The following is a 523,762-nucleotide window of genomic DNA, read 5'->3' on the forward strand; positions in this document are numbered from 1 at the left end:
TTTGCCATCCTCGTTTCCTCGTTTCCTGTCATGTTTTGCTGACGTGAGCGGCCCTTTTAGACCTGCGCGTTCTAATACCCATACTACCATACTACTCAGTACCTCAGAAACAAAACTAATTGTAAGTTCTATGTCAAATGCAGTATGCAAAAAACAAACAGGATCTTCTACTGCACCCAGTTGCATTTTAGCCAGCACAGTTTTCTGACTAATCTGACCCACATACAGTATATCCCTGCGCAGCCAACGTGTGAGCAAGAGGGTCAAACTTCAGGGCGCAATATGATGACGAAGTAGCATGTCCCAATCTAATGCAAGCCGGGCGCAGCAGAACATACTAGTCAGAGGATCACCAAAGTTCTGACGATGAGAGAAAGTCCTGAGGGGAGCATGAACGTCTCAACCACATTTCACTGAAATTCATCAAATGTCACTAAAACGCACAAACGTCAACCTCGTTTGTGGCGACGCTAGAGGAGAAGTCTAGGATGCATCCTCTGGAGAGCATGAATGTCCGTAGCAAATTCCGTGGCATTCTATTAAATGGTTGCTGAAGAAAGTTCATAAGTTTCCATAATAATGGTGAAAATGAAGATAAAATCTTTCTGACGAACACCGAAAACTACCTCCATTCTAAACTTCCTCAAGCCCCGATCCACACTCTCTAACGTCATCAACATACACGGCCGCCATTTTTGCTTCTGCTACAACACATTGCTGAGCTGCAGCTCCATGCGTCCTTTCTATCCGCTGCAGCTCTAAGCGGGAAAGTGCCGGGCCCATCCGCGGAGTGTCAGTTTGACCTTAAGGGTAGGTGATCGGTGTCTGGAGCTCCGCCATCACACCACTCACTCCCAGTCGGCCCTCAGAGCAGCCTCCAACCGCAGCTCCATGCTTACACTCCACAGACCTTGACATTTCAATTGCCTCTCAGTAATAAACTCTTTTCCTGGATCTATGATAAATAGCCTCGAGATAACCATGACAGTTCTTAGCACGCTTTATTATATCCATAGAACTTTCTATGTGAGCATCATCAGACTTGAGTGCAGCATTTGATACAATTGAAGATACAAATCTTAATCAAAAGGCTTGAGGAATGAGTGGGTCTCTCTGCTTCTTATCTGACGAAATCTCTAATATCAAATGAAACAATAGGCATAATGATATGATTTAAAGCTATATAACATAAATAAGATGTGCACAGGAAACTGCTCCCTCCACTGAGTGAACAGTAACGCAGCATGGATGAACTTTATTTCGACTTTACCAGAGTTCAAAACGTTTAAAAATCAAACACATAAAAATATCTTTTATCAAAAAATACATGAAAAGGAAATATTCAAAAGTTTAAGATGATTTAAAAAAATTTAAAATATATTTCATTAGAAAATGTTATATGTTTCTTTTAGCGTACACTAGCTTCTATATATAATAACCTATACTATAAATATATCAACATTTACAAGTCTAACATTGGATATTTTTTAAATATTTTTCATACACTTTAATTTTGATGGTGTACTTATTGAATTATTCATAGTTTGGGGATTTTTTTAATCCTCCTGGGGAAAGGATGGTTACAGCTGAGTCAGTGTGAAAAGAAAGTCCATGCTTTCATATGTCACTTTTGTAACTCCGTGCTCTCTGCTCCCCCCCTGTCCCTTCACAACACTGTGTCGAGCTTGTTAGCACTGGGTGCGTGTGGCCACGCGGACGAGCACAGTTAAAGTTTGCTTTAAGAGGGAAATAATGACCGGAGGACCAAGCTGCAGAGCTAAATCTAAACTGCTGACCCATGACAAGCTGTCCTCGGACCGTGAGAAACGGGCCTCTTTCCATGCCAAGAATGTGGGTGGCCCGGCGCTTCTATCTGAGGAGCCTGTTGCAGCACTGGAGCGCAACAGCAGGTTTTTAGTTTTTATTCTTTTTAATGTCTGATTTGTCTGCTGCACGATGTCATTCTTGCAATCTTGTGTCTATGTGCGGCATGCACACGGGGGAAATGTCCACTTCCACTTGTTGGGCATCTTGTGAAATGACAGCAAAAACTGGAGAAATGCAAAAACATTCACGAGGTTCAGTCACTGGAAATTCTTGAGAATTTTGATTCCTGGCTTTTTTGTTTTTTTTTGCTGATTCACAGGCCTGACACATAATCCCCCCTCCCCCCACACACACCCCTAGCACAGCACAAAGTGTGTAAGGCATTGTGCAAAGCGATGAATACTCTGGTCACAGAGCATAAGAGGCTGCACTGTGCCACTGTGTCAGTTCGCCGCTCGCACTGAAGGGGATTTCAGCTCCCTCCGGGGCTTCAAACCCAGAGGGCCATAGGGTTCAGGGTCTGTGCGAGATAGCAGGGGGGCCACGGTTCTGTGTGTGAGTCACTGCATTACGCCGACACACGAGACGCCATATGTTTTCCCACCCAGGTCAGTGAAGAACAAATGCACCGTCCCTTTTTTTTTTCAGAAGAGTTCCCACAAGTGTGTGTTTTCTCACTGCGGAGCAAGAAGCAGGTCAATTATGTCCTAAAAGGAAAAAAAGAAATGGGTCCCCTGTTGATGATTAAAACAGTTTGTGTCGAATATTAAAAACTGGGTGCAACGTTGCAAGAGGAAACTGGACGGTTCTTCTTGGACGACATGGTGATTCCTTGGTAGGCAGAAAAAGTCTCGACCTTTTTTGATGTGACAGCAAAACCCCTCAACCGATACCAACCCCAGAACTCTGGAGGCACAGCAATTTATTACCAAAAACATACTTTTATGGTCCAACAAACATTTCACCGTTGTGGGGCTTTTAGTCTTATAACAATGATGGCGCTTCAACTCTAATTCTGATCTCATTCCCACTTTAAATTTGTTGCCGAACTGCTACAAAGTGTATTTTAATTGTAATATGTGAGAAACATTAAAACATAAATCAAATTCCAGATGGATTTTGAAAGTTAATGCTTGATTTTGGGATATTTTACAAGAAAAAAATCCAACAACTCAAAGTCCTCAAAGTTGCCATCAGTAGATCGCTAATATTTTTGGTCTGGTCTCCATATGAGGACAATTTGTTGTACAATTCTGGAAATTCTGAAATTTATTTTGTCCATATTTTGGTAGCTGTGGTCAACGGCGATTGGCTGCACCCACAAAGGTCGGCGCAGCTCGGGTTCAAAGTTCAAACTAATTTGAACTTTCGGCGCAGCCTCGCCTGCGCTTGACCCACCACTGTCACTGAGGACCCGCCCCCCAAAAAAACCCCACTTTAGGGTTAAGATTCATCCTCTGGGAAACATGAATGTCTGTGCAAAATTTCATGGCAACTCATCCAACAGCTGTTGTAGCAAAGTGTTGGACTGAGAGACATCGCTATGCTAATAGAGCCACGCTGCTAATTATACAAGTGAATACTAAAAACAGAAAAAAAAAACATATAATGATGGAATTGTAGAAACACACTCTGCGCTGATGCACTTTCAATTGCTACCTGACAGCCCTTCCTCTGCCTAAGTGGTCGAGCAAAGTGTGTTTACGCTTCTCTGATGAGGGAACACATGGTGATTGGTCTTCGCTTGCCAGATTTCGAACACTCACCCTTTTAGTCTCGCCTTCCAACACTTGGACTACAGCACTCGTGCACTGCAGAAAGCACCGCAGCAAGTACTATCCGGTTAAATAGTTTCAATGCAGACGAGGAGGACATGCAGTCATGCACACAGTTAGTTTAAGTCTTGTTTGAGCATGATGTGTTTTCAGGCCTCTGGAGGCCGCAGCGTCGTCTCTTAACTGCCTCATTGCAGTCGAGTCAGAGAACACCACAGACTGAACTTTAGAGACCACATTTCATGTTCATGCTTTACCGACCGATCTCCTTTGTCAGCATCCTACAGAGAAAAAGGACAGCAAAGGCAGGAGCTCTGTGACGGTTGGTCAAAATGTCCCACGGACGGAGCGCCAATAGGCTGCTGTAAATGAGACAACTTTGTATTTCACACTCGAGTATGAAATGCGTTGCTTCCTTTTGGGTGGGGAAGTGTTCATACCCCGACACTCGAATTGCATTTGGTCAAAATGTAGCTTATCTGCGAGGTGTCAATAAGTGACAACAGGAAGCTGCTTTCTTACAGGTATTTCAGGGAGGGAGACACATTTTCTCGTTAATTTCCTGCCTACACTCAGCATTTGAATGCATGTCAATGTGAACAACAGTTCCAGCTATAAGAATGTAATAAGGTGGTAATTTATTGATTCAGGTGGGGAATCCTCTTTTTGCTCACATGTCATACCACTGGATCAGCCCTTCAGCTGGATCAATAAAGAAGCAGACAGCTATCACACCTCTTGCATCGTTTTTCATTCCAGAAACCTTAAAAAATGATCTGAGTCTTGTTTAGTTTCTCATTTTCTAGCATCTTCTGCAGCTGCAGGGTGCTCAGCTCATTTCATGCAATCTCAACTCTCTCCTCCCTCTGCACAACTTTGTGAAACTTAAAAAAGAAAAAAGAAGAAGAAGGAGAAGAAGAAAAAAACCCAGCTCTTCCTCTCGCGATAGTAGCTTCCATATGCAGCCGCCATATTCTGTGACAGTATTTTGATTCGTATCTGCTGGAAGTGAGGAAAAAGAGAAAAGTGAAGGGCTGTCGAGGGGAGGGGGGGGCTGAAGAAGAGGAGCTGTCAAAAAGTTGTTCCCGAGTCTCTGTCAAACGGCGGAGAGCTGAGGCTCGGTATCCCTCCCCTAAACGCTATTGCGAGGACACTCAAGGCCCGGGGCCTCGGTGCAGTTGGCTCTTCGTATCCCTGGTAGTAGCTGGACTCCTCTCGGCTCATCCTCTCCCAGCTCCGCGGCCCTCCGGAGGTCCGGCGGCGGTCTCGGGTGTTAGAAGGCGGCCCAGGGAGCGGAGACGGAAAGGTACGTTCCAGTAAGTTAACGACACTTTGGCCAGTTAGCAAACAGCCGGAAGAATGCCGTTATTACTTGCGGTGCTGTGAAATAAAAATGAACAAGAAGCATTTGAGCAGCTCGTGCGGTACGCGCTTTTATACGCCGTCACATTCAGTTTGAAAGAAAACTGAGTGGAAAAAAAGTTTTCAGATGTGGAAAAAGTTTTTTGTCTACAGCCAGCAGCTAGCTAGGTTAGCGTTAGCTCACTTGGAAGTGTTTGGAGGCTGTTTGCCGTCTCGGCGGAGTTGTTAAATCACTGTCTTCAGTTTAAAACACGTTGGGTAACTTTCCTCCGAAGTCCGCTTTAACGTGAATATCTGTAAATGGAGTGTATAGGTGTTTTTGTGCTTTACCATTACGCTGGCTGACGCTACATGTTTTGTAGCCCATGTTAGCCTCTTTTTTTCCATTGAGCTACCCTCTGAAACGTTGTGGATGGAAACGTTAAATCAGAAAACTGTTGCTTCACTTAACCTCAGATACGGATACTTTTGTATCTCCAACAAGCCTCAAAATGAAGCCGTTACACCTCAATTATTATCTCTTACCCCTATGCTATAACACTATTTTTTTGCGTAACGTGGAAACGTTCTCATAACTTCAGCAACGTTGAGCTAACGTTGCCAGTTCTGTAAAGTTGTGCGTCACTGAATGTATCGTACATGTCGGCTACGTTCAGCCCATGTGTGCTTCACTGTAGGCTTCCTGTCGTTTTCATAATAAGACGATGCAAGCAGAGCTCACTGGTTGCACAACTGTGGCCGAGTGCAACTAATGGAGACACACGGAACTCACCACTGTGTGTGTCTGGTTGTTTTTTAGTGAGTCACCTCACCTGTCTCAATAACTTTATCACATTGTACCTCCTGGATCAGATGTTCCTGGTAGTTGTGATGGAAACTTCTAAGGGGGGGTGGGGGGTCCTGAGCCTTTGACAGCCAAAATGACAGCTCAGTTGTTGTTGTTTGTGTATGTATGCTTGTTAAAGTTAACCAGTCATGATTTAGACTTTTCTTTCCTGTTCGATGTATTCTGGTGAAGCCACCCAGATGGACAGGGAAACACACATTTATAAGTGTTTGTTTGTAAGGCAAGAGACGGGTAATCTTTGAGATATTTTTCCTGGCTTTGCATCTACTTTTCAGTTATTTTCATGCAGTCTAAATTCTATTTAGCCATGCTGATTGCAACCAAACGTAACACAAATACTACCGTATGGTGACAGGATTTTTTTTAATTTTTTTTGTAATCACATTGTGTTATAATAAAATCTATCTTTCAATTCATGGTAGCGTTTGGGCCATTCTGGTGGTCTCCTTGGAGAGAACCCCCTTTGGGTGTGTTGAGAATCTGTTTCTCCACGCTGTGTCATCAAGGTCTTCATGTTTACATCAGCCACCAGTCAAAAGATGCAACGTGTTGTTTTGGCAGGTGATCGACCTCTGTCCAATTACTGTTTTTATTCTAAACCTGGCAGCTAAGGAATGTGAATTGCACCTCGAAACACCATTTGCGATACTGGTAACGAACAACTCTATACCTGACTGTGCTTTTTAAAAATAATCCAGGCTTTCTCACTTTAATCCCCATTCTCAGCGCACGTTGTTTGGCTTCTCCGTTACGCTTCGAGTTTATTCGCAAACGCTAAAGAGCTCCGAATCGCTTCTCCGTCGGCCTCTAAACGCCTCCAATCTAAGCCGTGCTGTCGTCGCAGCCAGAGCGTTTGGAGTGTATATCGTTCATTAGCAGCTTGTGCCTGTCTTGACTTGCAGTCAACATTGCACTTCCTGACCAATAAGCTGCCGTGGCCAACTGTTTATAGGTGCAGACCCCTAACTGAAACCATGTGTGCCTGTAGCAGGGCAAATATGTTGCTAGGAGGCCTCGCTGCTTTGCCACTCTTTGGAGACTACGCAGCGAATGCTCGCAGCCTGTATGATAAGTGCTAAATCAGGATTTTTGGTGAGGATCCGTCACACGTACAGGCTCGTTAATTGCTTTGTTTGGATGTCATTCGGCATATGCTAATTGGCTAAATCAACACGACTAAAAGCGAGGGCAAACAGATCATAGATCTAAACTCACTAGAGCGTGTTGCCTAAGTTGCCTCGATGCTTGTTGACAGTCGGAGATCGAATTGGGCTCCCTCGATGTGCTTGCTTTTGTACAACAAACAAGCAGTACTAACACTTGTGTTTAAAGAACTTTTACAACAAGCCGGGGTTGTGGCATGTCGTTCGCGAGGTCCGTGCCAATACTCGAATCTTCTTTCTTGAGAAACTTGTTTCCTGATTTATCATTTGCGGTTTGCGCAACAATTTATCACCAATCAGAGCAAAGGGGTGGGGGTGTGTAGTTTTCTCTCTTTTTTCCTTTTTCCCAAGGGGAAGGATAATTACTACATGTGAGTGTGTTTGGATGGAGCACAAATGCTTGTTGTTTGAGTCAGTTTAGCCCAGGAAACGATATTGGCTTACCTTTGTGTGTCGGAACACATTCTCTTTCTCAGAGAGGCTGCAGAGCAGTGTCGAGGTAAGACGGACCTACAATGCCAAATGGGAATGAAGTAGGTGGTTAGGGAAGGATCCATCACATTATGCCCATTGCTGCAGACTCAGGAAGAGGTTTTGGTGTTTTTAACCCTCCCCCACTCTAGTGTGTGTGTGTGTGTGTGTGTGTGGCTGTCAGGAAGAGAGGCTCTTATTGAAGCCCCCTCCCCCTGTCGAGCTCTCCCGACTTCTCCGCTTTAAATGGAGTCCTCCATTACACATGCTGCTCGTGGTCCTCTCCGGTTCAGGGGTTAAACTGCATGCATCGGGGCTGACGCTGCACAGTCCACTGCACCTCTAGCTGTCGCCTGCTCGGCGCTCGGTCATTTTGCGGAGTGCATTTCTTTTCGTCCGCAACCATGATAACTCATCATTTGAAGTTTGCTTATCTGTTGCACTGTGTAGTTGTGCATGATTAGGAATTTATTTTTGTTCTTTGTTTTTGGCCACTTGAAGGCAGAAGAAGCCCTCAGCGAGCTGACAATTCCACAGCCTTGACAAGTTGTGACTTCATAATTGCCTGTTTGCACATCCACAGGACGCTGCATAAGCTTTGTTGAAGAAAATCATCATCATTCAGAGTTGTGTTTCTGGCCACCTTTTATAGTCCAGGCTTACCTCACCTTTGAGCTTTAGTTGTTACATGCTAGGCCTTCTTGACCAGCTGGTCTCTAACTTAGTCTGTGCATGCTCGTCTGTGCTGGGCAGGTAGTCTACGTTTGGTTTATTACAGCTTGTTGACTGAAAACATCAGCCTGCTGCTGCTGCTGCTGTGACAACAGGGTTGAGGAGGTGAGGGGTGAAACTGAACCATACGGTGCATTTGTGGGCCGCGAAATCGAAACACTGTGGCTGAATGAGGCTAAAAAGCTCCATAAAGATAAAGTAGTTTGGTGATGATTCTCCAATTTGAACCTGAGCTGCCCCTTTTTGATTAGTGGATCTTTTTAATGTGGCTGTTATGTTACTTAACACTTTACTTATACGAAGTAAAGGATCAATCGATAAAATTGATCTCAATCAGGCAAAGAATGAGTAGTCCCATAACTCAGAACACAACCAATGATTCTGTGTCCGTTTGCATTAAAAAAAAAAAGTGTCAGACAATGAAGATGTATTAAATGGAGCCTTGGACAATGTTCCTATTGTCCCAGGCCATTTCTAAGTGCCGCTGAAAGTTTCCACCTGAGTTGCTGGACACATTAGTGTTTCTCCTGAGCTCTTAGTGCCTCTTGTTTGTTGTCACTGATGGCATTTCTTAAGTTGTTTATACTCGTGCGAGCATGAACGGAGGCGTTTATACTCGATGCGCTGTGCGTTGCAGCATTCTCCCAAACGTGAGAGGACGTACAAACTAAAATGTGAAGAATCAGAAAGACGAGTGTAACGCCGAGATATGCCCACAGACTGTAGGTGTAACTGGCAAAAAGCCCCAAACCAACCGTAACAATGCAGAGGAGGGATTATTATCTGTAAACTCATATCTCATATTCATGCACTACTTTATTGCCTTTGTTCAAGCCCTGTAAAGAAGGAAGTCATGTATTAAACCCATCATAAGGAAACAAAGGTTGAATATCCTGTGGACAGTTTGATTTGGCTGCAAAATATTTACTGAAATGAAGATTTTTATGACCTCCTGTTCCTAAAGCATTTAAAAGTGACCTTCTTTGTATAATCCCTAGATGTGTAAATAGTGCTTTTATGAGTGAACTATTTGTGACAGTCCCGCTTTAGACATTCTGGTGTATTTAGATCTAGAGGCTCTTCTTATTATACGACCGTTTGAGATGCTCCAACAACTGAAAGGATGTAAATGACACTGATGTGGTCATTTTAATCCCAGTTTGCATAACAAAAACCCACCCCGGTCCTTTTGAAGGGCTGTGGCCCTGGACCGCGCTCAACTTTCAAGATACTTGGGTGATAATGTGCGTGCACTCTCACTGCCGTTGCCCGATTTGTCGGGGCCTTTGTAGCCTACAATGTACAGATCCCAAGTAGTAACTCTAGCTTCACTGTGTAAAATGCTCACATTTTGGTTTTAGGCTTTTAAACTCCTTGAACTTTGCCACGCAGCACCATTCTGCCGCCGCAGGCTGCTTTACCCATGCGATGCTGTCGGGCAGTTGGTTATTTCAACGCTGTGTGCGTGGAATTTGGTTTCCCACTCTGTTGGTCTTCTGTCGTCGGGCCTCACACACTGATTGAAGCTTGTTGGCAAGAACTGTTAGTTTCAGTGATGAATACAAGAAAAAGAGATCAACAAGTGCAGAAAGTCTTCCATGTCAACGGTGTTTAGAAATGAAGAATTACTGAGTTGAATTGCTAATATCTTTATTAATTTGCTTAAGTTTTGGAGACATTAACCCTCGCATCACCGAGGTGCACAGATGGGCGAATTGTTCGGCCAAATAAGTGAACTCAAAATAGACATCTTGTGTAGTTGGCACTTGTAAATCAAGCTCCAACGCGGCGGAATAATTAAAGAGCAGCTTTTCATGCTAATGAAGTGCTTTTCGAGTTCTCCTTTGCAGAAACTCGGCTATGAAATAGGATAGTAGTGCAACCGTCAATTAAAGGAGTGTAGTGGAGCTCCGCCGCCGGTTTCTAATTGGAACCAGAGCCGCTGGTGTGTTAAACGGGCATGTTTGGAAAGACAGCGGTGCAGCTCTGGAGACACTCGGGCATTGTTAGTGGGATCAGTGTTGTGCTTCAAGCGTTCATTTCCACCCTTTGTTTCCTGATTTGTTGGTCAATAGAAGCAGCAGACCAGTAGGACTACTTTGTCCTTTATTCACAGCAGCTTTACATTAGCATGCACAAAACCTGTTTACTTCCTGTACGTTTTCACGTCATTTTTTTGCTTTACAATTACCATTTTTTACCTTTTTGATTAGTTTATTATTCAATAACTTTAAAATATAGAGGTTTTAAAGTCCCTAATCTGAGTTTTGGTCAGCTCTTTTTTTACATTTTGAATATTTCTTCTTATTCTCGGTGAACGGTCAAACGGTTAATTATTAACATCCCCGCTACTAAAAGTTAATGTTCACTCCTCATCATAGTTTATCACTAAAAGGTCAAGCTGCCAGCGGTGTCACATTGTTCCACATCAGTTAAAGTCACAGTGAGATGGAAGTTTGAGTGGCGTACTGAGGATTAAAATAAAATAAAAAATCCTTCGCATTTGACTGGACCCCTGGAAAAAGTGGGCGGGCTTATAAAGAGCTACAGAGGACTGTTGGCTCCACTCACCTCCTTCACCTGTGGTTGGATCAGTAGGAGGACGAGGTGGAGATGAAAGGGAAACAATCGGCAAAGTTTCCCTTATGACACCTCTTTTCTTTTCAGTCCACATCGCTCTGTTAGCTAATACGATCCACAAGCGGTGTTTTATACGACCGGTGTGTCTAACTAGTCGTCCCAAAGTCTCATTTGATTGGATCATTTTGCCGGATGAGTCATCCAACATTTGAAACCTTAATAGATTCTAAAGGCGCGCTAACTTTCGTTTCACTGGGACTTGAAAGGCTGTTTTTAATTGGCCGTCCGTGACTTTTCCTAGACCGTTCAAACAAACAAGCAATCAAATATTAAGTGTAATTACAAGCATCCCCTCCGATGGCTTGTTGGCTTTCTCTTACATCTACAAATCTACCGGCCTTTTTACTACTGCAACGTGTCAGCAGTGTAACCCCATGAGTGACGGCGAAGGAAGTCACAGGAAGACGATTCAGCGGTTATCTTCGGCCGCCCTGCTCCACGGAGTCGTGCACGCCGTAGCCTCTGCAGCAGGATATGTGTGTGCGACACAAACACTTCCTCCCATAGTGCATTGCCCTGAGAAGCACCTCAGTTTGCATTTTCACATTTGACCTCCCATGCTTCAATTTACTTTTTTTTGGGAGCGCAGAGGCCAACTGCCTTGTGCCATAATAAAAATAAAAATGCAGGAAGTAAAGCAGCGCACTCCATAGTTTGCAAGTTTCTTTGAAAGATACAATCTGACCTTGTTAAGCAGTTCACACTTAACAGGACCCTTTGTTGGTGGTGAGACATGCAGAAGAGCAGCAACTGGTCAACACATTTCTTTTCTCGTGTCTCCTTTCCGTGCCATGTGACAGGATGTGCATTTTGAATTGACAGCCTGATAAGATGAGGGAAGATGTCTTAAACCTCATTGGTGTACCTGTCACTGCACGGGCTTTGGCCTGGTTTGGTGTGGTCCCCTTATTGCCTCCCTTTAATCTTTATTACAGTCTCTCTGTCTTTTCTCCGCTCTGAAATAAATACTTGACTAGACACTGGCTGCACTGATCTCCACCGGAGCGTTTCCAGACCGTACATGACATCCTGAACCTGCATATTGGTTTGGGGGAGGTTGCGGAGGAGGTTAGCGTCCCTGGTTTTTGTGCAGCTTGTCTTTTGAAACACTCCAGCCTGCTAAAATGAAAGCTTCCTATAGGGGCGGACACATGATTTTAGTTTTTTGAGAAGCAGTTACTGCTTTCTGAATGAGAATCCGGTTTTATTTTCACATACAAGGAAATGAGCTAGGCAGAAATGGGCAAGGATATATTCTATGGGGTGTGCAAGGGTTTGTAGTATTAAGAACATAACGAATATGCAGTGTACTGAGATACTAGTCCAGGAGGATGTGTAATATTGTTAACAACATTAGCCACAGTGAGCTGATCAGAATGCTGAGTAAATCAACGTGGACGAGCGTTTACTAGAATAGTTTTGCGATGCATCCTTGGTGTCGGATGTCATGTGAGTAAGCAGATTGTCAGCTGACCTGCTTGTTTTCCGTACGATGGACGTTGCAGGCTGCCGTCTTATCTCTTCCCCTGCTTATCCTGCAGGTTCTGCCCCCCCCTTCCTACAACTTCTCCCTCGCAGCAGACATGAGGACAGAGAGCTCGTCTCATTCTGTGCCATCTGTAAATGCCATACAGGGACTGCTCTGTCCTTCATCATTTCTCCTACAGTCTGCTGACGGTCTTTCATCTCCCCTCAGGTTTTTTTTGTGTTTTTGTTTTGTACTCTCAAACGATGGGCAGAGGGCTTTGATCCGGTGTCCTATCAGTAACGGCGTGGGCCTCAGGCTCTCGTACTCCCTCGCTGTCTCACTCTGAAAACATATTGTCAGGGCGTGGTGGACAGCGCGGTCCACCCCAGCTGAAAAGCCTTTGTTTGTTGTGGTTCAGTGTAGCTTTGCCAATGGCAACTGCCTGTGTGTGGGTCTCCAATGAAATTCTTGCATCAGCAGCGGTCCGTTAAATGAAGACCCTGTATTCGCCGTGTGTTTTGCAACTGTTCGCATCTCGGATATAACCACCTGAGCTCCGGGGGGAAGAAAACAAACCTTACCTCCCATAACACCCCCCCCACCCCCCTCCACTGTAGATTGCACAACGGCACACTGAAAACATATGCACAAGTACAGCTTGTGGGGCCTTCATCCTCACATCCGCAGTGTGCAAAGATTAGAAAAACAAATGTATGCAGAGACTGGTTTATGGAACTAACCAGATCCAATGCGAAGAGAGGTGCATGTTGGGTAAGAGCTTGTAAAAGTGGAATCGACTAAAGAGGACGGGGGCTTTTGCACTTCCTCCCAGTCGCCCAAAGTCTCCCTTTGTCTGAAATGTTTCTGATAGTTTCCCTGTTCTCAGTCACTGATCCATGGAGACTTCTCTTCAATTTAAAGAGGGAAGCGGAGAGCTTAGTTCAGGGATATCCCTGGGTTAGCTAAGTCCACGCCGCTCCCCCTCGCCCTTTTCCTCTCTCCCTCTCTTCCATGGCGCCCTTTGGCCTCGCAAACCCAGCGGCCTGCCTCCGCTCCTGGTTAGAGATGTCATAACAGAGCTGTTCTGCTGTGGTATTCCTGAGGGGCATGTGCTGCCTTTGGTCCTGTTGTGTGTGTGTGTGTGTGTGTAGTTTGGCTGCTGTCTGCACAGCGTATCGGGCCAGTCCGGCGCTGGCACCCTCCAAGGCACACCTGTCGGTGCCAGTCTACGGAAAACCAGCTCTGTGTTGTCGTTGTCCCCCCCCGTCCCCCGTCCTCTGAAGGCTGCATTAGCATGGCCGATCACTGCCTGCACACACACACACACACACACACCCACGGCACCTCCAGGCATGGGGCAACAGTGGGTGTGTTGGAAAAGAGGGCCACGCATGCAGCCATAAAACGTGCCCATCCTGCCCGATAGAACACGGATGATTGATTGATTGAGCATCAAGTTTACTGATATTGGCAACAAGTATATCTTCCACTGCTATATTGTGCAAACTGGGGTTGTTGATCAGTGCCAGTGACTCAACAAGTTCTCAGGCAGGTGCTGACATATCTGGCCTCCAGATCTCACTGTGCAGGCCATACTTGGTTTTAGGAGACAAATTCCACAGCCCTTGTAATCTCCTCTAGCGTTTGCATTGTTTGGACCACAACACATTTCAGATACAAACTATTACAACCTTATTCAAGACGAAGGGAATTAAAGCATTTTGATACATTTATTAAACGTTTAACTAAGAACAACACTAGAAGGGTTGCAGAGTAGAAATGCTTTCAGAGCCACATTTACTGTCTTCGTTAGCACAAGGCCCAGACAACTTGTGATGATATTAAACAGAGTTGCATGACGAGTCAATTACCCCGATGTAGGTGAAAAGGGCCTGCACACACCGAGGGAGACCAGCGTGGCTCGAATGTTTTGAGAGGGCTGGAATAAGACCGCATGGCATCTCAGCCAGCAGAGGAGTCACGTGACTTGGCTGCTATTTGTCTTTTGGTTGGCCTCAAGGTGGAGAATGATACTCCTAACAGCTGCGGGAAGCATTTCCGGCGCAGGGTTTTTGCTCCTCGGCCGAGCACACGGGACGTCCAGTGAACACACACTGCAGCGGGGGATGCATCGATGGCTGCTTCTCCACCACCGATGCGTGTGTTCTCAGCACAACATGGTGTGGATTTGTGCTGGTTGTGAGGCCTTAATCTGAGTGAACCATGTCATGTTAGGACCCACTCTGCAGAAATCTGGAAGCGTTGTTTTCAATAAAAGCAGAAATTCCTTCAGATAGATTAGAAAAGCCTGTTCACCTTAATATCTGACCTTTTTATAGATTTGTTTATCAGATTTAAGTACTCATTGCCCTATTTTAGCCTAAACCCAAACCTGATGCAGCTTCTGTAATAAGGACTTGTCGGAGGTTGTGGTTAAACTGCTTCATAGAGGCCTCTTTTTATTTTTTTGTTCCTGTGTGTAATACCCCCGATAACGCCCTGAGCGGTGGAGTGAACTGATGGAATGAGCTGACCAAAGACAGAAGTGCTGTTAATGTCCTGCTGTCTGTGCTCTTCAAAGAGCATGATGACATACAGTAAGTGCATTTCGTAAGGCAATAAAGGGTGAAGATTTGGCCGTTGCATACTTGGCGTGTCATCGCTAAGCGCCTGAGTGCAGGCGCGCTCTCTGTGTGTTCAATCGCCTCGCGGTGAGTGCTGAGAGACGCCGCTGCCGCACAAAAAGCTCCGGCTGTAGCGGGCCGGAAGGTCACCGGTTTGAATCCCGGGGGCCAGCTGAGTCTGAGGAGTTGGAAGTGGATGAGAAATGCTTTTTAGTTGAAGTGGAGGGGCCTTTGAGCAAGGCACTTGGAGCTACTTGAACAGTAGAAAGCTGTATAAATCGAAATGGGGAAATAAGTCACGTGAATGAAGATTTTACCTTTTATAAACCATCGCAAAAGTGATTTAGTATCAAACTAGATGGTTGATTTAATCATTTAGAAAATGTATAACGTTTCCAAAGTATACATATAAGGGTTGCAACAAATGTTTTTTTTATAGATTATCAGCTGATTATTTCCGAGATTAATCATTCATTAACCGTCTATATAACATTAGAAGAGTGAAGAATGTTCATCACGATGTCCTAGAACCCGACTTCATCAAATCTCTTGTTTTGTCCAACAAATCGAAACCCAATCAGCTTCACTTTACTCTAATGCAAGCAGCCAATTCTCACACTTGAGAGCCTGGAAATATCATCTATTTTTGGCATTTTTGCTTCATAAATTACACTTGACTAAATGTCAATTGTTGCAGATGAATACAGGTTAAAAATCAATTATAAATCTCTTCTAAAAAAAAATCTGTTTTGTTTTGCAGGAAATATTGGGTGTGATCTTTGAGGCAGATGGCATGCTCTGTTTGCGTGGCTGCATTGTTGCACCACGGAGAAATAAGTGCGTGTGTGTGTGTGAGTGTGAGTCTTCCTCTTGAAGGTGGGGCTGTACAATGGGATTGACATGGGAGTTATGTCTGGTATTCATGGGGTTTTCTATGCAGCTTTGTTATCTCAAGGTATAGAAGGCTTTTTGAGACACCAGGCTACAAACCAGGTAATGGTCGACCTTTAGTGTACGGGGGGGGGGGGGGGGGGGGGTGTCCATACGAATCGACATGCATGTGAATCGCGGATTAATGACACAGTTTAACCATCGTAGTGTGAAATGAAGTACACGGATCACATTTAGAACTTTTGATGGTTTACACTGACTTCAAATGATTTTTGGGACAAAAAAATATAATATACCAGCTGCTATAACAAAACAAATCATCATCTTTCAATAGTCAATATGCTGAACCATTTCCCCCTGAATCTGACAGATTATAGCCTTTAATTGGATTAAATAATATGAGACATAATTATAATTATAACCACAACAAACTCTCTCTTTATCAAGATGACTGCTCAATTCCTCCAACTTCATTGGTGCATAACTGCTGACGTGATTTAAATACTTACTACCGTGCTAAAGCTTCAACTGATGACTTCTGTCAGATCCTGATTTGGACGGGTTCGATGCCAAGCTAAAGATAACCCAAATGAATCCCCGAGCTTAAGCAGCCCTTAATGAAGCTGCAGAAGTGGTACGCGGGGCTGTAACCGTGGCTCCGAAAGCGACAAATACATCTGCTGTTAGTGAATCATGAAGCGGAGGAATCCGGTGCCGCGCAGCTGGCCAGCGCCGCTGAGCGGCCCACAGAAACTCCTGGCGGAAAATCTGTTTCTGAACCTTTTTTTAGCCCACTGCCCCGCTGCAGCCCATGTGTTCCCGACCCTCACTGGTATCAGATTGGTTTTCACATAACAAAAAAAAACAACAACGAGCAGTTGCGTTGTTCTAAGCGGGGCAGTGACCAGGCGCTCGGTTTAGTAAACCTGAAACGGGCTCGGAGGGTTTTGTATCCGGTGAGCGTAGCTCACGGGCTGCTCGCACAGCGCTCTCTTCCACTTAAAAAATCAGCTGGTATTCGGTTGTTTTTAGTAGCAGCCAGCAGGTTCACTGCGCCACATGTCAATGAGTCACCGTATGACTCGTTGTTGTGGACAGACTCGGGAGCTCGTCCCGCACAAGTGCAGCGTCGCTGTGATCAATGAAAGCAGAGCTCCTCGGTGCGATCGATGTGCACATTTAAGTAGCTTTACCACCGGCCTGGCTGCATCTCAATATGCATTATTAAACCACCATTTTAACTGAAGCACCCTGCTCCCACGCCCCACTGGAAACACTTTAAATGCAAGTTGACGCTGTAGAAGTTGAACGTGAATGTTCCTTTTTAAGTCGTACACACAAGTTTCTGAATCGTGCTTTATCGATCTGAAAACGTACATCAACAGAACGCTGGTTCAAAGTGAGCAAAGGGCTCTGCTGCCATTCAAGAGCTGCTGCTTCCTCTTGACCTGCTGCGTGTCTGTGACTCAGAGGCCCAACACAGTGGCTTCATGATTGCTACTTGACAGCTGGTAAATGGGAGCCTTGGACACACACATGAAGGCAGCGTTGGTCCTTCCAGTGATTGGCGGCTAACTGCCCAAAACCTCTGGCAGAGTCAACAAACAGACCAGCCGTAACCTAAATTGACCAACAGTTGGGTTAAATCTGGTCAGCTTTTCTCACTTGAGGCAGCCCTGGGGGAAAAGAAATGTATTTCTGAAACGGCATACAAGACCATTTGGTTCACCAGATGTTCTTAATTTGGAATGATGATGATGACGATGCTTGTACAGGCCTTGTTTTAAGTAATACCTCTGGAATCCTTAACTGCTGATCATTAACATATTTCAGTTTTTAATTTCTCATTGTGGTGGTATATCTAGGACTACAGAATGAAATATCTACCAGTTATCTCAGTGTCAATAGCCACATAGAGTGGAAATAGGGGATTTAGCTTTGAGTTGAAATGATGAGTTGATTATTGATTAGTTAAACAATAGAAAACTATAATAAGCCAAAAACAGCAAACATTCTCTGGTTCCAGCTTCTGCAATGTGAGAATCTCTTTCTCTGTTTTACATCATTGGAATTTGACATCTCTGGGTTGTGGTTTGGACTTTTGGTGGTGGTTTTTAAATGGACAGCGGTGCATTTTTAAGATTCACTAGAATATGGCTTCTAATAAATTGCACTGTATGTACGTTGAACATCCTAGTTTAAAAACCAACTCGGCTAAACTTATAGATTTAAGAGCATTAGATGCAGAAATACTTTTTATAATATGTGAGCACCCAAACTACAGTAATGTCAAACGTTAAACTCGTAAGTGGTATTGTGTAGTTATTTTGATAGAATAAGAACATGTTCTTGCAGTGTAACTATTGTTTGGCTTGTGTACTTTTATTTTTCTTGTATAGGCATCACAATCCAAAAGGTTTGGCCACATCTGCCTTGGACCATAGATAACTGTAATACACATGTTTCACTGTTGTCAGACGTGTTTATCAATTAATAAATAACAATATCAGAGTAATGAACAATGCTGATATTTGTCAGTTGTGGCCTATTATAACTCTAATTCAATTAACTCTAACTCTATCTTGGGAAATACACTAACTTTTTTGTAAATACACAAAAGTACAAACCATGACTTATTTACATAAAAAAAAAAAAATACAAAAATTGCAAACTGTGACATTTTCATGAGTTATATTTGTTCATATTTAGATTTGAAAAAGATGAGTGAGTTGGCAGTTTTCACTTTCAGTGAAGCGGTATGCTGACTGTGCTTGTTTTAAAGAAATAGGAAGAGCGGGGGCTCTTTGTGGCTTGGGGCCGCATCACTGAATCTGTCAGGAAAGACAGGAAAATGTGTTTATCTGTCTGGTCATCACCCCCCCCCCCCCCCTCCCTCCTCATTCCTGGTGCTCGCCAACAAAATCCGTCTCATCCGCATCCTGCATTCTGCGTTTCCCATCATTTGCCGGTCCACACCTCGTCGTTGGAGCGTGTTGCTTTGGATGGAGATCTGAAGGCGTGTTTTCCGGACAGAACGAGAAGCGGTCCCAGAGGCCGTCCAAGCACAACAGGGTCCACCCAGACGTGCAGAGACGGGAATAATAAATAACAATATGTGGAGCAGAAAGCCAACAGCGGTGGGGTGTTTGGTCAGGCCAGAGTCCTGCTGCTGACTCTGTGCTGCCCTGCGATATAAAGTGCTCAGACATGCATACAACTGCTTTACATTCCCATTTTCAAAGGTTTGCATTGCCTTTCTCCCATTTTCTTGACTTGGATTGGTTGGGTAAAAAAAATGTCCACCCTCCTCTTGGCCCGTGGCAGTATTTGGAATAATAATGCACCAGTCTCAATGAATGCCAACAGTTTGTAAAGTTGTTGCCTGCTTCCACGCACGCTACCCCAATAAGGTGTGAAAGTACGGTCACATGCTTTAAATCCTGCTGCGTTTGCTGAATGTTTTATGGCTGGAAGAAAATACCTTCTATCATGTAAAAGAAAAGAAAAGCTTATAGATTGTGCTATACCTGCTCAGTGAGTCTGTGTTGGGGCTTGTCAGCTGGGAATTAATGTTTCCACAACGTAAGGAGAAAATGCTGTCCGCCATTGTTCACGCTCTTTCTTTTCACTTAATAATTTTTGCTTTGTAGATCGGTCCCAACCTTTTTTTATTCAAATTTTCTTTTAAGAAACCATAGAGAGCGATTAGTGGTTTACGATAGGTCTTTTCATGTGTCTATGGTTTCTATTTTAAGCCCAGGCTGTGGTCCTGACATATAATGCCCTGAGGAAAGTAAAGCAGGGAGGCGGGCCCTCAGAAACAACTGTTGTGCAGAAGTGGAAGATTCTTAGACAGCCTCTCACGAAACAGCTGCAACTTTTGGCTGAATTCATACCTTCTCTTTTGTTTTAGTTTTTGAATCCATGTGGTGAATATTCAAAGTAGTGGTGTAACGGACCATTGTTGATCCGTATGGATCCCCCCCCCCCCTAACCGCGGATTAATTACACAGTTTAACGTTAACGATCACAGTGTGTAATAAAGTTTTAATGACGATCGTTATACAGTCATTCAGGACATCGGTATTTATGCTTTTCTAGTCACCGATCCATGATAATGATAATGATCATGTGGCAACCTTCGGTTCTGCCGAGTGAAGCCAACGCGGAAGTGTCTTAAAACCTGCATTCTCTCTACTGACCATCAGGGGGCGACTCCTCTGATTGTATAGAAGTCTATGAGAAAATGACTCTACTTCTCTCTTGATTTATTACCTCAGTAAACATTGTAAACATGAGTTTATGGTCTCAATCTCTAGTTTCAAGTCTTCTTCAACACAGCATGATGTTCATTTAGTAAATTATCGGGTAAATACTCCTATAGTACATCATTTTTGTTAGAAAACTCATGAAATTATTCATGATTAAAGTATTTAACAAAGCAAAGTACTTATCATCACATCCCTGCTTGCTTCAACCAGCACGAACTGACGGCGAGCAGTGTGTTTTATTTACGATCAGCCTGCTTGGGAATCACTTTCATGGTGTTGCAATGTTAATGTTCATTTTCAGCACTCCGTTAATCTAGACCAGACACGTTGTTGACTTTGCATCTGCATCTTTACTGCAGTGTGTTTTACTTAAACTGTGAGTGCTTTAGCTCTGCTTTAGCTCTTTGGTACCACAGAGGCGACGCAGCTCTGTGAAGATAAGCTCCTTTATGTGGTTATGGATAGTTGACCCGCTGGTCATCTGTTCCCATGTGGACATGGAGTTGGAAGATTGTTCATGTCATGAATCCATAATAAGAAGGAAGAGAAAAGTTCTCTCTGAGGATGGCTAGACTAACCACACTTTTTTTTTAAAATAATGTATTGTCTGGAAGCATTTTTCATATTATGCATTCTCCAGTTAACAAGTCAGCAGATGTCCATCTCCTGAAGGCTGTGATGATCAAACAAGCAGGATTTCAGCTGTCTCAAACTTTTCAGATAGAATAATGATTGTTCATTCATCACTGTAGTTATTCAAAAGTGAAATACATATTTCATGAGTGCTTGTAACAGCCAGTTCTGTGTTTGCAATGCAAATCAGAGCGGCTGTCTGAGAAATCCTTGCATGGTGTTTAAGATGAGAGGATTATATGCAGTAATGCAAGAAAAGCTAAATAATGTAGGTTTGAAAACATTCTAAGACTGTAAGATACACAACACAGTATGTGCTGGTGAGAGAGTATAAAGTATGTATGATTACAGTGAGATCTCCACAGGGTTTATTCACCGTGCCTGTTCTTCTGAAACAACCTTTATTCCCCGGTGGCGACCTGTAGAGGAAGAGGAAATGCAGACAATGTCCAGGCAAGGGAGCAAGTCTTTGATACTATAGACGGATGTTGCAGACGATGCGTTCAATTGACTCACCCTGGATAAATAAAAGTAAAATACAGGTTAAAAACAATGTGCTGCCAGACCATAAGTAATGCAGTGCAACAGTGGTAACTTCATCTTTTCTTTTGAAGGACCATAATCATTATTATGGTCTTTATGGTTTCCAAGTGGTTCTTGGAAACTTTTTTTTAAGTGAAGCGATGTCTACACATGAGTCACGATGACCCCTGTTGTCTGAGTTGTTATCAGTTCAACCAAAGAGTGATGTTCCCTTCTCATTTACATAGTAGAAGCCCGAAGAAGTAAAACAATCCAATAACTCACAACATGAAAGCAAATATTTGAGAATATACTTTCCTTTATTGTTAATTATTTCGTCTTTATTGTGAGCCCCTTGACCGCTATTCTGGGCCAACAGCGCTGCCTCAGTTGACAGAAGGCCCCCAGAAACATTTAGCTTGCGGTCCAGGTGACTGCAGGTGAGAAGCGGCTTCAGGACCTACGACGGAACGCACACATTTGTACTTTAAGGAGCTGCTGCTGGGTGAGCTCAGCAGTATGTTTGCCCACAATATCTTGTGTTGAAGAGGTGGGAGGAGGAAGGGAGGACTGAAAAGTGGGAGGGAGGTCGGAGTCGACTGGTGTCTGAGCCCAAGAACACACACACATTCTGACACACACACACACACACACAGAAAAGCAAGCTGCAGCAAGCGCCCAACAGCTTCACCTTCTTGCCACTTCTAAATCCCCCCCCCCCCTCCTTTCCTCCTCCTCTTACCTTATACGGCCAAGACAGACACAACCGGCCGGGCAGCTTTTTTTTAACAGATACATTTACAGTGTTTACAGGGGGAAACAAAAAAAGAGGTTGGACTGGTCGGTCCACTGACTGCGCGGCGCTCCTCCACGTTTCTGAGACCTCCCAGTTTCCCACAGTGCCTGGGGAGGGGTTGGTCGACCTGGGGAGCTGGTGCCCTCGCCTGCTTCCAATAAACCACCAGCTGCAGGCTGCGGCGCTGAAGAATTTTTGATTTCCTGCACACACACTCACTCACTCCCCCCCCACCCCCACCCCCACCCATCATCACCAACGCACAAATACACACACACGCTTGCACACAAAGAACTCCCGAAAACCCCGTTTTCAAAAGTGGGCAACTAAAAGCGGAGCAGGCCCGTCCTGCAGAGCTGATCCCAGCTCTGCGTGCACCGTGAGGCCTAGGCTTCATGGCACAGTTGAATGCAATTTGTGTTCTGCACATAAAGTGTGGTTTTGTTTCTGTTCTCGGGTCGTTGGCTGGAACAAAAGAACCGCTTCATGTGTGGGGCTCGTGTGCGCTTCACAGTAAATGTGTTGTCTTCTAGTGTCGTCGTTATTATGATGAATTTAAATGAATACAAACGTACTTTAAACTTTATTGCAATCCTCGTATACATACGGGTACATGCATGACATTTAACCTCTGCCCCTAGGAGGTTTAAGGGAAACGGTTATTGTCTGAAATGTATTTTATCTCGGTAATGTGGAGAATTTGTCATTTTGAGCACATTAACTGGTAATAAGATTCCAGATTTACGCCCTCCGCCTGGCCTGACCTTTTCAGAGATGAAGTTTCAGGATGTTTTAAGGCAATCTTGTTGAAGACTCACAATCGTTTCAAGTTTCCATTGATGACACAATCGCAGTTTATCTTGGAGGTTTATTTTAGTTGGACGCGTGACATTAATACGGTGGGAAATCACTTTGATTCAGCGGGTCACAGCTTTATTTGTGATGACTCGAAAAGCTCTACCGTTAAGACCGCTCTCCTCGGCAAAGTTTCCATGCAGGCCAGCGCGTTCTTACGCTCCGGGGGAGGCAAGGTATGGCCTGTGGTTCTTCACAGTCATTGAATCAGAATGAAATGAAAAAGCAATACAATCGTAGGAATCAAGTCGCATTCTTTAAGAATGTTGTGCGTATATGAGTAGCTCACAGGAGAATGAAGAAGGAATGGCATGAGAGGAAGTGCAGCACACACACTTGGGACTGCTGCTGTTTGGCTGTTTCCATCAGGGCTGCAGTCTGAGGCGAACCACACTGCGAGTGCATTACGACAAATCCAACCCCCGTCCCAGTGCATTCTTTGCATCCTCGGGCGTAAATTGCCGTCTGATATTTGACTTATTGACGGCTCTGTTTTGCAACGTTACTCACTCGGATGTTAGCTTTGTTGCAACAGCAAGATCGTGACTCATGCACGTGACTGGATGTTGGTCCTTTTCGAGTACTTTCAGCAGTTTGTGTGCCGCTCTGTTGTGCGGTATCTTGTGAATGTGTGTGCGTGTCAGTGTATGCACTACACGTGCACACACGCCCGCGTGCATGTCCGTAGCTTCTCTGGAAGACTGGGGCGCCTGCCAGCGGCCCTCAACAGCGTCCACTGCCAATTAGTCCCTTTTTTTATTTGTTTAAGTTCTGCTGGACCAAGACGCAGCAGTTAGACATTCCATGCAGTGCCTCTGGGCCGCTCCTTAAAGCTGCAGAGGATGTTCCTGATTGAAGTTCACATGAGATCCCTACTGTTTCCACTGTGTTCAGTGTTTACCACATTTGAACCACCGATTCGTCGGAGGAGTCGGTCTGACGACGATCAGCGCAGCCGCACACGATCTCGATCGGAGCATCATCCAGTCTCTGCACGCCGAAGAGAGAATGGCATGACATTTTGTACGTGTGTGTGTGTGTGTGTCCAGTAATGTGTAGCCCCTTTGTTTACACCAGCTTGTTTTGTGTGGGCTATCGCAGCGACCCCAGCGCCAGGTGCTGGGGCCGCTGTTTCTGCCAAAAAGGCTCCCGTTGATTATTTGTACATTTTTATTTAGGCTTTAATGAATTTGGACGTTTTTAAGGTGCATTTGCTCTGGCGGAGTGAATGAGCCCATTGATGGAGCATGGCAGGCCTGCTACTTGCAGAAATGAGTGTGGGACTGTGGGTCAATGCTTTGGCACGGCGAATAACAGCCTCAGCAATAGAAGCTTTGTCTCTATCTCTGCTGGCAGCGCTGCGCTGCCCCGGGCCCTGTTCCACCAGCTCCTCCAGGGACCGCAAGGGCTAATCTGCCCCCCTCGGAGCCCCCCCCCCACACACACACACACACGGGCCGGCCAAAGGTCTATAATTCCGTACAGTGAAGAGGTGTGGACCTTTTTGTTTTAGAAGCCAGGAAACAATATAACCACACTGTTGACCTGCAACTGGGTCAGCAGCCAAGTAGTGAATTTCCTTTCCCACAAAGGTTGAGCGGCCCGAGCAGAGCCTGAATGATGGACTGTTGTTCTCTGGCTCTGGTGCAGTGACGTCTCATCCCGGGTCTGTAGTTTTTAAACACGTAGATGTATTTAGCTCCAAAAAGTGGTGCGTGAAGTTGAGCACTTTAAAGGCCTCGTTTGTAGACTTGATCTGTTGGAGGGAGATGGAAAAAGCTTTACTGGAGGCAGCAAGATTTGCTCTAAACATGTAATCTGAGATGTAACAAACTGTCCTCTGGTTCACATTTAGAGGCTCTCCATGCTGCCTTTTGTGCTTCTTATTTTTAAACGAAATTCATCCCACAGAATTGCTTGTATTGTAAAAGACCCCCCAAAACAGCATCTACTGATCCACAATAGGTTTGTAACAGTATAGCGACATCACCGTATTCTATCGTATTAAAATTGAAGGTTATAATACCATGTACATGTGCATATTGAAAAGAAGCTGTGTGTGAGAGTTAAAAGTACAGACAGGACCAGTCTAGCTGGGCTGTCACACACATACAGTATTATAGTTAATTTAACATGCTACAGTGGCGCTAACATGTTTTTGTTATATCACATGTTATAGTTACATGCTATTTTTATGAGGTTTATAATTCTTTCCTTTAAAGGGTCATTTTAACTCAATAATGATATTGATAATAATAATAAGTGTGATACTGTTGGTTATCGTACCGCAGAGGACCAACCAGCAGGATCCTATTGACCCAGAGCTGCGTCTGTCTGAGGTCAATTGTGGAATAGCCTCCACTACTGTAAGCTATTTTAAAAAAATGTTCCTTTTAGCGAGATTCCCCGAGTGAATTTGTTTCTGCTAAACAGTTACGCAGTGTATATGTCTAGGGCTTTTATTGTGAAAGGTAAGAACGGAAGGAGTGGATCTGGTCTGCGCTGCCTTTTGTCAAGGTTGAAAAGACTAATAAAGTTTGTCGTCTTGGTTCTCGGACTATGAGCCTCCCTATTGTTGTGCGCTATAGTGAATGTTTTGAATACGTCCGTGATTGGTTGATGCCTTTTTTCGCGGTGCGGGAGCTTGTTCTGGAAAAACAAGTAATTCTGATGCACGAAAAAGACGACCCCCGGTGTTTAAAGGCCTCAATCCACATCCAGATGTTGACGAGTTCTCTCTTTCACATAGGGGCTTGATAGTAGCTCAGACATAAAAAATACATCTCCTTCTTTCTATGGTCGACCTCTGAGTTCTGCCTGGCTTTACCTTCCTACTGCCCGCTGAGGGCCGCTCAGGTTGGCTCGGTGGCTCAGGTCTCTCTGCGTTCAGGCTCCTCCTTTGCAGCTGACGCCCTGCTATAGACAGTAGCCGAGTGGCTCCTCCTCCTGTTATCAGCCACAGCTTCATACAGATGCTCTGCAGAGCCGATTTACGACTCTTCAGTTATGCCATTACACATCCTCACAGCTTAGATAAGACAGAAGCGCAGCTGCTCGGATAAATACTTTGTCTTCCTGGTAGAAATCTCGGCCGGTGGGATTTGAAGCTCACTTCCCTCATCATTAAACTGTTCTTTCAGGTATTTCAGACATCAAAATGTACTTCCTCTAATGCGACGCAATTGATCAAGGCAGTGTTGTCACACTGCCTTGATCCCCACAGAGCAGAACACAGGGCGTGTGCTTTGTGTGTCACAATGTTTTGAATGGCGGATCTGAACCTCCCACAGGAAGATGTTTCCAAAGAGTGCGGTCAGAAGAAAAGTGTGGGATAACACAAAGGCATGGCTGTCATGCACTTAGGCTTTCAAGTTCTCATGGCCGCTCTGTTCTGCGACACTTTTGTCTCTGTATTTCCTAGGCCCTTAACGTAGTCGGGTAACGGTTGGAGAAGGGAGCTTGTACCTGGAGGCGTGCCGGATGGAGACTAACTTCTTTTAAAATCCCTGGGTCAGAGCCTCGGCTGCTGCAGTGAAGTTGCGCGGTGGCTAGTAGTGTAATAGTGCAGTTGCCTTGGCCAGCTCCGAGGTGTGAGTATAGGTTATGTGTAGAATGTGGAGAGGAAACAGTCGAGCGCAACTGTCAGTGAACACTTGCCTTTCACTCATTTATTCTCACCAGGCAGCGTTTGAAACCGACATTTTGACAGTTTATTAGGTACAACTTGGTAAAAATGAAAGCCGTGTAATACAACAGCCCTGCGATAATACTACCGTGTTCTAATATTTTTGTCCATCCAGTCAATTTCAAGGAGGCTAGACTAAATATTAGAAATGCATCCCAGCATAAATCATAAGATTATTAATCATCACACTTCAAGCTTGTAGATTGTGGTGCATGTTGGAGCAGCGGGTCACAGCAGCACATCACAGGAAGGGAGGTTTTGGTGGTTGGCAGTTGAACAGACAAAGTTCAAATCGGGTTAAATATAACCCGGTTTCATTTCAGTGGTTATAGAACACTCCTGTAATTGTTTCTGGATTTTCTGATGACTACGTCGATGATTATTTGCTCATTTCTGGTCAAAAAAAGATTGGAAAACCAGTGTTAAGCCATTCACATCACTGGTGAGCACTGGGTTTATCTGAATGCAGATGTGGGGCCAGTTAGACATGACAAAAAGGACTCGGGTCACTTAACAGTCCTGTCATAGCTCAAACACATCCACAAAGAATGTTGTAGAGCTCGAACAGGAAATGTTTTCTCGAATTAAAAGTCCTCAGCGCCCCACTTTTGTCTTGCTTCTAAACATGAACTCAATCTGTTGACGGGTTCCACTGTGTGTGCAGAAAGTTTGCTGGTCGGCCCTTTGGAAAAGCCTTTCCTCTGGTTGATTCAGGGTTAAGGGATAAACATCGTCCCACATTCCTGTGTGAGACTGGGGCAAACACAGTTTACAGCCCTGCGGCTCTATCTCCGTGCAGTGTCAGAAATCATCACAGATTCTCAAGGATCAACTGTTCTGCAGATCTGCCTTACGCTGGAGCTCAACAGATCTTTACACTGAGATGTTCCTCCAGAGCACACTACTGTTCGCCCCCCCGCTGTCCTTAATACGCGAGTGTTGATGTTGAGATCGATTGGAAAGGCTGGTTTCCAGTCGTCAGTCAGAGGTGGTTTCCTCCCTCTGCTACTCTTTTATTAGGGAGCGCTGTGTGGAGGAGGGCTTCTCAAATGAATGCCATGTATTCTCGTTGAGGATCCGTGAACTTTTGTTTTGAAAGCTCCCCAACCATAATGAAATCGACAACCCTCAAATGTCTGACGGATGTCTTGTAGAGTGGACTTGCAGTAGACCACATTGGCTCCTTCTCTGCCACTTGGACATTTTTTAGTAGTAACAGAACGCAGACTTCTCCAGCTCATGTTACTTTGGGAAGATTCCCTTCCGACTACACGGAAAAATTACACTCTGCGTATGTTTTTTTTCTTTTACAAAAGTCATATGCAGGGAACTTTCTCATCGGATGCTTTCCTTTGCTTTTAGAAGATGTTCAAGATGAAGGCGGTTTGCTGCCACGACTGACGCCCCAGCGCGCTGAACAGAACGAGCAGTCCTGACCTGGCAACATACGAATGGCCCAGGGAAGCCACCAGATTGACATTCAGGTTTTGCATGACCTGCGCCAGAAGTTCCCTGAAGTCCCCGAGGGTGTTGTCTCCCAGTGTGTTCTGCAGGTGGGCGAGTTCAAACATCTTGACCCCAGAGGTGTATATGTGTTGATAGTACTAGTAAGAAAACCACGATATGGATTATTGACATATTATTATTAATATCCCGCACTGTACACATCTTGGTCACAACATTACCAAGATGTTGGTATCATCATTTTTGATAAGATCTGTTAAATATTATGGGTTTATGTATTTAAAAAAAGAGAAATATAGAAGATATATTCTCATCAAATTTAGTAATTTTTCAATATTAACGTCAATATCAGACTGGGCTCAGCTGGGCTCTACTGCTAAGTGGTGGTGTAACGGACCACTGTCGATCCGTACGGATCCCCCCTCACGGTTCAGCACACGTGTGAACTGCGGATTAATTACACAGTTTAATGTTAACCATCACAGTGTGCAATAAAGTTTTACTGACATCGTTATCCGCCAATATGTAGTAAAATATGCCATCAGGACGTCGGCATTTATGCTTTTCTAGTCGCTGATCTCTGATGATGTTACATGTAAACAACTAATCCGAGTTTAGATTGACACGAGGAGAACGAAGGTCCGTTCAGGCGCTGATAACAAGCCAGTTTGGAATGCTTTTTATTTTATGGTGGATCGGCAATGATTAAAAACAGGTATGAATCTTTAGGATTCTCATCTGAAACACTGATATTGCATAATAAACTGATTTCCTCTCTGTCTCTCCTACAGAACAACAACAATTTAGACGCCTGCTGTGAATACTTGTCCCAGGTCAGTCCGGGCTACCTGTACAGCGAAGAAGGAAACCTCGGCTTCTCCGACGACCCCGGCTTCATCAGGCTTCGTAATCGCATGACCCAGCTGAACCTGGGCCTGCAGTCTCAGAATGTGCACGCGGCCCCGGTCCGGGACGGCCTGAGAATGAACGGCAGTCGAACTCTGGCCCACAGCCTGAGCGAGGGGCCCCTCCAGAAAGGCCAGGCCCCCAACAGTGACTTCTTTCAGCCGGAGCCCCAGTCAGCCCCAGTGCAGGTGCCCTCCAGCATCAATGTGTTCGGTGGGATGGAGCCCACACGGAAACCGCAGCCTCCACAGCACCTCGGACTCTACCCTCTGGGTGTCAAAGGGTCCGCTATGGGTGTCCAGCAAGCCCCGCGCTTCAACCCCATCACCGTGACGCTAGCGCCCCATATCCAGACGGGCCGCAACACACCCACTTCTTTGCACATACACGGCGGTCCGCAGCAGGGCCTCGGCAGTCCACAGGGTAACTCTATCTACATCAGGCCCTATGTCAGCCAGTCTGGTACGACCCGGCAGAACCATCAGCAGGGAGGCAGGGCCCAGTACAGCCCCACCTCCCAGCACCAGCAGCAGATCTACCAGATCTCACACCCCTCCTCCCTGTCCGGCTCCTGGTCCAGCCCTCAGCACGCCGCCTCCTCGCTTACCTCACAGCACCTGACACAGGGCCACCAGACCTCTCACGTCTACATGCCGATCAGCTCCCCCACGAATCCCCAGGCACCCTCCATCCTCCCCGCTGGCAGCCTGGCCTCTTCCTCCGGCATCTCCTCGTGCTCCTCTTCCTCCTCCTCCTCTGTCATGCCCACCTCCCTGTCTACCATCAGCCAGTACAACATCCAGAACATCTCCACTGGCCCGCGGAAGAATCAGATAGAGATCAAACTTGAATCTCCCCAGAGGAGCAACTCCACAACCACGACTGCCGTGCTGCGGACAGGCGGCGGGCCCCGGTCCTCCTCCACGTCGTCCTCCTCCTGCCCTTCCCCTTCCCCCTGTTCAACCGGGGTGGCCACTGTCCCCAGCACCCCTCTCTCCATCGGAGGCCCAGGTCTGAGCCGCAGCCAGCCCACTGTTTACATCTCTGCCAGCCCGCCCACTGCTGCTCCCGCTCCCTCAGAAGATGCCGTCGTGGCCTCAGCCGGCTCCCGCTCTCAACCCAAGTTTTACATTTCTGCCAATGCCTCCAGCGACGACAGTGGGGGTAGGAACCCCCCCACAGTCTACATCTCAGCCAACCCTCCCTTGCAGGGGCCCTCAGGGGCCAGGAACATGGGGGGCCAAGTGAGCATGGGCCCCGCGTACATCCACCACCATCCACCGAAGTCCCGCGCCTCTTTAGGAGGGGGAGGCACGGCTTCTTCCCCGCGCGTGGTGGTGACACAGCCCAACACCAAATACACTTTTAAAATCACCGTGTCCCCCAATAAGCCCCCGGCTGTGTCCCCCGGAGTCGTGTCCCCTACGTTTGAGCCCAACAACCTCCTCAGCCTACCCTCAGACCACCACTTCGTGGAGCCAGACCCCCTCCACCTCTCAGACCCGCTGTCGCCACACAGGGAGAGGCCGAGCGAGCCGCGCAGACTCAGCATGGGCTCCGACGATGCAGCGTACACACAAGGTGAGCAATGCCGAGTCATCACTCTCATCCCTACCCCAGTCTTTATGCCCTGAGAGAGACAGATGACCAAAAATAAATAAATAGAAATAAAAACACCACTTTGCAAAAATACATTGCAAAGTTTGCGGATACATTTCTGTCTTGTTAGAGCGGTTTGTTTCACCGTTTATTGGTTGTTTAGCAAATGTCAAGTGTGTTAAGAGTGCACAGTGCTGAGGGGAAAAGACCAGTTCTAAGACCTGGTAGTATGCAGTTTTTTGTTTTTTTGTTTTTTTGCTACCAGCAGTGGGTCAAATGCTTTTTCCATCGCTTCCTGCCAAGAAAGTAATTTTACTACAAAGTGTACTGTGTGATTTACAAAGTCTCTTTCCACAACACTGACTCTAATGTGCTTCTTGAGCCAAGCTGTGTGTACAAATGTTCAGTCGCTGTAGAAAACACCGCTCCGCATGTCCGTCTCTGTGAAGTAGTCTAAAAGTTACGGTGACTCGCTCGCTGAGGGCCGGTGCGATGACGTCGGTGTGAGTCCTCCACGCTACACGCAGCGTTTGCTCCGACGACCCCGGAAACTGGTGGATTCTGTGGTGTGAGTCAAACGTGTCGGAGCACACTGCTGTTTCCTTTTTTGGGCTTTCGACTGGATCACGTGTGAGTCACCGGCTGTGGCTCCTGCTCGGTGGTGACTACCCCCAAGAGGGGCTTCACACCGTCCACCACTTCCCCCCCCCCCCCCGCCCTGACTTTACCTGCTCTGGCTTGGAAAAATACACATCGACACCCAAAACTGTACCTGGTGGAGACGCACCTGTCACCACTTAACTGTTAATTTCATATGAATTGCTGATGTTAACCTACACCAAGCCACCGTTCACACCAGGTCTGTAGCTGTTACTGTTTGGCAGCAGAATAACGTTATTGTAATTACATAATGTTGAGGACCCGGCTCTGGTTGGCAGGCGAAGGCATTTGTTGGAGCAAAGGTTAAAGAAAAAGGTTTTATTTCTCTGTAGAGTCCTATCCATAATGTTGCCAGACATTTAGAACAACAATCTGAGCCCGTTAGTGGACACACATTGACGGTGAGGAGCTGCCCCGAGCGATTTCATGACAGCATGTTTAGCGGCTGCCGTCCGCAGCGTTCTCCCTCAATAATGAACCAAAATCCAAAATTGTTGTTGTCCCCATTAGTCACTAAGACACAAAAACATGGGAAAATAGAGTCCAGGTTGAAAAATACTGAAGTTACCCTTCAAGCCAATTTGATGAATCAAATAAAACTGAATGTGTATTTGTTATTGTGGGTTCGTAACCTCACGGACCGTTGGATGATAATGTGACTTGGTGCCTCCTCAAATTCCTAAATCTCAAAAAACAACAATAAAAGTAGGACTTGCTGATATAAATTTATTTGTTCTCTAACTGCTTCACCTATTTGTCTGCCTCATTTTGTGGCTAGTTTAGGAGAAATTCGACCGGTTGATCTACTCTGGTAAAAATAAAGAAGAGAAACAGTCCGTCACCTATTTGTACGGCTTACTTGAAATAACAGAAGAATATTGGGATGGGTTTGCCAAGAAGGAGGAGAAGCTCAAAACGGTATCGTTATCGCATAATAAACACAACAATATGTCCCAAGAAACTAAACGATTCGACCCCAGCGCCTGTGTTTGATCAACAGAACACGATCTTCCCGTGAGTGGAGAGGTGGCCTGTGTTTGTGTGTAGCAGGACAGAGAGCGCTGTTCGTCATCGAGCGTCTGCGTGGGAGGAGTTACCACCTGTCAAACGCATGCAGGAACTCTAATGAATTATGGGAAACGTGCTGTAGAGACTTGATCAGAGCATGTGTGGAAGGTTCTGTATTAAACACCGCTTGCCTGCAGCATTCCTCTAAACCGGGATACGTCTGATCTCTTCACGTTCCCACAACGCAGGCCAATAGACGACAGAGAGGAGTCTGATGTAGTTCCCCCGTCTCTCCTTACACAGCGTTGTTGTTATGCTCCAAACTGGTTTGACTGGTGATTCTGAAGATGTGTCAGTAATGTATGTCCTCAGCAATCCTCCTCAAAGGGATTTTCTCCATATCGTATTCTTTGAATTTCTTTAGCCTCTTGTGATTACGTGTCACACTAAATTATGTGTACGTATTTTCAGTAGCTGTTTGCCACTGAATGAATGAATGAATGTAGCGCAGAGGAGACAGCTGATGTCAGTGTGTGTGTGTGTGTGTGTGTGTGTGTGTGTGTGTGTGTTCTGCAGCGTTGTTGGTCCATCAGAAGGCCCGCATGGACAGGCTGTGGCACGAGCTGGAGCTGAAGAAGAAGAAGCTGGAGAAGCTAAAAGAGGAGGTCAACGAGATGGAGAACGACCTGACCAGGAGACGGCTGGAGAGATCCAACTCGGCCTCCCAAATTCCTTCTGTAAGCTTCATTCAGTGATCTTTAAAGATGTTCCTGTGATTATCTTTTGCTTTCATTTGGTAATGACGGTTACATACAGACAGGAAGTGGTATTACATCTCCCCCCCCCCCCCCAATTTCAAACTGATATTTATTGTTGAAAACAGTAATCATCAGCTTTAGAGTTGGTAGTCATATTTCCCAGCTATCACCAGCCAGAATGTAGAAAGGTTCGGACATTTGGAAGGGAAAGGAATTCTAACCAACATCTTTCATTGGCAGCTCAATCATAAAACAACAACAATATGATTTTATTAGCAGTCATTACAGATGTTTTTCATAACTGCACACAGATGCTTCACTGGTTATTACTGACAGATAAAAGCTGAGCAGACAAAACAACACGATCCGGGTCACATTTCTCAGTCCCTGCTCACGGCTCATCAACACACCCCGACACTATGTTGATTACAGGGTCTGGTTATGATTTTGGGCTGATATAGTTCAGTTTTCAGACTTGGCTTCACAGTTCACTCTGGAGCTGCACAGCGAGTCCTGCACAGCTGAAACGGCGGCGGGGAGAGTTCAAAAGGAAACCGTTAAAAGTGAACACGCCTCCATATTTATCGCCGGCGCAACGTCAACGTTTATGTTGAGATTTGCGGCTGTGAGTTTGTCGAAAACCTCTCTGGTTCAGATCAAGCGCCGCTCTGAGCTTTTTGCCGAGTCGGCTGTTTTTGTCGGCTGTTAAAGATTGAGTCAACAGAGGGAGGTGGAGGGGGGAGGGGGGGGGGGGAGTGGCTGCGGAAGGTCATTTGGCTGGTGTTGCTGAGCTCAGTAGCTCCTTGGTTCTGTGTTGTTTACTGAGGCCAGCCAGCTCCCCTCCTGACACAGATCTGCTCCACTCACTCTGAGAACTGTGTGTGTATGTGTGTGTGTGTGTGTGTGTGTGTGTGTGAGAGAGAGAGAGAGAGAGAGTGTGATGGTTAGCCGGCTGATCCCCTCCTGTCTCATTCCTTTTCAGATCGAGGAAATGAAGCAGCTGCGATGCAAAAACAGGTTACTGCAGATCGACATCGACTGCCTCACCAAAGAAATTGATCTCCTTCAAACCAGAGGTATGATTCTCTCTGATACATAATCACAGATATGTTCTCTTACACTCAGCGCTCGGCTCATATCTCGTACATGTCTGGGTTGAATGATAATAACAGTAAGTCACTGAGTGAGGGAGACCAGATTCTGATCCAGGGTCCGCAGCTGCTCACATCCTCTCCGCACACACACACACACACTCACTCAAGGTGCTGCCATTGTGCTGTTAACTACCAGCTCTTCCTGAATTGCGTCCGGTCGCTGGTCGGTAACGAGGGATTTATTGGCCCCCTGGCAGCACTCCACCGCTGACAGAACCCGAGCCGCTGACCAGCAGCTTCACACAGGTGAAGGAAAGCCAAGAGGCGGCTCACGGGAATGAATGGCAGCCGTCACACGCCTGCTGGTTCCTGCGGTTTAATGTCAGACATAAACTGTGGCCAGCTAGGATGTCAAGTCACAGTCAAAAGGCATTTTCAGCTAAAAACAACCAACCTAGTTTGGCGCACGCCTCGTTTTGGCCTTTGTCATAGCTCAAAAACTGACATTCATAGAAAAGTTTGGTCTCCTTTTGTAACCGAGCACGTGCAGAAGTCCCAAAATAGCCAAAATGATGCACTATCTGAGATGAATAAATCCCACCATCTTGACTGTAAGTGAGCCGGGGGGGGACAACTGGGTGAGATTCAACTCCTCATAGAGACACACCTAGCGCACCTCGCCATGTTTAAGACGCGACCGCTTTATATTCTCACTTTAATATCATTACAGTACAGACGATCATCGGTTGTTTCACATCTTCTATGTCGAGTTGTTGGCGTGTTAATCCGACCACGTGTGTTGAGTTAGAGTTGGAGTGTGTGTGTGTGTGTGTGTGTGTGTGTGTGCTGACTGCATAGCTGCGTAGCTCAAATGTCAACCCACTTTTCTTTTCCTTCTCCTTCTGTGTTACAGGACCACACTTTAATCTTGGTGCAATCCATAATTTTTACGACAACATGGGATTCCTTGGTCCTCTCCCCCCCAAACCCAAAGGTACTTTATCTATTGGTAAGTTTAGAGGAGGGTGCGTGGTCCTGTCTGGACATTCCTTCTTCCATTGGACACGTTCCTTACATTTACTGCATCAGTATTGGCCACTGTTATAATCCTATTTATAGGCTATATATTTATGTATTTCTTCCATTTGTTACCCTATGTGCTGAAGGCCAGGCACACGGTTGTCATTTGTAATATCCACTCTTCATTCTTTTATTAATCTATTTATTGCATGTTGTCTTGTCATTTTTTCAGACCGACTTAAATGACAGTGGTTGCATGTTTCAATAATCGACAGATTCTTTAAAAATGACATTAGCATTGTTGTGTGACCAGTGTTGTGAAGTTCTGACGTTTTAGTTCTTTAGCAGCCGGTCCCAGACCACCAGGCTCAGGCACCGCTTCACACCGCAGGCCGTAGTTATTGTGCATATTATAATAAAGAACCCGAAACTAGAGTATCGTGAGACAACATTCCTATCAGCTGTTGAATGCAGAGTGAACAACACACCTTATCAGCTGTGAGAACAGCTGGATACACATCTGCACAATGAGGGATGCCTATGAACGGATCAAATTGATTATTTTCCTTCTTTACATATTGTCAATCAAAGCCTGACGATCAGCTCAAGATGTTGGTTTAACCCTTCTGACTGGCTGACGACTCATTTCTTCTCTTCCCCCCTCCCCCTCCTACCTGCTCCGTGATCTTTTTTTTGTTTTCCACCCATCCATCCGCCTACCCCCTCATCCGTTCATCCCTTCCTCTGTCTCTGCTCGGCTCCATCACTACCTGGGCCAGACGGGAGAGGATGTAGATATAATGTGACCTCTGAGCTCATGATGGAGCCCTCCTCTGCTCCTTCCCCTCCTCTCCCACTTGGTTGGTATCTCTGTCCTCTCTCCTCTTGTTTCATTCTTCCACCCTTCATCGTCAGCCATGTACCTTCAACGAGCTCTGCGTGCTTATTTATGAGTATAATGAGGACGTTAGGAACTGTTATCCTTTAATGCCCAGTGACTGATAATCAGATGGCTGCAGTGCATGTTAACACATTTTTGGTGGATAAACTTGGTGAATTGCACTTCTTCTTCTTCTGTGTCCTGACCTCCTCCTCCTCCTCTTCACAGACCCGGGCAGTAAGATTGTGAAGCCCATCGCAGACCAGGAGGAGGACGAGGGGCTGCAGTGGAACTGCACCGCCTGCACCTTCCTCAACCACCCCGCCCTCAACCGCTGTGAACAGTGCGACTTCCCGCGGCACTTCTGAGCCAACGAGGCCTCGACGCGCCGCCGCCGCCGCCCGGCCAGACCAGAATAGAAAAAAAAAGGGCCTCTCTGTTTCTTCTGTTTCGCTCGTCGCATGAAAACTCGAGACGCCGTCGGGCATCATCCGTCCCGTTCTGTTCCTTTCTTCCCTCCTCTCTAAGGTTTGTAGAATGCTGTCCACTGAAGGCTTGACCGGACGGTGTTTACGGCACGTGTTTTTCCACAAAGGCCGGCAGAGTCGGATGATACCTCGCCTTAGAGACTCGGATGCCGCGGGGTCGAGTCTGCTCGACGGGTGACACTTTTCCCCCGGGGATACCTCGCTGCTGCCACTTCCAGTATTACGAGTGTGGCCCTGCAGTGTGACGGCACACATACACGCGCACACACACACACACACACACACACACACACACACACACACACACACAACACAGGTGCAAATGTGCCTTTTTGCTGATTACATTTTTGTTGTCGTTTTTTTTTTTCTTCCTCTGTGGTGGCATGATCGGGGAATTGGGAACTGTGTTCAGCCACTGCGCTCCACCTGAAGGGAAAACTAACAGACGAATCGTGGAACTTTTAAAGTTTGTTTGCTGTTTCTAGAGGATGTCAAAAAGAGGGAACCAGCAGTGTCGCTGCCACTCAAACGTGCCTCTTGCCCCCCCCCCACCCCCTTCAGTGTCTCCTTTCCTGTCTCCTCAGTCATGAGTTAAGAAAAAGAAACTAAGTTGCATGCTTTGTGTACAGTACACGGAGGCAGAAACTCCCCTCGAGCTTTTTACTGTACATAAGTTTAGAATGTGCCTTGAAAGCCTTCTTCCTCACACTATGAATCACGTGTATTTCCTGTAAGTATAGCTTTATAGACTTTATTAACTTTTTCTTTTCTTTTTTTTTTTTTTTGTCTTGTTTTGTTTCCTTCTTTCAAACCAATAAGCACCGTGCTCCCCTGTTTTATTTTTTAAGCGTTTTGACCTGATTTCTGTGAGAGTTGAAGCCTTGCAGAAGGAGAGGAGCGGAGCAGTTTAAAAAGCCCTTTGCAGTCATCATGAAGCTACGTCTGACCCCGCCCCTTCATCGCTCCTGTGACTGCGGAGTTGTACGATCAGAAGATGCAGCAAAAAGGAAGGCGATGGAGGAGTCTTTTTTTTTTTTTCAGGACATCAAAAATATGTCGGGACTGTCGGGGGGGGGGGGGGGGTGTGTGTCATAAAACAAAATTACAAACTGCCATCTTATCATCTTATCTGACAACTGGAATGTAGGTTTAATGTTTTGGGGAGAGCTACACCTCGGTGCAAAGAGACACTCTGTTTCCAGTTCACTCAGGATGTCACTGCAGCTGGAGCGTCTGATTGGGTTAAAGGTCTCCATGTCGCTGTGCACTCCTGAATCGGGTTGTTTTTTGTAGGTAACAAAGATCAAAGTGAGCACGTTTTAGTTTAAAGTGTACCTATGATGTAGAAATATTCATATGAGTCCCGTGCCTTTCCATACAACCGGTCACAATAGTCACAACACCATGGAAGCAGACAACATGACGGTCCACTTTGTATACTCTTATTTGTATTTGGCTCGTTTCATCCTTCTAAGCTTTTATTGATGAGGGTGTTTCTAAAGTTTACTTATTGTCATTACCTTACCTTAACTGTGGAGTAGTTACTTTTTCCTTTATTTCTTTTCTTCCACACTTGTGAAACGTTGCCTTGCGTCAGTGCCTTAGAACTATTGAATTTGTATCTATTCTGTCACATCCGAGTGCCATTTTTAAAACCGAAATTTTAGTAATGTTTAAACCCATTTAAAAGTAGAAGATGGATTCTTGTCTCTTAAGCACTTACGCCATACTTTTTTCCTCTTTTTCTTTTTTTTTTTTTCAATCCAAAGAATCCAGTTTTCATCTTTTATCTGCACCTTGGTGTGAAGAGGCAGTTTATTCATGTTTTAGTAAATGGAAAAAAATAATTTGGATATCTAAAGTGTTTCTTTGATTTTAGCTGGGAAAACTGTCTTTGTAACAGATAAGTTATTTGTAAAAATAATTAAAAAAATCTATTCTGAGTTTTTTGTCTTTGTGATACTGATGTTTTTATCCACTAGATGGCAGAAGAGACCAACATAGGTTTGAGTAGGGGCAGCTTGTCTGACATGTAGACATATATACTGTATATGATGTGTATATATATATACATACTGTATACTGTATATGTATATATATATATATATACATACCACCAGCTTAATGTTCCCAAATCTTTACAATACCATAGTGTGTATTAATTAAACTAAACAAACACAATTCTATTAAGTGTCCCAATAAGACAGCATGCACAATACTAGAGCCCTGCAATTTAATAAAACCTAAATGGAATGCAGCCATTGTTAACTATTAGTTCCAGCTGCAGTTTTTCTGCTGTGACGTAGCAAAATGTTTACTCAATTGGTTTCAATTACTGTGAGGGCCTTTAACTGTTATGCCAAATAAATGAACTTTGCCCACATGGAAACAGCGCAGGTTCAGGCCCCCAGTATCCTTCCCAGTGCCCCTGCCCTCTCATGCTGTCATTCAATCCGATGCAAACAGCCAGCAGCTCAGGAGAAATGTGTGTTATATCCATGTTGATTATGTTAAAGCTACTACAAGGAATTTTCATTTTGTGTTGATTTTGGCGGTCCCTGTGGACAAAAGCGGTAGTGTTTCCTAGCACCAGAATCCCTTCAGAAAACTTCTCTCTTTCCTGCAGCAGGGTCTGACAGTCTGTCCGGCCTGGTTCTGGTTCTCCCGTGCCTCTCTTCCCTCTAGAGGGCCCAGCGATACGTCCTGGACCTCCAGCAGCGTGGTGTTGGCTAATCATGGAGGTGAAGCTGTGCTCGCGGCTGAAGGAGGGGCCGCTGCTGCAGAGCTCTCCTCTTACCTTCTGACTCCAGGTCCAAAGCGACGCTGAAGCCGGATCTGGGTCTGTCTGTGGAGGGCTGGGTGCTGCTGGATGTTTCTCCTATAATATTGTTATTTGGCTAATCATGTGCATACGAGACAGTGTCTGTGAATATAAAGGGTGTCAACATGTTGCAGGGTTCCTACACTTTGGTCATTCAGATTTCCTCAGACCAGATGCCACACGTCACATCCATGTCTCTCCAATCACATGAAGACAATAGGATCAGCGAGGTGGACCAATCCGTGTCTTACTTTTCTGAAAAAGTCTCATATCACGTGACTCATTTCGGCTTTGACCTGAGGAATACCACCTGTGGTTGAAACATATCTGTCATGTCCACATGGAAATCTAAGTAGTTTGTCTTTGTGTGCATAATTTGGTCTCTATACCTTTCTCTCTTCATCAGGTTACACAAAGCCTGACTTGTTGACCGCAGCTTGAATCTTTAGATTAATAAAGCAGAAAGCTGAAGTAGTAGTCTTGAAGCATGCTATACTGTATTTATATGATATTAAACTTGCATTGACACAACAGCGCGGTTGCCGTAGGATATCCAAGCGCCAGCAGACCTGTGGACCAACTGGCCACCTCCCTCTTAAAGGATCATGAATGCATTAAATAATCAATAAAGTAGCGCAATGAATGTATCAAAATGTAAGGGTGTACAAGTATAGCCTTTTCTCTATAAATCTACTCAAGTAAGACCAAAACGTATGTCGCATACTTTGACAAGTACCAATTACTTAAAAAAAGTGACTTGAATACATGTGACAGAGTAAATGTAATACGTTATCTGTGTGAGTTAGTGTACAGAACATGTTCATACATGATTCTGTTTCTATATTTTCTCTTGCTTGAATATAGTTTAAGGTAATCCATCTCTGTGTGTGTAACATGTTCAGCAGCAGTTATAATAGGATTGGCGCAATTTTAATTTACGTCACAAAATGCTCCTGTTTCTGACATTTCCTCACATAACCAGCTGCTTAAATACTGTAACGTTGCTCTTGTAAGCAGAATAAATATGCTAGTAATGGCAAATCAGTTTACTCAATGATGTTAATATTTGTGAATGTATATTGATGGCTTCTACGGTGGATAATTGACACCCGTTTGATCTGTAACCCTTTTCATTATAGCATTGTGATTACTGGAATAATTCTGGACAGTTTTACACACATAGTCAAATATATATTATATATATTATTATATATACTGTATATATTAAAGTGTCTCATAAAGAGTCATAGTATGTTGAAATAATGCATTCAAACCAACCTTGGTGTATTAGATGAAGTATGGATATTTGCACTGATAAATCATCTTCAATTTCATTTAATTTCCATCTATTTTGCTGTTAATTAATTAGTGATTCTAATATAACAAAGCTTGTATGAAAGTGTGTTTTAAGGAAACTCTAAATGAACTATCACTTGAGGGTGATTTGATCGATCGTTATCAGGCAACATTTGTTCTAAGGAAACAAAAGCTGTCGAGCGTTCATGACGACTTCATTCTTTATATAGCCGGCATATCAATAGTTTGTTAAGCTCAATAAACACAGATACTATTTGACCGGAATTCAGGGCAGATTTTAGGGCACTATTGCAAATTTGAACTGCAACCAAGCAATACAAAGACAAATTTAGATTAAGTACACAACATACACGATTGGTAGCAGGGCGGTGAATGAATGAATGTGGATTTGTCAGTCGGCCCGGACAACCTCAACAACCATCCAATATCGGGGACTAAAAGTCAAAATATCTGCTGCTTTGAATTAATAAAACTCATGCAAGTCCAACACATTTATGGAAATGCAACAATAAATCACTGGACCGCCTCTTTAAATGTTGCTGGCCCAAAGATGTCAGCATGCTGATGGGAAACACCTGCTGTAGCAACCCTTGAGAGGTCTAACCAGCAGAGAGCAGTGCAGCAGCAGCAGCAGCTCTCAGTTTGAATCAGTGTTCATTTAAAGACACGAGAGCGATTTGAGTGCTTTTATTTCACAGGGACAGCAAAAACACAGAATTCATAGAAAAACAAGTCAACGGCATTTCTTTACACAGAATAGTATAATAGAGTTCCTCACTTTGAGGCAACATGAGAAAACAACACATGCTGCTTTAATAAACGATTTCTGCTGCTACAATAAGCAGCATGTATGGAGCGTAGTGCATTGCACTTTTATATTAAAGAGATAGCATTCGGTCTGCTACGTTTTCAAGGCACTTTTAATGCTGAAAATAAAGGGTGAGTTTGGAATGTGTTCACGAGTACATTACTTTCACGTAATAATCAAGAGAACTAAAAACGTTCTCTCTTTTTTATTTTGTTGCAGTTTTCACTTTGCTTCTGGGATGAGAACTCCGGTGTGGACTCAGTTTGAGTCACAAAAACCTAATAAAAAAACGCCTTTCTACTCTAGAAGGAGATGTGGCTGGTCCTGTAGCTTTGGATGAGAGAAATCAGTTCGGTCATGTCTGAGATGTGTGGGTAAGCGTTCATGACTTGCTCCACCTTGCTCTGGGGGAAGAGGGTGCTCAGCTGGCTCCTCAGGCCCTTCCTCTGATCGCTGGACGGGTTCTTGGTGCCGCCCTGCGTCCACGGGTCCCTTGGTAAGCTGTGGCTCTGTCTGTAAGAGGGCTGTCTCAAGTACTCCTCTGAATAGTGGCCGGGATGCTCCCCGTTATGTGGAGGCAGAGCAGGGCAGGAGCCCCATGCTGGGTGTTGGCGGTGGCCCATCCTCGTCTCCTGGTGGCCGCACCTGCACTGGCTGCACACGGGGCGTTCGCAGGGCACCGAACCATTCTGATGAGGGTAGTAACCTCCCCCGCACAGGCAGGGCCTCTGGGCGGTTCCGCCGAAGGACCCTGAGAATGAGTAGTCGTCGTGGCTGTAGCTGGCCACTCCGCTGCTGTAGCTGTGCAGAGGACTGGTGTAGGGAGCGTCCTGGATGTAGATCCTGGACATGGAGCCCTCCATGGAGCTGAAGGCCTCGTCCACGTCCGGGCTCGGGCAGAGGCGGAGGCTCGTGTTGGCTTGGCTTCTCGGGCTGCCGGCGTCTCTGTGGTAGACGAACTGCTCGCTGGGCGAAGCTCTGTGGGATTGATCCTCGAAGCTCAGAGGCGGAGGGGTGGACGAGGTGTATCTGAGCTCCGGCTGATACGCAGCCGGGCGGCAGTGCGCGTCCTGCAGGCTCGGTTTGGGCGAGAAGTTCTTGGCTCTGTCTCTCAGCGCCCTCAGCTCATCGGCCACAGACAGCTGCGATTGGTTGGCCCGCTCCGGGTGGTAGAACTTGCATTTGACTCCATAAGTGCACTTCTTTCCTGATAGAAAGAAAGAAAGAAGAGGTTATTTATGGGCGCCCACACAGCCGTAAACAACAAAAACTGCAACCCCCTACTGACTCTACTTTACTCTGAGAGCTTTTGCGTTGAAATCATAGTTTCAATGAAGGCAGATGAAAACTTTGTCAGGAGTCTGCAAAGAAGTAACACAAGGACACAGATTTTTACACAGCTGGGAGCACAGCTTCTACTTCTTGAAATCTCAAAACTGTCGGTACTTTAATACTTCCTCAATGGGATGGGAAAACATTCCGGTCTTGTGAAATCTTTTCTAAACCAGTTGGATAATAAAAAATCAAAAAATCCACTGTGGCCAATCAGAGTGGCAAAAGTCTGCACACTAGATTTAGGTTGACTCCTCATAACTTTGACCGAAAGGGTCAGTGTTCACTTGGCCAATGAATAATATCCTGGAACGGCACACAATATTGTTCATTTGTTTGTTCCCAGACGATGCGTCCTCATGACTTTTCATATTATTACGTCTTATATGTTTGGTTTACTTTATGACCAACATACCGGCAGATATAGTGACATTCCCATCAGCCTCAGCTGTACTCGCGCGCTAAACTAAGACGATCATGTCAAACATTATACCTGCTAAACACCCGGATGTTCATCGGGAGCATGTTAGCATGCCAACATTAGCATTTAGCTAAAGGCAGAGCTGTGCCTTTAAGTGCAGCCTCGCAGTGGACTCTTGTTTCCAGATGAACCACAGGTTGATTCAGTGGAATGTAAAATGCATTGCTGGTTGTCATGGTGTTGGTTTTAATCCCCCAGGAGAGTACGAGGAAGTCTAACCTCAGCGCTAGTGTCGGGTGAAACAGAAGAGTAAAACTAACCGTAAGGACAGTGCTGCATCTTGTTGTCCGGGGTCCACGACTTCTTCCGCAGGAAATCATCGATGTTGGGACCATTTCTACCCAAGGGATCGTCTGGAGGCATAAACCTGCACCAGCACGGACACACAGTCAGGATCAGGTGACATCAGTTACAATGCATGATGTTATTTTGGTGCGAAAGGGGAACCCTCTCTTAGAATATGTTAGCAGAAGAGCAGCCCCTGCTTGTGCACAGAGGCCTTAAAGCCGCCATCAGGCTTACTTGTCATTAGCGAAGGTGTACATCAACAGCCTTTCCTCGATGAACTTCTTCCACTGGGGATTCTCCGTCTGCAGGTCGCGGTAGTTGTCGTTGGACACGATGATGCCGTCCGAGTCGAAGGCCAGCTTGATGATGTAGCGGTCGTCGTAGCACACCACCCTCTTGCCGTTCACGCAGCGAGACGGCGTGTACACCAGGATCTTCCTCCTCTCCAGCTCGTGGAGCACATGTTGATCTAGGAAACACATGAATACAATTTTTTAGAAAGTCAGTCCGAAGAAATGCCCAAAAAAACCCTACTACAAGGTTGACATATGAATGAGTCCCCAGCATGCAGCACTGCTCCATAAGCAGAAGATAACAGCCAACATAACGGTGCTGGCTGAACGGTTTCCGTGGATAAACGACGAAGGCGCACCTGTACCTATCGAGGTTGGCGCTACATTTCAAATGAGCAGCCAACATGCTCGCTGATAATATACTGAGGCAGGTGACATGCACGTGGCAGCCCACATGAGCTTTCATCCTTATCTGTAGTATTGTTGTTGTGATAGTGAGCATAGAAGGGTTGGAACTGCACTGGGCCCGGAGGATGCTTCCTTGTAGTCGAATAATGATCGCTTTCAGTCAAGAACTGAAAGCGATCTGCTCAGACATGAACAAAATGCTCAGACATGAACAAAATACTGGATTTCAATTTTGGTAGTTCCACTTCCTTATTGTTTGATAAGTAAACCATGAACAGTTAGAAACTTGTGCAATCCACTGGATGGACTTCAATGAAGGTTCAGGCTGCCAAACAGGATGAAAGATAGCAGCATATATGCCAGATACATGCCAGAACAGAAATGAATATGATATCTTTTCTCATTTCCTTGACTTTGGTGATGAGTAATCCTAGCTGGGAAATTTCCGGCTCATGTCAGTACCGCCTCAATATTGTGAAAGATACTCTTCTTCTTTTACATCCGTGTATTCAAATGAATCAGATTGTTTTGCTGCTGCGAGTTAGTAGTACCATGGGCTAATAGTATTCATGCCCAGCACAACATACATACACATACATGCATACACATAGGTGTGTGCTCTCGAGGCACCTTGTAAGTGCATAATGGATTCTGGGTTATGACACCCACATTAGGAATTTGTCTCTTCGCAGAAGAACTGAGCCTGTAACGCTCTGTAACGAAGCTTGAAAGCTGCATTAAAAGCCGTTATAATCAAATCTGGCACCGCTACAAAGACAGTGAACAGAGTGGCTGACCACATGAGACTGTAGTGTCAGTTGCCGCAACCATAACTGAGGCTTCAATTCTGGTCGGTCCTGATTGGCAGTGCTGAAATACAACGGTTATTATGTTTGTCTTTCGGCACAACTTCCTCAACCAGAGTCTCATGGCACCACATGACAGGGCCACGCGCAATCCATTGTCTACAAACCACCTGCAGCTGTTTCAATACAACATGACATGCAGACTGGGTGAGGTCAGCCTTAACGCAAAGGATGTGCACACAACCCTGACGAAACTGAGCAATCGCAACATGGGAGTTGTCACAGGTTTGTGGCGTCTCCCCTTTTAACTGCCCTCACCACCGTATCAGAGAGAGAGCGGGCGGCGGCGACCTCACCTGTGATGGGCGCCTCCGGCCGCGGCTGCTCCTTCCTCCACAGGGGAACGAACACGGTGATGTCTCGCAGCCCTTTGTCCCAGAACCAGCTCACCGCCAGCTGGAGGCCCTGGCACGAAAACACCTTCTTGTCGCCATGGCTACAAAGACACAGAATCCAGAGTCAACAAAAAAAGCAAAAAAACAACAACTTCTTCTTTTGTGTTTCCGTGCACGCAACTGTATGCACACACACACACACACACACACACACACACACACACACACACACATATATATCTCCCCCTTTTCAGGAAGTAGATGTGTCACAAGGCATGCGCTCTCAGTTCTCTAAAACACAATTGCAATAGTAAGTTGATGCAGAACAGACTGTTCACCTGCACTTTTTCAAGGCACTTTCTCTCGTATTAAAAATTAAATTCAAATGTAAGTTTTATTTTGAATTATAGTGCCTTACAAAACAGGGGCTACTTTTTTTGTATTGAATAAATACATTAAAAAAAACAGGCAGCATAACTTGTCATCAAATCTAAACCCTGACTCATCTCGGAAACATAACAGCTGTTACATCCCGAGGGAGGAGGTACAAGTGAGAGATTATGAGTGAGAAACAAAGCCTTTGTTTGTTTTATCGCTGAAACATGCCGTTTCCCCGAAACTAGACCATAAAAAAGTTATTGAATTTCCTTCAATTCAATGAATAAAAGAGCACGAGTAACTTGAAAATCATCACCAGCAGTTCAGTGAAGCCTGGCGTGCTTTCAGATCTGGTACAGTAGTTGGATCGCCTTACAAATGTCTGTTCTCTGAAATCCAAATCTCACTGTAACACAAGGACATTCTAGCTACTGATGGAGTAAACAGGGTTGTTTTGCCCGCCAGTAAAAGTAAAACGTGTGTGCGCGTCCATGCGACTGTGGTTCCCCTTCTCCCTGTCAGCAGGAAGTGGTGAGGCACTTTGAATACAACAGGTACCGCTTCTTTTCTTTCTTTTTTTAGATCTGCCTAATCTTAGATAAGAGCATGCCTCTACTTCAAATTCACTTTCAGTTCTGGCTCAAACAAAAGCAGCAACCTATTTTATATTCATTTCATTTTTTTGTATTAAATTAAATTTTTTTGATTTTGGTTTGTTTGTTTGATACATCTCTGTTTTTTTTATTTTAGAAAATGCCTTTTGAGATTGCTTCTTGTTAACCCAATAATAATTTGGTAGCCAGGCTTGGCGTGAGTGTCTGGAGTCTGAATGCAGGTATATCTTGCATAACTTTATTGGCGCGTCGTAAAGATGACGTTTCCTTGATCCTTTATACTTGCAGCCTGAAGCACTTTCCTTGAGTTAAACTATAAAACCACAGGAGACGCATGTCAGGAGCAGCGCCGTTAATGGAAACAAGCAATCACTGCCTGCTCGTTCATCTTGAATATGTTTTAGTCCAATTTAGTTGAAGATTAAAGTTAAACTACTTTAACGAGCTGCTTTCTACTGCAAAGTATTCTCCTGTTTTTGGTGGCATACAGTATAGTATAAAACAGCAATTTCATTTCTTCTTTCTTTTTTTTATTTTAACCAGCTGGGGGCAACGCAACAAGTTGTAAACACTGATATATTGAGTGGCATTATGGGAAATGTAGGAGCCAGTTTTATGGAGGGGGGGGTTGAGCCATAAGAGGGGCTTAAAGCCATGCACCATCTCAACCTTTCTTAAATCGGTCTCTCAATTCAGTCCAAATATAAAACTAAAGGGAACCGTCGAGGTGACTCAGCGAACGCCAGTTCTTACAGCAGAACCGGATCACCGGGTAACTTCTGAAGAGGCGCGGACAGGGAAGTGGAGCCCGATGAGAGACTCCCTGCCTGAGGCCAACCACAGTTACACGCCCGCCTCTCCTGGGAATGAAGGTGTTACAGTAAACCCTCGAACCCGTGTCCTTACACGAATATGTGGTGAAAACATTGCCCTTTTGTTTCCCCCTTTTGAATTTACAGCATGCCGTCTCGCCCATTGAGCAAATTTCGACTCAGAACTTCCTCATTACCAACAGGTACAAGTTGAGATTAGATGACGCGGCAATTTCACGCCAGTGTAGTGTTATATTCATACTGCAGAGTATCATCTCAAACGGCTTGAGTCTGACTTTTTATTGCATTGAAGAGGACAGAGAGGAGAATAAAAAGGAGCACATCGTGTTTTCACTTCCCACATCTTTAAAGAGGAAGTGTACCGCGATCGATTCTGCGAAGTGAAACAAGATTTGACACAAATAAAGGACCCTGTCATGTGAACGGAAATTCATTTTTAACATTCAAATAGTGCAGTTGTAATGTTCTTTTTTTTAAAATTTGATTACGCACATGAACATCTGTGCTATTTGTAAAAGCGTCACACCTAAAGAAAGTATTTTTTCCAGGAAGTAAAGAAAGAGAATGTTTTTTTTTCTCATGTAAAATTTTCTTACAGTTTATTTTGGCCCAAGAATGAAATTCCAGCGAGACAGTGTCTGAAAGAAACGACCTGCATTCACTCAAGTACCGTCCAGCACAACTTTGAGATACCACCATTTTTACTTTATACATGTACTTTTACTCCACAACATTTCAGAGGCATATTTGTTTTACAACTACAGTTGCAGATTCAGATTTTTGCAAATCTCGATAAACCTCTTAAATATGTATCATGTATCAATATAGATTAAATTACATATAAAGTAATTAGGTAGAGCTCCCTGACTAGAATTGAAATCTTGCAAATATATAAAGGCACTGGTAATAATAATAATAATCATAATCAGATAATGAGGAAATAATACAACGCTCTGCCCAACAACTACTTTTGATACTTTAAGTACATTTTGCTGATAATACTTCTGTACTTTTACTAAAACTACTGTACTAGTAAAATGACAGCAGAGGTTTTTACTGAAGTAAAAGATATGACTACTTCCTCCACCGCTGCAGCTGAAGATATACATACAAAATATATAAGACAAGTATCCTTAAGTTGTGAGTGGACTCACCTCATGGCCACGTTGCTTCCATCTATAACCACTGGTCTGAAGCCAGCGACGGGCTCTCTGTCTGATCCGGGTCTGGGTAGACCGGGACAGGGGCTGCAGCCTCTGGACACCAGCTTGGGACTGTTCGGGACGCTTCCGTTGCCGCCGCGAGTGTGGCAGGTCTTTATCAGCTCCTCCAGGATGTCGTTGGTCTGGGCGTCGTGGCGGAGGCTCTCCAGCACCCTCAGGATGTCACTGTGCGAGTACCCCAACTTGAGGAACCGCTCCACATTGGCGTGCTGCTGCATCTGGTGGTCCATGACGGACGTGTGCTTCCTCTCCTCGGCCCTTCACTCGGGTTCTGTCCGGACGGGGACTCCTCCTTACTTGTCAACGTCTCCGTGGCAACGGGCCTGTGTTTTTTTTTTGACAGGTGAGAGGATGGAGGCAGAGTCAAACCTCAGTCACTGTAAACACAGGAAGCACGAGGAGGGAGGGGGGTTTACCACATCCTCATGACAGTCAACGCAAGCACAAACACCGGCTGACGTCACGCTGGTTAAGAAAGCCCCCTGTCTGTCTCTCACACATGCACACACACGCGCACAAGAGACGTACCTGAAGGGTCTGCACTGGTCGCCGGGCTAATTTGACCCGAGGTCCCGTGCCAAAACACACATGAATGACGATCACTCCATTCACACTTATTGCTCGTTCTGGAAACCCCCCCCCCCCCCCCTTGGACTTCATGACTAAAGAGAAACATCACATTGTTCTCGCTCTCTCTCTCGCTCTCTCTCTCCCACCAGCAGAGCTATTCTGAGTACAGAACTTGGAACAAACTTCTCACTCGGTATCACACCTGACCCGATGAAAGCGCCACCGGTACCGGGCGAGAGAGAGAAAGAGAGCGAGAGAGAGAGAGAGAGAGAGAGAGGAAGAGAGAGAGAGAGAGAGAGAGAGAGACTTTGGAGCATTTCTTCTTTGTACAGTCTTTTAGATCCTCGCTACGCAAGATGGCTCGATTAGCTTTTGCTGCAGTTTCGTGTGTCAACTTGACATTTGAAGTATGAGGAAAACATACGTTTGTTTTCTATTTATTTTGTTAAACCCGAGGCGTCCTCTCTCTCTGCATGGGGCTTCGCTTTGCACAGCTTTGCTACAAACCACATCCTTTTAATGTTTCCCCCTTCCTGCGAGAAAAACATCTCGGCTTCATTGCCTCTCAAACTTCAGCAACCTTTGCTCTTTGCAACGCCGCACTCAAGTCAGCAACACGCAACCTGCACCCCCCCCCCCCCACCACCACCACCACCACCAACTATACCTGTCTCTCACAATCTATAACACAACAAGTCTGAACAAGGCAAAGACCGCCGGCTTCTGCCTGAGAAATTCATACGGTTATCACAAACACTAGAGCTAGACATTGTCACGTGGCTCCAGTTGTCTGGTTCTGTACTTACACATTAAACAGGTGCTGGATCGGAGCCCGGAGTATCTCCCCGCTGTCTCTCTCTCTCTCTCTCTGTGAGTGAGTGAGTGAGTGAGTGTGTCAGTCAGTCAGTCAGTCAGTGGCTCTGACAAGCAGCCGGTCTGTGTGAGCTGCCCTTATTACTCATTGGAGGAAGTGACTGCTCGCTGCTGAGAAAAAAAAAGAGCAAGGAAGAGAACGCTGTGAATTAGTGACTACTTCCTCATCGGGGCTGGTCTGGGAGCCATGGGGGGTAGGAGGATATGGATACCACTCTCATATTTGTGATTTATAAATAATATGTCATGTCAGCTAGCCCGTCTGTGAGCAAAGGGGAAGCTCCTGTACGAACACAACCCAAAACATCAGCGGTGACGTTCACAAAACCACAAGGAGACGCAGAGTGACATTTTTATCTTCACAGCAACTGAACAACAACAACGTGAGAGACATGTGTCCCATCTCAAGACCTTCAGCTGTCCGTCACACCAACGAAGACAACTGTCTTGTTTGCTTCAACAACACCTCAGGGTTTTCCCAGAAAGGCACTTGAGTTAAGATTCACTTTTGATAATATTTATGATAAGGATGTTTATTGTCATCGTACGAACATACAAGGAAATTGAGTTGGCGACTCATCAGTACAGCAGCAACAGTTAAAAAGTGTATAAAAACATTAAGACAAGACGATTTTAAAAAACAAGACATTAAATAAATATATACAAGATAAAACAAGATAAAGCACAGGCATCAATGGCTTCAAAGTGAAAAATGTGCTTGGTTCCAACCTTGTATGTATGTAACCTTGGTTACATACATAGTATGATTACTTTCTAATGATTTTTAAGTCTTTTATGTTATTGACATTATTATTAAGGGTAAACTCAAAACTAAGAACTGGGGCGGAGTTCACCACTGCCTCTAATTCTGAGAACTGTTCTGAGTGTTCGTGCTCACACAAAGCAACCGAGGAGCTCCCTACACACCCATTCACTATACGACACCCTTTGGATAAAACTAACATATATTTACCTACAAAGACAGAAACAGGGGTGACATCATGACAACAGGAAAGGAAAATATGAGTAAGACTGGACACCATATAGTGATGGGATCACACGGGGGGGGGGGGGGGGGGGAATTGGGCCCCTTGCTCGGACCACGCCTCATCTTCAAACTCAGCCTTCATTATGATCTCACTTACACAACTGGAAAGTTTTGTGACAATATCACGTTGACTAACTTTGTCCAGACAGACATACCTGGCAAAGTACTCAACCGCCTCACACACACACACACACACACACACACACACATTACACAACACACACATGAGTTGAAAAAAATACCAGCTAATACACACTAACTACGAACAAAGGAAAATAATTACTCACAATGAAACATAATTTTGATGCTGCGTCTATTACTGATGTTTGCCAAACCAGGATGTTGGACAACACTAAACAATGTGCTATCAGTGTGTGTGTGTGTGTGAGTGCGTGTGTGTGTGTGTGTGTGTGTGTGTGTGTGAGAGAGAGAGAGAGGCACATGGGAGGGGAAAGAAAGGAATCTGTGATGAAATTGCAGAATGGAATTAATAGGCTACACCATGAGTAGACAATTAAAGACGGTACAGTCAGTCCAACGTCATTGAGGAAGGACAAGGAACAGTTTGATATGAAAGAACAAGGAAGTAATGTGCTGTGCATGATGACAGTGGAAAATCTAATCCTGGAGATGACATATAAATAAACAATAAACATATTGCTGCCATGGAAAAAGAAGAAATATTTTACAAAATATAATAACACAGCAAATTACTTAGTTGTAACATAACTTGTTATTAAACAGCATATCACTTTATCTTGTTAAATCACAAAGATTTCTTTCTCTTTATCAAAAACTACCGACGTAACCTATCAAAATAAAATAAAAACGTTTGTTTTTATAATGATAAACCAACTTAGCACATGACAAGAAACTTTTCTCGTTATAACATAAGTTGTTATATTGTTATAACATCAAAGCTGTGCTCTTCCATCCCGGCGAGAAAAGAATCCAGTCAATGGAAGAAGACAAGACACTGTAGCCTTTAAAAACAATGACAATGACTGGTTTACATGGTTTTTAAAACTGCATCATTTGGGAAGTAATAATAACGAAAAAAAAAATATATAACACGGAAATATCTTGATAGGACTGTAAGAGTATTTCTTTTATCCACACCAGTGCTGTGGAGAGGATCCCAATGTTGATGGATTGCCATGAAGCTTGTCAGACATTCATGGTTCCGAGAGGATGAATACATTTTGGTGATCCGCTGACCTTTCTTCTAGCGCCACCAGCTGGTCAAAGTTTTCACTTATCAATTGAAACATCTCAACACCTACTCCTTGAGCCGGACATCTTATACAAACGTTCATGCTCCGACTACATTTGGTGACATTTCCCTTTAGCCTCTGCTCTACCTTGTGTTCAGTGCTAAATTAGCAATTGGTGCGAAAAAAAGAAGAAGCATGCTAACAGGCTATACTGACACGGTGAACCTGGTAAACAGTATACCTGCTAAGAATGTTAGCATCACCATTGTGCGCATGTTAGCGTGCTGACATTAGCATTTGGTTGACGCTGTGCTAGCAGTGAGTACAGCCTCAAAGAGCTTGTTAGCATGGCTGTAGACTCTTTGCGGTCCAATAGTCCAACAACTTACGTCCTATATCTTTTCTGAGACATTTCTCCTTGACCTCATGACGTTCTTCATCGAGGTCAAGGAAAAATGTCTCGGAAAATATATAGGACGTAAGTTTTTTGTGAAGGAGAATTCATTAGGATTTAGGAATAGACTGCACTTCTGCTACAGCAGATGCAACTTTATTTAACACTCATAGAAAATGTGTACAGTGACAAACTCGATGCTTTATGATTCAATTAAAGATTCCTGTCCAGGACAGAATCACACCTAATGGAGCATCGCTTTAAACGTTGCTGCCGCAGAGAATTGTGGGACTGCATTGTCTTTCCTTCCTTTCATAAAGGGTGGCACAGTGTATCCTAAAGGAGATAAGAAAGGAAGCATTCTTTCCTTAGCATTTAGAGAATTCGACCAGCTCTTAGAACTTATAGATACTTTACTCAGTTAGGAAGCTAAGTATAGTAGCGAGTATTTGACCGCAGCCTGAGTATTGTGTTGGCATGGTGGCTGCAATATGCTGCTGTGGAAATCAGCTTCCTTTGCCTGGTGTCAGACAGAACCCGTTGTGGAGTGGGCGGATCCAAAGGTCTGCACCCGGGTGAAGCATTAGTCGGATTGTGCAGTGATTTTGCTTCCAGTCAAATTAATCGTTTTAAAGATAAGTTGCAACACTTTTCTGCCTGCAGCTCCACTCTCCACTCAGCTTATTGTTTCATAAAGCGTTAGCTGTCAGTCAACCAACACAGCTATCGCCATTCTAAATCAGGAGCGCCTACAACATGTACAGTTTCAGTGCTATCAGCACACACCTCCCACTATAAGAAGTTTAGGCATTTAACTGATACTAAAAGTAGACTACAACCCGCACAACAGCTGATACTCTACTATATAAATAGTACTTAAGTACTAGAAAGTAACTAAGGTACAGTTACTAAAATACTGTTTGTGCAATTTTGAGGTTACATTCTTAATCAGTCACAATAATCCAATGGTAAAATAAAATAAATAATGGACCATTCCTTCTAATGAGCACTTTTACAATTTGACTTTAGTGAAATATAAAATGTTTTTTTACTTAACAGAGACACTTTTGTAGTGTGCTGTCCCATTGCAAATACTGTTGCTTTTATTACGTTTGTATGTTAAAGGGAAGAACAGCAGCGTATGACTGCATCATGTACAACATTCCCACGAGTATCTTGGTGGGAGGATAGAGTCATGAGAACCTTAGAAGGTCATATCATTTCATCACACGTACAACTGGTTTGTCAGGTGAAAAGGAGAACATCAATTGATCTTTATTAGTTTATTAATACATCACTATGCTTTCAATGTTTGTTAACATTGTGTTCATATGTGCAGTAATCAAACATTCTGTGAACAAAATGTCAACAGAAGCCAGGATACAGTATCACATATACAACCAAATATGTGGTGTAAATATGACTGCATGGAATGATCATACATGATTTTCTCATACTGTGCGCATTAAACATAAATGTTCAATGACACTCAAATGCTTTTAGCGCTCACACTTTAACTGTATTTAACTCTTTATAGCTCTTACGGACACTCACCCGTCTACAGCGCACCTGAACCTGAGACCTGGAAATGCTTTCGCTGATCAGCTTCAACTGATTTCCAAGTGTTCACTTTTTATTGCAACTGAAACGTTCGGCCCCTTTCGGTGCTTACGATTTAAAGTGACACGCCAAGTGCTTCCATTATTGACATTTCAATAGCCACTTCAAGTGCTTTACGCTCAACTAACACCTCAACTCCTTTGAACTTTGGCCGTAACTCGCATTCATTTCAGTATATGATTAACCTTTCATGAACCTATTTAGATATTTACAGCCATTTTCAGCATACTTTTTCTTTTGGCCTTTCCTAGCTTTCTATTTTATTATAGCTTTTAGTGTAAACTGAAATTGATTAAAATACAATGTATGCTCTTATCCTACAGTAAAGCATTTATTCTTTCTCTCCATCCTTCTCTCAGAGCCCAGAGTCAAATCAGACACGATCAATGTGAGTACTACTGCCCCTCCAGGAGACATAACTGATCCAAGACTCCTACAGTAAAACACACACACACACACACACACACACACACACACACACAGTGTGTTTGCATGAGTGAATGTAAGTAATAAGGTGTGTGTGAACCCGTCTTTGACAGGAGTGTGTGACAACATGCCAGACAAACCTACCATTTAGCAACAACAGTTCATTTCACCTCCTTGCATTCTTTAGGTTGACATACTGATGGCATGACTAAGTGAGCAAAGCAGCAGAGAACAACGGCGACACAAGTCAGGCGTTGAGGGAACAAGCCGTAACACACACACCCAAGTGACTCAAATACCACTTTGCTCTTTTTGTGTTTGGTTTGACTTCACGGGTCTAAAGTTGCAGGAAAAGAACTGTCAAAAACAGCGCAGCGTGTGCTCTGTGATTTTGCAGGTTGTGTGCAGCGTGGGCGACTGGGGAAGTCTCTGTTCCACTTTGGGGGAGTGAAGCTGTGCAACCCCTTTCTTTTCCACGCTGCCCGGTGCTGTCACCTTTCAGAAGTTGTTTAGCTTCACTCCAGAATACTTCTTTCCATTTCTGCCTCACACCGCACACCCACCAAACCACCATGTATTTTCAGAAAGATCAAAACATTGTGTGGCGACTCTTTTCTAGAGAATGACATATTCGATCAACAGTGACTGTGTGCTTTGTGGTTGGGTATACTGGTATACCGGTGATCACAGACAGAATTCAAGTTCATTCTTGCAGCCGCAGTCCGATATCGCCTAACACAGACTTCTTTAAAGCTTACTCATCGTGGATAAGTTCTTGGTATGTCTTGTGCTTCATGTTACAGACGCTTTCCTGTAACTGAGCCTGACATGTTTGCATCTGTGGTATCACAGTTATTATCTAGTTTAGTTTATGAGATTACTTTTGTTGTATTTTAACTTATCTCACACCTAAACATTCTTCTAACCATTTGCCTTGAACTTTCAGCCAGAGACACATTAGCTTTGAGTTAGTGGAATGAGAGGTTAGGGTGTTGCATCACCGCAGCTCTACCAGGTGGGTGGAGGGAGACACCAGTGAATTCCCTCAGTGTTTTGGAGACAGACATTTTCCATAACCACATTTTATGAATGCAAAAACACACAAAAAACAACACCTACTTGTTAGAAACTAAAGTCAAAAGGTGGGGTATTAGTCATCTGCCACATTTGAGCAGTGTGTACGGGGAAAGTGGAAGTAACTAACAAGAGGGGGAAGTCTGTTGTGGAATTCAAATGACATTGACAGAGGTGGAAAAAATGACTCGATGATTTTCAGTAAAGGTTTTATTACCACAGTGCAGGAATACTGTTACAAGTCCTGGACTCATAATACTTTAAGGTTAACTTTAGTACTTTTCAATCTGGACCCTAATCTCCAGGTTGAAAATGTCTTTGTATGTTGAAGTGACGAATGGGGGACATTTTTTTATTTGGTTCAGCATTGAGGGAGAACACTGCAGACGGCAGGCGCTTAACGGGTTGCAGTGTAACTCCTCACCGTCAACGTACGACCAATAAAAGTGCTTCACTTCGATCTATCTGGAGCCACCAACATACTCTCTACCTAAACTGATGCAGCCATTCGAACAGTAAGGTAAACCATCAGGGTACAAGACCAACGTAGGTAAAACCCAGTTACTCTCATAGAACTATAGCCCACCAAGAGAAATAAATACCCCTTTGCATGGCAAACATCCTTCAAACATCTGGGCATCAATATTACAAAATATCTTACAAAACCTGCAGAATATACAGTTGTGTGAAAAAGTGTTTGCCCCCTTCCTGATTTCTTATTTTTTTGCATGTTTGTCACACTTAAATGTTTCAGATCATCAAACAAATTTAAATATTAGACAAAGATAACACAAGTAAACACAAAATGCAGTTTTTAAATGAAGGTTTATCTTTGTCTAATATTTAAATTTGTTTGATGATCTGAAACATTTAAGTGTGACAAACATGCAAAAAAATAAGAAATCAGGAAGGGGGCAAACACTTTTTCACACAACTGTAACTAGGTGCCAATAATTTAAAAAAAATGAAGACAGACATGAATCCATTAAAATGAATATATTGCCCAGACTACTTTGAATACTGAATGGGACAAGATGTTATCTAGCTTCCACCCCCCATACAGACAATCCTAGCTGATAACAATCTACCAGGTCACATGAACACTGATAACCCATGGGTGAAGTGGACTCTTGAAGTATGGAGAACCATTATAAGAGAACATAAACTAGAGGGAGATATGGTAACACTTAATGGTGTGCATATGATTCTGACAGCCATATGCAACATAATGAAAGACTGCTCAGTTTAGAAACTCTTAAAGAGAAACAGACTTCTATCGATACTTACAGATGCAACATTATGTTAATATGAAGATGACAAACATGACAAAGACAAGTAGATATCTGATAGAACTGTTTAGAAAAGCATATAACTCAGATATAGGCAGTAAAATCATCTCATGTATATATAAATGTCTGTCAAATTAAAAACACATTCAACCTCTTATGTTAAAACTAAATGGGAGGAGGGAGGGAGGAATAAGTATATCTGAGGAAGAATGGACAGCAATATGGAAAGTTCAATGGAAGTGTACCAGCTCGCAGAGTTCGGGTGGAGAAATGTGATTTTATTACCTCTCAGAAACGCCACTATGATACAAACCCTGGAGAGGATGTGGAAACCAAAATGCAAAGCGTTACCATATGTTTGGGGATTGCCCTGTTATCAAAGAATATTGGAGAAGGATACACACTGCCCTACAAAACATGTTAAAGGTGAAATACCCCTACAAACCATGTATTCTGGATATTTACCTAAAACAAAATGGAAATGGTTGTCACGAGAGTCCCACTCTTAATACATGGATGGACATTTACAACATTAAGATAACAGCTTCTGTCCACTACAAATTGGAACAATTTTTGTTATATTGGAAATAATGGGTTACATATGCAACACCCCATAGACCTGACTTTATTTTCATAAATAGTTGAATGTACCGTAGAGAATAGAACACTCCCTACTTATATACAGTTCTTGTTTTTTTTCCACTCCTTGTTCTATGTGTAGAACTAAAATGGGCATCATCTGAAGGTCTGTATATAGAGTGTACAATAATGACAACAAAAAAGACAACTTTCACATTTTGGGGAATTTTCTTTTAATAAAGAGTTAAAAAAGCATTTCGCAAACATGTTTTCTTCTTCAAGACAAAGGACTTAAACATCATCCAATTTTTTTTCTAAACTCAAAGTGATGTTAAAGGAAGCCAGTAGTTAGGGCGGCCCGTGAATATTTAGACACCATATAATTCATGCTGAATACAGTCGACCCCTCTGTGGCCTCACCTGTACCTACTCCTCTCTTTCTCATTGGACCTCTTGGAGGAGCCGCTGCGGCTCAGGTCCTTGTGGCTGTGGCCTTTGTCGCGGCCCTCTTTCCCGTGTTGGTGCTGGGATTTGCCGTGTTTGTGGTCCCGGTCTCTGGAGCGGGACCGTGAGCGGGATTGAGAGCGCTGGCGTCCCGTCTTTCTGTCTCGCCGGCTGTCCCGGTCGTCCTGGAAGTGTCACAGCAGATGTGAGACGGTCAGTGGTGGAATGTAACGGAGTACATTTACTCAAGTACCCACACTTAAGAACAAGGTCAAGGTACTTGTACTTCAGTGTTTTCCATTTTATGCTACTTTATACTTCTACTCCACTACATCTCAAATATTTGGCACTAAATTTGTCTGACAGCTTTACTTACTTTGCAGATTACATTATTTTCATTCCATTCCCGTGATAACCGCGTATCTCCAGATGTCTCGATGGAGAATGTTTGCCACAAACTGAAGGATGAACTTTTCCTTTATGTGTTGAGAAAACTCTCCTTAAGCTAAATAAACCTTAAGATCAGCTGGAAAATGCATCGTCACAATGAGGCTGTTTTTCTGAGCTCATGAAAAGTTGACTTTTTAGAAATGCCTGGTTCTCACAGGACAGTGACCAACATATGGTCTCGAGTAGGAAACTTTGAAGAAAGCAGCAAGAGTACACTACATTTTTAAAGTATTCAACCGGAAACAATCCCAGCGCGCTGCCCGACTACTGCTGGAGGACGAGTCCACGATGGAGAGAGGAGCGCATCGTCGTCATTGCCAACTGTATCCAATCACCTCAGGTCCAGTCACATGTAAGCTTTAGCAATACGTCTGCCTAGTGGAAGACTATGGTCCTGCACAATGAGTGCACAGTACCTGTAGGTAGACGGGGAGACCATCCCATTAGTTCACGCGGGTCAAATTAAATGATCGAAGCTTTGATTGGTCAGCCCATAGCATGTTCAGCTGATATTCCAATAGTGCTGACCCCGAGACTAACCTTCCATTTCTATTGTAACGTTTGAAGAAGTGCTTTGCTAAAGCAACACGTCGCCAGCTTGTTGGCTGCATTATTGTGCACTTGACACTTAAAACCGGAACCGGTTCCTATCCCGAGTCTGCACACATTTTCATGCTAAGCTTCCAGGTTGTGTTACCGATGACCGGTGATGTTATTCTATTCTTATTGAACTGTGGCGCTGAGGAATCTTTGTCTCTTCTTGCCCGGTCACTTGTCAGTCTGGTTGAACCATCTGCAGCGTTGTGTTCTCCTTGCACAAAACAAACCACAAAATCTATTTGTAAAGAGAACAATCTACAACTTCAAAGCATGACGGACCATTCAAACATATTGTGCATATATTCACCGGCTGCGGCTTAAGTTAGTTCTGTCATGTGGGATTTTGTGCTGCTCAGCCGCTTACTGAGCCGATGAGCTTTATTCAAATACAGATCCGACTCCTACATCTGATGAGACGGTACCTCAGAATTATGAAATGATAAGATACCATCTGATAATTAGAAGTCAGTGCTTCATCTAACAGCACTCAAAGAAGTGCATCTTCTCTGATGCTCACAAAGCTCAGTCACGTCTTTAACAGACGTGTCCTGAACAACAATACGACAGATGAAGCGTCATGAAGAGCAGATTAATCAAGTATATTTGAGAAGTTAAGCTTTTGAATTCAACACAGTGTTTACCTGCTCACTGGTGTGATGATTACATACAATGAAGTGTTTTGGAAGCATGACATGTTTTGTTTGGCATCTGCGAGCATTTGACACCATGGAGCCTGCCTGACTTGTCCAACAGGCACTCTGATTTTAAAAGAACAAGATTGATATTTTCCTGGACAGAATAAGGAAATAACGAGTTCTGGAGCTATGACCCGGTTACTGTAAAATGTCATATTCAGTTACATGCGTCTTTCAAACCCGGGGGTTACACTCGTGATTCACGTGAAAACTAAATTTATATTGTGAAGCAATAAGAAGAAGAACATACGTACATAATGCGGCATTGACAAACATGTGTAACATCCATGGGACTCTGTCGTCGGGCTGCTGGTTACAGCTTCCTACAGGTCTGCATTATTTTACATAGATATGTTGTTAGCATGACAAACTGACAAAGTCCGTACAGCTCGACAACATATCCACAGCCTGTTGTTTCTTTGCTGCATTGCAGATGGAATGCTGATAAGGGAACTGCGTTCCACTGCTTATTGCATTGTTCAGGGATCAGAGCATTTTGGAAAGATGTACTTGACACACTATCACAAATATCTGCAAACAAAATATACCAGAATATCAAAAAACATGTGTTCTTGGTTTGTTTTGAGATTCCAAGGCTTTAGAATAACACCGAGGAATGTAGTCTTGTTCTCTCTCTGGTTGAACAGACTGGATTTGTCTTATTGGAGAACAACAGGAAAGCCCTCCACCAGTCAGTGGCTGGTAAACCTTTGCTACTAACAGAAAGCCTGGTACCGTTTATAAAATATATACAGTCAGGGCCATAAGTATTTGTATAAATGGCTGTAATTCCTAAACGGTTAATATGATATTTTAGTTTTATCCATTGAGTTAAAACTGAAAGTTACACTTCAACCACATATTGACTGCTTCCTTTCAAATCCACTGGACTCGTGTAAAGAGGCAAAATTAGAAAAATTGTGTCACCGTCCAAATACTTATGGCCCCGACTGTGTATGTGGGAACCTGCTGACAATAGGCTCTAGACTCCTCCCATCGATAGCAGACTGGGATGCCTTTTAGCTTTTTCCCTGGTGTGACACATTCAACATGACGAAACCACCGGGAGACAGAGTTAAAGAGGAGGTAGAAAGCAGCAAGGGGAGGCCAGTGACGTGTTAGCGTGGTGACTGGTTTGTGTAGGTCACTTATTCAGCCTCTCCTTCAAACGCGGTACCGACTGATATGGAACGACATTCGAGTGCTGCTTCGAAAATCCGCACCATTAACAATGCATATATGTAATGCATACAATCAAAACGCCCCTCCCAGGCTGGTATCTGGACTTGTGTTTATTAAAAGTCAGAATAAACTGTTTTTTTGTGCAGCTTGATTGCACATATTCTCATGTACACATTCAGAAACAACCTAATTATAGATCAGGTTCCCTCTAAGATAAAACCACTTCCCTGCAGTAAAAGCAGAAACTGCACTGCAATTTAACTAATACAACCAAAGAGAGAGTTTAACACAATACTACAATATTGTTGTGTTGGCTTGAAGGTACCTTGTGTTTCTTGGACTTCCTGCTGTCCTCATCATCTGAATGATGATGGTGCCTCTTCTCCTTGTGCTTCTTCTCAGAGGGCCGGTGGCTCGCCGCCTCCTCTTCCTCCTCAATTATCAGGTCGTACTTGGAACTTTGGGGAAAGTTATGGAAATCTCTAGGAAGAGGCTGTACGGTTAGAACACCGCAGACTGATACGTTACGACATGAAGTGGAGAACCACAAATATGAAATGAAACCCCTGCCTCTTTACACACAAGGATACTCTTGTTTGGGCTTCACTTGGTCCTTGAGGGCCAGTTTGGATCGGGTCTCCACATCCTTCTCGTAGGCGTTGAAGTCATCTTTAGTGTACTTCCCACCTAGGAAACAGAGACGGCTATGATCCGCGCTTATGAAACACTGTGTCAGATTCTCAAAGCTGCATATGGAAACTAGGTTTAGATTGGCGTCAACATGTTCACGCTTCAGAACAAAAAGAGAAATATTCATAACTTGCAAACTATAGAGGCGTCAGTCCGAGTACCTTTGCCTTTCCATTTGATCTTTGAGACCGACTGGCTGAAGTCTACGTGAATGCGTCGATCGTCGATGAGCACGTTGTCCATTTTGAAATAGGCCTTTTCACAATCTTCTTGCTTTGGAGACAGAAAGCATAAAGAAAAGCGGTAAGAGAGGAAGAGTAATACAAGTAAAAGTCATGTTCTTTAGCAACAGATGATGGAATGTGATTAACAAATGGCATACTATGAATAGGCAGGAAGAGCAATAAAACCATCTTAGGTAATAACTTAAATGAATATATGATGTTCTGACTGGTAGTTATCTTTATCTCTGTTATCAGAGACTATTTCCATTCTCGATCAATCTGCAGATTGTTTTCTTAAGAACGGTTTAGAACAGTGTTTCAGAAACTTTCCTAAACGGAGACAAATTAGACCACGGACCCCCATTTGATACGATTTTGTCCGAGCTTCCCGTATCTGCTTTTACATGGTTAATTACAGAAAGTGTATGAAACTCATGACCAAAGCAGTTATGTCATAAGTGTTACTTATGGATGGAAATATAGTGAAAATAAATGACTCCACTTTTGCTGCGAAGCCCCTGGAAACCACTGGTTTAGTCTTTAAAATATTTAAAAAAAACGACAAATTTCAGTCACAATTTCCAAGGAGACGTCTTCATGAATAAAAAAAAACACTAAAAAAAAATGTCACTTGTTATCTGCAATCAGATATCTAAGAACAAGGCGTTCTTTGACTGTGTTGATAGGGTACATGATTGATGCGATTTCTCTATTAACATAACATACTATTTAACTTTCACTTTCATAATGACAGCTTTTTTGGCTATTTTACAAGGACAATTCATTCTATTTCATTGTATAATTTCACTATATTACAGGATGTCATGTCACAGGTAGAAGTCCGTTTATCTCCAACAACTTGGCCAGCGCCCTCTAGTGGTTAAATGTTCACTTCCCGTCCAGCACTATCATTCATGATGCTGGTGCCTCATATAAAGGGTCTCCTTTGATTCTACAGTCCGCGGGTTGAAGGCGTTCAGAGAACTGAAGGCCGGTGGCAAAAACCTGCCTGACCGAGTTCACATCTTTACTTCCACAGTGGACAGCGAGGGAAACAAGGTCCCATGTTCTAGGTAAATATAGTATACTCAACTTTTACATCTCTATAATATTACTTCTCTATCATAATGACTCCAGCAGCCCATGTGATGGTTATTAACACATCATAACAGGAACAAACAATGGAGGGGGTTTTCTCCTTCTGTCACTTTCCCTACATGATGTACTGCTCCTGTCCTCATGAATGTTACCGTGTCATGAACACCATTAACCAGTGACTTAAAAGGGGACCTTCCCTAAAACTAAAAACACGTCTCTATGTATTTTTAACAATACATCACGACAGGAAGGGTGACATATTGTAAGTCTATGCAATAGACACCAATAGTTCATTAGTGTCTCGTTAAGCCGCCCTCAATGCACACGTACTCCCGTAGTTCAACAGTTTGGGGAATACGCTTGCTCCCTTTTCTTTCAGAGTGAAATAAGGAGATTCAACGTCAATCTAGTGGCATCATACAGTCGGTGAGTTCAGGCACAAGCTTCTGTATAGTGTCACAATGGTGCAAAACCTGGCAACCCGTGACAACAAAACTCATTAACTGTGCCTGGTAGTTATCCGTCAAGTAATTGTTCCAGTGCGTAACATAAAACCACAAACGGTTGCTGTTATGCGTTATCTTTGTACAGTTCAAACAAACGAGATACATGTTGCCAAGCATTTCACTTCACTTTGGACAAGCTAGGGTAAAGTTCAGACTCCAGGTGCATACTCAACACTCAGTAAATGTGATTAATATTTAATCTTTTCTGAAAAAAACATATTTGAGCCACCTAAAAAAAAAAAAAGGCCAAATCAGTTTAAATGTCCGCTTTATTTGGAATACCTTCACCACTTGACCTTCAGGTCAGACAGACCTTTTCGATGGGGAATCTGTGCTCCAGTCCAAGCCACAAGACTTCATTAACAAAAACAGGAATTTGACCCGGCTGAACACCGCTCCATCGATCGTTTACTTCGTTTGTGTTATTGTGTGACTTTCGGATCTAAACTAACGTGGCGTCCACAGCAGTACACTGCTTAGCTACTGTAATGGTTCCCTTGTCTGCTTCTCTAAACTTGAATACATATAGGGAGCACTGGGAAGCTACAGAACGATCTAAAAACATCAGCTGTTCAACTGTAAACACATCCACACACTATGGAGACTACACTAAAGTGCAGTTCTCATTAGATATTGTGCCTCACGTAGAAACACAAGATGCTCACCTTATCAAACTCAATGAAGGCGTAACACAGGGAATCTCCACTTTTCCAGTCTCTGATGATCTCACAGCTACACACAACAGAGAAACACCAGAAACGTTTCAGACACACACGCATTTCCACATGTACAAATCCAATAGAAACATTTTGAAGACAAAAACTAGCATGATGTAGAACATGGATGTTTGCAGTGTCACGTTTTTATGGCCCCAAAGCGAGAAAAGATGATTTCCAGGTCCTCGTCGGTGGTCACCGGATTCAGTTTGCACACAAACAGCACGTTCTCTGGAGGCCTCATGTCTGCATCAGGGAGGTCACCCACCTGGAGGAATGTAGGACAACAGAGAGTGTATAAACGTCTCAGACGGCACCTCCGGTACATCTTCAGTCATCTCTTCTTCTCACCATCTCCAGCAGGATGGCCTGAGTCTTGGCTTCTTTCTCCTTCAGCCTCTCCTCCAACTCCTCTGCTGCCTTCCCATCCGTATCGTCGATCACTTCGTCCGCTCCGATTCGCCCGCTCTGCACAGAAACAGCTGTAGTTATAGAGCCAGTAAATGTTTGTACATTTATTGTATACATTTTGTCATGTTTATGCATCCAGATAAGGTTTCTGGTTTCAGGTGTGAAAATCTGTTTGTGGGTTAAGTCAAAAAAATGTGAGAACTCTCAAGAGTTTAATGACTCAACAGCATCAGTGCACTCACATCCAGCTGCTCTTTGGTGGGCTCAGGCGATCCATCAGGCACTGGCAAATCAGGAGGGTCATCAATAGGGTCTTCCAGGACCACCGTGTGGTTTATCCTGCAGCAAAATGACATTCTCATCTCATGACTGGAAAAATGTACGCCCTGAGGTTTTTTCCCCTGAGAAATAATACATGCATTTTTGGACTCATGGGATATTGCTACATGGACTGCATAGGCGGTTTATCTTAGTTCATCTCGGGCTGTAACTGTTTGTGGTGAACCGTCACGGTACGGGGGGAAACGGTGCAGAATACACGGTATGTAGAATGATGAGCGTAACCACAGGCGAGTTCCGCCCAGAAACTTTTAGCCGTGCGTCGTAAGCAACATTTGCTGAGGTAAGAACAACGAGCCGATTGGCCCGCGAGTCAGTCACACTATGGCGAGAGAGCAGTGTTTAAGAGGGGCCGTGTGTCGGCGTTGCTCCACCGTTGTAGGGGATGTGACTAAAAACACATCCTGCACGCTGACGTGCAGGATTGATCGTCTTTGATCGTCTTTGACACTTGCTCTACTGTCTGTTCAAAATAGACGACAATAAACTGAACCGCGACTCTTAAACTGGGATATGAACCAGACTGTGACTTCTGTGTACCGTTACAACTCCAGTTCACCTGATATCCTGAAATGGGACAAAGTCCTTGTCCACGAAGGTCTCATTGATTTTGTCCAAGATTTCCATGCCCTCTGTCACCTCCCCAAACACAGTGTGGACTCCATTCAGGTAGTCCAAGTTCTCACCCATGGTGATAAGGAACTGAGAACAAGAAGAACAGATGACGCACATCATGTAGCACACCCAGCAGGGAGCATTTGATCCGTAAATTTAATCTGATTTGTGCTGAAAAAGCAAAATCACTATGTACAGCTAGCCATAAGATCTATCACTCCAGGAATTGGTAAGGCCAGACAGGGTTCACTATAACATATTACATTCAATAGTAGACGTGATCATTTCTGTCGGAAATTATAGTTGGGGCATTCTTCAACTAATCAGCTGATTTATATGATAAATTATACACAAGTTATTTTTAACTTTGCTGATCAACCGAAACAATCAAACTAGTAAAAGTCATTTTAATGTTGCTTTTGCTCTGGAAGAAGTTTGCAACTTGCAGGGCAAAGGACAGCGTGACTGCACATGGTATTCACCTGGGATCCGTGCTGACCGTTTCCATTGTTCACCATGGACACCGTCCCCTTCTTCCTGTGTTTGATGCGCGGCGCTTTCTCTGCATCAAAAAAGCGGGCCTGGTCCCCATAGATTTTGCTAATAATCACACGCAGAAGAGAACAAATTGTCAGTGTTCAACTCCTGGTGTCAAAAAAAAAAAAAAAAAAAAAAAGGGCCAACCGCGGCGGTGAGGATGACTGACCTGTAGATAGACTCTCCACCACGTCCCGTCCCAGTGGGATCTCCGGTCTGCACAATGAAGCCTCTCTGAAGAGGAGACAAATACAGCGTTACAGCATCCAACACAGTGTCTTCACCAGAGCCTGATCATTAACAGAAGATACACTTCAAGTCACTTTTGAGACAAAACTTTTGTTTGCACCAGGGGTCCTCGAGCCCAGTTTATGTTCTAACCTCATGTTACCTGCATGGGCAAATGTTTGGACTGAAATGAAAGTGTTGCAAAATGATCTACATGAGAAGCTGTTGCTTTTTTTGGCGCTAGGGTCGGTAATGTGGGCAATGAATTAACAGTGGTCTGAACATTTCAAATGGCACTATATCGCCCTCCTCAGGCGAGTTTGCGCCATGGTCCACCTGATATTGATCCACACCGTTGTTACAGAAGTTTGCAAGGAACCATTTCGTTTTACCTGAACATTGTGGATGAGGCAGTAGTTGTAGTACTTTATCTTGCATAGTTTCAGGAAGTTTAGGCAAGCTGCGAAATAAAAAGAGCACAGAGGTTAAACCGACAGTCATTTCAACGACAGTCAAACATGGCCAAACTGTTACTGACACTTCGCGTCTATTTAGCGTAAATGAATGAAGGACACATACGGGGTTTACTCCGGCTGTGTTGTTCATGCTGGTTTTCTGTTTGCTAGTGTTAAATAAGCAAATGAATAGACGGAAGCAAGCTAACAGCCTTAGCTAGCAGCCACGTTCACTGTGCATCAGCTTGTCAATGTCTGACGTGAACTCAACCAGCAATATCTTCACTAAATGAACTCCCGTTACGTGCAAATCACTTCATTTTCTTACTTTTGGGTCTTTCTTCTGTGAACAAATCAATAACAATATCGCCTAACGTCGTTTCAAGGAGCACCGCCATGCCGACGTTCCTGGTCTCGCGAGAAGAGTGTTTCGAATTTCCCCGCGCGTGCGCAGCTCACACGTCTTGGTCAATGTTTTTGTTTTAACTAACGCTGTCGTCTGGCTGTTATCACAAAATGGAAACGGCACGTCTAACGATAGCAGTTGGCGTTATCTCGCTTCTCTTTGCCTCGGTAACGTGCTCAGAGTCGTCGCCCAGGCAATTGAATACGGTAAAGTGTCAACAGCAGCAAATTGAGCTAACCTGATGATGTTGATGTTAGCATAGCGTTAGCTTAGCGCCCCCCATCGTCCATTGTGCTGCTAACCTCGCGTCTGTTTATCTTTTCTTTTTCATTATTGATATCTAGGAGAATATCCTGATCAACGTGACGGCGGGGACGATTGCGGATACACAGCTGCAGGACTCCAACAACTTACAGGTATATATATATGTATATATATATATATATATATATATATATACAGTGACGTTATAAGACAACGTTTCTAACGTAAACGAAGCTACAGAGGTGGGTCCACCAATCAGCCTTCACGACGTTATTTCTTTTTTCTAGATCAATTTAAACATATCGGTGGGTGAAGAGCAGGTGCTGGTCAATGACATCCCAGTGGAGCTGTCAGGGGTCACCAGGTTCAACTGTCAAGCACTTCTCTGTGAGTTTTCCTCACATCACACGTGAACAATCCAAGTACTAAACCACGATGACAGAAACCAGAAGAAAGTACTAATGCAACCCTCCAGATAGCACATTGGCAGCCTGTTAGAAATTAATTGGTCTGTGGGGGTTGCTGTTAAAATGTAAATTGTTGGCAGAATGTCATAAGCGTATACAATGAATCATATTTTTCCAGTAGACGGCATCAATGGAACCAGTGACTTTGAGTCTGGGGACCTGGTGTCCACTGTCATGCGGGTGATGGTGAGCCAGAACCGGCTATACAGCGACTCAGAGGAGGTGGTGGCTCTGCAGGTGTTCAGTGAAGTGATAGAGATGGAGGGCAAAGAGGTAAATATCTCTTGACCACAATAACACTATACAGAACCTTGTTTGTTCTTTTACCTCAAAACGTACAACTTTACAAATGATATCAAATCTTTTCAGAACTGATGAATCAAAGTAATACCCTGAATTGGATATGACTTCACATCCTTTGGGTTTGTGTCCTGTAGGTCCAGCAGCCTGACATGTGTGAGGTGAAAATCCTGATGAGCCCAGATTTCCAGAAGCTGGCTCAGTTTACCAACATCTACCCCATCGGACACAGCGAGATCTTCAGGGTTCCCAGGGAGAACGACGTGGTTGTCACAGATCCACCAAATCCCAGAAAAGGTATGAAACCACGGCGCTTTTTCTGGGCCTCATTATTATTGTAATGCGGATACTCTATAGCAGTCCAGTTAAGTGTGGCTCTAAAACTTTCCCTGCACAAATCAGACGAAGAACAGCTGATGTCCCAGACCACCAGCCAGTACCCCCTGAAGCACACGGAGACCACGCAGGAGGAGATCGCAGCACCGGGAAAGCTCCCGGAGACTCCGCTTCGCATGGACCCCGACCTGCTGTACGACGTCAGATACGATGATGATTTCGATGTCCAAGAGCCGAGCCAGCCGGACCAGATTCAGATGGAAACTCCGCCCAAAGAATCTATATCCTCTTACTCTGTAAGCCAAGTCTGATGCCAGACCTCGTTGATGACGTACAGTGTGTACTGCCTCAGAGGGGTCTAGCCATTTCAAGTCAGTAGTGGGTGTTGTTTGTTATGTAGGAGGTAGAGGATGACAGGCTGTTTGGGACTCTCTTGAGACAAATCGGGAATAGAAAGTCAGTTTATTAAAACATCCAATATTTATCCTCTCGCACTAACTAGTATGGGCACTCATTGTAAAACTCTGCGACGGTAGGAGCCGAGGTAAGTTTGCCAGAGCTCACAGTAGTGGCCCTTAGTTTCCTCCCGCGATCGGTGCTGATATCTTTGAACTGTACGAACCGTTTCCAAAAGTTTGGCAAGCTTTAGGAGCATTTCGGGAACTATAAGTTCAACAATTAGCCAAATATTGAGAACTACAATTGAGGATGCACATGCAGCAGAACACTCTTGTTAACCTATATGAGGTGATGAAGCCGAATGCAGCTTTATGACAGACAAGCTCCCCATGAACTCTCAGTCATTCTGGTTTGTTTCCTAGCCTTCGCTTGGAAAAGTATTTTATAATATGCAGTACTGGTCGAGTCCTTGTAGCAGCAGGAGACGCTCACGACTCCGTGTCCGTCCTCTCCTCAGGCCATGTGTCAGTGGGTGGAGGGAGTGAGGGAGCGTCTGAGGCGCTTCAGCTCCGAGTCGCTGCCTCTTTTCTTCCTGGTGATGTGGGTGGTGGTGATCGGCGTCGTCGGGTCAGCGGTCATCGTCAAGATCTTGGACATGTTCTTCCCGACTTGTGAACACAAGTGAGTTTGTGTCGGGGGGGGGGGGGGTTATGAGTGAGCAAATAATCTGCTGGAAGGTGTACTTAACCGTGTCATCAGTGACCAGCTGACCTTTCTTACTCGATCATTTCTAAATGCTTAACTTTTTGACTTTTTGTGCCCCTCTTCTTCTTCTTCTTCTTCTTCTTCTTCTTCTTTTTTCTTTCACAGGCACATTTTTCACGTAAACCCTGTCACTCTCATGCCGGAGGACGAGAAGCACATTCTGCTGGAGAGCATAGAATTAGAGGAAGAAGAAGAGAATAAGCCTTGAATGCGGATTGACTTGGCCGGCTCCTTTAGCTTCAGTTTGTTCTTATTTGTTCTTTAACCTTGGTTACTGTCTTACATTATCAGCATTTGTCGCTAGCTTGTATTGACATTTGTGAAGCGGTCGGTTTTGTTTTCGCCTCGGTTAACCCCTTTAAGCACAACAGCCACGGAGCAGTGAGCAGGCCACCAAACAGACGGCTGCTTTCCTGCTAGTCCACCTCAAATTTAGTCCCATGATCAAAATGGCAAAGAAAGTGAGCGATTCATAGCGCTGATGTTGTGATGTCAGCCGTGGAGCGTGGCTGAGGCGGCGACATTGCCGGTCACCAAAGTTGCACTCCATGCGGTGATGTGAATGTCGCCCGTGTGTGATTGGTCAGATTGCCACAAATGACTCTACTTCGTTATTTCACTTTAAAGTAACAAGTTACTTTTTACTAGAAATGACCTAATTCAGTACGTGTGCTTCACCCACTTCCGAAACATGCCGTAGCAACGTGGCTCACTCCAAATCTGTCTTCATTATCGTATAAAATGTAACGCAAGAAGCCGGTTTCATAGATGTCGCTGAAGGCTTTGAACTTAAACAATTTAGAGAGACATCCTAAAAAGTGCTCAGAAACAACAATGGCAGCCTTAGAGGACACCGAAGACATACACGGGTATGAGAACTGTAGGTTCAACAAATGAATACGAACAAACTGGACATTTCAGGGGCTGCACCCAACCATTTCAAGTCTTTGTGTTCACTGAAAAGACGTTCTAGATGTAGCAGCTCTGTACAGGTCACACTTTATTCTCACACTAGGCTTTTTCTCCAAAAAATACACCCCACTGCTGAATGTGAAGAAAACTAAGGCAGCAGATGCACTAGGATGAGTTTCCTCAATATATTATTTAATAGGAGGCAGGCGATGCCTCCTGTCTGTCGTCCTTTTTAAGTGAAGCTAAAGAAGACTATACATTACATTTGAATCTGTTGTTGCAGATGGCTCAGATGAAGTAAAGTAATATTTGACCTCGAAGGAAAAAGATGCAGCTTACTGTCTGGTTACAAATCTCGTGTCTGCACATTCAGTGAGGCCTCTTTTAAACCCCGAATGTCACTACTGAAAAAAACACCTCCCTTTAAGGCCTGTTTTCCACTATTGAGGCTCATATATTGATTGTGTTTCTTCACAGTGCCTCTGTGACAATCAGTTAAAGGGGGGGGGGGGGGGGTGCAATTGATTGATTTGATGTGTGGTTTCTCGTTAGTAATAATGGAGAGGGGAGCTGAGGTTATTCAGATTGTCTATGCACTCTAAGTGCAGAAACCGATGTAAAACACAGTGTGTGCACAAGACATCACTGCAAATTCAGTGTGTAAATTATTGTTAAAGGATTTGAATCTGCACTTAGTTTTGACTTTTGGAGTGAAAACTGGAATTGACTCTGCATGGATGGTTTTTATTTTTGTATTTTTGTTGGAGATTATGGGCAAAAATGACGTGTGAGGGACCATGGAGGCACAAGGCTGATTATTGGTTGAAAAAGTGGGTTTAATTAATCCAAAACTCCAAGTGTTTCAACATGGTTTTTGTTATTTTATTTTTAAATTTATTTTTGTCATTATTTTCTTTATAAACACCTGTAAAACATCAGCTAGTACAGTAAAGTATTAGGGCAAAGCATTAAGGGAAAGAATATTTTTGTTATTTCCAGAATAAAGTTACTATTTCGATTTATTCTCAAAAGTTCCATTTCTATGCTTGATATTTCAACCTAATCATCAAAATGGTATTTAGACTTTATTTTCAATATTCCAACTTTATTCTTAACATTTAGACTTTATTCGCAAAATGCAAAAAAGACAAAAGTCCCCCCCCCCCCCCCGTTATACCTGGCCCTAATACTCCTCCGTAGCTTGTGTACCTCCCTAAGGTTGTGATATTGTCTCCCCGGAGCAGAATGCATGATGTACTGCGTTAGCAAAAAGGTGCATGTGTAGTCTAGCTAGTGAATGCAGTTTGCTGTTCTATCAGCAAGTTCGACAGCAAAGCTAAGAAGCTGCATGACGACTCAAAACAGCTCGACCCGTCTTTGGGTTCAGCCTCAAATTCCAAATAGATTAACTCAAGACAAACAAGTGCTGTAGGTGACGCTAAATTAGCCTTCAAGGCAAACGATGTCAGGCATGAATAACAAAAATACAGTTTGATTTGCTCTTTGTTTAAATGGGGGTAGACCCCAATGTGTTACTATTTTGAGACATTTGTGTGCATACATTGTATGAATTACAGCTGGACTGTGTATTTGGGTCTATAATCCTGCTGATTAAATGCTTTCCTTATGACCATCAAAAGCCTTCGTCTTGTGTGATTATTGTGGTTGCGCACACTGTGAACACTCGCTGCATTGTTCTGTCCCAGAATTGTGAGTATATTAGATGAGGACTCAAACTATTTGTTAAGTTTGAGTGAGCTGCCGGATTTCCTCTTCCAGTTGTGGATCTACAAAGTTGCATGCTCTCCGTTTTGGCAATTTTCACATTGCAGACATACTGAGAAACTTGTATGTATTAGATTTGACATAAAGGTACTGCTATTAAAAACTATGCATCTGTGTCCATTTCCCTAGAATAAAAAAAAGCTCAATGGCAAAATAGGTTTTCAGCGTCCGGGCCTTTAAATCCCACTTTAGGGATTCCAGTGTGGTCTATTGGCTCTCTTGTTCACCGAAGAGCATGATGTGTTTAACTCTAAAACGTTGGACAAGAAGAAGTAAGTGCCCTCTCACATTTTCAAATACTGTGAATCTACCAGAGCAGGTGGAGGGAACTGAGACGGCACATTTTAAACTGGGCATAAATTAAATTATAGCGAAAGCATTGTGCGCTCAAAATTTGCTTTGCAAATGTGTGTACCTCTTTGTTGGACAGGATACAGAAGAGATCTGACAGAGAGAGGGAAGGGAAGGATGTCATGCAATAAAGATCGAGCGGCCGGTCACCGTGATGCCTCACAATACTTTTATTCTAATGACTATCTGCAAATATAATTGCCACCAGAAGTCCTGTAAACCATCATTAATATTTATAGATGCTCTATATTGCACATCGGCAACATCTTAAAACTAATGGCCCATGTATGATTGTAAGGTTTTGACTTTAGTTTGAAAACTGACCTACAAATTAGGCCCATGTTGACTCAAATGCAGTCATAAACAAATTACAATGCAACTACTGTAAGCAACACAAACAAAGATAGACAGACAGGCTCAGTTGTCTCACTAATGTTAAGCTGCAGCTGGTTCAGTCTGCACGGCCCAACAAAGTCCCCCACCAGGCCTCAGTAGTCCTCCTCCTGTTGTCCACTGATATGCCGGTCCGGTGATCTGTAATCCAGGACACAAGTGGAGAAGTTCACCTGCTTGGCCCTGAGCTTTATCTCCCAACGGCAGAGGCTGTATGGTGTTAAAAGCACTGGAGAAACCAAAGAGCATGATCCTCACTGTGCTCCTGAGCCTCGTCCAGGTGGGAATAAGACCGGATTGCGTCGTCCACTCCAACGTCTTCCTGGAAGTCAAACTGCAGGGTCCTGAGGTGGGAGGCTAGTATCAGTCTCTCAAGGGTTTTCATCACACGGGACATGGTTTTAGGGTTCGGGTTGCCTTTTCTTGGTTACCGGGATCCAGCACGTCTACCACAGTGTGGTAATCTTTTCCAGTCTCAAGTCGAAGATGTGCTGTCAGCCCATTGTTGGGGAAACAAGTTACAGTCCAGGTTGAGCCCCTCGTTGTCCTCTAAATATAGCTTTCAGCACTTCCTCATTTTTGGTCTCAAAGCAGCCCCTCAAAGACATTAACATGAATTCAGTGTGTAAATTATTATTAGGAAAGAATCTGGACCTAGCATGGATGGTTTTTCTTTTTTTTGTTTGATGAAGATCTCATCGTGATTTATAGGCAAGATTGACTTTGATGATAAACCTTTCGGGTATCACTCCCAATGTTTTCATGCAGGTGGGCACAAGGGCAATTACTGGTCAAAAAAGTGGGTTTAATGTATCTGAAACTTCTCCAGTGCAAGAGTTTCAACATGTATTTCTGTGTACTTTTTAAAATGTACTTGTCAGTCTGGCCTTTCAAAAACACCCTTAAAACATCAGGTATTTTTTGGGCTCAAAACAGCCCCTTTATCTCTTGCATGCTTCCATACTAAAGGTTTGATGCCCGGGCTGCAGACACGTTCCTTGATAGTAATATGTCCAGGGTTGCATCATCTTTTGTTAATGAGAACAGCAACTGCAAGCCTCCCTCCTCTCCTCTCACTCAGGTTAGACACCTGTCTCCTCGGTATCTACGGTTCAACAGTAGTTCAGCCAGTTATAATTGAAGGTGAATGTTTCAGCATGTTCTCGGAGTTCTTTTTTCCTCCCGCCAACAATAAACTTACACGCAAGACAATGGTAATATCCATAAACAATAACTTTATTCATAGAAATATCTTTGCTAGTGTTACAGTTCACACACGTAAAATTAAGTGTGTTTGATAAAAATACAAAACAGGAATAACATTTGATGCGATTAAATATAATGGTACTAAACAAATATGACACTTGGGAGAGCAAAGTAGCAGGAAAACATCTCTGGAAATGAAATCAACTGCTAGTGTGCTGCAAGAAAAATGACGTACTCACAAATGTCAGTTTTTCTTCAAAGCTACAGTTGACTTTGTCTTGTTGATGATTTCAGGATCAATAAAATAAATGTAATTTGTGAGAAATAACCATTTTCAGACATCAAGTTGAGTCTTGAGTCCCTGTTTTGCATAACATTAACATAATGTACAATATGAAGAGGTGCCACTTTTAAATATAAACCTACTCTTCAACCTGAATGATTCAGAAAACTCCACCACCACAACCTGCCACACACACACTCATCATCCTACAACAATAGCTACACATTTCGGATACTGGTGTTTTTCAGCAGGACCCAAACTCTTCGATCCACTTCTCATACTTCTCCAGGTCAGTGGCAGACACGGACTTGGACACTTTCTTCATAGCGGACTCAAAGTCCTCCATGGTGGTGGGCATGTGCATCTCGTCCCGGGAGATGTTACGGATCTCCTCTGGCGTGAGGCCCTCGATTCTCCGCCTCATGGCCATCAGAGAGGCGTCTCTGTAGCAAAGCAACGGCGGTTTTCATTTGAACACTTTCAGCAAAGGTTTCAATAGAGGCACAAATGACTTAAGTTCCTACAATAATCCTTTCAGCCTTTGCTTTTATTGTGCTCTAAAATGCAATCTTAAATCAATTTACCATCTTGAATTACCAATCCAATCCATCCATATTCCTATAAATACCCGCCTAACCGTCTTCTCTTCCTCTATCACTTCCTGTGCCCCTCCCTCCCTGTTTCTCCCTCCCTGTTTCTCTCTTCCTGTTTCTCTCGTCAGTCTTGAGGGGGGTCCGTCGTGCCCAATCATTATTAAATCGGTTACATGCATCATGTCGACAGTGTCGTCCTTGCTAGTGAATAAGGAAATGTAAATACTACAAATCTCCAATTGTGTTCTAAAATGTTGCTGCAAATGACCTTCTAATTTTACCAAAAAGCTACTGAATTTTATTTCTTAGATTTCCTTGATGTCATTTTTGCTGTTATTTGACAGTGAATCTGATACAGAGAGGATCCACGGGGAGAGAAAGGCGTATGACATGCAACTGTGTTTATATGGTATGATCCAGTACGTCACTGGCAGACACCCAGCTCTTAGTGTGTTTTATCTATCGTAGCAATGACACATATTGTAGCAACGATCATATTCTGTGAATACATTTGTTGTTTCATCTCTGTTAAAAAACAGAAACTACTGTAAAGATCAACATTAGAACTGTGAAGGATGGGAAACAGTGGCGGTGGCTGACCTGCACACATTGGTAATGTCGGCTCCTGAGTAACCCTCCAACTGCTCTGCAATCTTGTCCAAGTCCACATTGCTGGCCAGCTCCAGCTCCGTCAGGTTGATCTTGAGCAGCTGCACTCGCCCGTCGGCTGCAAACAGTAATGCAACAGTGAGTGGAGCAGGCAGGAAGCCCGCAGCCTACCAACATATACACCAACCAGGTAACATGAGTAAAGAGCCCACTCGGACTGCCGACCGGGCAACACAGACAACTGCTCTGGGGCTCTGGTAGCGACCTGTCAATCACAAGGTAGCCCCGCCCTAAAGCATACCCTACTTTATGGTCTACATGACTCTAAATGGAGCATCATTTACTAAATGAACATCATGCTGTATTGAAGAATAGTTGAAACTACAGATTGAGACCATAAACTCATGTTTACTGAGGGAATAAATTAATTTACAAGTAGAGTTATTTTCTCATAGACTTCTATACAATCAGACTTCTTTTTGCAACCAGGAGTCGCCCCCTGATGGATATTAGAGAGAATGCAAGTTGAAGACACTTCTGCATTGGTTGCACCCTGGGAATATGCACCACTGAAGCACAACATTAACAATGATGATAAGGACATGTGGTCCTGCATTACAATCTGATCTTGAGGCACTGTTTTGTAGAGGGGCCCTTTGTCAAAATCTAGTTTTAAGACTCTATTTTATGGTTATATTGTGCTCACATGTTGCACTTTCCTAAATGATTTTTAGTTAAAATACCAGAAATTGGCATACAACAAACTTCGAATAGCATTTCAGCATAAGGTTATTGGTGCTCAAAACTAAATATAATGAAGCTGTGTGCACTGTACCTGAAGGTGACAGGATACAGAATGCAAGGAATGCGGGGGTCAGTGGGGGCTCATTTTGGCCCCAGGGCCTCCTAAGCAGGTTAATCTGGTATAAACCCACATTGTGCAGTTAATAAGGCTGCAATAACCGACATGATGAGAGGCCTTTCTGTTTGAACCCGTGTAGACTGTCTGGTCACTAGTCGTTGAACAGTCAAAGCTCACAGGTCACATAAGTCTGCAGGAACTTTGGTCACGCTATCTGTTTTTAAATCGTGAGACTTAGACCGCACTGTCAAAAAGTATATATATATATATATATATATATATATATATATATATATATATATATATATTTAAAAGAAAAGAGTGTACTTGAAGGCAGGGGGATGTAGATCCTCTTCTCCAGCCGTCTTCTCAGAGCCTCATCGATGTCCCACGGGAAGTTGGTGGCAGCCAGCACCATCACCATCTTTGATGGATCATCGTTTTCTGACGCTCCACCAACACCTACACAAAAGCCACAATAATGGAAAAGGAATGCTTCAATTGTGTGTGTGTTTTTTTGCAGTTAAAACAGTTTATACACAGTATATCTCAAATGCTAAGAAACAGGCAAAACTGCAGAAAACTAATGTTAGCTTCTTTCCACCATTTTAGACTTTAAAGCATTTCTAAGAGCGACTATATGTACGTAAGTGATGCAATTATGGTTGTGTTTTGTGTCATAGTCATTATACCGTCCATCTGCACCAGGAGCTCTGCCTTGACTCTCCGGCTGGCCTCGTGTTCCTCTGAAGTCCCTCGACGGCTGCACATGGAGTCAATCTCATCGATGAAGATCGTAGTGGGAGCGTAAAAACGAGCCTGACCGAGACCACAACATGTCAATGTACAAATGTCAAATGAAGTTGAACAGAATGTGAGAACAGATGCCTAATTCAGATTAGGTCTGCAGCATCCTAATCATAATACAGAAATATACATCCAAATTGAAAGGTGTATTAGGCGACTTTGGACCACCAGAGGCAGAAAGATTCGCAGAAAACATTACTTATTAAGTTATGGCTACAGGGTAGGACATCACATTTGCCACCCAACTAGTGCAATACTTTTCTCTCCGGAACCTTAACGATGCCCTGGATACCACAAATGCCCAAAACATTTGATAATCCCAGAAAAACATGACTTGGTTATTATCGGGGCCAAGCCCATACGGAAAGTCTCACCATTTCAAAGAGAAGGCGAACTAGCTTTTCAGACTCCCCTCTGTACTTGGAGGTGAGAGTGGACGAGGAGACGTTGAAGAATGTGGTTCTGCACTCGGTGGCAACTGCTTTGGCCAAAAGTGTTTTCCCCGTGCCAGGAGGTCCCACCATAAGCACTCCCTAAAGTAAGAAAAACAAGGTTCAGTGATATATATAAATATATACGTATATATATATATATATATATTTCAAAACAAATACAACCTAGATCTTTTTAAATTCGCACCTTCCACGGTCTTCGTATGCCTTTGAAAAATGCTGGCATCCACATCGGCAACACGACGGCTTCTTTCAGGAGCTTTTTTGCATCTACCAGGTCTGCAATGCTGTCCCTAAGAAACAGTGCACAGTGATTAGAGCTAGTGGGACACAAGAAGGCTGGTGACCACCCCAACCAAGCTGCTCGATGAACAACACAACAACTACGGTTCTTGTTACGTTTGCGTTTAACGTAATGATGTGCTTTTCTGTCAGCCATGAAAGGACAGTGAAATCTAAACAGCTGTCCAAACAGCAGTCCTTACTCTATATTACCGACGATGAAACGCTGGACGATTTGAGGAAAATATCGAACTGCGATTTGTAAAGCCTGCTGAGTTTTGAAATCTTAACTGATGTTGAAATCATCATCACACACATACAGGAGAAACTTCACAGATGCCCCTCTCTCTCTCTCTCTCTCTCTCTCTAATCTCAAACACGCACACACGACAGTGTTAAGATTATCGTACCAGAGGGAGCAACGCACTCATGGGGAAGCAGATGTAAACAAAACGCAGAGACTGACGTGGTACCACTTGCGGTAATAATTCATGTTTGAAATGATGGTATAATGAGCTTAAAGAAGATTCTGACTTTTGTTCAATATCCTCCAATGGTCATTTATTTGATAATTACCAAACTGCTAGATAAAAAAATAACACGATGCGACCAGCTGATGCTACATTGTTTTGCAAAACGATGCAGGGTGGAGTTAATGTTAATTAGCTACAGTCGAGTGAATTTTGCCAATGACAGATGTCATTGTAAGCTCAAAAAGCAACAGCTGCTTAGTATTACTTTCATCTCTATTCGCTTACGGTATCAATAATTACAAAGTAAAGTCTAATTAAACTTGCAGCTGTCAGAATTCAAAAATTGCAGTTGTTGAATTTGCAATTCCAATTTCAAAATAACGTTCAAGTGCTCGGCCAGTGACTTTTGTTAAATCTGTTACAGATGTGGCAGGACATTTTTAGCTTTGTGTCTTTTCCCAAGATCACTTGTAGGCGTTGGTTCAGTTTAAGGTAGCTTCGTATTAAGTGGTTATAAAATAACAAATATTTCTTAAAAAGGTATGAATCTTATTTTTTTTCTTGAAAAAAAGAAATAAAACAAACGATAAAAGGATCCACCATCTTTGGAAATTGCTTTGTTTGCTCTCACACATAAGAAGACTAATATGATTTCATCGTCTCTCAGCGTCCAGTACAGAGGCACAGCTGGGACATATTTAGCCTGGCTTACAAAGACTGGAAGCAGGAGTTAACTGCTAACAAGTACGTTACCCAAATACCCACAACTCTAATGAACACGTACCATTTGACATTTGGATTCTGAGATATAATATCTCTCTCCAAAGCTTCCACGAGGTCTTTATCACATCCTGCGCCATCAAACTTCTTCACTTCTTTCTCCTGGACATCTGCTTTGTTCTGGAAGGCAGAAAAAAAACAACATTATTGCTCTTCCAGACAAAAAACTGGAATTACAGGCTAGGGCATGGCTGTAGGGAAGCAGACTGTTTTATCAACAATGCAAATAGATGTTCCTAAATATATGTTATGCAATATAATGAGGGCGAAGGTGGTGTGTCGAATCCACCGTCACGTTGCTCACCTTGTCATCCTTTACTTTGCCAGCGGCCTCCTTCTTCTCTTTGCCTTTGGACGGTTTGCCTCTGTCCCCGTTGGCCCCACGGGGCGAGTTCCTCTGCTGGGCCCTCACAGCCACGCTCAGCCTGTTGTTGGGAGGTTTGCTGTCTTTATAGGGGTTGGCTGGCCGCCTGACGGGACAAGGAGAATGTCTGCGGAAAAGAGAAGCCGACAACCATCAGCACTTCAAGTCAATTTCTCGTTCATTCCAAACAATTATATGATTCATACTATGTTTTTATTCTTTAGTTTATTCATGCTAGGGGCACTTAAACGTGATGTAATTAGCTTTGGACTGGACTAAGGCTAAAAAACACTAGAAAGACCAAGGCAATAAAAAGCATTGTCAGTCTAAAATCCAAATAATAAAAACATGTTTGAAGCAGAAAAAAAGGAAAAGAAAAGAAGAACAAAGAGGCTTTATGAGGTTTAGAGGCCACCTTTGTAGGGGGCAGAGCAGGAACAAAACAGGCTCACATCAGGGACTCACATTCACTAATCTCAATCATATGACTACATCAGAGCTATTGTTAACAGACAAACAGCTTACTCAACCCCCGATCACAAAGGTGAACGGTTAAGTAGCCCTGCACAGCCCAAATTGGTATCACAGCGAAGAAAGAAAACAGACTTAGGCAAAGAATGAGAAAGCTTAAAAAAAACTAAAAACGAATCAATACCGCTGCTCAACGGGCACAGGCCTGATTTCGCAATCGTCGTGGATACTGGGTTTAGCGGGCGTCGTGTGCAGTTGAAAGTTCTCCAGAGTCGACATTATGTCCTGAACTTGGCGATTCTCTTCGCTGATTTCCTGCCACAGCTGAGAAGCAAACACAAGATTAAGGATCTGTTTTTATATCTGTTAAGTCAGAATGTAATTGATTGGCCAAGCATGGATCAATCAGCTTTTGCATCTCTCTCTCTCTCTCAATGTCCTTACACTTGATGAATGAAATAACAGCTAAGGACAACAAAGCTGGACAGATAAAGATAAAGAATGGAAAGGAATGCTAGGTAGTATTAAAGTGTAAATATATATATATATATATATATATATAATAAAAGCACCAATGACGAACAATTAAATAAGAAATCAAATGTATATACACAAGTCACATGCTCTGCAAGTTGTAAACAGTGCAAAGAAATACATATAAATACAATACAATACTGAATGGATGTATATGGACTGAATGATTACGTACAGTATGTACATGTTAAGATATACACGTATATTGTTCATACAGTGTGTACGATTTATATTGAAACTGACAGATGACATGTACATATTAAAAAAAACTAACTATGCATTGTAAAGATGATAATCTATAATTGGAGCAGTTGATATTTTGGTGTTGGAAGGTTATTGACAGTGTATGAGTGACGTAGTGTGAATCAGACTGACGGCCTGCGGGAGGAAACTGTTCTAGTGTCTGGTTGTGTTGGCGTACAGTGTTCGGTAGCGACACAGAAACATGTCGAGTCCAGGGTGTGAAGGGTTTGCATTGACTCTGGAGGCTGCCATCCGCGGCGCCATCTGGCAATCAACACGTGCTCTCAAGTTTTGTCTGATGCGTTATTTTTACGTCGTATTTACCTGCTGCCATCTCTGCTGAAAACTGCTGTCCCGCACAGTGTACACGTACTTCTTGATTTGTTCCAGCAAGCCGTGGTAAAGAACGCTGGCCGAGCTGTAGTTTCCCAGCAAGGCGTATTCGCGGGCCAGCTTCACGTTCTCGTTGATCTCTCGAAGACTCATGGTGCTGCAGGAGGACAGACAGCAAATCCATGCACAAAGGTTATTGCAGCTGCAACATTGGCAAGATATTGGCAAACATTTTATTGTATTTTTATGATCACATCAGGACACAGAGGGTGTTTCATACAAATAGCTTAGAAATTCTAAGTTTATTCTGAAAAATTCCGACAAGACTAACAAACTGAACCAGCATGATGCCGTCTCATAAAGCCAACATGGAGCTAATGTGATCAGGCAGAGATTTTGTCCCCAAATCACAACGGAAATCACCCCAGAAAGGGATCACTTTGAGGCCTGCATGGACAGCAGGAATGATAAGTGACCAATATCACTTTAAAATGCACACATGAGCATGTCAGTGTTGCTTTAAGACGGACTTTACTAACTTTTTAATACATTATGTGTTTTCTCTCAGCATTTTAATACACCAGATCAATATTGGAGCGATACTGATCTCATAAAGCGGAATCTCACGGGCCAGATAAGACATTAAATATAGTGTTTTTAACACTGTCAATACAAAACTCTGTGTTTTTTATGAAAATGCGAGGGTGTATTGTTTTAAAATGAACGACAACAACGTATATTTATCTATATCTAGTATCATCTGATTATAAATAGAGATCATTTGTAACTAATTCCTCTCCAGCCAAAGAAAAACACATCAAAACTCGCAGTGTTATCCGGATAAACGTGATGCAATATTTACCGGCTAACTTATGTACAGTTGTACGGGATTTCCCACCGCATTCAGTGAAATAGTAACCAACAGGATGGCTATTGTGCCTCTGTTTAATACTTGCTGTATGGATTAGCCGGAGCCGTTACGCCCAACAGATACACAACTGTTTGTGTGGAAAAACGTGACACGAAAGTCTGACGTACAAGAAGTTAGCAGTTCAGATAAGTGATCTGTTTACGTTGCAGGAACACATAACAGCTGTCGGGCACGTTAACTACAACCGATTAGTTCAGTTATCTGTTAACGTTACAAGCAACAGCCTTCACTTTGAATTTCAAGCCCCGGTTGGTTGGTTTCCCTTCTCTCGTACCAGAGCACTGCTAAAGTTTGTATTTACAAAACTTGACGTGTCCATATCCATCGCCGGGGATTGTTATGAGCCAGAAATCGTACACAAACTGGTTTGTAGTGGGTTTATACTCAACTTTTCAGATGTACACACGCAGTCCTCGCAGTGGCAGGAGGTCAAAGTGAGTCTACGTAAATGAAGACAACCAACCGACACGCAGCTAAACGCCCTGTCGACGTTTGTAGTTCAGTTCACATCACGGAAGTGATCAGCGCACGTTCTGCATGCAATAAAACCAACCAGGGCAGTAAAGGTTACAACTTCCGCTCATGAACTTCAAAATAAAACCGAGTTACTTTCAAATGTTAGACACATATGACAAATCGATAATAACTTGCAGGACAGGAGTAACGTTCAAGAAGTTAAAGCACAGTCCACTCTGGTGAGATGTTGAGGGCTATCAAGACCAAAATCTTACGCCACAAAACAACCCAACAGTGACACTCTGCTCATACAGTTGACACAACACACACTCTATATAAACACTTGTGTGTAGACACAACACCCACACACACTATACTGCAATATGTAGCAGCCCCATATATATTTTTAGCTGCTACATTCTATACTCTATCTGCACATTTAAACATGTATATATTTTTATCTAAAGCTCTTTGTAAATATCCATATCTGTACAGTTATTTTATTGCACTCCAGAGTACCTACTCTATTACTTTACCGTTATTCCACCCTATCTTGTACCTATTTCAGCTTATTTTTCTATCTTATCATACACTTATCTCAACTACTTCTTATTGTTTGAAAAAAATCTCAAATATTGTTCTTGGCATACCACAAGGACGCAAATTCCTTGTATGTTTCTTAAGCTGCTTACAACTGAAGGTAGGCTGATGAGACTGGGGCAGCGGGCAGTGCGGTTGGGCGTTTTTTCTTTCCTTTGGGTTTTCGTGCTGCTCCTTGTCACCTTCACTGTCAGAGACACATCTTTTTGTGGTTCTGTTGAACAGAATAACTATTGTAAGGAATGTGACGACTAACAAGTAGCTTTATATGATTTTAGTGTTTATCTAACCAAGTTGTAAGTATTAAAGATGAGCAAATTGATGAAATCACCATATACATATTGAGTAATCATTTTCTTTTCATGACCAGTAGATGGTGCTAAACTCACTTAAACAAGTGTACCACAACACACACACACACACACACACACACAACAGAGTTGGCGGTGATTGGTTTGGTACACAGTAGGAGTGGAAAAAAAAAGAAATAATTTCTGAGATACATCGTGATTCTCTTGACTGCAGAAAACATAATAATCGGAAATTTAAGACTCAATTCTCACGTGATGATTCTGTGACACCGGGCTGTCCCTTCCTTACCACTGTCCCTGAACACAACAGACGTAATACACGTGTGTCTTGTTTATGTTCTAAGCTAGGCTAAATACTAGCGAGCAGCCTAAATGGATACAATCCAACCGGTGTATGGAAGCATTTCGCTTCTTCTTCCGCCCAACTTGGGAACGATGAAGCAAATCACGAACTAGACTGCAGTTGTGGGCCGTCAGGGCCTGCAAAGCCTTCTCTGCTGGTCTAAACAGAATCACAAAGTTAGAGCTATTTTATAATTTAATAATTTTTCTTAAATACACACATGTATTATAATTTATAATTTTTTATAAATACAATTTTCTCATTGCACAGCTGTCTTCCTCAGTTGCTCTGCTTCCAGTGCAGCTTGTTTTAAGTAGAGCTTTTATCCAATCAGATTTCACCTCTGTGTCTCTAGGTAAGAAGAGAGGCCCGAGGCCTGCAGACTCACAAGTGAATCCCTTTGCAGTTTAAGTGAATGGGGACGATATTGTTGAAAGAGGAATATAAAATAAAGTGAAATATTAAATAAAGTGCACAAACGAACAGATAACAGGACTATAAACAAGTGAGATGTAAGTGTAGTGTAAAAGTGTCGAGTGTAATAGAAGGGATGTGCAGGGGAGTGACCGGTAGGAAATTGTCCCGGGGATGACAGAGCCAGTGGGGGTCCCGGGCTCTGTTAATGAGCCCGACTGCCGACGGGAAGAAACTGTTCATGTGTCGTGAGGTCTTGGTCCTGATGGACCTCAGCCTCCTACCAGATGGAAGGGGCACAAACAGTTTTTGTCCAGGGTGAGAGGGGTCGGCTACAATCCTTCTTGCTCGCTTCAGGGTTCTTAAAGCGAACAAGTCCTGGAGGGACGGCAGATTGCAGCCAATCACCCTCTCAGCAGAGCGAATGATGCGCTGCAGCCTGCCCTTGTCCTTGGCAGTGGCTGCAGCGTACCAGACTGTGATGGAGGAGCAGAGGATGGACTCAATGATGGCTGTGTAGAAATGCACCATCATTGTCTTTGGCAGGTTGAATTTCTTCAGCTGCCTCAGGAAGTACATCCTCTGCTGGGCCTTCTTTGTGATGGAGCTGATGTTAAGCTCCCACTTGAGGACTTGGGATATGATGGAGCCCAGGAAGCGGAAGGACTCCACCGCGTTGACGGGGGAGTCACACAGAGTGATAGTCATAGTGTTCAACCAATCAGATCTTTAGTTTGACATGTTGGGCGTATTCTTTGACATGTCAGAGCCTTTTAACTGGCCTACAAGTACGTGATTGGTCAGTGGGCTAGCGTGACATGTTGGGCGGTGACAATCCCAATATCTGCTGCCTCTGCCGAGCGGACATTTTCAGCCTCAAACGCATTAAAACGTATTCAAGAAATACAACTGGGGAGGCTCGACTGTCTTCACTAACGTCCATGAATCGAGAAGGACTTCTTACTGGAACTAAAACGCACGGATGTACTGAACAACCGTGAGATTAAACTCTTTGTTAACAAAGAAAGGAGGAAGAACTTTGTCTTTAAATAGTGAACAGCAGCTCTGGTAAGTTAAATGCGTTTGTTTTTACATCTGCAGTAGCTATAATATGCTTGTTTATATATTATTATTTGTACATTTTGTTTGGTTTAATATGTGATAGGAATCTTTGTTACGTCCAATGTTGCTCTGGGGACACATTTAGCGGTGCCAGTGTTGCCAACTTGGCGACTCTCTCGCTAAATCTGGCGACTTTCCAAACCCTCATGGCCACTTTTTTGTCAAAAGCTACTAGTGACAAATCTAGCGACTTGTTCTGGTGTTGTTGGAGACTTTTGTGGTGTTTTGACTGTTAAAGCAGGTACGTTCTGCACTGTCGTGAATGAGCAGCGGGTGCTGCCGTGAGCCCCCCCTCCGCCCCAAAGCACACACAGGCGCATCGCGCTGCAGTCAGAGCAGAGAGGAGACACACTCTATCTATAGGTGTTGGCTTCATTTTGACACGAAACAGATAATAACCGTAGCTGTGTTTCAGCTGCAGGACAGCAGTGAAGGCCCAGGTATAAAATGCACGGCCCGCCACTGCTAGACTGTATTGTGGATAAGATCAGCTTGTTATGTCAAATGACTCAGAACATGCTGAATTCTGTGTTTTCACTACGAGGATGCTGCTACAGGGCAAATTTGATTTATTTTCTTGTTGGTTCTCTTTGCAAAGCTTGGTCAAAAAAGCCATCTGAAATCTGTGTGAAATTTGTGAGTGAAAATATGTCTCTCAAGCACCGCCTACGAGTTGGACAGGCGACGCCCCTCGGCCAGTATCTCCGATTTACTTGAAATTTGACACACATGTCCAGCTCTGCCAGCTCTACAAAAAAGCCTCTTGGACCCCTGAACTCTGGCTAACGTTACACTGGGCTTGCAATACAATGGCGGAATCCTAGACAACGTAGTCTATATCAGGCAGACACATAGCTGACAACCTTGCAGCAAAACTAAGTGACGCGGTGGAGACTTAATGTAAAAGTAGCTGCATATATCCACGACAATGTACGTCAAAGCGTGGCTGATAAGAAGTACAACTGCCCCAGGGTTGGCTTTTCCTCCACACAATCAAAGTGTTCTGACTAGTGTTCCGACTAGTGTTCCCAGCAAACTGGATGAAAAGAAGCAAAATTTTCCATTCTGATGTGCAACCTTTCATGCATGCAGAGGTAGAGGATCATATCGTCAATGTGAAGCGATCTCTGACAGCAGGAACATGCTCGATATGTATCGTCTCTGTGTTAATGGCTGTTGTCTTATTAGCAATTGGTAGAAAACTCCCCGTCAGGGAATCGAACCCTGTTCTTCCGCGTGACAAGCGGAGATACTATCCACTATACTAACGAGGACTGTGCTAATAGCATTTTTGGCTAAATAAAAAAAAGTGCCGCTGTTCCGGCCTATGAAGGGAATTCTTGGAGCTATACAGGGGAGGCTTTAAGTGTAGTAGACATTTACTGTCACTCAATGACACAGCAGCTGTGACTGAATCCATTCGGAAATCATGTTGTCTGGCATCTGAAATGGTTGCAGTCAAGTGTGAATGGTGCATTGAGCCTGGGCACGTGCACAATAGTCATCTTCAGCAGTTTCCGTAGTGTAGTGGTTATCACGTTCGCCTAACACGCGAAAGGTCCCCCGTTCGAAACTGGGCGGAAACAGTATTCTTTGTTCCTGCTTACTCCACACAATAAAACTCTACTTAGTGGAATTGTCCGAAACTGGATAAGAAGTACAACTGCCCCAGGGTTGGCTTTTCCTCCACACAATCAAAGTGTTCTGACTAGCGTTCCCAGCAAACTGGATGAAAAGAAGCAGAATTTTCCATTCTGATGTGCATGCATGCCGAGGTAGAGGATCATATCGTCAATGTGAAGCTGTCTCTGACAGCAGAAACATGCTCAATATGTATCGTCTCTGTGTTAAATGGCTGTTGTCTTACTAACAACTGGTAGAAAACTCCCCGTCAGGGAATCGAACCCTGGTCTTCCGCGTGACAAGCGGAGATACTATCCACTATACTAACGAGGACTGTGCTAATAGCATTTTTGGCTAAATAAAAAAAAGTGCCGCTGTTCCGGCCTATGAAGGGAATTCTTGGAGCTATACAGGGGAGGCTTTAAGTGTAGTAGACATTTACTGTCACTCAATGACACAGCAGCTGTGACTGAATCCATTCGGAAATCATGTTGTCTGGCATCTGAAATGTTTGCAGTCAAGTGTGAATGGTGCATTGAGCCTGGGCACGTGCATAAAAGTCATCTTCAGCAGTTTCCGTAGTGTAGTGGTTATCACGTTTGCTTCACACGCGAAAGGTCCTCAGTTCGAAACTGGGCGGAAACAGTATTCTTTGTTCCTGCTTACTCCACAAAATAAAACTCTACTTAGTGGAATTGTCCGAAACTGGATAAGAAGTACAACTGCCCCAGGGTTGGCTTTTCCTCCACACAATCAAAGTGTTCTGACTAGCGTTCCCAGCAAACTGGATGAAAAGAAGCAGAATTTTCCATTCTGACGTGCAACCTTTCATGCATGCCGAGGTAGAGGATCATATCGTCAATGTGAAGCTGTCTCTGACAGCAGAAACATGCTCAATATGTATCGTCTCTGTGTTAAATGGCTGTTGTCTTACTAACAACTGGTAGAAAACTCCCCGTCAGGGAATCGAACCCTGGTCTTCCGCGTGACAAGCGGAGATACTATCCACTATACTAACGAGGACTGTGCTAATAGCATTTTTGGCTAAATAAAAAAAAGTGCCGCTGTTCCGGCCTATGAAGGGAATTCTTGGAGCTATACAGGGGAGGCTTTAAGTGTAGTAGACATTTACTGTCACTCAATGACACAGCAGCTGTGACTGAATCCATTCGGAAATCATGTTGTCTGGCATCTGAAATGTTTGCAGTCAAGTGTGAATGGTGCATTGAGCCTGGGCACGTGCATAAAGGTTATCTTCAGCAGTTTCCGTAGTGTAGTGGTTATCACGTTTGCTTCACACGCGAAAGGTCCTCAGTTCGAAACTGGGCGGAAACAGTATTCTTTGTTCCTGCTTACTCCACAAAATAAAACTCTACTTAGTGGAATTGTCGGAAACTGGATAAGAAGTACAACTGCCCCAGGGTTGGATTTTCCTCCACACAATCAAAGTGTTCTGACCAGCGTTCCCAGCAAACTGGATGAAAAGAAGCAGAATTTTCCATTCTGACGTGCAACCTTTCATGCATGCCGAGGTAGAGGATCATATCGTCAATGTGAAGCTGTCTCTGAGAGCAGGAACATGCTCGATATGTATCGTTTCTGTGTTAAATGGCTGTTGTCTTACTAACAACTGGTAGAAAACTCCCCGTTAGGGAATCGAACCCTGGTCTTCCGCATGACAAGCGGAGATACTATCCACTATACTAACGAGGACTGTGCTAATAGCATTTTTGGCTAAATAAAAAAAAGTGCCGCTGTTCCGGCCTATGAAGGGAATTCTTGGAGCTATACAGGGGAGGCTTTAAGTGAAGTAGACATTTACTGTCACTCAATGACAAAGCAGCTGTGACTGAATCCATTCGGAAATCATGTTGTCTGGCATCTGAAATGTTTGCAGTCAAGTGTGAATGGTGCATTGAGCCTGGGCACGTGCATAAAGGTTATCTTCAGCAGTTTCCGTAGTGTAGTGGTTATCACGTTTGCTTCACACGCGAAAGGTCCTCAGTTCGAAACTGGGCGGAAACAGTATTCTTTGTTCCTGCTTACTCCACAAAATAAAACTCTACTTAGTGGAATTGTCCGAAACTGGATAAGAAGTACAACTGCCCCAGGGTTGGATTTTCCTCCACACAATCAAAGTGTTCTGACTAGCGTTCCCAGCAAACTGGATGAAAAGAAGCAGAATTTTCCATTCTGATGTGCATGCATGCCGAGGTAGAGGATCATATCGTCAATGTGAAGCTGTCTCTGAGAGCAGGAACATGCTCGATATGTATCGTCTCTGTGTTAAATGGCTGTTGTCTTATTAGCAATTGGTAGAAAACTCCCCATCAGGGAATCGAACCCTGTTTTTCCGCGTGACAAGCGGAGATACTATCCACTATACTAACGAGGACTGTGCTAATAGCATTTTTGGCTAAATAAAAAAAAGTGCCGCTGTTCCGGCCTATGAAGGGAATTCTTGGAGCTATACAGGGGAGGCTTTAAGTGAAGTAGACATTTACTGTCACTCAATGACACAGCAGCTGTGACTGAATCCATTCGGAAATCATGTTGTCTGGCATCTGAAATGTTTGCAGTCAAGTGTGAATGGTGCATTGAGCCTGGGCACGTGCATAAAAGTCATCTTCAGCAGTTTCCGTAGTGTAGTGGTTATCATGTTCGCTTCACACGCGAAAGGTCCTCAGTTTGAAACTGGGCGGAAACAGTATTCTTTGTTCCTGCTTACTCCACAAAATAAAACTCTACTTAGTGGAATTGTCCGAAACTGGATAAGAAGTACAACTGCCCCAGGGTTGGCTTTTCCTCCACACAATCAAAGTGTTCTGACTAGCGTTCCCAGCAAACTGGATGAAAAGAAGCAGAATTTTCCATTCTGATGTGCAACCTTTCATGCATGCCGAGGTAGAGGATCATATCGTCAATGTGAAGCTGTCTCTGACAGCAGAAACATGCTCAATATGTATCGTCTCTGTGTTAAATGGCTGTTGTCTTACTAGCAACTGGTAGAAAACTCCCCGTCAGGGAATCGAACCCTGGTCTTCCGCGTGACAAGCGGAGATACTATCCACTATACTAACGCGGACTGTGCTAATAGCATTTTTGGCTAAATAAAAAAAAGTGCCGCTGTTCCGGCCTATGAAGGGAATTCTTGGAGCTATACAGGGGAGGCTTTAAGTGAAGTAGACATTTACTGTCACTCAATGACACAGCAGCTGTGACTGAATCCATTCGGAAATCATGTTGTCTGGCATCTGAAATGTTTGCAGTCAAGTGTGAATGGTGCATTGAGCCTGGGCACGTGCATAAAAGTCATCTTCAGCAGTTTCCGTAGTGTAGTGGTTATCATGTTCGCTTCACACGCGAAAGGTCCTCAGTTTGAAACTGGGCGGAAACAGTATTCTTTGTTCCTGCTTACTCCACAAAATAAAACTCTACTTAGTGGAATTGTCCGAAACTGGATAAGAAGTACAACTGCCCCAGGGTTGGCTTTTCCTCCACACAATCAAAGTGTTCTGACTAGCGTTCCCAGCAAACTGGATGAAAAGAAGCAGAATTTTCCATTCTGATGTGCAACCTTTCATGCATGCCGAGGTAGAGGATCATATCGTCAATGTGAAGCTGTCTCTGACAGCAGAAACATGCTCGATATGTATCGTTTCTGTGTTAAATGGCTGTTGTCTTACTAACAACTGGTAGAAAACTCCCCGTTAGGGAATCGAACCCTGGTCTTCCGCGTGACAAGCGGAGATACTATCCACTATACTAACGAGGACTGTGCTAATAGCATTTTTGGCTAAATAAAAAAAAGTGCCGCTGTTCCGGCCTATGAAGGGAATTCTTGGAGCTATACAGGGGAGGCTTTAAGTGAAGTAGACATTTACTGTCACTCAATGACACAGCAGCTGTGACTGAATCCATTCGGAAATCATGTTGTCTGGCATCTGAAATGTTTGCAGTCAAGTGTGAATGGTGCATTGAGCCTGGGCACGTGCATAAAAGTCATCTTCAGCAGTTTCCGTAGTGTAGTGGTTATCATGTTCGCTTCACACGCGAAAGGTCCTCAGTTTGAAACTGGGCGGAAACAGTATTCTTTGTTCCTGCTTACTCCACAAAATAAAACTCTACTTAGTGGAATTGTCCGAAACTGGATAAGAAGTACAACTGCCCCAGGGTTGGCTTTTCCTCCACACAATCAAAGTGTTCTGACTAGCGTTCCCAGCAAACTGGATGAAAAGAAGCAGAATTTTCCATTCTGATGTGCAACCTTTCATGCATGCCGAGGTAGAGGATCATATCGTCAATGTGAAGCTGTCTCTGAGAGCAGAAACATGCTCAATATGTATCGTCTCTGTGTTAAATGGCTGTTGTCTTACTAGCAACTGGTAGAAAACTCCCCGTCAGGGAATCGAACCCTGTTTTTCCGCGTGACTAGCGGAGATACTATCCACTATACTAACGAGGACTGTGCTAATAGCATTTTTGGCTAAATAAAAAAAAGTGCCGCTGTTCCGGCCTATGAAGGGAATTCTTGGAGCTATACAGGGGAGGCTTTAAGTGTAGTAGACATTTACTGTCACTCAATGACACAGCAGCTGTGACTGAATCCATTCGGAAATCATGTTGTCTGGCATCTGAAATGTTTGCAGTCAAGTGTGAATGGTGCATTGAGCCTGGGCACGTGCATAAAAGTCATCTTCAGCAGTTTCCGTAGTGTAGTGGTTATCACGTTTGCTTCACACGCGAAAGGTCCTCAGTTCGAAACTGGGCGGAAACAGTATTCTTTGTTCCTGCTTACTCCACAAAATAAAACTCTACTTAGTGGAATTGTCCGAAACTGGATAAGAAGTACAACTGCCCCAGGGTTGGCTTTTCCTCCACACAATCAAAGTGTTCTGACTAGCGTTCCCAGCAAACTGGATGAAAAGAAGCAGAATTTTCCATTCTGACGTGCAACCTTTCATGCATGCCGAGGTAGAGGATCATATCGTCAATGTGAAGCTGTCTCTGACAGCAGAAACATGCTCAATATGTATCGTCTCTGTGTTAAATGGCTGTTGTCTTACTAACAACTGGTAGAAAACTCCCCGTCAGGGAATCGAACCCTGGTCTTCCGCGTGACAAGCGGAGATACTATCCACTATACTAACGAGGACTGTGCTAATAGCATTTTTGGCTAAATAAAAAAAAGTGCCGCTGTTCCGGCCTATGAAGGGAATTCTTGGAGCTATACAGGGGAGGCTTTAAGTGAAGTAGACATTTACTGTCACTCAATGACACAGCAGCTGTGACTGAATCCATTCGGAAATCATGTTGTCTGGCATCTGAAATGTTTGCAGTCAAGTGTGAATGGTGCATTGAGCCTGGGCACGTGCATAAAGGTTATCTTCAGCAGTTTCCGTAGTGTAGTGGTTATCACGTTTGCTTCACACGCGAAAGGTCCTCAGTTCGAAACTGGGCGGAAACAGTATTCTTTGTTCCTGCTTACTCCACAAAATAAAACTCTACTTAGTGGAATTGTCGGAAACTGGATAAGAAGTACAACTGCCCCAGGGTTGGATTTTCCTCCACACAATCAAAGTGTTCTGACCAGCGTTCCCAGCAAACTGGATGAAAAGAAGCAGAATTTTCCATTCTGACGTGCAACCTTTCATGCATGCCGAGGTAGAGGATCATATCGTCAATGTGAAGCTGTCTCTGAGAGCAGGAACATGCTCGATATGTATCGTTTCTGTGTTAAATGGCTGTTGTCTTACTAACAACTGGTAGAAAACTCCCCGTTAGGGAATCGAACCCTGGTCTTCCGCGTGACAAGCGGAGATACTATCCACTATACTAACGAGGACTGTGCTAATAGCATTTTTGGCTAAATAAAAAAAAGTGCCGCTGTTCCGGCCTATGAAGGGAATTCTTGGAGCTATACAGGGGAGGCTTTAAGTGAAGTAGACATTTACTGTCACTCAATGACACAGCAGCTGTGACTGAATCCATTCGGAAATCATGTTGTCTGGCATCTGAAATGTTTGCAGTCAAGTGTGAATGGTGCATTGAGCCTGGGCACGTGCATAAAAGTCATCTTCAGCAGTTTCCGTAGTGTAGTGGTTATCATGTTCGCTTCACACGCGAAAGGTCCTCAGTTTGAAACTGGGCGGAAACAGTATTCTTTGTTCCTGCTTACTCCACAAAATAAAACTCTACTTAGTGGAATTGTCCGAAACTGGATAAGAAGTACAACTGCCCCAGGGTTGGCTTTTCCTCCACACAATCAAAGTGTTCTGACTAGCGTTCCCAGCAAACTGGATGAAAAGAAGCAGAATTTTCCATTCTGATGTGCAACCTTTCATGCATGCCGAGGTAGAGGATCATATCGTCAATGTGAAGCTGTCTCTGACAGCAGAAACATGCTCGATATGTATCGTTTCTGTGTTAAATGGCTGTTGTCTTACTAACAACTGGTAGAAAACTCCCCGTTAGGGAATCGAACCCTGGTCTTCCGCGTGACAAGCGGAGATACTATCCACTATACTAACGAGGACTGTGCTAATAGCATTTTTGGCTAAATAAAAAAAAGTGCCGCTGTTCCGGCCTATGAAGGGAATTCTTGGAGCTATACAGGGGAGGCTTTAAGTGAAGTAGACATTTACTGTCACTCAATGACACAGCAGCTGTGACTGAATCCATTCGGAAATCATGTTGTCTGGCATCTGAAATGTTTGCAGTCAAGTGTGAATGGTGCATTGAGCCTGGGCACGTGCATAAAAGTCATCTTCAGCAGTTTCCGTAGTGTAGTGGTTATCATGTTCGCTTCACACGCGAAAGGTCCTCAGTTTGAAACTGGGCGGAAACAGTATTCTTTGTTCCTGCTTACTCCATAAAATAAAACTCTACTTAGTGGAATTGTCCGAAACTGGATAAGAAGTACAACTGCCCCAGGGTTGGCTTTTCCTCCACACAATCAAAGTGTTCTGACTAGCGTTCCCAGCAAACTGGATGAAAAGAAGCAGAATTTTCCATTCTGATGTGCAACCTTTCATGCATGCCGAGGTAGAGGATCATATCGTCAATGTGAAGCTGTCTCTGAGAGCAGGAACATGCTCGATATGTATCGTTTCTGTGTTAAATGGCTGTTGTCTTACTAACAACTGGTAGAAAACTCCCCGTTAGGGAATCGAACCCTGGTCTTCCGCGTGACAAGCGGAGATACTATCCACTATACTAACGAGGACTGTGCTAATAGCATTTTTGGCTAAATAAAAAAAAGTGCCGCTGTTCCGGCCTATGAAGGGAATTCTTGGAGCTATACAGGGGAGGCTTTAAGTGAAGTAGACATTTACTGTCACTCAATGACACAGCAGCTGTGACTGAATCCATTCGGAAATCATGTTGTCTGGCATCTGAAATGTTTGCAGTCAAGTGTGAATGGTGCATTGAGCCTGGGCACGTGCATAAAAGTCATCTTCAGCAGTTTCCGTAGTGTAGTGGTTATCATGTTCGCTTCACACGCGAAAGGTCCTCAGTTTGAAACTGGGCGGAAACAGTATTCTTTGTTCCTGCTTACTCCACAAAATAAAACTCTACTTAGTGGAATTGTCCGAAACTGGATAAGAAGTACAACTGCCCCAGGGTTGGCTTTTCCTCCACACAATCAAAGTGTTCTGACTAGCGTTCCCAGCAAACTGGATGAAAAGAAGCAGAATTTTCCATTCTGATGTGCAACCTTTCATGCATGCCGAGGTAGAGGATCATATCGTCAATGTGAAGCTGTCTCTGACAGCAGAAACATGCTCAATATGTATCGTCTCTGTGTTAAATGGCTGTTGTCTTACTAGCAACTGGTAGAAAACTCCCCGTCAGGGAATCGAACCCTGGTCTTCCGCGTGACAAGCGGAGATACTATCCACTATACTAACGAGGACTGTGCTAATAGCATTTTTGGCTAAATAAAAAAAAGTGCCGCTGTTCCGGCCTATGAAGGGAATTCTTGGAGCTATACAGGGGAGGCTTTAAGTGAAGTAGACATTTACTGTCACTCAATGACACAGCAGCTGTGACTGAATCCATTCGGAAATCATGTTGTCTGGCATCTGAAATGTTTGCAGTCAAGTGTGAATGGTGCATTGAGCCTGGGCACGTGCATAAAAGTCATCTTCAGCAGTTTCCGTAGTGTAGTGGTTATCACGTTTGCTTCACACGCGAAAGGTCCTCAGTTCGAAACTGGGCGGAAACAGTATTCTTTGTTCCTGCTTACTCCACAAAATAAAACTCTACTTAGTGGAATTGTCCGAAACTGGATAAGAAGTACAACTGCCCCAGGGTTGGCTTTTCCTCCACACAATCAAAGTGTTCTGACTAGCGTTCCCAGCAAACTGGATGAAAAGAAGCAGAATTTTCCATTCTGATGTGCAACCTTTCATGCATGCCGAGGTAGAGGATCATATCGTCAATGTGAAGCTGTCTCTGACAGCAGAAACATGCTCGATATGTATCGTTTCTGTGTTAAATGGCTGTTGTCTTACTAACAACTGGTAGAAAACTCCCCGTTAGGGAATCGAACCCTGGTCTTCCGCGTGACAAGCGGAGATACTATCCACTATACTAACGAGGACTGTGCTAATAGCATTTTTGGCTAAATAAAAAAAAGTGCCGCTGTTCCGGCCTATGAAGGGAATTCTTGGAGCTATACAGGGGAGGCTTTAAGTGAAGTAGACATTTACTGTCACTCAATGACACAGCAGCTGTGACTGAATCCATTCGGAAATCATGTTGTCTGGCATCTGAAATGTTTGCAGTCAAGTGTGAATGGTGCATTGAGCCTGGGCACGTGCATAAAAGTCATCTTCAGCAGTTTCCGTAGTGTAGTGGTTATCATGTTCGCTTCACACGCGAAAGGTCCTCAGTTTGAAACTGGGCGGAAACAGTATTCTTTGTTCCTGCTTACTCCACAAAATAAAACTCTACTTAGTGGAATTGTCCGAAACTGGATAAGAAGTACAACTGCCCCAGGGTTGGCTTTTCCTCCACACAATCAAAGTGTTCTGACTAGTGTTCCCAGCAAACTGGATGAAAAGAAGCAGAATTTTCCATTCTGATGTGCAACCTTTCATGCATGCCGAGGTAGAGGATCATATCGTCAATGTGAAGCTGTCTCTGAGAGCAGGAACATGCTCGATATGTATCGTCTCTGTGTTAAATGGCTGTTGTCTTATTAGTAATTTGTAGAAAACTCCCCATCAGGGAATCGAACCCTGTTCTTCCACGTGACAAGCGGAGATACTATCCACTATACTAACGAGGACTGTGCTAATAGCATTTTTGGCTAAATAAAAAAAAGCGCCGCTGTTCCGGCCTATGAAGGGAATTCTTGGAGCTATACAGGGGAGGCTTTAAGTGTCGTAGACATTTACTGTCACTCAATGACACAGCAGCTGTGACTGAATCCATTCGGAAATCATGTTGTCTGGCATCTGAAATGTTTGCAGTCAAGTGTGAATGGTGCATTGAGCCTGGGCACGTGCATAAAAGTCATCTTCAGCAGTTTCCGTAGTGTAGTGGTTATCACGTTTGCTTCACACGCGAAAGGTCCTCAGTTCGAAACTGGGCGGAAACAGTATTCTTTGTTCCTGCTTACTCCACAAAATAAAACTCTACTTAGTGGAATTGTCCGAAACTGGATAAGAAGTACAACTGCCCCAGGGTTGGCTTTTCCTCCACACAATCAAAGTGTTCTGACTAGCGTTCCCAGCAAACTGGATGAAAAGAAGCAGAATTTTCCATTCTGATGTGCATGCATGCCGAGGTAGAGGATCATATCGTCAATGTGAAGCTGTCTCTGAGAGCAGGAACATGCTCGATATGTATCGTTTCTGTGTTAAATGGCTGTTGTCTTACTAACAACTGGTAGAAAACTCCCCGTCAGGAAATCGAACCCTGGTCTTCCGCGTGACAAGCGGAGATACTATCCACTATACTAACGAGGACTGTGCTAATAGCATTTTTGGCTAAATAAAAAAAAGTGCCGCTGTTCCGGCCTATGAAGGGAATTCTTGGAGCTATACAGGGGAGGCTTTAAGTGTAGTAGACATTTACTGTCACTCAATGACACAGCAGCTGTGACTGAATCCATTCGGAAATCATGTTGTCTGGCATCTGAAATGTTTGCAGTCAAGTGTGAATGGTGCATTGAGCCTGGGCACGTGCATAAAAGTCATCTTCAGCAGTTTCTGTAGTGTAGTGGTTATCACGTTTGCTTCACACGCGAAAGGTCCCCTGTTCGAAACTGGGCGGAAACAGTATTCTTTGTTCCTGCTTACTCCACAAAATAAAACTCTACTTAGTGGAATTGTCCGAAACTGGATAAGAAGTACAACTGCCCCAGGGTTGGCTTTTCCTCCACACAATCAAAGTGTTCTGACTAGCGTTCCCAGCAAACTGGATGAAAAGAAGCAGAATTTTCCATTCTGATGTGCAACCTTTCATGCATGCCGAGGTAGAGGATCATATCGTCAATGTGAAGCTGTCTCTGAGAGCAGGAACATGCTCGATATGTATCGTCTCTGTGTTAAATGGCTGTTGTCTTATTAGCAATTGGTAGAAAACTCCCCATCAGGGAATCGAACCCTGTTTTTCCGCGTGACAAGCGGAGATACTATCCACTATACTAACGAGGACTGTGCTAATAGCATTTTTGGCTAAATAAAAAAAAGTGCCGCTGTTCCGGCCTATGAAGGGAATTCTTGGAGCTATACAGGGGAGGCTTTAAGTGTAGTAGACATTTACTGTCACTCAATGACACAGCAGCTGTGACTGAATCCATTCGGAAATCATGTTGTCTGGCATCTGAAATGTTTGCAGTCAAGTGTGAATGGTGCATTGAGCCTGGGCACGTGCATAAAAGTCATCTTCAGCAGTTTCCGTAGTGTAGTGGTTATCACGTTTGCTTCACACGCGAAAGGTCCTCAGTTCGAAACTGGGCGGAAACAGTATTCTTTGTTCCTGCTTACTCCACAAAATAAAACTCTACTTAGTGGAATTGTCCGAAACTGGATAAGAAGTACAACTGCCCCAGGGTTGGCTTTTCCTCCACACAATCAAAGTGTTCTGACCAGCGTTCCCAGCAAACTGGATGAAAAGAAGCAGAATTTTCCATTCTGATGTGCAACCTTTCATGCATGCCGAGGTAGAGGATCATATCGTCAATGTGAAGCTGTCTCTGACAGCAGAAACATGCTCAATATGTATCGTCTCTGTGTTAAATGGCTGTTGTCTTACTAACAACTGGTAGAAAACTCCCCGTCAGGGAATCGAACCCTGGTCTTCCGCGTGACAAGCGGAGATACTATCCACTATAATAACGAGGACTGTGCTAATAGCATTTTTGGCTAAATAAAAAAAAGTGCCGCTGTTCCGGCCTATGAAGGGAATTCTTGGAGCTATACAGGGGAGGCTTTAAGTGTAGTAGACATTTACTGTCACTCAATGACACAGCAGCTGTGACTGAATCCATTCGGAAATCATGTTGTCTGGCATCTGAAATGTTTGCAGTCAAGTGTGAATGGTGCATTGAGCCTGGGCACGTGCATAAAGGTTATCTTCAGCAGTTTCCGTAGTGTAGTGGTTATCACGTTTGCTTCACACGCGAAAGGTCCTCAGTTCGAAACTGGGCGGAAACAGTATTCTTTGTTCCTGCTTACTCCACAAAATAAAACTCTACTTAGTGGAATTGTCCGAAACTGGATAAGAAGTACAACTGCCCCAGGGTTGGCTTTTCCTCCACACAATCAAAGTGTTCTGACTAGCGTTCCCAGCAAACTGGATGAAAAGAAGCAGAATTTTCCATTCTGATGTGCAACCTTTCATGCATGCCGAGGTAGAGGATCATATCGTCAATGTGAAGCTGTCTCTGACAGCAGAAACATGCTCAATATGTATCGTCTCTGTGTTAAATGGCTGTTGTCTTACTAACAACTGGTAGAAAACTCCCCGTTAGGGAATCGAACCCTGGTCTTCCGCGTGACAAGCGGAGATACTATCCACTATACTAACGAGGACTGTGCTAATAGCATTTTTGGCTAAATAAAAAAAAGTGCCGCTGTTCCGGCCTATGAAGGGAATTCTTGGAGCTATACAGGGGAGGCTTTAAGTGAAGTAGACATTTACTGTCACTCAATGACACAGCAGCTGTGACTGAATCCATTCGGAAATCATGTTGTCTGGCATCTGAAATGTTTGCAGTCAAGTGTGAATGGTGCATTGAGCCTGGGCACGTGCATAAAGGTTATCTTCAGCAGTTTCCGTAGTGTAGTGGTTATCACGTTTGCTTCACACGCGAAAGGTCCTCAGTTCGAAACTGGGCGGAAACAGTATTCTTTGTTCCTGCTTACTCCACAAAATAAAACTCTACTTAGTGGAATTGTCGGAAACTGGATAAGAAGTACAACTGCCCCAGGGTTGGATTTTCCTCCACACAATCAAAGTGTTCTGACCAGCGTTCCCAGCAAACTGGATGAAAAGAAGCAGAATTTTCCATTCTGACGTGCAACCTTTCATGCATGCCGAGGTAGAGGATCATATCGTCAATGTGAAGCTGTCTCTGAGAGCAGGAACATGCTCGATATGTATCGTTTCTGTGTTAAATGGCTGTTGTCTTACTAACAACTGGTAGAAAACTCCCCGTTAGGGAATCGAACCCTGGTCTTCCGCGTGACAAGCGGAGATACTATCCACTATACTAACGAGGACTGTGCTAATAGCATTTTTGGCTAAATAAAAAAAAGTGCCGCTGTTCCGGCCTATGAAGGGAATTCTTGGAGCTATACAGGGGAGGCTTTAAGTGAAGTAGACATTTACTGTCACTCAATGACACAGCAGCTGTGACTGAATCCATTCGGAAATCATGTTGTCTGGCATCTGAAATGTTTGCAGTCAAGTGTGAATGGTGCATTGAGCCTGGGCACGTGCATAAAAGTCATCTTCAGCAGTTTCCGTAGTGTAGTGGTTATCATGTTCGCTTCACACGCGAAAGGTCCTCAGTTTGAAACTGGGCGGAAACAGTATTCTTTGTTCCTGCTTACTCCACAAAATAAAACTCTACTTAGTGGAATTGTCCGAAACTGGATAAGAAGTACAACTGCCCCAGGGTTGGCTTTTCCTCCACACAATCAAAGTGTTCTGACTAGCGTTCCCAGCAAACTGGATGAAAAGAAGCAGAATTTTCCATTCTGATGTGCAACCTTTCATGCATGCCGAGGTAGAGGATCATATCGTCAATGTGAAGCTGTCTCTGAGAGCAGGAACATGCTCGATATGTATCGTCTCTGTGTTAAATGGCTGTTGTCTTATTAGCAATTGGTAGAAAACTCCCCATCAGGGAATCGAACCCTGTTTTTCCGCGTGACAAGCGGAGATACTATCCACTATACTAACGAGGACTGTGCTAATAGCATTTTTGGCTAAATAAAAAAAAGTGCCGCTGTTCCGGCCTATGAAGGGAATTCTTGGAGCTATACAGGGGAGGCTTTAAGTGTAGTAGACATTTACTGTCACTCAATGACACAGCAGCTGTGACTGAATCCATTCGGAAATCATGTTGTCTGGCATCTGAAATGTTTGCAGTCAAGTGTGAATGGTGCATTGAGCCTGGGCACGTGCATAAAAGTCATCTTCAGCAGTTTCCGTAGTGTAGTGGTTATCACGTTTGCCTAACACGCGAAAGGTCCTCAGTTCGAAACTGGGCGGAAACAGTATTCTTTGTTCCTGCTTACTCCATAAAATAAAACTCTACTTAGTGGAATTGTCAGAAACTGGATAAGTACAACTGCCCCAGGGTTGGCTTTTCCTCCACACAATCAAAGTGTTCTGACTAGCGTTCCCAGCAAACTGGATGAAAAGAAGCAGAATTTTCCATTCTGATGTGCAACCTTTCATGCATGCCGAGGTAGAGGATCATATCGTCAATGTGAAGCTGTCTCTGACAGCAGAAACATGCTCAATATGTATCGTCTCTGTGTTAAATGGCTGTTGTCTTACTAGCAACTGGTAGAAAACTCCCCGTCAGGGAATCGAACCCTGGTCTTCCGCGTGACAAGCGGAGATACTATCCACTATACTAACGAGGACTGTGCTAATAGCATTTTTGGCTAAATAAAAAAAAGTGCCGCTGTTCCGGCCTATGAAGGGAATTCTTGGAGCTATACAGGGGAGGCTTTAAGTGTAGAAGACATTTACTGTCACTCAATGACACAGCAGCTGTGACTGAATCCATTCGGAAATCATGTTGTCTGGCATCTGAAATGTTTGCAGTCAAGTGTGAATGGTGCATTGAGCCTGGGCACGTGCATAAAAGTCATCTTCAGCAGTTTCCGTAGTGTAGTGGTTATCACGTTTGCTTCACACGCGAAAGGTCCTCAGTTCGAAACTGGGCGGAAACAGTATTCTTTGTTCCTGCTTACTCCACAAAATAAAACTCTACTTAGTGGAATTGTCGGAAAGTGGATAAGAAGTACAACTGCCCCAGGGTTGGATTTTCCTCCACACAATCAAAGTGTTCTGACCAGCGTTCCCAGCAAACTGGATGAAAAGAAGCAGAATTTTCCATTCTGACGTGCAACCTTTCATGCATGCCGAGGTAGAGGATCATATCGTCAATGTGAAGCTGTCTCTGACAGCAGAAACATGCTCAATATGTATCGTCTCTGTGTTAAATGGCTGTTGTCTTACTAGCAACTGGTAGAAAACTCCCCATCAGGGAATCGAACCCTGGTCTTCCGCGTGACAAGCGGAGATACTATCCACTATACTAACGAGGACTGTGCTAATAGCATTTTTGGCTAAATAAAAAAAAGTGCCGCTGTTCCGGCCTATGAAGGGAATTCTTGGAGCTATACAGGGGAGGCTTTAAGTGAAGTAGACATTTACTGTCACTCAATGACACAGCAGCTGTGACTGAATCCATTCGGAAATCATGTTGTCTGGCATCTGAAATGTTTGCAGTCAAGTGTGAATGGTGCATTGAGCCTGGGCACGTGCATAAAAGTTATCTTCAGCAGTTTCCGTAGTGTAGTGGTTATCACGTTCGCTTCACACGCGAAAGGTCCTCAGTTCGAAACTGGGCGGAAGCAGTATTCTTTGTTCCTGCTTACTCCACAAAATAAAACTCTACTTAGTGGAATTGTCGGAAACTGGATAAGAAGTACAACTGCCCCAGGGTTGGATTTTCCTCCACACAATCAAAGTGTTCTGACCAGCGTTCCCAGCAAACTGGATGAAAAGAAGCAGAATTTTCCATTCTGATGTGCATGCATGCCGAGGTAGAGGATCATATCGTCAATGTGAAGCTGTCTCTGACAGCAGAAACATGCTCAATATGTATCGTCTCTGTGTTAAATGGCTGTTGTCTTACTAGCAACTGGTAGAAAACTCCCCGTCAGGGAATCGAACCCTGGTCTTCCGCGTGACAAGCAGAGATACTATCCACTATACTAACGAGGACTGTGCTAATAGCATTTTTGGCTAAATAAAAAAAAGTGCCGCTGTTCCGGCCTATGAAGGGAATTCTTGGAGCTATACAGGGGAGGCTTTAAGTGAAGTAGACATTTACTGTCACTCAATGACACAGCAGCTGTGACTGAATCCATTCGGAAATCATGTTGTCTGGCATCTGAAATGTTTGCAGTCAAGTGTGAATGGTGCATTGAGCCTGGGCACGTGCATAAAAGTTATCTTCAGCAGTTTCCGTAGTGTAGTGGTTATCACGTTCGCTTCACACGCGAAAGGTCCTCAGTTCGAAACTGGGCGGAAGCAGTATTCTTTGTTCCTGCTTACTCCACAAAATAAAACTCTACTTAGTGGAATTGTCGGAAACTGGATAAGAAGTACAACTGCCCCAGGGTTGGATTTTCCTCCACACAATCAAAGTGTTCTGACCAGCGTTCCCAGCAAACTGGATGAAAAGAAGCAGAATTTTCCATTCTGATGTGCATGCATGCCGAGGTAGAGGATCATATCGTCAATGTGAAGCTGTCTCTGACAGCAGAAACATGCTCAATATGTATCGTCTCTGTGTTAAATGGCTGTTGTCTTACTAGCAACTGGTAGAAAACTCCCCGTCAGGGAATCGAACCCTGGTCTTCCGCGTGACAAGCGGAGATACTATCCACTATACTAACGTGGACTGTGCTAATAGCATTTTTGGCTAAATAAAAAAAAGTGCCGCTGTTCCGGCCTATGAAGGGAATTCTTGGAGCTATACAGGGGAGGCTTTAAGTGAAGTAGACATTTACTGTCACTCAATGACACAGCAGCTGTGACTGAATCCATTCGGAAATCATGTTGTCTGGCATCTGAAATGTTTGCAGTCAAGTGTGAATGGTGCATTGAGCCTGGGCACGTGCATAAAAGTTATCTTCAGCAGTTTCCGTAGTGTAGTGGTTATCACGTTCGCTTCACACGCGAAAGGTCCTCAGTTCGAAACTGGGCGGAAGCAGTATTCTTTGTTCCTGCTTACTCCACAAAATAAAACTCTACTTAGTGGAATTGTCGGAAACTGGATAAGAAGTACAACTGCCCCAGGGTTGGATTTTCCTCCACACAATCAAAGTGTTCTGACCAGCGTTCCCAGCAAACTGGATGAAAAGAAGCAGAATTTTCCATTCTGATGTGCATGCATGCCGAGGTAGAGGATCATATCGTCAATGTGAAGCTGTCTCTGACAGCAGAAACATGCTCAATATGTATCGTCTCTGTGTTAAATGGCTGTTGTCTTACTAGCAACTGGTAGAAAACTCCCCGTCAGGGAATCGAACCCTGGTCTTCCGCGTGACAAGCGGAGATACTATCCACTATACTAACGTGGACTGTGCTAATAGCATTTTTGGCTAAATAAAAAAAAGTGCCGCTGTTCCGGCCTATGAAGGGAATTCTTGGAGCTATACAGGGGAGGCTTTAAGTGAAGTAGACATTTACTGTCACTCAATGACACAGCAGCTGTGACTGAATCCATTCGGAAATCATGTTGTCTGGCATCTGAAATGTTTGCAGTCAAGTGTGAATGGTGCATTGAGCCTGGGCACGTGCATAAAAGTTATCTTCAGCAGTTTCCGTAGTGTAGTGGTTATCACGTTCGCTTCACACGCGAAAGGTCCTCAGTTCGAAACTGGGCGGAAGCAGTATTCTTTGTTCCTGCTTACTCCACAAAATAAAACTCTACTTAGTGGAATTGTCGGAAACTGGATAAGAAGTACAACTGCCCCAGGGTTGGATTTTCCTCCACACAATCAAAGTGTTCTGACCAGCGTTCCCAGCAAACTGGATGAAAAGAAGCAGAATTTTCCATTCTGATGTGCATGCATGCCGAGGTAGAGGATCATATCGTCAATGTGAAGCTGTCTCTGACAGCAGAAACATGCTCAATATGTATCGTCTCTGTGTTAAATGGCTGTTGTCTTACTAGCAACTGGTAGAAAACTCCCCGTCAGGGAATCGAACCCTGGTCTTCCGCGTGACAAGCAGAGATACTATCCACTATACTAACGAGGACTGTGCTAATAGCATTTTTGGCTAAATAAAAAAAAGTGCCGCTGTTCCGGCCTATGAAGGGAATTCTTGGAGCTATACAGGGGAGGCTTTAAGTGAAGTAGACATTTACTGTCACTCAATGACACAGCAGCTGTGACTGAATCCATTCGGAAATCATGTTGTCTGGCATCTGAAATGTTTGCAGTCAAGTGTGAATGGTGCATTGAGCCTGGGCACGTGCATAAAAGTTATCTTCAGCAGTTTCCGTAGTGTAGTGGTTATCACGTTCGCTTCACACGCGAAAGGTCCTCAGTTCGAAACTGGGCGGAAGCAGTATTCTTTGTTCCTGCTTACTCCACAAAATAAAACTCTACTTAGTGGAATTGTCGGAAACTGGATAAGAAGTACAACTGCCCCAGGGTTGGATTTTCCTCCACACAATCAAAGTGTTCTGACCAGCGTTCCCAGCAAACTGGATGAAAAGAAGCAGAATTTTCCATTCTGATGTGCATGCATGCCGAGGTAGAGGATCATATCGTCAATGTGAAGCTGTCTCTGACAGCAGAAACATGCTCAATATGTATCGTCTCTGTGTTAAATGGCTGTTGTCTTACTAGCAACTGGTAGAAAACTCCCCGTCAGGGAATCGAACCCTGGTCTTCCGCGTGACAAGCGGAGATACTATCCACTATACTAACGTGGACTGTGCTAATAGCATTTTTGGCTAAATAAAAAAAAGTGCCGCTGTTCCGGCCTATGAAGGGAATTCTTGGAGCTATACAGGGGAGGCTTTAAGTGAAGTAGACATTTACTGTCACTCAATGACACAGCAGCTGTGACTGAATCCATTCGGAAATCATGTTGTCTGGCATCTGAAATGTTTGCAGTCAAGTGTGAATGGTGCATTGAGCCTGGGCACGTGCATAAAAGTTATCTTCAGCAGTTTCCGTAGTGTAGTGGTTATCACGTTTGCTTCACACGCGAAAGGTCCTCAGTTCGAAACTGGGCGGAAACAGTATTCTTTGTTCCTGCTTACTCCACAAAATAAAACTCTACTTAGTGGAATTGTCGGAAACTGGATAAGAAGTACAACTGCCCCAGGGTTGGATTTTCCTCCACACAATCAAAGTGTTCTGACCAGCGTTCCCAGCAAACTGGATGAAAAGAAGCAGAATTTTCCATTCTGACGTGCAACCTTTCATGCATGCCGAGGTAGAGGATCATATCGTCAATGTGAAGCTGTCTCTGACAGCAGAAACATGCTCAATATGTATCGTCTCTGTGTTAAATGGCTGTTGTCTTACTAGCAACTGGTAGAAAACTCCCCGTCAGGGAATCGAACCCTGGTCTTCCGCGTGACAAGCGGAGATACTATCCACTATACTAACGAGGACTGTGCTAATAGCATTTTTGGCTAAATAAAAAAAAGTGCCGCTGTTCCGGCCTATGAAGGGAATTCTTGGAGCTATACAGGGGAGGCTTTAAGTGAAGTAGACATTTACTGTCACTCAATGACACAGCAGCTGTGACTGAATCCATTCGGAAATCATGTTGTCTGGCATCTGAAATGTTTGCAGTCAAGTGTGAATGGTGCATTGAGCCTGGGCACGTGCATAAAAGTTATCTTCAGCAGTTTCCGTAGTGTAGTGGTTATCACGTTCGCTTCACACGCGAAAGGTCCTCAGTTCGAAACTGGGCGGAAGCAGTATTCTTTGTTCCTGCTTACTCCACAAAATAAAACTCTGCTTAGTGGAATTGTCGGAAACTGGATAAGAAGTACAACTGCCCCAGGGTTGGATTTTCCTCCACACAATCAAAGTGTTCTGACCAGCGTTCCCAGCAAACTGGATGAAAAGAAGCAGAATTTTCCATTCTGATGTGCATGCATGCCGAGGTAGAGGATCATATCGTCAATGTGAAGCTGTCTCTGAGAGCAGGAACATGCTCGATATGTATCGTTTCTGTGTTAAATGGCTGTTGTCTTACTAACAACTGGTAGAAAACTCCCCGTTAGGGAATCGAACCCTGGTCTTCCGCGTGACAAGCGGAGATACTATCCACTATACTAACGAGGACTGTGCTAATAGCATTTTTGGCTAAATAAAAAAAAGTGCCGCTGTTCCGGCCTATGAAGGGAATTCTTGGAGCTATACAGGGGAGGCTTTAAGTGAAGTAGACATTTACTGTCACTCAATGACACAGCAGCTGTGACTGAATCCATTCGGAAATCATGTTGTCTGGCATCTGAAATGTTTGCAGTCAAGTGTGAATGGTGCATTGAGCCTGGGCACGTGCATAAAAGTCATCTTCAGCAGTTTCCGTAGTGTAGTGGTTATCATGTTCGCTTCACACGCGAAAGGTCCTCAGTTTGAAACTGGGCGGAAACAGTATTCTTTGTTCCTGCTTACTCCACAAAATAAAACTCTACTTAGTGGAATTGTCCGAAACTGGATAAGAAGTACAACTGCCCCAGGGTTGGCTTTTCCTCCACACAATCAAAGTGTTCTGACTAGCGTTCCCAGCAAACTGGATGAAAAGAAGCAGAATTTTCCATTCTGATGTGCAACCTTTCATGCATGCCGAGGTAGAGGATCATATCGTCAATGTGAAGCTGTCTCTGAGAGCAGGAACATGCTCGATATGTATCGTCTCTGTGTTAAATGGCTGTTGTCTTATTAGCAATTGGTAGAAAACTCCCCATCAGGGAATCGAACCCTGTTTTTCCGCGTGACAAGCGGAGATACTATCCACTATACTAACGAGGACTGTGCTAATAGCATTTTTGGCTAAATAAAAAAAAGTGCCGCTGTTCCGGCCTATGAAGGGAATTCTTGGAGCTATACAGGGGAGGCTTTAAGTGTAGTAGACATTTACTGTCACTCAATGACACAGCAGCTGTGACTGAATCCATTCGGAAATCATGTTGTCTGGCATCTGAAATGTTTGCAGTCAAGTGTGAATGGTGCATTGAGCCTGGGCACGTGCATAAAAGTCATCTTCAGCAGTTTCCGTAGTGTAGTGGTTATCACGTTTGCCTAACACGCGAAAGGTCCTCAGTTCGAAACTGGGCGGAAACAGTATTCTTTGTTCCTGCTTACTCCACAAAATAAAACTCTACTTAGTGGAATTGTCAGAAACTGGATAAGTACAACTGCCCCAGGGTTGGCTTTTCCTCCACACAATCAAAGTGTTCTGACTAGCGTTCCCAGCAAACTGGATGAAAAGAAGCAGAATTTTCCATTCTGATGTGCAACCTTTCATGCATGCCGAGGTAGAGGATCATATCGTCAATGTGAAGCTGTCTCTGACAGCAGAAACATGCTCAATATGTATCGTCTCTGTGTTAAATGGCTGTTGTCTTACTAGCAACTGGTAGAAAACTCCCCGTCAGGGAATCGAACCCTGGTCTTCCGCGTGACAAGCGGAGATACTATCCACTATACTAACGAGGACTGTGCTAATAGCATTTTTGGCTAAATAAAAAAAAGTGCCGCTGTTCCGGCCTATGAAGGGAATTCTTGGAGCTATACAGGGGAGGCTTTAAGTGTAGAAGACATTTACTGTCACTCAATGACACAGCAGCTGTGACTGAATCCATTCGGAAATCATGTTGTCTGGCATCTGAAATGTTTGCAGTCAAGTGTGAATGGTGCATTGAGCCTGGGCACGTGCATAAAAGTCATCTTCAGCAGTTTCCGTAGTGTAGTGGTTATCATGTTCGCTTCACACGCGAAAGGTCCTCAGTTTGAAACTGGGCGGAAACAGTATTCTTTGTTCCTGCTTACTCCACAAAATAAAACTCTACTTAGTGGAATTGTCCGAAACTGGATAAGAAGTACAACTGCCCCAGGGTTGGCTTTTCCTCCACACAATCAAAGTGTTCTGACTAGCGTTCCCAGCAAACTGGATGAAAAGAAGCAGAATTTTCCATTCTGATGTGCAACCTTTCATGCATGCCGAGGTAGAGGATCATATCGTCAATGTGAAGCTGTCTCTGAGAGCAGGAACATGCTCGATATGTATCGTCTCTGTGTTAAATGGCTGTTGTCTTATTAGCAATTGGTAGAAAACTCCCCATCAGGGAATCGAACCCTGTTTTTCCGCGTGACAAGCGGAGATACTATCCACTATACTAACGAGGACTGTGCTAATAGCATTTTTGGCTAAATAAAAAAAAGTGCCGCTGTTCCGGCCTATGAAGGGAATTCTTGGAGCTATACAGGGGAGGCTTTAAGTGTAGTAGACATTTACTGTCACTCAATGACACAGCAGCTGTGACTGAATCCATTCGGAAATCATGTTGTCTGGCATCTGAAATGTTTGCAGTCAAGTGTGAATGGTGCATTGAGCCTGGGCACGTGCATAAAAGTCATCTTCAGCAGTTTCCGTAGTGTAGTGGTTATCACGTTTGCTTCACACGCGAAAGGTCCTCAGTTCGAAACTGGGCGGAAACAGTATTCTTTGTTCCTGCTTACTCCACAAAATAAAACTCTACTTAGTGGAATTGTCGGAAAGTGGATAAGAAGTACAACTGCCCCAGGGTTGGATTTTCCTCCACACAATCAAAGTGTTCTGACCAGCGTTCCCAGCAAACTGGATGAAAAGAAGCAGAATTTTCCATTCTGACGTGCAACCTTTCATGCATGCCGAGGTAGAGGATCATATCGTCAATGTGAAGCTGTCTCTGACAGCAGAAACATGCTCAATATGTATCGTCTCTGTGTTAAATGGCTGTTGTCTTACTAGCAACTGGTAGAAAACTCCCCGTCAGGGAATCGAACCCTGGTCTTCCGCGTGACAAGCGGAGATACTATCCACTATACTAACGAGGACTGTGCTAATAGCATTTTTGGCTAAATAAAAAAAAGTGCCGCTGTTCCGGCCTATGAAGGGAATTCTTGGAGCTATACAGGGGAGGCTTTAAGTGAAGTAGACATTTACTGTCACTCAATGACACAGCAGCTGTGACTGAATCCATTCGGAAATCATGTTGTCTGGCATCTGAAATGTTTGCAGTCAAGTGTGAATGGTGCATTGAGCCTGGGCACGTGCATAAAAGTTATCTTCAGCAGTTTCCGTAGTGTAGTGGTTATCACGTTCGCTTCACACGCGAAAGGTCCTCAGTTCGAAACTGGGCGGAAGCAGTATTCTTTGTTCCTGCTTACTCCACACAATAAAACTCTACTTAGTGGAATTGTCGGAAACTGGATAAGAAGTACAACTGCCCCAGGGTTGGATTTTCCTCCACACAATCAAAGTGTTCTGACCAGCGTTCCCAGCAAACTGGATGAAAAGAAGCAGAATTTTCCATTCTGATGTGCATGCATGCCGAGGTAGAGGATCATATCGTCAATGTGAAGCTGTCTCTGACAGCAGAAACATGCTCAATATGTATCGTCTCTGTGTTAAATGGCTGTTGTCTTACTAGCAACTGGTAGAAAACTCCCCGTCAGGGAATCGAACCCTGGTCTTCCGCGTGACAAGCGGAGATACTATCCACTATACTAACGAGGACTGTGCTAATAGCATTTTTGGCTAAATAAAAAAAAGTGCCGCTGTTCCGGCCTATGAAGGGAATTCTTGGAGCTATACAGGGGAGGCTTTAAGTGAAGTAGACATTTACTGTCACTCAATGACACAGCAGCTGTGACTGAATCCATTCGGAAATCATGTTGTCTGGCATCTGAAATGTTTGCAGTCAAGTGTGAATGGTGCATTGAGCCTGGGCACGTGCATAAAAGTTATCTTCAGCAGTTTCCGTAGTGTAGTGGTTATCACGTTCGCTTCACACGCGAAAGGTCCTCAGTTCGAAACTGGGCGGAAGCAGTATTCTTTGTTCCTGCTTACTCCACAAAATAAAACTCTACTTAGTGGAATTGTCGGAAACTGGATAAGAAGTACAACTGCCCCAGGGTTGGATTTTCCTCCACACAATCAAAGTGTTCTGACCAGCGTTCCCAGCAAACTGGATGAAAAGAAGCAGAATTTTCCATTCTGATGTGCATGCATGCCGAGGTAGAGGATCATATCGTCAATGTGAAGCTGTCTCTGACAGCAGAAACATGCTCAATATGTATCGTCTCTGTGTTAAATGGCTGTTGTCTTACTAGCAACTGGTAGAAAACTCCCCGTCAGGGAATCGAACCCTGGTCTTCCGCGTGACAAGCGGAGATACTATCCACTATACTAACGTGGACTGTGCTAATAGCATTTTTGGCTAAATAAAAAAAAGTGCCGCTGTTCCGGCCTATGAAGGGAATTCTTGGAGCTATACAGGGGAGGCTTTAAGTGAAGTAGACATTTACTGTCACTCAATGACACAGCAGCTGTGACTGAATCCATTCGGAAATCATGTTGTCTGGCATCTGAAATGTTTGCAGTCAAGTGTGAATGGTGCATTGAGCCTGGGCACGTGCATAAAAGTTATCTTCAGCAGTTTCCGTAGTGTAGTGGTTATCACGTTTGCTTCACACGCGAAAGGTCCTCAGTTCGAAACTGGGCGGAAACAGTATTCTTTGTTCCTGCTTACTCCACAAAATAAAACTCTACTTAGTGGAATTGTCGGAAACTGGATAAGAAGTACAACTGCCCCAGGGTTGGATTTTCCTCCACACAATCAAAGTGTTCTGACCAGCGTTCCCAGCAAACTGGATGAAAAGAAGCAGAATTTTCCATTCTGACGTGCAACCTTTCATGCATGCCGAGGTAGAGGATCATATCGTCAATGTGAAGCTGTCTCTGACAGCAGAAACATGCTCAATATGTATCGTCTCTGTGTTAAATGGCTGTTGTCTTACTAGCAACTGGTAGAAAACTCCCCGTCAGGGAATCGAACCCTGGTCTTCCGCGTGACAAGCGGAGATACTATCCACTATACTAACGAGGACTGTGCTAATAGCATTTTTGGCTAAATAAAAAAAAGTGCCGCTGTTCCGGCCTATGAATGGAATTCTTGGAGCTATACAGGGGAGGCTTTAAGTGAAGTAGACATTTACTGTCACTCAATGACACAGCAGCTGTGACTGAATCCATTCGGAAATCATGTTGTCTGGCATCTGAAATGTTTGCAGTCAAGTGTGAATGGTGCATTGAGCCTGGGCACGTGCATAAAAGTTATCTTCAGCAGTTTCCGTAGTGTAGTGGTTATCACGTTCGCTTCACACGCGAAAGGTCCTCAGTTCGAAACTGGGCGGAAGCAGTATTCTTTGTTCCTGCTTACTCCACAAAATAAAACTCTACTTAGTGGAATTGTCGGAAACTGGATAAGAAGTACAACTGCCCCAGGGTTGGATTTTCCTCCACACAATCAAAGTGTTCTGACCAGCGTTCCCAGCAAACTGGATGAAAAGAAGCAGAATTTTCCATTCTGACGTGCAACCTTTCATGCATGCCGAGGTAGAGGATCATATCGTCAATGTGAAGCTGTCTCTGAGAGCAGGAACATGCTCGATATGTATCGTTTCTGTGTTAAATGGCTGTTGTCTTATTAGCAATTGGTAGAAAACTCCCCATCAGGGAATCGAACCCTGTTTTTCCGCGTGACAAGCGGAGATACTATCCACTATACTAACGAGGACTGTGCTAATAGCATTTTTGGCTAAATAAAAAAAAGTGCCGCTGTTCCGGCCTATGAAGGGAATTCTTGGAGCTATACAGGGGAGGCTTTAAGTGTAGTAGACATTTACTGTCACTCAATGACACAGCAGCTGTGACTGAATCCATTCGGAAATCATGTTGTCTGGCATCTGAAATGTTTGCAGTCAAGTGTGAATGGTGCATTGAGCCTGGGCACGTGCATAAAAGTCATCTTCAGCAGTTTCCGTAGTGTAGTGGTTATCACGTTTGCTTCACACGCGAAAGGTCCTCAGTTCGAAACTGGGCGGAAACAGTATTCTTTGTTCCTGCTTACTCCACAAAATAAAACTCTACTTAGTGGAATTGTCGGAAAGTGGATAAGAAGTACAACTGCCCCAGGGTTGGATTTTCCTCCACACAATCAAAGTGTTCTGACCAGCGTTCCCAGCAAACTGGATGAAAAGAAGCAGAATTTTCCATTCTGACGTGCAACCTTTCATGCATGCCGAGGTAGAGGATCATATCGTCAATGTGAAGCTGTCTCTGACAGCAGAAACATGCTCAATATGTATCGTCTCTGTGTTAAATGGCTGTTGTCTTACTAGCAACTGGTAGAAAACTCCCCGTCAGGGAATCGAACCCTGGTCTTCCGCGTGACAAGCGGAGATACTATCCACTATACTAACGAGGACTGTGCTAATAGCATTTTTGGCTAAATAAAAAAAAGTGCCGCTGTTCCGGCCTATGAAGGGAATTCTTGGAGCTATACAGGGGAGGCTTTAAGTGAAGTAGACATTTACTGTCACTCAATGACACAGCAGCTGTGACTGAATCCATTCGGAAATCATGTTGTCTGGCATCTGAAATGTTTGCAGTCAAGTGTGAATGGTGCATTGAGCCTGGGCACGTGCATAAAAGTTATCTTCAGCAGTTTCCGTAGTGTAGTGGTTATCACGTTCGCTTCACACGCGAAAGGTCCTCAGTTCGAAACTGGGCGGAAGCAGTATTCTTTGTTCCTGCTTACTCCACACAATAAAACTCTACTTAGTGGAATTGTCGGAAACTGGATAAGAAGTACAACTGCCCCAGGGTTGGATTTTCCTCCACACAATCAAAGTGTTCTGACCAGCGTTCCCAGCAAACTGGATGAAAAGAAGCAGAATTTTCCATTCTGATGTGCATGCATGCCGAGGTAGAGGATCATATCGTCAATGTGAAGCTGTCTCTGACAGCAGAAACATGCTCAATATGTATCGTCTCTGTGTTAAATGGCTGTTGTCTTACTAGCAACTGGTAGAAAACTCCCCGTCAGGGAATCGAACCCTGGTCTTCCGCGTGACAAGCGGAGATACTATCCACTATACTAACGAGGACTGTGCTAATAGCATTTTTGGCTAAATAAAAAAAAGTGCCGCTGTTCCGGCCTATGAAGGGAATTCTTGGAGCTATACAGGGGAGGCTTTAAGTGAAGTAGACATTTACTGTCACTCAATGACACAGCAGCTGTGACTGAATCCATTCGGAAATCATGTTGTCTGGCATCTGAAATGTTTGCAGTCAAGTGTGAATGGTGCATTGAGCCTGGGCACGTGCATAAAAGTTATCTTCAGCAGTTTCCGTAGTGTAGTGGTTATCACGTTCGCTTCACACGCGAAAGGTCCTCAGTTCGAAACTGGGCGGAAGCAGTATTCTTTGTTCCTGCTTACTCCACAAAATAAAACTCTACTTAGTGGAATTGTCGGAAACTGGATAAGAAGTACAACTGCCCCAGGGTTGGATTTTCCTCCACACAATCAAAGTGTTCTGACCAGCGTTCCCAGCAAACTGGATGAAAAGAAGCAGAATTTTCCATTCTGATGTGCATGCATGCCGAGGTAGAGGATCATATCGTCAATGTGAAGCTGTCTCTGACAGCAGAAACATGCTCAATATGTATCGTCTCTGTGTTAAATGGCTGTTGTCTTACTAGCAACTGGTAGAAAACTCCCCGTCAGGGAATCGAACCCTGGTCTTCCGCGTGACAAGCGGAGATACTATCCACTATACTAACGAGGACTGTGCTAATAGCATTTTTGGCTAAATAAAAAAAAGTGCCGCTGTTCCGGCCTATGAAGGGAATTCTTGGAGCTATACAGGGGAGGCTTTAAGTGAAGTAGACATTTACTGTCACTCAATGACACAGCAGCTGTGACTGAATCCATTCGGAAATCATGTTGTCTGGCATCTGAAATGTTTGCAGTCAAGTGTGAATGGTGCATTGAGCCTGGGCACGTGCATAAAAGTTATCTTCAGCAGTTTCCGTAGTGTAGTGGTTATCACGTTTGCTTCACACGCGAAAGGTCCTCAGTTCGAAACTGGGCGGAAACAGTATTCTTTGTTCCTGCTTACTCCACAAAATAAAACTCTACTTAGTGGAATTGTCGGAAACTGGATAAGAAGTACAACTGCCCCAGGGTTGGATTTTCCTCCACACAATCAAAGTGTTCTGACCAGCGTTCCCAGCAAACTGGATGAAAAGAAGCAGAATTTTCCATTCTGACGTGCAACCTTTCATGCATGCCGAGGTAGAGGATCATATCGTCAATGTGAAGCTGTCTCTGACAGCAGAAACATGCTCAATATGTATCGTCTCTGTGTTAAATGGCTGTTGTCTTACTAGCAACTGGTAGAAAACTCCCCGTCAGGGAATCGAACCCTGGTCTTCCGCGTGACAAGCGGAGATACTATCCACTATACTAACGAGGACTGTGCTAATAGCATTTTTGGCTAAATAAAAAAAAGTGCCGCTGTTCCGGCCTATGAATGGAATTCTTGGAGCTATACAGGGGAGGCTTTAAGTGAAGTAGACATTTACTGTCACTCAATGACACAGCAGCTGTGACTGAATCCATTCGGAAATCATGTTGTCTGGCATCTGAAATGTTTGCAGTCAAGTGTGAATGGTGCATTGAGCCTGGGCACGTGCATAAAAGTTATCTTCAGCAGTTTCCGTAGTATAGTGGTTATCACGTTCGCTTCACACGCGAAAGGTCCTCAGTTCGAAACTGGGCGGAAGCAGTATTCTTTGTTCCTGCTTACTCCACAAAATAAAACTCTACTTAGTGGAATTGTCGGAAACTGGATAAGAAGTACAACTGCCCCAGGGTTGGATTTTCCTCCACACAATCAAAGTGTTCTGACCAGCGTTCCCAGCAAACTGGATGAAAAGAAGCAGAATTTTCCATTCTGACGTGCAACCTTTCATGCATGCCGAGGTAGAGGATCATATCGTCAATGTGAAGCTGTCTCTGAGAGCAGGAACATGCTCGATATGTATCGTTTCTGTGTTAAATGGCTGTTGTCTTATTAGCAATTGGTAGAAAACTCCCCATAAGGGAATCGAACCCTGTTTTTCCGCGTGACAAGCGGAGATACTATCCACTATACTAACGAGGACTGTGCTAATAGCATTTTTGGCTAAATAAAAAAAAGTGCCGCTGTTCCGGCCTATGAAGGGAATTCTTGGAGCTATACAGGGGAGGCTTTAAGTGTAGTAGACATTTACTGTCACTCAATGACACAGCAGCTGTGACTGAATCCATTCGGAAATCATGTTGTCTGGCATCTGAAATGTTTGCAGTCAAGTGTGAATGGTGCATTGAGCCTGGGCACGTGCATAAAAGTCATCTTCAGCAGTTTCCGTAGTGTAGTGGTTATCACGTTTGCTTCACACGCGAAAGGTCCTCAGTTCGAAACTGGGCGGAAACAGTATTCTTTGTTCCTGCTTACTCCACAAAATAAAACTCTACTTAGTGGAATTGTCGGAAAGTGGATAAGAAGTACAACTGCCCCAGGGTTGGATTTTCCTCCACACAATCAAAGTGTTCTGACCAGCGTTCCCAGCAAACTGGATGAAAAGAAGCAGAATTTTCCATTCTGACGTGCAACCTTTCACGCATGCCGAGGTAGAGGATCATATCGTCAATGTGAAGCTGTCTCTGACAGCAGAAACATGCTCAATATGTATCGTCTCTGTGTTAAATGGCTGTTGTCTTACTAGCAACTGGTAGAAAACTCCCCGTCAGGGAATCGAACCCTGGTCTTCCGCGTGACAAGCGGAGATACTATCCACTATACTAACGAGGACTGTGCTAATAGCATTTTTGGCTAAATAAAAAAAAGTGCCGCTGTTCCGGCCTATGAAGGGAATTCTTGGAGCTATACAGGGGAGGCTTTAAGTGAAGTAGACATTTACTGTCACTCAATGACACAGCAGCTGTGACTGAATCCATTCGGAAATCATGTTGTCTGGCATCTGAAATGTTTGCAGTCAAGTGTGAATGGTGCATTGAGCCTGGGCACGTGCATAAAAGTTATCTTCAGCAGTTTCCGTAGTGTAGTGGTTATCACGTTCGCTTCACACGCGAAAGGTCCTCAGTTTGAAACTGGGCGGAAGCAGTATTCTTTGTTCCTGCTTACTCCACACAATAAAACTCTACTTAGTGGAATTGTCGGAAACTGGATAAGAAGTACAACTGCCCCAGGGTTGGATTTTCCTCCACACAATCAAAGTGTTCTGACCAGCGTTCCCAGCAAACTGGATGAAAAGAAGCAGAATTTTCCATTCTGATGTGCATGCATGCCGAGGTAGAGGATCATATCGTCAATGTGAAGCTGTCTCTGACAGCAGAAACATGCTCAATATGTATCGTCTCTGTGTTAAATGGCTGTTGTCTTACTAGCAACTGGTAGAAAACTCCCCGTCAGGGAATCGAACCCTGGTCTTCCGCGTGACAAGCGGAGATACTATCCACTATACTAACGAGGACTGTGCTAATAGCATTTTTGGCTAAATAAAAAAAAGTGCCGCTGTTCCGGCCTATGAAGGGAATTCTTGGAGCTATACAGGGGAGGCTTTAAGTGAAGTAGACATTTACTGTCACTCAATGACACAGCAGCTGTGACTGAATCCATTCGGAAATCATGTTGTCTGGCATCTGAAATGTTTGCAGTCAAGTGTGAATGGTGCATTGAGCCTGGGCACGTGCATAAAAGTTATCTTCAGCAGTTTCCGTAGTGTAGTGGTTATCACGTTCGCTTCACACGCGAAAGGTCCTCAGTTCGAAACTGGGCGGAAGCAGTATTCTTTGTTCCTGCTTACTCCACAAAATAAAACTCTACTTAGTGGAATTGTCGGAAACTGGATAAGAAGTACAACTGCCCCAGGGTTGGATTTTCCTCCACACAATCAAAGTGTTCTGACCAGCGTTCCCAGCAAACTGGATGAAAAGAAGCAGAATTTTCCATTCTGATGTGCATGCATGCCGAGGTAGAGGATCATATCGTCAATGTGAAGCTGTCTCTGACAGCAGAAACATGCTCAATATGTATCGTCTCTGTGTTAAATGGCTGTTGTCTTACTAGCAACTGGTAGAAAACTCCCCGTCAGGGAATCGAACCCTGGTCTTCCGCGTGACAAGCGGAGATACTATCCACTATACTAACGTGGACTGTGCTAATAGCATTTTTGGCTAAATAAAAAAAAGTGCCGCTGTTCCGGCCTATGAAGGGAATTCTTGGAGCTATACAGGGGAGGCTTTAAGTGAAGTAGACATTTACTGTCACTCAATGACACAGCAGCTGTGACTGAATCCATTCGGAAATCATGTTGTCTGGCATCTGAAATGTTTGCAGTCAAGTGTGAATGGTGCATTGAGCCTGGGCACGTGCATAAAAGTTATCTTCAGCAGTTTCCGTAGTGTAGTGGTTATCACGTTTGCTTCACACGCGAAAGGTCCTCAGTTCGAAACTGGGCGGAAACAGTATTCTTTGTTCCTGCTTACTCCACAAAATAAAACTCTACTTAGTGGAATTGTCGGAAACTGGATAAGAAGTACAACTGCCCCAGGGTTGGATTTTCCTCCACACAATCAAAGTGTTCTGACCAGCGTTCCCAGCAAACTGGATGAAAAGAAGCAGAATTTTCCATTCTGACGTGCAACCTTTCATGCATGCCGAGGTAGAGGATCATATCGTCAATGTGAAGCTGTCTCTGACAGCAGAAACATGCTCAATATGTATCGTCTCTGTGTTAAATGGCTGTTGTCTTACTAGCAACTGGTAGAAAACTCCCCGTCAGGGAATCGAACCCTGGTCTTCCGCGTGACAAGCGGAGATACTATCCACTATACTAACGAGGACTGTGCTAATAGCATTTTTGGCTAAATAAAAAAAAGTGCCGCTGTTCCGGCCTATGAATGGAATTCTTGGAGCTATACAGGGGAGGCTTTAAGTGAAGTAGACATTTACTGTCACTCAATGACACAGCAGCTGTGACTGAATCCATTCGGAAATCATGTTGTCTGGCATCTGAAATGTTTGCAGTCAAGTGTGAATGGTGCATTGAGCCTGGGCACGTGCATAAAAGTTATCTTCAGCAGTTTCCGTAGTGTAGTGGTTATCACGTTCGCTTCACACGCGAAAGGTCCTCAGTTCGAAACTGGGCGGAAGCAGTATTCTTTGTTCCTGCTTACTCCACAAAATAAAACTCTACTTAGTGGAATTGTCGGAAACTGGATAAGAAGTACAACTGCCCCAGGGTTGGATTTTCCTCCACACAATCAAAGTGTTCTGACCAGCGTTCCCAGCAAACTGGATGAAAAGAAGCAGAATTTTCCATTCTGACGTGCAACCTTTCATGCATGCCGAGGTAGAGGATCATATCGTCAATGTGAAGCTGTCTCTGAGAGCAGGAACATGCTCGATATGTATCGTTTCTGTGTTAAATGGCTGTTGTCTTATTAGCAATTGGTAGAAAACTCCCCATCAGGGAATCGAACCCTGTTTTTCCGCGTGACAAGCGGAGATACTATCCACTATACTAACGAGGACTGTGCTAATAGCATTTTTGGCTAAATAAAAAAAAGTGCCGCTGTTCCGGCCTATGAAGGGAATTCTTGGAGCTATACAGGGGAGGCTTTAAGTGTAGTAGACATTTACTGTCACTCAATGACACAGCAGCTGTGACTGAATCCATTCGGAAATCATGTTGTCTGGCATCTGAAATGTTTGCAGTCAAGTGTGAATGGTGCATTGAGCCTGGGCACGTGCATAAAAGTCATCTTCAGCAGTTTCCGTAGTGTAGTGGTTATCACGTTTGCTTCACACGCGAAAGGTCCTCAGTTCGAAACTGGGCGGAAACAGTATTCTTTGTTCCTGCTTACTCCACAAAATAAAACTCTACTTAGTGGAATTGTCGGAAAGTGGATAAGAAGTACAACTGCCCCAGGGTTGGATTTTCCTCCACACAATCAAAGTGTTCTGACCAGCGTTCCCAGCAAACTGGATGAAAAGAAGCAGAATTTTCCATTCTGACGTGCAACCTTTCATGCATGCCGAGGTAGAGGATCATATCGTCAATGTGAAGCTGTCTCTGACAGCAGAAACATGCTCAATATGTATCGTCTCTGTGTTAAATGGCTGTTGTCTTACTAGCAACTGGTAGAAAACTCCCCGTCAGGGAATCGAACCCTGGTCTTCCGCGTGACAAGCGGAGATACTATCCACTATACTAACGAGGACTGTGCTAATAGCATTTTTGGCTAAATAAAAAAAAGTGCCGCTGTTCCGGCCTATGAAGGGAATTCTTGGAGCTATACAGGGGAGGCTTTAAGTGAAGTAGACATTTACTGTCACTCAATGACACAGCAGCTGTGACTGAATCCATTCGGAAATCATGTTGTCTGGCATCTGAAATGTTTGCAGTCAAGTGTGAATGGTGCATTGAGCCTGGGCACGTGCATAAAAGTTATCTTCAGCAGTTTCCGTAGTGTAGTGGTTATCACGTTCGCTTCACACGCGAAAGGTCCTCAGTTCGAAACTGGGCGGAAGCAGTATTCTTTGTTCCTGCTTACTCCACACAATAAAACTCTACTTAGTGGAATTGTCGGAAACTGGATAAGAAGTACAACTGCCCCAGGGTTGGATTTTCCTCCACACAATCAAAGTGTTCTGACCAGCGTTCCCAGCAAACTGGATGAAAAGAAGCAGAATTTTCCATTCTGATGTGCATGCATGCCGAGGTAGAGGATCATATCGTCAATGTGAAGCTGTCTCTGACAGCAGAAACATGCTCAATATGTATCGTCTCTGTGTTAAATGGCTGTTGTCTTACTAGCAACTGGTAGAAAACTCCCCGTCAGGGAATCGAACCCTGGTCTTCCGCGTGACAAGCGGAGATACTATCCACTATACTAACGAGGACTGTGCTAATAGCATTTTTGGCTAAATAAAAAAAAGTGCCGCTGTTCCGGCCTATGAAGGGAATTCTTGGAGCTATACAGGGGAGGCTTTAAGTGAAGTAGACATTTACTGTCACTCAATGACACAGCAGCTGTGACTGAATCCATTCGGAAATCATGTTGTCTGGCATCTGAAATGTTTGCAGTCAAGTGTGAATGGTGCATTGAGCCTGGGCACGTGCATAAAAGTTATCTTCAGCAGTTTCCGTAGTGTAGTGGTTATCACGTTCGCTTCACACGCGAAAGGTCCTCAGTTCGAAACTGGGCGGAAGCAGTATTCTTTGTTCCTGCTTACTCCACAAAATAAAACTCTACTTAGTGGAATTGTCGGAAACTGGATAAGAAGTACAACTGCCCCAGGGTTGGATTTTCCTCCACACAATCAAAGTGTTCTGACCAGCGTTCCCAGCAAACTGGATGAAAAGAAGCAGAATTTTCCATTCTGATGTGCATGCATGCCGAGGTAGAGGATCATATCGTCAATGTGAAGCTGTCTCTGACAGCAGAAACATGCTCAATATGTATCGTCTCTGTGTTAAATGGCTGTTGTCTTACTAGCAACTGGTAGAAAACTCCCCGTCAGGGAATCGAACCCTGGTCTTCCGCGTGACAAGCGGAGATACTATCCACTATACTAACGAGGACTGTGCTAATAGCATTTTTGGCTAAATAAAAAAAAGTGCCGCTGTTCCGGCCTATGAAGGGAATTCTTGGAGCTATACAGGGGAGGCTTTAAGTGAAGTAGACATTTACTGTCACTCAATGACACAGCAGCTGTGACTGAATCCATTCGGAAATCATGTTGTCTGGCATCTGAAATGTTTGCAGTCAAGTGTGAATGGTGCATTGAGCCTGGGCACGTGCATAAAAGTTATCTTCAGCAGTTTCCGTAGTGTAGTGGTTATCACGTTTGCTTCACACGCGAAAGGTCCTCAGTTCGAAACTGGGCGGAAACAGTATTCTTTGTTCCTGCTTACTCCACAAAATAAAACTCTACTTAGTGGAATTGTCGGAAACTGGATAAGAAGTACAACTGCCCCAGGGTTGGATTTTCCTCCACACAATCAAAGTGTTCTGACCAGCGTTCCCAGCAAACTGGATGAAAAGAAGCAGAATTTTCCATTCTGACGTGCAACCTTTCATGCATGCCGAGGTAGAGGATCATATCGTCAATGTGAAGCTGTCTCTGACAGCAGAAACATGCTCAATATGTATCGTCTCTGTGTTAAATGGCTGTTGTCTTACTAGCAACTGGTAGAAAACTCCCCGTCAGGGAATCGAACCCTGGTCTTCCGCGTGACAAGCGGAGATACTATCCACTATACTAACGAGGACTGTGCTAATAGCATTTTTGGCTAAATAAAAAAAAGTGCCGCTGTTCCGGCCTATGAATGGAATTCTTGGAGCTATACAGGGGAGGCTTTAAGTGAAGTAGACATTTACTGTCACTCAATGACACAGCAGCTGTGACTGAATCCATTCGGAAATCATGTTGTCTGGCATCTGAAATGTTTGCAGTCAAGTGTGAATGGTGCATTGAGCCTGGGCACGTGCATAAAAGTTATCTTCAGCAGTTTCCGTAGTATAGTGGTTATCACGTTCGCTTCACACGCGAAAGGTCCTCAGTTCGAAACTGGGCGGAAGCAGTATTCTTTGTTCCTGCTTACTCCACAAAATAAAACTCTACTTAGTGGAATTGTCGGAAACTGGATAAGAAGTACAACTGCCCCAGGGTTGGATTTTCCTCCACACAATCAAAGTGTTCTGACCAGCGTTCCCAGCAAACTGGATGAAAAGAAGCAGAATTTTCCATTCTGACGTGCAACCTTTCATGCATGCCGAGGTAGAGGATCATATCGTCAATGTGAAGCTGTCTCTGAGAGCAGGAACATGCTCGATATGTATCGTTTCTGTGTTAAATGGCTGTTGTCTTATTAGCAATTGGTAGAAAACTCCCCATAAGGGAATCGAACCCTGTTTTTCCGCGTGACAAGCGGAGATACTATCCACTATACTAACGAGGACTGTGCTAATAGCATTTTTGGCTAAATAAAAAAAAGTGCCGCTGTTCCGGCCTATGAAGGGAATTCTTGGAGCTATACAGGGGAGGCTTTAAGTGTAGTAGACATTTACTGTCACTCAATGACACAGCAGCTGTGACTGAATCCATTCGGAAATCATGTTGTCTGGCATCTGAAATGTTTGCAGTCAAGTGTGAATGGTGCATTGAGCCTGGGCACGTGCATAAAAGTCATCTTCAGCAGTTTCCGTAGTGTAGTGGTTATCACGTTTGCTTCACACGCGAAAGGTCCTCAGTTCGAAACTGGGCGGAAACAGTATTCTTTGTTCCTGCTTACTCCACAAAATAAAACTCTACTTAGTGGAATTGTCGGAAAGTGGATAAGAAGTACAACTGCCCCAGGGTTGGATTTTCCTCCACACAATCAAAGTGTTCTGACCAGCGTTCCCAGCAAACTGGATGAAAAGAAGCAGAATTTTCCATTCTGACGTGCAACCTTTCACGCATGCCGAGGTAGAGGATCATATCGTCAATGTGAAGCTGTCTCTGACAGCAGAAACATGCTCAATATGTATCGTCTCTGTGTTAAATGGCTGTTGTCTTACTAGCAACTGGTAGAAAACTCCCCGTCAGGGAATCGAACCCTGGTCTTCCGCGTGACAAGCGGAGATACTATCCACTATACTAACGAGGACTGTGCTAATAGCATTTTTGGCTAAATAAAAAAAAGTGCCGCTGTTCCGGCCTATGAAGGGAATTCTTGGAGCTATACAGGGGAGGCTTTAAGTGAAGTAGACATTTACTGTCACTCAATGACACAGCAGCTGTGACTGAATCCATTCGGAAATCATGTTGTCTGGCATCTGAAATGTTTGCAGTCAAGTGTGAATGGTGCATTGAGCCTGGGCACGTGCATAAAAGTTATCTTCAGCAGTTTCCGTAGTGTAGTGGTTATCACGTTCGCTTCACACGCGAAAGGTCCTCAGTTTGAAACTGGGCGGAAGCAGTATTCTTTGTTCCTGCTTACTCCACACAATAAAACTCTACTTAGTGGAATTGTCGGAAACTGGATAAGAAGTACAACTGCCCCAGGGTTGGATTTTCCTCCACACAATCAAAGTGTTCTGACCAGCGTTCCCAGCAAACTGGATGAAAAGAAGCAGAATTTTCCATTCTGATGTGCATGCATGCCGAGGTAGAGGATCATATCGTCAATGTGAAGCTGTCTCTGACAGCAGAAACATGCTCAATATGTATCGTCTCTGTGTTAAATGGCTGTTGTCTTACTAGCAACTGGTAGAAAACTCCCCGTCAGGGAATCGAACCCTGGTCTTCCGCGTGACAAGCGGAGATACTATCCACTATACTAACGAGGACTGTGCTAATAGCATTTTTGGCTAAATAAAAAAAAGTGCCGCTGTTCCGGCCTATGAAGGGAATTCTTGGAGCTATACAGGGGAGGCTTTAAGTGAAGTAGACATTTACTGTCACTCAATGACACAGCAGCTGTGACTGAATCCATTCGGAAATCATGTTGTCTGGCATCTGAAATGTTTGCAGTCAAGTGTGAATGGTGCATTGAGCCTGGGCACGTGCATAAAAGTTATCTTCAGCAGTTTCCGTAGTGTAGTGGTTATCACGTTCGCTTCACACGCGAAAGGTCCTCAGTTCGAAACTGGGCGGAAGCAGTATTCTTTGTTCCTGCTTACTCCACACAATAAAACTCTACTTAGTGGAATTGTCGGAAACTGGATAAGAAGTACAACTGCCCCAGGGTTGGATTTTCCTCCACACAATCAAAGTGTTCTGACCAGCGTTCCCAGCAAACTGGATGAAAAGAAGCAGAATTTTCCATTCTGATGTGCATGCATGCCGAGGTAGAGGATCATATCGTCAATGTGAAGCTGTCTCTGACAGCAGAAACATGCTCAATATGTATCGTCTCTGTGTTAAATGGCTGTTGTCTTACTAGCAACTGGTAGAAAACTCCCCGTCAGGGAATCGAACCCTGGTCTTCCGCGTGACAAGCGGAGATACTATCCACTATACTAACGAGGACTGTGCTAATAGCATTTTTGGCTAAATAAAAAAAAGTGCCGCTGTTCCGGCCTATGAAGGGAATTCTTGGAGCTATACAGGGGAGGCTTTAAGTGAAGTAGACATTTACTGTCACTCAATGACACAGCAGCTGTGACTGAATCCATTCGGAAATCATGTTGTCTGGCATCTGAAATGTTTGCAGTCAAGTGTGAATGGTGCATTGAGCCTGGGCACGTGCATAAAAGTTATCTTCAGCAGTTTCCGTAGTGTAGTGGTTATCACGTTCGCTTCACACGCGAAAGGTCCTCAGTTCGAAACTGGGCGGAAGCAGTATTCTTTGTTCCTGCTTACTCCACAAAATAAAACTCTACTTAGTGGAATTGTCGGAAACTGGATAAGAAGTACAACTGCCCCAGGGTTGGATTTTCCTCCACACAATCAAAGTGTTCTGACCAGCGTTCCCAGCAAACTGGATGAAAAGAAGCAGAATTTTCCATTCTGATGTGCATGCATGCCGAGGTAGAGGATCATATCGTCAATGTGAAGCTGTCTCTGACAGCAGAAACATGCTCAATATGTATCGTCTCTGTGTTAAATGGCTGTTGTCTTACTAGCAACTGGTAGAAAACTCCCCGTCAGGGAATCGAACCCTGGTCTTCCGCGTGACAAGCGGAGATACTATCCACTATACTAACGAGGACTGTGCTAATAGCATTTTTGGCTAAATAAAAAAAAGTGCCGCTGTTCCGGCCTATGAAGGGAATTCTTGGAGCTATACAGGGGAGGCTTTAAGTGAAGTAGACATTTACTGTCACTCAATGACACAGCAGCTGTGACTGAATCCATTCGGAAATCATGTTGTCTGGCATCTGAAATGTTTGCAGTCAAGTGTGAATGGTGCATTGAGCCTGGGCACGTGCATAAAAGTTATCTTCAGCAGTTTCCGTAGTGTAGTGGTTATCACGTTTGCTTCACACGCGAAAGGTCCTCAGTTCGAAACTGGGTGGAAACAGTATTCTTTGTTCCTGCTTACTCCACAAAATAAAACTCTACTTAGTGGAATTGTCGGAAACTGGATAAGAAGTACAACTGCCCCAGGGTTGGATTTTCCTCCACACAATCAAAGTGTTCTGACCAGCGTTCCCAGCAAACTGGATGAAAAGAAGCAGAATTTTCCATTCTGACGTGCAACCTTTCATGCATGCCGAGGTAGAGGATCATATCGTCAATGTGAAGCTGTCTCTGACAGCAGAAACATGCTCAATATGTATCGTCTCTGTGTTAAATGGCTGTTGTCTTACTAGCAACTGGTAGAAAACTCCCCGTCAGGGAATCGAACCCTGGTCTTCCGCGTGACAAGCGGAGATACTATCCACTATACTAACGAGGACTGTGCTAATAGCATTTTTGGCTAAATAAAAAAAAGTGCCGCTGTTCCGGCCTATGAATGGAATTCTTGGAGCTATACAGGGGAGGCTTTAAGTGAAGTAGACATTTACTGTCACTCAATGACACAGCAGCTGTGACTGAATCCATTCGGAAATCATGTTGTCTGGCATCTGAAATGTTTGCAGTCAAGTGTGAATGGTGCATTGAGCCTGGGCACGTGCATAAAAGTTATCTTCAGCAGTTTCCGTAGTGTAGTGGTTATCACGTTCGCTTCACACGCGAAAGGTCCTCAGTTCGAAACTGGGCGGAAGCAGTATTCTTTGTTCCTGCTTACTCCACAAAATAAAACTCTACTTAGTGGAATTGTCGGAAACTGGATAAGAAGTACAACTGCCCCAGGGTTGGATTTTCCTCCACACAATCAAAGTGTTCTGACCAGCGTTCCCAGCAAACTGGATGAAAAGAAGCAGAATTTTCCATTCTGACGTGCAACCTTTCATGCATGCCGAGGTAGAGGATCATATCGTCAATGTGAAGCTGTCTCTGAGAGCAGGAACATGCTCGATATGTATCGTTTCTGTGTTAAATGGCTGTTGTCTTATTAGCAATTGGTAGAAAACTCCCCATCAGGGAATCGAACCCTGTTTTTCCGCGTGACAAGCGGAGATACTATCCACTATACTAACGAGGACTGTGCTAATAGCATTTTTGGCTAAATAAAAAAAAGTGCCGCTGTTCCGGCCTATGAAGGGAATTCTTGGAGCTATACAGGGGAGGCTTTAAGTGTAGTAGACATTTACTGTCACTCAATGACACAGCAGCTGTGACTGAATCCATTCGGAAATCATGTTGTCTGGCATCTGAAATGTTTGCAGTCAAGTGTGAATGGTGCATTGAGCCTGGGCACGTGCATAAAAGTCATCTTCAGCAGTTTCCGTAGTGTAGTGGTTATCACGTTTGCTTCACACGCGAAAGGTCCTCAGTTCGAAACTGGGCGGAAACAGTATTCTTTGTTCCTGCTTACTCCACAAAATAAAACTCTACTTAGTGGAATTGTCGGAAAGTGGATAAGAAGTACAACTGCCCCAGGGTTGGATTTTCCTCCACACAATCAAAGTGTTCTGACCAGCGTTCCCAGCAAACTGGATGAAAAGAAGCAGAATTTTCCATTCTGACGTGCAACCTTTCATGCATGCCGAGGTAGAGGATCATATCGTCAATGTGAAGCTGTCTCTGACAGCAGAAACATGCTCAATATGTATCGTCTCTGTGTTAAATGGCTGTTGTCTTACTAGCAACTGGTAGAAAACTCCCCGTCAGGGAATCGAACCCTGGTCTTCCGCGTGACAAGCGGAGATACTATCCACTATACTAACGAGGACTGTGCTAATAGCATTTTTGGCTAAATAAAAAAAAGTGCCGCTGTTCCGGCCTATGAAGGGAATTCTTGGAGCTATACAGGGGAGGCTTTAAGTGAAGTAGACATTTACTGTCACTCAATGACACAGCAGCTGTGACTGAATCCATTCGGAAATCATGTTGTCTGGCATCTGAAATGTTTGCAGTCAAGTGTGAATGGTGCATTGAGCCTGGGCACGTGCATAAAAGTTATCTTCAGCAGTTTCCGTAGTGTAGTGGTTATCACGTTTGCTTCACACGCGAAAGGTCCTCAGTTCGAAACTGGGCGGAAACAGTATTCTTTGTTCCTGCTTACTCCACAAAATAAAACTCTACTTAGTGGAATTGTCGGAAACTGGATAAGAAGTACAACTGCCCCAGGGTTGGATTTTCCTCCACACAATCAAAGTGTTCTGACCAGCGTTCCCAGCAAACTGGATGAAAAGAAGCAGAATTTTCCATTCTGACGTGCAACCTTTCATGCATGCCGAGGTAGAGGATCATATCGTCAATGTGAAGCTGTCTCTGACAGCAGAAACATGCTCAATATGTATCGTCTCTGTGTTAAATGGCTGTTGTCTTACTAGCAACTGGTAGAAAACTCCCCGTCAGGGAATCGAACCCTGGTCTTCCGCGTGACAAGCGGAGATACTATCCACTATACTAACGAGGACTGTGCTAATAGCATTTTTGGCTAAATAAAAAAAAGTGCCGCTGTTCCGGCCTATGAATGGAATTCTTGGAGCTATACAGGGGAGGCTTTAAGTGAAGTAGACATTTACTGTCACTCAATGACACAGCAGCTGTGACTGAATCCATTCGGAAATCATGTTGTCTGGCATCTGAAATGTTTGCAGTCAAGTGTGAATGGTGCATTGAGCCTGGGCACGTGCATAAAAGTTATCTTCAGCAGTTTCCGTAGTGTAGTGGTTATCACGTTCGCTTCACACGCGAAAGGTCCTCAGTTCGAAACTGGGCGGAAGCAGTATTCTTTGTTCCTGCTTACTCCACAAAATAAAACTCTACTTAGTGGAATTGTCGGAAACTGGATAAGAAGTACAACTGCCCCAGGGTTGGATTTTCCTCCACACAATCAAAGTGTTCTGACCAGCGTTCCCAGCAAACTGGATGAAAAGAAGCAGAATTTTCCATTCTGACGTGCAACCTTTCATGCATGCCGAGGTAGAGGATCATATCGTCAATGTGAAGCTGTCTCTGAGAGCAGGAACATGCTCGATATGTATCGTTTCTGTGTTAAATGGCTGTTGTCTTATTAGCAATTGGTAGAAAACTCCCCATCAGGGAATCGAACCCTGTTTTTCCGCGTGACAAGCGGAGATACTATCCACTATACTAACGAGGACTGTGCTAATAGCATTTTTGGCTAAATAAAAAAAAGTGCCGCTGTTCCGGCCTATGAAGGGAATTCTTGGAGCTATACAGGGGAGGCTTTAAGTGTAGTAGACATTTACTGTCACTCAATGACACAGCAGCTGTGACTGAATCCATTCGGAAATCATGTTGTCTGGCATCTGAAATGTTTGCAGTCAAGTGTGAATGGTGCATTGAGCCTGGGCACGTGCATAAAAGTCATCTTCAGCAGTTTCCGTAGTGTAGTGGTTATCACGTTTGCTTCACACGCGAAAGGTCCTCAGTTCGAAACTGGGCGGAAACAGTATTCTTTGTTCCTGCTTACTCCACAAAATAAAACTCTACTTAGTGGAATTGTCGGAAAGTGGATAAGAAGTACAACTGCCCCAGGGTTGGATTTTCCTCCACACAATCAAAGTGTTCTGACCAGCGTTCCCAGCAAACTGGATGAAAAGAAGCAGAATTTTCCATTCTGACGTGCAACCTTTCATGCATGCCGAGGTAGAGGATCATATCGTCAATGTGAAGCTGTCTCTGACAGCAGAAACATGCTCAATATGTATCGTCTCTGTGTTAAATGGCTGTTGTCTTACTAGCAACTGGTAGAAAACTCCCCGTCAGGGAATCGAACCCTGGTCTTCCGCGTGACAAGCGGAGATACTATCCACTATACTAACGAGGACTGTGCTAATAGCATTTTTGGCTAAATAAAAAAAAGTGCCGCTGTTCCGGCCTATGAAGGGAATTCTTGGAGCTATACAGGGGAGGCTTTAAGTGAAGTAGACATTTACTGTCACTCAATGACACAGCAGCTGTGACTGAATCCATTCGGAAATCATGTTGTCTGGCATCTGAAATGTTTGCAGTCAAGTGTGAATGGTGCATTGAGCCTGGGCACGTGCATAAAAGTTATCTTCAGCAGTTTCCGTAGTGTAGTGGTTATCACGTTCGCTTCACACGCGAAAGGTCCTCAGTTCGAAACTGGGCGGAAGCAGTATTCTTTGTTCCTGCTTACTCCACACAATAAAACTCTACTTAGTGGAATTGTCGGAAACTGGATAAGAAGTACAACTGCCCCAGGGTTGGATTTTCCTCCACACAATCAAAGTGTTCTGACCAGCGTTCCCAGCAAACTGGATGAAAAGAAGCAGAATTTTCCATTCTGATGTGCATGCATGCCGAGGTAGAGGATCATATCGTCAATGTGAAGCTGTCTCTGACAGCAGAAACATGCTCAATATGTATCGTCTCTGTGTTAAATGGCTGTTGTCTTACTAGCAACTGGTAGAAAACTCCCCGTCAGGGAATCGAACCCTGGTCTTCCGCGTGACAAGCGGAGATACTATCCACTATACTAACGAGGACTGTGCTAATAGCATTTTTGGCTAAATAAAAAAAAGTGCCGCTGTTCCGGCCTATGAAGGGAATTCTTGGAGCTATACAGGGGAGGCTTTAAGTGAAGTAGACATTTACTGTCACTCAATGACACAGCAGCTGTGACTGAATCCATTCGGAAATCATGTTGTCTGGCATCTGAAATGTTTGCAGTCAAGTGTGAATGGTGCATTGAGCCTGGGCACGTGCATAAAAGTTATCTTCAGCAGTTTCCGTAGTGTAGTGGTTATCACGTTCGCTTCACACGCGAAAGGTCCTCAGTTCGAAACTGGGCGGAAGCAGTATTCTTTGTTCCTGCTTACTCCACAAAATAAAACTCTACTTAGTGGAATTGTCGGAAACTGGATAAGAAGTACAACTGCCCCAGGGTTGGATTTTCCTCCACACAATCAAAGTGTTCTGACCAGCGTTCCCAGCAAACTGGATGAAAAGAAGCAGAATTTTCCATTCTGATGTGCATGCATGCCGAGGTAGAGGATCATATCGTCAATGTGAAGCTGTCTCTGACAGCAGAAACATGCTCAATATGTATCGTCTCTGTGTTAAATGGCTGTTGTCTTACTAGCAACTGGTAGAAAACTCCCCATCAGGGAATCGAACCCTGGTCTTCCGCGTGACAAGCGGAGATACTATCCACTATACTAACGTGGACTGTGCTAATAGCATTTTTGGCTAAATAAAAAAAAGTGCCGCTGTTCCGGCCTATGAAGGGAATTCTTGGAGCTATACAGGGGAGGCTTTAAGTGAAGTAGACATTTACTGTCACTCAATGACACAGCAGCTGTGACTGAATCCATTCGGAAATCATGTTGTCTGGCATCTGAAATGTTTGCAGTCAAGTGTGAATGGTGCATTGAGCCTGGGCACGTGCATAAAAGTTATCTTCAGCAGTTTCCGTAGTGTAGTGGTTATCACGTTTGCTTCACACGCGAAAGGTCCTCAGTTCGAAACTGGGCGGAAACAGTATTCTTTGTTCCTGCTTACTCCACAAAATAAAACTCTACTTAGTGGAATTGTCGGAAACTGGATAAGAAGTACAACTGCCCCAGGGTTGGATTTTCCTCCACACAATCAAAGTGTTCTGACCAGCGTTCCCAGCAAACTGGATGAAAAGAAGCAGAATTTTCCATTCTGACGTGCAACCTTTCATGCATGCCGAGGTAGAGGATCATATCGTCAATGTGAAGCTGTCTCTGACAGCAGAAACATGCTCAATATGTATCGTCTCTGTGTTAAATGGCTGTTGTCTTACTAGCAACTGGTAGAAAACTCCCCGTCAGGGAATCGAACCCTGGTCTTCCGCGTGACAAGCGGAGATACTATCCACTATACTAACGAGGACTGTGCTAATAGCATTTTTGGCTAAATAAAAAAAAGTGCCGCTGTTCCGGCCTATGAAGGGAATTCTTGGAGCTATACAGGGGAGGCTTTAAGTGAAGTAGACATTTACTGTCACTCAATGACACAGCAGCTGTGACTGAATCCATTCGGAAATCATGTTGTCTGGCATCTGAAATGTTTGCAGTCAAGTGTGAATGGTGCATTGAGCCTGGGCACGTGCATAAAAGTTATCTTCAGCAGTTTCCGTAGTGTAGTGGTTATCACGTTCGCTTCACACGCGAAAGGTCCTCAGTTCGAAACTGGGCGGAAGCAGTATTCTTTGTTCCTGCTTACTCCACAAAATAAAACTCTACTTAGTGGAATTGTCGTTAACTGGATAAGAAGTACAACTGCCCCAGGGTTGGATTTTCCTCCACACAATCAAAGTGTTCTGACCAGCGTTCCCAGCAAACTGGATGAAAAGAAGCAGAATTTTCCATTCTGACGTGCAACCTTTCATGCATGCCGAGGTAGAGGATCATATCGTCAATGTGAAGCTGTCTCTGACAGCAGAAACATGCTCAATATGTATCGTCTCTGTGTTAAATGGCTGTTGTCTTACTAGCAACTGGTAGAAAACTCCCCGTCAGGGAATCGAACCCTGGTCTTCCGCGTGACAAGCGGAGATACTATCCACTATACTAACGAGGACTGTGCTAATAGCATTTTTGGCTAAATAAAAAAAAGTGCCGCTGTTCCGGCCTATGAAGGGAATTCTTGGAGCTATACAGGGGAGGCTTTAAGTGAAGTAGACATTTACTGTCACTCAATGACACAGCAGCTGTGACTGAATCCATTCGGAAATCATGTTGTCTGGCATCTGAAATGTTTGCAGTCAAGTGTGAATGGTGCATTGAGCCTGGGCACGTGCATAAAAGTTATCTTCAGCAGTTTCCGTAGTGTAGTGGTTATCACGTTCGCTTCACACGCGAAAGGTCCTCAGTTCGAAACTGGGCGGAAGCAGTATTCTTTGTTCCTGCTTACTCCACACAATAAAACTCTACTTAGTGGAATTGTCGGAAACTGGATAAGAAGTACAACTGCCCCAGGGTTGGATTTTCCTCCACACAATCAAAGTGTTCTGACCAGCGTTCCCAGCAAACTGGATGAAAAGAAGCAGAATTTTCCATTCTGATGTGCATGCATGCCGAGGTAGAGGATCATATCGTCAATGTGAAGCTGTCTCTGACAGCAGAAACATGCTCAATATGTATCGTCTCTGTGTTAAATGGCTGTTGTCTTACTAGCAACTGGTAGAAAACTCCCCGTCAGGGAATCGAACCCTGGTCTTCCGCGTGACAAGCGGAGATACTATCCACTATACTAACGAGGACTGTGCTAATAGCATTTTTGGCTAAATAAAAAAAAGTGCCGCTGTTCCGGCCTATGAAGGGAATTCTTGGAGCTATACAGGGGAGGCTTTAAGTGAAGTAGACATTTACTGTCACTCAATGACACAGCAGCTGTGACTGAATCCATTCGGAAATCATGTTGTCTGGCATCTGAAATGTTTGCAGTCAAGTGTGAATGGTGCATTGAGCCTGGGCACGTGCATAAAAGTTATCTTCAGCAGTTTCCGTAGTGTAGTGGTTATCACGTTCGCTTCACACGCGAAAGGTCCTCAGTTCGAAACTGGGCGGAAGCAGTATTCTTTGTTCCTGCTTACTCCACAAAATAAAACTCTACTTAGTGGAATTGTCGGAAACTGGATAAGAAGTACAACTGCCCCAGGGTTGGATTTTCCTCCACACAATCAAAGTGTTCTGACCAGCGTTCCCAGCAAACTGGATGAAAAGAAGCAGAATTTTCCATTCTGATGTGCATGCATGCCGAGGTAGAGGATCATATCGTCAATGTGAAGCTGTCTCTGACAGCAGAAACATGCTCAATATGTATCGTCTCTGTGTTAAATGGCTGTTGTCTTACTAGCAACTGGTAGAAAACTCCCCATCAGGGAATCGAACCCTGGTCTTCCGCGTGACAAGCGGAGATACTATCCACTATACTAACGTGGACTGTGCTAATAGCATTTTTGGCTAAATAAAAAAAAGTGCCGCTGTTCCGGCCTATGAAGGGAATTCTTGGAGCTATACAGGGGAGGCTTTAAGTGAAGTAGACATTTACTGTCACTCAATGACACAGCAGCTGTGACTGAATCCATTCGGAAATCATGTTGTCTGGCATCTGAAATGTTTGCAGTCAAGTGTGAATGGTGCATTGAGCCTGGGCACGTGCATAAAAGTTATCTTCAGCAGTTTCCGTAGTGTAGTGGTTATCACGTTTGCTTCACACGCGAAAGGTCCTCAGTTCGAAACTGGGCGGAAACAGTATTCTTTGTTCCTGCTTACTCCACAAAATAAAACTCTACTTAGTGGAATTGTCGGAAACTGGATAAGAAGTACAACTGCCCCAGGGTTGGATTTTCCTCCACACAATCAAAGTGTTCTGACCAGCGTTCCCAGCAAACTGGATGAAAAGAAGCAGAATTTTCCATTCTGACGTGCAACCTTTCATGCATGCCGAGGTAGAGGATCATATCGTCAATGTGAAGCTGTCTCTGACAGCAGAAACATGCTCAATATGTATCGTCTCTGTGTTAAATGGCTGTTGTCTTACTAGCAACTGGTAGAAAACTCCCCGTCAGGGAATCGAACCCTGGTCTTCCGCGTGACAAGCGGAGATACTATCCACTATACTAACGAGGACTGTGCTAATAGCATTTTTGGCTAAATAAAAAAAAGTGCCGCTGTTCCGGCCTATGAAGGGAATTCTTGGAGCTATACAGGGGAGGCTTTAAGTGAAGTAGACATTTACTGTCACTCAATGACACAGCAGCTGTGACTGAATCCATTCGGAAATCATGTTGTCTGGCATCTGAAATGTTTGCAGTCAAGTGTGAATGGTGCATTGAGCCTGGGCACGTGCATAAAAGTTATCTTCAGCAGTTTCCGTAGTGTAGTGGTTATCACGTTCGCTTCACACGCGAAAGGTCCTCAGTTCGAAACTGGGCGGAAGCAGTATTCTTTGTTCCTGCTTACTCCACAAAATAAAACTCTACTTAGTGGAATTGTCGTTAACTGGATAAGAAGTACAACTGCCCCAGGGTTGGATTTTCCTCCACACAATCAAAGTGTTCTGACCAGCGTTCCCAGCAAACTGGATGAAAAGAAGCAGAATTTTCCATTCTGATGTGCATGCATGCCGAGGTAGAGGATCATGCAATGTGAAGCTGTCTCTGACAGCAGAAACATGCTCAATATGTATCGTCTCTGTGTTAACTGGCTGTTGTCTTACTAACAACTGGTAGAAAACTCCCCGTCAGGGAATCGAACCCTGGTCTTCCGCGTGACAAGCGGAGATACTATCCACTATACTAACGAGGACTGTGCTAATAGCATTTTTGGCTAAATAAAAAAAAGTGCCGCTGTTCCGGCCTATGAAGGGAATTCTTGGAGCTATACAGGGGAGGCTTTAAGTGTAGTAGACATTTACTGTCACTCAATGACACAGCAGCTGTGACTGAATCCATTCGGAAATCATGTTGTCTGGCATCTGAAATGTTTGCAGTCAAGTGTGAATGGTGCATTGAGCCTGGGCACGTGCATAAAGGTTATCTTCAGCAGTTTCCGTAGTGTAGTGGTTATCACGTTTGCTTCACACGCGAAAGGTCCTCAGTTTGAAACTGGGCGGAAACAGTATTCTTTGTTCCTGCTTACTCCACAAAATAAAACTCTACTTAGTGGAATTGTCCGAAACTGGATAAGAAGTACAACTGCCCCAGGGTTGGCTTTTCCTCCACACAATCAAAGTGTTCTGACTAGCGTTCCCAGCAAACTGGATGAAAAGAAGCAGAATTTTCCATTCTGATGTGCATGCATGCCGAGGTAGAGGATCATATCGTCAATGTGAAGCTGTCTCTGAGAGCAGGAACATGCTCGATATGTATCGTCTCTGTGTTAAATGGCTGTTGTCTTATTAGCAATTGGTAGAAAACTCCCCATCAGGGAATCGAACCCTGTTTTTCCGCGTGACAAGCGGAGATACTATCCACTATACTAACGAGGACTGTGCTAGTAGCATTTTTGGCTAAATAAAAAAAAGTGCCGCTGTTCCGGCCTATGAAGGGAATTCTTGGAGCTATACAGGGGAGGCTTTAAGTGTAGTAGACATTTACTGTCACTCAATGACACAGCAGCTGTGACTGAATCCATTCGGAAATCATGTTGTCTGGCATCTGAAATGTTTGCAGTCAAGTGTGAATGGTGCATTGAGCCTGGGCACGTGCATAAAAGTCATCTTCAGCAGTTTCCGTAGTGTAGTGGTTATCACGTTTGCTTCACACGCGAAAGGTCCTCAGTTCGAAACTGGGCGGAAACAGTATTCTTTGTTCCTGCTTACTCCACAAAATAAAACTCTACTTAGTGGAATTGTCGGAAACTGGATAAGAAGTACAACTGCCCCAGGGTTGGATTTTCCTCCACACAATCAAAGTGTTCTGACCAGCGTTCCCAGCAAACTGGATGAAAAGAAGCAGAATTTTCCATTCTGACGTGCAACCTTTCATGCATGCCGAGGTAGAGGATCATATCTTCAATGTGAAGCTGTCTCTGAGAGCAGGAACATGCTCGATATGTATCGTTTCTGTGTTAAATGGCTGTTGTCTTACTAACAACTGGTAGAAAACTCCCCGTTAGGGAATCGAACCCTGGTCTTCCGCGTGACAAGCGGAGATACTATCCACTATACTAACGAGGACTGTGCTAATAGCATTTTTGGCTAAATAAAAAAAAGTGCCGCTGTTCCGGCCTATGAAGGGAATTCTTGGAGCTATACAGGGGAGGCTTTAAGTGAAGTAGACATTTACTGTCACTCAATGACACAGCAGCTGTGACTGAATCCATTCGGAAATCATGTTGTCTGGCATCTGAAATGTTTGCAGTCAAGTGTGAATGGTGCATTGAGCCTGGGCACGTGCATAAAAGTCATCTTCAGCAGTTTCCGTAGTGTAGTGATTATCACGTTTGCTTCACACGCGAAAGGTCCTCAGTTCGAAACTGGGCGGAAACAGTATTCTTTGTTCCTGCTTACTCCACAAAATAAAACTCTACTTAGTGGAATTGTCAGAAACTGGATAAGTACAACTGCCCCAGGGTTGGCTTTTCCTCCACACAATCAAAGTGTTCTGACTAGCGTTCCCAGCAAACTGGATGAAAAGAAGCAGAATTTTCCATTCTGATGTGCATGCATGCCGAGGTAGAGGATCATGCAATGTGAAGCTGTCTCTGACAGCAGAAACATGCTCAATATGTATCGTCTCTGTGTTAACTGGCTGTTGTCTTACTAACAACTGGTAGAAAACTCCCCGTCAGGGAATCGAACCCTGGTCTTCCGCGTGACAAGCGGAGATACTATCCACTATACTAACGAGGACTGTGCTAATAGCATTTTTGGCTAAATAAAAAAAAGTGCCGCTGTTCCGGCCTATGAAGGGAATTCTTGGAGCTATACAGGGGAGGCTTTAAGTGTAGTAGACATTTACTGTCACTCAATGACACAGCAGCTGTGACTGAATCCATTCGGAAATCATGTTGTCTGGCATCTGAAATGTTTGCAGTCAAGTGTGAATGGTGCATTGAGCCTGGGCACGTGCATAAAGGTTATCTTCAGCAGTTTCCGTAGTGTAGTGGTTATCACGTTTGCTTCACACGCGAAAGGTCCTCAGTTTGAAACTGGGCGGAAACAGTATTCTTTGTTCCTGCTTACTCCACAAAATAAAACTCTACTTAGTGGAATTGTCCGAAACTGGATAAGAAGTACAACTGCCCCAGGGTTGGCTTTTCCTCCACACAATCAAAGTGTTCTGACTAGCGTTCCCAGCAAACTGGATGAAAAGAAGCAGAATTTTCCATTCTGATGTGCATGCATGCCGAGGTAGAGGATCATATCGTCAATGTGAAGCTGTCTCTGAGAGCAGGAACATGCTCGATATGTATCGTCTCTGTGTTAAATGGCTGTTGTCTTATTAGCAATTGGTAGAAAACTCCCCATCAGGGAATCGAACCCTGTTTTTCCGCGTGACAAGCGGAGATACTATCCACTATACTAACGAGGACTGTGCTAATAGCATTTTTGGCTAAATAAAAAAAAGTGCCGCTGTTCCGGCCTATGAAGGGAATTCTTGGAGCTATACAGGGGAGGCTTTAAGTGTAGTAGACATTTACTGTCACTCAATGACACAGCAGCTGTGACTGAATCCATTCGGAAATCATGTTGTCTGGCATCTGAAATGTTTGCAGTCAAGTGTGAATGGTGCATTGAGCCTGGGCACGTGCATAAAAGTCATCTTCAGCAGTTTCCGTAGTGTAGTGGTTATCACGTTTGCTTCACACGCGAAAGGTCCTCAGTTCGAAACTGGGCGGAAACAGTATTCTTTGTTCCTGCTTACTCCACAAAATAAAACTCTACTTAGTGGAATTGTCAGAAACTGGATAAGTACAACTGCCCCAGGGTTGGCTTTTCCTCCACACAATCAAAGTGTTCTGACTAGCGTTCCCAGCAAACTGGATGAAAAGAAGCAGAATTTTCCATTCTGATTTGCATGCATGCCGAGGTAGAGGATCATATCGTCAATGTGAAGCTGTCTCTGACAGCAGAAACATGCTCAATATGTATCGTCTCTGTGTTAAATGGCTGTTGTCTTACTAGCAACTGGTAGAAAACTCCCCGTCAGGGAATCGAACCCTGGTCTTCCGCGTGACAAGCGGAGATACTATCCACTATACTAACGAGGACTGTGCTAATAGCATTTTTGGCTAAATAAAAAAAAGTGCCGCTGTTCCGGCCTATGAAGGGAATTCTTGGAGCTATACAGGGGAGGCTTTAAGTGTAGTAGACATTTACTGTCACTCAATGACACAGCAGCTGTGACTGAATCCATTCGGAAATCATGTTGTCTGGCATCTGAAATGTTTGCAGTCAAGTGTGAATGGTGCATTGAGCCTGGGCACGTGCATAAAAGTCATCTTCAGCAGTTTCCGTAGTGTAGTGGTTATCACGTTCGCTTCACACGCGAAAGGTCCTCAGTTCGAAACTGGGCGGAAACAGTATTCTTTGTTCCTGCTTACTCCACAAAATAAAACTCTACTTAGTGGAATTGTCCGAAACTGGATAAGAAGTACAACTGCCCCAGGGTTGGCTTTTCCTCCACACAATCAAAGTGTTCTGACTAGCGTTCCCAGCAAACTGGATGAAAAGAAGCAGAATTTTCCATTCTGACGTGCAACCTTTCATGCATGCCGAGGTAGAGGATCATATCGTCAATGTGAAGCTGTCTCTGAGAGCAGGAACATGCTCGATATGTATCGTTTCTGTGTTAAATGGCTGTTGTCTTACTAACAACTGGTAGAAAACTCCCCGTTAGGGAATCGAACCCTGGTCTTCCGCATGACAAGCGGAGATACTATCCACTATACTAACGAGGACTGTGCTAATAGCATTTTTGGCTAAATAAAAAAAAGTGCCGCTGTTCCGGCCTATGAAGGGAATTCTTGGAGCTATACAGGGGAGGCTTTAAGTGAAGTAGACATTTACTGTCACTCAATGACACAGCAGCTGTGACTGAATCCATTCGGAAATCATGTTGTCTGGCATCTGAAATGTTTGCAGTCAAGTGTGAATGGTGCATTGAGCCTGGGCACGTGCATAAAGGTTATCTTCAGCAGTTTCCGTAGTGTAGTGGTTATCACGTTTGCTTCACACGCGAAAGGTCCTCAGTTCGAAACTGGGCGGAAACAGTATTCTTTGTTCCTGCTTACTCCACAAAATAAAACTCTACTTAGTGGAATTGTCGGAAACTGGATAAGAAGTACAACTGCCCCAGGGTTGGCTTTTCCTCCACACAATCAAAGTGTTCTGACTAGCGTTCCCAGCAAACTGGATGAAAAGAAGCAGAATTTTCCATTCTGACGTGCAACCTTTCATGCATGCCGAGGTAGAGGATCATATCGTCAATGTGAAGCTGTCTCTGAGAGCAGGAACATGCTCGATATGTATCGTTTCTGTGTTAAATGGCTGTTGTCTTACTAACAACTGGTAGAAAACTCCCCGTTAGGGAATCGAACCCTGGTCTTCCGCGTGACAAGCGGAGATACTATCCACTATACTAACGAGGACTGTGCTAATAGCATTTTTGGCTAAATAAAAAAAAGTGCCGCTGTTCCGGCCTATGAAGGGAATTCTTGGAGCTATACAGGGGAGGCTTTAAGTGAAGTAGACATTTACTGTCACTCAATGACACAGCAGCTGTGACTGAATCCATTCGGAAATCATGTTGTCTGGCATCTGAAATGTTTGCAGTCAAGTGTGAATGGTGCATTGAGCCTGGGCACGTGCATAAAAGTCATCTTCAGCAGTTTCCGTAGTGTAGTGGTTATCACGTTCGCTTCACACGCGAAAGGTCCTCAGTTTGAAACTGGGCGGAAACAGTATTCTTTGTTCCTGCTTACTCCACAAAATAAAACTCTACTTAGTGGAATTGTCCGAAACTGGATAAGAAGTACAACTGCCCCAGGGTTGGCTTTTCCTCCACACAATCAAAGTGTTCTGACTAGCGTTCCCAGCAAACTGGATGAAAAGAAGCAGAATTTTCCATTCTGATGTGCAACCTTTCATGCATGCCGAGGTAGAGGATCATATCGTCAATGTGAAGCTGTCTCTGAGAGCAGGAACATGCTCGATATGTATCGTCTCTGTGTTAAATGGCTGTTGTCTTATTAGCAATTGGTAGAAAACTCCCCATCAGGGAATCGAACCCTGTTTTTCCGCGTGACAAGCGGAGATACTATCCACTATACTAACGAGGACTGTGCTAATAGCATTTTTGGCTAAATAAAAAAAAGTGCCGCTGTTCCGGCCTATGAAGGGAATTCTTGGAGCTATACAGGGGAGGCTTTAAGTGTAGTAGACATTTACTGTCACTCAATGACACAGCAGCTGTGACTGAATCCATTCGGAAATCATGTTGTCTGGCATCTGAAATGTTTGCAGTCAAGTGTGAATGGTGCATTGAGCCTGGGCACGTGCATAAAAGTCATCTTCAGCAGTTTCCGTAGTGTAGTGGTTATCACGTTCGCTTCACACGCGAAAGGTCCTCAGTTCGAAACTGGGCGGAAACAGTATTCTTTGTTCCTGCTTACTCCACAAAATAAAACTCTACTTAGTGGAATTGTCCGAAACTGGATAAGAAGTACAACTGCCCCAGGGTTGGCTTTTCCTCCACACAATCAAAGTGTTCTGACTAGCGTTCCCAGCAAACTGGATGAAAAGAAGCAGAATTTTCCATTCTGACGTGCAACCTTTCATGCATGCCGAGGTAGAGGATCATATCGTCAATGTGAAGCTGTCTCTGAGAGCAGGAACATGCTCGATATGTATCGTTTCTGTGTTAAATGGCTGTTGTCTTACTAACAACTGGTAGAAAACTCCCCGTTAGGGAATCGAACCCTGGTCTTCCGCATGACAAGCGGAGATACTATCCACTATACTAACGAGGACTGTGCTAATAGCATTTTTGGCTAAATAAAAAAAAGTGCCGCTGTTCCGGCCTATGAAGGGAATTCTTGGAGCTATACAGGGGAGGCTTTAAGTGAAGTAGACATTTACTGTCACTCAATGACACAGCAGCTGTGACTGAATCCATTCGGAAATCATGTTGTCTGGCATCTGAAATGTTTGCAGTCAAGTGTGAATGGTGCATTGAGCCTGGGCACGTGCATAAAGGTTATCTTCAGCAGTTTCCGTAGTGTAGTGGTTATCACGTTTGCTTCACACGCGAAAGGTCCTCAGTTCGAAACTGGGCGGAAACAGTATTCTTTGTTCCTGCTTACTCCACAAAATAAAACTCTACTTAGTGGAATTGTCGGAAACTGGATAAGAAGTACAACTGCCCCAGGGTTGGCTTTTCCTCCACACAATCAAAGTGTTCTGACTAGCGTTCCCAGCAAACTGGATGAAAAGAAGCAGAATTTTCCATTCTGACGTGCAACCTTTCATGCATGCCGAGGTAGAGGATCATATCGTCAATGTGAAGCTGTCTCTGAGAGCAGGAACATGCTCGATATGTATCGTTTCTGTGTTAAATGGCTGTTGTCTTACTAACAACTGGTAGAAAACTCCCCGTTAGGGAATCGAACCCTGGTCTTCCGCGTGACAAGCGGAGATACTATCCACTATACTAACGAGGACTGTGCTAATAGCATTTTTGGCTAAATAAAAAAAAGTGCCGCTGTTCCGGCCTATGAAGGGAATTCTTGGAGCTATACAGGGGAGGCTTTAAGTGAAGTAGACATTTACTGTCACTCAATGACACAGCAGCTGTGACTGAATCCATTCGGAAATCATGTTGTCTGGCATCTGAAATGTTTGCAGTCAAGTGTGAATGGTGCATTGAGCCTGGGCACGTGCATAAAAGTCATCTTCAGCAGTTTCCGTAGTGTAGTGGTTATCACGTTCGCTTCACACGCGAAAGGTCCTCAGTTTGAAACTGGGCGGAAACAGTATTCTTTGTTCCTGCTTACTCCACAAAATAAAACTCTACTTAGTGGAATTGTCCGAAACTGGATAAGAAGTACAACTGCCCCAGGGTTGGCTTTTCCTCCACACAATCAAAGTGTTCTGACTAGCGTTCCCAGCAAACTGGATGAAAAGAAGCAGAATTTTCCATTCTGATGTGCAACCTTTCATGCATGCCGAGGTAGAGGATCATATCGTCAATGTGAAGCTGTCTCTGAGAGCAGGAACATGCTCGATATGTATCGTCTCTGTGTTAAATGGCTGTTGTCTTATTAGCAATTGGTAGAAAACTCCCCATCAGGGAATCGAACCCTGTTTTTCCGCGTGACAAGCGGAGATACTATCCACTATACTAACGAGGACTGTGCTAATAGCATTTTTGGCTAAATAAAAAAAAGTGCCGCTGTTCCGGCCTATGAAGGGAATTCTTGGAGCTATACAGGGGAGGCTTTAAGTGTAGTAGACATTTACTGTCACTCAATGACACAGCAGCTGTGACTGAATCCATTCGGAAATCATGTTGTCTGGCATCTGAAATGTTTGCAGTCAAGTGTGAATGGTGCATTGAGCCTGGGCACGTGCATAAAAGTCATCTTCAGCAGTTTCCGTAGTGTAGTGGTTATCACGTTTGCTTCACACGCGAAAGGTCCTCAGTTCGAAACTGGGCGGAAACAGTATTCTTTGTTCCTGCTTACTCCACAAAATAAAACTCTACTTAGTGGAATTGTCAGAAACTGGATAAGTACAACTGCCCCAGGGTTGGCTTTTCCTCCACACAATCAAAGTGTTCTGACTAGCGTTCCCAGCAAACTGGATGAAAAGAAGCAGAATTTTCCATTCTGATGTGCAACCTTTCATGCATGCCGAGGTAGAGGATCATATCGTCAATGTGAAGCTGTCTCTGACAGCAGAAACATGCTCGATATGTATCGTTTCTGTGTTAAATGGCTGTTGTCTTACTAACAACTGGTAGAAAACTCCCCGTTAGGGAATCGATCCCTGGTCTTCCGCGTGACAAGCGGAGATACTATCCACTATACTAACGAGGACTGTGCTAATAGCATTTTTGGCTAAATAAAAAAAAGTGCCGCTGTTCCGGCCTATGAAGGGAATTCTTGGAGCTATACAGGGGAGGCTTTAAGTGAAGTAGACATTTACTGTCACTCAATGACACAGCAGCTGTGACTGAATCCATTCGGAAATCATGTTGTCTGGCATCTGAAATGTTTGCAGTCAAGTGTGAATGGTGCATTGAGCCTGGGCACGTGCATAAAAGTCATCTTCAGCAGTTTCCGTAGTGTAGTGGTTATCATGTTCGCTTCACACGCGAAAGGTCCTCAGTTTGAAACTGGGCGGAAACAGTATTCTTTGTTCCTGCTTACTCCACAAAATAAAACTCTACTTAGTGGAATTGTCCGAAACTGGATAAGAAGTACAACTGCCCCAGGGTTGGCTTTTCCTCCACACAATCAAAGTGTTCTGACTAGCGTTCCCAGCAAACTGGATGAAAAGAAGCAGAATTTTCCATTCTGATGTGCAACCTTTCATGCATGCCGAGGTAGAGGATCATATCGTCAATGTGAAGCTGTCTCTGAGAGCAGGAACATGCTCGATATGTATCGTCTCTGTGTTAAATGGCTGTTGTCTTATTAGCAATTGGTAGAAAACTCCCCATCAGGGAATCGAACCCTGTTTTTCCGCGTGACAAGCGGAGATACTATCCACTATACTAACGAGGACTGTGCTAATAGCATTTTTGGCTAAATAAAAAAAAGTGCCGCTGTTCCGGCCTATGAAGGGAATTCTTGGAGCTATACAGGGGAGGCTTTAAGTGTAGTAGACATTTACTGTCACTCAATGACACAGCAGCTGTGACTGAATCCATTCGGAAATCATGTTGTCTGGCATCTGAAATGTTTGCAGTCAAGTGTGAATGGTGCATTGAGCCTGGGCACGTGCATAAAAGTCATCTTCAGCAGTTTCCGTAGTGTAGTGGTTATCACGTTTGCTTCACACGCGAAAGGTCCTCAGTTCGAAACTGGGCGGAAACAGTATTCTTTGTTCCTGCTTACTCCACAAAATAAAACTCTACTTAGTGGAATTGTCAGAAACTGGATAAGTACAACTGCCCCAGGGTTGGCTTTTCCTCCACACAATCAAAGTGTTCTGACTAGCGTTCCCAGCAAACTGGATGAAAAGAAGCAGAATTTTCCATTCTGATGTGCAACCTTTCATGCATGCCGAGGTAGAGGATCATATCGTCAATGTGAAGCTGTCTCTGACAGCAGAAACATGCTCGATATGTATCGTTTCTGTGTTAAATGGCTGTTGTCTTACTAACAACTGGTAGAAAACTCCCCGTTAGGAAATCGAACCCTGGTCTTCCGCGTGACAAGCGGAGATACTATCCACTATACTAACGAGGACTGTGCTAATAGCATTTTTGGCTAAATAAAAAAAAGTGCCGCTGTTCCGGCCTATGAAGGGAATTCTTGGAGCTATACAGGGGAGGCTTTAAGTGAAGTAGACATTTACTGTCACTCAATGACACAGCAGCTGTGACTGAATCCATTCGGAAATCATGTTGTCTGGCATCTGAAATGTTTGCAGTCAAGTGTGAATGGTGCATTGAGCCTGGGCACGTGCATAAAAGTTATCTTCAGCAGTTTCCGTAGTGTAGTGGTTATCACGTTTGCTTCACACGCGAAAGGTCCCCTGTTCGAAACTGGGCGGAAACAGTATTCTTTGTTCCTGCTTACTCCACAAAATAAAACTCTACTTAGTGGAATTGTCCGAAACTGGATAAGAAGTACAACTGCCCCAGGGTTGGCTTTTCCTCCACACAATCAAAGTGTTCTGACTAGCGTTCCCAGCAAACTGGATGAAAAGAAGCAGAATTTTCCATTCTGACGTGCAACCTTTCATGCATGCCGAGGTAGAGGATCATATCGTCAATGTGAAGCTGTCTCTGAGAGCAGGAACATGCTCGATATGTATCGTCTCTGTGTTAAATGGCTGTTGTCTTATTAGCAATTGGTAGAAAACTCCCCATCAAGGAATCGAACCCTGTTCTTTCGCGTGACAAGCGGAGATACTATCCACTATACTAACGAGGACTGTGCTAATAGCATTTTTGGCTAAATAAAAAAAAGTGCCGCTGTTCCGGCCTATGAAGGGAATTCTTGGAGCTATACAGGGGAGGCTTAAAGTGAAGTAGACATTTACTGTCACTCAATGACACAGCAGCTGTGACTGAATCCATTCGGAAATCATGTTGTCTGGCATCTGAAATGTTTGCAGTCAAGTGTGAATGGTGCATTGAGCCTGGGCACGTGCATAAAAGTCATCTTCAGCAGTTTCCGTAGTGTAGTGGTTATCATGTTCGCTTCACACGCGAAAGGTCCCCTGTTCGAAACTGGGCGGAAACAGTATTCTTTGTTCCTGCTTACTCCACAAAATAAAACTCTACTTAGTGGAATTGTCAGAAACTGGATAAGTACAACTGCCCCAGGGTTGGCTTTTCCTCCACACAATCAAAGTGTTCTGACTAGCGTTCCCAGCAAACTGGATGAAAAGAAGCAGAATTTTCCATTCTGATGTGCAACCTTTCATGCATGCCGAGGTAGAGGATCATATCGTCAATGTGAAGCTGTCTCTGACAGCAGAAACATGCTCAATATGTATCGTCTCTGTGTTAAATGGCTGTTGTCTTACTAACAACTGGTAGAAAACTCCCCGTCAGGGAATCGAACCCTGGTCTTCCGCGTGACAAGCGGAGATACTATCCACTATAATAACGAGGACTGTGCTAATAGCATTTTTGGCTAAATAAAAAAAAGTGCCGCTGTTCCGGCCTATGAAGGGAATTCTTGGAGCTATACAGGGGAGGCTTTAAGTGTAGTAGACATTTACTGTCACTCAATGACACAGCAGCTGTGACTGAATCCATTCGGAAATCATGTTGTCTGGCATCTGAAATGTTTGCAGTCAAGTGTGAATGGTGCATTGAGCCTGGGCACGTGCATAAAGGTTATCTTCAGCAGTTTCCGTAGTGTAGTGGTTATCACGTTTGCTTCACACGCGAAAGGTCCTCAGTTCGAAACTGGGCGGAAACAGTATTCTTTGTTCCTGCTTACTCCACAAAATAAAACTCTACTTAGTGGAATTGTCCGAAACTGGATAAGAAGTACAACTGCCCCAGGGTTGGCTTTTCCTCCACACAATCAAAGTGTTCTGACTAGCGTTCCCAGCAAACTGGATGAAAAGAAGCAGAATTTTCCATTCTGATGTGCAACCTTTCATGCATGCCGAGGTAGAGGATCATATCGTCAATGTGAAGCTGTCTTTGACAGCAGAAACATGCTCAATATGTATCGTCTCTGTGTTAAATGGCTGTTGTCTTACTAACAACTGGTAGAAAACTCCCCGTCAGGGAATCGAACCCTGGTCTTCCGCGTGACAAGCGGAGATACTATCCACTATACTAACGAGGACTGTGCTAATAGCATTTTTGGCTAAATAAAAAAAAGTGCCGCTGTTCCGGCCTATGAAGGGAATTCTTGGAGCTATACAGGGGAGGCTTTAAGTGTAGTAGACATTTACTGTCACTCAATGACACAGAAGCTGTGACTGAATCCATTCGGAAATCATGTTGTCTGGCATCTGAAATGTTTGCAGTCAAGTGTGAATGGTGCATTGAGCCTGGGCACGTGCATAAAGGTTATCTTCAGCAGTTTCCGTAGTGTAGTGGTTATCACGTTTGCTTCACACGCGAAAGGTCCTCAGTTCGAAACTGGGCGGAAACAGTATTCTTTGTTCCTGCTTACTCCACAAAATAAAACTCTACTTAGTGGAATTGTCCGAAACTGGATAAGAAGTACAACTGCCCCAGGGTTGGCTTTTCCTCCACACAATCAAAGTGTTCTGACTAGCGTTCCCAGCAAACTGGATGAAAAGAAGCAGAATTTTCCATTCTGATGTGCATGCATGCCGAGGTAGAGGATCATATCGTCAATGTGAAGCTGTCTCTGAGAGCAGGAACATGCTCAATATGTATCGTCTCTGTGTTAAATGGCTGTTGTCTTATTAGCAATTGGTAGAAAACTCCCCATCAGGGAATCGAACCCTGTTTTTCCGCGTGACAAGCGGAGATACTATCCACTATACTAACGAGGACTGTGCTAATAGCATTTTTGGCTAAATAAAAAAAAGTGCCGCTGTTTCGGCCTATGAAGGGAATTCTTGGAGCTATACAGGGGAGGCTTTAAGTGTAGTAGACATTTACTGTCACTCAATGACACAGCAGCTGTGACTGAATCCATTCGGAAATCATGTTGTCTGGCATCTGAAATGTTTGCAGTCAAGTGTGAATGGTGCATTGAGCCTGGGCACGTGCATAAAAGTTATCTTCAGCAGTTTCCGTAGTGTAGTGGTTATCACGTTTGCTTCACACGCGAAAGGTCCTCAGTTCGAAACTGGGCGGAAACAGTATTCTTTGTTCCTGCTTACTCCACAAAATAAAACTCTACTTAGTGGAATTGTCGGAAACTGGATAAGAAGTACAACTGCCCCAGGGTTGGATTTTCCTCCACACAATCAAAGTGTTCTGACCAGCGTTCCCAGCAAACTGGATGAAAAGAAGCAGAATTTTCCATTCTGACGTGCAACCTTTCATGCATGCCGAGGTAGAGGATCATATCGTCAATGTGAAGCTGTCTCTGAGAGCAGGAACATGCTCGATATGTATCGTCTCTGTGTTAAATGGCTGTTGTCTTATTAGCAATTGGTAGAAAACTCCCCATCAGGGAATCGAACCCTGTTTTTCCGCGTGACAAGCGGAGATACTATCCACTATACTAACGAGGACTGTGCTAATAGCATTTTTGGCTAAATAAAAAAAAGTGCCGCTGTTCCGGCCTATGAAGGGAATTCTTGGAGCTATACAGGTGAGGCTTTAAGTGTAGTAGACATTTACTGTCACTCAATGACACAGCAGCTGTGACTGAATCCATTCGGAAATCATGTTGTCTGGCATCTGAAATGTTTGCAGTCAAGTGTGAATGGTGCATTGAGCCTGGGCACGTGCATAAAAGTTATCTTCAGCAGTTTCCGTAGTGTAGTGGTTATCACGTTTGCTTCACACGCGAAAGGTCCTCAGTTCGAAACTGGGCGGAAACAGTATTCTTTGTTCCTGCTTACTCCACAAAATAAAACTCTACTTAGTGGAATTGTCGGAAACTGGATAAGAAGTACAACTGCCCCAGGGTTGGATTTTCCTCCACACAATCAAAGTGTTCTGACCAGCGTTCCCAGCAAACTGGATGAAAAGAAGCAGAATTTTCCATTCTGATGTGCAACCTTTCATGCATGCCGAGGTAGAGGATCATATCGTCAATGTGAAGCTGTCTCTGAGAGCAGGAACATGCTCGATATGTATCGTCTCTGTGTTAAATGGCTGTTGTCTTATTAGCAATTGGTAGAAAACTCCCCATCAGGGAATCGAACCCTGTTCTTCCGCGTGACAAGCGGAGATACTATCCACTATACTAACGAGGACTGTGCTAATAGCATTTTTGGCTAAATAAAAAAAAGTGCCGCTGTTCCGGCCTATGAAGGGAATTCTTGGAGCTATACAGGGGAGGCTTTAAGTGTAGTAGACATTTACTGTCACTCAATGACACAGCAGCTGTGACTGAATCCATTCGGAAATCATGTTGTCTGGCATCTGAAATGTTTGCAGTCAAGTGTGAATGGTGCATTGAGCCTGGGCACGTGCATAAAAGTCATCTTCAGCAGTTTCCGTAGTGTAGTGGTTATCACGTTTGCTTCACACGCGAAAGGTCCCCTGTTCGAAACTGGGCGGAAACAGTATTCTTTGTTCCTGCTTACTCCACAAAATAAAACTCTACTTAGTGGAATTGTCCGAAACTGGATAAGAAGTACAACTGCCCCAGGGTTGGCTTTTCCTCCACACAATCAAAGTGTTCTGACTAGCGTTCCCAGCAAACTGGATGAAAAGAAGCAGAATTTTCCATTCTGATGTGCATGCATGCCGAGGTAGAGGATCATATCGTCAATGTGAAGCTGTCTCTGAGAGCAGGAACATGCTCGATATGTATCGTCTCTGTGTTAAATGGCTGTTGTCTTATTAGCAATTGGTAGAAAACTCCCCATCAGGGAATCGAACCCTGTTCTTCCGCGTGACAAGCAGAGATACTATCCACTATACTAACGAGGACTGTGCTAATAGCATTTTTGGCTAAATAAAAAAAAGTGCCGCTGTTCCGGCCTATGAAGGGAATTCTTGGAGCTATACAGGGGAGGCTTTAAGTGAAGTAGACATTTACTGTCACTCAATGACACAGCAGCTGTGACTGAATCCATTCGGAAATCATGTTGTCTGGCATCTGAAATGTTTGCAGTCAAGTGTGAATGGTGCATTGAGCCTGGGCACGTGCATAAAAGTCATCTTCAGCAGTTTCCGTAGTGTAGTGGTTATCACGTTTGCTTCACACGCGAAAGGTCCCCTGTTCGAAACTGGGCGGAAACAGTATTCTTTGTTCCTGCTTACTCCACAAAATAAAACTCTACTTAGTGGAATTGTCCGAAACTGGATAAGAAGTACAACTGCCCCAGGGTTGGCTTTTCCTCCACACAATCAAAGTGTTCTGACTAGCGTTCCCAGCAAACTGGATGAAAAGAAGCAGAATTTTCCATTCTGATGTGCATGCATGCCGAGGTAGAGGATCATATCGTCAATGTGAAGCTGTCTCTGAGAGCAGGAACATGCTCGATATGTATCGTCTCTGTGTTAAATGGCTGTTGTCTTATTAGCAATTGGTAGAAAACTCCCCATCAGGGAATCGAACCCTGTTCTTCCGCGTGACAAGCGGAGATACTATCCACTATACTAACGAGGACTGTGCTAATAGCATTTTTGGCTAAATAAAAAAAAGTGCCGCTGTTCCGGCCTATGAAGGGAATTCTTGGAGCTATACAGGGGAGGCTTTAAGTGTAGTAGACATTTACTGTCACTCAATGACACAGCAGCTGTGACTGAATCCATTCGGAAATCATGTTGTCTGGCATCTGAAATGTTTGCAGTCAAGTGTGAATGGTGCATTGAGCCTGGGCACGTGCATAAAAGTCATCTTCAGCAGTTTCCGTAGTGTAGTGGTTATCACGTTTGCTTCACACGCGAAAGGTCCTCAGTTCGAAACTGGGCGGAAACAGTATTCTTTGTTCCTGCTTACTCCACAAAATAAAACTCTACTTAGTGGAATTGTCGGAAACTGGTTAAGAAGTACAACTGCCCCAGGGTTGGCTTTTCCTCCACACAATCAAAGTGTTCTGACTAGCGTTCCCAGCAAACTGGATGAAAAGAAGCAGAATTTTCCATTCTGATGTGCATGCATGCCGAGGTAGAGGATCATATCGTCAATGTGAAGCTGTCTCTGAGAGCAGGAACATGCTCGATATGTATCGTCTCTGTGTTAAATGGCTGTTGTCTTATTAGCAATTGGTAGAAAACTTCCCATCAGGGAATCGAACCCTGTTCTTCCGCGTGACAAGCGGAGATACTATCCACTATACTAACGAGGACTGTGCTAATAGCATTTTTGGCTAAATAAAAAAAAGTGCCGCTGTTCCGGCCTATGAAGGGAATTCTTGGAGCTATACAGGGGAGGCTTTAAGTGTAGTAGACATTTACTGTCACTCAATGACACAGCAGCTGTGACTGAATCCATTCGGAAATCATGTTGTCTGGCATCTGAAATGTTTGCAGTCAAGTGTGAATGGTGCATTGAGCCTGGGCACGTGCATAAAAGTCATCTTCAGCAGTTTCCGTAGTGTAGTGGTTATCACGTTTGCTTCACACGCGAAAGGTCCCCTGTTCGAAACTGGGCGGAAACAGTATTCTTTGTTCCTGCTTACTCCACAAAATAAAACTCTACTTAGTGGAATTGTCGGAAACTGGATAAGAAGTACAACTGCCCCAGGGTTGGATTTTCCTCCACACAATCAAAGTGTTCTGACCAGCGTTCCCAGCAAACTGGATGAAAAGAAGCAGAATTTTCCATTCTGATGTGCAACCTTTCATGCATGCCGAGGTAGAGGATCATATCGTCAATGTGAAGCTGTCTCTGAGAGCAGGAACATGCTCGATATGTATCGTTTCTGTGTTAAATGGCTGTTGTCTTACTAACAACTGGTAGAAAACTCCCCGTCAGGGAATCGAACCCTGGTCTTCCGCGTGACAAGCGGAGATACTATCCACTATACTAACGAGGACTGTGCTAATAGCATTTTTGGCTAAATAAAAAAAAGTGCCGCTGTTCCGGCCTATGAAGGGAATTCTTGGAGCTATACAGGGGAGGCTTTAAGTGTAGTAGACATTTACTGTCACTCAATGACACAGCAGCTGTGACTGAATCCATTCGGAAATCATGTTGTCTGGCATCTGAAATGTTTGCAGTCAAGTGTGAATGGTGCATTGAGCCTGGGCACGTGCATAAAAGTCATCTTCAGCAGTTTCTGTAGTGTAGTGGTTATCACGTTTGCTTCACACGCGAAAGGTCCCCTGTTCGAAACTGGACGGAAACAGTATTCTTTGTTCCTGCTTACTCCACAAAATAAAACTCTACTTAGTGGAATTGTCCGAAACTGGATAAGAAGTACAACTGCCCCAGGGTTGGCTTTTCCTCCACACAATCAAAGTGTTCTGACTAGCGTTCCCAGCAAACTGGATGAAAAGAAGCAGAATTTTCCATTCTGATATGCATGCATGCCGAGGTAGAGGATCATATCGTCAATGTGAAGCTGTCTCTGAGAGCAGGAACATGCTCGATATGTATCGTCTCTGTGTTAAATGGCTGTTGTCTTATTAGCAATTGGTAGAAAACTCCCCATCAGGGAATCGAACCCTGTTCTTCCGCGTGACAAGCGGAGATACTATCCACTATACTAACGAGGACTGTGCTAATAGCATTTTTGGCTAAATAAAAAAAAGTGCCGCTGTTCCGGCCTATGAAGGGAATTCTTGGAGCTATACAGGGGAGGCTTTAAGTGTAGTAGACATTTACTGTCACTCAATGACACAGCAGCTGTGACTGAATCCATTCGGAAATCATGTTGTCTGGCATCTGAAATGTTTGCAGTCAAGTGTGAATGGTGCATTGAGCCTGGGCACGTGCATAAAAGTCATCTTCAGCAGTTTCCGTAGTGTAGTGGTTATCACGTTTGCTTCACACGCGAAAGGTCCCCTGTTCGAAACTGGGCGGAAACAGCATTCTTTGTTCCTGCTTACTCCACAAAATAAAACTCTACTTAGTGGAATTGTCCGAAACTGGATAAGAAGTACAACTGCCCCAGGGTTGGCTTTTCCTCCACACAATCAAAGTGTTCTGACTAGCGTTCCCAGCAAACTGGATGAAAAGAAGCAGAATTTTCCATTCTGATGTGCATGCATGCCGAGGTAGAGGATCATATCGTCAATGTGAAGCTGTCTCTGAGAGCAGGAACATGCTCGATATGTATCGTCTCTGTGTTAAATGGCTGTTGTCTTATTAGCAATTGGTAGAAAACTCCCCATCAGGGAATCGAACCCTGTTCTTCCGCGTGACAAGCGGAGATACTATCCACTATACTAACGAGGACTGTGCTAATAGCATTTTTGGCTAAATAAAAAAAAGTGCCGCTGTTCCGGCCTATGAAGGGAATTCTTGGAGCTATACAGGGGAGGCTTTAAGTGTAGTAGACATTTACTGTCACTCAATGACACAGCAGCTGTGACTGAATCCATTCGGAAATCATGTTGTCTGGCATCTGAAATGTTTGCAGTCAAGTGTGAATGGTGTATTGAGCCTGGGCACGTGCATAAAAGTCATCTTCAGCAGTTTCCGTAGTGTAGTGGTTATCACGTTTGCTTCACACGCGAAAGGTCCCCTGTTCGAAACTGGGCGGAAACAGTATTCTTTGTTCCTGCTTGCTCCACAAAATAAAACTCTACTTAGTGGAATTGTCCGAAACTGGATAAGAAGTACAACTGCCCCAGGGTTGGCTTTTCCTCCACACAATCAAAGTGTTCTGACTAGCGTTCCCAGCAAACTGGATGAAAAGAAGCAGAATTTTCCATTCTGATGTGCATGCATGCCGAGGTAGAGGATCATATCGTCAATGTGAAGCTGTCTCTGAGAGCAGGAACATGCTCGATATGTATCGTCTCTGTGTTAAATGGCTGTTGTCTTATTAGCAATTGGTAGAAAACTCCCCATCAGGGAATCGAACCCTGTTCTTCAGCGTGACAAGCAGAGATACTATCCACTATACTAACGAGGACTGTGCTAATAGCATTTTTGGCTAAATAAAAAAAAGTGCCGCTGTTCCGGCCTATGAAGGGAATTCTTGGAGCTATACAGGGGAGGCTTTAAGTGTAATAGACATTTACTGTCACTCAATGACACAGCAGCTGTGACTGAATCCATTCGGAAATCATGTTGTCTGGCATCTGAAATGTTTGCAGTCAAGTGTGAATGGTGCATTGAGCCTGGGCACGTGCATAAAAGTCATCTTCAGCAGTTTCCGTAGTGTAGTGGTTATCACGTTTGCTTCACACGCGAAAGGTCCCCTGTTCGAAACTGGGCGGAAACAGTATTCTTTGTTCCTGCTTACTCCACAAAATAAAACTCTACTTAGTGGAATTGTCGGAAACTGGATAAGAAGTACAACTGCCCCAGGGTTGGATTTTCCTCCACACAATCAAAGTGTTCTGACCAGCGTTCCCAGCAAACTGGATGAAAAGAAGCAGAATTTTCCATTCTGATGTGCAACCTTTCATGCATGCCGAGGTAGAGGATCATATCGTCAATGTGAAGCTGTCTCTGAGAGCAGGAACATGCTCGATATGTATCGTTTCTGTGTTAAATGGCTGTTGTCTTACTAACAACTGGTAGAAAACTCCCCGTCAGGGAATCGAACCCTGGTCTTCCGCGTGACAAGCGGAGATACTATCCACTATACTAACGAGGACTGTGCTAATAGCATTTTTGGCTAAATAAAAAAAAGTGCCGCTGTTCCGGCCTATGAAGGGAATTCTTGGAGCTATACAGGGGAGGCTTTAAGTGTAGTAGACATTTACTGTCACTCAATGACACAGCAGCTGTGACTGAATCCATTCGGAAATCATGTTGTCTGGCATCTGAAATGTTTGCAGTCAAGTGTGAATGGTGCATTGAGCCTGGGCACGTGCATAAAAGTCATCTTCAGCAGTTTCCGTAGTGTAGTGGTTATCACGTTTGCTTCACACGCGAAAGGTCCCCTGTTCGAAACTGGGCGGAAACAGTATTCTTTGTTCCTGCTTACTCCACAAAATAAAACTCTACTTAGTGGAATTGTCCGAAACTGGATAAGAAGTACAACTGCCCCAGGGTTGGCTTTTCCTCCACACAATCAAAGTGTTCTGACTAGCGTTCCCAGCAAACTGGATGAAAAGAAGCAGAATTTTCCATTCTGATGTGCATGCATGCCGAGGTAGAGGATCATATCGTCAATGTGAAGCTGTCTCTGAGAGCAGGAACATGCTCGATATGTATCGTCTCTGTGTTAAATGGCTGTTGTCTTATTAGCAATTGGTAGAAAACTCCCCATCAGGGAATCGAACCCTGTTCTTCCGCGTGACAAGCGGAGATACTATCCACTATACTAACGAGGACTGTGCTAATAGCATTTTTGGCTAAATAAAAAAAAGTGCCGCTGTTCCGGCCTATGAAGGGAATTCTTGGAGCTATACAGGGGAGGCTTTAAGTGTAGTAGACATTTACTGTCACTCAATGACACAGCAGCTGTGACTGAATCCATTCGGAAATCATGTTGTCTGGCATCTGAAATGTTTGCAGTCAAGTGTGAATGGTGCATTGAGCCTGGGCACGTGCATAAAAGTCATCTTCAGCAGTTTCCGTAGTGTAGTGGTTATCACGTTTGCTTCACACGCGAAAGGTCCCCTGTTCGAAACTGGGCGGAAACAGTATTCTTTGTTCCTGCTTACTCCACAAAATAAAACTCTACTTAGTGGAATTGTCCGAAACTGGATAAGAAGTACAACTGCCCCAGGGTTGGCTTTTCCTCCACACAATCAAAGTGTTCTGACTAGCGTTCCCAGCAAACTGGATGAAAAGAAGCAGAATTTTCCATTCTGATGTGCATGCATGCCGAGGTAGAGGATCATATCGTCAATGTGAAGCTGTCTCTGAGAGCAGGAACATGCTCGATATGTATCGTCTCTGTGTTAAATGGCTGTTGTCTTATTAGCAATTGGTAGAAAACTCCCCATCAGGGAATCGAACCCTGTTCTTCCGCGTGACAAGCGGAGATACTATCCACTATACTAACGAGGACTGTGATAATAGCATTTTTGGCTAAATAAAAAAAAGTGCCGCTGTTCCGGCCTATGAAGGGAATTCTTGGAGCTATACAGGGGAGGCTTTAAGTGTAGTAGACATTTACTGTCACTCAATGACACAGCAGCTGTGACTGAATCCATTCGGAAATCATGTTGTCTGGCATCTGAAATGTTTGCAGTCAAGTGTGAATGGTGCATTGAGCCTGGGCACGTGCATAAAAGTCATCTTCAGCAGTTTCCGTAGTGTAGTGGTTATCACGTTCGCTTCACACGCGAAAGGTCCCCTGTTCGAAACTGGGCGGAAACAGTATTCTTTGTTCCTGCTTACTCCACAAAATAAAACTCTACTTAGTGGAATTGTCAGAAACTGGATAAGTACAACTGCCCCAGGGTTGGCTTTTCCTCCACACAATCAAAGTGTTCTGACTAGCGTTCCCAGCAAACTGGATGAAAAGAAGCAGAATTTTCCATTCTGATGTGCATGCATGCCGAGGTAGAGGATCATATCGTCAATGTGAAGCTGTCTCTGACAGCAGGAACATGCTCGATATGTATCGTTTCTGTGTTAAATGGCTGTTGTCTTACTAACAACTGGTAGAAAACTCCCCGTCAGGGAATCGAACCCTGGTCTTCCGCGTGACAAGCGGAGATACTATCCACTATACTAACGTGGACTGTGCTAATAGCATTTTTGGCTAAATAAAAAAAAGTGCCGCTGTTCCGGCCTATGAAGGGAATTCTTGGAGCTATACAGGGGAGGCTTTAAGTGAAGTAGACATTTACTGTCACTCAATGACACAGCAGCTGTGACTGAATCCATTCGGAAATCATGTTGTCTGGCATCTGAAATGTTTGCAGTCAAGTGTGAATGGTGCATTGAGCCTGGGCACGTGCATAAAAGTCATCTTCAGCAGTTTCCGTAGTGTAGTGGTTATCACGTTCGCTTCACACGCGAAAGGTCCCCTGTTCGAAACTGGGCGGAAACAGTATTCTTTGTTCCTGCTTACTCCACAAAATAAAACTCTACTTAGTGGAATTGTCAGAAACTGGATAAGTACAACTGCCCCAGGGTTGGCTTTTCCTCCACACAATCAAAGTGTTCTGACTAGCGTTCCCAGCAAACTGGATGAAAAGAAGCAGAATTTTCCATTCTGATGTGCATGCATGCCGAGGTAGAGGATCATATCGTCAATGTGAAGCTGTCTCTGACAGCAGGAACATGCTCGATATGTATCGTTTCTGTGTTAAATGGCTGTTGTCTTACTAACAACTGGTAGAAAACTCCCCGTCAGGGAATCGAACCCTGGTCTTCCGCGTGACAAGCGGAGATACTATCCACTATACTAACGTGGACTGTGCTAATAGCATTTTTGGCTAAATAAAAAAAAGTGCCGCTGTTCCGGCCTATGAAGGGAATTCTTGGAGCTATACAGGGGAGGCTTTAAGTGAAGTAGACATTTACTGTCACTCAATGACACAGCAGCTGTGACTGAATCCATTCGGAAATCATGTTGTCTGGCATCTGAAATGTTTGCAGTCAAGTGTGAATGGTGCATTGAGCCTGGGCACGTGCATAAAAGTCATCTTCAGCAGTTTCCGTAGTGTAGTGGTTATCACGTTCGCTTCACACGCGAAAGGTCCCCTGTTCGAAACTGGGCGGAAACAGTATTCTTTGTTCCTGCTTACTCCACAAAATAAAACTCTACTTAGTGGAATTGTCGGAAACTGGATAAGAAGTACAACTGCCCCAGGGTTGGCTTTTCCTCCACACAATCAAAGTGTTCTGACTAGCGTTCCCAGCAAACTGGATGAAAAGAAGCAGAATTTTCCATTCTGATGTGCATGCATGCCGAGGTAGAGGATCATATCGTCAATGTGAAGCTGTCTCTGACAGCAGGAACATGCTCGATATGTATCGTTTCTGTGTTAAATGGCTGTTGTCTTACTAACAACTGGTAGAAAACTCCCCGTCAGGGAATCGAACCCTGGTCTTCCGCGTGACAAGCGGAGATACTATCCACTATACTAACGTGGACTGTGCTAATAGCATTTTTGGCTAAATAAAAAAAAGTGCCGCTGTTCCGGCCTATGAAGGGAATTCTTGGAGCTATACAGGGGAGGCTTTAAGTGAAGTAGACATTTACTGTCACTCAATGACACAGCAGCTGTGACTGAATCCATTCGGAAATCATGTTGTCTGGCATCTGAAATGTTTGCAGTCAAGTGTGAATGGTGCATTGAGCCTGGGCACGTGCATAAAAGTCATCTTCAGCAGTTTCCGTAGTGTAGTGGTTATCACGTTCGCTTCACACGCGAAAGGTCCCCTGTTCGAAACTGGGCGGAAACAGTATTCTTTGTTCCTGCTTACTCCACAAAATAAAACTCTACTTAGTGGAATTGTCGGAAACTGGATAAGAAGTACAACTGCCCCACGGTTGGATTTTCCTCCACACAATCAAAGTGTTCTGACTAGCGTTCCCAGCAAACTGGATGAAAAGAAGCAGAATTTTCCATTCTGACGTGCAACCTTTCATGCATGCCGAGGTAGAGGATCATATCGTCAATGTGAAGCTGTCTCTGACAGCAGAAACATGCTCAATATGTATCGTCTCTGTGTTAAATGGCTGTTGTCTTACTAACAACTGGTAGAAAACTCCCCGTCAGGGAATCGAACCCTGGTCTTCCGCGTGACAAGCGGAGATACTATCCACTATACTAACAAGGACTGCGCTAGTAGCATTTTTGGCTAAATAAAAAAAAGTGCCGCTGTTCCGGCCTATGAAGGGAATTCTTGGAGCTATACAGGGGAGGCTTTAAGTGTAGTAGACATTTACTGTCACTCAATGACACAGCAGCTGTGACTGAATCCATTCGGAAATCATGTTGTCTGGCATCTGAAATGTTTGCAGTCAAGTGTGAATGGTGCATTGAGCCTGGGCACGTGCATAAAAGTCATCTTCAGCAGTTTCCGTAGTGTAGTGGTTATCACGTTCGCTTCACACGCGAAAGGTCCCCTGTTCGAAACTGGGCGGAAACAGTATTCTTTGTTCCTGCTTACTCCACAAAATAAAACTCTACTTAGTGGAATTGTCAGAAACTGGATAAGTACAACTGCCCCAGGGTTGGCTTTTCCTCCACACAATCAAAGTGTTCTGACTAGCGTTCCCAGCAAACTGGATGAAAAGAAGCAGAATTTTCCATTCTGATGTGCATGCATGCCGAGGTAGAGGATCATATCGTCAATGTGAAGCTGTCTCTGACAGCAGGAACATGCTCGATATGTATCGTTTCTGTGTTAAATGGCTGTTGTCTTACTAACAACTGGTAGAAAACTCCCCGTCAGGGAATCGAACCCTGGTCTTCCACGTGACAAGCGGAGATACTATCCACTATACTAACGTGGACTGTGCTAATAGCATTTTTGGCTAAATAAAAAAAAGTGCCGCTGTTCCGGCCTATGAAGGGAATTCTTGGAGCTATACAGGGGAGGCTTTAAGTGAAGTAGACATTTACTGTCACTCAATGACACAGCAGCTGTGACTGAATCCATTCGGAAATCATGTTGTCTGGCATCTGAAATGTTTGCAGTCAAGTGTGAATGGTGCATTGAGCCTGGGCACGTGCATAAAAGTCATCTTCAGCAGTTTCCGTAGTGTAGTGGTTATCACGTTCGCTTCACACGCGAAAGGTCCCCTGTTCGAAACTGGGCGGAAACAGTATTCTTTGTTCCTGCTTACTCCACAAAATAAAACTCTACTTAGTGGAATTGTCAGAAACTGGATAAGTACAACTGCCCCAGGGTTGGCTTTTCCTCCACACAATCAAAGTGTTCTGACTAGCGTTCCCAGCAAACTGGATGAAAAGAAGCAGAATTTTCCATTCTGATGTGCATGCATGCCGAGGTAGAGGATCATATCGTCAATGTGAAGCTGTCTCTGACAGCAGGAACATGCTCGATATGTATCGTTTCTGTGTTAAATGGCTGTTGTCTTACTAACAACTGGTAGAAAACTCCCCGTCAGGGAATCGAACCCTGGTCTTCCGCGTGACAAGCGGAGATACTATCCACTATACTAACGTGGACTGTGCTAATAGCATTTTTGGCTAAATAAAAAAAAGTGCCGCTGTTCCGGCCTATGAAGGGAATTCTTGGAGCTATACAGGGGAGGCTTTAAGTGAAGTAGACATTTACTGTCACTCAATGACACAGCAGCTGTGACTGAATCCATTCGGAAATCATGTTGTCTGGCATCTGAAATGTTTGCAGTCAAGTGTGAATGGTGCATTGAGCCTGGGCACGTGCATAAAAGTCATCTTCAGCAGTTTCCGTAGTGTAGTGGTTATCACGTTCGCTTCACACGCGAAAGGTCCCCTGTTCGAAACTGGGCGGAAACAGTATTCTTTGTTCCTGCTTACTCCACAAAATAAAACTCTACTTAGTGGAATTGTCGGAAACTGGATAAGAAGTACAACTGCCCCACGGTTGGATTTTCCTCCACACAATCAAAGTGTTCTGACTAGCGTTCCCAGCAAACTGGATGAAAAGAAGCAGAATTTTCCATTCTGACGTGCAACCTTTCATGCATGCCGAGGTAGAGGATCATATCGTCAATGTGAAGCTGTCTCTGACAGCAGAAACATGCTCAATATGTATCGTCTCTGTGTTAAATGGCTGTTGTCTTACTAACAACTGGTAGAAAACTCCCCGTCAGGGAATCGAACCCTGGTCTTCCGCGTGACAAGCGGAGATACTATCCACTATACTAACAAGGACTGCGCTAGTAGCATTTTTGGCTAAATAAAAAAAAGTGCCGCTGTTCCGGCCTATGAAGGGAATTCTTGGAGCTATACAGGGGAGGCTTTAAGTGTAGTAGACATTTACTGTCACTCAATGACACAGCAGCTGTGACTGAATCCATTCGGAAATCATGTTGTCTGGCATCTGAAATGGTTGCAGTCAAGTGTGAATGGTGCATTGAGCCTGGGCACGTGCATAAAGGTTATCTTCAGCAGTTTCCGTAGTGTAGTGGTTATCACGTTTGCTTCACACGCGAAAGGTCCTCAGTTCGAAACTGGGCGGAAACAGTATTCTTTGTTCCTGCTTACTCCACAAAATAAAACTCTACTTAGTGGAATTGTCCGAAACTGGATAAGTACAACTGCCCCAGGGTTGGCTTTTCCTCCACACAATCAAAGTGTTCTGACTAGCGTTCCCAGCAAACTGGATGAAAAGAAGCAGAATTTTCCATTCTGATGTGCATGCATGCCGAGGTAGAGGATCATATCGTCAATGTGAAGCTGTCTCTGACAGCAGAAACATGCTCAATATGTATCGTCTCTGTGTTAAATGGCTGTTGTCTTACTAACAACTGGTAGAAAACTCCCCGTCAGGGAATCGAACCCTGGTCTTCCGCGTGACAAGCGGAGATACTATCCACTATACTAACGAGGACTGTGCTAATAGCATTTTTGGCTAAATAAAAAAAAGTGCCGCTGTTCCGGCCTATGAAGGGAATTCTTGGAGCTATACAGGGGAGGCTTTAAGTGTAGTAGACATTTACTGTCACTCAATGACACAGCAGCTGTGAGTGAATCCATTCGGAAATCATGTTGTCTGGCATCTGAAATGGTTGCAGTCAAGTGTGAATGGTGCATTGAGCCTGGGCACGTGCACAATAGTCATCTTCAGCAGTTTCCGTAGTGTAGTGGTTATCACGTTCGCCTAACACGGGAAAGGTCCCCCGTTCGAAACTGGGAGGAAACAGTATTCTTTGTTCCTGCTTACTCCACAAAATAAAACTCTACTTAGTGGAATTGTCCGAAACTGGATAAGAAGTACAACTGCCCCAGGGTTGGCTTTTCCTCCACACAATCAAAGTGTTCTGACTAGCGTTCCCAGCAAACTGGATGAAAAGAAGCAGAATTTTCCATTCTGATGTGCATGCATGCCGAGGTAGAGGATCATATCGTCAATGTGAAGCTGTCTCTGAGAGCAGGAACATGCTCGATATGTATCGTCTCTGTGTTAAATGGCTGTTGTCTTATTAGCAATTGGTAGAAAACTCCCCATCAGGGAATCGAACCCTGTTCTTCCGCGTGACAAGCGGAGATACTATCCACTATACTAACGAGGACTGTGCTAATAGCATTTTTGGCTAAATAAAAAAAAGTGCCGCTGTTCCGGCCTATGAAGGGAATTCTTGGAGCTATACAGGGGAGGCTTTAAGTGTAGTAGACATTTACTGTCACTCAATGACACAGCAGCTGTGACTGAATCCATTCGGAAATCATGTTGTCTGGCATCTGAAATGTTTGCAGTCAAGTGTGAATGGTGCATTGAGCCTGGGCACGTGCATAAAAGTCATCTTCAGCAGTTTCCGTAGTGTAGTGGTTATCACGTTTGCTTCACACGCGAAAGGTCCCCTGTTCGAAACTGGGCGGAAACAGTATTCTTTGTTCCTGCTTACTCCACAAAATAAAACTCTACTTAGTGGAATTGTCCGAAACTGGATAAGAAGTACAACTGCCCCAGGGTTGGCTTTTCCTCCACACAATCAAAGTGTTCTGACTAGCGTTCCCAGCAAACTGGATGAAAAGAAGCAGAATTTTCCATTCTGATGTGCATGCATGCCGAGGTAGAGGATCATATCGTCAATGTGAAGCTGTCTCTGAGAGCAGGAACATGCTCGATATGTATCGTCTCTGTGTTAAATGGCTGTTGTCTTATTAGCAATTGGTAGAAAACTCCCCATCAGGGAATCGAACCCTGTTCTTCCGCGTGACAAGCGGAGATACTATCCACTATACTAACGAGGACTGTGATAATAGCATTTTTGGCTAAATAAAAAAAAGTGCCGCTGTTCCGGCCTATGAAGGGAATTCTTGGAGCTATACAGGGGAGGCTTTAAGTGTAGTAGACATTTACTGTCACTCAATGACACAGCAGCTGTGACTGAATCCATTCGGAAATCATGTTGTCTGGCATCTGAAATGTTTGCAGTCAAGTGTGAATGGTGCATTGAGCCTGGGCACGTGCATAAAAGTCATCTTCAGCAGTTTCCGTAGTGTAGTGGTTATCACGTTCGCTTCACACGCGAAAGGTCCCCTGTTCGAAACTGGGCGGAAACAGTATTCTTTGTTCCTGCTTACTCCACAAAATAAAACTCTACTTAGTGGAATTGTCAGAAACTGGATAAGTACAACTGCCCCAGGGTTGGCTTTTCCTCCACACAATCAAAGTGTTCTGACTAGCGTTCCCAGCAAACTGGATGAAAAGAAGCAGAATTTTCCATTCTGATGTGCATGCATGCCGAGGTAGAGGATCATATCGTCAATGTGAAGCTGTCTCTGACAGCAGGAACATGCTCGATATGTATCGTTTCTGTGTTAAATGGCTGTTGTCTTACTAACAACTGGTAGAAAACTCCCCGTCAGGGAATCGAACCCTGGTCTTCCGCGTGACAAGCGGAGATACTATCCACTATACTAACGTGGACTGTGCTAATAGCATTTTTGGCTAAATAAAAAAAAGTGCCGCTGTTCCGGCCTATGAAGGGAATTCTTGGAGCTATACAGGGGAGGCTTTAAGTGAAGTAGACATTTACTGTCACTCAATGACACAGCAGCTGTGACTGAATCCATTCGGAAATCATGTTGTCTGGCATCTGAAATGTTTGCAGTCAAGTGTGAATGGTGCATTGAGCCTGGGCACGTGCATAAAAGTCATCTTCAGCAGTTTCCGTAGTGTAGTGGTTATCACGTTCGCTTCACACGCGAAAGGTCCCCTGTTCGAAACTGGGCGGAAACAGTATTCTTTGTTCCTGCTTACTCCACAAAATAAAACTCTACTTAGTGGAATTGTCAGAAACTGGATAAGTACAACTGCCCCAGGGTTGGCTTTTCCTCCACACAATCAAAGTGTTCTGACTAGCGTTCCCAGCAAACTGGATGAAAAGAAGCAGAATTTTCCATTCTGATGTGCATGCATGCCGAGGTAGAGGATCATATCGTCAATGTGAAGCTGTCTCTGACAGCAGGAACATGCTCGATATGTATCGTTTCTGTGTTAAATGGCTGTTGTCTTACTAACAACTGGTAGAAAACTCCCCGTCAGGGAATCGAACCCTGGTCTTCCGCGTGACAAGCGGAGATACTATCCACTATACTAACGTGGACTGTGCTAATAGCATTTTTGGCTAAATAAAAAAAAGTGCCGCTGTTCCGGCCTATGAAGGGAATTCTTGGAGCTATACAGGGGAGGCTTTAAGTGAAGTAGACATTTACTGTCACTCAATGACACAGCAGCTGTGACTGAATCCATTCGGAAATCATGTTGTCTGGCATCTGAAATGTTTGCAGTCAAGTGTGAATGGTGCATTGAGCCTGGGCACGTGCATAAAAGTCATCTTCAGCAGTTTCCGTAGTGTAGTGGTTATCACGTTCGCTTCACACGCGAAAGGTCCCCTGTTCGAAACTGGGCGGAAACAGTATTCTTTGTTCCTGCTTACTCCACAAAATAAAACTCTACTTAGTGGAATTGTCGGAAACTGGATAAGAAGTACAACTGCCCCAGGGTTGGCTTTTCCTCCACACAATCAAAGTGTTCTGACTAGCGTTCCCAGCAAACTGGATGAAAAGAAGCAGAATTTTCCATTCTGATGTGCATGCATGCCGAGGTAGAGGATCATATCGTCAATGTGAAGCTGTCTCTGACAGCAGGAACATGCTCGATATGTATCGTTTCTGTGTTAAATGGCTGTTGTCTTACTAACAACTGGTAGAAAACTCCCCGTCAGGGAATCGAACCCTGGTCTTCCGCGTGACAAGCGGAGATACTATCCACTATACTAACGTGGACTGTGCTAATAGCATTTTTGGCTAAATAAAAAAAAGTGCCGCTGTTCCGGCCTATGAAGGGAATTCTTGGAGCTATACAGGGGAGGCTTTAAGTGAAGTAGACATTTACTGTCACTCAATGACACAGCAGCTGTGACTGAATCCATTCGGAAATCATGTTGTCTGGCATCTGAAATGTTTGCAGTCAAGTGTGAATGGTGCATTGAGCCTGGGCACGTGCATAAAAGTCATCTTCAGCAGTTTCCGTAGTGTAGTGGTTATCACGTTCGCTTCACACGCGAAAGGTCCCCTGTTCGAAACTGGGCGGAAACAGTATTCTTTGTTCCTGCTTACTCCACAAAATAAAACTCTACTTAGTGGAATTGTCGGAAACTGGATAAGAAGTACAACTGCCCCACGGTTGGATTTTCCTCCACACAATCAAAGTGTTCTGACTAGCGTTCCCAGCAAACTGGATGAAAAGAAGCAGAATTTTCCATTCTGACGTGCAACCTTTCATGCATGCCGAGGTAGAGGATCATATCGTCAATGTGAAGCTGTCTCTGACAGCAGAAACATGCTCAATATGTATCGTCTCTGTGTTAAATGGCTGTTGTCTTACTAACAACTGGTAGAAAACTCCCCGTCAGGGAATCGAACCCTGGTCTTCCGCGTGACAAGCGGAGATACTATCCACTATACTAACAAGGACTGCGCTAGTAGCATTTTTGGCTAAATAAAAAAAAGTGCCGCTGTTCCGGCCTATGAAGGGAATTCTTGGAGCTATACAGGGGAGGCTTTAAGTGTAGTAGACATTTACTGTCACTCAATGACACAGCAGCTGTGACTGAATCCATTCGGAAATCATGTTGTCTGGCATCTGAAATGTTTGCAGTCAAGTGTGAATGGTGCATTGAGCCTGGGCACGTGCATAAAAGTCATCTTCAGCAGTTTCCGTAGTGTAGTGGTTATCACGTTCGCTTCACACGCGAAAGGTCCCCTGTTCGAAACTGGGCGGAAACAGTATTCTTTGTTCCTGCTTACTCCACAAAATAAAACTCTACTTAGTGGAATTGTCAGAAACTGGATAAGTACAACTGCCCCAGGGTTGGCTTTTCCTCCACACAATCAAAGTGTTCTGACTAGCGTTCCCAGCAAACTGGATGAAAAGAAGCAGAATTTTCCATTCTGATGTGCATGCATGCCGAGGTAGAGGATCATATCGTCAATGTGAAGCTGTCTCTGACAGCAGGAACATGCTCGATATGTATCGTTTCTGTGTTAAATGGCTGTTGTCTTACTAACAACTGGTAGAAAACTCCCCGTCAGGGAATCGAACCCTGGTCTTCCGCGTGACAAGCGGAGATACTATCCACTATACTAACGTGGACTGTGCTAATAGCATTTTTGGCTAAATAAAAAAAAGTGCCGCTGTTCCGGCCTATGAAGGGAATTCTTGGAGCTATACAGGGGAGGCTTTAAGTGAAGTAGACATTTACTGTCACTCAATGACACAGCAGCTGTGACTGAATCCATTCGGAAATCATGTTGTCTGGCATCTGAAATGTTTGCAGTCAAGTGTGAATGGTGCATTGAGCCTGGGCACGTGCATAAAAGTCATCTTCAGCAGTTTCCGTAGTGTAGTGGTTATCACGTTCGCTTCACACGCGAAAGGTCCCCTGTTCGAAACTGGGCGGAAACAGTATTCTTTGTTCCTGCTTACTCCACAAAATAAAACTCTACTTAGTGGAATTGTCGGAAACTGGATAAGAAGTACAACTGCCCCACGGTTGGATTTTCCTCCACACAATCAAAGTGTTCTGACTAGCGTTCCCAGCAAACTGGATGAAAAGAAGCAGAATTTTCCATTCTGACGTGCAACCTTTCATGCATGCCGAGGTAGAGGATCATATCGTCAATGTGAAGCTGTCTCTGACAGCAGAAACATGCTCAATATGTATCGTCTCTGTGTTAAATGGCTGTTGTCTTACTAACAACTGGTAGAAAACTCCCCGTCAGGGAATCGAACCCTGGTCTTCCGCGTGACAAGCGGAGATACTATCCACTATACTAACAAGGACTGCGCTAGTAGCATTTTTGGCTAAATAAAAAAAAGTGCCGCTGTTCCGGCCTATGAAGGGAATTCTTGGAGCTATACAGGGGAGGCTTTAAGTGTAGTAGACATTTACTGTCACTCAATGACACAGCAGCTGTGACTGAATCCATTCGGAAATCATGTTGTCTGGCATCTGAAATGGTTGCAGTCAAGTGTGAATGGTGCATTGAGCCTGGGCACGTGCATAAAGGTTATCTTCAGCAGTTTCCGTAGTGTAGTGGTTATCACGTTTGCTTCACACGCGAAAGGTCCTCAGTTCGAAACTGGGCGGAAACAGTATTCTTTGTTCCTGCTTACTCCACAAAATAAAACTCTACTTAGTGGAATTGTCCGAAACTGGATAAGTACAACTGCCCCAGGGTTGGCTTTTCCTCCACACAATCAAAGTGTTCTGACTAGCGTTCCCAGCAAACTGGATGAAAAGAAGCAGAATTTTCCATTCTGATGTGCATGCATGCCGAGGTAGAGGATCATATCGTCAATGTGAAGCTGTCTCTGACAGCAGAAACATGCTCAATATGTATCGTCTCTGTGTTAAATGGCTGTTGTCTTACTAACAACTGGTAGAAAACTCCCCGTCAGGGAATCGAACCCTGGTCTTCCGCGTGACAAGCGGAGATACTATCCACTATACTAACGAGGACTGTGCTAATAGCATTTTTGGCTAAATAAAAAAAAGTGCCGCTGTTCCGGCCTATGAAGGGAATTCTTGGAGCTATACAGGGGAGGCTTTAAGTGTAGTAGACATTTACTGTCACTCAATGACACAGCAGCTGTGAGTGAATCCATTCGGAAATCATGTTGTCTGGCATCTGAAATGGTTGCAGTCAAGTGTGAATGGTGCATTGAGCCTGGGCACGTGCACAATAGTCATCTTCAGCAGTTTCCGTAGTGTAGTGGTTATCACGTTCGCCTAACACGGGAAAGGTCCCCCGTTCGAAACTGGGCGGAAACAGTATTCTTTGTTCCTGCTTACTCCACAAAATAAAACTCTACTTAGTGGAATTGTCCGAAACTGGATAAGAAGTACAACTGCCCCAGGGTTGGCTTTTCCTCCACACAATCAAAGTGTTCTGACTAGCGTTCCCAGCAAACTGGATGAAAAGAAGCAGAATTTTCCATTCTGATGTGCAACCTTTCATGCATGCCGAGGTAGAGGATCATATCGTCAATGTGAAGCTGTCTCTGACAGCAGGAACATGCTCGATATGTATCGTTTCTGTGTTAAATGGCTGTTGTCTTACTAACAACTGGTAGAAAACTCCCCGTCAGGGAATCGAACCCTGGTCTTCCGCGTGACAAGCGGAGATACTATCCACTATACTAACGAGGACTGTGCTAATAGCATTTTTGGCTAAATAAAAAAAAGTGCCGCTGTTCCGGCCTATGAAGGGAATTCTTGGAGCTATACAGGGGAGGCTTTAAGTGAAGTAGACATTTACTGTCACTCAATGACACAGCAGCTGTGACTGAATCCATTCGGAAATCATGTTGTCTGGCATCTGAAATGTTTGCAGTCAAGTGTGAATGGTGCATTGAGCCTGGGCACGTGCATAAAAGTCATCTTCAGCAGTTTCCGTAGTGTAGTGGTTATCACGTTCGCTTCACACGCGAAAGGTCCCCTGTTAGAAACTGGGCGGAAACAGTATTCTTTGTTCCTGCTTACTCCACAAAATAAAACTCTACTTAGTGGAATTGTCAGAAACTGGATAAGTACAACTGCCCCAGGGTTGGCTTTTCCTCCACACAATCAAAGTGTTCTGACTAGCGTTCCCAGCAAACTGGATGAAAAGAAGCAGAATTTTCCATTCTGATGTGCATGCATGCCGAGGTAGAGGATCATATCGTCAATGTGAAGCTGTCTCTGACAGCAGGAACATGCTCGATATGTATCGTTTCTGTGTTAAATGGCTGTTGTCTTACTAACAACTGGTAGAAAACTCCCCGTCAGGGAATCGAACCCTGGTCTTCCGCGTGACAAGCGGAGATACTATCCACTATACTAACGTGGACTGTGCTAATAGCATTTTTGGCTAAATAAAAAAAAGTGCCGCTGTTCCGGCCTATGAAGGGAATTCTTGGAGCTATACAGGGGAGGCTTTAAGTGAAGTAGACATTTACTGTCACTCAATGACACAGCAGCTGTGACTGAATCCATTCGGAAATCATGTTGTCTGGCATCTGAAATGTTTGCAGTCAAGTGTGAATGGTGCATTGAGCCTGGGCACGTGCATAAAAGTCATCTTCAGCAGTTTCCGTAGTGTAGTGGTTATCACGTTCGCTTCACACGCGAAAGGTCCCCTGTTCGAAACTGGGCGGAAACAGTATTCTTTGTTCCTGCTTACTCCACAAAATAAAACTCTACTTAGTGGAATTGTCAGAAACTGGATAAGTACAACTGCCCCAGGGTTGGCTTTTCCTCCACACAATCAAAGTGTTCTGACTAGCGTTCCCAGCAAACTGGATGAAAAGAAGCAGAATTTTCCATTCTGATGTGCATGCATGCCGAGGTAGAGGATCATATCGTCAATGTGAAGCTGTCTCTGACAGCAGGAACATGCTCGATATGTATCGTTTCTGTGTTAAATGGCTGTTGTCTTACTAACAACTGGTAGAAAACTCCCCGTCAGGGAATCGAACCCTGGTCTTCCGCGTGACAAGCGGAGATACTATCCACTATACTAACGTGGACTGTGCTAATAGCATTTTTGGCTAAATAAAAAAAAGTGCCGCTGTTCCGGCCTATGAAGGGAATTCTTGGAGCTATACAGGGGAGGCTTTAAGTGAAGTAGACATTTACTGTCACTCAATGACACAGCAGCTGTGACTGAATCCATTCGGAAATCATGTTGTCTGGCATCTGAAATGTTTGCAGTCAAGTGTGAATGGTGCATTGAGCCTGGGCACGTGCATAAAAGTCATCTTCAGCAGTTTCCGTAGTGTAGTGGTTATCACGTTCGCTTCACACGCGAAAGGTCCCCTGTTCGAAACTGGGCGGAAACAGTATTCTTTGTTCCTGCTTACTCCACAAAATAAAACTCTACTTAGTGGAATTGTCGGAAACTGGATAAGAAGTACAACTGCCCCAGGGTTGGCTTTTCCTCCACACAATCAAAGTGTTCTGACTAGCGTTCCCAGCAAACTGGATGAAAAGAAGCAGAATTTTCCATTCTGATGTGCATGCATGCCGAGGTAGAGGATCATATCGTCAATGTGAAGCTGTCTCTGACAGCAGGAACATGCTCGATATGTATCGTTTCTGTGTTAAATGGCTGTTGTCTTACTAACAACTGGTAGAAAACTCCCCGTCAGGGAATCGAACCCTGGTCTTCCGCGTGACAAGCGGAGATACTATCCACTATACTAACGTGGACTGTGCTAATAGCATTTTTGGCTAAATAAAAAAAAGTGCCGCTGTTCCGGCCTATGAAGGGAATTCTTGGAGCTATACAGGGGAGGCTTTAAGTGAAGTAGACATTTACTGTCACTCAATGACACAGCAGCTGTGACTGAATCCATTCGGAAATCATGTTGTCTGGCATCTGAAATGTTTGCAGTCAAGTGTGAATGGTGCATTGAGCCTGGGCACGTGCATAAAAGTCATCTTCAGCAGTTTCCGTAGTGTAGTGGTTATCACGTTCGCTTCACACGCGAAAGGTCCCCTGTTCGAAACTGGGCGGAAACAGTATTCTTTGTTCCTGCTTACTCCACAAAATAAAACTCTACTTAGTGGAATTGTCGGAAACTGGATAAGAAGTACAACTGCCCCACGGTTGGATTTTCCTCCACACAATCAAAGTGTTCTGACTAGCGTTCCCAGCAAACTGGATGAAAAGAAGCAGAATTTTCCATTCTGACGTGCAACCTTTCATGCATGCCGAGGTAGAGGATCATATCGTCAATGTGAAGCTGTCTCTGACAGCAGAAACATGCTCAATATGTATCGTCTCTGTGTTAAATGGCTGTTGTCTTACTAACAACTGGTAGAAAACTCCCCGTCAGGGAATCGAACCCTGGTCTTCCGCGTGACAAGCGGAGATACTATCCACTATACTAACAAGGACTGCGCTAGTAGCATTTTTGGCTAAATAAAAAAAAGTGCCGCTGTTCCGGCCTATGAAGGGAATTCTTGGAGCTATACAGGGGAGGCTTTAAGTGTAGTAGACATTTACTGTCACTCAATGACACAGCAGCTGTGACTGAATCCATTCGGAAATCATGTTGTCTGGCATCTGAAATGTTTGCAGTCAAGTGTGAATGGTGCATTGAGCCTGGGCACGTGCATAAAAGTCATCTTCAGCAGTTTCCGTAGTGTAGTGGTTATCACGTTCGCTTCACACGCGAAAGGTCCCCTGTTCGAAACTGGGCGGAAACAGTATTCTTTGTTCCTGCTTACTCCACAAAATAAAACTCTACTTAGTGGAATTGTCAGAAACTGGATAAGTACAACTGCCCCAGGGTTGGCTTTTCCTCCACACAATCAAAGTGTTCTGACTAGCGTTCCCAGCAAACTGGATGAAAAGAAGCAGAATTTTCCATTCTGATGTGCATGCATGCCGAGGTAGAGGATCATATCGTCAATGTGAAGCTGTCTCTGACAGCAGGAACATGCTCGATATGTATCGTTTCTGTGTTAAATGGCTGTTGTCTTACTAACAACTGGTAGAAAACTCCCCGTCAGGGAATCGAACCCTGGTCTTCCGCGTGACAAGCGGAGATACTATCCACTATACTAACGTGGACTGTGCTAATAGCATTTTTGGCTAAATAAAAAAAAGTGCCGCTGTTCCGGCCTATGAAGGGAATTCTTGGAGCTATACAGGGGAGGCTTTAAGTGAAGTAGACATTTACTGTCACTCAATGACACAGCAGCTGTGACTGAATCCATTCGGAAATCATGTTGTCTGGCATCTGAAATGTTTGCAGTCAAGTGTGAATGGTGCATTGAGCCTGGGCACGTGCATAAAAGTCATCTTCAGCAGTTTCCGTAGTGTAGTGGTTATCACGTTCGCTTCACACGCGAAAGGTCCCCTGTTCGAAACTGGGCGGAAACAGTATTCTTTGTTCCTGCTTACTCCACAAAATAAAACTCTACTTAGTGGAATTGTCGGAAACTGGATAAGAAGTACAACTGCCCCACGGTTGGATTTTCCTCCACACAATCAAAGTGTTCTGACTAGCGTTCCCAGCAAACTGGATGAAAAGAAGCAGAATTTTCCATTCTGACGTGCAACCTTTCATGCATGCCGAGGTAGAGGATCATATCGTCAATGTGAAGCTGTCTCTGACAGCAGAAACATGCTCAATATGTATCGTCTCTGTGTTAAATGGCTGTTGTCTTACTAACAACTGGTAGAAAACTCCCCGTCAGGGAATCGAACCCTGGTCTTCCGCGTGACAAGCGGAGATACTATCCACTATACTAACAAGGACTGCGCTAGTAGCATTTTTGGCTAAATAAAAAAAAGTGCCGCTGTTCCGGCCTATGAAGGGAATTCTTGGAGCTATACAGGGGAGGCTTTAAGTGTAGTAGACATTTACTGTCACTCAATGACACAGCAGCTGTGACTGAATCCATTCGGAAATCATGTTGTCTGGCATCTGAAATGGTTGCAGTCAAGTGTGAATGGTGCATTGAGCCTGGGCACGTGCATAAAGGTTATCTTCAGCAGTTTCCGTAGTGTAGTGGTTATCACGTTTGCTTCACACGCGAAAGGTCCTCAGTTCGAAACTGGGCGGAAACAGTATTCTTTGTTCCTGCTTACTCCACAAAATAAAACTCTACTTAGTGGAATTGTCCGAAACTGGATAAGTACAACTGCCCCAGGGTTGGCTTTTCCTCCACACAATCAAAGTGTTCTGACTAGCGTTCCCAGCAAACTGGATGAAAAGAAGCAGAATTTTCCATTCTGATGTGCATGCATGCCGAGGTAGAGGATCATATCGTCAATGTGAAGCTGTCTCTGACAGCAGAAACATGCTCAATATGTATCGTCTCTGTGTTAAATGGCTGTTGTCTTACTAACAACTGGTAGAAAACTCCCCGTCAGGGAATCGAACCCTGGTCTTCCGCGTGACAAGCGGAGATACTATCCACTATACTAACGAGGACTGTGCTAATAGCATTTTTGGCTAAATAAAAAAAAGTGCCGCTGTTCCGGCCTATGAAGGGAATTCTTGGAGCTATACAGGGGAGGCTTTAAGTGTAGTAGACATTTACTGTCACTCAATGACACAGCAGCTGTGAGTGAATCCATTCGGAAATCATGTTGTCTGGCATCTGAAATGGTTGCAGTCAAGTGTGAATGGTGCATTGAGCCTGGGCACGTGCACAATAGTCATCTTCAGCAGTTTCCGTAGTGTAGTGGTTATCACGTTCGCCTAACACGGGAAAGGTCCCCCGTTCGAAACTGGGCGGAAACAGTATTCTTTGTTCCTGCTTACTCCACAAAATAAAACTCTACTTAGTGGAATTGTCCGAAACTGGATAAGAAGTACAACTGCCCCAGGGTTGGCTTTTCCTCCACACAATCAAAGTGTTCTGACTAGCGTTCCCAGCAAACTGGATGAAAAGAAGCAGAATTTTCCATTCTGATGTGCAACCTTTCATGCATGCCGAGGTAGAGGATCATATCGTCAATGTGAAGCTGTCTCTGACAGCAGGAACATGCTCGATATGTATCGTTTCTGTGTTAAATGGCTGTTGTCTTACTAACAACTGGTAGAAAACTCCCCGTCAGGGAATCGAACCCTGGTCTTCCGCGTGACAAGCGGAGATACTATCCACTATACTAACGAGGACTGTGCTAATAGCATTTTTGGCTAAATAAAAAAAAGTGCCGCTGTTCCGGCCTATGAAGGGAATTCTTGGAGCTATACAGGGGAGGCTTTAAGTGAAGTAGACATTTACTGTCACTCAATGACACAGCAGCTGTGACTGAATCCATTCGGAAATCATGTTGTCTGGCATCTGAAATGTTTGCAGTCAAGTGTGAATGGTGCATTGAGCCTGGGCACGTGCATAAAAGTCATCTTCAGCAGTTTCCGTAGTGTAGTGGTTATCACGTTCGCTTCACACGCGAAAGGTCCCCTGTTAGAAACTGGGCGGAAACAGTATTCTTTGTTCCTGCTTACTCCACAAAATAAAACTCTACTTAGTGGAATTGTCAGAAACTGGATAAGTACAACTGCCCCAGGGTTGGCTTTTCCTCCACACAATCAAAGTGTTCTGACTAGCGTTCCCAGCAAACTGGATGAAAAGAAGCAGAATTTTCCATTCTGATGTGCATGCATGCCGAGGTAGAGGATCATATCGTCAATGTGAAGCTGTCTCTGACAGCAGGAACATGCTCGATATGTATCGTTTCTGTGTTAAATGGCTGTTGTCTTACTAACAACTGGTAGAAAACTCCCCGTCAGGGAATCGAACCCTGGTCTTCCGCGTGACAAGCGGAGATACTATCCACTATACTAACGTGGACTGTGCTAATAGCATTTTTGGCTAAATAAAAAAAAGTGCCGCTGTTCCGGCCTATGAAGGGAATTCTTGGAGCTATACAGGGGAGGCTTTAAGTGAAGTAGACATTTACTGTCACTCAATGACACAGCAGCTGTGACTGAATCCATTCGGAAATCATGTTGTCTGGCATCTGAAATGTTTGCAGTCAAGTGTGAATGGTGCATTGAGCCTGGGCACGTGCATAAAAGTCATCTTCAGCAGTTTCCGTAGTGTAGTGGTTATCACGTTCGCTTCACACGCGAAAGGTCCCCTGTTCGAAACTGGGCGGAAACAGTATTCTTTGTTCCTGCTTACTCCACAAAATAAAACTCTACTTAGTGGAATTGTCAGAAACTGGATAAGTACAACTGCCCCAGGGTTGGCTTTTCCTCCACACAATCAAAGTGTTCTGACTAGCGTTCCCAGCAAACTGGATGAAAAGAAGCAGAATTTTCCATTCTGATGTGCATGCATGCCGAGGTAGAGGATCATATCGTCAATGTGAAGCTGTCTCTGACAGCAGGAACATGCTCGATATGTATCGTTTCTGTGTTAAATGGCTGTTGTCTTACTAACAACTGGTAGAAAACTCCCCGTCAGGGAATCGAACCCTGGTCTTCCACGTGACAAGCGGAGATACTATCCACTATACTAACGTGGACTGTGCTAATAGCATTTTTGGCTAAATAAAAAAAAGTGCCGCTGTTCCGGCCTATGAAGGGAATTCTTGGAGCTATACAGGGGAGGCTTTAAGTGAAGTAGACATTTACTGTCACTCAATGACACAGCAGCTGTGACTGAATCCATTCGGAAATCATGTTGTCTGGCATCTGAAATGTTTGCAGTCAAGTGTGAATGGTGCATTGAGCCTGGGCACGTGCATAAAAGTCATCTTCAGCAGTTTCCGTAGTGTAGTGGTTATCACGTTCGCTTCACACGCGAAAGGTCCCCTGTTCGAAACTGGGCGGAAACAGTATTCTTTGTTCCTGCTTACTCCACAAAATAAAACTCTACTTAGTGGAATTGTCAGAAACTGGATAAGTACAACTGCCCCAGGGTTGGCTTTTCCTCCACACAATCAAAGTGTTCTGACTAGCGTTCCCAGCAAACTGGATGAAAAGAAGCAGAATTTTCCATTCTGATGTGCATGCATGCCGAGGTAGAGGATCATATCGTCAATGTGAAGCTGTCTCTGACAGCAGGAACATGCTCGATATGTATCGTTTCTGTGTTAAATGGCTGTTGTCTTACTAACAACTGGTAGAAAACTCCCCGTCAGGGAATCGAACCCTGGTCTTCCGCGTGACAAGCGGAGATACTATCCACTATACTAACGAGGACTGTGCTAATAGCATTTTTGGCTAAATAAAAAAAAGTGCCGCTGTTCCGGCCTATGAAGGGAATTCTTGGAGCTATACAGGGGAGGCTTTAAGTGTAGTAGACATTTACTGTCACTCAATGACACAGCAGCTGTGAGTGAATCCATTCGGAAATCATGTTGTCTGGCATCTGAAATGGTTGCAGTCAAGTGTGAATGGTGCATTGAGCCTGGGCACGTGCACAATAGTCATCTTCAGCAGTTTCCGTAGTGTAGTGGTTATCACGTTCGCCTAACACGGGAAAGGTCCCCCGTTCGAAACTGGGCGGAAACAGTATTCTTTGTTCCTGCTTACTCCACAAAATAAAACTCTACTTAGTGGAATTGTCCGAAACTGGATAAGAAGTACAACTGCCCCAGGGTTGGCTTTTCCTCCACACAATCAAAGTGTTCTGACTAGCGTTCCCAGCAAACTGGATGAAAAGAAGCAGAATTTTCCATTCTGATGTGCAACCTTTCATGCATGCCGAGGTAGAGGATCATATCGTCAATGTGAAGCTGTCTCTGACAGCAGGAACATGCTCGATATGTATCGTTTCTGTGTTAAATGGCTGTTGTCTTACTAACAACTGGTAGAAAACTCCCCGTCAGGGAATCGAACCCTGGTCTTCCGCGTGACAAGCGGAGATACTATCCACTATACTAACGAGGACTGTGCTAATAGCATTTTTGGCTAAATAAAAAAAAGTGCCGCTGTTCCGGCCTATGAAGGGAATTCTTGGAGCTATACAGGGGAGGCTTTAAGTGAAGTAGACATTTACTGTCACTCAATGACACAGCAGCTGTGACTGAATCCATTCGGAAATCATGTTGTCTGGCATCTGAAATGTTTGCAGTCAAGTGTGAATGGTGCATTGAGCCTGGGCACGTGCATAAAAGTCATCTTCAGCAGTTTCCGTAGTGTAGTGGTTATCACGTTCGCTTCACACGCGAAAGGTCCCCTGTTAGAAACTGGGCGGAAACAGTATTCTTTGTTCCTGCTTACTCCACAAAATAAAACTCTACTTAGTGGAATTGTCAGAAACTGGATAAGTACAACTGCCCCAGGGTTGGCTTTTCCTCCACACAATCAAAGTGTTCTGACTAGCGTTCCCAGCAAACTGGATGAAAAGAAGCAGAATTTTCCATTCTGATGTGCATGCATGCCGAGGTAGAGGATCATATCGTCAATGTGAAGCTGTCTCTGACAGCAGGAACATGCTCGATATGTATCGTTTCTGTGTTAAATGGCTGTTGTCTTACTAACAACTGGTAGAAAACTCCCCGTCAGGGAATCGAACCCTGGTCTTCCGCGTGACAAGCGGAGATACTATCCACTATACTAACGTGGACTGTGCTAATAGCATTTTTGGCTAAATAAAAAAAAGTGCCGCTGTTCCGGCCTATGAAGGGAATTCTTGGAGCTATACAGGGGAGGCTTTAAGTGAAGTAGACATTTACTGTCACTCAATGACACAGCAGCTGTGACTGAATCCATTCGGAAATCATGTTGTCTGGCATCTGAAATGTTTGCAGTCAAGTGTGAATGGTGCATTGAGCCTGGGCACGTGCATAAAAGTCATCTTCAGCAGTTTCCGTAGTGTAGTGGTTATCACGTTCGCTTCACACGCGAAAGGTCCCCTGTTCGAAACTGGGCGGAAACAGTATTCTTTGTTCCTGCTTACTCCACAAAATAAAACTCTACTTAGTGGAATTGTCAGAAACTGGATAAGTACAACTGCCCCAGGGTTGGCTTTTCCTCCACACAATCAAAGTGTTCTGACTAGCGTTCCCAGCAAACTGGATGAAAAGAAGCAGAATTTTCCATTCTGATGTGCATGCATGCCGAGGTAGAGGATCATATCGTCAATGTGAAGCTGTCTCTGACAGCAGGAACATGCTCGATATGTATCGTTTCTGTGTTAAATGGCTGTTGTCTTACTAACAACTGGTAGAAAACTCCCCGTCAGGGAATCGAACCCTGGTCTTCCACGTGACAAGCGGAGATACTATCCACTATACTAACGTGGACTGTGCTAATAGCATTTTTGGCTAAATAAAAAAAAGTGCCGCTGTTCCGGCCTATGAAGGGAATTCTTGGAGCTATACAGGGGAGGCTTTAAGTGAAGTAGACATTTACTGTCACTCAATGACACAGCAGCTGTGACTGAATCCATTCGGAAATCATGTTGTCTGGCATCTGAAATGTTTGCAGTCAAGTGTGAATGGTGCATTGAGCCTGGGCACGTGCATAAAAGTCATCTTCAGCAGTTTCCGTAGTGTAGTGGTTATCACGTTCGCTTCACACGCGAAAGGTCCCCTGTTCGAAACTGGGCGGAAACAGTATTCTTTGTTCCTGCTTACTCCACAAAATAAAACTCTACTTAGTGGAATTGTCAGAAACTGGATAAGTACAACTGCCCCAGGGTTGGCTTTTCCTCCACACAATCAAAGTGTTCTGACTAGCGTTCCCAGCAAACTGGATGAAAAGAAGCAGAATTTTCCATTCTGATGTGCATGCATGCCGAGGTAGAGGATCATATCGTCAATGTGAAGCTGTCTCTGACAGCAGGAACATGCTCGATATGTATCGTTTCTGTGTTAAATGGCTGTTGTCTTACTAACAACTGGTAGAAAACTCCCCGTCAGGGAATCGAACCCTGGTCTTCCGCGTGACAAGCGGAGATACTATCCACTATACTAACGAGGACTGTGCTAATAGCATTTTTGGCTAAATAAAAAAAAGTGCCGCTGTTCCGGCCTATGAAGGGAATTCTTGGAGCTATACAGGGGAGGCTTTAAGTGTAGTAGACATTTACTGTCACTCAATGACACAGCAGCTGTGAGTGAATCCATTCGGAAATCATGTTGTCTGGCATCTGAAATGGTTGCAGTCAAGTGTGAATGGTGCATTGAGCCTGGGCACGTGCACAATAGTCATCTTCAGCAGTTTCCGTAGTGTAGTGGTTATCACGTTCGCCTAACACGGGAAAGGTCCCCCGTTCGAAACTGGGCGGAAACAGTATTCTTTGTTCCTGCTTACTCCACAAAATAAAACTCTACTTAGTGGAATTGTCCGAAACTGGATAAGAAGTACAACTGCCCCAGGGTTGGCTTTTCCTCCACACAATCAAAGTGTTCTGACTAGCGTTCCCAGCAAACTGGATGAAAAGAAGCAGAATTTTCCATTCTGATGTGCAACCTTTCATGCATGCCGAGGTAGAGGATCATATCGTCAATGTGAAGCTGTCTCTGACAGCAGGAACATGCTCGATATGTATCGTTTCTGTGTTAAATGGCTGTTGTCTTACTAACAACTGGTAGAAAACTCCCCGTCAGGGAATCGAACCCTGGTCTTCCGCGTGACAAGCGGAGATACTATCCACTATACTAACGAGGACTGTGTTAATAGCATTTTTGGCTAAATAAAAAAAAGTGCCGCTGTTCCGGCCTATGAAGGGAATTCTTGGAGCTATACAGGGGAGGCTTTAAGTGAAGTAGACATTTACTGTCACTCAATGACACAGCAGCTGTGACTGAATCCATTCGGAAATCATGTTGTCTGGCATCTGAAATGTTTGCAGTCAAGTGTGAATGGTGCATTGAGCCTGGGCACGTGCATAAAAGTCATCTTCAGCAGTTTCCGTAGTGTAGTGGTTATCACGTTCGCCTAACACGCGAAAGGTCCCCTGTTCGAAACTGGGAGGAAACAGTATTCTTTGTTCCTGCTTACTCCACAAAATAAAACTCTACTTAGTGGAATTGTCCGAAACTGGATAAGTACAACTGCCCCAGGGTTGGCTTTTCCTCCACACAATCAAAGTGTTCTGACTAGCGTTCCCAGCAAACTGGATGAAAAGAAGCAGAATTTTCCATTCTGATGTGCAACCTTTCATGCATGCCGAGGTAGAGGATCATATCGTCAATGTGAAGCTGTCTCTGACAGCAGAAACATGCTCAATATGTATCGTCTCTGTGTTAAATGGCTGTTGTCTTACTAACAACTGGTAGAAAACTCCCCGTCAGGGAATCGAACCCTGGTCTTCCGCGTGACAAGAGGAGATACTATCCACTATACTAACGAGGACTGTGCTAATAGCATTTTTGGCTAAATAAAAAAAAGTGCCGCTGTTCCGGCCTATGAAGGGAATTCTTGGAGCTATACAGGGGAGGCTTTAAGTGTAGTAGACATTTACTGTCACTCAATGACACAGCAGCTGTGACTGAATCCATTCGGAAATCATGTTGTCTGGCATCTGAAATGGTTGCAGTCAAGTGTGAATGGTGCATTGAGCCTGGGCACGTGCACAATAGTCATCTTCAGCAGTTTCCGTAGTGTAGTGGTTATCACGTTCGCCTAACACGCGAAAGGTCCCCCGTTCGAAACTGGGCGGAAACAGTATTCTTTGTTCCTGCTTACTCCACAAAATAAAACTCTACTTAGTGGAATTGTCGGAAACTGGATAAGAAGTACAACTGCCCCAGGGTTGGATTTTCCTCCACACAATCAAAGTGTTCTGACCAGCGTTCCCAGCAAACTGGATGAAAAGAAGCAGAATTTTCCATTCTGACGTGCAACCTTTCATGCATGCCGAGGTAGAGGATCATATCGTCAATGTGAAGCTGTCTCTGACAGCAGGAACATGCTCAATATGTATCGTCTCTGTGTTAAATGGCTGTTGTCTTACTAGCAACTGGTAGAAAACTCCCCGTCAGGGAATCGAACCCTGGTCTTCCGCGTGACAAGCGGAGATACTATCCACTATACTAACGAGGACTGTGCTAATAGCATTTTTGGCTAAATAAAAAAAAGTGCCGCTGTTCCGGCCTATGAAGGGAATTCTTGGAGCTATACAGGGGAGGCTTTAAGTGAAGTAGACATTTACTGTCACTCAATGACACAGCAGCTGTGACTGAATCCATTCGGAAATCATGTTGTCTGGCATCTGAAATGGTTGCAGTCAAGTGTGAATGGTGCATTGAGCCTGGGCACATGCACAATAGTCATCTTCAGCAGTTTCCGTAGTGTAGTGGTTATCACGTTCGCCTAACACGCGAAAGGTCCCCCGTTGGAAACTGGGCGGAAACAGTATTCTTTGTTCCTGCTTACTCCACACAATAAAACTCTACTTAGTGGAATTGTCCGAAACTGGATAAGAAGTACAACTGCCCCAGGGTTGGCTTTTCCTCCACACAATCAAAGTGTTCTGACTAGCGTTCCCAGCAAACTGGATGAAAAGAAGCAGAATTTTCCATTCTGATGTGCATGCATGCCGAGGTAGAGGATCATATCGTCAATGTGAAGCTGTCTCTGACAGCAGAAACATGCTCAATATGTATCGTCTCTGTGTTAAATGGCTGTTGTCTTACTAGCAACTGGTAGAAAACTCCCCTTCAGGGAATCGAACCCTGGTCTTCCGCGTGACAAGCGGAGATACTATCCACTATACTAACGAGGACTGTGCTAATAGCATTTTTGGCTAAATAAAAAAAAGTGCCGCTGTTCCGGCCTATGAAGGGAATTCTTGGAGCTATACAGGGGAGGCTTTAAGTGTAGTAGACATTTACTGTCACTCAATGACACAGCAGCTGTGACTGAATCCATTCGGAAATCATGTTGTCTGGCATCTGAAATGGTTGCAGTCAAGTGTGAATGGTGCATTGAGCCTGGGCACGTGCACAATAGTCATCTTCAGCAGTTTCCGTAGTGTAGTGGTTATCACGTTCGCCTAACACGCGAAAGGTCCCCCGTTCGAAACTGGGCGGAAACAGTATTCTTTGTTCCTGCTTACTCCACACAATAAAACTCTACTTAGTGGAATTGTCCGAAACTGGATAAGAAGTACAACTGCCCCAGGGTTGGCTTTTCCTCCACACAATCAAAGTGTTCTGACTAGCGTTCCCAGCAAACTGGATGAAAAGAAGCAGAATTTTCCATTCTGATGTGCATGCATGCCGAGGTAGAGGATCATATCGTCAATGTGAAGCTGTCTCTGACAGCAGAAACATGCTCAATATGTATCGTCTCTGTGTTAAATGGCTGTTGTCTTACTAGCAACTGGTAGAAAACTCCCCATCAGGGAATCGAACCCTGGTCTTCCGCGTGACAAGCGGAGATACTATCCACTATACTAACGAGGACTGTGCTAATAGCATTTTTGGCTAAATAAAAAAAAGTGCCGCTGTTCCGGCCTATGAAGGGAATTCTTGGAGCTATACAGGGGAGGCTTTAAGTGTAGTAGACATTTACTGTCACTCAATGACACAGCAGCTGTGACTGAATCCATTCGGAAATCATGTTGTCTGGCATCTGAAATGGTTGCAGTCAAGTGTGAATGGTGCATTGAGCCTGGGCACATGCACAATAGTCATCTTCAGCAGTTTCCGTAGTGTAGTGGTTATCACGTTCGCCTAACACGCGAAAGGTCCCCTGTTCGAAACTGGGCGGAAACAGTATTCTTTGTTCCTGCTTACTCCACACAATAAAACTCTACTTAGTGGAATTGTCCGAAACTGGATAAGTACAACTGCCCCAGGGTTGGCTTTTCCTCCACACAATCAAAGTGTTCTGACTAGCGTTCCCAGCAAACTGGATGAAAAGAAGCAGAATTTTCCATTCTGATGTGCATGCATGCCGAGGTAGAGGATCATATCGTCAATGTGAAGCTGTCTCTGACAGCAGAAACATGCTCAATATGTATCGTCTCTGTGTTAAATGGCTGTTGTCTTACTAGCAACTGGTAGAAAACTCCCCGTCAGGGAATCGAACCCTGGTCTTCCGCGTGACAAGCGGAGATACTATCCACTATACTAACGAGGACTGTGGTAATAGCATTTTTGGCTAAATAAAAAAAAGTGCCGCTGTTCCGGCCTATGAAGGGAATTCTTGGAGCTATACAGGGGAGGCTTTAAGTGTAGTAGACATTTACTGTCACTCAATGACACAGCAGCTGTGACTGAATCCATTCGGAAATCATGTTGTCTGGCATCTGAAATGGTTGCAGTCAAGTGTGAATGGTGCATTGAGCCTGGGCACATGCACAATAGTCATCTTCAGCAGTTTCCGTAGTGTAGTGGTTATCACGTTCGCCTAACACGCGAAAGGTCCCCCGTTCGAAACTGGGCGGAAACAGTATTCTTTGTTCCTGCTTACTCCACAAAATAAAACTCTACTTAGTGGAATTGTCGGAAACTGGATAAGAAGTACAACTGCCCCAGGGTTGGATTTTCCTCCACACAATCAAAGTGTTCTGACCAGCGTTCCCAGCAAACTGGATGAAAAGAAGCAGAATTTTCCATTCTGACGTGCAACCTTTCATGCATGCCGAGGTAGAGGATCATATCGTCAATGTGAAGCTGTCTCTGACAGCAGGAACATGCTCAATATGTATCGTCTCTGTGTTAAATGGCTGTTGTCTTACTAGCAACTGGTAGAAAACTCCCCGTCAGGGAATCGAACCCTGGTCTTCCGCGTGACAAGCGGAGATACTATCCACTATACTAACGAGGACTGTGCTAATAGCATTTTTGGCTAAATAAAAAAAAGTGCCGCTGTTCCGGCCTATGAAGGGAATTCTTGGAGCTATACAGGGGAGGCTTTAAGTGAAGTAGACATTTACTGTCACTCAATGACACAGCAGCTGTGACTGAATCCATTCGGAAATCATGTTGTCTGGCATCTGAAATGGTTGCAGTCAAGTGTGAATGGTGCATTGAGCCTGGGCACATGCACAATAGTCATCTTCAGCAGTTTCCGTAGTGTAGTGGTTATCACGTTCGCCTAACACGCGAAAGGTCCCCTGTTCGAAACTGGGCGGAAACAGTATTCTTTGTTCCTGCTTACTCCACACAATAAAACTCTACTTAGTGGAATTGTCCGAAACTGGATAAGTACAACTGCCCCAGGGTTGGCTTTTCCTCCACACAATCAAAGTGTTCTGACTAGCGTTCCCAGCAAACTGGATGAAAAGAAGCAGAATTTTCCATTCTGATGTGCATGCATGCCGAGGTAGAGGATCATATCGTCAATGTGAAGCTGTCTCTGACAGCAGAAACATGCTCAATATGTATCGTCTCTGTGTTAAATGGCTGTTGTCTTACTAGCAACTGGTAGAAAACTCCCCGTCAGGGAATCGAACCCTGGTCTTCCGCGTGACAAGCGGAGATACTATCCACTATACTAACGAGGACTGTGGTAATAGCATTTTTGGCTAAATAAAAAAAAGTGCCGCTGTTCCGGCCTATGAAGGGAATTCTTGGAGCTATACAGGGGAGGCTTTAAGTGTAGTAGACATTTACTGTCACTCAATGACACAGCAGCTGTGACTGAATCCATTCGGAAATCATGTTGTCTGGCATCTGAAATGGTTGCAGTCAAGTGTGAATGGTGCATTGAGCCTGGGCACATGCACAATAGTCATCTTCAGCAGTTTCCGTAGTGTAGTGGTTATCACGTTCGCCTAACACGCGAAAGGTCCCCCGTTCGAAACTGGGCGGAAACAGTATTCTTTGTTCCTGCTTACTCCACAAAATAAAACTCTACTTAGTGGAATTGTCGGAAACTGGATAAGAAGTACAACTGCCCCAGGGTTGGATTTTCCTCCACACAATCAAAGTGTTCTGACCAGCGTTCCCAGCAAACTGGATGAAAAGAAGCAGAATTTTCCATTCTGACGTGCAACCTTTCATGCATGCCGAGGTAGAGGATCATATCGTCAATGTGAAGCTGTCTCTGACAGCAGGAACATGCTCAATATGTATCGTCTCTGTGTTAAATGGCTGTTGTCTTACTAGCAACTGGTAGAAAACTCCCCGTCAGGGAATCGAACCCTGGTCTTCCGCGTGACAAGCGGAGATACTATCCACTATACTAACGAGGACTGTGCTAATAGCATTTTTGGCTAAATAAAAAAAAGTGCCGCTGTTCCGGCCTATGAAGGGAATTCTTGGAGCTATACAGGGGAGGCTTTAAGTGAAGTAGACATTTACTGTCACTCAATGACACAGCAGCTGTGACTGAATCCATTCGGAAATCATGTTGTCTGGCATCTGAAATGGTTGCAGTCAAGTGTGAATGGTGCATTGAGCCTGGGCACATGCACAATAGTCATCTTCAGCAGTTTCCGTAGTGTAGTGGTTATCACGTTCGCCTAACACGCGAAAGGTCCCCCGTTGGAAACTGGGCGGAAACAGTATTCTTTGTTCCTGCTTACTCCACACAATAAAACTCTACTTAGTGGAATTGTGCGAAACTGGATAAGAAGTACAACTGCCCCAGGGTTGGCTTTTCCTCCACACAATCAAAGTGTTCTGACTAGCGTTCCCAGCAAACTGGATGAAAAGAAGCAGAATTTTCCATTCTGATGTGCATGCATGCCGAGGTAGAGGATCATATCGTCAATGTGAAGCTGTCTCTGACAGCAGAAACATGCTCAATATGTATCGTCTCTGTGTTAAATGGCTGTTGTCTTACTAGCAACTGGTAGAAAACTCCCCTTCAGGGAATCGAACCCTGGTCTTCCGCGTGACAAGCGGAGATACTATCCACTATACTAACGAGGACTGTGCTAATAGCATTTTTGGCTAAATAAAAAAAAGTGCCGCTGTTCCGGCCTATGAAGGGAATTCTTGGAGCTATACAGGGGAGGCTTTAAGTGTAGTAGACATTTACTGTCACTCAATGACACAGCAGCTGTGACTGAATCCATTCGGAAATCATGTTGTCTGGCATCTGAAATGGTTGCAGTCAAGTGTGAATGGTGCATTGAGCCTGGGCACGTGCACAATAGTCATCTTCAGCAGTTTCCGTAGTGTAGTGGTTATCACGTTCGCCTAACACGCGAAAGGTCCCCCGTTCGAAACTGGGCGGAAACAGTATTCTTTGTTCCTGCTTACTCCACACAATAAAACTCTACTTAGTGGAATTGTCCGAAACTGGATAAGAAGTACAACTGCCCCAGGGTTGGCTTTTCCTCCACACAATCAAAGTGTTCTGACTAGCGTTCCCAGCAAACTGGATGAAAAGAAGCAGAATTTTCCATTCTGATGTGCATGCATGCCGAGGTAGAGGATCATATCGTCAATGTGAAGCTGTCTCTGACAGCAGAAACATGCTCAATATGTATCGTCTCTGTGTTAAATGGCTGTTGTCTTACTAGCAACTGGTAGAAAACTCCCCGTCAGGGAATCGAACCCTGGTCTTCCGCGTGACAAGCGGAGATACTATCCACTATACTAACGAGGACTGTGCTAATAGCATTTTTGGCTAAATAAAAAAAAGTGCCGCTGTTCCGGCCTATGAAGGGAATTCTTGGAGCTATACAGGGGAGGCTTTAAGTGTAGTAGACATTTACTGTCACTCAATGACACAGCAGCTGTGACTGAATCCATTCGGAAATCATGTTGTCTGGCATCTGAAATGGTTGCAGTCAAGTGTGAATGGTGCATTGAGCCTGGGCACATGCACAATAGTCATCTTCAGCAGTTTCCGTAGTGTAGTGGTTATCACGTTCGCCTAACACGCGAAAGGTCCCCTGTTCGAAACTGGGCGGAAACAGTATTCTTTGTTCCTGCTTACTCCACAAAATAAAACTCTACTTAGTGGAATTGTCCGAAACTGGATAAGTACAACTGCCCCAGGGTTGGCTTTTCCTCCACACAATCAAAGTGTTCTGACTAGCGTTCCCAGCAAACTGGATGAAAAGAAGCAGAATTTTCCATTCTGATGTGCATGCATGCCGAGGTAGAGGATCATATCGTCAATGTGAAGCTGTCTCTGACAGCAGAAACATGCTCAATATGTATCGTCTCTGTGTTAAATGGCTGTTGTCTTACTAGCAACTGGTAGAAAACTCCCCGTCAGGGAATCGAACCCTGGTCTTCCGCGTGACAAGCGGAGATACTATCCACTATACTAACGAGGACTGTGGTAATAGCATTTTTGGCTAAATAAAAAAAAGTGCCGCTGTTCCGGCCTATGAAGGGAATTCTTGGAGCTATACAGGGGAGGCTTTAAGTGTAGTAGACATTTACTGTCACTCAATGACACAGCAGCTGTGACTGAATCCATTCGGAAATCATGTTGTCTGGCATCTGAAATGGTTGCAGTCAAGTGTGAATGGTGCATTGAGCCTGGGCACATGCACAATAGTCATCTTCAGCAGTTTCCGTAGTGTAGTGGTTATCACGTTCGCCTAACACGCGAAAGGTCCCCCGTTCGAAACTGGGCGGAAACAGTATTCTTTGTTCCTGCTTACTCCACAAAATAAAACTCTACTTAGTGGAATTGTCGGAAACTGGATAAGAAGTACAACTGCCCCAGGGTTGGATTTTCCTCCACACAATCAAAGTGTTCTGACCAGCGTTCCCAGCAAACTGGATGAAAAGAAGCAGAATTTTCCATTCTGACGTGCAACCTTTCATGCATGCCGAGGTAGAGGATCATATCGTCAATGTGAAGCTGTCTCTGACAGCAGGAACATGCTCAATATGTATCGTCTCTGTGTTAAATGGCTGTTGTCTTACTAGCAACTGGTAGAAAACTCCCCGTCAGGGAATCGAACCCTGGTCTTCCGCGTGACAAGCGGAGATACTATCCACTATACTAACGAGGACTGTGCTAATAGCATTTTTGGCTAAATAAAAAAAAGTGCCGCTGTTCCGGCCTATGAAGGGAATTCTTGGAGCTATACAGGGGAGGCTTTAAGTGAAGTAGACATTTACTGTCACTCAATGACACAGCAGCTGTGACTGAATCCATTCGGAAATCATGTTGTCTGGCATCTGAAATGGTTGCAGTCAAGTGTGAATGGTGCATTGAGCCTGGGCACATGCACAATAGTCATCTTCAGCAGTTTCCGTAGTGTAGTGGTTATCACGTTCGCCTAACACGCGAAAGGTCCCCCGTTCGAAACTGGGCGGAAACAGTATTCTTTGTTCCTGCTTACTCCACAAAATAAAACTCTACTTAGTGGAATTGTCGGAAACTGGATAAGAAGTACAACTGCCCCAGGGTTGGATTTTCCTCCACACAATCAAAGTGTTCTGACCAGCGTTCCCAGCAAACTGGATGAAAAGAAGCAGAATTTTCCATTCTGACGTGCAACCTTTCATGCATGCCGAGGTAGAGGATCATATCGTCAATGTGAAGCTGTCTCTGACAGCAGGAACATGCTCAATATGTATCGTCTCTGTGTTAAATGGCTGTTGTCTTACTAGCAACTGGTAGAAAACTCCCCGTCAGGGAATCGAACCCTGGTCTTCCGCGTGACAAGCGGAGATACTATCCACTATACTAACGAGGACTGTGGTAATAGCATTTTTGGCTAAATAAAAAAAAGTGCCGCTGTTCCGGCCTATGAAGGGAATTCTTGGAGCTATACAGGGGAGGCTTTAAGTGTAGTAGACATTTACTGTCACTCAATGACACAGCAGCTGTGACTGAATCCATTCGGAAATCATGTTGTCTGGCATCTGAAATGGTTGCAGTCAAGTGTGAATGGTGCATTGAGCCTGGGCACATGCACAATAGTCATCTTCAGCAGTTTCCGTAGTGTAGTGGTTATCACGTTCGCCTAACACGCGAAAGGTCCCCCGTTCGAAACTGGGCGGAAACAGTATTCTTTGTTCCTGCTTACTCCACAAAATAAAACTCTACTTAGTGGAATTGTCGGAAACTGGATAAGAAGTACAACTGCCCCAGGGTTGGATTTTCCTCCACACAATCAAAGTGTTCTGACCAGCGTTCCCAGCAAACTGGATGAAAAGAAGCAGAATTTTCCATTCTGACGTGCAACCTTTCATGCATGCCGAGGTAGAGGATCATATCGTCAATGTGAAGCTGTCTCTGACAGCAGGAACATGCTCAATATGTATCGTCTCTGTGTTAAATGGCTGTTGTCTTACTAGCAACTGGTAGAAAACTCCCCGTCAGGGAATCGAACCCTGGTCTTCCGCGTGACAAGCGGAGATACTATCCACTATACTAACGAGGACTGTGCTAATAGCATTTTTGGCTAAATAAAAAAAAGTGCCGCTGTTCCGGCCTATGAAGGGAATTCTTGGAGCTATACAGGGGAGGCTTTAAGTGAAGTAGACATTTACTGTCACTCAATGACACAGCAGCTGTGACTGAATCCATTCGGAAATCATGTTGTCTGGCATCTGAAATGGTTGCAGTCAAGTGTGAATGGTGCATTGAGCCTGGGCACATGCACAATAGTCATCTTCAGCAGTTTCCGTAGTGTAGTGGTTATCACGTTCGCCTAACACGCGAAAGGTCCCCCGTTCGAAACTGGGCGGAAACAGTATTCTTTGTTCCTGCTTACTCCACAAAATAAAACTCTACTTAGTGGAATTGTCGGAAACTGGATAAGAAGTACAACTGCCCCAGGGTTGGATTTTCCTCCACACAATCAAAGTGTTCTGACCAGCGTTCCCAGCAAACTGGATGAAAAGAAGCAGAATTTTCCATTCTGACGTGCAACCTTTCATGCATGCCGAGGTAGAGGATCATATCGTCAATGTGAAGCTGTCTCTGACAGCAGGAACATGCTCAATATGTATCGTCTCTGTGTTAAATGGCTGTTGTCTTACTAGCAACTGGTAGAAAACTCCCCGTCAGGGAATCGAACCCTGGTCTTCCGCGTGACAAGCGGAGATACTATCCACTATACTAACGAGGACTGTGCTAATAGCATTTTTGGCTAAATAAAAAAAAGTGCCGCTGTTCCGGCCTATGAAGGGAATTCTTGGAGCTATACAGGGGAGGCTTTAAGTGTAGTAGACATTTACTGTCACTCAATGACACAGCAGCTGTGACTGAATCCATTCGGAAATCATGTTGTCTGGCATCTGAAATGGTTGCAGTCAAGTGTGAATGGTGCATTGAGCCTGGGCACGTGCACAATAGTCATCTTCAGCAGTTTCCGTAGTGTAGTGGTTATCACGTTCGCCTAACACGCGAAAGGTCCCCCGTTCGAAACTGGGCGGAAACAGTATTCTTTGTTCCTGCTTACTCCACACAATAAAACTCTACTTAGTGGAATTGTCCGAAACTGGATAAGAAGTACAACTGCCCCAGGGTTGGCTTTTCCTCCACACAATCAAAGTGTTCTGACTAGCGTTCCCAGCAAACTGGATGAAAAGAAGCAGAATTTTCCATTCTGATGTGCATGCATGCCGAGGTAGAGGATCATATCGTCAATGTGAAGCTGTCTCTGACAGCAGAAACATGCTCAATATGTATCGTCTCTGTGTTAAATGGCTGTTGTCTTACTAGCAACTGGTAGAAAACTCCCCGTCAGGGAATCGAACCCTGGTCTTCCGCGTGACAAGCGGAGATACTATCCACTATACTAACGAGGACTGTGCTAATAGCATTTTTGGCTAAATAAAAAAAAGTGCCGCTGTTCCGGCCTATGAAGGGAATTCTTGGAGCTATACAGGGGAGGCTTTAAGTGTAGTAGACATTTACTGTCACTCAATGACACAGCAGCTGTGACTGAATCCATTCGGAAATCATGTTGTCTGGCATCTGAAATGGTTGCAGTCAAGTGTGAATGGTGCATTGAGCCTGGGCACATGCACAATAGTCATCTTCAGCAGTTTCCGTAGTGTAGTGGTTATCACGTTCGCCTAACACGCGAAAGGTCCCCTGTTCGAAACTGGGCGGAAACAGTATTCTTTGTTCCTGCTTACTCCACAAAATAAAACTCTACTTAGTGGAATTGTCCGAAACTGGATAAGTACAACTGCCCCAGGGTTGGCTTTTCCTCCACACAATCAAAGTGTTCTGACTAGCGTTCCCAGCAAACTGGATGAAAAGAAGCAGAATTTTCCATTCTGATGTGCATGCATGCCGAGGTAGAGGATCATATCGTCAATGTGAAGCTGTCTCTGACAGCAGAAACATGCTCAATATGTATCGTCTCTGTGTTAAATGGCTGTTGTCTTACTAGCAACTGGTAGAAAACTCCCCTTCAGGGAATCGAACCCTGGTCTTCCGCGTGACAAGCGGAGATACTATCCACTATACTAACGAGGACTGTGCTAATAGCATTTTTGGCTAAATAAAAAAAAGTGCCGCTGTTCCGGCCTATGAAGGGAATTCTTGGAGCTATACAGGGGAGGCTTTAAGTGTAGTAGACATTTACTGTCACTCAATGACACAGCAGCTGTGACTGAATCCATTCGGAAATCATGTTGTCTGGCATCTGAAATGGTTGCAGTCAAGTGTGAATGGTGCATTGAGCCTGGGCACGTGCATAAAAGTCATCTTCAGCAGTTTCCGTAGTGTAGTGGTTATCACGTTCGCTTCACACGCGAAAGGTTCCCTGTTCGAAACTGGGCGGAAACAGTATTCTTTGTTCCTGCTTACTCCACAAAATAAAACTCTACTTAGTGGAATTGTCCGAAACTGGATAAGAAGTACAACTGCCCCAGGGTTGGCTTTTCCTCCACACAATCAAAGTGTTCTGACTAGCGTTCCCAGCAAACTGGATGAAAAGAAGCAGAATTTTCCATTCTGATGTGCATGCATGCCGAGGTAGAGGATCATATCGTCAATGTGAAGCTGTCTCTGACAGCAGAAACATGCTCAATATGTATCGTCTCTGTGTTAAATGGCTGTTGTCTTACTAGCAACTGGTAGAAAACTCCCCGTCAGGGAATCGAACCCTGGTCTTCCGCGTGACAAGCGGAGATACTATCCACTATACTAACGAGGACTGTGCTAATAGCATTTTTGGCTAAATAAAAAAAAGTGCCGCTGTTCCGGCCTATGAAGGGAATTCTTGGAGCTATACAGGGGAGGCTTTAAGTGTAGTAGACATTTACTGTCACTCAATGACACAGCAGCTGTGACTGAATCCATTCGGAAATCATGTTGTCTGGCATCTGAAATGGTTGCAGTCAAGTGTGAATGGTGCATTGAGCCTGGGCACATGCACAATAGTCATCTTCAGCAGTTTCCGTAGTGTAGTGGTTATCACGTTCGCCTAACACGCGAAAGGTCCCCTGTTCGAAACTGGGCGGAAACAGTATTCTTTGTTCCTGCTTACTCCACAAAATAAAACTCTACTTAGTGGAATTGTCCGAAACTGGATAAGTACAACTGCCCCAGGGTTGGCTTTTCCTCCACACAATCAAAGTGTTCTGACTAGCGTTCCCAGCAAACTGGATGAAAAGAAGCAGAATTTTCCATTCTGATGTGCATGCATGCCGAGGTAGAGGATCATATCGTCAATGTGAAGCTGTCTCTGACAGCAGAAACATGCTCAATATGTATCGTCTCTGTGTTAAATGGCTGTTGTCTTACTAACAACTGGTAGAAAACTCCCCGTCAGGGAATCGAACCCTGGTCTTCCGCGTGACAAGCGGAGATACTATCCACTATACTAACGAGGACTGTGCTAATAGCATTTTTGGCTAAATAAAAAAAAGTGCCGCTGTTCCGGCCTATGAAGGGAATTCTTGGAGCTATACAGGGGAGGCTTTAAGTGTAGTAGACATTTACTGTCACTCAATGACACAGCAGCTGTGACTGAATCCATTCGGAAATCATGTTGTCTGGCATCTGAAATGGTTGCAGTCAAGTGTGAATGGTGCATTGAGCCTGGGCACGTGCACAATAGTCATCTTCAGCAGTTTCCGTAGTGTAGTGGTTATCACGTTCGCCTAACACGCGAAAGGTCCCCCGTTCGAAACTGGGCGGAAACAGTATTCTTTGTTCCTGCTTACTCCACACAATAAAACTCTACTTAGTGGAATTGTCCGAAACTGGATAAGTACAACTGCCCCAGGGTTGGCTTTTCCTCCACACAATCAAAGTGTTCTGACTAGCGTTCCCAGCAAACTGGATGAAAAGAAGCAGAATTTTCCATTCTGATGTGCATGCATGCCGAGGTAGAGGATCATATCGTCAATGTGAAGCTGTCTCTGACAGCAGAAACATGCTCAATATGTATCGTCTCTGTGTTAAATGGCTGTTGTCTTACTAACAACTGGTAGAAAACTCCCCGTCAGGGAATCGAACCCTGGTCTTCCGCGTGACAAGCGGAGATACTATCCACTATACTAACGAGGACTGTGCTAATAGCATTTTTGGCTAAATAAAAAAAAGTGCCGCTGTTCCGGCCTATGAAGGGAATTCTTGGAGCTATACAGGGGAGGCTTTAAGTGTAGTAGACATTTACTGTCACTCAATGACACAGCAGCTGTGACTGAATCCATTCGGAAATCATGTTGTCTGGCATCTGAAATGGTTGCAGTCAAGTGTGAATGGTGCATTGAGCCTGGGCACGTGCACAATAGTCATCTTCAGCAGTTTCCGTAGTGTAGTGGTTATCACGTTCGCCTAACACGCGAAAGGTCCCCCGTTCGAAACTGGGCGGAAACAGTATTCTTTGTTCCTGCTTACTCCACACAATAAAACTCTACTTAGTGGAATTGTCCGAAACTGGATAAGTACAACTGCCCCAGGGTTGGCTTTTCCTCCACACAATCAAAGTGTTCTGACTAGCGTTCCCAGCAAACTGGATGAAAAGAAGCAGAATTTTCCATTCTGATGTGCATGCATGCCGAGGTAGAGGATCATATCGTCAATGTGAAGCTGTCTCTGACAGCAGAAACATGCTCAATATGTATCGTCTCTGTGTTAAATGGCTGTTGTCTTACTAACAACTGGTAGAAAACTCCCCGTCAGGGAATCGAACCCTGGTCTTCCGCGTGACAAGCGGAGATACTATCCACTATACTAACGAGGACTGTGCTAATAGCATTTTTGGCTAAATAAAAAAAAGTGCCGCTGTTCCGGCCTATGAAGGGAATTCTTGGAGCTATACAGGGGAGGCTTTAAGTGTAGTAGACATTTACTGTCACTCAATGACACAGCAGCTGTGACTGAATCCATTCGGAAATCATGTTGTCTGGCATCTGAAATGGTTGCAGTCAAGTGTGAATGGTGCATTGAGCCTGGGCACGTGCACAATAGTCATCTTCAGCAGTTTCCGTAGTGTAGTGGTTATCACGTTCGCCTAACACGCGAAAGGTCCCCCGTTCGAAACTGGGCGGAAACAGTATTCTTTGTTCCTGCTTACTCCACACAATAAAACTCTACTTAGTGGAATTGTCCGAAACTGGATAAGTACAACTGCCCCAGGGTTGGCTTTTCCTCCACACAATCAAAGTGTTCTGACTAGCGTTCCCAGCAAACTGGATGAAAAGAAGCAGAATTTTCCATTCTGATGTGCATGCATGCCGAGGTAGAGGATCATATCGTCAATGTGAAGCTGTCTCTGACAGCAGAAACATGCTCAATATGTATCGTCTCTGTGTTAAATGGCTGTTGTCTTACTAACAACTGGTAGAAAACTCCCCGTCAGGGAATCGAACCCTGGTCTTCCGCGTGACAAGCTGAGATACTATCCACTATACTAACGAGGACTGTGCTAATAGCATTTTTGGCTAAATAAAAAAAAGTGCCGCTGTTCCGGCCTATGAAGGGAATTCTTGGAGCTATACAGGGGAGGCTTTAAGTGTAGTAGACATTTACTGTCACTCAATGACACAGCAGCTGTGACTGAATCCATTCGGAAATCATGTTGTCTGGCATCTGAAATGGTTGCAGTCAAGTGTGAATGGTGCATTGAGCCTGGGCACGTGCACAATAGTCATCTTCAGCAGTTTCCGTAGTGTAGTGGTTATCACGTTCGCCTAACACGCGAAAGGTCCCCCGTTCGAAACTGGGCGGAAACAGTATTCTTTGTTCCTGCTTACTCCACAAAATAAAACTCTACTTAGTGGAATTGTCGGAAACTGGGTAAGAAGTACAACTGCCCCAGGGTTGGATTTTCCTCCACACAATCAAAGTGTTCTGACCAGCGTTCCCAGCAAACTGGATGAAAAGAAGCAGAATTTTCCATTCTGACGTGCAACCTTTCATGCATGCCGAGGTAGAGGATCATATCGTCAATGTGAAGCTGTCTCTGACAGCAGGAACATGCTCAATATGTATCGTCTCTGTGTTAAATGGCTGTTGTCTTACTAGCAACTGGTAGAAAACTCCCCGTCAGGGAATCGAACCCTGGTCTTCCGCGTGACAAGCGGAGATACTATCCACTATACTAACGAGGACTGTGCTAATAGCATTTTTGGCTAAATAAAAAAAAGTGCCGCTGTTCCGGCCTATGAAGGGAATTCTTGGAGCTATACAGGGGAGGCTTTAAGTGTAGTAGACATTTACTGTCACTCAATGACACAGCAGCTGTGACTGAATCCATTCGGAAATCATGTTGTCTGGCATCTGAAATGGTTGCAGTCAAGTGTGAATGGTGCATTGAGCCTGGGCACGTGCACAATAGTCATCTTCAGCAGTTTCCGTAGTGTAGTGGTTATCACGTTCGCCTAACACGCGAAAGGTCCCCCGTTCGAAACTGGGCGGAAACAGTATTCTTTGTTCCTGCTTACTCCACAAAATAAAACTCTACTTAGTGGAATTGTCGGAAACTGGATAAGAAGTACAACTGCCCCAGGGTTGGATTTTCCTCCACACAATCAAAGTGTTCTGACCAGCGTTCCCAGCAAACTGGATGAAAAGAAGCAGAATTTTCCATTCTGACGTGCAACCTTTCATGCATGCCGAGGTAGAGGATCATATCGTCAATGTGAAGCTGTCTCTGACAGCAGGAACATGCTCAATATGTATCGTCTCTGTGTTAAATGGCTGTTGTCTTACTAGCAACTGGTAGAAAACTCCCCGTCAGGGAATCGAACCCTGGTCTTCCGCGTGACAAGCGGAGATACTATCCACTATACTAACGAGGACTGTGCTAATAGCATTTTTGGCTAAATAAAAAAAAGTGCCGCTGTTCCGGCCTATGAAGGGAATTCTTGGAGCTATACAGGGGAGGCTTTAAGTGAAGTAGACATTTACTGTCACTCAATGACACAGCAGCTGTGACTGAATCCATTCGGAAATCATGTTGTCTGGCATCTGAAATGGTTGCAGTCAAGTGTGAATGGTGCATTGAGCCTGGGCACGTGCACAATAGTCATCTTCAGCAGTTTCCGTAGTGTAGTGGTTATCACGTTCGCCTAACACGCGAAAGGTCCCCCGTTCGAAACTGGGTGGAAACAGTATTCTTTGTTCCTGCTTACTCCACAAAATAAAACTCTACTTAGTGGAATTGTCGGAAACTGGATAAGAAGTACAACTGCCCCAGGGTTGGATTTTCCTCCACACAATCAAAGTGTTCTGACCAGCGTTCCCAGCAAACTGGATGAAAAGAAGCAGAATTTTCCATTCTGACGTGCAACCTTTCATGCATGCCGAGGTAGAGGATCATATCGTCAATGTGAAGCTGTCTCTGACAGCAGGAACATGCTCAATATGTATCGTCTCTGTGTTAAATGGCTGTTGTCTTACTAGCAACTGGTAGAAAACTCCCCGTCAGGGAATCGAACCCTGGTCTTCCGCGTGACAAGCGGAGATACTATCCACTATACTAACGAGGACTGTGCTAATAGCATTTTTGGCTAAATAAAAAAAAGTGCCGCTGTTCCGGCCTATGAAGGGAATTCTTGGAGCTATACAGGGTAGGCTTTAAGTGAAGTAGACATTTACTGTCACTCAATGACACAGCAGCTGTGACTGAATCCATTCGGAAATCATGTTGTCTGGCATCTGAAATGGTTGCAGTCAAGTGTGAATGGTGCATTGAGCCTGGGCACGTGCACAATAGTCATCTTCAGCAGTTTCCGTAGTGTAGTGGTTATCACGTTCGCCTAACACGCGAAAGGTCCCCCGTTCGAAACTGGGCGGAAACAGTATTCTTTGTTCCTGCTTACTCCACAAAATAAAACTCTACTTAGTGGAATTGTCGGAAACTGGATAAGAAGTACAACTGCCCCAGGGTTGGATTTTCCTCCACACAATCAAAGTGTTCTGACCAGCGTTCCCAGCAAACTGGATGAAAAGAAGCAGAATTTTCCATTCTGACGTGCAACCTTTCATGCATGCCGAGGTAGAGGATCATATCGTCAATGTGAAGCTGTCTCTGACAGCAGGAACATGCTCAATATGTATCGTCTCTGTGTTAAATGGCTGTTGTCTTACTAGCAACTGGTAGAAAACTCCCCGTCAGGGAATCGAACCCTGGTCTTCCGCGTGACAAGCGGAGATACTATCCACTATACTAACGAGGACTGTGCTAATAGCATTTTTGGCTAAATAAAAAAAAGTGCCGCTGTTCCGGCCTATGAAGGGAATTCTTGGAGCTATACAGGGTAGGCTTTAAGTGAAGTAGACATTTACTGTCACTCAATGACACAGCAGCTGTGACTGAATCCATTCGGAAATCATGTTGTCTGGCATCTGAAATGGTTGCAGTCAAGTGTGAATGGTGCATTGAGCCTGGGCACGTGCACAATAGTCATCTTCAGCAGTTTCCGTAGTGTAGTGGTTATCACGTTCGCCTAACACGCGAAAGGTCCCCCGTTCGAAACTGGGTGGAAACAGTATTCTTTGTTCCTGCTTACTCCACAAAATAAAACTCTACTTAGTGGAATTGTCGGAAACTGGATAAGAAGTACAACTGCCCCAGGGTTGGATTTTCCTCCACACAATCAAAGTGTTCTGACCAGCGTTCCCAGCAAACTGGATGAAAAGAAGCAGAATTTTCCATTCTGACGTGCAACCTTTCATGCATGCCGAGGTAGAGGATCATATCGTCAATGTGAAGCTGTCTCTGACAGCAGGAACATGCTCAATATGTATCGTCTCTGTGTTAAATGGCTGTTGTCTTACTAGCAACTGGTAGAAAACTCCCCGTCAGGGAATCGAACCCTGGTCTTCCGCGTGACAAGCGGAGATACTATCCACTATACTAACGAGGACTGTGCTAATAGCATTTTTGGCTAAATAAAAAAAAGTGCCGCTGTTCCGGCCTATGAAGGGAATTCTTGGAGCTATACAGGGTAGGCTTTAAGTGAAGTAGACATTTACTGTCACTCAATGACACAGCAGCTGTGACTGAATCCATTCGGAAATCATGTTGTCTGGCATCTGAAATGGTTGCAGTCAAGTGTGAATGGTGCATTGAGCCTGGGCACGTGCACAATAGTCATCTTCAGCAGTTTCCGTAGTGTAGTGGTTATCACGTTCGCCTAACACGCGAAAGGTCCCCCGTTCGAAACTGGGCGGAAACAGTATTCTTTGTTCCTGCTTACTCCACAAAATAAAACTCTACTTAGTGGAATTGTCGGAAACTGGATAAGAAGTACAACTGCCCCAGGGTTGGATTTTCCTCCACACAATCAAAGTGTTCTGACCAGCGTTCCCAGCAAACTGGATGAAAAGAAGCAGAATTTTCCATTCTGACGTGCAACCTTTCATGCATGCCGAGGTAGAGGATCATATCGTCAATGTGAAGCTGTCTCTGACAGCAGGAACATGCTCAATATGTATCGTCTCTGTGTTAAATGGCTGTTGTCTTACTAGCAACTGGTAGAAAACTCCCCGTCAGGGAATCGAACCCTGGTCTTCCGCGTGACAAGCGGAGATACTATCCACTATACTAACGAGGACTGTGCTAATAGCATTTTTGGCTAAATAAAAAAAAGTGCCGCTGTTCCGGCCTATGAAGGGAATTCTTGGAGCTATACAGGGGAGGCTTTAAGTGAAGTAGACATTTACTGTCACTCAATGACACAGCAGCTGTGACTGAATCCATTCGGAAATCATGTTGTCTGGCATCTGAAATGGTTGCAGTCAAGTGTGAATGGTGCATTGAGCCTGGGCACATGCACAATAGTCATCTTCAGCAGTTTCCGTAGTGTAGTGGTTATCACGTTCGCCTAACACGCGAAAGGTCCCCCGTTGGAAACTGGGCGGAAACAGTATTCTTTGTTCCTGCTTACTCCACACAATAAAACTCTACTTAGTGGAATTGTCCGAAACTGGATAAGAAGTACAACTGCCCCAGGGTTGGCTTTTCCTCCACACAATCAAAGTGTTCTGACTAGCGTTCCCAGCAAACTGGATGAAAAGAAGCAGAATTTTCCATTCTGATGTGCATGCATGCCGAGGTAGAGGATCATATCGTCAATGTGAAGCTGTCTCTGACAGCAGGAACATGCTCAATATGTATCGTCTCTGTGTTAAATGGCTGTTGTCTTACTAGCAACTGGTAGAAAACTCCCCGTCAGGGAATCGAACCCTGGTCTTCCGCGTGACAAGCGGAGATACTATCCACTATACTAACGAGGACTGTGCTAATAGCATTTTTGGCTAAATAAAAAAAAGTGCCGCTGTTCCGGCCTATGAAGGGAATTCTTGGAGCTATACAGGGGAGGCTTTAAGTGTAGTAGACATTTACTGTCACTCAATGACACAGCAGCTGTGACTGAATCCATTCGGAAATCATGTTGTCTGGCATCTGAAATGGTTGCAGTCAAGTGTGAATGGTGCATTGAGCCTGGGCACGTGCACAATAGTCATCTTCAGCAGTTTCCGTAGTGTAGTGGTTATCACGTTCGCCTAACACGCGAAAGGTCCCCCGTTCGAAACTGGGTGGAAACAGTATTCTTTGTTCCTGCTTACTCCACAAAATAAAACTCTACTTAGTGGAATTGTCGGAAACTGGATAAGAAGTACAACTGCCCCAGGGTTGGATTTTCCTCCACACAATCAAAGTGTTCTGACCAGCGTTCCCAGCAAACTGGATGAAAAGAAGCAGAATTTTCCATTCTGACGTGCAACCTTTCATGCATGCCGAGGTAGAGGATCATATCGTCAATGTGAAGCTGTCTCTGACAGCAGGAACATGCTCAATATGTATCGTCTCTGTGTTAAATGGCTGTTGTCTTACTAGCAACTGGTAGAAAACTCCCCGTCAGGGAATCGAACCCTGGTCTTCCGCGTGACAAGCGGAGATACTATCCACTATACTAACGAGGACTGTGCTAATAGCATTTTTGGCTAAATAAAAAAAAGTGCCGCTGTTCCGGCCTATGAAGGGAATTCTTGGAGCTATACAGGGTAGGCTTTAAGTGAAGTAGACATTTACTGTCACTCAATGACACAGCAGCTGTGACTGAATCCATTCGGAAATCATGTTGTCTGGCATCTGAAATGGTTGCAGTCAAGTGTGAATGGTGCATTGAGCCTGGGCACGTGCACAATAGTCATCTTCAGCAGTTTCCGTAGTGTAGTGGTTATCACGTTCGCCTAACACGCGAAAGGTCCCCCGTTCGAAACTGGGCGGAAACAGTATTCTTTGTTCCTGCTTACTCCACAAAATAAAACTCTACTTAGTGGAATTGTCGGAAACTGGATAAGAAGTACAACTGCCCCAGGGTTGGATTTTCCTCCACACAATCAAAGTGTTCTGACCAGCGTTCCCAGCAAACTGGATGAAAAGAAGCAGAATTTTCCATTCTGACGTGCAACCTTTCATGCATGCCGAGGTAGAGGATCATATCGTCAATGTGAAGCTGTCTCTGACAGCAGGAACATGCTCAATATGTATCGTCTCTGTGTTAAATGGCTGTTGTCTTACTAGCAACTGGTAGAAAACTCCCCGTCAGGGAATCGAACCCTGGTCTTCCGCGTGACAAGCGGAGATACTATCCACTATACTAACGAGGACTGTGCTAATAGCATTTTTGGCTAAATAAAAAAAAGTGCCGCTGTTCCGGCCTATGAAGGGAATTCTTGGAGCTATACAGGGGAGGCTTTAAGTGAAGTAGACATTTACTGTCACTCAATGACACAGCAGCTGTGACTGAATCCATTCGGAAATCATGTTGTCTGGCATCTGAAATGGTTGCAGTCAAGTGTGAATGGTGCATTGAGCCTGGGCACATGCACAATAGTCATCTTCAGCAGTTTCCGTAGTGTAGTGGTTATCACGTTCGCCTAACACGCGAAAGGTCCCCCGTTCGAAACTGGGCGGAAACAGTATTCTTTGTTCCTGCTTACTCCACACAATAAAACTCTACTTAGTGGAATTGTCCGAAACTGGATAAGAAGTACAACTGCCCCAGGGTTGGCTTTTCCTCCACACAATCAAAGTGTTCTGACTAGCGTTCCCAGCAAACTGGATGAAAAGAAGCAGAATTTTCCATTCTGATGTGCATGCATGCCGAGGTAGAGGATCATATCGTCAATGTGAAGCTGTCTCTGACAGCAGAAACATGCTCAATATGTATCGTCTCTGTGTTAAATGGCTGTTGTCTTACTAGCAACTGGTAGAAAACTCCCCTTCAGGGAATCGAACCCTGGTCTTCCGCGTGACAAGCAGAGATACTATCCACTATACTAACGAGGACTGTGCTAATAGCATTTTTGGCTAAATAAAAAAAAGTGCCGCTGTTCCGGCCTATGAAGGGAATTCTTGGAGCTATACAGGGGAGGCTTTAAGTGTAGTAGACATTTACTGTCACTCAATGACACAGCAGCTGTGACTGAATCCATTCGGAAATCATGTTGTCTGGCATCTGAAATGGTTGCAGTCAAGTGTGAATGGTGCATTGAGCCTGGGCACGTGCACAATAGTCATCTTCAGCAGTTTCCGTAGTGTAGTGGTTATCACGTTCGCCTAACACGCGAAAGGTCCCCCGTTCGAAACTGGGCGGAAACAGTATTCTTTGTTCCTGCTTACTCCACACAATAAAACTCTACTTAGTGGAATTGTCCGAAACTGGATAAGAAGTACAACTGCCCCAGGGTTGGCTTTTCCTCCACACAATCAAAGTGTTCTGACTAGCGTTCCCAGCAAACTGGATGAAAAGAAGCAGAATTTTCCATTCTGATGTGCATGCATGCCGAGGATCATATCGTCAATGTGAAGCTGTCTCTGACAGCAGAAACATGCTCAATATGTATCGTCTCTGTGTTAAATGGCTGTTGTCTTACTAGCAACTGGTAGAAAACTCCCCGTCAGGGAATCGAACCCTGGTCTTCCGCGTGACAAGCGGAGATACTATCCACTATACTAACGAGGACTGTGCTAATAGCATTTTTGGCTAAATAAAAAAAAGTGCCGCTGTTCCGGCCTATGAAGGGAATTCTTGGAGCTATACAGGGGAGGCTTTAAGTGTAGTAGACATTTACTGTCACTCAATGACACAGCAGCTGTGACTGAATCCATTCGGAAATCATGTTGTCTGGCATCTGAAATGGTTGCAGTCAAGTGTGAATGGTGCATTGAGCCTGGGCACATGCACAATAGTCATCTTCAGCAGTTTCCGTAGTGTAGTGGTTATCACGTTCGCCTAACACGCGAAAGGTCCCCTGTTCGAAACTGGGCGGAAACAGTATTCTTTGTTCCTGCTTACTCCACAAAATAAAACTCTACTTAGTGGAATTGTCCGAAACTGGATAAGTACAACTGCCCCAGGGTTGGCTTTTCCTCCACACAATCAAAGTGTTCTGACTAGCGTTCCCAGCAAACTGGATGAAAAGAAGCAGAATTTTCCATTCTGATGTGCATGCATGCCGAGGTAGAGGATCATATCGTCAATGTGAAGCTGTCTCTGACAGCAGAAACATGCTCAATATGTATCGTCTCTGTGTTAAATGGCTGTTGTCTTACTAGCAACTGGTAGAAAACTCCCCTTCAGGGAATCGAACCCTGGTCTTCCGCGTGACAAGCAGAGATACTATCCACTATACTAACGAGGACTGTGCTAATAGCATTTTTGGCTAAATAAAAAAAAGTGCCGCTGTTCCGGCCTATGAAGGGAATTCTTGGAGCTATACAGGGGAGGCTTTAAGTGTAGTAGACATTTACTGTCACTCAATGACACAGCAGCTGTGACTGAATCCATTCGGAAATCATGTTGTCTGGCATCTGAAATGGTTGCAGTCAAGTGTGAATGGTGCATTGAGCCTGGGCACGTGCACAATAGTCATCTTCAGCAGTTTCCGTAGTGTAGTGGTTATCACGTTCGCCTAACACGCGAAAGGTCCCCCGTTCGAAACTGGGCGGAAACAGTATTCTTTGTTCCTGCTTACTCCACACAATAAAACTCTACTTAGTGGAATTGTCCGAAACTGGATAAGAAGTACAACTGCCCCAGGGTTGGCTTTTCCTCCACACAATCAAAGTGTTCTGACTAGCGTTCCCAGCAAACTGGATGAAAAGAAGCAGAATTTTCCATTCTGATGTGCATGCATGCCGAGGATCATATCGTCAATGTGAAGCTGTCTCTGACAGCAGAAACATGCTCAATATGTATCGTCTCTGTGTTAAATGGCTGTTGTCTTACTAGCAACTGGTAGAAAACTCCCCGTCAGGGAATCGAACCCTGGTCTTCCGCGTGACAAGCGGAGATACTATCCACTATACTAACGAGGACTGTGCTAATAGCATTTTTGGCTAAATAAAAAAAAGTGCCGCTGTTCCGGCCTATGAAGGGAATTCTTGGAGCTATACAGGGGAGGCTTTAAGTGTAGTAGACATTTACTGTCACTCAATGACACAGCAGCTGTGACTGAATCCATTCGGAAATCATGTTGTCTGGCATCTGAAATGGTTGCAGTCAAGTGTGAATGGTGCATTGAGCCTGGGCACATGCACAATAGTCATCTTCAGCAGTTTCCGTAGTGTAGTGGTTATCACGTTCGCCTAACACGCGAAAGGTCCCCTGTTCGAAACTGGGCGGAAACAGTATTCTTTGTTCCTGCTTACTCCACAAAATAAAACTCTACTTAGTGGAATTGTCCGAAACTGGATAAGTACAACTGCCCCAGGGTTGGCTTTTCCTCCACACAATCAAAGTGTTCTGACTAGCGTTCCCAGCAAACTGGATGAAAAGAAGCAGAATTTTCCATTCTGATGTGCATGCATGCCGAGGTAGAGGATCATATCGTCAATGTGAAGCTGTCTCTGACAGCAGAAACATGCTCAATATGTATCGTCTCTGTGTTAAATGGCTGTTGTCTTACTAGCAACTGGTAGAAAACTCCCCGTCAGGGAATCGAACCCTGGTCTTCCGCGTGACAAGCGGAGATACTATCCACTATACTAACGAGGACTGTGCTAATAGCATTTTTGGCTAAATAAAAAAAAGTGCCGCTGTTCCGGCCTATGAAGGGAATTCTTGGAGCTATACAGGGGAGGCTTTAAGTGTAGTAGACATTTACTGTCACTCAATGACACAGCAGCTGTGACTGAATCCATTCGGAAATCATGTTGTCTGGCATCTGAAATGGTTGCAGTCAAGTGTGAATGGTGCATTGAGCCTGGGCACGTGCATAAAAGTCATCTTCAGCAGTTTCCGTAGTGTAGTGGTTATCACGTTCGCTTCACACGCGAAAGGTTCCCTGTTCGAAACTGGGCGGAAACAGTATTCTTTGTTCCTGCTTACTCCACAAATTAAAACTCTACTTAGTGGAATTGTCCGAAACTGGATAAGAAGTACAACTGCCCCAGGGTTGGCTTTTCCTCCACACAATCAAAGTGTTCTGACTAGCGTTCCCAGCAAACTGGATGAAAAGAAGCAGAATTTCCCATTCTGATGTGCATGCATGCCGAGGTAGAGGATCATATCGTCAATGTGAAGCTGTCTCTGACAGCAGAAACATGCTCAATATGTATCGTCTCTGTGTTAAATGGCTGTTGTCTTACTAACAACTGGTAGAAAACTCCCCGTCAGGGAATCGAACCCTGGTCTTCCGCGTGACAAGCGGAGATACTATCCACTATACTAACGAGGACTGTGCTAATAGCATTTTTGGCTAAATAAAAAAAAGTGCCGCTGTTCCGGCCTATGAAGGGAATTCTTGGAGCTATACAGGGGAGGCTTTAAGTGTAGTAGACATTTACTGTCACTCAATGACACAGCAGCTGTGACTGAATCCATTCGGAAATCATGTTGTCTGGCATCTGAAATGGTTGCAGTCAAGTGTGAATGGTGCATTGAGCCTGGGCACGTGCACAATAGTCATCTTCAGCAGTTTCCGTAGTGTAGTGGTTATCACGTTCGCCTAACACGCGAAAGGTCCCCCGTTCGAAACTGGGCGGAAACAGTATTCTTTGTTCCTGCTTACTCCACACAATAAAACTCTACTTAGTGGAATTGTCCGAAACTGGATAAGTACAACTGCCCCAGGGTTGGCTTTTCCTCCACACAATCAAAGTGTTCTGACTAGCGTTCCCAGCAAACTGGATGAAAAGAAGCAGAATTTTCCATTCTGATGTGCATGCATGCCGAGGTAGAGGATCATATCGTCAATGTGAAGCTGTCTCTGACAGCAGAAACATGCTCAATATGTATCGTCTCTGTGTTAAATGGCTGTTGTCTTACTAACAACTGGTAGAAAACTCCCCGTCAGGGAATCGAACCCTGGTCTTCCGCGTGACAAGCGGAGATACTATCCACTATACTAACGAGGACTGTGCTAATAGCATTTTTGGCTAAATAAAAAAAAGTGCCGCTGTTCCGGCCTATGAAGGGAATTCTTGGAGCTATACAGGGGAGGCTTTAAGTGTAGTAGACATTTACTGTCACTCAATGACACAGCAGCTGTGACTGAATCCATTCGGAAATCATGTTGTCTGGCATCTGAAATGGTTGCAGTCAAGTGTGAATGGTGCATTGAGCCTGGGCACGTGCACAATAGTCATCTTCAGCAGTTTCCGTAGTGTAGTGGTTATCACGTTCGCCTAACACGCGAAAGGTCCCCCGTTCGAAACTGGGCGGAAACAGTATTCTTTGTTCCTGCTTACTCCACAAAATAAAACTCTACTTAGTGGAATTGTCGGAAACTGGATAAGAAGTACAACTGCCCCAGGGTTGGATTTTCCTCCACACAATCAAAGTGTTCTGACCAGCGTTCCCAGCAAACTGGATGAAAAGAAGCAGAATTTTCCATTCTGACGTGCAACCTTTCATGCATGCCGAGGTAGAGGATCATATCGTCAATGTGAAGCTGTCTCTGACAGCAGAAACATGCTCAATATGTATCGTCTCTGTGTTAAATGGCTGTTGTCTTACTAACAACTGGTAGAAAACTCCCTGTCAGGGAATCGAACCCTGGTCTTCCGCCTGACAAGCGGAGATACTATCCACTATACTAATGAGGACTGCGCTAGTAGCATTTTTGGCTAAATAAAAAAAAGTGCCGTTGTTCCGGCCTATGAAGGGAATTCTTGGAGCTATACAGGGGAGGCTTTAAGTGTAGTAGACATTTACTGTCACTCAATGACACAGCAGCTGTGACTGAATCCATTCGGAAATCATGTTGTCTGGCATCTGAAATGTTTGCAGTCAAGTGTGAATGGTGCATTGAGCCTGGGCACGTGCATAAAAGTCATCTTCAGCAGTTTCCGTAGTGTAGTGGTTATCACGTTCGCTTCACACGCGAAAGGTTCCCTGTTCGAAACTGGGCGGAAACAGTATTCTTTGTTCCTGCTTACTCCACAAAATAAAACTCTACTTAGTGGAATTGTCCGAAACTGGATAAGAAGTACAACTGCCCCAGGGTTGGCTTTTCCTCCACACAATCAAAGTGTTCTGACTAGCGTTCCCAGCAAACTGGATGAAAAGAAGCAGAATTTTCCATTCTGATGTGCATGCATGCCGAGGTAGAGGATCATATCGTCAATGTGAAGCTGTCTCTGACAGCAGAAACATGCTCAATATGTATCGTCTCTGTGTTAAATGGCTGTTGTCTTACTAACAACTGGTAGAAAACTCCCCGTCAGGGAATCGAACCCTGGTCTTCCGCGTGACAAGCGGAGATACTATCCACTATACTAACGAGGACTGTGCTAATAGCATTTTTGGCTAAATAAAAAAAAGTGCCGCTGTTCCGGCCTATGAAGGGAATTCTTGGAGCTATACAGGGGAGGCTTTAAGTGTAGTAGACATTTACTGTCACTCAATGACACAGCAGCTGTGACTGAATCCATTCGGAAATCATGTTGTCTGGCATCTGAAATGGTTGCAGTCAAGTGTGAATGGTGCATTGAGCCTGGGCACGTGCACAATAGTCATCTTCAGCAGTTTCCGTAGTGTAGTGGTTATCACGTTCGCCTAACACGCGAAAGGTCCCCCGTTCGAAACTGGGCGGAAACAGTATTCTTTGTTCCTGCTTACTCCACACAATAAAACTCTACTTAGTGGAATTGTCCGAAACTGGATAAGTACAACTGCCCCAGGGTTGGCTTTTCCTCCACACAATCAAAGTGTTCTGACTAGCGTTCCCAGCAAACTGGATGAAAAGAAGCAGAATTTTCCATTCTGATGTGCATGCATGCCGAGGTAGAGGATCATATCGTCAATGTGAAGCTGTCTCTGACAGCAGAAACATGCTCAATATGTATCGTCTCTGTGTTAAATGGCTGTTGTCTTACTAACAACTGGTAGAAAACTCCCCGTCAGGGAATCGAACCCTGGTCTTCCGCGTGACAAGCGGAGATACTATCCACTATACTAACGAGGACTGTGCTAATAGCATTTTTGGCTAAATAAAAAAAAGTGCCGCTGTTCCGGCCTATGAAGGGAATTCTTGGAGCTATACAGGGGAGGCTTTAAGTGTAGTAGACATTTACTGTCACTCAATGACACAGCAGCTGTGACTGAATCCATTCGGAAATCATGTTGTCTGGCATCTGAAATGGTTGCAGTCAAGTGTGAATGGTGCATTGAGCCTGGGCACGTGCACAATAGTCATCTTCAGCAGTTTCCGTAGTGTAGTGGTTATCACGTTCGCCTAACACGCGAAAGGTCCCCCGTTCGAAACTGGGCGGAAACAGTATTCTTTGTTCCTGCTTACTCCACACAATAAAACTCTACTTAGTGGAATTGTCCGAAACTGGATAAGTACAACTGCCCCAGGGTTGGCTTTTCCTCCACACAATCAAAGTGTTCTGACTAGCGTTCCCAGCAAACTGGATGAAAAGAAGCAGAATTTTCCATTCTGATGTGCATGCATGCCGAGGTAGAGGATCATATCGTCAATGTGAAGCTGTCTCTGACAGCAGAAACATGCTCAATATGTATCGTCTCTGTGTTAAATGGCTGTTGTCTTACTAACAACTGGTAGAAAACTCCCCGTCAGGGAATCGAACCCTGGTCTTCCGCGTGACAAGCGGAGATACTATCCACTATACTAACGAGGACTGTGCTAATAGCATTTTTGGCTAAATAAAAAAAAGTGCCGCTGTTCCGGCCTATGAAGGGAATTCTTGGAGCTATACAGGGGAGGCTTTAAGTGTAGTAGACATTTACTGTCACTCAATGACACAGCAGCTGTGACTGAATCCATTCGGAAATCATGTTGTCTGGCATCTGAAATGGTTGCAGTCAAGTGTGAATGGTGCATTGAGCCTGGGCACGTGCACAATAGTCATCTTCAGCAGTTTCCGTAGTGTAGTGGTTATCACGTTCGCCTAACACGCGAAAGGTCCCCTGTTCGAAACTGGGCAGAAACAGTATTCTTTGTTCCTGCTTACTCCACAAAATAAAACTCTACTTAGTGGAATTGTCCGAAACTGGATAAGTACAACTGCCCCAGGGTTGGCTTTTCCTCCACACAATCAAAGTGTTCTGACTAGCGTTCCCAGCAAACTGGATGAAAAGAAGCAGAATTTTCCATTCTGATGTGCATGCATGCCGAGGTAGAGGATCATATCGTCAATGTGAAGCTGTCTCTGACAGCAGAAACATGCTCAATATGTATCGTCTCTGTGTTAAATGGCTGTTGTCTTACTAACAACTGGTAGAAAACTCCCCGTCAGGGAATCGAACCCTGGTCTTCCGCGTGACAAGCGGAGATACTATCCACTATACTAACGAGGACTGTGCTAATAGCATTTTTGGCTAAATAAAAAAAAGTGCCGCTGTTCCGGCCTATGACGGGAATTCTTGGAGCTATACAGGGGAGGCTTTAAGTGTAGTAGACATTTACTGTCACTCAATGACACAGCAGCTGTGACTGAATCCATTCGGAAATCATGTTGACTGGCATCTGAAATGGTTGCAGTCAAGTGTGAATGGTGCATTGAGCCTGGGCACGTGCACAATAGTCATCTTCAGCAGTTTCCGTAGTGTAGTGGTTATCACGTTCGCCTAACACGCGAAAGGTCCCCCGTTCGAAACTGGGCGGAAACAGTATTCTTTGTTCCTGCTTACTCCACACAATAAAACTCTACTTAGTGGAATTGTCCGAAACTGGATAAGAAGTACAACTGCCCCAGGGTTGGCTTTTCCTCCACACAATCAAAGTGTTCTGACTAGCGTTCCCAGCAAACTGGATGAAAAGAAGCAGAATTTTCAATTCTGATGTGCATGCATGCCGAGGTAGAGGATCATATCGTCAATGTGAAGCTGTCTCTGACAGCAGAAACATGCTCAATATGTATCGTCTCTGTGTTAAATGGCTGTTGTCTTACTAACAACTGGTAGAAAACTCCCCGTCAGGGAATCGAACCCTGGTCTTCCGCGTGACAAGCGGAGATACTATCCACTATACTAACGAGGACTGTGCTAATAGCATTTTTGGCTAAATAAAAAAAAGTGCCGCTGTTCCGGCCTATGAAGGGAATTCTTGGAGCTATACAGGGGAGGCTTTAAGTGTAGTAGACATTTACTGTCACTCAATGACACAGCAGCTGTGACTGAATCCATTCGGAAATCATGTTGTCTGGCATCTGAAATGGTTGCAGTCAAGTGTGAATGGTGCATTGAGCCTGGGCACGTGCACAATAGTCATCTTCAGCAGTTTCCGTAGTGTAGTGGTTATCACGTTCGCCTAACACGCGAAAGGTCCCCCGTTCGAAACTGGGCGGAAACAGTATTCTTTGTTCCTGCTTACTCCACACAATAAAACTCTACTTAGTGGAATTGTCCGAAACTGGATAAGTACAACTGCCCCAGGGTTGGCTTTTCCTCCACACAATCAAAGTGTTCTGACTAGCGTTCCCAGCAAACTGGATGAAAAGAAGCAGAATTTTCCATTCTGATGTGCATGCATGCCGAGGTAGAGGATCATATCGTCAATGTGAAGCTGTCTCTGACAGCAGAAACAAGCTCAATATGTATCGTCTCTGTGTTAAATGGCTGTTGTCTTACTAACAACTGGTAGAAAACTCCCCGTCAGGGAATCGAACCCTGGTCTTCCGCGTGACAAGCGGAGATACTATCCACTATACTAACGAGGACTGTGCTAATAGCATTTTTGGCTAAATAAAAAAAAGTGCCGCTGTTCCGGCCTATGAAGGGAATTCTTGGAGCTATACAGGGGAGGCTTTAAGTGTAGTAGACATTTACTGTCACTCAATGACACAGCAGCTGTGACTGAATCCATTCGGAAATCATGTTGTCTGGCATCTGAAATGGTTGCAGTCAAGTGTGAATGGTGCATTGAGCCTGGGCACGTGCACAATAGTCATCTTCAGCAGTTTCCGTAGTGTAGTGGTTATCACGTTCGCCTAACACGCGAAAGGTCCCCTGTTCGAAACTGGGCAGAAACAGTATTCTTTGTTCCTGCTTACTCCACAAAATAAAACTCTACTTAGTGGAATTGTCCGAAACTGGATAAGTACAACTGCCCCAGGGTTGGCTTTTCCTCCACACAATCAAAGTGTTCTGACTAGCGTTCCCAGCAAACTGGATGAAAAGAAGCAGAATTTTCCATTCTGATGTGCATGCATGCCGAGGTAGAGGATCATATCGTCAATGTGAAGCTGTCTCTGACAGCAGAAACATGCTCAATATGTATCGTCTCTGTGTTAAATGGCTGTTGTCTTACTAACAACTGGTAGAAAACTCCCCGTCAGGGAATCGAACCCTGGTCTTCCGCGTGACAAGCGGAGATACTATCCACTATACTAACGAGGACTGTGCTAATAGCATTTTTGGCTAAATAAAAAAAAGTGCCGCTGTTCCGGCCTATGACGGGAATTCTTGGAGCTATACAGGGGAGGCTTTAAGTGTAGTAGACATTTACTGTCACTCAATGACACAGCAGCTGTGACTGAATCCATTCGGAAATCATGTTGACTGGCATCTGAAATGGTTGCAGTCAAGTGTGAATGGTGCATTGAGCCTGGGCACGTGCACAATAGTCATCTTCAGCAGTTTCCGTAGTGTAGTGGTTATCACGTTCGCCTAACACGCGAAAGGTCCCCCGTTCGAAACTGGGCGGAAACAGTATTCTTTGTTCCTGCTTACTCCACACAATAAAACTCTACTTAGTGGAATTGTCCGAAACTGGATAAGAAGTACAACTGCCCCAGGGTTGGCTTTTCCTCCACACAATCAAAGTGTTCTGACTAGCGTTCCCAGCAAACTGGATGAAAAGAAGCAGAATTTTCAATTCTGATGTGCATGCATGCCGAGGTAGAGGATCATATCGTCAATGTGAAGCTGTCTCTGACAGCAGAAACATGCTCAATATGTATCGTCTCTGTGTTAAATGGCTGTTGTCTTACAAGCAACTGGTAGAAAACTCCCCGTCAGGGAATCGAACCCTGGTCTTCCGCGTGACAAGCGGAGATACTATCCACTATACTAACGAGGACTGTGCTAATAGCATTTTTGGCTAAATAAAAAAAAGTGCCGCTGTTCCGGCCTATGAAGGGAATTCTTGGAGCTATACAGGGGAGGCTTTAAGTGAAGTAGACATTTACTGTCACTCAATGACACAGCAGCTGTGACTGAATCCATTCGGAAATCATGTTGTCTGGCATCTGAAATGGTTGCAGTCAAGTGTGAATGGTGCATTGAGTCTGGGCACGTGCACAATAGTCATCTTCAGCAGTTTCCGTAGTGTAGTGGTTATCACGTTCGCCTAACACGCGAAAGGTCCCCCGTTCGAAACTGGGCGGAAACAGTATTCTTTGTTCCTGCTTACTCCACAAAATAAAACTCTACTTAGTGGAATTGTCCGAAACTGGATAAGAAGTACAACTGCCCCAGGGTTGGCTTTTCCTCCACACAATCAAAGTGTTCTGACTAGCGTTCCCAGCAAACTGGATGAAAAGAAGCAGAATTTTCCATTCTGATGTGCATGCATGCCGAGGTAGAGGATCATATCGTCAATGTGAAGCTGTCTCTGACAGCAGAAACATGCTCAATATGTATCGTCTCTGTGTTAAATGGCTGTTGTCTTACTAGCAACTGGTAGAAAACTCCCCGTCAGGGAATCGAACCCTGGTCTTCCTCGTGACAAGCGGAGATACTATCCACTATACTAACGAGGACTGTGCTAATAGCATTTTTGGCTAAATAAAAAAAAGTGCCGCTGTTCCGGCCTATGAAGGGAATTCTTGGAGCTATACAGGGGAGGCTTTAAGTGAAGTAGACATTTACTGTCACTCAATGACACAGCAGCTGTGACTGAATCCATTCGGAAATCATGTTGTCTGGCATCTGAAATGGTTGCAGTCAAGTGTGAATGGTGCATTGAGCCTGGGCACATGCACAATAGTCATCTTCAGCAGTTTCCGTAGTGTAGTGGTTGTCACGTTCGCCTAACACGCGAAAGGTCCCCTGTTCGAAACTGGGCGGAAACAGTATTCTTTGTTCCTGCTTACTCCACAAAATAAAACTCTACTTAGTGGAATTGTCCGAAACTGGATAAGTACAACTGCCCCAGGGTTGGCTTTTCCTCCACACAATCAAAGTGTTCTGACTAGCGTTCCCAGCAAACTGGATGAAAAGAAGCAGAATTTTCCATTCTGATGTGCATGCATGCCGAGGTAGAGGATCATATCGTCAATGTGAAGCTGTCTCTGACAGCAGAAACATGCTCAATATGTATCGTCTCTGTGTTAAATGGCTGTTGTCTTACTAGCAACTGGTAGAAAACTCCCTGTCAGGGAATCGAACCCTGGTCTTCCGCGTGACAAGCGGAGATACTATCCACTATACTAACGAGGACTGTGCTAATAGCATTTTTGGCTAAATAAAAAAAAGTGCCGCTGTTCCGGCCTATGAAGGGAATTCTTGGAGCTATACAGGGGAGGCTTTAAGTGTAGTAGACATTTACTGTCACTCAATGACACAGCAGCTGTGACTGAATCCATTCGGAAATCATGTTGTCTGGCATCTGAAATGGTTGCAGTCAAGTGTGAATGGTGCATTGAGCCTGGGCACGTGCACAATAGTCATCTTCAGCAGTTTCCGTAGTGTAGTGGTTATCACGTTCGCCTAACACGCGAAAGGTCCCCCGTTCGAAACTGGGCGGAAACAGTATTCTTTGTTCCTGCTTACTCCACAAAATAAAACTCTACTTAGTGGAATTGTCCGAAACTGGATAAGAAGTACAACTGCCCCAGGGTTGGCTTTTCCTCCACACAATCAAAGTGTTCTGACTAGCGTTCCCAGCAAACTGGATGAAAAGAAGCAGAATTTTCCATTCTGATGTGCATGCATGCCGAGGTAGAGGATCATATCGTCAATGTGAAGCTGTCTCTGACAGCAGAAACATGCTCAATATGTATCGTCTCTGTGTTAAATGGCTGTTGTCTTACTAGCAACTGGTAGAAAACTCCCCGTCAGGGAATCGAACCCTGGTCTTCCTCGTGACAAGCGGAGATACTATCCACTATACTAACGAGGACTGTGCTAATAGCATTTTTGGCTAAATAAAAAAAAGTGCCGCTGTTCCGGCCTATGAAGGGAATTCTTGGAGCTATACAGGGGAGGCTTTAAGTGAAGTAGACATTTACTGTCACTCAATGACACAGCAGCTGTGACTGAATCCATTCGGAAATCATGTTGTCTGGCATCTGAAATGGTTGCAGTCAAGTGTGAATGGTGCATTGAGCCTGGGCACATGCACAATAGTCATCTTCAGCAGTTTCCGTAGTGTAGTGGTTGTCACGTTCGCCTAACACGCGAAAGGTCCCCTGTTCGAAACTGGGCGGAAACAGTATTCTTTGTTCCTGCTTACTCCACAAAATAAAACTCTACTTAGTGGAATTGTCCGAAACTGGATAAGTACAACTGCCCCAGGGTTGGCTTTTCCTCCACACAATCAAAGTGTTCTGACTAGCGTTCCCAGCAAACTGGATGAAAAGAAGCAGAATTTTCCATTCTGATGTGCATGCATGCCGAGGTAGAGGATCATATCGTCAATGTGAAGCTGTCTCTGACAGCAGAAACATGCTCAATATGTATCGTCTCTGTGTTAAATGGCTGTTGTCTTACTAGCAACTGGTAGAAAACTCCCTGTCAGGGAATCGAACCCTGGTCTTCCGCGTGACAAGCGGAGATACTATCCACTATACTAACGAGGACTGTGCTAATAGCATTTTTGGCTAAATAAAAAAAAGTGCCGCTGTTCCGGCCTATGAAGGGAATTCTTGGAGCTATACAGGGGAGGCTTTAAGTGTAGTAGACATTTACTGTCACTCAATGACACAGCAGCTGTGACTGAATCCATTCGGAAATCATGTTGTCTGGCATCTGAAATGGTTGCAGTCAAGTGTGAATGGTGCATTGAGCCTGGGCACGTGCACAATAGTCATCTTCAGCAGTTTCCGTAGTGTAGTGGTTATCACGTTCGCCTAACACGCGAAAGGTCCCCCGTTCGAAACTGGGCGGAAACAGTATTCTTTGTTCCTGCTTACTCCACACAATAAAACTCTACTTAGTGGAATTGTCCGAAACTGGATAAGAAGTACAACTGCCCCAGGGTTGGCTTTTCCTCCACACAATCAAAGTGTTCTGACTAGCGTTCCCAGCAAACTGGATGAAAAGAAGCAGAATTTTCCATTCTGATGTGCATGCATGCCGAGGTAGAGGATCATATCGTCAATGTGAAGCTGTCTCTGACAGCAGAAACATGCTCAATATGTATCGTCTCTGTGTTAAATGGCTGTTGTCTTACTAACAACTGGTAGAAAACTCCCCGTCAGGGAATCGAACCCTGGTCTTCCGCGTGACAAGCGGAGATACTATCCACTATACTAACGAGGACTGTGCTAATAGCATTTTTGGCTAAATAAAAAAAAGTGCCGCTGTTCCGGCCTATGAAGGGAATTCTTGGAGCTATACAGGGGAGGCTTTAAGTGAAGTAGACATTTACTGTCACTCAATGACACAGCAGCTGTGACTGAATCCATTCAGAAATCATGTTGTCTGGCATCTGAAATGGTTGCAGTCAAGTGTGAATGGTGCATTGAGCCTGGGCACATGCACAATAGTCATCTTCAGCAGTTTCCGTAGTGTAGTGGTTATCACGTTCGCCTAACACGCGAAAGGTCCCCCGTTCGAAACTGGGCGGAAACAGTATTCTTTGTTCCTGCTTACTCCACACAATAAAACTCTACTTAGTGGAATTGTCCGAAACTGGATAAGAAGTACAACTGCCCCAGGGTTGGCTTTTCCTCCACACAATCAAAGTGTTCTGACTAGCGTTCCCAGCAAACTGGATGAAAAGAAGCAGAATTTTCCATTCTGATGTGCATGCATGCCGAGGTAGAGGATCATATCGTCAATGTGAAGCTGTCTCTGACAGCAGAAACATGCTCAATATGTATCGTCTCTGTGTTAAATGGCTGTTGTCTTACTAGCAACTGGTAGAAAACTCCCCTTCAGGGAATCGAACCCTGGTCTTCCGCGTGACAAGCAGAGATACTATCCACTATACTAACGAGGACTGTGCTAATAGCATTTTTGGCTAAATAAAAAAAAGTGCCGCTGTTCCGGCCTATGAAGGGAATTCTTGGAGCTATACAGGGGAGGCTTTAAGTGTAGTAGACATTTACTGTCACTCAATGACACAGCAGCTGTGACTGAATCCATTCGGAAATCATGTTGTCTGGCATCTGAAATGGTTGCAGTCAAGTGTGAATGGTGCATTGAGCCTGGGCACGTGCACAATAGTCATCTTCAGCAGTTTCCGTAGTGTAGTGGTTATCACGTTCGCCTAACACGCGAAAGGTCCCCCGTTCGAAACTGGGCGGAAACAGTATTCTTTGTTCCTGCTTACTCCACACAATAAAACTCTACTTAGTGGAATTGTCCGAAACTGGATAAGAAGTACAACTGCCCCAGGGTTGGCTTTTCCTCCACACAATCAAAGTGTTCTGACTAGCGTTCCCAGCAAACTGGATGAAAAGAAGCAGAATTTTCCATTCTGATGTGCATGCATGCCGAGGTAGAGGATCATATCGTCAATGTGAAGCTGTCTCTGACAGCAGAAACATGCTCAATATGTATCGTCTCTGTGTTAAATGGCTGTTGTCTTACTAGCAACTGGTAGAAAACTCCCCGTCAGGGAATCGAACCCTGGTCTTCCGCGTGACAAGCGGAGATACTATCCACTATACTAACGAGGACTGTGCTAATAGCATTTTTGGCTAAATAAAAAAAAGTGCCGCTGTTCCGGCCTATGAAGGGAATTCTTGGAGCTATACAGGGGAGGCTTTAAGTGTAGTAGACATTTACTGTCACTCAATGACACAGCAGCTGTGACTGAATCCATTCGGAAATCATGTTGTCTGGCATCTGAAATGGTTGCAGTCAAGTGTGAATGGTGCATTGAGCCTGGGCACATGCACAATAGTCATCTTCAGCAGTTTCCGTAGTGTAGTGGTTATCACGTTCGCCTAACACGCGAAAGGTCCCCTGTTCGAAACTGGGCGGAAACAGTATTCTTTGTTCCTGCTTACTCCACAAAATAAAACTCTACTTAGTGGAATTGTCCGAAACTGGATAAGTACAACTGCCCCAGGGTTGGCTTTTCCTCCACACAATCAAAGTGTTCTGACTAGCGTTCCCAGCAAACTGGATGAAAAGAAGCAGAATTTTCCATTCTGATGTGCATGCATGCCGAGGTAGAGGATCATATCGTCAATGTGAAGCTGTCTCTGACAGCAGAAACATGCTCAATATGTATCGTCTCTGTGTTAAATGGCTGTTGTCTTACTAGCAACTGGTAGAAAACTCCCCTTCAGGGAATCGAACCCTGGTCTTCCGCGTGACAAGCGGAGATACTATCCACTATACTAACGAGGACTGTGCTAATAGCATTTTTGGCTAAATAAAAAAAAGTGCCGCTGTTCCGGCCTATGAAGGGAATTCTTGGAGCTATACAGGGGAGGCTTTAAGTGTAGTAGACATTTACTGTCACTCAATGACACAGCAGCTGTGACTGAATCCATTCGGAAATCATGTTGTCTGGCATCTGAAATGGTTGCAGTCAAGTGTGAATGGTGCATTGAGCCTGGGCACGTGCACAATAGTCATCTTCAGCAGTTTCCGTAGTGTAGTGGTTATCACGTTCGCCTAACACGCGAAAGGTCCCCCGTTCGAAACTGGGCGGAAACAGTATTCTTTGTTCCTGCTTACTCCACACAATAAAACTCTACTTAGTGGAATTGTCCGAAACTGGATAAGAAGTACAACTGCCCCAGGGTTGGCTTTTCCTCCACACAATCAAAGTGTTCTGACTAGCGTTCCCAGCAAACTGGATGAAAAGAAGCAGAATTTTCCATTCTGATGTGCATGCATGCCGAGGTAGAGGATCATATCGTCAATGTGAAGCTGTCTCTGACAGCAGAAACATGCTCAATATGTATCGTCTCTGTGTTAAATGGCTGTTGTCTTACTAGCAACTGGTAGAAAACTCCCCGTCAGGGAATCGAACCCTGGTCTTCCGCGTGACAAGCGGAGATACTATCCACTATACTAACGAGGACTGTGCTAATAGCATTTTTGGCTAAATAAAAAAAAGTGCCGCTGTTCCGGCCTATGAAGGGAATTCTTGGAGCTATACAGGGGAGGCTTTAAGTGTAGTAGACATTTACTGTCACTCAATGACACAGCAGCTGTGACTGAATCCATTCGGAAATCATGTTGTCTGGCATCTGAAATGGTTGCAGTCAAGTGTGAATGGTGCATTGAGCCTGGGCACATGCACAATAGTCATCTTCAGCAGTTTCCGTAGTGTAGTGGTTATCACGTTCGCCTAACACGCGAAAGGTCCCCTGTTCGAAACTGGGCGGAAACAGTATTCTTTGTTCCTGCTTACTCCACAAAATAAAACTCTACTTAGTGGAATTGTCCGAAACTGGATAAGTACAACTGCCCCAGGGTTGGCTTTTCCTCCACACAATCAAAGTGTTCTGACTAGCGTTCCCAGCAAACTGGATGAAAAGAAGCAGAATTTTCCATTCTGATGTGCATGCATGCCGAGGTAGAGGATCATATCGTCAATGTGAAGCTGTCTCTGACAGCAGAAACATGCTCAATATGTATCGTCTCTGTGTTAAATGGCTGTTGTCTTACTAGCAACTGGTAGAAAACTCCCCTTCAGGGAATCGAACCCTGGTCTTCCGCGTGACAAGCGGAGATACTATCCACTATACTAACGAGGACTGTGCTAATAGCATTTTTGGCTAAATAAAAAAAAGTGCCGCTGTTCCGGCCTATGAAGGGAATTCTTGGAGCTATACAGGGGAGGCTTTAAGTGTAGTAGACATTTACTGTCACTCAATGACACAGCAGCTGTGACTGAATCCATTCGGAAATCATGTTGTCTGGCATCTGAAATGGTTGCAGTCAAGTGTGAATGGTGCATTGAGCCTGGGCACGTGCACAATAGTCATCTTCAGCAGTTTCCGTAGTGTAGTGGTTATCACGTTCGCCTAACACGCGAAAGGTCCCCCGTTCGAAACTGGGCGGAAACAGTATTCTTTGTTCCTGCTTACTCCACACAATAAAACTCTACTTAGTGGAATTGACCGAAACTGGATAAGAAGTACAACTGCCCCAGGGTTGGCTTTTCCTCCACACAATCAAAGTGTTCTGACTAGCGTTCCCAGCAAACTGGATGAAAAGAAGCAGAATTTTCCATTCTGATGTGCATGCATGCCGAGGTAGAGGATCATATCGTCAATGTGAAGCTGTCTCTGACAGCAGAAACATGCTCAATATGTATCGTCTCTGTGTTAAATGGCTGTTGTCTTACTAGCAACTGGTAGAAAACTCCCCGTCAGGGAATCGAACCCTGGTCTTCCGCGTGACAAGCGGAGATACTATCCACTATACTAACGAGGACTGTGCTAATAGCATTTTTGGCTAAATAAAAAAAAGTGCCGCTGTTCCGGCCTATGAAGGGAATTCTTGGAGCTATACAGGGGAGGCTTTAAGTGTAGTAGACATTTACTGTCACTCAATGACACAGCAGCTGTGACTGAATCCATTCGGAAATCATGTTGTCTGGCATCTGAAATGGTTGCAGTCAAGTGTGAATGGTGCATTGAGCCTGGGCACGTGCACAATAGTCATCTTCAGCAGTTTCCGTAGTGTAGTGGTTATCACGTTCGCCTAACACGCGAAAGGTCCCCCGTTCGAAACTGGGCGGAAACAGTATTCTTTGTTCCTGCTTACTCCACACAATAAAACTCTACTTAGTGGAATTGTCCGAAACTGGATAAGTACAACTGCCCCAGGGTTGGCTTTTCCTCCACACAATCAAAGTGTTCTGACTAGCGTTCCCAGCAAACTGGATGAAAAGAAGCAGAATTTTCCATTCTGATGTGCATGCATGCCGAGGTAGAGGATCATATCGTCAATGTGAAGCTGTCTCTGACAGCAGAAACATGCTCAATATGTATCGTCTCTGTGTTAAATGGCTGTTGTCTTACTAGCAACTGGTAGAAAACTCCCCTTCAGGGAATCGAACCCTGGTCTTCCGCGTGACAAGCGGAGATACTATCCACTATACTAACGAGGACTGTGCTAATAGCATTTTTGGCTAAATAAAAAAAAGTGCCGCTGTTCCGGCCTATGAAGGGAATTCTTGGAGCTATACAGGGGAGGCTTTAAGTGTAGTAGACATTTACTGTCACTCAATGACACAGCAGCTGTGACTGAATCCATTCGGAAATCATGTTGTCTGGCATCTGAAATGGTTGCAGTCAAGTGTGAATGGTGCATTGAGCCTGGGCACGTGCACAATAGTCATCTTCAGCAGTTTCCGTAGTGTAGTGGTTATCACGTTCGCCTAACACGCGAAAGGTCCCCCGTTCGAAACTGGGCGGAAACAGTATTCTTTGTTCCTGCTTACTCCACACAATAAAACTCTACTTAGTGGAATTGACCGAAACTGGATAAGAAGTACAACTGCCCCAGGGTTGGCTTTTCCTCCACACAATCAAAGTGTTCTGACTAGCGTTCCCAGCAAACTGGATGAAAAGAAGAATTTTCCATTCTGATGTGCATGCATGCCGAGGTAGAGGATCATATCGTCAATGTGAAGCTGTCTCTGACAGCAGAAACATGCTCAATATGTATCGTCTCTGTGTTAAATGGCTGTTGTCTTACTAGCAACTGGTAGAAAACTCCCCGTCAGGGAATCGAACCCTGGTCTTCCGCGTGACAAGCGGAGATACTATCCACTATACTAACGAGGACTGTGCTAATAGCATTTTTGGCTAAATAAAAAAAAGTGCCGCTGTTCCGGCCTATGAAGGGAATTCTTGGAGCTATACAGGGGAGGCTTTAAGTGTAGTAGACATTTACTGTCACTCAATGACACAGCAGCTGTGACTGAATCCATTCGGAAATCATGTTGTCTGGCATCTGAAATGGTTGCAGTCAAGTGTGAATGGTGCATTGAGCCTGGGCACGTGCACAATAGTCATCTTCAGCAGTTTCCGTAGTGTAGTGGTTATCACGTTCGCCTAACACGCGAAAGGTCCCCCGTTCGAAACTGGGCGGAAACAGTATTCTTTGTTCCTGCTTACTCCACACAATAAAACTCTACTTAGTGGAATTGTCCGAAACTGGATAAGTACAACTGCCCCAGGGTTGGCTTTTCCTCCACACAATCAAAGTGTTCTGACTAGCGTTCCCAGCAAACTGGATGAAAAGAAGCAGAATTTTCCATTCTGATGTGCATGCATGCCGAGGTAGAGGATCATATCGTCAATGTGAAGCTGTCTCTGACAGCAGAAACATGCTCAATATGTATCGTCTCTGTGTTAAATGGCTGTTGTCTTACTAACAACTGGTAGAAAACTCCCCGTCAGGGAATCGAACCCTGGTCTTCCGCGTGACAAGCGGAGATACTATCCACTATACTAACGAGGACTGTGCTAATAGCATTTTTGGCTAAATAAAAAAAAGTGCCGCTGTTCCGGCCTATGAAGGGAATTCTTGGAGCTATACAGGGGAGGCTTTAAGTGTAGTAGACATTTACTGTCACTCAATGACACAGCAGCTGTGACTGAATCCATTCGGAAATCATGTTGTCTGGCATCTGAAATGGTTGCAGTCAAGTGTGAATGGTGCATTGAGCCTGGGCACGTGCACAATAGTCATCTTCAGCAGTTTCCGTAGTGTAGTGGTTATCACGTTCGCCTAACACGCGAAAGGTCCCCCGTTCGAAACTGGTCGGAAACAGTATTCTTTGTTCCTGCTTACTCCACAAAATAAAACTCTACTTAGTGGAATTGTCGGAAACTGGATAAGAAGTACAACTGCCCCAGGGTTGGATTTTCCTCCACACAATCAAAGTGTTCTGACCAGCGTTCCCAGCAAACTGGATGAAAAGAAGCAGAATTTTCCATTCTGACGTGCAACCTTTCATGCATGCCGAGGTAGAGGATCATATCGTCAATGTGAAGCTGTCTCTGACAGCAGAAACATGCTCAATATGTATCGTCTCTGTGTTAAATGGCTGTTGTCTTACTAACAACTGGTAGAAAACTCCCTGTCAGGGAATCGAACCCTGGTCTTCCGCCTGACAAGCGGAGATACTATCCACTATACTAATGAGGACTGCGCTAGTAGCATTTTTGGCTAAATAAAAAAAAGTGCCGTTGTTCCGGCCTATGAAGGGAATTCTTGGAGCTATACAGGGGAGGCTTTAAGTGTAGTAGACATTTACTGTCACTCAATGACACAGCAGCTGTGACTGAATCCATTCGGAAATCATGTTGTCTGGCATCTGAAATGTTTGCAGTCAAGTGTGAATGGTGCATTGAGCCTGGGCACGTGCATAAAAGTCATCTTCAGCAGTTTCCGTAGTGTAGTGGTTATCACGTTCGCTTCACACGCGAAAGGTTCCCTGTTCGAAACTGGGCGGAAACAGTATTCTTTGTTCCTGCTTACTCCACAAAATAAAACTCTACTTAGTGGAATTGTCCGAAACTGGATAAGAAGTACAACTGCCCCAGGGTTGGCTTTTCCTCCACACAATCAAAGTGTTCTGACTAGCGTTCCCAGCAAACTGGATGAAAAGAAGCAGAATTTTCCATTCTGATGTGCATGCATGCCGAGGTAGAGGATCATATCGTCAATGTGAAGCTGTCTCTGACAGCAGAAACATGCTCAATATGTATCGTCTCTGTGTTAAATGGCTGTTGTCTTACTAACAACTGGTAGAAAACTCCCCGTCAGGGAATCGAACCCTGGTCTTCCGCGTGACAAGCGGAGATACTATCCACTATACTAACGAGGACTGTGCTAATAGCATTTTTGGCTAAATAAAAAAAAGTGCCGCTGTTCCGGCCTATGAAGGGAATTCTTGGAGCTATACAGGGGAGGCTTTAAGTGTAGTAGACATTTACTGTCACTCAATGACACAGCAGCTGTGACTGAATCCATTCGGAAATCATGTTGTCTGGCATCTGAAATGGTTGCAGTCAAGTGTGAATGGTGCATTGAGCCTGGGCACGTGCACAATAGTCATCTTCAGCAGTTTCCGTAGTGTAGTGGTTATCACGTTCGCCTAACACGCGAAAGGTCCCCCGTTCGAAACTGGGCGGAAACAGTATTCTTTGTTCCTGCTTACTCCACACAATAAAACTCTACTTAGTGGAATTGTCCGAAACTGGATAAGTACAACTGCCCCAGGGTTGGCTTTTCCTCCACACAATCAAAGTGTTCTGACTAGCGTTCCCAGCAAACTGGATGAAAAGAAGCAGAATTTTCCATTCTGATGTGCATGCATGCCGAGGTAGAGGATCATATCGTCAATGTGAAGCTGTCTCTGACAGCAGAAACATGCTCAATATGTATCGTCTCTGTGTTAAATGGCTGTTGTCTTACTAACAACTGGTAGAAAACTCCCCGTCAGGGAATCGAACCCTGGTCTTCCGCGTGACAAGCGGAGATACTATCCACTATACTAACGAGGACTGTGCTAATAGCATTTTTGGCTAAATAAAAAAAAGTGCCGCTGTTCCGGCCTATGAAGGGAATTCTTGGAGCTATACAGGGGAGGCTTTAAGTGTAGTAGACATTTACTGTCACTCAATGACACAGCAGCTGTGACTGAATCCATTCGGAAATCATGTTGTCTGGCATCTGAAATGGTTGCAGTCAAGTGTGAATGGTGCATTGAGCCTGGGCACGTGCACAATAGTCATCTTCAGCAGTTTCCGTAGTGTAGTGGTTATCACGTTCGCCTAACACGCGAAAGGTCCCCCGTTCGAAACTGGGCGGAAACAGTATTCTTTGTTCCTGCTTACTCCACACAATAAAACTCTACTTAGTGGAATTGTCCGAAACTGGATAAGTACAACTGCCCCAGGGTTGGCTTTTCCTCCACACAATCAAAGTGTTCTGACTAGCGTTCCCAGCAAACTGGATGAAAAGAAGCAGAATTTTCCATTCTGATGTGCATGCATGCCGAGGTAGAGGATCATATCGTCAATGTGAAGCTGTCTCTGACAGCAGAAACATGCTCAATATGTATCGTCTCTGTGTTAAATGGCTGTTGTTTTACTAACAACTGGTAGAAAACTCCCCGTCAGGGAATCGAACCCTGGTCTTCCGCGTGACAAGCGGAAATACTATCCACTATACTAACGAGGACTGTGCTAATAGCATTTTTGGCTAAATAAAAAAAAGTGCCGCTGTTCCGGCCTATGAAGGGAATTCTTGGAGCTATACAGGGGAGGCTTTAAGTGAAGTAGACATTTACTGTCACTCAATGACACAGCAGCTGTGACTGAATCCATTCGGAAATCATGTTGTCTGGCATCTGAAATGGTTGCAGTCAAGTGTGAATGGTGCATTGAGCCTGGGCACGTGCACAATAGTCATCTTCAGCAGTTTCCGTAGTGTAGTGGTTATCACGTTCGCCTAACACGCGAAAGGTCCCCCGTTCGAAACTGGGCGGAAACAGTATTCTTTGTTCCTGCTTACTCCACACAATAAAACTCTACTTAGTGGAATTGTCCGAAACTGGATAAGAAGTACAACTGCCCCAGGGTTGGCTTTTCCTCCACACAATCAAAGTGTTCTGACTAGCGTTCCCAGCAAACTGGATGAAAAGAAGCAGAATTTTCCATTCTGATGTGCATGCATGCCGAGGTAGAGGATCATATCGTCAATGTGAAGCTGTCTCTGACAGCAGAAACATGCTCAATATGTATCGTCTCTGTGTTAAATGGCTGTTGTCTTACTAGCAACTGGTAGAAAACTCCCCGTCAGGGAATCGAACCCTGGTCTTCCGCCTGACAAGCGGAGATACTATCCACTATACTAACGAGGACTGTGCTAATAGCATTTTTGGCTAAATAAAAAAAAGTGCCGCTGTTCCGGCCTATGAAGGGAATTCTTGGAGCTATACAGGGGAGGCTTTAAGTGAAGTAGACATTTACTGTCACTCAATGACACAGCAGCTGTGACTGAATCCATTCGGAAATCATGTTGTCTGGCATCTGAAATGGTTGCAGTCAAGTGTGAATGGTGCATTGAGCCTGGGCACATGCACAATAGTCATCTTCAGCAGTTTCCGTAGTGTAGTGGTTGTCAAGTTCGCCAAACACGCGAAAGGTCCCCTGTTCGAAACTGGGCGGAAACAGTATTCTTTGTTCCTGCTTACTCCACAAAATAAAACTCTACTTAGTGGAATTGTCCGAAACTGGATAAGTACAACTGCCCCAGGGTTGGCTTTTCCTCCACACAATCAAAGTGTTCTGACTAGCGTTCCCAGCAAACTGGATGAAAAGAAGCAGAATTTTCCATTCTGATGTGCATGCATGCCGAGGTAGAGGATCATATCGTCAATGTGAAGCTGTCTCTGACAGCAGAAACATGCTCAATATGTATCGTCTCTGTGTTAAATGGCTGTTGTCTTATTAGCAATTGGTAGAAAACTCCCCGTCAGGGAATCGAACCCTGTTCTTCCGCTTGACAAGCGGAGATACTATCCACTATACTAACGAGGACTGTGCTAATAGCATTTTTGGCTAAATAAATAAAAGTGCCGCTGTTCCGGCCTATGAAGGGAATTCTTGGAGCTATACAGGGGAGGCTTTAATTGTAGTAGACATTTACTGTCACTCAATGACACAGCAGCTGTGACTGAATCCATTCGGAAATCATGTTGTCTGGCATCTGAAATGGTTGCAGTCAAGTGTGAATGGTGCATTGAGCCTGGGCACGTGCACAATAGTCATCTTCAGCAGTTTCCGTAGTGTAGTGGTTATCACGTTCGCCTAACACGCGAAAGGTCCCCTGTTTGAAACTGGGCGGAAACAGTATTCTTTGTTCCTGCTTACTCCACAAAATAAAACTCTACTTAGTGGAATTGTCCGAAACTGGATAAGAAGTACAACTGCCCCAGGGTTGGCTTTTCCTCCACACAATCAAAGTGTTCTGACTAGCGTTCCCAGCAAACTGGATGAAAAGAAGCAGAATTTTCCATTCTGATGTGCATGCATGCCGAGGTAGAGGATCATATCGTCAATGTGAAGCTGTCTCTGACAGCAGAAACATGCTCAATATGTATCGTCTCTGTGTTAAATGGCTGTTGTCTTACTAGCAACTGGTAGAAAACTCCCCGTCAGGGAATCGAACCCTGGTCTTCCGCGTGACAAGCGGAGATACTATCCACTATACTAACGAGGACTGTGCTAATAGCATTTTTGGCTAAATAAAAAAAAGTGCCGCTGTTCCGGCCTATGAAGGGAATTCTTGGAGCTATACAGGGGAGGCTTTAAGTGAAGTAGACATTTACTGTCACTCAATGACACAGCAGCTGTGACTGAATCCATTCGGAAATCATGTTGTCTGGCATCTGAAATGGTTGCAGTCAAGTGTGAATGGTGCATTGAGCCTGGGCACGTGCACAATAGTCATCTTCAGCAGTTTCCGTAGTGTAGTGGTTATCACGTTCGCCTAACATGCGAATGGTCCCCCGTTCGAAACTGGGCGGAAACAGTATTCTTTGTTCCTGCTTACTCCACAAAATAAAACTCTACTTAGTGGAATTGTCCGAAACTGGATAAGAAGTACAACTGCCCCAGAGTTGGCTTTTCCTCCACACAATCAAAGTGTTCTGACTAGCGTTCCCAGCAAACTGGATGAAAAGAAGCAGAATTTTCCATTCTGATGTGCATGCATGCCGAGGTAGAGGATCATATCGTCAATGTGAAGCTGTCTCTGACAGCAGAAACATGCTCAATATGTATCGTCTCTGTGTTAAATGGCTGTTGTCTTATTAGCAATTGGTAGAAAACTCCCCGTCAGGGAATCGAACCCTGTTCTTCCGCGTGACAAGCGGAGATACTATCCACTATACTAACGAGGACTGTGCTAATAGCATTTTTGGCTAAATAAAAAAAAGTGCCGCTGTTCCGGCCTATGAAGGGAATTCTTGGAGCTATACAGGGGAGGCTTTAAGTGAAGTAGACATTTACTGTCACTCAATGACACAGCAGCTGTGACTGAATCCATTCGGAAATCATGTTGTCTGGCATCTGAAATGGTTGCAGTCAAGTGTGAATGGTGCATTGAGCCTGGGCACGTGCACAATAGTCATCTTCAGCAGTTTCCGTAGTGTAGTGATTATCACGTTCGCCTAACATGCGAATGGTCCCCCGTTCGAAACTGGGCGGAAACAGTATTCTTTGTTCCTGCTTACTCCACAAAATAAAACTCTACTTAGTGGAATTGTCCGAAACTGGATAAGAAGTACAACTGCCCCAGGGTTGGCTTTTCCTCCACACAATCAAAGTGTTCTGACTAGCGTTCCCAGCAAACTGGATGAAAAGAAGCAGAATTTTCCATTCTGATGTGCATGCATGCCGAGGTAGAGGATCATATCGTCAATGTGAAGCTGTCTCTGACAGCAGAAACATGCTCAATATGTATCGTCTCTGTGTTAAATGGCTGTTGTCTTATTAGCAATTGGTAGAAAACTCCCCGTCAGGGAATCGAACCCTGTTCTTCCGCGTGACAAGCGGAGATACTATCCACTATACTAACGAGGACTGTGCTAATAGCATTTTTGGCTAAATAACAAAAAGTGCCGCTGTTCCGGCCTATGAAGGGAATTCTTGGAGCTATACAGGGGAGGCTTTAAGTGAAGTAGACATTTACTGTCACTCAATGACACAGCAGCTGTGACTGAATCCATTCGGAAATCATGTTGTCTGGCATCTGAAATGGTTGCAGTCAAGTGTGAATGGTGCATTGAGCCTGGGCACGTGCACAATAGTCATCTTCAGCAGTTTCCGTAGTGTAGTGGTTATCACGTTCGCTTCACATGCGAAAGGTCCCCTGTTCGAAACTGGGCGGAAACAGTATTCTTTGTTCCTGCTTACTCCACAAAATAAAACTCTACTTAGTGGAATTGTCCGAAACTGGATAAGAAGTACAACTGCCCCAGGGTTGGCTTTTCCTCCACACAATCAAAGTGTTCTGACTAGCGTTCCCAGCAAACTGGATGAAAAGAAGCAGAATTTTCCATTCTGACGTGCAACCTTTCATGCATGCCGAGGTAGAGGATCATATCGTCAATGTGAAGCTGTCTCTGACAGCAGAAACATGCTCAATATGTATCGTCTCTGTGTTAAATGGCTGTTGTCTTACTAACAACTGGTAGAAAACTCCCCGTCAGGGAATCGAACCCTGTTCTTCCGCGTGACAAGCAGAGATACTATCCACTATACTAACGAGGACTGTGCTAATAGCATTTTTGGCTAAATAACAAAAAGTGCCGCTGTTCCGGCCTATGAAGGGAATTCTTGGAGCTATACAGGGGAGGCTTTAAGTGTAGTAGACATTTACTGTCACTCAATGACACAGCAGCTGTGACTGAATCCATTCGGAAATCATGTTGTCTGGCATCTGAAATGGTTGCAGTCAAGTGTGAATGGTGCATTGAGCCTGGGCACGTGCACAATAGTCATCTTCAGCAGTTTCCGTAGTGTAGTGGTTATCACGTTCGCCTAACACGCGAAAGGTCCCCCGTTCGAAACTGGGCGGACACAGTATTCTTTGTTCCTGCTTACTCCACAAAATAAAACTCTACTTAGTAGAATTGTCCGAAACTGGATAAGTACAACTGCCCCAGGGTTGGCTTTTCCTCCACACAGTCAAAGTGTTCTGACTAGCGTTCCCAGCAAACTGGATGAAAAGAAGCAGAATTTTCCATTCTGATGTGCATGCATGCCGAGGTAGAGGATCATATCGTCAATGTGAAGCTGTCTCTGACAGCAGAAATATGCTCAATATGTATCGTCTCTGTGTTAAATGGCTGTTGTCTTATTAGCAATTGGTAGAAAACTCCCCGTCAGGGAATCGAACCCTGGTCTTCCGCGTGACAAGCGGAGATACTATCCACTATACTAACGAGGACTGTGCTAATAGCATTTTTGGCTAAATAAAAAAAAATGCCGCTGTTCCGGCCTATGAAGGGAATTCTTGGAGCTATACAGGGGAGGCTTTAAGTGTAGTATACATTTACTGTCACTCAATGACACAGCAGCTGTGACTGAATCCATTCGGAAATCATGTTGTCTGGCATCTGAAATGGTTGCAGTCAAGTGTGAATGGTGCATTGAGCCTGGGCACGTGCACAATAGTCATCTTCAGCAGTTTCCGTAGTGTAGTGGTTATCACGTTTGCTTCACACGCGAAAGGTCCCCCGTTCGAAACTGGGCGGAAACAGTATTCTTTGTTCCTGCTTACTCCACAAAATAAAACTCTACTTAGTGGAATTGTCCGAAACTGGATAAGAAGTACAACTGCCCCAGGGTTGGCTTTTCCTCCACACAATCAAAGTGTTCTGACTAGCGTTCCCAGCAAACTGGATGAAAAGAAGCAGAATTTTCCATTCTGATGTGCATGCATGCCGAGGTAGAGGATCATATCGTCAATGTGAAGCTGTCTCTGACAGCAGAAACATGCTCAATATGTATCGTCTCTGTGTTAAATGGCTGTTGTCTTATTAGCAATTGGTAGAAAACTCCCCGTCAGGGAATCGAACCCTGTTCTTCCGCGTGACAAGCGGAGATACTATCCACTATACTAACGAGGACTGTGCTAATAGCATTTTTGGCTAAATAAAAAAAAGTGCCGCTGTTCCGGCCTATGAAGGGAATTCTTGGAGCTATACAGGGGAGGCTTTAAGTGAAGTAGACATTTACTGTCACTCAATGACACAGCAGCTGTGACTGAATCCATTCGGAAATCATGTTGTCTGGCATCTGAAATGGTTGCAGTCAAGTGTGAATGGTGCATTGAGCCTGGGCACGTGCACAATAGTCATCTTCAGCAGTTTCCGTAGTGTAGTGGTTATCACGTTCGCTTCACACGCGAAAGGTCCCCTGTTCGAAACTGGGCGGAAACAGTATTCTTTGTTCCTGCTTACTCCACAAAATAAAACTCTACTTAGTGGAATTGTCCGAAACTGGATAAGTACAACTGCCCCAGGGTTGGCTTTTCCTCCACACAATCAAAGTGTTCTGACTAGCGTTCCCAGCAAACTGGATGAAAAGAAGCAGAATTTTCCATTCTGATGTGCATGCATGCCGAGGTAGAGGATCATATCGTCAATGTGAAGCTGTCTCTGACAGCAGAAACATGCTCAATATGTATCGTCTCTGTGTTAAATGGCTGTTGTCTTACTAGCAACTGGTAGAAAACTCCCCGTCAGGGAATCGAACCCTGGTCTTCCGCGTGACAAGCGGAGATACTATCCACTATACTAACGAGGACTGTGCTAATAGCATTTTTGGCTAAATAAAAAAAAGTGCCGCTGTTCCGGCCTATGAAGGGAATTCTTGGAGCTATACAGGGGAGGCTTTAAGTGAAGTAGACATTTACTGTCACTCAATGACACAGCAGCTGTGACTGAATCCATTCGGAAATCATGTTGTCTGGCATCTGAAATGGTTGCAGTCAAGTGTGAATGGTGCATTGAGCCTGGGCACGTGCACAATAGTCATCTTCAGCAGTTTCCGTAGTGTAGTGGTTATCACGTTCGCCTAACACGCGAAAGGTCCCCCGTTCGAAACTGGGCGGAAACAGTATTCTTTGTTCCTGCTTACTCCACAAAATAAAACTCTACTTAGTGGAATTGTCCGAAACTGGATAAGTACAACTGCCCCAGGGTTGGCTTTTCCTCCACACAGTCAAAGTGTTCTGACTAGCGTTCCCAGCAAACTGGATGAAAAGAAGCAGAATTTTCCATTCTGATGTGCATGCATGCCGAGGTAGAGGATCATATCGTCAATGTGAAGCTGTCTCTGACAGCAGAAATATGCTCAATATGTATCGTCTCTGTGTTAAATGGCTGTTGTCTTATTAGCAATTGGTAGAAAACTCCCCGTCAGGGAATCGAACCCTGGTCTTCCGCGTGACAAGCGGAGATACTATCCACTATACTAACGAGGACTGTGCTAATAGCATTTTTGGCTAAATAAAAAAAAGTGCCGCTGTTCCGGCCTATGAAGGGAATTCTTGGAGCTATACAGGGGAGGCTTTAAGTGTAGTATACATTTACTGTCACTCAATGACACAGCAGCTGTGACTGAATCCATTCGGAAATCATGTTGTCTGGCATCTGAAATGGTTGCAGTCAAGTGTGAATGGTGCATTGAGCCTGGGCACGTGCACAATAGTCATCTTCAGCAGTTTCCGTAGTGTAGTGGTTATCACGTTTGCTTCACACGCGAAAGGTCCCCCGTTCGAAACTGGGCGGAAACAGTATTCTTTGTTCCTGCTTACTCCACAAAATAAAACTCTACTTAGTGGAATTGTCCGAAACTGGATAAGAAGTACAACTGCCCCAGGGTTGGCTTTTCCTCCACACAATCAAAGTGTTCTGACTAGCGTTCCCAGCAAACTGGATGAAAAGAAGCAGAATTTTCCATTCTGATGTGCATGCATGCCGAGGTAGAGGATCATATCGTCAATGTGAAGCTGTCTCTGACAGCAGAAATATGCTCAATATGTATCGTCTCTGTGTTAAATGGCTGTTGTCTTATTAGCAATTGGTAGAAAACTCCCCGTCAGGGAATCGAACCCTGGTCTTCCGCGTGACAAGCGGAGATACTATCCACTATACTAACGAGGACTGTGCTAATAGCATTTTTGGCTAAATAAAAAAAAGTGCCGCTGTTCCGGCCTATGAAGGGAATTCTTGGAGCTATACAGGGGAGGCTTTAAGTGAAGTAGACATTTACTGTCACTCAATGACACAGCAGCTGTGACTGAATCCATTCGGAAATCATGTTGTCTGGCATCTGAAATGGTTGCAGTCAAGTGTGAATGGTGCATTGAGCCTGGGCACGTGCACAATGGTCATCTTCAGCAGTTTCCGTAGTGTAGTGGTTATCACGTTCGCCTAACACGCGAAAGGTCCCCCGTTCGAAACTGGGCGGAAACAGTATTCTTTGTTCCTGCTTACTCCACAAAATAAAACTCTACTTAGTGGAATTGTCCGAAACTGGATAAGTACAACTGCCCCAGGGTTGGCTTTTCCTCCACACAGTCAAAGTGTTCTGACTAGCGTTCCCAGCAAACTGGATGAAAAGAAGCAGAATTTTCCATTCTGATGTGCATGCATGCCGAGGTAGAGGATCATATCGTCAATGTGAAGCTGTCTCTGACAGCAGAAATATGCTCAATATGTATCGTCTCTGTGTTAAATGGCTGTTGTCTTATTAGCAATTGGTAGAAAACTCCCCGTCAGGGAATCGAACCCTGGTCTTCCGCGTGACAAGCGGAGATACTATCCACTATACTAACGAGGACTGTGCTAATAGCATTTTTGGCTAAATAAAAAAAAGTGCCGCTGTTCCGGCCTATGAAGGGAATTCTTGGAGCTATACAGGGGAGGCTTTAAGTGTAGTATACATTTACTGTCACTCAATGACACAGCAGCTGTGACTGAATCCATTCGGAAATCATGTTGTCTGGCATCTGAAATGGTTGCAGTCAAGTGTGAATGGTGCATTGAGCCTGGGCACGTGCACAATAGTCATCTTCAGCAGTTTCCGTAGTGTAGTGGTTATCACGTTTGCTTCACACGCGAAAGGTCCCCTGTTTCGAAACTGGGTGGAAACAGTATTCTTTGTTCCTGCTTACTCCACAAAATAAAACTCTACTTAGTGGAATTGTCCGAAACTGGATAAGAAGTACAACTGCCCCAGGGTTGGCTTTTCCTCCACACAATCAAAGTGTTCTGACTAGCGTTCCCAGCAAACTGGATGAAAAGAAGCAGAATTTTCCATTCTGATGTGCATGCATGCCGAGGTAGAGGATCATATCGTCAATGTGAAGCTGTCTCTGACAGCAGAAACATGCTCAATATGTATCGTCTCTGTGTTAAATGGCTGTTGTCTTATTAGCAATTGGTAGAAAACTCCCCGTCAGGGAATCGAACCCTGTTCTTCCGCGTGACAAGCGGAGATACTATCCACTATACTAACGAGGACTGTGCTAATAGCATTTTTGGCTAAATAAAAAAAAGTGCCGCTGTTCCGGCCTATGAAGGGAATTCTTGGAGCTATACAGGGGAGGCTTTAAGTGAAGTAGACATTTACTGTCACTCAATGACACAGCAGCTGTGACTGAATCCATTCGGAAATCATGTTGTCTGGCATCTGAAATGGTTGCAGTCAAGTGTGAATGGTGCATTGAGCCTGGGCACGTGCACAATAGTCATCTTCAGCAGTTTCCGTAGTGTAGTGGTTATCACGTTTGCTTCACACGCGAAAGGTCCCCCGTTCGAAACTGGGCGGAAACAGTATTCTTTGTTCCTGCTTACTCCACAAAATAAAACTCTACTTAGTGGAATTGTCCGAAACTGGATAAGAAGTACAACTGCCCCAGGGTTGGCTTTTCCTCCACACAATCAAAGTGTTCTGACTAGCGTTCCCAGCAAACTGGATGAAAAGAAGCAGAATTTTCCATTCTGATGTGCATGCATGCCGAGGTAGAGGATCATATCGTCAATGTGAAGCTGTCTCTGACAGCAGAAACATGCTCAATATGTATCGTCTCTGTGTTAAATGGCTGTTGTCTTACTAGCAACTGGTAGAAAACTCCCCGTCAGGGAATCGAACCCTGGTCTTCCGCGTGACAAGCGGAGATACTATCCACTATACTAACGAGGACTGTGCTAATAGCATTTTTGGCTAAATAAAAAAAAGTGCCGCTGTTCCGGCCTATGAAGGGAATTCTTGGAGCTATACAGGGGAGGCTTTAAGTGTAGTATACATTTACTGTCACTCAATGACACAGCAGCTGTGACTGAATCCATTCGGAAATCATGTTGTCTGGCATCTGAAATGGTTGCAGTCAAGTGTGAATGGTGCATTGAGCCTGGGCACGTGCACAATAGTCATCTTCAGCAGTTTCCGTAGTGTAGTGGTTATCACGTTCGCCTAACACGCGAAAGGTCCCCCTTTCGAAACTGGGCGGAAACAGTATTCTTTGTTCCTGCTTACTCCACAAAATAAAACTCTACTTAGTGGAATTGTCCGAAACTGGATAAGTACAACTGCCCCAGGGTTGGCTTTTCCTCCACACAGTCAAAGTGTTCTGACTAGCGTTCCCAGCAAACTGGATGAAAAGAAGCAGAATTTTCCATTCTGATGTGCATGCATGCCGAGGTAGAGGATCATATCGTCAATGTGAAGCTGTCTCTGACAGCAGAAATATGCTCAATATGTATCGTCTCTGTGTTAAATGGCTGTTGTCTTATTAGCAATTGGTAGAAAACTCCCCGTCAGGGAATCGAACCCTGGTCTTCCGCGTGACAAGCGGAGATACTATCCACTATACTAACGAGGACTGTGCTAATAGCATTTTTGGCTAAATAAAAAAAAGTGCCGCTGTTCCGGCCTATGAAGGGAATTCTTGGAGCTATACAGGGGAGGCTTTAAGTGTAGTATACATTTACTGTCACTCAATGACACAGCAGCTGTGACTGAATCCATTCGGAAATCATGTTGTCTGGCATCTGAAATGGTTGCAGTCAAGTGTGAATGGTGCATTGAGCCTGGGCACGTGCACAATAGTCATCTTCAGCAGTTTCCGTAGTGTAGTGGTTATCACGTTTGCTTCACACGCGAAAGGTCCCCCGTTCGAAACTGGGCGGAAACAGTATTCTTTGTTCCTGCTTACTCCACAAAATAAAACTCTACTTAGTGGAATTGTCCGAAACTGGATAAGAAGTACAACTGCCCCAGGGTTGGCTTTTCCTCCACACAATCAAAGTGTTCTGACTAGCGTTCCCAGCAAACTGGATGAAAAGAAGCAGAATTTTCCATTCTGATGTGCATGCATGCCGAGGTAGAGGATCATATCGTCAATGTGAAGCTGTCTCTGACAGCAGAAATATGCTCAATATGTATCGTCTCTGTGTTAAATGGCTGTTGTCTTATTAGCAATTGGTAGAAAACTCCCCGTCAGGGAATCGAACCCTGGTCTTCCGCGTGACAAGCGGAGATACTATCCACTATACTAACGAGGACTGTGCTAATAGCATTTTTGGCTAAATAAAAAAAAGTGCCGCTGTTCCGGCCTATGAAGGGAATTCTTGGAGCTATACAGGGGAGGCTTTAAGTGAAGTAGACATTTACTGTCACTCAATGACACAGCAGCTGTGACTGAATCCATTCGGAAATCATGTTGTCTGGCATCTGAAATGGTTGCAGTCAAGTGTGAATGGTGCATTGAGCCTGGGCACGTGCACAATAGTCATCTTCAGCAGTTTCCGTAGTGTAGTGGTTATCACGTTCGCCTAACACGCGAAAGGTCCCCCGTTCGAAACTGGGCGGAAACAGTATTCTTTGTTCCTGCTTACTCCACAAAATAAAACTCTACTTAGTGGAATTGTCCGAAACTGGATAAGTACAACTGCCCCAGGGTTGGCTTTTCCTCCACACAGTCAAAGTGTTCTGACTAGCGTTCCCAGCAAACTGGATGAAAAGAAGCAGAATTTTCCATTCTGATGTGCATGCATGCCGAGGTAGAGGATCATATCGTCAATGTGAAGCTGTCTCTGACAGCAGAAATATGCTCAATATGTATCGTCTCTGTGTTAAATGGCTGTTGTCTTATTAGCAATTGGTAGAAAACTCCCCGTCAGGGAATCGAACCCTGGTCTTCCGCGTGACAAGCGGAGATACTATCCACTATACTAACGAGGACTGTGCTAATAGCATTTTTGGCTAAATAAAAAAAAGTGCCGCTGTTCCGGCCTATGAAGGGAATTCTTGGAGCTATACAGGGGAGGCTTTAAGTGTAGTATACATTTACTGTCACTCAATGACACAGCAGCTGTGACTGAATCCATTCGGAAATCATGTTGTCTGGCATCTGAAATGGTTGCAGTCAAGTGTGAATGGTGCATTGAGCCTGGGCACGTGCACAATAGTCATCTTCAGCAGTTTCCGTAGTGTAGTGGTTATCACGTTTGCTTCACACGCGAAAGGTCCCCCGTTCGAAACTGGGCGGAAACAGTATTCTTTGTTCCTGCTTACTCCACAAAATAAAACTCTACTTAGTGGAATTGTCCGAAACTGGATAAGAAGTACAACTGCCCCAGGGTTGGCTTTTCCTCCACACAATCAAAGTGTTCTGACTAGCGTTCCCAGCAAACTGGATGAAAAGAAGCAGAATTTTCCATTCTGATGTGCATGCATGCCGAGGTAGAGGATCATATCGTCAATGTGAAGCTGTCTCTGACAGCAGAAACATGCTCAATATGTATCGTCTCTGTGTTAAATGGCTGTTGTCTTATTAGCAATTGGTAGAAAACTCCCCGTCAGGGAATCGAACCCTGGTCTTCCGCGTGACAAGCGGAGATACTATCCACTATACTAACGAGGACTGTGCTAATAGCATTTTTGGCTAAATAAAAAAAAGTGCCGCTGTTCCGGCCTATGAAGGGAATTCTTGGAGCTATACAGGGGAGGCTTTAAGTGTAGTATACATTTACTGTCACTCAATGACACAGCAGCTGTGACTGAATCCATTCGGAAATCATGTTGTCTGGCATCTGAAATGGTTGCAGTCAAGTGTGAATGGTGCATTGAGCCTGGGCACGTGCACAATAGTCATCTTCAGCAGTTTCCGTAGTGTAGTGGTTATCACGTTTGCTTCACACGCGAAAGGTCCCCCGTTCGAAACTGGGCGGAAACAGTATTCTTTGTTCCTGCTTACTCCACAAAATAAAACTCTACTTAGTGGAATTGTCCGAAACTGGATAAGAAGTACAACTGCCCCAGGGTTGGCTTTTCCTCCACACAATCAAAGTGTTCTGACTAGCGTTCCCAGCAAACTGGATGAAAAGAAGCAGAATTTTCCATTCTGATGTGCATGCATGCCGAGGTAGAGGATCATATCGTCAATGTGAAGCTGTCTCTGACAGCAGAAATATGCTCAATATGTATCGTCTCTGTGTTAAATGGCTGTTGTCTTATTAGCAATTGGTAGAAAACTCCCCGTCAGGGAATCGAACCCTGGTCTTCCGCGTGACAAGCGGAGATACTATCCACTATACTAACGAGGACTGTGCTAATAGCATTTTTGGCTAAATAAAAAAAAGTGCCGCTGTTCCGGCCTATGAAGGGAATTCTTGGAGCTATACAGGGGAGGCTTTAAGTGTAGTATACATTTACTGTCACTCAATGACACAGCAGCTGTGACTGAATCCATTCGGAAATCATGTTGTCTGGCATCTGAAATGGTTGCAGTCAAGTGTGAATGGTGCATTGAGCCTGGGCACGTGCACAATAGTCATCTTCAGCAGTTTCCGTAGTGTAGTGGTTATCACGTTTGCTTCACACGCGAAAGGTCCCCCGTTCGAAACTGGGCGGAAACAGTATTCTTTGTTCCTGCTTACTCCACAAAATAAAACTCTACTTAGTGGAATTGTCCGAAACTGGATAAGAAGTACAACTGCCCCAGGGTTGGCTTTTCCTCCACACAATCAAAGTGTTCTGACTAGCGTTCCCAGCAAACTGGATGAAAAGAAGCAGAATTTTCCATTCTGATGTGCATGCATGCCGAGGTAGAGGATCATATCGTCAATGTGAAGCTGTCTCTGACAGCAGAAACATGCTCAATATGTATCGTCTCTGTGTTAAATGGCTGTTGTCTTATTAGCAATTGGTAGAAAACTCCCCGTCAGGGAATCGAACCCTGTTCTTCCGCGTGACAAGCGGAGATACTATCCACTATACTAACGAGGACTGTGCTAATAGCATTTTTGGCTAAATAAAAAAAAGTGCCGCTGTTCCGGCCTATGAAGGGAATTCTTGGAGCTATACAGGGGAGGCTTTAAGTGTAGTAGACATTTACTGTCACTCAATGACACAGCAGCTGTGACTGAATCCATTCGGAAATCATGTTGTCTGGCATCTGAAATGGTTGCAGTCAAGTGTGAATGGTGCATTGAGCCTGGGCACGTGCACAATAGTCATCTTCAGCAGTTTCCGTAGTGTAGTGGTTATCACGTTCGCCTAACACGCGAAAGGTCCCCCGTTTGAAACTGGGCGGAAACAGTATTCTTTGTTCCTGCTTACTCCACAAAATAAAACTCTACTTAGTGGAATTGTCCGAAACTGGATAAGAAGTACAACTGCCCCAGGGTTGGCTTTTCCTCCACACAATCAAAGTGTTCTGACTAGCGTTCCCAGCAAACTGGATGAAAAGAAGCAGAATTTTCCATTCTGATGTGCATGCATGCCGAGGTAGAGGATCATATCGTCAATGTGAAGCTGTCTCTGACAGCAGAAATATGCTCAATATGTATCGTCTCTGTGTTAAATGGCTGTTGTCTTACTAACAACTGGTAGAAAACTCCCCGTCAGGGAATCGAACCCTGGTCTTCCGCGTGACAAGCGGAGATACTATCCACTATACTAACGAGGACTGTGCTAATAGCATTTTTGGCTAAATAAAAAAAAGTGCCGCTGTTCCGGCCTATGAAGGGAATTCTTGGAGCTATACAGGGGAGGCTTTAAGTGAAGTAGACATTTACTGTCACTCAATGACACAGCAGCTGTGACTGAATCCATTCGGAAATCATGTTGTCTGGCATCTGAAATGGTTGCAGTCAAGTGTGAATGGTGCATTGAGCCTGGGCACGTGCACAATAGTCATCTTCAGCAGTTTCCGTAGTGTAGTGGTTATCACGTTCGCCTAACACGCGAAAGGTCCCCCGTTCGAAACTGGGCGGAAACAGTATTCTTTGTTCCTGCTTACTCCACAAAATAAAACTCTACTTAGTGGAATTGTCCGAAACTGGATAAGTACAACTGCCCCAGGGTTGGCTTTTCCTCCACACAGTCAAAGTGTTCTGACTAGCGTTCCCAGCAAACTGGATGAAAAGAAGCAGAATTTTCCATTCTGATGTGCATGCATGCCGAGGTAGAGGATCATATCGTCAATGTGAAGCTGTCTCTGACAGCAGAAATATGCTCAATATGTATCGTCTCTGTGTTAAATGGCTGTTGTCTTATTAGCAATTGGTAGAAAACTCCCCGTCAGGGAATCGAACCCTGGTCTTCCGCGTGACAAGCGGAGATACTATCCACTATACTAACGAGGACTGTGCTAATAGCATTTTTGGCTAAATAAAAAAAAGTGCCGCTGTTCCGGCCTATGAAGGGAATTCTTGGAGCTATACAGGGGAGGCTTTAAGTGTAGTATACATTTACTGTCACTCAATGACACAGCAGCTGTGACTGAATCCATTCGGAAATCATGTTGTCTGGCATCTGAAATGGTTGCAGTCAAGTGTGAATGGTGCATTGAGCCTGGGCACGTGCACAATAGTCATCTTCAGCAGTTTCCGTAGTGTAGTGGTTATCACGTTCGCTTCACACGCGAAAGGTCCCCTGTTCGAAACTGGGCGGAAACAGTATTCTTTGTTCCTGCTTACTCCACAAAATAAAACTCTACTTAGTGGAATTGTCCGAAACTGGATAAGTACAACTGCCCCAGGGTTGGCTTTTCCTCCACACAATCAAAGTGTTCTGACTAGCGTTCCCAGCAAACTGGATGAAAAGAAGCAGAATTTTCCATTCTGATGTGCATGCATGCCGAGGTAGAGGATCATATCGTCAATGTGAAGCTGTCTCTGACAGCAGAAATATGCTCAATATGTATCGTCTCTGTGTTAAATGGCTGTTGTCTTATTAGCAATTGGTAGAAAACTCCCCGTCAGGGAATCGAACCCTGGTCTTCCGCGTGACAAGCGGAGATACTATCCACTATACTAACAAGGACTGTGCTAATAGCATTTTTGGCTAAATAAAAAAAAGTGCCGCTGTTCCGGCCTATGAAGGGAATTCTTGGAGCTATACAGGGGAGGCTTTAAGTGAAGTAGACATTTACTGTCACTCAATGACACAGCAGCTGTGACTGAATCCATTCGGAAATCATGTTGTCTGGCATCTGAAATGGTTGCAGTCAAGTGTGAATGGTGCATTGAGCCTGGGCACGTGCACAATAGTCATCTTCAGCAGTTTCCGTAGTGTAGTGGTTATCACGTTCGCCTAACACGCGAAAGGTCCCCCGTTCGAAACTGGGCGGAAACAGTATTCTTTGTTCCTGCTTACTCCACAAAATAAAACTCTACTTAGTGGAATTGTCCGAAACTGGATAAGTACAACTGCCCCAGGGTTGGCTTTTCCTCCACACAGTCAAAGTGTTCTGACTAGCGTTCCCAGCAAACTGGATGAAAAGAAGCAGAATTTTCCATTCTGATGTGCATGCATGCCGAGGTAGAGGATCATATCGTCAATGTGAAGCTGTCTCTGACAGCAGAAATATGCTCAATATGTATCGTCTCTGTGTTAAATGGCTGTTGTCTTATTAGCAATTGGTAGAAAACTCCCCGTCAGGGAATCGAACCCTGGTCTTCCGCGTGACAAGCGGAGATACTATCCACTATACTAACGAGGACTGTGCTAATAGCATTTTTGGCTAAATAAAAAAAAGTGCCGCTGTTCCGGCCTATGAAGGGAATTCTTGGAGCTATACAGGGGAGGCTTTAAGTGTAGTATACATTTACTGTCACTCAATGACACAGCAGCTGTGACTGAATCCATTCGGAAATCATGTTGTCTGGCATCTGAAATGGTTGCAGTCAAGTGTGAATGGTGCATTGAGCCTGGGCACGTGCACAATAGTCATCTTCAGCAGTTTCCGTAGTGTAGTGGTTATCACGTTTGCTTCACACGCGAAAGGTCCCCCGTTCGAAACTGGGCGGAAACAGTATTCTTTGTTACTGCTTACTCCACAAAATAAAACTCTACTTAGTGGAATTGTCCGAAACTGGATAAGAAGTACAACTGCCCCAGGGTTGGCTTTTCCTCCACACAATCAAAGTGTTCTGACTAGCGTTCCCAGCAAACTGGATGAAAAGAAGCAGAATTTTCCATTCTGATGTGCATGCATGCCGAGGTAGAGGATCATATCGTCAATGTGAAGCTGTCTCTGACAGCAGAAACATGCTCAATATGTATCGTCTCTGTGTTAAATGGCTGTTGTCTTATTAGCAATTGGTAGAAAACTCCCCGTCAGGGAATCGAACCCTGGTCTTCCGCGTGACAAGCGGAGATACTATCCACTATACTAACGAGGACTGTGCTAATAGCATTTTTGGCTAAATAAAAAAAAGTGCCGCTGTTCCGGCCTATGAAGGGAATTCTTGGAGCTATACAGGGGAGGCTTTAAGTGTAGTATACATTTACTGTCACTCAATGACACAGCAGCTGTGACTGAATCCATTCGGAAATCATGTTGTCTGGCATCTGAAATGGTTGCAGTCAAGTGTGAATGGTGCATTGAGCCTGGGCACGTGCACAATAGTCATCTTCAGCAGTTTCCGTAGTGTAGTGGTTATCACGTTTGCTTCACACGCGAAAGGTCCCCCGTTCGAAACTGGGCGGAAACAGTATTCTTTGTTCCTGCTTACTCCACAAAATAAAACTCTACTTAGTGGAATTGTCCGAAACTGGATAAGAAGTACAACTGCCCCAGGGTTGGCTTTTCCTCCACACAATCAAAGTGTTCTGACTAGCGTTCCCAGCAAACTGGATGAAAAGAAGCAGAATTTTCCATTCTGATGTGCATGCATGCCGAGGTAGAGGATCATATCGTCAATGTGAAGCTGTCTCTGACAGCAGAAATATGCTCAATATGTATCGTCTCTGTGTTAAATGGCTGTTGTCTTATTAGCAATTGGTAGAAAACTCCCCGTCAGGGAATCGAACCCTGGTCTTCCGCGTGACAAGCGGAGATACTATCCACTATACTAACGAGGACTGTGCTAATAGCATTTTTGGCTAAATAAAAAAAAGTGCCGCTGTTCCGGCCTATGAAGGGAATTCTTGGAGCTATACAGGGGAGGCTTTAAGTGTAGTATACATTTACTGTCACTCAATGACACAGCAGCTGTGACTGAATCCATTCGGAAATCATGTTGTCTGGCATCTGAAATGGTTGCAGTCAAGTGTGAATGGTGCATTGAGCCTGGGCACGTGCACAATAGTCATCTTCAGCAGTTTCCGTAGTGTAGTGGTTATCACGTTTGCTTCACACGCGAAAGGTCCCCCGTTCGAAACTGGGCGGAAACAGTATTCTTTGTTCCTGCTTACTCCACAAAATAAAACTCTACTTAGTGGAATTGTCCGAAACTGGATAAGAAGTACAACTGCCCCAGGGTTGGCTTTTCCTCCACACAATCAAAGTGTTCTGACTAGCGTTCCCAGCAAACTGGATGAAAAGAAGCAGAATTTTCCATTCTGATGTGCATGCATGCCGAGGTAGAGGATCATATCGTCAATGTGAAGCTGTCTCTGACAGCAGAAACATGCTCAATATGTATCGTCTCTGTGTTAAATGGCTGTTGTCTTATTAGCAATTGGTAGAAAACTCCCCGTCAGGGAATCGAACCCTGTTCTTCCGCGTGACAAGCGGAGATACTATCCACTACACTAACGAGGACTGTGCTAATAGCATTTTTGGCTAAATAAAAAAAAGTGCCGCTGTTCCGGCCTATGAAGGGAATTCTTGGAGCTATACAGGGGAGGCTTTAAGTGTAGTAGACATTTACTGTCACTCAATGACACAGCAGCTGTGACTGAATCCATTCGGAAATCATGTTGTCTGGCATCTGAAATGGTTGCAGTCAAGTGTGAATGGTGCATTGAGCCTGGGCACGTGCACAATAGTCATCTTCAGCAGTTTCCGTAGTGTAGTGGTTATCACGTTCGCCTAACACGCGAAAGGTCCCCCGTTTGAAACTGGGCGGAAACAGTATTCTTTGTTCCTGCTTACTCCACAAAATAAAACTCTACTTAGTGGAATTGTCCGAAACTGGATAAGAAGTACAACTGCCCCAGGGTTGGCTTTTCCTCCACACAATCAAAGTGTTCTGACTAGCGTTCCCAGCAAACTGGATGAAAAGAAGCAGAATTTTCCATTCTGATGTGCATGCATGCCGAGGTAGAGGATCATATCGTCAATGTGAAGCTGTCTCTGACAGCAGAAATATGCTCAATATGTATCGTCTCTGTGTTAAATGGCTGTTGTCTTATTAGCAATTGGTAGAAAACTCCCCGTCAGGGAATCGAACCCTGGTCTTCCGCGTGACAAGCGGAGATACTATCCACTATACTAACGAGGACTGTGCTAATAGCATTTTTGGCTAAATAAAAAAAAGTGCCGCTGTTCCGGCCTATGAAGGGAATTCTTGGAGCTATACAGGGGAGGCTTTAAGTGTAGTATACATTTACTGTCACTCAATGACACAGCAGCTGTGACTGAATCCATTCGGAAATCATGTTGTCTGGCATCTGAAATGGTTGCAGTCAAGTGTGAATGGTGCATTGAGCCTGGGCACGTGCACAATAGTCATCTTCAGCAGTTTCCGTAGTGTAGTGGTTATCACGTTTGCTTCACACGCGAAAGGTCCCCCGTTCGAAACTGGGCGGAAACAGTATTCTTTGTTACTGCTTACTCCACAAAATAAAACTCTACTTAGTGGAATTGTCCGAAACTGGATAAGAAGTACAACTGCCCCAGGGTTGGCTTTTCCTCCACACAATCAAAGTGTTCTGACTAGCGTTCCCAGCAAACTGGATGAAAAGAAGCAGAATTTTCCATTCTGATGTGCATGCATGCCGAGGTAGAGGATCATATCGTCAATGTGAAGCTGTCTCTGACAGCAGAAACATGCTCAATATGTATCGTCTCTGTGTTAAATGGCTGTTGTCTTATTAGCAATTGGTAGAAAACTCCCCGTCAGGGAATCGAACCCTGGTCTTCCGCGTGACAAGCGGAGATACTATCCACTATACTAACGAGGACTGTGCTAATAGCATTTTTGGCTAAATAAAAAAAAGTGCCGCTGTTCCGGCCTATGAAGGGAATTCTTGGAGCTATACAGGGGAGGCTTTAAGTGTAGTATACATTTACTGTCACTCAATGACACAGCAGCTGTGACTGAATCCATTCGGAAATCATGTTGTCTGGCATCTGAAATGGTTGCAGTCAAGTGTGAATGGTGCATTGAGCCTGGGCACGTGCACAATAGTCATCTTCAGCAGTTTCCGTAGTGTAGTGGTTATCACGTTTGCTTCACACGCGAAAGGTCCCCCGTTCGAAACTGGGCGGAAACAGTATTCTTTGTTCCTGCTTACTCCACAAAATAAAACTCTACTTAGTGGAATTGTCCGAAACTGGATAAGAAGTACAACTGCCCCAGGGTTGGCTTTTCCTCCACACAATCAAAGTGTTCTGACTAGCGTTCCCAGCAAACTGGATGAAAAGAAGCAGAATTTTCCATTCTGATGTGCATGCATGCCGAGGTAGAGGATCATATCGTCAATGTGAAGCTGTCTCTGACAGCAGAAATATGCTCAATATGTATCGTCTCTGTGTTAAATGGCTGTTGTCTTATTAGCAATTGGTAGAAAACTCCCCGTCAGGGAATCGAACCCTGGTCTTCCGCGTGACAAGCGGAGATACTATCCACTATACTAACGAGGACTGTGCTAATAGCATTTTTGGCTAAATAAAAAAAAGTGCCGCTGTTCCGGCCTATGAAGGGAATTCTTGGAGCTATACAGGGGAGGCTTTAAGTGTAGTATACATTTACTGTCACTCAATGACACAGCAGCTGTGACTGAATCCATTCGGAAATCATGTTGTCTGGCATCTGAAATGGTTGCAGTCAAGTGTGAATGGTGCATTGAGCCTGGGCACGTGCACAATAGTCATCTTCAGCAGTTTCCGTAGTGTAGTGGTTATCACGTTTGCTTCACACGCGAAAGGTCCCCCGTTCGAAACTGGGCGGAAACAGTATTCTTTGTTCCTGCTTACTCCACAAAATAAAACTCTACTTAGTGGAATTGTCCGAAACTGGATAAGAAGTACAACTGCCCCAGGGTTGGCTTTTCCTCCACACAATCAAAGTGTTCTGACTAGCGTTCCCAGCAAACTGGATGAAAAGAAGCAGAATTTTCCATTCTGATGTGCATGCATGCCGAGGTAGAGGATCATATCGTCAATGTGAAGCTGTCTCTGACAGCAGAAACATGCTCAATATGTATCGTCTCTGTGTTAAATGGCTGTTGTCTTATTAGCAATTGGTAGAAAACTCCCCGTCAGGGAATCGAACCCTGTTCTTCCGCGTGACAAGCGGAGATACTATCCACTACACTAACGAGGACTGTGCTAATAGCATTTTTGGCTAAATAAAAAAAAGTGCCGCTGTTCCGGCCTATGAAGGGAATTCTTGGAGCTATACAGGGGAGGCTTTAAGTGTAGTAGACATTTACTGTCACTCAATGACACAGCAGCTGTGACTGAATCCATTCGGAAATCATGTTGTCTGGCATCTGAAATGGTTGCAGTCAAGTGTGAATGGTGCATTGAGCCTGGGCACGTGCACAATAGTCATCTTCAGCAGTTTCCGTAGTGTAGTGGTTATCACGTTCGCCTAACACGCGAAAGGTCCCCCGTTTGAAACTGGGCGGAAACAGTATTCTTTGTTCCTGCTTACTCCACAAAATAAAACTCTACTTAGTGGAATTGTCCGAAACTGGATAAGAAGTACAACTGCCCCAGGGTTGGCTTTTCCTCCACACAATCAAAGTGTTCTGACTAGCGTTCCCAGCAAACTGGATGAAAAGAAGCAGAATTTTCCATTCTGATGTGCATGCATGCCGAGGTAGAGGATCATATCGTCAATGTGAAGCTGTCTCTGACAGCAGAAATATGCTCAATATGTATCGTCTCTGTGTTAAATGGCTGTTGTCTTACTAACAACTGGTAGAAAACTCCCCGTCAGGGAATCGAACCCTGGTCTTCCGCGTGACAAGCGGAGATACTATCCACTATACTAACGAGGACTGTGCTAATAGCATTTTTGGCTAAATAAAAAAAAGTGCCGCTGTTCCGGCCTATGAAGGGAATTCTTGGAGCTATACAGGGGAGGCTTTAAGTGAAGTAGACATTTACTGTCACTCAATGACACAGCAGCTGTGACTGAATCCATTCGGAAATCATGTTGTCTGGCATCTGAAATGGTTGCAGTCAAGTGTGAATGGTGCATTGAGCCTGGGCACGTGCACAATAGTCATCTTCAGCAGTTTCCGTAGTGTAGTGGTTATCACGTTCGCCTAACACGCGAAAGGTCCCCCGTTCGAAACTGGGCGGAAACAGTATTCTTTGTTCCTGCTTACTCCACAAAATAAAACTCTACTTAGTGGAATTGTCCGAAACTGGATAAGTACAACTGCCCCAGGGTTGGCTTTTCCTCCACACAGTCAAAGTGTTCTGACTAGCGTTCCCAGCAAACTGGATGAAAAGAAGCAGAATTTTCCATTCTGATGTGCATGCATGCCGAGGTAGAGGATCATATCGTCAATGTGAAGCTGTCTCTGACAGCAGAAATATGCTCAATATGTATCGTCTCTGTGTTAAATGGCTGTTGTCTTATTAGCAATTGGTAGAAAACTCCCCGTCAGGGAATCGAACCCTGGTCTTCCGCGTGACAAGCGGAGATACTATCCACTATACTAACGAGGACTGTGCTAATAGCATTTTTGGCTAAATAAAAAAAAGTGCCGCTGTTCCGGCCTATGAAGGGAATTCTTGGAGCTATACAGGGGAGGCTTTAAGTGTAGTATACATTTACTGTCACTCAATGACACAGCAGCTGTGACTGAATCCATTCGGAAATCATGTTGTCTGGCATCTGAAATGGTTGCAGTCAAGTGTGAATGGTGCATTGAGCCTGGGCACGTGCACAATAGTCATCTTCAGCAGTTTCCGTAGTGTAGTGGTTATCACGTTCGCTTCAAACGCGAAAGGTCCCCTGTTCGAAACTGGGCGGAAACAGTATTCTTTGTTCCTGCTTACTCCACAAAATAAAACTCTACTTAGTGGAATTGTCCGAAACTGGATAAGTACAACTGCCCCAGGGTTGGCTTTTCCTCCACACAATCAAAGTGTTCTGACTAGCGTTCCCAGCAAACTGGATGAAAAGAAGCAGAATTTTCCATTCTGATGTGCATGCATGCCGAGGTAGAGGATCATATCGTCAATGTGAAGCTGTCTCTGACAGCAGAAATATGCTCAATATGTATCGTCTCTGTGTTAAATGGCTGTTGTCTTATTAGCAATTGGTAGAAAACTCCCCGTCAGGGAATCGAACCCTGGTCTTCCGCGTGACAAGCGGAGATACTATCCACTATACTAACGAGGACTGTGCTAATAGCATTTTTGGCTAAATAAAAAAAAGTGCCGCTGTTCCGGCCTATGAAGGGAATTCTTGGAGCTATACAGGGGAGGCTTTAAGTGAAGTAGACATTTACTGTCACTCAATGACACAGCAGCTGTGACTGAATCCATTCGGAAATCATGTTGTCTGGCATCTGAAATGGTTGCAGTCAAGTGTGAATGGTGCATTGAGCCTGGGCACGTGCACAATAGTCATCTTCAGCAGTTTCCGTAGTGTAGTGGTTATCACGTTCGCCTAACACGCGAAAGGTCCCCCGTTCGAAACTGGGCGGAAACAGTATTCTTTGTTCCTGCTTACTCCACAAAATAAAACTCTACTTAGTGGAATTGTCCGAAACTGGATAAGTACAACTGCCCCAGGGTTGGCTTTTCCTCCACACAGTCAAAGTGTTCTGACTAGCGTTCCCAGCAAACTGGATGAAAAGAAGCAGAATTTTCCATTCTGATGTGCATGCATGCCGAGGTAGAGGATCATATCGTCAATGTGAAGCTGTCTCTGACAGCAGAAATATGCTCAATATGTATCGTCTCTGTGTTAAATGGCTGTTGTCTTATTAGCAATTGGTAGAAAACTCCCCGTCAGGGAATCGAACCCTGGTCTTCCGCGTGACAAGCGGAGATACTATCCACTATACTAACGAGGACTGTGCTAATAGCATTTTTGGCTAAATAAAAAAAAGTGCCGCTGTTCCGGCCTATGAAGGGAATTCTTGGAGCTATACAGGGGAGGCTTTAAGTGTAGTATACATTTACTGTCACTCAATGACACAGCAGCTGTGACTGAATCCATTCGGAAATCATGTTGTCTGGCATCTGAAATGGTTGCAGTCAAGTGTGAATGGTGCATTGAGCCTGGGCACGTGCACAATAGTCATCTTCAGCAGTTTCCGTAGTGTAGTGGTTATCACGTTTGCTTCACACGCGAAAGGTCCCCCGTTCGAAACTGGGCGGAAACAGTATTCTTTGTTCCTGCTTACTCCACAAAATAAAACTCTACTTAGTGGAATTGTCCGAAACTGGATAAGAAGTACAACTGCCCCAGGGTTGGCTTTTCCTCCACACAATCAAAGTGTTCTGACTAGCGTTCCCAGCAAACTGGATGAAAAGAAGCAGAATTTTCCATTCTGATGTGCATGCATGCCGAGGTAGAGGATCATATCGTCAATGTGAAGCTGTCTCTGACAGCAGAAATATGCTCAATATGTATCGTCTCTGTGTTAAATGGCTGTTGTCTTATTAGCAATTGGTAGAAAACTCCCCGTCAGGGAATCGAACCCTGGTCTTCCGCGTGACAAGCGGAGATACTATCCACTATACTAACGAGGACTGTGCTAATAGCATTTTTGGCTAAATAAAAAAAAGTGCCGCTGTTCCGGCCTATGAAGGGAATTCTTGGAGCTATACAGGGGAGGCTTTAAGTGAAGTAGACATTTACTGTCACTCAATGACACAGCAGCTGTGACTGAATCCATTCGGAAATCATGTTGTCTGGCATCTGAAATGGTTGCAGTCAAGTGTGAATGGTGCATTGAGCCTGGGCACGTGCACAATAGTCATCTTCAGCAGTTTCCGTAGTGTAGTGGTTATCACGTTCGCCTAACACGCGAAAGGTCCCCCGTTCGAAACTGGGCGGAAACAGTATTCTTTGTTCCTGCTTACTCCACAAAATAAAACTCTACTTAGTGGAATTGTCCGAAACTGGATAAGTACAACTGCCCCAGGGTTGGCTTTTCCTCCACACAGTCAAAGTGTTCTGACTAGCGTTCCCAGCAAACTGGATGAAAAGAAGCAGAATTTTCCATTCTGATGTGCATGCATGCCGAGGTAGAGGATCATATCGTCAATGTGAAGCTGTCTCTGACAGCAGAAACATGCTCAATATGTATCGTCTCTGTGTTAAATGGCTGTTGTCTTATTAGCAATTGGTAGAAAACTCCCCGTCAGGGAATCGAACCCTGTTCTTCCGCGTGACAAGCGGAGATACTATCCACTATACTAACGAGGACTGTGCTAATAGCATTTTTGGCTAAATAAAAAAAAGTGCCGCTGTTCCGGCCTATGAAGGGAATTCTTGGAGCTATACAGGGGAGGCTTTAAGTGTAGTAGACATTTACTGTCACTCAATGACACAGCAGCTGTGACTGAATCCATTCGGAAATCATGTTGTCTGGCATCTGAAATGGTTGCAGTCAAGTGTGAATGGTGCATTGAGCCTGGGCACGTGCACAATAGTCATCTTCAGCAGTTTCCGTAGTGTAGTGGTTATCACGTTCGCCTAACACGCGAAAGGTCCCCCGTTTGAAACTGGGCGGAAACAGTATTCTTTGTTCCTGCTTACTCCACAAAATAAAACTCTACTTAGTGGAATTGTCCGAAACTGGATAAGAAGTACAACTGCCCCAGGGTTGGCTTTTCCTCCACACAATCAAAGTGTTCTGACTAGCGTTCCCAGCAAACTGGATGAAAAGAAGCAGAATTTTCCATTCTGATGTGCATGCATGCCGAGGTAGAGGATCATATCGTCAATGTGAAGCTGTCTCTGACAGCAGAAATATGCTCAATATGTATCGTCTCTGTGTTAAATGGCTGTTGTCTTACTAACAACTGGTAGAAAACTCCCCGTCAGGGAATCGAACCCTGGTCTTCCGCGTGACAAGCGGAGATACTATCCACTATACTAACGAGGACTGTGCTAATAGCATTTTTGGCTAAATAAAAAAAAGTGCCGCTGTTCCGGCCTATGAAGGGAATTCTTGGAGCTATACAGGGGAGGCTTTAAGTGAAGTAGACATTTACTGTCACTCAATGACACAGCAGCTGTGACTGAATCCATTCGGAAATCATGTTGTCTGGCATCTGAAATGGTTGCAGTCAAGTGTGAATGGTGCATTGAGCCTGGGCACGTGCACAATAGTCATCTTCAGCAGTTTCCGTAGTGTAGTGGTTATCACGTTCGCCTAACATGCGAAAGGTCCCCCGTTCGAAACTGGGCGGAAACAGTATTCTTTGTTCCTGCTTACTCCACAAAATAAAACTCTACTTAGTGGAATTGTCCGAAACTGGATAAGTACAACTGCCCCAGGGTTGGCTTTTCCTCCACACAGTCAAAGTGTTCTGACTAGCGTTCCCAGCAAACTGGATGAAAAGAAGCAGAATTTTCCATTCTGATGTGCATGCATGCCGAGGTAGAGGATCATATCGTCAATGTGAAGCTGTCTCTGACAGCAGAAATATGCTCAATATGTATCGTCTCTGTGTTAAATGGCTGTTGTCTTATTAGCAATTGGTAGAAAACTCCCCGTCAGGGAATCGAACCCTGGTCTTCCGCGTGACAAGCGGAGATACTATCCACTATACTAACGAGGACTGTGCTAATAGCATTTTTGGCTAAATAAAAAAAAGTGCCGCTGTTCCGGCCTATGAAGGGAATTCTTGGAGCTATACAGGGGAGGCTTTAAGTGTAGTATACATTTACTGTCACTCAATGACACAGCAGCTGTGACTGAATCCATTCGGAAATCATGTTGTCTGGCATCTGAAATGGTTGCAGTCAAGTGTGAATGGTGCATTGAGCCTGGGCACGTGCACAATAGTCATCTTCAGCAGTTTCCGTAGTGTAGTGGTTATCACGTTTGCTTCACACGCGAAAGGTCCCCTGTTCGAAACTGGGCGGAAACAGTATTCTTTGTTCCTGCTTACTCCACAAAATAAAACTCTACTTAGTGGAATTGTCCGAAACTGGATAAGAAGTACAACTGCACCCGGGGTTGGCTTTTCCTCTACACAATCAAAGAGTTCTGACTAGCGTTCCCAGCAAACTGGATGAAAAGAAGCAGAATTTTCCATTCTGATGTGCATGCATGCCGAGGTAGAGGATCATATCGTCAATGTGAAGCTGTCTCTGACAGCAGAAACATGCTCAATATGTATCGTCTCTGTGTTAAATGGCTGTTGTCTTACTAGCAACTGGTAGAAAACTCCCCGTCAGGGAATCGAACCCTGGTCTTCCGCGTGACAAGCGGAGATACTATCCACTATACTAACGAGGACTGTGCTAATAGCATTTTTGGCTAAATAAAAAAAAGTGCCGCTGTTCCGGCCTATGAAGGGAATTCTTGGAGCTATACAGGGGAGGCTTTAAGTGAAGTAGACATTTACTGTCACTCAATGACACAGCAGCTGTGACTGAATCCATTCGGAAATCATGTTGTCTGGCATCTGAAATGGTTGCAGTCAAGTGTGAATGGTGCATTGAGCCTGGGCACGTGCACAATAGTCATCTTCAGCAGTTTCCGTAGTGTAGTGGTTATCACGTTCGCCTAACACGCGAAAGGTCCCCCGTTCGAAACTGGGCGGAAACAGTATTCTTTGTTCCTGCTTACTCCACAAAATAAAACTCTACTTAGTGGAATTGTCCGAAACTGGATAAGTACAACTGCCCCAGGGTTGGCTTTTCCTCCACACAGTCAAAGTGTTCTGACTAGCGTTCCCAGCAAACTGGATGAAAAGAAGCAGAATTTTCCATTCTGATGTGCATGCATGCCGAGGTAGAGGATCATATCGTCAATGTGAAGCTGTCTCTGACAGCAGAAATATGCTCAATATGTATCGTCTCTGTGTTAAATGGCTGTTGTCTTATTAGCAATTGGTAGAAAACTCCCCGTCAGGGAATCGAACCCTGGTCTTCCGCGTGACAAGCGGAGATACTATCCACTATACTAACGAGGACTGTGCTAATAGCATTTTTGGCTAAATAAAAAAAAGTGCCGCTGTTCCGGCCTATGAAGGGAATTCTTGGAGCTATACAGGGGAGGCTTTAAGTGTAGTATACATTTACTGTCACTCAATGACACAGCAGCTGTGACTGAATCCATTCGGAAATCATGTTGTCTGGCATCTGAAATGGTTGCAGTCAAGTGTGAATGGTGCATTGAGCCTGGGCACGTGCACAATACTCATCTTCAGCAGTTTCCGTAGTGTAGTGGTTATCACGTTCGCTTCACACGCGAAAGGTCCCCTGTTCGAAACTGGGCGGAAACAGTATTCTTTGTTCCTGCTTACTCCACAAAATAAAACTCTACTTAGTGGAATTGTCCGAAACTGGATAAGTACAACTGCCCCAGGGTTGGCTTTTCCTCCACACAATCAAAGTGTTCTGACTAGCGTTCCCAGCAAACTGGATGAAAAGAAGCAGAATTTTCCATTCTGATGTGCATGCATGCCGAGGTAGAGGATCATATCGTCAATGTGAAGCTGTCTCTGACAGCAGAAATATGCTCAATATGTATCGTCTCTGTGTTAAATGGCTGTTGTCTTATTAGCAATTGGTAGAAAACTCCCCGTCAGGGAATCGAACCCTGGTCTTCCGCGTGACAAGCGGAGATACTATCCACTATACTAACGAGGACTGTGCTAATAGCATTTTTGGCTAAATAAAAAAAAGTGCCGCTGTTCCGGCCTATGAAGGGAATTCTTGGAGCTATACAGGGGAGGCTTTAAGTGAAGTAGACATTTACTGTCACTCAATGACACAGCAGCTGTGACTGAATCCATTCGGAAATCATGTTGTCTGGCATCTGAAATGGTTGCAGTCAAGTGTGAATGGTGCATTGAGCCTGGGCACGTGCACAATAGTCATCTTCAGCAGTTTCCGTAGTGTAGTGGTTATCACGTTCGCCTAACACGCGAAAGGTCCCCCGTTCGAAACTGGGCGGAAACAGTATTCTTTGTTCCTGCTTACTCCACAAAATAAAACTCTACTTAGTGGAATTGTCCGAAACTGGATAAGTACAACTGCCCCAGGGTTGGCTTTTCCTCCACACAGTCAAAGTGTTCTGACTAGCGTTCCCAGCAAACTGGATGAAAAGAAGCAGAATTTTCCATTCTGATGTGCATGCATGCCGAGGTAGAGGATCATATCGTCAATGTGAAGCTGTCTCTGACAGCAGAAATATGCTCAATATGTATCGTCTCTGTGTTAAATGGCTGTTGTCTTATTAGCAATTGGTAGAAAACTCCCCGTCAGGGAATCGAACCCTGGTCTTCCGCGTGACAAGCGGAGATACTATCCACTATACTAACGAGGACTGTGCTAATAGCATTTTTGGCTAAATAAAAAAAAGTGCCGCTGTTCCGGCCTATGAAGGGAATTCTTGGAGCTATACAGGGGAGGCTTTAAGTGTAGTATACATTTACTGTCACTCAATGACACAGCAGCTGTGACTGAATCCATTCGGAAATCATGTTGTCTGGCATCTGAAATGGTTGCAGTCAAGTGTGAATGGTGCATTGAGCCTGGGCACGTGCACAATAGTCATCTTCAGCAGTTTCCGTAGTGTAGTGGTTATCACGTTTGCTTCACACGCGAAAGGTCCCCCGTTCGAAACTGGGCGGAAACAGTATTCTTTGTTCCTGCTTACTCCACAAAATAAAACTCTACTTAGTGGAATTGTCCGAAACTGGATAAGAAGTACAACTGCCCCAGGGTTGGCTTTTCCTCCACACAATCAAAGTGTTCTGACTAGCGTTCCCAGCAAACTGGATGAAAAGAAGCAGAATTTTCCATTCTGATGTGCATGCATGCCGAGGTAGAGGATCATATCGTCAATGTGAAGCTGTCTCTGACAGTAGAAATATGCTCAATATGTATCGTCTCTGTGTTAAATGGCTGTTGTCTTATTAGCAATTGGTAGAAAACTCCCCGTCAGGGAATCGAACCCTGGTCTTCCGCGTGACAAGCGGAGATACTATCCACTATACTAACGAGGACTGTGCTAATAGCATTTTTGGCTAAATAAAAAAAAGTGCCGCTGTTCCGGCCTATGAAGGGAATTCTTGGAGCTATACAGGGGAGGCTTTAAGTGTAGTATACATTTACTGTCACTCAATGACACAGCAGCTGTGACTGAATCCATTCGGAAATCATGTTGTCTGGCATCTGAAATGGTTGCAGTCAAGTGTGAATGGTGCATTGAGCCTGGGCACGTGCACAATAGTCATCTTCAGCAGTTTCCGTAGTGTAATGGTTATCACGTTCGCTTCACACGCGAAAGGTCCCCTGTTCGAAACTGGGCGGAAACAGTATTCTTTGTTCCTGCTTACTCCACAAAATAAAACTCTACTTAGTGGAATTGTCCGAAACTGGATAAGTACAACTGCCCCAGGGTTGGCTTTTCCTCCACACAATCAAAGTGTTCTGACTAGCGTTCCCAGCAAACTGGATGAAAAGAAGCAGAATTTTCCATTCTGATGTGCAACCTTTCATGCATGCCGAGGTAGAGGATTATATCGTCAATGTGAAGCTGTCTCTGACAGCAGAAACATGCTCAATATGTATCGTCTCTGTGTTAAATGGCTGTTGTCTTACTAGCAACTGGTAGAAATCTCCCCGTCAGGGAATCGAACCCTAGTCTTCCGCATGACAAGCGGAGATACTATCCACTATACTAACGAGGACAGCGCTAGTAGCATTTTTGGCTAAATAAAAAAAAAGTGCCGTTGTTCCGGCCTATGAAGGGAATTCTTGGAGCTATACAGGGGAGGCTTTAAGTGAAGTAGACATTTACTGTCACTCAATGACACAGCAGCTGTGACTGAATCCATTCGGAAATCATGTTGTCTGGCATCTGAAATGGTTGCAGTCAAGTGTGAATGGTGCATTGAGCCTGGGCACGTGCACAATAGTCATCTTCAGCAGTTTCCGTAGTGTAGTGGTTATCACGTTCGCCTAACACGCGAAAGGTCCCCCGTTCGAAACTGGGCGGAAACAGTATTCTTTGTTCCTGCTTACTCCACAAAATAAAACTCTACTTAGTGGAATTGTCCGAAACTGGATAAGTACAACTGCCCCAGGGTTGGCTTTTCCTCCACACAGTCAAAGTGTTCTGACTAGCGTTCCCAGCAAACTGGATGAAAAGAAGCAGAATTTTCCATTCTGATGTGCATGCATGCCGAGGTAGAGGATCATATCGTCAATGTGAAGCTGTCTCTGACAGCAGAAATATGCTCAATATGTATCGTCTCTGTGTTAAATGGCTGTTGTCTTATTAGCAATTGGTAGAAAACTCCCCGTCAGGGAATCGAACCCTGGTCTTCCGCGTGACAAGCGGAGATACTATCCACTATACTAACGAGGACTGTGCTAATAGCATTTTTGGCTAAATAAAAAAAAGTGCCGCTGTTCCGGCCTATGAAGGGAATTCTTGGAGCTATACAGGGGAGGCTTTAAGTGTAGTATACATTTACTGTCACTCAATGACACAGCAGCTGTGACTGAATCCATTCGGAAATCATGTTGTCTGGCATCTGAAATGGTTGCAGTCAAGTGTGAATGGTGCATTGAGCCTGGGCACGTGCACAATAGTCATCTTCAGCAGTTTCCGTAGTGTAGTGGTTATCACGTTTGCTTCACACGCGAAAGGTCCCCCGTTCGAAACTGGGCGGAAACAGTATTCTTTGTTCCTGCTTACTCCACAAAATAAAACTCTACTTAGTGGAATTGTCCGAAACTGGATAAGAAGTACAACTGCCCCAGGGTTGGCTTTTCCTCCACACAATCAAAGTGTTCTGACTAGCGTTCCCAGCAAACTGGATGAAAAGAAGCAGAATTTTCCATTCTGATGTGCATGCATGCCGAGGTAGAGGATCATATCGTCAATGTGAAGCTGTCTCTGACAGTAGAAATATGCTCAATATGTATCGTCTCTGTGTTAAATGGCTGTTGTCTTATTAGCAATTGGTAGAAAACTCCCCGTCAGGGAATCGAACCCTGGTCTTCCGCGTGACAAGCGGAGATACTATCCACTATACTAACGAGGACTGTGCTAATAGCATTTTTGGCTAAATAAAAAAAAGTGCCGCTGTTCCGGCCTATGAAGGGAATTCTTGGAGCTATACAGGGGAGGCTTTAAGTGTAGTATACATTTACTGTCACTCAATGACACAGCAGCTGTGACTGAATCCATTCGGAAATCATGTTGTCTGGCATCTGAAATGGTTGCAGTCAAGTGTGAATGGTGCATTGAGCCTGGGCACGTGCACAATAGTCATCTTCAGCAGTTTCCGTAGTGTAATGGTTATCACGTTCGCTTCACACGCGAAAGGTCCCCTGTTCGAAACTGGGCGGAAACAGTATTCTTTGTTCCTGCTTACTCCACAAAATAAAACTCTACTTAGTGGAATTGTCCGAAACTGGATAAGTACAACTGCCCCAGGGTTGGCTTTTCCTCCACACAATCAAAGTGTTCTGACTAGCGTTCCCAGCAAACTGGATGAAAAGAAGCAGAATTTTCCATTCTGATGTGCAACCTTTCATGCATGCCGAGGTAGAGGATTATATCGTCAATGTGAAGCTGTCTCTGACAGCAGAAACATGCTCAATATGTATCGTCTCTGTGTTAAATGGCTGTTGTCTTACTAGCAACTGGTAGAAATCTCCCCGTCAGGGAATCGAACCCTAGTCTTCCGCATGACAAGCGGAGATACTATCCACTATACTAACGAGGACAGCGCTAGTAGCATTTTTGGCTAAATAAAAAAAAAGTGCCGTTGTTCCGGCCTATGAAGGGAATTCTTGGAGCTATACAGGGGAGGCTTTAAGTGAAGTAGACATTTACTGTCACTCAATGACACAGCAGCTGTGACTGAATCCATTCGGAAATCATGTTGTCTGGCATCTGAAATGGTTGCAGTCAAGTGTGAATGGTGCATTGAGCCTGGGCACGTGCACAATAGTCATCTTCAGCAGTTTCCGTAGTGTAGTGGTTATCACGTTCGCCTAACACGCGAAAGGTCCCCCGTTCGAAACTGGGCGGAAACAGTATTCTTTGTTCCTGCTTACTCCACAAAATAAAACTCTACTTAGTGGAATTGTCCGAAACTGGATAAGAAGTACAACTGCCCCAGGGTTGGCTTTTCCTCCACACAATCAAAGTGTTCTGACTAGCGTTCCCAGCAAACTGGATGAAAAGAAGCAGAATTTTCCATTCTGATGTGCATGCATGCCGAGGTAGAGGATCATATCGTCAATGTGAAGCTGTCTCTGACAGCAGAAACATGCTCAATATGTATCGTCTCTGTGTTAAATGGCTGTTGTCTTATTAGCAATTGGTAGAAAACTCCCCGTCAGGGAATCGAACCCTGTTCTTCCGCGTGACAAGCGGAGATACTATCCACTATACTAACGAGGACTGTGCTAATAGCATTTTTGGCTAAATAAAAAAAAGTGCCGCTGTTCCGGCCTATGAAGGGAATTCTTGGAGCTATACAGGGGAGGCTTTAAGTGAAGTAGACATTTACTGTCACTCAATGACACAGCAGCTGTGACTGAATCCATTCGGAAATCATGTTGTCTGGCATCTGAAATGGTTGCAGTCAAGTGTGAATGGTGCATTGAGCCTGGGCACGTGCACAATAGTCATCTTCAGCAGTTTCCGTAGTGTAGTGGTTATCACGTTCGCTTCACACGGGAAAGGTCCCCTGTTCGAAACTGGGCGGAAACAGTATTCTTTGTTCCTGCTTACTCCACAAAATAAAACTCTACTTAGTGGAATTGTCCGAAACTGGATAAGTACAACTGCCCCAGGGTTGGCTTTTCCTCCACACAGTCAAAGTGTTCTGACTAGCGTTCCCAGCAAACTGGATGAAAAGAAGCAGAATTTTCCATTCTGATGTGCATGCATGCCGAGGTAGAGGATCATATCGTCAATGTGAAGCTGTCTCTGACAGCAGAAACATGCTCAATATGTATCGTCTCTGTGTTAAATGGCTGTTGTCTTATTAGCAATTGGTAGAAAACTCCCCGTCAGGGAATCGAACCCTGGTCTTCCGCGTGACAAGCGGAGATACTATCCACTATACTAACGAGGACTGTGCTAATAGCATTTTTGGCTAAATAAAAAAAAGTGCCGCTGTTCCGGCCTATGAAGGGAATTCTTGGAGCTATACAGGGGAGGCTTTAAGTGTAGTATACATTTACTGTCACTCAATGACACAGCAGCTGTGACTGAATCCATTCGGAAATCATGTTGTCTGGCATCTGAAATGGTTGCAGTCAAGTGTGAATGGTGCATTGAGCCTGGGCACGTGCACAATAGTCATCTTCAGCAGTTTCCGTAGTGTAGTGGTTATCACGTTAGCCTAACACGCGAAAGGTCCCCTGTTCGAAACTGGGCGGAAACAGTATTCTTTGTTCCTGCTTACTCCACACAATAAAACTCTACTTAGTGGAATTGTCCGAAACTGGATAAGAAGTACAACTGCCCCAGGGTTGGCTTTTCCTCCACACAATCAAAGTGTTCTGACTAGCGTTCCCAGCAAACTGGATGAAAAGAAGCAGAATTTTCCATTCTGATGTGCATGCATGCCGAGGTAGAGGATCATATCGTCAATGTGAAGCTGTCTCTGACAGCAGAAACATGCTCAATATGTATCGTCTCTGTGTTAAATGGCTGTTGTCTTATTAGCAATTGGTAGAAAACTCCCCGTCAGGGAATCGAACCCTGTTCTTCCGCGTGACAAGCGGAGATACTATCCACTATACTAACGAGGACTGTGCTAATAGCATTTTTGGCTAAATAAAAAAAAGTGCCGCTGTTCCGGCCTATGAAGGGAATTCTTGGAGCTATACAGGGGAGGCTTTAAGTGAAGTAGACATTTACTGTCACTCAATGACACAGCAGCTGTGACTGAATCCATTCGGAAATCATGTTGTCTGGCATCTGAAATGGTTGCAGTCAAGTGTGAATGGTGCATTGAGCCTGGGCACGTGCACAATAGTCATCTTCAGCAGTTTCCGTAGTGTAGTGGTTATCACGTTCGCCTAACACGCGAAAGGTCCCCCGTTCGAAACTGGGCGGAAACAGTATTCTTTGTTCCTGCTTACTCCACAAAATAAAACTCTACTTAGTGGAATTGTCCGAAACTGGATAAGTACAACTGCCCCAGGGTTGGCTTTTCCTCCACACAGTCAAAGTGTTCTGACTAGCGTTCCCAGCAAACTGGATGAAAAGAAGCAGAATTTTCCATTCTGATGTGCATGCATGCCGAGGTAGAGGATCATATCGTCAATGTGAAGCTGTCTCTGACAGCAGAAATATGCTCAATATGTATCGTCTCTGTGTTAAATGGCTGTTGTCTTATTAGCAATTGGTAGAAAACTCCCCGTCAGGGAATCGAACCCTGGTCTTCCGCGTGACAAGCGGAGATACTATCCACTATACTAACGAGGACTGTGCTAATAGCATTTTTGGCTAAATAAAAAAAAGTGCCGCTGTTCCGGCCTATGAAGGGAATTCTTGGAGCTATACAGGGGAGGCTTTAAGTGTAGTATACATTTACTGTCACTCAATGACACAGCAGCTGTGACTGAATCCATTCGGAAATCATGTTGTCTGGCATCTGAAATGGTTGCAGTCAAGTGTGAATGGTGCATTGAGCCTGGGCACGTGCACAATAGTCATCTTCAGCAGTTTCCGTAGTGTAGTGGTTATCACGTTCGCTTCACACGCGAAAGGTCCCCTGTTCGAAACTGGGCGGAAACAGTATTCTTTGTTCCTGCTTACTCCACAAAATAAAACTCTACTTAGTGGAATTGTCCGAAACTGGATAAGTACAACTGCCCCAGGGTTGGCTTTTCCTCCACACAATCAAAGTGTTCTGACTAGCGTTCCCAGCAAACTGGATGAAAAGAAGCAGAATTTTCCATTCTGATGTGCAACCTTTCATGCATGCCGAGGTAGAGGATTATATCGTCAATGTGAAGCTGTCTCTGACAGCAGAAACATGCTCAATATGTATCGTCTCTGTGTTAAATGGCTGTTGTCTTACTAGCAACTGGTAGAAATCTCCCCGTCAGGGAATCGAACCCTAGTCTTCCGCATGACAAGCGGAGATACTATCCACTATACTAACGAGGACAGCGCTAGTAGCATTTTTGGCTAAATAAAAAAAAAGTGCCGTTGTTCCGGCCTATGAAGGGAATTCTTGGAGCTATACAGGGGAGGCTTTAAGTGAAGTAGACATTTACTGTCACTCAATGACACAGCAGCTGTGACTGAATCCATTCGGAAATCATGTTGTCTGGCATCTGAAATGTTTGCAGTCAAGTGTGAATGGTGCATTGAGCCTGGGCACGTGCACAATAGTCATCTTCAGCAGTTTCCGTAGTGTAGTGGTTATCACGTTCGCCTAACACGCGAAAGGTCCCCTGTTCGAAACTGGGCGGAAACAGTATTCTTTGTTCCTGCTTACTCCACACAATAAAACTCTACTTAGTGGAATTGTCCGAAACTGGATAAGAAGTACAACTGCCACAGGGTTGGCTTTTCCTCCACACAATCAAAGTGTTCTGACTAGCGTTCCCAGCAAACTGGATAAAAAGAAGCAGAATTTTCCATTCTGATGTGCAACCTTTCATGCATGCCGAGGTAGAGGATCATATCGTCAATGTGAAGCTGTCTCTGACAGCAGAAACATGCTCAATATGTATCGTCTCTGTGTTAAATGGCTGTTGTCTTACTAGCAACTGGTAGAAATCTCCCCGTCAGGGAATCGAACCCTGGTCTTCCGCGTGACAAGCGGAGATACTATCCACTATACTAACGAGGACTGTGCTAATAGCATTTTTGGCTAAATAAAAAAAAGTGCCGCTGTTCCGGCCTATGAAGGGAATTCTTGGAGCTATACAGGGGAGGCTTTAAGTGTAGTAGACATTTACTGTCACTCAATGACACAGCAGCTGTGACTGAATCCATTCGGAAATCATGTTGTCTGGCATCTGAAATGGTTGCAGTCAAGTGTGAATGGTGCATTGAGCCTGGGCACGTGCATGAAAGTCATTTTCAGCAGTTTCCGTAGTGTAGTGGTTATCACGTTCGCTTCACACGCGAAAGGTCCCCTGTTCGAAACTGGGTGGAAACAGTATTCTTTGTTCCTGCTTACTCCACACAATAAAACTCTACTTAGTGGAATTGTCCGAAACTGGATAAGAAGTACAACTGCCACAGGGTTGGCTTTTCCTCCACACAATCAAAGTGTTCTGACTAGCGTTCCCAGCAAACTGGATGAAAAGAAGCAGAATTTTCCATTCTGATGTGCAACCTTTCATGCATGCCGAGGTAGAGGATCATATCGTCAATGTGAAGCTGTCTCTGACAGCAGGAACATTCTCAATATGTATCGTCTCTGTGTTAAATGGCTGTTGTCTTACTAGCAACTGGTAGAAATCTCCCCGTCAGGGAATCGAACCCTGGTCTTCCGCGTGACAAGCGGAGATACTATCCACTATACTAACGAGGACTGTGCTAATAGCATTTTTGGCTAAATTAAAAAAAAGTGCCGCTGTTCCGGCCTATGAAGGGAATTCTTGGAGCTATACAGGGGAGGCTTTAAGTGTAGTAGACATTTACTGTCACTCAATGACACAGCAGCTGTGACTGAATCCATTCGGAAATCATGTTGTCTGGCATCTGAAATGTTTGCAGTCAAGTGTGAATGGTGCATTGAGCCTGGGCACGTGCACAATAGTCATCTTCAGCAGTTTCCGTAGTGTAGTGGTTATCACGTTCGCCTAACACGTGAAAGGTCCCCTGTTCGAAACTGGGCGGAAACAGTATTCTTTGTTCCTGCTTACTCCACACAATAAAACTCTACTTAGTGGAATTGTCCGAAACTGGATAAGAAGTACAACTGCCACAGGGTTGGCTTTTCCTCCACACAATCAAAGTGTTCTGACTAGCGTTCCCAGCAAACTGGATGAAAAGAAGCAGAATTTTCCATTCTGATGTGCAACCTTTCATGCATGCCGAGGTAGAGGATTATATCGTCAATGTGAAGCTGTCTCTGACAGCAGAAACATGCTCAATATGTATCGTCTCTGTGTTAAATGGCTGTTGTCTTACTAGCAACTGGTAGAAATCTCCCCGTCAGGGAATCGAACCCTAGTCTTCCGCATGACAAGCGGAGATACTATCCACTATACTAACGAGGACAGCGCTAGTAGCATTTTTGGCTAAATAAAAAAAAAGTGCCGTTGTTCCGGCCTATGAAGGGAATTCTTGGAGCTATACAGGGGAGGCTTTAAGTGAAGTAGACATTTACTGTCACTCAATGACACGGCAGCTGTGACTGAATCCATTCGGAAATCATATTGTCTGGCATCTGAAATGTTTGCAGTCAAGTGTGAATGGTGCATTGAGCCTGGGCACGTGCACAATAGTCATCTTCAGCAGTTTCCGTAGTGTAGTGGTTATCACGTTCGCCTAACACGCGAAAGGTCCCCTGTTCGAAACTGGGCGGAAACAGTATTCTTTGTTCCTGCTTACTCCACACAATAAAACTCTACTTAGTGGAATTGTCCGAAACTGGATAAGAAGTACAACTGCCACAGGGTTGGCTTTTCCTCCACACAATCAAAGTGTTCTGACTAGCGTTCCCAGCAAACTGGATGAAAAGAAGCAGAATTTTCCATTCTGATGTGCAACCTTTCATGCATGCCGAGGTAGAGGATCATATCGTCAATGTGAAGCTGTCTCTGACAGCAGGAACATTCTCAATATGTATCGTCTCTGTGTTAAATGGCTGTTGTCTTACACGCAACTGGTAGAAAACTCCCCGTCAGGGAATGGAACCCTGGTCTTCCGCGTGACAAGCGGAGATACTATCCACTATACTAACGAGGACTGCGCTAGTAGCATTTTTGGCTAAATAAAAAAAAAGTGCCGTTGTTCCGGCCTATGAAGGGAATTCTTGGAGCTATACAGGGGAGGCTTTAAGTGAAGTAGACATTTACTGTCACTCAATGACACAGCAGCTGTGACTGAATCCATTCGGAAATCATGTTGTCTGGCATCTGAAATGGTTGCAGTCAAGTGTGAATGGTGCATTGAGCCTGGGCACGTGCATAAAAGTCATTTTCAGCAGTTTCCGTAGTGTAGTGGTTATCACGTTCGCTTCACACGCGAAAGGTCCCCTGTTCGAAACTGGGCGGAAACAGTATTCTTTGTTCCTGCTTACTCCACACAATAAAACTCTACTTAGTGGAATTGTCAGAAACTGGATAAGAAGTACAACTGCCCCAGGGTTGGCTTTTCCTCCACACAATCAAAGTGTTCTGACTAGCGTTCCCAGCAAACTGGATGAAAAGAAGCAGAATTTTCCATTCTGATGTGCATGCATGCCGAGGTAGAGGATCATATCGTCAATGTGAAGCTGTCTCTGACAGCAGAAATATGCTCAATATGTATCGTCTCTGTGTTAAATGGCTGTTGTCTTATTAGCAATTGGTAGAAAACTCCCCGTCAGGGAATCGAACACTGTTCTTCCGCGTGACAAGCGGAGATACTATCCACTATACTAACGAGGACTGTGCTAATAGCATTTTTGGCTAAATAAAAAAAAGTGCCGCTGTTCCGGCCTATGAAGGGAATTCTTGGAGCTATACAGGGGAGGCTTTAAGTGTAGTAGACATTTACTGTCACTCAATGACACAGCAGCTGTGACTGAATCCATTCGGAAATCATGTTGTCTGGCATCTGAAATGGTTGCAGTCAAGTGTGAATGGTGCATTGAGCCTGGGCACGTGCACAATAGTCATCTTCAGCAGTTTCCGTAGTGTAGTGGTTATCACGTTCGCCTAACACGCGAAAGGTCCCCCGTTTGAAACTGGGCGGAAACAGTATTCTTTGTTCCTGCTTACTCCACAAAATAAAACTCTACTTAGTGGAATTGTCCGAAACTGGATAAGAAGTACAACTGCCCCAGGGTTGGCTTTTCCTCCACACAATCAAAGTGTTCTGACTAGCGTTCCCAGCAAACTGGATGAAAAGAAGCAGAATTTTCCATTCTGATGTGCATGCATGCCGAGGTAGAGGATCATATCGTCAATGTGAAGCTGTCTCTGACAGCAGAAACATGCTCAATATGTATCGTCTCTGTGTTAAATGGCTGTTGTCTTACTAGCAACTGGTAGAAAACTCCCCGTCAGGGAATCGAACCCTGGTCTTCCGCGTGACAAGTGGAGATACTATCCACTATACTAACGAGGACTGTGCTAATATCATTTTTGGCTAAATAAAAAAAAGTGCCGCTGTTCCGGCCTATGAAGGGAATTCTTGGAGCTATACAGGGGAGGCTTTAAGTGAAGTAGACATTTACTGTCACTCAATGACACAGCAGCTGTGACTGAATCCATTCGGAAATCATGTTGTCTGGCATCTGAAATGGTTGCAGTCAAGTGTGAATGGTGCATTGAGCCTGGGCACGTGCACAATAGTCATCTTCAGCAGTTTCCGTAGTGTAGTGGTTATCACGTTCGCTTCACACGGGAAAGGTCCCCTGTTCGAAACTGGGCGGAAACAGTATTCTTTGTTCCTGCTTACTCCACAAAATAAAACTCTACTTAGTGGAATTGTCCGAAACTGGATAAGTACAACTGCCCCAGGGTTGGCTTTTCCTCCACACAGTCAAAGTGTTCTGACTAGCGTTCCCAGCAAACTGGATGAAAAGAAGCAGAATTTTCCATTCTGATGTGCATGCATGCCGAGGTAGAGGATCATATCGTCAATGTGAAGCTGTCTCTGACAGCAGAAACATGCTCAATATGTATCGTCTCTGTGTTAAATGGCTGTTGTCTTATTAGCAATTGGTAGAAAACTCCCCGTCAGGGAATCGAACCCTGGTCTTCCGCGTGACAAGCGGAGATACTATCCACTATACTAACGAGGACTGTGCTAATAGCATTTTTGGCTAAATAAAAAAAAGTGCCGCTGTTCCGGCCTATGAAGGGAATTCTTGGAGCTATACAGGGGAGGCTTTAAGTGTAGTATACATTTACTGTCACTCAATGACACAGCAGCTGTGACTGAATCCATTCGGAAATCATGTTGTCTGGCATCTGAAATGGTTGCAGTCAAGTGTGAATGGTGCATTGAGCCTGGGCACGTGCACAATAGTCATCTTCAGCAGTTTCCGTAGTGTAGTGGTTATCACGTTAGCCTAACACGCGAAAGGTCCCCTGTTCGAAACTGGGCGGAAACAGTATTCTTTGTTCCTGCTTACTCCACACAATAAAACTCTACTTAGTGGAATTGTCCGAAACTGGATAAGAAGTACAACTGCCCCAGGGTTGGCTTTTCCTCCACACAATCAAAGTGTTCTGACTAGCGTTCCCAGCAAACTGGATGAAAAGAAGCAGAATTTTCCATTCTGATGTGCAACCTTTCATGCATGCCGAGGTAGAGGATCATATCGTCAATGTGAAGCTGTCTCTGACAGCAGGAACATGCTCAATATGTATCGTTTCTGTGTTAAATGGCTGTTGTCTTACTAACAACTGGTAGAAAACTCCCCGTCAGGGAATCGAACCCTGGTCTTCCGCGTGACAAGCGGAGATACTATCCACTATACTAACGAGGACTGCGCTAGTAGCATTTTTGGCTAAATAAAAAAAAGTGCCGCTGTTCCGGCCTATGAAGGGAATTCTTGGAGCTATACAGGGGAGGCTTTAAGTGAAGTAGACATTTACTGTCACTCAATGACACAGCAGCTGTGACTGAATCCATTCGGAAATCATGTTGTCTGGCATCTGAAATGGTTGCAGTCAAGTGTGAATGGTGCATTGAGCCTGGGCACGTGCACAATAGTCATCTTCAGCAGTTTCCGTAGTGTAGTGGTTATCACGTTCGCCTAACACGCGAAAGGTCCCCCGTTCGAAACTGGGCGGAAACAGTATTCTTTGTTCCTGCTTACTCCACAAAATAAAACTCTACTTAGTGGAATTGTCCGAAACTGGATAAGAAGTACAACTGCCCCAGGGTTGGCTTTTCCTCCACACAATCAAAGTGTTCTGACTAGCGTTCCCAGCAAACTGGATGAAAAGAAGCAGAATTTTCCATTCTGATGTGCATGCATGCCGAGGTAGAGGATCATATCGTCAATGTGAAGCTGTCTCTGACAGCAGAAACATGCTCAATATGTATCGTCTCTGTGTTAAATGGCTGTTGTCTTATTAGCAATTGGTAGAAAACTCCCCGTCAGGGAATCGAACCCTGGTCTTCCGCGTGACAAGCGGAGATACTATCCACTATACTAACGAGGACTGCGCTAGTAGCATTTTTGGCTAAATAAAAAAAAAGTGCCGTTGTTCCGGCCTATGAAGGGAATTCTTGGAGCTATACAGGGGAGGCTTTAAGTGTAGTAGACATTTACTGTCACTCAATGACACAGCAGCTGTGACTGAATCCATTCGGAAATCATGTTGTCTGGCATCTGAAATGTTTGCAGTCAAGTGTGAATGGTGCATTGAGCCTGGGCACGTGCATAAAAGTCATCTTCAGCAGTTTCCGTAGTGTAGTGGTTATCACGTTCGCTTCACACGCGAAAGGTCCCCTGTTCGAAACTGGGCGGAAACAGTATTCTTTGTTCCTGCTTACTCCACAAAATAAAACTCTACTTAGTGGAATTGTCCGAAACTGGATAAGAAGTACAACTGCCCCAGGGTTGGCTTTTCCTCCACACAATCATAGTGTTCTGACTAGCGTTCCCAGCAAACTGGATGAAAAGAAGCAGAATTTTCCATTCTGATGTGCATGCATGCCGAGGTAGAGGATCATATCGTCAATGTGAAGCTGTCTCTGACAGCAGAAACATGCTCAATATGTATCGTCTCTGTGTTAAATGGCTGTTGTCTTATTAGCAATTGGTAGAAAACTCCCCGTCAGGGAATCGAACCCTGGTCTTCCGCGTGACAAGCGGAGATACTATCCACTATACTAACGAGGACTGCGCTAGTAGCATTTTTGGCTAAATAAAAAAAAAGTGCCGTTGTTCCGGCCTATGAAGGGAATTCTTGGAGCTATACAGGGGAGGCTTTAAGTGTAGTAGACATTTACTGTCACTCAATGACACAGCAGCTGTGACTGAATCCATTCGGAAATCATGTTGTCTGGCATCTGAAATGTTTGCAGTCAAGTGTGAATGGTGCATTGAGCCTGGGCACGTGCATAAAAGTCATCTTCAGCAGTTTCCGTAGTGTAGTGGTTATCACGTTCGCTTCACACGCGAAAGGTCCCCTGTTCGAAACTGGGCGGAAACAGTATTCTTTGTTCCTGCTTACTCCACAAAATAAAACTCTACTTAGTGGAATTGTCAGAAACTGGATAAGAAGTACAACTGCCCCAGGGTTGGCTTTTCCTCCACACAATCAAAGTGTTCTGACTAGCGTTCCCAGCAAACTGGATGAAAAGAAGCAGAATTTTCCATTCTGATGTGCATGCATGCCGAGGTAGAGGATCATATCGTCAATGTGAAGCTGTCTCTGACAGCAGAAACATGCTCAATATGTATCGTCTCTGTGTTAAATGGCTGTTGTCTTATTAGCAATTGGTAGAAAACTCCCCGTCAGGGAATCGAACCCTGTTCTTCGGCGTGACAAGCGGAGATACTATCCACTATACTAACGAGGACTGTGCTAATAGCATTTTTGGCTAAATAAAAAAAAGTGCCGCTGTTCCGGCCTATGAAGGGAATTCTTGGAGCTATACAGGGGAGGCTTTAAGTGTAGTAGACATTTACTGTCACTCAATGACACAGCAGCTGTGACTGAATCCATTCGGAAATCATGTTGTCTGGCATCTGAAATGGTTGCAGTCAAGTGTGAATGGTGCATTGAGCCTGGGCACGTGCACAATAGTCATCTTCAGCAGTTTCCGTAGTGTAGTGGTTATCACGTTCGCCTAACACGCGAAAGGTCCCCCGTTCGAAACTGGGCGGAAACAGTATTCTTTGTTCCTGCTTACTCCATAAAATAAAACTCTACTTAGTGGAATTGTCCGAAACTGGATAAGAAGTACAACTGCCCCAGGGTTGGCTTTTCCTCCACACAATCAAAGTGTTCTGACTAGCGTTCCCAGCAAACTGGATGAAAAGAAGCAGAATTTTCCATTCTGATGTGCATGCATGCCGAGGTAGAGGATCATATCGTCAATGTGAAGCTGTCTCTGACAGCAGAAACATGCTCAATATGTATCGTCTCTGTGTTAAATGGCTGTTGTCTTATTAGCAATTGGTAGAAAACTCCCCGTCAGGGAATCGAACCCTGTTCTTCCGCATGACAAGCGGAGATACTATCCACTATACTAACGAGGACTGTGCTAATAGCATTTTTGGCTAAATAAAAAAAAGTGCCGCTGTTCCGGCCTATGAAGGGAATTCTTGGAGCTATACAGGGGAGGCTTTAAGTGTAGTAGACATTTACTGTCACTCAATGACACAGCAGCTGTGACTGAATCCATTCGGAAATCATGTTGTCTGGCATCTGAAATGTTTGCAGTCAAGTGTGAATGGTGCATTGAGCCTGGGCACGTGCATAAAAGTCATCTTCAGCAGTTTCCGTAGTGTAGTGGTTATCACGTTCGCTTCACATGCGAAAGGTCCCCTGTTCGAAACTGGGCGGAAACAGTATTCTTTGTTCCTGCTTACTCCACAAAATAAAACTCTACTTAGTGGAATTGTCAGAAACTGGATAAGAAGTACAACTGCCACAGGGTTGGCTTTTCCTCCACACAATCAAAGTGTTCTGACTAGCGTTCCCAGCAAACTGGATGAAAAGAAGCAGAATTTTCCATTCTGATGTGCATGCATGCCGAGGTAGAGGATCATATCGTCAATGTGAAGCTGTCTCTGACAGCAGAAACATGCTCAATATGTATCGTCTCTGTGTTAAATGGCTGTTGTCTTATTAGCAATTGGTAGAAAACTCCCCGTCAGGGAATCGAACCCTGTTCTTCCGCATGACAAGCGGAGATACTATCCACTATACTAACGAGGACTGTGCTAATAGCATTTTTGGCTAAATAAAAAAAAGTGCCGCTGTTCCGGCCTATGAAGGGAATTCTTGGAGCTATACAGGGGAGGCTTTAAGTGTAGTAGACATTTACTGTCACTCAATGACACAGCAGCTGTGACTGAATCCATTCGGAAATCATGTTGTCTGGCATCTGAAATGGTTGCAGTCAAGTGTGAATGGTGCATTGAGCCTGGGCACGTGCACAATAGTCATCTTCAGCAGTTTCCGTAGTGTAGTGGTTATCACGTTCGCCTAACACGCGAAAGGTCCCCCGTTCGAAACTGGGCGGAAACAGTATTCTTTGTTCCTGCTTACTCCATAAAATAAAACTCTACTTAGTGGAATTGTCCGAAACTGGAAAAGAAGTACAACTGCCCCAGGGTTGGCTTTTCCTCCACACAATCAAAGTGTTCTGACTAGCGTTCCCAGCAAACTGGATGAAAAGAAGCAGAATTTTCCATTCTGATGTGCAACCTTTCATGCATGCCGAGGTAGAGGATCATATCGTCAATGTGAAGCTGTCTCTGACAGCAGAAACATGCTCAATATGTATCGTCTCTGTGTTAAATGGCTGTTGTCTTATTAGCAATTGGTAGAAAACTCCCCGTCAGGGAATCGAACCCTGTTCTTCCACGTGACAAGCGGAGATACTATCCACTATACTAACGAGGACTGTGCTAATAGCATTTTTGGCTAAATAAAAAAAAGTGCCGCTGTTCCGGCCTATGAAGGGAATTCTTGGAGCTATACAGGGGAGGCTTTAAGTGTAGTAGACATTTACTGTCACTCAATGACACAGCAGCTGTGACTGAATCCATTCGGAAATCATGTTGTCTGGCATCTGAAATGGTTGCAGTCAAGTGTGAATGGTGCAATGAGCCTGGGCACGTGCACAATAGTCATCTTCAGCAGTTTCCGTAGTGTAGTGGTTATCACGTTCGACTAACACGGGAAAGGTCCCCCGTTCGAATCTGGGCGGAAACAGTATTCTTTGTTCCTGCTTACTCCACAAAATAAAACTCTACTTAGTGGAATTGTCCGAAACTGGATAAGAAGTACAACTGCCCCAGGGTTGGCTTTTCCTCCACACAATCAAAGTGTTCTGACTAGCGTTCCCAGCAAACTGGATGAAAAGAAGCAGAATTTTCCATTCTGATGTGCATGCATGCCGAGGTAGAGGATCATATCGTCAATGTGAAGCTGTCTCTGACAGCAGAAACATGCTCAATATGTATCATCTCTGTGTTAAATGGCTGTTGTCTTACTAGCAACTGGTAGAAAACTCCCCGTCAGGGAATCGAACCCTAGTCTTCCGCGTGACAAGCGGAGATACTATCCACTATACTAACGAGGACTGCTCTAGTAGCATTTTTGGCTAAATAAAAAAAAAGTGCCGTTGTTCCGGCCTATGAAGGGAATTCTTGGAGCTATACAGGGGAGGCTTTAAGTGTAGTAGACATTTACTGTCACTCAATGACACAGCAGCTGTGACTGAATCCATTCGGAAATCATGTTGTCTGGCATCTGAAATGGTTGCAGTCAAGTGTGAATGGTGCATTGAGCCTGGGCACGTGCACAATAGTCATCTTCAGCAGTTTCCGTAGTGTAGTGGTTATCACGTTCGCCTAACACGCGAAAGGTCCCCCGTTCGAAACTGGGTGGAAACAGTATTCTTTGTTCCTGCTTACTCCATAAAATAAAACTCTACTTAGTGGAATTGTCCGAAACTGGATAAGAAGTACAACTGCCCCAGGGTTGGCTTTTCCTCCACACAATCAAAGTGTTCTGACTAGCGTTCCCAGCAAACTGGATGAAAAGAAGCAGAATTTTCCATTCTGATGTGCATGCATGCCGAGGTAGAGGATCATATCGTCAATGTGAAGCTGTCTCTGACAGCAGAAACATGCTCAATATGTATCGTCTCTGTGTTAAATGGCTGTTGTCTTATTAGCAATTGGTAGAAAACTCCCCGTCAGGGAATCGAACCCTGTTCTTCGGCGTGACAAGCGGAGATACTATCCACTATACTAACGAGGACTGTGCTAATAGCATTTTTGGCTAAATAAAAAAAAGTGCCGCTGTTCCGGCCTATGAAGGGAATTCTTGGAGCTATACAGGGGAGGCTTTAAGTGTAGTAGACATTTACTGTCACTCAATGACACAGCAGCTGTGACTGAATCCATTCGGAAATCATGTTGTCTGGCATCTGAAATGGTTGCAGTCAAGTGTGAATGGTGCATTGAGCCTGGGCACGTGCACAATAGTCATCTTCAGCAGTTTCCGTAGTGTAGTGGTTATCACGTTCGCCTAACACGCGAAAGGTCCCCCGTTCGAAACTGGGCGGAAACAGTATTCTTTGTTCCTGCTTACTCCACAAAATAAAACTCTACTTAGTGGAATTGTCCGAAACTGGATAAGAAGTACAACTGCCCCAGGGTTGGCTTTTCCTCCACACAATCAAAGTGTTCTGACTAGCGTTCCCAGCAAACTGGATGAAAAGAAGCAGAATTTTCCATTCTGATGTGCAACCTTTCATGCATGCCGAGGTAGAGGATCATATCGTCAATGTGAAGCTGTCTCTGACAGCAGAAACATGCTCAATATGTATCGTCTCTGTGTTAAATGGCTGTTGTCTTATTAGCAATTGGTAGAAAACTCCCCGTCAGGGAATCGAACCCTGGTCTTCCGCGTGACAAGCGGAGATACTATCGACTATACTAACGAGGACTGCGCTAGTAGCATTTTTGGCTAAATAAAAAAAAAGTGCCGTTGTTCCGGCCTATGAAGGGAATTCTTGGAGCTATACAGGGGAGGCTTTAAGTGTAGTAGACATTTACTGTCACTCAATGACACAGCAGCTGTGACTGAATCCATTCGGAAATCATGTTGTCTGGCATCTGAAATGTTTGCAGTCAAGTGTGAATGGTGCATTGAGCCTGGGCACGTGCATAAAAGTCATCTTCAGCAGTTTCCGTAGTGTAGTGGTTATCACGTTTGCTTCACACGCGAAAGGTCCCCTGTTCGAAACTGGGCGGAAACAGTATTCTTTGTTCCTGCTTACTCCACAAAATAAAACTCTACTTAGTGGAATTGTCCGAAACTGGATAAGAAGTACAACTGCCCCAGGGTTGGCTTTTCCTCCACACAATCATAGTGTTCTGACTAGCGTTCCCAGCAAACTGGATGAAAAGAAGCAGAATTTTCCATTCTGATGTGCATGCATGCCGAGGTAGAGGATCATATCGTCAATGTGAAGCTGTCTCTGACAGCAGAAACATGCTCAATATGTATCGTCTCTGTGTTAAATGGCTGTTGTCTTATTAGCAATTGGTAGAAAACTCCCCGTCAGGGAATCGAACCCTGGTCTTCCGCGTGACAAGCGGCGATACTATCCACTATACTAACGAGGACTGCGCTAGTAGCATTTTTGGCTAAATAAAAAAAAGTGCCGTTGTTCCGGCCTATGAAGGGAATTCTTGGAGCTATACAGGGGAGGCTTTAAGTGTAGTAGACATTTACTGTCACTCAATGACACAGCAGCTGTGACTGAATCCATTCGGAAATCATGTTGTCTGGCATCTGAAATGTTTGCAGTCAAGTGTGAATGGTGCATTGAGCCTGGGCACGTGCATAAAAGTCATCTTCAGCAGTTTCCGTAGTGTAGTGGTTATCACGTTCGCTTCACACGCGAAAGGTCCCCTGTTCGAAACTGGGCGGAAACAGTATTCTTTGTTCCTGCTTACTCCACAAAATAAAACTCTACTTAGTGGAATTGTCAGAAACTGGATAAGAAGTACAACTGCCCCAGGGTTGGCTTTTCCTCCACACAATCAAAGTGTTCTGACTAGCGTTCCCAGCAAACTGGATGAAAAGAAGCAGAATTTTCCATTCTGATGTGCATGCATGCCGAGGTAGAGGATCATATCGTCAATGTGAAGCTGTCTCTGACAGCAGAAACATGCTCAATATGTATAGTCTCTGTGTTAAATGGCTGTTGTCTTATTAGCAATTGGTAGAAAACTCCCCGTCAGGGAATCGAACCCTGTTCTTCGGCGTGACAAGCGGAGATACTATCCACTATACTAACGAGGACTGTGCTAATAGCATTTTTGGCTAAATAAAAAAAAGTGCCGCTGTTCCGGCCTATGAAGGGAATTCTTGGAGCTATACAGGGGAGGCTTTAAGTGTAGTAGACATTTACTGTCACTCAATGACACAGCAGCTGTGACTGAATCCATTCGGAAATCATGTTGTCTGGCATCTGAAATGGTTGCAGTCAAGTGTGAATGGTGCATTGAGCCTGGGCACGTGCACAATAGTCATCTTCAGCAGTTTCCGTAGTGTAGTGGTTATCACGTTCGCCTAACACGCGAAAGGTCCCCCGTTCGAAACTGGGCGGAAACAGTATTCTTTGTTCCTGCTTACTCCATAAAATAAAACTCTACTTAGTGGAATTGTCCGAAACTGGATAAGAAGTACAACTGCCCCAGGGTTGGCTTTTCCTCCACACAATCAAAGTGTTCTGACTAGCGTTCCCAGCAAACTGGATGAAAAGAAGCAGAATTTTCCATTCTGATGTGCATGCATGCCGAGGTAGAGGATCATATCGTCAATGTGAAGCTGTCTCTGACAGCAGAAACATGCTCAATATGTATCGTCTCTGTTGTCTTATTAGCAATTGGTAGAAAACTCCCCGTCAGGGAATCGAACCCTGTTCTTCGGCGTGACAAGTGGAGATACTATCCACTATACTAACGAGGACTGTGCTAATAGCATTTTTGGCTAAATAAAAAAAAGTGCCGCTGTTCCGGCCTATGAAGGGAATTCTTGGAGCTATACAGGGGAGGCTTTAAGTGTAGTAGACATTTACTGTCACTCAATGACACAGCAGCTGTGACTGAATCCATTCGGAAATCATGTTGTCTGGCATCTGAAATGTTTGCAGTCAAGTGTGAATGGTGCATTGAGCCTGGGCACGTGCATAAAAGTCATCTTCAGCAGTTTCCGTAGTGTAGTGGTTATCACGTTCGCTTCACATGCGAAAGGTCCCCTGTTCGAAACTGGGCGGAAACAGTATTCTTTGTTCCTGCTTACTCCACAAAATAAAACTCTACTTAGTGGAATTGTCAGAAACTGGATAAGAAGTACAACTGCCCCAGGGTTGGCTTTTCCTCCACACAATCAAAGTGTTCTGACTAGCGTTCCCAGCAAACTGGATGAAAAGAAGCAGAATTTTCCATTCTGATGTGCATGCATGCCGAGGTAGAGGATCATATCGTCAATGTGAAGCTGTCTCTGACAGCAGAAACATGCTCAATATGTATCGTCTCTGTGTTAAATGGCTGTTGTCTTATTAGCAATTGGTAGAAAACTCCCCGTCAGGGAATCGAACCCTGTTCTTCGGCGTGACAAGTGGAGATACTATCCACTATACTAACGAGGACTGTGCTAATAGCATTTTTGGCTAAATAAAAAAAAGTGCCGCTGTTCCGGCCTATGAAGGGAATTCTTGGAGCTATACAGGGGAGGCTTTAAGTGTAGTAGACATTTACTGTCACTCAATGACACAGCAGCTGTGACTGAATCCATTCGGAAATCATGTTGTCTGGCATCTGAAATGGTTGCAGTCAAGTGTGAATGGTGCATTGAGCCTGGGCACGTGCACAATAGTCATCTTCAGCAGTTTCCGTAGTGTAGTGGTTATCACGTTCGCCTAACACGCGAAAGGTCCCCCGTTCGAAACTGGGCGGAAACAGTATTCTTTGTTCCTGCTTACTCCATAAAATAAAACTCTACTTAGTGGAATTGTCCGAAACTGGATAAGAAGTACAACTGCCCCAGGATTGGCTTTTCCTCCACACAATCAAAGTGTTCTGACTAGCGTTCCCAGCAAACTGGATGAAAAGAAGCAGAATTTTCCATTCTGATGTGCATGCATGCCGAGGTAGAGGATCATATCGTCAATGTGAAGCTGTCTCTGACAGCAGAAACATGCTCAATATGTATCGTCTCTGTGTTAAATGGCTGTTGTCTTATTAGCAATTGGTAGAAAACTCCCCGTCAGGGAATCGAACCCTGTTCTTCCGCATGACAAGCGGAGATACTATCCACTATACTAACGAGGACTGTGCTAATAGCATTTTTGGCTAAATAAAAAAAAGTGCCGCTGTTCCGGCCTATGAAGGGAATTCTTGGAGCTATACAGGGGAGGCTTTAAGTGTAGTAGACATTTACTGTCACTCAATGACACAGCAGCTGTGACTGAATCCATTCGGAAATCATGTTGTCTGGCATCTGAAATGGTTGCAGTCAAGTGTGAATGGTGCATTGAGCCTGGGCACGTGCACAATAGTCATCTTCAGCAGTTTCCGTAGTGTAGTGGTTATCACGTTCGCCTAACACGCGAAAGGTCCCCCGTTCGAAACTTGGTGGAAACAGTATTCTTTGTTCCTGCTTACTCCATAAAATAAAACTCTACTTAGTGGAATTGTCCGAAACTGGATAAGAAGTACAACTGCCCCAGGGTTGGCTTTTCCTCCACACAATCAAAGTGTTCTGACTAGCGTTCCCAGCAAACTGGATGAAAAGAAGCAGAATTTTCCATTCTGATGTGCATGCATGCCGAGGTAGAGGATCATATCGTCAATGTGAAGCTGTCTCTGACAGCAGAAACATGCTCAATATGTATCGTCTCTGTGTTAAATGGCTGTTGTCTTATTAGCAATTGGTAGAAAACTCCCCGTCAGGGAATCGAACCCTGTTCTTCGGCGTGACAAGCGGAGATACTATCCACTATACTAACGAGGACTGTGCTAATAGCATTTTTGGCTAAATAAAAAAAAGTGCCGCTGTTCCGGCCTATGAAGGGAATTCTTGGAGCTATACAGGGGAGGCTTTAAGTGTAGTAGACATTTACTGTCACTCAATGACACAGCAGCTGTGACTGAATCCATTCGGAAATCATGTTGTCTGGCATCTGAAATGGTTGCAGTCAAGTGTGAATGGTGCATTGAGCCTGGGCACGTGCACAATAGTCATCTTCAGCAGTTTCCGTAGTGTAGTGGTTATCACGTTCGCCTAACACGCGAAAGGTCCCCCGTTCGAAACTGGGCGGAAACAGTATTCTTTGTTCCTGCTTACTCCACAAAATAAAACTCTACTTAGTGGAATTGTCCGAAACTGGATAAGAAGTACAACTGCCCCAGGGTTGGCTTTTCCTCCACACAATCAAAGTGTTCTGACTAGCGTTCCCAGCAAACTGGATGAAAAGAAGCAGAATTTTCCATTCTGATGTGCAACCTTTCATGCATGCCGAGGTAGAGGATCATATCGTCAATGTGAAGCTGTCTCTGACAGCAGAAACATGCTCAATATGTATCGTCTCTGTGTTAAATGGCTGTTGTCTTATTAGCAATTGGTAGAAAACTCACCGTCAGGGAATCGACCCCTGTTCTTCCACGTGACAAGCGGAGATACTATCCACTATACTAACGAGGACTGTGCTAATAGCATTTTTGGCTAAATAAAAAAAAGTGCCGCTGTTCCGGCCTATGAAGGGAATTCTTGGAGCTATACAGGGGAGGCTTTAAGTGTCGTAGACATTTACTGTCACTCAATGACACAGCAGCTGTGACTGAATCCATTCGGAAATCATGTTGTCTGGCATCTGAAATGGTTGCAGTCAAGTGTGAATGGTGCAATGAGCCTGGGCACGTGCACAATAGTCATCTTCAGCAGTTTCCGTAGTGTAGTGGTTATCACGTTCGCCTAACACGGGAAAGGTCCCCCGTTCGAATCTGGGCGGAAACAGTATTCTTTGTTCCTGCTTACTCCACAAAATAAAACTCTACTTAGTGGAATTGTCCGAAACTGGATAAGAAGTACAACTGCCCCAGGGTTGGCTTTTCCTCCACACAATCAAAGTGTTCTGACTAGCGTTCCCAGCAAACTGGATGAAAAGAAGCAGAATTTTCCATTCTGATGTGCATGCATGCCGAGGTAGAGGATCATATCGTCAATGTGAAGCTGTCTCTGACAGCAGAAACATGCTCAATATGTATCATCTCTGTGTTAAATGGCTGTTGTCTTACTAGCAACTGGTAGAAAACTCCCCGTCAGGGAATCGAACCCTAGTCTTCCGCGTGACAAGCGGAGATACTATCCACTATACTAACGAGGACTGCTCTAGTAGCATTTTTGGCTAAATAAAAAAAAAGTGCCGTTGTTCCGGCCTATGAAGGGAATTCTTGGAGCTATACAGGGGAGGCTTTAAGTGTAGTAGACATTTACTGTCACTCAATGACACAGCAGCTGTGACTGAATCCATTCGGAAATCATGTTGTCTGGCATCTGAAATGGTTGCAGTCAAGTGTGAATGGTGCATTGAGCCTGGGCACGTGCACAATAGTCATCTTCAGCAGTTTCCGTAGTGTAGTGGTTATCACGTTCGCCTAACACGCGAAAGGTCCCCCGTTCGAAACTGGGCGGAAACAGTATTCTTTGTTCCTGCTTACTCCACAAAATAAAACTCTACTTAGTGGAATTGTCCGAAACTGGATAAGAAGTACAACTGCCCCAGGGTTGGCTTTTCCTCCACACAATCAAAGTGTTCTGACTAGCGTTCCCAGCAAACTGGATGAAAAGAAGCAGAATTTTCCATTCTGATGTGGAACCTTTCATGCATGCCGAGGTAGAGGATCATATCGTCAATGTGAAGCTGTCTCTGACAGCAGAAACATGCTCAATATGTATCGTGTCTGTGTTAAATGGCTGTTGTCTTATTAGCAATTGGTAGAAAACTCCCCGTCAGGGAATCGAACCCTGTTCTTCCACGTGACAAGCGGAGATACTATCCACTATACTAACGAGGACTGTGCTAATAGCATTTTTGGCTAAATAAAAAAAAGTGCCGCTGTTCCGGCCTATGAAGGGAATTCTTGGAGCTATACAGGGGAGGCTTTAAGTGTAGTAGACATTTACTGTCACTCAATGACACAGCAGCTGTGACTGAATCCATTCGGAAATCATGTTGTCTGGCATCTGAAATGGTTGCAGTCAAGTGTGAATGGTGCAATGAGCCTGGGCACGTGCACAATAGTCATCTTCAGCAGTTTCCGTAGTGTAGTGGTTATCACGTTCGCCTAACACGGGAAAGGTCCCCCGTTCGAATCTGGGCGGAAACAGTATTCTTTGTTCCTGCTTACTCCACAAAATAAAACTCTACTTATTGGAATTGTCCGAAACTGGATAAGAAGTACAACTGCCCCAGGGTTGGCTTTTCCTCCACACAATCAAAGTGTTCTGACTAGCGTTCCCAGCAAACTGGATGAAAAGAAGCAGAATTTTCCATTCTGATGTGCAACCTTTCATGCATGCCGAGGTAGAGGATCATATCGTCAATGTGAAGCTGTCTCTGACAGCAGAAACATGCTCAATATGTATCGTGTCTGTGTTAAATGGCTGTTGTCTTATTAGCAATTGGTAGAAAACTCCCCGTCAGGGAATCGAACCCTGTTCTTCCGCGTGACAAGCGGAGATACTATCCACTATACTAACGAGGACTGTGCTAATAGCATTTTTGGCTAAATAAAAAAAAGTGCCGCTGTTCCGGCCTATGAAGGGAATTCTTGGAGCTATACAGGGGAGGCTTTAAGTGTAGTAGACATTTACTGTCACTCAATGACACAGCAGCTGTGACTGAATCCATTCGGAAATCATGTTGTCTGGCATCTGAAATGGTTGCAGTCAAGTGTGAATGGTGCATTGAGCCTGGGCACGTGCATAAAAGTCATCTTCAGCAGTTTCCGTAGTGTAGTGGTTATCACGTTCGCTTCACACGCGAAAGGTCCCCTGTTCGAAACTGGGCGGAAACAGTATTCTTTGTTCCTGCTTACTCCACACAATGAAACTCTACTTAGTGGAATTGTCCGAAACTGGATAAGAAGTACAACTGCCCCAGGGTTGGCTTTTCCTCCACACAATCAAAGTGTTCTGACTAGCGTTCCCAGCAAACTGGATGAAAAGAAGCAGAATTTTCCATTCTGATGTGCATGCATGCCGAGGTAGAGGATCATATCGTCAATGTGAAGCTGTCTCTGACAGCAGAAACATGCTCAATATGTATCGTCTCTGTGTTAAATGGCTGTTGTCTTATTAGCAATTGGTAGAAAACTCCCCGTCAGGGAATCGAACCCTGTTCTTCGGCGTGACAAGCGGAGATACTATCCGCTATACTAACGAGGACTGTGCTAATAGCATTTTTGGCTAAATAAAAAAAAGTGCCGCTGTTCCGGCCTATGAAGGGAATTCTTGGAGCTATACAGGGGAGGCTTTAAGTGTAGTAGACATTTACTGTCACTCAATGACACAGCAGCTGTGACTGAATCCATTCGGAAATCATGTTGTCTGGCATCTGAAATGGTTGCAGTCAAGTGTGAATGGTGCATTGAGCCTGGGCACGTGCACAATAGTCATCTTCAGCAGTTTCCGTAGTGTAGTGGTTATCACGTTCGCCTAACACGCGAAAGGTCCCCCGTTCGAAACTGGGCGGAAACAGTATTCTTTGTTCCTGCTTACTCCACAAAATAAAACTCTACTTAGTGGAATTGTCCGAAACTGGATAAGAAGTACAACTGCCCCAGGGTTGGCTTTTCCTCCACACAATCAAAGTGTTCTGACTAGCGTTCCCAGCAAACTGGATGAAAAGAAGCAGAATTTTCCATTCTGATGTGCAACCTTTCATGCATGCCGAGGTAGAGGATCATATCGTCAATGTGAAGCTGTCTCTGACAGCAGAAACATGCTCAATATGTATCGTGTCTGTGTTAAATGGCTGTTGTCTTATTAGCAATTGGTAGAAAACTCCCCGTCAGGGAATCGAACCCTGTTCTTCCACGTGACAAGCGGAGATACTATCCACTATACTAACGAGGACTGTGCTAATAGCATTTTTGGCTAAATAAAAAAAAGTGCCGCTGTTCCGGCCTATGAAGGGAATTCTTGGAGCTATACAGGGGAGGCTTTAAGTGTAGTAGACATTTACTGTCACTCAATGACACAGCAGCTGTGACTGAATCCATTCGGAAATCATGTTGTCTGGCATCTGAAATGGTTGCAGTCAAGTGTGAATGGTGCAATGAGCCTGGGCACGTGCACAATAGTCATCTTCAGCAGTTTCCGTAGTGTAGTGGTTATCACGTTCGCCTAACACGGGAAAGGTCCCCCGTTCGAATCTGGGCGGAAACAGTATTCTTTGTTCCTGCTTACTCCACAAAATAAAACTCTACTTATTGGAATTGTCCGAAACTGGATAAGAAGTACAACTGCCCCAGGGTTGGCTTTTCCTCCACACAATCAAAGTGTTCTGACTAGCGTTCCCAGCAAACTGGATGAAAAGAAGCAGAATTTTCCATTCTGATGTGCAACCTTTCATGCATGCCGAGGTAGAGGATCATATCGTCAATGTGAAGCTGTCTCTGACAGCAGAAACATGCTCAATATGTATCGTGTCTGTGTTAAATGGCTGTTGTCTTATTAGCAATTGGTAGAAAACTCCCCGTCAGGGAATCGAACCCTGTTCTTCCGCGTGACAAGCGGAGATACTATCCACTATACTAACGAGGACTGTGCTAATAGCATTTTTGGCTAAATAAAAAAAAGTGCCGCTGTTCCGGCCTATGAAGGGAATTCTTGGAGCTATACAGGGGAGGCTTTAAGTGTAGTAGACATTTACTGTCACTCAATGACACAGCAGCTGTGACTGAATCCATTCGGAAATCATGTTGTCTGGCATCTGAAATGGTTGCAGTCAAGTGTGAATGGTGCATTGAGCCTGGGCACGTGCATAAAAGTCATCTTCAGCAGTTTCCGTAGTGTAGTGGTTATCACGTTCGCTTCACACGCGAAAGGTCCCCTGTTCGAAACTGGGCGGAAACAGTATTCTTTGTTCCTGCTTACTCCACACAATGAAACTCTACTTAGTGGAATTGTCCGAAACTGGATAAGAAGTACAACTGCCCCAGGGTTGGCTTTTCCTCCACACAATCAAAGTGTTCTGACTAACGTTCCCAGCAAACTGGATGACAAGAAGCAGAATTTTCCATTCTGATGTGCAACCTTTCATGCATGCCGAGGTAGAGGATCATATCGTCAATGTGAAGCTGTCTCTGACAGCAGGAACATGCTCGATATGTATCGTTTCTGTGTTAAATGGCTGTTGTCTTACTAACAACTGGTAGAAAACTCCCCGTCAGGGAATCGAACCCTGGTCTTCCGCGTGACAAGCGGAGATACTATCCACTATACTAACGAGGACTGCGCTAGTAGCATTTTTGGCTAAATAAAAAAAAGTGCCGCTGTTCCGGCCTATGAAGGGAATTCTTGGAGCTATACAGGGGAGGCTTTAAGTGAAGTAGACATTTACTGTCACTCAATGACACAGCAGCTGTGACTGAATCCATTCGGAAATCATGTTGTCTGGCATCTGAAATGTTTGCAGTCAAGTGTGAATGGTGCATTGAGCCTGGGCACGTGCATAAAAGTCATCTTCAGCAGTTTCCGTAGTGTAGTGGTTATCACGTTCGCTTCACACGCGAAAGGTCCCCTGTTCGAAAATGGGCGGAAACAGTATTCTTTGTTCCTGCTTACTCCACACAATGAAACTCTACTTAGTGGAATTGTCCGAAACTGGATAAGAAGTACAACTGCCCCAGGGTTGGCTTTTCCTCCACACAATCAAAGTGTTCTGACTAGCGTTCCCAGCAAACTGGATGAAAAGAAGCAGAATTTTCCATTCTGATGTGCAACCTTTCATGCATGCCGAGGTAGAGGATCATATCGTCAATGTGAAGCTGTCTCTGACAGCAGGAACATTCTCAATATGTATCGTCTCTGTGTTAAATGGCTGTTGTCTTACACGCAACTGGTAGAAAACTCGCCTTCAGGGAATCGAACCCTGGTCTTCTGCGTGACAAGCGGAGATACTATCCACTATACTAACGAGGACTGTGCTAATAGCATTTTTGGCTAAATAAAAAAAAGTGCCGCTGTTCCGGCCTATGAAGGGAATTCTTGGAGCTATACAGGGGAGGCTTTAAGTGAAGTAGACATTTACTGTCACTCAATGACACAGCAGCTGTGACTGAATCCATTCGGAAATCATGTTGTCTGGCATCTGAAATGTTTGCAGTCAAGTGTGAATGGTGCATTGAGCCTGGGCACGTGCACAATAGTCATCTTCAGCAGTTTCCGTAGTGTAGTGGTTATCACGTTCGCTTCACACGCGAAAGGTCCACTGTTCGAAACTGGGCGGAAACAGTATTCTTTGTTCCTGCTTACTCCACACAATAAAACTCTACTTAATGGAATTGTCCGAAACTGGATAAGAAGTACAACTGCCCCAGGGTTGGCTTTTCCTCCACACAATCAAAGTGTTCTGACTAACGTTCCCAGCAAACTGGATGAAAAGAAGCAGAATTTTCCATTCTGATGTGCAACCTTTCATGCATGCCGAGGTAGAGGATCATATCGTCAATGTGAAGCTGTCTCTGACAGCAGGAACATGCTCGATATGTATCGTTTCTGTGTTAAATGGCTGTTGTCTTACTAGCAACTGGTAGAAATCTCCCCGTCAGGGAATCGAACCCTGGTCTTCCGCGTGACAAGCGGAGATACTATCCACTATACTAACGAGGACTGCGCTAGTAGCATTTTTGGCTAAATAAAAAAAAGTGCCGCTGTTCCGGCCTATGAAGGGAATTCTTGGAGCTATACAGGGGAGGCTTTAAGTGAAGTAGACATTTACTGTCACTCAATGACACAGCAGCTGTGACTGAATCCATTCGGAAATCATGTTGTCTGGCATCTGAAATGTTTGCAGTCAAGTGTGAATGGTGCATTGAGCCTGGGCACGTGCATAAAAGTCATCTTCAGCAGTTTCCGTAGTGTAGTGGTTATCACGTTCGCTTCACACGCGAAAGGTCCCCTGTTCGAAACTGGGCGGAAACAGTATTCTTTGTTCCTGTTTACTCCACAAAATAAAACTCTACTTAGTGGAATTGTCCGAAACTGGATAAGATGTACAACTGCCCCAGGGTTGGCTTTTCCTCCACACAATCAAAGTGTTCTGACTAGCGTTCCCAGCAAACTGGATGAAAAGAAGCAGAATTTTCCATTCTGATGTGCAACCTTTCATGCATGCCGAGGTAGAGGATCATATCGTCAATGTGAAGCTGTCTCTGACAGCAGAAACATGCTCAATATGTATCGTCTCTGTGTTAAATGGCTGTTGTCTTACTAGCAACTGGTAGAAATCTCCCCGTCAGGGAATCGAACCCTGGTCTTCCGCGTGACAAGCGGAGATACTATCCACTATACTAACGAGGACTGCGCTAGTAGCATTTTTGGCTAAATAAAAAAAAAGTGCCGTTGTTCCGGCCTATGAAGGGAATTCTTGGAGCTATACAGGGGAGGCTTTAAGTGAAGTAGACATTTACTGTCACTCAATGACACAGCAGCTGTGACTGAATCCATTCGGAAATCATGTTGTCTGGCATCTGAAATGTTTGCAGTCAAGTGTGAATGGTGCATTGAGCCTGGGCACGTGCATAAAAGTCATCTTCAGCAGTTTCCGTAGTGTAGTGGTTATCACGTTTGCTTCACACGCGAAAGGTCCTCAGTTCGAAACTGGGCAGAAACAGTATTCTTTGTTCCTGCTTACTCCACACAATAAAACTCTACTTAGTGGAATTGTCGGAAACTGGATAAGAAGTACAACTGCCACGGGGTTGGCTTTTCCTCCACACAATCAAAGTGTTCTGACTAGCTTTCCCAGCAAACTGGATGAAAAGAAGCGGAATTTTCCATTCTGATGTGCAACCTTTCATGCATGCCGAGGTAGAGGATCATATCGTCAATGTGAAGCTGTCTCTGACAGCAGGAACATTCTCAATATGTATCGTCTCTGTGTTAAATGGCTGTTGTCTTACACGCAACTGGTAGAAAACTCCCCGTCAGGGAATCGAACCCTGGTCTTCCGCGTGACAAGCGGAGATACTATCCACTATATTAACGAGGACTGTGCTAATAGCATTTTTGGCTAAATAAAAAAAAGTGCCGCTGTTCCGGCCTATGAAGGGAATTCTTGGAGCTATACAGGGGAGGCTTTAAGTGAAGTAGACATTTACTGTCACTCAATGACACAGCAGCTGTGACTGAATCCATTCGGAAATCATGTTGTCTGGCATCTGAAATGTTTGCAGTCAAGTGTGAATGGTGCATTGAGCCTGGGCACGTGCATAAAAGTCATTTTCAGCAGTTTCCGTAGTGTAGTGGTTATCACGTTCGCCTAACACGCGAAAGGTCCCCCGTTCGAAACTGGGCGGAAACAGTATTCTTTGTTCCTGCTTACTCCACACAATAAAACTCTACTTAGTGGAATTGTCCGAAACTGGATAAGAAGTACAACTGCCACAGGGTTGGCTTTTCCTCCACACAATCAAAGTGTTCTGACTAGCGTTCCCAGCAAACTGGATGAAAAGAAGCAGAATTTTCCATTCTGATGTGCAACCTTTCATGCATGCCGAGGTAGAGGATCATATCGTCAATGTGAAGCTGTCTCTGACAGCAGGAACATGCTCAATATGTATCGTCTCTGTGTTAAATGGCTGTTGTCTTACTAGCAACTGGTAGAAAACTCCCCGTCAGGGAATCGAACCCTGGTCTTCCGCTTGACAAGCGGAGATACTATCCACTATACTAACGAGGACTGTGCTAATAGCATTTTTGGCTAAATAAAAAAAAGTGCCGCTGTTCCGGCCTATGAAGGGAATTCTTGGAGCTATACAGGGGAGGCTTTAAGTGAAGTAGACATTTACTGTCACTCAATGACACAGCAGCTGTGACTGAATCCATTCGGAAATCATGTTGTCTGGCATCTGAAATGTTTGCAGTCAAGTGTGAATGGTGCATTGAGCCTGGGCACGTGCATAAAAGTCATCTTCAGCAGTTTCCGTAGTGTAGTGGTTATCACGTTTGCTTCACACGCGAAAGGTCCCCTGTTCGAAACCGGGGCGGAAACAGTATTCTTTGTTCCTGCTTACTCCACAAAATAAAACTCTACTTAGTGGAATTGTCCGAAACTGGATAAGAAGTACAACTGCCCCAGGGTTGGCTTTTCCTCCACACAATCAAAGTGTTCTGACTAGCGTTCCCAGCAAACTGGATGAAAAGAAGCAGAATTTTCCATTCTGATGTGCAACCTTTCATGCATGCCGAGGTAGAGGATCATATCGTCAATGTGAAGCTGTCTCTGACAGCAGAAACATGCTCAATATGTATCGTCTCTGTGTTAAATGGCTGTTGTCTTACACGCAACTGGTAGAAAACTCCCCGTCAGGGAATCGAACCCTGGTCTTCCGCGTGACAAGCGGAGATACTATCCACTATACTAACGAGGACTGCGCTAGTAGCATTTTTGGCTAAATAAAAAAAAAGTGCCGTTGTTCCGGCCTATGAAGGGAATTCTTGGAGCTATACAGGGGAGGCTTTAAGTGAAGTAGACATTTACTGTCACTCAATGACACAGCAGCTGTGACTGAATCCATTCGGAAATCATGTTGTCTGGCATCTGAAATGTTTGCAGTCAAGTGTGAATGGTGCATTGAGCCTGGGCACGTGCATAAAAGTCATCTTCAGCAGTTTCCGTAGTGTAGTGGTTATCACGTTTGCTTCACACGCGAAAGGTCCCCTGTTTGAAACCGGGGCGGAAACAGTATTCTTTGTTCCTGCTTACTCCACAAAATAAAACTCTACTTAGTGGAATTGTCCGAAACTGGATAAGAAGTACAACTGCCCCAGGGTTGGCTTTTCCTCCACACAATCAAAGTGTTCTGACTAGCGTTCCCAGCAAACTGGATGAAAAGAAGCAGAATTTTCCATTCTGATGTGCAACCTTTCATGCATGCCGAGGTAGAGGATCATATCGTCAATGTGAAGCTGTCTCTGACAGCAGGAACATTCTCAATATGTATCGTCTCTGTGTTAAATGGCTGTTGTCTTACTAGCAACTGGTAGAAAACTCCCCGTCAGGGAATCGAACCCTGGTCTTCTGCGTGACAAGCAGAGATACTATCCACTATACTAACGAGGACTGTGCTAATAGCATTTTTGGCTAAATAAAAAAAAGTGCCGCTGTTCCGGCCTATGAAGGGAATTCTTGGAGCTATACAGGGGAGGCTTTAAGTGAAGTAGACATTTACTGTCACTCAATGACACAGCAGCTGTGACTGAATCCATTCGGAAATCATGTTGTCTGGCATCTGAAATGTTTGCAGTCAAGTGTGAATGGTGCATTGAGCCTGGGCACGTGCATAAAAGTCATCTTCAGCAGTTTCCGTAGTGTAGTGGTTATCACGTTTGCTTCACACGCGAAAGGTCCTCAGTTCGAAACTGGGCGGAAACAGTATTCTTTGTTCCTGCTTACTCCACAAAATAAAACTCTACTTAGTGGAATTGTCCGAAACTGGATAAGAAGTACAACTGCCCCAGGGTTGGCTTTTCCTCCACACAATCAAAGTGTTCTGACTAGCGTTCCCAGCAAACTGGATGAAAAGAAGCAGAATTTTCCATTCTGATGTGCAACCTTTCATGCATGCCGAGGTAGAGGATCATATCGTCAATGTGAAGCTGTCTCTGACAGCAGAAACATGCTCAATATGTATCGTCTCTGTGTTAAATGGCTGTTGTCTTACTAGCAACTGGTAGAAATCTCCCCGTCAGGGAATCGAACCCTGGTCTTCCGCGTGACAAGCGGAGATACTATCCACTATACTAACGAGGACTGCGCTAGTAGCATTTTTGGCTAAATAAAAAAAAAGTGCCGTTGTTCCGGCCTATGAAGGGAATTCTTGGAGCTATACAGGGGAGGCTTTAAGTGAAGTAGACATTTACTGTCACTCAATGACACAGCAGCTGTGACTGAATCCATTCGGAAATCATGTTGTCTGGCATCTGAAATGTTTGCAGTCAAGTGTGAATGGTGCATTGAGCCTGGGCACGTGCACAATAGTCATCTTCAGCAGTTTCCGTAGTGTAGTGGTTATCACGTTCGCCTAACACGCGAAAGGTCCCCTGTTCGAAACTGGGTGGAAACAGTATTCTTTGTTCCTGCTTACTCCACAAAATAAAACTCTACTTAGTGGAATTGTCGGAAACTGGATAAGAAGTACAACTGCCACGGGGTTGGCTTTTCCTCCACACAATCAAAGTGTTCTGACTAGCTTTCCCAGCAAACTGGATGAAAAGAAGCGGAATTTTCCATTCTGATGTGCAACCTTTCATGCATGCCGAGGTAGAGGATCATATCGTCAATGTGAAGCTGTCTCTGACAGCAGGAACATTCTCAATATGTATCGTCTCTGTGTTAAATGGCTGTTGTCTTACACGCAACTGGTAGAAAACTCCCCGTCAGGGAATCGAACCCTGGTCTTCCGCGTGACAAGCGGAGATACTATCCACTATATTAACGAGGACTATTCTAATAGCATTTTTGGCTAAATAAAAAAAAGTGCCGCTGTTCCGGCCTATGAAGGGAATTCTTGGAGCTATACAGGGGAGGCTTTAAGTGAAGTAGACATTTACTGTCACTCAATGACACAGCAGCTGTGACTGAATCCATTCGGAAATCATGTTGTCTGGCATCTGAAATGTTTGCAGTCAAGTGTGAATGGTGCATTGAGCCTGGGCACGTGCATAAAAGTCATTTTCAGCAGTTTCCGTAGTGTAGTGGTTATCACGTTCGCCTAACACGCGAAAGGTCCCCCGTTCGAAACTGGGCGGAAACAGTATTCTTTGTTCCTGCTTACTCCACACAATAAAACTCTACTTAGTGGAATTGTCCGAAACTGGATAAGAAGTACAACTGCCACAGGGTTGGCTTTTCCTCCACACAATCAAAGTGTTCTGACTAGCGTTCCCAGCAAACTGGATGAAAAGAAGCAGAATTTTCCATTCTGATGTGCAACCTTTCATGCATGCCGAGGTAGAGGATCATATCGTCAATGTGAAGCTGTCTCTGACAGCAGGAACATGCTCAATATGTATCGTCTCTGTGTTAAATGGCTGTTGTCTTACTAGCAACTGGTAGAAAACTCCCCGTCAGGGAATCGAACCCTGGTCTTCCGCTTGACAAGCGGAGATACTATCCACTATACTAACGAGGACTGTGCTAATAGCATTTTTGGCTAAATAAAAAAAAGTGCCGCTGTTCCGGCCTATGAAGGGAATTCTTGGAGCTATACAGGGGAGGCTTTAAGTGAAGTAGACATTTACTGTCACTCAATGACACAGCAGCTGTGACTGAATCCATTCGGAAATCATGTTGTCTGGCATCTGAAATGTTTGCAGTCAAGTGTGAATGGTGCATTGAGCCTGGGCACGTGCATAAAAGTCATCTTCAGCAGTTTCCGTAGTGTAGTGGTTATCACGTTTGCTTCACACGCGAAAGGTCCCCTGTTCGAAACCGGGGCGGAAACAGTATTCTTTGTTCCTGCTTACTCCACAAAATAAAACTCTACTTAGTGGAATTGTCCGAAACTGGATAAGAAGTACAACTGCCCCAGGGTTGGCTTTTCCTCCACACAATCAAAGTGTTCTGACTAGCGTTCCCAGCAAACTGGATGAAAAGAAGCAGAATTTTCCATTCTGATGTGCAACCTTTCATGCATGCCGAGGTAGAGGATCATATCGTCAATGTGAAGCTGTCTCTGACAGCAGAAACATGCTCAATATGTATCGTCTCTGTGTTAAATGGCTGTTGTCTTACACGCAACTGGTAGAAAACTCCCCGTCAGGGAATCGAACCCTGGTCTTCCGCGTGACAAGCGGAGATACTATCCACTATACTAACGAGGACTGCGCTAGTAGCATTTTTGGCTAAATAAAAAAAAAGTGCCGTTGTTCCGGCCTATGAAGGGAATTCTTGGAGCTATACAGGGGAGGCTTTAAGTGAAGTAGACATTTACTGTCACTCAATGACACAGCAGCTGTGACTGAATCCATTCGGAAATCATGTTGTCTGGCATCTGAAATGTTTGCAGTCAAGTGTGAATGGTGCATTGAGCCTGGGCACGTGCATAAAAGTCATCTTCAGCAGTTTCCGTAGTGTAGTGGTTATCACGTTTGCTTCACACGCGAAAGGTCCCCTGTTTGAAACCGGGGCGGAAACAGTATTCTTTGTTCCTGCTTACTCCACAAAATAAAACTCTACTTAGTGGAATTGTCCGAAACTGGATAAGAAGTACAACTGCCCCAGGGTTGGCTTTTCCTCCACACAATCAAAGTGTTCTGACTAGCGTTCCCAGCAAACTGGATGAAAAGAAGCAGAATTTTCCATTCTGATGTGCAACCTTTCATGCATGCCGAGGTAGAGGATCATATCGTCAATGTGAAGCTGTCTCTGACAGCAGGAACATTCTCAATATGTATCGTCTCTGTGTTAAATGGCTGTTGTCTTACTAGCAACTGGTAGAAAACTCCCCGTCAGGGAATCGAACCCTGGTCTTCTGCGTGACAAGCGGAGATACTATCCACTATACTAACGAGGACTGTGCTAATAGCATTTTTGGCTAAATAAAAAAAAGTGCCGCTGTTCCGGCCTATGAAGGGAATTCTTGGAGCTATACAGGGGAGGCTTTAAGTGAAGTAGACATTTACTGTCACTCAATGACACAGCAGCTGTGACTGAATCCATTCGGAAATCATGTTGTCTGGCATCTGAAATGTTTGCAGTCAAGTGTGAATGGTGCATTGAGCCTGGGCACGTGCATAAAAGTCATCTTCAGCAGTTTCCGTAGTGTAGTGGTTATCACGTTTGCTTCACACGCGAAAGGTCCTCAGTTCGAAACTGGGCGGAAACAGTATTCTTTGTTCCTGCTTACTCCACAAAATAAAACTCTACTTAGTGGAATTGTCCGAAACTGGATAAGAAGTACAACTGCCCCAGGGTTGGCTTTTCCTCCACACAATCAAAGTGTTCTGACTAGCGTTCCCAGCAAACTGGATGAAAAGAAGCAGAATTTTCCATTCTGATGTGCAACCTTTCATGCATGCCGAGGTAGAGGATCATATCGTCAATGTGAAGCTGTCTCTGACAGCAGAAACATGCTCAATATGTATCGTCTCTGTGTTAAATGGCTGTTGTCTTACTAGCAACTGGTAGAAATCTCCCCGTCAGGGAATCGAACCCTGGTCTTCCGCGTGACAAGCGGAGATACTATCCACTATACTAACGAGGACTGCGCTAGTAGCATTTTTGGCTAAATAAAAAAAAAGTGCCGTTGTTCCGGCCTATGAAGGGAATTCTTGGAGCTATACAGGGGAGGCTTTAAGTGAAGTAGACATTTACTGTCACTCAATGACACAGCAGCTGTGACTGAATCCATTCGGAAATCATGTTGTCTGGCATCTGAAATGTTTGCAGTCAAGTGTGAATGGTGCATTGAGCCTGGGCACGTGCACAATAGTCATCTTCAGCAGTTTCCGTAGTGTAGTGGTTATCACGTTCGCCTAACACGCGAAAGGTCCCCTGTTCGAAACTGGGTGGAAACAGTATTCTTTGTTCCTGCTTACTCCACAAAATAAAACTCTACTTAGTGGAATTGTCCGAAACTGGATAAGAAGTACAACTGCCACGGGGTTGGCTTTTCCTCCACACAATCAAAGTGTTCTGACTAGCTTTCCCAGCAAACTGGATGAAAAGAAGCGGAATTTTCCATTCTGATGTGCAACCTTTCATGCATGCCGAGGTAGAGGATCATATCGTCAATGTGAAGCTGTCTCTGACAGCAGGAACATTCTCAATATGTATCGTCTCTGTGTTAAATGGCTGTTGTCTTACTAGCAACTGGTAGAAAACTCCCCGTCAGGGAATCGAACCCTGGTCTTCTGCGTGACAAGCGGAGATACTATCCACTATACTAACGAGGACTGCGCTAGTAGCATTTTTGGCTAAATAAAAAAAAAGTGCCGTTGTTCCGGCCTATGAAGGGAATTCTTGGAGCTATACAGGGGAGGCTTTAAGTGAAGTAGACATTTACTGTCACTCAATGACACAGCAGCTGTGACTGAATCCATTCGGAAATCATGTTGTCTGGCATCTGAAATGTTTGCAGTCAAGTGTGAATGGTGCATTGAGCCTGGGCACGTGCACAATAGTCATCTTCAGCAGTTTCCGTAGTGTAGTGGTTATCACGTTCGCCTAACACGCGAAAGGTCCCCTGTTCGAAACTGGGTGGAAACAGTATTCTTTGTTCCTGCTTACTCCACAAAATAAAACTCTACTTAGTGGAATTGTCCGAAACTGGATAAGAAGTACAACTGCCACGGGGTTGGCTTTTCCTCCACACAATCAAAGTGTTCTGACTAGCTTTCCCAGCAAACTGGATGAAAAGAAGCGGAATTTTCCATTCTGATGTGCAACCTTTCATGCATGCCGAGGTAGAGGATCATATCGTCAATGTGAAGCTGTCTCTGACAGCAGGAACATTCTCAATATGTATCGTCTCTGTGTTAAATGGCTGTTGTCTTACTAGCAACTGGTAGAAAACTCCCCGTCAGGGAATCGAACCCTGGTCTTCTGCGTGACAAGCGGAGATACTATCCACTATACTAACGAGGACTGTGCTAATAGCATTTTTGGCTAAATAAAAAAAAGTGCCGCTGTTCCGGCCTATGAAGGGAATTCTTGGAGCTATACAGGGGAGGCTTTAAGTGAAGTAGACATTTACTGTCACTCAATGACACAGCAGCTGTGACTGAATCCATTCGGAAATCATGTTGTCTGGCATCTGAAATGTTTGCAGTCAAGTGTGAATGGTGCATTGAGCCTGGGCACGTGCATAAAAGTCATCTTCAGCAGTTTCCGTAGTGTAGTGGTTATCACGTTTGCTTCACACGCGAAAGGTCCTCAGTTCGAAACTGGGCGGAAACAGTATTCTTTGTTCCTGCTTACTCCACAAAATAAAACTCTACTTAGTGGAATTGTCCGAAACTGGATAAGAAGTACAACTGCCCCAGGGTTGGCTTTTCCTCCACACAATCAAAGTGTTCTGACTAGCGTTCCCAGCAAACTGGATGAAAAGAAGCAGAATTTTCCATTCTGATGTGCAACCTTTCATGCATGCCGAGGTAGAGGATCATATCGTCAATGTGAAGCTGTCTCTGACAGCAGAAACATGCTCAATATGTATCGTCTCTGTGTTAAATGGCTGTTGTCTTACTAGCAACTGGTAGAAATCTCCCCGTCAGGGAATCGAACCCTGGTCTTCCGCGTGACAAGCGGAGATACTATCCACTATACTAACGAGGACTGCGCTAGTAGCATTTTTGGCTAAATAAAAAAAAAGTGCCGTTGTTCCGGCCTATGAAGGGAATTCTTGGAGCTATACAGGGGAGGCTTTAAGTGAAGTAGACATTTACTGTCACTCAATGACACAGCAGCTGTGACTGAATCCATTCGGAAATCATGTTGTCTGGCATCTGAAATGTTTGCAGTCAAGTGTGAATGGTGCATTGAGCCTGGGCACGTGCACAATAGTCATCTTCAGCAGTTTCCGTAGTGTAGTGGTTATCACGTTCGCCTAACACGCGAAAGGTCCCCTGTTCGAAACTGGGTGGAAACAGTATTCTTTGTTCCTGCTTACTCCACAAAATAAAACTCTACTTAGTGGAATTGTCCGAAACTGGATAAGAAGTACAACTGCCACGGGGTTGGCTTTTCCTCCACACAATCAAAGTGTTCTGACTAGCTTTCCCAGCAAACTGGATGAAAAGAAGCGGAATTTTCCATTCTGATGTGCAACCTTTCATGCATGCCGAGGTAGAGGATCATATCGTCAATGTGAAGCTGTCTCTGACAGCAGAAACATGCTCAATATGTATCGTCTCTGTGTTAAATGGCTGTTGTCTTACTAGCAACTGGTAGAAATCTCCCCGTCAGGGAATCGAACCCTGGTCTTCCGCGTGACAAGCGGAGATACTATCCACTATACTAACGAGGACTGCGCTAGTAGCATTTTTGGCTAAATAAAAAAAAAGTGCCGTTGTTCCGGCCTATGAAGGGAATTCTTGAAGCTATACAGGGGAGGCTTTAAGTGAAGTAGACATTTACTGTCACTCAATGACACAGCAGCTGTGACTGAATCCATTCGGAAATCATGTTGTCTGGCATCTGAAATGTTTGCAGTCAAGTGTGAATGGTGCATTGAGCCTGGGCACGTGCACAATAGTCATCTTCAGCAGTTTCCGTAGTGTAGTGGTTATCACGTTCGCCTAACACGCGAAAGGTCCCCTGTTCGAAACTGGGTGGAAACAGTATTCTTTGTTCCTGCTTACTCCACAAAATAAAACTCTACTTAGTGGAATTGTCCGAAACTGGATAAGAAGTACAACTGCCACGGGGTTGGCTTTTCCTCCACACAATCAAAGTGTTCTGACTAGCTTTCCCAGCAAACTGGATGAAAAGAAGCGGAATTTTCCATTCTGATGTGCAACCTTTCATGCATGCCGAGGTAGAGGATCATATCGTCAATGTGAAGCTGTCTCTGACAGCAGGAACATTCTCAATATGTATCGTCTCTGTGTTAAATGGCTGTTGTCTTACACGCAACTGGTAGAAAACTCCCCGTCAGGGAATCGAACCCTGGTCTTCCGCGTGACAAGCGGAGATACTATCCACTATACTAACGAGGACTGTGCTAATAGCATTTTTGGCTAAATAAAAAAAAGTGCCGCTGTTCCGGCCTATGAAGGGAATTCTTGGAGCTATACAGGGGAGGCTTTAAGTGAAGTAGACATTTACTGTCACTCAATGACACAGCAGCTGTGACTGAATCCATTCGGAAATCATGTTGTCTGGCATCTGAAATGTTTGCAGTCAAGTGTGAATGGTGCATTGAGCCTGGGCACGTGCATAAAAGTCATTTTCAGCAGTTTCCGTAGTGTAGTGGTTATCACGTTCGCCTAACACGCGAAAGGTCCCCCGTTCGAAAATGGGCGGAAACAGTATTCTTTGTTCCTGCTTACTCCACACAATAAAACTCTACTTAGTGGAATTGTCCGAAACTGGATAAGAAGTACAACTGCCACAGGGTTGGCTTTTCCTCCACACAATCAAAGTGTTCTGACTAGCGTTCCCAGCAAACTGGATGAAAAGAAGCAGAATTTTCCATTCTGATGTGCAACCTTTCATGCATGCCGAGGTAGAGGATCATATCGTCAATGTGAAGCTGTCTCTGACAGCAGAAACATGCTCAATATGTATCGTCTCTGTGTTAAATGGCTGTTGTCTTACTAGCAACTGGTAGAAAACTCCCCGTCAGGGAATCGAACCCTGGTCTTCCGCTTGACAAGCGGAGATACTATCCACTATACTAACGAGGACTGTGCTAATAGCATTTTTGGCTAAATAAAAAAAAGTGCCGCTGTTCCGGCCTATGAAGGGAATTCTTGGAGCTATACAGGGGAGGCTTTAAGTGAAGTAGACATTTACTGTCACTCAATGACACAGCAGCTGTGACTGAATCCATTCGGAAATCATGTTGTCTGGCATCTGAAATGTTTGCAGTCAAGTGTGAATGGTGCATTGAGCCTGGGCACGTGCATAAAAGTCATCTTCAGCAGTTTCCGTAGTGTAGTGGTTATCACGTTTGCTTCACACGCGAAAGGTCCCCTGTTTGAAACCGGGGCGGAAACAGTATTCTTTGTTCCTGCTTACTCCACAAAATAAAACTCTACTTAGTGGAATTGTCCGAAACTGGATAAGAAGTACAACTGCCCCAGGGTTGGCTTTTCCTCCACACAATCAAAGTGTTCTGACTAGCGTTCCCAGCAAACTGGATGAAAAGAAGCAGAATTTTCCATTCTGATGTGCAACCTTTCATGCATGCCGAGGTAGAGGATCATATCGTCAATGTGAAGCTGTCTCTGACAGCAGGAACATTCTCAATATGTATCGTCTCTGTGTTAAATGGCTGTTGTCTTACTAGCAACTGGTAGAAAACTCCCCGTCAGGGAATCGAACCCTGGTCTTCTGCGTGACAAGCGGAGATACTATCCACTATACTAACGAGGACTGTGCTAATAGCATTTTTGGCTAAATAAAAAAAAGTGCCGCTGTTCCGGCCTATGAAGGGAATTCTTGGAGCTATACAGGGGAGGCTTTAAGTGAAGTAGACATTTACTGTCACTCAATGACACAGCAGCTGTGACTGAATCCATTCGGAAATCATGTTGTCTGGCATCTGAAATGTTTGCAGTCAAGTGTGAATGGTGCATTGAGCCTGGGCACGTGCATAAAAGTCATCTTCAGCAGTTTCCGTAGTGTAGTGGTTATCACGTTTGCTTCACACGCGAAAGGTCCTCAGTTCGAAACTGGGCGGAAACAGTATTCTTTGTTCCTGCTTACTCCACAAAATAAAACTCTACTTAGTGGAATTGTCCGAAACTGGATAAGAAGTACAACTGCCCCAGGGTTGGCTTTTCCTCCACACAATCAAAGTGTTCTGACTAGCTTTCCCAGCAAACTGGATGAAAAGAAGCGGAATTTTCCATTCTGATGTGCAACCTTTCATGCATGCCGAGGTAGAGGATCATATCGTCAATGTGAAGCTGTCTCTGACAGCAGGAACATTCTCAATATGTATCGTCTCTGTGTTAAATGGCTGTTGTCTTACACGCAACTGGTAGAAAACTCCCCGTCAGGGAATCGAACCCTGGTCTTCCGCGTGACAAGCGGAGATACTATCCACTATACTAACGAGGACTGTGCTAATAGCATTTTTGGCTAAATAAAAAAAAGTGCCGCTGTTCCGGCCTATGAAGGGAATTCTTGGAGCTATACAGGGGAGGCTTTAAGTGAAGTAGACATTTACTGTCACTCAATGACACAGCAGCTGTGACTGAATCCATTCGGAAATCATGTTGTCTGGCATCTGAAATGTTTGCAGTCAAGTGTGAATGGTGCATTGAGCCTGGGCACGTGCATAAAAGTCATTTTCAGCAGTTTCTGTAGTGTAGTGGTTATCACGTTTGCTTCACACGCGAAAGGTCCCCTGTTCGAAACCGGGGCGGAAACAGTATTCTTTGTTCCTGCTTACTCCACAAAATAAAACTCTACTTAGTGGAATTGTCCGAAACTGGATAAGAAGTACAACTGCCCCAGGGTTGGCTTTTCCTCCACACAATCAAAGTGTTCTGACTAGCGTTCCCAGCAAACTGGATGAAAAGAAGCAGAATTTTCCATTCTGATGTGCAACCTTTCATGCATGCCGAGGTAGAGGATCATATCGTCAATGTGAAGCTGTCTCTGACAGCAGGAACATGCTCAATATGTATCGTCTCTGTTTTAAATGGCTGTTGTCTTACTAGCAACTGGTAGAAAACTCCCCGTCAGGGAATCGAACCCTGGTCTTCCGCGTGACAAGCGGAGATACTATCCACTATACTAACGAGGACTGTGCTAATAGCATTTTTGGCTAAATAAAAAAAAGTGCCGCTGTTCCGGCCTATGAAGGGAATTCTTGGAGCTATACAGGGGAGGCTTTAAGTGAAGTAGACATTTACTGTCACTCAATGACACAGCAGCTGTGACTGAATCCATTCGGAAATCATGTTGTCTGGCATCTGAAATGTTTGCAGTCAAGTGTGAATGGTGCATTGAGCCTGGGCACGTGCATAAAAGTCATCTTCAGCAGTTTCCGTAGTGTAGTGGTTATCACGTTTGCTTCACACGCGAAAGGTCCCCTGTTCGAAACCGGGGCGGAAACAGTATTCTTTGTTCCTGCTTACTCCACAAAATAAAACTCTACTTAGTGGAATTGTCCGAAACTGGATAAGAAGTACAACTGCCCCAGGGTTGGCTTTTCCTCCACACAATCAAAGTGTTCTGACTAGCGTTCCCAGCAAACTGGATGAAAAGAAGCAGAATTTTCCATTCTGATGTGCAACCTTTCATGCATGCCGAGGTAGAGGATCATATCGTCAATGTGAAGCTGTCTCTGACAGCAGAAACATGCTCAATATGTATCGTCTCTGTGTTAAATGGCTGTTGTCTTACACGCAACTGGTAGAAAACTCCCCGTCAGGGAATCGAACCCTGGTCTTCCGCGTGACAAGCGGAGATACTATCCACTATACTAACGAGGACTGCGCTAGTAGCATTTTTGGCTAAATAAAAAAAAAGTGCCGTTGTTCCGGCCTATGAAGGGAATTCTTGGAGCTATACAGGGGAGGCTTTAAGTGAAGTAGACATTTACTGTCACTCAATGACACAGCAGCTGTGACTGAATCCATTCGGAAATCATGTTGTCTGGCATCTGAAATGGTTGCAGTCAAGTGTGAATGGTGCATTGAGCCTGGGCACGTGCACAATAGTCATCTTCATTAGTTTCCGTAGTGTAGTGGTTATCACGTTCGCCTAACACGCGAAAGGTCCCCTGTTCGAAACCGGGGCGGAAACAGTATTCTTTGTTCCTGCTTACTCCACAAAATAAAACTCTACTTAGTGGAATTGTCCGAAACTGGATAAGAAGTACAACTGCCCCAGGGTTGGCTTTTCCTCCACACAATCAAAGTGTTCTGACTAGCGTTCCCAGCAAACTGGATGAAAAGAGGTAGAATTTTCCATTCTGATGTGCAACCTTTCATGCATGCCGAGGTAGAGGATCATATCGTCAATGTGAAGCTGTCTCTGACAGCAGAAACATGCTCAATATGTATCGTCTCTGTGTTAAATGGCTGTTGTCTTACACGCAACTGGTAGAAAACTCCCCGTCAGGGAATCGAACCCTGGTCTTCCGCGTGACAAGCGGAGATACTATCCACTATACTAACGAGGACTGCGCTAGTAGAATTTTTGGCTAAATAAAAAAAAAGTGCCGTTGTTCCGGCCTATGAAGGGAATTCTTGGAGCTATACAGGGGAGGCTTTAAGTGAAGTAGACATTTACTGTCACTCAATGACACAGCAGCTGTGACTGAATCCATTCGGAAATCATGTTGTCTGGCATCTGAAATGGTTGCAGTCAAGTGTGAATGGTGCATTGAGCCTGGGCACGTGCACAATAGTCATTTTCAGCAGTTTCCGTAGTGTAGTGGTTATCACGTTTGCTTCACATGCGAAAAGTCCCCTGTTCGAAACTGGGCGGAAACAGTATTCTTTGTTCCTGCTTACTCCACAAAATAAAACTCTACTTAGTGGAATTGTCCGAAACTGGATAAGAAGTACAACTGCCCCAGGGTTGGCTTTTCCTCCACACAATCAAAGTGTTCTGACTAGCGTTCCCAGCAAACTGGATGAAAAGAAGCAGAATTTTCCATTCTGATGTGCAACCTTTCATGCATGCCGAGGTAGAGGATCATATCGTCAATGTGAAGCTGTCTCTGACAGCAGAAACATGCTCAATATGTATCGTCTCTGTGTTAAATGGCTGTTGTCTTACTAGCAACTGGTAGAAAACTCCCCGTCAGGGAATCGAAACCTGGTCTTCCGCGTGACAAGCGGAGATACTATCCACTATACTAACGACGACTGTGGTAATAGCATTTTTGGCTAAATAAAAAAAAGTGCCGCTGTTCCGGCCTATGAAGGGAATTCTTGGAGCTATACAGGGGAGGCTTTAAGTGAAGTAGACATTTACTGTCACTCAATGACACAGCAGCTGTGACTGAATCCATTCGGAAATCATGTTGTCTGGCATCTGAAATGGTTGCAGTCAAGTGTGAATGGTGCATTGAGCCTGGGCACGTGCACAATAGTCATCTTCAGCAGTTTCCGTAGTGTAGTGGTTATCACGTTTGCTTCACACGCGAAAGGTCCTCAGTTCGAAACTGGGCGGAAACAGTATTCTTTGTTCCTGCTTACTCCACAAAATAAAACTCTACTTAGTGGAATTGTCCGAAACTGGATAAGAAGTACAACTGCCCCAGGGTTGGCTTTTCCTCCACACAATCAAAGTGTTCTGACTAGCGTTCCCAGCAAACTGGATGAAAAGAAGCAGAATTTTCCATTCTGATGTGCAACCTTTCATGCATGCCGAGGTAGAGGATCATATCGTCAATGTGAAGCTGTCTCTGACAGCAGGAACATTCTCAATATGTATCGTCTCTGTGTTAAATGGCTGTTGTCTTACTAGCAACTGGTAGAAAACTCCCCGTCAGGGAATCGAAACCTGGTCTTCCGCGTGACAAGCGGAGATACTATCCACTATACTAACGACGACTGTGGTAATAGCATTTTTGGCTAAATAAAAAAAAGTGCCGCTGTTCCGGCCTATGAAGGGAATTCTTGGAGCTATACAGGGGAGGCTTTAAGTGAAGTAGACATTTACTGTCACTCAATGACACAGCAGCTGTGACTGAATCCATTCGGAAATCATGTTGTCTGGCATCTGAAATGGTTGCAGTCAAGTGTGAATGGTGCATTGAGCCTGGGCACGTGCACAATAGTCATCTTCAGCAGTTTCCGTAGTGTAGTGGTTATCACGTTTGCTTCACACGCGAAAGGTCCTCAGTTCGAAACTGGGCGGAAACAGTATTCTTTGTTCCTGCTTACTCCACAAAATAAAACTCTACTTAGTGGAATTGTCCGAAACTGGATAAGAAGTACAACTGCCCCAGGGTTGGCTTTTCCTCCACACAATCAAAGTGTTCTGACTAGCGTTCCCAGCAAACTGGATGAAAAGAAGCAGAATTTTCCATTCTGATGTGCAACCTTTCATGCATGCCGAGGTAGAGGATCATATCGTCAATGTGAAGCTGTCTCTGACAGCAGGAACATTCTCAATATGTATCGTCTCTGTGTTAAATGGCTGTTGTCTTACTAGCAACTGGTAGAAATCTCCCCGTCAGGGAATCGAACCCTGGTCTTCCGCGTGACAAGCGGAGATACTATCCACTATACTAACGAGGACTGCGCTAGTAGCATTTTTGGCTAAATAAAAAAAAAGTGCCGTTGTTCCAGCCTATGAAGGGAATTCTTGGAGCTATACAGGGGAGGCTTTAAGTGAAGTAGACATTTACTGTCACTCAATGACACAGCAGCTGTGACTGAATCCATTCGGAAATCATGTTGTCTGGCATCTGAAATGGTTGCAGTCAAGTGTGAATGGTGCATTGAGCCTGGGCACGTGCACAATAGTCATCATCAGCAGTTTCCGTAGTGTAGTGGTTATCACGTTCGCCTAACACGCGAAAGGTCCCCTGTTCGAAACTGGGCGGAAACAGTATTCTTTGTTCCTGCTTACTCCACACAATAAAACTCTACTTAGTGGAATTGTCCGAAACTGGATAAGAAGTACAACTGCCCCAGGTTTGGCTTTTCCTCCACACAATCAAAGTGTTCTGACTAGCGTTCCCAGCAAACTGGATGAAAAGAAGCAGAATTTTCCATTCTGATGTGCAACCTTTCATGCATGCCGAGGTAGAGGATCATATCGTCAATGTGAAGCTGTCTCTGACAGCAGAAACATGCTCAATATGTATCGTCTCTGTGTTAAATGGCTGTTGTCTTACACGCAACTGGTAGAAAACTCCCCGTCAGGGAATCGAACCCTGGTCTTCCGCGTGACAAGCAGAGATACTATCCACTATACTAACGAGGACTGTGCTAATAGCATTTTTGGCTAAATAAAAAAAAGTGCCGCTGTTCCGGCCTATGAAGGGAATTCTTGGAGCTATACAGGGGAGGCTTTAAGTGAAGTAGACATTTACTGTCACTCAATGACACAGCAGCTGTGACTGAATCCATTCGGAAATCATGTTGTCTGGCATCTGAAATGGTTGCAGTCAAGTGTGAATGGTGCATTGAGCCTGGGCACGTGCATAAAAGTCATTTTCAGCAGTTTCCGTAGTGTAGTGGTTATCACGTTCGCTTCACACGCGAAAGGTCCCCTGTTCGAAACTGGGCGTAAACAGTATTCTTTGTTCCTGCTTACTCCACACAATAAAACTCTACTTAGTGGAATTGTCCGAAACTGGATAAGAAGTACAACTGCCACAGGGTTGGCTTTTCCTCCACACAATCAAAGTGTTCTGACTAGCGTTCCCAGCAAACTGGATGAAAAGAAGCAGAATTTTCCATTCTGATGTGCAACCTTTCATGCATGCCGAGGTAGAGGATTATATCGTCAATGTGAAGCTGTCTCTGACAGCAGAAACATGCTCAATATGTATCGTCTCTGTGTTAAATGGCTGTTGTCTTACTAGCAACTGGTAGAAATCTCCCCGTCAGGGAATCGAACCCTGGTCTTCCGCGTGACAAGCGGAGATACTATCCACTATACTAACGAGGACAGCGCTAGTAGCATTTTTGGCTAAATAAAAAAAAAGTGCCGTTGTTCCGGCCTATGAAGGGAATTCTTGGAGCTATACAGGGGAGGCTTTAAGTGAAGTAGACATTTACTGTCACTCAATGACACAGCAGCTGTGACTGAATCCATTCGGAAATCATGTTGTCTGGCATCTGAAATGTTTGCAGTCAAGTGTGAATGGTGCATTGAGCCTGGGCACGTGCACAATAGTCATCTTCAGCAGTTTCCGTAGTGTAGTGGTTATCACGTTCGCCTAACACGCGAAAGGTCCCCTGTTCGAAACTGGGCGGAAACAGTATTCTTTGTTCCTGCTTACTCCACACAATAAAACTCTACTTAGTGGAATTGTCCGAAACTGGATAAGAAGTACAACTGCCACAGGGTTGGCTTTTCCTCCACACAATCAAAGTGTTCTGACTAGCGTTCCCAGCAAACTGGATAAAAAGAAGCAGAATTTTCCATTCTGATGTGCAACCTTTCATGCATGCCGAGGTAGAGGATCATATCGTCAATGTGAAGCTGTCTCTGACAGCAGAAACATGCTCAATATGTATCGTCTCTGTGTTAAATGGCTGTTGTCTTACTAGCAACTGGTAGAAATCTCCCCGTCAGGGAATCGAACCCTGGTCTTCCGCGTGACAAGCGGAGATACTATCCACTATACTAACGAGGACTGTGCTAATAGCATTTTTGGCTAAATAAAAAAAAGTGCCGCTGTTCCGGCCTATGAAGGGAATTCTTGGAGCTATACAGGGGAGGCTTTAAGTGTAGTAGACATTTACTGTCACTCAATGACACAGCAGCTGTGACTGAATCCATTCGGAAATCATGTTGTCTGGCATCTGAAATGGTTGCAGTCAAGTGTGAATGGTGCATTGAGCCTGGGCACGTGCATGAAAGTCATTTTCAGCAGTTTCCGTAGTGTAGTGGTTATCACGTTCGCTTCACACGCGAAAGGTCCCCTGTTCGAAACTGGGCGGAAACAGTATTCTTTGTTCCTGCTTACTCCACACAATAAAACTCTACTTAGTGGAATTGTCAGAAACTGGATAAGAAGTACAACTGCCCCAGGGTTGGCTTTTCCTCCACACAATCAAAGTGTTCTGACTAGCGTTCCCAGCAAACTGGATGAAAAGAAGCAGAATTTTCCATTCTGATGTGCAACCTTTCATGCATGCCGAGGTAGAGGATCATATCGTCAATGTGAAGCTGTCTCTGACAGCAGAAACATGCTCAATATGTATCGTCTCTGTGTTAAATGGCTGTTGTCTTACACGCAACTGGTAGAAAACTCCCCGTCAGGGAATCGAACCCTGGTCTTCCGCGTGACAAGCAGAGATACTATCCACTATACTAACGAGGACTGTGCTAATAGCATTTTTGGCTAAATTAAAAAAAAGTGCCGCTGTTCCGGCCTATGAAGGGAATTCTTGGAGCTATACAGGGGAGGCTTTAAGTGTAGTAGACATTTACTGTCACTCAATGACACAGCAGCTGTGACTGAATCCATTCGGAAATCATGTTGTCTGGCATCTGAAATGGTTGCAGTCAAGTGTGAATGGTGCATTGAGCCTGGGCACGTGCATGAAAGTCATTTTCAGCAGTTTCCGTAGTGTATTGGTTATCACGTTCGCTTCACACGCGAAAGGTCCCCTGTTCGAAACTGGGCGGAAACAGTATTCTTTGTTCCTGCTTACTCCACACAATAAAACTCTACTTAGTGGAATTGTCAGAAACTGGATAAGAAGTACAACTGCCCCAGGGTTGGCTTTTCCTCCACACAATCAAAGTGTTCTGACTAGCGTTCCCAGCAAACTGGATGAAAAGAAGCAGAATTTTCCATTCTGATGTGCAACCTTTCATGCATGCCGAGGTAGAGGATCATATCGTCAATGTGAAGCTGTCTCTGACAGCAGGAACATTCTCAATATGTATCGTCTCTGTGTTAAATGGCTGTTGTCTTACACGCAACTGGTAGAAAACTCCCCGTCAGGGAATCGAACCCTGGTCTTCCGCGTGACAAGCAGAGATACTATCCACTATACTAACGAGGACTGTGCTAATAGCATTTTTGGCTAAATAAAAAAAAGTGCCGCTGTTCCGGCCTATGAAGGGAATTCTTGGAGCTATACAGGGGAGGCTTTAAGTGAAGTACACATTTACTGTCACTCAATGACACAGCAGCTGTGACTGAATCCATTCGGAAATCATGTTGTCTGGCATCTGAAATGTTTGCAGTCAAGTGTGAATGGTGCATTGAGCCTGGGCACGTGCACAATAGTCATCTTCAGCAGTTTCCGTAGTGTAGTGGTTATCACGTTCGCCTAACACGCGAAAGGTCCCCTGTTCGAAACTGGGCGGAAACAGTATTCTTTGTTCCTGCTTACTCCACAAAATAAAACTCTACTTAGTGGAGTTGTCCGAAACTGGATAAGAAGTACAACTGCCCCAGGGTTGGCTTTTCCTCCACACAATCAAAGTGTTCTGACTAGCGTTCCCAGCAAACTGGATGAAAATAAGCAGAATTTTCCATTCTGATGTGCAACCTTTCATGCATGCCGAGGTAGAGGATCATATCGTCAATGTGAAGCTGTCTCTGACAGCAGAAACATGCTCAATATGTATCGTCTCTGTGTTAAATGGCTGTTGTCTTACTAGCAACTGGTAGAAATCTCCCCGTCAGGGAATCGAACCCTGGTCTTCCGCGTGACAAGCGGAGATACTATCCACTATACTAACGAGGACTGCGCTAGTAGCATTTTTGGCTAAATAAAAAAAAAGTGCCGTTGTTCCGGCCTATGAAGGGAATTCTTGAAGCTATACAGGGGAGGCTTTAAGTGAAGTAGACATTTACTGTCACTCAATGACACAGCAGCTGTGACTGAATCCATTCGGAAATCATATTGTCTGGCATCTGAAATGGTTGCAGTCAAGTGTGAATGGTGCATTGAGCCTGGGCACGTGCACAATAGTCATCTTCAGCAGTTTCCGTAGTGTAGTGGTTATCACGTTTGCTTCACATGCGAAAGGTCCTCAGTTCGAAACTGGGCGGAAACAGTATTCTTTGTTCCTGCTTACTCCACAAAATAAAACTCTACTTAGTGGAATTGTCCGAAACTGGATAAGAAGTACAACTGCCCCAGGGTTGGCTTTTCCTCCACACAATCAAAGTGTTCTGACTAGCGTTCCCAGCAAACTGGATGAAAAGAAGCAGAATTTTCCATTCTGATGAGCAACCTTTCATGCATGCCGAGGTAGAGGATCATATCGTCAATGTGAAGCTGTCTCTGACAGCAGAAACATGCTCAATAAGTATCGTCTCTGTGTTAAATGGCTGTTGTCTTACTAGCAACTGGTAGAAATCTCCCCGTCAGGGAATCAAACTCTGGTCTTCCGCGTGACAAGCGGAGATACTATCCACTATACTAACGAGGACTGCGCTAGTAGCATTTTTGGCTAAATAAAAAAAAAGTGCCGTTGTTCCGGCCTATGAAGGGAATTCTTGAAGCTATACAGGGGAGGCTTTAAGTGAAGTAGACATTTACTGTCACTCAATGACACAGCAGCTGTGACTGAATCCATTCGGAAATCATATTGTCTGGCATCTGAAATGGTTGCAGTCAAGTGTGAATGGTGCATTGAGCCTGGGCACGTGCACAATAGTCATCTTCAGCAGTTTCCGTAGTGTAGTGGTTATCACGTTTGCTTCACACGCGAAAGGTCCTCAGTTCGAAACTGGGCGGAAACAGTATTCTTTGTTCCTGCTTACTCCACAAAATAAAACTCTACTTAGTGGAATTGTCCGAAACTGGATAAGAAGTACAACTGCCCCAGGGTTGGCTTTTCCTCCACACAATCAAAGTGTTCTGACTAGCGTTCCCAGCAAACTGGATGAAAAGAAGCAGAATTTTCCATTCTGATGTGCAACCTTTCATGCATGCCGAGGTAGAGGATCATATCGTCAATGTGAAGCTGTCTCTGACAGCAGAAACATGCTCAATATGTATCGTCTCTGTGTTAAATGGCTGTTGTCTTACACGCAACTGGTAGAAAACTCCCCGTCAGGGAATTGAACCCTGGTCTTCCGCGTGACAAGCAGAGATACTATCCACTATACTAACGAGGACTGTGCTAATAGCATTTTTGGCTAAATAAAAAAAAGTGCCGCTGTTCCGGCCTATGAAGGGAATTCTTGGAGCTATACAGGGGAGGCTTTAAGTGAAGTAGACATTTACTGTCACTCAATGACACAGCAGCTGTGACTGAATCCATTCGGAAATCATGTTGTCTGGCATCTGAAATGGTTGCAGTCAAGTGTGAATGGTGCATTGAGCCTGGGCACGTGCACAATAGTCATCTTCAGCAGTTTCCGTAGTGTAGTGGTTATCACGTTCGCCTAACACGCGAAAGGTCCCCTGTTCGAAACTGGGCGGAAACAGTATTCTTTGTTCCTGCTTACTCCACAAAATAAAACTCTACTTAGTGGAGTTGTCCGAAACTGGATAAGAAGTACAACTGCCCCAGGGTTGGCTTTTCCTCCACACAATCAAAGTGTTCTGACTAGCGTTCCCAGCAAACTGGATGAAAAGAAGCAGAATTTTCCATTCTGATGTGCAACCTTTCATGCATGCCGAGGTAGAGGATCATATCGTCAATGTGAAGCTGTCTCTGACAGCAGAAACATGCTCAATATGTATCGTCTCTGTGTTAAATGGCTGTTGTCTTACACGCAACTGGTAGAAAACTCCCCGTCAGGGAATTGAACCCTGGTCTTCCGCGTGACAAGCAGAGATACTATCCACTATACTAACGAGGACTGTGCTAATAGCATTTTTGGCTAAATAAAAAAAAGTGCCGCTGTTCCGGCCTATGAAGGGAATTCTTGGAGCTATACAGGGGAGGCTTTAAGTGAAGTAGACATTTACTGTCACTCAATGACACAGCAGCTGTGACTGAATCCATTCGGAAATCATGTTGTCTGGCATCTGAAATGGTTGCAGTCAAGTGTGAATGGTGCATTGAGCCTGGGCACGTGCACAATAGTCATCTTCAGCAGTTTCCGTAGTGTAGTGGTTATCACGTTCGCCTAACACGCGAAAGGTCCCCTGTTCGAAACTGGGCGGAAACAGTATTCTTTGTTCCTGCTTACTCCACAAAATAAAACTCTACTTAGTGGAGTTGTCCGAAACTGGATAAGAAGTACAACTGCCCCAGGGTTGGCTTTTCCTCCACACAATCAAAGTGTTCTGACTAGCGTTCCCAGCAAACTGGATGAAAAGAAGCAGAATTTTCCATTCTGATGTGCAACCTTTCATGCATGCCGAGGTAGAGGATCATATCGTCAATGTGAAGCTGTCTCTGACAGCAGAAACATGCTCAATATGTATCGTCTCTGTGTTAAATGGCTGTTGTCTTACACGCAACTGGTAGAAAACTCCCCGTCAGGGAATCGAACCCTGGTCTTCCGCGTGACAAGCGGAGATACTATCCACTATACTAACGAGGACTGTGCTAATAGCATTTTTGGCTAAATAAAAAAAAGTTCCGCTGTTCCGGCCTATGAAGGGAATTCTTGGAGCTATACAGGGGAGGCTTTAAGTGAAGTACACATTTACTGTCACTCAATGACACAGCAGCTGTGACTGAATCCATTCGGAAATCATGTTGTCTGGCATCTGAAATGTTTGCAGTCAAGTGTGAATGGTGCATTGAGCCTGGGCACGTGCATAAAAGTCATTTTCAGCAGTTTCCGTAGTGTAGTGGTTATCACGTTCGCTTCACACTCGAAAGGTCCCCTGTTCGAAACTGGGTGGAAACAGTATTCTTTGTTCCTGCTTACTCCACAAAATAAAACTCTACTTAGTGGAATTGTCTGAAACTGGATAAGAAGTACAACTGCCCCAGGGTTGGCTTTTCCTCCACACAATCAAAGTGTTCTGACTAGCGTTCCCAGCAAACTGGATGAAAAGAAGCAGAATTTTCCATTCTGATGAGCAACCTTTCATGCATGCCGAGGTAGAGGATCATATCGTCAATGTGAAGCTGTCTCTGACAGCAGAAACATGCTCAATAAGTATCGTCTCTGTGTTAAATGGCTGTTGTCTTACTAGCAACTGGTAGAAATCTCCCCGTCAGGGAATCAAACTCTGGTCTTCCGCGTGACAAGCGGAGATACTATCCACTATACTAACGAGGACTGCGCTAGTAGCATTTTTGGCTAAATAAAAAAAAAGTGCCGTTGTTCCGGCCTATGAAGGGAATTCTTGAAGCTATACAGGGGAGGCTTTAAGTGAAGTAGACATTTACTGTCACTCAATGACACAGCAGCTGTGACTGAATCCATTCGGAAATCATATTGTCTGGCATCTGAAATGGTTGCAGTCAAGTGTGAATGGTGCATTGAGCCTGGGCACGTGCACAATAGTCATCTTCAGCAGTTTCCGTAGTGTAGTGGTTATCACGTTTGCTTCACACGCGAAAGGTCCTCAGTTCGAAACTGGGCGGGAACAGTATTCTTTGTTCCTGCTTACTCCACAAAATAAAACTCTACTTAGTGGAATTGTCCGAAACTGGATAAGAAGTACAACTGCCCCAGGGTTGGCTTTTCCTCCACACAATCAAAGTGTTCTGACTAGCGTTCCCAGCAAACTGGATGAAAAGAAGCAGAATTTTCCATTCTGATGAGCAACCTTTCATGCATGCCGAGGTAGAGGATCATATCGTCAATGTGAAGCTGTCTCTGACAGCAGAAACATGCTCAATATGTATCGTCTCTGTGTTAAATGGCTGTTGTCTTACACGCAACTGGTAGAAAACTCCCCGTCAGGGAATTGAACCCTGGTCTTCCGCGTGACAAGCAGAGATACTATCCACTATACTAACGAGGACTGTGCTAATAGCATTTTTGGCTAAATAAAAAAAAGTGCCGCTGTTCCGGCCTATGAAGGGAATTCTTGGAGCTATACAGGGGAGGCTTTAAGTGAAGTAGACATTTACTGTCACTCAATGACACAGCAGCTGTGACTGAATCCATTCGGAAATCATGTTGTCTGGCATCTGAAATGGTTGCAGTCAAGTGTGAATGGTGCATTGAGCCTGGGCACGTGCACAATAGTCATCTTCAGCAGTTTCCGTAGTGTAGTGGTTATCACGTTCGCCTAACACGCGAAAGGTCCCCTGTTCGAAACTGGGCGGAAACAGTATTCTTTGTTCCTGCTTACTCCACAAAATAAAACTCTACTTAGTGGAGTTGTCCGAAACTGGATAAGAAGTACAACTGCCCCAGGGTTGGCTTTTCCTCCACACAATCAAAGTGTTCTGACTAGCGTTCCCAGCAAACTGGATGAAAAGAAGCAGAATTTTCCATTCTGATGTGCAACCTTTCATGCATGCCGAGGTAGAGGATCATATCGTCAATGTGAAGCTGTCTCTGACAGCAGAAACATGCTCAATATGTATCGTCTCTGTGTTAAATGGCTGTTGTCTTACACGCAACTGGTAGAAAACTCCCCGTCAGGGAATTGAACCCTGGTCTTCCGCGTGACAAGCAGAGATACTATCCACTATACTAACGAGGACTGTGCTAATAGCATTTTTGGCTAAATAAAAAAAAGTGCCGCTGTTCCGGCCTATGAAGGGAATTCTTGGAGCTATACAGGGGAGGCTTTAAGTGAAGTAGACATTTACTGTCACTCAATGACACAGCAGCTGTGACTGAATCCATTCGGAAATCATGTTGTCTGGCATCTGAAATGTTTGCAGTCAAGTGTGAATGGTGCATTGAGCCTGGGCACGTGCATAAAAGTCGTTTTCAGCAGTTTCCGTAGTGTAGTGGTTATCACGTTCGCTTCACACTCGAAAGGTCCCCTGTTCGAAACTGGGCGGAAACAGTATTCTTTGTTCCTGCTTACTCCACAAAATAAAACTCTACTTAGTGGAATTGTCTGAAACTGGATAAGAAGTACAACTGCCCCAGGGTTGGCTTTTCCTCCACACAATCAAAGTGTTCTGACTAGCGTTCCCAGCAAACTGGATGAAAAGAAGCAGAATTTTCCATTCTGATGAGCAACCTTTCATGCATGCCGAGGTAGAGGATCATATCGTCAATGTGAAGCTGTCTCTGACAGCAGGAACATTCTCAATATGTATCGTCTCTGTGTTAAATGGCTGTTGTCTTACACGCAACTGGTAGAAAACTCCCCGTCAGGGAATCGAACCCTGGTCTTCCGCGTGACAAGCGGAGATACTATCCACTATACTAACGAGGACTGTGCTAATAGCATTTTTGGCTAAATAAAAAAAAGTGCCGCTGTTCCGGCCTATGAAGGGAATTCTTGGAGCTATACAGGGGAGGCTTTAAGTGAAGTAGACATTTACTGTCACTCAATGACACAGCAGCTGTGACTGAATCCATTCGGAAATCATGTTGTCTGGCATCTGAAATGTTTGCAGTCAAGTGTGAATGGTGCATTGAGCCTGGGCACGTGCACAATAGTTATCTTCAGCAGTTTCCATAGTGTAGTGGTTATCACGTTCGCTTCACACTCGAAAGGTCCCCTGTTCGAAACTGGGCGGAAACAGTATTCTTTGTTCCTGCTTACTCCACAAAATAAAACTCTACTTAGTGGAATTGTCTGAAACTGGATAAGAAGTACAACTGCCCCAGGGTTGGCTTTTCCTCCACACAATCAAAGTGTTCTGACTAGCGTTCCCAGCAAACTGGATGAAAAGAAGCAGAATTTTCCATTCTGATGTGCAACCTTTCATGCATGCCGAGGTAGAGGATCATATCGTCAATGTGAAGCTGTCTCTGACAGCAGAAACATGCTCAATAAGTATCGTCTCTGTGTTAAATGGCTGTTGTCTTACTAGCAACTGGTAGAAATCTCCCCGTCAGGGAATCGAACCCTGGTCTTCTGCGTGACAAGCGGAGATACTATCCACTATACTAACGAGGACTGCGCTAGTAGCATTTTTGGCTAAATAAAAAAAAAGTGCCGTTGTTCCGGCCTATGAAGGGAATTCTTGAAGCTATACAGGGGAGGCTTTAAGTGAAGTAGACATTTACTGTCACTCAATGACACAGCAGCTGTGACTGAATCCATTCGGAAATCATGTTGTCTGGCATCTGAAATGTTTGCAGTCAAGTGTGAATGGTGCATTGAGCCTGGGCACGTGCATAAAAGTCATTTTCAGCAGTTTCCGTAGTGTAGTGGTTATCACGTTCGCTTCACACGCGAAAGGTACCCTGTTTGAAACTGGGCGGAAACAGTATTCTTTGTTCCTGCTTACTCCACACAATAAAACTCTACTTAGTGGAATTGTCCGAAACTGGATAAGAAGTACAACTGCCACAGGGTTGGCTTTTCCTCCACACAATCAAAGTGTTCTGACTAGCGTTCCCAGCAAACTGGATGAAAAGAAGCAGAATTTTCCATTCTGATGTGCAACCTTTCATGCATGCCGAGATAGAGGATCATATCGTCAATGTGAAGCTGTCTCTGACAGCAGAAACATGCTCAATAAGTATCGTCTCTGTGTTAAATGGCTGTTGTCTTACTAGCAACTGGTAGAAAACTCCCCGTCAGGGAATCGAACCCTGGTCTTCCGCGTGACAAGCGGAGATACTATCCACTATACTAACGAGGACTGCGCTAGTAGCATTTTTGGCTAAATAAAAAAAAAGTGCCGTTGTTCCGGCCTATGAAGGGAATTCTTGAAGCTATACAGGGGAGGCTTTAAGTGAAGTAGACATTTACTGTCACTCAATGACACAGCAGCTGTGACTGAATCCATTCGGAAATCATGTTGTCTGACATCTGAAATGGTTGCAGTCAAGTGTGAATGGTGCATTGAGCCTGGGCACGTGCATAAAAGTCATCTTCAGCAGTTTCCGTAGTGTAGTGGTTATCACGTTTGCTTCACACGCGAAAGGTCCTCAGTTCGAAACTGGGCGGAAACAGTATTCTTTGTTCCTGCTTACTCCACAAAATAAAACTCTACTTAGTGGAATTGTCCGAAACTGGATAAGAAGTACAACTGCCACAGGGTTGGCTTTTCCTCCACACAATCAAAGTGTTCTGACTAGCGTTCCCAGCAAACTGGATGAAAAGAAGCAGAATTTTCCATTCTGATGTGCAACCTTTCATGCATGCCGAGGTAGAGGATCATATCGTCAATGTGAAGCTGTCTCTGACAGCAGGAACATTCTCAATATGTATCGTCTCTGTGTTAAATGGCTGTTGTCTTACACGCAACTGGTAGAAAACTCCCCGTCAGGGAATCGAACCCTGGTCTTCCGCGTGACAAGCGGAGATACTATCCACTATACTAACGAGGACTGTGCTAATAGCATTTTTGGCTAAATAAAAAAAAGTGCCGCTGTTCCGGCCTATGAAGGGAATTCTTGGAGCTATACAGGGGAGGCTTTAAGTGAAGTAGACATTTACTGTCACTCAATGACACAGCAGCTGTGACTGAATCCATTCGGAAATCATGTTGTCTGGCATCTGAAATGTTTGCAGTCAAGTGTGAATGGTGCATTGAGCCTGGGCACGTGCACAATAGTTATCTTCAGCAGTTTCCATAGTGTAGTGGTTATCACGTTCGCTTCACACTCGAAAGGTCCCCTGTTCGAAACTGGGCGGAAACAGTATTCTTTGTTCCTGCTTACTCCACAAAATAAAACTCTACTTAGTGGAATTGTCTGAAACTGGATAAGAAGTACAACTGCCCCAGGGTTGGCTTTTCCTCCACACAATCAAAGTGTTCTGACTAGCGTTCCCAGCAAACTGGATGAAAAGAAGCAGAATTTTCCATTCTGATGTGCAACCTTTCATGCATGCCGAGGTAGAGGATCATATCGTCAATGTGAAGCTGTCTCTGACAGCAGAAACATGCTCAATAAGTATCGTCTCTGTGTTAAATGGCTGTTGTCTTACTAGCAACTGGTAGAAATCTCCCCGTCAGGGAATCGAACCCTGGTCTTCTGCGTGACAAGCGGAGATACTATCCACTATACTAACGAGGACTGCGCTAGTAGCATTTTTGGCTAAATAAAAAAAAAGTGCCGTTGTTCCGGCCTATGAAGGGAATTCTTGAAGCTATACAGGGGAGGCTTTAAGTGAAGTAGACATTTACTGTCACTCAATGACACAGCAGCTGTGACTGAATCCATTCGGAAATCATGTTGTCTGGCATCTGAAATGGTTGCAGTCAAGTGTGAATGGTGCATTGAGCCTGGGCACGTGCATAAAAGTCATTTTCAGCAGTTTCCGTAGTGTAGTGGTTATCACGTTCGCTTCACACGCGAAAGGTACCCTGTTTGAAACTGGGCGGAAACAGTATTCTTTGTTCCTGCTTACTCCACACAATAAAACTCTACTTAGTGGAATTGTCCGAAACTGGATAAGAAGTACAACTGCCACAGGGTTGGCTTTTCCTCCACACAATCAAAGTGTTCTGACTAGCGTTCCCAGCAAACTGGATGAAAAGAAGCAGAATTTTCCATTCTGATGTGCAACCTTTCATGCATGCCGAGATAGAGGATCATATCGTCAATGTGAAGCTGTCTCTGACAGCAGAAACATGCTCAATAAGTATCGTCTCTGTGTTAAATGGCTGTTGTCTTACTAGCAACTGGTAGAAAACTCCCCGTCAGGGAATCGAACCCTGGTCTTCCGCGTGACAAGCGGAGATACTATCCACTATACTAACGAGGACTGCGCTAGTAGCATTTTTGGCTAAATAAAAAAAAAGTGCCGTTGTTCCGGCCTATGAAGGGAATTCTTGAAGCTATACAGGGGAGGCTTTAAGTGAAGTAGACATTTACTGTCACTCAATGACACAGCAGCTGTGACTGAATCCATTCGGAAATCATGTTGTCTGACATCTGAAATGGTTGCAGTCAAGTGTGAATGGTGCATTGAGCCTGGGCACGTGCATAAAAGTCATCTTCAGCAGTTTCCGTAGTGTAGTGGTTATCACGTTTGCTTCACACGCGAAAGGTCCTCAGTTCGAAACTGGGCGGAAACAGTATTCTTTGTTCCTGCTTACTCCACAAAATAAAACTCTACTTAGTGGAATTGTCCGAAACTGGATAAGAAGTACAACTGCCACAGGGTTGGCTTTTCCTCCACACAATCAAAGTGTTCTGACTAGCGTTCCCAGCAAACTGGATGAAAAGAAGCAGAATTTTCCATTCTGATGTGCAACCTTTCATGCATGCCGAGGTAGAGGATCATATCGTCAATGTGAAGCTGTCTCTGACAGCAGGAACATTCTCAATATGTATCGTCTCTGTGTTAAATGGCTGTTGTCTTACACGCAACTGGTAGAAAACTCCCCGTCAGGGAATCGAACCCTGGTCTTCCGCGTGACAAGCGGAGATACTATCCACTATACTAACGAGGACTGTGCTAATAGCATTTTTGGCTAAATAAAAAAAAGTGCCGCTGTTCCGGCCTATGAAGGGAATTCTTGGAGCTATACAGGGGAGGCTTTAAGTGAAGTAGACATTTACTGTCACTCAATGACACAGCAGCTGTGACTGAATCCATTCGGAAATCATGTTGTCTGGCATCTGAAATGTTTGCAGTCAAGTGTGAATGGTGCATTTAGCCTGGGCACGTGCACAATAGTTATCTTCAGCAGTTTCCATAGTGTAGTGGTTATCACGTTCGCTTCACACTCGAAAGGTCCCCTGTTCGAAACTGGGAGGAAACAGTATTCTTTGTTCCTGCTTACTCCACAAAATAAAACTCTACTTAGTGGAATTGTCTGAAACTGGATAAGAAGTGCAACTGCCCCAGGGTTGGCTTTTCCTCCACACAATCAAAGTGTTCTGACTAGCGTTCCCAGCAAACTGGATGAAAAGAAGCAGAATTTTCCATTCTGATGTGCAACCTTTCATGCATGCCGAGGTAGAGGATCATATCGTCAATGTGAAGCTGTCTCTGACAGCAGAAACATGCTCAATAAGTATCGTCTCTGTGTTAAATGGCTGTTGTCTTACTAGCAACTGGTAGAAATCTCCCCGTCAGGGAATCGAACCCTGGTCTTCCGCGTGACAAGCGGAGATACTATCCACTATACTAACGAGGACTGCGCTAGTAGCATTTTTGGCTAAATAAAAAAAAAGTGCCGTTGTTCCGGCCTATGAAGGGAATTCTTGAAGCTATACAGGGGAGGCTTTAAGTGAAGTAGACATTTACTGTCACTCAATGACACAGCAGCTGTGACTGAATCCATTCGGAAATCATGTTGTCTGGCATCTGAAATGGTTGCAGTCAAGTGTGAATGGTGCATTGAGCCTGGGCACGTGCATAAAAGTCATTTTCAGCAGTTTCCGTAGTGTAGTGGTTATCACGTTCGCTTCACACGCGAAAGGTCCCCTCTTTGAAACTGGGCGGAAACAGTATTCTTTGTTCCTGCTTACTCCACACAATAAAACTCTACTTAGTGGAATTGTCCGAAACTGGATAAGAAGTACAACTGCCACAGGGTTGGCTTTTCCTCCACACAATCAAAGTGTTCTGACTAGCGTTCCCAGCAAACTGGATGAAAAGAAGCAGAATTTTCCATTCTGATGTGCAACCTTTCATGCATGCCGAGGTAGAGGATCATATCGTCAATGTGAAGCTGTCTCTGACAGCAGGAACATTCTCAATATGTATCGTCTCTGTGTTAAATGGCTGTTGTCTTACACGCAACTGGTAGAAAACTCCCCGTCAGGGAATCGAACCCTGGTCTTCCGCGTGACAAGCGGAGATACTATCCACTATACTAACGAGGACTGTGCTAATAGCATTTTTGGCTAAGTAAAAAAAAGTGCCGCTGTTCCGGCCTATGAAGGGAATTCTTGGAGCTATACAGGGGAGGCTTTAAGTGTAGTAGACATTTACTGTCACTCAATGACACAGCAGCTGTGACTGAATCCATTCGGAAATCATGTTGTCTGGCATCTGAAATGGTTGCAGTCAAGTGTGAATGGTGCATTGAGCCTGGGCACGTGCACAATAGTCATCTTCAGCAGTTTCCGTAGTGTAGTGGTTATCACGTTCGCCTAACACGCGAAAGGTCCCCTGTTCGAAACTGGGCGGAAACAGTATTCTTTGTTCCTGCTTACTCCACAAAATAAAACTCTACTTAGTGGAATTGTCTGAAACTGGATAAGAAGTACAACTGCCCCAGGGTTGGCTTTTCCTCCACACAATCAAAGTGTTCTGACTAGCGTTCCCAGCAAACTGGATGAAAAGAAGCAGAATTTTCCATTCTGATGTGCAACCTTTCATGCATGCCGAGGTAGAGGATCATATCGTCAATGTGAAGCTGTCTCTGACAGCAGGAACATTCTCAATATGTATCGTCTCTGTGTTAAATGGCTGTTGTCTTACACGCAACTGGTAGAAAACTCCCCGTCAGGGAATCGAACCCTGGTCTTCCGCGTGACAAGCAGAGATACTATCCACTATACTAACGAGGACTGTGCTAATAGCATTTTTGGCTAAATGAAAAAAAGTGCCGCTGTTCCGGCCTATGAAGGGAATTCTTGGAGCTATACAGGGGAGGCTTTAAGTGAAGTAGACATTTACTGTCACTCAATGACACAGCAGCTGTGACTGAATCCATTCGGAAATCATGTTGTCTGGCATCTGAAATGTTTGCAGTCAAGTGTGAATGGTGCATTGAGCCTGGGCACGTGCATAAAAGTCATCTTCAGCAGTTTCCGTAGTGTAGTGGTTATCACGTTTGCTTCACACGCGAAAGGTCCTCAGTTCGAAACTGGGCGGAAACAGTATTCTTTGTTCCTGCTTACTCCACAAAATAAAACTATACTTAGTGGAATTGTCCGAAACTGGATAAGAAGTACAACTGCCCCAGGGTTGGCTTTTCCTCCACACAATCAAAGTGTTCTGACTAGCGTTCCCAGCAAACTGGATGAAAAGAAGCAGAATTTTCCATTCTGATGTGCAACCTTTCATGCATGCCGAGGTAGAGGATCATATCGTCAATGTGAAGCTGTCTCTGACAGCAGGAACATTCTCAATATGTATCGTCTCTGTGTTAAATGGCTGTTGTCTTACACGCAACTGGTAGAAAACTCACCGTCAGGGAATCGAACCCTGGTCTTCCGCGTGACAAGCGGAGATACTATCCACTATACTAACGAGGACTGTGCTAATAGCATTTTTGGCTAAATAAAAAAAAGTGCCGCTGTTCCGGCCTATGAAGGGAATTCTTGGAGCTATACAGGGGAGGCTTTAAGTGTAGTAGACATTTACTGTCACTCAATGACACAGCAGCTGTGACTGAATCCATTCGGAAATCATGTTGTCTGGCATCTGAAATGGTTGCAGTCAAGTGTGAATGGTGCATTGAGCCTGGGCACGTGCATAAAAGTCATCTTCAGCAGTTTCCGTAGTGTAGTGGTTATCACGTTTGCTTCACACGCGAAAGGTCCTCAGTTCGAAACTGGGCGGAAACAGTATTCTTTGTTCCTGCTTACTCCACAAAATAAAACTCTACTTAGTGGAATTGTCCGAAACTGGATAAGAAGTACAACTGCCCCAGGGTTGGCTTTTCCTCCACACAATCAAAGTGTTCTGACTAGCGTTCCCAGCAAACTGGATGAAAAGAAGCAGAATTTTCCATTCTGATGTGCAACCTTTCATGCATGCCGAGGTAGAGGATCATATCGTCAATGTGAAGCTGTCTCTGACAGCAGGAACATTCTCAATATGTATCATCTCTGTGTTAAATGGCTGTTGTCTTACACGCAACTGGTAGAAAACTCCCCGTCAGGGAATCGAACCCTGGTCTTCCGCGTGACAAGCGGAGATACTATCCACTATACTAACGAGGACTGTGCTAATAGCATTTTTGGCTAAATAAAAAAAAGTGCCGCTGTTCCGGCCTATGAAGGGAATTCTTGGAGCTATACAGGGGAGGCTTTAAGTGTAGTAGACATTTACTGTCACTCAATGACACAGCAGCTGTGACTGAATCCATTCGGAAATCATGTTGTCTGGCATCTGAAATGGTTGCAGTCAAGTGTGAATGGTGCATTGAGCCTGGGCACATGCACAATAGTCATCTTCAGCAGTTTCCGTAGTGTAGTGGTTATCACGTTCGCCTAACACGCGAAAGGTCCCCTGTTCGAAACTGGGCGGAAACAGTATTCTTTGTTCCTGCTTACTCCACAAAATAAAACTCTACTTAGTGGAATTGTCCGAAACTGGATAAGAAGTACAACTGCCCCAGGGTTGGCTTTTCCTCCACACAATCAAAGTGTTCTGACTAGCGTTCCCAGCAAACTGGATGAAAAGAAGCAGAATTTTCCATTCTGATGTGCAACCTTTCATGCATGCCGAGGTAGAGGATCATATCGTCAATGTGAAGCTGTCTCTGACAGCAGGAACATTCTCAATATGTATCGTCTCTGTGTTAAATGGCTGTTGTCTTACACGCAACTGGTAGAAAACTCCCCGTCAGGGAATCGAACCCTGGTCTTCCGCGTGACAAGCGGAGATACTATCCACTATACTAACGAGGACTGTGCTAATAGCATTTTTGGCTAAATAAAAAAAAGTGCCGCTGTTCCGGCCTATGAAGGGAATTCTTGGAGCTATACAGGGGAGGCTTTAAGTGAAGTAGACATTTACTGTCACTCAATGACACAGCAGCTGTGACTGAATCCATTCGGAAATCATGTTGTCTGGCATCTGAAATGTTTGCAGTCAAGTGTGAATGGTGCATTGAGCCTGGGCACGTGCACAATAGTTATCTTCAGCAGTTTCCATAGTGTAGTGGTTATCACGTTCGCTTCACACTCGAAAGGTCCCCTGTTCGAAACTGGGCGGAAACAGTATTCTTTGTTCCTGCTTACTCCACAAAATAAAACTCTACTTAGTGGAATTGTCTGAAACTGGATAAGAAGTACAACTGCCCCAGGGTTGGCTTTTCCTCCACACAATCAAAGTGTTCTGACTAGCGTTCCCAGCAAACTGGATGAAAAGAAGCAGAATTTTCCATTCTGATGTGCAACCTTTCATGCATGCCGAGGTAGAGGATCATATCGTCAATGTGAAGCTGTCTCTGACAGCAGAAACATGCTCAATAAGTATCGTCTCTGTGTTAAATGGCTGTTGTCTTACTAGCAACTGGTAGAAATCTCCCCGTCAGGGAATCGAACCCTGGTCTTCTGCGTGACAAGCGGAGATACTATCCACTATACTAACGAGGACTGCGCTAGTAGCATTTTTGGCTAAATAAAAAAAAAGTGCCGTTGTTCCGGCCTATGAAGGGAATTCTTGAAGCTATACAGGGGAGGCTTTAAGTGAAGTAGACATTTACTGTCACTCAATGACACAGCAGCTGTGACTGAATCCATTCGGAAATCATGTTGTCTGGCATCTGAAATGGTTGCAGTCAAGTGTGAATGGTGCATTGAGCCTGGGCACGTGCATAAAAGTCATTTTCAGCAGTTTCCGTAGTGTAGTGGTTATCACGTTCGCTTCACACGCGAAAGGTCCCCTGTTTGAAACTGGGCGGAAACAGTATTCTTTGTTCCTGCTTACTCCACACAATAAAACTCTACTTAGTGGAATTGTCCGAAACTGGATAAGAAGTACAACTGCCACAGGGTTGGCTTTTCCTCCACACAATCAAAGTGTTCTGACTAGCGTTCCCAGCAAACTGGATGAAAAGAAGCAGAATTTTCCATTCTGATGTGCAACCTTTCATGCATGCCGAGGTAGAGGATCATATCGTCAATGTGAAGCTGTCTCTGACAGCAGGAACATTCTCAATATGTATCGTCTCTGTGTTAAATGGCTGTTGTCTTACACGCAACTGGTAGAAAACTCCCCGTCAGGGAATCGAACCCTGGTCTTCCGCGTGACAAGCGGAGATACTATCCACTATACTAACGAGGACTGTGCTAATAGCATTTTTGGCTAAGTAAAAAAAAGTGCCGCTGTTCCGGCCTATGAAGGGAATTCTTGGAGCTATACAGGGGAGGCTTTAAGTGTAGTAGACATTTACTGTCACTCAATGACACAGCAGCTGTGACTGAATCCATTCGGAAATCATGTTGTCTGGCATCTGAAATGGTTGCAGTCAAGTGTGAATGGTGCATTGAGCCTGGGCACGTGCACAATAGTCATCTTCAGCAGTTTCCGTAGTGTAGTGGTTATCACGTTCGCCTAACACGCGAAAGGTCCCCTGTTCGAAACTGGGCGGAAACAGTATTCTTTGTTCCTGCTTACTCCACAAAATAAAACTCTACTTAGTGGAATTGTCTGAAACTGGATAAGAAGTACAACTGCCCCAGGGTTGGCTTTTCCTCCACACAATCAAAGTGTTCTGACTAGCGTTCCCAGCAAACTGGATGAAAAGAAGCAGAATTTTCCATTCTGATGTGCAACCTTTCATGCATGCCGAGGTAGAGGATCATATCGTCAATGTGAAGCTGTCTCTGACAGCAGGAACATTCTCAATATGTATCGTCTCTGTGTTAAATGGCTGTTGTCTTACACGCAACTGGTAGAAAACTCCCCGTCAGGGAATCGAACCCTGGTCTTCCGCGTGACAAGCAGAGATACTATCCACTATACTAACGAGGACTGTGCTAATAGCATTTTTGGCTAAATGAAAAAAAGTGCCGCTGTTCCGGCCTATGAAGGGAATTCTTGGAGCTATACAGGGGAGGCTTTAAGTGTAGTAGACATTTACTGTCACTCAATGACACAGCAGCTGTGACTGAATCCATTCGGAAATCATGTTGTCTGGCATCTGAAATGGTTGCAGTCAAGTGTGAATGGTGCATTGAGCCTGGGCACGTGCACAATAGTCATCTTCAGCAGTTTCCGTAGTGTAGTGGTTATCACGTTCGCCTAACACGCGAAAGGTCCCCTGTTCGAAACTGGGCGGAAACAGTATTCTTTGTTCCTGCTTACTCCACAAAATAAAACTCTACTTAGTGGAATTGTCCGAAACTGGATAAGAAGTACAACTGCCCCAGGGTTGGCTTTTCCTCCACACAATCAAAGTGTTCTGACTAGCGTTCCCAGCAAACTGGATGAAAAGAAGCAGAATTTTCCATTCTGATGTGCAACCTTTCATGCATGCCGAGGTAGAGGATCATATCGTCAATGTGAAGCTGTCTCTGACAGCAGGAACATTCTCAATATGTATCGTCTCTGTGTTAAATGGCTGTTGTCTTACTAGCAACTGGTAGAAAACTCCCCGTCAGGGAATCGAACCCTGGTCATCCGCGTGACAAGCGGAGATACTATCCACTATACTAACGAGGACTGCGCTAGTAGCATTTTTGGCTAAATGAAAAAAAAGTGCCGTTGTTCCGGCCTATGAAGGGAATTCTTGAAGCTATACAGGGGAGGCTTAAAGTGAAGTAGACATTTACTGTCACTCAATGACACAGCAGCTGTGACTGAATCCATTCGGAAATCATGTTGTCTGGCATCTGAAATGTTTGCAGTCAAGTGTGAATGGTGCATTGAGCCTGGGCACGTGCATAAAAGTCATCTACAGCAGTTTCCGTAGTGTAGTGGTTATCACGTTTGCTTCACACGCGAAAGGTCCTCAGTTCGAAACTGGGCGGAAACAGTATTCTTTGTTCCTGCTTACTCCACAAAATAAAACTCTACTTAGTGGAATTGTCCGAAACTGGATAAGAAGTACAACTGCCCCAGGGTTGGCTTTTCCTCCACACAATCAAAGTGTTCTGACTAGCGTTCCCAGCAAACTGGATGAAAAGAAGCAGAATTTTCCATTCTGATGTGCAACCTTTCATGCATGCCGAGGTAGAGGATCATATCGTCAATGTGAAGCTGTCTCTGACAGCAGGAACATTCTCAATATGTATCGTCTCTGTGTTAAATGGCTGTTGTCTTACACGCAACTGGTAGAAAACTCCCCGTCAGGGAATCGAACCCTGGTCTTCCGCGTGACAAGCGGAGATACTATCCACTATACTAACGAGGACTGTGCTAATAGCATTTTTGGCTAAATAAAAAAAAGTGCCGCTGTTCCGGCCTATGAAGGGAATTCTTGGAGCTATACAGGGGAGGCTTTAAGTGTAGTAGACATTTACTGTCACTCAATGACACAGCAGCTGTGACTGAATCCATTCGGAAATCATGTTGTCTGGCATCTGAAATGGTTGCAGTCAAGTGTGAATGGTGCATTGAGCCTGGGCACGTGCACAATAGTCATCTTCAGCAGTTTCCGTAGTGTAGTGGTTATCACGTTCGCCTAACACGCGAAAGGTCCCCTGTTCGAAACTGGGCGGAAACAGTATTCTTTGTTCCTGCTTACTCCACAAAATAAAACTCTACTTAGTGGAATTGTCCGAAACTGGATAAGAAGTACAACTGCCCCAGGGTTGGCTTTTCCTCCACACAATCAAAGTGTTCTGACTAGCGTTCCCAGCAAACTGGATGAAAAGAAGCAGAATTTTCCATTCTGATGTGCAACCTTTCATGCATGCCGAGGTAGAGGATCATATCGTCAATGTGAAGCTGTCTCTGACAGCAGGAACATTCTCAATATGTATCGTCTCTGTGTTAAATGGCTGTTGTCTTACTAGCAACTGGTAGAAAACTCCCCGTCAGGGAATCGAACCCTGGTCTTCCGCGTGACAAGCGGAGATACTATCCACTATACTAACGAGGACTGCGCTAGTAGCATTTTTGGCTAAATGAAAAAAAAGTGCCGTTGTTCCGGCCTATGAAGGGAATTCTTGAAGCTATACAGGGGAGGCTTTAAGTGAAGTAGACATTTACTGTCACTCAATGACACAGCAGCTGTGACTGAATCCATTCGGAAATCATGTTGTCTGGCATCTGAAATGTTTGCAGTCAAGTGTGAATGGTGCATTGAGCCTGGGCACGTGCATAAAAGTCATCTTCAGCAGTTTCCGTAGTGTAGTGGTTATCACGTTTGCTTCACACGCGAAAGGTCCTCAGTTCGAAACTGGGCGGAAACAGTATTCTTTGTTCCTGCTTACTCCACAAAATAAAACTCTACTTAGTGGAATTGTCCGAAACTGGATAAGAAGTACAACTGCCCCAGGGTTGGCTTTTCCTCCACACAATCAAAGTGTTCTGACTAGCGTTCCCAGCAAACTGGATGAAAAGAAGCAGAATTTTCCATTCTGATGTGCAACCTTTCATGCATGCCGAGGTAGAGGATCATATCGTCAATGTGAAGCTGTCTCTGACAGCAGGAACATTCTCAATATGTATCATCTCTGTGTTAAATGGCTGTTGTCTTACACGCAACTGGTAGAAAACTCCCCGTCAGGGAATCGAACCCTGGTCTTCCGCGTGACAAGCGGAGATACTATCCACTATACTAACGAGGACTGTGCTAATAGCATTTTTGGCTAAATAAAAAAAAGTGCCGCTGTTCCGGCCTATGAAGGGAATTCTTGGAGCTATACAGGGGAGGCTTTAAGTGAAGTAGACATTTACTGTCACTCAATGACACAGCAGCTGTGACTGAATCCATTCGGAAATCATGTTGTCTGGCATCTGAAATGTTTGCAGTCAAGTGTGAATGGTGCATTGAGCCTGGGCACGTGCATAAAAGTCATTTTCAGCAGTTTCCGTAGTGTAGTGGTTATCACGTTTGCTTCACACTCGAAAGGTCCCCTGTTCGAAACTGGGCGGAAACAGTATTCTTTGTTCCTGCTTACTCCACAAAATAAAACTCTACTTAGTGGAATTGTCTGAAACTGGATAAGAAGTACAACTGCCACAGGGTTGGCTTTTCCTCCACACAATCAAAGTGTTCTGACTAGCGTTCCCAGCAAACTGGATGAAAAGAAGCAGAATTTTCCATTCTGATGTGCAACCTTTCATGCATGCCGAGGTAGAGGATCATATCGTCAATGTGAAGCTGTCTCTGACAGCAGAAACATGCTCAATAAGTATCGTCTCTGTGTTAAATGGCTGTTGTCTTACTAGCAACTGGTAGAAATCTCCCCGTCAGGGAATCGAACCCTGGTCTTCCGCGTGACAAGCGGAGATACTATCCACTATACTAACGAGGACTGCGCTAGTAGCATTTTTGGCTAAATAAAAAAAAAGTGCCGTTGTTCCGGCCTATGAAGGGAATTCTTGAAGCTATACAGGGGAGGCTTTAAGTGAAGTAGACATTTACTGTCACTCAATGACACAGCAGCTTTGACTGAATCCATTCGGAAATCATGTTGTCTGGCATCTGAAATGGTTGCAGTCAAGTGTGAATGGTGCATTGAGCCTGGGCACGTGCATAAAAGTCATTTTCAGCAGTTTCCGTAGTGTAGTGGTTATCACGTTCGCTTCACACGCGAAAGGTCCCCTGTTCGAAACTGGGCGGAAACAGTATTCTTTGTTCCTGCTTACTCCACAAAATAAAACTCTACTTAGTGGAATTGTCCGAAACTGGATAAGAAGTACAACTGCCACAGGGTTGGCTTTTCCTCCACACAATCAAAGTGTTCTGACTAGCGTTCCCAGCAAACTGGATGAAAAGAAGCAGAATTTTCCATTCTGATGTGCAACCTTTCATGCATGCCGAGGTAGAGGATCATATCGTCAATGTGAAGCTGTCTCTGACAGCAGGAACATTCTCAATATGTATCGTCTCTGTGTTAAATGGCTGTTGTCTTACACGCAACTGGTAGAAAACTCCCCGTCAGGGAATCGAACCCTGGTCTTCCGCATGACAAGCAGAGATACTATCCACTATACTAACGAGGACTGTGCTAATAGCATTTTTGGCTAAATAAAAAAAAGTGCCGCTGTTCCGGCCTATGAAGGGAATTCTTGGAGCTATACAGGGGAGGCTTTAAGTGAAGTAGACATTTACTGTCACTCAATGACACAGCAGCTGTGACTGAATCCATTCGGAAATCATGTTGTCTGGCATCTGAAATGTTTGCAGTCAAGTGTGAATGGTGCATTGAGCCTGGGCACGTGCATAAAAGTCATCTTCAGCAGTTTCCGTAGTGTAGTGGTTATCACGTTTGCTTCACACGCGAAAGGTCCTCAGTTCGAAACTGGGCGGAAACAGTATTCTTTGTTCCTGCTTACTCCACAAAATAAAACTCTACTTAGTGGAATTGTCCGAAACTGGATAAGAAGTACAACTGCCCCAGGGTTGGCTTTTCCTCCACACAATCAAAGTGTTCTGACTAGCGTTCCCAGCAAACTGGATGAAAAGAAGCAGAATTTTCCATTCTGATGTGCAACCTTTCATGCATGCCGAGGTAGAGGATCATATCGTCAATGTGAAGCTGTCTCTGACAGCAGAAACATGCTCAATAAGTATCGTCTCTGTGTTAAATGGCTGTTGTCTTACTAGCAACTGGTAGAAATCTCCCCTTCAGGGAATCGAACCCTGGTCTTCCGCGTGACAAGCGGAGATACTATCCACTATACTAACGAGGACTGCGCTAGTAGCATTTTTGGCTAAATAAAAAAAAAGTGCCGTTGTTCCGGCCTATGAAGGGAATTCTTGAAGCTATACAGGGGAGGCTTTAAGTGTAGTAGACATTTACTGTCACTCAATGACACAGCAGCTGTGACTGAATCCATTCGGAAATCATGTTGTCTGGCATCTGAAATGGTTGCAGTCAAGTGTGAATGGTGCATTGAGCCTGGGCACGTGCACAATAGTCATCTTCAGCAGTTTCCGTAGTGTAGTGGTTATCACGTTCGCCTAACAAGCGAAAGGTCCCCTGTTCGAAACTGGGCGGAAACAGTATTCTTTGTTCCTGCTTACTCCACAAAATAAAACTCTACTTAGTGGAATTGTCCGAAACTGGATAAGAAGTACAACTGCCCCAGGGTTGGCTTTTCCTCCACACAATCAAAGTGTTCTGACTAGCGTTCCCAGCAAACTGGATGAAAAGAAGCAGAATTTTCCATTCTGATGTGCAACCTTTCATGCATGCCGAGGTAGAGGATCATATCGTCAATGTGAAGCTGTCTCTGACAGCAGGAACATTCTCAATATGTATCGTCTCTGTGTTAAATGGCTGTTGTCTTACTAGCAACTGGTAGAAAACTCCCCGTCAGGGAATCGAACCCTGGTCTTCCGCGTGACAAGCGGAGATACTATCCACTATACTAACGAGGACTGCGCTAGTAGCATTTTTGGCTAAATGAAAAAAAAGTGCCGTTGTTCCGGCCTATGAAGGGAATTCTTGAAGCTATACAGGGGAGGCTTTAAGTGAAGTAGACATTTACTGTCACTCAATGACACAGCAGCTGTGACTGAATCCATTCGGAAATCATGTTGTCTGGCATCTGAAATGTTTGCAGTCAAGTGTGAATGGTGCATTGAGCCTGGGCACGTGCATAAAAGTCATCTTCAGCAGTTTCCGTAGTGTAGTGGTTATCACGTTTGCTTCACACGCGAAAGGTCCTCAGTTCGAAACTGGGCGGAAACAGTATTCTTTGTTCCTGCTTACTCCACAAAATAAAACTCTACTTAGTGGAATTGTCCGAAACTGGATAAGAAGTACAACTGCCCCAGGGTTGGCTTTTCCTCCACACAATCAAAGTGTTCTGACTAGCGTTCCCAGCAAACTGGATGAAAAGAAGCAGAATTTTCCATTCTGATGTGCAACCTTTCATGCATGCCGAGGTAGAGGATCATATCGTCAATGTGAAGCTGTCTCTGACAGCAGGAACATTCTCAATATGTATCATCTCTGTGTTAAATGGCTGTTGTCTTACACGCAACTGGTAGAAAACTCCCCGTCAGGGAATCGAACCCTGGTCTTCCGCGTGACAAGCGGAGATACTATCCACTATACTAACGAGGACTGTGCTAATAGCATTTTTGGCTAAATAAAAAAAAGTGCCGCTGTTCCGGCCTATGAAGGGAATTCTTGGAGCTATACAGGGGAGGCTTTAAGTGTAGTAGACATTTACTGTCACTCAATGACACAGCAGCTGTGACTGAATCCATTCGGAAATCATGTTGTCTGGCATCTGAAATGGTTGCAGTCAAGTGTGAATGGTGCATTGAGCCTGGGCACGTGCACAATAGTCATCTTCAGCAGTTTCCGTAGTGTAGTGGTTATCACGTTCGCCTAACACGCGAAAGGTCCCCTCTTCGAAACTGGGCGGAAACAGTATTCTTTGTTCCTGCTTACTCCACAAAATAAAACTCTACTTAGTGGAATTGTCCGAAACTGGATAAGAAGTACAACTGCCCCAGGGTTGGCTTTTCCTCCACACAATCAAAGTGTTCTGACTAGCGTTCCCAGCAAACTGGATGAAAAGAAGCAGAATTTTCCATTCTGATGTGCAACCTTTCATGCATGCCGAGGTAGAGGATCATATCGTCAATGTGAAGCTGTCTCTGACAGCAGGAACATTCTCAATATGTATCGTCTCTGTGTTAAATGGCTGTTGTCTTACTAGCAACTGGTAGAAAACTCCCCGTCAGGGAATCGAACCCTGGTCTTCCGCATGACAAGCGGAGATACTATCCACTATACTAACGAGGACTGTGCTAATAGCATTTTTGGCTAAATAAAAAAAAGTGCCGCTGTTCCGGCCTATGAAGGGAATTCTTGGAGCTATACAGGGGAGGCTTTAAGTGAAGTAGACATTTACTGTCACTCAATGACACAGCAGCTGTGACTGAATCCATTCGGAAATCATGTTGTCTGGCATCTGAAATGTTTGCAGTCAAGTGTGAATGGTGCATTGAGCCTGGGCACGTGCATAAAAGTCATTTTCAGCAGTTTCCGTAGTGTAGTGGTTATCACGTTTGCTTCACACGCGAAAGGTCCTCAGTTCGAAACTGGGCGGAAACAGTATTCTTTGTTCCTGCTTACTCCACAAAATAAAACTCTACTTAGTGGAATTGTCCGAAACTGGATAAGAAGTACAACTGCCCCAGGGTTGGCTTTTCCTCCACACAATCAAAGTGTTCTGACTAGCGTTCCCAGCAAACTGGATGAAAAGAAGCAGAATTTTCCATTCTGATGTGCAACCTTTCATGCATGCCGAGGTAGAGGATCATATCGTCAATGTGAAGCTGTCTCTGACAGCAGGAACATTCTCAATATGTATCATCTCTGTGTTAAATGGCTGTTGTCTTACACGCAACTGGTAGAAAACTCCCCGTCAGGGAATCGAACCCTGGTCTTCCGCGTGACAAGCGGAGATACTATCCACTATACTAACGAGGACTGTGCTAATAGCATTTTTGGCTAAATAAAAAAAAGTGCCGCTGTTCCGGCCTATGAAGGGAATTCTTGGAGCTATACAGGGGAGGCTTTAAGTGTAGTAGACATTTACTGTCACTCAATGACACAGCAGCTGTGACTGAATCCATTCGGAAATCATGTTGTCTGGCATCTGAAATGGTTGCAGTCAAGTGTGAATGGTGCATTGAGCCTGGGCACGTGCACAATAGTCATCTTCAGCAGTTTCCGTAGTGTAGTGGTTATCACGTTCGCCTAACACGCGAAAGGTCCCCTCTTCGAAACTGGGCGGAAACAGTATTCTTTGTTCCTGCTTACTCCACAAAATAAAACTCTACTTAGTGGAATTGTCCGAAACTGGATAAGAAGTACAACTGCCCCAGGGTTGGCTTTTCCTCCACACAATCAAAGTGTTCTGACTAGCGTTCCCAGCAAACTGGATGAAAAGAAGCAGAATTTTCCATTCTGATGTGCAACCTTTCATGCATGCCGAGGTAGAGGATCATATCGTCAATGTGAAGCTGTCTCTGACAGCAGGAACATTCTCAATATGTATCGTCTCTGTGTTAAATGGCTGTTGTCTTACTAGCAACTGGTAGAAAACTCCCCGTCAGGGAATCGAACCCTGGTCTTCCGCATGACAAGCGGAGATACTATCCACTATACTAACGAGGACTGTGCTAATAGCATTTTTGGCTAAATAAAAAAAAGTGCCGCTGTTCCGGCCTATGAAGGGAATTCTTGGAGCTATACAGGGGAGGCTTTAAGTGAAGTAGACATTTACTGTCACTCAATGACACAGCAGCTGTGACTGAATCCATTCGGAAATCATGTTGTCTGGCATCTGAAATGTTTGCAGTCAAGTGTGAATGGTGCATTGAGCCTGGGCACGAGCATAAAAGTCATTTTCAGCAGTTTCCGTAGTGTAGTGGTTATCACGTTTGCTTCACACTCGAAAGGTCCCCTGTTCGAAACTGGGCGGAAACAGTATTCTTTGTTCCTGCTTACTCCACAAAATAAAACTCTACTTAGTGGAATTGTCCGAAACTGGATAAGAAGTACAACTGCCACAGGGTTGGCTTTTCCTCCACACAATCAAAGTGTTCTGACTAGCGTTCCCAGCAAACTGGATGAAAAGAAGCAGAATTTTCCATTCTGATGTGCAACCTTTCATGCATGCCGAGGTAGAGGATCATATCGTCAATGTGAAGCTGTCTCTGACAGCAGGAACATTCTCAATATGTATCGTCTCTGTGTTAAATGGCTGTTGTCTTACACGCAACTGGTAGAAAACTCCCCTTCAGGGAATCGAACCCTGGTCTTCCGCGTGACAAGCAGAGATACTATCCACTATACTAACGAGGACTGTGCTAATAGCATTTTTGGCTAAATAAAAAAAAGTGCCGTTGTTCCGGCCTATGAAGGGAATTCTTGAAGCTATACAGGGGAGGCTTTAAGTGAAGTAGACATTTACTGTCACTCAATGACACAGCAGCTTTGACTGAATCCATTCGGAAATCATGTTGTCTGGCATCTGAAATGGTTGCAGTCAAGTGTGAATGGTGCATTGAGCCTGGGCACGTGCATAAAAGTCATTTTCAGCAGTTTCCGTAGTGTAGTGGTTATCACGTTCGCTTCACACGCGAAAGATCCCCTGTTCGAAACTGGGCGGAAACAGTATTCTTTGTTCCTGCTTACTCCACAAAATAAAACTCTACTTAGTGGAATTGTCCGAAACTGGATAAGAAGTACAACTGCCACAGGGTTGGCTTTTCCTCCACACAATCAAAGTGTTCTGACTAGCGTTCCCAGCAAACTGGATGAAAAGAAGCAGAATTTTCCATTCTGATGTGCAACCTTTCATGCATGCCGAGGTAGAGGATCATATCGTCAATGTGAAGCTGTCTCTGACAGCAGGAACATTCTCAATATGTATCGTCTCTGTGTTAAATGGCTGTTGTCTTACACGCAACTGGTAGAAAACTCCCCTTCAGGGAATCGAACCCTGGTCTTCCGCGTGACAAGCAGAGATACTATCCACTATACTAACGAGGACTGTGCTAATAGCATTTTTGGCTAAATAAAAAAAAGTGCCGCTGTTCCGGCCTATGAAGGGAATTCTTGGAGCTATACAGGGGAGGCTTTAAGTGAAGTAGACATTTACTGTCACTCAATGACACAGCAGCTGTGACTGAATCCATTCGGAAATCATGTTGTCTGGCATCTGAAATGTTTGCAGTCAAGTGTGAATGGTGCATTGAGCCTGGGCACGTGCATAAAAGTCATCTTCAGCAGTTTCCGTAGTGTAGTGGTTATCACGTTTGCTTCACACGCGAAAGGTCCTCAGTTCGAAACTGGGCGGAAACAGTATTCTTTGTTCCTGCTTACTCCACAAAATAAAACTCTACTTAGTGGAATTGTCCGAAACTGGATAAGAAGTACAACTGCCACAGGGTTGGCTTTTCCTCCACACAATCAAAGTGTTCTGACTAGCGTTCCCAGCAAACTGGATGAAAAGAAGCAGAATTTTCCATTCTGATGTGCAACCTTTCATGCATGCCGAGGTAGAGGATCATATCGTCAATGTGAAGCTGTCTCTGACAGCAGGAACATTCTCAATATGTATCGTCTCTGTGTTAAATGGCTGTTGTCTTACACGCAACTGGTAGAAAACTCCCCTTCAGGGAATCGAACCCTGGTCTTCCGCGTGACAAGCAGAGATACTATCCACTATACTAACGAGGACTGTGCTAATAGCATTTTTGGCTAAATAAAAAAAAGTGCCGCTGTTCCGGCCTATGAAGGGAATTCTTGGAGCTATACAGGGGAGGCTTTAAGTGAAGTAGACATTTACTGTCACTCAATGACACAGCAGCTGTGACTGAATCCATTCGGAAATCATGTTGTCTGGCATCTGAAATGTTTGCAGTCAAGTGTGAATGGTGCATTGAGCCTGGGCACGTGCATAAAAGTCATCTTCAGCAGTTTCCGTAGTGTAGTGGTTATCACGTTTGCTTCACACGCGAAAGGTCCTCAGTTCGAAACTGGGCGGAAACAGTATTCTTTGTTCCTGCTTACTCCACAAAATAAAACTCTACTTAGTGGAATTGTCTGAAACTGGATAAGAAGTACAACTGCCACAGGGTTGGCTTTTCCTCCACACAATCAAAGTGTTCTGACTAGCGTTCCCAGCAAACTGGATGAAAAGAAGCAGAATTTTCCATTCTGATGTGCAACCTTTCATGCATGCCGAGGTAGAGGATCATATCGTCAATGTGAAGCTGTCTCTGACAGCAGAAACATGCTCAATAAGTATCGTCTCTGTGTTAAATGGCTGTTGTCTTACTAGCAACTGGTAGAAATCTCCCCGTCAGGGAATCGAACCCTGGTCTTCCGCGTGACAAGCGGAGATACTATCCACTATACTAACGAGGACTGCGCTAGTAGCATTTTTGGCTAAATAAAAAAAAAGTGCCGTTGTTCCGGCCTATGAAGGGAATTCTTGAAGCTATACAGGGGAGGCTTTAAGTGAAGTAGACATTTACTGTCACTCAATGACACAGCAGCTTTGACTGAATCCATTCGGAAATCATGTTGTCTGGCATCTGAAATGGTTGCAGTCAAGTGTGAATGGTGCATTGAGCCTGGGCACGTGCATAAAAGTCATTTTCAGCAGTTTCCGTAGTGTAGTGGTTATCACGTTTGCTTCACACGCGAAAGGTCCCCTGTTCGAAACTGGGCGGAAACAGTATTCTTTGTTCCTGCTTACTCCACAAAATAAAACTCTACTTGGTGGAATTGTCCGAAACTGGATAAGAAGTACAACTGCCACAGGGTTGGCTTTTCCTCCACACAATCAAAGTGTTCTGACTAGCGTTCCCAGCAAACTGGATGAAAAGAAGCAGAATTTTCCATTCTGATGTGCAACCTTTCATGCATGCCGAGGTAGAGGATCATATCGTCAATGTGAAGCTGTCTCTGACAGCAGGAACATTCTCAATATGTATCGTCTCTGTGTTAAATGGCTGTTGTCTTACACGCAACTGGTAGAAAACTCCCCGTCAGGGAATCGAACCCTGGTCTTCCGCGTGACAAGCAGAGATACTATCCACTATACTAACGAGGACTGTGCTAATAGCATTTTTGGCTAAATAAAAAAAAGTGCCGCTGTTCCGGCCTATGAAGGGAATTCTTGGAGCTATACAGGGGAGGCTTTAAGTGAAGTAGACATTTACTGTCACTCAATGACACAGCAGCTGTGACTGAATCCATTCGGAAATCATGTTGTCTGGCATCTGAAATGTTTGCAGTCAAGTGTGAATGGTGCATTGAGCCTGGGCACGTGCATAAAAGTCATCTTCAGCAGTTTCCGTAGTGTAGTGGTTATCACGTTTGCTTCACACGCGAAAGGTCCTCAGTTCGAAACTGGGCGGAAACAGTATTCTTTGTTCCTGCTTACTCCACAAAATAAAACTCTACTTAGTGGAATTGTCCGAAACTGGATAAGAAGTACAACTGCCCCAGGGTTGGCTTTTCCTCCACACAATCAAAGTGTTCTGACTAGCGTTCCCAGCAAACTGGATGAAAAGAAGCAGAATTTTCCATTCTGATGTGCAACCTTTCATGCATGCCGAGGTAGAGGATCATATCGTCAATGTGAAGCTGTCTCTGACAGCAGGAACATTCTCAATATGTATCGTCTCTGTGTTAAATGGCTGTTGTCTTACACGCAACTGGTAGAAAACTCCCCGTCAGGGAATCGAACCCTGGTCTTCCGCGTGACAAGCGGAGATACTATCCACTATACTAACGAGGACTGTGCTAATAGCATTTTTGGCTAAATAAAAAAAAGTGCCGCTGTTCCGGCCTATGAAGGGAATTCTTGGAGCTATACAGGGGAGGCTTTAAGTGTAGTAGACATTTACTGTCACTCAATGACACAGCAGCTGTGACTGAATCCATTCGGAAATCATGTTGTCTGGCATCTGAAATGGTTGCAGTCAAGTGTGAATGGTGCATTGAGCCTGGGCACGTGCACAATAGTCATCTTCAGCAGTTTCCGTAGTGTAGTGGTTATCACGTTCGCTTCACACGCGAAAGGTCCCCTGTTCGAAACTGGGCGGAAACAGTATTCTTTGTTCCTGCTTACTCCACAAAATAAAACTCTACTTAGTGGAATTGTCTGAAACTGGATAAGAAGTACAACTGCCCCAGGGTTGGCATTTCCTCCACACAATCAAAGTGTTCTGACTAGCGTTCACAGCAAACTGGATGAAAAGAAGCAGAATTTTCCATTCTGATGTGCAACCTTTCATGCATGCCGAGGTAGAGGATCATATCGTCAATGTGAAGCTGTCTCTGACAGCAGAAACATGCTCAATAAGTATCGTCTCTGTGTTAAATGGCTGTTGTCTTACTAGCAACTGGTAGAAATCTCCCCTTCAGGGAATCGAACCCTGGTCTTCCGCGTGACAAGCGGAGATACTATCCACTATACTAACGAGGACTGCGCTAGTAGCATTTTTGGCTAAATAAAAAAAAAGTGCCGTTGTTCCGGCCTATGAAGGGAATTCTTGAAGCTATACAGGGGAGGCTTTAAGTGAAGTAGACATTTACTGTCACTCAATGACACAGCAGCTGTGACTGAATCCATTCGGAAATCATGTTGTCTGGCATCTGAAATGTTTGCAGTCAAGTGTGAATGGTGCATTGAGCCTGGGCACGTGCACAATAGCTATCTTCAGCAGTTTCCGTAGTGTAGTGGTTATCACGTTCGCCTAACACGCGAAAGGTCACCTCTTCGAAACTGGGCGGAAACAGTATTCTTTGTTCCTGCTTACTCCACAAAATAAAACTCTACTTAGTGGAATTGTCCGAAACTGGATAAGAAGTACAACTGCCCCAGGGTTGGCTTTTCCTCCACACAATCAAAGTGTTCTGACTAGCGTTCCCAGCAAACTGGATGAAAAGAAGCAGAATTTTCCATTCTGATGTGCAACCTTTCATGCATGCCGAGGTAGAGGATCATATCGTCAATGTGAAGCTGTCTCTGACAGCAGGAACATTCTCAATATGTATCGTCTCTGTGTTAAATGGCTGTTGTCTTACACGCAACTGGTAGAAAACTCCCCGTCAGGGAATCAAACCCTGGTCTTCCGCGTGACAAGCGGAGATACTATCCACTATACTAACGAGGACTGTGCTAATAGCATTTTTGGCTAAATAAAAAAAAGTGCCGCTGTTCCGGCCTATGAAGGGAATTCTTGAAGCTATACAGGGGAGGCTTTAAGTGAAGTAGACATTTACTGTCACTCAATGACACAGCAGCTGTGACTGAATCCATTCGGAAATCATGTTGTCTGGCATCTGAAATGTTTGCAGTCAAGTGTGAATGGTGCATTGAGCCTGGGCACGTGCATAAAAGTCATTTTCAGCAGTTTCCGTAGTGTAGTGGTTATCACGTTCGCTTCACACTCGAAAGGTCCCCTGTTCGAAACTGGGCGGAAACAGTATTCTTTGTTCCTGCTTACTCCACAAAATAAAACTCTACTAAGTGGAATTGTCTGAAACTGGATAAGAAGTACAACTGCCCCAGGGTTGGCTTTTCCTCCACACAATCAAAGTGTTCTGACTAGCGTTCCCAGCAAACTGGATGAAAAGAAGCAGAATTTTCCATTCTGATGTGCAACCTTTCATGCATGCCGAGGTAGAGGATCATATCGTCAATGTGAAGCTGTCTCTGACAGCAGAAACATGCTCAATAAGTATCGTCTCTGTGTTAAATGGCTGTTGTCTTACTAGCAACTGGTAGAAATCTCCCCTTCAGGGTATCGAACCCTGGTCTTCCGCGTGACAAGCGGAGATACTATCCACTATACTAACGAGGACTGCGCTAGTAGCATTTTTGGCTAAATAAAAAAAAAGTGCCGTTGTTCCGGCCTATGAAGGGAATTCTTGAAGCTATACAGGGGAGGCTTTAAGTGAAGTAGACATTTACTGTCACTCAATGACACAGCAGCTGTGACTGAATCCATTCGGAAATCATGTTGTCTGGCATCTGAAATGTTTGCAGTCAAGTGTGAATGGTGCATTGAGCCTGGGCACGTGCACAATAGTTATCTTAAGCAGTTTCCGTAGTGTAGTGGTTATCACGTTCGCCTAACACGCGAAAGGTCCCCTCTTCGAAACTGGGCGGAAACAGTATTCTTTGTTCCTGCTTACTCCACAAAATAAAACTCTACTTAGTGGAATTGTCCGAAACTGGATAAGAAGTACAACTGCCCCAGGGTTGGCTTTTCCTCCACACAATCAAAGTGTTCTGACTAGCGTTCCCAGCAAACTGGATGAAAAGAAGCAGAATTTTCCATTCTGATGTGCAACCTTTCATGCATGCCGAGGTAGAGGATTATATCGTCAATGTGAAGCTGTCTCTGACAGCAGAAACATGCTCAATATGTATCGTCTCTGTGTTAAATGGCTGTTGTCTTACTAGCAACTGGTAGAAATCTCCCCGTCAGGGAATCGAACCCTAGTCTTCCGCATGACAAGCGGAGATACTATCCACTATACTAACGAGGACTGCGCTAGTAGCATTTTTGGCTAAATAAAAAAAAAGTGCCGTTGTTCCGGCCTATGAAGGGAATTCTTGAAGCTATACAGGGGAGGCTTTAAGTGAAGTAGACATTTACTGTCACTCAATGACACAGCAGCTGTGACTGAATCCATTCGGAAATCATGTTGTCTGGCATCTGAAATGTTTGCAGTCAAGTGTGAATGGTGCATTGAGCCTGGGCACGTGCATAAAAGTAATTTTCAGCAGTTTCCGTAGTGTAGTGGTTATCACGTTCGCTTCACACTCGAAAGGTCCCCTGTTCGAAACTGGGCGGAAACAGTATTCTTTGTTCCTGCTTACTCCACAAAATAAAACTCTACTTAGTGGAATTGTCTGAAACTGGATAAGAAGTACAACTGCCCCAGGGTTGGCTTTTCCTCCACACAATCAAAGTGTTCTGACTAGCGTTCCCAGCAAACTGGATGAAAAGAAGCAGAATTTTCCATTCTGATGTGCAACCTTTCATGCATGCCGAGGTAGAGGATCATATCGTCAATGTGAAGCTGTCTCTGACAGCAGAAACATGCTCAATAAGTATCGTCTCTGTGTTAAATGGCTGTTGTCTTACTAGCAACTGGTAGAAATCTCCCCTTCAGGGAATCGAACCCTGGTCTTCCGCGTGACAAGCGGAGATACTATCCACTATACTAACGAGGACTGCGCTAGTAGCATTTTTGGCTAAATAAAAAAAAAGTGCCGTTGTTCCGGCCTATGAAGGGAATTCTTGAAGCTATACAGGGGAGGCTTTAAGTGAAGTAGACATTTACTGTCACTCAATGACACAGCAGCTGTGACTGAATCCATTCGGAAATCATGTTGTCTGGCATCTGAAATGTTTGCAGTCAAGTGTGAATGGTGCATTGAGCCTGGGCACGTGCACAATAGTTATCTTCAGCAGTTTCCGTAGTGTAGTGGTTATCACGTTCGCCTAACACGCGAAAGGTCCCCTCTTCGAAACTGGGCGGAAACAGTATTCTTTGTTCCTGCTTACTCCACAAAATAAAACTCTACTTAGTGGAATTGTCCGAAACTAGATAAGAAGTACAACTGCCCCAGGGTTGGCTTTTCCTCCACACAATCAAAGTGTTCTGACTAGCGTTCCCAGCAAACTGGATGAAAAGAAGCAGAATTTTCCATTCTGATGTGCAACCTTTCATGCATGCCGAGGTAGAGGATCATATCGTCAATGTGAAGCTGTCTCTGACAGCAGAAACATGCTCAATAAGTATCGTCTCTGTGTTAAATGGCTGTTGTCTTACTAGCAACTGGTAGAAATCTCCCCTTCAGGGAATCGAACCCTGGTCTTCCGCGTGACAAGCGGAGATACTATCCACTATACTAACGAGGACTGCGCTAGTAGCATTTTTGGCTAAATAAAAAAAAAGTGCCGTTGTTCCGGCCTATGAAGGGAATTCTTGAAGCTATACAGGGGAGGCTTTAAGTGAAGTAGACATTTACTGTCACTCAATGACACAGCAGCTGTGACTGAATCCATTCGGAAATCATGTTGTCTGGCATCTGAAATGTTTGCAGTCAAGTGTGAATGGTGCATTGAGCCTGGCACGTGCACAATAGTCATCTTCAGCAGTTTCCGTAGTGTAGTGGTTATCACGTTCGCCTAACACGCGAAAGGTCCCCTGTTCGAAACTGGGCGGAAACAGTATTCTTTGTTCCTGCTTACTCCACAAAATAAAACTCTACTTAGTGGAATTGTCCGAAACTGGATAAGAAGTACAACTGCCCCAGGGTTGGCTTTTCCTCCACACAATCAAAGTGTTCTGACTAGCGTTCCCAGCAAACTGGATGAAAAGAAGCAGAATTTTCCATTCTGATGTGCAACCTTTCATGCATGCCGAGGTAGAGGATTATATCGTCAATGTGAAGCTGTCTCTGACAGCAGAAACATGCTCAATATGTATCGTCTCTGTGTTAAATGGCTGTTGTCTTACTAGCAACTGGTAGAAATCTCCCCGTCAGGGAATCGAACCCTGGTCTTCCGCGTGACAAGCGGAGATACTATCCACTATACTAACGAGGACTGCGCTAGTAGCATTTTTGGCTAAATAAAAAAAAGTGCCGTTGTTCCGGCCTATGAAGGGAATTCTTGAAGCTATACAGGGGAGGCTTTAAGTGAAGTAGACATTTACTGTCACTCAATGACACAGCAGCTGTGACTGAATCCATTCGGAAATCATGTTGTCTGGCATCTGAAATGTTTGCAGTCAAGTGTGAATGGTGCATTGAGCCTGGGCACGTGCACAATAGTTATCTTCAGCAGTTTCCGTAGTGTAGTGGTTATCACGTTCGCCTAACACGCGAAAGGTCCCCTCTTCGAAACTGGGCGGAAACAGTATTCTTTGTTCCTGCTTACTCCACAAAATAAAGCTCTACTTAGTGGAATTGTCCGAAACTGGATGAGAAGTACAACTGCCCCAGGGTTGGCTTTTCCTCCACACAATCAAAGTGTTCTGACTAGCGTTCCCAGCAAACTGGATGAAAAGAAGCAGAATTTTCCATTCTGATGTGCAACCTTTCATGCATGCCGAGGTAGAGGATCATATCGTCAATGTGAAGCTGTCTCTGACAGCAGAAACATGCTCAATAAGTATCGTCTCTGTGTTAAATGGCTGTTGTCTTACTAGCAACTGGTAGAAATCTCCCCGTCAGGGAATCAAACCCTGGTCTTCCGCGTGACAAGCGGAGATACTATCCACTATACTAACGAGGACTGCGCTAGTAGCATTTTTGGCTAAATAAAAAAAAAGTGCCGTTGTTCCGGCCTATGAAGGGAATTCTTGAAGCTATACAGGGGAGGCTTTAAGTGAAGTAGACATTTACTGTCACTCAATGACACAGCAGCTGTGACTGAATCCATTCGGAAATCATGTTGTCTGGCATCTGAAATGTTTGCAGTCAAGTGTGAATGGTGCATTGAGCCTGGGCACGTGCACAATAGTCATCTTCAGCAGTTTCCGTAGTGTAGTGGTTATCACGTTCGCCTAACACGCGAAAGGTCACCTGTTCGAAACTGGGCGTAAACAGTATTCTTTGTTCCTGCTTACTCCACAAAATAAAACTCTACTTAGTGGAATTGTCCGAAACTGGATAAGAAGTACAACTGCCCCAGGGTTGGCTTTTCCTCCACACAATCAAAGTGTTCTGACTAGCGTTCCCAGCAAACTGGATGAAAAGAAGCAGAATTTTCCATTCTGATGTGCAACCTTTCATGCATGACGAGGTAGAGGATTATATCGTCAATGTGAAGCTGTCTCTGACAGCAGAAACATGCTCAATATGTATCGTCTCTGTGTTAAATGGCTGTTGTCTTACTAGCAACTGGTAGAAATCTCCCCGTCAGGGAATCGAACCCTAGTCTTCCGCATGACAAGCGGAGATACTATCCACTATACTAACGAGGACTGCGCTAGTAGCATTTTTGGCTAAATAAAAAAAAAGTGCCGTTGTTCCGGCCTATGAAGGGAATTCTTGAAGCTATACAGGGGAGGCTTTAAGTGAAGTAGACATTTACTGTCACTCAATGACACAGCAGCTGTGACTGAATCCATTCGGAAATCATGTTGTCTGGCATCTGAAATGTTTGCAGTCAAGTGTGAATGGTGCATTGAGCCTGGGCACGTGCATAAAAGTAATTTTCAGCAGTTTCCGTAGTGTAGTGGTTATCACGTTCGCTTCACACTCGAAAGGTCTCCTGTTCGAAACTGGGCGGAAACAGTATTCTTTGTTCCTGCTTACTCCACAAAATAAAACTCTACTTAGTGGAATTGTCTGAAACTGGATAAGAAGTACAACTGCCCCAGGGTTGGCTTTTCCTCCACACAATCAAAGTGTTCTGACTAGCGTTCCCAGCAAACTGGATGAAAAGAAGCAGAATTTTCCATTCTGATGTGCAACCTTTCATGCATGCCGAGGTAGAGGATCATATCGTCAATGTGAAGCTGTCTCTGACAGCAGAAACATGCTCAATAAGTATCGTCTCTGTGTTAAATGGCTGTTGTCTTACTAGCAACTGGTAGAAATCTCCCCTTCAGGGAATCGAACCCTGGTCTTCCGCGTGACAAGCGGAGATACTATCCACTATACTAACGAGGACTGCGCTAGTAGCATTTTTGGCTAAATAAAAAAAAAGTGCCGTTGTTCCGGCCTATGAAGGGAATTCTTGAAGCTATACAGGGGAGGCTTTAAGTGAAGTAGACATTTACTGTCACTCAATGACACAGCAGCTGTGACTGAATCCATTCGGAAATCATGTTGTCTGGCATCTGAAATGTTTGCAGTCAAGTGTGAATGGTGCATTGAGCCTGGGCACGTGCACAATAGTTATCTTCAGCAGTTTCCGTAGTGTAGTGGTTATCACGTTCGCCTAACACGCGAAAGGTCCCCTCTTCGAAACTGGGTGGAAACAGTATTCTTTGTTCCTGCTTACTCCACAAAATAAAACTCTACTTAGTGGAATTGTCCGAAACTGGATAAGAAGTACAACTGCCCCAGGGTTGGGTTTTCCTCCACACAATCAAAGTGTTCTGACTAGCGTTCCCAGCAAACTGGATGAAAAGAAGCAGAATTTTCCATTCTGATGTGCAACCTTTCATGCATGCCGAGGTAGAGGATCATATCGTCAATGTGAAGCTGTCTCTGACAGCAGAAACATGCTCAATAAGTATCGTCTCTGTGTTAAATGGCTGTTGTCTTACTAGCAACTGGTAGAAATCTCCCCGTCAGGGAATCAAACCCTGGTCTTCCGCGTGACAAGCGGAGATACTATCCACTATACTAACGAGGACTGCGCTAGTAGCATTTTTGGCTAAATAAAAAAAAAGTGCCGTTGTTCCGGCCTATGAAGGGAATTCTTGAAGCTATACAGGGGAGGCTTTAAGTGAAGTAGACATTTACTGTCACTCAATGACACAGCAGCTGTGACTGAATCCATTCGGAAATCATGTTGTCTGGCATCTGAAATGTTTGCAGTCAAGTGTGAATGGTGCATTGAGCCTGGGCACGTGCACAATAGTCATCTTCAGCAGTTTCCGTAGTGTAGTGGTTATCACGTTCGCCTAACACGCGAAAGGTCCCCTGTTCGAAACTGGGCGTAAACAGTATTCTTTGTTCCTGCTTACTCCACAAAATAAAACTCTACTTAGTGGAATTGTCCGAAACTGGATAAGAAGTACAACTGCCCCAGGGTTGGCTTTTCCTCCACACAATCAAAGTGTTCTGACTAGCGTTCCCAGCAAACTGGATGAAAAGAAGCAGAATTTTCCATTCTGATGTGCAACCTTTCATGCATGACGAGGTAGAGGATTATATCGTCAATGTGAAGCTGTCTCTGACAGCAGAAACATGCTCAATATGTATCGTCTCTGTGTTAAATGGCTGTTGTCTTACTAGCAACTGGTAGAAATCTCCCCGTCAGGGAATCGAACCCTAGTCTTCCGCATGACAAGCGGAGATACTATCCACTATACTAACGAGGACTGCGCTAGTAGCATTTTTGGCTAAATAAAAAAAAAGTGCCGTTGTTCCGGCCTATGAAGGGAATTCTTGAAGCTATACAGGGGAGGCTTTAAGTGAAGTAGACATTTACTGTCACTCAATGACACAGCAGCTGTGACTGAATCCATTCGGAAATCATGTTGTCTGGCATCTGAAATGTTTGCAGTCAAGTGTGAATGGTGCATTGAGCCTGGGCACGTGCATAAAAGTAATTTTCAGCAGTTTCCGTAGTGTAGTGGTTATCACGTTCGCTTCACACTCGAAAGGTCTCCTGTTCGAAACTGGGCGGAAACAGTATTCTTTGTTCCTGCTTACTCCACAAAATAAAACTCTACTTAGTGGAATTGTCTGAAACTGGATAAGAAGTACAACTGCCCCAGGGTTGGCTTTTCCTCCACACAATCAAAGTGTTCTGACTAGCGTTCCCAGCAAACTGGATGAAAAGAAGCAGAATTTTCCATTCTGATGTGCAACCTTTCATGCATGCCGAGGTAGAGGATCATATCGTCAATGTGAAGCTGTCTCTGACAGCAGAAACATGCTCAATAAGTATCGTCTCTGTGTTAAATGGCTGTTGTCTTACTAGCAACTGGTAGAAATCTCCCCTTCAGGGAATCGAACCCTGGTCTTCCGCGTGACAAGCGGAGATACTATCCACTATACTAACGAGGACTGCGCTAGTAGCATTTTTGGCTAAATAAAAAAAAAGTGCCGTTGTTCCGGCCTATGAAGGGAATTCTTGAAGCTATACAGGGGAGGCTTTAAGTGAAGTAGACATTTACTGTCACTCAATGACACAGCAGCTGTGACTGAATCCATTCGGAAATCATGTTGTCTGGCATCTGAAATGTTTGCAGTCAAGTGTGAATGGTGCATTGAGCCTGGGCACGTGCACAATAGTTATCTTCAGCAGTTTCCGTAGTGTAGTGGTTATCACGTTCGCCTAACACGCGAAAGGTCCCCTCTTCGAAACTGGGCGGAAACAGTATTCTTTGTTCCTGCTTACTCCACAAAATAAAACTCTACTTAGTGGAATTGTCCGAAACTGGATAAGAAGTACAACTGCCCCAGGGTTGGCTTTTCCTCCACACAATCAAAGTGTTCTGACTAGCGTTCCCAGCAAACTGGATGAAAAGAAGCAGAATTTTCCATTCTGATGTGCAACCTTTCATGCATGCCGAGGTAGAGGATCATATCGTCAATGTGAAGCTGTCTCTGACAGCAGAAACATGCTCAATAAGTATCGTCTCTGTGTTAAATGGCTGTTGTCTTACTAGCAACTGGTAGAAATCTCCCCGTCAGGGAATCGAACCCTGGTCTTCCGCGTGACAAGCGGAGATACTATCCACTATACTAACGAGGACTGCGCTAGTAGCATTTTTGGCTAAATAAAAAAAAAGTGCCGTTGTTCCGGCCTATGAAGGGAATTCTTGAAGCTATACAGGGGAGGCTTTAAGTGAAGTAGACATTTACTGTCACTCAATGACACAGCAGCTGTGACTGAATCCATTCGGAAATCATGTTGTCTGGCATCTGAAATGTTTGCAGTCAAGTGTGAATGGTGCATTGAGCCTGGGCACGTGCATAAAAGTCATTTTCAGCAGTTTCCGTAGTGTAGTGGTTATCACGTTCGCCTAACACGCGAAAGGTCCCCTCTTCGAAACTGGGCGGAAACAGTATTCTTTGTTCCTGCTTACTCCACAAAATAAAACTCTACTTAGTGGAATTGTCCGAAACTGGATAAGAAGTACAACTGCCCCAGGGTTGGCTTTTCCTCCACACAATCAAAGTGTTCTGACTAGCGTTCCCAGCAAACTGGATGAAAAGAAGCAGAATTTTCCATTCTGATGTGCAACCTTTCATGCATGCCGAGGTAGAGGATCATATCGTCAATGTGAAGCTGTCTCTGACAGCAGAAACATGCTCAATAAGTATCGTCTCTGTGTTAAATGGCTGTTGTCTTACTAGCAACTGGTAGAAATCTCCCCGTCAGGGAATCGAAGCCTGGTCTTCCGCGTGACAAGCGGAGATACTATCCACTATACTAACGAGGACTGCGCTAGTAGCATTTTTGGCTAAATAAAAAAAAAGTGCCGTTGTTCCGGCCTATGAAGGGAATTCTTGAAGCTATACAGGGGAGGCTTTAAGTGAAGTAGACATTTACTGTCACTCAATGACACAGCAGCTGTGACTGAATCCATTCGGAAATCATGTTGTCTGGCATCTGAAATGTTTGCAGTCAAGTGTGAATGGTGCATTGAGCCTGGGCACGTGCACAATAGTCATCTTCAGCAGTTTCCGTAGTGTAGTGGTTATCACGTTCGCCTAACACGCGAAAGGTGCCCTGTTCGAAACTGGGCGGAAACAGTATTCTTTGTTCCTGCTTACTCCACAAAATAAAACTCTACTTAGTGGAATTGTCCGAAACTGGATAAGAAGTACAACTGCCCCAGGGTTGGCTTTTCCTCCACACAATCAAAGTGTTCTGACTAGCGTTCCCAGCAAACTGGATGAAAAGAAGCAGAATTTTCCATTCTGATGTGCAACCTTTCATGCATGCCGAGGTAGAGGATTATATCGTCAATGTGAAGCTGTCTCTGACAGCAGAAACATGCTCAATATGTATCGTCTCTGTGTTAAATGGCTGTTGTCTTACTAGCAACTGGTAGAAATCTCCCCGTCAGGGAATCGAACCCTAGTCTTCCGCATGACAAGCGGAGATACTATCCACTATACTAACGAGGACTGCGCTAGTAGCATTTTTGGCTAAATAAAAAAAAAGTGCCGTTGTTCCGGCCTATGAAGGGAATTCTTGAAGCTATACAGGGGAGGCTTTAAGTGAAGTAGACATTTACTGTCACTCAATGACACAGCAGCTGTGACTGAATCCATTCGGAAATCATGTTGTCTGGCATCTGAAATGTTTGCAGTCAAGTGTGAATGGTGCATTGAGCCTGGGCACGTGCATAAAAGTAATTTTCAGCAGTTTCCGTAGTGTAGTGGTTATCACGTTCGCTTCACACTCGAAAGGTCCCCTGTTAGAAACTGGGCGGAAACAGTATTCTTTGTTCCTGCTTACTCCACAAAATAAAACTCTACTTAGTGGAATTGTCCGAAACTGGATAAGAAGTACAACTGCCCCAGGGTTGGCTTTTCCTCCACACAATCAAAGTGTTCTGACTAGCGTTCCCAGCAAACTGGATGAAAAGAAGCAGAATTTTCCATTCTGATGTGCAACCTTTCATGCATGCCGAGGTAGAGGATCATATCGTCAATGTGAAGCTGTCTCTGACAGCAGAAACATGCTCAATAAGTATCGTCTCTGTGTTAAATGGCTGTTGTCTTACTAGCAACTGGTAGAAATCTCCCCGTCAGGGAATCGAAGCCTGGTCTTCCGCGTGACAAGCGGAGATACTATCCACTATACTAACGAGGACTGCGCTAGTAGCATTTTTGGCTAAATAAAAAAAAAGTGCCGTTGTTCCGGCCTATGAAGGGAATTCTTGAAGCTATACAGGGGAGGCTTTAAGTGAAGTAGACATTTACTGTCACTCAATGACACAGCAGCTGTGACTGAATCCATTCGGAAATCATGTTGTCTGGCATCTGAAATGTTTGCAGTCAAGTGTGAATGGTGCATTGAGCCTGGGCACGTGCACAATAGTTATCTTCAGCAGTTTCCGTAGTGTAGTGGTTATCACGTTAGCCTAACACGCGAAAGGTCCCCTCTTCGAAACTGGGCGGAAACAGTATTCTTTGTTCCTGCTTACTCCACAAAATAAAACTCTACTTAGTGGAATTGTCCGAAACTGGATAAAAAGTACAACTGCCCCAGGGTTGGCTTTTCCTCCACACAATCAAAGTGTTCTGACTAGCGTTCCCAGCAAACTGGATGAAAAGAAGCAGAATTTTCCATTCTGATGTGCAACCTTTCATGCATGCCGAGGTAGAGGATCATATCGTCAATGTGAAGCTGTCTCTGACAGCAGAAACATGCTCAATAAGTATCGTCTCTGTGTTAAATGGCTGTTGTCTTACTAGCAACTGGTAGAAATCTCCCCGTCAGGGAATCGAACCCTGGTCTTCCGCGTGACAAGCGGAGATACTATCCACTATACTAACGAGGACTGCGCTAGTAGCATTTTTGGCTAAATAAAAAAAAAGTGCCGTTGTTCCGGCCTATGAAGGGAATTCTTGAAGCTATACAGGGGAGGCTTTAAGTGAAGTAGACATTTACTGTCACTCAATGACACAGCAGCTGTGACTGAATCCATTCGGAAATCATGTTGTCTGGCATCTGAAATGTTTGCAGTCAAGTGTGAATGGTGCATTGAGCCTGGGCACGTGCACAATAGTTATCTTCAGCAGTTTCCGTAGTGTAGTGGTTATCACGTTCGCCTAACACGCGAAAGGTCCCCTCTTCGAAACTGGGCGGAAACAGTATTCTTTGTTCCTGCTTACTCCACAAAATAAAACTCTACTTAGTGGAATTGTCCGAAACTGGATAAGAAGTACAACTGCCCCAGGGTTGGCTTTTCCTCCACACAATCAAAGTGTTCTGACTAGCGTTCCCAGCAAACTGGATGAAAAGAAGCAGAATTTTCCATTCTGATGTGCAACCTTTCATGCATGCCGAGGTAGAGGATCATATCGTCAATGTGAAGCTGTCTCTGACAGCAGAAACATGCTCAATAAGTATCGTCTCTGTGTTAAATGGCTGTTGTCTTACTAGCAACTGGTAGAAATCTCCCCGTCAGGGAATCGAACCCTGGTCTTCCGCGTGACAAGCGGAGATACTATCCACTATACTAACGAGGACTGCGCTAGTAGCATTTTTGGCTAAATAAAAAAAAAGTGCCGTTGTTCCGGCCTATGAAGGGAATTCTTGAAGCTATACAGGGGAGGCTTTAAGTGAAGTAGACATTTACTGTCACTCAATGACACAGCAGCTGTGACTGAATCGATTCGGAAATCATGTTGTCTGGCATCTGAAATGTTTGCAGTCAAGTGTGAATGGTGCATTGAGCCTGGGCACGTGCACAATAGTTATCTTCAGCAGTTTCCGTAGTGTAGTGGTTATCACGTTCGCCTAACACGCGAAAGGTCCCCTCTTCGAAACTGGGCGGAAACAGTATTCTTTGTTCCTGCTTACTCCACAAAATAAAACTCTACTTAGTGGAATTGTCCGAAACTGGATAAGAAGTACAACTGCCCCAGGGTTGGCTTTTCCTCCACACAATCAAAGTGTTCTGACTAGCGTTCCCAGCAAACTGGATGAAAAGAAGCAGAATTTTCCATTCTGATGTGCAACCTTTCATGCATGCCGAGGTAGAGGATCATATCGTCAATGTGAAGCTGTCTCTGACAGCAGAAACATGCTCAATAAGTATCGTCTCTGTGTTAAATGGCTGTTGTCTTACTAGCAACTGGTAGAAATCTCCCCGTCAGGGAATCGAACCCTGGTCTTCCGCGTGACAAGCGGAGATACTATCCACTATACTAACGAGGACTGCGCTAGTAGCATTTTTGGCTAAATAAAAAAAAAGTGCCGTTGTTCCGGCCTATGAAGGGAATTCTTGAAGCTATACAGGGGAGGCTTTAAGTGAAGTAGACATTTACTGTCACTCAATGACACAGCAGCTGTGACTGAATCCATTCGGAAATCATGTTGTCTGGCATCTGAAATGTTTGCAGTCAAGTGTGAATGGTGCATTGAGCCTGGGCACGTGCACAATAGTTATCTTCAGCAGTTTCCGTAGTGTAGTGGTTATCACGTTCGCCTAACACGCGAAAGGTCCCCTCTTCGAAACTGGGCGGAAACAGTATTCTTTGTTCCTGCTTACTCCACAAAATAAAACTCTACTTAGTGGAATTGTCCGAAACTGGATAAGAAGTACAACTGCCCCAGGGTTGGCTTTTCCTCCACACAATCAAAGTGTTCTGACTAGCGTTCCCAGCAAACTGGATGAAAAGAAGCAGAATTTTCCATTCTGATGTGCAACCTTTCATGCATGCCGAGGTAGAGGATCATATCGTCAATGTGAAGCTGTCTCTGACAGCAGAAACATGCTCAATAAGTATCGTCTCTGTGTTAAATGGCTGTTGTCTTACTAGCAACTGGTAGAAATCTCCCCGTCAGGGAATCGAAGCCTGGTCTTCCGCGTGACAAGCGGAGATACTATCCACTATACTAACGAGGACTGCGCTAGTAGCATTTTTGGCTAAATAAAAAAAAAGTGCCGTTGTTCCGGCCTATGAAGGGAATTCTTGAAGCTATACAGGGGAGGCTTTAAGTGAAGTAGACATTTACTGTCACTCAATGACACAGCAGCTGTGACTGAATCCATTCGGAAATCATGTTGTCTGGCATCTGAAATGTTTGCAGTCAAGTGTGAATGGTGCATTGAGCCTGGGCACGTGCACAATAGTTATCTTCAGCAGTTTCCGTAGTGTAGTGGTTATCACGTTCGCCTAACACGCGAAAGGTCCCCTCTTCGAAACTGGGTGGAAACAGTATTCTTTGTTCCTGCTTACTCCACAAAATAAAACTCTACTTAGTGGAATTGTCCAAAACTGGATAAAAAGTACAACTGCCCCAGGGTTGGCTTTTCCTCCACACAATCAAAGTGTTCTGACTAGCGTTCCCAGCAAACTGGATGAAAAGAAGCAGAATTTTCCATTCTGATGTGCAACCTTTCATGCATGCCGAGGTAGAGGATCATATCGTCAATGTGAAGCTGTCTCTGACAGCAGAAACATGCTCAATAAGTATCGTCTCTGTGTTAAATGGCTGTTGTCTTACTAGCAACTGGTAGAAATCTCCCCGTCAGGGAATCGAACCCTGGTCTTCCGCGTGACAAGCGGAGATACTATCCACTATACTAACGAGGACTGCGCTAGTAGCATTTTTGGCTAAATAAAAAAAAAGTGCCGTTGTTCCGGCCTATGAAGGGAATTCTTGAAGCTATACAGGGGAGGCTTTAAGTGAAGTAGACATTTACTGTCACTCAATGACACAGCAGCTGTGACTGAATCCATTCGGAAATCATGTTGTCTGGCATCTGAAATGTTTGCAGTCAAGTGTGAATGGTGCATTGAGCCTGGGCACGTGCACAATAGTTATCTTCAGCAGTTTCCGTAGTGTAGTGGTTATCACGTTCGCCTAACACGCGAAAGGTCCCCTCTTCGAAACTGGGCGGAAACAGTATTCTTTGTTCCTGCTTACTCCACAAAATAAAACTCTACTTAGTGGAATTGTCCGAAACTGGATAAGAAGTACAACTGCCCCAGGGTTGGCTTTTCCTCCACACAATCAAAGTGTTCTGACTAGCGTTCCCAGCAAACTGGATGAAAAGAAGCAGAATTTTCCATTCTGATGTGCAACCTTTCATGCATGCCGAGGTAGAGGATCATATCGTCAATGTGAAGCTGTCTCTGACAGCAGAAACATGCTCAATAAGTATCGTCTCTGTGTTAAATGGCTGTTGTCTTACTAGCAACTGGTAGAAATCTCCCCGTCAGGGAATCGAACCCTGGTCTTCCGCGTGACAAGCGGAGATACTATCCACTATACTAACGAGGACTGCGCTAGTAGCATTTTTGGCTAAATAAAAAAAAAGTGCCGTTGTTCCGGCCTATGAAGGGAATTCTTGAAGCTATACAGGGGAGGCTTTAAGTGAAGTAGACATTTACTGTCACTCAATGACACAGCAGCTGTGACTGAATCCATTCGGAAATCATGTTGTCTGGCATCTGAAATGTTTGCAGTCAAGTGTGAATGGTGCATTGAGCCTGGGCACGTGCACAATAGTTATCTTCAGCAGTTTCCGTAGTGTAGTGGTTATCACGTTCGCCTAACACGCGAAAGGTCCCCTCTTCGAAACTGGGCGGAAACAGTATTCTTTGTTCCTGCTTACTCCACAAAATAAAACTCTACTTAGTGGAATTGTCCGAAACTGGATAAGAAGTACAACTGCCCCAGGGTTGGCTTTTCCTCCACACAATCAAAGTGTTCTGACTAGCGTTCCCAGCAAACTGGATGAAAAGAAGCAGAATTTTCCATTCTGATGTGCAACCTTTCATGCATGCCGAGGTAGAGGATCATATCGTCAATGTGAAGCTGTCTCTGACAGCAGAAACATGCTCAATAAGTATCGTCTCTGTGTTAAATGGCTGTTGTCTTACTAGCAACTGGTAGAAATCTCCCCGTCAGGGAATCGAACCCTGGTCTTCCGCGTGACAAGCGGAGATACTATCCACTATACTAACGAGGACTGCGCTAGTAGCATTTTTGGCTAAATAAAAAAAAAGTGCCGTTGTTCCGGCCTATGAAGGGAATTCTTGAAGCTATACAGGGGAGGCTTTAAGTGAAGTAGACATTTACTGTCACTCAATGACACAGCAGCTGTGACTGAATCCATTCGGAAATCATGTTGTCTGGCATCTGAAATGTTTGCAGTCAAGTGTGAATGTTGCATTGAGCCTGGGCACGTGCACAATAGTCATCTTCAGCAGTTTCCGTAGTGTAGTGGTTATCACGTTCGCCTAACACGCGAAAGGTCCCCTGTTCGAAACTGGGTGGAAACAGTATTCTTTGTTCCTGCTTACTCCACAAAATAAAACTCTACTTAGTGGAATTGTCCGAAACTGGATAAGAAGTACAACTGCCCCAGGGTTGGCTTTTCCTCCACACAATCAAAGTGTTCTGACTAGCGTTCCCAGCAAACTGGATGAAAAGAAGCAGAATTTTCCATTCTGATGTGCAACCTTTCATGCATGCCGAGGTAGAGGATCATATCGTCAATGTGAAGCTGTCTCTGACAGCAGGAACATTCTCAATATGTATCGTCTCTGTGTTAAATGGCTGTTGTCTTACACGCAACTGGTAGAAAACTCCCCGTCAGGGAATCGAACCCTGGTCTTCCGCGTGACAAGCGGAGATACTATCCACTATACTAACGAGGACTGTGCTAATAGCATTTTTGGCTAAATAAAAAAAAGTGCCGCTGTTCCGGCCTATGAAGGGAATTCTTGGAGCTATACAGGGGAGGCTTTAAGTGAAGTAGACATTTACTGTCACTCAATGACACAGCAGCTGTGACTGAATCCATTCGGAAATCATGTTGTCTGGCATCTGAAATGTTTGCAGTCAAGTGTGAATGGTGCATTGAGCCTGGGCACATGCACAATAGTTATCTTCAGCAGTTTCCATAGTGTAGTGGTTATCACGTTCGCCTAACACGCGAAAGGTCACCTCTTCGAAACTGGGCGGAATCAGTATTCTTTGTTCCTGCTTACTCCACACAATAAAACTCTACTTAGTGGAATTGTCCGAAACTGGATAAGAAGTACAACTGCCCCAGGGTTGGCTTTTCCTCCACACAATCAAAGTGTTCTGACTAGCGTTCCCAGCAAACTGGATGAAAAGAAGCAGAATTTTCCATTCTGATGTGCAACCTTTCATGCATGCCGAGGTAGAGGATCATATCGTCAATGTGAAGCTGTCTCTGACAGCAGAAACATGCTCAATAAGTATCGTCTCTGTGTTAAATGGCTGTTGTCTTACTAGCAACTGGTAGAAATCTCCCCGTCAGGGAATCGAACCCTGGTCTTCCGCGTGACAAGCGGAGATACTATCCACTATACTAACGAGGACTGCGCTAGTAGCATTTTTGGCTAAATAAAAAAAAAGTGCCGTTGTTCCGGCCTATGAAGGGAATTCTTGAAGCTATACAGGGGAGGCTTTAAGTGAAGTAGACATTTACTGTCACTCAATGACACAGCAGCTGTGACTGAATCCATTCGGAAATCATGTTGTCTGGCATCTGAAATGTTTGCAGTCAAGTGTGAATGGTGCATTGAGCCTGGGCACGTGCACAATAGTCATCTTCAGCAGTTTCCGTAGTGTAGTGGTTATCACGTTCGCCTAACACGCGAAAGGTCCCCTGTTCGAAACTGGGTGGAAACAGTATTCTTTGTTCCTGCTTACTCCACAAAATAAAACTCTACTTAGTGGAATTGTCCGAAACTGGATAAGAAGTACAACTGCCCCAGGGTTGGCTTTTCCTCCACACAATCAAAGTGTTCTGACTAGCGTTCCCAGCAAACTGGATGAAAAGAAGCAGAATTTTCCATTCTGATGTGCAACCTTTCATGCATGCCGAGGTAGAGGATCATATCGTCAATGTGAAGCTGTCTCTGACAGCAGGAACATTCTCAATATGTATCGTCTCTGTGTTAAATGGCTGTTGTCTTACACGCAACTGGTAGAAAACTCCCCGTCAGGGAATCGAACCCTGGTCTTCCGCGTGACAAGCGGAGATACTATCCACTATACTAACGAGGACTGTGCTAATAGCATTTTTGGCTAAATAAAAAAAAGTGCCGCTGTTCCGGCCTATGAAGGGAATTCTTGGAGCTATACAGGGGAGGCTTTAAGTGAAGTAGACATTTACTGTCACTCAATGACACAGCAGCTGTGACTGAATCCATTCGGAAATCATGTTGTCTGGCATCTGAAATGTTTGCAGTCAAGTGTGAATGGTGCATTGAGCCTGGGCACATGCACAATAGTTATCTTCAGCAGTTTCCATAGTGTAGTGGTTATCACGTTCGCCTAACACGCGAAAGGTCACCTCTTCGAAACTGGGCGGAATCAGTATTCTTTGTTCCTGCTTACTCCACAAAATAAAACTCTACTTAGTGGAATTGTCCGAAACTGGATAAGAAGTACAACTGCCCCAGGGTTGGCTTTTCCTCCACACAATCAAAGTGTTCTGACTAGCGTTCCCAGCAAACTGGATGAAAAGAAGCAGAATTTTCCATTCTGATGTGCAACCTTTCATGCATGCCGAGGTAGAGGATCATATCGTCAATGTGAAGCTGTCTCTGACAGCAGGAACATTCTCAATATGTATCGTCTCTGTGTTAAATGGCTGTTGTCTTACACGCAACTGGTAGAAAACTCCCCGTCAGGGAATCGAACCCTGGTCTTCCGCGTGACAAGCTGAGATACTATCCACTATACTAACGAGGACTGTGCTAATAGCATTTTTGGCTAAATAAAAAAAAGTGCCGCTATTCCGGCCTATGAAGGGAATTCTTGGAGCTATACAGGGGAGGCTTTAAGTGAAGTAGACATTTACTGTCACTCAATGACACAGCAGCTGTGACTGAATCCATTCGGAAATCATGTTGTCTGGCATCTGAAATGTTTGCAGTCAAGTGTGAATGGTGCATTGAGCCTGGGCACGTGCACAATAGTTATCTTCAGCAGTTTCCATAGTGTAGTGGTTATCACGTTCGCTTCACACTCGAAAGGTCCCCTGTTCGAAACTGGGCGGAAACAGTATTCTTTGTTCCTGCTTACTCCACAAAATAAAACTCTACTTAGTGGAATTGTCTGAAACTGGATAAGAAGTACAACTGCCCCAGGGTTGGCTTTTCCTCCACACAATCAAAGTGTTCTGACTAGCGTTCCCAGCAAACTGGATGAAAAGAAGCAGAATTTTCCATTCTGATGTGCAACCTTTCATGCATGCCGAGGTAGAGGATCATATCGTCAATGTGAAGCTGTCTCTGACAGCAGAAACATGCTCAATAAGTATCGTCTCTGTGTTAAATGGCTGTTGTCTTACTAGCAACTGGTAGAAATCTCCCCGTCAGGGAATCGAACCCTGCTCTTCCGCGTGACAAGCGGAGATACTATCCACTATACTAACGAGGACTGCGCTAGTAGCATTTTTGGCTAAATAAAAAAAAAGTGCCGTTGTTCCGGCCTATGAAGGGAATTCTTGAAGCTATACAGGGGAGGCTTTAAGTGAAGTAGACATTTACTGTCACTCAATGACACAGCAGCTGTGACTGAATCCATTCGGAAATCATGTTGTCTGGCATCTGAAATGGTTGCAGTCAAGTGTGAATGGTGCATTGAGCCTGGGCACGTGCACAATAGTCATCTTCAGCAATTTCCGTAGTGTAGTGGTTATCACGTTCGCCTAACACGCGAAAGGTCCCCTGTTCGAAACTGGGCGGAAACAGTATTCTTTGTTCCTGCTTACTCCACAAAATAAAACTCTACTTAGTGGAATTGTCCGAAACTGGATAAGAAGTACAACTGCCCCAGGGTTGGCTTTTCCACCACACAATCAAAGTGTTCTGACTAGCGTTCCCAGCAAACTGGATGAAAAGAAGCAGAATTTTCCATTCTGATGTGCAACCTTTCATGCATGCCGAGGTAGAGGATCATATCGTCAATGTGAAGCTGTCTCTGACAGCAGGAACATTCTCAATATGTATCGTCTCTGTGTTAAATGGCTGTTGTCTTACACGCAACTGGTAGAAAACTCCCAGTCAGGGAATCGAACCCTGGTCTTCCGCGTGACAAGCAGAGATACTATCCACTATACTAACGAGGACTGTGCTAATAGCATTTTTGGCTAAGTAAAAAAAAGTGCCGCTGTTCCGGCCTATGAAGGGAATTCTTGGAGCTATACAGGGGAGGCTTTAAGTGTAGTAGACATTTACTGTCACTCAATGACACAGCAGCTGTGACTGAATCCATTCGGAAATCATGTTGTCTGGCATCTGAAATGGTTGCAGTCAAGTGTGAATGGTGCATTGAGCCTGGGCACGTGCACAATAGTCATCTTCAGCAGTTTCCGTAGTGTAGTGGTTGTCACGTTCGCCTAACACGCGAAAGGTCCCCGGTTCGAAACTGGGCGGAAACAGTATTCTTTGTTCCTGCTTACTCCACAAAATAAAACTCTACTTAGTGGAATTGTCTGAAACTGGATAAGAAGTACAACTGCCACAGGGTTGGCTTTTCCTCCACACAATCAAAGTGTTCTGACTAGCGTTCCCAGCAAACTGGATGAAAAGAAGCAGAATTTTCCATTCTGATGTGCAACCTTTCATGCATGCCGAGGTAGAGGATCATATCGTCAATGTGAAGCTGTCTCTGACAGCAGGAACATTCTCAATATGTATCGTCTCTGTGTTAAATGGCTGTTGTCTTACACGCAACTGGTAGAAAACTCCCCGTCAGGGAATCGAACCCTGGTCTTCCGCGTGACAAGCAGAGATACTATCCACTATACTAACGAGGACTGTGCTAATAGCATTTTTGGCTAAATGAAAAAAAGTGCCGCTGTTCCGGCCTATGAAGGGAATTCTTGGAGCTATACAGGGGAGGCTTTAAGTGAAGTAGACATTTACTGTCACTCAATGACACAGCAGCTGTGACTGAATCCATTCGGAAATCATGTTGTCTGGCATCTGAAATGTTTGCAGTCAAGTGTGAATGGTGCATTGAGCCTGGGCACGTGCATAAAAGTCATCTTCAGCAGTTTCCGTAGTGTAGTGGTTATCACGTTTGCTTCACACGCGAAAGGTCCTCAGTTCGAAACTGGGCGGAAACAGTATTCTTTGTTCCTGCTTACTCCACAAAATAAAACTCTACTTAGTGGAATTGTCCGAAACTGGATAAGAAGTACAACTGCCCCAGGGTTGGCTTTTCCTCCACACAATCAAAGTGTTCTGACTAGCGTTCCCAGCAAACTGGATGAAAAGAAGCAGAATTTTCCATTCTGATGTGCAACCTTTCATGCATGCCGAGGTAGAGGATCATATCGTCAATGTGAAGCTGTCTCTGACAGCAGGAACATTCTCAATATGTATCGTCTCTGTGTTAAATGGCTGTTGTCTTACACGCAACTGGTAGAAAACTCCCCGTCAGGGAATCGAACCCTGGTCTTCCGCGTGACAAGCGGAGATACTATCCACTATACTAACGAGGACTGTGCTAATAGCATTTTTGGCTAAATAAAAAAAAGTGCCGCTGTTCCGGCCTATGAAGGGAATTCTTGGAGCTATACAGGGGAGGCTTTAAGTGTAGTAGACATTTACTGTCACTCAATGACACAGCAGCTGTGACTGAATCCATTCGGAAATCATGTTGTCTGGCATCTGAAATGGTTGCAGTCAAGTGTGAATGGTGCATTGAGCCTGGGCACGTGCACAATAGTCATCTTCAGCAGTTTCCGTAGTGTAGTGGTTATCACGTTCGCCTAACACGCGAAAGGTCCCCTGTTCGAAACTGGGCGGAAACAGTATTCTTTGTTCCTGCTTACTCCACAAAATAAAACTCTACTTAGTGGAATTGTCCGAAACTGGATAAGAAGTACAACTGCCCCAGGGTTGGCTTTTCCTCCACACAATCAAAGTGTTCTGACTAGCGTTCCCAGCAAACTGGATGAAAAGAAGCAGAATTTTCCATTCTGATGTGCAACCTTTCATGCATGCCGAGGTAGAGGATCATATCGTCAATGTGAAGCTGTCTCTGACAGCAGGAACATTCTCAATATGTATCGTCTCTGTGTTAAATGGCTGTTGTCTTACTAGCAACTGGTAGAAAACTCCCCGTCAGGGAATCGAACCCTGGTCTTCCGCATGACAAGCGGAGATACTATCCACTATACTAACGAGGACTGTGCTAATAGCATTTTTGGCTAAATAAAAAAAAGTGCCGCTGTTCCGGCCTATGAAGGGAATTCTTGGAGCTATACAGGGGAGGCTTTAAGTGAAGTAGACATTTACTGTCACTCAATGACACAGCAGCTGTGACTGAATCCATTCGGAAATCATGTTGTCTGGCATCTGAAATGTTTGCAGTCAGGTGTGAATCGTGCATTGAGCCTGGGCACGTGCATAAAAGTCATTTTCAGCAGTTTCCGTAGTGTAGTGGTTATCACGTTTGCTTCACACTCGAAAGGTCCCCTGTTCGAAACTGGGCGGAAACAGTATTCTTTGTTCCTGCTTACTCCACAAAATAAAACTCTACTTAGTGGAATTGTCTGAAACTGGATAAGAAGTACAACTGCCACAGGGTTGGCTTTTCCTCCACACAATCAAAGTGTTCTGACTAGCGTTCCCAGCAAACTGGATGAAAAGAAGCAGAATTTTCCATTCTGATGTGCAACCTTTCATGCATGCCGAGGTAGAGGATCATATCGTCAATGTGAAGCTGTCTCTGACAGCAGAAACATGCTCAATAAGTATCGTCTCTGTGTTAAATGGCTGTTGTCTTACCAGCAACTGGTAGAAATCTCCCCGTCAGGGAATCGAACCCTGGTCTTCCGCGTGACAAGCGGAGATACTATCCACTATACTAACGAGGACTGCGCTAGTAGCATTTTTGGCTAAATAAAAAAAAAGTGCCGTTGTTCCGGCCTATGAAGGGAATTCTTGAAGCTATACAGGGGAGGCTTTAAGTGAAGTAGACATTTACTGTCACTCAATGACACAGCAGCTTTGACTGAATACATTCGGAAATCATGTTGTCTGGCATCTGAAATGGTTGCAGTCAAGTGTGAATGGTGCATTGAGCCTGGGCACGTGCATAAAAGTCATTTTCAGCAGTTTCCGTAGTGTAGTGGTTATCACGTTCGCTTCCCACGCGAAAGGTCCCCTGTTCGAAACTGGGCGGAAACAGTATTCTTTGTTCCTGCTTACTCCACAAAATAAAACTCTACTTAGTGGAATTGTCCGAAACTGGATAAGAAGTACAACTGCCACAGGGTTGGCTTTTCCTCCACACAATCAAAGTGTTCTGACTAGCGTTCCCAGCAAACTGGATGAAAAGAAGCAGAATTTTCCATTCTGATGTGCAACCTTTCATGCATGCCGAGGTAGAGGATCATATCGTCAATGTGAAGCTGTCTCTGACAGCAGGAACATTCTCAATATGTATCGTCTCTGTGTTAAATGGCTGTTGTCTTACACGCAACTGGTAGAAAACTCCCCGTCAGGGAATCGAACCCTGGTCTTCCGCGTGACAAGCAGAGATACTATCCACTATACTAACGAGGACTGTGCTAATAGCATTTTTGGCTAAATAAAAAAAAGTGCCGTTGTTCCGGCCTATGAAGGGAATTCTTGGAGCTATACAGGGGAGGCTTTAAGTGAAGTAGACATTTACTGTCACTCAATGACACAGCAGCTGTGACTGAATCCATTCGGAAATCATGTTGTCTGGCATCTGAAATGTTTGCAGTCAAGTGTGAATGGTGCATTGAGCCTGGGCACGTGCATAAAAGTCATCTTCAGTAGTTTCCGTAGTGTAGTGGTTATCACGTTTGCTTCACACGCGAAAGGTCCTCAGTTCGGAACTGGGCGGAAACAGTATTCTTTGTTCCTGCTTACTCCACAAAATAAAACTCTACTTAGTGGAATTGTCTGAAACTGGATAAGAAGTACAACTGCCCCAGGGTTGGCTTTTCCTCCACACAATCAAAGTGTTCTGACTAGCGTTCCCAGCAAACTGGATGAAAAGAAGCAGAATTTTCCATTCTGATGTGCAACCTTTCATGCATGCCGAGGTAGAGGATCATATCGTCAATGTGAAGCTGTCTCTGACAGCAGGAACATTCTCAATATGTATCGTCTCTGTGTTAAATGGCTGTTGTCTTACACGCAACTGGTAGAAAACTCCCCGTCAGGGAATCGAACCCTGGTCTTCCGCGTGACAAGCAGAGATACTATCCACTATACTAACGAGGACTGTGCTAATAGCATTTTTGGCTAAATAAAAATAAGTGCCGCTGTTCCGGCCTATGAAGGGAATTCTTGGAGCTATACAGGGGAGGCTTTAAGTGAAGTAGACATTTACTGTCACTCAATGACACAGCAGCTGTGACTGAATCCATTCGGAAATCATGTTGTCTGGCATCTGAAATGTTTGCAGTCAAGTGTGAATGGTGCATTGAGCCTGGGCACGTGCATAAAAGTCATCTTCAGCAGTTTCCGTAGTGTAGTGGTTATCACGTTTGCTTCACACGCGAAAGGTCCTCAGTTCGAAACTGGGCGGAAACAGTATTCTTTGTTCCTGCTTACTCCACAAAATAAAACTCTACTTAGTGGAATTGTCTGAAACTGGATAAGAAGTACAACTGCCCCAGGGTTGGCTTTTCCTCCACACAATCAAAGTGTTCTGACTAGCGTTCCCAGCAAACTGGATGAAAAGAAGCAGAATTTTCCATTCTGATGTGCAACCTTTCATGCATGCCGAGGTAGAGGATCATATCGTCAATGTGAAGCTGTCTCTGACAGCAGGAACATTCTCAATATGTATCGTCTCTGTGTTAAATGGCTGTTGTCTTACTAGCAACTGGTAGAAAACTCCCCGTCAGGGAATCGAACCCTGGTCTTCCGCATGACAAGCGGAGATACTATCCACTATACTAACGAGGACTGTGCTAATAGCATTTTTGGCTAAATAAAAAAAAGTGCCGCTGTTCCGGCCTATGAAGGGAATTCTTGGAGCTATACAGGGGAGGCTTTAAGTGAAGTAGACATTTACTGTCACTCAATGACACAGCAGCTGTGACTGAATCCATTCGGAAATCATGTTGTCTGGCATCTGAAATGTTTGCAGTCAGGTGTGAATCGTGCATTGAGCCTGGGCACGTGCATAAAAGTCATTTTCAGCAGTTTCCGTAGTGTAGTGGTTATCACGTTTGCTTCACACTCGAAAGGTCCCCTGTTCGAAACTGGGCGGAAACAGTATTCTTTGTTCCTGCTTACTCCACAAAATAAAACTCTACTTAGTGGAATTGTCTGAAACTGGATAAGAAGTACAACTGCCACAGGGTTGGCTTTTCCTCCACACAATCAAAGTGTTCTGACTAGCGTTCCCAGCAAACTGGATGAAAAGAAGCAGAATTTTCCATTCTGATGTGCAACCTTTCATGCATGCCGAGGTAGAGGATCATATCGTCAATGTGAAGCTGTCTCTGACAGCAGAAACATGCTCAATAAGTATCGTCTCTGTGTTAAATGGCTGTTGTCTTACCAGCAACTGGTAGAAATCTCCCCGTCAGGGAATCGAACCCTGGTCTTCCGCGTGACAAGCGGAGATACTATCCACTATACTAACGAGGACTGCGCTAGTAGCATTTTTGGCTAAATAAAAAAAAAGTGCCGTTGTTCCGGCCTATGAAGGGAATTCTTGGAGCTATACAGGGGAGGCTTTAAGTGAAGTAGACATTTACTGTCACTCAATGACACAGCAGCTGTGACTGAATCCATTCGGAAATCATGTTGTCTGGCATCTGAAATGTTTGCAGTCAAGTGTGAATGGTGCATTGAGCCTGGGCACGTGCATAAAAGTCATCTTCAGTAGTTTCCGTAGTGTAGTGGTTATCACGTTTGCTTCACACGCGAAAGGTCCTCAGTTCGAAACTGGGCGGAAACAGTATTCTTTGTTCCTGCTTACTCCACAAAATAAAACTCTACTTAGTGGAATTGTCTGAAACTGGATAAGAAGTACAACTGCCCCAGGGTTGGCTTTTCCTCCACACAATCAAAGTGTTCTGACTAGCGTTCCCAGCAAACTGGATGAAAAGAAGCAGAATTTTCCATTCTGATGTGCAACCTTTCATGCATGCCGAGGTAGAGGATCATATCGTCAATGTGAAGCTGTCTCTGACAGCAGGAACATTCTCAATATGTATCGTCTCTGTGTTAAATGGCTGTTGTCTTACACGCAACTGGTAGAAAACTCCCCGTCAGGGAATCGAACCCTGGTCTTCCGCGTGACAAGCAGAGATACTATCCACTATACTAACGAGGACTGTGCTAATAGCATTTTTGGCTAAATAAAAAAAAGTGCCGCTGTTCCGGCCTATGAAGGGAATTCTTGGAGCTATACAGGGGAGGCTTTAAGTGAAGTAGACATTTACTGTCACTCAATGACACAGCAGCTGTGACTGAATCCATTCGGAAATCATGTTGTCTGGCATCTGAAATGTTTGCAGTCAAGTGTGAATGGTGCATTGAGCCTGGGCACGTGCATAAAAGTCATCTTCAGCAGTTTCCGTAGTGTAGTGGTTATCACGTTTGCTTCACACGCGAAAGGTCCTCAGTTCGAAACTGGGCGGAAACAGTATTCTTTGTTCCTGCTTACTCCACAAAATAAAACTCTACTTAGTGGAATTGTCTGAAACTGGATAAGAAGTACAACTGCCCCAGGGTTGGCTTTTCCTCCACACAATCAAAGTGTTCTGACTAGCGTTCCCAGCAAACTGGATGAAAAGAAGCAGAATTTTCCATTCTGATGTGCAACCTTTCATGCATGCCGAGGTAGAGGATCATATCGTCAATGTGAAGCTGTCTCTGACAGCAGGAACATTCTCAATATGTATCGTCTCTGTGTTAAATGGCTGTTGTCTTACACGCAACTGGTAGAAAACTCCCCGTCAGGGAATCGAACCCTGGTCTTCCGCGTGACAAGCAGAGATACTATCCACTATACTAACGAGGACTGTGCTAATAGCATTTTTGGCTAAATAAAAAAAAGTGCCGCTGTTCCGGCCTATGAAGGGAATTCTTGGAGCTATACAGGGGAGGCTTTAAGTGAAGTAGACATTTACTGTCACTCAATGACACAGCAGCTGTGACTGAATCCATTCGGAAATCATGTTGTCTGGCATCTGAAATGTTTGCAGTCAAGTGTGAATGGTGCATTGAGCCTGGGCACGTGCATAAAAGTCATCTTCAGCAGTTTCCGTAGTGTAGTGGTTATCACGTTTGCTTCACACGCGAAAGGTCCTCAGTTCGAAACTGGGCGGAAACAGTATTCTTTGTTCCTGCTTACTCCACAAAATAAAACTCTACTTAGTGGAATTGTCTGAAACTGGATAAGAAGTACAACTGCCCCAGGGTTGGCTTTTCCTCCACACAATCAAAGTGTTCTGACTAGCGTTCCCAGCAAACTGGATGAAAAGAAGCAGAATTTTCCATTCTGATGTGCAACCTTTCATGCATGCCGAGGTAGAGGATCATATCGTCAATGTGAAGCTGTCTCTGACAGCAGGAACATTCTCAATATGTATCGTCTCTGTGTTAAATGGCTGTTGTCTTACACGCAACTGGTAGAAAACTCCCCGTCAGGGAATCGAACCCTGGTCTTCCGCGTGACAAGCGGAGATACTATCCACTATACTAACGAGGACTGTGCTAATAGCATTTTTGGCTAAATAAAAAAAAGTGCCGCTGTTCCGGCCTATGAAGGGAATTCTTGGAGCTATACAGGGGAGGCTTTAAGTGTAGTAGACATTTACTGTCACTCAATGACACAGCAGCTGTGACTGAATCCATTCGGAAATCATGTTGTCTGGCATCTGAAATGGTTGCAGTCAAGTGTGAATGGTGCATTGAGCCTGGGCACGTGCACAATAGTCATCTTCAGCAGTTTCCGTAGTGTAGTGGTTATCACGTTCGCTTCACACGCGAAAGGTCCCCTGTTCGAAACTGGGCGGAAACAGTATTCTTTGTTCCTGCTTACTCCACAAAATAAAACTCTACTTAGTGGAATTGTCTGAAACTGGATAAGAAGTACAACTGCCCCAGGGTTGGCTTTTCCTCCACACAATCAAAGTGTTCTGACTAGCGTTCCCAGCAAACTGGATGAAAAGAAGCAGAATTTTCCATTCTGATGTGCAACCTTTCATGCATGCCGAGGTAGAGGATCATATCGTCAATGTGAAGCTGTCTCTGACAGCAGAAACATGCTCAATAAGTATCGTCTCTGTGTTAAATGGCTGTTGTCTTACTAGCAACTGGTAGAAATCTCCCCTTCAGAGAATCGAACCCTGGTCTTCCGCGTGACAAGCGGAGATACTATCCACTATACTAACGAGGACTGCGCTAGTAGCATTTTTGGCTAAATAAAAAAAAAGTGCCGTTGTTCCGGCCTATGAAGGGAATTCTTGAAGCTATACAGGGGAGGCTTTAAGTGAAGTAGACATTTACTGTCACTCAATGACACAGCAGCTGTGACTGAATCCATTCGGAAATCATGTTGTCTGGCATCTGAAATGTTTGCAGTCAAGTGTGAATGGTGCATTGAGCCTGGGCACGTGCATAAAAGTCATTTTCAGCAGTTTCCGTAGTGTAGTGGTTATCACGTTCGCTTCATACTCGAAAGGTCCCCTGTTCGAAACTGGGCGGAAACAGTATTCTTTGTTCCTGCTTACTCCACAAAATAAAACTCTACTAAGTGGAATTGTCTGAAACTGGATAAGAAGTACAACTGCCCCAGGGTTGGCTTTTCCTCCACACAATCAAAGTGTTCTGACTAGCGTTCCCAGCAAACTGGATGAAAAGAAGCAGAATTTTCCATTCTGATGTGCAACCTTTCATGCATGCCGAGGTAGAGGATCATATCGTCAATGTGAAGCTGTCTCTGACAGCAGAAACATGCTCAATAAGTATCGTCTCTGTGTTAAATGGCTGTTGTCTTACTAGCAACTGGTAGAAATCTCCCCTTCAGGGAATCGAACCCTGGTCTTCCGCGTGACAAGCGGAGATACTATCCACTATACTAACGAGGACTGCGCTAGTAGCATTTTTGGCTAAATAAAAAAAAAGTGCCGTTGTTCCGGCCTATGAAGGGAATTCTTGAAGCTATACAGGGGAGGCTTTAAGTGAAGTAGACATTTACTGTCACTCAATGACACAGCAGCTGTGACTGAATCCATTCGGAAATCATGTTGTCTGGCATCTGAAATGTTTGCAGTCAAGTGTGAATGGTGCATTGAGCCTGGGCACGTGCACAATAGTTATCTTCAGCAGTTTCCGTAGTGTAGTGGTTATCACGTTCGCCTAACACGCGAAAGGTCCCCTCTTCGAAACTGGGCGGAAACAGTATTCTTTGTTCCTGCTTACTCCACAAAATAAAACTCTACTTAGTGGAATTGTCCGAAACTGGATAAGAAGTACAACTGCCCCAGGGTTGGCTTTTCCTCCACACAATCAAAGTGTTCTGACTAGCGTTCCCAGCAAACTGGATGAAAAGAAGCAGAATTTTCCATTCTGATGTGCAACCTTTCATGCATGCCAAGGTAGAGGATCATATCGTCAATGTGAAGCTGTCTCTGACAGCAGGAACATTCTCAATATGTATCGTCTCTGTGTTAAATGGCTGTTGTCTTACACGCAACTGGTAGAAAACTCCCCGTCAGGGAATCGAACCCTGGTCTTCCGCGTGACAAGCGGAGATACTATCCACTATACTAACGAGGACTGTGCTAATAGCATTTTTGGCTAAATAAAAAAAAGTGCCGCTGTTCCGGCCTATGAAGGGAATTCTTGGAGCTATACAGGGGAGGCTTTAAGTGTAGTAGACATTTACTGTCACTCAATGACACAGCAGCTGTGACTGAATCCATTCGGAAATCATGTTGTCTGGCATCTGAAATGGTTGCAGTCAAGTGTGAATGGTGCATTGAGCCTGGGCACGTGCACAATAGTCATCTTCAGCAGTTTCCGTAGTGTAGTGGTTATCACGTTTGCTTCACACGCGAAAGGTCCCCTGTTCGAAACTGGGCGGAAACAGTATTCTTTGTTCCTGCTTACTCCACAAAATAAAACTCTACTAAGTGGAATTGTCTGAAACTGGATAAGAAGTACAACTGCCCCAGGGTTGGCTTTTCCTCCACACAATCAAAGTGTTCTGACTAGCGTTCCCAGCAAACTGGATGAAAAGAAGCAGAATTTTCCATTCTGATGTGCAACCTTTCATGCATGCCGAGGTAGAGGATCATATCGTCAATGTGAAGCTGTCTCTGACAGCAGAAACATGCTCAATAAGTATCGTCTCTGTGTTAAATGGCTGTTGTCTTACTAGCAACTGGTAGAAATCTCCCCTTCAGGGAATCGAACCCTGGTCTTCCGCGTGACAAGCGGAGATACTATCCACTATACTAACGAGGACTGCGCTAGTAGCATTTTTGGCTAAATAAAAAAAAAGTGCCGTTGTTCCGGCCTATGAAGGGAATTCTTGAAGCTATACAGGGGAGGCTTTAAGTGAAGTAGACATTTACTGTCACTCAATGACACAGCAGCTGTGACTGAATCCATTCGGAAATCATTTTGTCTGGCATCTGAAATGTTTGCAGTCAAGTGTGAATGGTGCATTGAGCCTGGGCACGTGCACAATAGTTATCTTCAGCAGTTTCCGTAGTGTAGTGGTTATCACGTTCGCCTAACAGGCGAAAGGTCCCCTCTTCGAAACTGGGCGGAAACAGTATTCTTTGTTCCTGCTTACTCCACAAAATAAAACTCTACTTAGTGGAATTGTCCGAAACTGGATAAGAAGTACAACTGCCCCAGGGTTGGCTTTTCCTCCACACAATCAAAGTGTTCTGACTAGCGTTCCCAGCAAACTGGATGAAAAGAAGCAGAATTTTCCATTCTGATGTGCAACCTTTCATGCATGCCGAGGTAGAGGATCATATCGTCAATGTGAAGCTGTCTCTGACAGCAGGAACATTCTCAATATGTATCGTCTCTGTGTTAAATGGCTGTTGTCTTACACGCAACTGGTAGAAAACTCCCCGTCAGGGAATCGAACCCTGGTCTTCCGCGTGACAAGCGGAGATACTATCCACTATACTAACGAGGACTGTGCTAATAGCATTTTTGGCTAAATAAAAAAAAGTGCCGCTGTTCCGGCCTATGAAGGGAATTCTTGGAGCTATACAGGGGAGGCTTTAAGTGTAGTAGACATTTACTGTCACTCAATGACACAGCAGCTGTGACTGAATCCATTCGGAAATCATGTTGTCTGGCATCTGAAATGGTTGCAGTCAAGTGTGAATGGTGCATTGAGCCTGGGCACGTGCACAATAGTCATCTTCAGCAGTTTCCGTAGTGTAGTGGTTATCACGTTCGCTTCACACGCGAAAGGTCCCCTGTTCGAAACTGGGCGGAAACAGTATTCTTTGTTCCTGCTTACTCCACAAAATAAAACTCTACTTAGTGGAATTGTCTGAAACTGGATAAGAAGTACAACTGCCCCAGGGTTGGCTTTTCCTCCACACAATCAAAGTGTTCTGACTAGCGTTCCCAGCAAACTGGATGAAAAGAAGCAGAATTTTCCATTCTGATGTGCAACCTTTCATGCATGCCGAGGTAGAGGATCATATCGTCAATGTGAAGCTGTCTCTGACAGCAGAAACATGCTCAATAAGTATCGTCTCTGTGTTAAATGGCTGTTGTCTTACTAGCAACTGGTAGAAATCTCCCCTTCAGAGAATCGAACCCTGGTCTTCCGCGTGACAAGCGGAGATACTATCCACTATACTAACGAGGACTGCGCTAGTAGCATTTTTGGCTAAATAAAAAAAAAGTGCCGTTGTTCCGGCCTATGAAGGGAATTCTTGAAGCTATACAGGGGAGGCTTTAAGTGAAGTAGACATTTACTGTCACTCAATGACACAGCAGCTGTGACTGAATCCATTCGGAAATCATGTTGTCTGGCATCTGAAATGTTTGCAGTCAAGTGTGAATGGTGCATTGAGCCTGGGCACGTGCATAAAAGTCATTTTCAGCAGTTTCCGTAGTGTAGTGGTTATCACGTTCGCTTCACACTCGAAAGGTCCCCTGTTCGAAACTGGGCGGAAACAGTATTCTTTGTTCCTGCTTACTCCACAAAATAAAACTCTACTAAGTGGAATTGTCTGAAACTGGATAAGAAGTACAACTGCCCCAGGGTTGGCTTTTCCTCCACACAATCAAAGTGTTCTGACTAGCGTTCCCAGCAAACTGGATGAAAAGAAGCAGAATTTTCCATTCTGATGTGCAACCTTTCATGCATGCCGAGGTAGAGGATCATATCGTCAATGTGAAGCTGTCTCTGACAGCAGAAACATGCTCAATAAGTATCGTCTCTGTGTTAAATGGCTGTTGTCTTACTAGCAACTGGTAGAAATCTCCCCTTCAGGGAATCGAACCCTGGTCTTCCGCGTGACAAGCGGAGATACTATCCACTATACTAACGAGGACTGCGCTAGTAGCATTTTTGGCTAAATAAAAAAAAAGTGCCGTTGTTCCGGCCTATGAAGGGAATTCTTGAAGCTATACAGGGGAGGCTTTAAGTGAAGTAGACATTTACTGTCACTCAATGACACAGCAGCTGTGACTGAATCCATTCGGAAATCATGTTGTCTGGCATCTGAAATGTTTGCAGTCAAGTGTGAATGGTGCATTGAGCCTGGGCACGTGCACAATAGTTATCTTCAGCAGTTTCCGTAGTGTAGTGGTTATCACGTTCGCCTAACACGCGAAAGGTCCCCTCTTCGAAACTGGGCGGAAACAGTATTCTTTGTTCCTGCTTACTCCACAAAATAAAACTCTACTTAGTGGAATTGTCCGAAACTGGATAAGAAGTACAACTGCCCCAGGGTTGGCTTTTCCTCCACACAATCAAAGTGTTCTGACTAGCGTTCCCAGCAAACTGGATGAAAAGAAGCAGAATTTTCCATTCTGATGTGCAACCTTTCATGCATGCCGAGGTAGAGGATCATATCGTCAATGTGAAGCTGTCTCTGACAGCAGGAACATTCTCAATATGTATCGTCTCTGTGTTAAATGGCTGTTGTCTTACACGCAACTGGTAGAAAACTCCCCGTCAGGGAATCGAACCCTGGTCTTCCGCGTGACAAGCGGAGATACTATCCACTATACTAACGAGGACTGTGCTAATAGCATTTTTGGCTAAATAAAAAAAAGTGCCGCTGTTCCGGCCTATGAAGGGAATTCTTGGAGCTATACAGGGGAGGCTTTAAGTGTAGTAGACATTTACTGTCACTCAATGACACAGCAGCTGTGACTGAATCCATTCGGAAATCATGTTGTCTGGCATCTGAAATGGTTGCAGTCAAGTGTGAATGGTGCATTGAGCCTGGGCACGTGCACAATAGTCATCTTCAGCAGTTTCCGTAGTGTAGTGGTTATCACGTTTGCTTCACACGCGAAAGGTCCGCTGTTCGAAACTGGGCGGAAACAGTATTCTTTGTTCCTGCTTACTCCACAAAATAAAACTCTACTAAGTGGAATTGTCTGAAACTGGATAAGAAGTACAACTGCCCCAGGGTTGGCTTTTCCTCCACACAATCAAAGTGTTCTGACTAGCGTTCCCAGCAAACTGGATGAAAAGAAGCAGAATTTTCCATTCTGATGTGCAACCTTTCATGCATGCCGAGGTAGAGGATCATATCGTCAATGTGAAGCTGTCTCTGACAGCAGAAACATGCTCAATAAGTATCGTCTCTGTGTTAAATGGCTGTTGTCTTACTAGCAACTGGTAGAAATCTCCCCTTCAGGGAATCGAACCCTGGTCTTCCGCGTGACAAGCGGAGATACTATCCACTATACTAACGAGGACTGCGCTAGTAGCATTTTTGGCTAAATAAAAAAAAAGTGCCGTTGTTCCGGCCTATGAAGGGAATTCTTGAAGCTATACAGGGGAGGCTTTAAGTGAAGTAGACATTTACTGTCACTCAATGACACAGCAGCTGTGACTGAATCCATTCGGAAATCATTTTGTCTGGCATCTGAAATGTTTGCAGTCAAGTGTGAATGGTGCATTGAGCCTGGGCACGTGCACAATAGTTATCTTCAGCAGTTTCCGTAGTGTAGTGGTTATCACGTTCGCCTAACAGGCGAAAGGTCCCCTCTTCAAAACTGGGCGGAAACAGTATTCTTTGTTCCTGCTTACTCCACAAAATAAAACTCTACTTAGTGGAATTGTCCGAAACTGGATAAGAAGTACAACTGCCCCAGGGTTGGCTTTTCCTCCACACAATCAAAGTGTTCTGACTAGCGTTCCCAGCAAACTGGATGAAAAGAAGCAGAATTTTCCATTCTGATGTGCAACCTTTCATGCATGCCGAGGTAGAGGATCATATCGTCAATGTGAAGCTGTCTCTGACAGCAGGAACATTCTCAATATGTATCGTCTCTGTGTTAAATGGCTGTTGTCTTACACGCAACTGGTAGAAAACTCCCCGTCAGGGAATCGAACCCTGGTCTTCCGCGTGACAAGCGGAGATACTATCCACTATACTAACGAGGACTGTGCTAATAGCATTTTTGGCTAAATAAAAAAAAGTGCCGCTGTTCCGGCCTATGAAGGGAATTCTTGGAGCTATACAGGGGAGGCTTTAAGTGTAGTAGACATTTACTGTCACTCAATGACACAGCAGCTGTGACTGAATCCATTCGGAAATCATGTTGTCTGGCATCTGAAATGGTTGCAGTCAAGTGTGAATGGTGCATTGAGCCTGGGCACGTGCACAATAGTCATCTTCAGCAGTTTCCGTAGTGTAGTGGTTATCACGTTCGCTTCACACGCGAAAGGTCCCCTGTTCGAAACTGGGCGGAAACAGTATTCTTTGTTCCTGCTTACTCCACAAAATAAAACTCTACTTAGTGGAATTGTCTGAAACTGGATAAGAAGTACAACTGCCCCAGGGTTGGCTTTTCCTCCACACAATCAAAGTGTTCTGACTAGCGTTCCCAGCAAACTGGATGAAAAGAAGCAGAATTTTCCATTCTGATGTGCAACCTTTCATGCATGCCGAGGTAGAGGATCATATCGTCAATGTGAAGCTGTCTCTGACAGCAGAAACATGCTCAATAAGTATCGTCTCTGTGTTAAATGGCTGTTGTCTTACTAGCAACTGGTAGAAATCTCCCCTTCAGGGAATCGAACCCTGGTCTTCCGCGTGACAAGCGGAGATACTATCCACTATACTAACGAGGACTGCGCTAGTAGCATTTTTGGCTAAATAAAAAAAAAGTGCCGTTGTTCCGGCCTATGAAGGGAATTCTTGAAGCTATACAGGGGAGGCTTTAAGTGAAGTAGACATTTACTGTCACTCAATGACACAGCAGCTGTGACTGAATCCATTCGGAAATCATGTTGTCTGGCATCTGAAATGTTTGCAGTCAAGTGTGAATGGTGCATTGAGCCTGGGCACGTGCATAAAAGTCATTTTCAGCAGTTTCCGTAGTGTAGTGGTTATCACGTTCGCTTCACACTCGAAAGGTCCCCTGTTCGAAACTGGGCGGAAACAGTATTCTTTGTTCCTGCTTACTCCACAAAATAAAACTCTACTAAGTGGAATTGTCTGAAACTGGATAAGAAGTACAACTGCCCCAGGGTTGGCTTTTCCTCCACACAATCAAAGTGTTCTGACTAGCGTTCCCAGCAAACTGGATGAAAAGAAGCAGAATTTTCCATTCTGATGTGCAACCTTTCATGCATGCCGAGGTAGAGGATCATATCGTCAATGTGAAGCTGTCTCTGACAGCAGAAACATGCTCAATAAGTATCGTCTCTGTGTTAAATGGCTGTTGTCTTACTAGCAACTGGTAGAAATCTCCCCTTCAGGGAATCGAACCCTGGTCTTCCGCGTGACAAGCGGAGATACTATCCACTATACTAACGAGGACTGCGCTAGTAGCATTTTTGGCTAAATAAAAAAAAAGTGCCGTTGTTCCGGCCTATGAAGGGAATTCTTGAAGCTATACAGGGGAGGCTTTAAGTGAAGTAGACATTTACTGTCACTCAATGACACAGCAGCTGTGACTGAATCCATTCGGAAATCATGTTGTCTGGCATCTGAAATGTTTGCAGTCAAGTGTGAATGGTGCATTGAGCCTGGGCACGTGCACAATAGTTATCTTCAGCAGTTTCCGTAGTGTAGTGGTTATCACGTTCGCCTAACACGCGAAAGGTCCCCTCTTCGAAACTGGGCGGAAACAGTATTCTTTGTTCCTGCTTACTCCACAAAATAAAACTCTACTTAGTGGAATTGTCCGAAACTGGATAAGAAGTACAACTGCCCCAGGGTTGGCTTTTCCTCCACACAATCAAAGTGTTCTGACTAGCGTTCCCAGCAAACTGGATGAAAAGAAGCAGAATTTTCCATTCTGATGTGCAACCTTTCATGCATGCCGAGGTAGAGGATCATATCGTCAATGTGAAGCTGTCTCTGACAGCAGGAACATTCTCAATATGTATCGTCTCTGTGTTAAATGGCTGTTGTCTTACACGCAACTGGTAGAAAACTCCCCGTCAGGGAATCGAACCCTGGTTTTCCGCGTGACAAGCGGAGATACTATCCACTATACTAACGAGGACTGTGCTAATAGCATTTTTGGCTAAATAAAAAAAAGTGCCGCTGTTCCGGCCTATGAAGGGAATTCTTGGAGCTATACAGGGGAGGCTTTAAGTGTAGTAGACATTTACTGTCACTCAATGACACAGCAGCTGTGACTGAATCCATTCGGAAATCATGTTGTCTGGCATCTGAAATGGTTGCAGTCAAGTGTGAATGGTGCATTGAGCCTGGGCACGTGCACAATAGTCATCTTCAGCAGTTTCCGTAGTGTAGTGGTTATCACGTTCGCTTCACACGCGAAAGGTCCCCTGTTCGAAACTGGGCGGAAACAGTATTCTTTGTTCCTGCTTACTCCACAAAATAAAACTCTACTTAGTGGAATTGTCTGAAACTGGATAAGAAGTACAACTGCCCCAGGGTTGGCTTTTCCTCCACACAATCAAAGTGTTCTGACTAGCGTTCCCAGCAAACTGGATGAAAAGAAGCAGAATTTTCCATTCTGATGTGCAACCTTTCATGCATGCCGAGGTAGAGGATCATATCGTCAATGTGAAGCTGTCTCTGACAGCAGAAACATGCTCAATAAGTATCGTCTCTGTGTTAAATGGCTGTTGTCTTACTAGCAACTGGTAGAAATCTCCCCTTCAGGGAATCGAACCCTGGTCTTCCGCGTGACAAGCGGAGATACTATCCACTATACTAACGAGGACTGCGCTAGTAGCATTTTTGGCTAAATAAAAAAAAAGTGCCGTTGTTCCGGCCTATGAAGGGAATTCTTGAAGCTATACAGGGGAGGCTTTAAGTGAAGTAGACATTTACTGTCACTCAATGACACAGCAGCTGTGACTGAATCCATTCGGAAATCATGTTGTCTGGCATCTGAAATGTTTGCAGTCAAGTGTGAATGGTGCATTGAGCCTGGGCACGTGCATAAAAGTCATTTTCAGCAGTTTCCGTAGTGTAGTGGTTATCACGTTCGCTTCACACTCGAAAGGTCCCCTGTTCGAAACTGGGCGGAAACAGTATTCTTTGTTCCTGCTTACTCCACAAAATAAAACTCTACTAAGTGGAATTGTCTGAAACTGGATAAGAAGTACAACTGCCCCAGGGTTGGCTTTTCCTCCACACAATCAAAGTGTTCTGACTAGCGTTCCCAGCAAACTGGATGAAAAGAAGCAGAATTTTCCATTCTGATGTGCAACCTTTCATGCATGCCGAGGTAGAGGATCATATCGTCAATGTGAAGCTGTCTCTGACAGCAGAAACATGCTCAATAAGTATCGTCTTTGTGTTAAATGGCTGTTGTCTTACTAGCAACTGGTAGAAATCTCCCCTTCAGGGAATCGAACCCTGGTCTTCCGCGTGACAAGCGGAGATACTATCCACTATACTAACGAGGACTGCGCTAGTAGCATTTTTGGCTAAATAAAAAAAAAGTGCCGTTGTTCCGGCCTATGAAGGGAATTCTTGAAGCTATACAGGGGAGGCTTTAAGTGAAGTAGACATTTACTGTCACTCAATGACACAGCAGCTGTGACTGAATCCATTCGGAAATCATGTTGTCTGGCATCTGAAATGTTTGCAGTCAAGTGTGAATGGTGCATTGAGCCTGGGCACGTGCACAATAGTTATCTTCAGCAGTTTCCGTAGTGTAGTGGTTATCACGTTCGCCTAACACGCGAAAGGTCCCCTCTTCGAAACTGGGCGGAAACAGTATTCTTTGTTCCTGCTTACTCCACAAAATAAAACTCTACTTAGTGGAATTGTCCGAAACTGGATAAGAAGTACAACTGCCCCAGGGTTGGCTTTTCCTCCACACAATCAAAGTGTTCTGACTAGCGTTCCCAGCAAACTGGATGAAAAGAAGCAGAATTTTCCATTCTGATGTGCAACCTTTCATGCATGCCGAGGTAGAGGATCATATCGTCAATGTGAAGCTGTCTCTGACAGCAGGAACATTCTCAATATGTATCGTCTCTGTGTTAAATGGCTGTTGTCTTACACGCAACTGGTAGAAAACTCCCCGTCAGGGAATCGAACCCTGGTCTTCCGCGTGACAAGCGGAGATACTATCCACTATACTAACGAGGACTGTGCTAATAGCATTTTTGGCTAAATAAAAAAAAGTGCCGCTGTTCCGGCCTATGAAGGGAATTCTTGGAGCTATACAGGGGAGGCTTTAAGTGTAGTAGACATTTACTGTCACTCAATGACACAGCAGCTGTGACTGAATCCATTCGGAAATCATGTTGTCTGGCATCTGAAATGGTTGCAGTCAAGTGTGAATGGTGCATTGAGCCTGGGCACGTGCACAATAGTCATCTTCAGCAGTTTCCGTAGTGTAGTGGTTATCACGTTCGCTTCACACGCGAAAGGTCCCCTGTTCGAAACTGGGTGGAAACAGTATTCTTTGTTCCTGCTTACTCCACAAAATAAAACTCTACTTAGTGGAATTGTCTGAAACTGGATAAGAAGTACAACTGCCCCAGGGTTGGCTTTTCCTCCACACAATCAAAGTGTTCTGACTAGCGTTCCCAGCAAACTGGATGAAAAGAAGCAGAATTTTCCATTCTGATGTGCAACCTTTCATGCATGCCGAGGTAGAGGATCATATCGTCAATGTGAAGCTGTCTCTGACAGCAGAAACATGCTCAATAAGTATCGTCTCTGTGTTAAATGGCTGTTGTCTTACTAGCAACTGGTAGAAATCTCCCCTTCAGGGAATCGAACCCTGGTCTTCCGCGTGACAAGCGGAGATACTATCCACTATACTAACGAGGACTGCGCTAGTAGCATTTTTGGCTAAATAAAAAAAAAGTGCCGTTGTTCCGACCTATGAAGGGAATTCTTGAAGCTATACAGGGGAGGCTTTAAGTGTAGTAGACATTTACTGTCACTCAATGACACAGCAGCTGTGACTGAATCCATTCGGAAATCATGTTGTCTGGCATCTGAAATGGTTGCAGTCAAGTGTGAATGGTGCATTGAGCCTGGGCACGTGCACAATAGTCATCTTCAGCAGTTTCCGTAGTGTAGTGGTTATCACGTTCGCTTCACACGCGAAAGGTCCCCTGTTCGAAACTGGGCGGAAACAGTATTCTTTGTTCCTGCTTACTCCACAAAATAAAACTCTACTTAGTGGAATTGTCTGAAACTGGATAAGAAGTACAACTGCCCCAGGGTTGGCTTTTCCTCCACACAATCAAAGTGTTCTGACTAGCGTTCCCAGCAAACTGGATGAAAAGAAGCAGAATTTTCCATTCTGATGTGCAACCTTTCATGCATGCCGAGGTAGAGGATCATATCGTCAATGTGAAGCTGTCTCTGACAGCAGAAACATGCTCAATAAGTATCGTCTCTGTGTTAAATGGCTGTTGTCTTACTAGCAACTGGTAGAAATCTCCCCTTCAGGGAATCGAACCCTGGTCTTCCGCGTGACAAGCGGAGATACTATCCACTATACTAACGAGGACTGCGCTAGTAGCATTTTTGGCTAAATAAAAAAAAAGTGCCGTTGTTCCGGCCTATGAAGGGAATTCTTGAAGCTATGCAGGGGAGGCTTTAAGTGAAGTAGACATTTACTGTCACTCAATGACACAGCAGCTGTGACTGAATCCATTCGGAAATCATGTTGTCTGGCATCTGAAATGTTTGCAGTCAAGTGTGAATGGTGCATTGAGCCTGGGCACGTGCACAATAGTTATCTTCAGCAGTTTCCGTAGTGTAGTGGTTATCACGTTCGCCTAACACGCGAAAGGTCCCCTCTTCGAAACTGGGCGGAAACAGTATTCTTTGTTCCTGCTTACTCCACAAAATAAAACTCTACTTAGTGGAATTGTCCGAAACTGGATAAGAAGTACAACTGCCCCAGGGTTGGCTTTTCCTCCACACAATCAAAGTGTTCTGACTAGCGTTCCCAGCAAACTGGATGAAAAGAAGCAGAATTTTCCATTCTGATGTGCAACCTTTCATGCATGCCGAGGTAGAGGATCATATCGTCAATGTGAAGCTGTCTCTGACAGCAGAAACATGCTCAATAAGTATCGTCTCTGTGTTAAATGGCTGTTGTCTTACTAGCAACTGGTAGAAATCTCCCCGTCAGGGAATCGAACCCTGGTCTTCCGCGTGACAAGCGGAGATACTATCCACTATACTAACGAGGACTGCGCTAGTAGCATTTTTGGCTAAATAAAAAAAAAGTGCCGTTGTTCGGGCCTATGAAGGGAATTCTTGAAGCTATACAGGGGAGGCTTTAAGTGAAGTAGACATTTACTGTCACTCAATGACACAGCAGCTGTGACTGAATCCATTCGGAAATCATGTTGTCTGGCATCTGAAATGTTTGCAGTCAAGTGTGAATGGTGCATTGAGCCTGGGCACGTGCACAATAGTCATCTTCAGCAGTTTCCGTAGTGTAGTGGTTATCACGTTCGCCTAACACGCGAAAGGTCCCCTGTTCGAAACTGGGCGGAAACAGTATTCTTTGTTCCTGCTTACTCCACAAAATAAAACTCTACTTAGTGGAATTGTCCGAAACTGGATAAGAAGTACAACTGCCCCAGGGTTGGCTTTTCCTCCACACAATCAAAGTGTTCTGACTAGCGTTCCCAGCAAACTGGATGAAAAGAAGCAGAATTTTCCATTCTGATGTGCAACCTTTCATGCATGCCGAGGTAGAGGATTATATCGTCAATGTGAAGCTGTCTCTGACAGCAGAAACATGCTCAATATGTATCGTCTCTGTGTTAAATGGCTGTTGTCTTACTAGCAACTGGTAGAAATCTCCCCTTCAGGGAATCGAACCCTAGTCTTCCGCATGACAAGCGGAGATACTATCCACTATACTAACGAGGACTGTGCTAATAGCATTTTTGGCTAAATAAAAAAAAGTGCCGCTGTTCCGACCTATGAAGGGAATTCTTGGAGCTATACAGGGGAGGCTTTAAGTGTAGTAGACATTTACTGTCACTCAATGACACAGCAGCTGTGACTGAATCCATTCGGAAATCATGTTGTCTGGCATCTGAAATGGTTGCAGTCAAGTGTGAATGGTGCATTGAGCCTGGGCACGTGCACAATAGTCATCTTCAGCAGTTTCCGTAGTGTAGTGGTTATCACGTTCGCTTCACACGCGAAAGGTCCCCTGTTCGAAACTGGGCGGAAACAGTATTCTTTGTTCCTGCTTACTCCACAAAATAAAACTCTACTTAGTGGAATTGTCTGAAACTGGATAAGAAGTACAACTGCCCCAGGGTTGGCTTTTCCTCCACACAATCAAAGTGTTCTGACTAGCGTTCCCAGCAAACTGGATGAAAAGAAGCAGAATTTTCCATTCTGATGTGCAACCTTTCATGCATGCCGAGGTAGAGGATCATATCGTCAATGTGAAGCTGTCTCTGACAGCAGAAACATGCTCAATAAGTATCGTCTCTGTGTTAAATGGCTGTTGTCTTACTAGCAACTGGTAGAAATCTCCCCTTCAGGGAATCGAACCCTGGTCTTCCGCGTGACAAGCGGAGATACTATCCACTATACTAACGAGGACTGCGCTAGTAGCATTTTTGGCTAAATAAAAAAAAAGTGCCGTTGTTCCGGCCTATGAAGGGAATTCTTGAAGCTATGCAGGGGAGGCTTTAAGTGAAGTAGACATTTACTGTCACTCAATGACACAGCAGCTGTGACTGAATCCATTCGGAAATCATGTTGTCTGGCATCTGAAATGTTTGCAGTCAAGTGTGAATGGTGCATTGAGCCTGGGCACGTGCATAAAAGTCATTTTCAGCAGTTTCCGTAGTGTAGTGGTTATCACGTTCGCTTCACACGCGAAAGGTCCCCTCTTCGAAACTGGGCGGAAACAGTATTCTTTGTTCCTGCTTACTCCACAAAATAAAACTCTACTTAGTGGAATTGTCCGAAACTGGATAAGAAGTACAACTGCCCCAGGGTTGGCTTTTCCTCCACACAATCAAAGTGTTCTGACTAGCGTTCCCAGCAAACTGGATGAAAAGAAGCAGAATTTTCCATTCTGATGTGCAACCTTTCATGCATGCCGAGGTAGAGGATCATATCGTCAATGTGAAGCTGTCTCTGACAGCAGAAACATGCTCAATAAGTATCGTCTCTGTGTTAAATGGCTGTTGTCTTACTAGCAACTGGTAGAAATCTCCCCGTCAGGGAATCGAACCCTGGTCTTCCGCGTGACAAGCGGAGATACTATCCACTATACTAACGAGGACTGCGCTAGTAGCATTTTTGGCTAAATAAAAAAAAAGTGCCGTTGTTCCGGCCTATGAAGGGAATTCTTGAAGCTATACAGGGGAGGCTTTAAGTGAAGTAGACATTTACTGTCACTCAATGACACAGCAGCTGTGACTGAATCCATTCGGAAATCATGTTGTCTGGCATCTGAAATGTTTGCAGTCAAGTGTGAATGGTGCATTGAGCCTGGGCACGTGCACAATAGTCATCTTCAGCAGTTTCCGTAGTGTAGTGGTTATCACGTTCGCCTAACACGCGAAAGGTCCCCTGTTCGAAACTGGGCGGAAACAGTATTCTTTGTTCCTGCTTACTCCACAAAATAAAACTCTACTTAGTGGAATTGTCCGAAACTGGATAAGAAGTACAACTGCCCCAGGGTTGGCTTTTCCTCCACACAATCAAAGTGTTCTGACTAGCGTTCCCAGCAAACTGGATGAAAAGAAGCAGAATTTTCCATTCTGATGTGCAACCTTTCATGCATGCCGAGGTAGAGGATTATATCGTCAATGTGAAGCTGTCTCTGACAGCAGAAACATGCTCAATAAGTATCGTCTCTGTGTTAAATGGCTGTTGTCTTACCAGCAACTGGTAGAAATCTCCCCGTCAGGGAATCGAACCCTGGTCTTCCGCGTGACAAGCGGAGATACTATCCACTATACTAACGAGGACAGCGCTAGTAGCATTTTTGGCTAAATAAAAAAAAAGTGCCGTTGTTCCGGCCTATGAAGGGAATTCTTGGAGCTATACAGGGGAGGCTTTAAGTGAAGTAGACATTTACTGTCACTCAATGACACAGCAGCTGTGACTGAATCCATTCGGAAATCATGTTGTCTGGCATCTGAAATGTTTGCAGTCAAGTGTGAATGGTGCATTGAGCCTGGGCACGTGCATAAAAGTCATCTTCAGCAGTTTCCGTAGTGTAGTGGTTATCACGTTCGCTTCACACGCGAAGGGTCCCCTGTTAGAAACTGGGCGGAAACAGTATTCTTTGTTCCTGCTTACTCCACACAATAAATCTCTACTTAGTGGAATTGTCCGAAACTGGATAAGAAGTACAACTGCCCCAGGGTTGGCTTTTCCTCCACACAATCAAAGTGTTCTGACTAGCGTTCCCAGCAAACTGGATGAAAAGAAGCAGAATTTTCCATTCTGATGTCCAACCTTTCATGCATGCCGAGGTAGAGGATTATATCGTCAATGTGAAGCTGTCTCTGACAGCAGAAACATGCTCAATATGTATCGTCTCTGTGTTAAATGGCTGTTGTCTTACTAGCAACTGGTAGAAATCTCCCCGTCAGGGAATCGAACCCTAGTCTTCCGCATGACAAGCGGAGATACTATCCACTATACTAACGAGGACAGCGCTAGTAGCATTTTTGGCTAAATAAAATAAAAGTGCCGTTGTTCCGGCCTATGAAGGGAATTCTTGGAGCTATACAGGGGAGGCTTTAAGTGAAGTAGACATTTACTGTCACTCAATGACACAGCAGCTGTGACTGAATCCATTCGGAAATCATGTTGTCTGGCATCTGAAATGTTTGCAGTCAAGTGTGAATGGTGCATTGAGCCTGGGCACGTGCATAAAAGTCATCTTCAGCAGTTTCCGTAGTGTAGTGGTTATCACGTTCGCTTCACACGCGAAGGGTCCCCTGTTAGAAACTGGGCGGAAACAGTATTCTTTGTTCCTGCTTACTCCACACAATAAATCTCTACTTAGTGGAATTGTCCGAAACTGGATAAGAAGTACAACTGCCCCAGGGTTGGCTTTTCCTCCACACAATCAAAGTGTTCTGACTAGCGTTCCCAGCAAACTGGATGAAAAGAAGCAGAATTTTCCATTCTGATGTCCAACCTTTCATGCATGCCGAGGTAGAGGATTATATCGTCAATGTGAAGCTGTCTCTGACAGCAGAAACATGCTCAATATGTATCGTCTCTGTGTTAAATGGCTGTTGTCTTACTAGCAACTGGTAGAAATCTCCCCGTCAGGGAATCGAACCCTAGTCTTCCGCATGACAAGCGGAGATACTATCCACTATACTAACGAGGACAGCGCTAGTAGCATTTTTGGCTAAATAAAATAAAAGTGCCGTTGTTCCGGCCTATGAAGGGAATTCTTGGAGCTATACAGGGGAGGCTTTAAGTGAAGTAGACATTTACTGTCACTCAATGACACAGCAGCTGTGACTGAATCCATTCGGAAATCATGTTGTCTGGCATCTGAAATGTTTGCAGTCAAGTGTGAATGGTGCATTGAGCCTGGGCACGTGCATAAAAGTCATCTTCAGCAGTTTCCGTAGTGTAGTGGTTATCACGTTCGCTTCACACGCGAAGGGTCCCCTGTTAGAAACTGGGCGGAAACAGTATTCTTTGTTCCTGCTTACTCCACACAATAAATCTCTACTTAGTGGAATTGTCCGAAACTGGATAAGAAGTACAACTGCCCCAGGGTTGGCTTTTCCTCCACACAATCAAAGTGTTCTGACTAGCGTTCCCAGCAAACTGGATGAAAAGAAGCAGAATTTTCCATTCTGATGTCCAACCTTTCATGCATGCCGAGGTAGAGGATTATATCGTCAATGTGAAGCTGTCTCTGACAGCAGAAACATGCTCAATATGTATCGTCTCTGTGTTAAATGGCTGTTGTCTTACTAGCAACTGGTAGAAATCTCCCCGTCAGGGAATCGAACCCTAGTCTTCCGCATGACAAGCGGAGATACTATCCACTATACTAACGAGGACAGCGCTAGTAGCATTTTTGGCTAAATAAAATAAAAGTGCCGTTGTTCCGGCCTATGAAGGGAATTCTTGGAGCTATACAGGGGAGGCTTTAAGTGAAGTAGACATTTACTGTCACTCAATGACACAGCAGCTGTGACTGAATCCATTCGGAAATCATGTTGTCTGGCATCTGAAATGTTTGCAGTCAAGTGTGAATGGTGCATTGAGCCTGGGCACGTGCATAAAAGTCATCTTCAGCAGTTTCCGTAGTGTAGTGGTTATCACGTTCGCTTCACACGCGAAAGGTCCCCTGTTCGAAACTGGGCGGAAACAGTATTCTTTGTTCCTGCTTACTCCACAAAATAAAACTCTACTTAGTGGAATTGTCCGAAACTGGATAAGAAGTACAACTGCCCCAGGGTTGGCTTTTCCTCCACACAATCAAAGTGTTCTGACTAGCGTTCCCAGCAAACTGGATGAAAAGAAGCAGAATTTTCCATTCTGATGTGCAACCTTTCATGCATGCCGAGGTAGAGGATCATATCGTCAATGTGAAGCTGTCTCTGACAGCAGAAACATGCTCAATATGTATCGTCTCTGTGTTAAATGGCTGTTGTCTTACTAGCAACTGGTTGAAATCTCCCCGTCAGGGAATCGAACCCTGGTCTTCCGCGTGACAAGCGGAGATACTATCCACTATACTAACGAGGACAGCGCTAGTAGCATTTTTGGCTAAATAAAAAAAAAGTGCCGTTGTTCCGGCCTATGAAGGGAATTCTTGGAGCTATACAGGGGAGGCTTTAAGTGAAGTAGACATTTACTGTCACTCAATGACACAGCAGCTGTGACTGAATCCATTCGGAAATCATGTTGTCTGGCATCTGAAATGTTTGCAGTCAAGTGTGAATGGTGCATTGAGCCTGGGCACGTGCATAAAAGTCATCTTCAGCAGTTTCCGTAGTGTAGTGGTTATCACGTTCGCTTCACACGCGAAAGGTCCCCTGTTCGAAACTGGGCGGAAACAGTATTCTTTGTTCCTGCTTACTCCACACAATAAATCTCTACTTAGTGGAATTGTCCGAAACTGGATAAGAAGTACAACTGCCCCAGGGTTGGCTTTTCCTCCACACAATCAAAGTGTTCTGACTAGCGTTCCCAGCAAACTGGATGAAAAGAAGCAGAATTTTCCATTCTGATGTCCAACCTTTCATGCATGCCGAGGTAGAGGATTATATCGTCAATGTGAAGCTGTCTCTGACAGCAGAAACATGCTCAATATGTATCGTCTCTGTGTTAAATGGCTGTTGTCTTACTAGCAACTGGTAGAAATCTCCCCGTCAGGGAATCGAACCCTAGTCTTCCGCATGACAAGCGGAGATACTATCCACTATACTAACGAAGACAGCGCTAGTAGCATTTTTGGCTAAATAAAAAAAAAGTGCCGTTGTTCCGGCCTATGAAGGGAATTCTTGGAGCTATACAGGGGAGGCTTTAAGTGAAGTAGACATTTACTGTCACTCAATGACACAGCAGCTGTGACTGAATCCATTCGGAAATCATGTTGTCTGGCATCTGAAATGTTTGCAGTCAAGTGTGAATGGTGCATTGAGCCTGGGCACGTGCATAAAAGTCATCTTCAGCAGTTTCCGTAGTGTAGTGGTTATCACGTTCGCTTCACACGCGAAAGGTCCCCTGTTCGAAACTGGGCGGAAACAGTATTCTTTGTTCCTGCTTACTCCACACAATAAATCTCTACTTAGTGGAATTGTCCGAAACTGGATAAGAAGTACAACTGCCCCAGGGTTGGCTTTTCCTCCACACAATCAAAGTGTTCTGACTAGCGTTCCCAGCAAACTGGATGAAAAGAAGCAGAATTTTCCATTCTGATGTCCAACCTTTCATGCATGCCGAGGTAGAGGATTATATCGTCAATGTGAAGCTGTCTCTGACAGCAGAAACATGCTCAATATGTATCGTCTCTGTGTTAAATGGCTGTTGTCTTACTAGCAACTGGTAGAAATCTCCCCGTCAGGGAATCGAACCCTAGTCTTCCGCATGACAAGCGGAGATACTATCCACTATACTAACGAAGACAGCGCTAGTAGCATTTTTGGCTAAATAAAAAAAAAGTGCCGTTGTTCCGGCCTATGAAGGGAATTCTTGGAGCTATACAGGGGAGGCTTTAAGTGAAGTAGACATTTACTGTCACTCAATGACACAGCAGCTGTGACTGAATCCATTCGGAAATCATGTTGTCTGGCATCTGAAATGTTTGCAGTCAAGTGTGAATGGTGCATTGAGCCTGGGCACGTGCATAAAAGTCATCTTCAGCAGTTTCCGTAGTGTAGTGGTTATCACGTTCGCTTCACACGCGAAAGGTCCCCTGTTCGAAACTGGGCGGAAACAGTATTCTTTGTTCCTGCTTACTCCACAAAATAAAACTCTACTTAGTGGAATTGTCCGAAACTGGATAAGAAGTACAACTGCCCCAGGGTTGGCTTTTCCTCCACACAATCAAAGTGTTCTGACTAGCGTTCCCAGCAAACTGGATGAAAAGAAGCAGAATTTTCCATTCTGATGTGCAACCTTTCATGCATGCCGAGGTAGAGGATCATATCGTCAATGTGAAGCTGTCTCTGACAGCAGAAACATGCTCAATATGTATCGTCTCTGTGTTAAATGGCTGTTGTCTTACTAGCAACTGGTTGAAATCTCCCCGTCAGGGAATCGAACCCTGGTCTTCCGCGTGACAAGCGGAGATACTATCCACTATACTAACGAGGACAGCGCTAGTAGCATTTTTGGCTAAATAAAAAAAAAGTGCCGTTGTTCCGGCCTATGAAGGGAATTCTTGGAGCTATACAGGGGAGGCTTTAAGTGAAGTAGACATTTACTGTCACTCAATGACACAGCAGCTGTGACTGAATCCATTCGGAAATCATGTTGTCTGGCATCTGAAATGTTTGCAGTCAAGTGTGAATGGTGCATTGAGCCTGGGCACGTGCATAAAAGTCATCTTCAGCAGTTTCCGTAGTGTAGTGGTTATCACGTTCGCTTCACACGCGAAAGGTCCCCTGTTCGAAACTGGGCGGAAACAGTATTCTTTGTTCCTGCTTACTCCACACAATAAATCTCTACTTAGTGGAATTGTCCGAAACTGGATAAGAAGTACAACTGCCCCAGGGTTGGCTTTTCCTCCACACAATCAAAGTGTTCTGACTAGCGTTCCCAGCAAACTGGATGAAAAGAAGCAGAATTTTCCATTCTGATGTCCAACCTTTCATGCATGCCGAGGTAGAGGATTATATCGTCAATGTGAAGCTGTCTCTGACAGCAGAAACATGCTCAATATGTATCGTCTCTGTGTTAAATGGCTGTTGTCTTACTAGCAACTGGTAGAAATCTCCCCGTCAGGGAATCGAACCCTAGTCTTCCGCATGACAAGCGGAGATACTATCCACTATACTAACGAAGACAGCGCTAGTAGCATTTTTGGCTAAATAAAAAAAAAGTGCCGTTGTTCCGGCCTATGAAGGGAATTCTTGGAGCTATACAGGGGAGGCTTTAAGTGAAGTAGACATTTACTGTCACTCAATGACACAGCAGCTGTGACTGAATCCATTCGGAAATCATGTTGTCTGGCATCTGAAATGTTTGCAGTCAAGTGTGAATGGTGCATTGAGCCTGGGCACGTGCATAAAAGTTATTTTCAGCAGTTTCCGTAGTGTAGTGGTTATCACGTTAGCTTCACACGCGAAAGGTCACCTGTTCGAAACTGGGCGGAAACAGTATTCTTTGTTCCTGCTTACTCCACAAAATAAAACTCTACTTAGTGGAATTGTCCGAAACTGGATAAGAAGTACAACTGCCCCAGGGTTGGCTTTTCCTCCACACAATCAAAGTGTTCTGACTAGCGTTCCCAGCAAACTGGATGAAAAGAAGCAGAATTTTCCATTCTGATGTGCAACCTTTCATGCATGCCGAGGTAGAGGATCATATCGTCAATGTGAAGCTGTCTCTGACAGCAGAAACATGCTCAATATGTATCGTCTCTGTGTTAAATGGCTGTTGTCTTACTAGCAACTGGTAGAAATCTCCCCGTCAGGGAATCGAACCCTGGTCTTCCGCGTGACAAGCGGAGATACTATCCACTATACTAACGAGGACTGCGCTAGTAGCATTTTTGGCTAAATAAAAAAAAAGTGCCGCTGTTCCGGCCTATGAAGGGAATTCTTGGAGCTATACAGGGGAGGCTTTAAGTGAAGTAGACATTTACTGTCACTCAATGACACAGCAGCTGTGACTGAATCCATTCGGAAATCATGTTGTCTGGCATCTGAAATGGTTGCAGTCAAGTGTGAATGGTGCATTGAGCCTGGGCACGTGCACAATAGTCATCTTCAGCAGTTTCCGTAGTGTAGTGGTTATCACGTTCGCCTAACACGCGAAAGGTCCCCTGCTCGAAACTGGGCGGAAACAGTATTCTTTGTTCCTGCTTACTCCACAAAATAAAACTCTACTTAGTGGAATTGTCCGAAACTGGATAAGAAGTACAACTGCCCCAGGGTTGGCTTTTCCTTCACACAATCAAAGTGTTCTGACTAGCGTTCCCAGCAAACTGGATGAAAAGAAGCAGAATTTTCCATTCTGATGTGCAACCTTTCATGCATGCCGAGGTAGAGGATCATATCGTCAATGTGAAGCTGTCTCTGACAGCAGAAACATGCTCAATATGTATCGTCTCTGTGTTAAATGGCTGTTGTCTTACTAGCAACTGGTAGAAAACTCCCCGTCAGGGAATCGAACCCTGGTTTTCCGCGTGACAAGCGGAGATACTATCCACTATACTAACGAGGACAGCGCTAGTAGCATTTTTGGCTAAATAAAAAAAAAGTGCCGTTGTTCCGGCCTATGAAGGGAATTCTTGGAGCTATACAGGGGAGGCTTTAAGTGAAGTAGACATTTACTGTCACTCAATGACACAGCAGCTGTGACTGAATCCATTCGGAAATCATGTTGTCTGGCATCTGAAATGTTTGCAGTCAAGTGTGAATGGTGCATTGAGCCTGGGCACGTGCATAAAAGTCATCTTCAGCAGTTTCCGTAGTGTAGTGGTTATCACGTTCGCTTCACACGCGAAGGGTCCCCTGTTAGAAACTGGGCGGAAACAGTATTCTTTGTTCCTGCTTACTCCACACAATAAATCTCTACTTAGTGGAATTGTCCGAAACTGGATAAGAAGTACAACTGCCCCAGGGTTGGCTTTTCCTCCACACAATCAAAGTGTTCTGACTAGCGTTCCCAGCAAACTGGATGAAAAGAAGCAGAATTTTCCATTCTGATGTCCAACCTTTCATGCATGCCGAGGTAGAGGATTATATCGTCAATGTGAAGCTGTCTCTGACAGCAGAAACATGCTCAATATGTATCGTCTCTGTGTTAAATGGCTGTTGTCTTACTAGCAACTGGTAGAAATCTCCCCGTCAGGGAATCGAACCCTAGTCTTCCGCATGACAAGCGGAGATACTATCCACTATACTAACGAGGACTGCGCTAGTAGCATTTTTGGCTAAATAAAAAAAAAGTGCCGCTGTTCCGGCCTATGAAGGGAATTCTTGGAGCTATACAGGGGAGGCTTTAAGTGAAGTAGACATTTACTGTCACTCAATGACACAGCAGCTGTGACTGAATCCATTCGGAAATCATGTTGTCTGGCATCTGAAATGGTTGCAGTCAAGTGTGAATGGTGCATTGAGCCTGGGCACGTGCACAATAGTCATCTTCAGCAGTTTCCGTAGTGTAGTGGTTATCACGTTCGCCTAACACGCGAAAGGTCCCCTGCTCGAAACTGGGCGGAAACAGTATTCTTTGTTCCTGCTTACTCCACAAAATAAAACTCTACTTAGTGGAATTGTCCGAAACTGGATAAGAAGTACAACTGCCCCAGGGTTGGCTTTTCCTTCACACAATCAAAGTGTTCTGACTAGCGTTCCCAGCAAACTGGATGAAAAGAAGCAGAATTTTCCATTCTGATGTGCAACCTTTCATGCATGCCGAGGTAGAGGATCATATCGTCAATGTGAAGCTGTCTCTGACAGCAGAAACATGCTCAATATGTATCGTCTCTGTGTTAAATGGCTGTTGTCTTACTAGCAACTGGTAGAAAACTCCCCGTCAGGGAATCGAACCCTGGTTTTCCGCGTGACAAGCGGAGATACTATCCACTATACTAACGAGGACTGTGCTAATAGCATTTTTGGCTAAATAAAAAAAAGTGCCGCTGTTCCGGCCTATGAAGGGAATTCTTGGAGCTATACAGGGGAGGCTTTAAGTGAAGTAGACATTTACTGTCACTCAATGACACAGCAGCTGTGACTGAATCCATTCGGAAATCATGTTGTCTGGCATCTGAAATGGTTGCAGTCAAGTGTGAATGGTGCATTGAGCCTGGGCACGTGCATAAAAGTCATCTTCAGCAGTTTCCGTAGTGTAGTGGTTATCACGTTTGCTTCACACGCGAAAGGTCCTCAGTTCGAAATTGGGCGCAAACAGTATTCTTTGTTCCTGCTTACTCCACAAAATAAAACTCTACTTCGTGGAATTGTCCGAAACTGGATAAGAAGTACAACTGCCCCAGGGTTGGCTTTTCCTCCACACAATCAAAGTGTTCTGACTAGCGTTCCCAGCAAACTGGATGAAAAGAAGCAGAATTTTCCATTCTGATGTGCAACCTTTCATGCATGCCGAGGATCATATCGTCAATGTGAAGCTGTCTCTGACAGCAGAAACATGCTCAATATGTATCGTCTCTGTGTTAAATGGCTGTTGTCTTACTAGCAACTGGTAGAAATCTCCCCGTCAGGGAATCGAACCCTGGTCTTCCGCGTGACAAGCGGAGATACTATCCACTATACTAACGAGGACTGCGCTAGTAGCATTTTTGGCTAAATAAAAAAAAAGTGCCGCTGTTCCGGCCTATGAAGGGAATTCTTGGAGCTATACAGGGGAGGCTTTAAGTGAAGTAGACATTTACTGTCACTCAATGACACAGCAGCTGTGACTGAATCCATTCGGAAATCATGTTGTCTGGCATCTGAAATGGTTGCAGTCAAGTGTGAATGGTGCATTGAGCCTGGGCACGTGCACAATAGTCATCTTCAGCAGTTTCCGTAGTGTAGTGGTTATCACGTTCGCCTAACACGCGAAAGGTCCCCTGTTCGAAACTGGGCGGAAACAGTATTCTTTGTTCCTGCTTACTCCACACAATAAAACTCTACTTAGTGGAATTGTCCGAAACTGGATAAGAAGTACAACTGCCCCAGGGTTGGCTTTTCCTCCACACAATCAAAGTGTTCTGACTAGCGTTCCCAGCAAACTGGATGAAAAGAAGCAGAATTTTCCATTCTGATGTGCAACCTTTCATGCATGCCGAGGTAGAGGATCATATCGTCAATGTGAAGCTGTCTCTGACAGCAGGAACATGCTCAATATGTATCGTCTCTGTGTTAAATGGCTGTTGTCTTACTCGCAACTGGTAGAAAACTCCCCGTCAGGGAATCGAACCCTGGTCTTCTGCGTGACAAGCAGAGATACTATCCACTATACTAACGAGGACTGCGCAAGTAGCATTTTTGGCTAAATAAAAAAAAGTGCCGCTGTTCCGGCCTATGAAGGGCATTCTTGGAGCTATACAGGGGAGGCTTTAAGTGAAGTAGACATTTACTGTCACTCAATGACACAGCAGCTGTGACTGAATCCATTCGGAAATCATGTTGTCTGGCATCTGAAATGTTTGCAGTCAAGTGTGAATGGTGCATTGAGCCTGGGCACGTGCACAATAGTCATCTTCAGCAGTTTCCGTAGTGTAGTGGTTATCACGTTCGCCTAACACGCGAAAGGTCCCCTGTTCGAAACTGGGCGGAAACAGTATTCTTTGTTCCTGCTTACTCCACACAATAAAACTCTACTTAGTGGAATTGTCCGAAACTGGATAAGAAGTACAACTGCCCCAGGGTTGGCTTTTCCTCCACACAATCAAAGTGTTCTGACTAGCGTTCCCAGCAAACTGGATGAAAAGAAGCAGAATTTTCCATTCTGATGTGCAACCTTTCATGCATGCCGAGATAGAGGATCATATCGTCAATGTGAAGCTGTCTCTGACAGCAGGAACATGCTCGATATGTATCATCTCTGTGTCAAATGGCTGTTGTCTTACTAGCAACTGGTAGAAATCTCAGTAACTATTCTCGGTGGTCATCATACACATGATTAAAGGCCTTTCTTCATGCCGCTTGATTTGTGGTTAAAGTGCTGCCATCGTAGATGAACCCATGTGTCAACTCTTTCACTCATTTAACGTATGCTCTGGTTTTATTCTTTTGCAGGCTTCCCTAGGGAGTTCAAGTCCAGGTAAGAAGATGATTAGTATACACATTGTATGATGTATTAAATGTATCTATTTTAATGACATATTTGCATAACTTTAATGTCAATATTAAGTTGTATTTGTCATATATTTTGTCGGATAAAATGGCTTTGAAATTGACTAAATTCAATGCTTTTCTCATGGAAACATAGTAACTGTGTCAATGTATCTTTCTAAGTGTGAATCATTAAAACAAAGCTAATCTGTGCTGTAAGATTTTAAACATTTAACATTATATTTCTCCCTCAGTTGGCTCTTTATCGTCGGAGGACCATGACTTTGACCCAACAGCAGAAATGTTAGTTCATGAGTATGATGACGAGAGGACTCTCGAGGAGGAAGAGTCTCAGGAGGGAGGGAGGAATTTCAGCTCAGAGATTGCAGATCTTGAAAAGGTAAAGTAATCTGTGCACGAAATGCCCTGAAACAGGATTTACAAATGTAACAAATTAAGTGATTTTAAAATCGTAAAAAATAAGTGTGCTTATAAAAGATTTGCATTTATTGTTAATGCAGAAGCCTGAGTCTTGTCTCCTTAATCCTGCAGGGCTACAAATGTTGACACTGGAAAAAGTGTGCTATAGTAACAGAATGTCAATGGCTTGTGTTACCTTTATGATGATCAGGGGACGCCGTCTTGATCATAGCTGCAGATGTTACAATTAATAAAGGTCAACTAAGATGTACATGCACATTCTATTATTGCATTCATAAATTGTCTCTTGGTGAAAGTGAATAAGAGTCTTATCAATACTAAATTCGGTTAATTGGCTTTAAACCCCAGTCGGCTGTTTCGGTAATTTGAATTGCACATGTAAAATGCTCAGTATTTTAAAAATGTTACTGTTTTTCTACCAGGAGGGGAACATGCCTTTGGAGGAACTTTTGGCCATCTATCGCTACGAGGCCTCAGCGGGCTCCAGTATAGACAGCTCCTCTGGAGACCTGACCGATGAGCTGGCTGACATGACTCTGGACAAGGTACATATGTGCTCCTATGTGGTGAATAGATAGATTTGGGGAAATTCTTTTTTTGAAAAATTACAATATATGAATTACAATACCTTCAATATGTAATTCAAATATTCAGTTGATCCCTGTTGGTCTGCCCCGGTATACAATAGATCGGGCGTATTCATTAATAATTCAACGTTGTCCATTTAGAGAGAATTTCCTCATGCAAAGGTCCAGAACATCACAGTAATGTCTAACTTGCGCTATGATTTAATCCCATATATATATTATTCTTTTATATATATGTATGTATGTATGTATGTATGTATATGTGTATGTATATATATGTAGCCTAGCAGTAGTTTCAATGTATGTAGTCAACAACTGACAGTCAAGTCAAATAAAGAAAGCTCAATTGAGTAATATCTCAACAATATTAATTGTCAGTTTTCAAATTGAACTGGATGAATTATAAATAATATATAATCGAATAATAATCTCTCGTTTCAAGTAAAATAAGGGATGTATTTTAGAATAAGTTACATTACAGAAAGCTTTTGAAAAATGTTATTTTAAAATAAAGTACTTCATTTAAGAAAAATGACGTTCACTGAATTGTCTTTGCCCTGCAGCGTTAAATGCAGTTCATTCAGGTGTGAAGTGATGTCAAAGCCATGAAATTATTTTCTTCTCTTCTAAAAAGAGAAATTTGTGTGCTGGGTCTAACGTTGTGTCTGTGGTTGTTGAAACCACTTGTTTCAACTTTATCCCCGTCTCTGTTTACATCATTGTTAGGCAGTGAATTCATGTGTTAGGATCCTAATGGATCAATCATATTGGGCTCTTGGGTTTATTTTCTGTTCCTTTTTATTTCGGATGTGAGTCGGTACATTTGCTCAAAAGAGTTGTGCTTTGTTTTATTATCACATATTATTATCACATATTTAATTGGCTGATTAGCATCAGTTGATGTGATTTATAATGCATGTAATTGGTCGGTGTGTTTCCTGCACTGCTGAACGAGTGCCGTAAAGGCCGGAAAAGCTGCACCGGTTAAAACAGAAGAGCTCTATCGGTTTTAGGTCCAGGTCCGGATACAACAGCGTCTGGGTCCGGACTCGGACCGTGGTCCGCCTATTGGTAACCCCTGCAATAGATATTATTCTTTCTTTCTTTCTTTCTTTGTAGGACGAAATAGCTAAAGACCTGCTGTCTGGGGACTATGAGGAGGAGACCCAGTCCTCAGCTGATGATCTGACCCCTTCAGTCACCTCCCATGAAGCTACCGATTTCTTCCCAAGAACACTTCGATGTAAGATGCTCATGCCAGAAAAAGTATTTTTTGTCTGTAGCTTTGCAGGTTTAAAGCTTATACAGTGCCATGCAATAATTAGAAAAATGCTACCAGATTTAGGTCATTAGGTTTGCAACAATTATTTTCATTATTGATTGATTGATTAATTAATGATAAATGAATTTCTGCCTATTTTCTAAAATGCTTTAATCATTTGTTCTATTAAATGTCAGATTATAGTGACGTGTCCCGTAACAATTTCCCAAAGTCCATTGTGACATCATCAAATGTCTCGTTTTGTCTGATCAACAGTTAATTTCTGAAGATATTCCGTTTTCTTTTACATAAGACAAATAAAAGCAGCAAATCCTCACAATTCAGAAGCTGCAATTAGTGAATCCTTGGCATATTTGCTTGAAAAATGACCTAAACATGAATCAATTAATAAAATAGTTGCTGATTATGATAGATGTATAAATACTAAAAGCTACTTTTTCTACACATTTAGAGCTATTATAGCAATGTTGAACATTCCCAAACGTGTGTGTGTGGTTAAAGAAATGTGCTGCACTCAAGGAAGATGCAGTGCCTTTTCTTACAGATTTGCAGACTACAACATTAGGTTGAATGTACAACAGTCGATTAACAGGGTTAACACAGGGTTGTGTTTAAGGTCCTAAAATGTCCGGAATTGTCGGAGGGGAGGCTGTTAATTTGGGTCTGGGTCTGCACGGTTTGTATTGTTCGGTGCCCCTGTAGGCCTCTGGCCGCTCGGGGCTCCACCTTGCTTTCCCCTGTTGCTCCGTCCTTGGTACGTCCGGCCAGGGATTCCCAAAGGCGCTAGCGGCCTTTGTCGCTTGGGCCTCTCGCTGCCTGTCCGTCGGGGCCGGTTGGCAGCTGTGGCTGTGCTGCGGACGGCACGTTTCAACCAACCCCCCCTGGGCCTTGTCCCGATTCGTAATTTAGCAGAGTTTAGTTTGGTAGGTCAGACCTAAGACATCAGACCTAAGAACACAGGATGTGTCATTGCAATTCTGTACATCAAGTCGAGGTATTTATGTGTCGTTTATCATTTTATCAGCCAACGCTATCTCTGACGGCGATAAAGAGTCGGAGTGTGAAGAAGACGGCCCAAGCCCAGAAGACTCCAGAAAGGTAAGTGGCACATTTTCGAACACATTAAAAGAGGGATACATGTTTTAAGTTGAATCACCACTGGTTTGCTGAACTGCTCTGTGTTGTGTTTTGATTTTTATCATAGGAAATAATGGTGGGATCACAGTATCAAGCAGAGGTTCCTTCTGGCCTCTGTCACTACAAAGATGAGGAGAAAGGTGAGTACTTCAGCATGCGTTCTTTAATGTGATTGCTTACAATGTTTCTATCCATACATTAAAGATAACATACTAGGGATGCACCAAAACCAATTACAAGTACTTACATTTTAGTACGTTGCGACTGAGCAGCTCTATAGGCCCAACTGATGTGCGGTTAACGTCACGTTGTCGAAGTATCGTGTGTGGTGGTATTGGAGTAGTAGTAGTAGAGTATGAGTACACAATACCCAATACTGGTGTTGGTATTCGTGCATCCCTATCATATACACAAGGTGACTAATCTTACTGTAATGTACTTTGTTTTGCAGTTTATGAAGATGAAGATGAGTTATTATGGAGCCCAGGTAAATTGGCAGAAAGCAAGGTTAGGACTTTCCTGTCTGATGTGTTGTCACGGACTACAAATGAAAAGACGGGATGTGACAAACCCTGGATGCACGTTCGAGATGACGAGCAGGTACGTCATGTATTTATTTATTTATCAATCGGTTCATGTCGATGAGCAGTGTACATCATTTTTCATCGACTTTCATTCACCATACTAGGGGTGTCACAATTCTCCAAATCCACAATAAAATTTTCAATTCTAAGGTTTTGATTTTATTTATTTTTCATCACTGAAGGCTTTGCCATCGAGTCTTCATTTGTAAAGATCAACAGACCAATATTTCTTATGCCCCGTCAGCTGTCTTTTACATTTTAAAAGTGTTTCTTTTTAAAAAGATGGGTTACATGTAAATACGTGTTTTGCCACTGTCATCTGTAGTGACCAAAATAAATATTCTGCTTACCTTCATTGTTATATAAAAATAACTAGTTTAGTAGATTACCCAAAAAATATTTTAAAATTGAATCCAACCATTTAACGGCCCACTAGATAAAGCTCTGAGGGCCACACGGTGGGGCCTCGGCTTTGAGTTTCCTCACCTGCAACAAGCCACCAGATCCTGGGGCAACCGAGTCAGTCAAATCTATTTGTGTCTGATGCCTGTGATTATATTCTGCCATATTTGTCGTGTAGGATGGGGTTACCTGTGGTGTAGAATTGCCTACAAACTGTAGTTTTTCTGTCAGCGACTCGTTTGTTGGGATTTCCCAGTTCTGTTGTTCCTCATTCATCTCTGTCTCAGGCATTGGCAATGTTGCCTCGGAAAGTGCAGCTGCAGGCTACCAGTAAGCTACTCTGTGTCATCTTTGAAGTGTCGTTTTTATTACGACGTGTGGAGGGAAAAAGAAATACTGTGAGAATCACTAACTCTGTTTTTGATTAAGTGGGTCATTTTGGACTTTGAGTCTAAATTGTGGCACCCCTATCCTATACTGTAGCGATTGTGATGTGAATTCTTCAGAGTAATTGTTTCTAAGTTACATGTGATTCATTTGGCCAATAGTCTAATAATCCACTCTTTCCACATAGGCTTTGCTTGAGCTTGCCAAGTGCAACTACAACATCCGCGAAGCACTAGAGAGACACTGCATCCGTGTAAAGTCCTCAAAAGGTAAGCACAGGAAACGGGTTTCTAGTGGATGCGTGTAGAACCTGTAATTTCCTACCTGACAATGTAATTAGTATGTCGAAGGTAATTCATTTATGGGCTCTTTCAGCATTATCGAAAATATTTCTTTATTGTTGCTGTTGCATAACTTTGCATTCAAATTGCTCGTTCTGTCAAACGTGGCTCTCCGTTTATTTGCCGAGTCGTGTATTTTAATTGCCTAACAGTTTCATTAGTTGAAAAGCCTCACCTGCAGACTTTCTTTGCTCACCCATTCTCAAAAATCGGGATAATATTTTTTTTAGTCACTTTACCTTATTTTTATGTTTGCAATCTTTATCTTTATAGGAGTGCTGCCATGTTGTGATTGACTTTTAAACATGACAAGGATTTTAATATTTAATAACTTCATAATTTGTGTCCTCAGTGGAAGTGATTGAGGTTCAGTCCTGTGTTTAAAGTCCTAGTGGTTGGTCTACCCTTTCGATTACACATGTGTGATTGCGTAATTGTGCAGCAAAAATGTATTAATATGTTTCTGGTTTCATTTCAGAAAAGTCACCTTCCGTGGTCAGAAGAGGAATGCAAGAGCTTTGAGCACGCACTACGGATGTATGACAAGAATTTTCACCTCATACAGAAACATAAAGTGAGTCTTTATTTCATGATCTTGCGAGACAAGATGTTTTACACATAATGAAAATGTACACGTAAAATTAATTAATTAATTAATTACCCCCCCCCACTCAGGTCACAACACGAACAGTAGCTGAATGTGTGGCGTTTTACTACATGTGGAAAAAGTCAGAGCGCTTTGACATCTTTGTGCAGCAGAATAGATTTGGGAAGAAAAAGTACAGCAGCTACCCTGGTGTAACGTAAGTGGCAGAAGAAGGAGGATCAGTACATCTGTTTTCATTCCTTTTGTGTTTTGACTTCTGATTAATACAGTGAGCTCTGAAATGAATGTAATTGGGAAGAAACTCACGACTAAACATGATTCTTTGTATGCAGTGACCTGATGGACAGGCTGGTGGATGAAGCAGAGGGTCTGGCAGTGGATAGTTCCTCCTCTGTGTGTTCAGGAGCAGGTGGAGGAGGAAGACTGGAGACCACCACAGACCAACAGCTCAGCCTGCTTAACTCCATCACTGCCAGCGACCTCACAGGTCAGTAACGGGACTTAGTTCTGCACACGACACTGAATTCTGTTATGACAAACGATAGTATTACATTTTAATGGCATACTAGTCTATGACTTTTTGACATTTTTATGTCGCACTATACTTTATAAACACACTGCCTCCGTGCCGGCGACAGCCGTGGCTAGAGGCAATATGTTTTTTAGCCGTCTGTCCTGTTCTTCTTAAGTGTGACGTGTTTTAGGAATGCCTTCAACACATTTCTTAAAGTTTGGCACAAATGTCTACTTGCACTCAAGGATGAACTGATTAGAACTTGGCGGTTAAAGATCACTTTGACCTCACAACATACCTCAAGAATGTATATTGACGAGTTCACACAAATGATAAAATGATGACATTCTGGAGAGACATGAATGTAAACTGCAACAAGACTGATTTGCGAACATACCACCGTGAGGCGGTATCTCTAGTTTATGACTGTTTTTATGACATATTAATGGCACACTATACTATTATTATTTTATGGCATTTCAAGCATTTTATAGAGGAATAAAAATGACAATTATTACATGAAACACGCCATACAGAAGGAAAAAACTATTATGTCTTCAATCGATAACATAGAAATGAAAAATACAACACACAAGACTTAGAAATATCGATTTAAGATCGATCGCTTCTCCCCTGTTTTCCCTCTTACCTCCGCCATATTGGTACCTTCAGCTAATGGGCTTGTTCTAGCGCAGTACCCGGATCAGCGCTCTGAGCCGATCAGAGATCCAGGTGCCATTTCTATGCCTATTATTAGGGGAGCAACAGATCATAAAACTCACGGAACGGATCAACACAAAAGGAAAGTGGGAGCAAATATTTGGCCGATACAGATATCTTTTGTTGTTTGTTTTTGTTATAGCAGGTGGTAGACTTTATTATTATTTTTTATTTTTTTATCACTAGCCTCCCAAAAATTGCGAGCGGCCCTCCAAGAGACTCAAGCTGGCCCTGCCGGACTCCTTTATCAATGACGTGTCTGTGGGTAACCTTGGAGTGGACTTCGAAGCGCGACGGACAACAACGCACCACCACCGGATCACTGGCGCCAAAATGGCAGTGTCTGTCACAGACTTCGGGAGTTTGGCTGGCAGCGGCGAGCCCAATGGGTTTCTGGGAGCACATGCACGGCACCACACACAGCACACTGCAGCACTTCAGTCAGAGTGATCTTCCTCATCGTCATCCCTTGTTCTTCCCTTTTGAAACCCCCTATCCCACTTGTACATGAGACTGACCTCACTGGAGAATCCAATTTGTTAAAAAATATTATATATCTATATATATATATATATTACTTTTTTGTTTTCATTTTTTGTGTAATATGACATCAGTGATGTCTATCATATAGAACTAAAATCTTGATTTCTCTCAAGAGTTTATAGCCATTTATTTTATTCTTGTTTTGCGGTCTTGAGATGTGTAACGTCCATGTACGGAGGGGCCCAGAGGCTGCAGTAGGAGAGTTGTGTATCTTACTTCCTCACATCTTCAGAGCTACAGTATGTTATCCTGCCAGTCTTTCAGCTGCCAAAATTGGCTCAGTTTTCTGCCTCTAGTCTCAGTATTTAGTTGCTTGTCTTTGTTGTTTTGAAGTGGTACTTTTTGAACTTAAAGTTTGGTTTACAGGTACTCTTCAGTAACCAGGCTGTAACTATAATGGTTATATTAGTCCCCAAATAAACTTGGCTGGCTATTGTATGAAGAGCAACACTAGCATGGAGATTAGCTTGGTGCGGTGGTTTCAGCTGCTACGGCCTTCTAGTTCGGTTTTCTTTTCTTCTCATTTTCTCGTGTGGAAGCTTGTCTGCTCGTTTACTTTAAAAAACAAATCCCATTTAGTCAAACTAAAGCCCCTGATTCATAATCTTTCATTTTTAAACAGCTAATGGAGGATACCTGTGCAGAGTAACATAGTGGGTGTCACTAGGTTTTTTAAGTTTGATATTCTGCCTCTTTCTGAAAAGGTATCGGTCAGAAAAACAAAACATAACTGCAATATTGCAATACAAAGATATTGGTTACATTAATAGTCATTTAAACTTGAGACATTATCTGGTGCTGTAGAGTGTATTTATTACATACACGTTTTCCTTTTGTGAAATTTATTTTGATCCCTTCAATCATGCTACTTTAATGCAAATGTAGCTGTACGTGTCCTGTATATGTCCCATCAAGTAATGCCATTGTTAGGCCACTTAGCAAGCTGCTAGCAGTATTATCTCTTTATTTAAAGCCACTTGGATTTTGTATTCAATATCTGCCTAACCTGTACTGACTAGAGAATGCCTTGTGTAATCTAGTCAACAGTTTCTCGGAGTCTAGTAGCAGAAATGGAACTGTCGTCTCTTGACTGAAGTCCATAATTGTGAATTTTTAAATGTTTTGCGGGTCATCTTCAGTTGATTGGATGCAGTAGTAGTGTTTACTTAATTTATCTATGCATTGTGCTATGAATAATTCGTTTGTTTCAGGGGTACATCATGTTTGTCATGTCCATAGATGTAGTAATTCACCGTTCCGTGTGTACAGACAGGATTCGTGCTTATAAACCATAAAGTAATTAATTTCCCAAGCCCAGCATCACTTCTGCATTTCATGTAAATAATTAGCAAATAGCCTTTAAAAAGTATATTAACTGACCTCTTACACTTGTGAATCTATGTTGATACAAAGGTTTTAATTTGATTCTTTGACAAAAGGCAATCATTTGTAGATATGTACAGATATTTTGGGTTTTACATTTTACCAGTTGACTTGGTGTTTGAATTTCTTTTCCTCTTTTTGGAAAGTCATGATCCCCAGGACACAGCTGAAACCACGCATGCCAGCTGTGTCTGTCTCCCCAGTGTACCACTGAAAACGGCTTTACCTGAAGACTTATTGATATTACTCAATGTTGCAATTTTGCTTTCAAAACTTGCAGCCATGTGTAAAAGACGCTCGTCTTTCTCTTTTTTACTTTCATTTTGTTTCATATCTATATTTGTCTTGGTGGTAAAGGGATGGCTGCTGTTCTAAGTATGTGGAGAGCTAGTTTCTCTTTTAATGCAATGTGCATAATGCAGTAGGTCCTCAAAGCTCTTCTAGCTTTAGCAGTGCAGTGATATTTATTTCACCTGTGGTTTGTACAAAGACTCAGAAAAACTGTAAAGGCCATTAAGGCCATTAAGTAGTAGAAGTAGGTTTTTCACCACCCTGTGAACTCTCGAAAATGTGATATTTTATTGATATCTCCGGTATGAGACGTGTGTGCAAGAAAGCAAAATAAACAAATTTATTTTATATTTTGTATTGTGTTTTGAAGTTTAAAAAGGAAAAACAAATATAGCAGTTGTGGTTTTGAAAAAGAAAACTCGAGTCCTTTGATGAAAACAAAAACACCTTTGTGAATAAAAAACTACAAAACTTAAAAATGTATATCCAGAAATATAGACAATCAAAAACGTCACTATGAGAAATGTTCAAGATGCTATCTTTATTGTTTATAAGAATTGTACATAAGCATTGAGTTTTTTTTTTTTCTTTGGTTGAACATTATTTTGTATTTCTGTTGTACTTTAATACCTTGTGTACAGATCCAGAAATAAAGTTCTGGAAAAGGTGCAGAGATGACTGCATGTTCTTTATCGCCACACAAAAGAGTTTAGAAGACTTTTCTGATTCATATTAGATTGGATTAGTACCGAGTTATGTGTTAAATCTACAAACTTAAAGAAAACACCATTATGACTGAAACCTACTACATGAATATTTATACTATTACATTGGGAGAACTTCTACAAAATAAATTAGATTGGAATTTAGTATTTTTGTTGAGAAAAGTCAACTATGGGTTGGCTGTGGCTCATAGGTAGAGCGGTTAGATTCCCTTGCTCGTAATTTAGCTTAGTATGTTTGGTGCCAATATAATAATTTAAGGATTACCAAATCCCTCCTTGAATATCAAATTGTTAACATTGATTATTTAAAACTTAAACAGTAAAACTTGGAGCGCTTTGCTTATAGGAGTGATATTTTGAAATATAGTATTTATAATCATACAGTTGTAAAATAATGAACTAACTATGTCAAATGTTGGGATTTACTCTAACCTCCTACATTAGGACAGTGTCTTTATGCTCTCATTCACTCACTCTTTGTTTTCCCCACCTCGCAGGTTCCTGTGGATCCTGGTTATACCTGGACCCTGGTCTTGCCTCCTGCCGTGGTTCTGTCATATGCATTGAATTTGTTGTGACTCTGTAAATGTTGTTCATTCTGTACACATCACATCTATTGCACTTCTGTCCATCCTGGGAGAGGGATCCCTCCTCTATTGCTCTCCCACAGGTCTCTTCCTCTTTTCTCCCCGTTAAAGGGGTTTTTTGGGGGAGTGTTTCCTGTTCCGATGTGAGGGTCCCGGGACAAGAGGATGTCAAATGTGTACATATTGTAAAGCCCTCTGAGGCAAATTTGTAATTTGTGATTTTGGGCTATACAAAAATAAATTGAATTGAATTGAATTGAATTTAAAATACTTTATATACTGCTGGGTAGTTGGTTCCCCGTAGGGCTCAATAAACTTATCTTAACCTATAAAGATGCATTGTAAGTTATTTCTTGATTTTATTGGTGTGTTATTTGTTAGAATCTACAAAGTAACCAGTAACTTAGGTTATCAAATAAATGCAGTGGAGTAACAAGTACTATATTTGCCTCTGAAATGTATAAATGGAAATACAAGAAAGTACAAGTACCTCAAAAGTGTGTTATCTTATTAAAAAAGAATCAAACTAAAATCTATTTTAAGTATCGGTGCTTTGTGCCTCTGTCTGCTCATCAAGCGACCTCTCATGACGCCTCGGCCACAGACTGCATCGTCCTGACCTTAAGGTGACAAAATGTGTGTGGACGTTCATCAGACATGAAGGAAATTTCTTTTCTGTCAGTGCACTGGATGAACAAAACATCCAAAAGAATGTATTATTTGTTAGATATGTGAACACATAATGTCAATATGTTAATAGCACTATGTTTCGTATGTGGTACTTTAGTAAATCGTATCATGTACTTGTTCGGTACTAAACTATTGGTAAACTAGTTTTAGATTACACATTACTATACATTTATATTTGATTGTATAAAATGGATATGAAATATTATATTTGTTTTGAAGGACATAACGGGACGGGTTGTTTGAGGGCCAAGCCAATAGGTAGCATTCTAGCAGATGCACACTCCGCGATTGTAACTGTGAGTAGCAAATCATGTCCCCTTCAAGCCCGACGGGTAATAAGCCTGCAATGAGATCTCTCCATGACAAGTGCATCTTGTGCAAAATTCATAGTAAATTTATCAACAAAAATTTTAAAAATAACTTTTGATGTTTTAATCATGGTAAATGTCCCTTTGAATGATTTTTTTTCGGCTTAGGTCAGGGGTATTTAATTAAAAATCCAAAAGGTCCAGATTGAGAAAATCTCTTCGTGCAAAGGTCCGGAACATTACAATAATATCTAACTTGCTCTATTTAGACAAGCCTAGTTGTAGTTAACAACGTCTCTGTGTAGTCAACAACTGTCAAATCAAATAAAGAAAGTACACATCACTTATTTTTCTCAGTTTTCACATTTAACTGGATGGATTATAAATAATACATAGAAATACATGAATAAATGTTTATACCTTGGTATTGCTACTTTAACTATGATAAAAGATTAACGCAATCTACATTATTAAATGTGAATCAATGCGATGAAAAGATTCAATGTTTTTTGTTTTTATTCATTTTTATTGTCATGAGGTGTAAGCCAAAAAGGAATATCAATGAATTATATAATAGCAGCTGCAGGTCAGCTGATACTGGAACAAAGACTCCTGCAGCGCCTCCTCGAGAGCAGGAAGGGGCTTCTCCTCAGGAACAATGCTGCAGTGTCTTAAACTTGCATTCTCTCTACTGGACAGCAGGGGGCGACTCCTCTGGTTGCAAAAAGACGTCTGATTATATAGAAGTCTATGAGAAAATTACTCTACTTCTCTCTTGATTTATGACCTCAGTAAACATTGTAAACATGAGTTTATGGTCTCAATCTCAGCCACCCAGAACACTTGCACAGCATCAGCGTTTTTTTGTTGTGTTTTTTTTTGTTCCGGTTCAGAGGTCACACAGCCCGTTGTCTCCTACATGAGCGCAGAAAACATTATATTTCCCACAGTTTAAGCTTCTGCATTTTTCAAATGCAGTAGTATTATTCAAACGTATTGTTCGGTTTGTAAGCCTCGTACCGAACGGTTTAATACGAATACGTATATATATACAGCCCTAGAAACAAATAATAACCATAGCTGTGGCGCCATCATGAGGTTATAAGGTGGTATTTCAGCTGCAGGACAGCAGTGAAGGCCCAGGTATAACATGCACGGCCCGCCACTGCATTTTGGTGACCTCGCCTGACCTCTCTGTACTAAAACCTAATTTTGTTCTGCTTCACTTTATCAAAGTCAAAATGTGCAAAGAGACTGTTCACATGTTGTGCTATGATTTGGGAGAGGTTTTAGACTTGCAGCTGCATCATTCCAAAGAAATAATAACAATAAAAGTGTTTTTCTTTCAGGCGAAACTGAAACTTTTCAATTTGAGCTGTGTGCCATCTTCATTTACTCTTAACCAGTAACATATACACTGATATTTACACATCTGAACAAATCTCACAAGTGTTACCTTTATTATAACATCAAAATTATTAAAATAGAACTTGTAGTTGCAGAAATACTCTATTTAGTATGGGTATGCAATTTTCGAGCAGAGGCCTAAAAATAGGGCTAGGGTTAAGAAAATGCATTTCTGAAAAAGTTGAGTTGAGTGAAGCATCAGCCTTGTATTCTGCAGAACACTGCTGTTGTTGTTCTGCACTCTGGTTATTAATGTTTCAGAGTACTGTCATTCACGTTGATGATTTAATAAGCCTGTATTGTCGTTGTGTATGTTGCACCCCCTGCAAAAGGGGGATAAATAATCACGAGAGTGATATGATGATGATGTTTTTCCTCAGCAAGAACTTTACTGCAATTCAGTTTGTACAAAAAGACAATCATTGATAGAGGAAGAGATTTACAGGAGAGTAGAGAGTGCATACGCTATTTATGTTAAACACTATTCTAAGTATTACTTGAGATATTTCCCCGAGCACAAACTAGCTTAAACTCAGTACTGTTAAAACTCTCTTAAAGTGCATAAAAGATATTATACAGATAAAACAAATAAAATATCACTACTAAATATTACCGTCTGTGTACATGTGAATTCACAAAATGGTGGTGTGACGCACACAAAATGTATGGTCACATTTTTGTTATTAGGTTCATATTTGAACGAATTTCTGTGATTTGCTATCATAATTAAACTTCCTTTAGAAGTGTAATTTTATCTATGCCCAGTAGGTGGCAGTGCACCGCTGTCGTTCTGCCTCGCGACCAGAGATTTGTAGGTGCGCGTTCAGCGTCTTCTCATAGCTTGAGAGGACACTGAAGCGAGAAGCCACAGCGTTTGCCTGTTTCATTTATTTCCTGTTTTTCTCAGGTTAGTAACATGAAAAGTGCACAAAAGACACATGAATTCAGGACCAATGTGTACGTAACATTTGTATAGAGTATTTTGTGTTTTTATGTAGTTGTTTGATAGCTACTGACTGTTAAGACTGACTGTTGAGTGCTAGCTAAGCTAATAGTAGCCCTGTGTTACATCCCTTGTTTTTATCTGGCTCCTACACAATGAACTTTTTCTTTATGATGAAATGAATCGACTCTTTATGTTCTGTTAGGTCGATCCATACTAAATATGTTAATTAATGTGACTGTAATATGTATATAAGTGTTGTGAATGTTTGTTAGCATTTGTTAGCTGTTTGCTGTACTGGTGACGCACCGCCGCCATTTGGAAGAGTCTGTCTCACATACGCCACAGTGGCTGTGGGCATATTGCCAAAGTGCAGTTAGGGTTTTAGCCCAAGAGACAACAGATATGTTGATCAAACATGTAATAATAGTAGTGTAACCTTTGTTATTTTCTTTATTACAATTGAATGTATTTTCCCTGTGTTTTGAAATGGAGAAACATATACAGAAGACTGTTTTCACTTAAAGAAGTGTAAAATAAAGATAGCTTGAGAGGACACTGAAGCGAGAAGCCACAGCGTTTGCCTGTTTAATTTATTTCCTGTTTTTCTCAGGCACAAAATCTGTGATCAGGCCCATTCATGCTGGGACCTGTAACAGTGGCAGTAGACGCAGCTACTATTACACCGTCAACACGCGGGAACTCACGTAAGTTACACACACTACAGTACTCTCGGTAAAACTTCGATTTAAAGGACCCAAAAATGTAACAACATTCTCTTAAAAAACGTATGACATGTTAGCAGATTCATACAGACACGTTAACGCTGTTTAAAATCCACAACAAACCTTCAAAAGGTGGATAAATAATCACGAGAGTGATATGTTTTTCTTCAGCAAGAACTTTAATGCAATGAGGAAAAGATCGCGGCGGTTTCCCCGACATATGTAGGTGGAGACCAAAGCAATCGATCTCAGACTCAAGCTCAAGACCACTATGTAGATCACAGTTTAACACTACCTATCTCAAACTACACAATACAGAACAAAGCAAACAATGCAAGAAAACACAATCTTATTATTTCAACCACGTATTCATGTGTGATGAGTTTTAACTCGTGGTTTCAGTAAATCGTCATGTTATCTATGAATGATCCTCTCAATCACATCACAATCAACACAATAGACCATGAAATGACTTTAACTTATAAAAGTGCATGTTTTCCAACAGTGATTCTATGACAGAGATTCTATGACAGAGATTCTATGACAGAATTCTATTTAGAATGTTCAGTGTTCTGAACATCACAATCTCTGTGTCTTTAGCCATAACCAAGCAACCTTTGGATAGAGATGCACCATTATGGGAGAGAACAACTTCTTTCCACTGAGACAAACGGATAGAGACACAGCTGCTCATCTTCAACACATGGAGGAGATTCAGATGATCCAGATCTTCACGCCTCCAGTTTGGAGAAGCAGACAGGAGTACCGGCAGGTAAGAAAAGTAATGTACTGCTGTAGATGGGGGAAACATCAAAATGTATTTTAGACACCTAAAATAAAATGAATATGCGAGTGTACACTATATTTAGGACATATTTTGGATATAGCTTCTGTGGTCTGCAAGCTAAAATGTCAAGAGTGTAGCATAGCATCTTGTATGACAAGACATTTGTGATCTTGGAAGGAACCTGTTAAGATTTCTTTGTCGATGTTCACAATGAAGCCGACTGCAGTCAGTACACACAGACTATCAGAGCAGGTTGGTGTAGAAAAACTTAACAGAAATCCTATTATACTGCGATATACGGGCAATGCTGGAATACATACAGTATACACCTGAATGAATCAAGGAATTACATTTATTCTCTAGGAGCAGCAGCTTAATTAACCTTGTTGAGATCACCAATTCTCTAATAATGATTTGAATGCATTTGATAGCTTATTCATTAATGGGGATAAATGAAGCGGTTGACCTGCTGTGGTTATCAGAGACAGCAGGTAGGCTCTCGTGTCCCTCGGGACATGGCTGATGATGGGCCATTTCTAATGGCAGCCTATGGTGGATAATTCTTAGATTAGGACTGTACATCACTGAGTCATTTGTGGTGGGTCTGTCTTCAAAAAGGCCCTTGTGTCCAAAACATCATTACTTCAATAATTCAACTGCAGAGCTAATAATGTGTGTGCAGGAATTGACACTTTTTCTTTAGGTTAACATTGGAATTCTAACCTTAATGCATTTCTTTGTTGCTTTTCTCTCCACTAACTTTGGATCGTTGCTCAATGGGAACATCCATCCATCCATCCATTTTCCTCCGCTTATCCGGGGTCGGGTCGCGGTGGCAACAGGCCAAGCAGGCTGACCCAGACTTCCCTCTCACCGGCAACATGTTCCAGCTCATTCTGGGGGATCCCGAGGCGTTCCCAGGCCAGCTGGGAGATGTAATCCCTCCAGCGTGTTCTGGATCTTCCCCGGGGTCTCTTCCCAGTTGGACGTGCCTGGAAAACCTCCAGTGGGAGGCGTCCAGGAGGCATCCTAATTAGATGCCCGAACCACCTCAGCTGACTCCTTTCGACGCGAAGGAGTAGCGGCTCGACTCCAAGCTCCCTCCTGATGACCGAGCTCCTTACCCTATCTCTAAGGATAAGCCCGGCCACCCTACGGAGGAAGCTCATTTCGGCCACTTGTAGCCGTGACCTTGTCCTTTCGGTCACGACCCAGAGTTCGTGACCATAGGTGAGGGTAGGAACGTAGACCGAGTGGTAAATTGAGAGCTTTGCCTTCCGGCTCAGCTCCCTCTTCACCAAGAGATGTTCAATGGGAACACAGGAGCTTAAATGTCTGGGACAGCCAAGTTCACCTTCATCTTTTGATGGGTCGCCGTGTCAACCAGCCAGCATCTAACCTGGATGTTATGCAGATCCTCCAGAAACTGCCAGCGGACCGGTGAAGACTCACATCTTAAAAGCAGGTTCCGTATCAGCATCCGCATGTAGCCCAAAGGTCACACACACACACACACACACACTTAGGATTCAGTTGCTGACTGCTGGGAGTATGACGATGGGACTCCAGGGCACATTGCACCCTAGCTGAGTGCACATTCTCAGTGCGTTAAGAGTGTGTGTCACAAGTTGGGTCTGTACTTGTGCTGTTAGTGTGTGTGTGTGTGTGTGTGTGTGTGTGTGTGTGTGTGTGTGTGTGTGTGTGCGTGTGTGTGTGTGTGTGTGTGTGTGTGTGTGTGTGTGTGTGTGTGTGTGTGTGTGTGTGTGTGTGTGTGTGTGTGTGTGAGGAATAAAAAGTCCACGCCTACAATACAATGGTGAACAGAAGTTAGAAACAGTGTAGCCAAACACTTTCAGATGTAACTTTACTACATATTCAACTTGACAGTCTTCTTGTTTCTGCTCCGCTCTACTGCTTAACAGATATCGTAATATTAGACTAAATCATGGTAATGCCACTACTGAATGTGAACAAACAGTTGGTTTGGAATAACATTTGGACTTGTGACACAACATTACTTCTGAATGTGATATCTGAATATAAAGCCATGGAAGTTTTGACACTACTGAGTAAGTCGTGCCCAACATCTAGTGTTCGGAGGAGGAAGTGAATTCTGTGATGAGTTGATTGTGCAGAGAGACTCCTACAACCAATACAATGTTTAGAATCGCGTCATCTACCAACTGTGCAACAAATATACTGATTTAGTTAGTTAGAGGTAGAAGACAAGGGATTTTATCATTACTCTGATATGAGACGTCATGACATTCTGTGCTAGCGCCACAGTATGTTATTGTTAAAGACTAATTAAATGTATTTTAATGACATTTTATGTAATAATATCTTTGACTATCTATCCTTTTTTTCTCTATCCATCTATCTCTCTTTCATTCTCTCTCTTTTCTATCAGTCTGACTTTCTGTGTGTCTCTCTGACTCTGTCTGTCTGATTTTCTGTCCGTCCGTCTGTCTCTTTGACTTTCTGCCTGACTCTGTCTGTCGCTCTGATTTTTTGTCTGACTTTCTGTCCGTCCGTCTGTCTCTGTCTGTCTCTCTGACTTTCTGCCTGTCTCTCTGACTTTTTGCCATGTTTCTGTCTGTGTCTCTGTCTGTCTGTGTGATTTTTCTGTCTGTCTCTCTGACTTTCTGTCTGACTCTGTCTGTCTCTTTGACTTTCTGCCTGTCGCTCTGATTTTTTGTCTGACTTTCTGTCCGTCCGTCTGTCTCTGACTTTTTGCCTGACTTTCTGTCTGTGTCTCTGTCTGTCTGTGTGATTTTTCTGTCTGTCTCTTTGACTTTCTGCCTGACTCTGTCTGTCTCTTTGACTTTCTGTCTGACTCTGTCTGTCTCTTTGACTTTCTGCCTGACTCTGTCTGTCTCTCTGACTTTCTGCCTGACTCTGTCTGTCTCTTTTAGTTTCTGCCTGTCGCTCTGATTTTTTGTCTGACTTTCTGTCCGTCCGTCTGTCTCTGACTTTCTGTCTGTGTCTCTATCTGTCTGTGTGATTTTTCTGTCTGTCTCTCTGACTTTCTGCCTGACTCTGTCTGTCTCTTTGACTTTCTGCCTGACTCTGTCTGTCTCTTTGACTTTCTGCCTCACTCTGTCTGTCTCTTTGACTTTCTGTCTGACTCTGTCTGTCTCTCTGACTTTTTGCCATGTTTCTGTCTGTGTCTCTGTCTGTCTGTGTGATTTTTCTGTCTGTCTCTCTGACTTTCTGTCTGACTCTGTCTGTCTCTTTGACTTTCTGCCTGTCGCTCTGATTTTTTGTCTGACTTTCTGTCCGTCCGTCTGTCTCTGACTTTTTGCCTGACTTTCTGTCTGTGTCTCTGTCTGTCTGTGTGATTTTTCTGTCTGTCTCTTTGACTTTCTGCCTGACTCTGTCTGTCTCTTTGACTTTCTGTCTGACTCTGTCTGTCTCTTTGACTTTCTGCCTGACTCTGACTGTCTGTCTGTCTGTCTCTCTGACTCTGTCTGTCTGATTTTCTGTCCGTCCGTCTGTCTCTTTGACTTTCTGCCTGACTCTGTCTGTCGCTCTGATTTTTTGTCTGACTTTCTGTCCGTCCGTCTGTCTCTGTCTGTCTCTCTGACTTTCTGCCTGTCTCTCTGACTTTTTGCCATGTTTCTGTCTGTGTCTCTGTCTGTCTGTGTGATTTTTCTGTCTGTCTCTCTGACTTTCTGTCTGACTCTGTCTGTCTCTTTGACTTTCTGCCTGTCGCTCTGATTTTTTGTCTGACTTTCTGTCCGTCCGTCTGTCTCTGACTTTTTGCCTGACTTTCTGTCTGTGTCTCTGTCTGTCTGTGTGATTTTTCTGTCTGTCTCTTTGACTTTCTGCCTGACTCTGTCTGTCTCTTTGACTTTCTGTCTGACTCTGTCTGTCTCTTTGACTTTCTGCCTGACTCTGTCTGTCTCTCTGACTTTCTGCCTGACTCTGTCTGTCTCTTTTAGTTTCTGCCTGTCGCTCTGATTTTTTGTCTGACTTTCTGTCCGTCCGTCTGTCTCTGACTTTCTGTCTGTGTCTCTATCTGTCTGTGTGATTTTTCTGTCTGTCTCTCTGACTTTCTGCCTGACTCTGTCTGTCTCTTTGACTTTCTGCCTGACTCTGTCTGTCTCTTTGACTTTCTGCCTCACTCTGTCTGTCTCTTTGACTTTCTGTCTGACTCTGTCTGTCTCTCTGACTTTTTGCCATGTTTCTGTCTGTGTCTCTGTCTGTCTGTGTGATTTTTCTGTCTGTCTCTCTGACTTTCTGTCTGACTCTGTCTGTCTCTTTGACTTTCTGCCTGTCGCTCTGATTTTTTGTCTGACTTTCTGTCCGTCCGTCTGTCTCTGACTTTTTGCCTGACTTTCTGTCTGTGTCTCTGTCTGTCTGTGTGATTTTTCTGTCTGTCTCTTTGACTTTCTGCCTGACTCTGTCTGTCTCTTTGACTTTCTGTCTGACTCTGTCTGTCTCTTTGACTTTCTGCCTGACTCTGTCTGTCTCTCTGACTTTCTGCCTGACTCTGTCTGTCTCTTTTAGTTTCTGCCTGTCGCTCTGATTTTTTGTCTGACTTTCTGTCCGTCCGTCTGTCTCTGACTTTCTGCCTGTCGCTCTGATTTTTTGTCTGACTTTCTGTCCGTCCGTCTGTCTCTGACTTTCTGTCTGTGTCTCTATCTGTCTGTGTGATTTTTCTGTCTGTCTCTCTGACTTTCTGCCTGACTCTGTCTGTCTCTTTGACTTTCTGCCTGACTCTTTATTCATACCATAAAGGAGAGATTGATAGTTGATAAAGGGTTGCATATGACTCCCTATTAAGTCCCTAGATTAACTTCTATGAGCCTCTGGTGGGGGTAGGTCGGATAAAGAGGACTTTTGTAACTGTTTTATAAGTCCCTGGATGAACCTCTATGAGCCTCTGGTGGTGGTAGGACCTAAAGAGGACTTTTGTAACTGGTTGATAAACGACCCAATGATTACAATCTCTCTGACTTTCTGCCTGACTCTGTCTGTCTCTTTGACTTTCTGCCTGACTCTGTCCGTCTCTTTGACTTTCTGCCTGTCGCTCTGATTTTTTGTCTGACTTTCTGTCCGTCCGTCTGTCTCTGACGTTTTGCCTGACTTTCTGTCTGTGTCTCTGTCTGTCTGTATGATTTTTCTGTCTGTCTCTCTGACTTTCTGCCTGACTATGTCTTTCTCTGACTTTCTGCCTCACTCTGTCTGTCTCTTTGACTTTCTGTCTGACTCTGTCTGTCTCTTTGACTTTCTGCCTGACTCTGTCTGTCTCTTTGACTTTCTGCCTGACTCTGTCTGTCTCTTTGACTTTCTGCCTGTCGCTCTGATTTTCTGTCTGACTTTCTGTCCGTCCGTCTGTCTCTGACATTTTGCCTGACTTTCTGTCTGTGTCTCTGTCTGTCTGTGTGATTTTTCTGTCTGTCTCTCTGACTTTCTGCCTGACTCTGTCTGTCTCTTTGACTTTCTGCCTCACTCTGTCTGTCTCTTTGACTTTCTGCCTCACTCTGTCTGTCTCTTTGACTTTCTGCCTGTCGCTCTGATTTTTTGTCTGACTTTCTGTCCGTCCGTCTGTCTCTGACGTTTTGCCTGACTTTCTGTCTGTGTCTCTGTCTGTCTGTATGATTTTTCTGTCTGTCTCTCTGACTTTCTGCCTGACTCTGTCTGTCTCTTTGACTTTCTGCCTCACTCTGTCTGTCTCTCTGACTTTCTGCCTGACTCTGTCTGTCTCTTTGACTTTCTGGCTGACTCTGTCTGTCTCTTTGACTTTCTGCCTGACTCTGTCTGTCTCTTTGACTTTCTGCCTGACTCTGTCTGTCTCTTTGACTTTCTGCCTGTCGCTCTGATTTTTTGTCTGACTTTCTGTCCGTCCGTCTGTCTCTGACATTTTGCCTGACTTTCTGTCTGTGTCTCTGTCTGTCTGTGTGATTTTTCTGTCTGTCTCTCTGACTTTCTGCCTGACTCTGTCTGTCTCTTTGACTTTCTGCCTGACTCTTTATTCATACCATAAAGGAGAGATTGATAGTTGATAAAGGGTTGCATATGACTCCCTATTAAGTCCCTAGATTAACTTCTATGAGCCTCTGGTGGTGGTAGGACCTAAAGAGGACTTTTGTAACTGTTTGATAAACGACCCAATGATTACAATCTCTCTGACTTTCTGCCTGACTCTGTCTGTCTCTTTGACTTTCTGCCTCACTCTGTCTGTCTCTTTGACTTTCTGCCTGACTCTGTCTGTCTCTTTGACTTTCTGCCTGACTCTGTCTGTCTCTTTGACTTTCTGCCTGCCTCTGTCTGTCTCTTTGACTTTCTGCCTCACTCTGTCTGTCTCTTTGACTTTCTGCCTCACTCTGTCTGTCTCTTTGACTTTCTGCCTGACTCTGTCTGTCTCTTTGACTTTCTGCCTGACTCTGTCTGTCTCTTTTACTTTCTGCCTGACTCTGTCTGTCTCTTTGACTTTCTGCCTCACTCTGACAGCAGGAACATGCTCGATAAGAAGTACAACTGCCCCAGGGTTGGCTTTTCCTCCACACAATCAAAGTGTTCTGACTAGCGTTCCCAGCAAACTGGATGAAAAGAAGCAGAATTTCCCATTCTGATATGCAACCTTTCATGCATGCCGAGGTAGAGGATCATATCGTCAATGTGAAGCTGTCTCTGACAGCAGAAACATGCTCAATATGTATCGTCTCTGTGCTAAATGGCTGTTGTCTTACTAGCAACTGGTAGAAAACTCCCCGTCAGGGAATCGGACCCTGGTCTTCCTCGTGACAAGCGGAGATACTATCCACTATACTAACGACGACTACGCTAGTAGCATTTTGGCTAAATAAAAAAAAGTGCCGCTGTTCCGGCCTATGAAGGGAATTCTTGGAGCTATACAGGGGAGGCTTTAAGTGTAGTAGACATTTACTGTCACTCAATGACACAGCAGCTGTGACTGAATCCATTCGGAAATCATGTTGTCTGGCATCTGAAATGTTTGCAGTCAAGTGTGAATGGTGCATTGAGCCTGGGCACGTGCATAATAGTCATCTTCAGCAGTTTCCGTAGTGTAGTGGTTATCACGTTTGCTTTACGCGCAAAAGGTCCTCAGTTCGAAACTGGGCGGAAACAGTATTCTTTGTTCCTGCTTACTCCACACAATAAAACTCTACTTAGTGGAATTGTCCGAAACTGGATAAGATGTACAACTGCCCCAGGGTTGGCTTTTCCTCCACACAATCAAAGTGTTCTGACTAGCGTTCCCAGCAAACTGGATGAAAAGAAGCAGAATTTCCCATTCTGATGTGCAACCTTTCATGCATGCCGAGGTAGAGGATCATATCGTCAATGTGAAGCTGTCTCTGACAGCAGGAACATGCTCGATATGTATCGTCTCTGTGTTAAATGGCTGTTGTCTTATTAGCAACTGGTAGAAACCTCCCCGTCAGGGAATCGAACCCTGGTCTTCCGCGTGACAAGCGGAGATACTCGTGCATAAAAGTCATCTTCAGCAGTTTCCGTAGTTTCCGTAGTGTAGACCAGGGTTCGATTCCCTGAAGGGGAGATTTCTACCAGTTGTTAGTAAGACAACAGCCATTTAACACAGAGACGATACATATCGAGCATGTTCCTGCTGTCAGAGACAGCTTCACATTGACGATATGATCCTCTACCTCGGCATGCATGAAAGGTTGCACATCAGAATGGAAAATTCTGCTTCTTTTCATCCAGTTTGCTGGGAACGCTAGTCAGAACACTTTGATTGTGTGGAGGAAAAGCCAACCCTGGGGCAGTTGTACTTATCCAGTTTCGGACAATTCCACTAAGTAGAGTTTTATTTTGTGGAGTAAGCAGGAACAAAGAATACTGTTTCCACCCAGTTTCGAACAGGGGACCTTTCGCGTGTGAAGCGAACGTGATAACCACTACACTACGGAAACTGCTGAAGATGACTTTTATGCACGTGCCCAGGCTCAATGCACCATTCACACTTGACTGCAAACATTTCAGATGCCAGACAACATGATTTCCGAATGGATTCAGTCGCAGCTGCTGTGTCATTGAGTGACAGTAAATGTCTACTACACTTAAAGCCTCCCCTGTATAGCTCCAAGAAAATAATCAAACATAAAAGAGATAAATGAATATCACAGTGCAGGAAGAGACAGAAAGCCAACTGGGCTTATTTGAAGCCTCCACCCATATAATATTAAAATTTTACAAAATGACAAAGAAAAAATAAAATATGCATAAGACATTACATTACAACAAAACAAAGAAAGAAAGAAAAGAAAAAGAAAAAAATTAATGTAATTGTGTCGAGTGTGAGTGAGCATGTGTGTGCATGTGTAATATAACAGCTAAAACAAGAAAGACATGAACACTAATACATAAACAAACTGTTACAAAACAGCAATCAGATTTTCTTTTCGGCATCTTTTAAAACATTTTATAGAGGGACATTTTTTTGTTAGGTGGGAAAAGTCATTCCATAGTTTGGTTCCCCTAAATCTTATTGCAAATTGACCTCTGCTAGTCAGTAACTTAGGAGGATGAAGATTGACGAGTTGAGTAAGAGTGAACCTGTGAATTGAATTTATAGTAGGTCTTAAAATGGTCAGGAATATTCCTTTCACCTGAAAGTATCTTATAAATGAAAACATAAGTTTGTGAAATATTGATGTCATAAATAGTAAGAATCTGCAATTTCTGAAATAGAGGAGCAGAAGTGAAGTGTGACTCTGATCGGGTTGCGATCCTAACAAAACGTTTCTGGAGGACCAACATTTTTTGCAGAGTAGTAAGTACTCACCCAAACTATATTACAATATGAAAGATAGGGATAAATGATACTGTAATAAAGAATAAGGAGACAGTTTGCAGAGACAAGATGTCTAACCCTCCTTATTATTCCAATAGATTTGTTTATTTTTCTACTAACACAGTCAACATTTTTACTCCAACTTAAACTCTCATCAATAATAATTCCTAGGAACTTTTAAGGCCGGAACAGCGCCACTTTTTTTTCACTAGCCAAAAATGCTCGTGTGAGGTCAGATAAAGGCGGGGAAAATGTTGACGTTGCACGCTACATGGTGGCGAACAGAGGACTGAACAGGAATTCACTCATTGCTGGCAGGAGCGTCCACAATCAAAGGAAACATAATCATCCATTCAAACATTTATCAAAATAACACTTTGTAAAAGATAGCAATATAAACTCTATTCAAGTCTGCCGTTGAAAAGTTAGTAATCAGCTGTTTTCTCTCTCTGCTTTCCTTCAACAATAACTATTTGAACGTATAATTATAAAAGTATAATTAAAACACCAAATGTTTTATTGACATTTGAAATAGTTTTGTCCCCAAAAGAAGAAGATTCAGAAATGATTCAGACTTCCATTTAGTGGATGTCCCACAGTGTCACATTACAGAAGAATCCTGTTGAACTTGATGTTGAATTAGTTTGATTATTGAACTGTAAATATGGATTGAAGAGGTTTAAACTGTGATTAGTTCAGCTGATATTCCAACAGTGCTAACCCTAGACTAACCTATTTCTATTGTGAAGTCTGAAGAGCTTTGCTAAAGTTCATTTAAAGGGGCAGGCAGTCAACTTATCCTTTTTAAGAGATGAACACAAATATTTGTAATAAACTGTCATTGTAGGAAGACTAAATATTTATTTTCCCCATCAGAATAGAGAGGCTCTGGAGAGACGTTTATGGCGGCGTACTTGCTCTCTTCTACACCATCTTTACCAACCTTGAGAGAGAAGGCCTTCTCAATCCTCACAACGAAATGCATCTCTATGCTCTGCACTGGTGCTTCGTACCCCACATACAGAAACACCTTCAGTTTAACTGCCACCGACTACGCACTGAGGGAAACCAGTCCCCGCTGCAACTGTGGAATCTCCATGAACATGAGGCACAGCAGGACCCAATGCAGGTTTGCATTTATTCAGTAATTTTATCTTTACTATGACCTTACTTTCCTATATGGGACAATGTCAACATGAACCCCACTGTATCTAACATTACACAACGTTTTTATATTATAAATAATGTAGGGACGGTTCATTCCAAAGTGCATGTATCAGAAGCATAATGTAACTAATAGAGGCCTGTAAATGTGGATTATTTTTGTTCTGCATATCATGGGCACTTTCAAAACTTCAATAAGGTGTTGCTAAAATGTTGTGATCAAACAAGGAGCAGTGTTTTAGAGAGATGATTATACATCGTAGCTCTCTGCTCCCTATAGTAATTCATTGGCTCTCTTTCTGATGCCATAGCTGTTCATGGCATCTTCATCCAGAATACAAGGAAATGATAAAACAAGTGATATTTCAAACAAGGTTCTAAAAAAGGAATAACTGACTGAAAATGACTCACAGTTCTGTAGACATGTTGACCATAATAACTTACTACATCATAAATTACTTTTGGCTGAACAGACCCTTTAACCTCAACTCTTTCAACTGCAGGTTGACATGGAGTTTGGAGTTGACTGGACTGGACCGTGTGGTCATCGTCGGCCTGGTGTTGTGGTCCCTGAAGTTCAGCTGCAACGCTCACTAACTGACCAGGAAGTTGAAAGTCTACCAGACCCTGATGGCCCCCTGTCCAATGTGTTGAATGTCTTTGTACAAACTGTGAGCTTAATATCAGAAATGCTCCAGTAAATGCCTGCGTCACATAAATGCTCTGATTAATTAAGCATAGTTCTGAAACCAGTGTTGAATCGCATTCTTATTTACTAAACTCCTCTGTTTCACATGACTAAAAAGATTAACACAAAAGTAAATATAATGGTAATGACAGCACTGACAGTATATATATATATATATTTTTTTTTATAGCCGATGTCAATGTACACACTGAATCACAAGGCTCGAGGAACTGCACATGCATCCCGTTTCAGAACAATACCACGAATAAAGAACAGCAACAACAATTCAATCTGTCTCTGTTGTAACAGTCTCCTGATCATGATCTTTAAAACAATTAAACTGGGAAGAATGGGATTAAACCTACGAGACAATGGTTGAAGACAAATATGCATCACCACATTGTGTGTGTGTGAGTGTTACACACTGACAGAACTAGGTACTAGTTTACATCACTCATTCAACTGCTTTTATACTGTAATTCAATATTTTGGCTGGCCAAGCAAGACAACAAATGCTCCACGATTACTAAAGTGTACATACAGAGTGATATATTGATGTACAGTCTCCTTAGACCAATCCAAAGCCAGTGTCAGTGCTACAAATAGCAGCAAGAATGTCTCTTTCAAAGTTACAGTATAGTCTTTGTAATGTCCTGGAGGTTTCAGATGGTGGAAGCAGGTGGAAGAACTGGGGAAGTTGCTCTCCACCACGGAACTCACAATCTCTCGGGCTCTAGCCCTTCTGCCATCCAACTGAGCTATTCGACACCACACTAGAATTCTTTTTTTGTCGTATTTGACTCTGCGATCGCACGTTGAGCCTCAAAACACTGACTGTTTGTCACTATTTTCCACATGCTATATACTATGACTGTGTTTCACATTTCTTTCGACACGCTATCCAGGGGTGCCCACACTTTTTCGGCTTGCGAGCTACTTTTAAAATGACCAAGTCAAAATGATCTACCTACATTAAAAATGCTGAATATCTATTTATTTATATATATATATATATATATATACTGAGTATACTTTATCTTTACAATATATGTTGGCGTACCTTGCATAACTGCATGAACCCTTATGGCACAATACAATTCTGTACATTTTTGGTCGTTACCTTACTCTGATGACTTGCACTGAATGGGATTGGCCAGAGTTGCATAGTCCGGACAGTAGCTGCTGGTAGCCCGCCTCAAGCAGACTTCAAATGATCATCAGTCATGGTGGAACGGTGTTTGGACTTAATGTTCTTCATGTGGGAAAAGGCTGACTCACATAAATAAGTAGAGCCCAATAATGCAGTCAAGAAGGGATCACATGTCCTCATGTTTGGGTACTTTTCCTCTGTGAGAAAACTGTCCATGAGCCCTGGACTTCAGCTGAATGTCAGCTTGCAGTGTCAAAATCTCATCCTCCACTCCAGACGAGTTCAGGTGAAACAGCGTTGCAATTTTTGATGCGAGTGAATCAACCTCAATATCTTCCCGAAATGTGCAGCACATAAGTGTAGCAACTGGCTCGAGTAAAGCAACGTCTCGAAAGCGTTTGTCAAACTCTGACAGACACTTGTCAATCTGCTCTGTGGAGCGCGCACTGTCAAGTTACGCACACGCCTTCCGTTGAGTCTCCAGTTCTGACGCGAGGTTTTGGAAGTTTTCCCAAATCATGGCGCTGCAGCTTTAGCTTCTTTAGTAGAAATAAATTGGAAGGCTAACTAATTAGCTCGCCGGAGTTTTGCAGTAGCTCGCGCGGTTGACTGCGCATACGTGGTGACCGGTAGTGTTAGAAAATCATGTGGCCATGATGCCATGCGGACATTTAATTTTTTGTGAATGGCATGCGATCTATCCGCACTACCTCCGCGATCGACCGGTCGATCGCGATCGACGTATTGGGCACCCCTGCGCTATACTATGACTGTTATTTCAGTTTTTTTGACATAATATACTATGACTGTTTTTCACTATTTTCGACATAATATACTATGACTGTTTTTTACTTTTTTCGACATAATATACTATGACTGTTTTTCACTATTTTCGACATAATATACTATGACTGTTTTTTTACTTTTTTCGACATGCTACTATGACTTTTTTTTGAAAAAATTCATAAAACGGTCATAGTATAACATGTCGAAAAAATTCATAAAAGTCATAGTATAACATGTCGAAAAAAATCATAAAACAACACCTTCGGCATGGGCATAGGTAGGAGAGGTAGACCGGTCCTCTACCAGGTCGGGAGGAACGTTCTGCAATAACTTCAACGACCTAGGATGCAACATCTCAAGCTGCCGATTCCTCCATACATGATCCTTCTGCGGAGGGGCCCACGTCAGAACAACCTGTGGCCAACATTCCAACCAAGCACAGCCTGTGTAAGTATCTTAATACTTAGTGCTTATGGTGGAGATGAGAGCTTATATATTGTACAATTATTTTCTTTCTTAAGTTAAGTTAATTTAAGTTGTGCCCATGGTGCTTGGAAGATTTCTTTCGGAATAAAAAGAAAGATAAAATTGTTTGTTTCAATGATTTTTTATAGTTGTTCACTGTTACGTCTTGTGGGTGAACACATTTAAACTTATGTGAACACAGATACACAATTCAGTGTTAAAAATACACTTTCATGTCTCATAAAAAAAAACTGTGATTAAATTGATTAACTCTATTAAAGAGTTAAAATATCAACACTATCCAAAGTGTAAATTTCACTTGGAACCCGTGAGAATTATATAAATACTGGTATAGTGTTAATTTACTGTTAAAAGCAGTTTGCTGTTCTTCTGTAATTATTAGGTGCCATTTCTATCACTGCAGGCCATCCTGTGTCACATGACAATAGATGCATAGATTAGATAGACACTGCATAGATGTTGGCATTTATCTCCTTGTGTAAATTCTGTTATTCTGCATGTTTAGAGGCAGCATTGCAGAAAAATACCAGAAGGCAAATAATGTGTTTATACATTGACTTCCTCAAGTATGTGTTTAATGTTATAATTTCCCACAAACCTTTTTACTTTCACCACCAGGTGTCCCTGTTGTTCCTCTTGTATATTGTTTTTCATGGTTTTGTTAAAATGTGTTGTTATGATTTAGGTTAGATGTTTCACTTGGTTATTTTTGTAGCCCTTGACTAGTAATGTGCACCCTGAACCGAGTACATACTGTAATGTCAAGTTGTTGTTTCTTTGTGTATTTGAAGAAAATTAATGAAATCACACAGTTCAGTTTGAGTTGCTGAGGGAGCAGAGGTGCAGAAAATGATCAGAAGGCAAATAATTGGTGATATTTTATCTTCTACAGAAACAAATACATGTTAGAAAACAATCACTTAAACAATATACATGTTACATATGGAAAAGATGGAAGGTAACTGAAGATTGGAATAATCATTGTCATAACCCGGCTCCTAGGCCATGACAAATACGGCAGACACAACAAATGATGGTAAGGTAAAATGTTTATTTGACTAAATAAAGAAATAGTTAACTTTATGAAGTGTGTCAATCAATAACATCAGTAGTGTCACCGTGAATGCGTGTGGGATGAAGTGTGGGTGTTGTCAGCGAAACCAAAGGAAACCAAAACCAAAACAACCGGCAGCAACTGGCTGGGATCAATCCACGTACACCGGAGAGTAAACCCGCCTCGAGCAACGCTAGAGCAGGGTTTTTATGCCCTCCCTGTTCCCGGACCAGGTGCTCTGCATCAGGTAATCTGCTCTCTAGGGACAGAGGGACAAAAGCATATTTGCAGTGATTAGAGACAGGGGCCGTCACATCATTTATGATTTCTTATTGTAGTATGCAGTATTCTAGTGCTTTTATTTTGAAGGTTACATACCACGCATCAGTGGAACCGGATGTTCCTCCATTATCAACATGGCGCCTAACGTTGTTAGTAACAGCATCGTCTCTTTGTTGTGTTGATAAAGTCTCAGTTAGCTCCATCACTACTGATTCATCAGAGTCTCTGTATGTCTGGATAAACATGTCTGAATGGACTTTTAGCTCTTCACCTTTTTTTCTGGATGTTTTTCCTCTGACTCATCTCCCGGTAGCCTACAAAGCTATTGAAGTTAGCTTAGCATGCTAGCTGGAAACAGACCGACGGGGACGGAAGTGATCAACACAGCGCTAGTCAGAGTTTAATGAGAGCGAACGGTTTGTGTGGTTGTGTGAAAATGTCTAAAGTCCAAATGCTGAGATGTTTAATCAACCAGCGACTAACTGCGGCTGCTGAAGATATATTTGGTGTGTTTGAAAGAACGATAGCAGAGTACGAGGAGGAACTTTCTTGTTCAAAAGAGAACGAGCGACAACGGAAACTACTGGACGCTGTTTTCATCCCTCAGCTTCGGTTACACAGAGCAGGTTGGTTCATTAAACACTCAGCATCTCTAACACACAAAGTAGATGAGAACGTGCAGCGTGTTGAAATCTAAAATATGTTCACGTCACATAAGAGAGTAAACGGAATTGTTTCCTGGTCCGGACAGTTTAGCGGACATGCCAATAAAATCCACTTCTATTCGGACCAAATTATATTCTCGTTGTAAACACTGGGTGCTGTTGGTTTTTCGGGGATATTGACTTGTTTCAGAGAATTACCATCAATGCTCTCAACACATTCGGGACCGTAGTTCTGTCCTTCACAATAAGATATCACGCTTCAACAACTCCAAATGATGCAATAAAAGCTCCTTAATTTCCATTCGTGTATACCACCACCTGCTGGATGTTTTGTTAAACTCTTCTCGTATCAGTCACTTGCAAAACACCAGCTGATACATGAATTTAACAATTATGTACATGTATATATTGTATATAACAGTTACTATTATAACACACATTGGAGAGTAAGAGTTCTGTTACTTGGAGAGGGATCCCTCCTCTGTTGCTCTCCCTAAGGTTTCTTCCTCTTTTCTCCCCGTTAAAGGGGTTTTTTGGGGGAGTTTTTCCTGTTCCGATGTGAGGGTCCTGGGACAAGAGGATGTTAAATGTGTACATATTGTAAAGCCCTCTGAGGCTAATTTGTAATTTGTGATTTTGGGCTATACAAAAATAAATTTAATGGAATTGTTACAACTAAAAACACAAATATTCATGATTGAAAAGCTACATTGTTAAAGCAAAAGACAAATTACTTTTTCAAAAGATTGAAAAGATGATGCAAACATTTATTTATATATAAACGGGACAAAAACTAAATCAAAAATCGGGACACAAATGCCATTTATAATTAAAGCTGCGAGCAGCATTGATCGGGCCCTCGCAACTTCACGCACGTCGAGGGTACTAGCAGGACTCTGGCCATGCATTTCTGTGACCATCACACTCTGCGTGCACGAGTGAGATATTTCCTGCGTAGACCAGCAGCGTAGCAAGATCATGTTGCCAGGTCTTAAGCCTCAAATGTTTTGAGTGTACATCCGATACAATCATAAATGTAAGCCTTTAAAGATCATTAAGAAAATGAATGTGTATGACTGTGCTTCAGTGTTTGTAACATAACATACTGTCAGTTTACTGGGATGGGGTTCAACTCCCTGCAGTGTCCTGCTGATTGTATTTGGACTTGCATGAAAGTTAACAAAACAGTAGTGCCATTTGCTGTTACTTGAACACTTTAATTTAACACTGTTTTAATTTTAAATTCTTCTGTAACTTTAGATTGTAGCGTGAAGCATTCATTATAACGTTTAACCTGATTGTCATGAAGAAGCTCTGGACAGATCATTTATACTAATGCCCACTGACATGGTTTGAAAATCCACTGTTATCTAACTTTTGCTCTCCAAGCATCTTAGTTTGCACATATTTAGATCAGAGAAGTCTTTTTCTCATGGTGTGCCCACAAACCCTTTCAATAAGTTCAGTGTTTGGGCCACTGTAGTTATAGAATCCTGCTTACGTCCGTGCTTATCAGTAGGTGGCGCTATGGCTATGAGTTAATATTGGCATGCAGAAGTCCTAAAGCCATGACAGTCAACAAGCATGTCAAGTTTGGGACAGTTTTGACAAAGTACAGTCGAGTTACAACAGCTTGATGGATGATGGTGAACCATGTAAAATGGCTGCCACACCACGTCCATGTTGTTCAATGAAACCTCAAGCTTTTAGTAACTTTTAATTGCTAAGGTCTTTAGATTGTTCTGACCAAATTCTAAACTGATCGGATTAATTCCCTAGGAGTTCGTAGTACAGCACCTGGAAATGGAAAAAAACATGAGAAATTCATACAAAATTCAAAATGGCTGACTTGGTTTAGAGCATGGACCCCCAAGACTTTTTTTTAAGTCTACATGTGATACATCTGCTTACCAAATTTTATACATCTAGGTGAAACGTACTGCGAGGGCTGCATCGTCGAAATATTGTAGGAGGTGCTATTGAGCCGACTTGACACTTTGAAGCATTAATAATAATAATAATACATTTTATTTATATAGCGCTTTAAAAGGCACTCAAAGACACTTTACATGTTAAAAACAGAAACAATAGAAGCATTTATAATAAGAACAAAATATACGACATAACAGTAAGAAAAAAATAAATAAAATAAAATAAACATGAAAAGAAAGAAAGAAAACATACATGACTGACTTTAGAGGTTAAAAGCAGATTTGAATAGGTGAGTTTTAAGTGCAGTTTTGAAAGTGGCAAGTGACGAAGAATGTCTGAGGTGTTGGGGCAGGGAGTTCCAGAGGGAGGGGGCAGCAACGGAGAAGGCCCTGTCCCCCCAGGTCCGATGCTTGGACAGAGTAGGGGGGGTAAGGAGGTTGGCGTCAGCAGATCTGAGGTTGCGGTTGGGAATGTGATGGTACAGGAGGTCCGAAAGGTATGAAGGGGCAAGGTTGTGGAGGGCTTTGTAGGTGATGAGGAGGAGCTTGAACTGGATTCTTTGCTGTATGGGGAGCCAGTGGAGGTTTTGAAGGACTGGGGTGATGTGGTCTCTGGTGCGGGAGTGGGTGAGCAGACGGGCAGCTGAGTTCTGGATGTATTGTAGTTTATTGATGATTTTGGTGGGTGAGCCGTACAGGATGCTGTTGCAGTAGTCCAGTCGAGAGGTGATGAAGGCGTGGATGAGTGTTTCAGCGGCTGCGGAGGAGAGGGAGGGACGGAGACGGGCGATGTTTTTGAGATGAAAGAAGGCGGTTTTTGTGATGTGATTGACGTGGCGTTCATATGAGAGAGTTTGATCGAAGATGACCCCGAGGTTACGGACATGTGTGGAGGCAGGAACAGTGATGCCATCGATGCAGAGGGAGAAGTCGTGGTGGGAATTGTTTAATGATTTGGGGCCGATGATGAGGACTTCAGATTTGTCGGTGTTGAGTTTGAGGAAGTTTGCTTGCATCCAGGTTTTTATATCTGTGAGGCAGTTGGTGATGGTGGAGTGGATGGTGGGGGTGATGGATTTGGTGGAGATGTAGAGCTGGGTGTCGTCAGCATAGCAGTGGTACTGGAGACCATGGTGGCGTATGATGTCACCAAGGGGGAGCAGGTAGAGGATGAAGAGGAGGGGACCGAGTACTGAACCTTGGGGGACACCTTGAGAGACTGGGGCTGTGTCAGACTTGAATTTGTTGATGCTGATGAACTGTTCCCGGTCGGAGAGGTATGATTTAAACCAGGAGAGGGCTGTGCCAGTGATGTGGAGGGAGGACTCGAGACGTGAAAGGAGGATGGAGTGGTTGATGGTGTCGAAGGCTGCGCTGAGGTCGAGCAGTATCAGGATGTTGAGGGAGTGTTCATCAGAGGAGAGGAGGAGATCGTTGGTGACTTTGATGAGGGCAGTTTCTGTGCTGTGATGAGATCTGAATCCGGATTGAAATGGTTCATATAGTTGGTTTGAGTCCAGGTGAGTTTTCAGTTGATGGGCAACAATGCGTTCCAGTATTTTAGACAGAAAAGGGAGATTGGAGATGGGTCTGTAATTGTTGTGAATGTCGGGGTCAAGGCCAGGTTTTTTGAGGATGGGTGTGACTGAGGCGAGTTTGAGGGCGGGAGGGACGGAGCCAGTAGACAGGGAGGAGTTGATGACAGAGAGGAGGTGCGGGCGGAGGGCCGGGAGACAGGCCATAACTAAAGTGGAAGGGATAGGGTCGAGGTCACAGCTCGGAGTCTTCATGCCAGAGAGTGATTTATTGAGATCCGAGGGGGAGATGAGAGAGAATCGGAAGAGTGACCGGTCAGTTAGTGGAGGATTTGCAGATACAGGGTTGGACAAAGCAGGGCTGGAAGTGGCCAGTTGGTTGTAGATGGTGTCGATTTTAGCTTTGTAGAATGTAAGAAAGGAGTTGCATTTCTCTGCTGTGGAGGAGTGGGAGAGATTGTCCATAGGTTTGAGGAGTTTGTTTATTGTGGAGAAGAGGACCTTGGGGTTGGTGGAACCAGAGCGGATGATGCCAGAGTAGTAGGTGGAGCGAGCAGAGTTTAAAGCCAGTTTGTATTGCTGTATGTGTTCCTTGTACGCCAGGGTGTGAACTGTGAGGCCGGTTTTTTTGGAGAGTCGCTCTAGTCTACGTTTCCGGGATTTCATGAGGCGGAGTTCAGGGGTGAACCAGGGAGCAGTGTGGGTGAATGAGACAGTTCTGGTTTTGAGAGGGGCAAGCTGATCAAGGCAGGAGGATAGTGTGTTATTGTAGAGGTTGACCAGGTCTGAGGGGGAAGGGCTAAGGGAGGGGGAGAGTGTGGAGAATTTTTCAGTGAGACAGGCTGACAGGGATGAAGGGCAGACAGACTTGATATTTCGGAGAGTGATGGTGCGCGTGAGTTTGGGTTCTGGGATGGGGATGTCGATCTCCATGATGATGGCTAGATGGTCGGAGATGGTGAGGTCATAGCCGGAGAGGTGGTTGATGGTGATTTCAGTGGAGCAGACCAGGTCCAGGATGTGCCCGCGGTTGTGGGTGGGGAAGTCTATGTGTTGAGTGAAGTTGAAGCATTTAAGCAGGTCCAGAAATTCGGTGGCAGTTTTACAGTCTGAGGAGTCGATGTGGATGTTGAAATCACCAAGCAACAGGATGGAAGGTGAGACGGAGCAGAGCTGGGTGAGGAATTCTGATAGGTCAGAGAGGAAGGCAGGGTTGGCTTTGGGGGGGCGGTAGATAATTGCAATGACCAGGGGTTTAGGACCAGAGAGTTTGAATGTGAGCTGTTCAAAGGAGGGTGGACTGTCGATGTTAGTCAGTCTGGTCTTGATATGTTGGCGGTGAAGAGCGGCAATTCCTCCACCGCGGCCATCAGGGCGTGGTTTATCCAGGTAATGATATCCAGTTGGGGTGGTTTGATTGAGTGTGTAGTAATCCAGGTGTTTTTGCCAAGTTTCAGTGAGACAGAGGATATCAAGGTTGTTGTCAGTGATGAATTCATTGATGATTGGGCCTTTGTTGCTTAGTGACCGAGTGTTGAACAGAGCAAGCTTCATGGAGTGTTTTGTGGTTGGTTGTGAGGTTTTGGGGAGGGTTCTGAGGTTGGCTGCATTCACGTGCTGTTTGTTATGATGACGTAATGAGGGAGTGGTGGTACGCCGATGATGAGTCCACAGAGACGGGATGGAATTGACAGAAGTGGGGTTGTAGATGATGAACTTGTGCTGGGAGCCGATATAAACATCACTGGGAGGGATATAGCTGAGGTTGTTTTTGTTTATGGCTTTGTGAATGCGGTGTGGACGGGGCAGCCTCTCAGTCACAATAGTCTGAATGGGGAGAGCTGCAGCTGAAGGAGTTGATGACAGGGAAGGCCAGGAGGGGGAGCAGTCACGGGAAACTGTGCTCAGAGGTGGCAGCGTAGAAGAAGAAGGGGCGTGTGTGTGGAAAGTAAATAGTCAGTCATGTGGACAAGAGTGTACAGCATGCTGTAAATTAGCCGCTAGCAGGCGGCTACCCAGCTTGTTAAAATGAATACCATCGTTCTTAAAAGAGGAAGAGCGGTCCCAAAACAGGTTAAAATTGTCAATGAAGCTCACGTTGTTGGTCCTGCAGGCGGCCTGGAGCCAAGTGTGGAGGCTGAGGACTCTGCTGAACCGCTGTGATCCACGGCCGAGTGTTGGAGTTGGACCACTGATGAAAGCAGACAGTCCACAGCTGTTTAAAAAGTGTAGAAGATTTTTAAAATCCATCTTGGTCAACTCAGACTGGTGGAGGGCTGTATCGTTGATTCCCACATGAACGATAATTCGCCGAATGGTAGACGGGAGGGCGTGCAGCAGGCCAGGCAGTTTCAGCAGGATGTCGTGAGCCGTTGCTCCGGGGAAACAGTGTGTGGTCGCGTTGAAGAAACGGGTATTCCTGATTATTGAGTCCCCGACTATCAGTGTCGTCGGGGCGAAGAGGGGACGAGGCGACAACACTGCGCGTGTAATACGCGTGGGTGGAGGAGAGGATTTAACCAGTGGTGGCGGAGTGGACGAGCAAGGACTGAGAGAACGGGGGACCGAAGCTCGCCGCGGTGCTGGAGTAAAGCGCGGTATGGAGCGGCGAGTCCTGGGGCGAGAGGAGGGCTCAGGAATGACTGGCGTAGGGATGTCGGGGGAGCCGGGGCTGTGGGTCCCTTGAGGCGGCAGCTGGGATGGTGTAGGAAGCTGGGAGTCCCTAGCCAGAGGAGGGAAGTCGTGTAGGGCAAGGGTGTCATATGTATTCTTCAGCTGGACATCGAAGTTATGGGGTGTAGGAGAGGGAAGTCTCCCTATCCGGCTGCTGCGGGCACAGACCAGGGCTCGTGATGTGATGGAGTGGAGCTGACCAGGGCTTTAGGCTTAGCTCCGAGCCGTAGCCAAGAAGCCTCATGAGCTGTGACCGGAGGAGGGGCCGCGGCAGCAGGACTGGAAGCAATGGAATCATGCACACGGTCGCTGGCTGTGTCGGTTTGTGCTGGACCGAAGATGATGGTGTCCATGAGGTTCTCGGCATACTGGATCCTGTAGAGCGTGGATATTCTTCCTTCCAGCTCTGTGATTTTATCAACCAGGCGGGCGCAGCTGACACAGTCAGATGGAGAGGTGAGTGGAGCCATATCAGATCTGGTGGACAATTGTGCTCCAGCCCGTAGTCCACAGCCTTGTCCAGGTATTAGCAAAGGTGGAAGCTGATTCACAGACGGTTCCGTTTTCAGTTTGACGTGTGTAGACAGTCTATATCTGTGGTCTCCGTAGCGTTAGCTAGCTTCAGAGCCCAGGGCTAACAAACGAGCCAGTAGTAGCCCAGCAGGCTAAGCGGCCTGGGGAACGCAAAAACCTAAGAGGTCTAGTACGTGTTGGCTGACATCGTACTTCTAGTTCAATTCACACAGATCAGGACAGCTAGGATCTCAAAAGTATAAGGCAAAAAAAATGTGGCCAAAACTGGAGAAAACAAATGCCAATTTGTGAAAAGGGGTGAGCGGAGCGGATCTATGCCTCCATTACGGATATCACGATGAAGACAGTGACCAAATTAAAACCAAATTACATAACTACATTCAGGATTTTGAATGTGTTTGACAATTTTGGTTATGTTTTGAGAATTTTTAGCCCCTCAAAAACACCTTAATGTTTCATGGCGAAGAATGCGTCGCAACGGCTTTTCACGAAACAACAAGCTTTGAGTATCTTTTCATCACAAAGTTCTTTAGATTGTACTGACCAAATTTGAACTTGATTCGATTATTTCCCTAGGAGGAGTTCGTTAAAGTACAGCGCCTGGAAATGACAAAAACTACACAAAAAATTAATAAAAAATTAAAAATGGCTGACTTTCGGTTGGGTTTAGAGCATGGTTCCAAGAGACTTTATTTTAAGTCCACATGTGATACATGTGCCTACCAAATTTTGTAAATCTATGTGAAACGTACAGCGAGGGCTGCTTCGTCGAAATTTTGTAGGGGGCGCTATTGAGCCGATTTGCCACTCTGAACCAATAAAATCATATTATATAACTACATTTTGGGCTTTAAATGTGTATGCCAAGTTTGCTTATGTTTCGAGCATTTCTAGCCTCTCAAAATTACCTTCGTTTTTCACGGCGAAGACTGCGTCGCAACGGCGTTGGACGAAACATCAAAAGCTTCATGAACTGGCATTATGAACTTGTTATATTTGTGTGGAACTAATTTGATGTTGATCTGATTTACCTACTAAGAGAAACGAGCCAAAGTATAAAGACTTTAACTGACTGTTACCAGTAGGTGGCGCTATGACTATGACTCAAAATTGGCCTGCAGATGTCTTCAGGCTAAATATGTGCATAGTAAGATGTTTGGAGAGCAGAAATTAGATAAAAGTGGTTGTCAAGCCACTGTCGGTGGGCATTAGCATAAATGATCTGTCCAGAGCTTCTACGTGAGAATCAGGTTAAATGTTACAAGGAATGCTTCACACTACAATCTAAAGTTGCAGAAGAGCTTAAAATTTAGTCATTTAGCAGACGCTTTTATCCAAAGCGACTTACAATAAGTGTATTCAAGAGAACGACTAGTCACCAGAAGTCATAAGTAGGCTACATCTCCTTTTTTTTTTTAAACCAGCATCTAAGAGCATAACCCAGAGCCAAAGTACAGTGCAGAAACAAACTAATACGAATACAATAAGTGCAACAAAAAAGCCGTGACCGGGTCGATCGGGCGCAGGGACCTCTGAGCGACGGGGCAACCAATCGCCCCAAAGCAGCAGAGCGAAGTGATCAGGCGGGGGTGTAGGGCTTGACCATGGCCTGGCGATAGGAAGGAGCTGTTCCTTTTACTGCCCTGTAGGCTAGCACCACAGTCTTAAACTGGATGCGAGCTCTTACAGGTAGCCAGTGTAGAAAACAGAGAAGGGAAGTTGTGTGGGAGAACTTGGGGCGATTGAACACCAGGCGAGCTGCAGCTTTCTGGACAAGCTCCATAGGTCTGATAGCCGGGGCTCCGGCAAGTAGTGAGTTGCAGTAGTCCGTAAGGGAGATGACAACAGCCTGGATGAGCACCTGCGCCGTCTCATCAGTGAGGAAGGGGCGAATCCTCCTGATGTTGTAGAGCAGGAATCTGCAGGAGCGTGTAACTGATGAAATGTTTGCTGAGAATGACAGTTGGTCATCCAGGGTCGCACCCATGTTCCTCGCAGTCCGAGTTGGTGTCACCACGGTATCGTCAATGGTGATGGACAGGTCTCGGTGCAGGCAACCCTTCACCTGGACGAACAGTTGCTCGGTTTTGTCCAGGTTGAGCTTGAGGTGGTGTGTCGTCATCCACTTCGAGATGTCAGCCAAGCATGCAGCGATGCGTGCCTCCACTTGGGTGTCACCGGGGGGAAATGACAAGACCAGCTGGGTGTCATCGGCATAACAATGGTAAGAGAAGTCATGCGAGCGAATAACAGAACCCAGAGATGTTGTGTCGAGCGATAAGAGAAGGGGGCCTAGGACTGAACCTTGTGGAACCCCGTAGTCAGCATGCGTGGTTCCGATACGTCACCTGGTAGGATCGACCTGTCAGGTAGGAGGTGTTCCACCTCGGCTAGCCTTGTAGACCTTACCCCGGGAGGCATGATGCCGCAGTTAATGCACGGGTTCTCCAAGAGGCTCTCCATCAGATGCTCGAGGCCAAGACATGAGGGGCAAAGGTCATGACCGTCTTCAGGCTGAAGAGGAGTCATACAGGTCTTACAGCCCGGGAGATAAAAACGTTCAAAATACTTTCTCATTGGTGTACAAAGGTAATAGACAGCGATCAACAATGATAATAGTGATAATAGCGATATTAGCAAAAAAGAAGACTCCTTCTCTCACCCCCTGTCCTTCTATTCATCAAACTAAACCACGGAACAGCATATATCCCCATTGCTATCCAACACCATGTGACTCAATTACCGTCAGTGACCAAATAGGGTGTACAAAATGGCACAGGCTGTTCCTGGCTCCTACTCTAATGTTATAGAAACAAGAACAACTCCCGCAAAGAGAAACTTTGTCTCACAGCCAGGTAAAACACATGTCAGTTTTGAGTTTGTTTGAATATGTTCTACAAAATGTGCAACATGTCTCCCTACATTATAGGAAAGTAGTGATATCAGTGGATTAGTTGTTAACATGAAATTACAGTTTTCTAAGCTGTGTATGTAATTCATTCTTTTCTACAGACTTCCAGCAGCTGTTGGTGGTTAAAGAAGAGCAGCAGGAGTGGAGCTCTAGTCTGGACCAGGAGGACCCAGAGCCCCCACACGTTGAAGAGGACCAGGAGGACCCGGAGCCCCCACACATTAAAGAGGAACAGGAGTACCCAGAGCCCCCACACATTAAAGAGGAACAGGAGTACCCAGAGCCCCCACACATTAAAGAGGAACAGGAGGAACTCTGGACCAGTCAGGAGGGAGAGCAGCTTCGAGGTCCGGAGGAGGCTGATATCAAGTTCTCATTCACTCCTGTGAAGAGTGAAGACGATGAAGAGGAAGCTCAGTCCTCACAACTTCATCAAAGACAAACCGAACAGATGGAAACAGAAGCTGATGGAGAGGACTGTGGAGGACCAGAACCAGGCAGGAACTCAGATCCAGATAGACATCCAGAACCAGATACTAATGAGAAGACTGGAGACTCTTCTGACACTGATGACAGTGGTGATTGGAAGGAGACCAGAAAACCTCAGTCAGGTTTGTCTGTGAATAATGATGAAGTTCCTGTCAGTGATTCAAGATGTAGTGCTGGTGAGAAACTATTGAGCTGCTCTGAGTGTGAGAAAACATTTGGCAAGAGTCAAAATCTGAAGAAACACATGATGATTCACACAGGAAAGAAACCTTTCAGCTGCTCTGAATGTGGTAAAACTTTCACTGTAAATGCAAGTCTGAAGACACACATGAGATGTCACACAGGAGAGAAACCTTTCAGCTGCTCAGAATGTGGTAAAAGTTTCACTCAAAATGGATGTCTGAAGAAACACATGAGATTCCACACAGGAGAGAAACCTTTCAGCTGCTCAGTCTGTAATAAATCTTTTTCAGTGAGTGGACATTTACAGAGACACATGCTAACTCACACAGGAGAGAAACCTTTCAGCTGCTCAGTCTGTAATGAATCTTTTTCAGATCGTGCACATTTAAAGAGACACGTGCTAACTCACACAGGAGAGAAACCTTTCAGCTGCTCAGAATGTGGTAAAGGTTTCACTGAAAATGGAAGTCTGAAGACACACATGAGATTCCACACAGGAGAGAATCTTTTCAGCTGCTCAGTTTGTAATAAATCTTTTTCACGTAGAGGACATTTACAGAGACACATGGTAACTCACACAAGAGAGAAACCTTTCAGCTGCTCAGAATGTGGTAAATGTTTCACTGAAAATGGAAGTCTGAAGAAACACATGAGATTCCACACAGGAGAGAAACCTTTCAGCTGCTCAGAATGTGGTAAATGTTTCACTCAAAATGGAAGTCTGAAGACACACATGAGATTCCACACAGGAGAGAAACCTTTCAGCTGCTCAGAATGTGGTAAATGTTTCACTGAAAATGGAAATCTGAAGACACACATGAGATTCCATACAGGAGAGAAACCTTTCAGCTGCTCAGTTTGTAATAAATCTTTTTCACGTAGGGCACATTTACAGAGACACAGGCTAAGTCACACAAGAGAGAAACCTTTCAGCTGCTCTGAATGTGGTAAAAGTTTCACTAAAAATGGAAGTCTGAAGACACACATGAGATGTCACACAGGAGAGAGGCCAGGCGCCAAATGACGTTAAGGCAGCGTCTTGTGGTTTGAGCATCTGGTTGACTCTTATACAGAGAAGTCTTCGAGGCGCATTATAGTTTATCACCTAATTAGCATATAGGGAACATGGCCCCTGTGGCCTCTAGAAAAAGAGGAAATCCTATCTCAAGGTGTTATTTGTATGTTATGTGAGTTGTCTATGTCTCTTTTTATTTTCCAAATCAATGATGAGTTGTGATCTATTGCTTTCTATCAGCCTAATGGTGCGTTCACACCAAACGTGGCGCGAATTATTCGCGCGAGTAGATTACATACAAAGTCTGCACAGGCGATGAGACTGGAGTGACGCGAATTTGCGAAGGCGTGATTGACGCGATTGACGCGAATTCGCGACGCGATTGACGCGAAGGCCACATCGGCCCGAACGCGTGTGTTAAAAATTTTCACCTTCGGCGAAATATTCGCGTTACGCCCCAGCGCTATAGCCTATCAGCGTTGAGATGTTTCTCCTGTAATCACTGACGTCCTGCCTTTGTTGAATCAGGAAATAAATACTGTAGCCGTCTGTGTTCACCCAGAGCTCTACGATATCTTATATCAATAGAGACCGGACCAAACTATATGTATAAATGTGTGTGTGTGTAAACCATATGGTACAAACAATGAATAGACGCTGCCCTATTTACGTCTAGATGATGTTATTCTGAGTGTTGGTGGAGCTGCTACAATGGCAGACAGTTGAATGGCTTTCAGGGCGATAAGCCATAAGCGATAAGCCACGCCCCCTCTCCGGCACGTCCAGCACGATTCACGCAAATGAACACAAATAGTCCCTGGCGAGACCGGCGGCGCGAACGTTTGGTGTGAACATGGCATAAGAGTGTTATACTTTCAGATATCAATATGCTCTTTGCATGTAATCCCATATTGCTTAGAGACGTTACATTTATTGAATTGCTTTAATGTGTGACTTTCTATCATTTATCAAAATGTGATCATACGTGCTTGTAATGTTGACTGTTATGTTAAAGGTAATGAATTAAGTGAACTTTGGGTTAAACTCACTCTGACATGATTGAATGACAGCCAGCAGAGGAGAAAGATTGTAAATTCAAAAACTAACTATTGTCTTAGTTAGGGGACATCCTGTTCAGTGAGAGCTAGACAGACACCTTCTACAAAGGAGGGGGCTAGCAGAAAAGCATTCAACTTAAAAAGTAGGTATGTCAGAAGGGATAGGACTATTGGAACTGTTTTGTCCAATGATTTATGAATGTTCTGTTGTCTACCTTATGTGGACCCGGAGGTTGCAGAAAGCGCCAACGAGAAGGGTACAAATAGGAGACGACAAAGGATCGAGGCTTCTGGATGCTCTTCTTAGAGCTTTTAGGCTTTTTGAGAACTTGGTACATTTGAGATTTTGTATGATCTATTATTTCACTTTTATTACTTGTTTTTGTAACCTTTTTCTAAACTTTTTGTAAAAACCAAATAAAACTGGATTGTATTTTGTGCATTCCAACCAAAGTCCAGTGTTGCTCGTCTCTGGTGGGGCCCTCGTAGTCTCCTCAAGGTGAGGGAGCTCTTCCCCTGGGATAGGCTGACAGTAGTACATTTATTAGACATGTGATCTGAATGACATTCCTGTTACAAGCTAAGGTTAAGATGGTGTTGTTCAGCATTGTTGTGGTTTACTAACTTCGTTGCCTCAGATTGATTCTGAAGCTCTGCTAATGTATCATATGTGATGTTGCAGTGTTTGTTAATAATGTTGAGACATTAGCTGAAGTGCATTAGGAAGCAATGGGGTTAGATTGGTATCTAAATTAGGGGTGTTAGGGCCAGGGTCCTGAAGCTGCCCTGAATAACCGAGCGAGGTTCCGAACCACACGGGGTTCCTCCAGCGGTGGCCCTTTAGAGAGGGTCCATCCTGGAGTACATCCAGTCCTCCCACACCTGTTGCACACACACACCTAAATCCGTTGATATCGGTCAGTCGGGAAGGCTGACGTTTTTAGCCTGAAATAAGTGATACTGTTGCACCCCGTTGCCACAGAGACCCGGTTCAAAACACCGTAAAGGCACGTACACACAGGAAGCAGTGTTATGAAAATATAAATCTTTTATTGGTACAAATATAACTAGGTGGAGTAACCAGTGACAGCTCGTTTAGCGGGCAGGAGGAGTTCACAGACCATGCGCTAAGATCGGCATCACAAACAATTTAAAGCAAAAGAAACAAAACAAAAGACCAAGGCAGCGTCTCACTAACTAGAAAAGAAGTGAAAAAGAAAACATAAGTAATCACAAACAACTGCCAATAAACAGAAAACAAACCCAAAAGATTCTACTTCAACCCACCTGTTCAGCAACCCAGCCACCCCCACTTGGATTTTCCCCCAGCTATCATTGGGTGCACTGCTCAGGAAGCTCTAAAAAAAACCACGAATACAACATTACATATTTCTTGATTGTACCCAATTTCCCCAGCACACGAAATACATAAAGAAAAACCCTTCCACTATAAATTCAGGTGCTGGTCATATAATTAGAATATCAACAAAAAGTTGATTTATTTCACTAATTCCATTCAAAAAGTGAAACACACAGACTGATATATTTCAAATGTTTATTTCTTTTAATTTTGATGATTATAACTGACAACTAAGGAAAATCCCAAATTCAGTATCTCAGAATATTAGAATATTGTGAAAAGGCTCAATATTGAAGAGACCTGGTGCCACACTCTAATCAGCTAATTAACTCAAAACACCTGCAAAGGCCTTTAAATGGTCTCTCAGTCTAGTTCTGTAGGCTACACAATCATGGGGAAGACTGCTGACTTGACAGTTGTCCAAAAGACGACCATTGACACCTTGCACAAGGAGGGCAAGACACAAAAGGTCATTGCAAAAGAGGCTGGCTGTTCACAGAGCTCTGTGTCCAAGCACATTAATAGAGAGGCGAAGGGAAGGAAAAGATGTGGTAGAAAAAAGTGTACAAGCAATAGGGATAACCGCACCCTGGAGAGGATTGTGAAACAAAACCGATTCAAAAATGTGGGGGAGATTCAGAAAGAGTGGACTGCAGCTGGAGTCAGTGCTTCAAGAACCACTACGCACAGACGTATGCAAGACATGGGTTTCAGCTGTTGCATTCCTTGTGTCAAGCCACTCTTGAACAGACAGCGTCAGAAGCGTCTCGCCTGGGCTAAAGACAAAAAGGACTGGACTGCTGCTGAGTGGTCCAAAGTTATGTTCTCTGATGAAAGTAAATTTTGCATTTCCTTTGGAAATCAGGGTCCCAGAGTCTGGAGGAAGAGAGGAGAGACACACAATCCACGTTGCTTGAGGTCCAGTGTAAAGTTTCCACAGTCAGTGATGGTTTGGGGTGCCATGTCATCTGCTGGTGTTGGTCCACTGTGTTTTCTGAGGTCCAAGGTCAACGCAGCCGTATACCAGGAAGTTTTAGAGCACTTCATGCTTCCTGCTGCTGACCAACTTTATGGAGATGCAGATTTCATTTTCCAACAGGACTTGGCACCTGCACACAGTGCCAAAGCAACCAGTACCTGGTTTAAGGACCATGGTATCCCTGTTCTTAATTGGCCAGCAAACTCGCCTGACCTTAACCCCATAGAAAATCTTTGGGGTATTGTGAAGTGGATGATGCGAAATGCCAGACCCAACAATGCAGAAGAGCTGAAGGCCACTATCAGAGCAACCTGGGCTCTCATAACACCTGAGCAGTGCCACAGACTGATCGACTCCATGCCACGCCGCATTGCTGCAGTAATTCAGGCAAAAGGAGCCCCAACTAAGTATTGAGTGCTGTACGCTCATACTTTTCATGTTCATACTTTTCAGTTGGCCAAGATTTCTAAAAATCCTTTCTTTGTATTGGTCTTAAGTAATATTCTAATTTTCTGAGATAATGAATTTGGGATTTTCCTTAGTTGTCAGTTATAATCATCAAAATTAAAAGAAATAAACATTTGAAATATATCAGTCTGTGTGTGTAATGAATGAATATAATAGACACGTTTCACTTTTTGAATGGAATTAGTGAAATAAATCAACTTTTTGATGATATTCTAATTATATGACCAGCACCTGTATATACATACCTGAATCAGCCACCCCCCAAACACACGCTGTCCCCTCCGTATGCCTCCCAGACACTGCGCTACCGATGCAACTTATGCGGCCTCACGCTACGTCTCCGCTTGTTGCGGGAGAGAAAATAGATGGACTCGGCACACCCGCTCGTGACGCCGGAGAGACAGACAAAAGAACGCGATTTGCCAGCAGGTGCATCTTTTGGGAAATGAATCAGCTATTCAGCTATCCATTTTGGAAAATGGATAGCTGAAGAGAAAGTGGTGAACTCTGATTATGTGAGAAATAAAATGCCTATATTGGAAACTTTGTTATTTATGGCACGCGTCAGAACAAACATTACAGCAACCGTAGTGACTTTTTTATTGGGAAGCAACGGTCACTACAACTATCATACAATTATATGTCTAATACCTAAAGTCAAATGAATAAAGTGGGGTAAGGATATGTATATATATATATATATATATATATATATATATATATATATATATATATATATATATATATATACATATGTACATGTATGTGTGTGTGTGTGTGTGTGTCTGTGTGTGGAAGAGGAGGGAACTACTCAGACAATGGGAGGGGTGATCTAAAAAAGGGGCGTATGAGTCTATGAGCGAAGATGGCGGAGTCTAGAGACTTACGACAAGATAGCTGAGAGGTGGCTACGTGTAACCACGTGGGACGGCACACAATGTGGGTTGGGACAATAGATTACGCGACCACGTGTCTGAGAGGGTCAATCAAAAATCAGTGAATCTAAGTGTGTGTATGCTGTTAGTAGGAAGAGAGGGAGAGGGAGCGAGAGCGAGAGGAAGAGAGCAAGAGGAAGAGAGAGAGAGAAAATCAAGCTCTGAGCGCGGTGCTCGGCGCTGCAGTGAGAATGTGAGAAACAGCTGATCTATCATGCAAAAGTCTGCGGTCAGGTTCTGACCCGACTGGCCACGCTTATACGGTGATAGTTGCGGTCCTAAATCTCACTCACAGAGCCGATTTAAAGAAGGGAGAATAAAAACAAAACAAAACAAAAGAATCCCCAAAACAAAACAGACCTTTATCACTGCGGTGAGATGCGAGTATTGCTTCCTTATCACCCCGAAACTGAAGACGAGGGTCCGCCACCGTGGTTTTAGTCTTTAAAGTGATAAAATCACAACCTCCACATCCACTAGCAGCGACGGATCTAATGCAAACAGTTACAGCAGGAAATACACAATATAACGGGACTCCGTGGTCCGCGATGCTTCCGCGATAACACGTTATAACACGACAGTAACTTAACACAACAAGATATAGGAATAACAACGACATAAACTAATAGTCTAAATTAAACTAATGCTAAGCTAAGCTAGGCCCAGATACCATGATACTCTTACTTTTAGAAGCTTCGTTCGGTAGGGTCTGTTTCCAGTGGTAGGAATCACTCTGTCCTCGAGTAGTCAGTGACTCTCGGTGGTGCGGGTTCGGAGCTGGCGCAGACGCGGCCTCCTCGCTGCAGAGAGGGGCCTGTAACTTCGGCTGAGGGACGCTTGGTTCGTTCGTCCCTCCCGGAAATCTTCGGCGGGGGAAGAGCGTTAATCGTCCTTCTGCCGGCGGTGTGTACACAAAAAGGGTGGGGGAACGGGGCATAGAAGTTATCCGTTCTCGCACTACAGGATCCCAAAACTCAAAATAAACACAGTCTATGGTTCGACCAGCGAAGGTAACATGTGACCTGAGAGGATTTGGTGAGGCAAGCGCTTCCTTGTGGATCTTCTAGTACCAGCCCGATGCCGGAGGGAAGAAACAGAATGGCGTTTCCTGCTCGCTTATAAACCAGGTCTCAAACCCAGTGGGGGGCCCTTTCTTGGCCAATGAGGGACCAGCATCAGGTTTTGGCCGGAGCTGGGGGGGTGTGGTCATCCGGCATGAGGTTTCTAGCTGATCCCAGATCAGGCCTTTGTTGAGAGGAAGGAAACATGGATGCTCCTTTGTTTGAAAACACATGTGAGGGACTCAGCCAGCCAGGAGAGCAGGGTCAGATCCCAACACATCCACCTCCCCCTTAATCATTCAGTGTCCCACTGATGGCCTATTTCCCATCCAGATCCCACATCAACCTTCCCCAATTCTTCAGCTAACCCTGAAAAAACCTGTTTCAGCACCGCCTCACAAGTCTGCTGCAACTGCACCACCCCTACAGGAGCTACTCCCTTCTCCCTTAGATGGCTTACCTCAGACCTCGGCAGCTGGTGCGGGTTAGAATGAACCCCCGCAGTAGCACGCTTGGACCTCCGAAGTGGAGGTGATGGTGAAGGCACAGGTGATGGCAGTGTCTGTGGTGAATGCAGGACATGTCTATTCTCACCTGCACTTACTCTCTCCTCGCCCACAGAGGGGGTAGCCCCCGTTGGACGGGGGGGAGACAGCCCTTCCAAGCCAACTTCCCTCTCTCTTTCCCCTTCCCCCTTCACAATGCTCCCTTGTGCCCCCGGTCCATCGGCCCCGATGATCGCAATCAGAGAGTCGTCCGAATCGGACTCTACATCGGGAAGTGAGGACTTAGCCACTCCCTGGACCCCCGGTTCCTGTCCATCCATCTGTATGCTTGGACCACAAATACGCAACTCATTTCCATGCAGGTTGTGTTGGGGTTTCGAGAAATCAATCGGGACAACAGAATACACGGGCAGATCACCACCCAGCTGAGCTATGATTCGGTGAGGGGTGGGAAGCCACACATCCTGAATCTTATGCCGACCCAAAACCTGACGATTCCTTACATACACTAATTGGCCTGGCTGTAAAGGATGGTCACCTACAGGCGCGCCTGCATACCTTTTGCGAGCTCCCGCTGCCTGCTCCATGTTCTTTCTAGCCTGAGCGTAGGCACAGCCCAACCTCCTCTGATACTCCTCAACCCACTCATGCACATTACCGTCAACATCCTCCCTATCCTGTCCCAGCCAGACATCCAGCGGAACCATTGGAGCCCTCCCGAACATGAGAAAATTACGCAGTTACGCAGCTAGGCTGTACACCTTTTCAGCAGCATTTCCTGTACCAACAACCAGGAGAGAGCTGCGCCGTTTCCTTGGGATGTCAGGATACTATAGACGGTTCTGCAAAAACCTCTCCTCTGTAGCAGCTCCACTGACTGCTTTAACCAGTCCCGCAAAGCCCTTTATGTGGTCTAGTGAGTGCAAACAGTCTTTTGAAAGTCTTAAGAGTATAATGCGTTGCATTCCTGTCCTGACTGCCCCAGATATCTCCTCGCCTTTCAAGCTGGAAGTTGATGCCAGTGCAGTTGGAGCTGGGGCAGTTCTTCTGCAAGAGGATGACAAGGGCATCGATCATCCTGTGAGTTACTTCTCACGGAAGTTCAACAAACATCAACTTAGGTATTCCACCATAGAGAAGGAAGCTCTAGCAATGTTGTTCGCCCTAGAACTTTTTGAGGTTTACCTTGGGTCAAGTGTTAAGCCTATTAAAGTTTTCACAGATCATAACCCTCTTGTGTTTATATCCATAATGTATAACTACAACCAGCGTCTTATGCGTTGGTCTCTGATCATTCAAAACTACAACCGTGTCATAAAAAGGGGTCTGAAAATGTTCCTGCGGATACTTTGTCGCGTGCGCTGTATTATGAGTGGGGGTGTTACGTGTTGTGTTTTCTGCCCTTCTTTCTTTCTCTCCCCCTCATTTTCCTATCAGGTGTCAATCAGTTGATTGGGTTCCACCTGTGGGGGCCGGTCGTGCTGCTCCGTGGGTTGCACCAACTTCAGGGTGGCCAATCAGCAGAGTGAGAGCCAAGAATACAGGCAGTAAAACTCAGGAGTCAAAAGGGCTTCATTTTGTTGTGTTCTGTCGATGCTGAGACTACATGTTAATGTTTGTGGTAAGAGGTTGCGGACAGTAGGTGAGTCTGGGGTACCCCTTAAATTGGTACAAACACGTAGTTGTTTTCTGTGTCTAGATACACTAGGTGTATTGGTCGCTGCCCCCTCTGTATTTGGTTCTGATCGAGTAACATTTAGAGAAGCTAGAGAAGCCTTTTTGTTTGTTTTGTTTCAGAGGTAGTTCGTCAGGCTTAGTTTTGTTATATTGATTTTGATTGTTTGGCACGAACACACATGTGACAGGATAAGAATACTCCACCACATAAAGGTGGCGATTCCTTGAAGATGTGTAACATGTGAAGCATGTTGCTTACTGTTACTATCTTGTTACCCGGCTTCATACGGTTGTTTTTGCTGTTAAAATTAAAGTTTTGTTGATTTTCTGTAATTATTAGGTGCCATTTGTATCACTGCAGGCCGTCCTGCGTCATATGACAATAGATGCATAGATTAGATAAATACTGCATAGATGTTGGCATTCAGCTTCTTCTGTCAATTCTGCTATTTTGCATGTTTAGGGGCAGAATTGCATAAAATACCAGAAGGCAATTGATGCGTTTATGCATTGACTTCCTCAAGTATGTGTTTTCATTTGTTAAATATTATGTTGTCTCTGTACTGTCACTCAGTCCCACACACTTGTTACTTTAACCACCGGGACCCCGTTCCTCGTATGTGGCTAACTGAGTTAGCCGGATCATTTTCAGGATAAGATTACATAAGTCAGGCTTTTCGGTTCCACGAAGCAAGTTTGGCAAAATCACCATAGCAACACATCCATAAACTTGAACCTGCTCCAGTGCAGGCTAACTTAAGGTACCTGGATAAGCTCGCCACTCCCCCGGAAAAAATGGCAGCTCCTGTCATATACGGTAGCATATACTGGGGGCTATACGGGAGTTCCGGAAATGCATGTAAAGTGAGACACAAGGTGATCCATTAAAACCAGCTGAGCAAACTAAGAAGCCTCTATCGCATTAATGTACAGCTCCCTTCCTCAGAGATCCCATTGATGAAGGAGCGATATTAGTTAGATTAGCGTTTTATAGGGAGAGAGTTCTTCCACATTGCCAAGATCCATTATCACATCATGATGACTTCCTATACGAGCGCTATCCATTCTGCCGACAAGGAATCATTTATTTACAAGACCTTCTCGAGCCACACATTGCGAACACCACACGCCGCAGCCGAGCATTGATTGTCTCACAGACTGGATGCAGTCTTGCGCTTTTCTGCGAGTGGTACATTTTAGTACAGTGTCGGCGATGCGGAGAACATCGGGAAAGCCGCTGCATGCCGTGCTGTTCGTAAAGTTTATTTGGCGCTTAATAAACTTATGGATGTGTTCATTACATTACCATGGCACATATTGTATTGACTCACCATTCTGAGTAATGTTTTGTGCTTAGTTTTTACTTGCTCCCATGTCCTCTTGATGGCTGGATTGCATACAGTTTAAAGCACTCATAATGATATGACAGTGTTATTAGTACACCAGCATATCATTATTGTAGAAAATGATTAAGGTGGACTCATGATAAGAATAGAGAGAATCCTGTTTTTATTGTTTCAATGAATGTTCTTAATTGTTTTTAAATCTCCTTTTCTTTTGCCTTATCTTTTAATGGTTTTATGTGAAGCACTTTGAATTACCTTGTTGTTGAAATGTGCTATATAAATAAACTTGCCTTGCCTACTTCTCAAGTCTCTTAATTGTCGTTTCCTTGCTCCTCGATCCTCGCTTGAACCGGAAGTTGTTTCTGCGCCGCCATATTGATAGCCGTCCCAAAGCTGTAAAGTAGCTCAGAGGATCGAGGATGGAGGAGGGACCTCTGAGGAGCCATGAGCGAGGAACCACGAGAACAGACTTCCAGGAAGTATTTTAACGGCCGACACGCCCCCCCTCATTGTTCATCAGTCATGTGATTGGACGCTGCAGTTGATCGGACTGACTGGAGTTTAACACCAGAGTGAAGACGGATCACAGAATACACTCAAGCTTTATATTTGATTAGGTTTCTGATTCACCATCTGGTTTAAATAAATGTTCATTGTAGACTGAACAGCAAAAGGACCACAAACAACTTTCTTTATTTATTAGAAAGATTTGTGTTTTCATGATATTTCCCTCAATAACTTTTATTATGAAAACAATTAAAGTCAGAGAGAGCTGGAGAGTGAAACACTTTTTACATCATTCCTGAGTGTTTGATGAGTTTTATAATTTCAGAGAAACAATAATCATATTCTGGGTTATTTAATAATGACGTCACAATTTCAAAACATACAGACGCAAATAATTCATAAATAAGATGATCGCATTCCGCCGGTATAAATCGATCCTGCGCTTATAAACAGAACAGAGGACACAGTTTGTTAACAGACTACAGAGAGAAACACCTCTACAGTGATGATAACCGCGAACGGGGATGCGCTGTACCGTAGTGCAATCTCCCGAAACGTTATTGGCCGACAGTCTACTGTGAGAAAGTGAAACATTTGCGCCCCCAGTGGTCAAAGCCTGCGTAAAGTCTGCGTTAATTGAAGAATGTGTAATGTCGCCATCAAGTGGTCAATTTATATTGGTGGCATCAATAAATGTAGAATGGATATTTGCTCCCTGATGTTGTCAAACTGTGGTATCAGCAGCAGAATCATGTACCACTATTTACTCCAAGCACATGTTAGTTTGTGTATCACAATGACTTCTTTCATGATTATTGTCATACATGTACCACAATACACAAGATCTGGAAATAGAAATCTGCACATTGGTCCACCAGCTGCTAGACGTGTCCCTTCATACGTAAAGATCTTTAAGACTTTCTTTGTGTTTACAGGAGAGAAAAATATGCACACAAGATTCCCACGTGTGGAATATGAAGGAGTCCACAGGAGGAGTCTAGCACACGCCTCACCTCCTTTCAAAGTAGATGTTGCACACACTGTTGTCATCATCTGGATTGATTCCATGTGTGTAAAATTGTCCATTTCAGATTGTAATTAGCTATTTATTGTGATACCTGTTGAAGCTATAATAGAATGACGCTATAAATAGAGAATCTCAAGTACATTTGTGTCTACATAATGCTACATAATTCATGTCATTTATTCAGGTCTTTTTTCAATAAAATGCATCTCATTCCAAATCAAAATGATACATGTGAGAGAATGCTGTTTGTTTACTTTTGTCACTTCTGTCTTTTTAAATTCCCTTATGACACCTGGGAGGCTAATTAGAAGTAGTTTTATATTTTCTGAGGCTGTTTAATGTTTCTATTGCAAAATGATCTGATATAATTGTAATATAGGCATGTGCTCTGACATGTAAGTAATCTGGAACTCTATATATCCGTGTCCCTGTTGTTGATGAAAACAAACGCACCCCTGTTGCATTCATTAATTGATATTCCACAACTCGATGTTACTGTAACACTTAACACTTTATTGAATACAGTGCATGAAATGGAGAACAATCAGAAAAAACAGTGCAGTCATAAAATAGAAGACTACAATATGTACATGAAGATCTAAACTATTTACAATGCATGAGTATGTACATGAAGATCTAAACTATGCTTGCTGATAACACCACATCACTACAGTTAAGTTACTTACAATGCAACTGTCCCATAATTACAGATATATACAGGGTGTCTACAGCTCATCGCTCCACCTTGTCCACAACAGAAGTGAAGTGTTCGTAGCTGTCGTACACTGTGTGGTCCAGACCTTTTGATGTTGACATCATCTTTACAGGGCAGAAAGCCTTTCTGTTGTACTTTTTGTCCCTGGGTCGGTTGGCCACAGCATGTACAGACAGGGAGATTCTGCACTCGTGACACCTTCACTCCTACTGCAGAGGGCTGTTCCAGACTCTTTAGCTTGTACTGCGTAGCTCTGGCCCAGGACGGTGGGCTTAACTCATGAGGAGCAGACATTGTGGGCAGAGTAGTAGGGACTGATGTAGGAGGAGGAGCAGGCAGTATGGCCGTGTGGAGGGGCCAGCAGTCTCAGCGGTTGCTTTAGATGCAGAGAGGGAGGGCACAGGTCTGCTGATGGTAGAGGTGGCAGAGGTGTTTCTAACTGCTGGTAGCACAAGTGGCAGTGGTGGTTGAGGCTGGGAGAGTGGCATGATTATGTCCGTCCTTCTCTTCAACACTTTAGTCCCTGCCGTGCTGGGTGTGGGCACATACTCCATCAGAGAGTAGAGTGGTGGAGGGAGGACTGCCGGCTGGTGTGGTGCTGGAGGGAGGTCAGCAGATGAGATGGAGGTGGTTTTTGTGACAGTGAAGGACTGTTTAGTGACATGCAGGTTAAGAAGGCGCTCTTGACGATGTATGAAGTCCCGTACTGTCTTAATGTTTATTTTAGGGAGAGGAATGCCTGCTTTGCAGAGGATTGGATCCTCCACCAGAATCCGGTGCTGGATTCTCTCGTAGGCCTTCTAGATGGTGCTCTTCTCAGGACTGCTGCGAGACCCTTGAGGTGAGACCACAGCAGTTTCACCAGCGTGTACGTGGGCCTGTTGAGCACTGATGTCTTGTTGAGCTGGTGCGTAGCGCTTAGCCATCTTCAGCCTCTGGATCACAGCAGCATCAACAAGATGGTCCCTCTGTGTGTGGCAGTAGAGGGTGTTGCCCCAGTGTGTTCTGTACAGCTGGTTGAACTGCTGCGGCTGCTTGTCGTGCTCCTCCACTGCATTCCAGGCTTCAAGGACCTTGTTCCTCTGCTCAGTGGTGAGAGTCAGCTTGTCCTCTGTCAGGCTGACCTCCAGCAGAGCAGAGCCGAACTTTTCCAACCTTTCGAAGCCAGGAAGGGGGTTTGGACTGCAGGCATCCTCCTGTTGAAAAGTTGACATATAAAGGCGGTAAGTTCAAATGTAGCTGAAATACACTTGTAGAGTAAAACCACAATAACAAAATATTATTATTATAATATTAGATATTGTTATATTATAATAATACATTACTAATATAACAATGAACGTACAACAGGCCATTGATATCCTTTTAGCACCCAGGGAGGAAGAGGAGGAAGAAGTGTCAGAGCAGGATGACAACTGCTGATTACATCCCTGATTACAGATTAGATTAGAGATCTCTGAGGGAGAGTTCATATAACGTTAACTCATATATCATATCTCATAACTCCTGAGCCTACAACACTGACTGATTCCTCTGATATTTGATCAACTGTTCCCTTTGGATAAGTTTCATGTTCTTACTCATGGCAAAACTAAGAGTAAGACATCAGAAATATGGATCTTCTATTATTCCATATTCCCGTCATAACCACAGCAACGGAGACAAAAAACAGGCTGACAGAAGTCTTTGTAGTTCATACATTCTCTTGTCTTTAATAATATAACGTTAGATGGATAATAAACACCCGAGCAAGCAGGTGTTTATGACAGCACGTAAATTATTAAAAGAACGAATTTAAACCCTCAAAAATACTGTCTCTGGAACACTGGCTAATAGTTGATTATCTATTGAATAATGAGGGACTGTTTTTGGATGCAAAGAATATTTGGCATTCGTAATAATGATTTAAGAGGTTATATTTAGGGACGCTAGATAACGTTAACGTTATCTTACCGGACCCGGCCCGTACTCGAGCATCAGGATTTGAACCGTATATGCAAGAGTTAATGGGTTAAGGCAAGATAAAATGGATATTGACAGTAATACAATTTCGAAGAGATGTTATTGAGAGCTGCTAAACGTGAACTAGCGGCGAAGTCTTAGCTAGCTAGCTAACGTTAACAATATGTCCGTTTTTTTCCACCCGACCAAAAGACAATTGGGCAGTATAAACAGTGTTCTGTATAAATAATTATAAAGACAAAAATATTTCAGTCTTACCAGAATTACTGCAGGGTCAACGCTGTGGGTAGATTCGCAACTCTAACTTGAAGTATTCAAGATTTGCAGGTCCACCTGTGATTGGTGGGCTGCAGTCGGTTCCTCCGATCCAATTGGTAGTCCACAGTCAAACTGACCAATGAGGACGCGTAAATGTCTACAGTCACTGTAGACATTGCACGACTGTAGACTCGAGCTCTGCGAACGCGAACATTAGTATTATTAGTTACTATTATTAAGTACAGTGATCATGTGAACAGACACAAACTTCTCAAAAGTCTCTCCAGCTGTTAAAGCCGACTGACAGCTGATCCAGCTGTGATCAGCTGATCCTCCATCATTAGAAACAGACGTCGCTTCACGTGACACAACTGAGGAAAGGACGTCTCATGTATTATAAAACATATTTCCTCGTTCCTCTCTCCTTGCATGGTTTCCTCCATGCATCCCTGGTGGGAGGGACTAAGACGCAAGTAAAGGACCCAAGTGAGGGAAACGGGGATGCAATTAAGAGACTTGAGATGTACCCTTGGTCGTAGGTAGAGTAGAAGAAGCGTGAAGAGAGAGAGAAATGCAGAGAAGTGAGGGTAGACATCTCAGAGAATGTTTAGTTTAGAATAAAATTGTTGGTGTGGACACAACTGCACATTTATTGCTTAATAAAAACTGAAGACATTTAAGTTAGTGTTTTGATAAAAGCTGATTCAGTTTGGTATATTTTTCAAAGCAATTTGTTTATGTAATAACTGTTAAAGTACTATTTCTTATCTTAAAGGGTCTAATTTGTGTTATTGGTGTTTAGTTCCTTGTAAATATTATTTAAACATTCTAAAAAGCAGTCAGTAAACTTGTATTGACTTTTCATCTCAAAAAGTTGTCTGTGGTCAGTTATTTAAAACAGAGTGTGTTCTAAGTGATTAGATCTACTAGATCTAGTAGATCTATTAAATCTATTAGGGTGTGTTTCCATAATGTGCTAATCACGTTCTCCTCACACATCATTTAGGTGAGTTGTTGTGCCTCTTCCTGCATATTATTTATCTTTTCATATATATATTTGTAGTTTTTGTAAATTGTGCAAATAAAACTAAAAGTCTTTATATTCTAAATATATCTCAATATGCAGATTTGTAAATCCGTTTCCTCTTTGCTTGTAATTTGGACTTTTTTTTCATCACAGTGAAGCAGCGATTAATAAACGTGTTGTTTCAGGCTCCTCCTTGTTAGTATAGTGGACAATACAGTAATAATTATTTTATTTTTGTTGTATTTTCATGTTTTTGAAGAGAGTAAAAGAAAGACGTAAAAACGAGGTCTCTTTTAGTGAGAACAGCGCTGCCACAATCCCGTCTGTGGACAAAATATGTATTACACCCACACTGATGAGAACTACCACAGAGAGTGGATGGAGAATGTTTTAGAGAGTTCAGTTCTGCTGCTGAATGACCGCACACTTCACCAACTGGTTCATTCAATTACATTTATTTATTTTAACTACAACACCATCAGATAGACATCGAGTAGAAACTTTTGCCTAATGTTGTTCACTCGAGTAGTAAGAATTCAAATGTTATTAGATAACGGTCCGATAAAAGAGGGTTCTGTGGAAAGACTATTAAATGTTCTATTTTAATTACTGTACACTCTGACAGAAGCCAATCTAATAATGAGATAAACACAGTACTAAGGCATCATTATCAACATCCACATGAATATTAAAGTCCCCTACAATCATGACTTCATCTGTTTTAAGGACTAGACTTGATAAGAACTCTGACTTGGGGCCCGGTACATTATAACTAATAGAACTGTCTGTGTTGTTTTCCAGGTTGGGTGTGAAAGACTAAGAACCAGGCTTTCAAATGAGTTATGATTTAGTTTAGGTTTAGGGTTTAATAATAGGCCTGAGTCAAAGATGGATGCTACTCCACCTCCTGAGGAATGAGAGTATTAAGATGACTTGGAGGAGTTGACATATTCTTCATTACACGATAAATCAATATGATTATCTGATATTAAATAATTTACTGATACAGCTTTAGAGATCTGATGTTTGAGAGTCCACATTTAATCCTCCTATTTTGTTGGTGGTATTAACTTGTATTAGGTTATGTTGTTGAACTCCTCTTCTGTCTACTTCTGATTTCATTCATTTACAGACATTGTTTCACTACAGTAGCTAACGACTGAGCCTTCGTGGTGCGGAGCTGTGCTTCTCACTCACTAAGCCCCGCCTCCATAAAGAGGACCTTTCCTCTCACAGAGCAGAACACAGCGTCTTCTGGACATGACCACCTCAAACCAAACTCTTGTGACTGAGCCACGGCTCCGCTCTCACTACCTTTCTGTTTGACGGCGTGTTAAACTAGCCGGTAGGCAGCTGACATACAGATGTGTGACTTGGTGACATACTTGAAAAGTAAAGACAAGAACTGAGGAGCTCAGGAGAAGAGTTTCCGAGGGGAGAGTAACTCCCTTTGGTCGTGGACTTCAGGCTTTGAACCTTTACAACCTTTTGATGTACACAACGATGTATATATATATATATATATATAGTACACACTAAAGGACAGGGAGGAAGCAGAAAAGATCATAGGTCCTCTTTAATGCTTCAATCATTATAATACTATAAAATAATATTATTCTGAAATGGTCCATTGTGTATAATGAGTACTGGTACTGTAACAGAGTACTTCTACACTGTTGTATTAGTACGTTTACTGTAACAGAGTACTTCTACACTGTTGTGTTAGTACTTTTACTGTAACAGAGTACTTCTACACTGTCACAGTCAGTTCCACACAGACTGCAGTAGTTCTAGTAGTAGTCAGTAGCTGTACCTGCTGATGTTAACACATCTATCAGAAATAAGAAGACACTGACAGCATTCATCTGATAGGAACAGCTCCGCCTGTCATGGAAAGAGTCTTAATATCTGCAATCAGTCAGCAGCTTCTTGTGAAATCAGATATAATCGGTTTTACACAACCGCATTTCAGAAGCTGTGGTGAAGAACACAAGTCCTTCTCTTCATCTAAGTAACAGCAGCTCAGAGTTACACTCACGCTGCCTCAGTAGAGAAATACTACCAAAGTTATCTACTAACACATGTTCCCTGTTCAACCTAAAGTGTGTTATTAGTGACTTTGGTTATGTAGAGTACACAGATTTAGAGAGTACAGCTTTGTGTTGTATACCAACACTAGTAATATCAAATGTCTTCTTAACTGTAACCTTTCTGCTAAAATGGAGCTGCATTTTACTGTTATGTTTATCATCAACAATATGATCACACCATCTTATTTGAAGTAGAATTGTTGCTTCCTGGATTAATATTTGTCCTCTGCAGTGATGTTGCCTCCTGACTCATTATTTGCTTCATGAACAAACAATATTTCATGTAAATCAGAGTCTTATGTTCCTCATTAGGTTCAGAGATGAATGATCCAGGTTCCAGTTCCTCCTACATGTTCACATCCTCGAGTCCATAAACCGTGCAGAACATCACAACATGCACACATGTGACTGTAGAGCAGAAGAAGAGGAAGTTGTTATTACATATAATGAAATCTGTGTAAACTACATCTGAACACTAATATTTCTTTACAACTTGAGATCATAAGAACTTAGATCTTTCCTCCAAATGACTTCATTTTCAATGATAAATAATAACGTAAGACATTGTAAACATGCCCGAGTGGCCATGGAGGCAAATGAAGAGTTCAGGAGTCCAGAGTAGTTTCAGAAGATGCTTCTTTTTATTTTTTAAAAGGTCGACCATCGCACCAACGTTGACACCAGTATCTAGTTGCCTTCACTAACCCCCACACAAACAAAATGAGGCCCTTATATACACACCTGGTCCAGTTAATTGGACCAGCCCTGCCATCTACGGGTAAGTATATTGCTAAACATATATGTATAATAAATATTTACCAGATTTTACCCACACCACAAGTATCTATAATAATGAACAACTAATTAGAATGCCTATAAATAAAGTAAATGATAAACACCCTCATTTATCTAACTAAACACAGCAACACCTATTTTCACTTCCCCCTACCCGCTTCCTGTAGTGGGTATTTCCCGGCACTATAAATGGGTGCTCGAGCCCCCGGGGAAGTATTTTGCCCGAACACCCTAGGAAGAGGAAACAGGCAGAGGTAAGTTGTTGCAATATATACACGATAATGTTCTGCCACAGACATTTACTACAGTCAAGTCTAATCACTTTGTCACTGACTGCAGTTGTCTGTTTGTTGGCAGGGAGAACGGGACCAGCTTTGTGTCCTAGCTGTGCACATGGCTCCCAGCATCCACAGTCCCACAATAAATACATACAATAAACATGCGTGTTCCTTGACTCTATCACACCCTATCTCGCACACTATCCGTGGTCTAAGTAACGGCGGTGCGTCGTTACATTTCCTCCCCCCTCTCCCGAGAGTACAGTACCTCAGTCTTCATGTACTCTGGAGAGACAATCTGCCACAAGGTTGGCTTTCCCCGGACGGTACATGACTGTAAAGTCATAGGGTTGTAGGGACAGGTACCATGCCGTGAGACGCGTGTTGGAGTCCCTCATCCGATTTAGCCATTGCAGAGCACGATGATCCGTCTCAAGGATGAAGTGACGTCCCAGCAAGTAGTACCTCAATGACTCAATGGCCCACTTCATGGCCAAACACTCCTTCTCCACAGTAGAGTATCTTGTCTCTCAGTCCAGGAGCTTACGACTCAGGAACAACAGCGGATGTCTCTCTCCATCCGTCTCCTGAAGGAGCACTGCTCCAAGACCAACCCCTGAGGCATCTGTCTGCAGAATGAATGGTTGAGAAAAGTCAGGACTGTGAAATTGCCCCCTTGAGGTCTTTGAAGGCCTGGTCACATCCTTCATTCCATCTGACTTTGTTTGGGGCCGAGTTCTTGGTGAGGTCGGTGAGTATGGGTCCTTTCTCAGCAAAGTGGGGGATGAATTTGCTGTACCACCCCACAAGCCCCATAAAGGCACGAACCTTCTTCTTGGTGGTGGGCACAGGATATGAATGAATGGCATCCACCTTTCCCACTCGAGGCTTGACCACGCCTTGTCCAACCACGTGGCCCAAGTACTCCACTTGCTTCTGGGCAAAGGCACACTTGAGTGGGTTGATGGTTAGCCCAGCAGTCTTGATCAGGTGGAGGACCTGTCGCAGGTGAGAAACATGTTCCTCCCATGTCTGGCTGAAGATGACGACATCATCCAAGTAGGCAGCCGCAAACTGTGGAACGTCCCTCAACACCTGGTCCATGAGCCGTTGAAACGTAGCCGGTGCCCCCTGGAGACCGAATGGCATCACCTTGAATTGAAACATCCCATAGGGTGTCTTGAAGGCTGTCAGCTCCTTGGTCTCCCGAGCCAGGGAAAGCTGCCAATACCCCTTGCTCAGGTCCAGCGTGGTGATGAACTTGGAGCTCCCAACTCTCTCAAGCAACTCATCGATCCGGGGCATTGGTTAGGATTCAAACTTTGAAACTGCATTCAGGTACCTGAAATCAATACAGAACCTCAGCGAACCATCCTTTTTGGGGACCAACACCACCGGACTGCACCACTCACTGGTCGACGTTTCAATTATCCCCAGCTGTAGCATCAGCTCAATTTCCTTCTTGAGCTTTGGCACCAGCCGTTCAGGGATCCTATACCACTTCCGACGAGGAGTTGGCGCTTTCCTTCAGGTGGACCTTATGCCGGACCAGAGTTGTGAAGCCAGGCTTTAGTTGGAATAGCTCTGGGTCGATTAATGCTTTGATCTCCACCTGCCGTTCCGGATGGAGGTGGGACAGCTCAAACGAACTGGCTTCCGAGATATCGCTGGGAAACGACTGCTCTCTCTCTTCCTCCTCATCCAGGGCACGGATCAGGAGCTGCTGCTGGACCGGCAGCTGGTTTGGTGGTGCAGGCTCTTGAAACTCCTTCAGCAGGTTAACATGAAAACACTGATGCTTTTTCACTCTGTCAGGCATGTGAAGCTCATATGTGACCTTACCCTGGCGCTTGGTGATTTCATAAGGCCCCTGCCATTTGGCCAACAGCTTACAGTCACTGGAAGGCAGTAGAAGCAAGACCTGCTGTCCTGGATGAAACGTCCTTTCCCTGGCCTTCTTGTCGTACCAGGTCTTCTGGTTAGCCTGCGCAGTTCTCATGTGTTCCTGTGCAAGAACTGTCATTTTTTCCAATCTTTCTCGCATCTTAACCACATAGGAAACCACATCCTCCTGGTCTCCAGTCGAAGTCTCTGGTCCCCCCTTCTCTGGGCTCTCCTGGTGCTCGCTCTTCTTTTTCCTTCTCGTCCTTGGTCCCATCAATATATCGACAGGCCTTTACCACTGCCGCCACTTGTAAACATGCCCGAGTGGCCATGGAGGCAAATGAAGAGTTCAGGAGTCCAGAGTAGTTTCAGAAGATGCTTCTTTTTATTTTTTTAAAAGGTCGACCATCGCACCAACGTTGACACCAGTATCTAGTTGCCTTCACTAACCCCCACACAAACAAAATGAGGCCCTTATATACACACCTGGTCCAGTTAATTGGACCAGCCCTGCCATCTACGGGTAAGTATATTGCTAAACATATATGTATAATAAATATTTACCAGATTTTACCCACACCACAAGTATCTATAATAATGAACAACTAATTAGAATGCCTATAAATAAAGTAAATGATAAACACCCTCATTTATCTAACTAAACACAGCAACACCTATTTTCACTTCCCCCTACCCGCTTCCTGTAGTGGGTATTTCCCGGCACTATAAATGGGTGCTCGAGCCCCCGGGGAAGTATTTTGCCCGAACACCCTAGGAAGAGGAAACAGGCAGAGGTAAGTTGTTGCAATATATACACGATAATGTTCTGCCACAGACATTTACTACAGTCAAGTCTAATCACTTTGTCACTGACTGCAGTTGTCTGTTTGTTGGCAGGGAGAACGGGACCAGCTTTGTGTCCTAGCTGTGCACATGGCTCCCAGCATCCACAGTCCCACAATAAATACATACAATAAACATGCGTGTTCCTTGACTCTATCACACCCTATCTCGCACACTATCCGTGGTCTAAGTAACGGCGGTGCGTCGTTACATTTCCTCCCCCCTCTCCCGAGAGTACAGTACCTCAGTCTTCATGTACTCTGGAGAGACAATCTGCCACAAGGTTGGCTTTCCCCGGACGGTACATGACTGTAAAGTCATAGGGTTGTAGGGACAGGTACCATGCCGTGAGACGCGTGTTGGAGTCCCTCATCCGATTTAGCCATTGCAGAGCACGATGATCCGTCTCAAGGATGAAGTGACGTCCCAGCAAGTAGTACCTCAATGACTCAATGGCCCACTTCATGGCCAAACACTCCTTCTCCACAGTAGAGTATCTTGTCTCTCAGTCCAGGAGGTTACGACTCAGGAACAACAGCGGATGTCTCTCTCCATCCGTCTCCTGAAGGAGCACTGCTCCAAGACCAACCCCTGAGGCATCTGTCTGCAGAATGAATGGTTGAGAAAAGTCAGGACTGTGAAATTGCCCCCTTGAGGTCTTTGAAGGCCTGGTCACATCCTTCATTCCATCTGACTTTGTTTGGGGCCGAGTTCTTGGTGAGGTCGGTGAGTATGGGTCCTTTCTCAGCAAAGTGGGGGATGAATTTGCTGTACCACCCCACAAGCCCCATAAAGGCACGAACCTTCTTCTTGGTGGTGGGCACAGGATATGAATGAATGGCATCCACCTTTCCCACTCGAGGCTTGACCACGCCTTGTCCAACCACGTGGCCCAAGTACTCCACTTGCTTCTGGGCAAAGGCACACTTGAGTGGGTTGATGGTTAGCCCAGCAGTCTTGATCAGGTGGAGGACCTGTCGCAGGTGAGAAACATGTTCCTCCCATGTCTGGCTGAAGATGACGACATCATCCAAGTAGGCAGCCGCAAACTGTGGAACGTCCCTCAACACCTGGTCCATGAGCCGTTGAAACGTAGCCGGTGCCCCCTGGAGACCGAATGGCATCACCTTGAATTGAAACATCCCATAGGGTGTCTTGAAGGCTGTCAGCTCCTTGGTCTCCCGAGCCAGGGAAAGCTGCCAATACCCCTTGCTCAGGTCCAGCGTGGTGATGAACTTGGAGCTCCCAACTCTCTCAAGCAACTCATCGATCCGGGGCATTGGGTAGGATTCAAACTTTGAAACTGCATTCAGGTACCTGAAATCAATACAGAACCTCAGCGAACCATCCTTTTTGGGGACCAACACCACCGGACTGCACCACTCACTGGTCGACGTTTCAATTATCCCCAGCTGTAGCATCAGCTCAATTTCCTTCTTGAGCTTTGGCACCAGCCGTTCAGGGATCCTATACCACTTCCGATGAGGAATGGCGCTTTCCTTCAGGTGGACCTTATGCCGGACCAGAGTTGTGAAGCCAGGCTTTAGTTGGAATAGCTCTGGGTCGATTAATGCTTTGATCTCCACCTGCCGTTCCGGATGGAGGTGGGACAGCTCAAACGAACTGGCTTCCGAGATATCGCTGGGAAACGACTGCTCTCTCTCTTCCTCCTCATCCAGGGCACGGATCAGGAGCTGCTGCTGGACCGGCAGCTGGTTTGGTGGTGCAGGCTCTTGAAACTCCTTCAGCAGGTTAACATGAAAACACTGATGCTTTTTCACTCTGTCAGGCATGTGAAGCTCATATGTGACCTTACCCTGGCGCTTGGTGATTTCATAAGGCCCCTGCCATTTGGCCAACAGCTTACAGTCACTGGAAGGCAGTAGAAGCAAGACCTGCTGTCCTGGATGAAACGTCCTTTCCCTGGCCTTCTTGTCGTACCAGGTCTTCTGGTTAGCCTGCGCAGTTCTCATGTGTTCCTGTGCAAGAACTGTCATTTTTTCCAATCTTTCTCGCATCTTAACCACATAGGAAACCACATCCTCCTGGTCTCCAGTCGAAGTCTCTGGTCCCCCCTTCTCTGGGCTCTCCTGGTGCTCGCTCTTCTTTTTCCTTCTCGTCCTTGGTCCCATCAATATATCGACAGGCCTTTACCACTGCCGCCACTTGTAAACATGCCCGAGTGGCCATGGAGGCAAATGAAGAGTTCAGAGTAGTTTCAGAAGATGCTTCTTTTTATTTTTTTAAAAGGTCGACCATCGCACCAACGTTGACACCAGTATCTAGTTGCCTTCACTAACCCCCACACAAACAAAATGAGGCCCTTATATACACACCTGGTCCAGTTAATTGGACCAGCCCTGCCATCTACGGGTAAGTATATTGCTAAACATATATGTATAATAAATATTTACCAGATTTTACCCACACCACAAGTATCTATAATAATGAACAACTAATTAGAATGCCTATAAATAAAGTAAATGATAAACACCCTCATTTATCTAACTAAACACAGCAACACCTATTTTCACTTCCCCCTACCCGCTTCCTGTAGTTGGTATTTCCCGGCACTATAAATGGGTGCTCGAGCCCCCAGGGAAGTATTTTGCCCGAACACCCTGGGAAGAGGAAACAGGCAGAGGTAAGTTGTTGCAATATATACACGATAATGTTCTGCCACATAGACATTTACTACAGTCAAGTCTAATCACTTTGTCACTGACTGCAGTTGTCTGTTTGTTGGCAGGGAGAACGGGACCAGCTTTGTGTCCTAGCTGTGCACATGGCTCCCAGCATCCACAGTCCCACAATAAATACATACAATAAACATGTGTGTTCCTTGACTCTATCACACCCTATCTCGCACACTATCCGTGGTCTAAGTAACGGCGGTGCGTCGTTACAGACAAACATGAGTAAATGCTGTCATACTGTACATAGAACATATTTGATCTGCAATGGTGATGATGTGTGGTCCTCTCCATACAGGCGATCCGGAGCTTTGTCAGCTGCTTCTCTTTAGGACATGAGGGTTGTCATCCCGTCCTGTTGTATTTCACAAACATCTGGTCACAATGTGGCCTTCAGGCTGCTCCTGGACTGAAGCGGGACACATGGCGGCAACACTTCCTCCTCTGAGGGTCTCTCACTGGGACCACAGGTCCTTGGGGACGGGGATCGTCTTCAACTCCTCGACAAATGGAGTTGGGTCCTCAAACGCCTCCTCAAGTACGAGCCTCATCAGTTCATCCACGTACTCTGAATATGAAAACATTTTTTAATGATAGTTTTCTTGTTTTAAATGAAATACGCTTCCTTCCTTATTTATATTTAAACTTTGTCATTTGTACCTGTTAAAATCCCACGTTCATTGTATTATATTTGTTGTAAAATAGTTTAACACTTCCTGTATGTAGGCTCTGTTTTAACTGGCTTTATATGCATTTAATCTTCTTTGACTTGGGGAACACGACCGTGTAGACAGATGTTCCTGCAGATGTTTCTTGTTCACGGTCCTCATTTTCATTATAATGCTCAACCTACAATAATAGAATCATGGTAACACTTCTCTAATTCAGTCACTTTGTTACAAGAGGTTACAGAATATATTATAAAGTATTTATTACCTGCTCAACACTCCATGAAAGTGAAAACCATGTTCCTGTGTTCAGAGCACAGGATGAAGATGTGGAAGTCCTCCAGAGATGATGTCTGGTGGAGGTGACTCAGCTTCTCCACGTCTTTCACTCATCTCTTGTTCACCACCATTTTCTCTTCTTTTTGGGGTGAAACTGACTTTTGAGCAACATTACAAAGAGCTGTGTAAAGTAGCAGCTGTGACATCATACATCAGCTTCTGTGAAGACAGCAGTGTCCCATCATGCACCAGGGTGAGTTATATCAACAACGAACTGGTTCACAGCTGAACTCGGACAGCTAAGGTTTCTAAAGGAAGAGGCATTGAGGAGTGGAGACAAGGACCGGTTTAAAGACTCAGAATACAGCCAGGAGGTGAGAGATGCTGAACCATGATATCCTGAGAAATTTCAAAAAGAGCTCTCAGCAAGTGAATATGATTCAGTGTGGAGAGGTCTCAGACAGATCACCACTTATAAGCATGAAGCCCCCCCACTCTGTGAATAACTATTATAAGCATAAAGCCCCCCCACTCTGTGAATAACTTAGGCCTGAGTTCTACTGTTGCTTTAAGAGACAATGTTGACTCTATTCTGGAGAGGGTCGTCATCAGGCTATTTGAGGGACAGAACCTCTGCAAACACTGCTGGTAGTACTCACAGTATCAGTACTTTTACTGTAACAGACTACTTCTACACTGTCATATTAATACTTTTACTGTAACAGAGTACTTCTACACTGTCGTATTAGTACTTTTACTGTAACAGAGTACTTCTACACTGTCGTATTAGTAATTTTACTGCAGTAAAAGATGTGAGTACTTCCATCTCTCACAGGAGAAACTTGATAAAGAGCAACAACAGAGTCAGCTTGAATCAGGAGTTCACTAAATCATCAGAAGTAATAAATCACTAGAAACTATTCAGTGAAGGAGAAACAAACTGACGACACATGATGTAAGATCACCATAGCAACACACAGGAAGGTGCTGGATGTGCTCACAGATATATTGATCTGTTGATTGATAGTCAGATAGACCAATGGGTTCAGAGCTAAACACATCCTGCAGCTTTATGAAGAACTCATAACAAAATGACTACAAAGAGACATAATACAACTACAGAGAGACTCAAACAACCATGAAAGTTAAAGAAAACCACAAACATGTGAAACGACTACAAGAAAATATAAAACTACTATAATAAGACTCAAACAAACACAGAAGTTTTAAAACAACTATAAAGAGAATGTAACTCTTTATGTTTCTATTTCTCTAGCTCTATAGTTCTATGGTTCTATACTGCTTCCATGAGCCCGCATGCTGTATAGGACAATAACTAAACAGATTGGTGTCAGACCAAAGTGAGAACAAGACACCAGAGTGAAGAAGTGTCTGATCCACTGGTCACACTGGAAACATGGTGGACAGAAGAAGCTGATCATGTGACAGAGACTCTTCTCTGTAAAACTAAAGACAGATAAGCCATCAGTAAAGCTCCACCTCTTCCTGTACACAGATATACACCGAGGACAGCACACAGACACACAGACGGGCAGAGAGACGGTCTACCTGGACGTCATGGATCACCTGTTGATGCTGCTGCTGTTGCTGTGTAGCTCAGGTAAGACTCTGATTTAGAGATGATGTGTTTTATTACAATATTACTGTTCTATCTTTAAATCAGAAAACACACACACTAAACATGAAGACCATGGAGTGAGGTCGTATTGTTGCGATCAAATAAAAACGTTTCAAAATAAATAAATGATTCCTTATGAATAATAATAATTAAAGTGATTAATTATTGACTGCATGAACTGTACCAGCCTCCATGTTAAAATAAAAACACCTCAAAAGTTTCCTCTTAGTTTATAAAACGTGATGTTTCCTGAACTTTGTCGAATCGAAAACATTCAAGTTAAAATCCCCAAATATTCATCAAATCACAAGTCATTGATTATATTTGTTGTAAATTAATATTCATACAGTCAAAGTATATTCAGTAATGATCTCGGTGTTTCATATTGTTGGTGGTAGAGTCCTCCATAGATTCAGACTCATGACTAATAGACAGGAAACAATGTAGCATGTGATCAGTGAGGCTGTTTGAAATCTGATATCAGCTTTACTGTTTCCTGTTCACTCTCCTACAGACGGATCAGAGCAGCATTAAGTTACTGCTAATGCTGACTCAGCATTTACTGCTGCTTCATAATAAAACACCTCAACAAGACGATCACAATGGGGCCTTTTATTGTGAAGAACTCACAGGAAACACAATGTATTCATCACTGAGTACTGAGAGACCGTCATGACTCGCTACCTCTGATTGGCTGAACCATTAAACCTTGTTGCTGCCTGATAATAATCAATATAATATGTTGTTATTATGTCTTCTTAACTTTGGACTTTTCTCTGTTTTTAGCCCCTCCCCTCAGGATACTCTGCCTTCTAAGGGAAGCCCTTGTTAATCATAATTTAAATTTTAAAAATAATACATTTCTTGTTTGTCGTATTGTCACAAAAAATATGACCCTTTAATCTCCTCTTCTGTGATTGGCTGAAACAGATGAAGACGTCTAAACACAGTCTTGTTTTTTAATGCAGGTTCAACTGTCTGAATATCAATGTAACAACATCACAATAAGTTTTTGGTGAAAATTGAAAATACATTTCTATTTCTATTATATTTACTTAATAAAACAACAAATATGTGTCTATTTCTCCAGAACTCCAGGCTGAAGAAAATCATACATCAACAGGTAAAAAGAGAAAGAAAAGAGAAATAAAGAACCAATGAAGCAGAATCAGCAGCCATGTGTTAGTTTAATATTTTATAAAAAAAATAATTTCTTTACTGACGACTCTCTTGTTTCTGTTCAGAACCTTTCAGGTTGGTAGGAGGAGTCAGTCGCTGTAAAGGAACACTGGAGCTGAAACATCAAGGAGACTGGAGGCCAGTATATTACTCTGACTGGAGGCTGAAGGAAGCAGATGTTGTCTGTAGAGAGCTGGACTGTGGCTCTGCTGTTTCTGTAGGACAGAGAAAGTCCTCAGAGAGATCTGTGTGGTGGCTCCACTCTTTCTGTGTTCAGTCTGGATCTGCTCTGAGAGATTGTTTATCATCAGATTCCTCTTCCTTCATCGTGGATCTCATCTGCTCAGGTAAGCCCATCAGTGACATCATCTATGACAGTAATGTATCTAGGTTGACACACACATGCAGCAGCTAGAATGGCAAAAGACTGGTCTGATGAGTAGCTGCCTCAGTAAATCAGGTGCTGAATGCACCAAGATATCTTTATATATGAAATCTCCATGTCTGCTGCTTCAGGAGTCCTCTGGGCCAACCACCAACCAGCCTGAAAGGACTCCTCCTTCAGCTTCTCAGCTTTCTTATTCACTGGTTTCCACCAGCAGGTTCTTTGGTTTCCACCATAACAGTCACCAATGACCTACTGGACACAACTTTGAGCAGCTCAGCTCAGCCGGGGGCTCGTCAGTATCTCCACACCCTGGACACTCCTTAAGGAGAGAGTCCAGCCCCCATCTCTTTTAGATGTTAGGGATCATTTTATAAACACATTTATATTCTGGGTCACAGATCTTCTAAGAAAAATGAGACAGAATGTTATTTAGTGTCTGATGTCTTTTATCTCTCTCTCTCTTTCATCTTCTATCATCTCTCCAGACTCTGTCAGGCTGGTGAATGGGACTAGTCTGTGCTCAGGCAGACTGGAGGTGAAGTCTAAGCAGTCTAAGCAGTCTAACCAGTGGGGGTCCTCAGTGTGTGAAGATGTCTTTGACCAGCAGGATGCAGAGGTGGTCTGTAGGGAGCTTGGCTGTGGGTCTCCTTCAGTCCTCCAGGGGGCACTGTATGGAGAAGTGGAGGCTCCAATGTGGACCAAAGAGTTCCAGTGTGGAGGCCATGAGTCTGCTCTCCTGGACTGTAGAATCTCAGGCTCAGATAGAAACACCTGCTCACCTAACAAAGCTGTTGGACTCACCTGCTCAGGTAGAAGAGGAGCTGCAGCTTTGATCTGGTTAATTTCTGTTCTACTGAAACTCACTTTGTTCTTTTACTGACGACTCTCTTGTTTCTGTTCAGAACCTGTCAGGTTGGTGGGAGGAGACAGTCGCTGTGCAGGAACACTGGAGGTGAAACAGGGAGACTGGAGACCAGAAGAAGAATCTGACTGGAATCTGAAGACAGCAGATGTTGCCTGTAGAGATCTGGACTGTGGCTCTGCTGTTTCTATCAGACTGAGAGAGGAGTCCTCAGAGAGACCTGTGTGGTGGATCCACTCTGACTATGTTTACTCTGGATCTTCTCTGAGAGAGTGTTTAACATCAGAGTTCTCTTCCTCCATCGTGGATCTCACCTGCTCAGGTAAGCCCATCAGTGACATCATCTATGTGCCAATCTACTTCCTATGTTTTGGTCCAGTCCCTCCCTAACTACATCCTGGGAATCTGTCTAGAACAGGGGTCTTCAACATTTTTCAGGCCAAGGACCCCCAAACTGATAGAGAGATGGAGCAGGGACCCCCGACTATATATATATTGTATAAAATTGTGTTTTATATTAAACTGGGCCTAGTGCCATGTATAAACATACCTTGTTATTGTGCATTGAATACTAAGCTATTCAAATAATACACAGGTTCATATATTCATGTTTTTATTTTAAACATGTGCAAGGTCCAGTGAGTAGGGAGCCGTGCCACTGCCATTTATAAACATACCTGTTATCTTGCATACAATACTGAACTATTAAAATAATGGACAGATTCATGTTTTTTGGTTGAGTTACAAAACGATCCATTTTCCATGGAAGTTGTTATAACTCCAAGGTACATTATCCAATCCACACAAAACTTCTTATGCATGATGCTACTTCAAGCCTGAACATACTTCAATTAAAAAAAAATCAATAACTCATAGCGCCGCCTACTGGCTAAAAGAAATGTCATATTTTATACTTTTAATTATTCCTCCTAGCCAGGTGACCTGATGAGTCTAAAATTTGGTAAGGATAGCCTTAAGACATTGATGATGCATCATCATGAATTTTGTGAGTTTTCGTGGAACGCTGTTGCCGTGGCGACGCATCGTTCGCCATGAAAAAAGAAGCTGATTGTTTAGTGGGTTGGGATGATCAAAAACTCATGGAACTTTGTACATGTGTCACAGGTTATTGGAAGAAATAGTTTATATGATTTTTTTTATTGGCCGTTTTAAATTGCCTCTATAGCGCCCCCTACAATATTTCAAAAGAGCAGCCCCAGCGCTACGTTTTGGCTACATGTATGAAACTTGGTAGGCACATGTATCCTATATGGAGACTAAAAAGTAAGTCTCTTAGGACCGTGCTCTAAACCCTACCGGAAGTCGGCCATTTTCAATTTTGTATGAATTTATACAATATTTCGACGATGCAGCCCTCGCAGTACGTTTCACCCCTCGCAGTACCTTTCACCTGGATATATAACATTTAGATGTATAACATTTGGTAAACAGATGTATCACATGTAGACTTAGAAAAAAGCCCTTGGCTACCCAACCGGAAGTCAGCCATTTTGAATTTAGTGAAAAAACACATTTTTGCAAACTCCTCCTACACGCTGGGTCCGATTTCTACGAAATTTGCTGTGGATCATAATTGGATCTAGATCATCAAAAGTTATCAAAAGCTTTTTGATATCTCTTTGCCCTTACAAGATATGGACCAATACACTTCTTAGGGGCGTGGCATAATATCAATACAAATAATTAATTTAATAATTAAATAAATAATTAAAAATAAAATTCATAAATTTTGCCTCATTCGGCATGAAAAAGGAAGTTGTTATAACTCCAAGGTACATTATTCTATCTGCAACAAACTTCTTATGCATGATGCTACTTCAAGCTTGAACATACTTCAATTGAAAAAACTTCAATAACTTATAGCGCCGCCTACTGGCTAAAGGAAATGTCTGATGTAACTCAGCTGGGCTTGTTCCAAACGGTCCCAAACTTCACATGCTTGATAACACTCATGGCCTGAGGATGTCTACAAGCTAATTTTCCCTAATACTCACAGCACCACCTGCTGGCGAAAGGAAATCTGTATTTTTTGACAAACACCATCCGATTTACGTGACTTTTACATAATGTGGTTTACACTTGATATAGAGCTACATAATGCACGTGTTCTGTAGCGCTAGGGAGCGAATACAGGAAGCATCGGACTATTTGCAAAGCATCATTTCCAGCATTAGGCGGTCCACATGGGATTAAAAACGGCTCACTCGCGGATGCACTGTCCGACGGTCGCGGACGGTCGCGGACGTTCTCGGACGCGCAGGCCGGAGTCCAGCTGGCACTCCCGACGTGCTGGAGGATGCGAGGGCCCATTCATCGCTGCTCGCAGCTTTAATGATTATTATTATTATAAATATTATTGATTTATTGTATTATTTAATCCCTGAATTATTGTTTCATGACATCTTGTTATTTAGTGTCTGGTGTCTTTTATCTCTCTTGTATCTTCTATCATCTCTCCAGACTCTGTCAGGCTGGTGAATGGGACTAGTCTGTGCTCAGGCAGACTGGAGGTGAAGTCTAACCAGTCTAACCAGTGGTGGTCCTCAGTGTGTGAAGATGACTTTGACCAGCAGGATGCAGAGGTGGTCTGTCGGGAGCTTGGCTGTGGGGCTCCTTCAGTCCTCCAGGGGGCGCTCTATGGAGAAGTGGAGGCTCCAATGTGGACCAAAGAGTTCCAGTGTGGAGGCCATGAGTCTGCTCTCCTGGACTGTAGAAGCTCAGGCTCAGATAGAAACACCTGCTCACCTAACAAAGCTGTTGGACTCACCTGCTCAGGTAGAAGAGGAGCTGCAGCTTTGATCTGGTTTATTTATGATTTAATAAAACTCACTTTGTTCTTTTACTGACGACTCTCTTGTTTCTGTTCAGAACCTGTCAGGTTGGTAGGAGGAGACAGTCGCTGTGCAGGAACACTGGAGCTGAAACGGGGAGATTGGAGACCAGTATATGACTCTTACTATGACTGGACCCTGAAGAAAGCAGCTGTTTTCTGTAGAGATCTGGACTGTGGCTCTGCTGTTTCTATCAGACAGAGAGAGGAGTCCTCAAAGAGATATGTGTGGAGGATCAACCCTTACTGTGATCACTCTGGATTTGCTCTGAGAGATTGTTTAACATCAGAATCCTCTTCCTCCAACCTGGATCTCATTTGCTCAGGTAAACCCATCAGTGACATCATCTATGACAGGGGTTTTCAAACAAATTTTCACTCTGGGCCACATCAGCATTACGGTTGCTCTCAAAGGGCCGGTTGTAAATGTAAGACTGTGTAAATGTAACTACTCCTAACATATTGGTAAATAACTGTCTCTACATTTGATTATTGTTTATTCAAGTGTAAAAATATTGTACATGCAGTTATATAAATGTAAAAATATATTTAAGCACATTTCTGTTATTGTAACTTAAATCCTTTTAATTTAGGGTTAAGAAACCCACATTACTCTATCAAAGATCAAACTGTTAAAGAAAATATCAAAGACAAATATCAAACAAGTTATTACAATAACTTCGTTCAAAGCTTAAAATCCTTTCAAGGGTGCGTTTGCACAATCCCACATGAAGTATTTAATCTGTTGTAAAGTCACGTTTAAAGTAGTCTTCAATGTACTCACAATACATTTCCATGTCAAATGTACAGTAACCAGCCAAAGAGCTGCTTCTGTGACTGTGTGTTTAAGTATCTCATCATTTTGACTTTCTATCATAACTTCGACTTCCTATCTCATAATTTCGACTGTGGGGATATTTTTATTATCAAGTCTAACTTTAAATTATTATTATTATTATTATTTTTTTCTGGCGAATTCGCGGGCCACATAAAATGACGTGGCGGGCCGGATTCGGCCCACGGGCCTTGAGTTTGACGACATCATCTCTGACAGCAATGTTTCCAGTGTGTTCCTTCCTCTGTCACAGTGACAGTCAGTGGGTTTCCATTGGACTGAAATGTAAAGTTATCCAGGACAACGACATCCTAAAGTAGAGAGGTGGGCTTGTTTCTGGAAGCTTCAAACCTTGAGAGACTGATGAGCTTCACCTGGCAGGACACACCTGTCTGTCTGTCTGTCTGTCTGTCTGTCAGACCTGTGACATCAATTCAGGTTCCATCTTGTTCAACGGAGGGTAAACATGAACTTTCATCATCTCTCTGTGGTTACAGACCTGCTGCTTCAGCCAATCATCACCGTGTCCTCCTCAATGTACGGGGTCTCCGAGGCCCAGCAGCAGGGGGCTCCGGTGCTCAGGCGCTCCACCTTCACCATCTGCTGCTCCATCCAGCCACAGTACCCAGGAGGCTCCTTCCAGCTCACCTTCACCTCCTCCAACTCAGCACAAAACTACACCCAACCAGCTGTCAATCACTCTGCCAACTTCCTGTTTCCTGCTGCAGAGCCCGCCCACCAACGAAGCTACAGCTGTGTTTATCACATCTATGTTTTTAATCATAACTTCTCCTCTGAGAGCCGTCTGCTCTCCATCACTGTCTTAGGTAAGCTGACTGTTTACATGCAGGATTGAAAATGATTGGTCCAAACTGACTGACCACAGAGTCCATGTTGATGTTTCTGGAATGACACTGTGACTCCTGTCATTGTGTTACACATGTCATATAGTAACCAAACCTAAACACAGTCTATAAAAGGCAACAGCTAACAATCTACTGTAGGACAGAGCAGGTTTGGTTACCAGGATAACTCTGGTTCTCTGAGAACTGAAGCACCTTCTGATGTAACCAATCACAAAGCTCCACTGCCACCACATCAGTCATAACACCCCTTAGCCCCCAACTCTCCATTTTCAAGTGTAGTTCCTCCACCTATCAGAAGCAAGAAGGGTGGTGTGCTCCGATACCTCACTCAGAGAACCAGGGTTATCCTGGAAACCAAACGTTGAGACAGTCGTTAATGTGTTAATGTGTGTCAGGTTGTAGATTTCAGGGTCAATGGGAGCTGTTGGACTCATGATGTTGTGTGATGTAATGACTGTCCATGTGTTTCATCAGATCCATTACCTCTGATCATCAGAGCGATCGTCCTGCCGCTGACTCTTCTGTTGGTGAACGTTGCCCTTTACTTCTACTGTAAGGTACTGACACATGTCTGTTGTTTAAACCAGCGACTGACATGAAGCACTCGCTCTGTGTTTAGTGAACTGAAGACAGGACTGTGCTGTCATTTCTCTCCAGGCCAGCAGGGGGCAGATGCCGTGCAGACAGAAGAACACTGAGCTGGTTTATTATAACCTGGGTGTTCCTCCAGCTGAAGAAGAAGGAGCTCAGGGAGCAGAGTAGCTCCTCCAAGGAGCTCATCTCACATCCAGATGGATTTCTACCACACAACCACCATCAGCTCCCTTTGATACGCATGTTCCCTTACACCAGAAGGCTGAATATGATCTCACATTATTATAGCCTGTCTTTCTTACTCTCAACAATGTGTTGGTCTCTCCATATCTTCTGACTTCCTGTCTGTGGCTCTCAGCTCCAAGCCCATTGGTTCCTGCTGAAGACGTGAATCTTAAACACCTCACAGATATCAAGTTTCATTTAAAAGTAGACTTGAGAGCAGGTTTACCAGAGTCCAAGCAGAAACCAAAGACTATCAGGAACAATGTTAATGTGATATATTAGAATAAACATGAAACATTGACTTACATCTTCTACATTCTGTACAACGATACTCAATGTTGACAATCTGTTGGTGTTTGTCTTTTAAAACATAGAATGAGCTTCATGACTTCACTTTAGCGCTCCTTGTGGTTCACATGACTCTTTATTGTCATGAGCAACATTTATATAAAAGATAATCAGAATAATACAAATATAAACAACGTCCCGCTGTGATCAGCCCCTAGAAACTCATTTATTTGAGATTCTGAAATTTTTACTATTTTCCTCATTGTTGTTCTTAATCATTAATTGTGTAACTAAGGATTTTACTTATTTTTTATAATTAGAGGGTTTTACTTAAAGCATTTGCATTTTGCTTAGTTTTGTAATTAAGGATTTTACTTATTTCATTAGAATTTCGCTTATTGTTGTAATTCATTAATGTTGCAATCAAGGTATTTACATTTTTTCATAATTAAGGATTTTACTTATTTCATAAGAATTTAACACATTTTTTGTTCTTCGTAAATTGACTTAGTTTTGAAATTAAGGAATTAAAAAAAATGTAATAAAGTATTTTTCTTAAATCATGAGCCTTTCACTTTATTTTGTAATTAACGAAATGTCCTTTTTCATTAAGATTTTACAATATTATGTAATTAAGGATTTTGCTTATTTTTACAATTAAAGATTATTCTTATTAATAATTGTGTTTTGCTTATGTCATCAGTGTTCTTAACTTTCTAAATGAGGACTTTTCATTTATTTTATAAGTGTTCAGCTAAATTCTGTCCAAAAGGATTTTTCTCATTTCATAAGAACTTTGCTTATTCCTGTATTTAAGTATTTTGATTACTTTTGTGATAAAGGATTTTGATATAAAATATCCTAACTAATCAAATTATGTGAATAAAATATGAACACGTAGGTAAAACTAAACACACATACTTGTACTGCACAGATACAGGTAGTATTAGTACTACTTTAACAAAGTACTTTAAGGGTTGTTGAACTTGGGTCCAGTCGGATCCTTTCTGGACGTGGAGCAGACAACATGTGACCCTTTACCAACCAAAACCAAACCTGAGCCTCATTAGAAGGACTTTAAACTCACATGAGCAGATCTGTGTTCAAATATGTGCAAATGATCAGTTTTCATGTGGCCACAGAGATGAAATGATGAAGATCACTGAGATAATAAACTATGAAACTCTGTGAATGAGCTGAATCAGTTTTCTGCTAATAATCAGATTGTGAGTCATAACCAAAGCCTTCACGTCTTCTTCTCTGGCAAATGTAAAGACATTTTATTTCCTGTTTAGTGTGAGACACTGAGATATGAATGTGACTTTTCTTTAGATATTTATTCAAAATAAGAGATTAAGGTCTCATAATTTTAAGAATTTTACCATAAGAACTCTTTATTTATATTGTTCACAATAAATTTTTTCTATTAAAACAAGATATTTGAAGCTGTCACATTGGACATGTATCATAGCCCTATATCGGTCTGAAGGACAAAGCTTTAATGTCTTCCACAAAACAATCTCAACTCAAGGTCCCAGCTTGTTCTGGAGCTTTCAACAGTACCTCACCGTCTTCATCAGCTGATGGTGTTTTTAGTTGTTCAAACTTCAGCACTTTAAGGACTTTTTGACCACGTTGGTTTAAAAGTTGAAATTGGAACTTATATTGGAACTATATTTATTTAAATATATATATATAAATTTATATAGATTTATTTATGAATAGATTTATTCATGTAGATATTTATTTATTTGAATTTTATATATATATATATATAGTATTTATTTATATACATTAATTTATATATAAATGTATATAACGGTTTGTGTTTTCGTGTCATAGCACAAGATTTACAGCCGGTTGTCTTTAATGAACGTGTTCAGTGTTTCTATGTTTGATAAATGTTTATTTATGTTTATCATATTAATAGTTCAAAGAGACCAGAGGACTAAATGCTGCCTCAGTCTGACTCTTGTTTAAAATAAATGAAACACATCCTGATGCTAAATCCTAAATTAAATTGAACCGTGACTCTGTGTTCTTTAATTTACAGTGTAAAGTTATTTACTGTGTTTTTCTATTTTTTATTTATTTGGACTATTAACTATGTCACGAGCCAGCTCAAAAGGCCGTAACATGAAGGGAGACAAGACGAGTTAAAAGTAATAAATACACATTTATTTAAGGAACCAGTAACTAAACTAAACAAACCAAAACAAAGCAGCAGCCAGGTCCTCCAAACAGGAGGTAGGGAGGAGAGGTGCGGGGCGGCACCGTCAGAGGATGCTTCTTTGGTCACTTCCAGCAGGCTCAGGTGGGGCTCATTAGCTGCCGATCAACATCCTGCAAGAAGAACTGACAGGAAACAGACACAGACCCCTGGTGGAAGGGAGGGGTCGTCACAACACAAATACTCAGATTAAACTATGAACTGTGCAAATTAAATTACATTAAAAAATACATTTAATCCCCAACAATAAAACTTACTTTATAATTTAGGTCAATACATTATTAGATAAATAGATCAACATGTCTCAGTGTTGCAAGAAAAATTGTTTTATTAAAGTAAAAATACGACAGTAGCGAAATTACCGCACCTCCCTGAACGCGTCCTTTAGGGGGCGTTAATCTTTAACACGTGACGTGTGTTTTACTGCATGGCACCACAGCTCGTGAGAGGTTGTGGACCGAAAATAACTTGATTACGGAAAACTACCAACCGACCGGTTTGTACTCTTATCAGAACACACATTTGATTGGCCGAGTAGCATCACGTGACACGGTTTACAATGCTTGTGATTGGTCGGTGTGCTTCCTGGACCTTCTGAACGAGTACCGTAAAGACTAGAAAAGCTGAGCCAGTTAAAATATCTATAAAGACGGCATCGTGTGAATGTTAGCTGTACTGGAGACATTTTTACTTCAATAAAACACATAAAAAACGAATGATTAACTTAATGAACACATGACGAATATAATCTAAGACAAATAACATCCAAACAGATAAAGCCAGCTCAACTTTTATGTACTTTTCAAGTCAGTTCACATTATTTTGTCCACAGACACGTTACTTAGTGGCTGTGAGGATTACCCACAATCCTTTGCTTCTCCTACTAGGTGCAGGTACACATTTACAACAGCAGGTGGCAGAGTTTCCCCATTTATCAGATGATCCTTTTCAACTGTTACACATGTGTAGCTCTGGTGTAAAAGTTATATTAAAACAAGTTAGTTCATAATGAAGTCAGATGAAATAACTCAGTGAGGTAATTAAACTGAATGTAATTTAGTTTAATAAAGACAAAGTGAGATTAAGATAATTTAGTCCGAAATAAAGTAGGAAAAAATGGTGAGTAAGTAGGTGAAATAAACAGCTTTAAACAATATCGACGGGAAACAGTGAAAGTTAAAAACAAAGAAACACTGGTTCTGCCTTCAGTTTGAGCTCTGTTGTGTGATTGGTTACTCGATGTGTCAGTCAGACACACCTGCAGTAAAGTCCTTATTTGCAGTGACTCCATTTCTGCACTCTTAGTCTCAAATCAGGTGTGATTAATACTCGACAAGATCTGTTAGATCTATTGTTAAGTTTGAGTCTCTTTGTTTATTAAGAGGGTGATCTATAGATTTAAACCTTGGTGGTAGACCTGAGGACACCAAACCAGTTTGAAGGTATCTTAGGTCTCCTCTGTAGAGTGTTGGGGAGCTACACATGTAACATGTTCAGCTCTGATACTAACAGTAAGTAATTATTGTCCCGAGGTTAGGACCTCCCACCTCATTAGCATACAGACACATAAATAAATGAATAACTGTAGGTGAACAGAAATGTAGAAATAAATATATATGTATTTGTTTATGTCCTGTTTGATTATCAACTTTTATTTATTTACCTATACATTTATTTATTTATTTCAGCATTTATTTATTATTTTATTCATTTATTTCTGTATTCAAACATTTATTTAAGCATTTATTTATTTATTCCTATATTTATTTATACATTTATTAATGCATTTATTTATACTTAAGTCATATTCTGTCCTCCATAGTTAAGAACTACCGTAGGAAATTAATCGAAAAAGGTTATGCGAGTTTAGCCTTATATTTCCACTTCAGGATCATCTTTGGAACCTTGAACACAAATTCTAATTGTGTAATTTCATCATTCCCTGGTGAGTTATTCATTTTCAAATGGCCAACTTGAACTTATTCTAAAGTGATTTTAGAATCACACATTAACTCTTCCTTAATGGGTAATTGCATTTAAACTGTCCAAATATTTAGAAAAAGCTGACAAGGCTTTCCCATTGTACTTAGTTTTGTATAAAGTAGAATGACATTCATAACAAAACTTTGAGATATCCTTTTTATTATCAGTAACAGTCCCTTCAATATTCAACTGCAGTATAGAATTGTAGGCTTGTGACTTTTGTAGTTTAAAGAAATGTCAGACATCTGCTCACCTTCCTCTAACCAGTTCAGTCTTGATCTTACAAACGCTCCCTCTGCTTTTATGTTATACATATCATCTAAATTACTTTGTAACTCAGTCCATTTAAATCTGTCCTCTTCAGATAAGTCTTCTGGAGGCTCATCAGAAAGCGATGTGATTTCTGAAACAACCTCCTCTTAATAGGGAACGGGACGGACTATTTGACTGGTACCTGAACACAATATTGTCAACAAGTTTCCGTAGTGTAGTGGTTATCACGTTCGCCTCACACGCGAAAGGTCCCCGGTTCGAAACCGGGCGGAAACACTTATTGCTTTTCATTACTGGCTTCCGCGTTTGACAAAATGGTATTTTAAAGCGATTTATTTCAATAGATGCATTCCAAAAAGTGCAAAAATACAAACGGAAGTAAAAATAAATCTGTAAAATCAAATTACTTCAATATGCGGAAAACCACGTTTTTATTTTAGGTCCCTGAACGCAACATATATGTAGTTTCCGTAGTGTAGTGGTTATCACGTTCGCCTAACACGCGAAAGGTCCCCGGTTCGAGACCGGGCGGAAACATTGTTTGCTTTTCACCACAAATCATGTTAATATTTGAATGAAGTCAATAAACTGAACTTCATTTTGAACTCTAATGCCGCTTGTTGAGAGATGATGATATCGTAGATTGCAGTTACTGTGTACTTTTCTACACCAAACATTACACAGCAGGGAAATCCACTGCATTGGTCAATGTCACATAGTTAAATCCATTTTCTTCCGGGCCACGTGACTTGTCAGGCCCTTCCTCGTTAGTATAGTGGACAGTATCTCCGCCTGTCACGCGGAAGACCGGGGTTCGATTCCCCGACGGGGAGAAATGCTTTTCATTTTTGTTCTATTTTTACTATTTTTTAATGTATATTCATGTTTTTGAAGAGAGTAAAGTAAAGAGTCATAAATCTGCTAAACCTCTGGTGAAGAATGACAGGAGATTAAAGCTGGAGTTACAGACCTGCTTTAGCTGATTGTAGCTACAGACCTGTACGATCTCAGTCTGTAGACGATCCACCTGCCTCAATAGAGGGTTGATTTGCCAACAGGGAGTCATTGTTATATTACTAGTTTGCAGTGGTGGGCCGTCAGGGCCTACAAAGCCTTCTCTGCTGGCCGAAACAGAATCACAAAGTTATAGCTATTTTATAATTTAATAATTTTTCTTAAATACACTACATGTATTATAATTTATGAAAATATGTTTCCCATTATCTTATTTTCTCATTGCACAGCTACTATCTTCCTCAGTTGCTCTGCTTTAAGTAGAGATTTCATCCAATCAGATTTCACCTAAGAAGAGAGGCCAGAGGCCTGCACACTCACAAGTGCATCCCTTTGCAGTTTAAGTGAATGGGGACGATATTGTTGATTGTCATAGTCTTCAACCAATCAGATCTTTAGTTTGACATGTTGGGCGTATTCTTTGACATGTCAGAGCCTTCTAGCTGGCCTAGTCATACGTGATTGGTCAGTGGGCTAGCGTGACATGTTGGGCGGTGACAATCCCAAAATCTGCTGCCTCTGTCGAGCGGACATTTTCAGCCCTGAAACGCATTAAAACGTATTCAAGAAATACAACTGGGGAGGCTCGACTGTCTTCACTGGCGTCCATGAATCGAGAAGGACTTCTTACTGGAACCAAAACGCATGGATGTACTGAACAACCGTGAGATTAAACTCTTTGTTAACAAAGAAAGGAGAACTTTGTCTTTAAATAGTGAACAGCAGCTCTGGTAAGTTAAATGCAGTAGCTTTAACTGCCATAAATATTATTTATGGCATTATTTAATATGCTTGTTTATATTATATATTATTATTTGTACAACTTGTTTTTATGAATATGGATTTTCGTTTGGTTTTATATGTGATAGGAACTATTGTTACGTCCTATGTTGCGCTGGGGACCCATTTAGCCGGTGCACAGCAACAAGAAGATACGCGAAGCGGCAGCGGTCTATATAGTCCATGCAAAGTGTTAAAGTTAAGTTCAAGTTTTTAAGTGATCTACTTTGAATATTCATGTGTTTTCGAGTGGACTCATTTTCCCTCTCGGTGTTGACAGACGAATAAATCCGTCAGTAACAAGAACTATGGAGTCGTGTATTTCCTGGAGGGAGTGATGGGAGCATTACTACTCTGTTAATTTGTCTATTGTGTCGTTTTCATGATATGGGTAATATTGTTCCCTCTGATATGAATAATATTTGAATGGCCCCTGCTCTTGAGTGTGTGGCGGAATGCGTGTTTTAGCTGAATTGATTTTTACTATATGCATTGTCTGTTAATGCCGCCGCATCCCGTCATGCGGGTATTCATGTATCTGCACTCATAGTGTATTTGTAGGTGTTGAGCTTCATTTTTACGAGTGCAGGCCCAGGTATAAAATGCACGGCCCTCACTGCTAGTTTGACGTAGTTGCCTTCAGGTTGGGTTTATATTCTGTGAGCTGCTGTCTGGCACTCAGACGTAAAAACGGGGTCTCTTTTAAGTGAGAAACAGCGCTGCCAAAATCCAGTTTGTGGCCATAAAATATATTACACCCGTAGTGATGAGAACTACCATAGAGAATGAATGGAGAAAAATTGAGAGAGTTTAGCTCTGCTGCTTCCGCTGAAGAGGTGAACGTCTACAGATCGAAACCGTGAGACGTTCTTGACCGCATACTTCACCAACCGTTAAGAGATCAGAGCCAGTCCAGGTGATTTTTATTAATACAATCTAGATAATAACTATAAACACAGATGTTAAGAAAACAATGAGCCACAATACAGACAGTTATACAATCATATCCTGAGAGTATTTCTGTATTTATTCTAGTGCAATAAATATATACATTCTAATGCAATCATTTTATTTATTCTAGTTCAATACAGCGCCTCCAAAATCGCGCTTGTGGCTAAAAATATATAACAGCCGTAGCGATAAGAACTACCATAGGAAATGAATGGGAAAAGTTATAGGCCGTAAGGTGAACCCTGTTATCGTTTCATCCCGCTCCACAGTCGTGCATCTACACAATCTTTAGTTAATAAAAAAGAACGAGTCATGCTAAGCTACCAAAAAAAAGTTCGTCGCTGAATTTTCAGTCGATTCTCGATGCGTCTATGTTTTATGCAGAACTAGTTTCTTCAGAGCGTAATCGGATCTTGGTCGCGAGTGGCGGCACGGTTCGACACGTGATCGTTCTACACCAATGAGGTAGCTGCTTTTTGTCAACAGAATGGCAAGATGGCGGCTCCCATGGTTAGATACAACGTTACCGAAAAAGAGGAAAACATCCGAACATCTCCAAAAGTGTGCTAAATGGATTCTAAACAGTGCTGTATACATCGCCGCGTCCAAGAAGAACAATGAGGCAAATATACGATAATGTTATGTTTATGTTAAGTCATTTAGATCAACTTTGAAATACCTGGGAATGCACCTTACTGACGATCTTACATGGACTAACACACACTGCACTTTATACTCCCTCTTGCTATTCATGAAAAATATTTCTTGATGTTTCTTTCTTCACACTATTTCTATGTATGTGACAAATGAACCTCCTTCCTTGTATCAATAAAAGGCAGTAATTGTACTTATACCAAAGACCATTTGTTTGTTCATTCATTCATTCATTCATTCTTCCACAAATGAAAACACTGATCAACCATAAAAACAATCTTTATGAAAAATATGAAATATGATATATAAAACTGTACAAAACAGAATAATGAATAACAGATTAAGTACACTCAGTCCTCACTGTCAGTGTCAGGACAGTTGTCTTCCAGTTCCTCAGTTTCTTTTGTGTTGGCACAATTACAACAACGACATAAGTCTGTGCAACACAGTCCTGCAGAAAAACAGGAACATCTGCCTGTCTCACAGGCACTTTTGCAGCCGCAGTGTATCACATGCAAAACACTGTCAGGGGCCGGATTTCTGGTCATCCAGGTGACGTGCAAGGTCCCATCCTCTATTTGCCAACCATATCCAGCAGGTGATGGAGCACTTATATTTTCTTTGAGACAGGACCTCATTATTGCAGCCTGGTAGTTTGCCCTTTTGCAGTGCTGATGGAGGGCATCAGCAGTAGGGGGAATGCATAATTCTGGCAAGGCCGATGATGCCATACAGAAAGCCTTGTACCTAGCTTCATTTACATTTTCGGCAGATGGCTGATCATACAAGTGGCATACATACTGGCAAAGAAGTGCAAATGTTGACTGCTCCAAGTTAAAGTTGGTACCTAAACTTTTAAAAGCCTTAAGGTACTCATCTTTTTCACATGCAACAGAAAATGTCTTTCTTTTTCCTTTGCCATAAAAGGCACTTGTGGAGTCACACCCAGAGAATGTGTGAATTCCAATCAAGGCTGAACACACACTGGTTCCGAGAGCTGATGACACCTTGGTAATGTCAATGATATGTGTCCTGTTGCCAGTCCCTGTGAAAACATATAAGCTGCATGGCAAATCTGTCTGCACACTTACAGCAATGACTGCCACATCAGTGTCAGAGCTCTTGATAATGACAGCTTTATGCTCCCGTGCAGCATGTTGTGCATGTAAAAACACCCTTGTGTCACATTCTTCATGATCACACTGCAGGTCTTTAACAACACGAACAGTCTGTACACCCTCCTTAACAGTCACACAGTGACATTGATCTTTATGTGTGATGTACAAGCAGAGGTTTTTGCCCACTCTTGTAAGGTCTGCATTTTTCCATGCAATATACAGGAATTCGGCAAGTGCTTCCTTATTTGTTCCTTCAGAGAGAAACTTTTTCCATTGGGTTGGGGTCCTCTGATCCGGGGCAAAGATTTGGATGCGTTGTGACCCTGCATCAGCTCTACGTGACCGTTCTAGGTTTTTGATACTGATGAGTGGATACTGGTCAATGACAAAGTCAATGCGTGTACACTTGTGCTGCAAAGCGAGTTGGAGTATGTTCCACAGTATGGTCTCTGCAAGCTCTCCAAATGTACCTGGTCTGGATCGCATGGCCTGTATGACTGCCATACCATCAAAAAGAATGGCACCATCCACTGGAACTTGGTCAACCAAGCAGTCTCCACCTTTGTTCTCCAATAGATCCATGAGAGCTGATTTATTTGTTTTGGCAAGTAAACCATCAGCTCGATGAAGTCGCCATCTTGCCATTCTGTTGACAAAAAGCAGCTACCTCATTGGTGTAGAACGATCACCTGTCGAACCGTGCCGCCACTCGCGACCAAGATCCGATTACGCTCTGAAGAAACTAGTTCTGCATAAAACATAGACGCATCGAGAATCGACTGAAAATTCAGCGACGAACTTTTTTTTGGTAGCTTAGCATGACTCGTTCTTTTTTATGAACTAAAGATTGTGTAGATGCACGACTGTGGAGCGGGAATCATTTTCTAAAAGACTTTTCGTGGTTCACCTTGCGGCCTATTAAGAGCTTACTATTTTTGGCTCCCACACGCGAAAGGTCACCGGTATTTTACGTCCCTGAACGCACCACATATGTAGTTTCCGTAGTGTAGTGGTTATCACGTTCGCCTCACACGCGAAAGGTCCCCGGTTCGAGACCGGGCGGAAACACTTATTGCTTTTCATTACTAGTTTCTGCGTTTAACATATTGGTATTTTAAAGCGATTTATTTCAATAAATGCATTCAAAAAAGTCCAAAAATACAAACAGAAATAAAAAGAAATCTGTTAAACTAGAATTACTTCAATATGCGGAAAACCAAGTTTTTATTTTAGGGCCCTGAACGCACCATATATGTAGTTTCCGTAGTGTAGTGGTTATCACGTTCGCCTAACACGCGAAAGGTCCCCGGTTCGAGACCGGGCGGAAACATTGTTTGCTTTTCACCACAAATTATGTTAATATTTGAATGAAGTCAATAAACTGAACTTCATATTGAACTCTAATCCCGCTTGTTGAGAGATGATGATATCGTAGATTGCAGTTACTGTGTACTTTTCTCATAATCCAATGTCAAAGTCCCTTTCAGAGACCAATATTCAGCCTTTTTTTTGTCTATCTTTGATTTGGGCTAAAAATAATTTCTTCCATAATTGAAAATAATATTTTTGGACTTAATACTTCAGAGAATACTTGTAGAAATACTATGATCTACTGCTACTGTGTACCTTTTGAATATTCCAAGGTCAAAGTCCCTTCGTAGTTAAGTAAGTACATTAACTTCTTATTTTTGGATATAGGACTTTACTATTAGACCCGGAAGTAAGTATATTTCAAAATAAAAGTCAAGGCAAAAGAATGACTGAATGCAAGAAATTCTTATATAGTATATGATGCAAACACATACCAGGGTAACATTAGAAGAAAATACATTAGTTTATATAAATAAATAGATGTGGTAGATGGGAGTTTAATATTTATTTATCCATGTACTCAGCAAGAATCAAACTACTAATCGGTGAATTGTTTGATTCAATACTGTTCATAATTTAGTTTAATCAAAGACATTTTTGTGTTCACAGAGTTGTTGCTGTTAGCACTGATATTTATTTTTTCACCGTATTGTGCTGTTGCTTCAGTGAATTCAGAGCACACTATAAGTAAAAGTGTTCACCCTTTCTACCACTAGATGGCAGTATACGTGTGTTTAAACCAAAGATTTAAACACTGTTTAACTGTGCCTTTGTTAATTATCTATGTCATTGATACAGATGTATTTAATGATGTTTATTTCATCTGATACTTGATGTTGATTATTAATTTGCAACCTAGTTATAAACATCATGTATTTACTTGTTATATTTGTGTCATTTAAGAACCAAACATTCCTACATGAAAGAGTGAGCATGTGTTGGTTCATTCTAATTAAACACTAAGCATAATTGACCTATCTCATTGATTCACACTTAAATCCTGAATTGAATGGTTAAACAGAAGAGGTCAAAGGGCCAAGATGAGAAGATATAATGTTGGTCAAATGCAGTAAAATGACTTCAGTTTTATTGACATTTAGATTCAGAAAGTTTGACTCTAGAATATTTTCAGATTTTTTCCTAATCTCACAAGACAAGAGCAAAAACATATTAATTGGTTCTCTTTTCTTCTTTGCTACTATCAAAACGTACACGGAGCATATACACATCTAAGGTATATATTAAGTTTAGTAACAATGATGTGTATTTTTCTCAATTAAATCATGAATCACTCAACTTGTCGGCAACTTCTGAAACTTATACTACACCAAACATCACAGCAGGGAAATCCACTACATTGGTCACTGTCACATAGTTAAATCCATTTACTTCCGGGCCACGTGACCTATTAGATCCTTCCTCGTTAGTATAGTGGACAGTATCTCCGCCTGTCACGCGGAAGACCGGGGTTCGATTCCCCGACGGGGAGAAAAACTTTTCATTTTGTTGTATTTTTATTATTTTTGAATGTGTATTCATGTTTTTGAAGAGAGTAAAGAGAATAGTCATACATCTGCTCAACTTGTGGTGAAGGTGCAATCATTTTATTTATTCTAGTGTAATACAGCGCCTCCAAAATCGCCCTTGTGGCTAAAAATATATAACAGCCGTAGCGATAAGAACTACCATAGGAAATGAATGGGAAAAGTTAAGAGCTCACTATTTTTGGCTCCCACAAGCGCGAAAGGTCCCCCGTTAGAAACTGGGCGGAAAAACTATTCTTTGTTCCTGCTTACTCCACTCAATAAAACTCTACTTAGTGGAATTGTCAGTAAACTGGATAAGAAGTACAACTGCCCCAGTGTGTGCTGAAGGCCACTGTCTCATGAAGGCAACAGACCAACATCAGTTGAGAGAAGCACTTCTGAGATCCTTGTACCAGACACTCTCCCATCAATGGCTGCTCCTTCATATTTGTTGTTTGGGTTCAGGAGTTGGGCTCTTTTCATTGTTTAAGAATATTGTCACTCACTTCATTCTACTCTACAGTGACAACCCTGTGGATTTTGACCTGAAGTCACAGTTTCAGTAACTGTGACAGTCTCTTCAACAGTGGTAGCTTCAGTAGTTTAGTGGAAACATATTTCTGTTAGCTTTTCCTCCACACAATCAAAGTCTTCTGAGTAGCGTTCCCAGCAAACTGGATGAAAAGAAGCACTATGTGAATAATGTTTTCTCTCAGAGATACATGAACTCTGTCATTTGGGGCAGCCACTCACTCCCACCCAGGGGTGAGCAATCCTCCACTTTCAGCCAAGTCCTCATACTTGGCTGAAAGTATGGTACTGTAATTGCGTGGATGGTACATTCCACTGCAGGTCACTCAAACTGATGCTATTATTTAAGTGTTACTGACTTTGTGTATATGTCTTTATTGTATGTGAATTTAAAATACACTCCTTATCTTTGCTCTATTTGTTCCAGATAAATGGAGCTACAATCTGTCTCATCCAAAACACAGTCATGCCCACAATCTAATATTGATCTAATTAAACCAAGATTAATGGTGCTCAGTGCAACTATTCCGCCCCTATTCACTTTTAACCTAGATTTTTAATCTCCTGTACATTTTACACTTTGTTAAATCGGTCACTAACTTTCTGGATGTGTCGGCCTACAGACCACGTTTCATCGAAAGACACAAGGTGGTTTTCTTCAATTTTTGATTGTATAATTTTACTTTGACACGACTATTTATTTTCTTTCTTGAAAATAATATATATTTTATATTTTATATACCACAAAAAACTCTGAAACCCCACTTTATTAAGTGTTGCGGTTTTATGGCCCGGATTGACACTCGTTAAAGCGGCTCTTAGCACTACGTCACTCTTATCTCATCCAATCAGCGAGCTACGTGTATCACGCAGAGGGTTCACAGGTCAGGGGTTGCCAACGAAAGAGGAAGATGGCGGCAGGCGGACCGAGCTGCAGGCAGCGATGAAACAGGTTTAGCAGGCAGATACTACTTAAAGAGAAAAGCGCATGTACTGCACATTCAGACCACTATCCTTTAAGGCTCTTACAAGGAATACGGACACTAATGGCGCTGCTTTACGGCTTGTTATGGCGGCTACTGCTGGTTCTGGTCCACATCAACAGAGCGTTCGTCGCCTGGCTCCGTGTCCGGCTTCGGAGCTGGAAGGGGCGGCTGTGGGAGCGGGCGATGGCCGGTCTGCTGCTACCTGTAGCCCTGGCTGGTTTTCCGGACCACCAGAAGAAGTTAAATCAAAACCCTGATGCTAACGCTAACCCCGTGACTGGAAACCGCACTGCAGGTCGCCGGCCACGGTGGCTGTCTGACGGCAAGTCTCTGGAGAAGCTGCCGGTCCACATCGGCCTATTGGTAACGGAAGAAGAACCCAGCTATACGGACATAGCAAACCTGGTGGTCTGGTGTATGGCTGTCGGCATTTCTTATGTCAGCGTCTATGATCATCACGGTAAACATCTCTACCTTTACTCCCCGCCTCTCTTCGGTTTTATCTGCTGGTTCTGCTGGACAAATGTAGGCACACCGCTATCTAAGTTACATTTCAACGTAACTGCGGCCAACTAAACACTCTCCCATTGCCCATATATTTAAAATGCATGTCTTTTTAATTAAAACCAACGTGTGCGTATCTGCAATGTGGGCTCAGATGAACAGGTTTTGCTGTCACTGAACAGATGTCAGTCTAGAAGACTAAACTACGCAATCGTTTCCTCATGTCATCATTTACAGACACCCCCTTTGTGTTTGATTAGTTAGCATGTTTCACTCATCTCACCATAGTTTATACAAGTTGAAAAATTATCCTCCCTTCCTCCCCAGTCTTATTTCTGCAACGTCATGTGACTGTAGAAGTTATATTGGTTTGTTCCACTTGATGTGCGTCAGTTGTAAAAAAGTTGAGACTATGCTCATTTCGTGATCTCTGAGGAAACAGAAATGAGACTTTATTATTCCTCGAAGCCCGTCGGAAATCTGCTATTTATTATTTGGGTCTAAATTATCATCCAGGTTTAGATTATTTGATATGATCATCACAGTAGCAGTAGCATTGTAGCATGCATTTACACACAAGGACCAGAAGTGTTAGTATTGACAACATCCCGTCCACACAGGCTTATTTCGGAGGTTCGATTCGGGACCCTGTCTGACTTATTCCAGCCTCCTCTAGAGGTCCATCGTGCAGATGTAAGGCCGTGTTGTCGGGGCGTGATCCTAGTTTAGCTCACAAACTGTTCACAAGCTGTGAGCTAAACTGGGATCCATCAGCTGTTCATCCCAAAAGCAACTTCATCCTGCTTTAAAAAAAAAAGGTTTTGAGTCCGACCACATGATGCAAATTGGTCACGTAAAACCCTGCTTTATTACTTTGTACATTAATATATTCCCTCTCCTGCATGCTCACTCCTTTGAATGAAGTCAAAGACTCCTCTGTAACATTGCCTTGTTTCTATTTATTCTGGATTGAATAGGTATTTTCCGCAAGAACAACTCCCGTCTGCTGGAGGAGATAGTAAGGCAGCAGCAGGACTTGCTGGGTGCGGATGGATCCAAATACAACGTGGAGTTCCTAAGCAACGGCAGTGACAAACACCAGCACCACGGTAAGGATTATGCACAGCTGGCTCTACTGTTTTAGTCGGTGCGTTTACATACACTTTGGTATGATCAAGGCTTCTCTGGTCAACTGATTCCTTAAATGTCATGTAGAGGAGAAATGTGGTCTCCCTTGTCTCGGTAGGGGATTAAGGAGACCTGATTTCCCCAACAAGACTCCTCCTGCAGAAGGCCGATTTCTCTGCCCTGTACACACCTAATCGGCTCTTTACAAATATGCAAACAGGATAAGTAACAGTGGAGCGGCTGTAATGAAAGGAGAGATCATTACATGGAGCGATGCATCCTTGTATTTAAAATAACTCCAACGTCCCACTGTAACTGAAAGCAACCCAAAGTAGCCTCTAGAAGTGTGAATAAGTCGGTTAGTTTCCACCATCGAACATTTGGCTGTTTATTAAATTCAGTATTTTTATGTATTCAAATCCACAGTTATTCATCCAAAAATCTGTATCGTGAAGAACCCGGAAAAGAAGTCGTCTCTGGAGCTTTACCGACTCACCAAGCTCAGCTTTTCCAAATGTATTTCCGCACTCTGAAGTCCAACTTGAGTTATGAACCAATATGTGATAGTCCACGCCCACATGCGCTAATCAATATGAAACAGATTTTGCTTCATACTTTCCCTCAAATTGAGCGAGGGCATAAGACAACAAATAATAATAATAATAATAATAATAAACCAGCAGCAACTTAAAAGGTTCAACCCCCTTCTGAAAAAGTCAGGACCGACGCAGCATAAGTAACCTGGTTACTTTAGTGCACTTTGTTACTAACGCAATATTATTTGTTTCATTTTATGTAAGATTTATTTATGGTCCCATTGAGAATTATAATCTTGCAAAGATGGCAGCATAAAAGATTTACACATAAAAGCACCAAGAAGCGCAAATATAACAACATGAAAGCACAAATTACAGACTTAAAGCCAACCGAACATTTTATCAACGAGTTGGCGGTGACATCTTGTACGAGGACGAGTCCAATCGCTAGTGAAATAGTCCTCAATCCTGTTTTTTCAAATCTTGCATGCTTGTAAAAATAATCTAGTGTCTCCGTAGCTCACACCAAGACGGCTGAGTAAATCTGCACACAAGTCATGTATTGCCTCACTCACAGTCGGTCACAGTTTAGATGTGATCTTCGCTTTATGTCGGACGTCTTGGCATGTAAGAGATTCACTGTCGCTCAGCTGTGTTGCTGACTTGTCCTCGGCACAGCGTGAGATTCATCTCTGCAATCGAGGCAGAGTATTTCGTTGCTTCACTTTCTTGTCCCTCGTGATGGGCCGGCTCACTGAAACATCATATATAAGAATATGTCCCTCGGGTTTGTTGTCCCGCGCCGCTTCTGTCTTCACAAGCTTTCATCGCCTCGTTCCTTTTGGAAAGCTTGAAGTGTGATACGCTAAGCTGAAGGAATGTCTACCGTTGCACTAGCTGGCACCGGGTCATTTTCATTCCACGCAGATAAATGGAGCGTTGTCACAACATTTACAGAGCAAAGTGCAAGCTTGAATGAACTGGCTGACACGATGAAGTTGCCGTCCGTTTGAATTCGCCTCCTCAAAACACTCTGCATGAAATGACCCCAAAGCCCCTCAAATCTTTCTATTTTAACAAACGGCTTTATTTTGAGAGTGAGGAGAAGACTGTGGAGTAAGGGGAACATGATGGAAAACATGGCTGTATGCACAAACTACAGGCTCAGTTTTTAGTTTATTTCCCCTGTCCACTGTCATCCTATTGGATCAGTACCAGGACAGGAGGATTGCGTTCCTCTGCGTGGTCTTAGGCCCGGTCCCAAAGTCCCCACCCGAGGCCTTAGGCCCTGAACCCTCGGGGACGTCACTGATGTCTCCTGGTTGAGTGTGAGAGGCTGCAAGGGCTTCAAATGGTAGAAATGCTTGAACTGGTTATTGTCAAATAATAATATAGTTTTAATAATAAGTTTACTCGTTTTTGTCAATACAGCTTCAGTAATCAAAATGAGACGACATGGTTGATGAATGAACCAGGTGTGCAATATAGTCTCTGCTCGCATTCCTCTGAGTTCATGATTTTCTTTTTTATCTTAATGTTTCTGTGTAAAACGCCAGGCTTTGTGTCCTCTTATTTGTTTACCTTTTTTTTTTTTTTACCTGTGTTTTACATTACAACCCTATGAATTGTGGGTAATTCCCTCAGACAAAGTCTGCAGAAACGCAGACTTAAGAAAAGTGCATAAAAAAAGGGCTCAAAATGTCTGCGAGAGAGCCCTCATGTACCTTGTTTGTCAATGGGGGAAATTAATTTGTGTCTGTCAGGCAAAAGGTGCCCGACACCTTGACTTTCTTTTTGATATTTGAATGTCTCAATCATATGGTGTCACAGTCTCTTCCCCATGAACCCATCGCATGGAATGTAGTTTCCTCGATAATGATGTCCTGTGGAGCAGGTCTTTCTCATTACGCAGGCAGCGTGCACGTGCTTGTAGTATTCGTGTACTTCCTATCGACTGTAGTTCCAGTTCATTTACAATTCATTCGGATGTTCACCCCCCCACACAGGCTTCCTTTGAACACAGCTTACTCAGAAGTCTGCTGTTGCTCAACCGATAGCGGGCACAACATGCAAACTTGAGGAGATCTAAACAAGGGTCTGCCCGATAACATATTAATAAATGAGGGTCAACATTGAGGGCCCCTGGGTCCTGAATGGTTGGTCACTCTGGTTGATCAACGTTCTAACACTCTCTCATATAGGTAAACATGTAGGAACAAAGGGCTGATTCATATCTGAGGCAATGCCTCTTCTGCAAATATGTTATCCCCAAGTGGTACTTGGTTTCCTGAGTGGAAATTTCCCCAAATATCTCCCAGTAAAAGGCTTCTTCTCCGGATTGTGTTATATGGATGAGTGCTCTTGCATGAAAACATATACTTATACTACAGTTTTGGATGTTTTTGGTAGATCTAGTTAACAAAATTGGAGAATCATGACGCCCCAATATCGAAACATGTCTACGCTACCGCCTGCGGCTTTTTATACAAATCATCAAACGAGACTCTATGTCTGTGTTTCTCGTCACTACTTTGATATCCTCATTCCTATTAGTGGAATTTATCGCGTTTGTTTTTTAAGCTGCCTCGTGAGTCACTTTCTAATTAGTTTCCTCCCCTTTTAAAGTGAACTTCTCATTCTATACAATGCAAATTCCACCGCGTTATGATAGTGTCATCGACCACTGATTTGGTCACCTGGAGCCAATGAAGCTGTACGCTCGGTCAAGAATGGTTTCATGGAGAAGAAACACCACTCTGTGGTTTTTGATATTTAAAAATATTTATTTCTCACGGTGCCGTGTCCCAGGGACGAGGATCGAGCTCCAGGATCAGCGACGGTCTGACTCTCTTTATAGATGCAGGACCGGGACTTTTTTTCCCCACATCTACCTGTGAAGGTACATCATGCTCAGACTTTCAATCATGTGGCAGTGGAAGTTAATCCTGTCTGGTGTGTGTGTGTGTGTGTCTGTGTGTCTCTCAGTGGTTTCCTGCAGCCCCACAGTGAAGGTGTTGTCTCCAGAGGACGGGAAGCAGAGCATCGTCCAGGCAGCGCAGCAGCTCTGTCGCTCTGTGGAGAACAAAGAGAGGAGCTCCAAAGACATCAGCGTCTCCATGCTGGACGTGCTGCTAAGAGGTACCAGTTCATGACTGTGTGTGTGTGTAAAAGTAAAGTTTTTTTTTTTTGTTTTTTTTCTTTCTATATTCGTTCGGCTGGTGTCTCTCACAATGAAAGTGTCTTGTGTTTGGGATGCAGACAGTGAGGCATGTCTCAGCTTTATATTTTCTATTACATTCTTGCCGCATTACGCAGCAACCTACACACAAAACCAATTAATATGCCCATATTCATGACACACTTCTAGTGACACACCGGTGTGTACACAGCAGGGTTGATTAAAGGAAGTGACTGATGGTTCTGTGTCTTATCTGCAGCATACTGTTGAGGACAGGTGTCATAGTATTCTGTTTTCTAGTGGTCGACCAACATGGGCGTTTCAATGTCCGATGCAGATATTTAGAGAGCAGGGCGGCTGATGAATAGTGCCGATATCATGCTGTCTTTTTTTTTTTTTTTTGGCATATGATAAAATACAGCAATTTACACAAAATCCCTGAACTTCAATGAGCATTTAGTAAACACAGTTGTTGTCTGACTTGTCCCTGTTTGCTGAAGTAAATCTGCACCCTGCAGTGCACTCATTTCAAATAAAAACTATCATCATTATCGTTAACATAATATTATTGCTAGCCCTATAGAAAACAAGTCACTAGAAGATACAGGATTTATCTTAAATTCAACAATTATATCAGTTAGTTTAGGTTTCTTATTTTTTTACATGTAGTTTATGTTAATCAATGTCTGTTACATATTCTGCAGATACAGAATCTGTAGTGAAAGTTGCAACAGAACTGATATGAAGCCAATATTTATTAACTTTGTTCATTCACATCTCTGGATTATAAAACAATCCATGCGTCATAAGTCGAAACAACAAATGTGTTGCAGCTAAAACAAGTGACAGTTTCACCTACAATCACTCATTAAATGAGGTAATCAAAGTTGCCTTAAACTGGTGTGTAGTTGTCCTTTGTTCACTCAGTGAGTGGAGCGGTGAAGTGATGAGGATCCAAGCTGTGCTGCTTTGTTCGCCTTTGCAACTAGACCTGAATCCGTTCATCGAAATGATGCAATCATTTGCAGAAGGAGAGACTATTAGTCTGCGGATAGTTTGCTGAAGCGATGCTCCACCTCGCGCTCTGCTGCACAGATTCATTTCAAGCCCTTTACTTGCTGTGAGGAGGCTTGATTTTATGTTCCAGTGTGAGCCGTTCTTAATTCAGCCTCCAGACCGGAGGCACAGGGAGACGTTGTTTGGGACCATGCTTTCCCAAAGGAAAGGAGATGGTGCCGCCCCACAATTCCTTGCGGCAATAACGTCAATAACATCCGCCGTAGCATCATAACTACGTAGCCGTCATGTAAGTGGAGTCATATTTCTGAGTCCTAATGAATCCTCCTTCACATCTTTCCTCAACCTCGTGATGTTTTCCATCCAGGAAAAGCGGTTTAGAAGACATAGGACGCCATTGTTGTGACAATTTGTCAAACACACCGCTGCATGTGTAGGGGGGTCAATAAAGAGACCTGTTATCAGCTCCTCTCTGTTGCCGTCTTGCTTCAGAAAGCAACAAAATGCAGACTGATATGAGCTGAAACATGTCCGACAGCAGTAAGATCTGGACAGCCGAGCTCTGGTTCCCCCGTGTTTTCTTCCTCACATCGGATCCTTGTGCTCAGGTAGACACTTAATTCCCCCAACGGATGGAAGCGCACCTAATTCACTTTCTATCTGTTGCCACATTTGTAACTTTGGCTTTAAATTCCACTGATTGTGGAAAATGATCGCAATCAGGCGATTACGTAATAATTGCGACAGTTCACTAATAATGATCCAGATTCACAAATATAAGAAGAAAACTTCTGCACATTTATTACTGGATAGAACCCACCGCGTCACGCTCATCACCATTTCATAATTAGGTCTATTTAAATGCAGGTTTCTCTTTTTTTTTTTTTTCTTGTTTCTTTGCTGTGTTCATACAAAGACTTCATACGGACACATCTGTCTTTCTGATGACATGCCGCCCGTCTTTGTGCTCGTTCGTTTCAGAGTCCAAGAACGTCCCAGACCCTGACCTGGTGGTGAAGTTTGGTCCCGTGGACAGCACGCTGGGCTTCCTCCCCTGGCACATCAGACTCACTGAATTCATGTAAGCTGCCGTCTGAACTTTAATATCACTAAAAGAAAGCGAAAACAATCTTCAACATGACCAGTAGATGGCACTGTTTAGCTCTCAGTACGGGTATGTTTTTCTCCTCTCCGGATGTGTTTAAAGTGTGTGTCCTGCTCTGTGCCCTCAGCTCCCTGCCCTCCCACAGAAATGTCTCCTATGAGGACCTGTTGGGTGTCCTGCAGCAGTTCAGTTCTTGTCATCAGCGGCTGGGCCAGTGATGTGCCGCCCCCCCCTCCCAGTGTCAGAGAGAGGTGTGGGGCTTCACACAGTCGAGAGGAGAGTTTGGACATGCGGTGACCCCTCCACGATCCGCCGTGTCCCTCGCGTCTCCTCTCTACCCAACTCTGTCCATCTCCTGGGACTTTAACAGACTCAAAAGACAAGCTCAAAGACCAGGAGACCAGCCGGCTCACTTCCTGCCACCAGCTCTTGTCTCATAATGAATTCACATTCCAGGACTTCTGGAACACGCTCTCCAAAGCCAAGAGAAAATAGCACATCGGAGATGCACACACTGACATAAGAGGACTGTCGGCACAGACTCAGTGTTCCACAAAACCCTGTTCTGTGTCCTCTCTAACCCTCTTGGCTGTCTGTTTGCCATTCAGTCTCCAGCTGCTGTTTTCTGCTGTAGACTTGGAAAATGACTCGCCTTCACTCGGCGGATGACAAAAGAAGAAACGAGGCTTTGTGCCCGTCTTCGCGAGGCACCCGCCCGAAATACAGCTGTGCCTCGGAGAGAATCTCGACTACCCCAACCACACATGAGGCCGGGAGGCGGAAGCTGAGCTTAGGGACAGAGCGGTTAATAATGTGTAAATATGAGAAATTCATGTGGCTCTGTGTTTGTTGTCCCGGTGGCCTCCAGTTCGCAGTCGTGTGTTCGTGCGTAGTATTGCTTCAGACGCATACAGAGGTTTGTTCAAGGCTCCTGTTCGACTGACCAAGCTCTGAAATAAAGAAATGCACTGTCTCCCTTCAGTCCAGTTTTAGGTCACTTTAAAGGAGTCCCTGACAAAACTCCCCCTAATATTAACTAATCTTGACTGACAGTTTACTTAAGTGAGTTCTCACTCAACACAGGTCCATATTTGGGTCTCATAATGACGCAGACCATGAGATGGTGTGTGATGAGTCATCAAACTTGTGTATCCACCTTACGTTCAGATCATTTAGTCAAACTTCTATTTGAACGACATTTGACACTTGACTCATAGATGTGACAAACGTTACGGTCGTTAATCTAAACTTTGCCCTCTCTAAGTCAACATCTGACATCTGGAAACATGGTGACATCACCGAGAAGAAGTGTTAACCGAGCAGTGAGACGGTCAGACGGGTTGGAAACGAACCTCCAGGTTGGACAAACGCATTTGGAGGAGAAATAAACCGGCCTCGACCAGGGGAGGAATACATTTCGACATACGGGTGTAACTAAAAAAAAAACAAGAAGAAGAATTGTTTCACCTGTGCTTTGTGTTGTGACAAAATGTTTGCTGTGGAAAAAGATCAAAAAATCGTTTTCATTTGGAAATATTAAAATGTTCTTCTGGTTCAAACTGGCAGAAAAAAAAAACTGGCAAATTTCTAATTGCATTTTTTTTTTTTTTATGCCCCTGTGCATTATGTTTCTGGGGTTGTTGGTCCGTCCATTCATTCTATTCTTGTGAACGTGATGTTTCAGGAACCACTGGAGCCACAAACGACAAACCTGAACTGATTAGAATTCGTAGGTCAAAGGTTAAGGTCACTGTGACCTCACGTCCGTCCCATTCTTGTCCACGTAATCGTTTGGGAACGCCTCGAGCGAATGTCTAATTAAAATTTGGCACAAACGTCCACCTGGTCCAACGGTTAACTGATTAGAATCTGGTGGTATAAAGGTCACGGTGACCTCACAAAACTTGATTTTTGGCCATAATTCAAGAACTCATGTGCTGATCGGGCCAATTTCACACACATTTCTAATCGGATAAAATGATGACGTGGTGACATTGTGGACAGACGGATGTAAACTGCAACATGACTGGTTGGCGGAAGCATTCACCCGCGAGGTGGTTATTGTAGTTTGTTTGCACAAAGGAAATAAATGAGAAACGTGTTCATGCTCTAGATAATGCTTGGCTCCTTCAGTTGGTGGTTTCCCTAGTTGATAAGAAGTTGACTGAGGGATCTCTGCTACAAATGTAGAGGACTTGAGAGCTTTTTGGTGTCATAAGAGTTTTCAGCATTCATACAGGGATTTAAAAAAAAAAAAACTTTCTTTTTAAATGTGCCATTACCCTCAATAAACCACAATGCGCTGCAGCCACAAAACATGTTTTTCTTTCAGTAACGGTCATCAGTTGTTTGACCGGCATGCGTGGCAACGTTCGTACAGCAACAAGTAAGTTAAAACACGTTATGACCCAGTAACAAATGAAACCCTGTTCCCTGAGATCATATCTTAACTTATCTTTTGTTGAGAAAGTTACCCGAACTTTTACTTTGTAGGGACTTTTTATCCAGCCTCTGTGGATTACAGTCTGTTGGCAGGATGGTAATATGAAGCGGAGGCCCTTTTAGCATTAAAGTTCTCTGACTGTGGTAACTTAAAGGAGGGCTTAGAGGACAGAAAAGCTAACTCATTCATCAACAGAATCCTTTCCATTTACCTTTCATTTTAGTGCACAACTATCTCAGAGTCTCAATCGGGGCTGACATCGATAACATTTTAATAAAAGCTCTTGGTTTGTTGACGGACAGTTCTGGGCCACTTGTGTGTTTTTGTTTCCAGTTTCAGTGCACACATGTACACAACAAAAAGCTGTATACTTGATCACTGCATGGCAGATAGAGTATTCTCTGGCTGAGAGCTGTCATCTCTGAGATGATGTCTCAGCTGTGTCTCACCTCCCTGAATATCTTTAAAAAATAAAAGATATTGTCAATTTTCTTAACTTCTCACTATCTCTTGTTTTCCTCTGGTGAGACACGACATCCTCTGTCTGCTAGAAGTCCTTCAAGTGAAACGGTGTGAGATGGGAGGACAGTGTTGATCAGTGCGCTCAGGTCCACAGCAACGTACCTGACAACACTCACCAGCCCACCATGACATCTATTTCACAGCAGAAGGTAAGTCTGTGTAGCTGTGTCCCGAATCCATAGAAGTAGGTTTTGCAATCTGTTCGTGCTTAAAAAGTGTGAAGATAAAGTCAAGAATTTAAGATTGTATAAATAATGTACTTCTGTGTAACATAAAATAAGGTTCCCAGACAGAGAGATGGGGTTGTGTTCGCACCACTAAGAGCAACCGATGTGTATTTCAATTTGTGGAATGCTTTGACCATAGAACTCAAGAAAAGTCCAAATATAAATCAATTCAAGAAGCGGTTCAACATTATCATATTTTAAGAAGTATAAGGATGAGGAAGGGTCAGGCTTTTATTTTATTTAAGTTATATCTGATATTTGGGCTGTACATAATAGCATTGGGGTAGTTGTTTATGAGTTGCATATATGATCAATATTAAGTTGAGTTATGTAAAGGGTAGTGGAGGTAGGACACTTATATGATCCTAATATTTATTCATGTTTATTCATATTGTTTATAATAATTTGTATATGAATAGTTTGCTATAACTTTATTTTTCATTTTTTGTTCTCGCTTATTTGTTACGTTATATGAATTGAATACATAGAATTGAATAAAAAATAGAGCAAAAATAAATAAAAGAACTCTTGATTTTTGACTGTGATGGACACAGGAAGTGGAGGAGGAATGAATGGCATGGCAGGCATTTGGACTCTGCTCCAAACTAACCACAGCGTTAATACAAATGTTGAATCACATGTGGTCACGTCATTTGAAGGTAGTTCTTTCTGACGTTGATACACATCCTGATGTATTACGGCTTCACCCCGTGAGGGTGTCTGGCTGAAAAGTACGCCACCTTGTGGTACAGTGAGTTGAAGGGCAGGACGCGGTTCCGAATCCCGTAGTTTTTGTCGTCGGGTGAGGTTAGTTCCGCCTTGACAATAACATCGTTGCCACGCGCCGCTGTGTATTCCCCTTTGAACTGCAACTCGGCTCTGCAAACACGGAGACCAGGAGGGTCCGCTGAGGTGAGCCTGCTTCATGTCCCCTCCCTCTCCTCCTCCTCCTCCCCCTCCTCCTCCTCGTCCTCCCCCGGAGCAGAATGCGCTGATCTCCGCTCAGTCTGGGGGAAAAAATAGAATGATGTCTGTCGTCTCCACTGTGGAGAGCGTCCCCAGAGTTACGGGCACCCCGGCGCCGAGCCTTTACCAGCGGATCAGGAGGGTCCTAACCAGGTAAGCTGATGATGATGATGATGATGATGACGGCATCGATCCGAGCCGAGCATCCCTGTTTTGCATTCACCCCACGCTCAGCAGGAGCTCATCGCTGCGGACACATTTTGTTTCAACCTGTAACATCATATTCAGGCTGCTGCTGCAAGAAGAAGCAGCAGCATGTTGTGCAACAGATGTGTCAACATAACCATGCAGCATCTTCCCTTTTGCATGAACATCACATCATCGTGTGTGTGTGTGTGTGTGTGTGTGTGTGTGTGTGTGTGTGTGTGTGTGCGCGCGTATGTGTTACAGCGTTTTGACTCTGGGCATCCGTGCACCTTCTGGTGCTGGAGCGGAGCGCGGACAGGGTGTTGCTGTTTCGGTGCCCGCTGGCTGCCATGGGTGGCTTTTTCTCAGCGTGTGCTTGTACTGCACAATGGCTGCTGTGCTGCCCCTGCATGTCTACTTACTTACATGCCTCACTCTCACTGTTTGTTGCACACATCTCTCGCCGCCTACCACGGGCGTAAATATAGACAGTGCGTGTCACTGGGGCCGATGGGGTTGGATGGTAGATGGGCACTGATCAAAAAATAATTCATTAGAACTTGAAAAAGCGAGCCCATCGCCGTCATGTTTTTCATTTTTGGGGGGTAATATAGTCAGTAGCAATCTATGAGAAAAAAAGATCTGCTTACTCTACATAAACAATAAAAAATAAAAATAAACTATTACAAAAGTACTATTTACAAATACTAATTTAATGAATATCTATCCATTTTTCTCACAACAGATAAGGGATGCTTTGGTTATCGACCGATACTAAGTACCGATCTGATACCAGTGTTAATAATAATAATAATATTATTAATAAGCTGTGTGCCTCATTGTGTGGGACATCCATCAGCATCAGGTTTGACTTCAACATTGCTTTCCTAACTTTGTAAAACCAATTGCAAAAATAAATATAGAAAATCTAAATTGACTGAATTGTTATCTATTAAAATAATGGTATCTAATACCAGATTGGCCTATTGTCCCTGATACCCAATCCAGCTATTTGAGTCGGACCGTTATCTGGTATCGGTATCGCAATCGGTGGATCTCTAATACCGACATGCAATGATGAATATGTGGATAAAATGTTTAACGTTATCCAATGTCAAGTCTCGATTTGATCATGTGATGACGACATCACGTTACAATGATGTGTGTCTGTGTGTGTGTACAGTATGTCTGTGTGTGTGTACAGTATGTGCGCTTCGAAACTCATAACCACCTTACTGTCTCATACTCTTTCCTGCCATCTGCTGTTCTCTTATCCCTGGTATCCCTCGCCTCTCTTGTGATTGTGAAGTCTGGCTGCAAGCTGAAATTGAGACCAACATATCAGGCGTGTGTGTGGTGATGTTCTTGTGGCAGCCACAGAGAGATGTTATTGTAATACATCCTTGATCAAAAGTAGGCGGACAGAATAAAAGCAGGCTCACAAACAAGCACAGATGGCGACATGTCAGCCAAAGGAAGGAAAACAAACAGAACAGTATACATGCACACAACAATATAAAACAATGATAGATATTCGCCACTATTTTTGGACATCTCAGTCACAGTTAACCGGGCAGGAAAAGGGCTGCTTAGAGAACTCATGTTGGTCAGATTTGTCCAAACCAAGGGTTCCAGTCAGAACTAGCCAGTAAGAAATAGCTGCAGCTCGCTAATAGCTGCTGTGAAGGCCAAAATGATCCGCCTCCTTTCAGATGAGGACAAATCAGAGTTCTTAATTAGTCAGGCAAAAATTTCATTTTTTGTGGTGTGCTGCCCTTTAACTACTGCAAACAGAAGCTTATGGATATTTAAGCCTAATACTGTCTTTTGGAGGCTGATATTGATATCGATTTTGATTTTGGTTTCCCTTTACACTTCATTATCAAATCTCGTCAATGCAAACATGGCAGCATCTCAGGACAGAGTTAAGAGTTTCAGTTGTTGTTCAGACCAAACATTATTTGATTGTTTAATGTCAGACAGGCTGATCTCCAGAGTTGGCCACGCTGGCGAGAAGGCAACAGTAACTCAAATAAACATCATGACTGTTGTATACATAGAAGCATTTCTAAGCACACAACTTGTGGAACCTTGAAGTGGAACCCCACAGCAGCCTAACCCTGCTGAGTGGTGTTCTACTCAGGCGGCTTCCTTCTATCGGCATAATTAATCCACTGCTGAAGTGCCTTAAACTTGCACTCTGTCTAATAGCCAGCAGGGGGCGACTCCTCTGGTTGTATAGAAGTCTGATTGTATAGAAGTCTATGAGAAAATGACTCTACTTCTCTCTTGATTTATTACCTCAGTAAACATTGTAAACATGAGTTTATGGTCTCAATCTCTAGTTTCAAGTCTTCTTCAATACAGCATGATGTTCATTTAGTAAATGATGCTCCATTTAGAGTCAAACAGACCATATAGCAGGGGATGCTTTAGGGTGTGGCTGCCCTGTAATTTAACGGTTCACAGTTTTGTCTTAACTTAAAAGTTAGTTGTAACATTTCGGTCGCATAAATTATTCAGCGTTTGGTTGTACTTAGCTCCACCCTCTTGTGACCACAAACCAATTGATGACGTCATAATGACTACATCCACTTCTTATACACTGTCTATGGTCCCACTGCTACAAAGAGCACATGCTCGACCAACCTGGACGGTGCAAAGATGGAAAAGAAATACGTCGCCTGGCCTGACAAATCAAGTCACGACGTGTCCTTGTGGGCTGAGGTGGAAAGGGAAATTCTTAGCATGAAAGCAACAGACAAATCTGCAGACACGGCGGGAGGACATGTCAACATGGACATGAAATATCTAGGCAATGTTTCCAGCAAATAGTTGAATTTATGCCACAAAGAAGTCCGGCTATACTGGAGGCAAAGGGGGCTCCTACCAACACAATAATGATGTACCTAATAAAGTGACCCCAGAGCTTGTTTGTAAACTATGTAATCTTAGATATATCTTTATAATGTTGCTCTGTAACTGCTGAATGTGTAAATGAGATTATCATATCACCTTGGTGTTAAACACAAAGCATTTGACGCATGTAAAATCATCCTTAAGGGAACACTGACGACCCTTTGCCCGTGCGCCCTCCCCTCTGCAGGGACCTGCTGGTGACCCTCGCCCTGGGTCAGGTCCTGTCCTTGTTAATCTGTGCCATCAGTCTGACCAGCAAGTACCTGACTGATAAATTCCATGCCAACACGCCGGTGTTCCAGAGCTTCCTCAACTACATCCTGCTGTTTCTGGTCTACACCACCACACTGGCAGTCAGGCAAGGTACATTATGGACAGAAACTGAGAGGTGTGTGTGTGTGTGTGTGTGTCGTACTGATGTAAATGCTGTAAGTATGCTGAAACTAGGAGCAGGCAACACCATCAAATGTAGTTCCCGTCCGGTACCAAGTAACACCGGGGCCAGAATCACCAATATCAATACAGATTATTATTATTATAAGCTTTGAGTCGATGCGCACACACATGCACATAGCAGCAGTGTACACATCTTTGCAACTTTGATGCTATTGTTGGCTTAAATATAAATTCAGAAAATCAACAGGGATTTGGACAATAATTATCATTTATCAACGTACGAAATATGCAATTAATATGCTCTCCTCACTCCACTAGAAGCGTTTATCAGGCTGATGGGTTGAAGCTAAAAACTGTCATGGCATTTAGATATTCTCTTTCTCTCTCTGTCGTACCAGGGGAAGGGAACCTGCTGGCCATCCTGAAGCAGCGCTGGTGGAAATACATGATTCTGGGTTTGATAGACATCGAGGCCAACTATCTGGTGCTCAAAGCTTACCAGTACACCACACTCTCCAGTGTACAGGTGAGTTTGTGTGTGTGTGTGTGTGTGTGTGTGTGTGTAAAACTTTTGTCAAGTCTGACCAAATAACCACTCTGGGGGTGGGGCTTCAAAGACATGGACCTTTACCAGAAATGCTGAGGTCTAACAAAAAAATTTGCAATTGAATTGCATTGTGGGTAGTGTAGGATCCAGTGTCTTTGGAGCCTTATCAATATCATGGAGTACAATTTAATTTTTTTCCTTTTTTTCTTTAGTAATGGCAGTGTCACTCTGTCTACCACCTTGGTACAAACTGAAATATCACAACAAATATTCAATGTATTGCTATGACATTTGGCAGACATTTATGTTATCTTCATGATGAAATGTAACAGTAGTGATCCTCATCAAATACTTTGGTTTACAACCAAATACCTACAGAACTATAGCGGCATCTCCATCCGCCTCAGCTGGACTTTGAACATTGGACTTTCTGAATGGGTCAATGCATGTTGACAACTCATTGAGTCCACTCGCATCACATGCTAATCAACGGTGCGAAAGAGGGATTCGTATTTTTAATTGTCTCTTACAATACTACAGTATCTTTTAGTATATACTAAAATACTAAAATAACATTTAACTGGCTCACATTGCTTCGTGCCTATTAACACACATTAGATGTAGTTCGTCATTTCCTTTAAGTAATACATCCTGAAAAATTCAATATTTGACATTATATTCAGGCTGGATGCAGGCAGTGAGGCTCTTATCTAATTGGAAGAAAGGAATCTGTTTACATTCCTGGATTGAAATTAGCAAGAAATCAATAGCCCTGAAATTTTGCCAGGGCCGTGTAGATCTATAGAGACATTTTTTAAACTTTCATACAAAAAACAAGACCAAATCAAAAGTCCCTTCCCTATTAAGGACAGTCCAAATGAAATAGTAAGATCTTCATCATTCCCTACTCTTCTCCTTAATGTCCATATGAAGATTAAAGCGTCATGTAACAGGCTTGTTCCACCCACCAATCCCTCAGCACTCTTTTTCAACACCTGCTTAAAGTCCCAGTGAAACGAAGATTTGAGCGTCTTTAGCTCCTGTTACTGTTTCAGATGTTTGATGTCTCATCTTGAAGTCAGGGGGGTTTACAAAAAAAATAATCCAATCAGCTTGGCAGGGGGGGCGTTCAGCTGCAACGTATTGTCCGTGCTGCAGTGACACTGAGCCAGTTGAAAATTTGTAGATTGAATGATGGTGTTAGGGTTTTAAAAAAAGAAAAGTTGGGGCTTAAATGGTTAAATGCTGTGGCTGAGGGTCCATTGTTGCTCGGTGATTTCCCAGCCCACTGCTGCTGTTGTTTACTGGTCACCAGTCTGAAGTGATGAAGCCACCCAGGAGGAAGAAAACAACTAACTGAAACCATAAATAAATAGAACTCACCATGCCTGTATGTGTTTGTCTCTGTGTGTCCGTCCTTCCGCTCAGCTGTTGGACTGTTTTGTCATCCCAGTGGTCCTGCTGCTCTCCTGGTTCTTTCTTTTGGTGAGGTACAAGGCCGTCCACTATGTCGGGGCAGGACTGTGTCTGCTGGGTGTCGGCTGCATGGTGGGAGCTGACATCCTGCTTGGTCGGCAGCAAGGATTTGGTGAGTGCCCCCACGCGTTCTTGACCATACACGGCACGCCAGGTTGCAGGTACATGTGGAGGTTGCCAGGTTTTGTTGGACTTGCAGTCTCGCTCACGTTTGTCTCTTTCCCCATCTTCGTTCTCCCTCATCAATCAGGAGAGCAGAAGCTGTTTGGGGACCTCTTGGTCCTGGGTGGAGCGACGCTCTACGGGATCTCCAACGTCTGTGAGGAGTTCATCGTGAAGAACCTGAGCCGCGTGGAGTTCCTCGGCATGATGGGACTCTTCGGATCCTTCTTCAGCGGCATCCAGCTGTGAGTTTGCGTGTGTAATGGGGAGTGATACACCTCATGACAGCTGGGCAGTGGTGGAAAGTAATTAACTAACAGTACTGTACAGAAGTACAACGTTGAGTTTAAAGCTAGACGTCATGTTAACTTATATCTGCATACTGGAGTCCCTAGACAGTCTTGAAATTGTCTGTATGGCTTTCCTTGGTATATTGACAATGAGGCGGTTTCTGATCAGTTTCCACAACAGAAGTTCTTGTCATCCAATTGCCCAGAAATCTCCTAATGTCAAACGTTTTAGACACAAAATCACAGCATGGAATTTTCTATGGAGTTCCTCGAAGTCTTGGTGTATTAGTGAGGTAGATTGGAGGGATTTGTGATCCTTTTTGTTATAACTGTTTGAATGTTCAAAAATTGTTACATTTTGCACAAAATCTGTGTAACAAATGGTATCAACCCCAAGAATTGCTGCAACATCTTATGAGACAAAATTGAGCGTGGAAATGGCCATCAGAGGTTAATCTCTGTTGCAGGGCCATCATGGAACACAAGGAGCTGCTGAGGGTACCCTGGGACTGGCAGATAGGTGAGAATGCACATACATCAGGAAACACAGACATACACAACGTGGATTCATACACACAAGTGAGTACGTAAGTAAAATGTAATGACAGTAACTGGTCGAATCATTTGCTCCCTCTGTGTGTCTGCAGGTCTTCTGTACATTAGTTTCAGTGCCTTCATGTTCGGCCTGTACAGCTTCATGCCGTTGGTGATAAAGAGAACAAGTGCCACCTCAGTCAATCTCTCTCTGCTGACAGCCGACCTGTACAGCTTCTTCTGTGGCCTCTTCCTCTTTCACTACAAGGTAAGAGCAAACTGCCAGGAAGTTTTCATTTTGGAGATATGCAGGTCCAAAGATGCCCAGACATCCGAATCTGCGACCAAAGTGTTAGTGCTCGGGTTGCATGGTGGGCGATGTAGGTGCCAGGTTTTGACAAGGAAGAAGAATGTGTGGAACAAAGAAGACAATATCCGTCATTCTGCTGCATCGATTTTGATCTTTTTGACCACAAATCCTATCTTATCTCAGGATAGGAATTTAACTTTTACAGAAGCGTCCTACCGTAGGGATTTCCCAAGTTAGGAATCCTAAATTAGGATGGCATAAATAGACCCTGTCCTAAATTCAAAATATCTGCCAAAAATGTCAGCAGCATTGTTGTTAGGTCTGTAACATTATGGCAACTACAATAAAGACGGGGAACAACAAGAACACTGAAATATATTGATTGAAAGACAAATCAAACCGTATGTTGTGGCTTTGAAATTCCCGTCTGCCAAGACTCTCATTCTGAATCAAAGATACAAGCATGACAGGACGAGTGTCGATCAAATAATGAAATGTACAGTTATAGTTAGGATTTCTGAGGTTATGATAAACTAGGAGGTCTGAGATAGGATGGGACACACCCATGAGTTTAGGAACTAGGAAGATAGGATTTGTCTTTGAAACTTAAGTCAAGATGTTTTTCTGTAATGAGGCCCCAGGTTTATACCAGTCCCAAAGGCTATGACAGATAGGGCTTCATTAGGTTAGGTTTGCTTTTGCCACAACATGCATACCTTGTTTAAAGCAGAGAGACGGGGCTAAGATGACACTATCTGCTGATACACAAACAATGTACGCTTATATTTGAACATCATCCGCAATACATGCTAAAGGCAGATCATGAATGCATACGCTGAAGAGGAGTGGGCCTACAATAGATCCCTGGGGGACACCGACATCATGTCTCCATGTCATTGATCCTTACACACTGATGTATAGGGAGAAGATAGGATTTAAACCAGCAGAAGTGTAGAAATACAGCTCCTATGTTTGAGTCTGTCTCTGTGTTGCAGTTCTCGGCCCTCTATTTGTTGTCGTTCTTCATCATTATCTTGGGCCTGGTCCTTTACGCCACCTCGTCCACCTACGTTGCTCAGGACCCGCGAGTCTACAAGCAGTTCAGGAACGCGGGCGGCCAGCAGGCCACCGACCGGCCTCCGCTCAGCGCTGGAGTCCTGGAGCCCTCCGTCACCTACACCAGCCTGGGTCCCGAGGCGGGGGACGAGATTCCCGTACGCGTCACCTAAGATCTGGGAGGGAGTTTAGTCAGTCAGGCTGGTGAATCAGCGAGCCAGCTGCAGCCTCCAGTTTCTGCCCAAAATTGTATACAGAGAAATATACTGGCTGTACCCGGTCTCCTGAGCAGGGCAGCTGGGTGATCACCCAGGCAGGTCCTGCTTATCATTTAATGGCCTATATTGGTGAGCAAAGCGTCCACCTGCTCGGGGACCGAGTTAAGATAAATACATGTATCTGAAAAATGAATAAGCAGAATGTCGTTAAAACAAATAGCAAAGTGAGTGAAACTGTTGAGTTCACTGTGAACAAAGACTGTGAGTAGATGGTATTGTACTTTTACTGTATTTAATCTACTTTCTTTTTTTATATCTGTCAAGAATGTTTGTGCTTCACACGTGTATATGTTAAAGCTGTATTCATTTGACTTTGTTATGATCTGATTGGAATCTACTGTGTTTATAAATTCACCTGCTCACATTCAATGACGAGCTTAGTAAGTAATACGCAGATTTGAGTCAGTTAATACTTCCATAGCAGGGACACAAGTGAGGAATGAAAGATGAATGGCAGTTCATAAAATCCATTTACCGTCTTTGTATCACGCAAAGCTGCGCTGTATGTAAATACATTGCATCAGCTACTGAAGGTTTGTAGGCTGGTACAAATATATTTAGTCTTGTCATATCTAAGTTTGACTACTTTTACACCAAAAATAGCATTCAGTAGCCTATTTACCTTCATCTTGAGACAGAATTTACAGAAAGTAAATCATTGAACTGACGAAAAATCTTTCGAGAGTTTATTTTGGGGTCTGTTCAGGTGGCGGGGTGGGTTCTTGCATTTAATTATCTGCATTTACACTCAGGTGTTTTATGCACTAATTAAAAATGGATATCTGGAAATAGATGAATGGAAATGCAGCCACTGGCCCTGGAAGTAAAATTCCCATAAATTATTGCAATAGACAATATTACACGACTCATCATCAAAAAATAATCATAAAATCATCAAAACTACTGGGTAACTCTATTAAACCCAACCTTCCTGGTAAACACCCAAGTCTTCCAAACTCCACACCTTTTTATTGTTCTCCAATCCCAAACCGAGATAACCCTGATGACATCACTATGATGTCATTTTCTCAGACTTGACGAAGCTCCTCCCGAGCCACAGAAGACGTACAACAATAAGTAAGGTAGAGCTAACCATGACGAGGAATGACCATGAGCAAACTGCTGTGTTGTTGGTTTGGCTTTAATGAAACGCAGTCTGTTATCAGGAAGTGACAGAATGGAGGTTTGATATGCTGCCGTTGTATTAAACCCGTATCCTTACCAAAACTGCTGTTTACCAGCTGAAAATGAAGAAGACAGGAGATGTTTAATTATGTTATCGTTTTTTTGCCATTTCACTGTGGACGGCCAATCTGAAATCACTGCCGTGAACTGAACCGTGTTGTCCACGTATGGTGCATTTTCAGATGTATTAACATCAGTGTGAATGTTGCCCTAGTATTGGTTTATATGAGTGCTGAGATACCCTACCGCTCAAATCCAACTGACTGGTTCTTCTTACTGCTCAGTGTGCACACCATGAGAAACGTGAGACTGTTGTTTCATGAGAGGAAAAGTGTGCTCAAGGCTTAGGAGCATTATTTGATCCCTTGTATTATTTGTCTGTTCTTCCTATTTAAGTCCTAATTCTGTTTGAAACCTAATATTGGAAGCAATACATTTTCCTGTGGATTTACAGGAGAGACGTAACAGGGTTACTGAACGGACCGAAGTTAAAGCTGTTCACTTGGTTTGGTCTGCTTCTTTGTTCACTTCATGACTGTATATAATCTCCTGTCTGGATTATTTCCGAGGGACTTTCTTGACGCTCCTCTTTCAATGGCCTTTTGTATCCTGTTTGGTGTAGTGCATCGGAGTTGCTGTCTACAATGTGCTTACAATGATGTTACTTATTGTAAAATAAAGCATCTTTGTCAGAACACCCAGCCCCACATGCTTTGTGCGCAGTGTCACATTTTAAAATGTACTTTTGAACACTTGAATTTGGCAATCCCAACAGGAAGAACAGTCTAAATAGCAGAATATTGAGTTTAAAGATTTTGCTGAGTGAAACTTGCGCTACATCAAAGTGTGGGAAATCTCTGACGACCTCTGGAAGATGTTATACCAGACGGTGTAAGAAAGTCTTATGGACAACCAAAGGTAAGCTATTGTTTCTCCAGCTATTGTCTTAACTCCAGCTTGCTTGTGTCATTGGGCCCCTGGTGGGACGCCCAGAATGTCTTATAGAATAATGGTCCAGAAGCTCAAGGACTATTGTTTTTGCTATTTTACTTACTTAATTTTAAATACTTCACAAATGTATTTCTTAAAAAATCCTATACACTACTTTGAGTTATTTTTTTCACTTGGAATTGCTGCAAAAATGTTGATTTTGTGTATGTATTTATGTAACACAGAGATGAGGTTTTTGTTTCCTGCTGTTTAAGGGAGGGTCCCCACTCACGCTCAGACTGAATACATGTTCAGTGTGTGGGTAAAGACTGAGTGGAGTGTGTTGGCTGCAGTCGTCCTATGGGGGGCAGCAAAACTACCAGACCTTTTATGAGAAGAAGAAGAAGAAGAAGAAGAAGAAGTCTGCGGGAGCGCATCATCCATCTTCTGGGGAGAGCACGAAAGCACCAGCCATCTAACGACCGACTAGAAAAGAAGAAAAACATCCGCCATCATGGGAGCCGTTTTGGGATTGTGCTCCATGGCGAGCTGGGTAAGTTACAGACGTCTTTGGTGTTTTAAAAACCGTTGACAGTGAAAGCAGTGGATGTGTTATCGTTGTTATTTGCTGCTCGCACTTCAAACAAGTGCTGTCATGACTGCGCAATAACACAGACGGCAGCAGGCCGTCGCGCTGATCAACTGCGGCGCAGACGGACATAAATAAACCCGACATAGCTAGTTAGCATTCACTAGCTGTTATTATATAATGCTAATACGAAGCTATAGTTAATCACATTGGTGGGATTTATCGGCTCTTGACGTTGTGTAAGCTAACTGTAGGGCTAAGTTACATGACGTCTGCCTTTGTTTGGAACCCAGCTGACTAACATTAACCTAAATAATAACCCCAAAACACGTCGAGCTCGATGTTTAAGCTAATGTTAGGCGAACCGCTCTGTTGTTGCTAAGCTAAATGAGCATTACTGGTACTTTACAGTATTTTGACGTGTATTTGGTGTCTTTATGTTGGTTGAACATTGTAAACAAACATGTCGATGATGTCAATGAGCAGCCGGGGCTGTAACGTCAACGCTAGCTGTTGCAACACTGCGGCCATGTAAACAGGGGTCAGGTATCCGCTAGTTGCGACATGTGCAGACAGACAGAAACACATAGAGAGAGAGATCCAGTAATAGGATTAATGACTAGGTAATTAATAGCAATGCTGGTTTGTGTGCAGATCCCGTGCTTGTGCGGCAGCGCCCCCTGCCTGCTGTGTCGATGCTGCCCCGGTGGAAATAACTCCACAGTGACTCGCCTCATCTATGCCTTCTTCCTGCTGCTGGGAGTGGGCCTGGCCTGCATTATGTTGATGCCCGGCATGGAGGGTCAGCTCAAGAAGGTATGCAATGCATTCATTATTACAGTGCAGGGAAGGAATAGCATATGAACGACTTCTCACATTGCTGCTGTTAGGTTCAAGAACAACTAGTGCTGGAAGCCTATCGTGTTTGCTTTATTTGCTAAATGTGGTGGTTAGTAGTTGCTTTTATTGTGAAGGAGCGTTTTTTTTTTTTCCTTTTACTTAAAGGTATATTACAACGAAGATAATACACAATTAATTTTATTAGTTTATTACCTTGTACTGGCTCACTGGTACGATTAAACAAATTGCCAGAAAAGACCAAGCTAACTCATGCAACAGTGGTTCACAGCTTTGTGAACCACTGTTCACAACTGTTCACACAAAACCACTTTTGTCCCATGTGCCGCTGTAGATTCCAGGTTTCTGTGAAGGAGGGACGGGCTCGTCCATTCCCGGCGTGGAGGGTCACGTGAACTGCGACGTGCTGGTCGGCTACAAGGCCGTGTACCGCGTTTGCTTCGGCATGGCCATGTTCTTCCTGCTCTTCTCTCTGCTCATGATCAAAGTCAGAAGCAGCCACGACCCCCGAGCTGCACTGCACAACGGGTGAGTCAGCGCCCAACCACTGGTGACACACTGATCATTTCAGCCCTGATCTGTGCAACAATTGATAAAAACAAAAACCTCTCGCTTCCAGGTTTTGGTTCTTTAAGTTTGCTGCAGCTGCTGGCATCACTATCGGATCGTTCTTCATCTCAGAAGGTCCCTTCACTACTGGTAACCGTTCTTGTCTGTTATTGTCTTTCTCCTCTCAAATGAAACGTGGCACGCAACTGTCTGTACCAGGCCTTAATCCCAGGAATCCATTCTTCCTGTTTCCCGGGAAATATGATAACAGGAAAAACTAGTTGTGTTCTAGACATAAACCAAGAAGGATGATGATACATGCAAAAAATGTCCCTATGTGATGGTAGATCAAGACTGCAGATATCAGTTCTCATTGGGATTAGTCTGCGTATGACATCATAAGTGATTCATAATGGCAACCTGACCTCGCTCTCCGTCTCCCACAGTGTGGTTCTACATCGGCATGGCCGGAGCCTTCTGCTTCATCCTCATCCAGCTGGTTCTACTCATCGACTTTGCCCACTCCTGGAATGAGTCCTGGGTGGAGAAGATGGAGGAGGGCAACTCTCGCTGCTGGTATGCAGGTACGGTGACAGTGTTATTATGATGGCTTTGTGTCACAGAGAAAAACGCGATCAATAACTACCTTTTTAAAAAAAAAAAAAAAAAAAAAAATGCCTACCTTGCTATTTTGTGTTCACAGCTCTGCTGTCGGTCACCGCGGTGAACTACCTGTTGTCTCTGGTGTCTCTGGTCATGTTCTATGTCTACTACACCCACTCCGACGGCTGCACCGAGAACAAGGTCTTCATCAGCATCAACATGCTGCTGTGCGTGGCTGCCTCCGTCCTGTCCGTCCTGCCTCCGATCCAGGTTTGCATTCATGTCTGGGACTTAAAGCACAGAATAAGTCGTGCGCTATTCCCTCCGTGATGCTCAGCGGATGCGCGCCGAGTACTTTTTACTTGTGAGTTGGTCTTGGATTGATTTTCCTACGAATGCTTGCCTTTCTCTGTGTGAAGGAGTCCCAGCCCCGGTCTGGCCTGCTGCAGTCCTCCCTGGTCACCCTGTACACCATGTACCTGACCTGGTCTGCCATGACCAATGAGCCTGGTAGGATCACATACATCTCCATGCTGCTTTACTCTAAAAATATCAGGTTTCTCTCCTCCCCTACCCTCCCCTTATAGAGACTGTGTTCCTCTAATATGTAACGTCACATCACTGCAAACAGCTGACAATAAGCTGGTTCCTTAGGTGCATGTAAGTTTGTTATCATATCTGGTAGAAACTAGGCGGCAACCTCTAGTTCAGTCACACAGCATGAATTAAACATCTTTTCTTGTGGCTCACAGACAGGAAATGCAACCCGAGCCTTCTGGGTATTATCGGGCTGAACAGCACCAGTCCCGCAGGTCAGGACCACGTGGTTCAGTGGTGGGATGCCCAGGGCATTGTGGGATTGATCCTCTTCCTCATGTGTGTCCTCTACTCCAGGTGAGGAGGTCCTTGTTTATCATCTCTCAACTTGTGAAGAGACTAATCCGTTTAATTACCAACGGGCAGGCTGCAGCCTGAAACGGCCTCCGTCTGTCACCTCGTGTTGTTGTTCGATAAGGCAGCTGACGTTCTCTATGTCCTCTCTCCTCCCTCTGTCCGTCCATCAGTATTCGTAACTCGTCCAACACCCAGGTGAACAAGCTGACTCTGACCAGCGACGAGTCGGCCCTGATCGAGGACGGGCCGACGGCCGACGGCTTCGAGGAGGGCAGCGGTGCCGGCCGAGCCGTGGACAACGAGAAGGACGGCGTCACCTACTCCTACTCCTTCTTCCACTTCATGCTCTTCCTGGCGTCGCTCTACATCATGATGACGCTCACCAACTGGTACAGGTAGGCAACGTGTCACCCAGCGCAACAGTGTGGAGCCCCATGGCACAGAGGAAGGGACGCTTTGAGCTCAATCTGACAGACGTAACGTAAGAGCAAGGCGAGACGAGGTGTACAGAAACGAAAGCACAACACTTTGGGTCTTTGTTATGATGGTGTGTGTCCGAAATATAAAGCTTGGGATAGACGGACACGGCCAAAATAAGCTTCCCGTCCATTCACTACAGTGACGTCACCAGAGCTTTTCTGAAAAGTTGAGAGATTTTTAACTTGAAGTAAGTGGTCAAGAAATGAACTGCGGATGGATTCAGACAACAAATAAAGGTTAAAGCATCCTTATCAAACTCTGTTTAATAAGTGATACATATCAAGTTCAATCAAAGTAATATAGTAAGTAAACTATCAAAGAAATCACATAATCTCAAGTATAGACCCTTTTACAGGTTGTGAACAATGATGGCGACTTAAATGTGTACAAGCAGTTTAGCAACTTAAGTACGGCGGAGTGCAATAGATTGTCAAGCTGTGCAACTTAAACAAACTAGCTTTCCAGATTTGTGTGTTATTGATGAGTGGCCAGATATATAAATCCTACTATGTTCTCTGTGATCATATACAGAACGTCAGAGTTTTGTCTTTATCGAGTTTTAAAATGAGCGCTACAAACACGACCTGTCCACTGCTAGTCAACACGTTTAGTAGCTAGCAGCCATAGACGCAGACGGTGTTTTGGTTTAATGAGCGACCGTGTTAACCGGTGACTCTCGGCCGAATGCTTTTGATCAATTTCAAACACTTTCTGTTAGAATTCTGTAGAACTTGAGTCTGCTATTATTAATATGGATTCTGACAACCGAACATGTAACAACGAGACATTTTTATTTTTACCCAGTTTGGTTTTTTGCAATGTAACTCAATGAAGAGAATCTTCAAATCCTTTTAAGCCTGCTCCAGTTTGAACTTGAACCTCTTCCACACACGTTCAGCTACAGCCTTCAGTTGAACTTTGAACAGGTTACAGGACTTTGACCTATTCACATATCTGTCAGCTTTTTGATATCTTGTACAGTTTTTGAATTATCGCAGTTAACATTTTTTGTTTTCAGATGATGTCTGCTGTAAAGGGACATCAGATTACTGCATATCATTTCATCTTTTTAAATTATTACATTTGTTTGTTTTTTGGAGCATTTCATTTGACAGTTGTTGGAACACAGCCCGATAGCCGCAGAGCCTAAATCTGTCAGCTGTTGTGTTTCCCTCCGCAGCCCCGACGCCAACTACCAGGCCATGACCAGCAAGTGGCCTTCGGTGTGGGTGAAGATCTCCTCCAGCTGGATCTGCATCGCCCTCTACGTGTGGACGCTGGTGGCTCCGCTGGTCCTGGTCAACAGAGACTTTGACTGAAAGCCCCGTCCCACCGCTCACACAAACACATCCATGCTCTGCTTCACCTGTGTTTTGTTTCAGCAAAAAGTCAGTAAAAAAACAACAACAAAAAAACAGTAGCTAGCTAGTACCCTGCATCAGTTCCAGCTGCAGCAGAGGAGCGGGGGGGCTGTTTGGTTCGGGGGCTGTGTGCTCGTCCCCTGTAGTCCGGGCTTCTGATTGTCCCGCCTCAGCTCCGTCTCTGGCTGCAGCCCGGCTCCTCTGCTGCAATGTCATTGTGAATCCTCAGCAGCCTGTTGTAGTGGTTCCCCCCCCCCCGCAGTTTGCCATTGTAAATACGTCCTGTGTATTTCTAGCGGATGGTTTTTCGTTTTCTTTCTCTAAAGACAGAGCTGCATGCTTCTTTCCTATCAAACCTAATGTGACATGAACAGTAGCTGTAACTGAAGCTCGTGTGAGGACGGTGATGGCCAAAGACACTGACTGCAGGATTACATATGGAAACGCTGTTGCACGTAAATGAAAGTGCTTCGCTTGTCTGATGGATTCAGTTGTGTGTGTGAGCGGGACTCCAGCTGTGGCGCTGAGACCCGAGCATGAGCGGTGCTGTGTAGCGTCGTGTGTGTGTGTGTGTGTGTGTGTGTGTGTGTGTGTGTGTGTGTGGTATTCTAGTCATCTGCCGTCGTGTGTTGAAGCTCTACCAGCTGCGCGTGTCCTCTGCAGCTTGCACATTCACAACAAAAGCATTCCTGTTTTTGTGTGGCTTCTGATTTGAATTTTTGACTTAAATGTAAAATTGAAAACTTCTACATAAATTATTTGGTTGTGTTCAGAGTTAGCATGTAGTTCCTCACACGTGTGATTGTGTGCATTCGTGTGATTGTCTCACCTGTGCTTTTATCCTAATATGATTTCCCTCCTGACATGTAAAAGTATATTGTAACTCGTTTAATAAAACTGAAGGAAAAGGAGTCGTGTTTTGTTTCTTCCCCCGCTCGCCGTAACCGTCTCTCAGCAGTATGTTTGGACGGTGTGGACACAACTTTTTTCAACATACTATACTATGACTTCTGCTGAATTTTTTCGACATGATATACTTATTTTTTTTAAACTATTTTGGACATACTATGCGATGACTTATTTTACATTTTCGACATGCTGTACGATGACTTTGCTTTTTTATACAATGGCTATATTGGACATATGATGAAATAACTTATATTTTTGGTCATACTGTACTTTGACTTATTGATTTTTTTGACATTCTATGCTATGACTTTTAAAAAAAATGTATTTTGTCATTATATACTAAATTAATTTTGACATACTTTTCTGTGACTTTTATATATAATATACTGTGACTTTTCTTTTTTCGTCATACTATACCATGATTATTTTGGACATCCTATACCATATGACATTTTAATTACATCCTATACTATGACTCTTTTTGACTCACTATATTATGACTACATGACCTTTTTAATGACTTCATGCATCCGCTCTGACGGGAGCTGTCGCTGTTATTACTCCTGTCACTTCATAAGCACGCACGTCCCATTCTTGTGAACACAACCCCTCAGGAACGCCTGGAGGAAGTTCTTCAAATTTGGCACAAAAGTCCACTGAAGGATTACCTCATTTGAATTGAATGGTCATAAATTCACTGCAACCTCATGTCCATCCAAACCTCATGGATGCAACATGTCAGGTCTGCCTAAAGGGAATTTCATCACATGTGGCACAAACGTCCACTTGGGTTCAAGGATGAAGGGAATAGATTTCGGTGGTCACTGTGACCTCACGAAACTCACTCAAGAATTCCTGTGTTACAAAATGATGAAGCGATGACATTTTGGAAAGACATGGATGCAAACTCCAACTAGCTTGTTCGGTGCCATGAAACTTTACACAGGTGTGAAGTTAAGATTAACAATGAAGGCCGAGTTCAAAGAGGGTATCGTCCGAACAAGACTTATCTAACGATCTGCCAACTCAGTGTACATCCGGCTTTGGATACACACACATAATACTTGATGCTGTTGGTTTAACTCTGCACGTGATTATAGATTATAGAAACAGTCTCAGTCTCCTGATGAGAAGCAATGAACGACAAACGAACACTGTAGCATTTGCTTTATTTTAACTGCAAGGCTTGCAACAATGACAGACAGCTCATGGGAAGCGGACAGGTCACAGAGAAGTCACGTGACCCCTGTGGCCATGGAGAGTAAACTATAACCAGCGTCTGAGAACTAAAGCGTGGAGCTACCGGAGGAAACCGGCGCTTCCATATCAGCCAACAGATGGGGGAGGACTTTCCCTGAACCACAACATGAACATACTTAAGCTACTGAACACGATGAGAGTGAAGTTATTTACAGCTGAGATCAGGGCTCGGAGTTCACACCGGTTTTCCTATGTGGTGAAGCAGTCAAAATTACAACACTAGGCCATACATCTTAAACACTGCATATTTAACTGTTGTTGAGAAGAGTTGTTTTACTTTATAAAACCCCCCCCCCCCCCCCCACTCTGCCAGACCACTAAGTGATGTGCAAACTGTGAAATGACTCTTGACGCTTTAACCGTTTGTTCTACTCAAAGGAGCAGGGCTGAACACAACCCTGTCAGAAGGAATGCTGCTTCTCTGCAGAGTACTAGCTTCATGAACAGAAATGTAGCAAAACATAAGAAAACAAAAATCTAAATAAATACATTTTCAAAAGTACATAGAAAAGGTTCAACGTGTTGTTACGTGTTGGTGAAGATGCCGCCGCCTCACTGACTTTGTGGAACCGGATGTGATGCAACGCTTTACTGACGGTGAAGCTACTGAAGACCAAAGATGGATCCAGGTGAGAGTGTCGTGTGCTTACACGAGCCACAGTTTGTGTAAACCAATAAACCGTTTTTACATTTGAGAGCATTGCGTTTATGAAAACATTTAATTCATGGAAATAAAGTGCTCCTATCATCCCTTTTCAGACACACGGCGGTGAAGTCGGTTTACCCCTTTGACCCCTCATCCGTTTCTGCTCGCTTTTCCCTCCAGTCTGAGCTACACGGCGTGTACGTATTCCCAGGATGAAGGGCAGCAGGACTACGCATGTAGAACTGTTTGGATGAGACACCTTTAGGCAGGTAAAGCGCTTTGTGTGTTCATAAACACACAGCAAGGTAAATGTGTGTATACGAGTGGATACAGGAAGTGTTCCGGAGGTATAAGAACCATGTTGAGACATTTAGAGTCTAAACATTTATTGATCAAACAAAACAACGATATTTTTCACGGGTTTTCTTTCTGTTTCCATGTTGGATTAGAATGTTTTGGTACTTAACTTTCCATCATGCTTTGGGTGAAGTGTGATGTTGCCAATAAGTCCAGATGTTCCTATGACAACAGTGAGATTACTCTTGATACAGAAGAACACGGTGATTATGATCTGAAGATATATATAAGACTTGTACGGACACACTCAGCTCTGTGTACATTGTGTGCGTCTTCTGTCCTGACCGAGTCATGACTGTAAGAAGTGGTGCAGGCTTTTTCACTCTAATCTTCTAGGTTCAAAGTTCTAATAACCTGCCAGAGGCTGTTAAACTTATATCATATTTGATGAGAATGTGGCTTATTTTTGTCACTCAATTGTCATCATAAACGCAAAAGTCTTAAATGTAAAAATGTGTACATGGGACAGACTGCAGCCTGGTGCTTCCTTCAGTTCCGTTACTGCTTCTCAACATGCACACCCAAGAGAGGTGAGGGAATACTAACACCCATAGTCAGTACTGTCTGTATCCTGTGGTGGACCAACATCCCTGTCCTACCGGTTCCCCCTCCCCGCTCACAAACCGTCCAGCGCGGTGGCGTCGCCCTCCGCTCCGGCGGGACTCAGTTCGCACATGTAGAAGAGCGACTCGGCGCTGGCCTCCGCCTCCGTCAGAGGCTCCAGGCGGATCAGGGAGCTGCGGGTCCGCTGCTTCGGCTCCGGGCTGGTGTCCAGCAGCTCCGCGGGCGGCTCGGCCTCCACAGAAGCAGCAGCGTTGGAAGAGGCCTGGAGGTGGCTGGTATAGGAGCCCATGCTGCTGCTGCTGGGACCCAGGTCCAGCTCCGGGTGAGTAATGCAGCCATCCAGGATGGCCAGAAGAGGGCAAGACGTGTACTGGATCAACTGCTTATCTGAACACAAGACACCGGAAGAGTCCTTATTTGTTGTATGGAGAAGACCTAAACAACCACACCTCCAGCTACTCCACGCTGTATATACATACACGGCCACATGCAACCATAAATGGTCGATGCAGAGCGCCCCATGAATGTTTATGCAGAGAAATGAGCTGCGTATCAGGGAAACTACGAAAGGAAGTTCCCTCCTAATTCTTCTATTCACATCGTCCTAACAGTGCCCGTGCAGCCACCATGAGGCATTACACATTATGAGTGTCACCGCAACATTTAGGCTCATCTGTTCTGATTGCTTCCAAAATGATCGCATCAATCTGTGGTGTCCCCCCCAACCAGGGGAATCATTTAAAAATGGAAGTTTGACGGGTGAACACTATTTATTTATGTTTTGTTATGGGGAACTTGGCCTGCATTATGATGAGGACTTGGAGGATATGAAGTGTTATCCCTGGCTTTATTTACACAATGCTAATTTACACAACATGTGCAGGTGATGAAGATGTGCTCTGTGAGGTGTGCAGAGAGCGTGGCGCACTGGAGACCCACTCCAATTGTGGCATCGGATAGATGATTTTAGTTTATCTCTGTACTGTCTCTGTCCCTATTGAATAAACCGTACAACAAAAAAAAATAAATATATATATACATTTGTACTGATTTTACACATAAAAACGACATGAAAACTGAATTGGTACTTGGTGACATATGCACAGTGTTGTGATATTACTGAGAACCACTGAAGCTCTGCTCTGCAGCTCTTTAAAGTGATCTGATGTTATCTTGGATTTCAGATCATTTCATCAGCTGCCTACGAGCGCTTGTAGTCTGGCTCTCTCTGCGCTCCGGGAGCGGGGAACGTGATGATGATGATGATGATGATGGCACTAATGAATTATTGAGCAGAATTTGATTCAAGATTCGAGTTGCTTTACGTCTCTGACAATTGAAAGATGCTTAGGGAATAGTCACAGCACAAACACTGCTGGTTTGATTGAAGAGGTGGATCTGTAAGTTACATCACACGTATAATGATTCCACTCGCACACTTCATCCAAGTGTGTCACATTTCCCCCGTCTACATAACGTGCGCATGCATGCATCAAGGTTTCTGTACGAGGGCGCACATTCTCCCGACAAGTTTGGTTTTATAGATCACACCTTCTGTGTGGGCAGAGGCATACGCCGCTTTCAGGTCCCGTTCTGAGTGTACCTGACGGTTATAAATGAGAAGCACGGTAAGTCCAGTGCGAGTGTGAGAGTATCCTGTGCTCACCTGTGTTGACTTCCTCTGTTCTGCCTCGGTTTAGCTGTGCCGTGTTGTCTTTGGAGGACACACCCTCCTGAAAACACACAGAGAGGGAATGATGAATACAAGAAACCAGCTTCAACATAAAACAGGTGGATTAAAGTATAGATTCATCAATAATATTGAAATGGCCTTATGTAGACTGACGGAGTTATTGGTTCACTGAAATCCTTCCATCTGTCTCCAGCGGCTGTAAAGAGATCCTTCACTAACAGATGGAGGAATCCAGAGTTAAATCAATTCTTAAGTTCAGTTGAGACTAATGTCACACTAATAAAGTAGGTACCTTTTGTTTTCCAGAGTACTGTGTTTCTGATGTGCTTTAGTGTATTCAATCATTACTGCACTGTCCTCGTCTGCTCCAACTGTTCTAATGTTGTAATTTGCCTGTATGGATGAATACAGTCAGGGGACCACAGCCCTGAAATAAAAGCCATCAGATGTGTCGTTGATCAGGTGAATTGTCTTTAAGTTTGTTCGTGATGTCATTTTACCTCGAAGGCATCAAAGTCCATGCCAAACTGTTTTCCATAAAGCATGGCCTGGAAGTCCTCCAGACTGCAGTCAATACTGTCCAGATAGTCCATCAGCTCCATCCTGACGACACACACAAAACACCATGTTCCACCAGGAGCCAGCAACTCTTCTTCTTCTTCTTCTCATAAACATGTAGAACATATTAAAGTAGTATCACCACATGGAAAGCCTGACAGACGTACCAGTGGACATTTATTATACATTGGTTACTAGTTACTTTGCTACAGAATAACTACTCCACAACAAATACATGAAACATGAGACTCGTTAATTCTCACAAGCAATTGTAAATAAACAGTTGTACAAAAACATCCCCATTTGCATGGCTTAATAACCTCCACAATCCCTATATTCATTTGAGAAATCGTCCGCTTAGCATTTTAAAATGGAAATGTATTTGTGACATCAGCAGATCATTGTGTGTCACACAAAATTCACAAGTGCAGGGAAGACCCAGCGCTCTCCAGTAGATGGCGGAAATGCAACATTTATGGACGCCAACTGCTGTTAAACCAAACGGAAGAAGAAAATAAGCCTTTTGGTCCAACAGTAGCACTCTCAATAACGCATCAGTGGATACTTCCTGAGCCTAGTAGGCCTGCAATAACGTTCGGAGTGAGCTTCTGTTTCTGTACGAATTACGATTAGGTCGGCACTTACTTGCCCAGCAGGCTGATGTTCTGCGACATCGCCCCGTTCTCGCTCAGGATGGAGTCCATCAGCTTGACGGGGTCCTCCAGACTGAGGCTTGAGGCTTTATTGAGCTGCAGGGCGCTGCTGGTCGCTCCACTGCTGTCGTCTGCTGCTGCTGCCGCTGACACACCAGCCTCCGTCTGTCTGACGTCGTCTGTGCTGGAGGTGCTCACCTCCGTCTCAGCCGGTAGCAACGCACAGCTGTCCAGCTCGACTTCCACGATGTCCATGTCACTGAGGGAGGACGTGTTCATTGAGATACTGCTGACTATTTAATGCACTGGCTGGTCCTTTAAAGTCAACTTATTCAAAGTTTTGTAGTGAAGGACATTCTCAATCAGTACATCAACAAACATTGTCGTCCACACAGAAGTTCATCTACTTCTTCTTTTTCTAAGAACTGGTACACCGATGAAGTTTTGTGGCGGCCAATGTAGTACTTTGAAGTACTAAATGTGTTGAACGCACATAATATATATATGGAGTTACTCACCAATGCATAAGAAAGACTATTAAAAGTCTTTTTTAACCAGGAGTTATACTGAATTGACATAATCACAAAATGAATGGCAGTTTGAAAGCAGGAGAACAGAGTGAATGTCACCTGATGACTTATGGGTAACTGGTCTTACCCTTGCTCGTGGGCTCTGGGCGACCCCTCTGCGACCTCAGCTGCCGACTCGGCGTCACTCTCGGTCAGGTCACAGATGATGACGTCATCCGATACCTCGGAGCCCTTCACGCCGTTCAGACTGTTAACAGACGTCTAAACGGGGACACGCGGGACTTCACAAATATTCATATATAACACGTTGCACATTCAATAGCAGCCTTTTAAAAAGCGACAACAAAAAACACGTGGGCTTACAAAGTGAAGTGTGGGGAGTAACCGATCCTATCAGGAGTGCACTATAGGTGATACTCCCCATGTTTATGTCCCTGGGTTCTGCTGTTTACTGACCTGGTCCACACACACGTTGTCATCGTAGATCTGATGAATGTATTTGGGCTTCTTTCCATTGCTGTTCATAAGAAGTGGCCTGTCAAAAGGACAACAACAGTTAAAGTTCATACAGACGAGGGTTTACATTATGCTGGTTTACTGTCGTTGGTCAAAAATACAACATTGAGGATTTAAATATTAGATTATTCATGGAGGTCATTCCAGTAAAAATTACAAAAAATGAAGGGGTCTTTTTCTTGTCAGTGTGAACTCACCTTTTGCGTTTTAAATTCAGGATGCGGTTGTTCTGCACCAATGTGACGATGAAGTGAATCAGCTGAAAAGAGAAGAGTCTCTGAGACTGAACAGAACACCTGCTGCGTGTGGTGACATTAGACTTCCCTTTCTAAAGTAAGTAATCAACGCCACAACAATGTAAACATGGGAACTGAATAGAAATGAACTGTGTTTATATTTCTAATAGGCACAGTCCACCTCAAGCTGTTAATACTCAGTCACTGGGTTCATCCGGTGCAGTGCTCACCTTTTTGATGAGCTGTTGTTGGTGGGCATGTATCTGTCGCAGATCTGAGATCTCCCTCCACAGAGCTTCATTCTCCCTGAACAAAAACAAAAAACAAGTTTAATCTACAGTCTGCAACACCAACCCTGTCTCCTCTGAGTTCCTGTAGCTTAATTTAAAACGGTCAGAGCTACTGCAGGACTTCTGGTTTCTGACGAGTCATCTGAAATGTGTTTTCCTTCTCTGTGGCGGCAATGTTGAAGCTGTAATATTGCACAGAGCTTCACGCTCACCTCTTGAGTGTTGCCAGCCTGACGTCGATGTTCTCCTGTTTGCTGTGGACGCTGTGAACACTCGCCAAGATCTGGCTCAGGTCATCCTGTCGAATCTTGTTGTCCTCTGGCCGAGTGTTGGAAACCTGACGGACAGTAATTACAATCAAATCTAGTGTTTGCAGCATCTTAACCCCGGAAGCTCTGTCCTGAATGTAGAGCGATGACGAGGCTTCTGGCAAGTGTCACAGTGAGCATGCAGAATACATAGAGATGACCCCACCTTCCTTTTGATGTTCTCCAGCAGGTTGTCCTGTCCATGTTTGAAGTAGGGGTGCTGAAACTCCACTGGGCCGTCTCTCTCCTGTTTCACAACGCCTGTGTCGATGTGCATCACTTTACGGAATCCATCTGCGCAAGGACACGAACACACAGATGTAAACGCAGAAACTTCCAGAAATAGCCCCACTCCAGCCAATTTGTCTGCGGTATCTGTGTGTATGACACGGGTGTAAAACGAGGTGTAAGAGCAGAAAGAGAGAGCAGGGTGTCTGCGTGTGCACGAGGGGAGACCTGGAGAGACCCCGCCCCCGTCTCTCAGCTATTCATAGAGAGGGGAGGACAGCCAACATGCAATGCAGGCAGCTACAAGTGAGGAGCTAGCTAGCAGCACGCTAGGAAGAGTCACACAAACAAATGGGATTACAATGTGTCAGGTGATCGTCTTGTATGCGGGAGGCTAAGCTACACTCAACAGCAGTACACAAGAGTCTTGACTACCTTCTCTGGCTTGTTGGCTAAATGTTAGCAAGTGCTTAAACATTTGCATTGCTAGCTAACACAGCCTGGTGTCCCACTGCTAGAACCAGCTCTGGCTCCTAGGCTGTGGTCTAAAAGAAAAACATAAACACCCTAATGTCTTTTCCTAAACACTATACCTTGATCTCAATGGAAAAGGTCATGAGGTCAAGGAGAGAAGTGAATGAGAATTCACTAGGATTTAGGAAAAGAGACCCACGGAGCTCAGAGAATCCCACTGCACTGTCACTAAGCTATGCAATTATGACGCAAGTCGGCTGTGGGGAAACTACAACGCTCCAAAGATGGAACCGACAAGTTCAGTTATGTGCCATAACATTAAAACTGTTCAATATCAATGTTTCCTATGTGCAATAATGTAAATTATATATATATATATATATACATATATATATATACACACACACACACACACACACTGATATTCTTTCACTTGGTATAATTAATCGCATATCTAACACCAAACCAGATTTTCTGCACTGGACCACCCGACAGAGTCTGTCCTGCTGATGACCGCAGAAGTATCTCGGAGCAACAGCTGATTCAATGTTTACACTGTGCATTGCAGTTACTGTGGTTACCATGGCCTTCGTCCATGCATCGTGCAGCTCTGTTTTACCCTCAACAGAGCTGCTTCTACAGCTGCAAGGATTAGTAGATTAATCGATGGAAAGAAAACACTTGATTGATTGAATTGCTGTAGTGCTTTTCCAGTTAAAATGTCAAACATTTGCTGGTACAAAGATCCACGATGTTAGGGTGTGATGCTCTCCTTTGTCTTATATGTCAGTAAACAGAGTATATTTTGGTTTTGGACTGTTGGCTGAATTAAACAAGCCATCGGACCACATCAACTTGGACTGTGGGAAATTACAACAGCTATTTTCTCACATAGTATCAACAAATATTTGATCAATTAAAAATAAGTACCTGCTGATTATTTGATAGTGACAATGACTGTTAGTTGCAGCCCTGCCTGGTCCTGTCCATGCTTTTTCTACTTGGTTAAGAGGCGAGTCAGTACTAGGGCAATAACCTAACAGGCTAGTTTCTCGCTTCTCAGCCTTTATGGGTTAGGTTTTCAGGGCTATGTATCACTACTTACCGTGTGTGTGTGTGTGTGTCATCTGGCTTACAAAGTGTGGCTGCAGACTGACCAAGTGAAGGCAGAATAAGACAGCCTTTCCCAGTAGAAACAACTGCAAAGCAATGACTACCAACTAAATGTATCACAAACCACGACACGTAGATACACGCAGTCTTACACATGTTCAGCTGCCTGATGAAACTGGCCATGTTGTTGTGCTTGAAGAACTTGGGGAGGATCTCCTTGGCAAAGTGCTGCTCGTCCAACACAAGGAAACTGTTGCCCTCCTGGAAACAACCAATGACAGTCAGAACAGCGTCTCAGTGGGCCACTGGATCTATTTCCATAGTGCCACTTCACTTCATGCTCACACATAGCTTTATAAGGACTCGGTGGCCAGAAAGCATGGAGGAACTGATGCTAGCATGACGCACAGACTGGATTTGGCCCAGCGTGCAAGCTACCGTTACACGATGAAGATGAACTACTAGCTAGCTAACAGTTAGCTTCGGCTAATGCTCGCCGATAGCTCGGTGGCTGTTGAATCTTAACAGTTCATTGTTGTTAGCGTGGCGAAATGCTACATTGACTTCCGGGCTAATCTCACTGCCTAGCTAACGTCGGCTCTCTGCTTTGCGTTAGCTGTTAGAACTGGCGTGCTAACTAGCTAAAGGTAGACAATTGCAACGCTAGCGTTACCTGGCTCCAGCTAATAAACTCATTGGTGTCGGCATCCTCGACAAGCGTCCACAGCTTGGTGAGGAAAGCCGGGACGTTCGAGTTGTGTTTCATCTCGTAAATCCAACGACACAAGCGCCTCTGCTGAAATGCTGCTGAAAGCCTGTTGTTGTTTCAGAGAATGTTATCGCTTACAACTTCCGGTTCCAGTGAACGGGAGCGGATTGGTGGAAAACACTTCTCACGTGTGTAGAGACGGAGCGCAATTACTTTTTTTGTATTAAATGAATTTACTTATTTATTTACATTTCATTGTTATTGTCGTTAATCTTTTTTTTCAATTTTGCAGAATGTCTGTTCACATTCTTCAATAAAAAAGCTCCACTTATTAGGGAGCATAGGAATAACATTTCATTCAGCATTGTGAAATTGCTCAACTCAACGGTGAACTCGTGTTGCGAATTTTATTGCTTTTTCACTTGATATGTAATATGCAACCTTCAAAATGATACATGTGTCAGTGTTTATTTCAGTAGAAATAGAAGTAGAAAAGAAATGCCCAACCTCTTAATAGGTGGAAGATACCTATTTAAATCATACTTCATAAAATCAGCACATCAGAAAATACTGATCTCAATTCAGAGTGGTTTTCCCAAATCTACTCCATCCATCCATCCATCCATTTTCCACCGCTTATCCGGGGTCGGGTCGCGGTGGCAGTAGGTCAAGCAGGCCGACCCAGACCTCCCTCTCACCGGCAACATGTTCCAGCTCATTCTGGGGGATCCCGAGGCGTTCCCAGGCCAGCTGGGAGATGTAATCTCTCCAGCGTGTTCTGGGTCTTCCCCGGGGTCTCTTCCCAGTTGGACGTGCCTGGAAAACCTCCAGTGGGAGGCGTCCAGGAGGCATCCTAATTAGATGCCCGAACCACCTCAGCTGACTCCTTTCGACGCGAAGGAGTAGCGGCTCGACTCCAAGCTCCCTCCTGATGACCGAGCTCCTTACCCTATCTCTAAGGCTGAGCCCGGCCACCCTACGGAGGAAGCTCATTTCGGCCGCTTGTAGCCGCGACCTTGTCCTTTCGGTCACGACCCAGAGTTCGTGACCATAGGTGAGGGTAGGAACGTAGACCGAGTGGTAAATTGAGAGCTTTGCCTTCCGGCTCAGCTCCCTCTTCACCAAGACGGTCCGGTGCAGCGCCTGCTTTACTGCTGCAGCTGCACCGATCCGTCTGTCGATCTCCCGCTCCATCTTACCCTCACTCGTGAACAAGACCCCGAGATACTTAAACTCCTTCGCTTGAGGTAGGCACTCCGTCCCCACCTGGAGGGAGCAATCCACCGGTTTCCGGCAGAGCACCATGGCCTCAGATTTGGAGGTGCTAACTCTCATCCCCGCCGCTTCACACTCGGCTGCAAACCGTCCCAGTGAATGCTGGAGGTCACGATCCGAGGAGGCTAACAGGACCACATCATCTGCAAATAGCAGAGAGGCGATCCCGAGACCCCCGAAACTGACGTTCTCCGCCCCCAGGCTGCGCCTAGATATCCTGTCCATGAAAATCACGAACAGGACCGGTGACAAAGGGCAGCCCTGGCGGAGGCCAACACCCACCGGGAACGTGTCTGACTTATTGCCGAGAATGCGGACACAGCTCCTACTGCAGTCGTACAGAGACCGGATCGCCCGTTGTAACGGGTCCGGCACCCCATACTCCCGCAGCACCCCCCACAAGACCCCCCGAGGGACCCGGTCGAAAGCCTTCTCCAAGTCCACAAAGCACATGTAGACTGGTTGGGCAAACTCCCAGAGCCCCTCCAGTAGTCTTGCGAGGGTAAAGAGCTGGTCCACTGTTCCACGGCCGGGACGGAATCCGCACTGCTCCTCTTGAATCTGAGGTTCGACAAGCGGTCGGAGCCTCCTTTCCAGCACCCTGGCATAAGCCTTTCCCGGGAGGCTGAGTAGTGTGATACCCCGGTAATTCGAGCACACTCTCCGGTCCCCCTTTTTGAAGATGGGAACCACCACCCCGGTCTGCCATTCCATGGGCACTGATCCCGACCCCCATGCGACATTGAAGAGGCGTGTCAGCCAGGACAGCCCAACTATGTCCAGCGCCTTCAGCATCTCAGGGCGGATCTCATCCACCCCCGGCGCCTTGCCACCAAGGAGCTTTTTAACTACCTCAGCGACCTCTGCCAGGGATATGGGTGAGCCTCCCCCTAGGTCCTCAGGCGCTGCCTCCTCTGCAGAGGACATGTTGGTCGGGTTTAGGAGTTCCTCAAAGTGCTCTTTCCACCGCCCGACGATGTCCTCCGTCCGGGTTAGCAGTTCCCCCCCCCTGCTGAGAACAGCCTGGGGTAAGCCCTGCTTTCCCTTCCTGAGCCGTCGGATGGTTTGCCAGAACCTCCTTGAGGCCAACCGAAAGTCCTTCTCCATGGCCTCCCCGAACTCCTCCCATGCCCGAGTTTTAGCATTCGCGACCACCGCAGCTGCAGCCCTTCTGGCCTGACGATACCTGTCAGCTGCTTCAGGAGACCCCTGGGCCAACCAGGCCTTGAAGGTCTCCTTCTTCAGCTTGACGGCTTCCCTCACCTCCGGTGTCCACCACCGGGTTCTCGGGTTGCCGCCACGACAGGCACCGATGACCTTCCGGCCACAGCTCCTAGCGGCCGCGTCCACAATAGAGGCTTTGAACATGGTCCACTCGGATTCCGTGTCCCCAACCTCCCTCGGGATGTGTGAGAAGTTCTTCCGGAGGTGGGAGTTAAAGACCTCCCGGACAGGTTCCTCCGCCAGACGTTCCCAGTTTACCCTCACTACACGTTTGGGTTTACCGGGTCTTTCCAACCGGTTCCCCTGCCATCTGATCCAACTCACCACCAGGTGGTGATCAGTTGACAGCTCTGCTCCTCTCTTCACCCGAGTGTCCAAGACATACGGCCGCAAATCAAATGATACGATTACAAAGTCGATCATTGATCTCCGGCCTAAGGTGTTCTGGTACCAGGTACACTTATGAGCCACCTTATGTTCGAACATAGTGTTCGTTATGGCCAAACCGTGGCAAGCACAGAAGTCCAATAACGAAACACCATTCGGGTTCAGATCGGGCAAGCCGTTCCTCCCAATCACCCCCCGCCAGGTTTCTCCGTCATTGCCAACGTGAGCGTTGAAGTCCCCCAGGAGAACTATGGAGTCGGTAGGCGGCGCCCTTTCCAGGACCCCTCCCACCGACTCCAAGAAGGCCGGATACTCCGAACTGCTGTTTGGTGCATAAGCACAAACCACAGTCAGAGCCTTGCTCCCCGCAACCCGTAGGCGCATGGAGGCGACCCTCTCGCTCTCCGGGGAGAACTCCAACACAGCGGCGCTCAGCCGGGGGCTCGTGAGTATCCCCACTCCCGCCCGGCGCCTCTCACCCTGGGCAACTCCGGAAAAGGACAAAGTCCAACCCCTCTCCAGGAGCTTGGTTCCAGAGCCAATGCTGTGTGTGGAGGTGAGTCCAACTATTTCTAGCTGGTATCGCTCCACCTCCTGCACCAGCTCCGGCTCTTTCCCCACTAGCGAGGTGACGTTCCACGTCCCTAGAGCTAGTCTATGTCGCCGGCGATCGGCATGCCCGGGCCTCCCGCCCGACCTACCGCCCGGTCTGCATAGCACCCGACCCCGATGCGTGTCCCTGCGGGTGGTGGGTCCACAGGGTGGCTGCTCCATGGTGTTTATTCGGGCTGAGCCCGACCGGGCCCCATGGGCAAAGGCCCGGCCACCAGACGCTCGCCTACGAGCTCCCCTCCTGGGTCTGGCTCCGGGAGGGTGCCCCGGTTTCCCTGGTCCGGGCGAGGTGACTTTAGTCCGTGGGCTGCTTATCATTAGGGTCGTTTTGAACCGCTCTTAGTCTGGGCTCTCCCCTGAAACCTGTTTGCCTTGGGAGACCCTACCAGGGGCTAGTGCCCCGGACAACATAGCTCCCAGGATCACTGAGCCACTCAAACTCCTCCACCACGATAAGGTGGCGATTCGCGGAGGATCGCCACCTTCGCCACTCCGAATTTTATTGCTTTTTCACTTGATATGTAATATGCAACCTTCAAAATGATACATGTGTCAGTGTTTATTTCAGTAGAAATAGAAGTAGAAAAGAAATGCCCAACCTCTTAATAGGTGGAAGATACCTATTTAAATCATACTTCATAAAATCAGCACATCAGAAAATACTGATCTCAATTCAGAGTGGTTTTCCCAAATCTACTCAGTTATGGAAACTAACCTTCCCAGAAATCTTAGCAGAAAAAGTTTGGTCAGACCCGAATAAATTCCCCATTCCAAATAATTGGGATTAGCCAGACCCAGTATTGCAGACGAGTCACTAAATATCATTATTTTACAAGGTTGAATCTGTTCACTCCACTGGACTGCCATTGAAATAGCGTACAGCTCTACTGTATACAGGCAGGTAGTTGGATGTTAATTTATAGAGACCGTCATTCAGCCCCTGGCTGCTGGCCCGTCTGTCAAAATGAAAAGATGTTCTCTGTACCTATTTTCCAAGTAGCAATAGTCTCTATTTGTACTTCTCACTTCGGCCTCAAGTAACTCCAGATCAAGTTTCAGGGTCTGCAGCAGCAATATCGGTACAGAGGGCCACAATAGTGCAGGGCAGAACTCTTGAGCATTCAACCCCATATCTCCTGCCACTAAGCCCCTCACACTACCAAAGCCTGTGCCACCTCTCTCTCTTGCTGCACTCTTGCACCACCTGGTGATTTTCCCTTCAGGCTGAGCCAGGCGGCAATCTCCGGTTCTGAAAAGTGAAGCCAATGTTGAAGTGTCTTAAACCTGCATTCTTTCTACTGGCAATCAGCGGGCAAGTCCTCTGCCAAAAGAAGTCTGATTGTATAGAAGTCTATGAGAAAATGACTCTACTTCTCACTTGATTTATTACCTCAGTAAACATTGTAAACATGAGTTTATGGTCTCAATCTCTAGTTTCAAGTCTTCTTCAATACAGCATGATATTCATTTAGTAAATTACAGTCCATTTAGAGTCAAATAGACCATAAAACAGGTTATGCTTTATTTATCATTATCAGCATCAGTTATGCAGTATCAGGGTCATCTTACCTAATGATGATTACATTGAAGATGGCCAGCTCCTCATTGTTCCTCATAGGTGGAAACATCAGATTTTAAGAGGCTTTTTAAAGAAAGTGTAGGACATCATGTGGCCACTAGATGGAATCCTTAACTCACTGCAAAACCTGATTGCTGTCAAACCAGCATGCTGCCAGTACTGATGCATGCAATCTGTTTACTACTTCACTATTTCATACAGCCGGTCTTCTGTAAGTATAATTGAAGTTATCTGCCTTTAGTCCTGCTTTTACAACCTGTCTGCACTTAGTACCAATAAACCTTTTATAAGAACCATCCCTGTTGTCTGTTTCCATTTATCTCAACACTTCCTCTATCTGTTTCACATTACACGTTTTGTAGCTGTATCATGATTAGATCATTCTAATGAATCAGCCTTTATTTGGGACCTTACAGTCCACAGATTTTCTCTGACAGAAGTAATTGAGGGTAAGCTCTCATTTATAACCATCTTTTCAGAAAACCAATTTCACATCTAAATAAAACTTTAGCAGATAGAGCGGGTTAGAGCGGTGTGGTTAATCAGCAGAGGCATGCCATTATAATTTTGAAAGGAAGAAAGGAAAGGTTTCTGGGCCTAACTTTCAGGCTGGTGGCCATGACTGCTGAGTGAGGTTGACAAGTGTTGGGCTAATTGGATTGGAGGGTAATATTACATCAAAAGACGTCACCCGCTCCTTTAAAATGGCTGTAATTAGGACATTCTTTAACCTCGGACACAGGGGAGATTATGGAGGAGCAGGAATCAGAGCGCATTACAACCACCCAGATGACACATTCATTTCATAATGCACAAGATAAATAGTCCTCATACTATACAGTACCCACAGGGACCCTTTTTATCTCCAAAGTAGAATTCACTTCCTGTCAGTTTGGATATAAATTGGGACAAGGAGTCATTGAATTAAACATGTATATATATTGATCCAAGTTTCAGAATTTTAAGCAATAGGTTTGAAAATAGATTTTATGTTTAGATGGGTACTTTGTCAGAAAATACGATTTATTTTTGCAGGTTGCATATGACCCAGTTAAATTCTAATGGCACATTGCGATTGATACAATAATCACTATATGGCGAGGACATTTAGTGGGAAATGTAAGACTCGTCAGAAGGTAAAGCGAGCACACGTGACACGACATCACTGAAACACAGAGTTGAGCATCGTTTAAAAAATGACGATACCAGTACCCTTGAAGCGTTAACAATATTAACAGAGTACTTCATTTAATACCTTCTTTTATGACTCAGTTCGATGCCCATCATGGGAATGGAGGCATTCAGTGTCGCAAAATGCCACCCCCACCGCATTTATTTTGATCAGATGCCACAGGCGTGAAGTATAGCCGTACTTTCCAACGTCTTGGTGGCATCTCAGCGCACTGAACTCGCCGTACTGTGTGGGCTGCAGCTGCTGCTGTAGTGGGCCGATCACACATAGCATTGAAAGAAACACCAGATCAAAAACACTCACAGCATGGGTCAAGTTTACTTTCGCCAACCTGTTGATGAATTAAAATAAAATATGAATACTAATCATTGACATCCCAATTGTTGCAGAGATAGCGTTGCCCTGTGGCAGATCACACATACCAGCTCAGAAAAATACAACATCTGGCGTCACATCATGATGGAGTGGGTCACCGAAGAGCATCTCAGTGGAGGGGAACAGATTTGGATATGAGAGTAAGATCGATTTTCCTTCTTGAGCAAATAACAATAATAAGTGGCCATTAATAGACCTCTGAGCTGACCTTTGACCCTGACCTCATCCTGGTTTTCTGTGAATTCCGTGACATGTAGCACAGTTATGTCAGTGTTTTAAATACATATGTAAGGTAGAACCAAAGCATTCCTGACTAATACCCAAACCTGGCCTGTGTGTGTGTGTGTGTGTGTGTGTGTTGTTTCAGAGCAGGTAAGAGTCTGCATACTGAGCTGTGCTGTGGACTTGGAACACAGAGTGGTTGGAAAGAACAGACATTTTCCATTGGATGGAGAACTTGGACATTTGTTTTATAGTTGTTGTTCTCTCTCATTACTTGATTAATATTGAAGTCTAGCAGGACAAAAAAAGACCCAGAAGAAGAAGACGGAAAAAAAAGAGCGGCATTACAGCTGACCTCGGCAGATTTATTTTTTCGCCTAATGTTTTGGAGTTGGCCAAGCGGGTATTAAGCGTCCTAGACTGCCAAAGCATGCCTTTTACTGCATTTTCAAACAGTGTTTGATTAAGTGTAACTCAATATGCCTCTTTCTATAAACTGATGCTGTATTTCAATGCCCCCCTCCCGCTAAACACAAAATTGAAAATAAATGATCTCACCAAAAAAGTGGTTATTTTTAAGACCTCTGTATTATAGTGCAACAATAAAACACACCTCCCCAGCTTTTCACTTTGTCTGTGTCTCTCCTCAGGAAGCTATTTCTCCAAACATTATAAAAACCCACTTCTCTTTGTCTTTTGTTTCTCTGTACAGGCAGGAAGTTCTTTTTTCAAAGGGACATCAAATACATTTCTTTGGAGATTTGGAAATGATTTGACACTACCTGCCAGCCAAAATAATTCAACAACCACAACACATGTTTCAGCACTTGAGACCAGAGAGTCCTGGCTAACTCAACAGGTTGAAACAAGAAGTTACCAGAGGCCATAGAGAACAATTCAAGACTAGCTGGAAGTCAACACCGCCCACCTGTCACATTTGTGTGGGTGCGCTTCTGCACGTGCGGCTGCTATCTAGAAGGCACTGTAAACACACTCAACATATCATTGCTATTTCAATTGTTTCACAGCTCAGATTCAAAAACAGGTGGTGTTGTCCGTTGCCCCATAGATTTCTCCTCCTCCAGCTGTGGGGCCTAAGGAGGGTAAGAAAGCTCAGCAGCTACAAGACTAACTGCTATGGAATTTGGTGTAGATGTTCATTTGCCACTTAAGGATATTGCTAACTCCTTGATCTCTCCTCTAGCACTCCAACAGTATCTACACGTATACACTAGAAATATCAAAATCTATGTCACAGATCCCCTCCAAAATTATCAAACACATTTATGCATCCCAGAATATGAACTCCTTTAATTTTAGACACTAACAAAATCCTCTGGTCCCACTCTTGGGTTAAAAAAGGTGAAATCGTCTAAAAGGGATCTCTTAATCTAGTGGCTTTAGCTGCTGTAATGGATCAAGGTGTCCTCATACAAGGGTTTGTATGATATCGAAAAGCAGATGAAAATTGGCCTCTCTGGCTAACTCTGGCTCACTTACAGTTTGACTGTTAATTGGTGTGCATTGTCCCTTCAAAATAAAAAAAATAAAAAAAATGACCCACTGGATTAGGAAAAACAGTTGAAACGTGGGAAAACTTGTTTACCCTCCCAATGGATCCACCCTGGTGACACTGGGATGTATGACAGACAAGTACCAGTCTGAACTCTTGTGTAACTTGGTACACATTTGACAAACTGCTCCATTTCACATTCCCCACACAGTTTAACACAGGTTGACTGAGCTCCGACACTCAGCCACAACCCTCTGACCCTGCACCACAGCGTGATTATAGAACGATGGGCAAAAGGAAAGTTATGCAGGATACGAAAACACACAGCGTGGTGACGGCAATGGTTTGGCAGCACATTGGCAAACACATCACAGATCCCTCACCGAGATCTTCTTACATCAGATTGACAGTTTGAAGGACGTTTTATGACGTCTTACTCCTGTGTCTTCCAACAAAACAATTCAGATATCACTCCCTGAGACAGTTATGGAGAGAGAGAGCTGATACCTAAACCGAAAGAAACTGATCAGTGACAGTCAGTGCTATAATTTGGCCATTGATGCTCTGAGATACTCATGGAAATGTAAATCTCTGACATAAAGGTTTTCTAACGCACCTTTAACAACTGATACAGTGTATATGTCCCTGTACTCCCTTCTCATTTCAAACCCAAAGTGAAGCTGCGAGCCCCTTAACCAGCTCCAACCATCCTTGTAAACTTGTTACAGCGCTAATACAAAAAGTCATAGCAATAAAACGTGAACGCGATTGCTTTAAAACCTGTGTGCCAGCTGCCTCACGCTTTTTTATCGTTTGCATATTCATTTTGTTTTTTCTCATACGTTTCTGCCGTGACACGAGGCCCCAGGAGACACAGAGCGCAGTCGCTTTCGTTTAACAAACCCAGGAGGCCAACCAGTGAGAGGGTTACATTTTTAGATATATAGCTCATCCACTGGACAGGATATCTGTATTTGTATTTGTTGGACACAGAGGTGTGAAGGTTGTATAACGGCTTATAACTTCTTCATGTGGTAGTGTATGCATGTGTCTTTGATTGTGTGTATGTACGGATATGTATGTGTGTGTGTGTGTGTGTGTGTGTGTGTGTGTGTGTGTGTGGGGGGGGTGTAAATGCGTGGGTGAAAGTAGTATTCTCTCATCTGCCAATTGAAAGTAAGGTCAGTCAGGTGGGGAACTACAAAGACAGGATATCATTAGTGGGAGCTGAAGTCACAGCTATGGTATCAACACTGCGTGAAATGAGGTCAGTCCTGTAAGCAGATGGTGGGAGAGAAGCTAACAATTAAATAAAAATACGAACCAGAAAAAAAAAAAGAAATCATCAAAGAATGGTGCTTGCAATCCGTCCAACCCACTCGCTACAGTGAACATTGATACTGGGCCATTCTACAAACCCAAGATTATGTCCAATGACCACATGTGAGTAATCTTTGTCATTAATTATCCTCCCAATATCTGTGGATGGCAACTGTAGCATGGGTAAATAAAGGCTGTTTTATGAATCTGAACCATTGTGGAATCGTGTACATGCACAAGACTAATTTCCACTTCATGAAATAAGAACAAGAGCTCTGGAGACAACATTGT

At 44.0% G+C, this 523,762-nt stretch overlaps 12 protein-coding genes, 1 long non-coding RNA gene and 409 other non-coding genes across 436 annotated transcripts; 379 read left to right on the plus strand and 43 right to left on the minus strand.

The window, feature by feature from the left end:
• The first annotated feature begins 4,505 nt into the window (after positions 1–4,505).
• On the plus strand, positions 4,506–38,382 carry tab2 (TGF-beta activated kinase 1 (MAP3K7) binding protein 2). Of its 5 annotated transcripts, none has more exons than XM_076084151.1 (7): positions 4,506–4,918; positions 27,925–28,115; positions 28,818–30,513; positions 32,776–32,936; positions 33,940–34,033; positions 34,965–35,060; positions 36,180–38,382. In XM_076084151.1, exons 2-7 carry the CDS (start codon positions 28,014–28,016, stop codon positions 36,317–36,319), a joined length of 2,289 nt encoding a protein of 762 aa, XP_075940266.1. In that variant the 5' UTR covers positions 4,506–4,918; positions 27,925–28,013; the 3' UTR covers positions 36,320–38,382. The 5 variants fall into 5 exon arrangements, with proteins under 5 accessions (XP_075940266.1, XP_075940268.1, XP_075940265.1 ...); XM_076084153.1 differs by having other exon boundaries at positions 27,928–28,115; XM_076084150.1 differs by having other exon boundaries at positions 4,506–4,908.
• A 2,867-nt stretch (positions 38,383–41,249) lies between these two features.
• LOC142942084 (putative ribonuclease ZC3H12D) lies at positions 41,250–49,906 on the minus strand. Of its 3 annotated transcripts, none has more exons than XM_076084262.1 (6): positions 49,813–49,906; positions 48,368–48,759; positions 45,350–45,489; positions 43,721–43,955; positions 43,459–43,565; positions 41,250–42,592 (listed from the first exon to the last, which is right to left on the minus strand). In XM_076084262.1, the coding sequence occupies exons 2-6, from the start codon at positions 48,664–48,666 to the stop codon at positions 41,688–41,690; spliced, it is 1,686 nt and encodes a 561-aa protein (XP_075940377.1). In that variant the 5' UTR covers positions 48,667–48,759; positions 49,813–49,906; the 3' UTR covers positions 41,250–41,687. The 3 variants fall into 3 exon arrangements, with proteins under 3 accessions (XP_075940377.1, XP_075940378.1, XP_075940381.1); XM_076084263.1 differs by having other exon boundaries at positions 48,368–48,813; positions 49,813–49,848; XM_076084266.1 differs by lacking the exon at positions 49,813–49,906 and adding an exon at positions 48,965–49,596.
• A 7,826-nt stretch (positions 49,907–57,732) lies between these two features.
• On the minus strand, positions 57,733–67,169 carry ppil4 (peptidylprolyl isomerase (cyclophilin)-like 4). Of its 2 annotated transcripts, XR_012951492.1 has the most exons (14): positions 67,042–67,169; positions 66,651–66,718; positions 66,200–66,264; positions 65,976–66,093; positions 65,438–65,580; positions 64,782–64,878; positions 64,480–64,596; positions 64,272–64,396; positions 64,078–64,144; positions 61,746–61,857; positions 61,485–61,581; positions 61,220–61,352; positions 59,115–59,228; positions 58,012–58,152 (listed from the first exon to the last, which is right to left on the minus strand). XR_012951492.1 is itself a non-coding variant. In XM_076083585.1 (13 exons), exons 1-13 carry the CDS (start codon positions 67,109–67,111, stop codon positions 57,940–57,942), a joined length of 1,425 nt encoding a protein of 474 aa, XP_075939700.1. In that variant the 5' UTR covers positions 67,112–67,169; the 3' UTR covers positions 57,733–57,939. The 2 variants fall into 2 exon arrangements, 1 of the variants encoding a protein (XP_075939700.1); XM_076083585.1 differs by lacking the exon at positions 59,115–59,228 and having other exon boundaries at positions 57,733–58,152.
• Positions 67,170–67,171: 2 nt separating this feature from the next.
• On the plus strand, positions 67,172–72,201 carry ginm1 (glycoprotein integral membrane 1). 2 transcript variants are annotated; one of them, XM_076083586.1, is made up of 8 exons: positions 67,172–67,325; positions 67,464–67,535; positions 67,671–67,770; positions 67,969–68,123; positions 68,288–68,447; positions 68,553–68,782; positions 69,403–69,566; positions 69,756–72,201. In XM_076083586.1, the coding sequence occupies exons 1-8, from the start codon at positions 67,230–67,232 to the stop codon at positions 69,856–69,858; spliced, it is 1,080 nt and encodes a 359-aa protein (XP_075939701.1). In that variant the 5' UTR covers positions 67,172–67,229; the 3' UTR covers positions 69,859–72,201. The 2 variants fall into 2 exon arrangements, with proteins under 2 accessions (XP_075939701.1, XP_075939702.1); XM_076083587.1 differs by having other exon boundaries at positions 67,972–68,123.
• Positions 72,202–74,306: 2,105 nt separating this feature from the next.
• katna1 (katanin p60 (ATPase containing) subunit A 1) lies at positions 74,307–82,850 on the minus strand. Its single transcript, XM_076084195.1, has 11 exons — positions 82,704–82,850; positions 81,375–81,540; positions 80,458–80,597; positions 79,743–79,929; positions 79,443–79,558; positions 78,091–78,196; positions 77,826–77,984; positions 77,337–77,463; positions 76,972–77,106; positions 75,774–75,900; positions 74,307–75,023 (listed from the first exon to the last, which is right to left on the minus strand). Exons 2-11 carry the CDS (start codon positions 81,534–81,536, stop codon positions 74,825–74,827), a joined length of 1,458 nt encoding a protein of 485 aa, XP_075940310.1. The 5' UTR covers positions 81,537–81,540; positions 82,704–82,850; the 3' UTR covers positions 74,307–74,824.
• A 4,223-nt stretch (positions 82,851–87,073) lies between these two features.
• trnav-aac (transfer RNA valine (anticodon AAC)) lies at positions 87,074–87,146 on the plus strand. Its single transcript has one exon. It is a non-coding gene; the product is annotated as a tRNA-Val (tRNA).
• Positions 87,147–87,444: 298 nt separating this feature from the next.
• On the minus strand, positions 87,445–87,516 carry trnad-guc (transfer RNA aspartic acid (anticodon GUC)). The gene has a single exon. It is a non-coding gene; the product is annotated as a tRNA-Asp (tRNA).
• Positions 87,517–87,755: 239 nt separating this feature from the next.
• Positions 87,756–87,828, plus strand: trnav-cac (transfer RNA valine (anticodon CAC)). Its single transcript has one exon. It is a non-coding gene; the product is annotated as a tRNA-Val (tRNA).
• Positions 87,829–88,134: 306 nt separating this feature from the next.
• On the minus strand, positions 88,135–88,206 carry trnad-guc (transfer RNA aspartic acid (anticodon GUC)). Its single transcript has one exon. It is a non-coding gene; the product is annotated as a tRNA-Asp (tRNA).
• A 239-nt stretch (positions 88,207–88,445) lies between these two features.
• Positions 88,446–88,518, plus strand: trnav-cac (transfer RNA valine (anticodon CAC)). Its single transcript has one exon. It is a non-coding gene; the product is annotated as a tRNA-Val (tRNA).
• Positions 88,519–89,135: 617 nt separating this feature from the next.
• Positions 89,136–89,208, plus strand: trnav-cac (transfer RNA valine (anticodon CAC)). Its single transcript has one exon. It is a non-coding gene; the product is annotated as a tRNA-Val (tRNA).
• Positions 89,209–89,817: 609 nt separating this feature from the next.
• On the plus strand, positions 89,818–89,890 carry trnav-cac (transfer RNA valine (anticodon CAC)). The gene has a single exon. It is a non-coding gene; the product is annotated as a tRNA-Val (tRNA).
• A 617-nt stretch (positions 89,891–90,507) lies between these two features.
• trnav-cac (transfer RNA valine (anticodon CAC)) lies at positions 90,508–90,580 on the plus strand. Its single transcript has one exon. It is a non-coding gene; the product is annotated as a tRNA-Val (tRNA).
• A 617-nt stretch (positions 90,581–91,197) lies between these two features.
• trnav-cac (transfer RNA valine (anticodon CAC)) lies at positions 91,198–91,270 on the plus strand. Its single transcript has one exon. It is a non-coding gene; the product is annotated as a tRNA-Val (tRNA).
• Positions 91,271–91,887: 617 nt separating this feature from the next.
• On the plus strand, positions 91,888–91,960 carry trnav-cac (transfer RNA valine (anticodon CAC)). The gene has a single exon. It is a non-coding gene; the product is annotated as a tRNA-Val (tRNA).
• Positions 91,961–92,266: 306 nt separating this feature from the next.
• trnad-guc (transfer RNA aspartic acid (anticodon GUC)) lies at positions 92,267–92,338 on the minus strand. The gene has a single exon. It is a non-coding gene; the product is annotated as a tRNA-Asp (tRNA).
• A 239-nt stretch (positions 92,339–92,577) lies between these two features.
• Positions 92,578–92,650, plus strand: trnav-cac (transfer RNA valine (anticodon CAC)). Its single transcript has one exon. It is a non-coding gene; the product is annotated as a tRNA-Val (tRNA).
• A 617-nt stretch (positions 92,651–93,267) lies between these two features.
• On the plus strand, positions 93,268–93,340 carry trnav-cac (transfer RNA valine (anticodon CAC)). The gene has a single exon. It is a non-coding gene; the product is annotated as a tRNA-Val (tRNA).
• A 617-nt stretch (positions 93,341–93,957) lies between these two features.
• trnav-cac (transfer RNA valine (anticodon CAC)) lies at positions 93,958–94,030 on the plus strand. Its single transcript has one exon. It is a non-coding gene; the product is annotated as a tRNA-Val (tRNA).
• Positions 94,031–94,647: 617 nt separating this feature from the next.
• On the plus strand, positions 94,648–94,720 carry trnav-cac (transfer RNA valine (anticodon CAC)). The gene has a single exon. It is a non-coding gene; the product is annotated as a tRNA-Val (tRNA).
• Positions 94,721–95,026: 306 nt separating this feature from the next.
• On the minus strand, positions 95,027–95,098 carry trnad-guc (transfer RNA aspartic acid (anticodon GUC)). Its single transcript has one exon. It is a non-coding gene; the product is annotated as a tRNA-Asp (tRNA).
• A 239-nt stretch (positions 95,099–95,337) lies between these two features.
• On the plus strand, positions 95,338–95,410 carry trnav-cac (transfer RNA valine (anticodon CAC)). The gene has a single exon. It is a non-coding gene; the product is annotated as a tRNA-Val (tRNA).
• Positions 95,411–96,027: 617 nt separating this feature from the next.
• trnav-cac (transfer RNA valine (anticodon CAC)) lies at positions 96,028–96,100 on the plus strand. Its single transcript has one exon. It is a non-coding gene; the product is annotated as a tRNA-Val (tRNA).
• Positions 96,101–96,717: 617 nt separating this feature from the next.
• trnav-cac (transfer RNA valine (anticodon CAC)) lies at positions 96,718–96,790 on the plus strand. The gene has a single exon. It is a non-coding gene; the product is annotated as a tRNA-Val (tRNA).
• A 1,299-nt stretch (positions 96,791–98,089) lies between these two features.
• trnav-cac (transfer RNA valine (anticodon CAC)) lies at positions 98,090–98,162 on the plus strand. The gene has a single exon. It is a non-coding gene; the product is annotated as a tRNA-Val (tRNA).
• Positions 98,163–98,779: 617 nt separating this feature from the next.
• Positions 98,780–98,852, plus strand: trnav-cac (transfer RNA valine (anticodon CAC)). The gene has a single exon. It is a non-coding gene; the product is annotated as a tRNA-Val (tRNA).
• A 617-nt stretch (positions 98,853–99,469) lies between these two features.
• Positions 99,470–99,542, plus strand: trnav-cac (transfer RNA valine (anticodon CAC)). The gene has a single exon. It is a non-coding gene; the product is annotated as a tRNA-Val (tRNA).
• Positions 99,543–100,159: 617 nt separating this feature from the next.
• On the plus strand, positions 100,160–100,232 carry trnav-cac (transfer RNA valine (anticodon CAC)). The gene has a single exon. It is a non-coding gene; the product is annotated as a tRNA-Val (tRNA).
• Positions 100,233–100,849: 617 nt separating this feature from the next.
• Positions 100,850–100,922, plus strand: trnav-aac (transfer RNA valine (anticodon AAC)). Its single transcript has one exon. It is a non-coding gene; the product is annotated as a tRNA-Val (tRNA).
• A 303-nt stretch (positions 100,923–101,225) lies between these two features.
• trnad-guc (transfer RNA aspartic acid (anticodon GUC)) lies at positions 101,226–101,297 on the minus strand. Its single transcript has one exon. It is a non-coding gene; the product is annotated as a tRNA-Asp (tRNA).
• A 239-nt stretch (positions 101,298–101,536) lies between these two features.
• Positions 101,537–101,609, plus strand: trnav-cac (transfer RNA valine (anticodon CAC)). Its single transcript has one exon. It is a non-coding gene; the product is annotated as a tRNA-Val (tRNA).
• A 617-nt stretch (positions 101,610–102,226) lies between these two features.
• trnav-cac (transfer RNA valine (anticodon CAC)) lies at positions 102,227–102,299 on the plus strand. The gene has a single exon. It is a non-coding gene; the product is annotated as a tRNA-Val (tRNA).
• A 609-nt stretch (positions 102,300–102,908) lies between these two features.
• Positions 102,909–102,981, plus strand: trnav-cac (transfer RNA valine (anticodon CAC)). The gene has a single exon. It is a non-coding gene; the product is annotated as a tRNA-Val (tRNA).
• Positions 102,982–103,590: 609 nt separating this feature from the next.
• Positions 103,591–103,663, plus strand: trnav-cac (transfer RNA valine (anticodon CAC)). Its single transcript has one exon. It is a non-coding gene; the product is annotated as a tRNA-Val (tRNA).
• A 609-nt stretch (positions 103,664–104,272) lies between these two features.
• On the plus strand, positions 104,273–104,345 carry trnav-cac (transfer RNA valine (anticodon CAC)). Its single transcript has one exon. It is a non-coding gene; the product is annotated as a tRNA-Val (tRNA).
• Positions 104,346–104,954: 609 nt separating this feature from the next.
• Positions 104,955–105,027, plus strand: trnav-cac (transfer RNA valine (anticodon CAC)). Its single transcript has one exon. It is a non-coding gene; the product is annotated as a tRNA-Val (tRNA).
• A 609-nt stretch (positions 105,028–105,636) lies between these two features.
• On the plus strand, positions 105,637–105,709 carry trnav-cac (transfer RNA valine (anticodon CAC)). The gene has a single exon. It is a non-coding gene; the product is annotated as a tRNA-Val (tRNA).
• A 306-nt stretch (positions 105,710–106,015) lies between these two features.
• trnad-guc (transfer RNA aspartic acid (anticodon GUC)) lies at positions 106,016–106,087 on the minus strand. The gene has a single exon. It is a non-coding gene; the product is annotated as a tRNA-Asp (tRNA).
• A 239-nt stretch (positions 106,088–106,326) lies between these two features.
• Positions 106,327–106,399, plus strand: trnav-cac (transfer RNA valine (anticodon CAC)). Its single transcript has one exon. It is a non-coding gene; the product is annotated as a tRNA-Val (tRNA).
• A 609-nt stretch (positions 106,400–107,008) lies between these two features.
• On the plus strand, positions 107,009–107,081 carry trnav-cac (transfer RNA valine (anticodon CAC)). Its single transcript has one exon. It is a non-coding gene; the product is annotated as a tRNA-Val (tRNA).
• A 617-nt stretch (positions 107,082–107,698) lies between these two features.
• trnav-aac (transfer RNA valine (anticodon AAC)) lies at positions 107,699–107,771 on the plus strand. The gene has a single exon. It is a non-coding gene; the product is annotated as a tRNA-Val (tRNA).
• A 303-nt stretch (positions 107,772–108,074) lies between these two features.
• trnad-guc (transfer RNA aspartic acid (anticodon GUC)) lies at positions 108,075–108,146 on the minus strand. The gene has a single exon. It is a non-coding gene; the product is annotated as a tRNA-Asp (tRNA).
• A 239-nt stretch (positions 108,147–108,385) lies between these two features.
• On the plus strand, positions 108,386–108,458 carry trnav-cac (transfer RNA valine (anticodon CAC)). The gene has a single exon. It is a non-coding gene; the product is annotated as a tRNA-Val (tRNA).
• A 617-nt stretch (positions 108,459–109,075) lies between these two features.
• Positions 109,076–109,148, plus strand: trnav-cac (transfer RNA valine (anticodon CAC)). Its single transcript has one exon. It is a non-coding gene; the product is annotated as a tRNA-Val (tRNA).
• Positions 109,149–109,454: 306 nt separating this feature from the next.
• trnad-guc (transfer RNA aspartic acid (anticodon GUC)) lies at positions 109,455–109,526 on the minus strand. The gene has a single exon. It is a non-coding gene; the product is annotated as a tRNA-Asp (tRNA).
• Positions 109,527–109,765: 239 nt separating this feature from the next.
• Positions 109,766–109,838, plus strand: trnav-cac (transfer RNA valine (anticodon CAC)). Its single transcript has one exon. It is a non-coding gene; the product is annotated as a tRNA-Val (tRNA).
• A 298-nt stretch (positions 109,839–110,136) lies between these two features.
• On the minus strand, positions 110,137–110,208 carry trnad-guc (transfer RNA aspartic acid (anticodon GUC)). The gene has a single exon. It is a non-coding gene; the product is annotated as a tRNA-Asp (tRNA).
• Positions 110,209–110,447: 239 nt separating this feature from the next.
• On the plus strand, positions 110,448–110,520 carry trnav-cac (transfer RNA valine (anticodon CAC)). The gene has a single exon. It is a non-coding gene; the product is annotated as a tRNA-Val (tRNA).
• Positions 110,521–111,129: 609 nt separating this feature from the next.
• trnav-cac (transfer RNA valine (anticodon CAC)) lies at positions 111,130–111,202 on the plus strand. The gene has a single exon. It is a non-coding gene; the product is annotated as a tRNA-Val (tRNA).
• A 306-nt stretch (positions 111,203–111,508) lies between these two features.
• Positions 111,509–111,580, minus strand: trnad-guc (transfer RNA aspartic acid (anticodon GUC)). Its single transcript has one exon. It is a non-coding gene; the product is annotated as a tRNA-Asp (tRNA).
• Positions 111,581–111,819: 239 nt separating this feature from the next.
• On the plus strand, positions 111,820–111,892 carry trnav-cac (transfer RNA valine (anticodon CAC)). The gene has a single exon. It is a non-coding gene; the product is annotated as a tRNA-Val (tRNA).
• Positions 111,893–112,509: 617 nt separating this feature from the next.
• trnav-cac (transfer RNA valine (anticodon CAC)) lies at positions 112,510–112,582 on the plus strand. Its single transcript has one exon. It is a non-coding gene; the product is annotated as a tRNA-Val (tRNA).
• A 306-nt stretch (positions 112,583–112,888) lies between these two features.
• Positions 112,889–112,960, minus strand: trnad-guc (transfer RNA aspartic acid (anticodon GUC)). The gene has a single exon. It is a non-coding gene; the product is annotated as a tRNA-Asp (tRNA).
• Positions 112,961–113,199: 239 nt separating this feature from the next.
• trnav-cac (transfer RNA valine (anticodon CAC)) lies at positions 113,200–113,272 on the plus strand. Its single transcript has one exon. It is a non-coding gene; the product is annotated as a tRNA-Val (tRNA).
• Positions 113,273–113,570: 298 nt separating this feature from the next.
• On the minus strand, positions 113,571–113,642 carry trnad-guc (transfer RNA aspartic acid (anticodon GUC)). The gene has a single exon. It is a non-coding gene; the product is annotated as a tRNA-Asp (tRNA).
• A 239-nt stretch (positions 113,643–113,881) lies between these two features.
• trnav-cac (transfer RNA valine (anticodon CAC)) lies at positions 113,882–113,954 on the plus strand. The gene has a single exon. It is a non-coding gene; the product is annotated as a tRNA-Val (tRNA).
• A 298-nt stretch (positions 113,955–114,252) lies between these two features.
• On the minus strand, positions 114,253–114,324 carry trnad-guc (transfer RNA aspartic acid (anticodon GUC)). The gene has a single exon. It is a non-coding gene; the product is annotated as a tRNA-Asp (tRNA).
• A 239-nt stretch (positions 114,325–114,563) lies between these two features.
• Positions 114,564–114,636, plus strand: trnav-cac (transfer RNA valine (anticodon CAC)). Its single transcript has one exon. It is a non-coding gene; the product is annotated as a tRNA-Val (tRNA).
• A 306-nt stretch (positions 114,637–114,942) lies between these two features.
• Positions 114,943–115,014, minus strand: trnad-guc (transfer RNA aspartic acid (anticodon GUC)). Its single transcript has one exon. It is a non-coding gene; the product is annotated as a tRNA-Asp (tRNA).
• A 239-nt stretch (positions 115,015–115,253) lies between these two features.
• On the plus strand, positions 115,254–115,326 carry trnav-cac (transfer RNA valine (anticodon CAC)). The gene has a single exon. It is a non-coding gene; the product is annotated as a tRNA-Val (tRNA).
• Positions 115,327–115,943: 617 nt separating this feature from the next.
• On the plus strand, positions 115,944–116,016 carry trnav-cac (transfer RNA valine (anticodon CAC)). The gene has a single exon. It is a non-coding gene; the product is annotated as a tRNA-Val (tRNA).
• Positions 116,017–116,322: 306 nt separating this feature from the next.
• On the minus strand, positions 116,323–116,394 carry trnad-guc (transfer RNA aspartic acid (anticodon GUC)). Its single transcript has one exon. It is a non-coding gene; the product is annotated as a tRNA-Asp (tRNA).
• Positions 116,395–116,633: 239 nt separating this feature from the next.
• Positions 116,634–116,706, plus strand: trnav-cac (transfer RNA valine (anticodon CAC)). The gene has a single exon. It is a non-coding gene; the product is annotated as a tRNA-Val (tRNA).
• Positions 116,707–117,004: 298 nt separating this feature from the next.
• trnad-guc (transfer RNA aspartic acid (anticodon GUC)) lies at positions 117,005–117,076 on the minus strand. The gene has a single exon. It is a non-coding gene; the product is annotated as a tRNA-Asp (tRNA).
• A 239-nt stretch (positions 117,077–117,315) lies between these two features.
• trnav-cac (transfer RNA valine (anticodon CAC)) lies at positions 117,316–117,388 on the plus strand. The gene has a single exon. It is a non-coding gene; the product is annotated as a tRNA-Val (tRNA).
• Positions 117,389–117,997: 609 nt separating this feature from the next.
• trnav-cac (transfer RNA valine (anticodon CAC)) lies at positions 117,998–118,070 on the plus strand. Its single transcript has one exon. It is a non-coding gene; the product is annotated as a tRNA-Val (tRNA).
• A 306-nt stretch (positions 118,071–118,376) lies between these two features.
• Positions 118,377–118,448, minus strand: trnad-guc (transfer RNA aspartic acid (anticodon GUC)). Its single transcript has one exon. It is a non-coding gene; the product is annotated as a tRNA-Asp (tRNA).
• A 239-nt stretch (positions 118,449–118,687) lies between these two features.
• trnav-cac (transfer RNA valine (anticodon CAC)) lies at positions 118,688–118,760 on the plus strand. The gene has a single exon. It is a non-coding gene; the product is annotated as a tRNA-Val (tRNA).
• A 617-nt stretch (positions 118,761–119,377) lies between these two features.
• Positions 119,378–119,450, plus strand: trnav-cac (transfer RNA valine (anticodon CAC)). Its single transcript has one exon. It is a non-coding gene; the product is annotated as a tRNA-Val (tRNA).
• Positions 119,451–119,756: 306 nt separating this feature from the next.
• On the minus strand, positions 119,757–119,828 carry trnad-guc (transfer RNA aspartic acid (anticodon GUC)). Its single transcript has one exon. It is a non-coding gene; the product is annotated as a tRNA-Asp (tRNA).
• A 239-nt stretch (positions 119,829–120,067) lies between these two features.
• trnav-cac (transfer RNA valine (anticodon CAC)) lies at positions 120,068–120,140 on the plus strand. Its single transcript has one exon. It is a non-coding gene; the product is annotated as a tRNA-Val (tRNA).
• A 298-nt stretch (positions 120,141–120,438) lies between these two features.
• On the minus strand, positions 120,439–120,510 carry trnad-guc (transfer RNA aspartic acid (anticodon GUC)). Its single transcript has one exon. It is a non-coding gene; the product is annotated as a tRNA-Asp (tRNA).
• Positions 120,511–120,749: 239 nt separating this feature from the next.
• trnav-cac (transfer RNA valine (anticodon CAC)) lies at positions 120,750–120,822 on the plus strand. The gene has a single exon. It is a non-coding gene; the product is annotated as a tRNA-Val (tRNA).
• Positions 120,823–121,120: 298 nt separating this feature from the next.
• On the minus strand, positions 121,121–121,192 carry trnad-guc (transfer RNA aspartic acid (anticodon GUC)). The gene has a single exon. It is a non-coding gene; the product is annotated as a tRNA-Asp (tRNA).
• A 239-nt stretch (positions 121,193–121,431) lies between these two features.
• On the plus strand, positions 121,432–121,504 carry trnav-cac (transfer RNA valine (anticodon CAC)). The gene has a single exon. It is a non-coding gene; the product is annotated as a tRNA-Val (tRNA).
• A 306-nt stretch (positions 121,505–121,810) lies between these two features.
• trnad-guc (transfer RNA aspartic acid (anticodon GUC)) lies at positions 121,811–121,882 on the minus strand. The gene has a single exon. It is a non-coding gene; the product is annotated as a tRNA-Asp (tRNA).
• A 239-nt stretch (positions 121,883–122,121) lies between these two features.
• trnav-cac (transfer RNA valine (anticodon CAC)) lies at positions 122,122–122,194 on the plus strand. The gene has a single exon. It is a non-coding gene; the product is annotated as a tRNA-Val (tRNA).
• A 617-nt stretch (positions 122,195–122,811) lies between these two features.
• trnav-cac (transfer RNA valine (anticodon CAC)) lies at positions 122,812–122,884 on the plus strand. The gene has a single exon. It is a non-coding gene; the product is annotated as a tRNA-Val (tRNA).
• Positions 122,885–123,190: 306 nt separating this feature from the next.
• Positions 123,191–123,262, minus strand: trnad-guc (transfer RNA aspartic acid (anticodon GUC)). The gene has a single exon. It is a non-coding gene; the product is annotated as a tRNA-Asp (tRNA).
• A 239-nt stretch (positions 123,263–123,501) lies between these two features.
• trnav-cac (transfer RNA valine (anticodon CAC)) lies at positions 123,502–123,574 on the plus strand. Its single transcript has one exon. It is a non-coding gene; the product is annotated as a tRNA-Val (tRNA).
• Positions 123,575–123,872: 298 nt separating this feature from the next.
• Positions 123,873–123,944, minus strand: trnad-guc (transfer RNA aspartic acid (anticodon GUC)). The gene has a single exon. It is a non-coding gene; the product is annotated as a tRNA-Asp (tRNA).
• A 239-nt stretch (positions 123,945–124,183) lies between these two features.
• On the plus strand, positions 124,184–124,256 carry trnav-cac (transfer RNA valine (anticodon CAC)). Its single transcript has one exon. It is a non-coding gene; the product is annotated as a tRNA-Val (tRNA).
• Positions 124,257–124,554: 298 nt separating this feature from the next.
• Positions 124,555–124,626, minus strand: trnad-guc (transfer RNA aspartic acid (anticodon GUC)). Its single transcript has one exon. It is a non-coding gene; the product is annotated as a tRNA-Asp (tRNA).
• A 239-nt stretch (positions 124,627–124,865) lies between these two features.
• trnav-cac (transfer RNA valine (anticodon CAC)) lies at positions 124,866–124,938 on the plus strand. The gene has a single exon. It is a non-coding gene; the product is annotated as a tRNA-Val (tRNA).
• A 298-nt stretch (positions 124,939–125,236) lies between these two features.
• trnad-guc (transfer RNA aspartic acid (anticodon GUC)) lies at positions 125,237–125,308 on the minus strand. The gene has a single exon. It is a non-coding gene; the product is annotated as a tRNA-Asp (tRNA).
• Positions 125,309–125,547: 239 nt separating this feature from the next.
• trnav-cac (transfer RNA valine (anticodon CAC)) lies at positions 125,548–125,620 on the plus strand. The gene has a single exon. It is a non-coding gene; the product is annotated as a tRNA-Val (tRNA).
• A 306-nt stretch (positions 125,621–125,926) lies between these two features.
• On the minus strand, positions 125,927–125,998 carry trnad-guc (transfer RNA aspartic acid (anticodon GUC)). The gene has a single exon. It is a non-coding gene; the product is annotated as a tRNA-Asp (tRNA).
• Positions 125,999–126,237: 239 nt separating this feature from the next.
• trnav-cac (transfer RNA valine (anticodon CAC)) lies at positions 126,238–126,310 on the plus strand. The gene has a single exon. It is a non-coding gene; the product is annotated as a tRNA-Val (tRNA).
• Positions 126,311–126,927: 617 nt separating this feature from the next.
• Positions 126,928–127,000, plus strand: trnav-cac (transfer RNA valine (anticodon CAC)). The gene has a single exon. It is a non-coding gene; the product is annotated as a tRNA-Val (tRNA).
• A 306-nt stretch (positions 127,001–127,306) lies between these two features.
• trnad-guc (transfer RNA aspartic acid (anticodon GUC)) lies at positions 127,307–127,378 on the minus strand. The gene has a single exon. It is a non-coding gene; the product is annotated as a tRNA-Asp (tRNA).
• Positions 127,379–127,617: 239 nt separating this feature from the next.
• On the plus strand, positions 127,618–127,690 carry trnav-cac (transfer RNA valine (anticodon CAC)). Its single transcript has one exon. It is a non-coding gene; the product is annotated as a tRNA-Val (tRNA).
• A 306-nt stretch (positions 127,691–127,996) lies between these two features.
• On the minus strand, positions 127,997–128,068 carry trnad-guc (transfer RNA aspartic acid (anticodon GUC)). The gene has a single exon. It is a non-coding gene; the product is annotated as a tRNA-Asp (tRNA).
• A 239-nt stretch (positions 128,069–128,307) lies between these two features.
• Positions 128,308–128,380, plus strand: trnav-cac (transfer RNA valine (anticodon CAC)). Its single transcript has one exon. It is a non-coding gene; the product is annotated as a tRNA-Val (tRNA).
• A 617-nt stretch (positions 128,381–128,997) lies between these two features.
• On the plus strand, positions 128,998–129,070 carry trnav-cac (transfer RNA valine (anticodon CAC)). The gene has a single exon. It is a non-coding gene; the product is annotated as a tRNA-Val (tRNA).
• A 306-nt stretch (positions 129,071–129,376) lies between these two features.
• trnad-guc (transfer RNA aspartic acid (anticodon GUC)) lies at positions 129,377–129,448 on the minus strand. The gene has a single exon. It is a non-coding gene; the product is annotated as a tRNA-Asp (tRNA).
• Positions 129,449–129,687: 239 nt separating this feature from the next.
• trnav-cac (transfer RNA valine (anticodon CAC)) lies at positions 129,688–129,760 on the plus strand. Its single transcript has one exon. It is a non-coding gene; the product is annotated as a tRNA-Val (tRNA).
• Positions 129,761–130,058: 298 nt separating this feature from the next.
• On the minus strand, positions 130,059–130,130 carry trnad-guc (transfer RNA aspartic acid (anticodon GUC)). Its single transcript has one exon. It is a non-coding gene; the product is annotated as a tRNA-Asp (tRNA).
• A 239-nt stretch (positions 130,131–130,369) lies between these two features.
• Positions 130,370–130,442, plus strand: trnav-cac (transfer RNA valine (anticodon CAC)). The gene has a single exon. It is a non-coding gene; the product is annotated as a tRNA-Val (tRNA).
• Positions 130,443–131,051: 609 nt separating this feature from the next.
• On the plus strand, positions 131,052–131,124 carry trnav-cac (transfer RNA valine (anticodon CAC)). The gene has a single exon. It is a non-coding gene; the product is annotated as a tRNA-Val (tRNA).
• Positions 131,125–131,430: 306 nt separating this feature from the next.
• trnad-guc (transfer RNA aspartic acid (anticodon GUC)) lies at positions 131,431–131,502 on the minus strand. The gene has a single exon. It is a non-coding gene; the product is annotated as a tRNA-Asp (tRNA).
• Positions 131,503–131,741: 239 nt separating this feature from the next.
• trnav-cac (transfer RNA valine (anticodon CAC)) lies at positions 131,742–131,814 on the plus strand. Its single transcript has one exon. It is a non-coding gene; the product is annotated as a tRNA-Val (tRNA).
• Positions 131,815–132,431: 617 nt separating this feature from the next.
• Positions 132,432–132,504, plus strand: trnav-cac (transfer RNA valine (anticodon CAC)). The gene has a single exon. It is a non-coding gene; the product is annotated as a tRNA-Val (tRNA).
• Positions 132,505–133,113: 609 nt separating this feature from the next.
• trnav-cac (transfer RNA valine (anticodon CAC)) lies at positions 133,114–133,186 on the plus strand. The gene has a single exon. It is a non-coding gene; the product is annotated as a tRNA-Val (tRNA).
• A 609-nt stretch (positions 133,187–133,795) lies between these two features.
• Positions 133,796–133,868, plus strand: trnav-cac (transfer RNA valine (anticodon CAC)). The gene has a single exon. It is a non-coding gene; the product is annotated as a tRNA-Val (tRNA).
• Positions 133,869–134,485: 617 nt separating this feature from the next.
• Positions 134,486–134,558, plus strand: trnav-cac (transfer RNA valine (anticodon CAC)). The gene has a single exon. It is a non-coding gene; the product is annotated as a tRNA-Val (tRNA).
• Positions 134,559–135,163: 605 nt separating this feature from the next.
• On the plus strand, positions 135,164–135,236 carry trnav-cac (transfer RNA valine (anticodon CAC)). The gene has a single exon. It is a non-coding gene; the product is annotated as a tRNA-Val (tRNA).
• Positions 135,237–135,845: 609 nt separating this feature from the next.
• On the plus strand, positions 135,846–135,918 carry trnav-cac (transfer RNA valine (anticodon CAC)). The gene has a single exon. It is a non-coding gene; the product is annotated as a tRNA-Val (tRNA).
• A 1,292-nt stretch (positions 135,919–137,210) lies between these two features.
• Positions 137,211–137,283, plus strand: trnav-cac (transfer RNA valine (anticodon CAC)). The gene has a single exon. It is a non-coding gene; the product is annotated as a tRNA-Val (tRNA).
• A 609-nt stretch (positions 137,284–137,892) lies between these two features.
• Positions 137,893–137,965, plus strand: trnav-cac (transfer RNA valine (anticodon CAC)). The gene has a single exon. It is a non-coding gene; the product is annotated as a tRNA-Val (tRNA).
• A 606-nt stretch (positions 137,966–138,571) lies between these two features.
• Positions 138,572–138,644, plus strand: trnav-cac (transfer RNA valine (anticodon CAC)). The gene has a single exon. It is a non-coding gene; the product is annotated as a tRNA-Val (tRNA).
• Positions 138,645–139,261: 617 nt separating this feature from the next.
• Positions 139,262–139,334, plus strand: trnav-cac (transfer RNA valine (anticodon CAC)). The gene has a single exon. It is a non-coding gene; the product is annotated as a tRNA-Val (tRNA).
• Positions 139,335–139,951: 617 nt separating this feature from the next.
• trnav-cac (transfer RNA valine (anticodon CAC)) lies at positions 139,952–140,024 on the plus strand. Its single transcript has one exon. It is a non-coding gene; the product is annotated as a tRNA-Val (tRNA).
• A 617-nt stretch (positions 140,025–140,641) lies between these two features.
• trnav-cac (transfer RNA valine (anticodon CAC)) lies at positions 140,642–140,714 on the plus strand. The gene has a single exon. It is a non-coding gene; the product is annotated as a tRNA-Val (tRNA).
• Positions 140,715–141,331: 617 nt separating this feature from the next.
• On the plus strand, positions 141,332–141,404 carry trnav-cac (transfer RNA valine (anticodon CAC)). The gene has a single exon. It is a non-coding gene; the product is annotated as a tRNA-Val (tRNA).
• A 617-nt stretch (positions 141,405–142,021) lies between these two features.
• Positions 142,022–142,094, plus strand: trnav-cac (transfer RNA valine (anticodon CAC)). Its single transcript has one exon. It is a non-coding gene; the product is annotated as a tRNA-Val (tRNA).
• A 617-nt stretch (positions 142,095–142,711) lies between these two features.
• trnav-cac (transfer RNA valine (anticodon CAC)) lies at positions 142,712–142,784 on the plus strand. Its single transcript has one exon. It is a non-coding gene; the product is annotated as a tRNA-Val (tRNA).
• A 614-nt stretch (positions 142,785–143,398) lies between these two features.
• trnav-cac (transfer RNA valine (anticodon CAC)) lies at positions 143,399–143,471 on the plus strand. Its single transcript has one exon. It is a non-coding gene; the product is annotated as a tRNA-Val (tRNA).
• Positions 143,472–144,088: 617 nt separating this feature from the next.
• On the plus strand, positions 144,089–144,161 carry trnav-cac (transfer RNA valine (anticodon CAC)). The gene has a single exon. It is a non-coding gene; the product is annotated as a tRNA-Val (tRNA).
• Positions 144,162–145,465: 1,304 nt separating this feature from the next.
• Positions 145,466–145,538, plus strand: trnav-cac (transfer RNA valine (anticodon CAC)). Its single transcript has one exon. It is a non-coding gene; the product is annotated as a tRNA-Val (tRNA).
• Positions 145,539–146,152: 614 nt separating this feature from the next.
• On the plus strand, positions 146,153–146,225 carry trnav-cac (transfer RNA valine (anticodon CAC)). The gene has a single exon. It is a non-coding gene; the product is annotated as a tRNA-Val (tRNA).
• Positions 146,226–146,842: 617 nt separating this feature from the next.
• Positions 146,843–146,915, plus strand: trnav-cac (transfer RNA valine (anticodon CAC)). The gene has a single exon. It is a non-coding gene; the product is annotated as a tRNA-Val (tRNA).
• Positions 146,916–147,524: 609 nt separating this feature from the next.
• trnav-cac (transfer RNA valine (anticodon CAC)) lies at positions 147,525–147,597 on the plus strand. Its single transcript has one exon. It is a non-coding gene; the product is annotated as a tRNA-Val (tRNA).
• Positions 147,598–148,214: 617 nt separating this feature from the next.
• On the plus strand, positions 148,215–148,287 carry trnav-cac (transfer RNA valine (anticodon CAC)). The gene has a single exon. It is a non-coding gene; the product is annotated as a tRNA-Val (tRNA).
• Positions 148,288–150,268: 1,981 nt separating this feature from the next.
• Positions 150,269–150,341, plus strand: trnav-cac (transfer RNA valine (anticodon CAC)). The gene has a single exon. It is a non-coding gene; the product is annotated as a tRNA-Val (tRNA).
• A 2,663-nt stretch (positions 150,342–153,004) lies between these two features.
• On the plus strand, positions 153,005–153,077 carry trnav-cac (transfer RNA valine (anticodon CAC)). The gene has a single exon. It is a non-coding gene; the product is annotated as a tRNA-Val (tRNA).
• A 609-nt stretch (positions 153,078–153,686) lies between these two features.
• On the plus strand, positions 153,687–153,759 carry trnav-cac (transfer RNA valine (anticodon CAC)). Its single transcript has one exon. It is a non-coding gene; the product is annotated as a tRNA-Val (tRNA).
• Positions 153,760–154,376: 617 nt separating this feature from the next.
• On the plus strand, positions 154,377–154,449 carry trnav-cac (transfer RNA valine (anticodon CAC)). The gene has a single exon. It is a non-coding gene; the product is annotated as a tRNA-Val (tRNA).
• Positions 154,450–155,058: 609 nt separating this feature from the next.
• Positions 155,059–155,131, plus strand: trnav-cac (transfer RNA valine (anticodon CAC)). The gene has a single exon. It is a non-coding gene; the product is annotated as a tRNA-Val (tRNA).
• A 609-nt stretch (positions 155,132–155,740) lies between these two features.
• trnav-cac (transfer RNA valine (anticodon CAC)) lies at positions 155,741–155,813 on the plus strand. The gene has a single exon. It is a non-coding gene; the product is annotated as a tRNA-Val (tRNA).
• A 606-nt stretch (positions 155,814–156,419) lies between these two features.
• Positions 156,420–156,492, plus strand: trnav-cac (transfer RNA valine (anticodon CAC)). Its single transcript has one exon. It is a non-coding gene; the product is annotated as a tRNA-Val (tRNA).
• A 606-nt stretch (positions 156,493–157,098) lies between these two features.
• trnav-cac (transfer RNA valine (anticodon CAC)) lies at positions 157,099–157,171 on the plus strand. Its single transcript has one exon. It is a non-coding gene; the product is annotated as a tRNA-Val (tRNA).
• Positions 157,172–157,780: 609 nt separating this feature from the next.
• trnav-cac (transfer RNA valine (anticodon CAC)) lies at positions 157,781–157,853 on the plus strand. The gene has a single exon. It is a non-coding gene; the product is annotated as a tRNA-Val (tRNA).
• Positions 157,854–158,470: 617 nt separating this feature from the next.
• trnav-cac (transfer RNA valine (anticodon CAC)) lies at positions 158,471–158,543 on the plus strand. Its single transcript has one exon. It is a non-coding gene; the product is annotated as a tRNA-Val (tRNA).
• A 606-nt stretch (positions 158,544–159,149) lies between these two features.
• Positions 159,150–159,222, plus strand: trnav-cac (transfer RNA valine (anticodon CAC)). Its single transcript has one exon. It is a non-coding gene; the product is annotated as a tRNA-Val (tRNA).
• A 606-nt stretch (positions 159,223–159,828) lies between these two features.
• Positions 159,829–159,901, plus strand: trnav-cac (transfer RNA valine (anticodon CAC)). Its single transcript has one exon. It is a non-coding gene; the product is annotated as a tRNA-Val (tRNA).
• Positions 159,902–160,518: 617 nt separating this feature from the next.
• trnav-cac (transfer RNA valine (anticodon CAC)) lies at positions 160,519–160,591 on the plus strand. The gene has a single exon. It is a non-coding gene; the product is annotated as a tRNA-Val (tRNA).
• A 1,288-nt stretch (positions 160,592–161,879) lies between these two features.
• trnav-cac (transfer RNA valine (anticodon CAC)) lies at positions 161,880–161,952 on the plus strand. Its single transcript has one exon. It is a non-coding gene; the product is annotated as a tRNA-Val (tRNA).
• Positions 161,953–162,561: 609 nt separating this feature from the next.
• trnav-cac (transfer RNA valine (anticodon CAC)) lies at positions 162,562–162,634 on the plus strand. The gene has a single exon. It is a non-coding gene; the product is annotated as a tRNA-Val (tRNA).
• Positions 162,635–163,240: 606 nt separating this feature from the next.
• Positions 163,241–163,313, plus strand: trnav-cac (transfer RNA valine (anticodon CAC)). Its single transcript has one exon. It is a non-coding gene; the product is annotated as a tRNA-Val (tRNA).
• Positions 163,314–163,919: 606 nt separating this feature from the next.
• trnav-cac (transfer RNA valine (anticodon CAC)) lies at positions 163,920–163,992 on the plus strand. The gene has a single exon. It is a non-coding gene; the product is annotated as a tRNA-Val (tRNA).
• A 609-nt stretch (positions 163,993–164,601) lies between these two features.
• On the plus strand, positions 164,602–164,674 carry trnav-cac (transfer RNA valine (anticodon CAC)). The gene has a single exon. It is a non-coding gene; the product is annotated as a tRNA-Val (tRNA).
• Positions 164,675–165,291: 617 nt separating this feature from the next.
• trnav-cac (transfer RNA valine (anticodon CAC)) lies at positions 165,292–165,364 on the plus strand. The gene has a single exon. It is a non-coding gene; the product is annotated as a tRNA-Val (tRNA).
• Positions 165,365–165,970: 606 nt separating this feature from the next.
• trnav-cac (transfer RNA valine (anticodon CAC)) lies at positions 165,971–166,043 on the plus strand. The gene has a single exon. It is a non-coding gene; the product is annotated as a tRNA-Val (tRNA).
• A 617-nt stretch (positions 166,044–166,660) lies between these two features.
• trnav-cac (transfer RNA valine (anticodon CAC)) lies at positions 166,661–166,733 on the plus strand. The gene has a single exon. It is a non-coding gene; the product is annotated as a tRNA-Val (tRNA).
• Positions 166,734–167,339: 606 nt separating this feature from the next.
• trnav-aac (transfer RNA valine (anticodon AAC)) lies at positions 167,340–167,412 on the plus strand. The gene has a single exon. It is a non-coding gene; the product is annotated as a tRNA-Val (tRNA).
• Positions 167,413–168,708: 1,296 nt separating this feature from the next.
• trnav-cac (transfer RNA valine (anticodon CAC)) lies at positions 168,709–168,781 on the plus strand. The gene has a single exon. It is a non-coding gene; the product is annotated as a tRNA-Val (tRNA).
• A 606-nt stretch (positions 168,782–169,387) lies between these two features.
• On the plus strand, positions 169,388–169,460 carry trnav-cac (transfer RNA valine (anticodon CAC)). The gene has a single exon. It is a non-coding gene; the product is annotated as a tRNA-Val (tRNA).
• Positions 169,461–170,069: 609 nt separating this feature from the next.
• On the plus strand, positions 170,070–170,142 carry trnav-cac (transfer RNA valine (anticodon CAC)). The gene has a single exon. It is a non-coding gene; the product is annotated as a tRNA-Val (tRNA).
• Positions 170,143–170,759: 617 nt separating this feature from the next.
• trnav-cac (transfer RNA valine (anticodon CAC)) lies at positions 170,760–170,832 on the plus strand. Its single transcript has one exon. It is a non-coding gene; the product is annotated as a tRNA-Val (tRNA).
• Positions 170,833–171,438: 606 nt separating this feature from the next.
• trnav-cac (transfer RNA valine (anticodon CAC)) lies at positions 171,439–171,511 on the plus strand. Its single transcript has one exon. It is a non-coding gene; the product is annotated as a tRNA-Val (tRNA).
• A 617-nt stretch (positions 171,512–172,128) lies between these two features.
• Positions 172,129–172,201, plus strand: trnav-cac (transfer RNA valine (anticodon CAC)). The gene has a single exon. It is a non-coding gene; the product is annotated as a tRNA-Val (tRNA).
• A 606-nt stretch (positions 172,202–172,807) lies between these two features.
• Positions 172,808–172,880, plus strand: trnav-aac (transfer RNA valine (anticodon AAC)). The gene has a single exon. It is a non-coding gene; the product is annotated as a tRNA-Val (tRNA).
• Positions 172,881–174,176: 1,296 nt separating this feature from the next.
• On the plus strand, positions 174,177–174,249 carry trnav-cac (transfer RNA valine (anticodon CAC)). The gene has a single exon. It is a non-coding gene; the product is annotated as a tRNA-Val (tRNA).
• A 606-nt stretch (positions 174,250–174,855) lies between these two features.
• On the plus strand, positions 174,856–174,928 carry trnav-cac (transfer RNA valine (anticodon CAC)). The gene has a single exon. It is a non-coding gene; the product is annotated as a tRNA-Val (tRNA).
• Positions 174,929–175,534: 606 nt separating this feature from the next.
• trnav-aac (transfer RNA valine (anticodon AAC)) lies at positions 175,535–175,607 on the plus strand. Its single transcript has one exon. It is a non-coding gene; the product is annotated as a tRNA-Val (tRNA).
• Positions 175,608–176,903: 1,296 nt separating this feature from the next.
• On the plus strand, positions 176,904–176,976 carry trnav-cac (transfer RNA valine (anticodon CAC)). Its single transcript has one exon. It is a non-coding gene; the product is annotated as a tRNA-Val (tRNA).
• A 606-nt stretch (positions 176,977–177,582) lies between these two features.
• Positions 177,583–177,655, plus strand: trnav-cac (transfer RNA valine (anticodon CAC)). The gene has a single exon. It is a non-coding gene; the product is annotated as a tRNA-Val (tRNA).
• Positions 177,656–178,261: 606 nt separating this feature from the next.
• On the plus strand, positions 178,262–178,334 carry trnav-aac (transfer RNA valine (anticodon AAC)). The gene has a single exon. It is a non-coding gene; the product is annotated as a tRNA-Val (tRNA).
• A 617-nt stretch (positions 178,335–178,951) lies between these two features.
• trnav-aac (transfer RNA valine (anticodon AAC)) lies at positions 178,952–179,024 on the plus strand. The gene has a single exon. It is a non-coding gene; the product is annotated as a tRNA-Val (tRNA).
• Positions 179,025–179,638: 614 nt separating this feature from the next.
• trnav-aac (transfer RNA valine (anticodon AAC)) lies at positions 179,639–179,711 on the plus strand. Its single transcript has one exon. It is a non-coding gene; the product is annotated as a tRNA-Val (tRNA).
• Positions 179,712–180,328: 617 nt separating this feature from the next.
• Positions 180,329–180,401, plus strand: trnav-aac (transfer RNA valine (anticodon AAC)). The gene has a single exon. It is a non-coding gene; the product is annotated as a tRNA-Val (tRNA).
• A 609-nt stretch (positions 180,402–181,010) lies between these two features.
• Positions 181,011–181,083, plus strand: trnav-aac (transfer RNA valine (anticodon AAC)). The gene has a single exon. It is a non-coding gene; the product is annotated as a tRNA-Val (tRNA).
• A 609-nt stretch (positions 181,084–181,692) lies between these two features.
• Positions 181,693–181,765, plus strand: trnav-aac (transfer RNA valine (anticodon AAC)). Its single transcript has one exon. It is a non-coding gene; the product is annotated as a tRNA-Val (tRNA).
• A 606-nt stretch (positions 181,766–182,371) lies between these two features.
• Positions 182,372–182,444, plus strand: trnav-aac (transfer RNA valine (anticodon AAC)). The gene has a single exon. It is a non-coding gene; the product is annotated as a tRNA-Val (tRNA).
• A 617-nt stretch (positions 182,445–183,061) lies between these two features.
• trnav-aac (transfer RNA valine (anticodon AAC)) lies at positions 183,062–183,134 on the plus strand. Its single transcript has one exon. It is a non-coding gene; the product is annotated as a tRNA-Val (tRNA).
• Positions 183,135–183,740: 606 nt separating this feature from the next.
• On the plus strand, positions 183,741–183,813 carry trnav-aac (transfer RNA valine (anticodon AAC)). The gene has a single exon. It is a non-coding gene; the product is annotated as a tRNA-Val (tRNA).
• Positions 183,814–184,430: 617 nt separating this feature from the next.
• Positions 184,431–184,503, plus strand: trnav-aac (transfer RNA valine (anticodon AAC)). The gene has a single exon. It is a non-coding gene; the product is annotated as a tRNA-Val (tRNA).
• A 609-nt stretch (positions 184,504–185,112) lies between these two features.
• Positions 185,113–185,185, plus strand: trnav-aac (transfer RNA valine (anticodon AAC)). The gene has a single exon. It is a non-coding gene; the product is annotated as a tRNA-Val (tRNA).
• Positions 185,186–185,794: 609 nt separating this feature from the next.
• On the plus strand, positions 185,795–185,867 carry trnav-aac (transfer RNA valine (anticodon AAC)). The gene has a single exon. It is a non-coding gene; the product is annotated as a tRNA-Val (tRNA).
• A 606-nt stretch (positions 185,868–186,473) lies between these two features.
• trnav-aac (transfer RNA valine (anticodon AAC)) lies at positions 186,474–186,546 on the plus strand. The gene has a single exon. It is a non-coding gene; the product is annotated as a tRNA-Val (tRNA).
• Positions 186,547–187,163: 617 nt separating this feature from the next.
• On the plus strand, positions 187,164–187,236 carry trnav-aac (transfer RNA valine (anticodon AAC)). Its single transcript has one exon. It is a non-coding gene; the product is annotated as a tRNA-Val (tRNA).
• A 617-nt stretch (positions 187,237–187,853) lies between these two features.
• On the plus strand, positions 187,854–187,926 carry trnav-aac (transfer RNA valine (anticodon AAC)). The gene has a single exon. It is a non-coding gene; the product is annotated as a tRNA-Val (tRNA).
• Positions 187,927–188,543: 617 nt separating this feature from the next.
• On the plus strand, positions 188,544–188,616 carry trnav-aac (transfer RNA valine (anticodon AAC)). Its single transcript has one exon. It is a non-coding gene; the product is annotated as a tRNA-Val (tRNA).
• Positions 188,617–189,233: 617 nt separating this feature from the next.
• trnav-aac (transfer RNA valine (anticodon AAC)) lies at positions 189,234–189,306 on the plus strand. The gene has a single exon. It is a non-coding gene; the product is annotated as a tRNA-Val (tRNA).
• Positions 189,307–189,915: 609 nt separating this feature from the next.
• On the plus strand, positions 189,916–189,988 carry trnav-aac (transfer RNA valine (anticodon AAC)). The gene has a single exon. It is a non-coding gene; the product is annotated as a tRNA-Val (tRNA).
• Positions 189,989–190,594: 606 nt separating this feature from the next.
• trnav-cac (transfer RNA valine (anticodon CAC)) lies at positions 190,595–190,667 on the plus strand. The gene has a single exon. It is a non-coding gene; the product is annotated as a tRNA-Val (tRNA).
• A 609-nt stretch (positions 190,668–191,276) lies between these two features.
• Positions 191,277–191,349, plus strand: trnav-aac (transfer RNA valine (anticodon AAC)). The gene has a single exon. It is a non-coding gene; the product is annotated as a tRNA-Val (tRNA).
• A 606-nt stretch (positions 191,350–191,955) lies between these two features.
• On the plus strand, positions 191,956–192,028 carry trnav-aac (transfer RNA valine (anticodon AAC)). The gene has a single exon. It is a non-coding gene; the product is annotated as a tRNA-Val (tRNA).
• Positions 192,029–192,634: 606 nt separating this feature from the next.
• trnav-aac (transfer RNA valine (anticodon AAC)) lies at positions 192,635–192,707 on the plus strand. The gene has a single exon. It is a non-coding gene; the product is annotated as a tRNA-Val (tRNA).
• A 606-nt stretch (positions 192,708–193,313) lies between these two features.
• trnav-aac (transfer RNA valine (anticodon AAC)) lies at positions 193,314–193,386 on the plus strand. The gene has a single exon. It is a non-coding gene; the product is annotated as a tRNA-Val (tRNA).
• Positions 193,387–193,992: 606 nt separating this feature from the next.
• trnav-aac (transfer RNA valine (anticodon AAC)) lies at positions 193,993–194,065 on the plus strand. The gene has a single exon. It is a non-coding gene; the product is annotated as a tRNA-Val (tRNA).
• A 617-nt stretch (positions 194,066–194,682) lies between these two features.
• trnav-aac (transfer RNA valine (anticodon AAC)) lies at positions 194,683–194,755 on the plus strand. The gene has a single exon. It is a non-coding gene; the product is annotated as a tRNA-Val (tRNA).
• A 617-nt stretch (positions 194,756–195,372) lies between these two features.
• trnav-aac (transfer RNA valine (anticodon AAC)) lies at positions 195,373–195,445 on the plus strand. Its single transcript has one exon. It is a non-coding gene; the product is annotated as a tRNA-Val (tRNA).
• Positions 195,446–196,062: 617 nt separating this feature from the next.
• On the plus strand, positions 196,063–196,135 carry trnav-aac (transfer RNA valine (anticodon AAC)). The gene has a single exon. It is a non-coding gene; the product is annotated as a tRNA-Val (tRNA).
• A 617-nt stretch (positions 196,136–196,752) lies between these two features.
• On the plus strand, positions 196,753–196,825 carry trnav-aac (transfer RNA valine (anticodon AAC)). The gene has a single exon. It is a non-coding gene; the product is annotated as a tRNA-Val (tRNA).
• Positions 196,826–197,442: 617 nt separating this feature from the next.
• On the plus strand, positions 197,443–197,515 carry trnav-aac (transfer RNA valine (anticodon AAC)). Its single transcript has one exon. It is a non-coding gene; the product is annotated as a tRNA-Val (tRNA).
• Positions 197,516–198,132: 617 nt separating this feature from the next.
• trnav-aac (transfer RNA valine (anticodon AAC)) lies at positions 198,133–198,205 on the plus strand. Its single transcript has one exon. It is a non-coding gene; the product is annotated as a tRNA-Val (tRNA).
• Positions 198,206–198,814: 609 nt separating this feature from the next.
• trnav-aac (transfer RNA valine (anticodon AAC)) lies at positions 198,815–198,887 on the plus strand. Its single transcript has one exon. It is a non-coding gene; the product is annotated as a tRNA-Val (tRNA).
• A 617-nt stretch (positions 198,888–199,504) lies between these two features.
• On the plus strand, positions 199,505–199,577 carry trnav-aac (transfer RNA valine (anticodon AAC)). The gene has a single exon. It is a non-coding gene; the product is annotated as a tRNA-Val (tRNA).
• A 617-nt stretch (positions 199,578–200,194) lies between these two features.
• On the plus strand, positions 200,195–200,267 carry trnav-aac (transfer RNA valine (anticodon AAC)). The gene has a single exon. It is a non-coding gene; the product is annotated as a tRNA-Val (tRNA).
• Positions 200,268–200,876: 609 nt separating this feature from the next.
• trnav-aac (transfer RNA valine (anticodon AAC)) lies at positions 200,877–200,949 on the plus strand. The gene has a single exon. It is a non-coding gene; the product is annotated as a tRNA-Val (tRNA).
• A 603-nt stretch (positions 200,950–201,552) lies between these two features.
• Positions 201,553–201,625, plus strand: trnav-aac (transfer RNA valine (anticodon AAC)). The gene has a single exon. It is a non-coding gene; the product is annotated as a tRNA-Val (tRNA).
• Positions 201,626–202,231: 606 nt separating this feature from the next.
• On the plus strand, positions 202,232–202,304 carry trnav-aac (transfer RNA valine (anticodon AAC)). Its single transcript has one exon. It is a non-coding gene; the product is annotated as a tRNA-Val (tRNA).
• A 603-nt stretch (positions 202,305–202,907) lies between these two features.
• On the plus strand, positions 202,908–202,980 carry trnav-aac (transfer RNA valine (anticodon AAC)). Its single transcript has one exon. It is a non-coding gene; the product is annotated as a tRNA-Val (tRNA).
• A 606-nt stretch (positions 202,981–203,586) lies between these two features.
• On the plus strand, positions 203,587–203,659 carry trnav-cac (transfer RNA valine (anticodon CAC)). The gene has a single exon. It is a non-coding gene; the product is annotated as a tRNA-Val (tRNA).
• A 609-nt stretch (positions 203,660–204,268) lies between these two features.
• Positions 204,269–204,341, plus strand: trnav-aac (transfer RNA valine (anticodon AAC)). Its single transcript has one exon. It is a non-coding gene; the product is annotated as a tRNA-Val (tRNA).
• A 606-nt stretch (positions 204,342–204,947) lies between these two features.
• On the plus strand, positions 204,948–205,020 carry trnav-aac (transfer RNA valine (anticodon AAC)). Its single transcript has one exon. It is a non-coding gene; the product is annotated as a tRNA-Val (tRNA).
• A 617-nt stretch (positions 205,021–205,637) lies between these two features.
• On the plus strand, positions 205,638–205,710 carry trnav-cac (transfer RNA valine (anticodon CAC)). The gene has a single exon. It is a non-coding gene; the product is annotated as a tRNA-Val (tRNA).
• A 609-nt stretch (positions 205,711–206,319) lies between these two features.
• On the plus strand, positions 206,320–206,392 carry trnav-aac (transfer RNA valine (anticodon AAC)). The gene has a single exon. It is a non-coding gene; the product is annotated as a tRNA-Val (tRNA).
• A 606-nt stretch (positions 206,393–206,998) lies between these two features.
• On the plus strand, positions 206,999–207,071 carry trnav-aac (transfer RNA valine (anticodon AAC)). Its single transcript has one exon. It is a non-coding gene; the product is annotated as a tRNA-Val (tRNA).
• Positions 207,072–207,677: 606 nt separating this feature from the next.
• Positions 207,678–207,750, plus strand: trnav-aac (transfer RNA valine (anticodon AAC)). Its single transcript has one exon. It is a non-coding gene; the product is annotated as a tRNA-Val (tRNA).
• A 606-nt stretch (positions 207,751–208,356) lies between these two features.
• trnav-aac (transfer RNA valine (anticodon AAC)) lies at positions 208,357–208,429 on the plus strand. Its single transcript has one exon. It is a non-coding gene; the product is annotated as a tRNA-Val (tRNA).
• Positions 208,430–209,038: 609 nt separating this feature from the next.
• trnav-aac (transfer RNA valine (anticodon AAC)) lies at positions 209,039–209,111 on the plus strand. The gene has a single exon. It is a non-coding gene; the product is annotated as a tRNA-Val (tRNA).
• Positions 209,112–209,717: 606 nt separating this feature from the next.
• Positions 209,718–209,790, plus strand: trnav-aac (transfer RNA valine (anticodon AAC)). Its single transcript has one exon. It is a non-coding gene; the product is annotated as a tRNA-Val (tRNA).
• A 606-nt stretch (positions 209,791–210,396) lies between these two features.
• Positions 210,397–210,469, plus strand: trnav-aac (transfer RNA valine (anticodon AAC)). Its single transcript has one exon. It is a non-coding gene; the product is annotated as a tRNA-Val (tRNA).
• A 609-nt stretch (positions 210,470–211,078) lies between these two features.
• Positions 211,079–211,151, plus strand: trnav-aac (transfer RNA valine (anticodon AAC)). The gene has a single exon. It is a non-coding gene; the product is annotated as a tRNA-Val (tRNA).
• A 609-nt stretch (positions 211,152–211,760) lies between these two features.
• trnav-aac (transfer RNA valine (anticodon AAC)) lies at positions 211,761–211,833 on the plus strand. The gene has a single exon. It is a non-coding gene; the product is annotated as a tRNA-Val (tRNA).
• A 606-nt stretch (positions 211,834–212,439) lies between these two features.
• trnav-aac (transfer RNA valine (anticodon AAC)) lies at positions 212,440–212,512 on the plus strand. Its single transcript has one exon. It is a non-coding gene; the product is annotated as a tRNA-Val (tRNA).
• A 609-nt stretch (positions 212,513–213,121) lies between these two features.
• On the plus strand, positions 213,122–213,194 carry trnav-aac (transfer RNA valine (anticodon AAC)). Its single transcript has one exon. It is a non-coding gene; the product is annotated as a tRNA-Val (tRNA).
• A 606-nt stretch (positions 213,195–213,800) lies between these two features.
• trnav-aac (transfer RNA valine (anticodon AAC)) lies at positions 213,801–213,873 on the plus strand. The gene has a single exon. It is a non-coding gene; the product is annotated as a tRNA-Val (tRNA).
• A 609-nt stretch (positions 213,874–214,482) lies between these two features.
• trnav-aac (transfer RNA valine (anticodon AAC)) lies at positions 214,483–214,555 on the plus strand. The gene has a single exon. It is a non-coding gene; the product is annotated as a tRNA-Val (tRNA).
• Positions 214,556–215,164: 609 nt separating this feature from the next.
• On the plus strand, positions 215,165–215,237 carry trnav-aac (transfer RNA valine (anticodon AAC)). Its single transcript has one exon. It is a non-coding gene; the product is annotated as a tRNA-Val (tRNA).
• A 609-nt stretch (positions 215,238–215,846) lies between these two features.
• Positions 215,847–215,919, plus strand: trnav-aac (transfer RNA valine (anticodon AAC)). The gene has a single exon. It is a non-coding gene; the product is annotated as a tRNA-Val (tRNA).
• Positions 215,920–216,525: 606 nt separating this feature from the next.
• Positions 216,526–216,598, plus strand: trnav-aac (transfer RNA valine (anticodon AAC)). The gene has a single exon. It is a non-coding gene; the product is annotated as a tRNA-Val (tRNA).
• A 609-nt stretch (positions 216,599–217,207) lies between these two features.
• On the plus strand, positions 217,208–217,280 carry trnav-aac (transfer RNA valine (anticodon AAC)). The gene has a single exon. It is a non-coding gene; the product is annotated as a tRNA-Val (tRNA).
• Positions 217,281–217,886: 606 nt separating this feature from the next.
• trnav-aac (transfer RNA valine (anticodon AAC)) lies at positions 217,887–217,959 on the plus strand. Its single transcript has one exon. It is a non-coding gene; the product is annotated as a tRNA-Val (tRNA).
• A 609-nt stretch (positions 217,960–218,568) lies between these two features.
• Positions 218,569–218,641, plus strand: trnav-aac (transfer RNA valine (anticodon AAC)). The gene has a single exon. It is a non-coding gene; the product is annotated as a tRNA-Val (tRNA).
• Positions 218,642–219,247: 606 nt separating this feature from the next.
• On the plus strand, positions 219,248–219,320 carry trnav-aac (transfer RNA valine (anticodon AAC)). Its single transcript has one exon. It is a non-coding gene; the product is annotated as a tRNA-Val (tRNA).
• Positions 219,321–219,926: 606 nt separating this feature from the next.
• On the plus strand, positions 219,927–219,999 carry trnav-aac (transfer RNA valine (anticodon AAC)). Its single transcript has one exon. It is a non-coding gene; the product is annotated as a tRNA-Val (tRNA).
• Positions 220,000–220,605: 606 nt separating this feature from the next.
• On the plus strand, positions 220,606–220,678 carry trnav-aac (transfer RNA valine (anticodon AAC)). Its single transcript has one exon. It is a non-coding gene; the product is annotated as a tRNA-Val (tRNA).
• Positions 220,679–221,295: 617 nt separating this feature from the next.
• trnav-cac (transfer RNA valine (anticodon CAC)) lies at positions 221,296–221,368 on the plus strand. The gene has a single exon. It is a non-coding gene; the product is annotated as a tRNA-Val (tRNA).
• Positions 221,369–221,977: 609 nt separating this feature from the next.
• Positions 221,978–222,050, plus strand: trnav-aac (transfer RNA valine (anticodon AAC)). Its single transcript has one exon. It is a non-coding gene; the product is annotated as a tRNA-Val (tRNA).
• A 606-nt stretch (positions 222,051–222,656) lies between these two features.
• On the plus strand, positions 222,657–222,729 carry trnav-aac (transfer RNA valine (anticodon AAC)). The gene has a single exon. It is a non-coding gene; the product is annotated as a tRNA-Val (tRNA).
• A 295-nt stretch (positions 222,730–223,024) lies between these two features.
• Positions 223,025–223,096, minus strand: trnad-guc (transfer RNA aspartic acid (anticodon GUC)). The gene has a single exon. It is a non-coding gene; the product is annotated as a tRNA-Asp (tRNA).
• Positions 223,097–223,335: 239 nt separating this feature from the next.
• trnav-aac (transfer RNA valine (anticodon AAC)) lies at positions 223,336–223,408 on the plus strand. Its single transcript has one exon. It is a non-coding gene; the product is annotated as a tRNA-Val (tRNA).
• A 1,288-nt stretch (positions 223,409–224,696) lies between these two features.
• Positions 224,697–224,769, plus strand: trnav-aac (transfer RNA valine (anticodon AAC)). The gene has a single exon. It is a non-coding gene; the product is annotated as a tRNA-Val (tRNA).
• Positions 224,770–225,378: 609 nt separating this feature from the next.
• trnav-aac (transfer RNA valine (anticodon AAC)) lies at positions 225,379–225,451 on the plus strand. The gene has a single exon. It is a non-coding gene; the product is annotated as a tRNA-Val (tRNA).
• A 609-nt stretch (positions 225,452–226,060) lies between these two features.
• Positions 226,061–226,133, plus strand: trnav-aac (transfer RNA valine (anticodon AAC)). The gene has a single exon. It is a non-coding gene; the product is annotated as a tRNA-Val (tRNA).
• A 609-nt stretch (positions 226,134–226,742) lies between these two features.
• trnav-cac (transfer RNA valine (anticodon CAC)) lies at positions 226,743–226,815 on the plus strand. The gene has a single exon. It is a non-coding gene; the product is annotated as a tRNA-Val (tRNA).
• A 617-nt stretch (positions 226,816–227,432) lies between these two features.
• On the plus strand, positions 227,433–227,505 carry trnav-aac (transfer RNA valine (anticodon AAC)). The gene has a single exon. It is a non-coding gene; the product is annotated as a tRNA-Val (tRNA).
• Positions 227,506–228,111: 606 nt separating this feature from the next.
• On the plus strand, positions 228,112–228,184 carry trnav-cac (transfer RNA valine (anticodon CAC)). The gene has a single exon. It is a non-coding gene; the product is annotated as a tRNA-Val (tRNA).
• Positions 228,185–228,793: 609 nt separating this feature from the next.
• On the plus strand, positions 228,794–228,866 carry trnav-cac (transfer RNA valine (anticodon CAC)). The gene has a single exon. It is a non-coding gene; the product is annotated as a tRNA-Val (tRNA).
• Positions 228,867–229,472: 606 nt separating this feature from the next.
• Positions 229,473–229,545, plus strand: trnav-aac (transfer RNA valine (anticodon AAC)). Its single transcript has one exon. It is a non-coding gene; the product is annotated as a tRNA-Val (tRNA).
• Positions 229,546–230,151: 606 nt separating this feature from the next.
• On the plus strand, positions 230,152–230,224 carry trnav-cac (transfer RNA valine (anticodon CAC)). Its single transcript has one exon. It is a non-coding gene; the product is annotated as a tRNA-Val (tRNA).
• Positions 230,225–230,833: 609 nt separating this feature from the next.
• On the plus strand, positions 230,834–230,906 carry trnav-aac (transfer RNA valine (anticodon AAC)). Its single transcript has one exon. It is a non-coding gene; the product is annotated as a tRNA-Val (tRNA).
• A 1,289-nt stretch (positions 230,907–232,195) lies between these two features.
• Positions 232,196–232,268, plus strand: trnav-cac (transfer RNA valine (anticodon CAC)). Its single transcript has one exon. It is a non-coding gene; the product is annotated as a tRNA-Val (tRNA).
• A 609-nt stretch (positions 232,269–232,877) lies between these two features.
• trnav-aac (transfer RNA valine (anticodon AAC)) lies at positions 232,878–232,950 on the plus strand. The gene has a single exon. It is a non-coding gene; the product is annotated as a tRNA-Val (tRNA).
• A 606-nt stretch (positions 232,951–233,556) lies between these two features.
• On the plus strand, positions 233,557–233,629 carry trnav-cac (transfer RNA valine (anticodon CAC)). Its single transcript has one exon. It is a non-coding gene; the product is annotated as a tRNA-Val (tRNA).
• Positions 233,630–234,238: 609 nt separating this feature from the next.
• On the plus strand, positions 234,239–234,311 carry trnav-aac (transfer RNA valine (anticodon AAC)). The gene has a single exon. It is a non-coding gene; the product is annotated as a tRNA-Val (tRNA).
• Positions 234,312–234,917: 606 nt separating this feature from the next.
• On the plus strand, positions 234,918–234,990 carry trnav-cac (transfer RNA valine (anticodon CAC)). Its single transcript has one exon. It is a non-coding gene; the product is annotated as a tRNA-Val (tRNA).
• A 609-nt stretch (positions 234,991–235,599) lies between these two features.
• trnav-cac (transfer RNA valine (anticodon CAC)) lies at positions 235,600–235,672 on the plus strand. The gene has a single exon. It is a non-coding gene; the product is annotated as a tRNA-Val (tRNA).
• Positions 235,673–236,281: 609 nt separating this feature from the next.
• On the plus strand, positions 236,282–236,354 carry trnav-cac (transfer RNA valine (anticodon CAC)). The gene has a single exon. It is a non-coding gene; the product is annotated as a tRNA-Val (tRNA).
• A 609-nt stretch (positions 236,355–236,963) lies between these two features.
• trnav-aac (transfer RNA valine (anticodon AAC)) lies at positions 236,964–237,036 on the plus strand. Its single transcript has one exon. It is a non-coding gene; the product is annotated as a tRNA-Val (tRNA).
• Positions 237,037–237,645: 609 nt separating this feature from the next.
• On the plus strand, positions 237,646–237,718 carry trnav-aac (transfer RNA valine (anticodon AAC)). Its single transcript has one exon. It is a non-coding gene; the product is annotated as a tRNA-Val (tRNA).
• Positions 237,719–238,324: 606 nt separating this feature from the next.
• Positions 238,325–238,397, plus strand: trnav-cac (transfer RNA valine (anticodon CAC)). Its single transcript has one exon. It is a non-coding gene; the product is annotated as a tRNA-Val (tRNA).
• Positions 238,398–239,003: 606 nt separating this feature from the next.
• On the plus strand, positions 239,004–239,076 carry trnav-aac (transfer RNA valine (anticodon AAC)). Its single transcript has one exon. It is a non-coding gene; the product is annotated as a tRNA-Val (tRNA).
• A 606-nt stretch (positions 239,077–239,682) lies between these two features.
• On the plus strand, positions 239,683–239,755 carry trnav-cac (transfer RNA valine (anticodon CAC)). Its single transcript has one exon. It is a non-coding gene; the product is annotated as a tRNA-Val (tRNA).
• A 609-nt stretch (positions 239,756–240,364) lies between these two features.
• On the plus strand, positions 240,365–240,437 carry trnav-cac (transfer RNA valine (anticodon CAC)). The gene has a single exon. It is a non-coding gene; the product is annotated as a tRNA-Val (tRNA).
• A 609-nt stretch (positions 240,438–241,046) lies between these two features.
• trnav-cac (transfer RNA valine (anticodon CAC)) lies at positions 241,047–241,119 on the plus strand. Its single transcript has one exon. It is a non-coding gene; the product is annotated as a tRNA-Val (tRNA).
• A 609-nt stretch (positions 241,120–241,728) lies between these two features.
• Positions 241,729–241,801, plus strand: trnav-aac (transfer RNA valine (anticodon AAC)). The gene has a single exon. It is a non-coding gene; the product is annotated as a tRNA-Val (tRNA).
• A 609-nt stretch (positions 241,802–242,410) lies between these two features.
• On the plus strand, positions 242,411–242,483 carry trnav-cac (transfer RNA valine (anticodon CAC)). The gene has a single exon. It is a non-coding gene; the product is annotated as a tRNA-Val (tRNA).
• Positions 242,484–243,092: 609 nt separating this feature from the next.
• Positions 243,093–243,165, plus strand: trnav-cac (transfer RNA valine (anticodon CAC)). Its single transcript has one exon. It is a non-coding gene; the product is annotated as a tRNA-Val (tRNA).
• Positions 243,166–243,774: 609 nt separating this feature from the next.
• Positions 243,775–243,847, plus strand: trnav-cac (transfer RNA valine (anticodon CAC)). The gene has a single exon. It is a non-coding gene; the product is annotated as a tRNA-Val (tRNA).
• Positions 243,848–244,456: 609 nt separating this feature from the next.
• Positions 244,457–244,529, plus strand: trnav-aac (transfer RNA valine (anticodon AAC)). The gene has a single exon. It is a non-coding gene; the product is annotated as a tRNA-Val (tRNA).
• A 609-nt stretch (positions 244,530–245,138) lies between these two features.
• On the plus strand, positions 245,139–245,211 carry trnav-aac (transfer RNA valine (anticodon AAC)). The gene has a single exon. It is a non-coding gene; the product is annotated as a tRNA-Val (tRNA).
• A 606-nt stretch (positions 245,212–245,817) lies between these two features.
• trnal-caa (transfer RNA leucine (anticodon CAA)) lies at positions 245,818–245,890 on the plus strand. Its single transcript has one exon. It is a non-coding gene; the product is annotated as a tRNA-Leu (tRNA).
• A 606-nt stretch (positions 245,891–246,496) lies between these two features.
• On the plus strand, positions 246,497–246,569 carry trnav-aac (transfer RNA valine (anticodon AAC)). Its single transcript has one exon. It is a non-coding gene; the product is annotated as a tRNA-Val (tRNA).
• A 606-nt stretch (positions 246,570–247,175) lies between these two features.
• Positions 247,176–247,248, plus strand: trnav-cac (transfer RNA valine (anticodon CAC)). Its single transcript has one exon. It is a non-coding gene; the product is annotated as a tRNA-Val (tRNA).
• A 609-nt stretch (positions 247,249–247,857) lies between these two features.
• On the plus strand, positions 247,858–247,930 carry trnav-aac (transfer RNA valine (anticodon AAC)). The gene has a single exon. It is a non-coding gene; the product is annotated as a tRNA-Val (tRNA).
• A 606-nt stretch (positions 247,931–248,536) lies between these two features.
• On the plus strand, positions 248,537–248,609 carry trnav-aac (transfer RNA valine (anticodon AAC)). Its single transcript has one exon. It is a non-coding gene; the product is annotated as a tRNA-Val (tRNA).
• A 609-nt stretch (positions 248,610–249,218) lies between these two features.
• trnav-aac (transfer RNA valine (anticodon AAC)) lies at positions 249,219–249,291 on the plus strand. Its single transcript has one exon. It is a non-coding gene; the product is annotated as a tRNA-Val (tRNA).
• A 606-nt stretch (positions 249,292–249,897) lies between these two features.
• Positions 249,898–249,970, plus strand: trnav-cac (transfer RNA valine (anticodon CAC)). The gene has a single exon. It is a non-coding gene; the product is annotated as a tRNA-Val (tRNA).
• Positions 249,971–250,580: 610 nt separating this feature from the next.
• Positions 250,581–250,653, plus strand: trnav-aac (transfer RNA valine (anticodon AAC)). Its single transcript has one exon. It is a non-coding gene; the product is annotated as a tRNA-Val (tRNA).
• Positions 250,654–251,259: 606 nt separating this feature from the next.
• trnav-cac (transfer RNA valine (anticodon CAC)) lies at positions 251,260–251,332 on the plus strand. Its single transcript has one exon. It is a non-coding gene; the product is annotated as a tRNA-Val (tRNA).
• Positions 251,333–251,938: 606 nt separating this feature from the next.
• trnav-aac (transfer RNA valine (anticodon AAC)) lies at positions 251,939–252,011 on the plus strand. Its single transcript has one exon. It is a non-coding gene; the product is annotated as a tRNA-Val (tRNA).
• Positions 252,012–252,617: 606 nt separating this feature from the next.
• On the plus strand, positions 252,618–252,690 carry trnav-cac (transfer RNA valine (anticodon CAC)). Its single transcript has one exon. It is a non-coding gene; the product is annotated as a tRNA-Val (tRNA).
• Positions 252,691–253,299: 609 nt separating this feature from the next.
• trnav-cac (transfer RNA valine (anticodon CAC)) lies at positions 253,300–253,372 on the plus strand. The gene has a single exon. It is a non-coding gene; the product is annotated as a tRNA-Val (tRNA).
• Positions 253,373–253,987: 615 nt separating this feature from the next.
• On the plus strand, positions 253,988–254,060 carry trnav-aac (transfer RNA valine (anticodon AAC)). The gene has a single exon. It is a non-coding gene; the product is annotated as a tRNA-Val (tRNA).
• A 606-nt stretch (positions 254,061–254,666) lies between these two features.
• On the plus strand, positions 254,667–254,739 carry trnav-cac (transfer RNA valine (anticodon CAC)). The gene has a single exon. It is a non-coding gene; the product is annotated as a tRNA-Val (tRNA).
• A 609-nt stretch (positions 254,740–255,348) lies between these two features.
• trnav-cac (transfer RNA valine (anticodon CAC)) lies at positions 255,349–255,421 on the plus strand. The gene has a single exon. It is a non-coding gene; the product is annotated as a tRNA-Val (tRNA).
• Positions 255,422–256,036: 615 nt separating this feature from the next.
• Positions 256,037–256,109, plus strand: trnav-aac (transfer RNA valine (anticodon AAC)). The gene has a single exon. It is a non-coding gene; the product is annotated as a tRNA-Val (tRNA).
• Positions 256,110–257,397: 1,288 nt separating this feature from the next.
• On the plus strand, positions 257,398–257,470 carry trnav-aac (transfer RNA valine (anticodon AAC)). Its single transcript has one exon. It is a non-coding gene; the product is annotated as a tRNA-Val (tRNA).
• A 609-nt stretch (positions 257,471–258,079) lies between these two features.
• Positions 258,080–258,152, plus strand: trnav-aac (transfer RNA valine (anticodon AAC)). Its single transcript has one exon. It is a non-coding gene; the product is annotated as a tRNA-Val (tRNA).
• Positions 258,153–258,758: 606 nt separating this feature from the next.
• Positions 258,759–258,831, plus strand: trnav-cac (transfer RNA valine (anticodon CAC)). The gene has a single exon. It is a non-coding gene; the product is annotated as a tRNA-Val (tRNA).
• Positions 258,832–259,446: 615 nt separating this feature from the next.
• Positions 259,447–259,519, plus strand: trnav-aac (transfer RNA valine (anticodon AAC)). The gene has a single exon. It is a non-coding gene; the product is annotated as a tRNA-Val (tRNA).
• A 617-nt stretch (positions 259,520–260,136) lies between these two features.
• trnav-cac (transfer RNA valine (anticodon CAC)) lies at positions 260,137–260,209 on the plus strand. Its single transcript has one exon. It is a non-coding gene; the product is annotated as a tRNA-Val (tRNA).
• A 618-nt stretch (positions 260,210–260,827) lies between these two features.
• trnav-aac (transfer RNA valine (anticodon AAC)) lies at positions 260,828–260,900 on the plus strand. Its single transcript has one exon. It is a non-coding gene; the product is annotated as a tRNA-Val (tRNA).
• Positions 260,901–261,518: 618 nt separating this feature from the next.
• Positions 261,519–261,591, plus strand: trnav-aac (transfer RNA valine (anticodon AAC)). The gene has a single exon. It is a non-coding gene; the product is annotated as a tRNA-Val (tRNA).
• Positions 261,592–262,209: 618 nt separating this feature from the next.
• trnav-cac (transfer RNA valine (anticodon CAC)) lies at positions 262,210–262,282 on the plus strand. Its single transcript has one exon. It is a non-coding gene; the product is annotated as a tRNA-Val (tRNA).
• Positions 262,283–262,891: 609 nt separating this feature from the next.
• Positions 262,892–262,964, plus strand: trnav-aac (transfer RNA valine (anticodon AAC)). The gene has a single exon. It is a non-coding gene; the product is annotated as a tRNA-Val (tRNA).
• Positions 262,965–264,252: 1,288 nt separating this feature from the next.
• trnav-aac (transfer RNA valine (anticodon AAC)) lies at positions 264,253–264,325 on the plus strand. Its single transcript has one exon. It is a non-coding gene; the product is annotated as a tRNA-Val (tRNA).
• Positions 264,326–264,942: 617 nt separating this feature from the next.
• trnav-aac (transfer RNA valine (anticodon AAC)) lies at positions 264,943–265,015 on the plus strand. The gene has a single exon. It is a non-coding gene; the product is annotated as a tRNA-Val (tRNA).
• Positions 265,016–265,625: 610 nt separating this feature from the next.
• trnav-cac (transfer RNA valine (anticodon CAC)) lies at positions 265,626–265,698 on the plus strand. The gene has a single exon. It is a non-coding gene; the product is annotated as a tRNA-Val (tRNA).
• Positions 265,699–266,308: 610 nt separating this feature from the next.
• On the plus strand, positions 266,309–266,381 carry trnav-cac (transfer RNA valine (anticodon CAC)). The gene has a single exon. It is a non-coding gene; the product is annotated as a tRNA-Val (tRNA).
• A 609-nt stretch (positions 266,382–266,990) lies between these two features.
• On the plus strand, positions 266,991–267,063 carry trnav-aac (transfer RNA valine (anticodon AAC)). Its single transcript has one exon. It is a non-coding gene; the product is annotated as a tRNA-Val (tRNA).
• A 609-nt stretch (positions 267,064–267,672) lies between these two features.
• Positions 267,673–267,745, plus strand: trnav-cac (transfer RNA valine (anticodon CAC)). The gene has a single exon. It is a non-coding gene; the product is annotated as a tRNA-Val (tRNA).
• A 609-nt stretch (positions 267,746–268,354) lies between these two features.
• Positions 268,355–268,427, plus strand: trnav-aac (transfer RNA valine (anticodon AAC)). Its single transcript has one exon. It is a non-coding gene; the product is annotated as a tRNA-Val (tRNA).
• A 1,300-nt stretch (positions 268,428–269,727) lies between these two features.
• trnav-aac (transfer RNA valine (anticodon AAC)) lies at positions 269,728–269,800 on the plus strand. The gene has a single exon. It is a non-coding gene; the product is annotated as a tRNA-Val (tRNA).
• Positions 269,801–270,409: 609 nt separating this feature from the next.
• On the plus strand, positions 270,410–270,482 carry trnav-aac (transfer RNA valine (anticodon AAC)). The gene has a single exon. It is a non-coding gene; the product is annotated as a tRNA-Val (tRNA).
• Positions 270,483–271,100: 618 nt separating this feature from the next.
• On the plus strand, positions 271,101–271,173 carry trnav-cac (transfer RNA valine (anticodon CAC)). Its single transcript has one exon. It is a non-coding gene; the product is annotated as a tRNA-Val (tRNA).
• A 609-nt stretch (positions 271,174–271,782) lies between these two features.
• Positions 271,783–271,855, plus strand: trnav-cac (transfer RNA valine (anticodon CAC)). Its single transcript has one exon. It is a non-coding gene; the product is annotated as a tRNA-Val (tRNA).
• A 609-nt stretch (positions 271,856–272,464) lies between these two features.
• On the plus strand, positions 272,465–272,537 carry trnav-aac (transfer RNA valine (anticodon AAC)). The gene has a single exon. It is a non-coding gene; the product is annotated as a tRNA-Val (tRNA).
• Positions 272,538–273,133: 596 nt separating this feature from the next.
• trnav-cac (transfer RNA valine (anticodon CAC)) lies at positions 273,134–273,206 on the plus strand. Its single transcript has one exon. It is a non-coding gene; the product is annotated as a tRNA-Val (tRNA).
• Positions 273,207–273,815: 609 nt separating this feature from the next.
• trnav-aac (transfer RNA valine (anticodon AAC)) lies at positions 273,816–273,888 on the plus strand. The gene has a single exon. It is a non-coding gene; the product is annotated as a tRNA-Val (tRNA).
• Positions 273,889–274,497: 609 nt separating this feature from the next.
• trnav-aac (transfer RNA valine (anticodon AAC)) lies at positions 274,498–274,570 on the plus strand. The gene has a single exon. It is a non-coding gene; the product is annotated as a tRNA-Val (tRNA).
• Positions 274,571–275,179: 609 nt separating this feature from the next.
• On the plus strand, positions 275,180–275,252 carry trnav-aac (transfer RNA valine (anticodon AAC)). The gene has a single exon. It is a non-coding gene; the product is annotated as a tRNA-Val (tRNA).
• A 617-nt stretch (positions 275,253–275,869) lies between these two features.
• Positions 275,870–275,942, plus strand: trnav-aac (transfer RNA valine (anticodon AAC)). Its single transcript has one exon. It is a non-coding gene; the product is annotated as a tRNA-Val (tRNA).
• Positions 275,943–276,552: 610 nt separating this feature from the next.
• trnav-aac (transfer RNA valine (anticodon AAC)) lies at positions 276,553–276,625 on the plus strand. The gene has a single exon. It is a non-coding gene; the product is annotated as a tRNA-Val (tRNA).
• Positions 276,626–277,242: 617 nt separating this feature from the next.
• Positions 277,243–277,315, plus strand: trnav-aac (transfer RNA valine (anticodon AAC)). Its single transcript has one exon. It is a non-coding gene; the product is annotated as a tRNA-Val (tRNA).
• Positions 277,316–277,932: 617 nt separating this feature from the next.
• Positions 277,933–278,005, plus strand: trnav-cac (transfer RNA valine (anticodon CAC)). Its single transcript has one exon. It is a non-coding gene; the product is annotated as a tRNA-Val (tRNA).
• A 609-nt stretch (positions 278,006–278,614) lies between these two features.
• trnav-aac (transfer RNA valine (anticodon AAC)) lies at positions 278,615–278,687 on the plus strand. The gene has a single exon. It is a non-coding gene; the product is annotated as a tRNA-Val (tRNA).
• Positions 278,688–279,304: 617 nt separating this feature from the next.
• Positions 279,305–279,377, plus strand: trnav-aac (transfer RNA valine (anticodon AAC)). Its single transcript has one exon. It is a non-coding gene; the product is annotated as a tRNA-Val (tRNA).
• A 617-nt stretch (positions 279,378–279,994) lies between these two features.
• On the plus strand, positions 279,995–280,067 carry trnav-cac (transfer RNA valine (anticodon CAC)). Its single transcript has one exon. It is a non-coding gene; the product is annotated as a tRNA-Val (tRNA).
• A 1,997-nt stretch (positions 280,068–282,064) lies between these two features.
• Positions 282,065–282,137, plus strand: trnav-cac (transfer RNA valine (anticodon CAC)). Its single transcript has one exon. It is a non-coding gene; the product is annotated as a tRNA-Val (tRNA).
• A 1,308-nt stretch (positions 282,138–283,445) lies between these two features.
• Positions 283,446–283,518, plus strand: trnav-aac (transfer RNA valine (anticodon AAC)). The gene has a single exon. It is a non-coding gene; the product is annotated as a tRNA-Val (tRNA).
• A 306-nt stretch (positions 283,519–283,824) lies between these two features.
• trnad-guc (transfer RNA aspartic acid (anticodon GUC)) lies at positions 283,825–283,896 on the minus strand. The gene has a single exon. It is a non-coding gene; the product is annotated as a tRNA-Asp (tRNA).
• A 1,311-nt stretch (positions 283,897–285,207) lies between these two features.
• Positions 285,208–285,279, minus strand: trnad-guc (transfer RNA aspartic acid (anticodon GUC)). The gene has a single exon. It is a non-coding gene; the product is annotated as a tRNA-Asp (tRNA).
• A 239-nt stretch (positions 285,280–285,518) lies between these two features.
• Positions 285,519–285,591, plus strand: trnav-cac (transfer RNA valine (anticodon CAC)). Its single transcript has one exon. It is a non-coding gene; the product is annotated as a tRNA-Val (tRNA).
• Positions 285,592–286,209: 618 nt separating this feature from the next.
• Positions 286,210–286,282, plus strand: trnav-aac (transfer RNA valine (anticodon AAC)). Its single transcript has one exon. It is a non-coding gene; the product is annotated as a tRNA-Val (tRNA).
• Positions 286,283–286,899: 617 nt separating this feature from the next.
• trnav-aac (transfer RNA valine (anticodon AAC)) lies at positions 286,900–286,972 on the plus strand. The gene has a single exon. It is a non-coding gene; the product is annotated as a tRNA-Val (tRNA).
• Positions 286,973–287,278: 306 nt separating this feature from the next.
• On the minus strand, positions 287,279–287,350 carry trnad-guc (transfer RNA aspartic acid (anticodon GUC)). Its single transcript has one exon. It is a non-coding gene; the product is annotated as a tRNA-Asp (tRNA).
• A 1,622-nt stretch (positions 287,351–288,972) lies between these two features.
• Positions 288,973–289,045, plus strand: trnav-cac (transfer RNA valine (anticodon CAC)). The gene has a single exon. It is a non-coding gene; the product is annotated as a tRNA-Val (tRNA).
• A 618-nt stretch (positions 289,046–289,663) lies between these two features.
• trnav-aac (transfer RNA valine (anticodon AAC)) lies at positions 289,664–289,736 on the plus strand. Its single transcript has one exon. It is a non-coding gene; the product is annotated as a tRNA-Val (tRNA).
• A 618-nt stretch (positions 289,737–290,354) lies between these two features.
• trnav-aac (transfer RNA valine (anticodon AAC)) lies at positions 290,355–290,427 on the plus strand. The gene has a single exon. It is a non-coding gene; the product is annotated as a tRNA-Val (tRNA).
• A 617-nt stretch (positions 290,428–291,044) lies between these two features.
• trnav-cac (transfer RNA valine (anticodon CAC)) lies at positions 291,045–291,117 on the plus strand. Its single transcript has one exon. It is a non-coding gene; the product is annotated as a tRNA-Val (tRNA).
• Positions 291,118–291,735: 618 nt separating this feature from the next.
• trnav-aac (transfer RNA valine (anticodon AAC)) lies at positions 291,736–291,808 on the plus strand. The gene has a single exon. It is a non-coding gene; the product is annotated as a tRNA-Val (tRNA).
• Positions 291,809–292,426: 618 nt separating this feature from the next.
• trnav-aac (transfer RNA valine (anticodon AAC)) lies at positions 292,427–292,499 on the plus strand. The gene has a single exon. It is a non-coding gene; the product is annotated as a tRNA-Val (tRNA).
• A 617-nt stretch (positions 292,500–293,116) lies between these two features.
• On the plus strand, positions 293,117–293,189 carry trnav-aac (transfer RNA valine (anticodon AAC)). The gene has a single exon. It is a non-coding gene; the product is annotated as a tRNA-Val (tRNA).
• A 306-nt stretch (positions 293,190–293,495) lies between these two features.
• trnad-guc (transfer RNA aspartic acid (anticodon GUC)) lies at positions 293,496–293,567 on the minus strand. The gene has a single exon. It is a non-coding gene; the product is annotated as a tRNA-Asp (tRNA).
• Positions 293,568–294,497: 930 nt separating this feature from the next.
• Positions 294,498–294,570, plus strand: trnav-cac (transfer RNA valine (anticodon CAC)). Its single transcript has one exon. It is a non-coding gene; the product is annotated as a tRNA-Val (tRNA).
• A 2,000-nt stretch (positions 294,571–296,570) lies between these two features.
• Positions 296,571–296,644, plus strand: trnav-aac (transfer RNA valine (anticodon AAC)). Its single transcript has one exon. It is a non-coding gene; the product is annotated as a tRNA-Val (tRNA).
• A 1,308-nt stretch (positions 296,645–297,952) lies between these two features.
• Positions 297,953–298,025, plus strand: trnav-cac (transfer RNA valine (anticodon CAC)). Its single transcript has one exon. It is a non-coding gene; the product is annotated as a tRNA-Val (tRNA).
• Positions 298,026–298,642: 617 nt separating this feature from the next.
• trnav-cac (transfer RNA valine (anticodon CAC)) lies at positions 298,643–298,715 on the plus strand. Its single transcript has one exon. It is a non-coding gene; the product is annotated as a tRNA-Val (tRNA).
• A 618-nt stretch (positions 298,716–299,333) lies between these two features.
• On the plus strand, positions 299,334–299,406 carry trnav-aac (transfer RNA valine (anticodon AAC)). Its single transcript has one exon. It is a non-coding gene; the product is annotated as a tRNA-Val (tRNA).
• A 1,308-nt stretch (positions 299,407–300,714) lies between these two features.
• On the plus strand, positions 300,715–300,787 carry trnav-aac (transfer RNA valine (anticodon AAC)). The gene has a single exon. It is a non-coding gene; the product is annotated as a tRNA-Val (tRNA).
• Positions 300,788–301,404: 617 nt separating this feature from the next.
• trnav-cac (transfer RNA valine (anticodon CAC)) lies at positions 301,405–301,477 on the plus strand. The gene has a single exon. It is a non-coding gene; the product is annotated as a tRNA-Val (tRNA).
• Positions 301,478–302,785: 1,308 nt separating this feature from the next.
• trnav-aac (transfer RNA valine (anticodon AAC)) lies at positions 302,786–302,858 on the plus strand. The gene has a single exon. It is a non-coding gene; the product is annotated as a tRNA-Val (tRNA).
• Positions 302,859–303,476: 618 nt separating this feature from the next.
• On the plus strand, positions 303,477–303,549 carry trnav-cac (transfer RNA valine (anticodon CAC)). Its single transcript has one exon. It is a non-coding gene; the product is annotated as a tRNA-Val (tRNA).
• Positions 303,550–304,167: 618 nt separating this feature from the next.
• On the plus strand, positions 304,168–304,240 carry trnav-cac (transfer RNA valine (anticodon CAC)). The gene has a single exon. It is a non-coding gene; the product is annotated as a tRNA-Val (tRNA).
• Positions 304,241–304,857: 617 nt separating this feature from the next.
• Positions 304,858–304,930, plus strand: trnav-aac (transfer RNA valine (anticodon AAC)). Its single transcript has one exon. It is a non-coding gene; the product is annotated as a tRNA-Val (tRNA).
• Positions 304,931–305,547: 617 nt separating this feature from the next.
• Positions 305,548–305,620, plus strand: trnav-aac (transfer RNA valine (anticodon AAC)). Its single transcript has one exon. It is a non-coding gene; the product is annotated as a tRNA-Val (tRNA).
• A 1,308-nt stretch (positions 305,621–306,928) lies between these two features.
• trnav-cac (transfer RNA valine (anticodon CAC)) lies at positions 306,929–307,001 on the plus strand. Its single transcript has one exon. It is a non-coding gene; the product is annotated as a tRNA-Val (tRNA).
• A 617-nt stretch (positions 307,002–307,618) lies between these two features.
• trnav-aac (transfer RNA valine (anticodon AAC)) lies at positions 307,619–307,691 on the plus strand. Its single transcript has one exon. It is a non-coding gene; the product is annotated as a tRNA-Val (tRNA).
• Positions 307,692–310,380: 2,689 nt separating this feature from the next.
• On the plus strand, positions 310,381–310,453 carry trnav-cac (transfer RNA valine (anticodon CAC)). The gene has a single exon. It is a non-coding gene; the product is annotated as a tRNA-Val (tRNA).
• Positions 310,454–312,452: 1,999 nt separating this feature from the next.
• On the plus strand, positions 312,453–312,525 carry trnav-cac (transfer RNA valine (anticodon CAC)). The gene has a single exon. It is a non-coding gene; the product is annotated as a tRNA-Val (tRNA).
• Positions 312,526–314,523: 1,998 nt separating this feature from the next.
• Positions 314,524–314,596, plus strand: trnav-aac (transfer RNA valine (anticodon AAC)). The gene has a single exon. It is a non-coding gene; the product is annotated as a tRNA-Val (tRNA).
• Positions 314,597–315,213: 617 nt separating this feature from the next.
• On the plus strand, positions 315,214–315,286 carry trnav-cac (transfer RNA valine (anticodon CAC)). Its single transcript has one exon. It is a non-coding gene; the product is annotated as a tRNA-Val (tRNA).
• Positions 315,287–315,903: 617 nt separating this feature from the next.
• On the plus strand, positions 315,904–315,976 carry trnav-cac (transfer RNA valine (anticodon CAC)). The gene has a single exon. It is a non-coding gene; the product is annotated as a tRNA-Val (tRNA).
• Positions 315,977–316,593: 617 nt separating this feature from the next.
• trnav-aac (transfer RNA valine (anticodon AAC)) lies at positions 316,594–316,666 on the plus strand. The gene has a single exon. It is a non-coding gene; the product is annotated as a tRNA-Val (tRNA).
• A 1,998-nt stretch (positions 316,667–318,664) lies between these two features.
• Positions 318,665–318,737, plus strand: trnav-aac (transfer RNA valine (anticodon AAC)). Its single transcript has one exon. It is a non-coding gene; the product is annotated as a tRNA-Val (tRNA).
• A 617-nt stretch (positions 318,738–319,354) lies between these two features.
• On the plus strand, positions 319,355–319,427 carry trnav-aac (transfer RNA valine (anticodon AAC)). The gene has a single exon. It is a non-coding gene; the product is annotated as a tRNA-Val (tRNA).
• Positions 319,428–320,045: 618 nt separating this feature from the next.
• Positions 320,046–320,118, plus strand: trnav-cac (transfer RNA valine (anticodon CAC)). Its single transcript has one exon. It is a non-coding gene; the product is annotated as a tRNA-Val (tRNA).
• Positions 320,119–320,735: 617 nt separating this feature from the next.
• Positions 320,736–320,808, plus strand: trnav-aac (transfer RNA valine (anticodon AAC)). The gene has a single exon. It is a non-coding gene; the product is annotated as a tRNA-Val (tRNA).
• A 618-nt stretch (positions 320,809–321,426) lies between these two features.
• trnav-cac (transfer RNA valine (anticodon CAC)) lies at positions 321,427–321,499 on the plus strand. Its single transcript has one exon. It is a non-coding gene; the product is annotated as a tRNA-Val (tRNA).
• Positions 321,500–322,807: 1,308 nt separating this feature from the next.
• On the plus strand, positions 322,808–322,880 carry trnav-cac (transfer RNA valine (anticodon CAC)). The gene has a single exon. It is a non-coding gene; the product is annotated as a tRNA-Val (tRNA).
• A 617-nt stretch (positions 322,881–323,497) lies between these two features.
• Positions 323,498–323,570, plus strand: trnav-cac (transfer RNA valine (anticodon CAC)). The gene has a single exon. It is a non-coding gene; the product is annotated as a tRNA-Val (tRNA).
• A 618-nt stretch (positions 323,571–324,188) lies between these two features.
• trnav-aac (transfer RNA valine (anticodon AAC)) lies at positions 324,189–324,261 on the plus strand. The gene has a single exon. It is a non-coding gene; the product is annotated as a tRNA-Val (tRNA).
• Positions 324,262–324,879: 618 nt separating this feature from the next.
• trnav-cac (transfer RNA valine (anticodon CAC)) lies at positions 324,880–324,952 on the plus strand. Its single transcript has one exon. It is a non-coding gene; the product is annotated as a tRNA-Val (tRNA).
• A 617-nt stretch (positions 324,953–325,569) lies between these two features.
• On the plus strand, positions 325,570–325,642 carry trnav-aac (transfer RNA valine (anticodon AAC)). Its single transcript has one exon. It is a non-coding gene; the product is annotated as a tRNA-Val (tRNA).
• Positions 325,643–326,259: 617 nt separating this feature from the next.
• On the plus strand, positions 326,260–326,332 carry trnav-cac (transfer RNA valine (anticodon CAC)). The gene has a single exon. It is a non-coding gene; the product is annotated as a tRNA-Val (tRNA).
• A 617-nt stretch (positions 326,333–326,949) lies between these two features.
• Positions 326,950–327,022, plus strand: trnav-aac (transfer RNA valine (anticodon AAC)). The gene has a single exon. It is a non-coding gene; the product is annotated as a tRNA-Val (tRNA).
• A 1,307-nt stretch (positions 327,023–328,329) lies between these two features.
• Positions 328,330–328,402, plus strand: trnav-cac (transfer RNA valine (anticodon CAC)). The gene has a single exon. It is a non-coding gene; the product is annotated as a tRNA-Val (tRNA).
• A 617-nt stretch (positions 328,403–329,019) lies between these two features.
• Positions 329,020–329,092, plus strand: trnav-cac (transfer RNA valine (anticodon CAC)). The gene has a single exon. It is a non-coding gene; the product is annotated as a tRNA-Val (tRNA).
• A 617-nt stretch (positions 329,093–329,709) lies between these two features.
• trnav-cac (transfer RNA valine (anticodon CAC)) lies at positions 329,710–329,782 on the plus strand. Its single transcript has one exon. It is a non-coding gene; the product is annotated as a tRNA-Val (tRNA).
• Positions 329,783–330,400: 618 nt separating this feature from the next.
• Positions 330,401–330,473, plus strand: trnav-cac (transfer RNA valine (anticodon CAC)). The gene has a single exon. It is a non-coding gene; the product is annotated as a tRNA-Val (tRNA).
• A 617-nt stretch (positions 330,474–331,090) lies between these two features.
• On the plus strand, positions 331,091–331,163 carry trnav-cac (transfer RNA valine (anticodon CAC)). The gene has a single exon. It is a non-coding gene; the product is annotated as a tRNA-Val (tRNA).
• Positions 331,164–331,780: 617 nt separating this feature from the next.
• trnav-cac (transfer RNA valine (anticodon CAC)) lies at positions 331,781–331,853 on the plus strand. Its single transcript has one exon. It is a non-coding gene; the product is annotated as a tRNA-Val (tRNA).
• A 1,999-nt stretch (positions 331,854–333,852) lies between these two features.
• Positions 333,853–333,925, plus strand: trnav-aac (transfer RNA valine (anticodon AAC)). Its single transcript has one exon. It is a non-coding gene; the product is annotated as a tRNA-Val (tRNA).
• A 1,309-nt stretch (positions 333,926–335,234) lies between these two features.
• Positions 335,235–335,307, plus strand: trnav-aac (transfer RNA valine (anticodon AAC)). Its single transcript has one exon. It is a non-coding gene; the product is annotated as a tRNA-Val (tRNA).
• Positions 335,308–335,924: 617 nt separating this feature from the next.
• trnav-aac (transfer RNA valine (anticodon AAC)) lies at positions 335,925–335,997 on the plus strand. Its single transcript has one exon. It is a non-coding gene; the product is annotated as a tRNA-Val (tRNA).
• Positions 335,998–336,614: 617 nt separating this feature from the next.
• Positions 336,615–336,687, plus strand: trnav-aac (transfer RNA valine (anticodon AAC)). Its single transcript has one exon. It is a non-coding gene; the product is annotated as a tRNA-Val (tRNA).
• Positions 336,688–339,378: 2,691 nt separating this feature from the next.
• trnav-aac (transfer RNA valine (anticodon AAC)) lies at positions 339,379–339,451 on the plus strand. The gene has a single exon. It is a non-coding gene; the product is annotated as a tRNA-Val (tRNA).
• Positions 339,452–340,760: 1,309 nt separating this feature from the next.
• On the plus strand, positions 340,761–340,833 carry trnav-aac (transfer RNA valine (anticodon AAC)). Its single transcript has one exon. It is a non-coding gene; the product is annotated as a tRNA-Val (tRNA).
• A 618-nt stretch (positions 340,834–341,451) lies between these two features.
• On the plus strand, positions 341,452–341,524 carry trnav-aac (transfer RNA valine (anticodon AAC)). Its single transcript has one exon. It is a non-coding gene; the product is annotated as a tRNA-Val (tRNA).
• A 618-nt stretch (positions 341,525–342,142) lies between these two features.
• On the plus strand, positions 342,143–342,215 carry trnav-aac (transfer RNA valine (anticodon AAC)). Its single transcript has one exon. It is a non-coding gene; the product is annotated as a tRNA-Val (tRNA).
• A 2,000-nt stretch (positions 342,216–344,215) lies between these two features.
• Positions 344,216–344,288, plus strand: trnav-aac (transfer RNA valine (anticodon AAC)). Its single transcript has one exon. It is a non-coding gene; the product is annotated as a tRNA-Val (tRNA).
• A 618-nt stretch (positions 344,289–344,906) lies between these two features.
• On the plus strand, positions 344,907–344,979 carry trnav-aac (transfer RNA valine (anticodon AAC)). The gene has a single exon. It is a non-coding gene; the product is annotated as a tRNA-Val (tRNA).
• A 618-nt stretch (positions 344,980–345,597) lies between these two features.
• trnav-aac (transfer RNA valine (anticodon AAC)) lies at positions 345,598–345,670 on the plus strand. The gene has a single exon. It is a non-coding gene; the product is annotated as a tRNA-Val (tRNA).
• Positions 345,671–346,979: 1,309 nt separating this feature from the next.
• trnav-aac (transfer RNA valine (anticodon AAC)) lies at positions 346,980–347,052 on the plus strand. Its single transcript has one exon. It is a non-coding gene; the product is annotated as a tRNA-Val (tRNA).
• A 618-nt stretch (positions 347,053–347,670) lies between these two features.
• Positions 347,671–347,743, plus strand: trnav-aac (transfer RNA valine (anticodon AAC)). Its single transcript has one exon. It is a non-coding gene; the product is annotated as a tRNA-Val (tRNA).
• Positions 347,744–348,361: 618 nt separating this feature from the next.
• Positions 348,362–348,434, plus strand: trnav-aac (transfer RNA valine (anticodon AAC)). Its single transcript has one exon. It is a non-coding gene; the product is annotated as a tRNA-Val (tRNA).
• A 1,308-nt stretch (positions 348,435–349,742) lies between these two features.
• On the plus strand, positions 349,743–349,815 carry trnav-aac (transfer RNA valine (anticodon AAC)). The gene has a single exon. It is a non-coding gene; the product is annotated as a tRNA-Val (tRNA).
• Positions 349,816–351,813: 1,998 nt separating this feature from the next.
• trnav-aac (transfer RNA valine (anticodon AAC)) lies at positions 351,814–351,886 on the plus strand. The gene has a single exon. It is a non-coding gene; the product is annotated as a tRNA-Val (tRNA).
• Positions 351,887–352,503: 617 nt separating this feature from the next.
• Positions 352,504–352,576, plus strand: trnav-aac (transfer RNA valine (anticodon AAC)). Its single transcript has one exon. It is a non-coding gene; the product is annotated as a tRNA-Val (tRNA).
• Positions 352,577–353,193: 617 nt separating this feature from the next.
• Positions 353,194–353,266, plus strand: trnav-cac (transfer RNA valine (anticodon CAC)). Its single transcript has one exon. It is a non-coding gene; the product is annotated as a tRNA-Val (tRNA).
• Positions 353,267–353,883: 617 nt separating this feature from the next.
• On the plus strand, positions 353,884–353,956 carry trnav-aac (transfer RNA valine (anticodon AAC)). The gene has a single exon. It is a non-coding gene; the product is annotated as a tRNA-Val (tRNA).
• Positions 353,957–355,264: 1,308 nt separating this feature from the next.
• On the plus strand, positions 355,265–355,337 carry trnag-ccc (transfer RNA glycine (anticodon CCC)). The gene has a single exon. It is a non-coding gene; the product is annotated as a tRNA-Gly (tRNA).
• A 1,307-nt stretch (positions 355,338–356,644) lies between these two features.
• On the plus strand, positions 356,645–356,717 carry trnav-cac (transfer RNA valine (anticodon CAC)). The gene has a single exon. It is a non-coding gene; the product is annotated as a tRNA-Val (tRNA).
• A 1,308-nt stretch (positions 356,718–358,025) lies between these two features.
• trnav-cac (transfer RNA valine (anticodon CAC)) lies at positions 358,026–358,098 on the plus strand. Its single transcript has one exon. It is a non-coding gene; the product is annotated as a tRNA-Val (tRNA).
• Positions 358,099–358,715: 617 nt separating this feature from the next.
• trnav-cac (transfer RNA valine (anticodon CAC)) lies at positions 358,716–358,788 on the plus strand. Its single transcript has one exon. It is a non-coding gene; the product is annotated as a tRNA-Val (tRNA).
• A 617-nt stretch (positions 358,789–359,405) lies between these two features.
• On the plus strand, positions 359,406–359,478 carry trnav-cac (transfer RNA valine (anticodon CAC)). Its single transcript has one exon. It is a non-coding gene; the product is annotated as a tRNA-Val (tRNA).
• A 617-nt stretch (positions 359,479–360,095) lies between these two features.
• trnav-cac (transfer RNA valine (anticodon CAC)) lies at positions 360,096–360,168 on the plus strand. Its single transcript has one exon. It is a non-coding gene; the product is annotated as a tRNA-Val (tRNA).
• Positions 360,169–361,477: 1,309 nt separating this feature from the next.
• Positions 361,478–361,550, plus strand: trnav-aac (transfer RNA valine (anticodon AAC)). Its single transcript has one exon. It is a non-coding gene; the product is annotated as a tRNA-Val (tRNA).
• Positions 361,551–362,167: 617 nt separating this feature from the next.
• On the plus strand, positions 362,168–362,240 carry trnav-cac (transfer RNA valine (anticodon CAC)). Its single transcript has one exon. It is a non-coding gene; the product is annotated as a tRNA-Val (tRNA).
• A 1,308-nt stretch (positions 362,241–363,548) lies between these two features.
• trnav-cac (transfer RNA valine (anticodon CAC)) lies at positions 363,549–363,621 on the plus strand. Its single transcript has one exon. It is a non-coding gene; the product is annotated as a tRNA-Val (tRNA).
• Positions 363,622–364,930: 1,309 nt separating this feature from the next.
• trnav-aac (transfer RNA valine (anticodon AAC)) lies at positions 364,931–365,003 on the plus strand. The gene has a single exon. It is a non-coding gene; the product is annotated as a tRNA-Val (tRNA).
• Positions 365,004–367,001: 1,998 nt separating this feature from the next.
• Positions 367,002–367,074, plus strand: trnav-cac (transfer RNA valine (anticodon CAC)). Its single transcript has one exon. It is a non-coding gene; the product is annotated as a tRNA-Val (tRNA).
• A 1,309-nt stretch (positions 367,075–368,383) lies between these two features.
• trnav-aac (transfer RNA valine (anticodon AAC)) lies at positions 368,384–368,456 on the plus strand. The gene has a single exon. It is a non-coding gene; the product is annotated as a tRNA-Val (tRNA).
• Positions 368,457–369,073: 617 nt separating this feature from the next.
• trnav-cac (transfer RNA valine (anticodon CAC)) lies at positions 369,074–369,146 on the plus strand. Its single transcript has one exon. It is a non-coding gene; the product is annotated as a tRNA-Val (tRNA).
• A 1,309-nt stretch (positions 369,147–370,455) lies between these two features.
• Positions 370,456–370,528, plus strand: trnav-aac (transfer RNA valine (anticodon AAC)). The gene has a single exon. It is a non-coding gene; the product is annotated as a tRNA-Val (tRNA).
• Positions 370,529–371,145: 617 nt separating this feature from the next.
• trnav-cac (transfer RNA valine (anticodon CAC)) lies at positions 371,146–371,218 on the plus strand. Its single transcript has one exon. It is a non-coding gene; the product is annotated as a tRNA-Val (tRNA).
• A 618-nt stretch (positions 371,219–371,836) lies between these two features.
• On the plus strand, positions 371,837–371,909 carry trnav-cac (transfer RNA valine (anticodon CAC)). The gene has a single exon. It is a non-coding gene; the product is annotated as a tRNA-Val (tRNA).
• A 618-nt stretch (positions 371,910–372,527) lies between these two features.
• Positions 372,528–372,600, plus strand: trnav-aac (transfer RNA valine (anticodon AAC)). Its single transcript has one exon. It is a non-coding gene; the product is annotated as a tRNA-Val (tRNA).
• A 618-nt stretch (positions 372,601–373,218) lies between these two features.
• Positions 373,219–373,291, plus strand: trnav-aac (transfer RNA valine (anticodon AAC)). Its single transcript has one exon. It is a non-coding gene; the product is annotated as a tRNA-Val (tRNA).
• Positions 373,292–373,908: 617 nt separating this feature from the next.
• Positions 373,909–373,981, plus strand: trnav-cac (transfer RNA valine (anticodon CAC)). Its single transcript has one exon. It is a non-coding gene; the product is annotated as a tRNA-Val (tRNA).
• Positions 373,982–375,290: 1,309 nt separating this feature from the next.
• Positions 375,291–375,363, plus strand: trnav-aac (transfer RNA valine (anticodon AAC)). Its single transcript has one exon. It is a non-coding gene; the product is annotated as a tRNA-Val (tRNA).
• A 2,691-nt stretch (positions 375,364–378,054) lies between these two features.
• Positions 378,055–378,127, plus strand: trnav-cac (transfer RNA valine (anticodon CAC)). The gene has a single exon. It is a non-coding gene; the product is annotated as a tRNA-Val (tRNA).
• Positions 378,128–378,745: 618 nt separating this feature from the next.
• Positions 378,746–378,818, plus strand: trnav-cac (transfer RNA valine (anticodon CAC)). The gene has a single exon. It is a non-coding gene; the product is annotated as a tRNA-Val (tRNA).
• Positions 378,819–379,436: 618 nt separating this feature from the next.
• trnav-cac (transfer RNA valine (anticodon CAC)) lies at positions 379,437–379,509 on the plus strand. Its single transcript has one exon. It is a non-coding gene; the product is annotated as a tRNA-Val (tRNA).
• A 618-nt stretch (positions 379,510–380,127) lies between these two features.
• On the plus strand, positions 380,128–380,200 carry trnav-cac (transfer RNA valine (anticodon CAC)). Its single transcript has one exon. It is a non-coding gene; the product is annotated as a tRNA-Val (tRNA).
• Positions 380,201–380,818: 618 nt separating this feature from the next.
• trnav-cac (transfer RNA valine (anticodon CAC)) lies at positions 380,819–380,891 on the plus strand. Its single transcript has one exon. It is a non-coding gene; the product is annotated as a tRNA-Val (tRNA).
• Positions 380,892–382,200: 1,309 nt separating this feature from the next.
• Positions 382,201–382,273, plus strand: trnav-aac (transfer RNA valine (anticodon AAC)). Its single transcript has one exon. It is a non-coding gene; the product is annotated as a tRNA-Val (tRNA).
• Positions 382,274–383,582: 1,309 nt separating this feature from the next.
• trnav-aac (transfer RNA valine (anticodon AAC)) lies at positions 383,583–383,655 on the plus strand. Its single transcript has one exon. It is a non-coding gene; the product is annotated as a tRNA-Val (tRNA).
• A 1,302-nt stretch (positions 383,656–384,957) lies between these two features.
• trnav-aac (transfer RNA valine (anticodon AAC)) lies at positions 384,958–385,030 on the plus strand. Its single transcript has one exon. It is a non-coding gene; the product is annotated as a tRNA-Val (tRNA).
• A 306-nt stretch (positions 385,031–385,336) lies between these two features.
• trnad-guc (transfer RNA aspartic acid (anticodon GUC)) lies at positions 385,337–385,408 on the minus strand. The gene has a single exon. It is a non-coding gene; the product is annotated as a tRNA-Asp (tRNA).
• Positions 385,409–385,647: 239 nt separating this feature from the next.
• Positions 385,648–385,720, plus strand: trnav-aac (transfer RNA valine (anticodon AAC)). The gene has a single exon. It is a non-coding gene; the product is annotated as a tRNA-Val (tRNA).
• A 407-nt stretch (positions 385,721–386,127) lies between these two features.
• LOC142942160 (mesoderm induction early response protein 3-like) lies at positions 386,128–393,357 on the plus strand. Its single transcript, XM_076084373.1, is given in 13 exon segments — positions 386,128–386,203; positions 386,469–386,614; positions 387,078–387,200; positions 388,362–388,485; positions 389,549–389,622; positions 389,729–389,801; positions 390,113–390,261; positions 391,222–391,303; positions 391,854–391,864; positions 391,866–391,949; positions 392,051–392,178; positions 392,315–392,469; positions 393,192–393,357. Coding segments are annotated over 12 exon segments (1,122 nt in total). The 5' UTR covers positions 386,128–386,203; positions 386,469–386,515; the 3' UTR covers positions 393,212–393,357.
• Positions 393,358–408,630: 15,273 nt separating this feature from the next.
• Positions 408,631–408,703, plus strand: trnav-uac (transfer RNA valine (anticodon UAC)). Its single transcript has one exon. It is a non-coding gene; the product is annotated as a tRNA-Val (tRNA).
• A 736-nt stretch (positions 408,704–409,439) lies between these two features.
• On the minus strand, positions 409,440–409,512 carry trnav-cac (transfer RNA valine (anticodon CAC)). The gene has a single exon. It is a non-coding gene; the product is annotated as a tRNA-Val (tRNA).
• A 6,390-nt stretch (positions 409,513–415,902) lies between these two features.
• LOC142941674 (uncharacterized) lies at positions 415,903–429,450 on the plus strand. Of its 4 annotated transcripts, none has more exons than XM_076083687.1 (3): positions 415,903–416,629; positions 422,248–423,263; positions 426,354–429,450. In XM_076083687.1, exons 2-3 carry the CDS (start codon positions 423,050–423,052, stop codon positions 427,946–427,948), a joined length of 1,809 nt encoding a protein of 602 aa, XP_075939802.1. In that variant the 5' UTR covers positions 415,903–416,629; positions 422,248–423,049; the 3' UTR covers positions 427,949–429,450. The 4 variants fall into 4 exon arrangements, with proteins under 4 accessions (XP_075939802.1, XP_075939803.1, XP_075939800.1 ...); XM_076083688.1 differs by lacking the exon at positions 422,248–423,263 and adding an exon at positions 425,340–425,565 and having other exon boundaries at positions 415,905–416,629; XM_076083685.1 differs by lacking the exon at positions 422,248–423,263 and having other exon boundaries at positions 415,906–416,629.
• Positions 429,451–451,792: 22,342 nt separating this feature from the next.
• LOC142941955 (CD5 antigen-like) lies at positions 451,793–461,737 on the plus strand. Its single transcript, XM_076084083.1, has 9 exons — positions 451,793–451,946; positions 453,872–453,976; positions 455,239–455,349; positions 456,044–456,370; positions 456,464–456,745; positions 458,905–459,219; positions 459,313–459,600; positions 461,397–461,412; positions 461,605–461,737. The coding sequence occupies exons 1-9, from the start codon at positions 451,793–451,795 to the stop codon at positions 461,735–461,737; spliced, it is 1,731 nt and encodes a 576-aa protein (XP_075940198.1).
• A 2,501-nt stretch (positions 461,738–464,238) lies between these two features.
• Positions 464,239–464,815, minus strand: LOC142942312 (uncharacterized). Its single transcript, XR_012951584.1, has 2 exons — positions 464,680–464,815; positions 464,239–464,461 (listed from the first exon to the last, which is right to left on the minus strand). It is a non-coding gene; the product is annotated as an uncharacterized LOC142942312 (long non-coding RNA).
• A 1,956-nt stretch (positions 464,816–466,771) lies between these two features.
• trnav-cac (transfer RNA valine (anticodon CAC)) lies at positions 466,772–466,844 on the plus strand. Its single transcript has one exon. It is a non-coding gene; the product is annotated as a tRNA-Val (tRNA).
• A 188-nt stretch (positions 466,845–467,032) lies between these two features.
• trnav-aac (transfer RNA valine (anticodon AAC)) lies at positions 467,033–467,105 on the plus strand. Its single transcript has one exon. It is a non-coding gene; the product is annotated as a tRNA-Val (tRNA).
• Positions 467,106–467,329: 224 nt separating this feature from the next.
• trnad-guc (transfer RNA aspartic acid (anticodon GUC)) lies at positions 467,330–467,401 on the plus strand. Its single transcript has one exon. It is a non-coding gene; the product is annotated as a tRNA-Asp (tRNA).
• A 4,679-nt stretch (positions 467,402–472,080) lies between these two features.
• On the plus strand, positions 472,081–472,153 carry trnav-cac (transfer RNA valine (anticodon CAC)). The gene has a single exon. It is a non-coding gene; the product is annotated as a tRNA-Val (tRNA).
• A 189-nt stretch (positions 472,154–472,342) lies between these two features.
• trnav-aac (transfer RNA valine (anticodon AAC)) lies at positions 472,343–472,415 on the plus strand. The gene has a single exon. It is a non-coding gene; the product is annotated as a tRNA-Val (tRNA).
• A 1,458-nt stretch (positions 472,416–473,873) lies between these two features.
• On the plus strand, positions 473,874–473,945 carry trnad-guc (transfer RNA aspartic acid (anticodon GUC)). The gene has a single exon. It is a non-coding gene; the product is annotated as a tRNA-Asp (tRNA).
• A 1,448-nt stretch (positions 473,946–475,393) lies between these two features.
• Positions 475,394–484,457, plus strand: nus1 (NUS1 dehydrodolichyl diphosphate synthase subunit). The gene is made up of 5 exons (XM_076084579.1): positions 475,394–475,959; positions 476,981–477,112; positions 480,653–480,805; positions 482,844–482,943; positions 483,095–484,457. The coding sequence occupies exons 1-5, from the start codon at positions 475,560–475,562 to the stop codon at positions 483,183–483,185; spliced, it is 876 nt and encodes a 291-aa protein (XP_075940694.1). The 5' UTR covers positions 475,394–475,559; the 3' UTR covers positions 483,186–484,457.
• Positions 484,458–489,975: 5,518 nt separating this feature from the next.
• On the plus strand, positions 489,976–495,395 carry slc35f1 (solute carrier family 35 member F1). The gene is made up of 8 exons (XM_076084084.1): positions 489,976–490,126; positions 490,375–490,593; positions 491,025–491,152; positions 492,602–492,761; positions 492,900–493,056; positions 493,569–493,621; positions 493,749–493,903; positions 494,941–495,395. Exons 1-8 carry the CDS (start codon positions 489,976–489,978, stop codon positions 495,172–495,174), a joined length of 1,257 nt encoding a protein of 418 aa, XP_075940199.1. The 3' UTR covers positions 495,175–495,395.
• A 2,389-nt stretch (positions 495,396–497,784) lies between these two features.
• Positions 497,785–503,639, plus strand: serinc1 (serine incorporator 1). Its single transcript, XM_076084575.1, has 10 exons — positions 497,785–497,947; positions 498,638–498,799; positions 499,176–499,369; positions 499,461–499,540; positions 499,837–499,974; positions 500,094–500,263; positions 500,413–500,503; positions 500,746–500,887; positions 501,058–501,282; positions 502,548–503,639. The coding sequence occupies exons 1-10, from the start codon at positions 497,909–497,911 to the stop codon at positions 502,684–502,686; spliced, it is 1,380 nt and encodes a 459-aa protein (XP_075940690.1). The 5' UTR covers positions 497,785–497,908; the 3' UTR covers positions 502,687–503,639.
• A 1,150-nt stretch (positions 503,640–504,789) lies between these two features.
• On the minus strand, positions 504,790–513,912 carry hsf2 (heat shock transcription factor 2). Of its 4 annotated transcripts, XR_012951581.1 has the most exons (14): positions 513,737–513,911; positions 513,216–513,324; positions 511,415–511,542; positions 511,153–511,277; positions 510,881–510,956; positions 510,612–510,673; positions 510,355–510,433; positions 510,026–510,159; positions 509,361–509,627; positions 508,658–508,760; positions 508,450–508,584; positions 508,311–508,371; positions 508,131–508,197; positions 506,778–506,851 (listed from the first exon to the last, which is right to left on the minus strand). XR_012951581.1 is itself a non-coding variant. In XM_076084573.1 (12 exons), exons 1-12 carry the CDS (start codon positions 513,827–513,829, stop codon positions 506,517–506,519), a joined length of 1,578 nt encoding a protein of 525 aa, XP_075940688.1. In that variant the 5' UTR covers positions 513,830–513,912; the 3' UTR covers positions 504,790–506,516. The 4 variants fall into 4 exon arrangements, 2 of the variants coding, with proteins under 2 accessions (XP_075940688.1, XP_075940689.1); XM_076084573.1 differs by lacking the exons at positions 508,311–508,371; positions 508,450–508,584 and having other exon boundaries at positions 504,790–506,851; positions 513,737–513,912; XM_076084574.1 differs by lacking the exons at positions 506,778–506,851; positions 508,131–508,197; positions 508,311–508,371 and having other exon boundaries at positions 508,388–508,584.
• Positions 513,913–523,762: the final 9,850 nt, after the last annotated feature.

This window comes from Anarhichas minor, unplaced genomic scaffold, assembly GCF_050575085.1.
Source record: "Anarhichas minor isolate MPS153535 unplaced genomic scaffold, ASM5057508v1 ptg000136l, whole genome shotgun sequence".
Taxonomy (NCBI): domain Eukaryota; kingdom Metazoa; phylum Chordata; class Actinopteri; order Perciformes; family Anarhichadidae; genus Anarhichas; species Anarhichas minor.

Coding starts and splice junctions, on each gene's coding strand:
- serinc1 (XM_076084575.1), top strand. CDS start 497,909: ATGGGAGCCGTTTTGGGATTGTGCTCCATGGCGAGCTGG. Junction 498,800..499,175: donor TGGAGGGTCAGCTCAAGAAG/GTATGCAATGCA, acceptor GTGCCGCTGTAG/ATTCCAGGTTTCTGTGAAGG. Junction 501,283..502,547: donor ACGCTCACCAACTGGTACAG/GTAGGCAACGTG, acceptor TTCCCTCCGCAG/CCCCGACGCCAACTACCAGG.
- katna1 (XM_076084195.1), bottom strand. CDS start 81,536: ATGAGTCTTCGAGAGATCAACGAGAACGTGAAGCTGGCCCGCGAATAC. Junction 80,598..81,374: donor TTCAGCAGAGATGGCAGCAG/GTAAATACGACG, acceptor TTTGCTTCTCAG/CTGTGGCAGGAAATCAGCGA. Junction 79,930..80,457: donor CCTGTGCCCGTTGAGCAGCG/GTATTGATTCGT, acceptor TCTTTTCCGCAG/ACATTCTCCTTGTCCCGTCA.
- LOC142941674 (XM_076083685.1), top strand. CDS start 416,407: ATGAGAGCGAACGGTTTGTGTGGTTGTGTGAAAATGTCTAAAGTCCAA. Junction 416,630..426,353: donor GCTTCGGTTACACAGAGCAG/GTTGGTTCATTA, acceptor TCTTTTCTACAG/ACTTCCAGCAGCTGTTGGTG.
- nus1 (XM_076084579.1), top strand. CDS start 475,560: ATGGCGCTGCTTTACGGCTTGTTATGGCGGCTACTGCTGGTTCTGGTC. Junction 475,960..476,980: donor CAGCGTCTATGATCATCACG/GTAAACATCTCT, acceptor TGGATTGAATAG/GTATTTTCCGCAAGAACAAC. Junction 480,806..482,843: donor GCTGGACGTGCTGCTAAGAG/GTACCAGTTCAT, acceptor CGTTCGTTTCAG/AGTCCAAGAACGTCCCAGAC.
- ginm1 (XM_076083586.1), top strand. CDS start 67,230: ATGGAAACGGCACGTCTAACGATAGCAGTTGGCGTTATCTCGCTTCTC. Junction 68,448..68,552: donor TCCACCAAATCCCAGAAAAG/GTATGAAACCAC, acceptor TGCACAAATCAG/ACGAAGAACAGCTGATGTCC. Junction 69,567..69,755: donor TTCCCGACTTGTGAACACAA/GTGAGTTTGTGT, acceptor TTTCTTTCACAG/GCACATTTTTCACGTAAACC.
- LOC142941955 (XM_076084083.1), top strand. CDS start 451,793: ATGTGGCCTTCAGGCTGCTCCTGGACTGAAGCGGGACACATGGCGGCA. Junction 453,977..455,238: donor GCTGTTGCTGTGTAGCTCAG/GTAAGACTCTGA, acceptor GTTTCTGTTCAG/AACCTTTCAGGTTGGTAGGA. Junction 459,220..459,312: donor TGTTGGACTCACCTGCTCAG/GTAGAAGAGGAG, acceptor GTTTCTGTTCAG/AACCTGTCAGGTTGGTAGGA.
- hsf2 (XM_076084573.1), bottom strand. CDS start 513,829: ATGAAACACAACTCGAACGTCCCGGCTTTCCTCACCAAGCTGTGGACG. Junction 510,957..511,152: donor AGGCTGGCAACACTCAAGAG/GTGAGCGTGAAG, acceptor GTTTTTGTTCAG/GGAGAATGAAGCTCTGTGGA. Junction 510,434..510,611: donor CTGAATTTAAAACGCAAAAG/GTGAGTTCACAC, acceptor TCCTTTTGACAG/GCCACTTCTTATGAACAGCA.
- tab2 (XM_076084151.1), top strand. CDS start 28,014: ATGGCCCAGGGAAGCCACCAGATTGACATTCAGGTTTTGCATGACCTG. Junction 28,116..28,817: donor TCTCCCAGTGTGTTCTGCAG/GTGGGCGAGTTC, acceptor TCTCTCCTACAG/AACAACAACAATTTAGACGC. Junction 35,061..36,179: donor CAAAGGTACTTTATCTATTG/GTAAGTTTAGAG, acceptor TCCTCTTCACAG/ACCCGGGCAGTAAGATTGTG.
- ppil4 (XM_076083585.1), bottom strand. CDS start 67,111: ATGGCGGTGCTCCTTGAAACGACGTTAGGCGATATTGTTATTGATTTG. Junction 65,581..65,975: donor ACGGTCAGCACGGATCCCAG/GTGAATACCATG, acceptor TCTTGTTCTCAG/TTCCTTATCACCATGGGTGA. Junction 61,582..61,745: donor GATCAAATGGAAAGGCAAAG/GTACTCGGACTG, acceptor TCTGTTTCCTAG/GTGGGAAGTACACTAAAGAT.
- slc35f1 (XM_076084084.1), top strand. CDS start 489,976: ATGGAAAAGAAATACGTCGCCTGGCCTGACAAATCAAGTCACGACGTG. Junction 492,762..492,899: donor TGGTCGGCAGCAAGGATTTG/GTGAGTGCCCCC, acceptor CTCATCAATCAG/GAGAGCAGAAGCTGTTTGGG. Junction 493,904..494,940: donor TCTTCCTCTTTCACTACAAG/GTAAGAGCAAAC, acceptor TCTGTGTTGCAG/TTCTCGGCCCTCTATTTGTT.
- LOC142942084 (XM_076084262.1), bottom strand. CDS start 48,666: ATGGACCACCAGATGCAGCAGCACGCCAATGTGGAGCGGTTCCTCAAG. Junction 43,956..45,349: donor GCCGGAGGCGCCCATCACAG/GTGAGGTCGCCG, acceptor TGTGTTTCCTAG/ATCAACATGTGCTCCACGAG. Junction 42,593..43,458: donor GATGCAGCACTGTCCTTACG/GTTAGTTTTACT, acceptor TCTTTCTATCAG/GAAAGAAGTGCACTTATGGA.